Source organism: Bos indicus x Bos taurus, chromosome 19, assembly GCF_003369695.1.
Source record: "Bos indicus x Bos taurus breed Angus x Brahman F1 hybrid chromosome 19, Bos_hybrid_MaternalHap_v2.0, whole genome shotgun sequence".
Lineage (NCBI taxonomy): Eukaryota > Metazoa > Chordata > Mammalia > Artiodactyla > Bovidae > Bos > Bos indicus x Bos taurus.
In genome coordinates, this window is record NC_040094.1 from 58524223 (window position 1) to 59027382 (window position 503160).

Sequence of the window (503160 nt, forward strand, 5' to 3'; positions counted from 1 at the left end):
TGGTGTGTAGAACCTAAAACAAACTCAGTTTGGTCTCAAAGAGGAATATAGTAACACGTTTTGATCATTTGCCAAGACCCAAATTTTTTCCTCTTAGAGTTTGGATTTCCAGAATATTGCAGTGATAACACAGAGGGCTTCTGTCTACCACGCTCAGCTTCCCCTGTGATTAACATCCTACAGGACTATGGTATATCTGTCACAATCAGTGAACCAGTATTACTATGTTGGTGTTAACTAAAGTCCATGCATTAGTCAGATTTCCTGAGTTCCCTCCACCCCCAGGGTCCCCTTTTCTTTCCCTGGATCCCACATTACTCTTAGTGTGGCATCTTCTTGGTCTCCTTTCGGTTGTAACTCAAAATGGTCTTGCTTTGGGTGAACTTGACCCTGGAGTAGGAAATGGCAACCCACTCCAGTATTCCTGCCTGGAGAATCCCATGGCGGGAGGAGCCTGGCAGGCTACAGTCCGTGGGGTCACCAAGGGGAGGACACAACCGAGCAACTGAGCACGTGTGACGGTTTCAAAGAGTGCGGATCGGTGGTTTTGTAGAACATTCCTCACTGGGATTTACCTGGGGTTTTCCCGCTGATTAGACTGGAGTACCTTGTTCTGGGGAGGAAGACCTTGGATAAAGTACCGTGTTCATCGCATCAAGGGTCCACAGGTATCATGCAAGATGGTGGTTTGGGGTTTCCCTATTGTGAAGTGATCCTTATCTCTCCCTTTTCCGCCTGGTCCTCTTTGGAGGAATGTCACCGGGCACAGTCTGCTTCAGGAATGGGGAGTTACCATCTTTCCCTTAGGAGTGGAGCAACTACAGAAATGATGTGAAATTCTTCAGCATGGGAGATCTGTCTTTGCTCCCCGCTTTGTACACTCTTCAGGCATATCAGCAGCAAACATAGCTGCCCCCTGGCTCTCCTGCCCTCTCCCATCTTCTGGTCACTTCTGTTGCCGCCAGCTTTTGTTCCTTGGTGAAGCAGCTGGACCCAGAAAAACATTGGTGACTAAACCTCCCTGTCTATCATCCCTGCTGCGTTCTCCATGGTAACTGTGGGGACGTAACCTCAGAGAGTCTGGGAAGTCAGATGTCTGGTCGTCAAATCAGTGGTGGACAACCAAGGTGCTGGATGAGCCAAACACACAGGCTGGGGAACAATCCGATGCCCCGATGCCGAAGTGAGACCACAGCCTTGGAACGGTGGGCAGGCCCAGCGGCCTCCCCCGGATGGGGAGGCTGATTCAGGAGAGCACCCTTTTTTGGCTGATGCCCTGATGGGTTGGGGTAAGCAAACGTGGGAGGAGGCCCTGGAGCAGAGATGAATCATTCAGTATGACTGATGTTGTGGGGAAATGGGAGTTTCCAGGGGAAATTGGGGATACCTTGAGAGTAGAGAGGGTGGGTGTGGGTGTTGAACATAGAGAAGGACCTGGGAGACGGGATTTGGAGGTCAGAAATGTCTAACGTGGACATTTAGTAGTTGTGGGGTTTTGAATGTAACTCCCCACCTCTCCTCTCCAGAGGAGTCTGGGTCGCTCACAAAGTTGAGGAGTTGGGGAACTTAAATGCACGCCAGGTTCCATGGCTGGGTAGAGGCACAGAGACAGATGCACAGCTGAGAACTGGACGTGGTGTAGGCCAACGGTGTTGGGTTGCAGGACCAACTGCAGAGTCTCACAAGGCCCTACTCACGGTGCAGTTCCCCTCCCTGTGATTCTCAGTCTGTCCACGAGGCAGGCAGGCAAGATGGGGCAGAAATGCAGACAGAGACCCAGGAACGCTGCTGCCTGCCCAAGGTCACCGGTCACTCTTGGCTGAGCTGGGAGTGGACCCTGATGCCCAGACACCCGGCTCACCCTTCCTTTCCTCCCTCCACAACAAACCTACCCACCTCTCATCAGCCCCTCGGAAAAAACCCCTTGTTTATTGCATGACATTGAAGTTGGAATATTCCTTTCAAGTCCAGGGCTCTAAAAAACATGCCCAACGAACCAATCCACTTAAAATGCAAATGCCACTGACACTAATAAGCAATATATATACACATACATTTACGCATGCAAATGAGCGGGATGCGAGGCAGGGCTTGTCTCTGCAGCATCCGGCACATGATAACCATGTACGAGATGCCTCATCAAGTGGAGTGGGATGGCCGCCCCCCACCCCTTCTCACCAGACTTGGTCCTTCCCAATCAGGAGCCATGGGTGGCCTGCCTGGTCCTTCAGAAGCCAGAGCATCATCAGAGTTCAAGTCTCCCTATGAAACTGCATGATGGGTGTAATTCACAAGAACTCACTGAGTCTCAGCTGGTTGTCCTGCTGATATGGATCATCCTCACCTGCCAGCTGGAACCTCCCTGCACCTTCAGGTCCAGCTATGACTTCCCGGAAGCCCCTGGGCATCGCTGCAGCTCACCTCCACCTTACCCACACCTGAACTCGGAGACCACGTTCTCACTCATTCATCTCAGGCCTTTTGCTTACCACTGGGCCCACAGTTACCAAAACAGACGCTTCCCTGGACAATTTCTAAGTTCTTGTTGCCTTTACACCTTTCTTTCTAAGCATTTGGGATTCATGGCTGCTGCTGCTGCTGCTAAGTCGCTTCAGTCGTGTCTGACTCTGTGTGACCCCATAGATGGCAGCCCACCAGGCTCCCCTGTCCCTGGGATTCTCCAGGCAAGAACACTGGAGCGGGTTGCCATTTCCTTTTCCAATTCAGGAAAGTGAAAGTGAAAGTGAAGTTGCTCAATCGTGTCTGACTCTTCACAACCCCATGGACTGCAGCCCACCAGGCTCCCTCCATCCATGGAATTTTCCAGGCAAGAGTACTGGAGTGGGTTGCCATTGCCTTCTCCGGGGCTTCATGGCAGGTAGAGGATATTCGGGGATTTTCCAAATGGTGCCTACAGCCTGGGATGGAGGCTTAAAAAAAAAAAGCTTCTAATAAGAAAATGAGAGACCCTGATGACACTCAGGTCTCACACATATTTATTTGACTGCAACGTATGAGCTTTTCCACACACTTACATTTTCAATAACAAATGTCCTCGTTTGCTGTCAGAACTTTTTTTTGCTGGCTGTATTAAGTGGAAAAAATGTTAAATGATGTTACATATGTGGCTGCCTTCCTAAATGATACCCAGCTCTAAGGGGGTCTCACGATAAACACCATTTTAGAGGCCCATGTGACAGTGTGGCTCCGTGAGCGACCCAGGGGGCCACAGTTCTCTCACTCCCTAGTCTCCACCCCATCTAGTTTTTTTTTTTTTTTTTTTTTTGGTAACCAAAATTTCCCTAGGACTTTCGGGGAGGGAGATGAGACAGGGTAAAAAAGTAGCCTATTCATTTGGGTAAAAAAAAAATGTGTGTGTATAAAAATGCCCAGCGTACTCATGTGAGCCAGGTCGCTTCAGTCACGTCCAATTCCTGTGAGGCTGCTTTCCAGTGGTCTGTTTGCTCTATGTGATGCGCTGATAAAGCTCTTGGCACACTTATTAGGAAAGTTTCTAGAAGTGGACTGCTGGTTCAGAGCACATGCCAGTTTTTAAAAATATATATTTATAATTGGCTGTATCAGGTGTTCATTGTAGCAGGCGGGCTTCATTGCCCCAAGGCATGAGGGCTGTTAGCGCCCCAGCCAGGATTTGAACCTGCATCATCTGCTTCGGAAGGCGGATTCTTAACCACTGAACCGCCCAGGAAACCCCCACGTGTCAGCTTTGCAAAACCCGCTTTCAAATTGCCCTCCAACCCATTTCTACCAACTTCCGCCAGCGGAGTTCGAGGCTCCAGTTTCTAAAGGGATCAGCTGCACTGTTCCGAGTCCAGAGGGGATGGCAGTGTCCCCCGGGCTCTGCTCCTTCTGGTCCCTGCCCTTCCGGCACACAGTGAGCTCCTAATAAATACTTGCAGCTTACTGAACGAGGGCTCCATCTCCCCAGCCCCAGCCCTCCCCCTGGCAGTCCTGGTGCCAGCCTGTCCGCCTCCTCCAGCACAGGCAGGAAAATAGATGGCTGGGAGCCCGCCCTAGCCTCCGTCCCCGAGTGGTGATGAGGGGCAGGACAAATGCGAGGTGAGAGGCAATATTTCCTGAAAGCAGAAGCGCCAAGAGGGCCACTCGGCACGGCATCCCCGCAGACCACGGAGGGAGCAGGCTGGGTGAGAGCAAAGTGGAGCAGGTTCATGGTCAGGGCCAGGCCGGTGGCCCGAGAGGAGGCGGCAGCAACAGGACCAAGAAACCAGGGGCGCCTGGAGAAAGTGTGCTTCCCTCTCTCTGAGCAGGAAGTAGCCTTACAGCTACTCAGAGTTTATTTTTAAATGTTTTTAAAAAGGAAGTTTCTGTGCAATCTGGTTTAATGCAGTCATCAGGCAGCAGTCGGAGGATGCAGAAGATACAGAGGGGGAAGCCAGATGGCAACTGTTTGGTGAACACCTGGGACAAATCCAACATGGGATGCTCAGACCTTCGGGGTTGGTCCAGGCATCTTAACTCCTCTCTACTCCCCCAATTCTGTCATCCCCAGTCTCACCTTAGGGGCTTCCCTGGTGGCTCAGCAGTAAAGAATCCTCCTGCAATGCAGAAGTCGCAGGAGACATGGGTTGGATCCCTGGGTCAGTGAGATCCCCTGGAGGAGGGCATGGCAACCCACTCCAGTATTCTTGCCTGGGAAACCTATAGACAGAGGAGCCTGGCAGTCCATGGACACAGACAGTCCACAGCCATAGACAGTCCATGGGGTTGCAAAAGAGTAGTTCAGGACTTAGCTACTGAACAACAACTGGACGGCCAAGCTCGCAGCCCTGAACCACTCTAACAGATGGCCTGAGGAACAAAAAAATGTCTTGTTGCATTTGCTTAGGAAACCCTAGCCACAGTAGAGGTTTCTTGCAGCAACTTTATCTCAAGAAGTAACCTGTGGGTTGCAATGATGTAGGATGCCCAGTCTCAGGCCAGCGTCTCCCATGACACCATAGGCAAGATGGGAGTTTGTGGTCTAAGATCTCTCTTCCACATTGCCTCCACCCCCAGCATCCAGGCCCTCAGGCTGCAACCAGTCTGCTTTCCGGGGTCCCTCTCATCCACCTTCCTTCCAGCAAGACTTCTTCCCAGAGTACCCCCCCCCCCCGACTCTACCATCTCCCCCATTCCTGGGCTGCTTAAGGAGCCAGAACTTTCTTTACTTTATGACGCAGAGCAAGTCAGTGTTTCTTTGTCTCAATCTTCTCCCATGTAGAGATACCCAGGGGCCAAAAGGCCCATTAAGGTGCTTTCCCAAACAAAGGAGCAGGTAAATCTTCCATCGCCTGGTAGTAAAATGCTCGTAGTGCAGCCGGCTGTTAAAATAACTGTTTCTGGTCTCCCTGCTCGCTGCACCTGCAAAGCTCTTACTAGCTGATTGGCACGGGGGGGCTCCCCCGACACCCTGGAGCTCTCGGTAGGATATGCAGGCGGGGGCATTGCAGACAAGACGTTTACTGCGCAGATTGGGAGATGGAGGCTTGGGGTACCAGCAGATGAGCATGTCCAACCATGGAAGACCCAGGGGGAAGCCCGAGAAAGCACAGACCTGGGGACCCCCAAGGGTGCTTGGCGGACAGACACGGGCCTCTGAGAGGTGGGCAGGAGGAGTTGGGGTCGATACCTGGAGTCTGGATCCTCTTTCCTTTCTCTTGGGGGAACCCCCCAGCTAGAGAGCATCTCCTCGTACATAGCCTTCCCAGGAAGCAGATTCCTCTGAAGCCAAAGGCTGGCCTTGCACATCACCGGCTCACCTGCCCCGGACAAAGGGGTCAGGAGGAGGGACAGCAGGTAAGAGGAGGAGGCCTGGGTGAGTGAGGGCAAGTCACCCCCTTCTTCTGTCCTCCCAGCCAGCTGGGAGCTCCAAGGCTGGGGACCCCAATGTCTGGGAAGGTGGGGGAGTAAGCAGAGCTAGGAGCCACCCTGGAGAGAAGCCCACAGCCCCTCCTGTCCTCTCTAGGACCCAGGCCTGCACGGGGACCCCAGAGCATCTTCACCTAACTGCCGCGGCTGGGAGGGGCCTGCAGGAAGGGGTGGCTGGAGGACACGGGAGGTGTGGAGCATCTGCCCGCCGCGTTAATGAGGAAGTAATTCAGTTAGCCCGGATTTCCCCGTCAGCAGCTGTTATTAGAAGCAGGAGCAGCGGTGCTATTAGGGGCCGGGAGAGGCATTCAGACACGGTGGGCACGGGGCGAGGCGGAGGGAGCCAGGCAAGTTGTTAAGCAGATTAGGAGGGGGGAGAGGGAGAAAAGTAAAGAAAAGAGAGAAAGGAAAATGGGGCCGCAGAGAAGGGAATCAAGCACAAAGCAGTCCAGATGAGGCAGAGGCAGGGGGCCGCCTTCCGCGCCGGGCGCCTCTATTGTGTTCTGCGGGCTGTAATCAGGAGCTAATACAATTCCGCCTCATTGGAAAGGCCAGCGCGCCTCAGAGGCGTCCCCGCCGCTCAGTGCAGCGCGCAGCAGCACAATAGTCACACTGAGATAAATAATAACACAAGCAGCCTCAGGTTTGCAGGCTCCCGGACAAGAGGTCACGGGTGACGTGCAGGGGCGGCCGCGCTGGGTCCGGGTGCAGGGTGGGAGTTTGCTGCAGCACACCAGAACGAAACCGAACAAGAAGGTTTACCGTGTGGTTTAAAGTCCTTTCATCTGTGTCAACTCTCAGTGATCCTATTTCGGTATCATTATCCCCATTTTACAGAGGAGGAAACTGAGTCTTAGGAATTCAGGGGTTAGTAAGCGATGCCAGATGGCTTCCCAGGTGGCTCAGGGATTAAGAACCTACCTGCCAATGCAAGAGATGGGGGTTCGATCTCTGGGTTGAGAAAGATTCCCTGGAGACGGAAATAACAACCCACTCCAGTATTCTTGCCTGGGAAATCCCATGGACAGAGGAACTTTGTGGGCTATAGTCCACGAGGTGGCAAAAGAGTTGAACGCAACCGAGTGTGCACACACACACACAAACACACACGCACATCCAAATGATGCCTTATGGGCTGAATCTGGCCCACGTCTTATCTGTGTGAATAAAGTTTTATTGGCACACAGCCACGCCCAGTCTTTTCTGTACTGTCTACAGCTACTCTCTTTTGAGCTTCGAGGGTGGAGTTGACTTGCGGCGCCAGACCATATGACCCACAAAAGCTAAAATATTTACCCTGCAGCCCTTTACAGAAAGGTGCTTGCTGATCCCTGGGTTAAAAGGCCTGTTGAAAGTTACAGAGCTAGAAGGAGGCAGAGCTGGCATTTCAGCCTGCTTTGTTCCTTTAAGGCCCCGAATGGGAGGGGCTGGGTGGCCGGGGGAGCGACTGTGATGTGGGAGGGGAGAGAGCTGAACCAACTCTGTTCCAGCGCAGTCCTGGATGGTGAGGGGCCAGGGGCAGAGGACTCAGACCATCGGAAGTCTCCAGGGAACTGAGGTTCCTCATAACCAGCTGCAGAAACACAGACCAAGATCTCAGCTTCTGCCACACCCACCGCTGGAGCCTGGAGTGGGTCCAGCGAGCCTTGGACCAGCCTGGCTGAGACGGCACTACCCTGCCCTGTGGGTTTCCCTTCACCCTTGCCTACCTTACTTTAAGAATTTTAGGCCAGCAGGTGGTCCTCTGAATTGGCATTTGCCTTGCGTTTTTCTGCCCAGGCCAGGCTGGCTACATAATTAATGCTCCGTTGAAGCTGGAGGGGGCTGTGTGTGACTGAGGACTGGCAATGGGGAGCCCCTTTCCCAGGCTTGAGTGATGGGCAGGGTGATTGGCCCACGTGACTGCTCCTGCTGAAGGTGATCACATCTGAGGAGCTTGGCGCCCAGGAGATGCCCTGAGTCCATCTGGAGAAACTGTGGGCTGAGCCACCTCCCAGGTGGAGAACAGCTGTCCTCCTGAACACACAGCCTGGCCAAAGGCAAGGGGGCATGGGGATTCGGCTCTGAAAACATCCCAGCGTCTTGAGTTAGTGGTCAGATCATTCTGGCCGCTGCTGCTGCTAATGGTGTACATCCCACATCATTGCAGCCACGACTCTAGCTGCCACTCCGTTCATTCAGGAGATATTGAATGAGCACTGGCCACATGCCTGGCACTGCTCTGAGTTCATACGAAACAGTGGTGAGCAAACAAGTCCCTGACTCTGAAACTCACCTTTCAGAGAAGGACTGAAACTCCAGCCCAATCTAGCTGATTAATGCACGACCTAATTTCAGGATGTAGAAGTGCTATGTGGCTCAAATGGTAGAGGATCTGCCTGCAGTGCAGGAGGCCTGGGTTTGACCCCTGGGTCGGGAAGTTTCCCTGGAGGAGGGCATGATAACCCACTCCAGTATTCTTGCCTAGTAAATCCCATGGACCAAGGAGCCTGACACGTTACAGTCCATGGGGTCACAGATGTCGGACACAATCGAGTGATTAACACACACACCTGCTATCTTCGCCAGTTTTCAGTAAATCTAAATTGATGCCGAACTAAACACATTATTTTAAAAAAAGGAATGGAAGGGAAAGCTGCACAGAAGGAAGAGTCTTCCTCTTTCCTGTGTGTGTGATAGACGCAGATCATCTTGACACCAGGGAGGGCGACGTCAGCCGCCTGCTAAGGGCAGTAGGGTGGTGAGCAAAGAGGGAAGCCGAACGTCTGACAATATTGTCAAGCTTTGGAACTATCCGATTTTGCAGCCCCACCTGCCCCCACCTGCTTTTCTTATGTGAGAGAATAAACCTTTTTGTCAGAGTCCTTCTAGGTCGAGTCCTTCGTGTTGTCTATTTTTTCCTATTACTTGCAGCTGAAAGCATCCTACCTGGTCCATCTCAGGGCTCGGACTTGTCCTCTTGACCCAGGTGGGACTGGACCAAGCGGTTACCTGTTGTTTGCCTGTACGGCCCTCCCTTGATCACAGATTGTGTTGCCCCAGGGCCAAGGCCCCCTGGTGCCAGTCAGCTTAATTAATCTTGCGTGGATCCAGGTGCCAGAGTGATCCCGGCAGGGCTGGGAGATGATTGTGCCGGAGCAAAAGAAAAGGGAGCTGCTAGACTGTGACAGCTGATATTAAAACGATTACAGCTCACATCATATCCAGAGTCAGTGCGTTATATTCCTAATAAATAATGGGTTACTGCAGGTTAAGTGTCTGTTGCCGCATTCCAATTGTTGATATTTAATTAGCTCTGAAATTAAAGCGTTCTTTTATTGCCACACTGCCAGGACGACTTTCTCCCTAATTGATTGAGATTAAAGAATCTCCCAAAGATCCTGGCGTCCCTTTGTCAGCCCAGAGTGTGAGAGGATTTTAATGAAAACGTTTGACATTTCAAAGTGTGGCGTAAAGATCTTTAAATTAAGCAAAAGATGGTGTTCTTGTTCTACTTCAAAATCGGGGTGCTGATGGACAAGGGAACACTTTTTAACAGGGATGAGGTTATATGGGTGGGATGTTGGCTAAAGGATGAAGCAATTTCGCTATTACAGGGTCATGGAAGGAGCTGGCCTTCTTTTATTGGGGAGATGGTTGGCTTAGAGCTGTTTTCCAAGTTTGGGACACATGGAAGGGAGGCAGCCAAGAGTGGGCTTTCTCAAGACCCCTCCTTTTGCCTAGAGGGTGGGGAGATTATAGTTGAAAGAGAACTGGCTCTGGGGCCCAGTCTGGGTTTGTCCCCAGTTCTGTTACTTATAAGTTGTGGCCCCTTTGGTGAGTTACCTGGCCCTCTGAATTTCAGCTTCCTAATCCTCAATTAAGGTTAATGGCACCTGCCTCTCAAGGCCATCATGAGAATAAATTGAATCATATTGGCCAAAGAACTGAGTCTGGGTCATCAGATCAGATCAGATTAGATCAGTTGCTCAGTCGTGTCCGACTCTTTGTGACCCCATGAATCACAGCACGCCAGGCCTCCCTGTCCATCACAAACTCCCGGAGTTCACTCAGACTCATGTCCATCGAGTCAGTGATACCATCCAGCCATCTCATCCTCTGTCGTCCCCTTCTCCTCTTGTCCCCAATCCCTCCCAGCATCAGAGTCTTTTCCAATGAGTCAACTCTTCGCATGAGGTGGCCAAAGTACTGGAGTCTCAGCTTTAGCATCATTCCTTCCAAAGAAATCCCAGGGCTGATCTCCTTCAGAATGGACTGGTTGCATCTCCTTGCAGTCCAAGGGACTCTCAAGAGTCTTCTCCAATACCACAGTTCAAAAGCATCAATTCTTTGGCGCTCAGCCTTCTTCACAGTCCAACTCTCACATCCATAGTAGCTGTTTAATAATGACAGCTATAGCTAGCTCCTTTTATAAAATTCCAAATTTATATTTGAAGAGAGCTTAACTGGTCATCTATAAGTAGGGTGGAGTGAGGCTATCACTGGGTTTTGAGTTAGGCTGACTATGCCACCCAACTCCAGACCGCTCCACCTTGGTGATGTCTTAGGGGTATAAGGTACCCACAGCCTGGCTTGGCAGATGGTCTGACCAACTCCTTTGCCTAAGCTCCTCTTGCTTCTCTCTGTCTAGGGTCTTTGAGACAGATATTCCTGGCTCGTCTCATTTCAAGGTCTTTCACAAACTGAAATCTAAGTCTTGGCTAGGCTGAGGTCTCATCTGAAGGTTTAACTGGAGAAATATCTGACTTCAAGCTCACGTGACCCCTGATTGGGAACTAAGCCTGACCTCAGCCTCAGCAGTACTGTGGTATAAAGAGGGAGCTGACTTGGGGATAACGAAGTCCACAGCAGGAGTTTGTACATTGCCTCAACCTCTGGTCTCAACCCATCTCCTAATTTTAGCTTTTCCTTCAGACTGCTTATTCATGCAAGAATCTGAGTGACCTGTCCTTAGGACAAGGATTATTTAAGACTGGGTGAGTGACGAAAGTTGATTTAATTCATTTGGAAAAGATCTTAAAGATTTCATTGCACTCCCAACTATGGCTGGAGCCACCTCTGAAAATGGCTGGTAGTCCATCCCACCCATAGAAGTTTCTGGAAGTTCACAAGTCTCTTCCTTAAAAGAATCAAATATCTCCTCATTGTTTTCACCAGTGAGTTTCTAGGGCTTCCCTGGTGGCTCAGCTGGTAAAGAATCTGCCTGCAATGCGGGAGACCTGGTTTCAATCCCTGGGTTGGGAAGATTCCCTGGCAAAGGGAACGGCTACCCACTCCTGTATTCTGGCCTGGAGAATTCCATGGACTATAGTCCATGGAGTCGCAAAGAGTCAGAAACGACTGAGTGACTTTCACTCACTCACATGAGTAAGTGAGTCTCTCTGAGCTGCTTGAATTACCTTTATGATAATAAGAATATTAATAATGGACACTCCTAAGTAACCATTTGTCCAATCTTCTGCTTCTGTCCTGTTCTGCTCACATGGCACAGTTACACTAACCAATTCCCATGGTTGATGGACCCAGGTGACCTCTTCTGAACAATTAATTGGATCACTTCTGGGCTGAGTATTAATGGCTAATGTGAGACTCACTCTGGCTCTCTTTTCCCTCTGCCATGGTGGCCGGCAAAGTTCTCGGTGGTGGCTCCTCCATCAGCCTGGATTCCAACGCAGGGCCGATGACCATGCAGGGGCAGAGACCCAGAGGATACAGGGTAGGAGTTGGACTGTGAATGTTGGTACAGCTGAGCATTTGGAGTTGTTTGTCACTGTAGCTTCACCTCTCCTATCCTAACTAAAGGTCCATCTAGTCAAAGCTACGGTTTTTCCAGTGGTCATGTATGGACGTGAGAGTTGGACTATAAAGAAAGCTGAGCACCGAAGAATTGATGCTTTTGAGCTGTGGTGTTGGAGAAGACTCTGAGTCCCTTGGACTGCAAGGAGATCCAACCAGTCCATCCTAAAGGAGATCAGTCCTGAATATTCACTGGAAGGACTGATGCTGAAGCTGAAACTCCAATCCTTTGGCCACCTGATGTGAAGAACTGACTCATTGGAAAAGACCCTGATGCTGGGAAAGATTGAGGGCAGGAGGAGAAGGGGACGACAGAGGATGATATGGTTGGATGGCATCACTGACTCAATGGACATGAGTTTGAGTGAACCCCGGCAGTTAGTGATGGACAGGGAGGGCTATCCATGGGTGTGCTGCGGTCCATGGGGTTGCAAGGAGCTGGACACGACCGAGTGACTGAGCTGAGCTGAGCGGTTGCTCCTCGGTGTTGTGCTTTAGTTCAGTGATCCTGGCCACTGCAAGAAGGGCATATTGGGTAAACGCGGGGGAATCTGGGATGTTTTCTTGCGATACTACAGATGTTTGCTCTGTTGGCAGTTATTCGGCTACACAAGCACAGTATGCAGGCTGTGGGAAGCCAGAAGTAACAAGCTGCAAACCTGTATAATCTTATTTCCCACTGCACGTGGCGTGAAACCTACCAAAATCCTCACAACAAAGAACACAGCCTCCTGGAGGCTGCACACAGGCTCAGATCTGATCCGGGCCGGCCAGGGTGTCAGGCCCCCTCCCCTGCCGCAGGTTGGCTCTCCTTCAGCCCGCCCCGATTGCAGGGGGGCAAATGCTGTCCCCAAGCATGTCAGGCCGTCCTCTGCTCTCTGGGATCAGCATATTCATCAGGTGGAAAACAATTCCTGGCTCTGGGGCGAGGGGGCTGCTGGGCAGACGGATGTACCCTGCTTCTGTTTCATCTTCCTCTTAAAATGCGGTCGTTTGGTTGAGGAGGGATTTGGGGCCAAATAGCACAGGAAATGTATTATTCTCTGGGTTTCTGACTGTCTGCTAAAATAAATCGCTTGGCTTGTGAAATTCAAACACATTGATGAAAAATAGCAGATGCCCGTTAAATCTGACAATTAGCTTTGGGACTAGAAAGCTAATCAGAAGCAGAGCCCTGACAGCGGTGATTTGATCCTGTCTTCCTGAGGATTCCTGCTGACGTTCATCAGCTACAGCACACAGAGCCACGCACACACACTCACACGCACCGAGTCTCCTGTGGCAACAGGCATTCTCAGTCTCGTTTCTTTCCTAACACCTCTGAACTGTCACCTTGAGGCAGAACAAAGGCAGAGATGCTCACATCCCAGGGGAGACCCAGGCAGGGTCCTCAGAGGCATCTGAATGCCCGCAAGCAATTTTAAAAAGTAAATGGGGGTCAAACTCTATCAGGGGAAGTCGGTGACAGGATCTCCACGGCCCAGGACGTACATGGTGCTCAGATTCCTGCTCCGAGGATGTTTTCTTCCTTCCTAGCCTGTCGTGCAGCATTTCCATCTTCTCTCCAATCCAAGCGCCAGCATCCACGCCTGGCCTGCAGGCCAGCTCACCAGTTGCAGTCACTTTGTCTGTCGCTTGGCTCCAGGATGAAACAAATTTCCCAATGCAAACTGGGAAAATCCCCAAAGCACAGAAGCTGAGGTGGGCCCTTGCAGAATAAGGATGGAACCTTGTCGAGTTCTATCCCCAGCTCCCTTCCTCCTACAAAGGTGCCTGCGCTCTAAGAACCTTTGCAATCTGCCAAGCTGCACACAGGAGGGACCCTTCTAACTCTTGCGGCTGAGTCTGTCCTAAACCAGCTCAGAGATTACCTCTAAAAGATCCTCTTCCTGGGCCCAGGCAGCCGTGATGCTGAGAGCAAGTGAGGAGCCCTCTGGGCTGGAGGGTTTGCTCAGCTGTGAGCCCTGATGCGGCAGAGCAATGGCTTTTCGCCTGCGTTGGTGTGTTCCTGCTGAGGACTGGTTTATGTTCCCACAGTCCATAATGGGATTTAATTGTAGTGATTAGGTATTGAATTTCCCTTAACAATCAGGGGGAATGTATCCTGACTTGGTAAAATGTGTTTGCAAATAGTGGGATGATTAGACCTGTGTGTGCAACTCTGCTCTGGGTGTGCAGAAGTGAGGGTGGTCAGGACCGAGGGGAGGAGGTGGGCTTTGAGGAGGTGGGACCAGACCTGTGGTGGGTGGTTGCAGAAGACTGCTCTCTGCCCCGGGGTCTTCCCTCCACAAGCTTGTGGTAGAGCCGGGTTGTGTGGGTGGATTGTGATCAATTGCATGCACTGATGCAGTTGGGAACTTAAGCCACAATGGTTCAGAGTAACAAACATCATCAATATTTATGTGACATAATAGGTAGCAATAAATATTATGAATATTACCGCTGCTGTAAGCATGTTCCATGTATGAGCTACTATATTCCTAACAATACTCCTACCAGGTAGCTAAAGCAGTTATACCCCCAACGAAAGAGCAGGTACTGAGTAACTTGCCTGAGTTACCAATCTAGACCTACTAGTTAACTCTACTTGTGCTTGCTAAGACCCTTCAGTCGTGTCTGACTCTTTGCGACCCTGTGGACTGTAGCCTGCCAGGCTCCTCTGTCCATGGGATTCTAAAGGCAAGAATACTGGAATGGGTTGCCATTCCCTTCTCCAGGGGATCTTCCGAACACAGGAATTGAACTCACGTCTCTTACGTCTCCCGCGTTGGCAGGCGGGCTCTTTACCACTAATGCCACCTGGGAAGCCCAAGCTTAGGGGCTTGGGTTTCCTCTCTGTGCCCACAGCAGCTCGCTTCTGCTGCACAGCAGCTCCTTGGCAGTGTGACTACCTTCGTTTTATGCCCTGCCTCCTCCTGTGGGAGTTAGAATGAGTAGATGGAATCTTGTTTCTGAAAACAGCGCTGAGCACTGCAATATGGCCATCAGGTTAAAACAATTTTCCACTGGCATGTCGCTGACTCTCCATGTACCTCTGCTTATTGGAAGGCTGACCCATTTGTTAGTACAGACATTTATTGAGCATTTACTATGTAATTGGCACAATGCTTGGTAGCAAAGGTCTAGAGATAAAAGACACAGGTCTTGGCTTTAAAGGAGCTTGAGTGCCATTATCCAGGTGGAAGATATTCAAGTACAACACGACTCTAGGAAGAGAAAGCTAAACAGAAGCCTTTTCAGTGATAACTCAGATGACAGGAGTTACAGTCAAGGTGAGCACGGGGTACCCCAGGAATCCAGAGGCATGAGCCCCTCAGGCCTGGAGGCAGCTGGGCTCCTGTGATTTCCCCCAGGGAGGTGAGGCTTGAGCCAAGTCTGGAGCCTGATGAGGAATTGAGAAGGTGGTGGAGGAATCGATGGGAAAAGCTTCAGGCAAAACCACAGCCTGTACAAAGGTCAGCAGGGGTGGGGGTAGGTTTGAGAGAGTTCGGCATTTTCTTGTAATGAAGTCACCCTGTAGAGTTCAAGGCAATGCCACAGCGGGTTGAGACCCTACCTCAGGGATGCTGGCTCAATGAAAGAGGCCTTTGTCCCAGGAAGAACATTCACTATCGATAACACTTCTTGGACTTCCCCGGTGGTCCAGTGGTTAAGAATCCGCCTGCCTGTGCAGGGGACATGGGTTCGATCCCTGCTCCAGGAAGAAGATTCTACATTCCTTGAGGTAGTTAAGCCCGTGTGCCACAACTACTGAGCCTGGGAGCCACAGCTCCTGAAGCCCACGGACCCTAAAACCTGTGCTCCGCAACAAGAGAAGCCCCCGCAATGAGAAGTCCGCACACCACAACAAACGAGTAACCCGCTCTCCGCAACTACAGAAAGCTCATGCACAGCAGTGAAGACCCAGCACAGCCCAAGATAAAAAAACCAACTTCCTGAGTTCTTCCCAATTACCCCCGCATTTTCCAGGCCCTGGGAAGACAGCTGTGACCAACACTACAAAGGAAAGAGGTCCCTAAGAGGTCTCTCAGGCACCAGTTGCAATGTTTGGGGGTCTCCAAGACCACCCTCCGGTTCAGGGATTAACTGAAAGGACTTATTCAACTCAGCAAAGCCATTATTAGACTCATGGCTATTGCTGATTACAGCGAAAGGGTGGAGGTTGAAGTCAGCACGGGGAACGGGTGCACAGGGTGACGTTCAGGACAGACCAGGAGGGGAGGCTCCCATTGTCCTGTCCCAGTGGAGCTGAACAGACTGAGCAATAATATGCGACAAGACTCAGGGGGCACTGCCCCCAAGAACAACTAGAGAAAACCCCCCACGCAGCAGTGAAGACCCAGCATAGCCAAAAATAAATTAAAAATTATTAAAAACAATAGGGCAGAGGAGGAAGGCTTCTCAGAAGAGGTGACCTTTGAGTTAAGCTTCAAGAAAGGAGAATGCAGCATCGCCCAGAAGCATCAATGGTACTGGAAACGAAGCGTCAATGATAAGAGCTGGAGTCTTTCACACCAATCTCTGGAACGAAAGCCTCCAGACAGGCAGACAGACGAGCAAGAATACGGGTATAGAAGACCGGGTGTGTTCCAGGAACAGACAGGAAATGGATGTGGCTGGAAACAGTGAGCCAGAGGGAGAGGGGTGTGCATTGGAGCTGGGCAGGTTCATCCTGCAGAAGCTTTGCAGGTCACCGTAAGAAGTTGGAAATTTATTCCGAGAGCAATGGAAATAAAACACACGGATACAGCCAGCTGATTGCATTTGATTTCCAACTTCAAGGAAGAGGGGGATGCACACAGAGCATCTAAAAACAAACTCATATACAATCAGTTGTCACGCAGGGATGCACACAGGGGGAAGAATCTCTTGGAAAACCAACTCAGAAGACCCTTTGGGGAGAAAGAAGAGTGGCAGGTGAAGACCAGAGGTGCTCTCAAAGGCGAGAGCAAGAATCTAAGACCCTTTTCTCTCTGCAGAGCTGGAAAGCACTGTGTGTGTGTATGGTGGGGGAGTCTAATATCTTGAACCAATCTCTGCAATTCTGTGAAATTTCATGATGTCATTGATTCAGCTTTTGCAGACAAGACCTTCCCAGGGGCACAGAAGGGGCAGATGGAGAATCTTCTGACAGCATCTGTACCCCCTGTAGCTCTCTACGAGTGACCAGAGGAAGAAGGGACCCTGGTGGCCTCGGCTCTGGTCATTTCTCCCAGCAGCTTCCCCTCCTCTCCAAGCAATTAACAGAGACAGCTTAGGGGAGTGGTGGTTCCTCACGTGTCCCAGAAACTCCTTCCAGCACAGGACGTGTCGGCTTCTTGCAGCCGTGACGCAGGTCTATCCCATATTTATCCCATTCCCATGGCATCCTGGTCTTAGGGGAAGATCATTCCTGTTCCTTCTCCCTTTAGGGGCACAAGGATGCATCTGTGGTTGGGCGGGGAGGTTCAGGATGGAGGAGAAAAATAAAGCAGGATAACGTTTAGAGGGTGAGTGGGAAGTGGGGACTGGACAGTCCCGGGTTCTGCTCCAATGTCGCCTTTTCAGAGGGTCTTCCCTGATCACCCTACACAGACTAGCAGCAGCCGCGGCTACCTTTTCTCCATCCGACCTTTCAGATCCCCACCCACACTTTCCACCCTGCTCGGTGTCACAGGAGGCTGGCTGAGGAGACTATCCCCCTGCCCTCCAACTGGGCTTGGACAATAGAAGTGGCTAGAAGGTGGGAGGGGAATCGGGCCTCTCCCTAGCGGACTGGTCCAGGCTGATGAACCCTCCCTGTGCTTCCTCTCGACACTGCCCGCATCTCTGTCCCTTTCATCGTGCACCTGAGGACCTCTCTGCTTTATGCCTCCTCTGTGACCGATGCCTCCTCTCCTCAAATCTTTATTCCCTGCTGCTATGTCACTTCAGTCGTGTCCGACCCTGTGCGACCCCATAGATGGCAGCCCACCAGGCTCCTCCATCTATGGGATTTTCTAGGCAAGAACACTGGAGTGGGATGCCATTGCCTTCTAACCTGCTTTATTTGGCTTTGAGGGCAGATAGTTGTCTTGTTGTTGTTTAGTCACTAAACAAGGTTGATCCCTTGTGTCAGGAAGATTCCCTGGATTAGGAAATGGCAGCCCACTCCAGTATTCTTGCCTGGGAAATCCCAGGTACAGAGGAGCCTGGTGGGCTACAGTCCACACCAGGCTTCCCTGTACATCACTAATTCCCAGAGCTTGCTCAAACTCATGTCCATTGAGTTGGTGATGCCATCCAACCATCTCATCCTCTGTCATCCCCTTCTCTTCCTGCCCTCAATCTTTACCAGCATCAGGGTCTTTTCCAATGAGTCAGCTATTCGCATCAGGTGGCCAAAGGATTGGAGTTTCAGCTTCAACATCAGTCCTTTCAATGAACACCCAGGACTAATCTCCTTTAGGGTGGACTGGTTGGATCTCCTTGCAGTCCAAGGGACTCTCGAGCCTTCTCCAACACCACAGTTCAGAAGCATCAATTCTTCAGCACTCAGCTTTCTTTATGGTCCAACTCTCACATCCATGCATGACCACTGGAAAAACCATAGATTTGACTAGACAAACCTTTGTCAGCAAAGTAATGTCTCTGTTTTTTAATATGCTGTCTAGGTTAGTCAGAACTTTTCTTCCCAGGAGTAAGCATCTTTTAATTTCATGGCTGCAGTCACCATCTGCAGTGATTTTGGAGCCCAAGAAAATAAAGTCTGTCACTGTTTCCATTGTTTCTCCATCTATTTTCTATGAAGTGATGGGACCAGATGCCATGATCTTCATTTTCTGAATGTTGAGTTTTAAGCCAACTTTTTCACTCTCCTCTTTCACTTTCATCAAGAGGCTCTTTAGTTCCTCTTCACTTTCTGTCATAAGGGTGGTGTCATCTGCATATCTGAGTTTATTGATATTTCTACCGGCAATCTTGATTCCAGCTTGTGCTTTATCCAGCCCAGCGTTTCTCATGATATACTCTGCATATAAGTTAAATAAACAGGGTGACAATATACAGCCTTGAGGTACTCCTTTCCCAATTTGGAACCATTCCATTGTTCCATGTCCAGTTCTAACTGTTGCTTCCTGACCTGCATACAGGTTTCTCTGGAGGCAGGTAAGATGCTTTGTTATTCCCACCTTTTTAAAAATTTTCCACAGTTTGTTGTAATCCGCACAGTCAAAGACTTTAGCGTAGTCAATGAAGCCAAAGTAGATTTTTATTTTTTAAATTCCCTTGCTTTTTCCATGATCCAATGGATGTTGGCAATGTGATCTCTGGTTCCTCTGCCTTTTCTAAATCCAGCATGAACATCTGAAAGTTCTCGGTGCACGTACTGTTGAAGCCTGGCTTGGAGTAGTCTCCTTACACTGCATTATATAAATAGCAGACTATTGCTATAGTCTTTCTCTCCTACTAGAATGCAGGCCATGGGAGGGCAGGCGCTCTGCTCGCTGTGGAGTCCGTGGTGCCCAGGATGCAATGTGCAGGAGCTGACTGTTTTGCTGAGTGAGCCACCAATAGGAGAACCTGCGCCTGCTTTGTCACCCCGTCTGCCCCACTGGGCTTTTGGGGACTTCTACTGGGGGCTGGGGTTCGTGGAGGGGTAAGCGTCTCAGGAACACAGGTCCAGGGGGATCTCAGAGGATGCTGGAGGTAGGGAGGGTGCAAGTTCACGGGGAGGAGGCGGTGAGGACTTTCTTGTCACCCGAATCATATGCAGACCAGGAAATAAAACGCTTTCACCTTTATTAGCACTGATAAGAATAATAGTCCATTCTTCAGGCTTTTAAATCTTACTCCATCATCATTTTCTAAGCCGAGCTGCCGAGCGTTGCGGGGACGACAGGCTTGATGAGGTTAAATCATCCTTGGTGGCTGGAGCTTCTGCTAACACAAGACCCTAGGGAGGGCCCAAGCCTTCCCTCTTTACCTGCAGACCAGCTGGAGGAAAAGGAAGGATTCCTGAGGGTGAGGGCTGGACCAGTGCTTTTCGGACACTGCGTGCCTGCCCCCAGCTTAACTCAGCACAAAATATACTAACAGTGGCAGGGGTGAAGCCCTGGGGCACCAGGCCAGACTGCCTGGGTTCAGATCCTGGGCAACCTTGAGCAAGTTACTTGACCTCTCTGGGCCTGTTTCCTCTTTATCGAAAATGGTGAGATAATAATGGTAGATAATTGTGAGACTGTTGTGGGGATTAAATGCATTAATCTAGATACCGTGCTCAGACCAGAATGGCTTGCTTATTCGTTGGCCATGATGTTTATCAGCTGGGAGCATATTCTCTGTCAAGTGGGCTTCCCTGGTGGCTCAGATGATAAAGAATCTGCCTACAGTGCAGAAGACCACGTTCAATCCTGGGTCAGGAAAATCACTCGGGAAAGGGCATGGCAACCCACACCAGTCTTCTTGCCTGGAGAATTCCATGGACAGAGGAGCCTTTGAGGCTACAGTCCATGGGTTTGGAAAGAGTCAGACACGCCTGAGTGACTAACACACACACTCTGAGTCAAGTATAACCCAGGCAGGCTCTGGTCAACCCTAATAAGCAGCTAAGGGCCTTAAAACCCACACCCGAGGTTATTCATCCACACCCAAGGTCACACACATACCCTGTAGAGGTCAGAGCTCTGGTTTAAGACAGGCAGTGGGATCCAGGTAGATGCCCCTGTTAAACTGCCTGAGACCTCACTCCCTGAAGTGGGGGGCGGGCTGCAGGTTCAGGGTGGGGCTTCCAAGATTCAGATGAAGCCCTGGGGAGGTAGAAAGGGAGAGGGGCTGAGGGAACGGGGCAGGGGTCCCTCCTCCTGGGAACCACACGTCCCAAAGTGCCCTGCACCCACAGGGATGGCACACCCGCTTCCCTGGGATTCAAGTCCCCTTCCCGAATGTTTTGTCCCTTCCGAATGACAAGAATGGCTGCGCCAGGGATCAAGGAGCAGATGCAAATACCACGGGGTAGGATGGGGGTTCCCAGGGGGCGCCGGCGGTAAAGAACCCTCCTGCCAATGCAGGAGACATAAGAGACGCAGGCTCAGTCCCTGGGTTTGGAAGATCCCCTGGAGGAGGAAATGGCAACCAGCTCCAGTGTTCTTGCCTGAAGAATCGCCATGGACAGAGGAGCCTAGCAGGCTACAGTCCATGGGGTTGCAAAGAGACGGACATGACTGAAGCGACTTAGTACCCAGGGTGAGGGTCCGGGTTGGGGGCTGAGATTAAAAGCGAGGCCTGGGGCCCGGGGCTCACGTCCCCGAGGACAGGAGAGCTGGGGCGTGCGAGTCCCTCTGCAGACAGCCCTGTTTGTATTGACCTACCTTATTTTCCAAAGCAGATTGATCTTGGCTTTTAACAACTTATCTAGGACAGAGAAGCCTCTCAGAAGCCTTTTCACGTGGTCGACAGCCTGGGGGGGCCCGTGTTTGTGAGAACATGACCACGAGACCGCCACCCTCTCCCGAGCACCAAGGTCAGGGGCAAAGCCTGCAGCCTCCACCAGAGCTTCTCACCCACAGTGGAAGCCGGACTGGAGCTCTGCTCTTGCCTTTGACAAGCCGATTGTCCCCAGAGGGCTTGGGAGCTCACAGCTGGGGAGGGAGCAGAAGCCCTCCAGGACGGACTAGACTTGGAGGGGCGGAGGAGGGTTAAGAAAGAAGGACTCCTCCCCGGGCGGCAGGGCATTGAGAAGGACGAAGTTGCGAGATGTAGATTTTCCCTGGACCATCCTTCGTGACAACCCGGCCTCCTCTGTCCACAAGATCAGCCCCGGGGGGACTATCTGGCCCTTGGAGAAGAGCCTGTTGCTAAAAATATCAAGAAAATATCAAGACTGCTTACGTACAGGCCTGGTGGCCAGAGCCCCTCCCTGCAGTAATCAAGCAGAATGGAGCGTGATGTGAAGCAGGTGTTCTGTGTCCCCGGGGAAGAATGACCTGGGCCCAGTGGCCGGTTGTGGGAGGTGGTGGTCATCATGGGGTCCTCCTGGTCTCTCCAGTGGTGGCCACGGAAGGAAAGGTGCGATGGGGGAGCTGGAGACCCTCAGGGAGGAGGAGCCCTCAAGCTCTGACCCCTGGCGCCCGGCATGTGCGCTGCTGTATCCTCCCCGCGCCAGAGACAGGACGTATCTCTTAACACAGGGAGGGAGGTGAGAGTTATCACCCGTCACATGAACCCGAGATGAAATTTAGCAGCCCGAGGTGGGCATTCACCACTGATAAAAATCTGTCTCCCTGCCAGCTTAAAGTGCTGCTTAAAAAGCTAATGCATAATTTAAACTGTGCAATTTGGGACCGGGCTCCCACCAGGCGCAGGCTCAGACTGCACCGTGGGCCCTGGAGGAACAGTCCAGAGATGAGCAGGGGGGAGGACGGGGAGGAGGGGGAGGGCTGGCTCTTTAAGCGCAGGTGACTGAGGAGTGGAGGAGTTCAGCTGCATTTTGGCCGGACAAGGAGCTGGAGTGTCTCAGGGCGGAGCACCCCTGGAAAGCCCCACGTCTCCATGGAGCGGTTAGAGGGGGCGTCCCCGGACTCTGATTGCTTCTTGCCATGAAAGTGAACCCCAGGAATGTCCCTGATGGGAGGCTGTTAGTTACCAAAGGTCATATGGATCAGGGTGGGCCCCAAATCCAATGACTGGTGTCCCTATATGGAGAGGGGAGGACACGGAGGAGAAGGGCTGGGTAAAGACAGAGGCAAAGGCTGGGGGTGATACGTCTACAGGCCAAGGCTTGCTAGCAGCTACCGGAAGTTGGAGAGAGACCAGCAAATTCACCCTCGGAGCTTCCAGAAGGAATCAGCGCTGCCGACTCACTGAGGCCCAGCCTCCAGAACCGAGAGAGAATACACTTCTATTGTTTGAAGTACCCCATCTCCATTTTTGGTGGTTCACTGCAGCCGCCCTAGAAAAGCAGCACACCCCTACCTCTCTCAGGTCCTAGAGAGATGATCTGTTGAAGTTCAGGTTTTATCCTGAGTGCCCGCATTGGGTTCTGGTATCCCGTGTTCTGGGGGCATCTTGTGGCTTTCTATATGCATCCTTGCCCTCCAACAGCTCTGTGGACCAGGCAGGGCCAGCGTCACAAGTCCCATTTTGCAGATGGAAAAACAAAGGTCTGTGGGCTAGGACACAGACCCGACTTTCTGTGCTGAGCTCGGCCACAAGTAAAATGTGAAACAAGGCAGGATGCTTGGTGATCCTCTGGCCCAGCCCTTCGGTGGGCTCCTCACTCCCCCTGGCTCAGCGTGGCCAGCGCCAGGTGGGGCAGCTCGCTCTCCTGTCCTGAGGCTCTTCCCTGGTCCTCACTGCACCTGGCTGATGCTGTGGTCCCTCCTGTGTGACAAACACTGAGCACCTCTCCCGCCCCCTCCTCCCTTATTGCCACCTCAGCTGCCCAGATTGAGGAAGCCCTACATGACTTTGTCTGCCAGAGGCCAGCTCACTGCCTCCAAACCCAACGTGGGGACTAAAAGAGATGCTGATGGCCCGTGGGACTGTCCCCGAAGGCAGCTCAGGGGCCTTCTAGCGGCTGGTGGTGCAGCATGGGAACCCCATGAGCGCACCAATAATCATAAAAGGAAGTAAAGTTTATTGTCTGGGCTGTTTCAGGGACCGGAGGAGAAAAAACAATGTAGGAATTGCAACGATGAAAGATTTACCGCTTCTGTCAGTGCAGATAGAGGGGCTGGCTGGAATTATTGCAGCCGGGAAGAATTGTGTTTTAGGATCTGCCCCAGGTATTAATTTGTGGCGGGCTTATCCTGTCAGGAACATACAATGTTCACAGTGTCGAAAAGTAATACTTTAAAGGGCCTGAACGCCGATTGGATGGGAGCTGGGAGTCGGCGCCGGGAGGCAGCTGATCCCCTTAGCAAGGTTTTCCAATAAGTTCCAGATGAAAAGCGTGAGGCTGCTGAGTAATACCATCTTCCAAGATGCTCAGATTAGATCTGTCCCCATCCATTGTGCCGGCTCGGGGGTCGCCCTCCTCCCCAAAACCAGGAGCAGTGCTTCTCTCCCACTTGCTGGGCGTCCAGCAGCCTGCGGGCTCTGGGGGTCTCCGGCCAGAGCCTGGATTCCCGAGTCCCCAGTGGAGGTTGGGCACATGGGGTTCCACAAGGTCCCTTGAGATTCTGAGTCCAACCCCCTTCTTCCTGCAGGTTTAAGGGAAAAGCAGAGACTGGGGTGCGTCTCCACAGCCCACAGTCTCTGTAGGAGAGGCGGCTCCATGACCCTCGGCCGCCCACCCCCAGGCCCAGGCACATCCTTTCTCACAGCCTGGAGACGAGCTCTGAGCTCTGTCCTGTTTCCACCGTGCCAAAGAGCCAGCTAGTCCTCGGCCTTGGGGGTCTTCAGTCCAGTCCGATTTTTGCCAAACGCCGTGGGAAATGGAAAAACTGGAAGAGGTTCAGAGGCGCCTACAGCCTGCACGATCTCCTTTCTGAGTCTTTTCAAGCTGGCATATTTTCATGCTCGAAGGCTTCTCAGGCCTTGTGAACCGCATCCTTTTCCTTCACCCACTTCCTTTGGTCCAGGCCCTCCTGGAGCTGAGCTACCCAGTGGAGACTGGGGCAGGGTGGGGAGGGGGCAGACGAGAAGGCTGGAGTCCCTGGAGTCCTGGAGGAGCCACCAGCCCCCAACCCTGTGCCAAAGCTGGTGTCACAGCAGCAGGGGGACCTGGGTGGGCAGGGAGAACCAGCACAGGAAGGACCCTTCGGGAGGGAAGGGCTTGCTGTTCATGTGGCCCCGGTAGGCCCTTCCGACCTCGTGAAGGGAGGACATGCAGGGACTGGCTCAGCTGGACCGACTGGAGCCCGGGAAACCATCCGGGGACCAGGCGGCAGCGGGCTGCGGGTATCCCCCGCCGACGAGAAGGGTGCACTTGGAGAAGCTCGGGGTGCTGAGTCAAGGCTGAGTCCTGCCGGGGCTGAGGGCAGCTCCGGCCCCAGGGACGGCTGGATTGGTTTTGTGGATCAGCAGTACTTCGGGAAGTCCGACTCTTTGTCCGACCTTCAGAAAATTGCTCTTCTTCATCACGGCTGAGGGGCAGGAGGCCCCGCTAACACCAGGCATTGGGAAGACAGGAGAAGCAGGTCTCCACCGGAAATGCTTGCCTGGGGGTGAATCGGCTCCCCGCCAGTGCCCCTCAGGGTCGGAAAGGTAGCCTGAGCAGCCTGGCTCTGAACCTGGCCTGGATTCTGAACCTGAAATAAACTGACATCTCAGAGTCTTCCTCGAAGCCTAGGGACAGCGTCCCCTCGGGCCACGGTGGGCTCCACTGGAGTGAGGCTCGTGGCTGTGGTTGAGTTTTGCCCTGCGGTCCTGCTCGGGCTGCAAGGTGGACATTCACATTTCAGAAGCTGGGGCTGGCACGGGGCTGGATCATCTCCTTTAGCTGCAGGCATAAGCCAGGGCTCCCTGTGGAGGGGGGGTGAGGAAGGGTCAGTTGTCTTCTGGATGAAGCCAGAGCCACTTTTGAACGGTGACTGCAGCCGTGGTGAAGGACGGGGAGCCCTTGCCCGGGTCAGCTTTCGTCCCCCGAAAGCTCGCCGAGGGCTGGGGAGCTGTGAACGCCAGCTCCTCGCTACTGCTGGGACCGCGAGAACTCCCATTCTGCCAACAGCCCTTGGGGCCACTTCTCAGACGGCATCATGGAAGCCACAGCCCCCACTGCTGCCCAGGGAAGGGGCAGAAAGGACGAGGCGTGGGTAGGTGGGGAGGGCAGGCCCGTTCCACCCTTGTCCTTAATGGAGGTTGGAAAGCTCTGCTCTGGGCATCTATCTGCTTGGAGCCAGAAGCAGCACAGCCGTAAAGGGTCCGCAGGATGCAGGTGTCGTCCTGTCCAAGAGCAATCTGAAAACGGAAGAACAATTTTCTCACATTGATCAGATGTATCAAAGGCAGGTTGTGAGCCCCTTGGCGCCCCATCCTCATCACCCCAGCCCTTTAGACACCAGGAAAAGGAATCTCTTTCCGGTCAGCCCCCTGCCCAGGGCCTCCAGGGCTGCCCTGGAGATGCCCTTAGTCTCTGAAGACATCTGACCTCCAGAGCAGGAGGAGAGGGAGCTGGAGAGGGGAGGTAGGGTCGCCTGCCCTCCTCCGAGCCTTTCTCCTCATCACATCTGCTCCAGAGCAAATTACCCATCTTCCCCCTGACTGCCTTTTCCTGTCTGAAGTCACCGTTTCCTAAACAGCAGCTCCTGGATCTTGACAGCCCTTCCGCCCTCTCCTTCCCTCAGCGCATCAGCTAGACTCAGCCTCTCGCTACACGACTCCCTTCCTCTTCGGGGTCCCCAGCACACGTTTGCTTCATTAAAACCATCCCAGCTCTCTCTGGGAAGTCCCCATCATCTCCCACCACCACAATTAACTTTTTAAAAGGCTCCCTACTTATCTATAAACAAGAGTGCCAGCCCTGCCTGGGGAGATCCTTTAATCCACAATTATTTAGATGGGGCAAGGGAGGCGCTTTCGTCACAGTAGGATCTAGGGATGAGTCTGGTGTTGTTTAGGATGAGATGGCAGGACTTCCTCAGGGGCCCAGCTGTCTGCAGATGACAAGGGTGGGAGTGAGTTGCCCGTGGCTGGCTGCATTCAACAGTCAGGGGGCCCCTGAGAGGGTTTCGAATGTTCATGGGGGAGGGGGAGGTGGCACATTGAAAATAAAGATGGCAATTTCAGATCGGAAATCTCTGGCTAAGAGGAGAGACGCAAATCCAGGCACACCAACGAGGCTCCAGCCCCTGTAGATGAGGGGGAGGGTGTCTGGGGCCAGGAAGAACCTTGGGACAGCTTCTTTGCGTAAAGGGCAGGAGGAGTGGGGCCCTGGCTCTGCTGGGAGAGGATGAACGGTGCTGATGGGCTCTGCTCAGTAGGAGGGGCAGGGGCGGGGTCACCTGGGACCCTGCTCCTCGGGAAGCTGCAGACACAGAACCCCTCTTCCTCCCCTGGACTCAGGGGCTGCCCTTGCCATGTGGCAGCAGCACAGGCTCAGGAGACCAGGTCGTCATGGTGACGTCCTGGAGCCTTCACCTTGCCTTCGCTGGGGAAAAGGGTGAGGATGGACAGACGTGTCTGCATGCAGAGGCAGCGTCTTCTGCCCCACCCCCACCCAGCTCATTTGGGTTGCTTCTCCCCGCAGCATCCCTGCCGCTGCCAGCACTTTAAGAGACAGGAGAGCCCCTCGTGCAGTTCCTGACACACAGTAAGTGTTAGTGTTAGGCAGTCATGTCCGGCTCTTTGCAACCCCATGGACTGTAGCCCGCCAGGCTCCTCTGTCCGTGGATTCTCCAGGCAAGAATACTGGAGTAGGTTGCCATTTCCTTCTCCAGGGGATCTTCCCAACACAGGGATCAAACCCAGGTCTCCCACATTGCAGGCAGATTCTTTACCATCATTAGGGTTTCCCTTTTAGCTCAATTGGTAAAGAATCTGCCTGCAATGCAGGAGACCGTGGTTCAATTCCTAGGTCGGGAAGATCTGCTAGAGAAGGGATAGGCTACCCACTCCAGTATTCTGTGGTCCATGGGGTTGCAAAGAGTCAGACAGGACTGAGCGACTTTTTTCACTTTCTTTACCATCTGGGCCACCAGGGAAGCCCAGCACTCAATAGGTGCTCAATAAACTGTTTTTTAAATAAATGAATTTGGTTAGAGTCCTTAGGAGCTGTTGAGGCACTGACTGCATGGTGTGAAGATGACCCCTGTAATAGCTCCCACTCTATGGGCTCTTTATACAATCTGACCTTGATACCCACCCCCACCTCCCCCAGAACCAGGGAGGACTTTTTGGCTGCCTTGACAGTACGCTGAAGTGACTTCTGAGACTAGACTCTAAAAATGGCATGCACTTCCCCCTTGATCTCCTGCAGACACTTGTTCTTAGAACAGCTGCCGTGCTGTTTGGAAGCTCAAATTAGTCCACGCACAGAGACCCCATGTAGGTGTGGTGGCTGACAGCCCAACCGAGGGCCCCGCCGACAGCCGGCACCGGCCACCAAACTCGTGAGTGAAAATGCCTGTCAATGATTTCAGCCTCACACTGCCGAGTTGCTCACCCTGCCACACCCAGCCCCTGTCTTCCCAGCCAAGATCCCAGACATCTGAGAACAGACACAAGTTCCCACTGAGGCCCGTCCAAATTCCTGACCCTCAGAAACCGTGAGAGATAATAGAATGATGATTGTCTTAATCCACTTAATTTTGAAGTGACTTGTTACCCAGTAATAGATCGTCGATGCAATCAGCATTCTGTCTGAGCACCCTTGCAGGCCTCCCTTCTGTCTGGTGGGGCAGGGAGAGGAGTGTGGTCTTCCCTGCCAGTCAGTGGTTGCCAGGGTAACTGGGTCCTCTGCTCAAGGCAGAGTGGACTTTTCAAGCAAGGGCTGCTTTTCTTGGAAGACAACACTAGTGTTTTCAAGGCTTGATCCGTACAAAAGACCCTAACACTCTTCTAGTTCTTACTCCAGATACAATTCTGATGATTTTAGACACCTTGGCTATAGACTGAAGGTTTGTATTCCCCAATATTCACAAAATCTTGGAGGTGAAAGCCAATCCCCAGAGTGGTGGTATTTGGAGGTGGGATCTTTGGGAGTGATTAGGTCATGAGGGTGGGGCCCTCATGTATGGGGTTAGTGCCCTTATTAAAAAGAACCGAGAGAGCTCCCTCCCCTCTTCAGCCATGTGAGGACACAGCAAGAAGAAGCTGTCTGTGAACCAGGAAGAGGGGTCTTGCCAGTAACTGAATCTTGCACTTGCAGCCTCCAGAACCACGAGAATAAGCATTTGTTGTGAAGCATCCCAGTTTACCGTACGTTGTTATAGCAGCCGGAACAGACTGGCACCCCCTTCCCTGTCTCCAGTTCTGTGTAAGAAGCAGTTTGGAGAAGCTGAGCTCTTGGGTGTCTCTTGGCTCCAGGCTTTTGGAGTCAATTTGTTGACTGTACTGTGTGTGGAGATTCTGAATCTGACCATGAGGGTTTCAGTATTTGGTACAAGAAACAGAGGACAGCCTGGTGACTCCATAGAAGAAGGGAATCTCCTTATCGCAGCCATTTAGTAGATTTTAAAATGCTAGGGTCTGGATCTGAGTAATTAATAATGATCTGAACACATTGGTTTTCTTTTTTTTTTAAACTTTTTATTTTATATTGGACTATGTGCCGAAGAATCGATGCTTTTGAACTGTGGTGTTGGAGAAGACCCCTGAGAGTCCCTTGGACTGCAAGGAGATGCAACCAGTCCATTCTGAAGGAGATCAGCCCTGGGTGTTCTTTGGAGGGAATGATGCTAAAGCTGAAACTCCAGTACTTTGGCCACCTCATGCGAAGAGTTGACTCATTGGAAAAGACTGATGCTGGGAGGGATTGGGGGCAGGAGGAGAAGGGGACAACAGAGGATGAGATGGCTGGATGGCATTACTGACTTGAAGGACGTGAGTCTGAGTGAACTCTGGGAGTTGGTGATGGACACGGAGGCCTGGCGTGCTGTGATTCATGGGGTTGCAAAGAGTCAGACACGACTGAGTGACTGAACTGAACTGAACTGATGGTCTATTAACAGCGTTGTGATAATTTCAGGTACATAGCAGAGACTCAGATATACACATACATGTATCCATTCTCCCCCAAACTCCCATCCCATCGAGGCTGCCCCATAGCATTGAGCAGAGTTCCCTGTGCTATACAGTAGGTCCTTGTTTGTTATCCAATTTAAATTTAGCAGTTTGAACATGTCGATCCCAAACTCCCTAACTATCCCTTCCCCCTCTGGTGACCATAAGTTTTTTCTGAGTCTGTGAGCCTATTTCTATTCTGTAAATAAATCCATTTCATAAAAAGAATTGCATCATTTCTTTTTAGATTCCGTACATTGGGCTTTGTTATTTCCTTGTCTCTGTTGAGGGTCATTTTCAGATGATTAATTTAAATCATTATTTCAGTTCAGTTCAGGTCAGTCGCTCAGTCGTGTCCGACTCTTTGTGACCCCATGAATCGCAGCATGCCAGGCCTCCCTGTCCATCACAAACTCCCGGAGTTCACTCAGACTCACGTCCATCGAGTCAGTGATGCCATCCAGCCGTCTCATCCTCTGTCGTCCCCTTCTCCCCCTGCCCCCAATCCCTCTCAGTGTCAGAGTCTTTTCCAATGAGTCAACTCTTCACATGAGGTGGCCAAAGTACTGGAGTTTCACCTTTAGCATCATTCCCTCCAAAGAACACCCAGGGCTGATCTCCTTCAGAATGGACTGGTTGCATCTCCTTGCAGTCCAAGGGACTCTCAGGAGTCTTCTCCAACACCACAGTTCAAAAGCATCAGTTCTTCGGCGTTCAGCCTTCTTCACATTCCAACTCTCACATCCATACATGACCACAGGAAAAACCATAGCCTTGACTAGACGAACATTTGTTGGCAAAGTAATGTCTCTTCTTTTGAATATGCTATCTAGGTTGGTCATAACTTTCCTTCCAAGGAGTAAGTGTCTTTTAATTTCATGGCTGCAGTCACCATCTGCAGTGATTTTGGAGCCCAAGAAAATAAAGTCTGACACTGTTTCCACTGTTTCCCCATCTATTTCCCATCAAGTGATGGGACCGGATGCCATGATCTTCATTTTCTGAATGTTGAGCTTTAAGCCAACTTTTTCACTCTCCACTTTCACCTTCATCAAGAGGCTTTTTAGTTCCTCTTCACTTTCTGCCATAAGGGTGATGTCATCTGCATATCTGAGTTTATTGATATTTCTCCTGGCAATCTTGATTCCAGCTTGTGTTTCTTCCAGTCCGGCGTTTCTCATGATGTACTCTGCATATAAGTTAAATAAACAAGGTAACAATATACAGCCTTGACGTACTCCTTTTCCTATTTGGAACCAGTCTGTTGTTCCATGTCCAGTTCTAACTGTTGCTTCCTGACCTGCATACAAATTTCTCAAGAGGCAGATCAGGTGGTCTGGTATTCCCATCTCTTTCAGAATTTCCCACAGTTTATTGTGATCCACACAGTCAAAGGCTTTGGCATAGTCAATAAAGCAGAAATAGATGTTTTTCTGGAACTCTCTTGCTTTTTCCATGATTCAGCAGATGTTGGCAATTTGATCTCTGGTTCCTCTGCCTTTTCTAAAACCAGCTTGAACATCAGGAAGTTCACGGTTCACGTATTGCTGAAGCCTGGCTTGGAGAATTTTGAGCATTACTTTACTAGCGTGTGAGATGAGTGCAATTGTGCGGTAGTTTGAGCATTCTTTGGCATTGCCTTTCTTTGGGATTGGAATGAAAACTGACCTTTTCCAGTCCTGTGGCCACTGCTGAGTTTTCCAAATTTGCTGGCATATTGAGTGAAGCACTTTCATAGCATCATCTTTCAGGATTTGAAAGAGCTCAACTGGAATTCCATCACCTCCACTAGCTTTGTTCGTAGTAATGCTTCCTAAGGCCCACTTGACTTCACATTCCAGGATGTCTGGCTCTAGGTCAATGATCACACCATCGTGATTATCTTGGTCATGAAGATCTTTTTTGTACAGTTTTTCTGTGTATTCTTGCCATCTCTTCCTAATATCTTCTGCTTCTGTTAGGTCCATACCATTTCTATCCTTTATCAAGCCCATCTTTGCATGAAATATTCCCTTGGTATCTCTAATTTTCTTGAAGAGATTGCTAGTCTTTCCCATTCTGTTGTTTTCCTCTATTTCTTTGCATTGATTGCTGAAGAAGGCTTTCTTATCTCTTCTTGCTATTCTTTGGAACTCTGCATTCAGATGCTTATATCTTTCCTTTGCTCCTTTGCTTTTCGCTTCTCTTCTTTTCACAGCTATTTGTAAGGCCTCCCCAGACAGCCATTTTGCTTTTTTGCATTTCTTTTCCATGGGGATGGTCTTGATCCCTGTCTCCTGTACAATGTCACAAACTTCATTCCATAGTTCATCAGGCACTCTATCTATCAGATGTAGGCCCTTAAATCTATTTCTCACTTCCACTGTATAATCATAAGGAATTTGATTTAGGTCATACCTGAATGGTCTAGTGGTTTTCCCTACTTTCTTCAATTTCAGTCTGAATTTGGCAATAAGGAGTTCATGATCTGAGCCACAGTCAGCTCCTGGTCTTGCTTTTGATAACTGTATAGAGCTTCTCCATCTTTGGCTGCAAAGAATATAATCAATCTGATTTCAGAGTTAGACCCTGTCTAATCATGTTTTCAGACCAGCATTGATAACCACAGCTGTCTAGTCTGTCTGGGCAGTGATCATTTTCCTTGGAAGTGCTGGCTTGTTGATGCTCAGCCTCCTAAGAGGAAGGGTGACCCCAGAATCAGAAACTTGTGTTGGCCAAAGCTTCTCTTTCCCCACCTGTAGAATTTACTGCTGGGGGACTGCAAAGCTAGGTTGGTTAAAGAAACTGGTCTCATATTCCCTTCCTAGTCATGTGACTTGGGAAAGTCTTGCTCTCTCTGAGCTCCAATTCCTTGGAAAGTACTGTCCCCTCCACTGGAAAACACTATTTTTGTGTTTTGCCCTCTTTTAATCCTAAGCTGGCTGCTCCTATTCATCCCTCAGGCCTCCACTTCCTTAGCACTTCCTCCAGGGAGCCCTCCCTGAATGCTTCCCCAGCTCCGACCACCAAGACTGGGAAAGCAGCCCACCTGTGGGCTCGTGTGTGACAGGTCCCTGGCCTGTCTGGGCTGCAGTAGTCACTTCTCCATCCACAACAGGATACAGAGATGCCCTCAGGAGCAGAGACCAAGTCTGTTGGGCTTCTTGATCTGTTCTCAGCCCCCAGCACTGCCCCTGGCTTAGAGGAGGTGCTCATAAATATGTGTTGAACAAAGGAGTAGAGAGGATGCCCACACATCCTGTCTGCTTCTCAGGATCCCGCAGCGTGATGAACGCACACACTCTCCTGTGGGACGGGACACCAGGTGAAGACTTATCGCCATTAACGATGAGAAACAGCCAGGTGCTGCCAATCCCTCCAATGCAGAAAAAGCTGGCATGTAAAGGCATCTGGATCTTACTCAGATCTTCAAACTCTCAACAGCTTGGTGAAAAGGTGGCTCCCCTGCAGATGCAGCTGGGGTTCTAGAGACGGAAAACGGTGACACGCTGGCTCCTGAACGCTGTAGGAAATCTTCCCGGGAAAGATACGAGGGAGAATCACAGTGGGCTCGTTCACCCAGCTTTACCTTTGTGCTTCCGTTAGGAGGAAGATGCCAAACTCGGCCGGGGACACATAGTGTGTGTCTGGGGAGGGCGGGGGTGTCTGGGGAGGGCGTGGTGTCTGGGGAGGGCGGGGGCCGTGCTCTGTAGGGGACATACGGCATCAGGTCCAGGAACAAGCAGGAAGTTGTGTTCCCCCAGCAGGGACTGCCGATCAAGGCTGATTGTGTAGTTTTTCAGGAGGTAAAGGAGGAAAAAGTGGCCATGTTGGGGGTGAGTTGGGTGAGGACAGCGGTAAACTGCAAACTTCCTAGGTTACGTCCGTGTGGCCGGCTTTCTGTGGCTTCGAGGACACCAGAGCCCTTGGAATCACCTTGAGGATGCCTTGAGGTCACTTTCTGCAAGGGGCAAGCTGCCCCTCCCCCAACCCACCCTAGGCCCCAACTCTATAAACTCTCTCCTAGTAAAACCCTAGGGCATAATCGGGTATGGAAGGGAGAATCAAGTGTGGGTATTACACTGTGAAAACCTCTAACTGCCTGGCCTGGCAAATGAATTAACTTGTTAAACAGAATGCATACATCTGCATACATTTGAATACATGAATAAGATCAGTGCACACCCTGCCCAGGTCCAACTTCTCCCAGAGGGAAGAGGAGGGGGGTTAAAAAAGGAGGACTGTCCTGGGAAAAGAGGCCTGGACCCCTCCAAGGCTGCACCTTCAAGAGCCCATGCCCTCACCGACTCTATTTATAGATTAAACACAAAAAGCATCTCCTTGCTGCATTAAAAACTACCCATCAAGGCTGAGGACTCAAAGGAGCAGTAAAATCAATCTCATTGCATAAAGACAACAGCAAGCAATTGGCATGACATTTTAAGTAAATGCTACAGCCATTTGTAAATGTTCATTTTCCAGGAGACCCCATCTATTATATGACAGCTATTTTCTTAGCATCCCAGTGTGAATTCAGTCGGTTTACAGATAAGCCCGTTGAGGAGAATGGATATCAAGATGTAAAGTGCTATAATACAGACTATTTGTTACCTCTGCACCAAGTCGCACTGTCATTATGTATCTGCCTCTTGCAGGGGTTGGAAGCCAGGGGGCTATTTTTGCGGGTTGGCATTCATGAGCAAGGGAGTCTGAGTTGGGTGGAGGGGAAGCGGGTGGGGACGAAGGAGGCAGCTTTGTCCCCGAGGTGTATACCACAGCCTACAAACTCAGAGGCAAACAGGTGAGTTGGTGTGATCCTTGGGGTGGGGACCTGCCCTTTCCAGATGCTTCTTCCCCAGAGAGGCCCAGGTGGGAGAAATGGTTCCCACTCCGAGCCTGGTTCTCAGCAAGGTCCCACTTCCAAGAGCCGAGAGGAGCGTGCCTGATTGCCAAGTTGTTTTAGTCGTGTCTGACTCTCTGCGACCCCATGGACTGCAGCCCGCTAGGATCCTCTGTCAATGGGATTCTCCAGGCAAGAATACTGGAGTGGGTTGCCATGCCCTCCACCAGGGGATCTTCCCGACCCAGAGAACAAACCCACGTCTCCTGCGTTGGCAGGTACGTTCTTTACCACTAGCGCCACCTGGGAAGCCCCCGAGAGGAGCAGGTCCATCAAAAGCCAGAATCATTTATTACGGGGTTGACCACTCTGCCTCGCAGATGCCCATGCTTTCCAGGCATGTGGCAAAGACAGGCTCCTGGGACTGGACTCGGGAGAGGACGCCTTCCCAGTTCCATCCCCAGCTCCCTGGGCTTCCTGGCGGACGTGGCCCCCTGAGGCTGGGGAGTATCATAGCAGCTGCGTGGCAACCTGCTGCAGAGCTGCCCAGGTTGAAATACGGCCCAGGTTGAAACTGAGGGTCTCCCAGTCTCATAACTCACCTCTAACTCCAGCAATCCAGACGTTTCCAGGGAGGAAATAAATGACCCATCTGTAAATGTGGAGTTGAGCTGGAGAGGTGCCGAGAGGGGCAGGTGACAGATCATCCCTGGTCCTCAGTAGGATGGTTGATGGGAGGAACCCAGCTCTCAGGTGGTGAGAAAAGCAAATGCCTGAAGATTCAAGTTCAGTCTCAAGAAGAGCGGGAGTGCCAAGAGATGGACCGCTGCCAAGAGATGGAAGTCTGCTGAAGGCACAGACTTCCAGGGACCTAGTTACAGGCAGGACCCTCCCAGATTTTATTGGCCCCTGGGGGTCCAGCTGGTTTTCTTTAGCTGTGTATTGGTTCTTTCGTTTATTCAACAAACGCCTGGGGCCACCAAGTCTTTCCCCCGGGCAGTTCTGACCCTCCTTGGGCTGTTCTTTTAGCCTGGGGCAGGCGGGGGTTGGGGGTGCGGGTGGTCATTTAGCCTGTTAACCTTCTGGGGCCCAAGCTCTACCCTCTGTGCCTGTGGCCATCTGGCACAGGGCAGAACACAAAAGAGTGTTGAACAAATGAATGAATGAATGGATAAAAGAACGAACGAATGCAGGAAGGAATGTATGAATAAATGCAAGCATCTGCTCTTCAGGGGCCTCAGTAGGGCCTCCTCTTGGGGTCGAAGGATCTGCCTTTCAGCATGGTTGGTCTGGACACAGTTCCTCAACAGGCACGTCCCATGGCCTGAGTGTTTTGTTTTTTTTTTGTTTTTGCACTCAATGACATCAGTTTATTTCATATTGGGGTGTAGCCAATTAAAGCTGTTATGGTAGCTTTAGGTGAACAGCAGAGCAGCTCAGCCATACATATACATGCATCCATTCTCCTCCAAACTCCTTTCTCATCCAGGCTGCCACATAACATCGAGCGGAGTTCCCTGTGCTATACAGTAGGTCCTTGTTGGTTATCCATTTTAAATATAGCAGTGTGCGCATGTCCGTCCCAAACTCCCTAATTATCTCTTCTGCCCGTTCTTACCCTCCGGCAACCGTAAGTTGCTTCTCTAAGTCTGTGAATTTGTTTCTGTTTTGTAAGTGAGTTCATGTGTATCATTTATTTTTCAATTCCACACGTAAATGCTGTCAAATAATCTCTCTCCTCTGACTTACTTCACTCAGTATAGCAATTTCTAGATCCATCCACGGTGCTGCAAAGGGCATGTTCATGTTCTTTCTGACGGCTGAGTAGTGCTGTGCTCAGTCATTCCGTCGTGTCTGCCTCTTTGCGACCCCATGGGCTGTAGCCCACCAAGCTCCTCTGTCCATGGGATTCTCCAGGCCAGAATACTGCAGTGGGTGGCCATGCCTTCCTCCAGGGGATCTTCCCAACCCAGGGATTGAACCCAGGTCTCCTGCATTGCAGGCGGATTGTTTACCATCTGAGTCAGCAGGAAAGCCCAAGAATACTGGAGTGGGTAGCCTACCCCTTCTCCAGGGACTCTGCCATTGTTTATGTGTACCAGTCATGGCCTGAGTTTTAACCCAGAGAGCCCTTCCAGCAATCCTATCCTGCGGTTCCAGCAGAGACGAGGAGAGGAGAGCGGGAACGGGTGGGAAGCTTGTCCCTTCAGGGTCAGGAGCACTGGAAGGCCTGGCCGTGTCTGGCCCAGGGCGTCTTCAGCGATGGCAGTTGGAGTCTCCAACACTCAGTACCCAGGCTGCCAATCCAGGAGGGCTGTGTGTCTCCCAGAAATGCCCATCTGGACTGCAGCCAGGCCTCTACAAGCAGTAGGCTCAGAGCTTTCCTGGCCCTATTGTGCCCCACCTTCCAGCAAGAGTGAGGGCCCACCTGGCCTCACCCCAGGAAACTCCTTGAGGGGTTGAAGGCCCTGGAGGTTGGGGAGCCCAGCCGCCTTGCTACCTTGGCGGTGGCCTCCCTGAGCCCAGCCCTGTGGCTTCTGGGGTGGTCGGCCAGTGAGGAGGGCGCATGTCTATGGAAGGGGGACAATGACCACGTCACAGGTGGGGCAGCTTTCCCAACACAGGGGAGCGGCAATCTCGGGGCTGGGCAGTCATTTGAAGGTGATGGAACGTCACATCCCTGGGGCGGCTGCGTCCAGGCCAGACTGAGCTGGGAAGCATCTGGAGTTTATGAAGAAGTGTGTAGCTGCAAACATCAGTTCTTCTCCTGAGATAAACAGATGAGCAATTGCCAGCTGAGGTGCCACCGCAAGCACTTAGCTTAATCAAGCAGTGTCAGCCCCGAGGTAATGCAGGCTCCGTTCATCACGGCTCCTTCATCCAAGCTGTGTCCCTGCTGCTAATAGCTCTCTCACGAAGACAGAAAGTTGCCAAGCAAACTTTGAGTCACATCCTCACACCCACCCAACCAGCTCTCGCATCAGAGATGGGGGAGATATTCCGGGGAGCTGACAGTTAGCAAGGCCCAGGGACTGACCCGTCAGAGAGGCCACTGGCCACTCTCACCAGCTAGCCAAACATCAGACTGGGCAGAAGGGAGGTGAGGAGGGGGCCCTGCCTTCCCCGTGGCTGGAAGCCCTTAAAGGCTGTGAATTCTCATTTTCACAGCAAACTTCAGAAGAACTGAAGAGAACCTCCTTCTCCCTATTTCATAGCTGGGCAAACTGAGGCAGGAGAGAATGGAAGTCATCTGATCCACTCTTTTTTGTTTATTTACTATTTTTAAATTTTTATTTTATATCTGAATATAGTTGAGTAACAGCACGGTGTTAGTTCGGGCGTACAGCAAAGTGATTTACCTATACATACCTGTGTATCTATTCTTTATCAAGTCTGTTTCCATTTAGGTTATTAAAGAGTATTAAGCACACTTCTTTGTGACCCATTTTTCATGGATGAAGGAGGGTTTTGAAAGCTCTCAGGCTGGATTTAAACCATGGCTCAGCCTCTCAGGAGCTGTGTGACCTTACGGAAGATCCTGACCTCTCTGTCCCTCCTTTTTCACGCCTATAAAATGGGGCTGATGACACTACCTCCTCCAACACGAGAAGATGAGACGAGAACCCCTGAGCTTGGACAGAACAGATATTTAAAAATTGGGAGCCGAGAGATGTCAGCAAGCTGGCGGGATAAGAAGTCCTGGACCCTTTCTCTGCCCGGGATCACACCAACTCACCCACAATCCACAGACTAGTTCCTGCTGTAAGGAGTTGGGGGTGAGCTACCGACAAGTGGGCTGACTTTGCCTCGAGTCACATGGTGGGTCAGAGGGGGAACGGGGTCCAGATCCCAGTCTCGGCTCTCCGGCCAGTGGTTTCCATAGCAACAGATCTCAACCCGGTGATGAGTCGGTGGGATTTTGTGACATCCCGGAGTGTGTAAAATTATCCGAAGGCCATCACAAAATTATCAGATTGTGTGCTCTGTTGTGCTTTCTCTTGGTGGGGTTGTCATGAAGATTTGACAACGATGACAAGATGTCAGTTTGGTTCCTAAGGAGTCAGACATCCCAGGTTCAGCCCGTTGAGATGACTTTTGCCTTGAATTCTGATATGGGGAAAGTTCGAATCAGATGCAATGATTTGTGCCTGTCTCATTAATCCCCAGACGCCCAACTCCAGTTGCCCCAGGTCCGTCATCCCTAAAGGTCCCGTGGGCTTTGCCATCATTTCACAGCTCCAGTCCCCACCTCCACCCTCACAAGCTCGGCCCTGCCTTCTGTCCACTAGACCTGAGCAGAGCGGTGAAGACGCTAAAGCAGTGCTTCTTCAGCTTTAATGGGTGAAAGAGCACCTGGGGAGCTTGCAGAAATGCTGATTCTGAATCAGTAGATCCTGGGGGAATCTTACGCTCGAGTGTCTTCCTAACAAGCTCCTAGTTAGATGCTGTTTGTTGTTGCTGTTCAGTCGCTAAGTCGGGTCCCACTCTTTGTCACCCCATGGACTGCTGCACATCAGGCTCCTCTGTCCTCCGAGAGTTTATCTTGGAGGAATAAACTATCTTTGAGAGTTTATTCAAACCCATTGAGTCAGTGATGCTATCCAACCATCTCATCCTCCGCTGCCCCCTCCTCCTTGTGCCTTCAGTCTTTCCCACCATCAGGGTCTTTTCTAATGAGCTGGCTCTTAGCATCAGGTGGCCAGAGTATTGGGGCTTCAGCTTCAGCACCAGTCCTTCCAGTGAATATTCAGGGTTGATCTTTAGGATGGACTGGTTTGGAGGCCCTTTGAATCCACTGTGCTCACCCAGTGACTCTCCCACTCTGCGCTGCGCTGGAACCACCTGGAGGACTTATTCAAACAGACCCCCGGACTTTACTCCCAGAGCTTGTGACTTGGTTGGTCTGGAGTGGAGCCTGAGAGTTTGCATTTCCAACAAGTGCCCAGGTGGTGCTGATGTTGCTGGTCCAGGGACCACATTTTGAGCACCATTGCACCAAAGGATGGATGTGGCCAGGTGATGCAGAAAGCCTCCCACTCCCAGCTCGCTAACCTGTTAACACTGTGTACAGACCAGGCAACTCTCCACGGGCCCCCCCGTTCCTTCCCTACATCTCCCCCTGGATGAGGCTGAGACCACCTCCAGCCTCCAGGCAGAACCATCCCTCTGTCCTTGCATCATGTCGGTCCACAGAACGAGAAGGAGAGAGACTATTTTTGCAAAATCTGCACAAAAATCGGCCGAATTTATGTTTCTCCTGCGAGAGAAATGCTGCCGAGTGGAAATAAAATGCAGGATTCCTGGGCACTTCGATTACCTCTTCTTGTCACTGGCGGTGACTGATGGCGAAAAGTAAGACTGCAAACGGAATCGCTTTCGCTTTGCCCAGAACAAACCCCACCCGGTGATGGAGCCTCCTGCAAACCCGTGCTTCTCCCAGGTGTCACCAGCCGCCGTGAAGGGAACCGCCAGGAGGGCTGCCAACGAGGAGGACAGAGCCTGCACCCAGCCCAGGCCGGGGGCCGTCCTTCACCTAAAGGCAGGGGCCCCTGCAGGCAAGAATCCGGTTTGATTTAATACGGTTCATTTTTCTTCCTTGTTTTAATCACAGAGTAATAATAATCATAAACTTGCCTTTATGGAGTGTCCTTCATTGCCAGTGTATCACCGAACACTTTACAGATTTAATAATAGAGTTTCAGAAATAAATAATGGGGAATAATAATAGGAAGGATAAATAACATATTTATGGAATTGTATTGTGGTTTATGGTGGTAAACAATTCCTCAGACAGCCGGCAACAGGGAAATGAAGGGACTTGGCAAGGAGAAGGGAGAGGAAAGAGAGATGCGTTCAGGTGAGATGTGAGCTGAGCTGGGGGGTTGGAGGTGCTGAGAGTGGAGGGAGCTTTCCTGCCAGGGGTGGGGCTGAGAGGGATGCTCAGTGACACGCCTGGAGAGGGGAGGCTGGCCTAGGTCAGAGTCTCCGGGAATGAACACTGAGGGCCAAGGTACCCAGTGTTTACTAGGGATCAGCCCTGCAAAGGGACGGGAGGAAGCAGGACAGGCAGAGGTAGCGCTGGGCCCGAGTGACCAGGCCTTAGACTCCACCCCGTGGGTCACTGGGAGCACAGCTGCCCCAGACAGTAGTGGCCTCAGGGTGTCAGCTCTCTGAGACTGAGGCTGCCTGCACTTTCTGCTCCCCTTTTGGGGGGCACAGCTGGGGCATCTTTGCATCTCTTCCAGCTACAGCCAGGGGATGCGTTCTGAAATCCAGCCTTGGAAGGAGGTCCTTGAAAAGAAGGGAAATTGACCGGCAGTTTCTCTTAACACACTGACCACTCCTCCGAGGCCTCCAGCTGGAGTCTGCTGGAGGGATGAGGAGAGTCATGTGGGGAGGATGGATGGAAATAAGGCCCAGGCACCTGGCCCAAGAGCCAGGACTTTCCTGTTATCCCCTTGTCCATGATACTGGCTGAGAATTAATCTGTGATAATGTCAGCAGGCTGCATCTCTTGACTGATTGCTTCTTGCCTGGCAATATTTTAAGGGTGTTACATACAGAGTTGACCCATCAACAATGGAGGGGATAAGATGCAGACCCCCACACCATCAAAAATCCTCACCCTGCTATTTCTGCCTCAAAAAACAAAGGAATTGATAAAAGACTCGCCCAAGGGTAGGAAGCTCAAAGAGTTTGGATAGAATCAGGATTCATACCTTCGTTCTTTTGATTTCACATACCATGATCTCTGACTGAACACAAATGTTGACAGCTTTAAAGATCTGTAAAGTGAAAATTGGGCTTCCCAGGTGGCTCTGTGGTAAAGAATCCACCTGTCAATGTAGGAGATACAGGTTCAATCCCTGAGTTGGGAAGATACCCTAGAGGAGGAAATAGCAACCCACTCCAGTATTCTTGCCTGGGAAACCTCATGGACAGAGGAGCCTGGAGGGCTACAGTCCATGGCAGTCACAAAGAGTCAGATACAACTTAGCGACTGAGCACTCACACAAAAATGAAAATACAGGTACTATCAGTTCAGTTCAGTCGCTCAGTCATGTCCAACTCTGCGACCCCATGAATCACAGCACGTGCTGTGATTCAAGGGGTCGCAAAGAGTCGGACACGACTGAGCAACTGAACTGAACTGAACTGAACTGAATCACAGCACTCCAGGCCTCCCTGTCCATCACCAACTCCCAGGGTTTACTCAGACTCATGTCCATCGAGTCAGTGATGCCATCCAGCCATCTCATCCTCTGTCGTCCCCTTCTCTTCCTGCTCCCAATCCCTCCCTGCATTAGGGTCTTTTCCAATGAGTCAACTCTTCGCATGAGGCGGCCAAAGTATTGGAGTTTCAGCTTTAGCATCAGTCCTTTCAAAGAACACCCAGGACTGGTCTCCTTTAGGATGGACTGGTTGGATCTCCTTGCAGTCCAAAGGACTCTCAAGAGTCTTCTCCAACACCACAGTTCAAAAGCATCAATTCTTCAGCGCTCAGCTTTCTTCATAGTCCAACTCTCACATCCATACATGACCACAGGAAAAACCATAGTCTTGACTACATGGACCTTTGTTGGCAAAGTAACGTCTCTGCTTCTGAATATGCTGTCTGGGTTGGTCATAACTTCCCTTCCAAGGAGTAAGCATCTTTTAATTTCATGGCTGCAGTCACCATCTACAGTGATTTTGGAGCCCAAGAAAATAAAGTCTGACACTGTTTCCACTGTTTCCCCATCTATTTCCCATGAAGTGATGGGACCAGATGCCATGATCTTCATTTTCTGAATGTTGAGCTTTAAGCCAACTTTTTCACTCTCTTCTTTCACTTTCGTCGAGAGGCTTTTGAGTTCCTCTTCACTTTCTGCCATAAGGGTGGTGTCGTCTGCATATCTGAGGTTCTTGATATTCCTCCCGGCAATCTTGATTCCAGCTTGTGCTTCTTCCAGTCCAGCGCTTCTCATGATGTTCTCTGCATATAAGTTAAATAAGCAGGGTGATAATATACAGCCTTGACATACTCTTTTTCCTATTTGGAACCAGTCTGTTGTTCCATGTCCAGTTCTAACTGTTGCTTCCTGAACTGCATATAGGTTTCTCAAGAAGCAGGTCAGGTGGTCTGGTATTCCCATCTCTTTCAGAATTTTCCACAGTTTATTGTGATCCACACAGTCAAAGGCTTTGGCATAGTCAATAAAGCAGAAATAGATGTTTTTATGGAACTCTTTTGCTTTTCCAATGATCCAGAAGATGTTTGCAATTTGATCTCTAGTTCCTCTGCCTTTTCTAAAACCAGCTTGAACATCTGGAATTCACGGGTCATGTATTGCTGAAGCCTGGCTTGGAGAATTTTGAGCATTACTTTACTAGTGTGTGAGATGAGTGCAATTGTGCGGTAGTTTGAGCATTCTTTGGCATTGCCTTTCTTTGGGATTGGAATGAAAACTGACCTTTTCCAGTCCTGTGGCCACTGATGAGTTTTCCAAATTTGCTAGCATATTGAGTGAAGCACTTTCATAGCATCATCTTTCAGGATTTGAAAGAGCTCAACTGGAATGCCATCACCTCCACTAACTTTGTTCGTAGTAATGCTTCCTAAGGCCCACTTGACTTCACAATCCAGGATGTCTGGTTCTAGGTGAGTGATCACACCATCGTGATTATCTGGGTCGTGAAGATCTTTTTTGTACAGTTCTTTTGTGTATTCTTGCCACCTCTTCTTAATATCTTCTGCTTCTGTTAGGTCCATACCATTTCTGTCCTTTATCGACACACCATTTCTGTCATACCATTTCTGTCCTATACAGGTACTATAGTTACTGAAAAAAAATCTGTACCAGTAGACCTACCTAGTTCAAACCTGTGTTGTTCAAGGGTTGACTGCATTGTCTGTTTTTGCAGATGAGAAAATGACAACTTGGACGCTGCATAACTTGCCGGGGGACTGCGAGTAAGGTGTAGGGTTGGCCAAGTCGGGACTGATCCCAGCCTCACGTGAAATCCACATCATTCTGCAAGCTAAAGACAAAATGAAGCCAACGTCAAGTGCTCAGGGTGGTCAGTGCAGGTTGGCCTTCCTGGACCGCTTTCTAGGGGCTGTGGACCTCTGAGAGATGCCAGCCCCAATCTGCAGATAAAGCAGCAGGCTCAGCTGCCGATGGCACAGGGCTTGGGACCTGGAGGCCCATGTTTGCTCTTGGGTGGCCCTGCAGTGCCGTGTTCTGGCCAAATGGCTCTTCCCAGGGAGACCGATTCAAGCCGTGTGTCCTGTTTGGGGGTGGCAGGGGCAGCTGAGTGTTGGTGGCCTCCCCTCCCTGACCCCAGTCACTACCAATTCATCCAGTACACGTTTCTTTCTTTCTTTTTTAAAGAAATCTTTTGGCTGTGCCGCACTGCACGTGGGATCTAAGTTTCCGACTGGGGATTGAACCCACGCCCCCTGCGTCGGCAGCACAGTGTGTCAACCACCAGGGAAGTTCCAGCCGTGCCCATTTCTTGAGCACCTACGATGTGCCAGACGTTACACTACAGCCTCAGGATACAGCCTGGAACAGACAGACAGAACCCCGCCCCTTCGAGTAATCATAGAACTAGCTCTGTGTTTCTAATCACGCCAAGAGGGCCAGGAGCCCAGGTAGATGCCTGGCCTACTGACCTTGGCCGAGCCTCAAAGTCCGCATCTACAGTGACAGGTGATCACCCACATTCGCTGGCTCGGGAGCATCCAGCCTCCCCCAGGAGAACAAAGTAGACGCCGCAATGCCGAGCCCCAGTCTCGCCTTCCGATGTGGCGCTGGGACGGCGTGGCGGTGGCATTTGTCACCATTTCCTCGCTGTCAGCGCTGGCAGGTTGCGCTGGGATCTCCCGCCGGGAGTGTTGGAGTCAGACAACCGATTTGCATGTTATTCTTTTAAAAAGCAAAGCTTTCGCTGCTTCCATCCCTGAAAGGTGGGGGCTTCCTGATGGGGACTAAGGCCACCGACTTGGGGGCTCTCAGTCCACTCCCAGGGCCTGGGGAGCTCGGAGAGGTGGCTTCCCGGCACTAACCTTCCCTGTTTGGTCAGCCAGGCCCCCCAGGGGGACAGGGAGTAGGTGTCCCCAACCTCAAGGAGCATCAGGTACACCTCGGGAGAGAGAGCAGGCGAGCCTGGAGTCAGGGCTGGAGGGAATCTTCCAAGGAGGCAGGTCCCCAGGACACCCCCCACCCCGGGCAGCCCTTGCCCTAATGCCTCCCAAACGGGGGGTGGGGGACGCCCACCCGAGTGCAGCCCCCTCCAGCTTGGATGGTCTCCTTGTTGGGTCCCCTTCTCATCACACGCCCAACAACAGCACTAACATGGCTCTTGAGACCCCATGGATGTGGGTCCAACCAAAATGTCATCACCAGTGTGAACTCAGGGCCAAGGGCAGAGGCTGGGTCTCCATTTGCTCATCTGTGAAATGGGGGTAATCCAACTGACCCCGCTGTAGGGAGACTGACGAGGTGGGTGAGCCATCCTCCAGGTGCAAGCTGAATTCCCGGAGCCCCCATCTCTCACCCTCCCTGTCCGCTGAGCTCAAGGACCCAGATGTTGATTGGAGTGACCGGCTTATCAATGGAGGCCCGATGACCCTACAGCAGACGGACAGACTCCTGTTCACAGGCTGCCTGACTGCTGCCTGTTTCTGTAATAACATAAAGGAACTCAGTCGCGCCCGCTCATTTTCCTATCATCTGTGGCACTCCTGTGCTCCAATGACCAAGCTGAGTCATCGCTGCGGAGACACTGTTTGGGGCAGGAAGCGGAAAGTGTTACTCTCTGGACTTTGATGGGAACATTTGCAGGCCCTGCTCAGAGCCCAGGGCTCCTGAGAAGATGCTCCCGGGGCTGAGATGAGGGCTCCCTATTCCAAGTCCAGGTCTCAGACTCTGCCCGGGGGAGACCTCAACTGCTCAAGCAGGGTCCCTGCCTGCCTGGCAGACCCCAGCATGAGTGGAAGGGAGAACTGGTTCCAAGAGGCTGAGCGTGGTGGCTGCTGGCAGGTGAGGGAGGCCAGGCCTCGGGCCAGCCCTGAGCGTGGTGGCCAGATGGGGCAGGAAACCAAGCCAGAGCCTGTCCTTCTCATCGGGCTCTTGCTGGGAGGTGCCAGGGTGTGGAAGGAGCCCGTGCCCTCATGGTGGACATGGCCCAGCTGATGTGAGGTGCTTCCAGTCAGACCTTTAGGGAGAAGTGAAGCTTGCTTCCCCAACCCGTCCCCTTTGGAAGTTCTTATCTTCAGACCAAGGTGGGAACAATGGAAGGAGAACAATCCATATGCTTGAAACACTCTAAGTGCTCAGGAACGCCAGCTTTTACTATTGTTAACCATTACAATTATAAATCCAAATGTCTCCTTGCTAATTCTACTTACTGGTCCTCAGATAACCTTCTCACAATTTAGACTATGTCTACTTCCTTTTCAGCAGGAAAACTTTAGCAAAGAGTTGAAGATCTTTGCCTCCTGCCACCGAGAGGCGGGTGGCATTTAACCCCACGTGAGTTCTGGCCTTTTTCCATTGGGTGGAGTCACCTCCCTATAAAATGACCCATTGCATTGTCTCACAGCTGAGCAGATCTACAGTTGAAATGTATAAATACATCTAGAGTCTGTGCAACCTTTCATTAAAACAACCTGCTTGCAGAACTTTCCGGATACATGGAGACTTATGGCACCCCATAGAGAGCTTGACTTCTCAGCTGATGCTCCTCACTTGGAATGAAAAAGGAAGCGGGCCAAGGTAGGCATCAGAGGTTTAATCTGGCTGTTGCCTTTCTCTAGCTGTAATTATACACTTACTCACGCAACTTAAGGGAGCCACTTACGTCTTTGCGGCTCCGGTGTGAAGTGGAAATACGAGCACCTACCTGTGGGGCCACAGGGAAACGTCTGTTCACGATTGCTGGCCTCCTCCCCGTGTGCATGGTGGAGGCGGTGGGCGTTGCAGGCGGCCGCATCTGGGTCTGCCAGCCCACTCTCCCCGCGGTGCAGCCGTGTGTTGCTGTCTGTGTACCTTTGATAAATGGCTGCACTTTTATATTCTAATTGGTAACAGGAACAACACCCCAGAGGCCCTGGAGAGGCCCCAAGTCCCAGCCCAAACGGGAGATGAAAGGGTTTCCAATGAGAGGGAAAGACAGTTACAAGGAACAAAATGCAGGAAGTGGTTGGGAGAAGTCTCAGAATGTGGGGATCCAAGGGAAGCCTGTTCTTGGAGACGGGAGACCGGGCTCCCCAGGGTCTCGAAAGCAGACGAAACAACTGCATTCTCAGGGGTCAGGGGAAGGGTCAGGGATCCGAGGAGGGGGATTTCTCAAGTAGGAAACCAGCCCTTTTGAATATCCAGAGAGAGAGAGGTCAGGATGGCACCGGACACAGGGGTGTCCAGCCTGGGAGTTTGGCCTGGGAAATACTCCATAAGCCGAACCATACTGGCCCAGGCACACTCCGAGTCCACCCAGTTCCCCTGGGTTTCTTAACACCTCGTAAGCATCCTCTGCCTCCTCCTCCCACCCCAGCCCCAGCCCCAACCTCCCAGAAAGCTGCCCCTGTGTCAGGACAGAGACCAGAGAGCGCGGAGCAGTCGGAACACACGGCTGGGTCCCCAGGGTCTTTGCAGGGTGAGTGCAGTTTGCCAGTCAGTGGGAGGGGCCAGCTGGGACTCCGCCTATCTAATCAGCTTCCGGGTAACGCTGGGTGTGAGGACCACCTTGAGGGGCAACGGATACTGGAGAGCAGGGCTGCTGCTAGGAGGATGCTTTGTGGAGTCAGTCAAGGGACCCTGATGCTGGGAAACACTGAAGGCAGGAGGAGAAGGGGTCGACAGAGGATGAGATGGTTGGATGCATCACTGACTCAACGAACATGAGTTTGAGTAAGCTCTGGGAGTTGGTGATGGACAGGGAGGCCTGGCATGCTGCAGTCCATGGGGTCACAAAGCATCGGACACGACTGAGCGACTGAACTGAACTGAAGGGTTCAAGTCCTGAGTGCCTGGCTTGCTTACTGGCTCTGTGACCCTGAGCCAGTGACTCACCCTCTCTGGGCTGCAGTTTCTTCATTAGTCAAATGGGGATCACAGACCATCTCGGGATGCCCGAGAAGACTGAGTGACGTAGCTGTGTGGAGCTCAGAGGCTGGGATGGAATGAACACTCAGTACCTAAAGGGGATAAGTTATTACTAGCAGACATTATGTCAATGTCAAAACCTAATATTAGGAAGCTCAGGGCAAGCAGAGAGGAGTGTGGTCTCGAGGCTGCTGCCTTTCAAGGAGGTCACCCCAAGCTCTGGGCAGGGACCCCAAAGGCAGGAACTCTGCTCTTCCAATAGCTTCAGTGTCAGGGAGGGTTGAAGCCCATCAGTAGTACGAAGGGAGACATCATAAATCAGCTCATCCCGTGGGGCCTGCTGACCATGAGCCAGTCCCAGAACGAGGTCTGGTCCAGAGTGAAGCCAGTGGGCAGGGGTGGTGGGCGGAGCAAAGGATGCCCGAGACCGCCCCCTGACCCCTGCCACTGCCACCAAATCCCTGCTTATAAGGTGGATTTCCCGGGACTAAACAAGAAATCTGACCAGCAAGAAACAGTGGGAAATCCTCTCGTGCATTTATTTATTTACTACCTACCAATTCCTTAAATCACACGATGGCTGGGGCAGCGTGAAGGCTGAGGGCCGTCATCACAGTAAGTACACCAGACGCCACAGCCCTGACCCAGGTAAGCATCCTGCCCGCGTCAGTCTCCAGCCCTGTCCTGACCCACTTAGGGCCACACTGTCTGGTACACGCGTGAGCCCTTGTGCACGCGCGTGGTATGGGAGGAGCTGGGCAGAGAGTGAACGTGCTGATATGAGGACTGGATGCAGATGGAAAAAGCCCTGTGAACCCACCCACAGACGGTCAGCCTGGAGGCACCTGGCTCGTCGTCAAGAGCTGGATTCCTCAGGCCGTGCTCTACGGACGCTGATCTATGGGATCGTCCTGCGTGGCAGGGCCTGCCCTGTGCAATGAAAGCTGTTTATCTGCATCGCTGGCCTCTGCCGCTAGGAGCAGGGAGCATCCTCCCTGAGTCACGACCACCAGCCATGTCTCCAGATACAGCCGGATGTACCCAGGGGGCTGTCACCCCGCTCGAGAACCACAGCTGTAGAGTCTTGAGATGTCTTCTCATGGCACCCTGATATCTCCAGAGGAAACGGGGGTGTTACCGAGGGGCCAGGGGTTCGGTGGATACATCAGCCCCGTTTCTTCTCTGCAAGCTACTGGAAGACGGGGCGGGGGGGTGCCGACGGCATCTGTGATGCCAACCACGCTGAGGACTCAGCGATCCACATGTGGGTCCCCTCGCTTCCCAGCCTCCACTGGCTCTGCGTGGAGAGAGGAGCCGGGCGGTGCGGAGGAGGCCGAGGGACAGGGGGCCCTGTGGAGGGCGGGGGGACGGGCTCAACAGGCAGCAGCCTCCACCCCACTCCCACCACGCGCCTCTCCGGGGGCCCTGAGGTTCCCAGGAAAGCATGTTGTGAAAGGGCAGGGCTGGAGCAGCGCGGGGCACTCTCGTTGGAGGAGCTGCGGGCTGCGGAGGCTGAGTGGGGGAAAGGCAATGTGATCACAGAAACCTGATTTCTCTACACACTCTATCAGCTCCCCATCTGTTCCTTGATTAAATGTATTACCGCGCTCCCTCCCCACAAGCCCGCTGCCAGGACGTCTCTGGAGCCCTGATTACATCTGTGGAGAGAGAGCCTCAAACCTCGCAGATGAGCGGGCCTATCGATCAGCCTGGCAGCTGACGTTTGTTTTAAAATCTGGACGAGGGTGGGGAGCGGGAGCAGAGCTGGTTGGGGTGGGGAGGTCTGGGGGGCCCTCGTACCTCAAAAGGAAAGCACGCCCCCATCCTTCTTTCTCACTTTGACAAGCCAGGGCCCGCTGCTAAGGTTAGCATCAGTATTGATTCACAGCTCCGTGACCTTGGACAAGCCACAGCCCCTTCTCAGCCTCCGTTTCCTTCTCTTCATCCCGGGGGTGTCGGAGCAGGTGATTTTAGCATCTCTTCCAGAAGCAACCAACAATTCACAGCTTGCGACTCCAAAGCTGGTGCGGGGACTCCAGCAGCCCTGACGCCCTCTGGGAGCTTGTTAGGAATGCAGGCTCCCAGGCCCAGACCAGGCCCGCGGCATCTGAACCCGCCTTTTAACAAGACCCTCAGGGGCTCCATGGGCACATTAAAGTGTGTGAAGCCCTTTCAGCAGCTCTGTTCGCTGGGTGACTTCAGAGATGAACGTGTACAAGGACTCTCTCAAAGGGAATGCTTCACTACATTCTCTGGCCTCAGAAAACTTCTGTAGAAATATTCTTCCCACTCAAGAGCCTTCACCTTGAAAAGGAACCAGCTCTGAAGTCCCAGCCACTTCCTGTGCATGGGTCCCCAAGATGCCGTGTTCATCTGATCAACCATTTAATAAAACCCTGAGGGGTAAAAAGACAAGCAGGACCCACTCCCAGCCCTCAGGGAAGTACTGTCTGGTGGGAACATCACTGACTCGATGGGCATAAGTTTGAGCAAGTTCCCTGAGCGAAACTCTAGTCCCGTGTGATAGCGACCAAGCATCTTGGTGTCCTGTCGGGGGTCTGACCAGATCCCCTGGCTCACCCTCAGCCTCTATGGGTCTCTGCGTTAGTTCCCTGGCGCTGCTGTGATCAAGTACCAGAAATATGGTGGCTAAAACCAATAGGGACCGACTTTCTCACAGTTCTGGAGAATGGAGTCTGAAATCCAGCTGTTGGCGGACCTGTGCTCCTTCGGGAAGCTCTAGGGAAGCTCTGCATTGGAAAAGACCCTGATGCTGGGAAAGATTGAAGGCAGGAGAAGGGGACAACAGAGGATGAGATGGTTGGATGGCATCATTGACTCAATGGACATGAGGTTGAGCAAGCTCTGGGAGTTGGTGATGGACGGGTAGGCCTTGCGTGCTGTAGTCCATGGGGTTGCAAAGAGTCAGACACGACCGAGCGACTGAACTGAATGGAGGGAAGCTCTCTGTTGGCCTCTTCCAGGTTCTGGTTGCTCCTGACACTCCTTGGCTTGTGGCCGCGTCACTAAAATTGCTCCTTCATCTTCACACTACCTTCTTCTCTCTGGGAATGCCAAAGCTCCTTCTGCCTGTTTATTATAAGGCCAGTTACAATGGCATGTAGGGCTCACCTGGATAATCCAGGATAATCCTTCTTCAAAATTCTCAACTTAGTTAACACCTGCAAAGGCTCTTTTTCCAAACCAGATCACAAATTCAGGAGGTCCAAATTTGATGTGGCTAATTTTTAGCCTGTCCCATGTTCCAATCAAGATGTGGCTTCCTTGTGGGACCCTCAAGGATCCCTCTACATGGCTGAGCCTCAGTTTACCCTCCTGCAAATTGGGACAGTGGTTCCTATATGGGGGGTATGTGCTTGAGTGTGCACTGGCATTCCCTGGAGTACTTGTTAAACACAGCCGCTGTGCACCACCCTTAGAGCCTTCTGTTTAGTGGATCTGGAAAAGTGTTAAGAAATAGAATTTCCAACAGGTTCCCAGGTGATGCTATGAATCACTGGATTAACAAAGTGGTGATTGACAAAGTCCCCACCAAAACAGGTACTGAAGAAATCTATGTTGGTGCTGCTGCTAAGGTGCTTCAGTCATGTCCGACTCTGTACGACCCCATAGACGGCAGCCCACCAGGCTCCCCCATCCCTGGGATTCTCCAGGCAAGAACACTGGAGTGAGTTGCCATTTCCTTCTCCAATGCATGAAAGTGAAAAGTGAAAGTGAAGTCGCTCAGTCGAGTCCTCCTCCACCAACAAAAATGAAACCCACCAGGTCCACTTGGTGAATTGGGAAGACAGGGGGCCTTCTGCCCAGGAGAAGTGAGACCCCTTAGGAGCAGGGCTGTGTCTGTCCATCTCCATGCATAGCTGCTGCTTGTGGTTCAACACTACATCCAGTCATCAGCCGTCAGCCAGGCCCTGTGTCAGGAAGGGCCTTGCTAATATCAGTCATCCCTTGTTGGGGGCTTATCACATGGCACTTAAATGCAAATTAATGCAGACCTACGTGGACCAGATATACGGGAAGTAATAGAAATTGTATGGAGGAGCAAGTGATTGTCCTTTTGGAAGGAGGCCCCAAGGAAGCGGCGATGCCCACAGGGTTTGGGGAGGAAAGTAAATTTGGCAGAAGCTCTGGAGCGAGCAGTACTCCAGGCAGAGGGAACAGCCTGTGTGATCATAGGAGACACAGAGTGGCTCGATCACCACACCCAAGAACTGGGGAGTCATTACAGGAGATGCGCTGGGGACCTCAGCCATGCCGAAGGAGGAGAGCTTTCCTGCCTCACTGGGAGCAAGGATCTGTATCCTGCAAGCACTGTGGGGACATTCCAGGGCTTTCTTTGGGAGGGTGATTTGCTTTGCCTCCCCAAGATTGACCTGTGCCAGTGTGTGGGGGGTGGACTGGATACAAAGAGAAAGATCTTTCAGGCAGCTGGTAAAACAATTCAGGCAACAGATGATCAGGGTCTAGACTAAACCACACACTGGGCACACGTCTGGCGTGATGGATGAAGGCGTGAGCGAACAAAAGAGCAAGTCGTCAGCTGAGCCAGTTTTACCGCGTCTTAGAAGAGGCCGATTCAGAGGCCAGTGCCAGGGACACCCAGGTGTCCTCAGGCAGTTTATACGGAAGCAGCAGCAGCTCTGCCTCCCTGCCCGAGGAGGGCCAAACTTCCCGGGCACCTCTACACTTCTGTGCTCCTCCCGAGAAAAGGGGTACATCCTCTGTAATTGTGCAGCCTGGGTTCTACCGAGCATCCTGCAAAAGTTAAACTAGTTAATTTCTGCAGGGATTTTCCTTTAAGCCAGCATGACACAGGCTTTAAATTAACTTGAAATCTGTTGTCTACAGATCCACGCAGAGAGGGTCCACGGAGGATGGGCACAATTAATCTCATCAGTCAGTGGGCACTGGAGAAGCTGTCACGGGTTTGGGCTATGGTGGGGAGATTCCAGTTTCCATTCTGAGGCAAGGTTAGATACCTGAGGCCACACCAGGAAGTCACAATGCTGAGTGCATGAGGACCTGCCTAAGACGCAGGGAAAGGGCCCCCAAGGCAGGGTTGAGTGGCAGAAGGAAAGTTTTTTAAAAGGGCTGGGCAAAGTCTGGGGATGCTGAGGTCCCCACCACGTTCGGGGACTTTGGCCCTGGCTCTCCGTGTCACTTTCCCTAGGATTCTCTTCACTAAATCCATCAAGTTGACAGAGTCGAGAAGAAAGTGGCAAGGTCTGGTTGGGGCAGTGGCAGAGGTGGTGGGCAGCGGGAAGGTCGAAGTGACTCATTAGCAGCCATTAGCAGCCTGCTTTGGTGTTCAAGATCACCAGGAATATTTATGAACAAAATCAATCTTTCCCCCGATACAAGGAGACAAGCCAAATTCACCAGCTCCGTCTTCCCATCCAAATGGCTCTCTTGTTCAGAATTCAGTTCAATTCAGGGGCTGTAGTCTTTGCAACCCCATGGACTGCAGCTCACCAGGCTTCCCTGTCCATCACCAACTTCTATAATAGAACCCATCCTGCTGATTGTGCCCCACCCCCACCCCAGGGAGGTTTCCAACTTGTTTGCCCCTAAGTGAAGGACTTAGGACATTGCTAATATGGCCCTGACCCTGGCCAGACAGACAGGTCAACTGGGGAGGAGGTAGAGGAAAAGCTTCAAGGATGGGAAGCCCACTTTATAAGTCTGGGGTAGCCCCCACTGCCCACAAGGTTGCAAGATAAAGCTCTGCTCCATCCACTCCTCAGCCCAAGAAAGGGAACCCCTGTCTTCTCCATAACAACCAAGGTCAGTCAGGTGACCTGGCTTAGCCAATTCTAACAGCAAGGGAGTCCAGTCAGGTGACTTCGCTTGATCAGTCCTGACAGCTGTGGCTCAGTCAGGTGATCTGACTTGGCCAATCCTAAAAGCCAGAGCCCAGTAAGGTGACCTAGCTTAGCCAGTCCTGACAGCAAGGGGGTCCAGTCAGGTGAGTTGGCTTGACCTCTCCCAATAGTTAGGGCTCAGTCAGGTGACCTGTCTTGGCCAATCATACGTTCGGTTCCACTTTGACTTTGGGGTGTGTAGTAGAAAGGCAGAGGGGCAGCTAGAAGTTATTTGCCATGGCCCCGTGGGACAGGAGCCGTGTCACTCGACCTTGGTGACAAAGTGTTACAACCAGCCAGATCCTGCTGCCCAGCCTCCAGGACCTCCCTTGCTCCCTACTTGCTATATATCTCTTCATCCAAGTGATGCTGTGCACCCCAGGACCCTCCAAGAGCATCCCTTTAGTCTAGGTTTCTGTTGCTTGCAACCAGAATCCTGATGGATTCAGAGGAAAGTGCTCCAAAGTCTGTGAAAGACAGAAAAAAATGCCTTCCCATGGAGGATGGAATGAAGTGTCCTTCATCTGCCCAAGACTAGAATATAGAGCTGAGAATCCTTCCTGCTCCTTCTTGCATTTCCTGCTGCAATGATTCCTTCCTGGAGGATGGATAGCAGAGAGCTGACTCTGATCCTCATTACCTCCCCTAAAGAACACGAAGCTCACACCCAGTTCTTACTTGCAGTCATGATGCCACCAAGATACAGGCAGGGGAAGCTAAGGGTCCAGCCTGCCTCTGACAGCAACTCAAAGGAGTCACTACCAACTCGATGGACATGAGTCTGAGCAAGCCCCGGGAGCTGGTGGTGGACAGGGAAGCCTGGCGTGCTGCAGTCCATGGGGTCGTGAAGAGTCGGGTGCGACTGAGTGACAGAACGGAAGACCAATGACAAAACATTGTCTTCTCACTCAAGGGCAGCAGCCTGGCCTTATCTGGGGCAGGGGTGGTCTCTGAGAGGTCGGTGGGGATGAATTGTAACACCCCACCAGTCCAGGGCTCTATGCTGGGTATGAGCCCAAGCACTTTCCATAAATGAATTTCATCTTCTCCTCAGGGCTGTGCAGCAGGTGGGGCTGCTGTCCCCGTCTTGGTGGTGCTGCTGCTGCTAAGTCACTTCAGTCGTGTCCATCCCCATCTTAGGGATGAGAAAACTGAGGCTTAAAGAGGTTAAGTAACCTGCCCAGGGTAACCCAGGGGTGGGAGAGAACGTGGAGGGATTTTGAGCAGCTGGCTCTGGAGTTCAGGAGCTGGAAGGAAGACCGAGGAGGGAACACAGAGAGGATGAGTCCTCGCGGAGCAGCACCGCCTGCCTTGGGTGTCGGGGGAGACGAGGTCTCCTGGCCATTCCTCTGATCCTCCTCAGACCACAGTGGGTCACGCCAGGTCCCCAGGGCACCTCCCTGCTGGCCAGAGCCCAGCACTCCTTGAATGAGTTGACAAGTTTAATGACTTATCCACATCTAATTTGGAAGTGGCTGTGCGGTTGGTACTCTCATCTTCTGTTAGAGGGAACAGCAGCAGGCTTTCCCTTCCAGGCCCGAGTTTTCTGCTTAACTGACTCCTGAATGGCTCTGGGCTCGGGGTCATGGACCCCAGGCAGCTGGCTCTCTGAGGTCAGCCTCCCCACCTCTGCCCCATCTCTGGCCTAATTCACGGTCAGATGCGCTGTCCCCAGAAGGGCATTCCGGTCTGTGTCTGGGACCATTTTCACTGAATTTCAGGGAGGAAAGGGGGCTGAGTCAGCACCTGGGAGCCCACAGGGGTCAAGCAGAGCCGACCAAGGAGCCGACGTCAGATGGGGTCTCCCTGTCCCGTGAAATCTAAAGGAAGTGGCCACGCCCCTTTTACCTCCCAGGGAGACCACAGTCATGCCCCTCTGGGTCCTTCCGGCCCTGGAATCCTGTGTCCGTGGGTCTGACTTCACTTCTGGACTGAACACCCACACACATCTGCTCCGGGCCCAGGCAGGCCCTTTCTTGATCCCCATCAGATCAAGAAAGATCAAACAAAATCATCCCTCCTCCCCTTCCTTCAAGTGTTCAAAGCCATCGGGGGTGTTGAAAGAAATTGAGCAGCGTGGTGCACAGCTCTGCGACTTCCTGGTCGCAGCGTCCTGGGGCCGGCGTGACAGCATCAGTCTCCATCCGTCACTTTGTCCCCGCTGGTGCTCAGGCCTCCTCTCTCCATCCTGCTGGCTCATCTTCTTTCTCTCTGCCCCATCTCTCCCTTGTCCCCATCCCTCTGATCACAAAAGCCCTATAGTTTCAGTGCAGGGAAGTGCCACTTTCCCTGGCCCGTCTCTGTGTCTCCTGACCCATCAGGGCAGAGGGGACGTGAAGGCCTGGGTGGCTCAAGGTCTGCTCCTTAGAACGCAGTTCTGATGACCCATGGGGAAATAAATCTCTCCCCTGAACACGGTTCACCTGACCTCATGACAGCCCCGCGATGGCTGCCCCTCGCCTCCCCGTCCCCGATGTCTGGGCTCAGAGGATCTGCGCGACCTGCCTGTTTGCTGTTACTCGGGCTTCCCTGGTGGCTCAGCTGGTAAAGAATTTGCCTGCAATGTGGGAGACCCGGGTGCGATCCCTGAATTGGGAAGAGCCCCTGGAGAAGGAAACAGCAAACCACTCTGGGTTTCTTGCCTGGGAAATCTCATGGACAGAGGAGCCTGGCAGGCTACAGTCTATGGGGGTCACAAAGGGTTGGACACAACTGAGCGAGTAACAGCATTCATAGCAGGGATCAAACGTGTGCTCAGGCTGGATTCTGAAGTGCCTCCTTGCAGGAGAGGGGGGGCGGGGTCGGAGGGGTGGTGTGGGGGTAGGGAGAGGCAGAGGCAGCTGCAGGGCTTGCTCAGGAGGGGCGGGCGGCAGCGGGTCTCCGTGGAGGACTTCCCTTGACCAGAGAGGAGGCATCCGCCAGAAGGACCATCTGGCTGTGGCCAGTGGCAGCGAGGAGGGCAGAGGCGGGGACAGAGGCTGGCAGGCAGGAGAGGGCGGTGGGGAGGCAAAGCCAGGGGCAGACCGGCGGGGCTCAGGAGGCCCAATCCCAGACACCAAGTGTGCTGATGTGCTGACATCAGTCCTGTAGCTTCGGCTCCAGCCACGTGGGGCCATAGTTGGGCCCACGGCCTCCGCATTCCTGCATCTCCCTGGGCTCCAGTGATCCTGCAAAACTAACACACCAGGCACCCAGCTGCCCCCAACTTGACCACACAGCCCCCTGAACCCATGCCCTGCGTTTCTGCACCTCGCCGACTCGGCTTCCCGGGGCAATGTCAGGGAAAGGCCTTCCAAATTCATTTTGCTCGCGCCTCTCTCTGGCCTCTCCCGGCAACGCGCCTGGCAAATGAAAAACCCAAGGATCAATGCCAGAAAATTGACTCTCGCTGCTCACCTTTGCCAGAGAAGAAGCTTTCAACTCCCCCACCTTAGGTCTGAGGAGGAAGGTGGGCCGGGGTGGGGGAGCAGCTCTGATCCCACTCTGAGAAGTGAAGTGAAGTGAAGTTGCTCAGTCCTGTCTGACCCTTTGCGACCCCGTGGACTGTAGCCTACCAGGCTCCTCTGTCCATGGGATTTTCCAGGCAATAGTACTGGAGTAGATTGGCATTTCCTTCTCCATGGGATCTTCCTGACCCAGGGATCGGAATCAGGTCTCCCTCATTGTAGACAGACGCTTAACCGTCTGAGCCACCAGGGAAGTCCCTATCGCTTGGGGCTGACTCGTTTTTTTATGTCACCAGTCGCTGGGGCCACTGATGTGGCCACTGGGGTGGAAGGGCGCACGTTTTATTGCATGGAGATTTGGGGTTCGCTGCCAGCGCCCCAGCACTGATGCAACCCCGCGCTGAAGCTGGGGTGCAGATGCTGTGTGGACCGCCCATCTTGGCTGAATGGCCGGGCCCCCTGCAGCTTCTTCTCTCTGGCTTGTGAATGTGCATAAGGACTGCATTCTGGTCACAAATGGAGTTCAAGAGTTGCAGACACCTTCTCAAAGGCTTGTAGGAAACCAGCTCAGAAACAGTTTGACTCCTAGTCTGGCTTCCCTGGTAGCTCAGCGGTAAAGAATCCGCCTGCAATGCAGGAGTTGCAGGAGACACAGGTTCAATCCCTGAGTCGGGAAGATCCCCTGAAGGAGGGCGTGGCAACCCTCTCCAGTACTCTTGCCTGGAGCATCCCATGGACAGAGGACCCTAGCGGGCTATAGTGCATAGGATCATAAAGAGTCGAACACGACTTAGTGACTGAGCACCCACCTCCACGCAGTGGATTTCCTCCTCATTTGCTCGTAGGTGTAATTAAGGCAGCGGGGAAAGAATCGAGGCAGGAAAGGCTGTTTTCACCTGGGTGTTTATGTCCTGGGTCAGCTCTGATCGGTCCAGCCTAGGCCGGTGTGAAGTCACTGCAGGTAGACCTTGAGCTGCTCTTTCCTGCCGCGCGTCTCCAGGGCAGGAGTCCCACTGATGTGAACAGCGGCGATATCGCCAAGGAAGCTGAGCCTTTTGGTGCTCCTGAGGCAGAGCACAATCCCACTGTGTGAGGTGTGATTCTCAGAGAGACAGAACCAACGGCATATATGTGTGTGTGCACACACGCGCACACCTGCTTGTGTGTGCACAAAGAGACCTGTTATAAGGGGTTGGCTCCCGTGACTACAGAGGCTGAGAGGCTGAGGCAAACCCATGATGTGCTTGCAGCAGGTCCTGAGGCCTGAGGACCAGGAGACCCACGGCTGTGAGTTCCGGCCCAGAGCCAGCAGGCTCCAGACCCCGGAAGAGCCACATTTCGGGTGAGTCCATGGCAGGAGGACTTCCCTCTGACTCAGCCTTTTTGTTCTATTTAGATCTCCCAGGGATTTGGTAAGGCCCACCCACGTTAGAGCAGGTTATGTTTCGCTCGGTCTACTGACTCCAATGTTAATCCTGTCCAGAAAATTCTCACACACTCACCCGGAAAAAGGTTTGACCAGAAGTCCAGGCATCCTGTGACCAGGTCAAGCTGGAACGAAATTAACCATCATACCACAGTCGAAGCAGAGAGAAGAAAGGAGGAGGGGCGAGGTCAATTTCCAGGACTGATTGCAAGGGCGTTTACAGTGGTGGGTATGTGCTCTGGATCCGGCCTGCCTGAGTTCAGACCCTGTCTCTGCCGTGACTCGTGACTCCGAGTGCTTATTTCCTTGTCCACTAGGCAGGGATCTCACCACCACCTTCCTCATGTATTGCTTTGAGGACTGAAGCATTAATGTCTGTAAAATGCTCACAACATGGCTGAGCAAACTCTAAGCACACAAGAAATGTGAGTTATTCATATTCTCCTACAGGAAGTAGGAGATTAGCATGTCGGATACCAGCTGCTGTGTTGAGACTGCACGGAAGTGTCGGGGAGCTGAGACTGGGGGGTAGCTCCTGCTTGCCACCCCTATGCCCCACTGGGGTAGGGGTCTCCTGGGCTCTCGGAGATTTCAGGATGAGAAGGTCTAAGGGTGGGAGGGTTTCTGCCTGGTGATTCGGCACAGCTCTAGCTGCCTTGGGAAATGAATTCCTGATTGGCTCCTGCCTTGTCTTCCCCGAAGTGTCCCCATGGGCACAGGGTTCCAGCAAAACCTTGTGAGTTGTTGAAAATGCTTCCTAGAGTCAGCTTGAGTCTGGTGGCCCAAGCGTGCTTTCTCATCTCCTCGAACTGGCCCTTGACCGTGGACTCTGCAGCCCTCCTAAGTTCTGTCTTCCCAGCTGCAGTTCCAGTTCCTTGCCGGTGCTGACCCCAGATAGTCTGCTCTCATCCTCTGCCCCTTCTCAGAATGCTCACTGTCCTGACAGCCACGTTAAGATAGAATCTTGTAGTTCTGGTTCCTGGTCCCGTTGTACTATGGAACAGGCTGGCGCGTCTATTCCCCACGGCGCCTGAATCCCATGTCAGCTCTTACTGAGAGCTTCGGAGAGGCCAGGGTCATGAGGACCCCCCATCCTAGCTGTGCGTGCCGGAGGGACCCTCGCGTGTGGATCCAGGGGTGGGAGGGAGGGAGATAGTCCCAGGGATACTAACATCTGTGGCTTCTAGAATTCAGGTCCCCAGACTTTTCCCCCTACTTTTGGAAAAAGGGACGCTGCCTCTCTAGAACTTTGTAGCTGATGGGCCTGGAGCTCCTAGACCATCCAAATCATCCCTCTTGATTCAGAGAATGCCCGCTTCCAAACAGAGGTCGGTGACCTCACAGCACTCCGAGTGAGCCACGGGGGAGGGGGCCTCAAGCCTGAGCTCCCCGCAAAGCAGACTCTGAGATGAGGGTCTGGGTGCAGGTCGTTTACTTGGGGCCAATCCAAGAAGTGTGTGATGAGGGGTGGGGAGAGTGAGACCGGAGGAAGGAAAGCTGTGAAGAGCGTCAGCGAGTGAGTTACCGCCACTGCAGGCAGTTCACCCTGAGGGGCCCGGGGTTGGGGTGTGTCTCCACTGATCCATCCCACTTGGGTTGAGAGGATGGGAAGGAACCTCTGAACCTGCAGGCTGCTCCATCCTGGAAACCCCTTTCATCCCAGGAGGCACAGAAACCCGGGCCAGGGTGGGCTCCACCTGTGGGGGCCTCTGCAGCAGACTAAGGGGCCACAGATGAGGTCTCCCTCTGCTGGGAGAGGGGCTCTGGAAGCTAAGGCACATTCAGACAGGTGGGCAGGGGTCACTCAGGACCAGTTCCAAGCAGGCCAAGAAGCAAGTGCCAGGGAAGAGTCTTCCTCGGGTTTCTCTCCATCACCACCTCCCGCCTTGGGTGGCCTCTCTGTGTCACTAGGCCAGGGTCACTTTGTGTCCCGGGAGAGGCAGAGAAGATAAGCACGTGGCAGGAATCCAGCCTCCTCAGGCCAAGGGGAAGGAGAGAACAGTAAAGGAAGAGCCTTAAAATACCCCTCAACTGTTTAAGGATTGGAGATTTGCACTAAATCTCAGGAAAAAGGAGTAATTACGCTGTCAGCAAAGGTGATATAATTTTTAAGACTCAGTTCCGCAGCTGTAATTTTTCCTCATCCTCCCCGTGTCTCCCCAGGGGATTTAGGGGCCAATTACCTGTCAGTTTGCTGAGAGGTGCTGTTCCCAAGCAGGAAGGCATCACCTGCTATGGCTTCTAGAAGCCCAACTTGACAGCTAGGGTGGCTGAAAGCTGGGAGGGGCACCCTGTCTACTGCTGGAGGCGAGGGTTTGGAGTTTCAGGGAGGAGCCCGGGAGAAAAAGAACGGCTGGATCCCGATCAGCCCTGACTCAGGGAACACCATCCCCATGTTTTCCTAATAAATGAAACCTGCCAGAGGCCTGGGGTGAGGGCTGGGGGAGGAAGTGGCAAGGGGCTGGGGTCTCTGGGCAGTAGAGGGTCTTCTAGCAAAACCCAAGCTTGTCAGGGCAGGCCATGCCCTTTGAGCCCAGTATGAGGCAGCCATACAGAGGGAGTGGCTAGAACGGCTCTAAACGCCTGGGTTCTGCAGTGGGATTCGACCCTCAGGGAGTCCTGGCCCTGAGTGACCCTGGGCAGTCACTTAACCTCTCTGCTCCTTAGGGAAAATGGGTGAATGGAATCTGCCTTATCAGGTTGTTGGTTATCACGATGTGGTCCAGGGGGTTACCCAGCCTCTCTTACATACCATGGTGGACAGACAGCTCCCTAGGTGGAGGGGCAGCCCAGGTCCACTTGGGCCCACTCAGCCAATCCTGACCCGGTCAGAGGCTCTCCTATGCTGTTTACTAGTTGTTCGGTCTCTCGGTTATATCCAGCTCTTTGCAACCCCATGGACTGTTGCCCTCCAGGCTCCTCCATCTACGGGATTCCCCAGGCAAGAATACTGAAATGGATTGCCATTTCCTCCTCTAGGGGATTCTAGGGATTGAATTTGCATCTCCTTCATCGCAGGCAGATTCTTTACCACTGGGCTACCAGGGAAGCCCCACTCACCCACTGATGTCATTTAAACCCTCAACGGTCACTTGTGTGGCTCTCACCAAGCTCTAGGGGTCAACTGTCAACACCAGCAACCCCCTCCCCACTCCATTCAGTGGAGTGGCAGTGGAGGTCACCTTGGTCCTCATGCTTGAGAAACAGTTAAGAAGGTCCACCGACCCCTGGCCTGGGTGAACTGACTCCCAGAGACCCCCCAGGGCTGTCAGTTGTGAACTTAGGGTACATCTTTGCTGATCAGTGGGATCATCTCATCTTTATCCTTTCTCCCACTTTCTCCTTGTTCCTGAAGCTCCAGGAATTCTTGCAGCATCTCTCTAACAGACATCACTCCAGAGGGCCAGTCAGCTTGGGCTTCCTTCTGGCTTGGGCTCTCCTAGGGTGTGTTCCTATTCCGTCCAGCAGAGGACGCTGTGCTCCATGTCATCCTGTGTCCCCAGACAGCTAGGGTGCTGCTGGGAGCACAGTACTCTGGGATGGTCCAGACCTACCAGGAGCTCACTTCTCTCGGGACCCCTCATCCCCAGGAGCATCTCGTGGGAGGGGAGTAGGCTCTGATGAAGGCGTGTGGGCACCTTGGCAGATACCAGCCTGTATTAACACAGTACAAAGCCAATATTTTGCCGTGAGAGCCCCCTTCACTGCCTTTTCCCAAGCAAGGCTCAGCTTCCTCAATAAGATACAGCAGAGCCTAGTGGTAAAGATCAGGGGACCCTGGAGCCAGACCATCTAGTTCAAATCCTGACTCACCCGCTCCCAGGCTGGATGCCTCAATTTGCCCATCTATACAATGGGGGTGATATCTGGGTTGTTGTAAAATTAAACGAGTTAATATACATAGAGCATTTAAGGAATGAATGTCAGCCCGTATCATGAGTGTCTGTGGTGACTTGTAAGTTGGGGTCAACATGTAAGTCTGACCCCAGACTACATGCCCCTCAGGGATGCAGAAGTCCTGCAGGTAACTTCACCGCCCTCCTTACACAGCAGTCTCATGGTTGTTGCAGCTCAACCGTGCCCACCCTCTTCAAGCTGCTTATCAAAGGACTTCTCCCACCCTCCCCGGACTTCTCTCTTGGCGACATTCCGGTCAATTGACTGAGCCTTGTGAACTGGAGGTTTGGACACCCGCCCTGCTCACTCAGCTGGCCCTGACTTGGAGGGGTCTCACGCTTTGGAAGCTTTCCTAGGTCTGTAGGATGAGAGGAATGGGCTTCATCCATGGGACCTCCTCCAGACTCCGCAGGGCATCCCGGTGGGACTTTCTCATCTTAAGCTATTCACCATTTGAATCCTTGTAACTTACAGACCTTGGATTTGAGCCCATGGCATGAATAACTAGCACCCACTCTTCTAACCTATAACTGTTTTGCTTCTACCCATCCTCTTCACGCCCATATAATTATATGGGTTCAGATACACAGGGTCATGGAAATCACTCATTTCTTTAAATTTTGTGACCTGAGTGCTTTAAAGTATGAGCTTCCCACCTCAGAATGTAGGTACTATTTGAATTGCTCACTGTGATGACCGGAAGGTTCTTTACATCCATGTCAGCAATGGAGGAATTGTCTAAACCATACTCCTTACCTTGCAGGTGGGAAAACACTCGCCCTATAACAATCACACCGTTGGCCGGGGTAGAGCCAAGACCCTGACCCCTCACTTGTTCTGGGCTCCTTTAGCCACGCCAGCCTGACTTCGCGGTGGGCCTCATGAGCCAGGTGGGTGTTTCGTCCCTCCTGTGGGTCTGAGGACTCATGGTCTGTCTTCTCTTGGTCTCCCAGCTCTGGATCTTCCATTGGAGGCAGCTCTGCTTGGCTTAGGCAGTCCCTCAGACCCGAAAGAAAGCCGCAGAGAACGGGAAGGGGCATGCAACCTTGCACTGTTCTCAGACCACCTCTTCGACATCATTGCATCCTCCAGGTGCTGCCCAAGAGGAAGAAGTAGTGAGGGATGGAATGACTGGAGCAGGATAAAGAGGCTAGAAAAGCCATGTGTTGGATAATGAAAAATGTCAGCACTAGGAACTGGGAGGGGTTTTTCCTTCCTTCCTCCCACCCACCCACTGTGGACTGATAAGAGACACCAGGATCCAATGGGCTCTATTAGGTCAGCAAGTCTGGGGGAGAATTTGGGCTTAGACAGTCCTGGCCATCACCTACCTAGGACTCTTCCTTAATCAGAGCCAGTCTCTCCACCCTCGAGGATGCTGGTTGAACCTGCCATCGTAATTAAAGGTGTGGGTTTTGAGTCAGGACACCTTGGGTTTACTCCCCAAGCTGGTGGCTTTCGACCTACGAGACAGACGTCATGACCCAGGTTGTACATCAGTTAAATGGAGATGAACGGTATCAGTTCCGATGATGATGGAGAGATTTAAACCTGATAAGGCGCACCAAGCAGCTGGTGCACAGAAATGCTTAATAAACGTATGGTTTCTGTTTTTACTGGAAAGCGGAAGGAGAGGACAGCTGCCCCTATTTCTCTACCCCACACAGCTTAGGATGTCTGATTGCAACCAGGCAGGGACACTCAGGTTTCTGGAACACATCAGGGACCACCCCCCACCGGCCCCAGTACCTGAGGACCAGCACGACTCCTAAGAACCATGGGAACTGGGTCCCTTAACATCACGCATGATTGAGGCAGTTGGGAAAATAATTAAGTGCTAACTTGTCATTTTTTAAATGAAGTTCTGGAGTTAGAGATTTATAATTGCTAATGAGCCAGGCTAATAATTAGTTGCTTTATAATAAGGGCGATGATCACTCAGACAGAGGCAGAGAGAGCCAGGCTCTGGCCTAATTTTCTCCTGTAATTATGTGACATGCCCAACTGCCTGGAACTCCTCTCACCCTTCCCTCCTTCTGCTCCAGTGCGGTGCCAAGCAGCCCTGGCACTGTCCCCGTTTCCCACCATGCTCCATCCGCTAGACTCTGGTGTTCAGCACCTCCTGCTGGGCAGCCATTCCTTAAGAAGGTTGGGATTGAGACGATACCTGTCTCTGCACTTCTCCCACATTCCTACACCCGCCTTCTACCTCGGAGAGGGGTTTGGAGCTCCTGTCCTCCCGCTGGGGGAGCTCAGAACCAGAGGCTGACCGGCAGGAGGTCTCTCCCACAGCGGGCCATGTGCTGACCATTCCAGGTGATGAGACAGGATTTCACCAGGAGAGAAAGCCAGTTCAGAGACGAGGCTGCCCATCCTCCAGCCTCAGCTTCTCAAAGGCAGAATGGATAGGAAAGCGCAAAACGTAGTGTGGAGCCTATGTCCGCCAGCGCCTGGCTGACCACCCTGGGCAGCCTGCTCAACATCTCGGAGCCGTTTGTCTGAGCGTGAAGTGACACAGCGGGACAAAAGAGACTGAGTTCTCCTCCAGCCCTGAGCCTCTGAGGGGTTGAGGGCTCTGTGTCATAGCTGTGGCTTTAAGAAGGATGCAGGGGGACACAAGGGGATCCCCCTGAATGGTGGAAACCTTCAGCAGCTCTTGGGGCATGAGGGGGCTCGAGGAAGGGAGGATCCCAGGGGAGCCGAGGAAGGAGCTGATAGAGACAGGCACAGAGAGACCCCCTCTCTCTCTGTTGGCTTGTTACCTTGGACTCAGAAGAACAGGTATTTCTACGGCTTGGGGGTAGACCAGAGCTCCAAGCAGCCTGTGTCTTTGTCTTCAAGCACTTGGTATCTATTTTGAATCAAGTAGGTAAACCATAACGTGGAGTGTTGGTTCATTCCACAATGAATGGGAATGGTTATCACCCCTGCCTCCACCCACACCTCCTGGGGCCTCCAAAGGCTAAGGGGGGCTCTCTGCGACATGACTAGGGAAGGGGCTTCCCTGGTGGCTCAGATGGTGAAGAACCCCCCTGCAATGCAGGAGACCCGGGTTCGATCCCTAGGCTGGGAAGATCCCCTAGAGAAGGAAATGGCAACCCACTCCTATATTCTTGCCTGGAGAACTCCATGGACAGAGGAGCCTAGTGCACTACAGTTCGAGGGGTCGCAAAGAGTCAGACACGACTGGGGGTGGGGGGTGGGGGGTAAATTAACAGATGCTGTGTATAAACCCAGAAAGACACACTGACCTGATGGGGCTTGTGTTCTGGGGTCCATGATAGAGTTCAGGGGCTCAGTGAACTTGAGTGGGGAAACATACATCCTTATTGTCATTAACCTTAAATAAAAGTGATCATTTCCCTTAACTATGAATATAGATGGCAAACCACAGAAATAGTAGCAGCCCTCGAAACTTTCGCACCAACAGAAAACACAGACAGATATGTTCATATCATACTCCAGCTCTGGCAGGTATCTCAAAATATTATTTATGCTCATCGCCACTTTGAAATTACAGTAGTTATTAGACCTGCAGCTACAGCGATATTAAAATACAAGATTAATATATTAATGAAAGAGCACATGAATTACCATACATTTGTTTTTCAAACTATAAATTGCTACAGGTTTGGTGTGTTTTTTTTAAAAAATAATATTTTGATAATCATGTTCCAATATAATTGCTTTTTAGAATAATCCTATGTGTTTTGTGCTCTCTGCTCCCCCTCCCCACCCCACCCTGTATTCCAGATCCATCCCTTCCCCTCTGCCCATCCCTTTTCAACATGGGGCAGGTTGGAGCATCACCGTTGATGGATACCAACAGCTCACGCAGGAGGTGAGATGCAGAGGAGGCCATAAGCAGGGAGCAAGGGTGTTAATGCGACCCAAGGATGGGAAGCAGACCCAGGGAGAAGGCTGGGGCTGAGCGCGCTGACTGCCGGGTCCCTGCTGACTGCTGTGGGGCAGTGTGGAGTGAGCTTGTCGAATCCTCGTCCCCACCACATTTTGGATTCTGTATATGTTGGGCTATGTTGCTGGAACCAGGAAAGGAAACAGATGGAGTCTGAGCACATGGTGCCATGGGATCTGGGGTGGGTGCTAAGTGCACCCCAACTGCAATTCAGCACGGTTGGTGGTTCCTCCAACGTGGTGGCATTTGCCAAGGGAGCCATCATGAACCCAATGGGACAAGAAGGTTTCTCGGTACTGACTCTCCTGCCTACTTCCTTCCAAGATGAAGAGCACGTTCCAGGGATAAACATGTGTTCATCCATTCAGCAAATCTATTGAGACTTTACTAAGAGTGTGACATTGAATAGCTCTTGCTATCAGGAGCTCAGGATAGGGGCTTCCCTGGTGGTCCAGTGGTTAAGAATCCACCTTACAATGCAGGAGACATGGGTTCCATCCCTGGTCCAGAACCAAGATCCCACATGTTCCCGGGCATGAAGCCCATGAGCCATGGTCACTGAGCCTGCACTCCAGGGCCTGGGAGCCGCAGCTATGAGCCTGAGTGCTGCAGTTACTGAAGCCCATGGGCTAGAACCTGTGCTTCCCGACAGGAGAAGCCACTGCAGCTGAAGAGGAGCCCCTGCTCTCCCGGCAGCTAGAGAAAGCCCGTGCCCATGCAGCAGTGAAGACCCAGCACAGCCAAAAATAGATAAATAAATATTAAACAACAAAAAAAGGAGCTCAGGATAAAGCTGGGGAGATATCCATCAGGCAAATAGTATGCCAATAGTTAATGACAATTTATAAATAATAACACCTAATCATTGATATCCAGGGCAGTGAGGACTCTGATAGAGAACTAACTATACAAGCCTAACTCTCAGTGGGCCCCCAGAGATTCCCAACGTTATGTGTTACTTGCTTCTGATTTTCTGTTTTGCGGCAAATTGAAAAATTCAGCGTTAGATTCCCTGGACCTGAAATGGTAACCACGCACCCTGGATTTTTTAGAACAGCTCTGATTTCAAGAACACTATTTCTTTGTGCCCATAAACCATTGAAACACCAATATTTCAGCAACCGAACAATGTCTCTTAGATTGCCACCTCCTGAATACACTCACATGCAAACCCTCTCGGGCTGTGGGTCCTGATTTGGGGTTTGGAAAGTTAATTGTTGGGGTGTGTTGTACGGCTCTCCCGCCCTGGCTTCCTCCTGCCCACCTCCAATCTACCTCAGACCTGCGCTATTGCAAGGAAACAAAAAGTCATTCTGAAATTGAAGTAGAATGGAAAGAGGAGCTGAGGCTGCAACAGAAAGAGGTCAGAGAATTCATTCTTGAGTCACATGGGGAAGGAGCGTTTCTCCCCTGTTCTGTGTATCGATCATCGAGCATTTTGTGCTCCCTCAGCCAGTACAGTCCCTCTTTAAAGTCTCTGTGTGTGTTGGAAGAGCCCAAGTTGTGGAGTGATTGGGCAAATTAAGCCTGGATGTAAAACTCTTTCTGCTTGGAAGGTGCGAGGCTCTGCCAAGGAGGCAGCCAGCGCCTTTGCTGGGGTGGGCTTCAGCAGCAGTGGTTTGATTTTGCTTTTCAAATAAAGACAAAGATGTCTTTATCGAGGGCAGTAGTGGAATAGCCTTCTCATCCTCTGGGAAACAGCCCTCACTCATGGTCATGGGTCATAGCGATGGGGGCTGACAGCTGTCTTTTACTGAACACGTACTAAGCGCCCGGCCCCCAGGATAGCATTTTGTACGGGCCACCTCATTTAACCCTGAAGGTCCTAGGAAGCATGTTGCTGTTGTTTAGTCGTGTCCGATGCTTTTGTGACCCCATGGACTACTGTAGCCTGCCAGGCTCCTCTGTCTGTGGGATTCTCCAGGCAAGACTAATGGAGTGGGTTGCCATATTCTTCTCCAGGGCATCTTCCCGACCCAGGGATTGAACCTGCGTCTCCTGCCTTGGCAGGCAGATTCTTTGACGTGGAGCCACAAGGGAAGCCCTGGGAAGTATGTACTATGACTTTAATGAGAAACCGAGACTTGCAGGGTTAAATATCCTGTTCAATTTCATACAACCTGTGAGTCATGGGGCCAGGAAAGTCTGATCCCAGCCCTCATTCTGAGACACCACTCTGTGCCATTTAGGGCAGGGCCACTCCAAATGCTATTAAGGGCAGTTCAGTTCAATTCAGTCGCTCAGTCATGTCCGACTCTTTGCGACCCCATGAATCGCAGCACGCCAGGCCTCCCTGTCCATCACCAACTCCCAGAGTTCACTCAAACTCATGTCCATCGAGTTGGTGATGCCATCCAGCCATCTCATCCTCTGTCGTCCCCTTCTCCTCCTGCCCCCAATCCCTTCCTGCATCAGAGTCTTTTCCAATGAGTCAACTCTTCGCATGAGGTGGCCAAAGTATTGGAGTTTCAGCTTCAGCATCAGTCCTTCCAATGAACACCCAGGACTGGTCTCCTTTAGGATGGACTGGTTGGATCTCCTTGCAGTCCAAAGGACTCTCAAGAGTCTTCTCCAACACCACAGTTCAAAGGCATCAATTCTTCGGCACTCAGCTTTCTTCACAGTCCAACTCTCACATCCATACATGACCACAGGATAAACAATAGTCTTGACTAGACGGACCTTTGTTGGCAAAGTGATGTCTCTGCTTTTTAATATGCTATCTAGAATGGTCATAACCTTCCTTCCAAAGAGTAAGCGCCTTTTAATTTCATGGCTGCAGTCACCATCTGCAGTGATTTTGGAGCCCCCCAAAATAAAGTCTGATACTGTTTCCCCATCCATTTCCCATGAAGTGACGAGACCAGATGCCATGATCTTCGTTTTCTGAATGTTGAGCTTTAAGCCAACTTTTTCACTCTCCTCTTTCACTTTCATCAAGAGGCTTTTTAGTTCCTCTTCACTTTCTGCCATAAGGGTGGTGTCATCTGCATATCTGAGGTTATTGATATTTCCCCCCGGCAATCTTGATTCCAGCTTGTGCTTCTTCCAGCCCAGCGTTTCTCATGATGTACTCTGCATATATGTTAAATAAGCAGGGTGACGATATACAGCCTTGACATACTCCTTTTCCTATTTGGAACCAGTCTGTTGTTCCATGTCCAGTTCTAACTGTTGCTTCCTGAACTGCATATAGGTTTCTCAAGAGGCAGGTCAGGTGGTCTGGTATTCCCATCTCTTTCAGAATTTTCCACAGTTTATTGTGATCCACACAAAGGCTTTAGCATAGTCAATAAAGCAGAAATAGATGTTTTTCTGGAACTCTCTTGCTTTTCCGATGATCCAGCGGATGTTGGCAATTAAAGGCAGAGCCACCCCTAATTCAGCAACTTTTAGGCGGAAGTAAGCTTTCTGGAAGGAACACACTCCTGGGCAGATTTTAGCGAGCAGTGTAGCCTGGCAAAGGTCAATTGGGAAGAGAGGGGAAACTGACCCTTGTGTTTATCTCACATGTGCTTGGTATTGTGCCGGAAGATCTACTCACATTTTTCTTTAATTCTGCAGATGATCACTGGAGTTGTGTATAATGATTCCCATTTTGTAGATGGGAAAACTAAGCCTATACAATAACCCGAGATTACAGTCAGTAAACAGAGGAAACGACTTCCTGGCACTAATTCCATACTCTATTCATTCCTTCATTTAACAAGTCACAAGTTCAGGGGAAGAGGGGAGGAGGATGCTAAGGAACAATTGGCAGAAGTGTTACAAATTAGGTTAAGTATTGCCTCCAAAAGCCTCTTCCAGGAAGCCCACAAAGATCGGCATCTGCTTTGGTTTAATACCAATGTGAGAGCCTTGAGCGCAGCAGATCCCTTAACAAAATCACTTGTTGAATGAAATTGGTGGATAAGTGATTGAATGAACACACACCTGTTTTAATATCACTTTAAAAAGAGCAGGTACTCTCTCTTGATTGGGGTCATCCCACCCATCTCTTTGACCCTGATTCTGTCTTGTCTCTTTCTGCATGTCTCTAATCTATCACTCCAAATTTTCCCATCTTCAATCATTAAGAACTGGGAGGGAAAGACACGGCTCCAATTCTCCAGCTGCCTCCTCACTGCTGTTGAGCTTGAGAGCACGGTATTTAAATCCTGTTAAATAACCTGTTTTCACGGGCAATCGCAGCTGGGTTAGTAAATTACCTGCTCGCTCACTCTTTAGGCAAAACCGACATCCCAGGTCCACAGAAAATTGGCCATTGTCCTTTAATGGTGGAGTTGAACAGAGCAAATGGTTGCACTTTAAAAGAAAGTTGTTCCCATTCAGACAAAAAGTTCAGCCTACTGCGCTGGAAATTTCCAGTTCACGGCCCATTTCTCTCCAGGTATAAAGGAGAAAATAAATGCCCTTGGAAGGCAAGTGATTAATTTCAGCCGGCATGTTCAAGGTTCCCGCTGATGTCTGGCTCTTGGGCTCTTAATCGGTGGCCCCAGCCAGATGGGGGGTTCCATCTCTGGGATTTCACACTGGCAGCCTCTCTGTGTCCACGTGACTTTGGGGCATGGAAGGATTAGACCTTTCCTGAGAGGCTGGTGGGCGATGAATAATTTCTTTCCCCTGAATCTAGGTGCCTCTGACCCTGGTTTTTGCTATGATCACCACGGTCACCTCCATACCTTGAATAGGCATCACCACGTGCATGGCTCCACATTCAGCAAACTGCAGGGGGATGCTGCGAGGTACGCGGTGTGAATGCACTGGTGGATTCAGTAACATCAGTTACCGTTTCTGAGGGTGGCTCAGAAGATGTCCAGGTCGCCAGGTCACTAGTGGTTGGTCCAGATCTTAAGCCACCAGTTTTTGTTACACTCAGCAGCCCCCCAGAAATGGTATCACCTTCCCCACCTTGACCTAGAACCAATCACATCTTGGGACTCAGTCACCTGTTGCTGTATAACCAATAACCTCAAACTTGGTGGCTTAAAACAATAACTATGTATTTAGTCTTGATTTTGCAGGGCTGGGTTCAGCTGGTCTGGAGTCTTCACTGATGTGGACCAGACATCTGTGAGCTCAGGAGGTCAGCTGGGTAGCTGAGCCAGGAGCTGTCTGGCTCAGAGTGTCCTCAGCCCGGCCACTGGGATGGCTTGACGGGGACCCCCTCACCATGCTGTTTCATCTTCCATGAGCTTGTCCTCAGGTGGTCTCAAGGTTCAGAGGGCAAGAGCAAAAGCTTTACAGCCTTACATATAAACATTGTCACTTCCATCATGTTCTACCAGCCAGAGCAAAAGGGCAGATCAGACTCAAGGGGTGGTTGGATAACATTCCTCCAAAATTCACGTCCTCTTGGAACTTCAGAGTGTGACCTTATGTAAAAGTAGGATTTCATTCGGGTGTAATTAAAGCTACAGATAAGAACACCTTGAATTTGGGGTGAGCGCTCAATCCAGTGGGGCTTCCTTGGGTGGCTCATATGGTAAAGAGCTTACCTGCAATGCTGGAGACCTGGGTTCCATCCCTGGGTTGGGAAGATCCCCTGGAGGAGGAAATGGCAACCCACTCCAGTATTCTTGCCTGGAGAATCTCATGGACAGAGGAGCCTGGCGGGCTACAGTCCATGGGGTTGCAAAGAGTCAGACACGACCGAGCGACTAACACACTCAATCCAATGACTGGAGTTCTTATTAGAAGAAGAAAAGACACAGAGACAGACCCGGTGGGAAAGACCTGTAAAGTTGGAGGCAGAGGTCAGAGTGAGGCAGCTATAAGCAAGGAAACCAAAGGCTGATGGCATCCACCTGAAGCAAGGAATGAATTGTCCCCTAGAGCTTTCGGAGGGAGCGTGGACTTGCTGATACCTTGACTGTGGACTTCCAGTCTCCAGAACCACAAGAGAATAAATTCTGTTGTTTAAGCCACCCAGTCTATGGTCTAATTTTTTTTTTTTTTTTTTTTTTACAGCAGCCCTGGGAAACCAATGCAGGTGGGAGGTATACTTCATCTCTTGATAGGAGCTGCAAAGCGTGAGGATACAGGAAGGCAGGAGAAATGGAGGCGCGGTTGCAATCTTGCACCTTCTCAGCTCACCAGTCCTCACTCTGTTCCTGGCAGGCACCTTGAAGCCAAGGAACAGCCATAGCGCGCCAGACGCCAGACATTCACGACGCCGCGAGGCTCTACTCTGCCCAAGCTCCAGAGGGAGTGCGTGTCTTCGAGCTGACGCGGAGTCATCGCTGACAGATGCCTCTCCTCATCCCACTCCAAGTCGCCCCCCGAGGAAGGCAGGGAGCCAGGAAGTCGAGGTTATCAGGGTGCTGGGCACTGCACCTCTGGGGCATCTTCAGTGGCTCAGGTCCAGGTGGCCTGAGCTGACCAGACCGGACCTTCCCGCCCCCCGCCAAGCCCTCCCCAGTGCACAGGAAGGACCCCCTCCTTTGGATTTTCTCAGACATCCTGCCAGAAAAGGAGGTTTGGCAGAGACTTGGTTTCATTCCACCAACACCTCAGAGAGAAGTTGCTGTCTTGGGGGTTCAGACTGTAACTCCCGAGGTGTGAGAGCACGTGTTTTCTGAATACCCATCTGGCGTCCATGCTCAGCATTGTGGGCAGGGGGAGGGCTGGACCACTGAGCCCTGCCCCTGAGAGGTACAGGCACCAAGGCTGTCGAGATGGGCTGGGGTTCGGGGCACTGCCCAGTGCCCAGGGGTGGGTGCCTGGGGTGGAGGGCGTCACCACCCAGGCTTCCTCCCACAGGACGAGTCTTCTCTTCCTCCTTCCAACCTCCTGATGAGTTGCACACGATGTAGAAAGACGCAGAGTCACCAGCTGAGACTGAAGAAGGGGCTGGGGTGGCAGGCTGGGGGAGAAAGATGGTGTGAGACGCCATGAGAGGCTCAGGTCCATCACGGAGGGGAGGTTACTTGTGCCCAGAGTCACTTCTTTATTGGTGTATTAAGGTGAGAACGGCCTTATGCATCTCAAAGAAGAGACTGTTCTTGCATCTGGAAACCACTCCCTTCCCCCAACTCAGAGTAGCCTTCAGCAGAAGGGGAGGGGCAAAAGGGCCCCCTCCCCCAGGGCATGTAAGGAGGCACTTATTGTCAAGGTCATGCAAGGAAAATGCAGCCCCTAAGAGGGAGTAAAGTAGTTCAGTCACTCAGGTGTGTCCAGCTCTTTGCAACCCCATGGACTGCAGCACACCAGGCTTCCCTGTCCTTCACCATCATTGAGTTGATGATGTCATCCAAACTTCTCATCCTCTGTCACCTCCTTAAATGCTGTGCCCTCTGTACCTCGTCTCAGCCTCCATCCCCAAAGGGAGCCTCCCTAGGTATCCAGAGGGGAGGACCTGCATTTGAGGCAGGGGCTCTTGTCTTCCCTGTTGGCCATTGATTGCTTTTGAACCTGGAGGCTCCCGAGGATCGGGCTCTTGTTTCTCTTCCCTCCAGATGTGCGGGCAGGGAGGCAGGACCAGCTCCCGTGTACAGATCATCAGTAAAATGTCCTCCAGCCCCCTTCACTGCAGGGCTCAGGGTCTGGCAGCTATTAAATATTTTTCTAACCAACCATAGGCAAATCATCGACCCCCTGGACCCCTCATTTATCCTCCTCTGGGTCATGGGAAAATAGCTGATTCACCCAGAGGGGCAGAGGGAGCTGGGGGAGAAGGTGGCGAATGCAGGCGATTGCGGAAGTTGCTGATTGTTTAGTCGCTCAGTCGTGTCCGACTCTTTTGTGACTCCATAGACTGTAGCCCGCCAGGCTCCTCTGTTCATGGGATTTCCCAGGCAAGAATACTGGAGTTTGAAATGGCAAAAAAAAAAAAAAAAAAAAGAATACTGGAGTGAGTTGCCCTTTCCTCCTCCAGGGGACCTTCCTGACCCAGGGATCAAACCCATCTCTTCTGCATTGCAGGCAGATTCTTTACCACTGGGCCACCTGGGAAGCCCCGGTTTAGTAGAGGTGGGTCTAAAAGAAGGACCTTTTCTGACTTTCGTGAGTAATTAAAAGCTGTGTATGGTCTCCCAAGGCACTGCGGTGAAAGAGCTGTCACAAAATTAGCTTCAAAGGTGGTGGCTTTCCCCAGATGTTTGCTTCAGATGCTTGGCTTCTAGCATTTAAATTCCCATTAAGGAGCTGCCGTGGCTGCGGGCAGGCCAAGCCCACTCTTTACTTGAAAGGGATCAAATCCTTGGCCAGAAATTTGACTTGAATTGTGATTGTTCTTATTCATCTTGAAATTCATTGAAGGCCATAAATCCACTCATCCTGCCTCATTCTCTTAACTCTATGAAGATTAAATTGATGGGGAAAAAAAGTCATACTTCGGAAGGTTTAGAATTTGGGCACAAGTTGGCTCAGGTGGGAGAGGGCCTGGAAACCAGGTGGTGAGGGTTCCAGCTGTGCTTGCAAATTCAGTTATGAGCTCTGCTAAGATGGGCTCAGCCCTTTCAGATGGCTGCTGGAAATCTAAAAGAAGCCCTTGAGGACTTTACAATATAAAGGTTTTAAGGAATAGGTACTGACCAGTTCTCCAACCCCACAGAGAGCAAAGCAGGAGAGAATCTTCCAGAGAGAGAAGCAAGTTGGACAGGAGAAACTTTGTTCCTACAGGTTGCAGAACTAGCAGGGTCCTTTCTGAAATGTCTTTTATTGGCTCATGCCCACCCACTCCTTCACGTTCAAGAATGACTCCTCTTTATTCTTCAAAACCCCAAGGAAGGGACACCTCTTCTGGGAAGCCTTCCAGGAATACCCCCAAAGCTTGCGTTAATCTCCCCCTCTATCCTGCACTTACTCCTAGGCACTTATGTCTGTTGCCGTATTCATTTAGGAGTCCCTTAATGACGGGAGTTTTCATCTCCGTTGTGCCCTTGGCCTTTATCTGGCAATTGAATTTATCGAGCTGCTTAGAGATGGGAACCTGGACCAATGGCTTCTGGAGGTCTTTGCATCCTCTTTGCGTCTCAGAATTGCTCTTTCTTCACAAGATGAGTACATTGGCCATTTAGTGAGGAAATCAAAAGGATAATTTCCTGACCTTAATATGCAAACTGAGATTTTTCTCAGCGGCTAATGATCTACAGGCTGCCCTGGCCTCCCTGGACACAGGAGTAGGAAGGCTCTGTAGCTCCCAGGCTTTGTAAATGGCTTTAAACATTGTGATAGCCCAGCTTCCGTAATTAAATGTTACAAGTTCATCTGGGAGGGCTCTATCTGAAGTGTTCCCTCTGAGCCCCGCAGGGCTAATTCAGTGAAGCCAGCCAGGGCACTGCCTCTGAGGATAAAGGAAATTGAATGGCCACCCCCAGCAGGTCGGGCATTGAAAGGGGCCATGTTTTAATGAGGGCAGTGGACCCTGGAGGGCCTGGTGGGAACATCCTGTGTCCCACCAGTGGGCCGTCACCCCTCGGGAGCTGTCACCGATCAGCCCCCTTTGCCAGGACCATGGGCTGCTCTGTCACAACTGGTTCAGGCTGAATCAATGACTCACCCCGCCCGAGTATCAGAGTCGGTGGGAGTAACTTGGGTGAGCTCCCTGACTCCAGTGCCTGGAAGTATTGACGAGGTTGAGTCTGCTGAGTGCGGCTGTCCAAAGTACCCAGCACGACTAAATCAAGTCTACCTCTGCTTATGGTGTGGAACCCCATAATTCTAGACCTTTCCTTGGTTCCACTCTCAGCTTACAACTCCTTCCTAGAAACTTACAAGAGTGAAAACCTCAGCCCCAGGGCCAGGGTCTTCGAAGTTGGTTTTAGACTGTTCCTTAAGGAAATCTGGGGCTTCCCTGGTGACTCAGACGGTAAAGGATCTACCTGCAATGTGGGAGATCTGGGTTCCATCCCTGGGTCTGGAAGATCTGGAGGAGGAAATGGCAACCCACTCCGTTATTCTTGCCTGGAGAATCCCATGGACAGAGGAGCCTGGTGGGCTACAGACCACGAGATCACAAAGAGTCAGAGAGGACTCAGTGACTAGGACGTTAAGGAAATCTAGATGGGTTATGCTTTGCCTAAGAAGCTCTTGTTTTGTTAAGGAGCTCTGTCGGGGGACTGGGTAAAAAGAACTACCATTTGTGGCACACCAAGCCAGCCCTTCTCAGACTTGCAAATGTGGGTAAATGAGTTGCCTGGCATCCTGTGAGATGTAATTGACCCAAATCAGTAGGTCAGGGACAGAGTGAGGCTCTGTATTTCTAGCAAGCTCTCTGGATCAGGTGCCATGCTTGAGAAGCAAATGTTTACGAATGTCATCTCCACCCTCGCTGCAATCTTACACAGAGGAAATGGGACCAGCATTTCATAAGAACCTGTTATGTGCTGAGTAGGGTGATCAAGCCTTATTGGTGACTCCACAGGACAAAAATGCAGTGTTTTTCTTATCATTTAGCCAACGGGGAAAGTGAAGTCTACAGAGGTTAAGAGGAGGGAAGCCCGAGGTTGGAGAGGGTCATGACCTCAGGAAGATGCCACACCACGGATCTGGCAAGGCTTTGAAGCTCTGGGTGATAGAGGATACCCTTGCCCCGATGGACAATGTTGAGCCTCATCCTGCAATCCAAAACTCAGTGCACAGAAAGATCTCTGCAGGGAGCTGGTTCATACCCAGATGCCCAGACTCTGAGGAGGAACTGGAGATCTGGATGTCAGGCTTGACTGTAATCCTCAGGTGACCCTGGTCACATGGCTCCCTCTTGGGGAAACCCTGCTCTGCGGGTCCAGATGAAGAGAGACGGATGTCTAACGCAGCCTCGTGGACCTGAGTGACCTCAGAAATCCTGCTCACCAAAAAGCGGAGCCTTTATTGAGTTTTTCATTATAAATGACATCGTGCAGCTGAGACATTCACTCTGTCTTCCAAAACACTTGGACAACAACTCACATTTTCAGACGGAGCAGGACAAAATGATTACAACCATTTAGGGGAAGAGGAAAGTAAGTTTCCTCAAGCGTCTTACCTAGAGTGGACTAGATGCCTGGTCTGTGAAATCTCATTTATTCCTCCATCAACCCAAATAGCTGGACATTGCCATTACTCCCTTCTGAGAGCTGAGAAAATGCAAACTCAGCAAGGTTAATGAGCTTACTCGAAGTTGCACATGTAACAACCTGGCAAGAACGGAAATCCATCTAGCCCAGGTTCTTTGCATTGTGTCTCTTTGCCTCTAAAACACCGCCGTATGGACTGTTAACACTTTGACATGTTGAGTCCAGGCTGGTTGAATCCAGCCCCGACAGGAGTGCTCTCACTGGGTGGGTGATGAGCGACCATGATTGCACACATTCACTTTCCCATCCATCAGATATTGCTACTGGGCACCACGCTAGGCAGAGGTGACACCCCCAGTTTCCCCTGCCCTCCCCCAGGACCCTCACTTCCTGTTCCTGCAATGAACTACGAACTCCCACGAGGCACCAAGGACTTGCCCAAACACTGTGCTTAAGAAACTGGACCAAACTTGAGCCTGGCTTCCCCAGCAGCCACGCCCAGATTCCCCCAGAAAATGCAATATGGCCCAAATCCATATTCAAAATGGCCCTTCCCGCTTCCCCATTGTGTCCCCTCTCTGTTCTCCTTTAGACCCTCAATCATCTTTGTCGGAGTTGAGCTCAGTATCTACCAAGAAGTTGTCTGAATCGTCGGTCTTGCGCCTTTAACAAGAGTTATTCATGCAGTATTCCCTTGACACTGGCTTCCTTTGGAACCCAGAGATGAGATCAGGGAAGGCTCTGGAAAGCGGAAGCAGGTCTTCGACTGCACGTCAAGGAATTCGGACCTCAAGCTGTGGCCAGTTAGGGAATCATTTTGCCTGGGAAGCCATGCAGAACTAGTTAACATTCTCTTGCCTGAGGAGTCTGAATATTAACACGAGGCAGCTGGTGCGTCCAGTCTTCTCTGCTCCTTGTTAAACATCCTGGTTTCCAACAGTTCTTCAAATGACATGGTTCTGAGCCCTTCCCCCACTTCCCTGTCCTCTTAAATGGTCTTGTTGAACAGGCTTTCTGTGTGGTGATATAGCTTAAAGCTTTGGGAAGCTTGACCTTTATAAGGAAGCGTCTGTCTGCATAGGAAAACACATGTATTGACTCAACTATGCAAAACAGATCGACCTAAAAGGGGTTAAAGGTTTTACTGACCTATAACAGCTTTGGGTGTGTCTTCCAGCGCACCTTCTCTATAACCTGGTCACGGACCAGCTCCTCGGAGTGAGCCAGTCCTGGCTTTTTAGCCGTGTTGAATCCACGAGAAGACTTCCCGGGGATCTTCCACACTACGACCTGGTGACAGACACCCTCTCTCCTCTTGGGTCTCTATGAAAATGCTGCTGCTGCTAAGTCGCTTCAGTCGTGTCCGACTCTGTGCGACCCCATAGATGGCAGCCCACCAGGCTCCGCCGTCCCTGGGATTCTCCAGGCAAGAACACTGGAGTGGGTTGCCATTTCCTTCTCCAATGCATGAAAGTGAAAAGTGAAAGTGAAGTCGCTCAGTCGTGTCCAACTCTTCTCGACCCCATGGACTGCAGCCTACCAGGCTCCTCCATCTGTGGGATTTTCCAGGCAAGAGTACTGGAGAGGGTTGCCATTGCCTTCTCCGCTATGAAAATGAGGAAATCTTAAAGCTGCCTGCAGCTGTGTTCCCCCAGTAGGGAAACAGAACTCATTTGCAAGACAGAAAAATGTGCCAATGAGCGGGCAAGATCCTGAATTGGGATGGAGAAGGATCTTGGCGTTAAACAATAACATCTGCTTTTAACCCAAGCAACATCTGGCTCTTCTGATTGCCAGTGATTCAGGCTAGAGGAGGGGAGGAGGGCGTGCTTGCAAAATGGACCATGAAAACTTGTCTTTAGAGAAAGCAAAGATCGGTTACCAGGAATTCCACCCTGGGAAGGAGGTACATGGAAACTTTCTGCTACTGCTCACAGCTGCTGTTTCCCTGGATGGGTTGGGTTTTCCTTTGCTGAGAAGGATCAGTTTAGCAGGAAAGAGCTTGTCAAAGGTAGGGAGAATCTCAGAGACAGTTTCAAAAATCTCAAGGTAGTAGAGGCAAGCATCTACTCACAAAAGGGAGCTAAGAGATGAGCATGAGTTAAGACTCCTTTTACATAACATGGGCTCCATCTTTGTCCCTTGGCCCTGGCTATACATGAGTCACCTAGGAAAATTTAACAAGAAAAAGCCTCTTCCCTCAATAGGCAGATTTAATTGGTTTGGGGTGAGGTCCAGGCGCTGAATAGTTTAAAAGCGCCTCAGGTGATTCTCAAGGGAGTCAAGTTCACGGTGAAGCCAGCAGTTCTCAGAGTTCAGCAAAAATAAAGTTCACCTGGAGGCCTTGTTAAACCACACCTCCGGAGCTTCACTTCTGAGCGTCTGATTTGCCCGGTTTGGGGAGGGAACCAAGAATTTGCATTTCTAACAAGTTCCAGGCTGTTTGGAGAACCGTGGGCCTTCACTGTGATTGATAAGGGAAGAGTCAGTTAAGAAGGTCGATAGGTGTCTTGATTTCTCTAAATATTGCTTTCATCGAGCATCAGTATAGGCAAATGGTAATTCATAATCCTGGGGCTTCCCAGGTGGCTCAGTAGTAAAGAATCCGCATGCCATTGCAGGAGATACCTGGGTTGGGAAGACCCCCTGGAGAAAAAAAATGGCAACCCACTCCAATATTCTTGCCTGAGAAATCCCGTGGACAGAGGAGCCTAGGGGCTACAGTCCATGGGGTCACAAAAGAGTCAGACACAACTTAGCAACAAAACAACAATTCCTAATTCTAGATGACCTTTTTTTGTAGCTTTGTTATTGGAGTGTAATTGCTTTGCAATCTTGTGTTAGTTTCTGGTGTACAACAGAACACATCGGCTCCATATCCCCGCTCTTGGACCTCCCTCCCACCCAGCTAGGTCATCACAGGCACCACGCTGAGTTCCCTGTGCTATAGAGCAGCTTCCCACTAGCTATCCAGTTCACACGTGGTAATGCGCACACATCAGTTCTAATCCCCCAGTTCATCCCAGCCTCCCCTTCCCACTTCCATCCACAGGTCCCTCCTGTACGTCTGTGTCTCTATTCCTACCCCGCAGATAGGTTCATCTGTACTATTTTCCTAGATTCCACATATATGCACTGACATATGATACTTGTTTTTCTCTTTCTGATTTACTTCACTCTGTGTGCTCAGTCATGTCCAACTCTTTGCGACCCCGTGGACTATAGCCCGCCAGGCTCCTCTGCCCATGGAATTTTCCAGGCAAGAATACTGGAGCGCGGTGCCATTTCCTCCTCCAGGACTTCACCCTATGTAACAGAATAAAACACCATAGCTTCTACTTTTTCAGGAAGGATAACTAGGGGGAGCAGAGGACCTATTTCTCTGCTAGCCCTAAGTATGGAAAGGAGCTCCTTAACACACCAGGCTGGACTGTAAGAAGCTTTTCCTCCCCAGGGGGAATTAACTTGCCTGAATTGCAGACAAAATACCAAACTGGAAACGTTTCTGAGTGTTGGGCATCTGAGTCAGTCCCTAGTGATGAAAACACGAGCATTCCTGGAAACAAATGGAGTGAGCGCTGGCCATTTGTTAACTGTGTGGAGCACCTGGAGCCCCTTCCTAAGCAACAGGAATCCCCCACTGCGAGTCTTGGGAGGTGTGGCAGGTGACCAGCGTTTCCATTTTCCACCCTGGAAGTTGGGCAAGCTCACACAACTGGAGTCAAGCCATTCATTACTCTCAGAGGGAACTTGAGTGTGGAGAAAGTGATGGATGCAGGCTCATGGGGAAGGTGGGTAGTCACTGCAACAGCAGTTGGCCCTGGGGCTGGAGGGTGGGTAGGGCTAAGGCGGCCACACAGGAACACCCTGTCTGTTTGGTTCCGTCTGCCTTTTTGTGATTCCTCTTCATTTTCTCAGCATAGTTCTCCATCCTTCCCATCAACTCTGTGAGCTCCTGCTTTCTTTCCAAGGCAATCACTTTCTGCAGAAGTTAGCTTCAGGTTGTTACTGAGAACCCATTGAATGTACTAGAAAGGTTCATGATGGGTAAATGTCACAACAATGGCATCAGAATTTTCAGATGGCCATGACATCTGAGAGGGGACAGAGCCAATGGATAAAAACCACCCCAGGGACATTCATGATTTGTTGTTCCAAAGGAAAGCCTGTAGGCGGGGAAGCTTAAGAGGCTGATGGAGGTTGCTTGACCAAAGAGCAAGGGACCAGCTTTGGCCATCCAAGGCCAAGGTCGCAAATATCCAGAAAGTGGTACCTAGGAAGTTCCTTGGCAGCTGAGCCTTCCCCAAAGTGACAGCTGAGCCAGATGGAACACTGTTGTTGGGGTACTGGCGGTGATGATTTAATTAAATCATTCCTGCTTTTTCTCTTTCTCCCTCAGCTGGGAAGAGGATTAGCTTTTCTCCCTGTTTCTAATGTTGCTTAAATATCCACAGAGCCTCACAGGAAAGCCACAGGCAAAATGCTATCACCATATTTCCTATAATCTAAGACACCAGTGATTATAAGATGCACCGTTATTTTATAGACCAAGAAAGAAAAAAAAAAAAACACTCCCAAATAAATTGCGACAGTGATTGTAAAACGAGCCCAATTCCGGAAATATTAAAGTATGAAAAAACTGTCTTAAAAATCAATAAAATATGGTAATAATAATAAAACACAAACCTCAGCTCTTATTTATTAGACTCTGGGCCATGTTCATTGCTTCTGTTTTCTCACAGAATCCCTCAGGGGGGCTCTGTGGCAGATGCTATTATTAGCCAGCAAAAGCGAGGTTTAAAATTTGAGTCAGTTGGTCCCCCAGCTAGTTAATGATGGGTGTCAAAGACTGGCTCTCTGGCTTCTTTGAGGGTGAGCTGAAGGAAGGGCTGAAACCAAGAACAGAAGAACCCTGTCTCATCGTATGTTTCCAGAAACACAGGTGCTCAATAAATAATTGGAGGGAATAGCTGATCCAAACAGGTCAAAGATATTCAAGTGACTTTTGATGGTGGAACAAACTCTGCTCAGCTCTGCTCGTCATGCTTCCTGAAAATCTAAGTGTCAGGGAATACGAGTGGACATTCTCCTTTTGAAAAATTAAAGCCCCGTAGTTAAGGCTGAAGTCCCTCTGACCACTTACCTCAATCACAGTCCTTTCCCCTTACCTCTAACCAGAGGTCAGCAATACAGGCATTGTGGTGTGTATCTTTCTGGATATTTCTTTGCATTTATGCGCTCGTGGAAATATGCATATTCCCACATACTTGGAAATTATATAGTTAGTGCACTATGTCCCATTCACTTTCAAAAATTATCTTTATGGAGATATGATTTACATGCAGCAAAATATATTCAGCTTGCTTGGCTAATGGGGAAGGAATGAAAATGGCTGGGAGCACTTGCCAGGGCAGCAAGGCTTCCTTTAGGAGCTCGTACAACCCAGGGGCATGAGACCCAGCTCCTCAAACAAAGGCCACTTGTGAAAGGAAAATAGGGTCCCGCCACCTTCAGCTCACCAGCCCAGAGAGCCAAGCTGGGCTTCTAATACAGCTCCCCCGGAAGCTGGGGCACAAGTTGCCCTGTGCTTGCTCTCTCAGTTGCCTCCAACTCTCTATGACCTCATGGACTGTAGCGCTCTGACGCTCCTGTCCATGGGACTTCCCAGACAAGAAAACTGGAGTGGGTGGCCATTTCCTTCTCCAGGGGATCTTCTTGACCCAGGGATGGAAGCCATGCCTCCTGAATCTCCTGCACCATTCTCTACCTCTGAGCCACCTGGGAATCCCAATTTGCTCTTTGACAAATATATACAACCATGCAACCACAACTCCAAAAGCCAAAGGACAATATGAAGTATCCTCATGAGTATTTGCAGGCCAATTCCACACCCACTGCTAGCTCCAGGCAACCTCTGGCCTTCTTTCTGTCACCGTAGTTTTGCCTTTTCTAGAATTTCATGTAAGTGGAATCCTACAGCAAGCACTCTCCGGTACCTGGGGTCCTTCACTCAGTGTGTGTGTGTGTGGTTTTTTTAAATAATTTTTTCGTCTGTACCAGGTCTTAGGTTGCAGCACTCGGCATCTTCTCTCTTTCTGCAGCAGCCAGGGTCTGTAGCTGTAGCACGCGAGCTCATGCTGTTAGCTGTGCCATGCGAACTCATAGTTGCAGCACATGGGATCTAGTTCCCCACCAGGCATTGACCCCGGGCCCCCTGCATTGGGAACGTGGGGCCTTAGCCACCGGACCACCAGGGAGGTCCCTCAGCATGTTTTTGAGGGTCAGGTGTTGCACGTATCAGCAAGTCATCCCAAGGAGCGCTGAATAGAGCTCCTTTGTGTGCATATGCCACAATTTCTTTATCCGTTCTGCTGGTGACTGAGTGAGTTATTTCTAGTTTGGGGCTTCTATGAATCATACCGCCTCCTGCAAAACCTGTATGCAATCAAGAAGCAACAGTTAGAACCAGACATGGAACAACAGACTGGTTCAAAATAGGGAAAAGAGTACATCAAGGCAGTATATTGTCACCCTGCTTATTTAACTTACAGGCAGAATACATCATGCAAAATGCCAGGCTGGTTGAAGCACAAACTGGAACAAAGATTGCCAAGAGAAATATCAATAACCTCAGATATGCAGATGACACTGCCCTTATGGCAGAAAGCGAAGAGGAATTAAAGAGCCTCTTGATGACAGTGAAAGAGGAGAGTGAAAAAGCTGGCTTAAAATTCAGCATTCAAAGGCTAAGATCATGGCATCTAGTCCCATCACTTCATGGCGAATAGATGGGGAAACAGTGGGAACAGTGACAGACTTTATTTTCTTGGGCCCCAAAATCACTGCAGAAGGTGACTGAAGCCATGAAATTAAAAGAAACTTGCTCCTTGGAAGAAAAGCTCTGACAAACCTAATTCAGTTCAATTCAGTCACTCAGTTGTGTCCGACTCTTTGCAACCCTGTGGACTGCAGCACACCAGGCTTCCCTGTCCATCACCAACTCCCAGAGCTTGCACAAACTCATGTCCATCGAGTTGGTGATGCCATCCAACCATTACATCCTCTGTCATCCCCTTCTCCCGCCTTCAATCTTTCCCAGAATCAGAGTCTTTTCAAACGAGTCAGTTCTTCACATCAGGTGGCCAAAATATTGGAGTTTCAGCTTCAGCATCAGTCCTTTCAATGAATATTCAGGACTGATTTTCTTTAGGATGGACTGGTTGGATCCCCTTGTGGTCCAAGGGATTCTCAAGAGTCCTTCTCCAACACCACAGTTCAAAAGCATCAATTCTTCAGTGCTCAGCTTTCTTTATAGTCCAACTCTCACATCCATACGTGACTACTGGATAAACCATAGCCTTGACTAGACGGACCTTTGTTGGCAAAGTAATGTCTCTGCTTTTCAATATGCTCTCTAGGTTGGTCATAACTTTTCTGCCAAGGAGCAAGCATCTTTTAATTTCATGGCTGCAGTCACCATCTGCAGTGATTTGGGAGCCCCAAAAAATAAAGTCTGTCAGTGTTTCCATTATTTCCGCATCTATTTTGCCATGAAGTGATGGAACCGGATGCCATGATCTTGGTTTTCTGAATGTTGAGTTTTAAACCAACTTTTTCACTCTCCTCCTTCACTTTCATCAAGAGGCTTTTTAGTTCTTCTTCACTTTCTGCCATAAGGGCAGTGTCATTTGCATATCTGAGGTTATTAATATTTCTCCCGGCAATCTTGATTCCAGCTTGTGCTTCATCCAGCCCAGCGTTTCTCATGATGTACTCTGAGTATAAGTTTAAATAAGCAGGGTGACAATATAGAGCCTTGACATACTCCTTTCCTGATTTGGAACCAGTCTGTTGTTCCATGTCCAGTTCTAACTGTGGCTTCTTGACCTGCAGGTCATGACAAACCTAGACAGCCTATTAAAAAGCAGAGACATTACTTTGCCAACAAATGTCCATATAGCCAAAGCTATGGTTTTTCTAGTAGTCATGTATGGATGTGAGAGTTGGATCATAAAGAAGGCTGAATGCTGAAGAACTGATGCTTTTGAACGATGGTGTTAGAATAGACTCTTGAGAGTCCCTTGGACAGCAAGGAGATCCAACCAGTCAATCCAAAAGGAATTCAATCCTGAATATTCATTGGAAGGACTGATGCTGAAGCTGAAGCTCCAATACTTTGGCCACCTGATGCGAAGAACTGACTCATTAGAAAAGACCCTGATGCTGGGAAAGACTGAAGGCAGGAGGAGAAGGGGACGACAGAGGATGAGATGGTTGGATGGCATCACCGACTCAATGGACATGAGTTTGAGCAAGCTCTGGGAGATGGTGATGGACAGGGAAGCCTGGCGTGCTGCAGTCCATGGGGCTGCAAAGAGTTGGACACGACTGAGCGACTGAAAAACGACAACAGTGTCTTTGGGTGTGTCTTCACTTTCCTTAGGCAAATAAATGCATGGAATTGACATTGTTGGGTCGTGTAATAAGTGTGCATTTGGCTTTATTAAAAGCTGCTAGATTTTTTCCCCAAAGTGGTCAGGCTATTTCACCAGCGGTGCATGAGAATTCCATTTGCTCCCCATCCTCACCAGCACTTGGTGGTAAGGATATCTTTTTAATTTTCACCGTCCGCGTAGGTTTGTATAGTGGTATCTTATTATGGTTTTAATTTGCATTTCCTTGATGACTAATAATGTTGAGCATCTTTTCATGTACTCCTTTATTTTGGTAACGTTTCTGTTTAAATGTTTCCTTTTTTTCTATCAAACTGTCTTATTGTAAGGATTATTCATGCATTCTGGATACAGGTCTTTTTTCAGATATATGTTTTGTAAAATTTTTCCCCCAGTTTGTGGTCTACCTTTTCATTTTCTTAATGGTATTTTTGAAGAGCAGAATTTAAAAATTTGTTTGTGTTTTGTGACTTATAATATCCTTTTTTAAAAATGCTTTTTGTATCCTGAGGAATCTTGATCTCTCCTAAGGTTACAAAAGTTTCTTTTATGTTTTATTCCAGAACTTTTATAGTTCTAGGTTTGACATTGAGATCTATGATCCATTTTTTAGTTACACTGGAGGTAAAAAGATGACAAGATTCTATCTCTGGATTCAAGGAGTTCACAGCTTAACGTGGGAGATAAAAAAGTCAACTAGCAATTATAATGCAGTGTAGAAAGTGCTAGATAGACGTGTCCACACTAACCCCACTTCCTTTAACTTAATTGCATAACTGTAAGTGACTGCACATAAAAAGCTATAGTGCAGGGTGTGGTCACCTCCGCTTGGTAATGACTAAGGTGTGTACCGTGTGAGGCAAGGGTCAAGGTGCTCATGTTTGTGTGGTGCTCCCCCTGCTGCCTCTGTTCACTTTTCAACCCCTCCCAACTGGCTTCTGAACCCGCTGAGACCAGGTTTGTAGGACCCTCTGCGTTGACATGTTGGCCACTCTTCAGTCCTCGTTTTCCTTGGTCTCTGCAGGATTCCATCCCATGCAGCATCCTTTTCTGAACCATCTCTTCCTCCACTTCCAGTGCATCAAAGTCCTCTGTCTTTCCCCTACCTCCGTTTTCTTTGCTGGTGACCTGCCCCCACCCGAGTGCCACAGCGTGCCCAATTCCTCTCTGTATCTGTTTCGGTCCGTCTGTCTGTCTCTCTTTGTTCCCCACCCCACCCCACCTCTCTCTCTCTCTCAATCTCTCTTTCTCTCCAGATGTCTCCTCCAGTCTCATTGTCTTACATATCATCCATAAGCCAAAAACACCCCTATTATTTCAGCACCAGCCCTATATTACTCCTAAACTCCCAATTGTCTACCCAAATCCATCCACCTCCACCCGCACCTCTGACAGTATGTCTAAAGACTCCACCTGTTCTCTTCCATGCTGCCCCCTGACCTGTGTCTCAGTAAGTGGGACACATGTCCTGGTTAATCAGGCTTCTTTGGTCTGTGCACCCTGGCTGGGGAACATTAATCAGGCAAGTTGACTCTGGGCATGCACAGTGCAAGGGAAGGGGGTGGGGTATCCAAGACTTTGCCCCATCTCCTTCTTCATCATTATTGTGGGGCATCTTGAATCCCCTGGCTATGCTCATGATGCTAATCTACCTCCCCCATGGCATAGGTGAGCTGGATGCTCTTGGCTGGAGATAAAAAGCAGTGAGCACTCTGGGTACTGACTTTCCTAGTTCGAGGTGGGAAAGAACTCACCTCTTCTCTCCCTAGTCCTACTCCCACCTGTTCTTCACTGTTTTTTAAATTCCCACCCATCCGTCAGAGCCTGCCTTTCTAGTGAATCCACCAGAGCCACAGTGTGCTGTGACGGGCTTGCTCATCTTGGAGTGGTTCTAGCCTTTACTGCCTGCACCATTCAGTCGGCACTAGGCAGACTACACTGTAGTATCTCTTTATGTGCAATCACTTACATTTATGTGATTAAAGAAGGTGATGTGTGTGTGCCCATCCCTATCTAGTGTTTTCCATACCGTATCCTAATCGCCAGTTGGCTTGTGCATCTGTCTCCCCTTTTAAGCTGGGAGTTCCTTGCCTACAAAGGTGTTTGTATCCTTCATCTGCAGTACCCAGCACCCAGTACGTGCCGAAGAACATTTGAATGCATGACTGTTGAAACGGTAGAACACGTAATACTTGGAGTAAGGTGATGGCGAGTTTTGATGATGCTGTTTCCCTCCCTAACGAGGACTCCATTGTCTTTTCCCATGAGCTCATCCCAAGACACAGCCGGATTCCCACGCACCTAGTAGGCAAACCTATACCTGCCTATTCTCCTTAAGGAGACTCTGGTTGCCCCCACATGTCTTGGCGTATCTCCTGGAATGTGCAGCCAGAGCTCTAGGCCAGAATCAGACCAGAAGGGTCCTGCCCTGCTCTGCCACTTAGCAGCTGGGTAACCCAGGCAGGTCTCCCATCCCGGTCCCCCATCCTCTCGAGTCAGCTTTCCCATTTGAAACATGAGAGCTGGACAGTTTGATGCTGAGGTGCCCTGGACAACCTCGCATCTCAACACAAGGCTGTGTCCCTGGCAGGGATCGGTGGTGGGGAGGCGGGCTGGGGTCTCCTACGGTTGCTCACGAATGCTGCCTCTTCTGCAAGAAGCCGGGGGAGAGGGAGGGCAGAGCGAGGGATCCGTCCTCAAGAGCAGCACGGTGGTGAGTGGCGGAGGCGGGGAAGCTCACAGCCGAATCAATCTCTCTTTAAAATTCCAGGCCGGCGGTGTGTGCCTTGGATAAAGTGCAGGTAATTGCGCCTCCAGCTCGCCTCCCCCGGGCCCCCGCCTCCACCCTGCTCTGCGCTGACAGAGTTATAATAATTGGGTGCTGCAACTTAAACTCATCAGCGCCGGCTTCCTGAAAGGAACGTCGCAATTAGGCGTCCTTACCCTGTAATAAAGTCTTTAATATCCACTTTCATGGTTCATATTACAGTCATTCAGGCCTGTCCCCTCGCAAGCAGCCTGTCAGACAGCAGGGCTGGGTGCCCACGAGGGAGCTGCCCTGCTGAACAGCTCGGCCAACAACCACTCCGGAGGCCCAGCATCAGGGGCCAGGCAGCTGGGGAATGGAGCCGGCAAATGAGAAGGGGGACTTTCTGTCCTCCAGGGACCCAGAGAGTGGATGTCAGGGACAGGGGGGCAAAGGACGGGTCAGCCCTCCAAGCTTCCCAGTGGGGAACTTTTCTCCCTCTTCAGTGGGACCAGCATTCATTCACTGCTGGAAATTTTAAAAGAGAAGCAAGATGGCGGAGGCGGTACTGGGGTTGAATAGAAGATTCTGGATGCAGCATCTATACACATGCCCACCTGTCTGGGCAGATCATGGACCTTGAGTGGGGAAGACCATCTGTCTCTGATTGGTGCAGTGGGGGCAAGGATGTGCTGGGGTGCAGACAGCTTCCTCTGGGGCCTCTGACCACTCTCACCCGAGGGGCAGTCATCCTGGGAGGCACCTGGCCTGCTCAGGAAAAAATTCCCCCCCCCACCCCACCGCCCCCCACCCCACCCCACCGCCCCCCACCCCACCCCACCCCGACAACTGGATTGACCAATCGTGGAGCTCAGAAGACAGGGGCGGGCATTTAGTACAGATACAGATGTGGCTGTGCCATCAAGCCACAGGAGGGCCGGAAGATGGGAAGGGAGGAAACCCAAGGGCAAAATCCTAGAAAAGGCCAGTGTTTAAGGACGTGCAGAGGAAGAGACGAGGAAAAGCAGTGGGGCAGATGGGATGTGGCCAGATGCCAAGGACGGAGCGTGCACAGGAGGGAGGGGCTGGGAGGCCATGCCTGTGGCGGCTTCTGTTTCCACTGCCGATTGGGGGGGTGGGCAGGGCGCCCGCGGGAGCTGGGGGAGGACACAGCCTTCCTCTCCAGGGAAAGAGTAGCTTGGTCATTTATCTGTTAAGGTGTGCATCCCTGCCCCCAGAGGAAAAGACCTGGACGTAGTGACAAGACCACCTCTGGTCTGAAGTGACTGGTGTGACCCTGGAAGCCAGGAACCCCAGCTGCCAGGAACCCCAGCTGCCAGGTACCCCGCTGCCAGGAACCCCAGCTGCATGGGCACCACATGACAGATGAGGAAACTGAGATCCAGAGAGGCAAAGTGACTTTGGGTCTTTGGTTCAAAAGAGCTAGGAGGACCAGAACCCGAGGTCCCAGCATCCCAGGCCAGTGTTCCCACCCACCATCACCGGAAGCCCCAAGAGCACCCACGGCGCTGAGTTTTCTATTACTAGGGTGGTTCTGGCCTTGCGCTGATGGCTCTGGCTCTGGTTCCCCTTCCCCTACCCAGCCATCTGGCTTCCTCTGCTACTTCCTCTCAGCCTTCTTGTACCATGAGGGTGGGGGCAGGGCTCCCAGGCTCCACCCTTGCCCCTCCAGCCCACACCAGCTCACAGAAGCACCCAGAAGTGGGTGGTGATGGGTTCAGAGAGGCAGCAAAGGGAATCAAAGGTAGAGGACCGAGCTGGGCTTGGCTGGGGAGAGGCAGAGGATGGCGGCGGGGGCATCAGGCTGGTAAAGCAGTGCTCCCCAGGGACGCCCCCTCCGCCCACCCACCACACCCCGCCAGCCGCCTCCTACCTGCCCTCCCCAGCATCCTGGAACCAAACTGCATTCAGGGGAGCCGGGCAGGTGCTTAACGCCTCTAATGGGTTCCATTACCAATGCTCCACAATAAGGTAATTATGTTAGAAAATAATAAACGTGTCAGTCTTTCTGGAAATATTTTTACTTCGAGCGAGGGAGAACCAGCCCTATTGTTTTCAAGTGCATCTCCACGCCTGTACATATTAATTAACTGCGCTCCGGCTTCACCACCTCTCGGCATTTGTATTATTCATAAATGTCTCGGGGCTGCGGTAACTTATGTACTCCCCTCCTTGGCTTGGAGTCATTTTTTAATTTCAAGTTCTTTTTTTGAATAATTGCAATTGCGGTTTGTGCCTCGGGTACCAGAGAACCGGTCCCTGGCTGTTGTCTCCCGCTATGTTCTTTTCTCTTGCGTCTCACCCTGCTTCTTGCAGGATCTCTGACTTAACAAAATCCTTGCCAGGTCCAAGAAAGAGGCAGATCTGGGCTTTGAGTGGGCAGGAGCGTCCTTAAGAAATTCTGGGAAGTCGAGGCGGTCTCCCAGGCCTTCCTGCTCCTCCTTCCGGTCACCCTCTTCCGCGCTGCAACTCATCCTTTTCAAGGAAACTTCCCAGAATTCTCCCACTCCTCCTTGCACTCAAAGAATCTAATAGACTGTATTATTTTGAGCAGTTTTAGGTTTACAGAAATATGGGGTGGAGGGACTTCCCTGGTGGTCCAGTGGTTAAGACTCCACACTTCCACTGCCAGGGGCTCAGGTTCAGTTCTTGGTTGGGGAACTGAGATCCCACCAGCAGTGCAGCCAAAGAAAAATACAGATTTCCCATCTCCATTTCTTGTACTGTTAACACCTGGCCTCAGTGCAGCATGTTTGTTACAACCGATGACCCGACACTGACGCAGAATTATTCAGTAAAGCCCACAGTTTTCACTAGGACTCACTCTTTGTGTTGTACATCGTATGGGTTTTGAAACAAGCATAACGTCCAGTATCCACATTCCAGGAACATACAGAATAATTTCCTTGCCCCCAAAGTCCCTCGTCATCTACCTGTTCACCTCTTCCCCCTACCCAGAAACCCTGGCCACTACTGATTTTTTCTTCAATGTCTCTAGTTTTGCCTTTTCTAGAATGTCCTACGGTGGGGGTGATACAGTCTATAGCCATTTAAGATCCCCAGCACTTTTTTTGTTCAAGTACATATGGAACATTTACTTATTACTCCTTTCTTTAAAAAAATGTTCATTTCATATTAGAGTTTAGTCGATTAACAAACAATGTTGTGATGGTCAGGTATAACAGTCTAGGGACTCAGCCATACTTATACATGTATCCATTCTCCCCCAAACTCCCCTCCCATCCAGGCTGCCACATAACACTGAGCAGAGACCCAGCTCCTATGGATTTGAGTCTTAGTTTTTGAGTTGGTGGCATGTGGCGTCTGCCCTTCACCCGGGTTGCAGACTTCTAAGGAGCAGGGACCACGTCATCTTGATGGATCTTCCGGGTTCTCCCTGGAAACATGTAGGTGCACACTGGGATGCCGCAGGCAGGAGTGTCTGGGGGGAGAACCCCACCCTGCCCTGGATGGATGGGCCAGATGGCTTTTACGATCTAAGGTTCTGAAGCTAAGCCAGGTGTCTGGAAACAGCTGTGCACCCCTTGATGCTCATCAAGTCCACCTGGAGCTGGCAATGCAGGGTCCAGGAGAGTGGTCACGGCTCAGGATGACTTCCAGATGTCCTTCCGATCCTCGTCAGTCGGAGGGGGTAAGCAGTGTTAAGCCTCTGAGAGGAATTAGCTGTGACATAGTTAGTTTACAGGGGAGCAAGTGGGTTGGTGATTACAGCTGAACTGTGTTCTGTGCGATCCAACGACAGCACACGGTTCTCCAGCTCTGGGTGAAAATCACCACTGTTTCCCATCCTCTGTCTCCATCCCCCTGACCATTGCCTGTATTGACAACATCTCTGGAAAGGGGTGATATTTCTGACTGAGCCAGATCTCTGCTCCAGGATCCCAGGAAGCAAGGAGAACACTGTCCTAGAAGCAGATGCCATTCCTCCACATTTTGTTTTAAGCCAAAGATGAGGGCTCTAAGGAACCTAAGGGCCAAGAAGCATGGATACATCATTGATTCCATGGTCTCCCCAGATAAAGACAAATCCTTAGGAGTTTAAACATCTCTGAAGTCCACGTGCAATACTCTTCTTGACTGTCCATTTCAGGACCTCCTCGTTGATAAGTTCTTCCTGATTGAAGTCTATATCCACCGTGCAAACACCAAAGTGTATTATTTGTTGCTCTGCTCTCTCTGGAGCAGAAAAATGACAGAGTCATAGCTGATAAGACTCCGGGAGAACTCTAAGTCCAAGAATCCAACTAAACGGGTGAATCTGAGATACTCAGAGCCTGCAAGTGTAGAGGGACCAGCTAAGAGACGTTTACCTGCAGTAGGACCTGGGAGAGTAAGTCCAGGTTGGAAGAGTTCTAATGAATGAGATGGGGAGGTCTGGCCCCAGGACACATGTGATTCTCTCCTACTCTGATCAACCCTCAGAGTCTCCTGGGCCAACACCATTGGCTACAAAGGTGTTGCAATTCTGCCTTACTGACTTGGGGATTTTAAAGCCCTTCCATTCCGGGCAACATCTCCCACCACCGTTTGTGTTTTCACGTAAGACATTAAGTTCTGAATGATGGTTGAGACAGCTAGAGTGGAAGCAAAGTCTTTGGACCAAGTGGACTTGGCCAGTGTCCCCAGAGTTCCCATATGAAAAGACACATGGAGGGCAAATAAGGTCCTTCTGCCCCCCGAGCATGTCTGGATGAGGCTTCTTCCCACCCGTGAAGACTGGATTATGAGTGGCAAGAATCCACCACGGACAGCTTCTAGCCAAGCAGCTGCTGCAGCTGGGTGGGAAGAAGACCACCCCCGGCCTGGTGTGCACAGCTCCAGCTGCCTCATTGAAGCAGGGCCCCAGCTGGTACCCGCCCCTCTGGGCCCCTGGCCAGGCCGAGCCTGACAACCTCCAGCTCATCCTGGCTGGCTCCTCTGCAGCCGGTTCTGGGAGGAGGTGTGGATGGAGGCTGGGGGAGTAGGAACGGGAGAACTCAGCAATCTGACTCTACTCTCCTGGCAGGCGAGCACTCAAAGTCCCAAGGTTTTACAGGATGATTTGAGTCTGGCTTCTTTTCAAAGCGAGAGTTACCAGGTCCTCTCCAGGGCCATAAATAAATCTCCTATGAAGATCATGATTTTATTCTATTATTCTACATGTGTGCTCAGTCATGTCTGACTCTTTGCAACCCCATGGACTATAGCCTGCCAGGCTCCTCTGTCCATGGGATTTTTCCAGGCAAGAATACTGAAGTGGGTTGCCATTTCTCTCTCCAGAGGATCTTCCTGACCCAAGGATCGAACCTGCATCTCTTGTGTCTCCCACATTGGTAGGTAGATTCTTTACCTCTGGCGCCACCTGGGAAGCCCTCTGATTTTAAGGGTGGAGGAAAAATATAAATTCTGCAGGGCAATTACAACTTGCTTCCTTAGTTAACACAAGAAATTGATTTGGAATACAGAATTACTGGGCTCAAAACCCACTGTGTTGGATGGGGGGTAGGCACGTCTACCCAACACAAGTTGCTTTGTTTTAGACTAGTTTTTCTTTTTAAAAACTATTTATTTGACTGCAGAAGATCTTAGCTGCGGCACATGGGATCTAGTCCCCTGATCAGAGATCAAACCCAGGCCCCCAGCATTGGGAGTGCAAAGACTTAGCCACTAGACCATCAGGGAAGTCCCTAGACAAGTTATTCTTAAGCCAGTCATTCTGAAAGTACTTAAGTAATAGAAGCTGCTGTCGGTTGGGGTCACTTCTGTCCTGTGGAAATGAAGTCATAACAAAGCAAAAAGGAAGCTCTTCACCCTTTTTTTCTATTTTCTATAATAAGAGGGCATGAATTGAGATAATCCGAAAGGAGTCTCGCCTCGTTAAGATATGTTTTCCAAAGGAAGAGGCCAGAGCACGATCTTCTTTTATCCTGCTCAGAATTGTACCCAGATCTGCTGAATGACTGTTCACACCTTGTCTGACACTTAGAATATGACGGAGCCGCCTACATTTAGCTCATAACTGTTGGCTACTAACCAACTTCCATGAAGTCAGAAGTCACAGCAGGTCAATAACAGTGCCAAACAATCTGAGCTTCTTCTTATGAGATTTCCCGTCAAGATGAAGATGGGTGTCAAAAAGTGACCCGGTGGTTTATCAACAAACTATTGAAGGTTATTTATTGATCAATAACCCGTTGACACTCCTGCCCCTCTGGGCCAATTACTAGTTTGAGAAACTCAGATTTATAGTGTGTCTAGCAACCTACTGGGCTTCCAGGTAGCACGAGTAGTAAAGAACCCATATGCCAATGGGAAACATAAGAGATGCAGGTTTGATCCCTGGGCCTGGAAGACCCCCTGGAGGAGGGCATGGCAACCCACTAGAGTATTCTTGCCTGGAGAATCCCATGGACAGAGGAGCCTAGTGGACTACAGTCCATAGGGTCATGAAGAATCGGACACAACTGAAGTGACTTAGCATGCACACACGCATGCAGCAACCTGTTAAACCTTTAGTTTTAGGGAGAGTAGTAAATAGATATTTTTTAAATGGTAGAGATAGCATTTCTACATCCACTCGTATCCCAGCAATAACGAAGACAAACTGATGGGCGCCAAGTCCCTGACCAAATCCAATTCAAAGTAACAGATCTCCCTGATCCACCCTGTTATTTCTTAGTTATAACGCCAACTGGAGACACAACCAAATTAGGTCATTTGGGGAGGGTCTACGTACAAAGGGATTATTTGCCAAGGCGAGGGCAGATGGGAGCCAGGAACCCAGGGATGGAGGCAGTGGAGTTTTGATGACCCCAAGCCAAGAGGACAAGGGGAGGGACCAGTCCACAGCTCAGGAGGGAAGCCCGAGGGCAGAGGCTCTCACAAGAGGAGCCCTGGACTTTGGTGGAAGGACTCGGGCACCAGAGCTGGCACTCCAGGGTGATGGCCAGAGCAACAAACACCTGGCCTCCTTCCTCTCCCTCCCTGTGATCTGTAGCCAGGGCTCCACTGGCTGAACCCAGCTGGAAGCCGTGGAGCACGTAAGCCCATGGGTGTGGTTCATTCGGGTCAACCTCTGGGGGCCCGGAGCAGGATGGACAAGAGCCCTGAGGGGAGTGGACCACAGGAGACCTCAGGTGCCACCTGTCCCCATGGATTGTCCTGGTGGCTTCCATCTTGGCCCCTTCTGTTATCCATTCTTCGGGATGTCTCGTGTGTGTGTGTGTGTGTGCGTGCGTGCGTCTGTGTGTCTTTGGCTCACTGACTCTGCAATGGCAAGGTCCTTATGGCCCCAGATGTGAAACTGAGGACATCAGCCTCCCTTATTCATTGATCCACGAACAGGGGAGGAGAGCAGAAGCCACACCCTGAGTTCCTCAGAACAGTATCTGGTGTTTGAGTGATCCCTGAGCATGAGACTCTCACACTGAAAGTCAACAGGCCCTCACTTCGTTTAGGACTTGAAATCCTAAGCGATCAGATCCAGTGATTAATACCATCCTTGGTAGATCTTTCCTGGTCAGGCTCTGCTACAACCAGCAGGATGGGGAGGGGCCACCTGGGGTTCCCCTCTGCCTTCAGATCAGAACTCTAAGACGTCATAGTTGTTCAGTCGCTCAGTCGTGTCCAGTTCTTTGCGACCCCGTGGACTGCAGCACACCAGGCTTCCCTGTCCTTCACTATCCCCTGGAGTTTGCTCAAACTCATTGTGTCAATGATGCCACTCAACCGTCTCATCCTCTGTCGCCCCCTTCTTTCCCAGCATCAGGGTCTTTCAGCCTCCCAGACACAAGATCCTAAGCTTCCACAAACCCAGGCAACCCTGGTATTTAGCCAGCTCCTCTGGCTGAAGCTCTGGGCAAACACGAATTACTTCCTCCTCCTAAGAAGCTATGCTGCAGCTGGAGGAAGCCCCTCAAGGGTAGACCCTCTTCAGAGCCACCAAGGTTTGGGGAGGGGCACTGGAGTCTCTGTGCGCCTCCCCGGCTGGGCTCAACATCCAGGATTTGTCAGAGGATCATGGTGGTGGCGCACTTGTGTCCCTCAGTGACCCTGATTTGGAGGTGAAAGCCTGGCTCCGTGGGGCAATGTCTTCACCAACACCTGTATGTATCTGGGAGAGAAGAGGAAATACGGTGGAGAGGAAGAGCTGATGGCAGGGTGGGAAGGAGGGAGAGAGCGCAAGCAGGGTGAGAAAGAGAGAGATCTCACGGGTTTTAAATATAGGAGTATAAATATTTGAAAATCTGGGAGCTGGAAGTGAGAGGAAGATGCAGATTGGGGTTATGAAGTCAGATACCAGAAGCAGAAATGTTCATTCTCTTGAAATACTGTGAAGGGAAGACTGTCTATTAACAAATTACACACACACACACATATGCACACGCACACTCAGTTAGATACAGTATAAAAAACGACACAGATACAGAAGTATGTGCACTGATGCCCAAACACAGAGACATAGAAATACATTAAAACACATACAAGGATCTGCCTTTTGCCCCAAGGCACACATCCATCCATTCATTCACAAGTATTTATTGGGCAACCTGCTGTGTTCCAGGGATGATGCTGGGTTATAAGGATACAGTGGTGAACAAGGCCACGGGTCTTCTCCCAAGTGAGCTCATAGTCTACTGATGTGCGGAGACATACACAGAGGCACGGAGCAAGAAGCTGCTGAGGAGGTGGACCAGGGATTCTAGACCACACTGGACTCAGATGTACTGTGAGGTCTTTGAAAGAAGGTGAAAAGTTTGCATATTTGTCACTGTCTCATTACCATGGTCCCCTCAACTCCTGAGCTCTGAAGATGATGAATGAATGAGTTCAAGGATGAATAAATAAGTGAATGAATGAATGAACAATCCTGCCAACTAGCAACAAGGTCGACCCGGCCTTGGACTACTCAGAACTCCAATGTTCTATTCCACTCCTGGAGAAGAGGCGCCCCCAAGGCACACGGGCTTTGAAAGGATCAACCAAGGAAGGTGACTGGTCTTTCCAACTCAGCCAGGCTACTTGCCGGCCTTTCAGTCTCCAGGGCCTGTGATTGTGGGTGGGGCAGGGAGAACAGTCAGGTTGCAGCTCGAAAGCCAGACTCTCTGATGAGCTTTGCAAACCTGAGGTCCCTTCCTCTGGACCCAAAGCAATGGAGGAGCTTATTCCTTCCTTCATCCTGGAGCAACTCCACCCCCAGGCGATCTTGTCTGGGGTCGTATACTCTTTGCAAAGCCTGGTGGGAAACTCTCCAGCTTTGGAAGTAAAAGAGGTAGGTAAAAGGTGGATTAAACGCCTTGCTGCTGCTTCTCATCACTATGGAAAGGTGAGACCTGATTATTGTCAGGAGGAGGAGAGCCCGGGGATGGAGGATTATGCTCTGTGGAGGCTGCATTCCCATCCTACTTGCTGTGTGTGTGTGTGTGTGTGTGTGTGTGTGTGTACATGTGCTTGTGTATGCACATGTGTATACATGCATGCAGGAGTTAGAACAGGGCTAGGCTACAGGAGAAGGCAATGGCACCCCACTCCAGTACTCTTGCCTGGAAAATCCCATGGATGGAGGAGCCTGGTAGGCTTCAGTCCATGGGGTCGCTAAGAGTTGGACACGACTGAGCAACTTCACTTTCACTTTCACTTTCACTTTTCACTTTCATGCATTGAAGAAGGAAATGGCAACCCACTCCAGTGTTCTTGCCTGGAGAATCCCAGGGATGGGGGAGCCTGGTGGGCTGCTGTCTATGGGGTCGCACAGAGTCAGACACGACTGAAGTGACTTGGCTGCAGCAGCAGCAGGCTACCGGAGATGCCTCGGATACCCACCTGTAACCCTCAGATCAGACCGTTTCATGATCCCTCACCAACTCCCAAATGCCAGTATCTTCATTTTTCTGCTGGAGGGATTTTCCCAAGACGACATAAGACCGCTCTGCCTGCAGGAGCATGGCAGCCAGGCGAGCTGAGGAATGGCTGTCTCTGGGAGCAGCCCTTAGCCAAGGACTCTTAGGGGCTGATGCTGAAACACCTGGGCCGCCTCACCGTCAGGGCTGGGTAACCCTGAGGTGTCTTTCCAGTGTCTCCTGGAATTGACCTACATCAGGGAGAGCCGGTCTTCCGCCAGGGCGCTGGCTTCCTGCTCACCTTCCCTTCCCTGCGTCCCTTCCCCACACGCTCCCCACCCCACCGGGGCTCCCTTGTATCTCCAACCAATCTCCGAGCACATGAGTCCTTCTCCAGATGGACACATACACGGACCTCACTTCCTGCAAAGTCAGATGGACGCTAGGCTGCTGCTGACAAGACCCTCCATGGACAAGATCAGCCCTCACAGGAAGGACTGATGAGAGACTACTTTAGGGGGACGGGATTGTCCGAGGGGAGATGGCGAGGGCTGCTCTCTGTCATAAGAGGTGAGGCTTGAGTCCAGGCAGGAAGAAGCTTTCCGGGGTCCCAGTCCTTACGGCCATCATCACAGATCTAAGAGCTGCTTCCTGGGACCAGGCGCTAAAGGCAGGGACGCAGTCCCCTGAGCGGCCCCTGGCCCTTCTGAGGTTCTTCTCGGTGGTCTCTGGGCAGAAGGAGGAGAAAAAAACCAACCCGGGGAGTATCAGTGAGAAGCCACAGGGGTTGCTTTCTGTTTTTTTGGCAACTCTTAACCTTCTCAGTGACCCAAAGAAGTCATCAATTTACAAATGAATATAAATGTACTCTGATATGTAACAGAGAGGGAAGAAAAGGTTTGCTTTTTTAGAAAGAGACTTTGCTAGAAGGCAGTTGGTTAGGGTTGAGAAGGAGGATGGGGAGACGGAGGGTGGTAACGAGAGTGGATAGGGTTTCTTTTGGATGTGATGGAAATGTTCTAAAATTGACTGTGGTGACGGAAGCACACATATCTGAGAATAGACTAAAGCCACTGAGTTGTTTAAATGAGTGAATTGTATGTTATGCGAATTACATCTCAAGAAAATTGTTTACCTAAAGGGCACCTGGGGAAGCAGGGAGGAAAAGTGGAGCTTTGGGGCTAGACAGACATAGCTCTGAGTTCCAGCTTTACCACTTCCTTGCTCGGATGACAAAACATTTAACCTCCTGGAAAACCCATCTTCTTCGAGTGAAAACACTTAGGGTTGTTGAGTCGGTTTAAGATCCTTTATAAAGCACTTTAAAAGCGCCTGCCACATAAATAGTAGTTAGTTTTAATAATTTTAATAATAATAATTAGCAGCTGAAAATTATAACGAAGATGCTACTAGAAATTACTGTCGCATATTAAATTCTCATTCATTAGACGAGAAGGTGTGCATGCGGGCATGCTAAGTCACTTCAGCCCTGTCTGACTCTTTGTGACCCTGTGGACTAGTGTGCCGGGCTCTTCAGTTCATGGGGTTCTCCAGGCAAGAATCCTGGAGTGGGTTGCCATACCCTCCTCCAGAAGAGAAGGTAATAAGTATGAAAGGAAGTGATGCTTTCGAAAGGACACTTACCTAATAACTGAGTTGGTTTAAGTTAAGAACTGAGAAAAAAGGGCTGAGGAAGAGATTCAGTCTCGTTATAAACTATCTTTTAAAGATTCAGACCTCAGAGAGAAATGGTCACCAGTGAAAGGGCCAGTAGTGTTAATACAAGAGGAAAAATCATCTCTCTCCAGTTTGGAATACGGTGAGTAATAAGGGGTGATCGACATCTGACAGCAACAGGATGAGTGGGTTTAGGTGCTGAGGCAAAGCTAGGACCCAGAGGTGCTTATCACACCTAGAGGCTGTTTTGATAGAATCAATTGAAATGTTCTCAGAGAGAAAAAAAGAGATAGCTTGATGGAGTTTAAAATCAAGTGGAATTTGGAACCACCAGGGTACTGTTATATACCCAAGGTTTACATCTCTTGTAACTTTTTTCTAAAGCCCTGGATCTATTTAAGGAATTGAATTCACTAGATATCTGTTTATTTACTTGGTCGTGCTATGCAGCACGTGGGATCTTAGTTCCCCAAACAGGGATCAAACCCAGGTCCCCTGCATTGGGAGTATGGAGTCTTAACCGCTGGACCACCAGGGAAATCCCTTCTTTTAATTCATGTTGCAGATTGAATTTGTTTATTCAGCTCATAAAAAAGATGAATGAATGAAACAGGAACTGATTTGTATTGTTATTTTCTATCTAGGGGAAAAGCAATCATTGATCTGGAATATGTATTTTGCTTTGTTTTAATATCACCTCTGGCTTATCCATCTCCTAAGTGTACAGGTTTTCAAAACAGATGTAAATTAAGGTGCCCAGTCCACCACAAGTTAAGAAGTTAGCCTGCCCTGACATAGTTTCCTTGATGTTAGCAGAAGGCATGAAACTTACCCAGTCAGACATACGGGACTCTTTATCACAGCATCCAGGGTAACCAGAGTGGTGTTGTTTTTGCAACTGTTCCTTAAGCCACAGTTCCCACCAGGCATTGCAAAGAGGGCCAGGTGATACCTGGGCTTACATTGTAGGGTGTGTAAGGGAAAAAAAAACCCCGAGATAAGGGAGCCTGAATCTTTTAAAAATGGACAGCATGCCTACCCTTGACTGCAGAGGGTGGCATTATGCCATTCAATGCTATTCACCACGACAAAGGTGCCTGCAAGTCTGTTCACAAGAGAACATAACGTGAGAGGTCCAAGGATAACTGTCTCCTAACACTCAGCAGTTGTGTCTTCATCTCCGAGCCTCAGTTTCTTCTGTCAAATGGGGATAATATCCATCTGGTACCTGGCTAGAAAGAATAAATGAAATGTTACTGTAGTCTCTTAAGTACAGGTCCTGGGCTTCCCAGGTGGCTCAGTGGTAAAGAATCCACCTGCCAAGCAGAAGACACATGTTTAACCCCTGGGTCGAGGAGATCTCCTGGTGAAGGAAATGGCAACCCATTCCCTTTTCCATGCCCGGAGAATCCCATGGATGTAGGAGCCTGGCAGGCTACAGTCCACAGGGTCACAGAGTCAGACACAACTTAAGCAACTTAGCACACACTCATGCAAACTAACATCCAAAAGAAAACTTTGCCATCGTTATTTTGTTTCATGATGGCAGCCTACCAGGTAAATAGAACATGAAGCGTGCCTTCCCTTTAGCAGAATATCAAATTTGATCAATTTCAGCCCAAAGACTCACCATTCAATAATTCAAAACTCCCAAATCCTCCAGCTCAGCAGTTCTTAGACTTTGATACACGTTTAAGTCATGTGGGAGCTTTCAAAAACTGCCACTGTCTCCAATACCAGTGAAATCACGTTCCCTGGGGACAGAACTCGGGCACCGGTAGTTTCAAAAATTCTCTAGATGATTCCAGTACGGGGTGGCTCTGGCTCTTACTCAGATCAACTAGAAGAGTTGGCATGGGCTGCTTTGCATTTCTTAAGCTGTTGCACTGGAGTGTAATTGGTCTGACTCTGAAAAGGTCACCAGGCTTTTGCAGGGGCTTCACTGAGCCCAGTGGGGAGCTGTGGCCTGGGTGAGGGGAACTGGCGCACCCAAGAAACTAAAAGGGGGTGATCCTTTCTTTAATAGAAGATAGCAGAACGCCCCTGGGAACTTCGGAATTCCAAGGAGCCTTGAGAACAGGGCTCCATACATTCTGAGCACCCAATGGATGCTTTCAAACAGCATCAGGATCCTGGGCTCCACCCCCAGGCAATCAAGCATTCTGCATGCACGATTCAGCTTGAAAATAGTTTTAGTCCTTCCTCCTCCCTGGCAGACTAGATTATAGGATTAACTCTTCATCTCCTGGCTGGGCTACAGGGAATTCTCCCTCCTCTCTTTCCTTAGGTGTAAACAATCAATAATAAAGATTTCCCTCGCTTTCTTCTCCCACTTTTCTTTGGAGTTGTTCTTATGCCGTTGCTTTAGGTTTCTGACAGATCCTGGAGGAGAAACTAAGGTAAGGTCACGCCCTGAGATGGCTTGAGACTCCTCAGTCGCCTGCTCTGTGGTTTTGCAAGGCTGTGGGCTTCCCCGTTCTTCATCCTGCCGTTGATGAGCAAAGGTGCACAGGAGGGCTTCCGGGGCCTCCAAAGTCAGAAATTTCCATTTGCTTTGAGCTGGTGTTCAATCCCCCTCACTCATAAACATGCAAATTACTCAGGTAATTGGGACACCTGAAGTCCAACAGAGCCTGATTTGTCTACATAATGCAGGCTGCAAGCAAATTACCTGATACTCGGGTGGAAGTGGGCTTTTCAGACCGCGCAGAGCCTGCTGGCCAGAGCTGTTGTTTCCACAGGGAGGCTGTATTATCCTCTTGGGAGCTGGCAGAAACAGACGAGACCAGAAACAGGAGAGCTGGGGGAGGCGCTTTCCCATCACTGAACTTGTGTCCATGGTCCTAGCTGAGGCCAGCTGCGAGAGCCACTTGGCACAGGGGCTTCCTGCAGACCCCAGACTCTGAGAAGGGGACCCTGGAGCCTGATTCTGCTGGAGGCAGGCCCACCAGCTGAGCAGGGCAGTCTCTCTCTATGTCACACCATCAGAAGGCGTGGGGCAGGCTGTAGGAATTGACTCATTGGAGAAACTGAGTTCCTCCAGGACTCAAGAAGATTTTAAATCGTTGCTGCCAGGCAGGAGTGTGGGGGAAGGGGGTTGGGAAGCCTCTGCCTTCCCTAGGGAGCTGGGGCTACATCAGGGCAGGGGAGGTTAGGCAGGGCTGCAACCTTCTACTTGCCCCTCCTCTATCTCCACTGCCCCCTCCCCGATTTCCAGGTACTGGGTGATGGCACAGACTTTAGAGCTTTGTTCCTTCCCTCTTCCTGGGCAGCTGCTGGGCCCGTCCTACCCCCCTGAAGGCTCGCAGGCCTCCACGACTCACATCACAGGCCTGTCGCGGGGGAAACGGGCAATGAGGTCAGGCAGCGAGGGACATGATGGCTTCACGAAGAGGAGGGGAGCCTAGATGGAGGGGCAGAGTTTCGGGAATGGAAACCAAGGAAGGATTAGGATTGACGCCTGACACTTGTAAAGCTAAAAAGGTAGCCTGAAGAAGTCCCCAAAGAGGGACTGCCCCCGGGAAGCGTGGCCTTCAGTGAGAGGCGTGGCTGCCACTTGGAGGCGTGGCCTTTGGTGGGAGGTGTGGCCCTCAGTGGGAAGCGTGGCTGCCACTGGGAGGCGGGGCCTTCGGTGGGAGGCGTGGGCCTCACTGGTAGGCAAAGATGATTGGTCACTCCACATGGGCGCTGCCCTTGGGCCAAGCTCCAGAGCCTGATTGCCCATTGCTAACCGGTTCTACCTCTCGTTTGTTGTCTCAAAGGTCAGAATAGACTTCTTAGACAAATAGCCTCTGGCTAGTCCTTGGGGACTGAACTCTCAAAATTAATTGGCCCAAATCTCAGCCCAGTTTGGGCTTTATATTGCTACTGGGTGGGCGTGTCTCACGGGGGAAGGGTTAAAAAGAGCAGCCGGAGACCTGGCCCGGGGGACTGTGTTGGGGGCAGCCTGTGCCGGAGACAGGAGGAACAGGGTCCCTGATGGAGCCCCAGGAGGCAAAGAGAGACGGAACTTTATAAATCACCAGCTCCCTTTAAAAAATGGAGTTTAACCTCCCTCAGCTTTCCTTCTGAATTTATTAGCAGTTTCATTTCCTTGGGTAATAATTCATTATCTCCTTCCCAAGCCTGGGGGAGCAGTGTTGGCCTAGAAGTGGCATTTACCTTCCACAACTTTAAGTGATGCTTTTTTAGCTGTCATCTTCAGATCACTTTCAGCCCCGGCCCTGTACTTCTCATCCCCACGGACAACATCGACGTGTCTGACACAGACTTGGAGGGGTGGTCCTCTCCTCACCTCCACTTCCCTCTCCTCCCCTCCCCACCCCAGCACTGCAACCCATCTGTATTCTGATGCTGTTTGCACCGGAGCCTTTCTCTATTGTGAAGTAAGACAGCCGCGAGCTGCAGGGAGATAGAGCCGTTCTGTTGGAGCCGAGATAAGTGCTGCTGGGAGGGAACCCAGTGGAGGGTTGGAGGGGGCCACATGTGTCAGCTTAACGGGAGGATCTGAAAAAGTTATTTCAATCCCGTCTCTATGTGGGAAACTGGCAGATGCCCTTCTGTGGAGTGAAAGTTTTTCTCTTCCTCTCCATCCTCTCTGCCAAGGAAGGGAGCTTGATTATCAAGGGGCGTGAGGATGCTTTTTCACTGGGGAAAAAAAAGTCCTTTTCCCAAATCCAGTCTCTGCTCTAATGCCAGAAACACTGCATTCTAACGCCCAATATGGCAGGCTGGGGAGGAGGATGGGCAGTCAATCCCATCAGCCAGCGTGCGTTCCTGCACGTGTTGGTGCACTGCTGTCCCCTGTCAGCACCTACTGTGTCCAGACACTGGACACTGCACGAAGCAATACAAAAGCCAATGTGGTCACTACCCGTGGAGCTACGGTCAAGTGGCATGTTTTTGCTACTTGGTAATTGACCTGGCGGCTTCCCCAGAGGTGCACTAGTAAAGAATCCACCTGTAATGCAAGAGAGGTTCGATCCCTGGGTCAGGAAGATCCCCTGGGAAGGGAAATGGCAACCCACTCCAGTACTCTTGCCTGGAAAATCCCATAGACAGAGGAGCCTGGTGGCCTACAGTCCAAGGGCTTGCAAAGAGTCGGACATGACTGAGCAACTAACACTTTCACTTCACTTTCAACCCCACAGAGAAAGGGAGGGAAAAGGGTGGCATGCAGATCATATGCAAATCACATGCAAATCAGCACCCTGGAAGCTTTTGGATTCAGGGCTGGGGAGAGTCATGCAACTCTGCAGGCGAGATTAAAAGCTGGTGGTAAAAGTGAGGTCTTTCACTGTTGTGCAGTCTCCTCCTGGCCGTCAGCTCCCACGGGCCCAGGCCTGACTCATGAAGCAAACCCAGGCTCCTTGCAGAGGAAAGACCGGCAGAGTGACACCTGGAGGGGCCCCCTGTGCTGGGCTTCTCTTGGCCAAAACCCCCATTCCCTCTCTTCCTTACTCAGGCCAGCAGCTGGGACTGGACTGGGGGCCCTTGGCACCTTGGGCACTTGTGTCCTATTTGTCAAAATTGTAACATGATGTCACAGCCTTAACGGCTGAGTGGTTCCTTTGGAGTGATGCTGCTCTCCTGTTAATGGACAACACCTGTTTTCTGGGCTGCTGGGAGGAAGGGCAGGGGTGGAGGAGAGGCTGGGCAACAGCCTACCTTGTTCAGCTCAGCTGGGGGTGTGTCGCCACTCCTGAATCACGGGGAGTCACCCAGCCCAGAGTTCCAGGTCTCCAACCTCCAAGAGCTGCCAGGGAAACTCTTGGCGGATTCCACTCCAAATCTGCAATCAGCTGGCTGAGCCTGTCTGGACCTCTTAGTTGGGTGCATTTCTCTCATCTCCACAAGAAGCATCACACATTTATGGTCTCATCTGCCTGTAGGACACCTTTCCCAGACAGTTCCCTCCTCCTCGTCAGATTCCTCCTCCTCATCAGATTCCTCCTGGTACACTTTCTGTCCCCCGATCAGCTTCCAAAAGCCATGGAGAGCAGAACATTGAAAAGGACACCCAGAGGCCAGAACTCAAGATGAGCTCTGTCACTTCCAAGTCACATGGTCTTGGGCAAGTCATGGACCTTGTCTGAGCACTGGTAACTTCATCTTTCAATAACGAGAAGATGAAGCAGGCTTTGCTGAGCTGTGCAAATAAAGGGAGGTGTATGTGAAAGCACCTAGCACAGGTGCAGGCACATTGTGGGTGCTCAACTATGGATCTGGGAGAAGGCAATGGCACCCCACTCCAGTACTCTTGCCTGGAAAATCCCATGGATGGAGGAGCCTAGTAGGCTGCAGTCCATGGGGTCGCTAAGAGTCGGGCACGACTGAGCGACTTCACTTTCACTTTTCACTTTCATGCATTGGAGGAGGAAATGGCAACCTACTCCAGTGTTCTTGCCTGGAGAATCCCAGGGACGGCGGGGCCTGGTGGGCTGCCGTCTACGGGGTCACACAGAGTCGGACACGACTGAATCGACTTAGCAGCAACAACTATGGATCTATTTATAGGCTTATACAAATAAAGTCTGCTTTTGAGTGGTCCTCTAAGTGTGGTCCCCAGATCATGATTAGCTGCATCACCACCAGGGAGCTTGCTAGAAGTAAGCATCCCTAGGCCCTGCCCTGGACCTGAACATCCACTCAGCCATGTCCGGCTCTGTGCGGCCCCATGGACTGCAGCCTTCCAGGCTCCTCTGCGTGGGATTCTCCAGGCAAGAATACTGGAGTAAGTAGCCATGCCCTCCTCCAGGGGATCTTCCTGACCCAGGAATCAACCCCAGGTCTCCTATATTGCAGGCAGATTCTTTACCACCTGAACCACCGGGGAAGCCCTGGACCTAAAGAGTCTGGAAATGCTGGGTGAGGTACAGCAATCTGTTCTATTAATAACAAGCCCTCCAGGTGGCTTGGCTGCATGCTCCAGGGTGAGACCCAGGGGTGGGACCACTAAATGCTCTGTCCGATAAGCCATAAATCACTGTGTGCTAACTTCTGAGTCACATGGCTTCGGAGGAGAAATCATAAGCAGTAGGGTTCTCAGAGTAACAGAACCAACAGGAGAAATAGACAGATAGGAAGATAGGTTGCTTAGAATTCGCTCATATGATCATGGAGGCTGATTATGAGACTTCCCATGATCTGCTGTCTGTGAGCCAGAGATCCCAGGAGCCAGCGGTGTAGTTTGAAGGTCTGGGAGCCAGAGAGCTGATGATGAAGGTTGCAGTCAGAATCTGAGGCCCCGAGGACCAGCAGTGCCGAGGGTGAGGCAAGATTGATGTCTCCGTGCTAACCAGGCAGACAGTAAATTCAAGCTCTCCGCCTTTTTGTTCCCTTCAGGCCCTCTGTGGATTGGAGGAGACCCACCCACACTGGAGAGGACCATCTGCTCTGCTCAGTTCACCAATTCAAATGCTAATCTCTTTCAGAAACACTTTGGCGGACACACCCAGACAGAATGTTTAGCCAGCAAGCTGAGCATCCCGTGGCCCAGTGCAGTGGACACATGAAATTAACCATCTCGCAAAACAAATAGTGGGAAGAGCAGCTTCCAGCCCACGGACCATGTGTGAGGCACGCTTCCATTGGTCCGCTGAACCCACACAACCACCCTCGGTACTGGCACGGATATTCTCCCCATTGTATGGAGGAGAAAACCGAGGCACCTGGAGGTAACTTGGCAGGCTCTGAAACCGAGCTTTCCAGCTCCAGAGGCTGCAGGCCATGCCCATCCCACCAGCAGGCAGCCAGGATCTGGGGGATCAGAGGGATCCAGAGTCAGGGCCTGGTGAAGAAGGAGGGTGTGTGTACACACAGCAGACTGAGGCGAGGACAGGCAGAGGATCCTAGGGAAGCCTGTTTGGGGAAATTATCTAAGCTCACAAGCTCTCCTCCATTATACTCAGAACTTCCTGCCTGTCTTTTTGTTTTTTTTACTGCACCACGTGGCAGGCATGTGGGATCTTCCAGGGATGGAAGCCTCACCCCCTGCATCAGAAGCGCAGAGTCTTAACCACTGAACCACAAGGAAGTCCCCCTGCATGTCTTTTAATGTGTTTATCACAAAAGAAAATCAGAGATGTATTGTGTTTGTATCTGTTCAATGTCCACATTGCCTGGGCTTCCCCGATGACTCATCGGTCAAGAATCCACCTGCAATTCAGGAGCTGCAGGAGACGTGAGTTTGATCCCTGGGTGGGGAGGATCCCCTGGAGGAGGAAATGGCAACACACTCCAGGATTCTTGCCTGGAGAATCCCATGAACTGAGCCTGGCGGGCTGCAGTCCACAGGGTCGCAAAGAGTCAAACACAAGACTGAAGCAACTTAGCCTGCACACACTACGTTGCCTGCTGGGCGATAAGCTACTTGAGGGCAGGGACCACATCCGTGTGACACGTGGAATCCCCAATATAGTGCAATGCCCGCACACCGCAGACCACAGCTGCTGAGGGAATAAATGAATGAGCAGTATGCCTGCCCCTCCCTCCCCACTGTAATTATTTTCAGGTCTGTGCTCCTTCTAGACCGAGACCCCCTTGACCACACAGACTGTCTTATCCAGCTCCGTACACACAGTCCCCTGAACAATGGCTGGCGTCATATTTGCCTTTTGAGTTGAACCCAATCTCACTTTGAGGTCCAGTGGACCCTGTCACTAATACAATCATCCATTGTTCCTGTTCGGGGAAGAAAGGAAGGCTGAAGCTGGAGACTCCAAAAAGCTGGACCAGATTTTTACAATTTTCCTTTATCGTGAAGTGCCCACAGATTATAATTCCCTGAGGGTAGGACCCAGCATCCCAGTTCCTGGGTACCAAGATGGAGCTGGAGGAAGATTCAGCCCTCCCTGGCAGCTTCTTCGGCCTGGTGGAAAGGCTGGAGCTTCAGGGTAAGTAACTGCTACGAAAGGGCTCCACTTAACCCTCTTTTTTTGCAAACCTGAGACTGTGAGTCAACCCTCAATTAACCTATTCTCCCAGATTCCGCTCAATGCAAAAGGTTTTATTCGGAAGACAGGAAAGCTATTTTAGGATTGCCAATGTGATGGAGTTGATACCAAACCGGAATAGGTCAATGCTTTTCCTGTTCCCCCAGAGATGCGTGGCCCCAGCTGCCAACTGGGTATAAAACGCCAGGCTGCAGGGGAGGACTGTCCCTCCATACACCCCTCCCCAGCCCCCGAGCCCCCACTCTCCCTCATCCACTAGAGCAACTGCAAGGAGGCACCCTAGTATTTTGCTTAGAAATCCTGTTAAAATAACGAGCCTCGCTTCTCCCTCCGCTTCTGTTGACCCCTGACAGTTCCGGTCCAACCCATACACCATCTTTGTTGGCCAAATGGCAGCTTCTTCTACAAAAGGACAGACCACAAAGCCTAGGAAGGTCTATTTTTGGAAAATTATTTAAGCTCTTATACCAACCCTATTTTTAGCCCAAACTTATTTTTTCAGAAAGTAATGGGTAAGTTGGCTCTGTTCAGGGTATGTGCCAGGAACTGGGGGGCCAGGGGAGACATAAAGGCCCGAGTGAGATCATGCATAGTGCTGAGAGGAGGTCACGATTCTGGGGGAGCCTGCTCCTTCCAGGAGGATGCGTCACGGAGACATTCATTTGTTTTGGTCTGTGCCCTCTTTATATTAATGAAGCAGCGACTTCGATATTCACTGAAATGTTCCAGATATACAGCCATTGACTGGAGACCGTGAAAGCCACCATTTCTCATCCAAGTAGTTAAGGTATTAAGCAGTGGTGGAGAGGAGGGTGAGGAGGGCAACCGATGGGAGGGTGGATAAATAAGTGATGGCATAGCCGTGAAGGAATATTATGCAGCCATTAAAAATGCATATGCAAAGGATATTTAATGGCCTGGAAGATGCTCACAGTTTAAGAGTAAGTTAAAAAAAATGAGAACTTAGAATTTCATATTCAGGACAGGCCACGTGTGTTGAAAGAGAACTAGGAAGAAATGTATCAAAAGTTTCCTTCTTTATGCATGTATGGATTTTCCATCTTCCCTGCAATTTGCCTTTATTCAATGTAGTTTAAAATCTTTCTTGACGTTAAAACCTTTTTCAAGTACAAAATAAAACATTCTCTGTGTAGAAATAAATTTGAATTATATTATAAATGAAAGCTGTTTTCTGCCATAGCTTTTGATAATCATTTGGTATATAGTCTATAGAATTTGTGTGTGGTGTATATATATCTATATATACATATATATATAATACTTATATTGTTGCTGTTGTTTAGTCACTAAGTTGTCTCCTACTCTTTTGTGACCCCATGGACGGTAGCCGCCAGGTTTCCCTGTCCATGGGATTTCCCAGGCAAGAATACTGGAGTGGACAGCCATTTCCTTCTCCAGGAAGGATCTCTCCCGACTCAGAAATCAAACCGGCATCTCCCGCATTAGCTGGTGGGTTTTTTTTACCACTGAGCCACCAGTATGCACACACATGTGCATACATGTATACACACATGTGTAGATATTACACATATGGTAACATATATAGGTATCTATACATGGGCTTCCCTGGTGGCTCAGAGGTTAAAGCATCTGCCTGCAATGTGGGAGACCTGGGTTCGATCCCTGGGTCGGGAAGATCCCCTGGAGGAGGAAATGGCACCCACTCCAGTCTTCTTGCCTGGAGAATCCTATGGACAGAGGAGCCTGGTGGGCTACAGTCCACGGGGTCGCAAAGAGTCAGACACAACTGAGCGACTAAACCACCACCATCCATATATACAGGCTTCCCAGGTGGTGCTAGTGGTCAAGAACCCGCCTGCCAATGCAGGAGATTTATGAGACCTGGGTTCGATCCCTGGGTCAGGAAGATCCCCTGGAGGAGGACATGGCAACCCACTCCAGTGTTCTTTCTGGGAAACCCCATGGGCAGAGGAGCCTGGCCCACGAGGTCACGAAGAGTCAGATACGACTTAGCAACTAAACAGCAACCAACAGCATGGGCTCCACAGATGAGGTTAAGGGGAGATCTGGAGGTGCAGAGTGCGTCCTGAGTGATTCAGGTGGGCCGTGTAATCACAGGGTCCTTATGAGAGGGCGGCAGGAGGGTCAGAGAAGGCGTGAGGAGGGCAGCAGAGCTCAGAGCGACAGATTGCTGGCTGGAAGGGAGCCACAGCCAGGAAGACAGGCAGCCTTAGAAACTGGAAAAAGCAAGGAGCAGATCCTGCCCTGGAGCCTCTTGAAAGGCAGGCCCTGTGTTTTCCTCGATTTTGCCCGCCTAAGACTCATTTTGGGCTTCTGATCTCTGAAACTGTAAGATAAAAGACTTGTGTTGTTTTTCGCCACTAGCCTTGTGATAAGTTGTTCAACCACTGCAGGAAACTCGCACACCTTATCTCAGGGTCAGCTTTGGCGGACCCCATCCCAAGATGTAGAATTTCAGCTGATTCCCTTCTGTTCAGTATGGCATCTCCAACAGCTTCCCACCGTGGGAGCTTTTCTGTATATCTTCCTTATATAATCAGAAAAGCATTCTTTTAAAAAGTCTGTAAAATGATCATAGGGCTTCCCAGTTGGTGCTAGTGGTAAAGAACCCCCCTGCCAATTCAGGAGACATGAGTTTGATCCCTGGGTCAGAAAGATCCCCTGGAGGAGGGCATGGCAACCCACTCCAGTATTCTTGCTGGGAGAATCCCACGGACAGAGGAGCCTGGCGGGCTATGGTCCATAGGGTCATCAAGAGCTTCAAGTCATGCTTCAAGTTGCTTCATGACTGAAGCAACTCAGCGCGCACACAAAATGGTTATAATGGGAGGGGGTGTGAAGGAATGTAGTTGTTCACTCCACAAATACTTTGCTGAATGCCTCCTGTAGTCCTAGGCACATCAGTGAGAAAAACCAAGATTTCTGCCTGCTAGTAGCTTATGTTGTAGCCATTTTGTTCCAGGGAGACAGATAAAAAAATTGTAAATGTAAGAACTAAGCAGATCTTGTAGGAAGTTAGAGGTCACACATACAATGGAATGAAAGTACAAAAGAGCGAGCTTGGGTGAGGGCTGACTGCGTGTTTAAATACTGCGGTCCGGGGGACTTTGCTGCTGGTTCAGGGGCTGAGATTCCACGCTTCCAATGCAGGGGACCCAGGTTTGATCCCTGGTCATGGAACTAGATCCTGCAGGCTGCAACTGAGAATTCGCGTGCCACGACTGAAGACCCTGCCTGTCGAAACTAAGACCCGGTGCAACGAAATAAATGAGCAAATAAACATTTAAAAAATACTGCGGTCCATGTCAGCCTCACTTGATTTATTCCTTTAAGCGATCACTTATATCATACTTACTCAACTTCAGTTTCTAAGCACTTTACAAACATCACATTACTTCATCTTCATTACAGCCTTGTGAATGAATGCCCTTATTATCTCCATTTTACAGATGAGAAAACTGAGGCACAGCAAGGTGAAATAACACTGGGAGCATCCGATGGCTGGCAGGTGGGAGGAAAGGGTTGTGAGCTCAGGCCACGTGGCTCCAGTCTGGCCTCCCATCCTCTATACAATGCCGCCTGAAGTCTGAGAAAAAACCTCAAGGCCATAAAGGAGTCGGCCATGCAGATCTCTGTGGGAGAAGCATTCCCAGGGAAAGGAGGGCCAGTGCAAAGGCCCTGAGGCAGAAGCATGTCTGGGTTATGTGGCCGCCCTGGCAAGGCTCCCGCTGTGGCCAACAGGGATGGGCAGGGAGGTGGTGGTCAGTGCTGTCACTCCGGCCATGGTGAGGACTTGACCTCTGCTTCGGGGAGAGGGGAGACGAGAGGGATTCTGAGCTTCAGCTGCTGTTTGAGAGTGGGCTACCCAGGCAGAAGTGGATCAGGAAAGCCAGCTGGAGATGCTGGTGGCCCGGACAGGATGGCAGCAGTAGAAACAAAGAGGAGCAGTGGTGGGATTCTGGACGACCTGAGGTAGAACCCACAGGACTTTCCGATGCAGGGGACATGGAACACGGGAGAAACAGGAGCACCCCAGACGACATGGAGCCACAGCTGGGAGACAGCGTTGCTCTCCGCTGAGATGCAGGGGACGCTTGTTTTCTAACAAGAGCGGCAACTCCCTCTGAAGACAAGATCTCAGCATAACACGTTGGGATGACAATAACTGTCTTGCTACAAAGGTGTTATATCCCAAGGAGCTATCTTTCAAAGGAATCTGTAGTAGAAATGATAACGCTTGCTTGACACTTTCATATCCACTGGAATGTGAGCGTGTGAGCACGTCGAGAGGAACATCAAAAAACCCAAAAGGGCCCAAGGTCAAGACCCACGTTGAACTTCTGGAAGTCAGCCTCAGGAGTTAGAAGGAAACCTCTCCTAACTGTCCCCTGGCTGGGAGCTGGGCAAATGGTACAATGCCATAGGGCCCCAAGCTCAACCCCAGCCTCCACTGTTGACCACAGCTAGCTTCTGCTCGTGATCCATCCACATGACTGTATGTGGATTATTCCAGCAGTCATGAGGAGGAAATGACAACTCACTCCAGCACTCACGCCGGGAAAATCCCGTGGACAGAGGAGCCTGGTGGGTCACAGTCTGTGGGGTCACAGAGACTCGAACACGACTGAGCAACTGATCACACACGCACACACAGAAGCCTCTGAGCTGCTACTCTCAGGGAAAGGGTGGGAACTGTCCATGATTTTTTAATCGATTTCACACAGCATTACTTTCTTTGCAAAGAGGGCAGGAAAAGACTCTTCATGCCTAAGACACTTAAAACTTTCCTCCCATCATCATCAAGCTCCAAGAATTCTGACTGGCAGAAAAAAACACAGCCAATAAAGACAGTCCAAAATTGGACAAAAATATGACCTAAGGATAGTGAGAGAGCTGTAAGGTTTCACGGTCACCACCGACGTTTACAGAACAAGCGGCAGGGAGACAGAGCCTGCCAAGGAAATGAATCCCCTAAGGAAGTCAGTAACTCAGAGATCAGACACTCTAAGTCCATGCTGCTGCTGCTGCTGCTAAGTCCCTTCAGTCGTGTCCGACTCTGTGAGACCCCATAGACAGAAGCCCACCAGGCTCCCCCGTCCCTGGGACTCTGCAGCCAAGAACACTGGAGTGGGTTGCCATTTCCTCCCCAGTGCATGAAAGTGAAAAGTGAAAGGGAAGTCGCTCAATCATGTCCGACTCTTAGCGACCCCATGGACTGAAGCCTACCAGGCTCCTCCGTCCATGGGATTTTCCAGGCAAGAGTACTGGAGTGGGGTGCCATCGCCTTCTCCGATAAACAGGGACAAAGACCTACTAATGATGGCTTCAGTGTGGGACAGAAGGCACAGCTCAGACCTTGTACAATCAAATAACACAAGAGTCTCGATGGAGGATCTCACCAGCCAGCTCATCACGGCCCTGTTGGCTGTAGTTATCTTCTCATTGGCTGCACTTAACACCCCATTGGCTGTGGGCATCACCCCACTGGTTTTTGTCATCACCCCATTGGCTGTGGGCATCACCCCATTGGCTGTGGTTGTCCATATGTGAGAACTGGACCATAAAGAAGGCTGAGCACCGAAGAATTGATGCTTTCGAAATTTGGTGCTGGAGAAGACTCTTGAGAGTCCCTTGGACCGAATAGACATCTAACCAGTCCATCCTAAAGGAAATCAACTCTAAACATTCATTGGAAGGACTGATGCTGAAGCTGAAGCTTCAATACTTTGGCCACCTGATGCGAAGAGCCGACTCATTGGCAAAGATTCTGATGCTGGGAAAGATTGAAGGCGGCAGAGGATGAGATGGTCGGATGGCATCATGGATTTAATGGACATGAATTTGGGCAAACTGCAGGAGAGAGTGGAGGACAGAGGAGCCTGGTGTGCTGCAGTCCATGGGGTTGCAAAGATTGGACACGACTTAGCAACTGAACATGAGCAACAATCCCTCTTGACTTTGCCCTTTTTGGAGTAATTCTAATCTTTCTCTAGAGGAGGGGCTTCAGTGAAGGGGCTTGGCTGATCTTGCCCTAATATCTGATTCCCTCTTTCTACTCCCCATTACTGCTGATGAGAACAATGTGGGTTTGGGGGAGAGACGGGCATCTTGAAAGCTTTCTGTTTATCAGTCAGTCTGTGAACAGCTATCTATCTCTGGCTTACTTTGTGCCAGGCATGTGCTAAGCATTGTTGTATAATAGGCTCTCAATAAATATTTGTAAGCCTTATGAAGGGATATAAATTTTAAGAGCCTACCTGAGCAGAAAGCCAGCTTCAAACTCCAAGTATTTCCAGACCTCTTCCCTTGAAGTGTTGTCTTGGGAGAGAGGGCAGTGGGGCATGGGCCAGGAACCCAGGACAGGGCGGGATGGGACCCTGGCTTCTCTGCACCGTGTCCCCGCCCTGGATGCTTGTCAGGCTTGCTGTGGCCATGACATCCCTCCCCGCTGTCAGTTTCCCATCTCTCTGGGAGAAGCCAAGGGTCTTAGTAAACATCATCTGGCAACCTCCAGCCTTCACCCCTAAACCTGACTCCTCTCCAGCACTCAGGCCTGCCTGCTCAAGTGAACTTGATCTGGGTGTCTGACTGGCCCGTCTCATGGGTCCCTCAAGTCTCATGCTTTAGATCTGATGGATCACATCTTGGCCGGACAGGTGCCCACAGCCGGGCAGACCCATATACATGCAGTCATATTCAGTTATAAATATCTATAGAGTGCAATACCAAATAATTGTGGGGTATATTTCACCCTGCCTGTTGAACACATTGCAAGAAAGGAATTGATCCCTGCTGTTTCATTTATTAGATGGTGTAATACCACAAAAATCGCTTCCACAATATCCCAAACTAAATCATTTATTCTTGACAAAAATCCAATAAAGAGCTCAATCCTTCTCCATAGGCAGATAAAGCACAGATTAATGGGGCTGCCTAGATCAAAAAATGCTGGGAAAATGAAAGCGAGATAGAGAGAGAAGTCCCTTCCTCCTCCTCACTTCCCCCAAGGCTGCCTGGGCTCAGGGTTTTATTACAAAAAGCCGCCTAAGTATTACAGGCTAATCCGTAAATCCCAGCCCAGTAAAATATGTGACGGATTTGTAAATTGTGCCCTTTACAAATCTGATTGAACTTCCTTTTTGCTGGGAGTTTTGCCTTCCTCCTCTTCTTCTCACCTTTTCCCCACAACCCGTGCTCACCAGCAGCCTGGGGTCTGCACTGGGCAGTAAGGGACCCCACACACTGCTTCCCAGTGAGCTCAGTCCCCTCTGTGACTTGACCTGTGGAGGGCAGAGACAGCTGGCGGTACAAGAGGCTGAAACGATCCTCAGTCTCTTTCCACTTACCGTCTTCGGGGATCTGGTGTGGTCGGGGTGAGAGCCAGCGAGGCGGGTATCAGAGGTGTGGGGCATATTTCAGCCAGCGCAGACCTAGTAAAAGGCTGGTCCAGGGGCCACTTCGCTGGTGGTGCAGAGGCTAAGACTCCGAGCTCCCACAGCAGAGAGCCCGGGTTCAATTCCTGGGCAGAGAACTGGATCCCACAGGCTACAACTAAAGATCCTGCATGCCTCACCTAAGACCTGGTGCAGCCAAATAAATAATTAAAAAAAAAAAAAAAAGGACTTCAGGGGCAGGGGGTATACATCATTTCTAGTGGAGAAAGGACAGGATCAAGCTGGTGGTCCTCAGAGCCTCAGATGAGCTGTCCACAAGACCCCTTGCAAGCATCTCTCATCCTGCCCGTGAACTTAAGCCTTAAACAGCCTTAAACCCCCACGGCAGGTGGGTGTCCAACACCCATCAAGGCAGGAGTCCAACCCCAGGTCCAAGGACCAGTACCAGTCCTGGCCTGCTAGGACTCCAGCCGCACAGTAGGAGGTGAGCCTCAGGTGCTCGAGTGAAGCTCCACCTGTATTTGCAGCCACGTCCCATTGCTCCGATTACTGCCCGAGCTCCACTTCCGGTCCGAGCAGCGGTGGCATTAGATTCTCAAAGGAGCTCAAACCCTCCTGCTCTTGAATCATCCTGAAACCATCCCCCTACCCCCAATCCGTGGAAAAATTGTCTTCCATGAAACTGGTCCCTGGTGCCAGAAAGGCTGGGGCTGCCGCATCAAGGTACCTATCCTACACGGTCCTCTGTGTACGCCCTTCTCGGGGGGCGCGGAACAATTGTCTGCACGTGCCCAGGACTAGGAGGCTCTCTCAGATACAGGGCTTTCAGCGAGAAGACTCAAGAAGTCCCAGGCACCCTGGGATGAGTCACCTGCTCTGTGTCCTCTGCCAGATAGTTCAGGTCCTTCGGCCCCGAGAAGAGCTAACTGCTCAGGCTGGCTTTTCGATTTCTCCGCCACTTTCCTCTCAGGGATCGGGCCCAGCAGAGTTCACTTACTACTGGTACCTGTTGGCAAGTCCCACAGCTTCCCCAGCCTCAGTTTCCCCGCGTGAAGCTTTGTAGTGTGTCAAGTGTGGTCATCGCTCAGTCGTGTCCGGCTCTTTGTGACCCCATGGATGGTAGCCCACCAGGCTCCTCTGTCCATGAGATTCTCCAGGCAAGACTACTGGAGTGGGTTGCCGTTCCCTTCTCCAGGGATCTTGCCGACCCAGGGATCAAACCCAGGTCTCCTGCACTGCAGGCAGATTCTTTACCGTCTGAGCCCCCAGGGAAGCCACACTCTGTAGCATGGTTGTACGACTTAAAGAGAAAATACAAGTGAAGGGCTGAACGGCCGCCCGGCAGACAGTGAGTCCAGGGTGACGTCACATTGTCGTTGTCACCCTAATCATCATTTGGACTCATCTCCTTAAGCAAAGCCACGAGAAAAGGAAGAGACTGGTGAAAGATCCTCCTGGAAGAAGTGACATTCTTGCCTCGCCAGCTCACAACAAGCACAGCCCCTCCACCCTGGATCAGAGGGTTGGCTGAAGCCCAGATGTTCAGTCTTTAAAGAAGCCCGTAAAGCAGGCAGCTGGGATGCAGATGGCGGGCTGGGGAGCAGGGCTTGCCGTGTGGCACGGGGCCTTTCGTGGTTCTGATGCTGTGGGGCCGCACTCCAGCACCCCAGGAACATGACTCCTTCCTTTCCTTGAAGATTTCCGCTGGCAGAGGAAAGAGGGTGTTGGGACGGTTGCCCTGGCAACTTTGCTCACGGCCCCTCCCCACACTTAGCCTGGAAACAGGGCTGGGGGAGGGTAGGTTCCTAGGGGGCCAGCCATCTGGAAGGGCATTCATTTGCAGGTTTATGAAAAGTATGACCAAACAGTAACGTTCCGGAGAACGAGGCACCCCCCAAAACTCTGTCCCGGCTCAGCCCCATCTCCGTCCCTGGATGCAGATGTCCCGAAAATTCCAGAGTGACAGCTGGTGGGAAGTTCTTCCTGCCTTTCCACCCACATCTTTTCAAAGGAGAAAAGGATGCCTTTGGAGTAAGAGGCTCGTCTCAGCTGCCAACCGGGTACTTTTACCAGGTCACACGACCCTACTGACATTGCTTCTTGCACGGGTCACAAGATGGACCTCCTGCAGTCCCCAGGATGCGTGAGAAAATGGAGATGCAAGGCAGGGACTGAGTTAGGTTCAGAGGAGACGAGAGCCTCCTGCCCAGTCCCACATGCATGCGTGCTAAGTCATTTCAGTCGTGTCTGGCTCTTTGCAACCCCATGAACCAGAGTCCACCAGGCACCTCTGTCCATGGGATTCTCCAGGCAGGAATGCTTGAGTGGGTTGCCATGCCCTCCTCCAGAGGATCTTCCCTAACCCAGGGATCGAACCCTTGTCTCTTACATCTCCCGCATTGGCAGGTGAGTTCTTTACCACTAGCCCCACCTGGGTCCCACAAGAACTATAAGAAAATCCAAGTTCTTGGGGGAACAGGAAATAAGAACAGAAACCGTGATGAGGCAGGTGATCCAGGCAGCCAAAGAGCAACTTGTTGATAGGGCTTTTGCATTCCAAGAACTTTGCACTTTCTAGAGGAAGTGGGGCTCCCATCTGCTGGGTCTGTAAAAGCAGAAGGGTGGACCACGTGACCTGAGGCTGCTCCCACAGAGCCGAGGCGCTGTCCTTTTGTCCTTGGGAGCAGCCAGCCTCTGTGCACTCCCCGCTTCCCTCATTAACCTTTATCCCTCTGTTTCCTGCTGAGGTTTAATCCTATTTCCTGCATTCCAGGTATTTAGTCTGGCGACCCAGAGAGCCACTCAGCTGCGCCTTTCCCATGCCCCTGTCTCAGCCGAGAGGGCTCAGAGAATGGCCTCCTGTGGCAGCTGCCCTGGACGGAGTCCCCTGCCCTTTCGGCTCCTGACATCAGGGTGCAGTGATGCAGGTTAGGTAACGAGCAGGCGGTGGTCCAGGGATGAGAAACCACATGATGAGCAGCGGGGTGCGGGGCGGTGCCCCGAGCTGTGTGAGGCTGGGGAGGGGGAGGCAGAAGCCACTGCCCGTTGTGGAATTGGAGGTGGACTGATCAGTACAGACCTCCTTGTCTGCGGGCTCATGTTTTAGGAGGATTTGAAAATTACTGTGTGAAGATACATCTCCTTTTCTGGCATGAAGGAGGGGGTGGTGTGAATGGGGGGGCACAGAAGTATTAGAGGGTGGGTTCCCCATTTGGTGGATGTGCCGAGATGTCTATCCACCCACCCACCGCTCAAAAGGCCAAATTGTCAAGACACGGGCTTGGGTCAGGGGGTGGGTTCTCAATAGATGGCACAGCCTGGGATCTGGGTGCAGGAGCCCTGTTAGGCACTCCCTGGCCCCCCTTTCAGCCCCTCCTGCTCCCCACTGGGGCCCGTAGAATGACCCCCAAGCCCCATGGGGAGCTCCTGAGTCCAGTTCCTTCGTGGAGGATTTTAAAGGGAAGGAGGGTGGTTTGCAAGCCCCAGCAGCGCCACGAGGAGGGCCCCATGCCGCTCTCTCACCAAAGCTCATCTGCACCGGGCTTGGCAAGCTGGTCTCCGTGACCCCTGGCATCCTGCCCCAGGGCCTATTGTCAGAAGCCCAGGGATGCAGGCAGTGCCTATAGGACCACTGGACGTGATGGGCGGAGGCACCTGCTGGAGCAAACCCCGTCGACTCAGGGTGAGCACGGCAGTAACCCCTTATTTATTGGACTCCTCCAGCCCCACAATTGCTGGTTCTGCTCAATATTTCATTCTTGTTGCTCCTGCCTGGGCAGCAGAGCTACAGGCATGTTTGATAAATGGATTGAAAGGTTTGTCTAGTTTTGCTGAAGCTTCAGTAGGTGCTTCTGTGTCTTCCACAGAAATTATATTTCCCAGCTTCCTCCAAGGATGCCTCTCCTCTAGGGACGCCTCTCCCACTGTCTGCCGCTTCTCACTCACCCTCTCCCCTTCTCCTTTCCTTGTGCACGCACACACGCACACACACGCACAGTATTCAGAGATGTGTGTATCCGCACACTCACAAACTGACTTGTACACAGGTGTCCATCGGCATCCAAGGAGCCAGGGAGCGAACCTTCCCCATTGATAAAGAAGCACACACACCAGCCATGCACGCAAGCACACGCCCTCACGCGCACCAAGGCAGAGCCACTGAAATCCCTCGGTTGCCTTTTCTGAGCCCATCTGGTCTCTGAGTTGTGAATGTGTGACCCGGCCTTCCTCCACCCTGAGTCGGGGGGCTGCAGAGACCCAAGGCTCACCCAGAGCAAGGGTGGACAGGGGTGGGCGGACTCCAGGAAGGAGGAGCCCAGGGACCCCTGCCTGTCCTCCTCTCGGGGAGGCTCCGAGGAGCCCTCCCGCCCCGCCAGTTGGCAGCTTCCTCCAGCCGTCCTGCCCCCTTGTCCACCTGCCCGGGCCTGGCAGCCCCACTGGGCCAGCTGGAGGCTTTATCCCCACCACATCTGAGCCGGCTCAGGGGCTGCTGCGCCTGGCTGCCAGCCTTTTCCATAAATAACTCGCCGGGCCTGGCTCCTGGCCCTCCTGGTGATGTCATTGGCCGTTGGCCCGACCGGTGAGGTCACAGGCTTCCCTTCCCTCTGTGCTCCCCCCGCCTCCCTCCCTCCCAGGCGGGGCGGAGACCCTCATCACGGAGCCTGTCTGTGCTCAGGTCCGTTCCAGCCCTGCCACGTGGTTGATGCAGTTCTCCGCCATCTGGGACCGACCGGCTGCGTGGCAGTGCCAGACACAGCCGTCCCCCTCCTTGTCACCAGCTACAGCCTCCCCGCTTTCCACCTCTCTCGTCATGATGCAGGTTCCAGATGACAGCGGACCCGCAAAGGGCAGGGGTGAATGGCTGGCACCTCCGTGGAGTCCGACTCAGGTTCAAATCCCGGGCACTGCTCCCCCACCCCCAACCCTGACTAGCTGTGTGACTTCAGACAAGCAGCTTAACCTCTCTGGGCCCCACTTTCCTCATCTTTAAAATGGAAATAATAGAACCAGTCTTAAGGGAAAAGACTCTGATGGTGGGAAAGATTGAAGGTGGGAGGAGAAGGGGGTGACAGAAGATGAGACGGTTGGATGGCATTACTGACTCAGAGGACGTGAGTGTGAGCAAACTGGGAGATGGTGACGGACAGGGAAGCCTGGCATGCTGCAGTCCACAGGGTCGCAAAGAATCGGACACGACTGAGCGACTGAACAATGACAGCACTCTCAAGGTGGTTGAGAGGCTTACTTGGGCCCATGCATGTAAAACAGTGTGTCTCACACATTAACAAGCAGTGAATAAACGGATGGGTTCTGTGATCACAGCTCAGGTCCGCAGATGGTAGGGAGTGTCCACGTGCTGGGGAGAAGGGGCGGCTTTAGCTTTGGGTCTTTTCAAACGTGTGACAGGCGGAAGTACAGGAGATCTCTCCACCACCACGGAAGCTGGAGCTCTCCCAAGGCTCCTCCCTCGAGACCAGTGGCTTCCTCTGATCATTCCTAGAACCATGACCTTGGTTCCGGAAGTGGGAAGCTTAGGGTTATTAGAGGCCCTTCAGGAGCAGCTTCTGTAGGGGATGCCCTGAAACCCCACCTTCTGCGGCTGGTCTACTCCCCACCCCACCCCACAATCACCTCCAGAAGCTCCCCTTCCTGGTCAACACTAAAGGAATCAATACACACCAGCACATAAGACACAGCTCAGCCAGCCAGGAAGCCCTTATTTCCAGATGTGTGTCTTTGGAGAGCCATAGGGAGGTGGACCATATGTGGATCCAGCAGAGGAAGGGCTTCACTCAGTGATCCTCTATTCCAGTGCTGTCTGACGGGGTAGCCTAGGCCACAGGTGGCTACTGAGCGGTTGACCTTGAGCTGGGGATGTACCCCCATAGGGTCACAAAGAGTCAGACACGGCTGAAGTGACTTAGCACAGGGATGCACGCTACGTGTCAATTACACACCAGATTTCCATCACAGTCTAAAGCAGAGAATGCAAAAGAGCTCATGAATAATGCCTTCATAGTTATTACGCATCGGCACGATACTATGGTGCATATGTTCGGTAAAATAAAGCGTGCTATTAGACTTAATCTCACCTGCTTGTTTGTTGTTCACTTTTTCCATGCGGCTGGTGGGAAATTTTCAGCCACGTCGTTCTCCCCATCCCGAGTTTCTGACTTGATTAACGTTGTCCCTTCAGAAGCTGGGGACAGCTGGCTTCAGCAAAAATGACAGTGACATCGGTAAAGTCGTTCAGTCGTGTCCGACTCTTTGTGACCCGTGGATTGTAGCCCTCCAGGCTCCTCTGTCCGTGGGATTCTCCAGGCAAGAATACTGGACTGGGTTGCCATTCCCTTCTCCAGGGGATCTTCTTGGCCCACGGATTGAACCCGGGCCTCCTGCATTAGAGGCGGATTCTTTACTGTCTGAGTGACCAGGGAAGCCCTCAACTGAAATAGTTCCCCGCATTTAGCGATCCCACGGACAAGGCAGCTGAGCAGACGTTCTTGCCTGCCCACTGCTCAGGATCCAGGGTTCAGCCTTGCATATTTATAGGAGTCTCCCCAAAGTTGGCCAGAACTCCCCAGGACACCATGCCTCCAGTGCCAGACAGCCCCCTCCAGTCTTACTGTCACACTTCCGTGGTTCTGCTTAACCTGGAGCCCCTACCGAGAAGTTTTGCCCCTTATCTCCTCTCATGTGTGTCTTATTTCACCCTTGAAAATCTAGGTCAGAAGTCACCTCCTCCATGAAGCCTTCCCAGACTGCTTCAATGAATGAATCACACTGGACCATCGTAGAACCTTAGATAGAAAGCCCTATGTGGCAGGCCCACTTCTATCCATATCAATTCCCAGAAAAACCTTAGGAGGTAGCTACTCTGTTTTCTTTGTTAGGAAACTGAGGCACAGAGAGATGAGCATCTTGCCCCAGATGGCAGAGTTTATAGTAAAAGAAGCAGAATTCCAACCTAATTCCCTGGTTACACTCTGTCTAACATGCTTGATGGTCCTTATCACCATGAGCATAATTGCTGGTACCCCGAAAGACAGAGGGCCTTAAGAGCCAGAACCCCAGTTTATCCAACACTGTAATCTCCATGGCAACAAGCCAGGTCCTGATACGCAGTAGATGCCCGATAAATGTGGGCTGAATGAGATCAGCCTTGAGTTTAGCCTTTAAAGTCCCTGCCTAACTCGCTTTGAAATGGGGCTCCAGCTCCCACAGCTGCCGGGACCAGCCCACTGCCTCCCACCCCTCACCCCACCCCGCTCTGCCCCTCCCCAGCCCTGGCTGCCTCTTCCCTGCTTCCCTAGGGTCTTCTCCACCTGTTTAAAACTCAGCGACTGTCGCGTGACCTCTGTCAGCCGGGAATTAATTCCCCAGGTTACCACTGCATAAAAACTAAACTCTCCTTTTATGGTCTCTACACGCTGTGCCCTTTCCTTTTATACAGGTCCCTCTGCACTTCTGGGGAATAAATAAATACAGTGGAGCTTTTCTCAGCCTTGATCCGCTGTAACCCTCAGGGCTGGGTGAGGTCTGAGCTGCCTGGATCCCCAGACTCAGGCAGACGGAGGCTGGAAAGGTAGGTGCATCGGGACCACTCCGTGCCCGTGTTGTTCAGTCGCTCAGTCGTGTCCGACTCTTTGCAAGCCCATGGCCTTCAGCAGTCAGGCTCCCCTGTCCTTCACCATCTCCCAGAGCTTGCTCAAACTCATGTCCATTGAGTCAGTGATGCCACCCAGCCATTTCATCCTCTGTCGCCCCCTTCTCCTCCTGCCCTCCATCTTTCCCAGCATCACGGTCTTGTCCAGTGAGTTGACCCTTCGCATCAGGTGACCAAAGTACTGGAACTTCAGTATCAGTCCTTCCAACAAATATTCAGGTTGATTTCCCTTAGGATTGACTGCTCTGATCTCCGTGCAGTCCAAGGGACTCTCAAGAGTCTTCCCCCGCACTAATTCAATTCAATCATCTCCAGCACCAAATCAATTCAATCATCTGCAGCACCAATTCAAAAGCATCAGTTGAACCTGATGCATTTCACTCTGGGCTCCCTGGGTCTTCACCCCCAAGGCATGGCCCCCCTTGGTGGTCCTCAGCTTCCCCGCCTGCCACATGCTCCACTGGGAAGTGACTGGGGATCCACAACCATACCCTTCCTCGCAATCCTCCAACAAACCCCTCAACTGTGAAGCAGCAAGGAGCGGCTCAAAGGAACGCCTGCTACATCTCCGTCGTGGGTCGAGCCCAGTGCCAATGCAGGCCAGGCCAACGGTACCGGGTCTGTGGTCACCCTGGAGGATGAGGGTCCCTCCCGAGTTCAAGCCGGCACTAGGCAGACCCAGCACAATCTCCATCATGCTCATGCCCGCCAACCTGGGCGTCCCCAGGCAGGACCTGACTGGACTCCTGCGCCTGATAGCTTGGAACCAAAGGCCTGTAGTCACTGGTGATGCTCTTCCACTGGAAAAACAAAGTCTCTGCTTTCTTGTTTCCCGTGGAAAGATCTGTATGAGGGTCCAGTCAATAATCTGTTGGAAGGGGAGATGGGTCCTGTCCACCCTGTTTCTCAAAGAAACACCTCTCTCAACAGTAGACTTAAAAAAATTTTTTTTCAACTATAGTAAATGATTTGGAGAAGGAAATGGCAACCCACTCCAGTATTCTTACCTGGGCAATCCCATGGAGAGAGATGCCTGGCGGGCTACAGTCCATGGGGTTGCAAAGAGATGGATATGACTAAGCAACTGAGCATGCGTGCAAATGATTACCCTTCCCCCAAAAAGCAAAGGCCTTTCCCCCCTTCATTTCTGGCTTTCTTCTATCTCTGTGTGTCTGTTAGTTGCTCATTCATGTCCTACACTTTGCGACCACGTTGACTGTAGCCCGCCAGGCTCCTCTGTCCATGGAATTCTCCAGGCAAGAATATTGCAGTGGGTTGCCATGGCCTCCTCCAGGGGACCTTCCTGACCCAGAGATCCTGGGTTGTGTGGAGGAGTATGGTGTGGGGGTCCCCAGTTGATCCCCAGGGGTCGAACCCAGATCTCCTGCATCTCAGGCAGATTTTTCACTATCTGAGCCACCAGGGAAGCCCTCTTCTATCTTACTCCAAGGCAAAAAGCCACTTTAATGGGTTGCCTAGCACACACACCCACCTCAACCTGATGAACAAGGAACTCTCTGGTTTTCTGTACCTCCCTCAGAGCTAGAAATTTCTAGATCTCCAGCCTGGATCCCTTGGGTTGTCTGGGTTGGATCTGGTGACTGACAGGGGACAAATGATCATTTGCTTACATGGAAATTGTGGGGAGAAGGTAGTTAGAGCATGGACCCTGGACAAAGAGGCCAGATTAGGCAAATAAAACTAGTCATGTCTGACTCTTTGCGACCCCATGGACTGTAGCCCACCAGGCTCCTCTGTCAATGGGATTTTCCAGGCAATAGTACTGGCTGCTGCTGCTGCTAAGTTGCTTCAGTCGTGTCCGACTCTGTGCAACCCCAGAGACGGCAGCCCACCAGGCTTCCCCATCCCTGGGATTCTGATTTCCTTTAGGATGGACTGGTTGGATCCCCTTGCAGTCCAAGGAACCCTCAAGTGTGGGTTGCCATTTCCTTCTCCAATGCATGAAAGTGAAAAGTGAAAGTGAAGTCGCTCAGTTGTGTCTGACTCTTAGCGACCCCATGGACTGCAGCCTACGAGGCTCCTCCGTCCATGGGATTCTCCAGGCAAGAGTACTGGAGTGGGGTGCCATTGCCTTCTCCAGTGGATCTTCCCGACCCAGGGATCAAACCCAGGTCTCCTGCATTGTAGACAGACACTTTACCATCTGAGCCATCAGGGAAGTCCTAATAAAACTACAGAATGGAAAAAAAGAAAGCAAACTACAGAATGCCTTGTTAGATGAAACAACACAACTGAATTAAACAACAAACAGGCCTTTGGCTTAAGTATTTTGTTGTTATTGTTGTTTAGTCACTCAGTTGTATCTGACCCTTTGTGACCCCATAGGCTATAGCCCACCAGGCTCCTCTGTCCATGGGATTTCCCAGGCAAGAATACTGGAGTGGGGAGTCATTTCCTCCTCCAGGGGATCTTCCTGACCCAGGGATTGAATCTGTGTCTCCTGCTTTGGCAGGCGACTTCTTTACCACTGAGCCACCAGGAAATCAGGAAAGGAGTACATCAAGGCTGTATATTGTCACCCTGCTTATTTAACTTATATGCAGAGTGCATCATGAGAAATGCTAGACAGGATGAAGCACAAACTGGAATCAAGATTGCTGGGAGAAATATCATTAACCTCATATATGCAGATGATGCCACACTTACGGCAGAAAGTAAAGAAGAACTAAAGAGCCTCTTGATGAAAGTGAAAGCGGAGAGTGAAAAAACTGGCTTAAAACTCAACATTCAGAAAACTAAGATCATGGGATCTGGTTCCATCCCTTCATGGCAAATAGATAGGGAAACAGTGGAAACAGTGGCTGACTTTATTTTGGGGGTCTCCAAAATCACTGCAGATGGTGACTACAGCCATGAAATTAAAAGATGCTTGCTCCGTGGAACAAAACCTATGACCAACCTAGACAGCATATTAAAAAGCAGAGACATTACTTTGCCAACAAAGGTCAAAGCTTTGGTTTTTCCAGTGGTCACATATGGATGTGAGAGTTGGACTATAAAGAAAACAAAGTGCTGAAGAATTGATGCTTTTGAACTGTGGTGTTGGAGAAGATGCTTGAGGGTTCCTTGGACTGCAAGGGGATCCAACCAGTCCATCCTAAAGGAAATCAGTCCTAAATATTCATTGGAAGGACTGATGCTGAAGCTGAAACTCCAATACTTTGGCCACCTGATGCGAAGAACTGACTCATTTGAAAAGACCCTGATGCTGGGAAAGATGCAAGGCAAAAGGAGAAGAGGGCGGCAGAGGATTAGATGGTTGGATGGCATCACCGACTCGATGGACATGAGTGTGAGTAAGCTCCGGGAGTTGGTGATGGACAGGGAAGCCTGGCGTGCTGCAGTCCATGGGGTCACAGAATCAGACATGACTGAGCAATGGGACTGAACGGAACTGAAGTGAGCCACCAGGGAAGCCCCCTTGGAATAAGTATGCTGGAACCTCCTTCCATTACGCCCTTTTCCATCCTTTATGTGAAAGTCCAGTGCACTGGGGCATCCTGTCTTTGGGGCCATCCTAGCCTTAGCCTGCAGGCTCAGCTTCCAGAGTTGGTTGGGGGAATCTATGGATTGTCTGCCTGGAGGAGTGTTGAGCCCATAACTACTCCCGCCTGTGACTGTGTGAAGTCTTTGCAGGAAGACAGGGTAGCCTCATGTTCCAGGACTGGCTCTTCTGGGTGGTCCAACCTGCCCTCCCAACATAAGGATAGAGCCCCCCCACCACCCCCGCAACTCCCCCTTTCTGGCCTCTAAGCCTGCATGCTCGCCCTTGCCAACTTAAAAGGAGCTGTCCCCGCCCTAAATCCAGCTCTTCTTTCCCAGAGACCTTGGTGGGCTCAGATCTCCTGTGAAGAGTTAGTTGCCATGTGTGTGCTTGGCTTGGGCTGGCAGCGCTTGGGGAGGGTCGGCGTGTCACTTTCCAGCCTTTGAAGTCCGCTCCGCTCTCCCTCCACCGCCATCTCCATCAGCTCTGCTCGGCATGGCAGCTCACAGTCAGGGCATTTCTATATCTGGGTCTTCCCAAATGCTACACCTCCATCTCGCTCCTCCCCACCCTCCACAAAAAAAGTTCCTCGAGATGGGAGCAGCTTTATCCCAGATAATTGCTTAATTAGGAGAAAATGACTTAAATGGGTGTGGCGGCGGCGGCGGCAGCAGCAGCAGCCGCGGTTCCATTCCAACTATAAAAGCCTGTAACCCGGCTCCCTTGGAGAGGAGCTCGCTGCCCACACAGCACCCACGCCCGCTCTTCCGGCGCTGGGTGTCACCGACGCCGTCGGGGCCACGCGCACACTCATGGGCACGCATGCACGCCTACATACACATCGCTCTCAGCATCGTCTCAGCTGGGCTCTGCGAGACTCAGGCAGCTGGTGGTTTCATCGAAGGTGGAGGGCTGACACACCCTTCTGCCCAGGGTCACAGAGTAAAGCTTGCAGGTATGATGGGCCATATGGTCCCTGTTGCAACGTTTCAAGCCGGCCTTGGAGGGAGGAAGCAGGCAGGGGTCGTGCCTAAATGAATGGGTGGAAGCCCATATTCCAGTACAACTTCATACAAAAACAGGCGGCAAGGCAGATTTGGCTGTAGGCCAGCCCGCCAAAGGCTAACTGTTGGGGACACAGCTGGTGTGACAGGCTTAGGTGATGCTTGGTGCTGCGGGGCAAGGAGCCCACACCTCCCAGCCACCTGGGGCGCATTGAGTTCGATTCGGCTCAGCTGCTGGGCTGGCAGAGTCGCTCATGTGGGTTTTGAGACGGGACACCCCCATCTCCAGTCTTTGCTGGGTGATCGTGGGTCAGATACTTAGCTCTGAGTTTCCATTTTCTCATCTCCAGGATGATAACGATAACGATTTTTCCTCCCAGGGTCATGAGAACTCGGATGATGCATGTGAATCCGAGTTAGGTCTGGAGTAAGTGCTGAGTGGGTGTCAGCTTCTAGGGGTGGTGATCGTAGGGTGAGTTTCCGCCTTGGTGTTTTGGCTCTCAGAGGAGAGTCCTTGCCGGAGAGTTTTGGGATTTTTGTCCCTTTCCCCTGCAAAAAACCTTGTCATCTTTCTACCTTCCCTTCTAATTGTGTTTCTAGGGGCCCACTGAGCTCTTTGAAAGCTTCAAAGATGGACTTCCCTGGCGGTCCAGTGGTTAGGACTCAGCATTTCCTCTGCAGGAGGCCCAGGTTTGATCCCTGGTCAGGGAACTAAATAAGATCCCGCATGCCGCACGGTGCAGCCAATAACATAAAAAAAAATGTTAAAGAGAAACAAGTAGGAAGGCACAGGGTGGGCTCTGCAGAATGGCAGCCCCTCTACCCACTGCCAGCGGGACAGTGGGCTTCTAGAGCTCACTGCCACCCCCTGACGGCTTCCCTTGCCTTGCTGACCTGCCCCACTGGCCCCACACCTGTAACAGGCATCGTCCCATCAGTGGGGCTCCCCCCGTGGCTCAGCAGTAGAGAATCTGCCTGCATTGCAGGAGAGGCAGGACATGCGGGTTCAATCTCTGGATTGGGAAGGTCCCCTGGAGAAGAAAATGGCAACCCGCTCCACTATTCTTGTCGGGATAATTCCATGGACAGAGGAGGCTGGCAGGCTACAGTCCGTGGGGTCACAGAGAGTCAGACACAACTCGGGACAGAGGCCTGGGAACCAGACAGTTGGTGGAGCTGTGTGCTTGGGCCCCCTCAGCTGATGACTGCGAGCCACACCTTCCTGGGGTCTGTCTGCCCACCCACTCCCCGATGCAGCCCTCTTGTCTGCCCTGGGGCTGCTGGCAAAGACACTGGGAGGGACTGTGTGCTGCTCTGCCTGGCCCAGATTCCCCACCGGCCCCAGGAGACGCTTCCTCTTTGGCGCTGGGTCTGAGCAGGGCCCGTGTCCCTGGGGCTCTGGTCTCAGATGGAGGCTGTGTGCTTTGATGTTCTTGGGTCAGGGCTGCAGGTCAGGGCCCAGCAGCAGGAGCTTTCCCTGGGCTGCAGCCTCAGGGCATGCAGGCAATCAGGTTTTCTCCCACCTGTGCTATTTCTGGAGAAAGAACAGCAACCCACTCCAGTATTCTTGCCTGGAGAATCCCAGGGGCAGAGGAGCCTGGTGGGCTGCCATCTATGGGGTCGCACAGAGTCAGACACGACTGAAGCGACTTGGCAGCAGCAGCAGCGGCAGCAGTGCTATTTCCAGGCCTGATCTGCTTGGTCCTCTGCCCTTGCATCCTCCTGACCTTCAAATCCAGGCTCACCTGCAGCTGCAGCTACCTCCCAGACCCGAAGTCTGCCTGAAGGCAGAGGGGTTGAATGAGGCCCCCACTCAGTAATCTGGGCTGGCACTCTGACCTCGGCCCCTGTACCTGGCTTCTGCCGGGCACCAAGCCTCACATCCCGCCCCTGGCTTCCCTGCTCTGTATGTCTTTGCCTTTGTCCATCACCTGCTGCTTCAGCCAATTCAAGACTGTATCGCTATTCCGCCACCCACTCTCCACATCTGGGCCCTGCGTCTCCCTCCCCAGCGGGTAAGGCTACCCACCAATCCCTTCATCACCTTTCATTTGGTTACCATCTCTTTCCCCGGCCTCCTGGCTCTCTCTACCACAGAGCTTCTCCCAACATACCTCCTGGGCCAGCAGCACTGCCATCACTCCTTAGAAATGCAAATTCTCCAGACCCGTTGGACAGGGAGGGGAGCTCTGGGGGCATGGCCCGGCATCCTCTGTTCAGCAAGCCCCCAGATGATTCCCAGGGGCTCAGGTGGGAACCCCCGTGTCTAGCACGTCCTCCCTGCAGCTTCCAGGGTGTTCTTTCTGAAATCCAGACCACGTCCTCTCATTTTGCTGCTCAGCACCAGTGGCTAAGCTGTCCCGCGCCTTCAGAATTAATTTCCAATTAACTTGTTAAACACAGATTTCGAGACCCCTCGCCATCTTCCCCAAATTTCCCTTTCCATCCTTCCCCGCCCCTCAGCCCAGGCCTTACAGTACTGCTGCTCCCTTCGAGGGAGCCTTCTCAGGTGCTTCAGTGGGTAAAGAATCCACCTGCAATGCAGGAGACGCAGGAAAATGCAGGTTCGATTCCTGGCTCAGGAAGATCCCCTGGAGGGGGACATGGCAACCCACTCCAGGATTCTTGCCTGGAGAATCCTATAAACACAGGAGCCTAGCAGGCTACAGTCCACGGGGTCGCAAAGAGTCGAATGCAACTGAAGCGACTGAGCACAACACGGTCCTTTGAGGACCGAAAGGCTCAGATGCCGCCTCGGTGAAGCTCTGCCTGCCCTCCTCGTCCTCCTCAGTGCTCTGAGGCCCTGCCCACCGCTCTATCCTGGTGATAGCTCTCACGCGCTCTAAGTTCCTGGGGATGCTCGCTCTTCCCTACACACTGTGAGCCTCTGGGAGCATCAGTTACAGTCTCTTTCGACACCGTATTTCCAATGCCAGGCACCGGGCTGGAGATACATATGTATGGATGCCCGGTATGAATCTAACCCCTCCTGGGGTCTACCAGAGCCCCACCCACCACCCCCAGCCAGTCCCACCCACCCCACCATCTTGATCCATTGCCCACCCACCTGGACTCTCTGACCTCCTGGGACCTCGCCTGATCCCTCCTGTTCTCCTATGGGTCCATCTGGGTCAAGTCACTTCCAACCCAGTCATCCTGCCACCAATCAGGATGTAGGAAGAGCGAAGCCTCTTCCGGCGAGGGGAGGGGCCGTTGGACTACTATGGAGTCTGTTTCCCATCCTGGTGGGTGGGATGGAGGGGCGTCCACCTGCTGCTGCTGCTCAGGTCCTCAGTTGCATTTGCGACCCAGTGGTCTGTACCCCTCCAGGCTCCTCTGTTCGTGGGATTCTCCAGGCAAGAGTACTGGAGTGGGTTGCCATGCCCTCCACCAGGGGATCTTGCCGACCCAGGGATCGAACCTGGGTCTCCTACATTGCAGGCAGATTCTTTACCACTGAGCCATCAGGGAAGCCCCTTATCTATCTGAGATCACTTCACACGGTACAGTCAACCCTAACAGATGGAGGAATGTCAAGTCATGGGTGTCCCAGACCCGCAGCCCACCCTCTTGTTACTTGATGGAAGGACGGGGTTGGAGTGGTATTTATTTATTTAGCCTGAGTGTATTTTTCCACTAGATTTACCTTCCTAATTATGCCCGCTTACACCAATATTAAAATGTGCTTATAGTCCCTGTACACACAGCAACTCACATAATGGCTGGGAGGTCCAGAGGAAGGGTGGGTGGTTGAAAAATATGGAAATTAAGGCTCTGCCTCAACCTGCAAAATGAACAGTCCCCAGGTAGGCAGTGTGTGTAGTTGCAGTGGTTTTTCCTGTGGGGCCTCCTGGGGGAGATTTCCACCTGTCAGCGGAGACTCCATCTTTACGTGCCTTTGGTGAATGGATGGGGTCAGACACCACGCGGGGGACTCTTGCCGGGGGCTCAGGCCCGGGTTGGGAGCCCCAGTGCATTTATGGTGGGGAAACTGCGGGCTACCTGGTTCCCTGGGCGGACCTGCCGTTTCAGAACTTGGTCCAGGCCCCGCTGAGCCCCAAAGCCCCTCCCGGGAGCATCACAGCCTGGCAGTCCCTCTCGCGCCCTTCAGAGCCCCGCATCCAGGATCCTTGGAGAAGAGAAGGTCCTGTCCTCTCTCTGTGACCTCCTTGGCTCAGTTGTGTTGCATTAAATCTCCATTATGATTAAGCACAGCCATGCCAAACCCAGGATGATAAACAGGAAAACAGAGCCGGCCTGGGTCCCCTCTGTAGGTGAGAGCAGTCTGTCTGGACTCAGAGTCCATTGCACGGACCTTGGGACACACCCAGGCTGCCTTCTCTGAGGTGGTGGAGACACCCCAGACCCCTTCCACTATGATGTGATGGAGACTAGCTGGGTCCTCTCTCCCTGAACCTGCACTCAGGTCGCCTAGCAACCTAGATGGGTGGTCAGCCTGGCCAATCACCTGTGGCTGCTGACATCCACCTGCTTCCCGAGGCTGGAGCAGCTGGAAACCAAGCATACGCCAGCCCCGCCCCCCCAGCCCCGTCCACTACCTCTCAAGGCCACCCACCCCTTCGAGGCCCCTCGAGAGGCAAGCACGGTGACCAGTCTTTCTCACCTCACCCTCTGCTCTTCACCCGAGGCCCATTCTGCGGCTTAATCTGTGACATTTAACATAAATAGTTTTCTATTCCCAGCTGACCTTTAATGGCTTTTATCATCAGCTGTGGTTCCTGGCAGCCGTACAAGCGCTGCCGCCTCGGCCTATTCTAGCAGAATGCCCGAGGAGGCCCCACAGTTTTCTCCATGTGAAGCCGGGGGGCCCCTCTAGATGTCCGCCCAGACTTGAGCCTGCCACTCTCTGCCTGGAAATACGGTCCCGTGTTTCAATTAGAATTAGCGGGGAAGTCAGTTATTAAGTGGTTAGTTATTATGATAATGGAGATGCCCCACATTAGTTGTGCAGGCCTCTCGTGTGCTTTCCCCTCGTGGCCACTTTTTAACCCCCAGCCCTGCCCTGATGCTCCTCCCTGGGAGGGAGGAGGCCAGGCAAGGCAGGGACTACATCCTGCCCACCCCTACACCCCTACTTACCCCCACCCCCTGCAACAGACGCCATCCCCAGGAAGTGACACGGGCAGTGACATTAATAAAACTGCCCCTCCCCCCAAATCACAAGTCACATCCTCAGGCCACCAGAAGCAGAGGCCATGGTCAAAACCAGTGTCCACCACCCACCACCACCCCGCCCTCAGCATCTTTCCTTCTGCTCATAAATGGATGTGCCGTCATCAGAGGACCCCTTCAGTAGAGGGCTGGGTTTGAGCCAAGGCCCCACAGACACTGAGGGTTCAGAGGAATGCCAAACGAGCCTTAGGCTGGAGGGCAGGGCAGCCGGATTCTAGTCTCATCCAGGTGATCCTGAGCAAGTCACAAGATTCGTCAGACCCCACCCCTCCATGTGTAATGAAAGTATGGGTCAGGAGTTTCTGACCATTGCCCTGCTCCAGCATACCTGAAAGATGTGCCATTCCCTGATCAGGGGTGATGGTCTGCTATGGACTGAATTGTGTCCCCCAAGATTCATGTTGAACTCCTAACCCTCAGTGTGACAGGATTTGGAGATGGGGCCTTTGGGAGGTAAGGGCTTCCCTGGTGGCTTAATGGTAAAGAATCTGCTTGTATTGCAGGAGGCCCAGATTTGATCCCTGGGTTGAGAAGATGCCCTGGAGAAGGAAGGGGCAACCAACTCCAGTATTCTTGCCTGGAGAATCCCACAGACAGAGGAACCTGGTGGGTTACAGTCCATGGAGTTACAGAAGAGTCAGACACAGCTAAACAACAGACAACAATCACCTTTAGGAGGTAACTGAGTTAGATGAGATCATGGGGGTGGGGCCTCCATGATGAGATTAGTGCCCTTTCGTGAAGAGATCCCAGGTCTCTCTTCCCTCAAAATGCTCCCTATCCCCACACATGGCTTCACAAATAAGAGGTCATGTGAGCACACAGTAAGAGGGTGGCCACCTGCACGCCCAGAGAAGAGGCCTCAGTAGGAAACTATGTTGCTGTCACCTTGATAATGGACTTCCAGCCTCCAGAACAGTGGAAAATAAATGTCTATCATTCAAGCTGCCAGTCTATGGTATTTTCTGACGGTAGCCTGAGCTGGCTAAGCTAGGACCCATTGCAGCAGAAATTCTCTACATCAGGCAGGCATATATGAGAGCTTGGCGGGGAGTAGGGGGACAGAGTCCTGCCACCCTGGCCCTTCCTCCTCTCCTGATGCCTGGTCCTCTCTGTCTGGAGAAGATGCTCTCAGAGTTGTCTTCCAGGCTTGCTCCCAAAATTCTTTCCTAACCATGTCTTCCTCCTCCATTCCCCAGGGAAGAGTATGGGCGGCAGGTCTGTAGCCAACTTTGCAGTCAGCAACTGAGCTCATAATCCTGGTCCCCGCCCTTCCCATCCGTGTGACCTGTGGCAAGTCACCACCGAGCCACCGAGCATCAGTTTTCTTATCTGATAACATCTGGTGAGGATAAACTAGCTCACACGAGAGAAGAGCTCCATGCGGGGACTTACAAGATGTGAGTGCTCAGGAAGAGGTCGTTATTATCAGTGTTATGCTTCCAAAAACCGGGGGACCGGTGGGGGGAGTCAGGGAGAAAAAAAGGAAAAACAAAAAGCACACAATGGTTTCTTTTTCTCCTTGAGATCTGGTGGGTATTTAAGGAGGGAGAAGAAAAGAAAGTCGGGGACCAAACAGGAGATGAGAAGGGGCAGAATGAAGTGAAGATAGAGAGAAAGGAACGTGGGGAAGAACCTCAAATAATGGGAGAAAACGAACTGGAGGAGAGAAAGTTTTCTGATCAGGAAGGGCTGTGCACAGCGAGGTCGGGAGGCAGTGGAGGGTGGTGGGGCATGGTGGGGTGATGGGGTCGTGGAGGCAGGGGTGCTTAAAGTGTTTTCTTCTGCTCAGCTGTGCCAACAAGAAAGAAAATGAATCTGAGGAGCCCAGGCAAGGCTGCCCAGATGCAGTACTGACACACAGCTGGTGAAGGCGGCCGCGGCAGGCACGGGCCCCTTGAAAATTCTCTTGCTAACCACTACCTTGGTATCCTGAGCGCCTCCACACAACGTCTGTCTTGTTCTTGGGGGAGGGACTGCTGAAGAGCCACTTGGCTTGATTTCTTTAATCTTCTGACACTGCCTGTCGCAGAGGAGAGTGTAATTGGGACGCACTGTACCTTCCCAGCAGCCAAGCCACGGAGAGCCTTGCAAGATGAGAGCCGGTGATGCCCCGGCTGCCGGAATGGGCCAGGCTCTTAATTGGCTTATTTGCTTTTCTTGGAATCTGCCTTGTTTTTTTTTTCTAGGGATGCAGCTAATGCCTGGATCTCTGTTGGGATTCTCTCTCTAGAAAGGACTAGGGACCCTGGAGCCGTGATGCTGCTCTGGGGGTAGGGTTGCAGGTGAAACCATCAGCAGCCCAAAACCTCAGCTGGAGAACTGTCTACTTGCCAAGAATGCACCCACCTGCTCCTTAGAGCTCCATCCTTGACCTCAAAGACCTGGCCTCTTGCAAGTCTGAGCTCCCATCCCAGGACCTGCCACTTGCTATAAAGAGTCGATTGAGGAGCGAGGTTCTATTTTTTTAAGAGGGAGGCGGGAGTCAGCCTCTTGCTTCCCATGCTAGGCTGGCCAAAGGGATGCAGCAGGGAGGGTAGGAGGATTTGGGAAGGGAGAGGGGCTTGGGGGTACATGTCTGCAGAGAGGAGGCAGAGAGAAACAGGGCTGTCTTTCTTTGGGTTGCGGCCACAGAATGCCATAGGCTGGGAGATGAAACTACAAACGTTGGCTCCTCACAGTTTTGGAGGCTGGGAAGCCCAAGGTCAAGGCCCAGACAGAGCCGGTGTCTGGTGAAGGGCCACTTCCTCGATTGCAGAAGGCTCTCTTCTTGCTGTGTCCTCACAGAGCAGGGAGCAGAGAAGGGAACAAGCTCTCTGTCTCTTCTTACAAGGGCACTAATCCCCACATGAGGACAGCACCCATGTGACCTAATGACCCCAAAGGTCCCCACCTCCTAATACCATAATACCACCACACTGAGGTTTAGGGTTCCAACACACGAAGCGTGAAGAGGACACAGTCAGTTCATAACACCTGCCCTGCCTCTCCCAGGGTCTGGAGGCCCCAGGGGCTCCTTGGCTTGTAGTTGCATCACTCCAGTCTCTGCCTGAAACTTCACACGGCCTCCTTCTCTGTGTCTGAATCTCAAAGCTGCCTCTCTTACAACATCTGTCATGGGATTTAGGGCCTGCCCTGAATCCTAATTTTGAGATCTCATTTTGAGATCTTTAGCTTAGTTATACCTTCAAAGGGGATTCCCAGGTGGTGCTAGTGGTAAAGATCCTGTCTGCCAATGCAGGAGACATAAGGAGATGCGGGTTCGATCCCTGGGTTGGGAAGATTGGCTGGAGGAGGAAATGACAACCCACTGAAGTATTCTTATCTGGAGAATCCCATGGACAAAGGAGCCTGGTGGTCTATAGCCCATGGAGTCACGAAGAGTTGGAAATGACTGAAGAAACTTAGCACATAGCTTCAAAGACCCTTTTCCAAATAAGATCTACAGATTCCAGGAGTTAGGATGTGAGTGAATCTTTTGAGGGCTATCATTCAAGCCATTAGTCTTTCCTGGTAGCTCAGAGGTTAAAGTGTCTGCCTGAAATGCGGAGACCTAGGTTTGATCCCTGGGTTGGGAAGATTCCCTGGAGAAGGAAATGGCAACCCACTCCAGTACTCTTGCCTGGAGAATTCCATGGACGGAGGAGCCTGGTGGGCTACAGTCCGCAGTGTCGAAAAGAGTCGGACACGACGAAGCGACTTCACTTTCACTTTCTTTCTTTCATTCAAGCCATTGCAATATCCGCTCAAATATTTAAAGACATGGTCTCGATGCATCTCCTCTTCTCCAGGCAAGATCTCATCCTGGCGTCCTCCAACATGTCTTCAGTGTAACCTGCCCGAAGCCCAGGTGACCCCACTGGGCAGAGGTCAGTCTTCTCCTGGGCAGCTTCTACCTCCCCTTCAATCGGACCTTCACAGTGACCTTGACATTCACTCTTTAGCCCCATTTAAGACGATGACCTTGGGACTGGCCTCGCAGTCCAGTGGTTAAGACTGCACTTTCAGGCAGTGTGGATTTGATATCAGGTCAGAGAACTAAGGTGCCACTTGGCCAGTAAAAAATAATAAAATAAAATGGTGAGCTTGTGGTTCAGGGAAAGTCCACCTGCCCAGGCTCCTCAGCTCAGAACTGGGGGCTCGGCCTAGAATTCCCGTCTATGCCTCCAAACAACCCTGCGCCTCCTTTGTCAAGCATGTTGGACTAATGTCCCCAGCCAGCGTGCCTGGTGAGTTGGTGGGGGTGGGGACAGTGAGCCACGAGCACTTTGTCCAGGTACCAGGAAGAAGAATCAATGAAAAACAGGCCTGGCGGGAAACTTGCCAAGAGGCTCGAGGAGACAAATAGCAGGTTCGCTGGCCACGACGGGCCAGGACAGCACGAGTCTGCTGGCTCCCGGGCGCTGCTAAATCACCGCCCTCCCCTGCGGCACACCTGCCATCTCCCTGCTCCCACCCCCTGAGTTTCTCTTTCCTGGGGGATGCTAACCATAGGTGCCCCATGTCTCAGTCTCCATGAACTCAGGCCTGGTGTAGCTCTGTGTTCTGTCTTCTCTAACCTGGTCTGGTCCATGCAACAGCCAAGAACTCTCTGGCTTACTCTTCCTGGCGGGCTCCCGGCTCTAATGGCTAGGTGCCTAGAGCATCCGGCAGGACAGGCTCATCTGAAACCCCTTGAGAAGCTCCAGGACAGCTCTCCATCCAAGCTGGCAAAGAGAATGTGGACCCCAGCATGTGCCAGCCTCATCAAAATTAATGCCACCTATGGTGCTTCCCAGGTGAGGCCAGTGGTAAAGAACCGGCCTGCCAATGCAGGAGATGCAAGAGACACAGCTTCGATTCCTGGGTGGGGAAGATTCCCTTGGAGGAGAGCTTGGCAACCCCTCCAGTATTCTTGCCTGGAGAATCCCACGGACAGAAGGGCCTTTCAGGCTACAGTCCATGCGGTCACACGGAGTCGGACATGCCTGAAACGACTTATCACGCACGTGGGTGCTCGGGCTCAGGGGTGGCAGGGCCTCTGAGCTGCTCTGAGATGGCGCTTGCCTCTGCTGCTAGCTGCAGCCATATCCATCTCAGGGCACAGGGGAGACCCAGCTGACCCTGGTCCTCACATCTGGTTCTTTAAGCCCATCTGGGCTCCTCCACTCCACTGTTTTCTGGCTGACCTCAAACCAGTGACAGAACCTCTGTGAGCACAGATGTCTTCTTCTGTTCAGTGGTAATAATAATGGGACCTCCATCCAGGCTTCCCTGGTGGCTCAGATGGTAAAGAATCTGCCTGCAATGCGGGAGACCCACGTTCGATTCCTAAGTTGGGAAGATCCCCTGGAGAAGGGAATGGCTACCCACTCCAGTATTCTTGCCTGGAGAATGCTATGGACAGAGGAGCCTGGTGGGTTACAGTCCATGGGGTCGCGAAGAGTCAGACACGACTGAGTGACTAACACTCTCCCTTTCTTAAAGGACAGTGTATCTGTTAGTGCCTCACACAAGCAGCTACTGTCAACGTCACTGCTGTGTGTTAGAAGGCGTAAGTGGGATGGCACCAGTCCCTTCTGCCAGGGCACCCACCTCTCTCCCCTACCCCCTTCAGTATTCCATCAATGACCAAGTTTCTGGTCCTAATGCCGAGATCCATTGCCATTGTTATGAGATGAATGGTGCCCCCCAACTTTGCATGGTGGAGTCCTAACCCCCAGGACCCCAGAATGTCACTGCATCTGGAGATAGGACCTTCAAGAGGTAACTGAGTCAAAACAAGGTCATACGGATGGGCCCTGACCCAGTAGGACTAGGGTCCTTTTCAGAAGAGGACATACCGACACACTCACACGGGGACAGACAGAAGGCGATCATCCACAAGCCAAGTGACAGACCTCTGAGAAGGAGGCAACTCTGCCTTCATCTTGGTCTCAGTTGTCCGGCCTCCAGAATTGTAAGAAAATACGTTTCTGCTGCCTAAGCTGCCCATCCCGGGGTTCTGGGAGCTACTGGACTGGCCACAAAGCTTGTCTGGGTTTTTCTGTGTCATCTCATATCCTGTGAAAAGCCCAAACGAGCTTTTTGGCCAACCCAATAATAAGGCTGGGGCTTCCCTGGTGGCTGAATGGTAAAGAATCTCCCTGCCAATGTAGGACATGCCGGTTCAATCCCTGGATCAGGAAGATCCCCTGGAGGAGGAAAAGGCAATCCGCTTCAGTATTCTTGCCTGGAGAATCCCATTAACAGAGGAGCCTGGTGGGCTACAGTCCATGGGGTCACAAAGAGGCAGATACAACGTAGCGACTGAACAACAACCACGATACGGCTGTGACCGCTGTGGGTTCCGGGAACGCTGATTCCGCAGAATGTCCTTTGGGGGCTGTGTCAACACGGGGCTCATTGTCAAACACATTGGGAACCATTGGGTTGAGTCAAACTACGTGTTTTTTGTTTTTTTTGTTTTTTTAAATGAGAGACTCCTTGCAGCTCTGACCATGCTCGGAGCCGCTGTGACTCTGTGTCACACAGGGGACAGGTTAGGTGGCATTTCCTAACTTACAGGACTGTCTTGAACATGAAACTCTCTCCTGCAAAGCAGCCAGGAGATCTGTGTTCTGTAGACCATCCGGACATTCTGTAAACTTCTGTCTTCAAGGATTATTCTGCATCAAGGGCTCTACTCGCTGCTCCCTCCTTCCCCTCCCCACCTTCACCCGCTGGGGGTTTGTCGGGGGGAAAGTCTCAAAGCCTGGACCAGCAGGGTAGGGGGTGGGGTAGGAGACCCTGGCCCCACACTCTCTGCCTGCTGCTGAGAGAGTCGCTTTCCAGATCAGACAAGCGACAGGGCCAGCCAGAGCTCCGTGTTTTATGACCCTATCGTGTGTGAGATCTTGCCCATTAGGGAGAAGCTGTCAACGCAAAACATGGATTTCAAGACATACTTTCTACTCCAGGATTATGAATAACCCCTCCGATCATTACAACCGGAACATTTTTTAAAAATCCAATTTGTTTCCCGCCTCAAAAACCATTTACTTTGCTCCCTGCTTTCCGTGTCCAGAAGGGAGGCTGGATCCTGGAGCTTCCCAGAATCCTGGCTCTGAAAACCTTGTACCCCCAGAAAGAGTGCAAGCCCCTCATCTGAAACCTGCATCTCCCCTAGAATTATCTGCCATCTATTTCCCGCAGCGCAGCTGTGTGTTTCCAAGGGAAGGCATCCTCTCTATAATCAGACAGAGCTGGCGAGAGCCCTGTGTGTGGATGGGGCCAGCATCCTCGAGGAAGGATGGAGTGGGACCCGGGGGGGCAAGAGTGGGACCACAGCATTGGGGAGAGGACATTCCCTCTTCCCAAAAGGGAGATTGGGAAAGGGGCTGATTTTGATTTGGCAAGTCCCAAAGCGAGGCATAAATCCAAGATTAGAAGAAAGTGAAAATATTAAGCAGGCAGAAGGGCATGAAAAATCTCCGTTTCTGGCTCTCCCTCCTCACCAGCCACTCCAGCCGGGGCTTCCAGAAGAAATGATGCCTCCTCCGCCTCCCCTGCTTCGCACGGCCTCACTGCTCTGCAGTAAAATCTGACACGAGAGATTCATCGGAACATGTGCCCCCGTCCGCCTCCCATCAGCCCGCCGTAGGGACAGGAGCTGTTCATCTTCCTTCAGGCTCAGCCTGCAGCATGGTGAGGGGCACCTTGCCCAGCTCTGTGATCAGAGGGGGCACTGAGGTCCCTCCCCACAGCTGGGCACCCTCCAGAGTCGTGGTTTGTCCACTGTCTCAGTCCAGGCTGGAGTGGTGTCTTCTCAGCAGGTCAGACAAACCTCCTGGGAGGCTGGAAATGGGGGTGGGGTCTGGACCATCCGGCTCATCACTCCCCAGACCTTCTTCCTGCCTGCCTAGCCCTGCAGCGTGCTCTGGAAATGGCCCTGCCCTGGAGAGAGTCAGTGTCTTGGGGGGAGAGGGACATGGCAGTAGCTGTTTACAAGGCCACTAGAGCGATCAGAGTGGGGACAGGCATGGCCGGGGGCCTAGAGGAGGTGGGGACTGACCACTGGAGGCCTCAGGGAAACATCCCAATAGAGGGCCCTTGAGCTGGACCCACAAGGATAGCAAGGAGATCAACCAGCAAGAAAGGACTGGCTTTCCCTGCGGGACTCACTGCTCCCTGAAAGGACCTCATTTGCGCCCTCTGACTTGTGGGTTGTCCTTCCATCCCCCTGGGTGTGTGTGCATGTTGAGGCTCTCCAGTCGTGTCCAGCTCTTTGCAACCCTACGGACTGTAGCCCTTCAGGCTCCTCTGTCCATGGGATTCTCCAGGCAAAAATGCTGGAGTGGGTGGTCATGCCTTTCTCCAGGGGATATTCCCGACCCAGGGATCGCACTCACATCTCTTACATCTCCTGCATTGGCAGGTGGGTTCTTTACTAAAATGCCTGAAATCTCCATCCTCGTAAAATAAACCCAGTGGAACCAAGGCCTTTGTCTATTTGGTTCCTCTGTGTGTGTGTGCTTAGCTCAGGGCCTGGCACATAGCAAGCCTTCAACAAATGTATCAATTGCTCTGGAACTCAGGCAGAGGAGACCTAAGGTGCTTGGCGAGGGGGCAGGCTGAAAGAGTCTGGTGGGGTGCCAAGTCCCCGCTCTGCGCCCCACCCCCCGTCCCCATCGATGCAGGTACCAGGTGGGCGTTGCCAAGGACTGTCTCCCTTCATGACTCCCAGACACACTGGTGCTGCCACGAGGGCCCCAGGCGAGGTCTGCCTTCCCGGCCAGATCGGGGCGGGGAGGGGGAACCCTGACTACCCCCACCCGCACCCTCTCCAACACCCATGTCATCCAGCCCAGCATCTCGGGTGCCTCTGGGCTTCCATTTCTGCCTCTATTGAGCCGCGGTCCCATTTAGCTCTCATTTGTAAGTGGGCCTCAGCCCAAGCAAAAGATTCAGCAGGAATCCGGCCGGGTTCCCAGACGCTTAATTGGAGCCGGGCTCTTCATTACCTGCACACCTGTTTCCCAGCGCCATATGGTCTGAGGTAAATAGACTGTAATTGTTTATCCAGAGTCGGTTCTGCCGCGAGGGAGGGAGCGGGTGCGGGGCCCGCAGCCCCCAGCCCTCCCGCCTCACCATCCTTCCCGCTGCCACCCCCTCCCTGGGCCGCTGAAGGACAGAGCCCCCCCAGCACAAGGTGAGATGTCTGCAGCCCTGGGAGCAGAGCCCCGTCCACATCCTGGCCCACTCGGGAGGGGCTTCTCCTCCGACTCCCAGGGCAGGGCCCCGCCCGGCCGCGTCAGCTGCCAGGAGCTTGGCCGCCGTGCCTCTCTGCCCTTGCCACGAGGCTGGGCAGGCGGGCACCTCTCAAGGCCTGGGCTCATTTATCTCTTTTCCCCGCGGAGGCTGAAGGATGTCTGAGAGGCCTGGGCCGGATCTCAGCCTGCCAGCCTTTAACTCAATGGCCTTGTGAGAGCCTGAATATTTCAGAGCCCCGGCTACCTTCAGCAGGAATAAAGGCAGTGAGTTCTACATCACAGGGGTGCTGATAACGGATGGAGCTCCCATTTAAGGGGTGTGTCCACGTGTCGGGACAGCTGCCAGGAGCTTTAGACATAGGACCTCGTTTAATCTTTGGAGCGGGGAATGTTATTAGTCACCCTTTACAGATGAACACGGGCTTCCCAGGTGGCTCAGTGCTGAAGAACCTGCCTGCCAATGCAGGAGACGCAGGTTCGATCCCAGGGTCGGGAAGATCCCCTGGAGAAGGAAATGGCAACCCACGCCAGTATTCTTGCCTGGGAAATCCCATGGACAGAGGAGCCTGGCAGGAGTCTGAAAGTCAGACACGACTTAGTGACTAAACAATAGCCGCAGGTGAGCACATTGCGGCTTAGGTGGGGTAAACCACTAACCCAGGGCCGCCCAGGCAGAGACCAGGGAGCTAGAATTCTACCCCAGCTCTGTCGACTCACCAGCTCCAGCCCCTGAGCATGAGGAGATGCTAGACTCACATGAGGAGATGACGCATGAAAGGGGCCTGGCCTGGAGGCGGGAGCACAGAGGGGCATCCACAAATGCCCACTCCCTCCTCTCTGCCCTTCCTTTCCTGAGCAGAGCTCTCCCCCAGCCCCGCTCCGCCTGCCCAGTGCAGCGCCCAGCTTCAGGCTGCTCACATGCCCTCCTCCAAAGAACGGTGTACGTAGGGTATCCCTGCCTCCTCCTCCCCAGCCAGCCCGCCAGGGAGAGGTGGTCCTCCCCCAAGGTACAGCTGAGCCCTGGTTGCTGGTGATGTGGGAAGGGCAGACGAAGGAGGCAGATGGCTGACAGGGCCCCAGACGGAGCCCGGCTCCGGACCTTGGAAGGAGTAGGAAGTTGATCTTAAGAAAGAACCGGGGCTGGCACTTCCCTGGCGGTCCAGCGGCTGGAACTCAGCATTCCCGATGCAGAGGGGCCCAGGTTCCATCCCTGGTCTGGGAACTGGATCCCACATGCCACAGCGAATTGTTTGTGCACTGCAGCGAAGACTGGAGGTCCCGTGTGCCGCAACTTAAGATGAAAGAACCAGGGCCCCTGAGCATCTGAGGGACTCTGGCTGAGGAGATGGCCTCAGGCAGGAAACCCGGTGCTGAGCATCTGGCAGGGGACCAGAGCAGAGCCACACCCACCGGGCCTCATTTCCAGGCACAACCCCACGAGGCTCCCTGAGTCCTTTCCCTTCCCTGCCCAGAGCTCCACCACTTGCCCCCCGCCCAGAGGCTCCAGGAGGATGGATGGTTTCCCCAAGCCCAAGAGAAAGGATGCTGTGTCCTCTTAATCTGCACTGAATTGCTCTTTAATATGATGAAGGGCTGCCAGCCCCTTCAGCCCTGATGGATCCCTTCTGCTTCAGAGACACCGGCTCCTGCCTGGAGCCTGCCTGGAGCCTGCCTGGGCTGGGGAGGCAGCTTCGTGGTGGGCTCAGATTCGGCTTCACCCGCCTGGTCAGTGGGCAGCAGCGGCCCCTGCCCCCAGGCCTTGGATCCATCGGGTCCCGCAGGAGGATCAGAGGAAGCATGGGGCCCGATTCCCGTCCTCCAAGACCCTCTCATCTCTCTGGAGAGATAGATGTCAATTTCCCCACTACACACACACTTTTCAGACCTTAAAAGCAACCCCCCCACCCCCGCAAGTCAAACATATGGCCGCCAGAAGCCTGCAAACCAGAGAGGCAGAAGAGAAGGCAGAGAAGGGATGCTGGAGGCGGGGAGATAATTAGGGAAGACTTCCTGCAGGAGGTGCCCCCAGGCAGCAGGAGATGTCTGGTTCCCTGAGGCTCCCTGATTGCTCTGTGGAAGCTAGGGGTTGAGACAGCAGCAAGAATTCTGTGAAGGAGAAAAAATATGTAAGAAAAAAATAAAAAGCTTTTCCTAGCAAGTTTTCCACCTGCCTATGGGGGATGCCCTTTGAAGAAGAACCTCAAGCCCCGAGCAGTAGTGCCTGACTCCCACATCTGCAGGAAAGGGAAGGAGTTTTAGAAAGATATTTACATTTTTGCATCCATTGGCCCCTCAGGGGATGCCCTGCGGCTCTGCCCTGGCCTGGTGAGTACAGGGATGTTTTCAACCACAGGCATCAGGCAGGAGGCTGTCTGAGGATCCAGTAAGGGGGGTGTCCTGCCTTCTGCATGGAAAGCGTGGAAAGTGTCCTGGAGGTGGGGAGTCCTTCACCCACTCCAGCAAATGTGAGCATCGGAAGAAATTCTTGTAAGTCATAATATTCCAAACAGGAAGTGAGGTCCTGGGTGGGGATGGGGGCAAGCGGTCAAGAGGGAGGGAAATGGACTTGTGCTGGTCTTCCCAGGTGGCGAGAGTGGCAAATGAACCCTCCTGCCAATGCAGGAGACATAAGAGATTCGAGTTTGATCCCTGGGTTGGGAAGATCCCCTGGAGGAGGGCATGGCAACCCATTCCAGTATTCTTGCCTGGAGAATCCCATGGACAGAGGAGCCTGGCGGGCTGAAGTCTATGGGGTCACGAAGAACTGGACACGACTGAAGTGACTTAGCATGCATGCATGCAACCCTTTGGAGAAGGAAATGGCAACCCACTCCAGTATTCTTGCCTGGGAAATCCCACAGATAGAGGAGTCTGGTGGGCTGCATTCCACGGGGTCACAAAGAATCGGACAGGACTGAGGCAACTTAGAACGCATGGAGTCTTGTGGCGGGAATAGGACCAGGCGCTCTGTGGACAGTACCTTATTCATCCTCAAAAATAATCATGCAGGGAGGTGCTGCCCCCACCTCATAGGTCAGGACACCGAGGGTCGCAGACAGTAAGCCACTTGCCAGGGTTTTACCTCCAGAGGCGCCAGGACTGGCATTTGAACCTAAACCACTCTCTACCTTTGCTTGAACCCGCCACTTGTGGCAGGATCCGGAAAGGGGCAGCAGCTGGGTGGGGGCCCTGGTATAGCACCGGCTACCACGATATCGGGTCAGGATCAACCTATAGCCTCACGGGGACCGTCACGGCTGGCAGGAGAGGAGGAGGGAAGAAGGCCCCTCTCCTGGGCCTTCGATCAAACTCCTTTCTCCAGACCCCGAAGCCCATCCATCAAGCCCTGCCAGCACCCTGCCATCTCCTGGGTACCCACTGGACCAGCATCTTTGAGTCCGCAGCTGGGGATTCTCTTAGCACACGCAGGATCCAAGGTCAAACGGCTGGGAGCTAATGCCCTTGGGAGTAGCCCAGCCAATATCAGCTCGGAATCCGAGGACAGAAGTTCTAGCTCCCTCGATCCTTGGGGCGGAATGACTTTGGGGTGCTCCTCACCATCTCCTCACTTCCGCCGTGGAGTTGAACGCCCTTTGTTCATGGCAGTGACCTTCCCGACAGCATAGCACCCAGTATCGGCTCCCGCCCCTCCTGGTCCTGGGGTCACCTCCCAGAGACGCTCCTCGAACTGAGTGTCCTGTCCCAGGCCAGCTTCTGGGCGACCCGCGCTAAGATCTCCCCTGAGTGTGTCCTTCCCCACCCCCAGCCTCCCGCCCACCCGGCTCCCATTTATCAGGAGAAAGAGGATTGGTTTTCTCCTTGAGGAGACATAACTAATAACCAGACACACAGACCAAAGACACAGGCATCAAATATTACACAGGCCCGAGCGAGATCCTTATCTGTATCGAAGCCCCGTGCTTTATCGTTCCGGCTACGGCCGCCCGGCCCTCTCATTGATGAAGTGCGTTATAAGTGCTAAGTAATAATAATACCGTAAAATGCCTGGGTGCTCAAGCATGGGCTCTGGGCTCCAGATAAAATGCCAGACAGATAGATTAGCAGGCGGAGGAAATGCTCTGGGAGCCGTCTCCCCACAGCTCCCCGGGCCTAATAGATGGGTCCAATCAGACCACTTCAATTACCACTTGGGGACTAATAGCCGAGAGTCTGATTGCATCCCCTGTCCGGGCGCGGTGTGACTGTGCCGAGCCGGTGACGGCGGGTGGTGGGGGGTTGTGGGGAGAGCCTGAGCGCCTGGAGGCTGGGAGGTGTGCTACCCTGTGGGCCGGGGGCGGAGTGGGAGCATCCTCTGGTTTGATCCGGGAGCACCCTCTTCCCAGATCCCGAAGCCCCCATCTGGTCCTTTCTGAGGACCCAAGGCCAGAGCACCACCAGCATCCTCTGCTGGCCTCCCTGGTCTCCTCCTCTCCGTGGGGCTCCGGGGGGAAAGGCAGGAAACCCTTTCAACCTCTTTGAAACTTTCCGTCAAGGGAGATGGGAGTTTCTGTCACCTCTAATGAAGGGAGAAGGCAGGGGCCTGGCCAGGGTCAGGCAGAACCAGGAGGACAAGCGGTTTGCTTCCCTGGGGAGGACAGTTTAGGAGAAGGTGGTGGCTTTGTCTCTGTGGAGAGCCACTGGAGCCACATCCAGGTGGAGGGGCACCCAGGGGGTGAGCTCGGAGCTGAGTCAGGAGGAGGGGGTGTGTGCCAGCAGGGTCAGAGGTCAGAGAAGGGCCCAGTGGGGTTTGGGCTCCAGGGGCCAGGACCTGGGCCCGGGCCGCGGGCTATGAATGGGCGGGAGGGCTCTGACTCGCGGGGACAGAGGGACAAGTGGAGATGCCCTAGGGAGTCCAGGGGGCCCAGGGCCTGGGTCCGAGCTCCTCCACCACCCTCTTCCTCTGCCCTGCCCCCTTCCCTGCAGGAAACATCGGAATGACCGCAACTGCACGTGTTTGAGAAACAGATGGGAACCTATAGTCTGTTTGTTGAACTGGAGACTCTCTTTTCCATATGAGGCCACTGACCTTCAGAATATCAGAAAAGAGAAGGAGCAGGAGGAGGAGAGGAAGGAAGACGGGGAGGCTCAGGGAGAGAAGGGAGGGGAGAAGGAGGACGAGGAGGAGGAAGCGGCGAAAACAATTTACACAAAATTTATGTTCGAGAGAGAAAATAAGAAAATGTTTGATTCCTTCCCAGTCCTGCAGAGAACAGAGCGGGGAATGTTGCTGAACACGTTTTTTTGTTGTTTTTTTTTTAAATAAATGAGAAACAGAATCGAAAATCTCATCCAGTCCACATAAGGACTAATATTGAAGTGCTCCCAACTGGGTTGTTGATCCTAAGAGACAGGCCGGGAGGAGACAGGAGTAGGAGGAGACGGGAAGGGTGCCCCATAGACCCCATCAAGGAGCACCAGGCTCCACGCACAACCGAGCCGGAAGAACTCGCCCCGAGTCCCCACGTGCAGGAGGAAGACGGGCACATTCCCCTGGAAGGAGACAGAACTCCTACACTCGCTTGTGAGTCAGAGATGAACCGATGGGAGACAGACTCACCAGGGGACCAGGGGACGTGACATGTCAGGGATGTGGATGGTGTGGAAGGTGTGGATGAGCTGGACGGGCTGGACGAGATGAGGGGACAGGCTCGAGCTGGAAGAGGACGCTGAGGGAAGGAGGAACCAGAGCTGGGTTGGCAAAGGCCAGGGGTACGGATGGAGAACGGGCATCTGGAGGAGGCGCTGTCTAGGAAAGAGACCGGCAGAGCCAGACAGCTAGCCCCTCAAGATGGACATGGAAGAAACGGGAAGGAAAGGTTTTACTCCCTCCTCCTTCCAGAGGGTCTGAGAGAGGGGAAGGGAGGTGTGGTGGGCTGGGCTGAGCAGACCCTTCCTGGCAGGGTGAACCTAGGCAGGGTGCGGGCTCTGGCATCACACGACAGTTTTCCAGCTCCTGCAGACCCTGCCCAAGTCCTAATTCCCCACCAGTCCTCTTCCGGTTTTCATTCCGACCCCAGGAGGAACCAAACTGGCATCTTGCTAGGAGGGCGGGCCGTCCCCTCTCCCCACCTGCCCTACTCTTCTCTCTCCACCCACTTGTTGCAGCCCACCAGCCCAGCCAGCTGTTGAGACGCTGGGGTTGATAACGGCTGCCCTGACAAAGCACCACGGGCTGGGCCACCTAAGACACCCTTCCTGTCCCCTCCTACTCCTGTCTCCTCCCAGCCTGTCTCTTAGGATCAACAACCCAGTTGGGAGCGCTTCAATATTAGTCCTTATGTGGACTGGATGAGATTTTCAATTCTCTGTTTCTCATTTATTTAAAAAAAAATGCATTGTAAGAAATGCATTTTCTCACAGTTCTGGAGGCTGGATGTCTAAGATCAAGGCGTCAGCAGCGCTGGTTTCCTCGAGGTCTCTGTCCTTGGCTTCTCCTTGTGTTTTCACAAGGTCTTCCCTAGCCCGCCAGGCTTCTCTGTCCATGGAACTGCCCAGGCAAGAATACTGGAGTGGGCTGCCGTTCCCTTTTCCAGGGGATCTTCCTGACCGCCCAGGGATTGAACCCATGTCCCTCGTGTTGGCAGGTGGGTTCTTTCCCACTGAGCCGCCTGGAAAGCCTCAAGGAGCCAGGACTGGGTGCAAACTCAGGCCACTCAGCCCTGACCTGGGGAGCCACTGCCCTCGGAAGCGATGCCCTGTGGGATGGCTGGGAACAAAGTTCTTAAATCGGAACCAGGATGTGACTGGGGTCTGCCAGGGTCTCTTGCCTCCTCTAGAAGGGGCTCCCAGGGCGCTGCTGGCTGGGGGAGCACTCACAGGGGCCCATCTGCATCCAGGGTAATGGTCATGACGGGAGGACCTGAGCCAGATGTCTGGTTCACTGTGTGACCTTCACCATGGGACTCAACTCACCTGTGGCTTGGTTTTCTCCTCTGCAAAATGGGGCAAGGAGAGCGCCGTGTCACCGAGAGGACCAAATGGGTCCCTACGTGAAAATCCCGCACAACCGCGCCTGGCCGGCGGCAGGACAGCTGCCTGCATGTTAACTATTAGATTGTACGGCAAGAGGGGTGCTGTCTCATTCTCTGAGCAGTTGGCGGAAGAGTCCTCTTAGAGACCTGCCTCTGTCAGGCTGCTCGAGATAGAAGCTGGGTCCTGGGAGCCTGGTGGGGGAATGGCCGCCTCGTAGAGACACAGGAGGAGCAGTCGGCTGCAAGGATGGAGGAGAAAGGCAGAGCCGGGGTCAGCGGGGTGGCATGACCCTGGGAGCCTGGAAGCTCAAGAGGCGCCCCTACAACCCCTCAAGTCTCACTAAACTCACAAGATGCCTGACGCCAGTGGATTGGGTTTAATATCCATTTCTGCGCAGATTATGTCCCCAGGGATGGCTGCAGGCACAACACTGAAGGTTTGAGCCAGCGTTTTCAGAATCTCTGAGGGGTTGGGGGTGAGGTATTCACCGTGGCGGCTTCCCCGGGACCTGTCCCCCGAGGGATGGCTCACATCTCAATTACACAGAAGAGACTCCAGCCCTGAGGGCCTGGCCTCCTGGGCTACTGCAAGGCCCACCGAAATTGCAAATGGAAAAGACAATTGGGTGTCAGAGATGGTTTGAGTCTCTGCTCAGACCCAGACAGGTGACTTTTACGGAATTCTGGTGCGAGAACCCCCGGGCTCCAGGACCGTTTCCCCAGAGGCAGTGCACTCCTCCCTACAGGCCCCTCGCCTCCCCAGTCTGCCAGGCGATTGAAACCAGCCTGTGTCTCCGGGGCCCGGAATGGAATTTTATCAGGGATCCCTGGAACTGGAAAGCTTATTTGCAGCCTCCCGCCGGCGGCTCCAGATAAAGAATGCAGCCTCTGTGCTGCGGTGTCGAAAGCCGTGCCTGGTCCCCATCCATCATGCTGTCACAGCATCACCCCGGACAGCTCTGCTTCAAGCAGAATCAGGTGGAGGACTTTCTGCCCAAGAATAACAAACAGCAGCAAAGTCAGGTGAGGCAGTCTTTGCTCCCACCATCCCTGCACTACAGGGGAACGAACGTTATGGTTTCCCCGTGTCATCCCCCCAGCACCCCCCTCGCTCCACATCCCCAGAGGCTGGGTGGCAGGAGTCATCAACCCTCATCTGGTTCTAGAAGCCTCTAAATATCACTGTGGGTTTCTATCTTAGCGGGTAGGAGACAGAGATTGGGACAATGGAAATGCTTTGCATGCAGAGAGCTTTTGTAAAATTCATCCACGTGCCTTCTCCCATTGATCTTTTATGGCCACCCTTAATGGGGAGGTATTTTTTTTTAATCCTTTCACTTTCAGTGGCATAGCATGTGGGATCTTCCCCAGCCAAGAATTGAACCCATGCCTCCTACAGTGGAAGCATGGAGCCTTAACCACGGGACCTCCAGGGAAGTCCCTCAGGGAGGCACTGTGATTTGCCAGTTGACAGATGAGGCAAATGAAGCTCAGAGAAGATAAGTGACTTTTCCAAGGTCACACAGAGAGTCCCCAGGTGGGGAGGGGAGAGGTGGAGCTTGAATCCCATCCTTTTGACTTCAGATCACGTGCTCTTTACACTCTTTATGCTACAGCTGTCCTTTCCTCAATCCCGGTCTCTCTCATGCTGCCCTTGTTGCTGTTTGTCCTGCCAAACCTAGTCCCCAGACGTGGAGTGAGGTTCGCCCTCCCGGGTAGGGACACTAATCTGCAGCCCACCTGCCCTCCCTGCTCTGAGGCACACCTGGCTGGAACCAGGGAGGCAGGGGCCACGGAGCCAGCGGGGTAGGGGACAGTGGTCCAGTAACTCTCTTTGATCTGATGGATCCAGGAGCCCAAGCCAGCACTGTTTCCTTCTTGATGAACAGGCAGGGAGACTAGGAGGCTGGGACCTGGCTCCCGGCCCTCTTCCCACAGCGGGGATGTCATCACCCCCGACCAGGAGACTCAACACCTGAGGAAACTGTGACTCATCCATTTGAAATGGTACCAGCTGCTCCAATGGGAATCCTTTTGGTGGAGTGATGGGATGGACCCGGTTCCACACTTCATTCCAATGACAAGGAGCATCGTTTTTAAACCCAGATGGTACCATGGACCCCAACATGAGGGAGAAGAGGAGGAAAGAAGGAAACAGGAGCACCCCAGCATCCATCTATCATCACTGAGCAAGAGAGGGTACCAGACACATCACCTCCGAGAAGCACCCGTCTCATAACATCCGTACGGGGCCAAAGGGGCAACGGCAGGCAGCTGGAGCATGGAAAGGGAGGGAAGGACGGCAGAGAGGGAGGCCTGGAGCCCCTGGAGGAGAGTTAAAACACAGAGAGAAGCCACCTAGGAGTAAGAATAAGGAGCCTACACAGTGGCAGCTGCCTGGAACAGAAGAGTTAGTCTGTCGAGGAGGAGATGAGCACACAGAAGCTGAGCAGCTCCTGGGCACTTGGTGCCAGGCTGCAATGGTGGAGCCTGAGCCAGTTGGGAAATGGAGACACAGCGCAGAGAAGCCTTTCATTCACTCACTCACTCATTTATTCATGCATCCAGTGAAACAGTCGCAGAGTCCGACTCTGAAAGACGTGGGGCTGAACTCTGGAGATGTGCAGCTTAAGAGGTTCCATGGGGAACTGGGCCAGGGAGCAATGAGGGGTAGATCCTGATGCCATCAGCCTGCACGCTATTGCAGAGGAAGAGGATGTGGCTGAGGTTCCCCAGGGGCAGGTGTCGTTCAGTTACTCAGGTGTGTCCGACTCTCTGCGACCCCATGGACTACAGGACGCCAGGCTTCCATGCCCCTCAGTATCTCTCAGAGTTTGCTCTAACTCATGTCCATTGAGTCGGTGATGCCACCCAACCATCTGATCCTCTGTTGTCCTGCCTTCAATCTTTCCCAGCATCAGGATCTTTTCCAATCAATCAGCTCTTCACATCTGGTGGCCAAAGTATTGGAGCTTCAGCATCAGTCCTTCCAATAAATATTCAGGGTTGATTTCCTTTAGGATTGACTGGTTTGATCTCCTTGCAGTCCAAGGGACTCTCAAGAGTCTTCTGTAGCACCACAGTTCAAAAGCATCAAATCTTTGGGGCTCAGGTGGACTATGAGAAAAATAGAGAGCTCAGGCAGAATCCCAAGGAAATGCCACTTAAGGACAAGCATGAAAAGATGTCTTCCAAAAGGCGACCATCCACTTCCAAAAGGCGACATCATGAATGAATGAGCGAATGGAGAAACTAGGGCCAGACTGTATCCCAGGACCTGTGGAAGGAGAAAATAAAATCCAGCAAAAACCCAAAAACCCCTCTCATCCCAGACTGGCCCTGTATGAGGCTGGGCTCCTGGGGGAGCCCAAGGGGCATAATCATGGTATCCACCTCCAAGGAGATCACAAGAGGGCAGGAAGCCACAGGGTAAACAAGCAAAATTTAAATGACCCCCAAAGAGTTAGGGGCTTCCCTGGTGGTTCAGACTAGGTAAGGAATCCACCTGCAATGTGGGAGACCTGGGTTTGATCCCTGGGTTGGAAAGATTCCCCTGGACGAGGGCATGGCAACCCACTCCAGTATTCTTGCCTGGAGAATCCCTGTGGACAGAGGAGCCTGGCGGGCTGCAGTCCATGGGGTCGCAAAAAGTCAGACATGACTGAGTGACTAAGCCCAGCACACACAGCAAAGAGTTAACTCTCAGTGCAAGGCTAGAAGAGAGAAAAAAAAAAAAACAATGTCTCAAGGCTGCACAGTGCATGATTAATTAACAAATGAACTGCACAGGCTAAAATTGCATCAAAGTTCAGAGGAAAGAGGACGCGCTTAGGGCTTCAAATGTCAAGGTTGGATTTGCTGAGAGGTCAGATTTGACCTGGGTTTTGAAGGAGGGGTGGAATTTGTGCAAGAAAGGATGCCAGCTGAGGGCTGGTGAGGATCTCCCAGGCCACACGGGAAGTGTGGGAGAAGACCAGAGCTCAGCGTGCGCTTGAGGGGGTCACGGGGTGAGCGGTGGTGCTCAGGGGTATGGGCCTCACAGGCTGTGGTTGAAAGGGCTGCTCAAGGGCCTGGGGTCTGGCCAACACTCTTGGACTTGGGGTTCCTACTGGTGCTTTTGGACAAATGGAAAATTTCTAACCAAGAAGTGATCTAGGGAGGCAAGATCCATCATAAATCCACTGAGATCACTGGAAGGGGAGGTGAGGCGCTGTATGCAAATGGGGTGCTGGCAGCAGGAATGCAAAAGACGGGGGTGGATGGAAAGAAGATTCTGGGGGAGACGTGGATGCAGAGAAGGACCAGCAGTGCCCGCTGGATTCTGCTGGCTCTAGAACTAAGGCTGTCATAGAGAGCACCCCAAACGCTGCCCACACCTGTGGGGCACTTTGTTTGCTTTTATTTCATTTCATTTTACCTTATCTTTGATTTTTGGGCTTCCCCGGTGGCTCAGCGATAAAGAATCTGCCTGCCAGTGTAGGAGACGTCGGTTCAATCACTGGGTCGGAAGATCCCCTAGAGAAGGAAATGGCAACCCACTCCAGTATTCTTGCCTGGAGAATCCCACGGACAGAGGAGCCTGGCAGGCTACAGACAATGGGGTCGCAAAATGTCAAACATGACTTAGTGACTAAACAACAAAAACAAATCTTTGATTTCTGCCCCGGTGTGAACCATCAGGGCTGGTTCAGAGTTCTGCTCAGTAGCTGGGATCCGGGATGCTCTGGGGAGAGGCTCCAAGCCTCAGGAGCTTCATGAAGAAGGCTGGCACCCAGGGCCAGGTGGTTCCCATCCCCAACCTCTCCAGGTGACCCCCACGGAACCACCTCCGCTCAGAGCCCGCAGGGCACGAGCCTCCCACTCCTTATCACCACAGCACTTTTTGCACTAACCATACCGGAGCAGGGACGGAAAGAAATTTCATTCTCGTTTTCTCTCCCCACTCAAAGCAGTATCTTGCCCACAGCCCGATTTCCCAATCTCTCTTCTGGTGCCTTTTAATATTTATAGCTATGTGGACAGAATGTGGAGTGAGAGCCAGCTGGCCCCGGGAGCAGAGATTTAGGAGAGCCATCCCCCACCCGAGGACCCACAAATCCCCAGAAGCTGCCCTCAGGGCCGTTCCTAGGGGCCCACGTGAGAGGGTGCCTGGCAGGATCCAATCATTCATCCAAGGTCCCCCTCCATTCTCTCCACTTCCTGCAACTCCACCAGCCTACTCACTGCACTGCTTGATTGCCAGGACCAATTTGCCTTCCTTCATTAATCTTTTTCCCCTGTGGAAATATTGTTCAGTTGCTAAGTCATGTCTGACTCTTTGCAACCCCATGGACTGCAGCATGCCAGGCTTCCCTATCCTCTACTATCTCCTAGAATTTGCTTAAATTCATATCCATTGAGTCAGTGATGCCATCCAACCTCTTCATCCTCTGTCATCCCCTTTTCCTCCTGCCCTCAATCTTTCCCAGAATCAGGGTCTTTTCCAATGAGTCAGCTCTTCACATCAGGTGGCCAAAGCATCCGAGTTTCAGGAATGAATTCCAATGAATATTCAGGACTGATTTCCTTCAGGATTGACTGGTTTGATCTCCTTGCAGTCCAGGGGAAATCTCATGAGTATTCTCCAACATCACAGCTGGAGAAGGCTTCAACTGTGGCGCTTGAGTCTTCATGGACGATAAAGATGGACATATTCATTATCTATTGATGCATTTTACAAATGCCCCCAACTTAATTTTTAAACCAGCGCATTTCTCTGGGTCAGGGTGCGACTTAACTGGATCCTCTGTCTCTGGGTCTCACAAGGCTGTGGTCAAAGTGTCAGCCAGGGCTGGGGTCTTGGCTGGAGCAGGAGCCACCTCCAAGCTCACTCTGTGGCTGGCAGCAGGAATCAGCGGATGCAAGTTCTCAGGTTCTGAGAAGGGGCGTCTTGCACGGCCGCCCAGCCCCCAGCCCCACACATGCCCTCCTCCTGGTAAAGCCCCCACACCGTCTGACTGTCTCACTAGCAAACGAATGGATCACTGGGCTTGGGGTCCAAAACCCAACTGTAGGTCTGGCTGCTGCCCCTCAATCCAGCTTCCAGGTCTTACTCTAGTAGACGGGGTGGGGAAGCTCGGTGTGGGGTGGGGTTTGAGCTAAATGACTTCTAAATGCCCCCTGTGTTTCTCACCATAACTAACTCCAGCTTTGACTTTGCACCAGATGTTCTTCTGCAGCTGCTTCCTGAAGCCTCTGCTTCCCTCCCCCATGCTCTCACCCCCCACCCCGTCCCAAGTTCCCACACATTTGTCACTTGCACGTTGGCCATACATGCCACCCTCCCTGCCACCCAGAGAGGGAAGCTGCCATTCAGTGAGAGCAGGGCTGGGTGGGGCACCCATCACCTGCGGCCACCCAATGACCACTGCGCCCACACTGCCCCGTAGAATGTTCCATGATGATGGAACTGTTCACTCTGCAATCGCCACTGGCCACCTGTGGCTGCTGACCACTGAGACCCCTGAGACATGCCTTTGTCACTGAGTCACTGTATTTTGTCTCCACTGGTTTGTGCTGTTGCTGTTCAGTCACTCAGTCGCGTCCGACTCTTTGCAACCCTGTGGACTGCAGCATGCCAGGCTTCCCTGTCCTTCACCACCTGGTTTGTATTTAACTTTGAAAAATTTTTTTTCTTTCTGTATTTTTTTGGTTGCACTGGGTCTCACCGCTGGGCGTGGTCTTTCTCTAGTTGTGGCGAGCAGGGGCCATTCTACAGTTGGCATGTGCGGGCTTCTCACTGTGATGGCTTCTCTTGTTGCGGAGCGGAGGTTCTAGGGTCACAGGCTTCAGTAGCTGTGGCTCACGGGCTTAGCTGCTCTGCAGTGTGTGGGATCTTCCCAGACCAGGAACCCGCATTCCCTGCACTGGCAGGCAGATTCTTAATCTCTGGACCACCAGGGAAGTCCAGCCTTTAGCTTTAATGTTAATAGCCCTGGGCAGCTAGTGGCTGCTGCCTGCATGGGACAACGCAGCCCTCAAAGGTGGGGGCTAGAGCTTAGCCATCTGACTTGCACCTGAGATTCTGTCTCTCTTGAGTTCTGAAACCTCCATAGAAACTCTACACAGCCAGAGGAAACCGGAACCTCCCCAGGCCGAAGAGGACCAGGCCAAAGCAGCTTCTCAAACATGAATGTGGAAATGATCCATTAAAGCAGATTCCGATACATAGTCTGGGGCAGGCCTGGGGGGTCTGCGTTCCTAACAAGGTTTCCCGAATTGGATAGCCAAGCTCGAAGGTCTCCCCCTTTACAGCAGTCAAACAACCCACCTCCTTCAATCAGTCCACCTGCCAAACCACCTCCTTCTGCATTTTCCCGTGTCTCCCTTTTAAAGAAGAGAAGCCCAAACCCTCAGCACTCCACCCCTGGAGGCCTTGACCCAGGCGGAAACAGCTGGAGAAAGACCTCCAGGTCATGTATCCCTGGCTTGGCTCAGATTGGCAGCGTCAGCCGGGCTGTTTAATAACAGTGCCGGGTGGCCTCACCAGCTCAGCGTCAGCCAGGTGGTCCCACGGGGTCTCTGTCTTGCTTGCAGTCCTGGCTGTGAGAAGGAGTGTTCACAGGAGAGTGCTAGAGATTTCCATGGAAAGGTTTATCCAAAGTTTCCCAGCACACGGCTGTGGGCTCTGGAAACCACTGGCCTGGCTGCTGGATTGAATCCAACGGTCCCAGAGGCCAACCCCAGATCTTCCTGCAGCACACCAAGTGGCCACCTCTAGCATGTCACCAACATGTCTCAGCCTCACCACACCCTGTGCTTTGGGCACCGCCATCAGCTCCTCTTACAAACACAGAAGCCAAGGCACAGAGAGGCTGAGCGTCTGGCCTGAAGTCACACAGCAGAGCCCTGCTTCCATCCCACGCAGCTTGGCCCCAGAGGAGGCCAGTGTACCTGCTATGTGGTACCTCACCTGTTGAAAGGAGATCCGCAGGGTAACAGCCTGACTGCTGCCCAGGAAGATGGGGAAGATCCAAGGACACGCGACATGGAAAGCCTTGTGGTGTAGAAGCACTAAGGAAATCCTGGTACTGCTGGGCAGGCCTTGTTAGGCTCTGCAGGTTAGATGTTCCCAGGGAACAAGGGGACTCCCATCCCCCGACACCCACTGCCTCCCATATGATGCTCTCCAGAGGCGGCACCGCTGTGCTCTCTCTGAACAAATCCTCCAGCGTCTGCCTGTCCACACCTGTGTATTCCCCTCCCTCCCTCGGCCCCGGGGGCACCAGCGTCCAGACACACCTCTGTCCAAGAACTGCCCACGCTCTCCCTCCGGGTTCACCCGGTCCCAGTTGACGTGCAGGAATGGTTCCTTGGGCCACCCACATCCAATCTTGGGTCTTGGGCACCATCACCCTTCCCCCATCCCGTCTCACACAGGACTGATCCCACCTCCAGCTTCAGGAAGTTGCACACAGTGGACACAGGCTTTCTTCCTGAGTCACCATGTAACTCAATTCAGGCCAAAGACAATCAGGCTCGGAACTTGTCTTTTCTTGGTGGAGGAGAAAAAACTTTTTTCCCAAGGTGGGGAGCTGGGAGCCACCATCTTGCCTCAATTCCCTGAGCCAACACAGAAAGAAACAGAGCTAAGAAACGGGGACACACCAGCATGATATCATCCTGGTGACAGCATCCAGGTTCAGGTCTGGGTGTTTTAGTGAGAGGAACCAGGAAAAGACATCCCGTTCCCTCTCTTCTGGTTTCTCTTAAGTCCCAGTTTGGACCATAAAGTTGGACCATAAAGAAGGTTGGATCATAAAGAAGGCTGAGTGCAAAGAATGGATGCCTTTGAATTGTCCCTTGGACTGCAAGGAGATCCAACCAGTCCATCCTAAAGGAAACCAACCCTGAATATTCATTGGAAGGACTGATGCTGAAGCTGAAGCTCCGATACTTTGGCCACCTGATGTGAAGAGCTGACTCACTGGAAAAGAGCCTGATGCTGGGAAAGATTGAGGGCAGGAGGGGAAGATGGTGGCAGAGGATGAGATAGCTGGATGGTATCACAGACTCAATGGACATGAGTCTGAGCAAACTCTGGGAGATAGTGAAGGACAGGGAGGGCTTGGTGTGCTGCAGTTCATGGGGTCGGAAAGAGCTGGACATGACATAGCGACTGAACAAGTCCCAGGCAGCGCAGTGGTAAAGAACCCACCTACCAATGCAGGAGATGCAGGAGACAGGGGTTTGATTCCTGCGTAGGAAATGGCTCCCCACTCCAGTATTCTTGCCTGGGAAACTCCACGGACAGAGGAGCTTGGCAGGCTACAGTTCATGGAGTTGCAAAGAGTCGGACAGGACCGAGCAGCGCAGAACAACAAGCCATTACTAGGAGGGTTTCCTGTCACGTCTGATCAAGTTGTCTGATAGAACCTCTTTCTCCTCTCCCTGCTCTTCTGCCAGCTCCCACTCCCAGCCCCATGCCCAGCCGCCCACCCGCTTCTGCTGACCGGGGCTCCGTGGAGGGAGGCCTGAGCCAGCAGAGTTTGCCATAGTTCAACGGGCACTGAAAACGTGGGGCCCCAGGAGCTGCCCGCTGCCCTGCTGCTGTCCACTTGCTCTAGCCAGGTTCAGCCACTCGCCACCAGAAAGCTGATTTTGCACTTCTCTGCGGAAAAAAAAGCATGATGCCTGCCCTCTGCACAGATGCATGCCGCCCACCTGGCCAGCTCCCTTGTGCCCAATGCCCTGGCCTGCTGCATCTGGTCAGAGAGCAGTAACCCCAGAGGCCCTGGGCACCAAGCAGGTTAGTTCTTTCCTCTTGCTGGGACCTTAATGAAGGCAGAGCTGCTATACTGATCCAGCGATTGGACAGCTACCAAAAACCCTCGGGCTGGGAGTCAGGAGCCTGCTGTGTTCTGTGTCCGCGTGGTCGGAAAGACAAAGACCTGCCATGCTGCCGTGTACCCCAAGGCCCACCCTGCCTCCTCTCGACCTGGAAAATGAAGAACAGCCCCGGGTAAGGAAATCCACCCTCGCAGCAGCTTTCTTAGCTTCTTCAGTGCCGAAAACCCACTCATCAGGAAGTTTGTCTCTGCCCAAGGGTAACAGGTCCGGGGAGCCCCAAAGGCAGACAGTAGCCTTCAATCTTCATGTGTTACTTACCCACTGAGGACCTTATGAATTAACCTCTCTGTCCTCAGTGTTCGCATCTATAGAATGGGGCCATAGTAGCAGCTGCTCAGTAGGAGTGACTGCAAGACAGACCAAGGGGAAGGAAGGCAGCGTTGGGCCTCCTCCACGGGCAGGAGGAAGACGAGGGCTGTAATTTGTACGGTTATCAGGCATCCTCGTCTTCACGGTTGTCACTGGGCTGGACCTCCGTTTCACCCGCCTCCCATCTGAGTGCACGTGACTGTGGAGCCAGGCGGGTTTGGGAGGGAAAATCTGTTGAAAATTGGAATCCTAACGCGTTCCAGAGTATTGGCCGTCTGGGCAGAACAGCACGACCGCCGCCCGGCGCGGGTCAGGGCAGACTGGGGCACAGGTGTTCCGTGTTGGACGCTGGCTGCACGTGGATCTGTTGCAGAATCAGCACCCAGCGTCTCAGTTAAGAGGCAGCTTTAAGGGTACTGAGTTACCGGGGGCTCCTCCGGGGGCTGCCTGAGGGCGGCCTGACCCCCACCCAGTGCCTGAGCCCTGCCCCCCCGAGGGCTTTCCAGTGATCAGTTTCCATGCAGTGGCCCCCAGATTCCATGGGCTACACTCACTTGGTTCTGAGAGTCTTGGCTTTTCAACACGGCTTTAAGCTCTGCCATTGCTGGTGGAGCCCGTCCCTCTGTCCTGGATCTGGCCCTCTGTCCTGGGGGCCCCCTGCCAGCAGCAACAGCATCTGGGTCTCTTCTATCCGTGGTGACATTTTCCAGGATCAGAGCTGGAGCTGACCAGAGGGCTGCCCTTCTACCTCCCCTCACAGGAAACCTTCTCCCCTAGGAACTTCAGTTGAGCTCAAAGCTCTCCAGAGTCCCTTCCATTTGCAGCTGTTTGAATTTCATTAGCGCAGAAGATCTGAAAGTGGGCATATCCGGGAAGAAGCCGCTGGACGGAAGCGTCCCTGGGGATGGCTCAGAATCGGGGACTTTTGCTGAATGGACCAGCATTAGCAACTTGCCAGCCCTCCTCTCCCAGTGCTGAGCAGAATCTTGACTTTGAGAGAAGAAATAGAGCTACTCACTCAAGTGGCAATTGAAAAGCCCTTAAAGAGGCCCGAGGTTGTGCTCAGAGCCGGGCAAGGCTCAGTTAACTGCTCCAGCCTCCGGGAGCCTTGTCAGTTCAGCCAGGGTTTGCATCCATCTGTATCCATCCATCTGTCTCACACCTGAGAGCTGGCAAGAGGAGCCAGAGGGCACAGGGCAGCTGGGGGAGGCTGGGCTTTCTCTTATTGCCCCGGGGCACATGCAGCTATCTGGAGTAGGAACCTGCAACCCACTCCAGTATTCTTGCCTGGAAAATTCCAGGGACAGAGGAATCTGGTAGGCTGCAAAGAGTCGGACGTGACTGAGCGCTCATGCACATCCATGCATCACACACACACACACACACACACACACACACACAAATATGCATTTCCATACAATAGTATAGGACCTAAGGGCATGGCCGTCTCTGTTTGCTGGGACACCTTGCCTTTATAGCTTTCATTCACTGATGACTATGTGTCTTGGTGTGTGGTTCTGGTGCGATTATTAATAGTGGTCCCTCCCAGTCTGGATTTCCTGGTGGCTCAGATGATAAAAAGTCTGCCCACAATGCGGGAGACCTGAGTTCGATCCCTGGGTCCGGAAGATCCCCTGGAGAAGGAAACGGCAACCCACTCCATTATTCTTGCCTGGAAAATCCCATGGAGACAGAGGAGCCTGGTGAGCTATAGTCCACGGGGTCACAAAGAATCAAACATGACTAAGCGACTTCACTTTCACTCCCCGTTCAGATGACAACTTACAGGGTCACTCTCCAAAGTGGAGCTCAGGAGAGAAATAGAAGGAGGAGGAGCAGACTGGAGAGATGCTACTGAGAACCGAGACACGGGTCTCATCTTCTTCACTCTCTTTCCAGAACTTATAAGCTGGGTGGGGAGCCCAGGACCCCTTGGGGCGGGGCTGGCAAAACTTGCTTCTAGACCCTCCCAGCTGACTCAAGGATGGGGACGTCCCTGCCGGCCCAGTGGCTAAAGAATCCGCCTGCCGGTGCAGGGGACACGGGTTCAGTCTCTTGTCTGAGGAGATTCCACGTGCCAAGCTGCAGGGCATCTAAGGCCGTGTGCCGCAACTGCCGAAGTCCGTGCCCTAGAGCCCAGGGTCGGCGGAGGAGAAGCCGCTGCAGTGAGAAGCCGCTCACCGCAAAAGAGTAGCGCCCCTCGCCACAACTAGCGAAGGCCCGCGTGCAGCCATAAGACCCCGCTCAGCCAAAAATAAAAAAGGAAGAATGGACCTCGGGTCAGATTTGAGGTGGATCATGTGCTACTCTGACATAAAGCCTCGTGGTGTGGCGCAAACCCTCACCTTTTAAGCAAGCTGAGCAATCGATTCTGCTTTTATGATCATTAAGCATTTCTTATCAAAGTATCTGCATACCTTTATAAGTTCATCTGAGTCAGCAAACGGGTTTTTTTTTTTTTTAAGGGTAAGGATTTATTTATTTATTCTTGTTTCTTTACAGCTGCACAGTTTATTCTGCTGAATGAGTTTTAAACTGACACGGAAAATGAGTTTCATCTTCAGTGCCAGCTCTGGGCCTTAGCGTTAGTCCTGGCCCAGGTCGTAGTGTGAAGAAGAATTCTGAGGTCACATCCCAGGTGAAGGTCGGAATACCACAAGCTACACCCACTCGGGACACGGGAGATGGAGTGGCGACATCCCGTCTGCTATCAGCCACTCCTGTCTCAGAGAGTGTCAGGGGTCTCGGGGGCTCTTTCTGTACAGACGCTGAAGGATAATGGAGATTCTTTGAAAGGCCTACAGGAAGGCCTTCCTCCCCTCTTCTCTCTCCAACCTCAGTAAAGCCTTATTGCAAACAGACCGCGATGTCAGCTGCTTCTCCTGGGGAAGAAAACCGGACAAGTCCGGGACCAGGAGACCACTGCGTTAGGCAAGACGCTTTCTCAGATCAGCGTCAGGCCTTGGAGAAACTTCCTCCCTGAGCCCATCGCCATCGTGGCAGCGAGGCATCCTGGGCCTGGACATCTTGCGCATCCCTGTTTCCTCTAGGTCCCTCCAGACCTCCGCTGCCGCGCCCCTAAGGCAGGTCCCCAGGGAGCCTGGCAGGGGGCGGGGCTTCCCTCTCAGGGACTCTTACAGGCGGCCCACTCCTTAAAGGAACCGCACCCTTAGACAAAGAGGCAGCCACGCACGCCAATGCTTTCTGGGCTCTGCACACGGAGGTTGCTGCTCTTATGACAGGTGTTCTTGGAGGTCTGTTCGGCCCCTTGTGTCACAGCCACCCACCCAAGACAGGATGTTGTGTGTTTAGGGGGGAATCTAAGGAAGTATATTTGCCAACAGGCCCATCTGCTCAAACGAGAACCAGGCTCCCCTCCATGCCTTTCAAGGCCGGAGGCCCAAGGGATCAAAAGCGGATTCTAAACGGTTTCTCATGTGTCCTTTCAACCAGCTGCACGCGCGTCTCAGATGGGTTTGCACTATTGTGAGCCCTCTTTTGGATCACGGGGGTCCTGTCACTTGGCCTGGAATGGGGTGGCCCTCCGTGTTGGCGTGAGACAGAGTATTTCCTGCTGTGTCAGTAAACAAGCATGTCACAGCCCTCAGGGATTCCGGCCCTCCACATGTGAATTTCAGAGCCCAGGAAGAGCAATACCTGCTTCCCGGCTGCCACTGAGCTGCTGCCATCCCCACCGGTGAGCAAGGAACTAAGGATGTGAAAAATCAAATCTCAGGATGCTGACCCCAGAGAGCTGAGGTGCGTATGAAAGGAGTGACTTCAGTTGAGCCCAGACTCGCTTTTTCCCATAGAAAAAGCACTGAATTCCTTGAGATATCTGGTCTCCCCTAATTAACAATAATCTTCTGATGTTCAGACTCACTGCCCCTTGTTGCAAGCTTCTGTATAACCCGACTCCTCCCCACACCCCCGCCTCCTCCAAACAGTTCGCTCAGGGTCACTTGAGATGCTGTCTTCGGGGCTTGAAGTCCTAAAAATTTGCATCAAATAAAACATAACTCTCAACTTTTCGGTTGTGAGTACTTTTGAAAGTCAGCATTGGCCATCCCTGATAAACTCCATAAAGGATGTGGAGACAGGCTGTGAGGACGGAAGTAAATTATAAATACTTGCGAAGCTCATTCATAAGGGAAAATGAGAGCAGGGTGGGCCTTGAGGGTGTAGGAGAGCGTCACTGAGGCTCAGTTCTCCTATTTGTAAAATAAAAAGATTGATTCTGGAATCACACTATGGTCAATGTCAACATTACCCAGGACGCAACCCCATCACCTGAATTATGAGGCTACGGGGTGCTGGGGGCTTTCTGGTAGCTCAGTCAGTAAAGAATCCTGCAGTGCAGGAGACCCGAGTTTGATCCCTGGGTCAGGAAGATCCCCTGGAGAAGGAAACAGCAAACCACTCCAGCATCCTTGCCTAGAAAAATCCCATGGACAGAGGGTCCTGGTGGGCTACAGTCCATGGGGTCACAAAGAGTCAGGCATGACTGAGCGACTAACCCGTTCGCTTTCTTTCATGGGGTTCTGGACATCAAAAGTCCCACTTCACTAAAGGCAGCAGCCAAAGAATGACCCCCTTGCCATCTGGCTGATATGAAACCCGTCACTTTCTCTTAATACCATGCTGTGCGTGCTAAGTCACTTCCATCGTGTCTGACTCTTTGTGACCCTCTGGACTGTGGCCCGCCAGGCTCCTCTGTCCATGGGATTCTCCAGGCAAGAATCCTGGAGTGGGTTGCCATGCCCTCCTCCAGGGGATCTTCCCGACCCAGGGATCAAACCCACATCTCTTCTGTCTCCAGCACTGGCAGGCATCACCTGGGAAGCCCCATGCAATGTTACACCATGTCAAAATGAACCAGTTAAAACCCAGCCCAAACGTCTGACTCAGAGAACAGAGGTCTACATGGCTTGGAGTCTCAACAGGGAGGCATGATCATGCTTTTGTGGGAGATGGAGAAGAGGGAGGAACTCTTTCCTGCGATGGTGGAGTCATGCCATGTAAAGGGCTGGTTTTATGAGCCTGGCTGGGTTTCAATCACATCACAGCTGGGCTGAGGGAATCCTGCTTACAGTGTGCTCACCCCAGCCCCAGGGCATCTCTCCCCTCTTCTGAGGCCCCAGAACATCCACAGACTCTTGGTGCCTCTTCGAACTGTCTTAAAAACAATCTGTAGGGCTTCCCTGACGGCTCAGTGGTAAGGAATCTGCCTGCCATTGAAGGAGAAGCAGCTTCCATCCCTGGGTTGGGAAGATCCCACAAGCCTCAGGACAACTAAGCCCGTCGCCACGACTGTTGAGCCTGTGCTCTAGAGCCCGCGCTCTGCAGCAAGAGAAGCCACCGCAGTTAAAACCTGCACGCTGCACATACAGAGTAGACCTGATCGTCAAAAGCAGAGGAAAGCCCGCACAGCAATGAAGACCCAGCCAGCCAAAAATAAATAAACAAGCACTAAGGCCCCCTCCCCTAGCCCTTGGCACTCATCGGTCTACTTTAAAAACAGAAAAGAAAAACCGTAAGGCCACAGATGCTGACACTTGCCATCACTGGTCTCAGTTTGGGTTCACCCAAGAGCTGCTCCTGAGAGGCAGATCTGGTACACCTATAGGTAGAGTGGGGGGTGGGCAGAGGGAGGGGAGCAGGGAGATGATACAGGGGAGGAGGGAGGGGAGGAGAGGAGGGAGGTGATACAGGGGAGGAGGGAGGGGGAGGGAGGGGATGCAGGGGAGGAGGGAGGGGAGGAGGGAGATGATTCAGGGGAGGAGGGAGGGGAGGAGGGAGGGGAGGGGAGGCGAGGAGGGGAGGGGAGGGGAGGAGGGAGGTGATACAGGGGAGGAGGGAGGGGAGGAGAGGAGGGAGGTGATACAGGGGAGGAGGGAGGGGGAGGGAGGGGATGCAGGGGAGGAGGGAGGGGAGGAGGGAGATGATTCAGGGGAGGAGGGAGGGGAGGAGGGAGGGGAGGGGAGGCGAGGAGGGGAGGGGAGGCGAGGAGGGGAGGGGAGGGGAGGAGGGAGGTGATACAGGGGAGGAGGGAGGGGGAGGGAGGGGATGCAGGGGAGGAGGGAGGGGAGGAGGGAGATGATTCAGGGGAGGAGGGAGGGGAGGAGGGAGGGGAGGAAGGAGGAGGTGTAGGGGAGGGCAGGAGGGAGGGGAGGCAGGGGAGGAGGGAGGGGAGGAGAGGAGGGAGGTGATACAGGGGAGGAGGAAGGGGATGCAGAAGAAGGGATGAGGGAGGGGAGGAGGGAGATGATTTAGGGAGGAGGGAGAGGATGCAGAGGAGGAGGGAGGGGATGCAGGGGAGGGGAGGAGGAAGAGGAGGGAAAGGGAGGAGGGAGGGGAGGGGAAGGGAGGAGGGAGGTGATTCATGGGAGGGGAGGGAAGGGGAGGGGTTGGGAGCCCACCAGAGGAGCAGGTCATCACAATTGCTCCTCCGGGGGCAACTGGAACTTCTCCTGGGCAGATCTCCAGGAGACCTGTAAGGGTGGACGCCTCCGAGTCACCCCCGCCCAGGGGCAAGGCAACTGGTCACTTCTACATTCCCTCCTCTCGGCCGCTGCTGCTGCTGCTGCTGCTAAGTCGCTTCAGTCGTGTCCGACTCTGTGCGACCCCATAGACAGCAGCCCACCAGGCTCCCCTGTCCCTGGGATTCTCCAGGCTAGAACTGGAGTGGGTTGCCATTCCCTTCTCCAATGTGTGAAAGTGAAGTCGCTCAGTCATGTCTGACTCTTAGCGACCCCATGGACTACAGCCCACCAGGCTCCCCTGTCCATGGGATTTTCCAGGCAAGAGTACCGGAGTGGGGTGCCATTGCCTTCTTCTGGCAAAGCAAGCTTTCAGGACGTCAGGAAAAGCCTGTGAGCAAAGAGATGGCCCTCCTGGGGGACAGACGGTAGCAGGAGACCCTGGAAGCAGTGAGGCCAAGGGGTCCACTGGGCACCTGCCGTGTCACCTCACCTTCTCCCGTGGGTGTCTGTCCGTTTCCCAGGGACACCGGGGACCGAAGATTTGCTTCAGTCCTCTTGTTCCACCCTGGAGCCTCTGCACCCACTTCTTCCTGCCGCCACCTGGACCATAGAGCCCATAACCTGCCGCTAGAAACAACTTGAATGTCCTTAAATCCAGAGCCCAGAGGCGAGAGCCCCTGGGGCTGGAGACAGTTAGGAGTGATTACAAAAGGGCTGCTGTCTCCGCTTTCTGGAGGCAGATGTTTCGGTCACGCGGTCTGATGAGTCCAGATGTGTTTGCTCAGGAAGCAGAGCCAGGGTTCCCTGGGGATGGGGGATGAAAGAGCAGAGACCCAGCAGCTGGTCCACACCAGAGGCTGGTGCAGCCATGCTGGGGGCCCCGGGGGTTTCTGTGGAGGAAGAGCCCGAGCTGCAGGGCGAGGCAATAAGGCAGCAGTGCCCGCAGGTGCCCGGACCCCACCATGGGGTCCGGGCAGCAGGACCAGAAGGTCACCTCGGGCTCTGGGCTGGAGCCCACTATCCTGGGGTTCACAGCAGATGGAGGTGTCGGGAGAGGGGAGCAAGAGAATAGCGATTCAGCGTGCGTGTGCGCTCACTCGGTCATGTCCGACTCCATGCGGCCCTATGGACTGTAACCTGCCAGGCTCCTCTGCCCATGGCCTTCTCCAGAGCATTCTGCAAATGATGCCTCAACCAGGGAAGGCAGGCAGATTCAGGAGGTTGACCAAAAAGACAAAGTGATGCATCAGAGCCCTGGGTCAGGGGGCTGGCACATGGGGAGCCACTGGGACGGAGCTGTGGATTAGAAGAGACATTTCCCCAGAGGTTCTCCTCCAGCTTCCTCCACCTCAGTAAACAGCAACTGTGCCCCACCCTGCCCTCAGTACCTAAGAAAGAAACAGGGAAGCAGCCTGCACACCTCTCGTTTCCCCCCACCCCTCATCCTGAATGCTCTGCTTTCAAGGTGCCTCCATGACAACGTCCTCTGTTGTCACCCCGGTCCATGCTGCCATCAACATAGCCCCTGCTCAGTATCGCCAAATGAATGAATGAATGAGTGAATGAAGAAGATCAAAAGCAGGTGGTGGATCCCAGACCAGCCTCCTAGAACCAGCTGGGCACTCGCTACCCACCAAAGCTGGGTAGGATGGGATGATGCAGGGGAAAGACGCACCCCTGACCAGATAACAGGAGAGGCAGGCGCCCACATCGAGGATGTAGGTGGGTACTTCAAATAGCCTCATCAGAACACAGACATGACCAAGGGCAGCTTCCCAGAACCAAGAGCATCTTGGAAGCCCCGCAGGTGACAGGCACGCCAAACCCATCCAGAAGGGCTTCCTGAGCCCTGGCTGGTCCAGTGCAGACAGAGCCCTAACTCTGCTCAATTGCGATCTGTGTTTATGAGCCTATAATCAAATGGAAACTGTAAGTTTCTCATGAGAATCATCTGTCAAAATTGTGCAGTGTCCAGACCCCGAGCTGGGAGACTGGGTTATAAATACCAAGGTTTCTCCAGCTCTGCTCTCTCTCCAGGGACTCGTGGGTCATTTTTCAACCCAGCATTAATCCGAGAAACTCGATCTTCCATCAAACATTGTGTCTAACAGGCTGGGTATTTGGGATACTGATTGTCCCCCGTGGATCAGAGGTAAGAGCGATCACAGGCGATGAATCCAAAGGCCAGGCTCACCTCTCCCAGGCACACAAGCTCGCGCGGCCACCCGCATCCTGAACCCAACCGGGTGGCTGCCTCGCTCTGAAACACACATCCGCAGACAGCCAGCAAAAGCACCTCTCCCAGAACCATCTTTTTAAAATGGTCTTCCTTATGACAATGCAGTAAACGTGGAAAGCCAAAAAGCATGAGGAAAAGAAAAATTGCCCGCAAATCCATCACCTGGAGGGAAACATTTTTGGTTCACAGGCTTTTCGGACTTCTTTCTGTCTCCCCTGCCTCAACATTTTTCATTATTGGGATACATTGTACATCTTGCTTTCCGGCTGGTTCTCCCGGCCCGGCCCACTAACGGTCACATAATGACCTTCTGCCCCATCATTCTCTTTCCTCCAGCACAGCTTTTAATCACCACATTAATTTTTTCGGTCAGTCTCTTTTATTGAACACTAGTTTGCTTCCAATCTGCCCACAGTATAAAAGATGCTGTGAAGAACATATTGTACATAAATCTTTGAACAAATCACATTATTTCCTTAAGATAAATTTGTAGGAGTACAATTTTGCTGAGTCAAACATGTACATTTTTTTAAAAAGGCTTTTGATACATTCTCTCTTGGGCTTCCTGGATGGCTCAGGGGTAAAGAATCCGCCTGCCAATGCAGGAGACCCAGGTTCAATCCCTGGGTCAGGAAGATCCCCTGGAGAAGGAAATGGCAACCGCTCCAGTGTTCTTGCCTGAGAATTCCCATGGATGGAAGAGCCTGGTGGGCTCCAGTCGATGGGGTCTCAAAGAGTCAGACACAGCTGAGCGACTAAACAACAACATTCTCTCTGATTGTGCTGTGTCTTTAGGACTCACCAAATAATTTTGGAATAACCTGGACCAGAATCGACTCTGGGATAACAACAGAGCAGGGGAAGTGAGTTACTGTCCGTCACAGACGTAGGGGAATGATTCATCTCTCTGCTTACACCGGCTGTTTCCAGAACCATCATTTATTTCCTTTGGCTACAGCAGAGCTGAGACACGGTGATAGTGGAGAGAGTGATTTCTCTTAGAAAATTAACTGAGCCTCCAAACTCCTTCTGACTTGCTGGAGCTTTAGAATTTATTTGAAAGGTAACATCAGACCCGCCCTTTTTCTCTCTAAACCTGTGAGCTGAACAGGATTCCTTAATTGGATGATCTAGGGAGGGCTGGTCTGGGCAAGTGTGAAGGAAGGATGAACTGGCTTTGCTGGGGGAAGAACCCCATAGAAGGGTTAAGAAGAACAATTAGATGGGCAAGGGTCTGGAATTCCCTGGGGACCACGGAAGCCTCCTTTGTGTTGCTCAGCTATGTGTAAACTTGTGTACACGTGCTGGTGACTGGAAGCTTAGGTCCTGCATGGGTGGCCCATTTAAATGCACCTAACGAGTCAAGGTTGGGAGCAGGCAAAGCAAGACTGGTGACCTCACCATGCCCTTCACTGTTTCATATCCGTCCACCCAGTCCTTGTCCAGAACTTTCCCTGGAGAGCTACACCTCTGGGCAGCCAGGAATAGGAACAACCTTCCAGAAAATCTTTAACAGGAACAGCACTGTCTTTGGGGTCCTCCCACCTCCCTTTGTTGCTGTTCTGTGGCTCCATAGCGTCCAACTCTTTGCGACCCCATGGACGGCAGCACGCCAGGCTTCCCTGTCCTTCACTATCTCCCAGAGTTTACCCAAACTCATGTCTATTGAGTCAGTGATGCCATCCAACCATCTCATCCTCTGTCGCTCCCTTCTCCTCCTGCCTTCAATCTTTCCCAGAATCAGGGTCTTTTCCAATGAGTCAGCTCTTTGCATCAGGTGGCCAAAGGATTGGAGCTTCAGTTTCAGCATCTGTCCTTCCTATGAATATTCAGGGTTGAGTGACTGGTTTGGTCAACTTGCAGTCCAAGAGACTCTCGAGTCATCTCCAGGGGACTTTCTTCCTTCCTTGACTCCCCAGCCTCCAGCCAAGCCACCAGCTACTGCCTCTGATGGGCAGCTGGCAAAGCGAAAAGAACACAGACTCTCAAGCTGGAGAGACCCGCGCCTGCAATCCCAGCTTCACTGTGCAATCTCAGGCCAGTTACTAAACCTCTCTGATCCTCAGTTTCTTCATCTCCACAAGTGGGGGGGCGGGGCAGGGGAATGCTCGCCTCAGTTCTTAAGGCTGTCTCAGGGTGAAACAAAACACCTAATAAGTGTGGAAATGTCTGCTGCGCTCCTTGGCACATAGCAGATGTTCACGGAACATTATTTAACACTTTTTAAAAATCTCCAAATCCAGGGCTGCCATTCCCAGGAGGGCTCTGAACCCGGTACCATGGCTCCAGCTCTGGCCTGTCGACTCGCATCGCCTTAGAGGTGGTCAGATCTGCTAAAAGATGCTAAAGGCTGATGATCCTTCTAGGAATCCGTCTTAAGTAAATAATCACAGATTTGCTACAAAATTGTTCTTGACAACATTGTCTGTTGAAAACCAGGCACAATGTAAATATTACAATGCAGCAGACCAAATAAAATATAAAACATCCATGTTGTCAGATACGATTCGATATAAATTTTGTTCAGTCTTTGAAGGTAAAAATGGTAATCCCGTTTTGGGTACCGATTTGTATTTCTGTAATTATTTAATGAATTTCTGGGCATTTTTCCCCTTTGTTCCTTGGTTCATTGTGTTTCTTTTCACAGACGCTGCTTGCCTATGTCCTGTATACCTCTTTTCATGTGTTATTTTAATTTTTTGTCTCATGGATTGCCCCAGCTCTCTATACGTTAATAAATTGCTTTCTTGTCCTTTGCCTTGTGCTGTAAATGTTTTCCCCTGTTTGTCCCTTGTGTTTTGACCTCAATATGTTCCCTGTTTTCTTTTCCTCACCCTAAACTTTGGCTTCTCTGTGCTACATTCATCAATCTTGTCCTAAATGACTTCGGAGCTCATGTCTTGTTTTGAAAACTGGTTTCTAACACTAAAGTTATAAATCTATTTACCCAAATTTCATCCATAACTTTCACTGTTTCTTTTTTTTCTGTAACATTGAAATCTTTGCTCCATCTGGAATATATTTTGGTGTAAAGAGGTGAGAATCCAGCTTTACTTTTCCCCCCAAAGGTTCGCTTGTTATCCCAAACCATTTATAGGATAATCCTCCTTACAGACAAATACTTTAAATAAATCCTCTTTCGAGGGGGTCACAGAAGCCTTTGAGAATCTGACGAGTGCTATGAACCTTCTCCCTAGGAAAAGAAAATGTACATAAATACGCACTGAATTTCACAAACAATTTCTACAGAGCCCATGGACCTTTCAAAGCATATTCACTGACTCCCTAGGCATCTGTAATGGCTTAAAATCCCTTACTTCAGATGAAAGAAGCAGTGTTTACATGGTGAAGGCCCCTCAGCTGATCCTCAGGGCTGGGGGACAACCCAGGATGCCACCAGTCCCTGTCCTTGGAATTCAGAACATTTCACGTTCTCTTCTTCCAGCTTAGAGCATCCATCAGATGCCATAAACACCTCCCTCTTGAACCCAAGACTGCAAGGACATTAAACCAATCTTAAAGGAAATCAGCCCTGAATATTCATTGGAAGGTCTGTTGCTGAAGCGCCAATACTTTGGCCGCCTGATGCGAAGAACTGACTCACTGGAAAAGACCCTGATGCTGGGAAAGATCGAGGGCAGAAGGAGAAGGGGGCAGCAGAGGATGAGATGCTTGGATGGCATCACTGACTCAATGGATACGAATCTGAGCAAATTCCAGGAAATAGTGGAGGACAGAGGAGCCGGGCATGCTGCAGTTCATGGGGTCACAAAGCGTCAGACACGACTTGGCTACTGAACAGCAACCTGAACCCAAGGGCGGGAACATGTAACAGGCTTCACGTGGCTCGGTTTCCCTTGATTTAACTTTAAAGTCTCAACCCATGTCAGACTCTCCTTTTTTTACCCCAAATCTGTCTTCCCCTCCCAGAGCCTGCTCTGCAGGTCACGTTTTGTCTTTGCTCACAGACACCCTAAATTCTCTCCCACCCTCCCTAGAAAGCCCATGCCATTCCTCTTTTGGCCAGAAGGGGTCGCTGCTTCTGTGCCCCCCAACCATCCTGGGCAACTGGACTTCCGTCCGTCCCACCTCCATCCAGGCAGCAGGGCACCCGCCCTTCCACACTCCACAAGCTGCCGTGCCACCTCCAGAGAGACTCAGCTCTGAACTTCCTCCCGCAAGGATGCCAAGGGGCTCCCTGCCAACAGTGTTCTCATCTTCCCAAGTCATTGCCCTCTGCGAGGTCGTGGCCACTGTCTGCAAATGGAGTTTGGCCATACTCGTGGCTATTAAAAAGCATGTTTAAATAATATTATGTGATCATCTTTTATGCCATCACAATTACCACTTAAAAGAGGCAGGGGAAATGAGCCTAGCTTGTCCTCTCTCCAACACCTTCTTCATTCTAAAGTGTTAGTCACTCAGTCGAGTCTAACTCTTTGTGACCCCATGGACTGTAGCCCTCCAGGCTCCTCTGTCCCTGGGATTCTCCAGACAAGAATACTGGTGAAGGTTCCCCTTCTTCAGGGGATCTTCCCCACCCAGGGGTAGGTCCCGAGTCTCCTGCATTGCAGGCACATTCTTTACCATCTGAGCCACCAGTTCTTCATTCAAAGAGGTACCCAAACCAAGAAGGGTTGAAACCGGCTTCTCTTCTTCTGCGGGAAGGACAGGCCTGGGTGAGGCTGTGCAGACGCACGGCAAGCACTTCAACAATCCCAAGGCCTGTGCCTGTGGCAGGCATAACTAATGGAGCCCCTATCTTCCCCCCAACCTCTGAGTCCAGATGCAACCCCACACCCTTTCCAACAATCACTCCCAAAGTCATATGAGAATTCATGCTAGAATCTGATATGAAACTAATTTGCTGTCTGAGGTCCAGATGAACCTTTCAGAATCTGAAAGCAACTGTGCAACAATTTGTGGTTTTCAAACCACTAATTTGGGCATAAAGCACAGAATAGCAGGTAATAGTCTATGCAAAACACTGTGAACTATTGAGACATTGGATCTAGATATGTAAAGCCGTGCTAAATCATATCCTGTTTAACATGAGAGTATGGTACTGATGATAGGATGATGTGTCAAAAGACCAAAAAGAAAACTGAGAAACAGGGTTTATAATTGAAAAAAATATATGCACAAATGCATTCTATCTACAAATCGAGAAGAGATAGTCGTTACTCTATTTGACCAATAGCACGAGCCCTTTCGTTCAGCCTGCAGCCCCCGAAACTGTTCAGAGCAGAGACTGGGAACCACAGCCACGTGGAGGATATAGCAGGGAATTATGAGTCCGTGGGTAGGATTCTGGTCCCAGTCCTGCCAAGAATACTATCTGAACTTGGGCAAGATGTTTCAGTTTCCTCATCTGTAAAATGGAGACCATAGTGTCTACCTTGCTTGGTTATTGTGAATGTTAAGAGCAACAACATACACAGAAGTGCTGAGTCCTGAATCACTGCTTTCCGGACCTGAGGCGGCACCTGACCCTGAGCTGTAGCAGCGAAGACCAGTCACCCCCTAGTGCAAACGAGGGAGCCTGGTGGGTATGTGCCAGGCTGACTGGAGCCCCCGCTGGTGTCCTCTCTCTGTCAGTGGAAGCCAGGAGCATAGCCCTGCACACCGCCCAGGGATGGGGTGTCTGCTCAGAAAGGGTCCCATTCGTCTTCTTAACCTTAACATCTTTGCAAGTCGTCTCTATCATCTCCTTTCTTTATATCAACACAGCAAGCAGGCTTGGGGGCCATTAGGAGGTGAGGACCCAAGAGTATCACAGATGCCTGGGAAATAGAGAAACATTTCTTGGGGAGCCTGTGGATCAACATTCATATGCATCTCATGTGATTCACATTCCAGCCTTCCTCACAGAGAACTTGAGTACACTCACCACCACCAGTAGCCAGTGGGACCTGAGGGGAAACTTTAGGGGCTTCTGGAAAAGGTTTCACTCCCTAATCCAATGACATGTGGGATTAGAAACTGCTGTTGGATATGGCTGTGTGCGAGGTCAAGAGGTTGGGAGCTATGGCAGCCACTTTGCAACCATGAGGGCACAAGGGCAGAGCACAAAGCTGGAAAACACCTCTGCCTCTGATCCCATCACTGTATCATGGCATAACTCTGGAACTACTTTGCCTGCAGACTTCATGTTAAGTGAGAAAATAACTGGCTTGTAGGTCACGGACAGTTGAGTCTTCTGAGGTGGAGTTGCCAGTATCTGTGCTGATGAGTTACAAGGCAGGACTTGCCATGGTGGTGGGTCATCACTGTATCCCCAGGGCCCTGCAGAATGCGTGACATGCGGTAAGTGTGTGAGTCACTGGTGGCTCAGACGGTAAAGAATCGCCTGCAGTGCAGGAGACCCAGGTTTCGGTCCTTGGGTTGGGAAGGTCCCCTGGAGGAGGGCATGGCAGCCCACTCCAGTGTTGTAGCCTGGAGAATCCCTTGGACAGAGGAGCCTGGCGGGCTACCGTCCATGGGGTCGCAAAGCGTCGGACATGTAGTAGGTGTTTGCTAAGCGCTTGTTGACAGAATCAGTAAAGATCAGAGGGACCCATTCCACGTGGGTGAATGCCTGCGTCACCCCACCTTTCTCCCTTCCCTTCTCCTGGCGGCTCTCAGAAGCTGCCTCTCCCTGCGGGGGGACCAGGTCGGGGACTGCCAGAGCCATCTTTGGGGGCGGTGAACACAGGAAGGCTGGGCTGCTTCACACATACAGATGACTCATAAAGACGGCTTTTTACCCCCTTCAAATGGTGATGTTCCTGTAATAAAGAATTTAATAACCCGCTGTGCCTGTGCAGGGAGAAAACTCATTTGTTTAATAGGCAGCAGTTTGGTTTTGTCATGTTCATTTAGTTTTTAATGACACACAGTTGTGCCAATATTGATTTTAGCTTATAGGGACTCAAAAATTTACTGTCTAGATGGATTCAGGACGCAACCGTTTTGGTTTTCTTTCTTTTTTTTTTTTTTGATCTTTGCCTGCTCTGAAGACACATGGCCCCCCTCCCACCCCGACCTGTGAGGGGCCTGGCAGGCTAGGGCCAGGGATGCTGGTTCAGATTTGATACCGTCCTCGTCTCATCCGGACGCCCTGCCTTTCCCACGTTCTGCCTGCCTCACCTCTCGCCCTCATCAGACGGGAGGGAGGCGGCGGCTGGGGGAGGTGATGTGTTTTTCATCTTGGAAAGCAGAGCAGGACTGTGTCAAGGAAACAGGAGTTAGCTTTCCAGGCACACACACACTCACACACACACACAGCCATGAGGTGTGTGTGTGTGCACGCGCGCACGTGCCCTAGCATGTGCACGTCCACCCACTCACACTCAAGCCCCAAGAGCGCATTCCCAACAAGGGCTGGGACCCTGCTGGTTATTCCACGAGTAACTCCACATGTCACTTGGAGCCACCCGGCTGGGGCATCTCTCTTTAAACATTACTTACGGCTGTGTTTCTGCTTTTATCTTTCAGCAGGGACAGGATCTAAACAGCGAGAGGGATCATGGCGAGGAGCCGAACCTACTCTGTTTTCTGAACAGTCAATTACCCATCAAGACAGACAGCAGACCCTCGGTATCTGTGGGCCTGACACTTGTCATCTCAGTTCTGTCGTAGCTCCAGTTACCCGAGAAAACAGCTCGAAGGAAGAGGGCTGGGAAAACACGGTCAGCGTTTATGCTGCACAGACCGTGCGTGGGGTACCTAGCCTATCACCGTGGACAGGGATTATCTTGTCTCATGTCCATGTCCTCCCTTTAAGGTTGAGAGCTGGGCATGTTTATCCCTATTGTAGAGGACATTGTTGCTTGCAGAGGTCAAGTGCAGGGACCAAGGTCACAGAGAGGAAATGATGCCAAACACAGGTGCCTGGCCACTCCCTGCATTTTCAACGAAACTGAGTTGGAGCTCAACCCAGTGCTGTTGACGACACTGTACACCAGTCTCTGCCTGGCAGGTGAGCCCAGCAGACCAGGCAGTCGAGCACCTCTGGGGGAGTGAGCAGGCAGGCGGGCCCGCGGCGAGCCCACAGCCACGCACACGGCGTCGGTTTTCCTGCTATGGCTTCTCACGACCAGACTCTCCCCAGGGAACCCTGGCACGTTTGCTCGGTGACTGCCTTCCTGAACCCTTGTGTTGCCATGAAAATAAGGCAGACAGTAGGGAGAAAAGAGAGAGCTCTGTATATAGCACATGCTGATAATGAATCGTATTAAATATAATTTCATGTCATTGGCCTGTTTAAGCTATTTATGTAAGTTTTAGCAAGGGCTTTCTTCGTGATGGGAAACTCATCTTAGAAGTGATTCTTAGATTCACGGCGTTTGAAAGGACCTATAAATCATCTATGCAAGGCCGGTCGCCAGAGAGGTGAAGTGACCAACCCAAGGTCGTGCGATTAAATTTGGAGTGGCGTCCTTTACCAGAAGAGGTGGGCTTTAGGGCCCTCAGCAGGAAAGCGACCCCCCCACCCAGGCACCTGGGTTCTGCCGGATGATGGGGATTTGCACGCATCGTTTCAATGGACAGCACTCACCGTGGTCACTGGCCAGCCTGTGAGCTGTCACGGGTGCTGCTTCCAGGCATGGCTGTGGCCGAATTCCCATCATGCCGAGACTCTGCCCGGGTTCCTCTCTGATGTCCCCTGCTCCCCATCCTGTAGCATCCGTGGCCTTCTTGCAGCATCTCCTTGCTGCCCCAGGGACTTTGCTCAGGCCAGAATATTCCTCCTCCTGGCCCCATGAAATCCCTCCTTCTTTTAGTTCCCAGTCAACCCTTTCCCAGGGCATCTTCCCTGCCCTCCCTAGGCCAAGGCACCCTCGGAGGTTTTCGAGGTAGCACTGACCTCAAGCATAATTTCATGCTAATTTGGAGGAGACTTTAACACCTGGACTGTAACATCTGTCTCCTACTGGGCTGTAATTTCCACGAGAGCACGTCCCAGTCAGTGAGTGCTGTGTAACAAATGGCCCTCCGGTTCCGTGGTTGAAAACAACCACTGCATTTCATCGTGACTCGTGGGTCAGAAATCTGGAGAACGCTCAGCCAGGTAGCTCGCACTTGGGTCTCTTAGGCGGCAGCAATCCCTTGTCGGCCAGGGAGCGTGGTCATGTGAAAGCTTAACTAGGTTGGACGTCCGAGGTTCGGATGCGTTCACGTGCCTCCCACTTGACTGCTGCTGGAAGCTCAGATGGGCTGTTGACCAGAGCGTCTTCACGCGGCCTCCCTGACACAGTAGGCTGAGGGCACCTGAGCTCCATGAGGCCCACAGATTGCTGTATGGCTGTTTCCAGTCCACTCTTGGAAGCCGTTCAGTGTCATTTGACTTCAGCTGCATTCTACCACTTACAAATGAGTCACTGAGACCAGATTCGAGGAGAGGGGCGTGGACCCCGCCTCTTGATGTGGGGATGGCAGGATGACACAGAAGAAGAGCTTATAGGATGGGAGAGATTTTTGCCGCCACTTTTGATAAATGCAATCTGACACACGGCCAGAACAATGCCATTTCCCCTCTTCCGTTGATGCCTGGTACTTAGCACAAGAATTCAAAAATGATTTGGTAAATAAGTGAATAGACAGATGGATGTATAAATACATATAGTACTATGGTCTGAAAATTTATGTCCCTCCAGAAATCATACATTTAAAATCTAATGCCCAAGGGGCTGGTATTGGAAGATGGGGCTTTTGGGAAGTGATTAGGGTCATGAAGGCAGAACCCTCATGAATGGGATGAGCGCCCTGATAAAAAGAGGCTCAGGAGTGATCCACAGGCCTTTCCACCAGGTGGAAATGTGTGAAGTCTGCAGCCTGGAAGATGGCCCTCACCTGCCATGCTGGCACCCTGATTTTGGACTGTTAGTCTCCAGAAGCATAAGGAATAAAGTTCTGCTCAAGTCACTGGGTGTGTAGTGTTTTGTTATAGAGGCTCCAAAGGACTAAGACATATGTATACATGAAATCAGGAAGGAAAGGATGGAAGGAGGGAAGGGAGGAGGGGAAGAGGAAGCGGGGAAAGGATACTCCAGAAGCGCAGATAAGGAAGGAGGTGTACTTAAGCACAAGAGCACGGAGACACCTGGGCCTGAAGGAGCACTGACTCTCTGGAACAGACTTCCCATCGTCTTATTCAAGAGGAGGCTCCTCTTTGCCCCACCCACACACCCAAGGACGACTCCTTGTCGACTGCGGGTTTGAACCCAGAAAGGGAAACTCATTTCAACATCATCAGAGCAAAGAGCGCAGCAGATCTGCTGTGACACAAACCCCCAACAACAGCGAGACACCCCAACAAGCTGCCAGTGCCTTTAAGGGCCCAGGAGAAGTATAAGGTGATTATCTAAGTGTCCTGAGTCTGCACCTGTCACCACTGAGAGGCGGCAGCCTTTGATGCTGCATCAAGCAGCCTGAGGCCAGCGGTTCGATAACGTGGGCTTCTTTGATTTACTCGCCTTGGTGGGTGGCAGGTTAATAAAACCTCAGCCAGCTTGGTAAATGGCCCGTCCTGGTTCTCGGGACCTGGGGAGTTCATGTGGACATCTCAGAGGGCAGTTGGGGGCCGGCCATGTCTCTCCTAGAAGCTCCTGGACCCGCCTCATCGACCCAGAGTCCTCGCAGCTCCTGGGCACCATTACTCCGGCCAGAGCACTGCTCGGTTGAAGACCCGGCCTGGCCTCCCGGGTCATCAGGACGAGACAACCCCTCTGAGCCCCCAGGTCAGCAGCCCCATGGCTGTTGCTCAAGCAGGCCCAGCCTCCACTAAGCTCCCCCCAGGGCCCCCGAGTCCACTCTGCCTCCCATGGTACAAAGTGACAATTGACAGAAAATTATATTTGCAGGCCCTTATTGAATATAATTACCCACCAGGAATTTTCCTGAATCCATCAACCAGAGTAGAACTCAGCTGTGAATGTGCAGGACTCCCAACGCTCAGGAAGACGCCCTGTCGGCCGTCAAGAGTTGTTCTTTAAAAAGGCCCCCAGCCTGGAAAAGGGAACATCGGAATCACACATTTCCCATCTCATATGTGTTTTACCTACTTTTAATAGAGTATTTAAGAACCAATTCTTATCTGCTGACTATCATTATTATTATTAGGTACTATTATTTCACCTCTATTTTCAATCCTAAAAGAAATTAGTCCTGAATATTCATTGGAAGGACTGATGCTGAAGCTGAAACTCCAATACTTTGGCCACCTGATGCTAAGAACTGACTCATTGGAAAAGACCCTGATGCTGGGAAAGATTGAAGGCAGAAGGAGAAGGGGATGACAGAGGATGAGATGGTTGGATGGCATCATCAAGTCAATGGATGTGAGTTTGAGCAAGATCCAGGCATTGGCAACAGACAGGGAAGCCTGGCGTGCTGTAGTCCGTGGGGTGGCAAAGAGATGGACATGACTGAGCAACTGAACTGAACTGATTTCCTCTCTACTAGAATCTTATGAGGGGCTGAGTGTCATCTTTCATGGATAGATGAAGACACCGAGGGTCAGAGAGCTAAACGACAAACGCAACACAGCGGGCGAATGGCGGGGACGGGGCTGAAGCCCAGGTCTGTGACTCAGAAGCTGGGTCTCCTCCCACTTTATGCAGCGGCCTCCTGCCGAGAGGGTTTGCCCTGCCCCTGGGGGCAGGTGTGTCCCCCGGGCACCAAGGTCGGCCGGACAATTCCCCGGCAGTGGACCAGGCTCACTGGTGGGTGAAGGGTGGTACAGGGTCCACGTTCATGCCCAGCCCATCGCCCACACTGGGGCTGTTGTCGCTGAGCCGTCCAGTCGACTGTGACCCCTGGACGGCGGCACGCCAGGCCTCCCCGTCCATCACCACCTCCTGGAGTTTGCCCACGTTCATATCCATTTTCCTCGGTGATGCCGTCCCACCGTCCTCATCCTGGGGCTCAGGGCCTCCAAATTCTGTTTCTCAGGACTGAGAGGGAAGTAGTCCTCAACCTTCCCAGAGGCCACCCAGGTCAGGACTGATCTGGGGGACAGAGAGCCTGAGCTTTCAGGACCTGCCGGTGTCTGCTGATGAGGTGGGGCTGGGGGCTGCCTGGTGCCAGGGACCATCCATTCCAGGTGCTTCGTGAGCGTCCGTGCCCCGCATCCTCGTGACCGCCAGGAGAGGTAGGTATTGACACCGGCCAGGGTTCTCGACCTTCCGTAATCAATAGCAATGGACTAGAGGCTAGACAAGAAATTTGGTCAGGGTTCTTTAGGGGCCCCAGGGGCTAATTTGTTAAAAAAAAGGGGGGGACCCAGCCCCTCCCCGGCAAGTCAGCAGTGGGTTTTGAGCCCTCCTGTCTGGGCAGGACGCTGCCCAGAGGGAAAACCAAACCGAGAAACAGATAAACCAGGCTGTGCATCTTCAAAAGTCACACGGCAGCACTGACTCTGAAGCCAACTTCTTCCAGGGCTGCCCCTTCCCCGTGATTCCAGCCGCCGCCACCCTCTCCACCTGACGAGGGTCAGTGAAACAGGTGCTCCGTCTTTGCACGCCCTGGGTTGGGAGCACAGGGCATGTGGAAACTGAGAAATCCATTTCCAGCCTTGAGAACTTCCTCGGGGAACTTCCTTCTCTCTAGAAGTGTGAGTGCTGCGGAGAGAGGAGGGGCTGAGCCCTCACCGGGACCTTGGCCCTGAGCCGAGGCCACTGGGCTTGGTGATCAGCCGAACGTAAGCTCCTCTGACCTTCAAATACCCCAGAGTCCCAGGATTCACGGGGAGGGGAGACCAAGGTCCCCCAAACCCAGGACATGTGGTGTGTGTATGTGTGCACATGTTTGTGGCTGTGCGTGCCTGATGTATGTGTGACTTGTGTGTGTGTGTGTTGTGACTGTATATGTACCTATGATTGTGTGCGTGCAAGTGTGGCTGCGTGTGTGATTCTGTGTACATGTGTGTGTGGCTGTGTGCTTGTATGTGTGTGTACATATACACGATGCGTGTGCATGCATGTGCGTGTGGATGTGAGTGTGTGAGCATGTATTTGATTGTATGTGCACATATTGATACATGGTGTACATGCATACATGTATGGCTGTGTGTGTGATTGTGTGTTCATGTATGTGTGTGAGTGGCTGTGGGTCGCAGTGGGCAGCCGGGGCAGACGAGGGTCAGGCTGGTGAATCCTGAGATTCTCGGCTCCCTGGAGCATGTGGGCAGGGCTCCAAGCCTGTCTGCCTGCCTTGACCATGGGGACTACAGTAGCGGGATAGGAGCCTTGGTGGGGGGCAACAGGTGTTGGAGCAAAGACAGTCGGGGGGGCGGGGTCCTAGCCTCAGCTGCCCTCACGGGACTCTCTGATGTGTGAACTGAGCCACAGACAGGGGCTCTGGGCCACCCTGAAGGGGGTCGAGGGGAGAACAAGAATCCAGAGAGCCTCAGGGAGAGCCCTTCACATCAAGCTCCTGAGGGCACCTGAGGTCTGATGGGGAGACCCAGTTCCGACACCCACAGCTTCAGCGAGAGATGCTCATGGGTGCGTTCCGGCCGTGGGAGGGGGTCCGTGTGTCCCTCGGCTGTGAGAGGGGGCAGCAAGGAGCAGCTGGAGAACGTCTCCAGCGGTCAGGCTCCACCAGCAACCAGCCCCCTCCTCCTAGAAGGGGACTCTCCCCCAGCCCAGACCTGCTCTGGGAGCTGCACAAAATCATAGACTTAGATTAGATGACTTCAGACTTCCTCGTCCCTCCCTGGGTCCATGCTTGGACACTGGTTGGGGGTCCCGCAGACGGCGGGAAACCGGAGGGAGAGGCGGGGGTCTGCGCTGTGGACACAGCTTTGGGACCTCTCTGTTCACTAGGGGACGGAGCAGCTGCTGCGGATGGGGGCTTCTCGTCTGCCTGCCTCCTAGGGCCAGAGAGCCCTGTCGGCACACCCCAGGGGCCAGGCGCGTCCAGGTTCCACGCAGAGGGTGCCCTCCTGCATCTCCACCTCCAGAAAGAGAGGAGGAGGAGCCCAGGCTGGCTCTGCCCCTCCTCACATCCGTGGGCATCACCGGGGTTTACTGTCACCTGTCTAGCGTGGACTGCACAGCTGGCACCATACGAGATGCACAGAAGACAGAGGCCCACTCTGCGGGCTTCACCGTCCAGCCAGACAGACCAGCAGCTCCAGCAGCAAACGCTTGTGAGACTTGGGCGGAATCTGCCAGGTGGGCCCCTCGGTGTTCTTTCCACAAACTCTGTGAGAAGCTTGAAGAGAAACCCCACTCCGACACCCAGTTCTCTCCCTGCACCATCTTGAACCGAGAGCAATTTAGCGAGGGGGCAAACAACCCCTCAAGGACAGGTGGGAAAGCGGGGTCTCAGGCAGAGAAAGAATGTAATAACCAGCCGTGGCCCCCGGAAGGACAGCGTGATCCTCCACCACGGGCAGGACAGGACAAGAGAAGGAAGCGACAGGGGGCGGGGACTCAGGTCAGGCCCAGCAGAGGGCTTAAGTGGGCTTGGAACCGCACATCCTGCCACACCCAGCTCACCAGCCAGGTAAGGATTGTGTCTTCATCTTCGTTTTCCATGGTGGGATGAGGGTAGACGCTAGAACGGTCGCTCCAGACAATGAACAGACCACAGATGGATTATTGAGATGGCAGTGAGTGATGGAATAATAGTCTACATTTCCATGTTTCAGCTCTATGGCCACCCCTTCCCCTCCCTGCTCCCCAGCTTGTCAGAGGAGGGAAATCAGACAGTGACTTGAACAGGATGCCCCCAAGGGTCAGACGCTGTCCTGATGACTTTCTATGGGTGAACTCATTTGCTCCTCACAGGAAGTGCAAGAGGCAGCGGTTGTTTTGTCCTCAGGGATGGATGAGGAAAATCGAAGCATCAAGATGTTGAGTCATTCAACCAGGATGACCTACCTGGCTGTTAAGTGGAGACCGCGGAGGTTTCAGGATGTAACCTACTGGTCCTTGGGTGGAGGCTGAATGAGACCAGCTCTGTAAAGGGCGTAACCAGTGTCCCACCCTGGGGCTTGTCATGGAGCCCCAGGACAGATGGATGGGCTTGGGATTTTGTGGTCCAGGGAGCTCCTGGCTCACCTAAAGTCACTGGGGGCAGTCTCCTGTACAGCTGATCGAACAGCGGGACAGCCATGCTTCTCAGCTGACTTTCGATCCTGTGTGTGTGTGTGTGTGTGTGTAGTTTTGAATGAATCATTTTTCCCATGGTGGAGGGTGAGATAAGACTTGAACTGACCAGAGTGTACGTGATGGTCCCCCGGCTAATGCTCCCCAACTGCTGCTGAGGTGCGATCAGGCCCCAGCCAAGGCAGGGAGACAGACGCGTCAGCACAGGACCCAGAGGCGGCGTTGGACTCCTAGCCCTTCGTATCCCCTGGTTTCACAAAGTACAAAAATAGGCAAGCTCGAGACGGCTCAGATGCCTGGCTCAGACAGTCTCAGCCAAGGCAGAGAAGGGGAGGAGGGAGAGGCGGAACACGAGGGAAAGGAGAAAGAAAGGAAAATCCACCACTTAAGGTCAAAGCAGTGAGAATAACACGAAAGCGCTGCCAACGGAGCGGAAGCAAGACGGCTTCCAGGTTGGAAATGTGACAACTGAGCTGCTGTTGCCTCTGAGATGGTGTCACGGCCATGGCTGCTCTGAAGACTCGGACGCCGGCTAGAGGGCTCGGTGGGGGAGGTTTGCTGGGCTGGGGGGCTGGGATGGACGATGCCAGGGTCCTCCCAAGGAGGTGTGGGCTACTCGCCACGGCAGCCCCAGGACCACAGAGGATGCTGGCACTCTGGGGCCCTTCCACTCTTGAAGGCTGATGGCGCCGAGCTCTGATGGATGGCGTTGATGGGATGCATGCAAATATATGCAAATGAGGCCTCCGAGAACCCGGTGATGCTTTTCTATTTGTTTATTTAGTTGAGACGGAAGAAATATCTGCTCATTGTAAACGAATCAGGAAAGACGGAGATGCACAAAGAAGGAAATCAAAACCCCTTGTTAGCCCACCACTCAGGAAGAAAAAACAAAACCCGCTGCTAACATTTTGGTGTATATTCTCCCAGACAATCTTCTTCCCGTACAAATATAGTTGAAGTGGTTTTTTTTTTTTTTTTTCTATCTAAAATAGATTGTTACTTTACATACTGTTTTGAAACCTTCTTTTTGGCATCGAAAATATGTTATAAATGTGCTCATGGCACTGTAATTTAACAAACTCCCTATTGTTGGAAATACAGATTGTGTTAGACCCTGTGACTCGAGGGCTGAAGGCAGGCTGAGCGTTCAGAGATGTAGGGGAACCCTGACCTTTAGGGAACTGGGTGTGTGGCAAGGCACTGGGGTGCACAGAAGCAGCTCAGACCGGAGGGTTGGGGAAACAGAATTAGCTTTTTTTTTTTCTCTTGGGGGCTCAGGGGAAAATATGCTGCCCCCAAATCAGGCCTGAAGACCAGAAGCAAGTAACCCAGACCCCTTTTGCCGTCCTTGCAAGCAAGTCTGTGGGAGCACCAGGCAGCTGGAGGCCAGGCAGCTTCCCAGGGACAAGGAGAAAGGGGGCCCATCCTGGTGACTGGCCATCAAGTCAAGAGCATCAAGAATTCGGCGTCCCCAGCACATAGGTCCGTCTGTCGGCTCTTTAAGGAAGGACAAGCAGAAGCAGGGGTCATCCCCAGTCAGATGGGAAGACCCACTGAAGGGCCAGAGAGCATACCCCCGGCAACTTGAGGACGAGAAGGTTCCATGTCAGCTGTCCAGATAAGAGGGTTGCCCCATTGACTTTAGTTGAGCACCCACCATGTACCAGACCCCTCTGCATATCAGTTCAGTTCAGTCACTCAGTCGTGTCTGACTCTTTGTGACCCCATGGACTGCAGCACGCCAGGCCTCCCTGTCCATCACCAACTCCTCATTTAATCCCCAGAGCATGGGTGTGAGGAAGCTGCCCCGCGGATGGGGACCTGAGGACCAGAGAGGGGGCTCGACTGGCCCAGAGTCACACAGCTCACTGGGGGGCAGAGCTCAAGTGCAAAGTTGGCTGCTCCAGGACCCGTGCGGGGTCCGCAGGAAGGAACACACAAACCTACAAACGGAAGGAGGCAGGAGGAGAGGCTACTGGGAAGGGGCGATGGGAGGCCGGCCTCGCAAAAGAGGAAGAGGCACGGAAGAAGAGAGAAATAGGCGGATGTGAGTGAGGCAGGAGGCAGACGGGCACCGCCCCCCACCCCCGGGTAAAGCAATTGGAGATTCATGACCGGAAATCAAAGACAAAAACAGCAGGACAATTAAGGGAGGAGGCTGGGCCCTGCTCAGACCACATATTTCTCGTTCCTGAAGTCGGGAGACCTCCCCGACCACACAGGCACAGAAAAGGCTCTTTGGAGGCCAAAGGGGAGTCATGTCAAGGGATGCCTTCCCAGATACCTTTAGGGTAGGATCCATCTTGGCTAAGAGACGTGTGCGCACGCATGGGAGGATCCTGACATGCACCAAATATGAACTGTGAACCAGGCAAGTCAGAATGATCGGCCAAAGGAAACCAGGAAGAAGTGCCCCATAAAAGTTACTCAGACTGCCACGAGATTGACTCAGCAGCCCAGGGACTTGCCCTCTGAGTCTGCCGGTGTGTCTACCCACCCGTACTGCACTCTTTCTCCTCTTCATGACTACTTTACTTGCTTCACTACTTTCCATGTGAAAAGTCTTTGTGGAAAGTCTTTCTATGTGGAAAGTCTTTTCCGCAAAGCCGGAGGGCCAGGGCCCATGTCTCTGACCACTGGTCTAGTAGCTAGGATCTGGCGCTCTCACCCCGTCCCCCAGGCCACCGGAGATCCTGAGAAGAGGGAGGGGAACAGGGGTGTGAAGGCCACAAACCGCCCAGACGGGAGGGAAGGCAGTGGTGGGCGGAGCTGACGCTGAAGGAAGGGCTGAGGCTGGAGCGAGAGCACGCGTCGAGAGCTTGGAAGCAGCAGAGACAAGGCTGCCCCGGGAGCCCAGAGGGCAGGTCAGGGTGAGATGGGAAGTAAGTGACGGGGAGCCATGGTGCCCGCCCTCCCCGTGGCGGGGGCCCAGGGGTCAGCACTCAGAGCAAAGGCAAAGAGTGAGCCGGCTTCCAGAGCAGGCTCCCCGCAGCCCCACCCCACCCCCAGTCACAGCTCACGGCCCCAAGTGAAAGCTACTTTGGGCAAGATTTATTAGGCTTCTCCCTTGGCTTCGTTTGTTTTGTTCGGTATTTGCTGGTGGCTCCAGCCTGGCATTAATGGCCTGTTTGGAGTCCACGGGCCTCCTGTGTCCTCTCTGTGGCCGGAGGGGGCATCAGGCTTTCCATGTGCCCACGTGGCTGGCTTTTTAATTACGCTGCGTGGGCAGAGCTGGGGCCCTGGGCAGAGCACAGAGCCACAGCCAATATTTATCATCAGAGTGAGTATTTTCACTACGCATAACCCTGGCAAATGAGAAATTGGATCCAGAGGATTGGGGTTGTTAATTGAAACATAACACTGAGCAAAGATACGATGTGGGTGGAGCCGCAAAGGGGGAGAGAAGTGCCAGCTGGCCTCCTCCTTCAGTGGGGACGGGATGTGCCCTGGGAAGCCAGAGGACACTGTGATGCTTTCTGAGTTCTGGGGATGGGGAATGGGTTTGGGCGGACTTATGGGCTGCACGGGGCTTCCCTGGTGGCTCAGTGGTAAAGAACCCACCAGCATCAATGCAGGAGATGCGGGTTCAACCCCTGGGTTGGGACGATCCCCTGGAGAAGGAAATGGCAACCCACTCCAGTATCCTTGCCTGGGAAAATAAGAGTCGGACACGACTTAGCAACTGAACACCAGCAACAACGCCTTGTCAGAGTTCAGCAGCACTGATCCGCTGAGCCAGACATTCATGATCATCATGGCGGGCAGCACCAATAAGGTCACTGGTGGTTTTCACGAGCCTCTCTGGGCGTCAGGCTTCCTGTTCCCCAAGCTGTGCTTCCTTCCGAGTTCCCAGTGCTCAGCCCGGCTCCTGAGCCAGCACCAGTCATTCCCTGGGCTGTCTCCCTCCCCACTCCCAAGAAAGGGCAAGGATGAGGCCCCGTCTTGCTCCGCTTTGGGTCCCCAGGCTCAGCCGAAGGCATGGTGCCCAGTGGTGGCTTAGTCGCTCAGTTGTGTCTGAGTCTTTGCGACCCCACGCAGCCCGCCAGGCTCCACGGGATTCTCCAGGCAAGAATACTGGAGCTGGTTGCCATTTCCTCCTCCAGGGGATCCTCCCTGCCCAGGGACTGAACCCACATCTCCTGCCCAGCAGGCAGATTCTTTACCACCGAGCCACTTGGAAATGCATGCTCGTTACATAAATGAAGGCCTGCAGATCCAGCTTCACCAATCAGGCCGTGAGAGCCGGGCTCACCCATCAATGAGACAGTCCTGAGAAAAGCTGCGAGGGGTTTACAGCTGGGATGCTAAATCAACTGAGTGTTCCTAATGATCTTAATGGGTCTTTTTATTTGTAATTAACTAATTAATCTGATTTGAATGCACTCTACCACTGTAGATACCTCCTCATCATTTCATAGCTCTGATGAGTCTTATGAATCACTGCAACCACCCTGCTCAGCTGGTGTATGACTGTCATTGACGATTTGAATGCAAATGTCCAGATTCCATTACAGACACCTAGGCTTTTTAAAAACATTTCTTAGTGAAGTATAGTTGATTTACAAAGTTCTGTTAGTTTCAGGTGTATGGCACCGTGGTTCCGGTTATAGACATGTGCTTTTTCAGATTCTTTTCCATCTCGGTTATTGCAAAAGCTGAGTATAGTCCCCTGTGCTGTACAATAGGCCCTTGCTGGTTATCTATTCTGTATATAGTGCTGTATACACACTGCTGTATGTCCCGGTTTATCTCTCTCCCTCATCTTTCCCCTTTGGGAGAAGGCGATGGCACCCCACTCCAGTACTCTTGACTGAAAATCCCACGGACGGAGGAGCCTGGTGGGCTGCAGTCCATGGGGTCGCTGAGAGTTGGACACGACTGAGCGACTTCACTTTCCCTTTTCACTTTCATGCATTGGAGAAGGAAATGGCACCCCACTCCAGTGTGCTTGCCTGGAGAATCCCAGGGACAGAGGAGCCTGGTGGGCTGCCATCTATGGGGTTGCACAGAGTCGGACACGACTGACTTAGCAGCAGCAGCAGCAGCAGCAGCAACCATAAGTTTGTTTTCTGTGTCTGTGAGTCTGTTTCTGTTTTGTAAATAAGTTCATTTGTATCATTTTCGTAGATTTTCTCGTGTAGGTGATATCCTATGATATCTGTTCTTGTCTGACTGACTTCACTGAGTTTGATCATCTCTAGGTCCCTCCGAGTTGCTGCAAAGGGCGCTGTTTCAGTCTTTTCACGGCTGAGTACTATTCCATCGTGTGATTGTACCACCTCTTTGTCCGTTCATCCATCAGTGGACATCTGGGTTGCTTCCTCGTCATGTTTCGTAAATAACGCTGCAGTGAGCATTGGGGTGCGTGGATCTTTTCAAATTGCGGTTTTCTTTGGATGTATGCCCAGGAGTGGGATTGCAGGATCATATGGTAGTTCTATTTTTAGTTTTTTTTAAGGAAACTCCATACTGTTCTCCACAGTACAGATGCCTAGAATTGGCACTGATAACCTGCTAATAGCCACCGGACTACCCTAATATGAAGGTCGATATTCAAATTCCACTGTCTGGAACTTCACTGAAAAGCCACTCTCCGTGGGGTACGATGACAACGAAGGTCTGTATTTGGGGGATCCTGAGATATACCAGGTAAGTTCTCTCTGGGGTCTCTCTCCCATCTGCTTTATTCTCCACCCTCTCTGCTCAGGGTGAGGGCGAGCCTCCTCACCAATGCTGGGGCTGCTGGCATCCTTGCCAGGGGTCTCCCTGCCCCCAGCCCCCCTCCTCCTCAAACACGAGACTTGGAAGTCCAGCTTTGCTTACCCTCTTCTTTTTCTTCCCTGCCGCTCATTCCTCCAACCATGCACCCTGGCTTCAGCCAAAGTGCTCCCAAGAAAATGTCTGCTAAGTTCAAGAGTGACGGCTCTGTGCGCATCCCACGGGGGTTTCTCAGTCCTTGACGCGCTTATCTTTCCGGCAGCGCTTTAGCCTGTCGACCGTGAAAGCCTCTGCAATCGCCCACCTCACTCCTCTCTCAGTGAACTCCCGTGCATCCCTCAGGTCTCTATTCAAGCGTCACTTCCTCAGGGAAGCCCTCCTGGACTACCATTTGTAGGTCAAGTTCCACTGTACAGGCTCCCATGTGTTGAAGCATGTAAATGTCTGTGAAGTAAATAGAATGAATGGAGAGATCAGTGTGTCCCTCTCTCAGAGCCTTTCATTCACACGTTAACACATGTCTCCCCCACTTGACTGTGGGAGCCTGGAGAGCAGGACCCACAGCTGGTTTTCCTTCTGCTGTTTCTCCAGTGTGCACCCCAGGGCTTGACGCTGGGAGGAACCCCTCCAATATGTGTTGCACGGATGAAGACTTGGGATCCACACCCAGGTCGCCAGTTCCAACGCCCATGCACTCAGCAAACTGATTGACTGACGGTAGGTGACCCTAGCAGCCTATATTAAATCAGCCTTCAGAAATTTTAATGTGCACAAGAGTCATCCGGAGATCTTGTTCAAATATAGACTCTGATTGGCAGGTCTGGAGTGAGGCCTGAGAGTCTGTATTTCTAGCCGGTCCCCAGAAGATGTCTGAGATGCAGGTGCCTGAGTCCTGATCTGAGCGGCAGGGGCTGGTGCAGAGTGCTAACCTATAGGCAGGGAACTGGGGGTCTTCTCAGAATTGCGGCAAGGAGCCGGGGGCAGAGAAGCTGACTATGAATCCACAAGGTGCCAAACGTCGCCTGAATCAGAATCAATTACATGCCTCTTAGATATATGTATCAGTATTCCTCATGCTGGCGAGGATGAATAAAATACATTAAAAGCGTTACTGAATTCACGGTAAGTTTTCATTGTTATGCATTTTCTCAGCTGATAGATGCTAAACGTATGGGGGATGGTGGGAAGAAGATCTAAGAGACCTTTGAACATAAAAGAAAGGGGCGGCAGGGGGCTGGGAGGGATCTTAAGACCCGTCTGGAAGACTTGGTGGCCTTCTGTCCTGCTCTCTTGGGAGCTGGTTGGCAGGAAACAGGTGTTAAACCTAGAAAAGCATCCTGCGGGAGGGAGGGAAGGAGAGAGGGAGGGAGGCGAGGAGGAGGAGGCATGGGCACGGGCTTAGGGCCTGGAGAGAGAGGCTGAGGAGCAGCTTCTCCTGGAGCAGGGCAAAGGATGCTGTCACTTCAAGATGCTCTCCAGGTTGGCATGGCAACAGTTATCATTCATGTAAATAGCTGACCCACATTTAATTAACAAAAAGAAAACAAAGGGATGGGAAGGAGATGCAGATAGACTGGGCTGGCCCCTTGCCTAGCACAGCAAGGACTGGTGGGTCTGTGCCTGGACAGTGGATGCTGGTGAAAAACGAGACACTTGACATACAAGAGCTCCAGTCAGGGAGCCCTTTCTTTCTGGTTGGAGGAGAGCTTCCTTCCGCAGAGTCAAGCCAGGCAGGGCACAGGGCAGGGCGGGGGCTCAGTCATGAAAACACCAGCAATGCCATGGTGACAATGAACACGTGCCAGTCTATTCAGTCCTGGCCAGAACACTGAGGTACATGCTAACATTACCCGCACTTTAAAGATGAGAATACTGAGGCTGGGAGAAACTAAATGACTCATCCAGGGTCATGGGCTTGTGCAGCTGTGGTCATCTCTACATCAGACTTCCATCCCTGGATGGAGGTAGGAGCGCTGCTGCCGCTACGTCGCTTCAGTCGCGTCCGACTCTGTGCGACCCCATAGACGGAGGCCCACCAGGCTCCCCCGTCCCTGGGGTTCTCCAGGCAAGAACATTGGAGTGGGCTGCCATTGTCTTCTCCAGGAGATAGGAGTGAAGAGAGAACTAGTTAGTAGAGAACCCCAGAAGCAGTATATGGTGCGTGGAGTTAATAACAAGTGCCGTGAATGAAGCACTAAAACTGAAGAAGGAAGCTGGAGAGTGCTTCTGTTGCATGAGATGACCAGGGAGAACCTCGCTGATACGGTAACATTGGAGCAGATATCTGAAGATGAAAAAGGCGGTGGAGTGGGTGCCTAGGGCAGAGGTTGGCATGACAGATGCGGAGTGAGAACGTTTGTATGGAAGGGGTGGGGGGCGGAGCCACGGCAGGGACATGTGAAGTGTGGAGGTGGATATTACTCAGGGCTGTGTTTCTTAAACCTTTTCTCCATCATCTACTGGAAAAAACACTTGCATGCGCACGCACACACACACACACACACACAGAGACACACACACACACACACACAGAGACACACACACACACACACAAGCACATACTCAAACAGAACGTTTCATGAAGCAGCACTTGCCATGTGTTACGCTGCCCAGTAGTTTTTCTTCTTTACTCTTCTGTTCCACTGTGTTCCCTTTCTCGTAATAAAAATGCTGATGGTGATCCACTAGATTGACTTCATGACCCGTTAATAGATTTCTTTGTACATGGAGAAGTTTTCGGATTCCATTCTGAGATGAAAAGCTGCTAGGGGGGTTTTCAACAGAAGAGGGGCATGACCTAAGCTCTGGTTAGTTTCTTCACTTACATTTTATTTCTTAAACATTTTTATGGAAAATTGGAAACAGACACAAAAATAGGGAGAATAACGTAAGCCATGCACACTTTTTGTTCAGGTTCAACAGTTGTCAACATTTTGCCTTCTTGCTTTCAGCTGTCCCTGCCCCCTCCCCCCCCCCTACTTTTTTTTTTTTGCTGAAGCATTTTCAAGCAACTCTCACACACACGTCATTTTGTCCTTATATCCATCCATAGGTATTTCTAACAAATAACAATAATAACAGACATTATCTAGTACTTTCTATTACCTAGTTCATGATCAGTTTTTCTTGATTGTCTCAAAAACGAGTTTTTACAGTTGGTTGGTTTGAATCAGGTACCAAACAAGGTCCAAATATCACATCTGTTTTTCTTAAGTTTATATCCAGTGACTTCCGTGGTGGTCTAATGATCAAGACTTCCCTTCCGGTGTAGGTGCTGTGGGTTCAATCCCTGGTCAGGGAACTGGGATCCCACATGCCTCAGGACCAAAATATAAAACAGAAGCAATATTGTAGCAAATTTAATGAAGACTTAAAAAACAGTTTCTATGCTTCTTCCCCTCTACTCTTCTCCTTCCCCCTTCTCTGATACTGGGGTTCAAGCTACATCAGATGAAATGAACACCTTGATGGGGGTTGACAGTTGTACCCACCCATGACTGTATCATCGCCCTACACAAAATCAGCTCAGGAATGAAGGTCTCATGCCAGTCGATCCATACTATCCTCACCCAAAGCAGCTGCTCCTCTGACTTCTATGGCCCTGCGCTTGCTTTTCCTGTTCTTGAAGGCCTTAACACGTGTGGGATCATACACTGTGTTACATCTGGTCTTGTTGGTTCAGATAATGTCTCGGAGACTCACCCTGATGCTGTGTGTCTCAGGAGTTAATTTCTTCTGACGAATGAGTTGTACCCCATTGTGAACACGTATGTGTAGGTCCCTCAGTTGTGTCCAGCTCTTTTTGACTCCATGGACTCTAGCCCTCTAGGCTCCGCAATCCGTGGAATTCTCTAGGCAAGACTACTAGAGTAGGTAGCCATTCCCTTCTTCAGGGGATCTTCCTGACCCAGGGATCCAGCCCAGGTTACCTGCACTGCAGGCAGATTCTTTACCATCTGAGCCACAGAGAAGCCCATGCCACTGTATGGATATACTATAATTTGATTTGAGAGAAGTAACCAATGAAACTGTTTTCTTTGTGAAAGGGTTTATTTTTTTTTTATTTCAATGTCTATAATTGATATAAGGTTATCTGGGTTTTCTAAGTTTGCTTAGATTGTGTTCTTCAAATAATTTGTCAATTTCACCCAAGTTGTCAAATGTATTGGCATATGACTTTTGTAATATTACCTTCTCATCCTTTTCATGTCCATGGGATTTGTATGATGGTGCCTCTTTAATTCCTAACACTGAAAATTTGTCTCTTCTCCCTTTTTCTTTCTTTTGTAAGTCTTGCTAGGCTTCTTCAATTTGATTAATCATTTCAAAGGATTGATTTTTTGCTTGATTTTTATCTATTGTTATTCTTATTGATCATCTATTATTTTTTAATTTCCTGTATTATCGATTTCTCCTTTTAACTTTACTATTTCCATTCTTGTAGTTTGGGGTTTAATGTTTTTTCCCCCTGCCTTCTTAAAGTGAACTCCAATCTTTCTTTTTTTCTATAATAAGCATTTAAGGCTGCAAATTTCCCTTAGAGACTGCATCAGCTTCATTTCATAACTTTTGATATATTACGCTTTACATGTAATTTAAAATATTTTCTGACTACTTTGAGGATTTTTTTCTTTGACCAGTGGATTACTTAGAAATACATTGTTTAATTTACAAGTATTCGCAGATTTTCTAGACTCGTCTTGCTATTCATTTCTAATTTAACTAGGCAAAGCTTAAAGAACATACTCTGCGGCATTTAAACTTTTTAATCTTTGAAAGGTGTTTTTGATCCAGCACGTGGGCCGTCTTGATGAATGTTCGTGTACATTTGGAAAGCATGTGTTCTCTACAGGTGCTGAATGTAACTGCGATCTGCTCGTGTTAGTTATCCATTGATGGTTAAGTACTGCTCAACTATAATTTGTCAGTATTTTTCCAACCCTCTACGTCTGTTACTGATGCTTTGCCTGTTTGTTATGTCAACTAATGATCAAAGGGCATGAACATACTCAATGATTATTGTGTATTTCTCTAACCCCTCTTTAGTTCTGTTGGTTGTTCACGTATTATTTATTGTTATTATTACACAGTTCAAGTGTAAGGCTGTTAGTTCTTCTTGACAAATTCATCCTTTTATCTACATGAAATGTCATGTGATGGAATGCTTTCTGTGCTCCTCATTTTGAATTCTACTCTGTCTGATCACCTCTAGACACATCCACTTTCTTATGATTGGTATTTGCACTGACACTGCTTTTACTCCTTTCAACTTATCCCTGACTTTACATTAAATTGTGTTTCTTATAAACAGCATATGGTCAGATCTTGCCTTTATCCATTCTGACAATCTCTGTCTTTACATTTCAGAGTTCAGTCCGTTTACAGTTTTAAAATTATTGATATTTAGCTGTCAATAGATAAAAGTTGAATTTATCTACTTTCAATATTCCTATTTGTCCTGTTGCTATCCTGTTCTGCACTCCTTGCTTCCTTTTTGATTAATTACTTTGCAATGATTCATTTAATCTCCTCCAAAGTAATACCTCTTTGTGTTAAATTTTTAGTACTTACTCTGGGTTACAATACCCATCTTCAACCTAACATCATTTACCTTTAAATCATTTTGCATTGCTTTACTAACAATATAAAAATCTTGCTACTGCATAATGTGCTCTCACTGTTACATATTTTACTTCTAATAAGGTATAAACCCACATTGTTATAATTTTTGCTTTAGTCAATAGTCTTTTACAGAGATTTTAAAACATTTTTCTCATCAAATGTAAAGATAATCTGCCATTACCCTCAGGTTTACACTTTTTGGATCTTCATTTCTTCCCGCAGATATAGGCTTCAGTCTGGTATTATGTCCTTTCAGTTTGCTGTTTTTCTTACTGTAGCATAATGGTTTGCATGCCTGTCTTCTCTGCTGAACTTTGAGTTCCTTGTGGGCAAGAATCCTGTTAATAAATTACACGCACACACAATATATACTAATTACTATATCAATATGGGGTTTCCTAGGTGGCTCAGTGGTAAAGAATCCACCTGCCAATGCAGGAAATGTGGGTTCAGTCCCTGGGTTGGGAAGGTCCCCTGGAGCAGGAAATGACAACCCATTCCATGAATCTTGCCCGGGAAATCCCATGGACAGAGGAGCCTGATGGGCCACATTCCAAGGGGGTCTCAAAAAGTTGGACACAACTTAGGGTCTAAACCACAAAAAGGCCTCTATATGTGCTTGCTGTACCAACTAACACATGAATTTTCATCTTTTGTGTCCAGATTCCGGTTCCTAGTGCCCTGTCTGACACATGGAAAGCACATAATTCATATTTGTGGAGTTGATAAATCAATAAATGAAAAACTCCCTGCTCTCTGCTCTGAAGCCCCATCCACAGAAGACATGGTTACCACCTGCTCATGTGTGATCTAAATCCTGCTTGGTTGTGAAGGGGACTGTTGTGTGAGGACAAGTGTTGGTTTGCATATGCAAATTAGTAATTCCGCCTGAGTACTCTGAGTTTGGGGTGTCTGCTTTAAAGATGAGATTTCTGGCAGCATGAATCCAGAGACAGCAATAGGCGAAGGGCTTTGGAATCTGCCCAAAGCTGGCCTGTGGTTAGTGAAATCTACTTTGAAAGGGAAACTGGGCTTTGAGGGCTGAGGTTTGTGCCAGGAATGGCCTCAAGCAAGGCTGGCACTGCTTACTTCTATTCTTAGAATTTCAGACCCATGGCAGGATAAAGGTATCTCTTCTAACTTTTTAACCAAATCAGATGCTTAACTGTCTCCTTCCTATTTCTCCTCTGCCCCCAGAATCCTTCAAACACAACTGCTTAGTCATACATGGGATTTTCAATCAGGCAGCATGCATGCGTGCAGGCGTGCTAAGTCACTTCCATTGTATCCGATTCTTTATGACCCCATGGACCATAGTCCACCAGGCTCTCTGTCCATGGGGTTCTCCAGGCAAGAACACTGGAGTGGGTTGCCATGCCTTCCTCCAGGGGAATCTTCCCAACAAAGGAATCAAACCCATGTCTCTTATGTCTCCTGCATCGGCAGGCGGGTTCTTTACCACTAGCACCACCTGGGAAGTCCCTGGAATCAGGCAGATCTGAGTTCAAATCTCAGCTCTTAAACTCTGCAAGCCTCTGTTTCCTCATCTGTAAAATGGGGATATTGAGGCCTGTCACTCCAGATTGTTTCAAGCACCCCGTGAAGTCCTGTTTGTAAAATGCCTGCCCTGGTTACTTCTGTTTCTCGGCATCTTCCACCTGCCTCAGTCTAAGCATCTTTCCATTATCACCAGGACAACACCACACACTGGACGGGGGAGAATCAGTGCTGCCCAGTGGAACACCACTCCCTTCCCCCATCCCCGGTCCAGAGAATTCACTCCAGGCTCAACCTCGCCTTCATGGAGCCTCCAAGCCAGGACAACACACCAAGGTGGACAAATAAGTGAACTAATATCTGGAAGCATGGCCCATAAACTCAAGTAAACACATGATCTGATAGTAAGAGAGTGTTTAGTCTCAGTCACATATTCATTCTTTTTTTTTGTAATCCTCCTTTGAATGTGACACAGGAGTAGGTGAAGAGCGGAGACCATCAGAGAGCTGAGACTCCAAGTGGAGAGTGCTGGTCCCCTACCAGCCCCACTTAGCAAGTAGAATCGAAACCAAACAAGAAGAACTTGGGTTTATGAATTGCCTAGTAAGTACCAGGCACCTACTGGCATTAGAGAGATGAGGAAACTATAGCTTGTCAGTAATAAAACCTAGATTTACTGCTAGGAGGGTCAGATGCCAACACGTGAGCTCTTTGAACTGTACCAGCTTGCTTACTCCTCAATCAGGTCAGCCTGGGTGGGTGATGGGTTTGGAAGTGTGGGATGCAATGGGCTCCTAGTAGCTGTGTTAGGCACCATATTTCTCTTTCCAAAGTGTTTTGGATCTTATGAGAGTGAGTGTGACAGTATGTGTGTGTGTGACAGAGACAGAGAAGATAGAATGCACATGGGTGTTTCTCTCCTTTCATAATAATGGATAGTAATTCTGAGAAGGTTCCCTTTATAGGATTCAGGCTATGTTGGGGAGTTTGTTTTTCTACTCCCTGCAGAAAAGTTAATCGATTTCAGAACAGCCCCCTTCTGTGTGAGATGACAACAGGGAGAAAAGGGATTGGTTTTTTAGCTGCTGGGTTGGCTGGACAGCCCCCCCCCCTCCACTTCCATGGGGCCACTTATTGACATTGAAATATCTGAACAATAAGCAGCTATTGATGGCCCCCGAGGTCAATACCGAAATTCATTGACCCAGACTGCAAATATGGAAGGCAGTGTGTCCAAGGTCACTACTTACCTGAAGGGATGAAGAATAAATCTTGATAAGAACCAAAAATAGAAATCAATGTGCATACCGTGGTATGCATTGCATTCCTTCTTTCCAGAAAGAGGCTATTTCAGGAGGTTGCAGGGCTTCTCTGCCATCAGAAACTGCAATCAGGGGCTGAAGAGGAAGTCAACAGAGAACATGATCCTTTGCTCATTGTCCTGGCCAAGGAGAACGGGCAACCTACACCACGGGTGGGGATCAGCCCCGTCTCTGCAGAGAATCTCAGCTTCTGTGACTCCAACCATTCCGGCCACATCCTTTAGAAAGAGTGGAATTTCCAAACCGCAAGAGCCATGATGGGCATGGCAAGGTGGTCATCTCCCCAAAACATATTTCATTGAGTGGTGCTAGGAGGAGCACCCATCAGAGTGATAAGCATGACCTTCACCTTTCGGGAAAACTTCTGCATCTCACCTGGTGGGCAAGGGGAAGCCAAGTTCTAACTGCTGGAGCCAGTAAAGCAGGTTGGAGGTGGCTACCTGGCCAGGATGCAGCTCTCTTTTACAAACATTCCAAAGTTTTCCATTGCTCAGCCGTGACATTTTCTCTCCTTTCAAAGCTATTTTTATTATAATTATTTGTTGACGCTTAATTAACTTTTTTTCCCCCAATTACAAAAGAAATTCGTATTCTTTGTAGGAAATGTCAAGCCTGTTTATAATGATCCTTTTAAACTCATTCAGAATATTCAGGCTCTCCTGATTATGGGGAAAATCTGGATTTTGAATTCAGAGAGACCTGAGTTCAAGTACCATTTCTGCAACTGAGTAAGTATGTACTCTTGGGCATAGAAAGGAGTGATTTTCTGCTGCCATCTCTTGATATAGAAACCTTTTTTTGTGAAGTCGGTAGGAAGATTAAATCAGGATTTATGTAACGTCCCCATCAAGATGCTAATATAAAATAGACAAACGCCTGACAAGTTTGATCACAAAATATACAGACTTGCAAGTAAACAACTTTAGAAACAGAAGTGGAAGCATAACTACTGAAATTGAGACAATTTTTTAAAGCATAACAGTGTATATACAACTTTACTCAGCAAATTTTTAAAAATCTACATGAAATAAATGACTCCCCTCCCAAAAAGTAAATAATCAAAACTGACTAAGGGAGTATCAAGTCAATGTCTATATGAGTCAGGAATCATTCAGAATACAGATATCATGCTACCTGTTTCAAACCAAGGGGGCTGAACACAGGGAATTGGTTACATAGGTGACAGAAGAGTCCAGGCACATCCCAGAGTTGCCTAGCAACAGCGGGAAGCGGGCAGGATGAGGGAGGAAGTACCACCAGCAGAGGCCAACCTGGTCTTTGAGGGAAGGGCTGAGAATGGAGACTGAAATCACACCACCAAGGGGCTGGGGCTGCTGGCAGGGATGCTACCCAAACCACGGGAGAAGGGGAGAAGGGACCCCCTTGCATATCCCAACTTCTCTTCTTTCATCTTTCCAACCAGTGCCTCCCATTGGCCAAAAAACCCAGAAGCAGAGGACAAGTGAGCCTGGAAAGATTCCTCCCTGAGACACAGCGCAAGGCAGGGAAGGACAGGAAATGAGTCTGATGACAAAGAGGGCATGTCTGGCTCAAGGTCTGGCCCCAAGGAGCCGATGGGCAAAGTCCACTAACCCTTCAAGGCACAGTTGATTCCTACGATACATAAACTATTCAGGAGCACAGAAACAAATGAAAATGTTTCAAATTAATTCTACAAAATACCAGGACTCAGATACCAAACCCAGAGTAGCACCAAAGGCAAGAAAATACCTAAAAGCTAATTTCATTGTTGAAATTTAGAGACAGAAAAAAGTTATGACTAAATCAAATTCATCAGTGTATTAAAAAATTACCGAAGTTTAATTTGCTTTAGGAATGAAAGGATGGTTTGATATTAGCAAACATATTAATGTCATTTTTCACATTAACAAATTACAGGGGGAAATGTTCTGATCATTTCAGTGGATACTAAAGAGAGATTTGATAAACATCTAACACCTTATCTCATTAAAAATGAAAAGTGTTGGCAGGTATGACAAGGTTTTATTTTGCAGAATTCAAGGCTGTGGTGGGGAGTAATTTTTTCCCTTCATTCTCAAGAGGAAAAATAAATCAGCTTTGCATCCAGCCTCATCTGGTGCTCAGACAGCCCCAGGAAGGGTAGTTTGGGGTTTATCTTCAGGCTTATCAGGCTCAGATCTCCTGTTTTCACCAAGTCTCTTGCTGATATTGAACCATCTCAATAATGAAAGATTGATGGACTAAACATTTCTCAACCTGGTAAAGTTTCCTTTACAGTATAGCAAACCACCCACTAATCTGGTACTAAATAGTTACATATTACAACCATCCCCACTAAAAACAGTTTCAGTTTAAGTTTAAATGCTACCACAGGTACCACTTACTACTGTAGGTGATGTACAGACCAGCGCATTTAGGAAATCAAACAAAATAAGGTTTTTGCTATTGTTTAGTTGCTCAGACTCTCTTGTGACCCCATGGACTGTAGCCCATCAGGCATCTCTGTCTGTGGGATTCTCCAGGCAAGAGTACTGGAGTGGGTAGGCATTTCCTCCTCCAGGGGATCTTCCCAACCCAGGGATTGAACCTGGCTCTCCCACATTGGCAGGCAGATTCTTTACCACTGAGTCACCAAAATAAGGTACAAATACAGGCAAAGAAGAGACTGGACTGTCATTACTTCCATACAGTGTGATTATCAACTGAAGGTACACAGGAGGGTCAACTGAAAAGCTATTAGAACAAATAATATTAAGTTGAATTTTAAGATGCCATTCCCAATTACAACAGAAACTTTATAGTTTATACTTTATACTCACATAAAACTTTATACTTTACACTTTATACTCAGATGCTTCTGCTACTGCTAAGTTGCTTCAGTCGTGTCCGACTCTATGCGACCCCACAGACGGCAGCCCACCAGGCTCCCACGTCCCCGGGACTCTCCAGGCAAGAACACTGGGGTGGGTTGCCATTTCCTTCTCCAATGCATGAAAGTGAAAAGTGAAAGTGAAGACGCTCAGTCGTGTCGGACTCTTAGTGACCCCATGGACTGCAGCCTACCAGGCTCCTCGGTCCATGGGATTTTCCAGGCAAGAGTACTGGAGTGGGGTGCCATTGCCTTCTCCGTTATACTCAGATAAACCTAATAAATATGTACGTGAAAAAATGATAAAACTCACAGGACACAAAAGAGGGCTTAGAGAGAGTATTCCTCTATGGAAAGACTCAACCTTGAAGATACATTCGTTCTCTTTATGTTAATATATACGTATAATGCTATCTCAGTTAAAATCCAGACAAGAGATTTTTAAGTTGATGAGTCAATCCTAATGTTGAAAAATGTTAGGAAATTTGGAAAAAGCAATGTCCAAAAATAGCTGAAAAATTTTTGGAGAAAGCACAACATATAGGGCCTTAAACATTTAATAGGAAAACATAATACGCAGGTGTTTGTTAAGATATCTTAGTAACCATACAAGAACAGAAAAGCAGATCAAATAAGCAGAATGGAGGCCCAAAACAGATACCTTGATACAAAGTGATTTAGTTTAAGATTTAGGTGAAGGTGAGCAGGGAGGTCTGGCGTGCTGCAGTCCATGGTGTTAGAGTCGGACGTGGCTTAGCGACTGAACAACAGAACCAGGAAAAAGGGTAGCGTAGTCAGCAAATTATGTCTGCTCCCTTTTGGGCAGGGGAGTTACGCCCTTCATCACATCTTAGGCAAAAATATACTCAAAATAAAGGTCCAAATATAAACAAAATCTAACCTTTGAAAACAGTGTTAGATTAATACCATTATTTGAAAACAAAAAAAGAACATTCTTATGGTAGAGAAAGCTTTTCTAAGAAAAAATGTAGGAGTCATAAAGGGGAAAAAATGTAATCCAACAAATATTTTTTTAAAACAAAAGACACACACACACACACACAACAACCAGAACCAAAGTGACAGTCTGGGAGAAAATATTTACAACAGAATTACCCACAAAAGAACAATTCGTAAAAGAGACAGAAAGCATCTTTCCACAACTCTAGAAGAAAAGCTAAAATATTCAATTGAAGAACAGAAGAAAATATACAAGTAATTCACCATTTTAAACAATACAAAAATGGCTAACATCTATTTTTCAAACTACTTATTAACTGGTAATCAGAAATATGCAAATAAGAGTGGGAAGGTTTTGGGTTTTCTTTCGCTGATTCAGTTTCATTCAGTGAAAACTGTAACTCTCGGTGTCCGCCCGCTCACCTTCTGTAGGTCTTGAGCTTTGTGTTTATTTATCGGTCGCTCAGTCGTGTCTGACTACTCGTTTGCGACCTCGTGGACTATAGCCCATCAGGCTCCTCTGTCCACGGGATTTTCCCAACAAGAGTACTGGAGTGGTTGCCACTTCCTGCTCCAGGGGAATCCATCCAACCCAGGGATCGAACCTGTGTCTACTGGCATCTCCTGCATTGCAGGCGGATTCTTCATCACTGAGCCACCAGGGAAGTCCTCTGCAAGCCTTAGCTTAGGGTCACCCCACTTGTTCCCACTGGTGTCCCCAGTTGTAGGAGTGGCTGCTCTTTCCTACAGTTACTGTGACCTGAGCTCAGGTGTGCATTAATATCTGAGCTGCCTCAGTGTCCCCTTCTGCTCTTTTGAGCCTCCCAACAAGTGTGAAAACAATTCTCTCTATTGTCTTCCTTCCACTTGAAATCTTTCATGAAATCTTTTGTTTTCCCACAGGGAAGTTATCCAATAAGTTGTGATACAATGCATCTGTATATTCAATACTACAGAGCCATTTCAACAACAAAAAATAGGTATTATCATGGAAAGGTTTCTGAGACATTTTGTCACATGAAACAAGTCACAGAAAAAATATGTATAAAATTATCCAATTTACTTTTAAGTATACACACAACGCACACAGAATTGCACAGCAAAGTTACAAAGTTGGTACATCATCAGATTGCTGTCAGTGAGGACCCTCAGGAAGGGCAGATGGAGTGACAGTTAGGGTCGGGGGAGTTTCACTATTTTCTGTATATTTTCCTGCTAATTGATCCTCGAGAAATATACTTTAAGAGAGAGAAGCATCTTTTATTGTATTTTCTGGAAGCAGAGCCCAAGAAAAACATTCTTGTGCAAGTGGTTTCTGTGGGGAGATCTTCTGCACGACAAGCCTGGAAGGAAGCGGGGAACATGGAATAAGGAAGGCAAGGAACTTGAAGCAGAGATGTGGCTTTCACTAAAGCCCAAGCTCAGCTTGATCCCGAGAGGTTCTCTGGAGTGTGAACAGTACCATAAACTGGCCCTCCTCAAGGCAACGGGGTTAGGCTTTCGTACTCCAGTATCGGCATCGTTGGCTGCAGTGTGAAGTGTGACCAGTGTACCATGAGTGTGACATCCAGGCCCCTCTGAGCCAGAGCAGGAGAATCCACAGCGCCCTGGGCCAAGACTGTGGCCCCCTGGGAATGCACGCTGCTTCCAATCCTCCTTCTCGAGGGGTGTTGAAAAGAACGCATCCACCCGATCGGTAGCTGCACATCATAGACCAGAAGCTGTGTGGTTTCTTGTCTTAAGGATGCCGCATTTTTATTTTACAGATACTGCATGAAGCAGAGCAGCCACAGTTGGAGCGAGTCCACGGTCACCTGCCACGATCCGTCAGGCCTTCCAGGGCTCAGACGACATGAACAGGATGAAGACCAGCACCCCTGCACCTGCGAAGTCTCTGGGCCCTGCTCTCTGTCCTCACTCTCCGTAAGCAGTATCACTTTCGATTTACGACATTGGTCTAGTGGGGGTGGGTTGGTCAGTATCAAGGACTTCCACTTGGTCTCTGCCACCACGATCACTCTTTCCTACTAAATGTAATAGCACGTATTCCGTTGCTCAAGGAATGAAGGTGAGGATGCTCCAGCTTCTAAGTATATTCATCATGATCACACATTCATGAACCTGAAAAGTGACCGCCTGTTGGGTCTATGGACCTAGTGGGGCTGCTGTGAGATGACCCCAGCCCAGAACTCCATGCACTGTCTGACCCCTAGATATGCCTCTACCAGGGGAGCCGTGGTAACACTGGGTACCACTGCCAACTCAGAATTTGTTTCTGACCATTGAAGGACCTGGGTGTTCCCTTTCCATGAAGGCATAGTTGCCTGAGTTGACGGACTATCTTCTAACAATGGGGACTGGACCCCTTCTGAAGGGGCCCGAGGGTTCAAGGTCCTCCTCCAGGACTCCTAATACCAACCACATGGACATGCCATTCCTCAATCTCAGGTCCTTCCCTGTCCCACGAGGGCCCTGACTTTGGCACAGCAGACCCTCTGAGGCTGAGAATTCAAACTTCTCTGAGGATCTGCATCTCTTACTAGTAGACGCTAAACCTGGCTTTCAGCCTAATCAGTCTTTCTGCTCCAGGAAATTAGGCCCTTCCTACCAAAGCGTTCCTATGACTGCCACACTCTGCTCTGAATTGCAGATGAAACCGCCTGGGCCTCTCAGGTTCTTTCTTTGATACAACAGTGGCTCTCGGACACAACCTCTTGATTCCACGGTCTTTAGCATTACGATCTCTGCTCTGTGGCTCCAGAGCCAGACATACTGTGAACGCCAGTGTATCCCCTCCCAGCTATAAGCGATCACAGAAATTGTATTTCCCACAAGCCAGAAACTAACACTTCTCCTTCAGCCACTGGGGTTGGGGTCCTCCTTGCCAGCAAGTCACCCGACTCCAAACCCCATCCCTAGTGTCTGTTTCTTTTGACATCAGCTGTCTCAGGTCAGGCCCCTAGTATGGCATGGCACGCTTCGTCGCTCAGTCGTGCCTGACTCTTTGTGACCCCATGGACTGTGGCCCGCCAGGCTCCTCTGTCCATGGGATTCTCTGGGCAAGAATACTGGAGTGGGTCGCCATTCCCTTCTCCAGGGGATCTTCCTGCCTTAGGGATCGAACCTGGGTCTCCTGCATTGCAGGCGGATTCTTTACCATCTGAGCCACCAGAAAAGCCCAGCCACATCAGAAATGCGAAAGGGGAATGTCCCTGGTGGTCCAAGGGTTAAGACTCTATGCTCCCACTGCAAAGGGGATGGCTTTGATTCCTGGTCAAGGAAATAAGATCCCACATGTTGCATGGTGCTGCCAAAAAACTGATGAGAAAACAGGCCTGCGTGTGAGCTGGGACAGAACGTGAGTCCTTCTGAGCCTTGAACTCCTCCGTCTAAAATAGGAGGGACAAGGGACCTAGAGATTGTCATCCTGGGTGAAGTCAGACAAAGAAGGAGAAATGTCTATGGCGTCCCTTACACGTGGAAACTAAAAGGAAATGGTACAAATGACCTTACTTACAGGAACAGACCTGCAGGCTTCAGGAGCAACTTAATGGTCACCTGTACACACGGCTGTATTTAAAATGGGTAACCAACAAGGACCTCCTGTACAGCACACGGAAGTCTGCTCAATGTTACCTGGCAGCCTGGGTGGGAGGGGAGTTCGGGGGAGAATGGATACATGCATATGCATGACCGAGTCCTTCACTGCTCACGTGAAACTGCCACAGCGTGGTTAATCGGCTATACCCCAGTACAAAATAAAAAATTTAAAGTTTGGAAAAGGGGCTTCCCTGGTGGTCCAGTGGTTGAGACTCCATGCTCCCAATGCAGGGGGCGTGGGTTCAATCCCCGGTCAGGGAACTAAAATCCCACATGCCACACAGCACAACCAAAATAACAAAAATAATAATTTAAAAATATGAAGCTTGGAGAAAAAGAGAGAAATATAAAGTCTGGGGCCCTCTCCTAGATCCACAGAAAGAGAAACTTGGTGGGTGAGCCATCTGTGCGTTAACACAGGCCTAAAGGCGATGGCACCCCACTCCAGTACTCTTGTCTGGAAAATCCCATGGACGGAGGAGCCTGGTAGGCTGCAGTCCATGAGGTCGCTAAGAGTCGGACATGACTGAGCAACTTCACTTTCACTTTTCACTTTCATGCATTGGAGAAGGAAACGGCAACCCACTCCAGTGTTCTTGCCTGGAGAATCCCGGGGACGGGGGAGCCTGGTGGGCTGCCGTCTATGGGGTCGCACAGAGTCGGACACGACTGGAGCGACTTAGCAGCAGCAGCAGCAGAGGTGATTCCAATGCTGCTAAGCATTGAGAACTCCTTGCCCTGGAAGCAGAGCCTGGGATAAGATTTTGTACAAGTGATCTCTCCAAGATACGCTGTCAGGAGGAGGTGTAAGGAGTGAGGAGGCAGAATAAGGCAGAGCGAGAAACGAGGCTGAGAAGTGGGTTCAGCTGAGACGGTCTGCCTCCGTCTGCTCCCGGGGGAGCTCTGGAGCATAGACGCCAGCTGCGCACCCCCGTGTCGTGGGCCATTGGCTAAGGGACCCCCACCGAGGGCGGTGGAGGAAACTTTCCAGGCGTCTTCAAGTCCGTCCCTCCAGATGGCTGTGGGCAATTCTCTAAAGAAGGAGAAGTTGTGAGCTGGTAGCCACCAACGCTTCCAGTCCCCAGGGTGTGAGTCCAAGGCCTGGCGGAAGGCGTCTGGCTGGGGGACCAAGAGCATCTCCGACCAAGGACCTGGAGCTTGTCTGTTTTTTTCGTCGCACGAGAACACGGTGAGGCCGTGTAGGGCGGTTGTAAATGCACTGGGCAGGGACTTCCCTGGTGGCCCAGGGGTTGAGAGCCTGCCGACCAACGCAGGAAGCATGGGTTCAATCCCCGAGCCAGGAAGACTCAACATGTCTTGCTGCAACTAAGCCCGTGCCCCACAAACAGGGAAGCCCACACACTCTAGAGCCTGTGCTCTGCAACAGGAGAAGTCGCTGCAGTGAGAAGCCCGCACAGCCCAACTGGAGAGCAGCCCCTGCTCGCTGCAGCTAGAGAAAGCCACACACGGCAACGAAGATCCAGCGCAGCCAAAATATAAACAAATAAATTATTTAAATATATATAATATACATGTAAAGAAAACACTGGGCAAAAAGTGAAACCATTGGATTTAAGCCTTGGCACCAAACTACATTTAGCTGCCCTTGTATTTAGCCCCATTTGTAATAGGGGTTATATACCACACCCTTAGGGTTTCCCAGGTGGCTCAGTGGTAAGGACTCTGCCTGCTAAGGCAGGAGGCTTGGGTTCAATCCCTGGTCCAGGAAGATCCCCTGGAGGGGGAAATGGCAACCGACTCCAGTATTCTTGTTTGGGAAATCCCATGGACAGAGGAGCCTGTAGAGTCACAAAAGAGTTGGACACTTGGCAATCGAAACAACAAAAAGAAATCCATGCTTCCACAGCTGGGAGTATCAAATTAGGTTAACACATGTGCAAATGCATTGTCAACTCTGAGGCATAGAGGATTATTACATATAGAATGCTTTCTGTTGAGTAGAAAAGAATTCCATCATTTAGCTTTGATGATAAGGATTTATTATAAAAGGAGAATTGCTGGGCTGCAAGGTTGAGTGTTTTTATCCTAACCAGGTATTGCCAACTGGCTCTCTAAAATGATCGTATCAGCTTCTGCTCTCACCAGCAGCAGCATACAAGAATGCCCATCTCCTTGTCACATGGCCAGCCCTCCATCATTTATTTTGGCCAGTCTGATGGCAAGGAGGGGGGCACCTCTGCCTAGCGAGATGCAAGTTCAAGCACATTCTTCCCAGAATTCTTGTCAGAGATGAAAGTTGGAGATGAGCCAGATGTGCCTCGTTAAGGGAATGAATAAATAAATTGCAATGTATTCATACAGTAGATGGCTGTCTAGATGTTAAAATGGATGAGCTGATACATAATATATATGCATACACACATATATATGACAACACTGAGTGAAAACCACGAGCAGTACAACATGATGTAGCAAATTATGTCATCTACACGCACTTTTAAAAACACATAAAACAATGCCATGGATTCTTTATGGATGCACACATTTGTAATAGAAATATAAAAAATATACACTGAATCCATGCCAGAATCATGATAGTAGTTACTTAGGGGAAGAAAGAGAGGGGGCTGGGTGGGAGAGGATGGGGGGAACACAGGGGGCTTTAATCTCATCTCCCAGTTTATATTCTTCAATGAAAGAGAAAGTGATCATAAAAAATGAAAAGCATACTCATCACTTTGTTAACCTGGCCCAGGAGATACCTGAATTCTTGCCTCCCAGCTACTGTATTTTCATTTTAATTATCGTTTTCATGGCTGAGGCTGAGCTTCTTTGAAGGGGACTGAGGGCGTGGCGACCCCCTCATCTCATTTTGCAGCGCTGCGTCGGTGGACACCCACGTGAAAAAACAGAAGTCATGAACTGGGCCCTCAGAGAGGTCATGGCCTGGTGAGGAAAACAGACTTAAACCGCGGTAAGTGCAAAGATGGGAAATTACAGGGTGCAGGGATAGAGTGAACCGGGAGGTTAAATTTAAATTGGGGGTTGGAAAGGGCATTTCTGAAAGACTGGTTTTAAAAGAGGCCTGGCGGGAAAGGGGGGTTAGCAGCAAGTGGCCGATGGGGGTTTTGGGAGATGGGCTGGATGAGGGGTCTTGGGAATGACGGGAGAAGCTTCCAGGCCCATCAGAGAAGACTTCGTTGGAAGGAAAGGAGGACGCCACTGGGGAGGGTCACAGGGCAGAGCCTCGCAGAAGGATGCTCATGGCAAGAGACGGAGCTAAAGGCTTCATCAGGCCGCAGGCAGGCTGGAATGTGCAGGCCATGGGGAGGATGTTTTCCGGGTTAGTTTGAATTTTATGAATAATGGAGTATCTTCACAAGCAGGGTTTGTTTGTTTGTTTGTTTGTTTTGGCCTTATGAGTAACAAAATAACCTTTCAATTTGTTTGTATAACTTCATTGTAAAAATGTTCAAACACACAAAAGTAAAAGATCACAAGGAAACCCTGGGTACCCGGCTTCAACAGAACCAACCTCACCTCCCTGATCCGCGGGGTAGCACTTTGGAGAGAATCCGGCATAGCACATCATGTCACTTAGAAATATCACAGAACATACCGCTAAAAGGGGAGGACTTTCTTTTGGGAAAGAGAACCAAACCTACAATGTCCTATCTAAAAACTGAATAATAATTTCTGAATGAGTCTGTAAGCAGGAGAATCACATCGTGTGATTTACTTCTAAGAAAACATCGTGGGCGCCCTGTGCTGGAACGGAGCTGGGGGCTGGAGAAAGGGAGGCAAGGCATTAGGAGCCCACAGTAGAGGCCGAGGCGGGACCTGGTGGAGGCTGGACCAGGGCGGCGGAGGGGGACACGGAGACAGTGCGGACATTGGTGACCTGGGAGGTGGACGCAGAGACTCGGTGACGGATGGAGAGTGAGGATGAGACGGGGAGGTGCCCAGCTCTGACCCTGAGGCTCCCTCCCAAGCACCCAGGAGAGTGGAGGTGTGCCACTGAGTTGAGGACACTGGGTGCTGAGTGTGGGCAGGAGAAGGGGTGAAGAGTTCAGCTTTAAGGATCTCTGTCCGCGCCGAGGAGTAAGCTCAGAGGAGTGATGAAAGGTGCCGGTCATACGCCCAGACCCCTACTTCTCTGCCTCCTCCTCCCCCACCCCAAGGTGTCACAAAAGTCAGCAGAAAGGCACGACCCAGAACAGCCACAGCCACCAGCCACGGCCAAGAAGGCCTTTCAGAAAAGTTTTTAAAGGCAGTGAGTCGACAGCCAGACTTCAAGGGGTTAAGGAAGGGAGATGCAGAAAGACACAGCAGAACTTGCTTGGCATGAATTCAGGAAATTTGGCAGGAAAAGGCAGTTGAGAAATGGGATGGTAACTGGAAGAGGCATAAGGGTCAAGGGAAGCTTTTTCTCTTTGGGAATACCTGCTTCTATTTAAAGATGTTATGAAAAGACTCCGTGAAAAGAAAAGAAAGGAAAAAAACCCCAAGCATATCAGAGAGGGACAAGCACATAAAGGAGGAGGCTCCCTTGGGAGCTAGGAAGTGTCTGACCTCAGAGAAGAGGGACACCTGACTTCTAAGCCTGGAGAGATGAGAGCACGGGGCCGGGGAGAGAGGCACTGATGAGTGATGCACTTCGGGTGTGCAGCCTCCATCGTTCCCGTCAAACGTGAACTGAGAGTGAATTAAAGCAGCGTGTCTCAAAATGTGATGCACATACACGTCACCTAAGGATCTTTCAAAAATACAAATTCTGATTTAGTATGTCTGGGGTGAGGCCTGAGAACCCGCACGTCCAGGTGGTGCCCTTGTCTTTGTCGTGTGTGTGTGTGTGTGTGTGTGTGTGTGCGCACACGCGCCCAGGTGTGTCTCACTCTTCGCAACCCTTATGGACTACAGCCCACCAGGCTCTGCTGTCCATGGGGTTTCCCAGGCAAGAATACTGCGGTAGGTTGCCATTTCCTCCTCCAGAGAATCCTTCCCTGGTGCGATCAAGCCCTCATCTCCTGCTTTGCAGGCTGATTCTTTACCACTGAGCCATCAGGGAAGACCCTTGGTCTCTGTGTACAACATCCAGCTACTAAGAGTCTTAGGATGGGGGAACAGAGAACCACATGGAATAGAGGAAATTATCAAAAACTTAACGGAAGGAAACGTCCTTGAGCTGAAGGAAGGTCTCCAAAGAAAAAGGCTCACAAAACGGGATGAATGAAACAAGACAATCCAGAGTGAAACAGGACATGCTGGAGAAATTTCAGAATGAGGACCACAAGAAATTCTCTGCAGAGATAACCAACAGGTTGTCTGCAAAGCTAGGAGAATAAAGCTAGTGTCATATGTTTCATCAGAAATGCAGGGGCTCCGATACAGACAATGTTCTAAGGGAAGATTATTCTGAACTTGCATCTTAATACACCCAGCCCAACTATCACTCCAAGAGGCTACTCAGATCAAAAGCACGACTTACTCAACAAGAACCTGTGGGTTTGGCTTCTCAGCGCTGCTTCTCATTTCATCTTTCCGTGACTCTACCGGCAAAATGGCAGCATGGAACTCAGTCAAAACAAGGCAGTGAAAGGAGTTCAGATACACGGATCTGATTTTCTTTTTCAAAGAATTACTTTTGGCTGTGAGTCGGCTTTCTCCGGTCATGATGAGCTGGCACTGTTCCTCATTGGGGTGCATGGGCTTCTCATTGCAGTGGCTTCTCTGGTTTCAGAGCACAGGCTCTTGAGCACAGGTTCAGTAGCTGTGGCACGGTGCACGGGCTTAGTTGCTCCTTGGCATGAGGGATCTTCCTGGACCAGCGATTGAACCCAGGTCCCCTGTACTGGCAGGTGGATTCCTAACCGCTGGACAACCAGGGAAGTCTTACTGATCTCATTTCCTGAATTTACCTAGAGGAAGTCAACCGAATGAGAGAGAGTAAAAAATGAGGGACAGTCATTTAGGAACGAGGGAGTAAGTTGTGTCATCAAGAGAGGCAAGGAGAGGATGATGGCAGAAACTTGAGCCAAAGAGGTCCGTCCACTCCTCTGTTGATGGACACTAGGGTTGCTTCCATGTCTTGGCTAAGATTAACAGTGCTGCAATGAAGATTGGGGTGTGTGTGTATCTTTTCGAATTAGAGTTTTCTCCAGATATACGCCCAGGAGTGGGATTGCAGGAAATCATATAGTAACTCTTAGTTTTTTAAGGAACCTCCATACTGTTTTCCATGGTGGGCGTATCGCTGTATCAATTTACACCCCCACCAACAGCATAGGAAGGTTCCTTTTCTTCCATACCCTCTCCAGCATTTATTAATGTTATTTATAGGCTTTTTTTGATGATGGTCATCCCGACCAGGCTGAGGCGATCCCTCGTTGGAGTTCTGTTTGCATTTCATTAACAATGAGTGATGCTGTTGTCTGGCCCACTCTTTATATTGCATCAACTCCTACCAGGTGCCATTTTTAGCCAGAGAGAAGACAGGTGTAGGGAGACTAGCAGCAGACCACATCCCTGAACTGCTGCCCTCAGATAGCTTCAGACAAGGTCAGGGAGGCAGGCTGAAAGCCAGGCCTGAGAGAAGAGGGTAAGAGCAGAGATGGACACTCTCAGAACCCCCAAATATAGGACACATATGGAATGACGAATCATTTTCAAGTGAGCGTTGGCACATTTTTTCTGTAAATGGCCAGTTAGCGAATATAGCAGCTTCCCAGGTGGCCAGTGGTAAACTATCAGCCTGCAATGCAGGCAACGTGGGTTTGATCCCCAGGCTGGGGAGATTCCCCTGGAGGGGGAAACGGCAACCCACTCCAGTATTCTTGCCTGAAGAATCCCATGGACAGAGGAGCCTGGCAGGCTACAGTCCATGAGGTCGCAGAGAGCTGGACATGACTGAGCTACTGAGTACGAATGCACGCAACTAATATTGAAATTTCCAAGCCATACGGTCTGTGTCCCAACTACTCATCTCTGCTATTAAATAGTAACTGCAAGGAACCACAGACAATGGGGAAGTGAATGGGCGTGATGGTGCCAATAAAACTTTATTTACAAAAATTGCTGGCAGGTGGGATCTGGCCTGAAGGCTGTAGTTTGCCAGCCTGCCCTGGAGCAAAGTCTAGTTCTATTATCTGAGGAAGTAACTGCAGGATTGTTCCAAAACTCTAAGCAATCTGTGGAATGATTTCATTATGGATTGCACAGTAATGAGAAGCAGCCTCATGCGTAAAATCCACGCAGCTTTTCAACATAACTAGTTCAGTAAAACCTATTTCTTAGAAATTAAATGAATGAGCGTAATTGTATGGGCTTTCCTGGTGGTTGTCAGTAAAGAATCCACCTGCAATGCAGGAGACCCGGGTTCCAACCCTAGGTGGGGAAGATCCCTTGGAGAAGGGAATAGCAACCCACTCCTGTGTTCTTGCCTGGAAAATCCCATGGACAGAGGAGCCTGATGGATTGCAGTCCAGGGGGTCACAAAGAGTCAGAAATGGCTTAGCTACTAAACCACCACCACCACATGTGATTGGATAAGTTACAGGCATTAGGCGGAGATTGAGTTAATTTTCAGGCAGTAGTAATGTTTGCTGTAAATATGGGAAAATACACACTTGAGGTGTAAATAGCCCAATTTGCAAGGTCAGTGAAGGAAAGACACAGTAATGAAATTGAAAAGCTGTTCACACTTCATACACATTTTCCCGTGGTTTTGATTTCCTTGAATATATATTATCGCTGGGTCTGACTATGGTTCTTTGACATACACAGAGCAAAACTGGTGAAAATCCCTGCCTTTAAGATGCTTATATTCCAGTGGGGAAAGATGGGCAATAAAAATACTGCTGCTGCTGCTAAGTCGCGTCAGTCGAGTCCGACTCTGCGCGACCCCATAGACAGCAGCCCACCAGGCTTCCCCGTCCCTGGGATTCTCCAAGCAAGAACACTGGAGTGGGTTGCCATTTCCTTCTCCAATGCATGAAAGTGAAAAGGGAAAGTGAAGTCACTCAGTCATGTCCGACTCTAGCGACCTCATGGACTACAGCCTACCAGGCTCCTCCATCCATGGAATTTCCAGGCAAAAGTACTGGAGTGGGGTGCCACTGCCTTCTCTGAATAAAGATACTAACAACTATTTTAAATCTAAGGTATATCGGATGGTTGTTGTTATTGTTTCGCTAAGCCATGTTAGACCCCTTTGCAACCGCAGGGACTGTAGCCCTCCAGGCTTCTCTGTCCTTGGGATTTCCCAGGCAAGAATACTGGAACGGGTGGCCATTTCCTTCTCCAAGAGATCTTCCTGACCCCAGTGATCGAGCCTGAGTCTCCTGATTGGCAGGTGGATTCTTCGCCGCTAAGACACCTGGGAAGCCCGTATCAAACGGTCACACGGTGATGAAAGTGCTAAACGAAAGGAAGTGGGAGGAAGCACAGGGCGTGTGTGTGTGTGTGTGTGTGTGTGTGTGCGCACGCGCACACATGTGTGTGCAGGGCACATGTGCTGGTCATGTCGCCCTGCCAGCGACTGTGCTGACCAGTGAGTGTCTCCCCCTCACCAGTAGGGACTGTTTTTGAGCATCACCCTTCGGGTGGGTTCCTTTTTCAAAGTGGTTGGCTGGCTGGGTACCATTTAAACAGAGACACCATGAAGGCGGAGGGGTGAGCCCTGCGCACATGTGGAGGAAGGGCGTTTCAGGCTCAGGGATGGGCAGCCCCAGCCTTAAGGCAGCCATGCCCTGTATAGCATGGCTTCGAAACAGTCAAGAGGTGAGTGTTCCTGATGCCGACGGTGCCCAATCAAAGGCACTCACCCTTTAAGTTGGGAGAGCTCGACTTTGATGGCTCTGAAAGGCAGAGTCACAGTTTCCTCTCGTACTAAGCAGATGAAATAAACCCCGCTCAAGTTCGAGTTCATTGCTCTGTGATTTTGAATGGCCTTAAACGATTCTAAATCCTTGTCTAATTTAAAGATCAATGTCCCGGCCACCCAGAGGCGGGCATCTCTGTGGTGCTCTACACTGCATTGTAGACATGTTAAGGACATTCTTGAGTACAATATATGCTGGTTTTGTTCCTGAAACGACCACAAAGTGCACACTTGACCTCAACCCACTTCCTCCTTCCTGGGCCTGCCAGCAGTGTGTGTTTATAGCGCCCTCTCCTGTCCAGTGTGAGCACTGCTTCTCCACCAGACGTGACTGCACCTCCCAACATGCTGAGCTGGGGGCTCAGAGTGACTGAAAATGGCCTAGATACAGCAGATGCCTGTGCTTCCTCATGCGTTCACTTCCTTCCCCAGCCTAGCCTACATTTAGCAGTTTTATTGTTTAAAAACGCTGTCTCCTATGGTCTGTTAACCTCCGTCTCTCTGGCTCGCATCTGGCTCCGGACCAGCAGGCCACGTGCATCTCATTTCTGCACTGGTGTTGCTGGGTTTCTCCTCCATCTCTCTGTGTCTCTTTCCATCCTCCTGGAGGGCGTGGAAGAGGAAACCCCAGACCATTTAGGTATATTCGCAGCCAGTCAGATCCTGGGTTTGGGAGACGAGTAGCTACCCCCACGGTGGTTCTGGCCTTGGCACGGGAAAGCCAGAGAAGCAGGCTGCCCCAGCCCAGCCATGAACATGTGCTGTTTTCTTAGGCCCGTTCCCCTAAGGGAGTGACAGTAAGTTACAGCACGTAATTAAGGATGGGGTGGATCTTGGGTTAGGGGACTGTAGCGGTGTAAACTGTCTTCTCCCCCAGTTTTCAACCTTCACAAATGTGACAATATTTGGAAATGGGGTCTCTTGGAGACATGAATAATTGGGTTTAGATGGGCACACATGGATGGGACACCAAAGGTGGGATTGGTGTCCTTATAAAAAGAGGAAGTGGGGGACTTCCCTGAGGGCCCAGCGGTTAAGAATCTGTCTTCCAGTGCAGAGGATTCAGGTTCGATCCCACGTTGGGGAGCCAGGATCCACGTGTCTCAGAGCAACTAAGCCCGTGCGCAGCAGGTACTGAGCCCACAGGCCTCAGCTAAGGCCCAGCACAGCCAAAAACAAACCACAAATACTGTTTAAAAGAAAGGGGACGTGAGCCCAGAGCTCTGTCCCTTCCTCCAGCCTCCCCCTCCCCGGCCCCCTCTCTCTCCCACATGAGGACACAGCAAGAAAGTGGCCGCCTACAAGCCAGGGGGAGAGCCTTCCCCAAGAGTTGACTACACCAGCCGTTTGACCTTGGACTTCCCAACCCGCAGCCTGTGGCATTTGGTCAGGGAAGCCCCAGCTGCCTGAGACAGGACCCCAGAGCATCCCTCTTTTCCGATGGAGACTAATAAACCTCTCGATCAACTTGACTCCATCCCTTTCTCCGTCCTCCAAACAGAACAAACAAAAAAAAGAATGCCATTAATTATTTACCAGGAGCCGTGTTTCAAGGCAATTAGTTGTCTGAGTTCCCTTCAGGTAGAGCAGAGATGACTCTGCTGAGGGGCCCTGCTCTGGGGGACCTTTCCCAGCTGTGCCCATGGCAACCCCAAGAACAGCAGGGAATGAGATGCTGTGGAGGAGGGGAAGGGGGGGGAAGGAGTGGGGAGGAAGGGGGAGTGGGGAGAGGGAAGGATGGGTCTGGGAAGTATTTCTGCCCTGAAACCTGTAGTCTAAGGACCACTTCAGGGACTTCCTAATGGTCCAGTGGTTGAGAATCTGCACTGCAGCCACAGGGGGTGAGGGTTCAATCCCGGGTTAGGGAAGTAAGATCCCACGTGCCACAGGGTGCTGCCAAAAATAAACGAAAACCATTTCAACCCTAACTCTCTTCTGGTCTCTCTTTCTTCTTCCTTCTAGATGGCCTGTGTTCTAAGTTGCTCAGTCGTGTCTGACTCTTTGTAGCCCGCCAGGCTCCTCTGTCCATGGGATTCTCCAGGCAAGAACACTGGAGTGAGTTGCCATGCCCTCCTCCAGGGGATCTTCCCCACCCAGGGATTGAACCCGAATCTCTTACATCCTGCTCTTTACCACTAGCGCCCCCTGGGAAGCCCTCCTTCTAGATGGAGTCCTGTCTAGTCCTTTCCTCTCCTCTTGAGGCTCACTCTTCTACCTCTCATCCTCAGCAAACTAACCCCTGGAGAGGGCTTCCCAGCTGCGGGCGGCCCCTGGAGCACCTTGGGAAGCAGGGATGAGGGAGTGGGGACAGGGAGAGGGCATACGTGTCTACCTCTGCAGGATCACTGCCTCCCGCCTGGTCCCTGCGGGTGGAGGATTTGCCTGGCCCTGCCAAAGAACACTCTGTTCTCGTTGTTGTTACATTTGGGATAATAGAAAATAAGAAAAAAAAAAAAACTATAATAATCTTATTGAAGAGCTGACCCAGCCTACCCTTTGGTTTCTGTGTGTACGATGAGGCGGAAGACAGGCTGGAGGTTGAGGGGTGGTGGGGCGGATCTTAGCCTTCTGTGAGATTGAACAGCTCCATCTGACCGTCCTGGGCTTGGTCTCCCCGCTCTTGGCTGGCACACGGTGTAATTCACCTCCCACACCGAAGGCTCCTTGGCCAAGTTCTGCAGTAATGCTCATGCACGGGCTGGGATGTGTGGGATGGGAGAAAGCGTGGTCCTGTTTGGGGCCCTTGCAAAGGCTTTTCTACAAGAAGGATGACGTTTTAAACACACAGCATCCACCTGGAATGGGAGAGGGGGCGGGGGCAGCGGGGTGACCCCGGCCTTTCCTTCTCATTTGAAATGAATTGTGCTCAACTCAGTGGCTGTGCCCACCCGCCACCTCGAATTTACAGACTGGAATGGATGAGGAGAACGTCGCCAAGAAAGAGCCTTCTGCGGGCCTGCCTGCTCTGGGGATGTAGGGAGGTGGGATATAAATGAGGGGAAAGCCCCAGATCCTGTGCCACCGAGCTTTCCGGGAGAGCTGTACCCACAGACTCAAAAGGGGCCAGGGAGGCAGCAGAGAGCCTGGGACAGCCACGCGGCCCCTCCTGATGGGGTCCCCACTGTAACTGCACCGCTTGCAACCTCTAATTACACCGCTGCTGGCAAGAATGAGGTCATGGTGTCTGCAAGTGACTTTCTGCGTAACTAGCCCCTCTCACTGCAGCGGGCTCCCTGCTCAGCCTCCTCCTGGGCCAGGGAAACTCTCAGAAGCAAAATCAGTTCCCTTCCTGTCTGTGTGCACACAGGCCGAGGCGGGAGACAGCCTCAGATGGACGGACACAAAGGTTTGCTGCAAGGGTACCGTCCTCTTCGCTCTCTAACAAGCAGGCACGCCTGGAGGCTTCCGACACAGAAGGACGCCTCCTCCACCACCAGCCGCCACCGGTTCAGGCCCGGCCCTGGCCTGTGGGGATTAAAATCCCAGAAGAAGGTGCGTGGGGCTACACACAGTTGTGCAACCATGTCTCTTTTGACACAGAAATAAACGCTGTTCAGAGCTCCTAGGAGCATCTGGTTCAGACTCCTGGCAGCTGAAGTCTGGGACTGGACACGAGGAAGGTGGCCGTTCGGGTGGATGGGAGCACCCACTCTCAGAACGGAGAACAGCCTTTCTGCTGGTGCTTCGCTGGCTGAGCAGCAGAGGTTTCTGCAAATCCGGCTCTCAGGCCCCCTCTGTGAGCAGAAAGTGTAACAGCATCATGTGGACAGCTGTTCTCCGAGGTCTGGGAAGGGCCTGAGCCCCAGGACGGGGCGGTGAGCGCAGGCAGGCGTGTGCGAGGCCCCAGCTGGTCATCCCCAAGCAGCCAGCAATGACGCGGCCAGTAAGACGAAGGCGGGCTGGCCACACCTAGGCCACCTACCCTTCGAAGCTTCCCCCCCTTTACTTGTCAGCCAGTCAGAAGGACTTCAGACTGGGATGAAGCACAGGCTTCCATGGGGGGCGGAAAGTCATGAAATAGTGTTTGATTAGGCAATGGAAGCACGTGGGTAAAGCAGGCTGGCTTCTCAGCCGCTGTCAGAGGAGGCCCAGGGTTCTTTTTCCGAGGCAGGTGAGACGGGAATATAAAAGTGATGAAAGCTTGGCAGGGCTGTGTCTGCTCCACAGCAATCAGAAAGGATGCCCTCTGGGGTGGAAAGGGCCGCCAGGGAGACAGAGGACAAAAGCGCAGTGCCCGCAGGTGGCATCTCCGAGGCTCTTTGCTCTCAGCGGAAACACCAAGGGGACAGGGAGACGCCACGCGGCTCCGCCGCTGCAGCACCAGCAACACGACAGGGAAATGTTTTCCTTTCTTTTAAAATCAGGAGAAACCGATGAACTTTCAGGTTGAAGAAAATGGTTTCAATATGTAATATTAATATATTCGTCTCTGTGCCAAAACAGTCATAAATATTATTTTCAACATACACAGATGGGTATTTTCATGGAGGAAGGGGTCTCTGGAAGCAAGGCTGTCTAGTACCCAGGACTGTGTAACTGAGTCCTGGAATCCCGTGCTGGGCGTCTGCCTCAGGAATGCTGGGCTCAGTTCCTGAGTTCAGCTGACTTCTCTGGTCCATCACGAAGGAAACCTCCGAGCTTCCTTTTTATAGCTTCTTCTCTAATTTACCGTTCTTCTACTCTTTGCAAGAAAGCTCAAAAGGAAAAAAAAAAAATTTTTTTTTTTTTTTTACGAAGAAACAAAGGATGCAAGCGCCTTGGCACCAACTTCACTTTCTGGGCCATCTGTAAGTCCCCTGCCTCTCTTTCGTCTTGCTCTCCGCCCTGAGCGGTTTCAGACTTTTGAAAGCCTGACCTGGGAAGGGGAAACTGAAATCAACCAGTTGACCGAACCCCCGTTCCCGGCTCTCCGTCCACCCGTGTTACTCAACGTCTGGGAAGGGTGTCAGGGTTCCCAGCTGGGAAAAGAGGTCGAATGAGACCTCTGAGATGGGGGTACCGGTTCGAGGCTGGAAGAGACCCCAGGGGCTCTGAGCGCATCCCGCCTGGCTAAGGTTCCAGGTTTCCACTGCTGCCCTCCGGCGGGTCCCGGAGACGCTGGGCGCCCGCGGCCGCGCAAACGGCTCGCGTTTCCGCGGGGCTCGCTCCCGGGCCTGGCTCGGGGCCGCCGCCGCCGCCCCCCCTCCCCGCGCGCAGGCTGCTCTCCAGTCGCGGCCACGGGGTAGCGCTCGGCCCCCCTCGCCGCGTCTCCGCCTCCGCCTCCGCCGCGCTCGTCCCCGGCTCGCGCTGCCCCCGCAGCTCCCGCTCGGCGCAGGCAGGAGCGGCTCTCCGGACGCCGAGCCCGGGAAGCCGAGGGCGGCGGGTTCAGCCAGCGAGCGGCCGAGGCGGGCGGCGGCGGCGGCGGCGCGGCCGAGGCGCTGAGGCGGGCGCGGCGGCGGCCGCTGCTTCTCCGGCCCCGGCGGTCGGCGCGCGCCGGACGTCCGAGGAGGCGCCGCGCCCCCGGAGCCGGGGCCGCCCGCCGGGCTCTCCGCGCGTCTCGCCGAGAGCTCCGGCCGGGGCGCGGCGGAGGGCAGAGCCGCTGAGCTCCAGCCTCCGGCCGGCAGGAGCCTCCGCGCCCGGGCGCCGGCCACCAGCCGGGATCGCCGAGCCCAGCAGCCGTCCCCGCAGCCGGCGCGGACATGGGCGCGCGGGGCGGCGCGCCGGGCCGCGGGACCCGCAAAGTTTGCTAGCCCGCTGGGCGCGGAGCCGAGGGCGCGCCCGGGCCGGGCGGCCCCGGAAGGGACCGAGAGTCCCCGGACTGGACGCCGGGGCGGTAGAGCCAAGAGGGGTGGCTCGGCCCCGCCAGATGCCGGCTGCAAAGTTAGAGAGAAGAAAACTTCAGCCCCAGGGAGGTTCGGACCGCTACGCTCGCTGTGCCCCCGGAACCCCGCGCCCCTGAAAGAAGCCCCGCAGCCGCGTCCACCGCCGCGCTCGCCTCCCGCCCGGCCCCGGCGGCCCGGCGCCCGGATCAGCGGTGACTGCGTCCGCGCCGAGCACCCAACCAGGGGGCGGGGAGGGGGCGGGGGGCGGGCAACGTGGCCACCGGAGGAAGTTTCCCGAAGTTGTCGGTTTATTCAGGAGACCAGCCCGCGACCCGGCCGGATCGCCGAGGCGGCCCTGCGCGGGAGAAGTCGGAGTTGGGGTGCTCAGTGGGGAGGCGCCCCGAGACCGAGAGCGGCCTCTCCTCCGTTTCATTGCTCGCCCCTCGCCTTCCCGGCGCGCCACCGGGGATCGGACTTGGACTGAAGAAGAGAAGGAACGGTCGGGGTCGCCAGCAACGCCCCTCCCGGGTGAATACCGCTCCGGGTCGGAGCCGCGGGGGACCGAACCCCATCAGGATTATAAAACAGTACGGAAGAGACCCCCTCCGAAAACAAGGCTGGTCACCATGTGGGAACTGCTCATCTGGACGCTGGTGGCCCTGCACCGGATCTGCGCGACCGGAGCCCAAGGTATGGGGGGTCACCCCCACGTGGGGTGGGGGAGAGGGGGCGGGGGGCGGGAGCCGGTTGGCCTCACGACGGCCTCCGGGATTCCGGTCTTGCCCGGGGCAGAGCCCTCTCCCGGGAGTTTCAGGATCCGTTCCCCGAGTTTGGGAGCTCTTTTTCGGGGCATGGGGCGGTCTTGTTGAGACTTGTGGCTTCCGAATGAGGGAAGATGGGGGTCCGTGCAAGGAGGCGTCGCCCGTGGAGACTGAGAAGAGCCTTAGAGGAGTGGGTGGGGGTCGCTACCCACCCCCGCCCGCTGCGAGCGCCCTCGGGCTAGCGTGGGAGGGGCGGCCCTTCCTTGGGGGGCTCAGCGCCCGGCGGCACCCAGCGGCTGAGGCGGCTCCTGGGCCCCGGCTCGGAGTCCGCGGGGACCGGCAAGGCCCCGCCGGGCACGCGCTGGCCACCCCAGGGCAAGAGAGGGAGGCTGCAGGGCGGCTGAAAAGAGCCAGAGCAGAGTGCGGGGTGCCGGCTTGGGCGCCGCGGGAGGGCAGTTGCGGGGCCTGCACGTCCCGGAGCCGGCGCCCGGCTGCCTGGCCGGCCGCCGGGGCCAGGGGTGCTTCGGGGTGCGCGCCGGAGCCGAGGTCGCGAGCTCAGCCCGGGACCCACCGGGGGGCGGTGCCCTGGGCGGTCTGAGGCCGTCTCCCCTCCCGCCCTCCCCAGACACACACTCAGCAGCCTGCCTGTGCCGCCCAGTCGTGTCTGCAGCCGCCGCTCTGACCTGTAGCTGCCGGGAGCGGCCTCCGGGTGGAGAGGGGGCCGGCGGCTTTGGGGGTGGGGTTGTCGGGCCGAGGAGGAGGCGTGATCCGCCCTGCCCCCCTCCGGAGGGCGGGTACCCAGACACCCCCGAACCCCCCGCAGGTCCCCGCGGGGGAGGGCGGCTGCGCCAGTGCTTCTTGCCTTTGGTGTTGGCGGATCCAGACCGCGGTGCCCGCGGTGTCCGAGCGGCGCCTGCTGGGGGCGGAGAGAGACGAAGCCTGGACTGAGCTCAGGACTCCCTCCCCGGGCTTGGCCTTGCCTCCTTCAGGCTCGGGAGGGGATCTGGACCCGCCGCTGGGGGTACAGGGCGGGGAGGGGGAGGGCTCCGGTCTGCGAAGGCTCCAACCTCGAAAGGGCCCCACCCCATCTCTGGGGTCCCAGAACGGCAGGGAAGAAGGGACCCCCATTCTCCCAGTGTCAGGCGCTCCAGAGAGCTGAGATCAAAGAGATTAAAAATAATCAGCCCTCACTCAAGGGTTGAGGGGAGGATTTTACAGCGTAATTTATGTTAAAGCACTTAGAAATTTTGTAATGGGGCCCTGCAAATGTAAAGTAATAAAAGTTATTATTATTTTTACGATCATCGTAAAATCTTCCAGCAGGCAGGGACTTCAGAGGTCGTATTGTTCTAGTAGCCATTTAACAGATGGGAAGACTGAGGTCTGGGACCTTAGGTGACTCGCCCCAAGCCACTGGGGGCAGGAGTCAGAACCCAGACCAGGTGAGTTCTAAGCCCCTCTCCCCCTTCAACGAGGACCATCTGCAGCTGAGGTGGACCCTAGGACAGGGTCCCTCTTCTGAGGGCCGGGGGAGGATGGTGAGGCTGACAGGACAGGAACAGGTCCGTATGCCTTAGGACACATCCCAGCTCTGCTCTGAGACGCCCGTGGGGTTACTAGCTGAAAGCCAGGACACAGGGAGGACTCTGGATGCTTCCAACTTAATTACTGCACAGACTCCAGTAACCCCAGGGTGTCCATGGGCAGCTGGCTCGCTAGCTCTTGTCCCACCCAGGACCCGGCTTGTCAAGAGTCCCCAGGGCACCTGAAGCCTCTCCTTGCACGTCACTGAGTCGTTTCCACGTCCCACCTCCACACGTGGCCCAGCCCCACCTAAGGCCAAGTGCCCTCGCATCCGCCCTGCTGAAGGCCAGGCCGCCTTGTGTCCCGTGCTTCCGATGGGAGGGGCTCGCTGTCAGAAGCAGTTAAGGTCTCTCTGATGGATTCACTCCCTCTCCCGCTTCTCTTGTTTGCTGCCCGCCCGAGTGTGGCTGCCCAGGCCCCCGCAGCGCCGTTCCTACTCTCTGGCCCCCAGAGAGTGTTTCCAGCCTCCACCGGGTCCTCTGCTTCCATTGTCGCCTGGGCGGCAGGCTGTGCAGGGCATTGTGGGGAAACCTGGCCTCGGCCCAGGTCTGGGGGCTCTGTTGCCTCGTGTGTCGGGTTAGGAGGGTCAGGCATGGAGCTCCGGGGTCGCTTCTTATCTGCTCTGGGGTTCGGAGTTTCTCCTTTGCCTCTCTTCTCCGTGCCGTTAACCCTTTGAGGGTAGCTGCCTGGAGAATTCCCATGGAAAGAGGAGCCTGGCGGGCTGCAGTCCGTGGAGTTGCAGAGACTCGGACACGACTGAGCAACTAAGTACATTAAAAGCCTCTGGCCCTGTCTGTCACTTTTGAGCCCATGAACCCCGTTCTTCGGTCGGGATATAGAGGGGAACCAAGCAGTATTCCTCGCTGGGGACAAACCTCACACTGGCCAGTGCCAGACTTTATCTCCACTGAGCCTAGTTGTTTTTTTCAGGTCCTGGCAACGTTACCTGTTTATACTGAAAGCTACCATTTGACCATTTCCCCTGAAACTCAGTGTCACAAGGGTCCCGTGTATTTCCCAAACTAAGTGCAGTGATGTGTAAAAAGACCTGAGTCCATAAGAGGGAGCCAGGCATCCTGGGGGCGCCCAGCAAGAGCCTGGTGCAGGTCCTTGTGGTTGTTGCTGTTCAGACCCTCAGTTGAGTCCAACTCTTTTGCGACCCCAAGGACTGCGGCCGGCCAGGTTCCTCTGTTCACGGGATTCTCCAGGCAAGAACACTAGAGTGGGTTGCTGTTTCTTCCTCCAGGAGATCTTCCTAACCCAGGGATTGAACCCACATCTCCTGCATTAGAGATGGGTTCTTTACCACTGAGTCACCTGGAAAGCCCTAGAAGGTGCTTAGTAAAGGGTGATTGTTATTGTTATCATGATTGTTTTTACTCTAAGCCAAGGAACCACGCGGAGAAGGCAATGGCAACCCACTCCAGTGTTCTTGCCTGGAGAATCCCAGGGACGGGGGAGCCTGGTGGGCTGCCGTCTGTGGAGTTGCACAGAGTCAGACATGACTGAAGCGACTTAGCAGCAGCAGCAGCAAGCGACCATGAGGAGTAGGTTCCTGGCCATCCACCGAAAAGGCCTTGAATACCTTTCCGTCACCCAAGACCCTTCCTTGACTCCACTCTGTGGCCACATCACCGTGACTCAAAGTGGCCTTCTGGCAGTGCTGGTCCGGACTCCCAGGCTCTCGCATTGGAGGGTGGGTGCATCTTAAGCACCCGGCAAGATGTCTCATGTGCCTCGAAGACTTGACCACTGCTACTGGAACATCCCGGGGAGGCCCGGAGGCTGGAAGCTGCAGCCCGGCCAGCTGGCCCAGAAGGTGCACGGAGGGGAGTCTGAGCTGAGGGAACCAGGCAGTGGAGGATCGGGAGGTCCAGCAGCCCTGGAGGCTCCTGGAGGCTCTGGAGGGAGAAAGTTTAGTGCTGGGAGGTAATCACAATGAAAGCCCAACAGCACTCAAGGGAACGGGATGAAAGTTTAATTACATGGTGTGGCTAAGCTGTAATTATTAATTACTGACAGCAAAAAATAACTTATTGATCAGGGCGCCTTACTAATTACCACGAGGCCGAGTGGCGTGCTTGCCTGGGGCTCAGCTGACGTGTGTCAGGAGGCCCACATGATGGTGGGCCTGGTCGGGGGGTGGCAGTGTTCCCCTCCTTCCCTTCTCCCAGGGCCAGAAAGGTGGCTCTCCGCCCTGCACAGCCCTCGCCGTCGCCCTCTGCGCCCCCGGGCTTCGGCTGGGCAGTCTGGAGCATTTCTGGCTGTGGTTGACACAGTTTGGTGCTTTGGCTTGGCCAGAGAAGCCTCGCCCCCACCTGGGACGGACAGACTCAGGACCCCCACCCAGAGAACCGAGTCCTGCTGGCAGCCTGATACCTGCCTCCGAAAAGCTCCCTTTCATGCATTTGTATAGCAAATATTTATCGACCGCCTCTCCTTTATGTCCTCTGCTGGAAGGCCAAAATAGGGGCCAGCAACCTTGTTCCATCAAGAAAGGGAGGCTGGGAAAGAGGCCAAGTCCTTTACAGCAGTTCTCTGTTTAAACAGTGCCTGAAGGGTTGACTTTAAAATAATGTGTTAAACTGCATATTGGTATGCATTCGATCTTGTACCACGGAACGCAGTTGGGCTGTAAGCTCAACAGTAATAGTGAACTTGTTCTTCGTCCTTGGGACTTACATGGATCGGTTCGTCTGACTTGAAACACGAAAATCCTTCCAGTGCTGACCCCACCCTGTCCACAAGCCTGGGGCAAGTGGCCATGTGATCTCTACTTGCATACCCCTGGCAACAGGGGCCTCACTACATTACAAAACAAGCCGGTTGTTAGACAGCTGTGCTTTGTGTTGGTGAGCCTTCCCGGGGCTGGTTTTCCTAGCCCTTGCAGGAATCCTCTGATTGACTGGAACCACCCCCTTTCCTTCCCCTCCTCCCCACTCCCTCTGACTCCAGGCCCCTTAGGGAGTTGGAAAACTGAGCTGGAATTGACACTGGGTGTTAGGGTGCTGCCTGTGGGATTTCCACCCTGGCCCCGCCTGGAGCGTGTTGCCGCAGACAGCCCTGAGGCTGGGGGAATGAGTCATCATAAATTTGGGGCCTTGGGATGCCAATAGCAACAAGTGGGCCAGCGGCGGCCCCGAAGCCTGTAATGGAAAGGAAAACGAGCCTGGTTGCTGAGACATCCCAGCCTTTCCTCAGCCTCCTACCCACTTCTGTCCACTGGGGGCGGAAGGAGGGGCCAGTGAGCCAGGCTGGTGAGTGAGGCTGAGCAAGAGACCTCCAGGGCTGCTCAGGGTCCCGGGGCAAAGCGAGGCAGGGGCTGCCCAGCTTGTCTCATCCGGTTCCCTGAGCCAGGGGTACGGAGTTTCAAGTGCGCAGCAAAGTGGTTCAGTTACACATCTACGTGTATCTGTTCTTTTTCAAATTCTTTTCCCATTTCGGTTGTTACCTGAGGTTGAGCAGAGTTCCCTGTGCTACACAATAGGTCCTTGTTGGTTATCCTTTTTTGTTGTTGTTTTAAAGTCTTTCTTGAATTTGTTACAATATTGCTTCTGGGTTTTTCTGGTTTTGGTTGTTTTTTTTTAATGTTCTGGTTTTTTGGCCTTGAGGCATGTGGGATCTTACTTCCCTGACCAGGAATCAAACCTGCATCCCTTGCCTAAGAAGGCGAATTCTTAACCACTGGACCAGTAAGGAGGTCCCGGTTATCCGTTTTAAATACAGCAGTGTGTACATGTCCATCGAGAATATTGTTTCTCTTGAGCCAGGAGCTCGTGCTCAGACTTCCTCGCCCCTCTTCCCAGCTCTTCCCACCTCTGGCCCTGCAGGTACAGCTGCCTGTAGCATCCTGCCCTCTGGGTTGGGTCCTTGCTGAATCCCTGTCATCCAAACTCCATCTTTCTATAGGGAGGCTATTGGCAGGACTGGTAGGAGGCTTGGGTAATGCCCATCCAGGCATGGAGGCACCTTTTGAAATACAGGAGAGGGGAAGACTTGCATCTGCAATTAAATGCTCTAGTCGGGCTCACTTCCCCTTGCAGCCCATCGGCCAGAGCTGATCACGTGGTCCCCACCCAGTGGTCCTTTCCAGGCAAGGAGCTGGGGGGTGCAGGCTTCCCTGTGCTGGAAAAAGAGCATCTCAGCCTGCTCTGGTGATGCCGACCCTTCCTCACAACCGCAGGGCCGACACTGGTCTCCAGAAGGGCATTTCATGCAGAGCAGTCACTTAACCCAAGACATGGCTATCCCTCAGGCACCCCCCTGAGCCGCCCCTAGCCAGTGCTGTTTCTTCCCTGCCTTTTGAGCTGTTTTTTTTCCTTATGCTGTTGAGAGGTGGCGTGTAGAGTGGCCAGTGGCTTGGAACTGGGCCAGCCTGGGTTCTAGCTCTGCCACTTCAGGTTAGTCTCTGCCACTTTTCGTTCCATCACTTGGACGCTCAAGCCCGTTGGCTTGTTTGTAATACAAGGAGAAGTAAATGAGAGAACACGAGCGGAGCACTCAGCATGGAGCCTGACACATCTCAGGCACTTAATAAGCTAATTTAACTGTGTTTGCACTTCTGCGTTTGCTCTGCTGAAGGGTCTTCAGATTGGACCTCAGGTTGATTTCGTTTCCAGGCTCCCCCCGCCCCTGTGGTACCTTTTCTCTGTATTTCTCCCATGTGTTCCTCTTGCTTCACTTTTGCTTGCTTCTTGCCCAGAGTAGAGCGATTTGGCTGCTCCTTCCCGTCCTAGGTGGGGCGTGGCCCAGTGGTAAAAAATCCGCCTGCCAATGCAGGAGACGTGCATTCAATCCCTGGGTGGGGAAGAGCCCCTGGCGTAGGAAGTGGCGCCACTCCAGTATTCTTGCCTGGGAAATCCCATGGATGGAGGAGCCTGGCGGGTTACAGTCCATGGGGTCGCAAAGAGACAGACACGACTGAGACCCTGAGCACACCCCGTCCTGGGGATGTCCAGAGGCGAAGCCAGCTCACACATGGTGCCCGTTTCTCCACGTCAGGTGTATGCCAATCCTGGCCTGCCTCCACCCTCCTTCACTTCCAGTGTGTGGGTAAACTGAGTCTCACAGCGATTACCTGCCCAAGGCTCCACAGCTGGGAAGTCAGGATTTGAACCTGGGGCTCTGCGGGGCGTCTTTCCACTGCCCGGGCTGGCCTGTGCCTCCATAGCCTCCTTCACTGACGTCTTCCCAATGAGAGGTGCCAGGCCCGCGGTGCTGTTGGCAGGCAGGGTCTGGTCCCAGGGCGGGCGTGGCGTTTGGAAATAGCCCTGGGAGCTCCTCCTCCTGCTCCTGACCCTCCTGGCTCTCACCTCTGCCCTGGTTCCATCAGCTGGCAGAACGTGAGCCTTCAGGAGGGCAGCCCCTTCTGCCCTCGCCTCCTCTCCTGCTTTGGCCTGGCCTCCCTCCTGGGGGGTGGGAGGACCTGGACATGTTAGGGGAGTCTCCTGAGGGGCCCTTGGGTGGTGTTCATGACTGGCTGCCCCGTGGCTGAGCTTCACAGAGTTTTCTAAGCTGAATGGGGGTGGACAAGAGAAGCAATTAAAGTTTGATCCATTTAGGAAGCTATTAGTGACCCAGAGGGGTGATGAAATTTTGATGATGTGATAATCCGAAGAGGAGGAAATATTACTGGCCGCAGTGCAACCCATTCGGGGAGTTCAGCTTCTGGGGTGGACATGGAGACTCTCAGGGGCCTGCTGGAGCCACGACCCCGGATCCCCCACACCTAGACTCCTCTGTGGGAGGGGGCTGTGTTGCCCAGAGTCTGAGCCGTGGCACCTGCCTGCCTGGGCTTGTCCCCGGGTAAGGTAAGCCAGTTCTGAGTCTGGTCTAGGTGTCCTATTTCCTGCTTCGAACCACAAGGGGCGGTTCAGAATGTGCCTCCAGAGGGTCCAGATGGGATAATGTGGGCCCATAAGGGGCCTGAGACACAGAAGTCTCCCTGAATTCATTTTCCCGTCATTTACTGCTTGGGTAACCCTGGATAAGGTACACAGCCTCCCTGGGCCTCGGTTTTTCCATCTGTCAAGTGGAGATACAGCTGTCCTGAGCTCACTGGGTTGTAACAGGATTTAATGAGACACGCTAAGCTCTTAGGACAGAGCTCCGTGCGTGGTAAACACTGAGCCAGTTGTACAGCGGTGTCATTATTGGCATCTTGGTGTCAAGAAACAAAGTCACCTTTGGGGCTGCAGTTTATCTTGTGACCTGTCACCAAATACCTCCTCTCCCTTTATTTTTCACAGACCTGCCAGTTAGCATCTCAGCTTCCACTATTAGGGATCTATTTCTTTGGCTGAGACATTCCCCGCCTCCAGCATAAAATGCAGATACACCACATGTACACCCAGATATGGAGCTACCGGCTCTTCGGGCCTTGAGGTGGATGTCTTTACGGGATCCTTTCCTAGAAACTCAGTTGTCTGCGGGCGACGCTCACGGCATCTCAGTTTCCTCTTTATCCCAACCTATGAAGGGTGTGGGCCAGAAAGTATTCAGTTACTCACCTTGTTAGCAAGTTCAGAGACGTGAAGCCACTTGCCAAGGTCCCTTGACTTGTCCGAAAGAGACAGCGAGGGCGGGTCAACTAACTGCCTCTTAGGTCACAGCTTTTGATCCTGTTGAGACATCCACGTTCGGGACTCGCTCGCCTTGCCGCTCTGCTTGGGGATTAGGGAGCCGTCTCGTGTGACCCCAGGCTCTGCCCCGGCTCGGGTGGGTGCTCTGCCAGGGCACGGGCTGCAGGCTGGCATGGCCTCGCCTGTCTCAGAGAAACTCAGACCTCTTTCTAGAGGCCCCATCTGCTCTCCCATTGGGTTTTGGGGTTTGTTTCTGAGATTTTTCTATGTGGACCATTTTTAAAGTCTTCACTGAACGTGTTACAATATCGCTTCTGTTTTTTATGTTTTGCTTTGGTTTGTTTGACCACAAGGCATGTGGGATCTCAGCTCCCGGACTGGGGATCGAACCCACACCCCCTACACTAGAAGGCAAAGTCTTAACCACTGGACCGCTAGGGAAGCCCTATTCCATGGGGGTCTTAACAGTAGGATCAAAAGGCTGGGACCTCTTGCGTCTCTCCCCACCCCCCACACCCTACTGATGGACCTTTGCCCTCGTGGCTTCCTCCACTGGGTACCACCAAGCCCACCCCAGTCTGCCCTCTGCACAGCTGCAGTCTCCCCTCTCCCCGACCCTGCCCAACCCCAGGCCATCAGCGCCCTTCCCTCCTCCCCCCCCCCACCCCCACCCCCGGCTGGAATACGTCTTCCCAAATGGCCCTGAGCCACTCAGATGCCGATGGCCTGGATGTCTCATATGACACTTGGTCTTGTTGATTCTGAATTATCTCTTCATGTGTGTGTGACTGATTTCTTTAATTATAAACTCCTTGAGTTTAGATAATAACCCTTCATCAACAAGGAGCGAGGTGTTAGACATAAATTATTGTTCTCCATTAATGAACTTAACCCCTGGAAGCAGGGGTAACCGTGACGATAGAGACGGAAGAAGGCTTGTGACACCACGCGGCCTCGGAGGCCAGGGTTCATTCTCGCTCGGTCCCTCCTGGCTCCCCGGGTCCTCCGTGGGAAAGCGCGGGGGCATAGGAACAGCATTTCCAAGCTCTCCCATGAAGGGCTCTAGGGGTGGAGGAGAGTGGACGCGTGCCTTGGGACCGGCTACACCACCTTTTGCTTTTTTAATGCCGGAGAGTTTGCATTCCATTCCTCAGTCTCTGTGAATTCTATTTTAACACACAAAGGGTATTTTAAAGGCCATTGATGTTGCTGGAAGATGTGGTTCGTCTGCCCCCTGGCTTCCTGGAACCCCCGGGGATAGAAGTCAAACTTGGCTTTGAAAATTGTGAATGAGATGATCCCTCTGGTCACGTCGTCTGTTAAGAGTCCAGGATGCCTTACACATATATATTTCAGCCATTTTTGTGAAAGTGTTTCCCTAACGTTGTATCTTATCAATACATACCCACCTCCTAAGATAGTTGTATCCCAGACATAATCAACCCTGGGCCACCATAACCACCCACCGTGACTCGTCTGGTGCCTCCTGGGTCCCTAGAGGACTCAGCTGTCTTGGGTGCTTGGTGTTTGCTGGGCCCTCCCTTCGCTTCCATACCATCAGGGACCTGTTTCCCGGCCTCTCCCTGGGCCCTCTGGCACCGCCCCCCACCAAAGGCATCAGACATCAGCTCCACCACAAAGCTGTGACTGAAGAAGAGCTGGGAGCAGGGTGTTCAGTGAAGGCCCGAAGACTCTCCCAGTGAGAGGCACTGGGCTGCAGTACCCGTGCCCCCTGCCCAGGACTCTTCCTTACTCACACGCATACGCCTTCCAGGAGAGCCGAGGTCACCAGAAACGGTGCTCTGGCAAAGCAGGGCCTTGGTGGAGTTCCCTGATGACCCAGTGGTTAAGACTCTGCCTATCAACGCAGGGGGCACGGTTTCAATCCCCAGTCCGGGACGATCTCACATGCCAGGGGCAACTCAGCCCATGTGCCACGGCGACTGAACCTGAGCTCTGGAGCCCGCAAGCTGCCGCTGCTGAGCCCGTGTGCACAGGACGGAACCCTGCAAACCCAGAGGCCGTGCTCCCCAACAGGAGAGGTCCCCGTGGCGAGAAGCTTGAGCACCGCAGTGAAGACCCTGCTCATAACAACTAGAGAAGGCCCGAGCCAAGAGCAATGAAGACCCAGCGGGCACAAATAAATAAAGGAAATTATGTTTTAAATGCAGGGCCTTAGGGCGATCTGCATCTTGACAGCATCACCGATGCAGTGGACATGAACTTGGGCAAACTTCAGGAGATGGTGAGGGACAGGGAGGCCTGGCGTGCTGCAGTCCATGGAGTCACAAAGAGTCCGACACGACTGAGCGACTGAACAGCAACAGTATAACCTACATCCCAGCAGCACTCCACGCCCGGCCCCTGCAGCCCCAGATGTTCTAGATCTGTTTCAGTCACTTCCCTCCTTGGTTCCTGGTGAGGCCCTCGGGCTTCTGGGTGCAGAACCCAGAGTATCCATGCACTCCCAGGCTCCCCTGGGGGCAGCCAGCCTTCCCCATCACGGCTGTTTGGCCCTCCCTGCCCTGGACTGAAGGAAGGACTCCTGTCCTGAGACCCTGCCGGGCACTCACACCTTCCTGCTCCATTGACCTTGAAGTCTCCCCTCCTGGCGGATGCTCGCTGACTTGGCCCAGCTCCCGTCGGGCTCAGCCTAGTGGGCTGGGCCTCTCCGTTTGGAAGCCCATCTCCCTGCCCTGGTGGAGCGGCTGTAGGCAGGGGGGCTGAGCCGGCGGGTAGGCCGGCGCGGGGCCAGAGCTGCCCAGGAGGGTCAGGGGGGAGTGCCTCTCATTAGCTCTGCCCCAAGCTCATTACCAGGCTGAGCATCACCAGGTGACAAATGGCTGTCGTCGGGGCAGCAGTAAATACGCTGCTGTCACTGCTGATGTGATTGCACTAATGAAGAGAGATCTGCCCGGGCAAGCCGAGGCGCTTCTGGCTGTGGCTCCGGCGGCCTGGGTAGCTCCGGCTGCGGCCCGTGCTCCCCACCCCAGGAAGACAGAGGCTGGACGTCGGGGAGAAGGAGAGAGGTGTTGGCACTGAATCTCTTTCTCCTGAGGCCTCGGCAGATGAAGAGCTTAGAAGAGGCCAGAAGCCTTCAGGAAAAAGGAGCATTGTTCGGCCCTGGGGAGGGTGTGATAAGGGGGCCCCCCGACCTCAGCCTGGGCGCTGGGCAGCAGCACTGGGGACCCGTCGGGTGCACTGCTGTGCTTTTGATGGTTCAGCCTCCCTCGCAGCGCCCGGGCTGAGAGCGGCTGCAGGAAGGCGTGGGGAGAAACACAGGCCCATTGTCCATGCCCCCGTGCCGGCCACCTCGCCTGTGATGTGAGGACCCATTGTGTGTCCAGGAACTCTGAATGTCCAGCCGCGGGGTGCCGGGAGCAGGCCCCTTGCTCCACATCGCCTGTGCCTCCGCTGTGGGAGGGCTCCGGGCCCAGTCTGGGGGTCCCAGCTGAAGCAAAGATGCGCCCCTGAGATGCTGACCCGCAGATGGGGCCACGGGAGTGGGGATGGAAGAGAGGCTGACCAGAGCCTTGGGGAAGGGGGCACCTTGCACCTGCACCCTCAGGAGGGCATCCTGGCCCCAGGGGTTGCCTGCGTCATTGTTGGAAGTGAGAGAGTGGCCTGGAGCGCTGGGCTCTCCCCTGAGCCTGATGGTGTCCCCCTATATAAAGGGCACAACTTGGTCGTTCTCGACACATGTAGAAAGCCTAAAAGCATCACCAAGTCTCCATTGAGTTTCCTCATGGCCCTGGTCACCCTCTCTGCCTGCTGCATAGACCTGTGTCTTTTCCTTTTTTTTCCGATGGATATCCAATTGTTCTAGCCTTGTTTTTTCGAAAACTTTCCTTTTGCCGCTGAATTATCTCTGTGCCTTTGAAAATCCATTTGTCCCTGTCCATGTGGGTCTGTTTCTGGGCACCGTTCTGCTTCATTTCTCTATTTGTCTGTCTTTATCCCAGCAGCACATGGTCTTGGTTACCACTGCCTTGTACTAAGTCCTGAAACCAGGTAGTGTCAGCTCTCTAACTCTGTTCTTTTTCAGAGTTGTTTTGGCTCTTCTAGGTCCTTTTCCATCGCCGTGTGCATTTTATACTTTGCTTAATGTTACCTATGAATTTTGGAATCAGATTTTCTTAAAAGTCTTGCTGGAACTTCCAGTTGGAATTGCATCGATAATAGAGACCAAGTTCAAGGGTGTCAATATCTGACCGCGCTGAGTCTTCCAGCCCACGAGCCTGGGCTGCCCCTCCATCGTTTGGTGCTTTGATTTCTTCTCAGCAACATGCTGTGGGTTTCACAGTCCAGGTTTTAAACATCGTCTGTCAGGTGTATCCCTAAGAGTTTCATGTTTTCTATGCATCGTCAGTGCTTTTTAAATTTTGACTCCCGGTGGTTTGTCTGGAGGATACAGGCACACAGTGGATTTTGACTCAGATCTGAGACGTGGCCAGACCCGGTGATCGATTTTAGTCGCTTTTCTGTGGATTCCGTCAGACCATCAGGTTGTCTTCAAACCCACAGCCTCACTGTTTGTCCAGCCTGGATCCTCTCTCTTGACCTGTTGCACGGGTGAGACCCTCCACGGGGCTTTGTTTTCACCCCTCTCGTTGCCAAGCGGCCGTTAACAGGGAGCAAATGCACACCTTCGAGGTGGCTTAACCACTGAGGTCAGGCTGTGCTCGGCCACATTCTGGAGGGGCTTCCTGCCACGGCCCAGCCCTCCGGGTGCTCGCCCTCGGCTGTCTCTCTGGCAGCCTTGGAAGCTCTGCAAGCTTCAGGAGGGGAGCAGGAAACACAGGCCGTGCCTGTCTTGTCTGTCCAGCCCTGTGATGAGCACATGCGTTTGGGAGAGTGTGTCTTCCTCCCCTGATCCCTCCTCTGGCCCTAAATCCTGGAGCCTCCCTAAGGGGCAGCAGATGAGCAACAACTCTAGGGCAGCTCAGGGAGCCTCTCAGGTCAGATTACCAAGGGCTAACCAATTCCACAGAGGAGGACGTGAGGCCAGGGGACTCAGTGAGGTGTGTTCAACCACGGCGCTCGGGCAGTTGGGATTTCAGGTGCCTTTTGCAGGCTTCACTCCGCGGCCGGTGTTAGCACTTTGGCCACCCTAACTGAGAAGCCAGCCTCTGGCAGGACCGTGATTCCTCTGGATCCTCTTTCTCAGCTCCACCTGAGCTGCGGGGATGCTCACGTTGACCGGATTGGGGCTTGGGAGGGAGGGAGGGCGGGCTGCAGAACCTGCCGGGTTCGGAGGGTCTGGGGGCAGACAGCACCGCTGTGGCCAGGGCCTCTGCCGGGGAAAGGGGAGGTCAAGAGTCAGCCCCTGAGGTGCGCATTTGGAAAGGGCATAACCCTAACCCTTTCACGTTGGCTCCCCTAAACCCAAGTTCTCCTGGAGTTTGGTGGGTCTGAACAGCCCTTTACAGGGTTGAGCATCAACTCTTAGAGCCCCTTTCCCTGGACATTCAGCCCAGGCGCTCCTCCGCCACCCCAGCTCTCAGCCTCAGACACGCAGCCGGCTTATCTCCCAGACAGTTCGCTTTTGGAGTCAGTGCGTGATAACAAGAAGTCCCACGGACTGACCCTTTGCCGTGACCCAGATATGGATGGACCGGTCCTCTCAACAAGCCCATGAGAAAGCATCCTTTCCCCACTGAATGGATTAGGGAACCGGGGGCCCACCCTTGCCCACCCACCCTGCCCTTGACCTGCCTGCCATGGACTCTGCCAGCCTGTCGCAGCCTCTGCCCCTGACTTTTGTGTTCACCCCAAGACCAGCCTCCTCTGGGGATCCCGAGCTCCTGTCTTCTCCAGCCACCTAGGATCTCCCTGCCCGTTCCCACAAGGAAAAGGGCACTCGAGCACCCCAGACCTCAGCTCACGTGCAAGGAGGTGGGGCTGAAAAAACACAGTCGGGATGTCGGTCACCACGGTCATCACCGTCACCATCTCATATTTGGTCGAACCTGGAGCGTCACTAGTGAGACACATCACTCTTTTACGCGCCAGTAAGACAGAGAAGATGCGGCCGTTCCGTCTGCAGGAAGATGCATCCTGACTGCAGAGATGTGAACGTGCACTTGCAATCCCTGGAACTGGGTGATAGCCATGATGGATAGAAAGCCACACCCACCAGGTTCCGTACTGAGGGTCCCGGGTGTATTAATGCGTTTAACCCTCACAGCGCCCCCTCAGCCATCCTCTTGACCACAAAACAGGCCAGTGGAATCAATTCCGAAAATTTAAGAAGCTCATCCTGGCAGTGTTCATGGACTGGCCCGCCTTGTGGAGATTCCCCTGGGACCCTGGTTCCCGGCCAGCACTTGACCCTGTCAGTTGGGCCCCAGGAGGCCCAAACGGAGCAGAGCTGCAGGGCCAAGAGGCCACCCCAGTGGACTGAGCGATGACTTTCCAGACTCATTGGAAACCCTGGGGACCCATGCACTGGGGCTCAGGCCCCTGTGTTTGCCTCCAGGGCTCTAGAACACTCTCCCCTCCCGCCCCCACCATCTTCCTGACGTGCTGGACCCGATGAAGCCTCTCCCGGCCCAGCCTGCCCCGGGCTTTACATTCCTCCCAAAGCTCCACCCGATGCCAGCACCTGTCTCCTCGGGGACAGTGGCCCCAGAGGAATGAATGTCTGGCTTCATCCCTCCCCAGGCCTGCCCTCTGAGCTGGGGCTTCCGGGCCAGGCTTCTGAATCAGCTCCGCCTGGCTCTCTCCTCTCCCGTGGCTGTTCCCAAAAAAAGCCAAGTGAAGAGCTTGGCTCTCATTGCACGGGACCCCGGGACCGGCTGGCACAGCTGAGCGCCCTGCATCCGCCCAGCCCTCAGATGTTAGGTGGTGTTGCTGATGGTTTCCTTGGAGAGACCGAGGCCCGGAAGACAGCTGGCCTCTCTCCCTGCCTCCCCAGCCTTGGCCAAGCCGTTAGGCCCCCCTGAGGCACCATTCTGGGGTGTCACCTCTCCAACCCTCAAAAGGTCCCTCCTCACGCCCTGACTCTCCAAAGACCTCCGTTGATGGAGATGCAGGGACTGGCCTGCCCGTCGCGTGCAGCTCTGTCTCACTCAGTCCTGCTCAGAGACCACGCCGAGGGGACAAGCTCTGAAAGAGGGTCTGGCTCCAGCAAGACCTCTCTCCCACCCACAGGACCAGTGACACAATCCACAGGGCCCAGAGTGAGATGAAAGTGCAGGTCCCTTAGTGATCAATTGTTAAGAATTCCAAGATGGTGATAGCAAAGCATTGACCTAGGAGCAGGGCCCCTAAGCTCGGGTCACTGGCGCATGAGGCCCGCCCTGCCCTCTGGTCAGACCTGTAAGTGATTCCCCTTCCCTCTCTTGGCCTCCGTTTCCTGGTCTATAAACTCAGCTCAGCCGTCCGGGATCCTGTTTTCCTCTTGCCGGCTTCTCTGGGTGCCCACTACCTCTCCTTGGGCTGAGAAGGCAAGGCGTTCTCTTGTCTCAAGTTCTGGGGGTAAGACAAGAGGAGGCAGGATGGTGAGCAAGCCTGGAAACCTGTCCATGAAGTTCACCGGTTTTGTCTGGTGAATCGTCTGGATCACTGTGGGCAGGAGAATGAAGGGGAAAGGTCTGGGATTCAGCCCTGCCTCTCGGGGACTGGCTTGTCTGGTCCTGTCTGGAATGCATTGCCTGTCTGCTTCTCCTATGAGAAGCCGTGTACAAAGTGCCTTTGTCTTCAAGGTCAGAGCACACCTCGGCTGGAATCCTGGCCTTGCTGCTTGCTAGGACCTCGGTGAGATACTCTCCCAGCCTCGGTTATCCCATCTGTAAAATGGGGCAGCAACATATATTGCTTAGAGAATGTTGATCCTCCAGGATCCAGTTTCCTTCTCTCCTGTGACTGGCAGACTTTTTGAGGGACATCAGGAAGATCCTTCTGCAACTATGGATAGATTCCTCTTCTATAGTCGGGGGTGACATGGCGCATCCAGCATATAGTACATGCTCAGGAAATACTGTGACTATTCACAGCTGTACCACCACCACCGTTGCCATGGTTATGCCTTCCCCAGGTTCAGCCAGGTTAATCCAGGGTCTTGGGAGGCACCTGAGACGGATGCTCAGAACATCAGCACCACTCGGAGTTTGCTAGAAGTGCAGACTCTCAGGCCTGGCTCCACAGGTGATGAATCAGAATCTGCATTTTAAGGTCCTTGTTAAGATTCTCCCGGCCCAGCCCCAGCCCCATCTGTGGAGGCGCAGGAGACCTGAGCTGTGTCCCCACCCCACAATCCTCCTCCTGAAAAAACAGCCCAGAGGGTCTGCTTTGTTAATGGTCTGTCTGCGGTGGCATCTTTGATTCAGGAACATGAAAGGGAATCACCCTTTAAATAAACAAAATGGAAAATTCTCCAGGGGACAAGCACAGGAGCAGGCTGTGAGAACTCATCACTTATTTAAGTGCGATTCCCCCAACACTGTGGATCCGTTAAATACCAGGGAAGAGCGCAGAGCAGCCCAGCCAGAACCGCCGGCAGGAGGGAGCCACGTGTGTCGGGGCCTGAGAAGGCGTGGGGTGCAGGGGAGTCGACCTGATGGCATCCGGTCCCCTCCGTGGCCCTGGGCCAGATCTTTGACTCCCTCCCTGTCTAACCCACTCTCGCAGAGCAGAGAGGGAACTGAACTGGGTCGGGATGCCATCACACTTCCCCAGTGTCTCGTCCCACTCAAGTTCTGGGGGCCTGGAGAGGGGTGGGAGGACCTCGTCCCTCTTTCCTGCCCTCCCTGTCAGGACAAAGGTCAAAATGCAGGAATTCCTTTTTCCGCGACTCAGCCAGCTAAGGTGGTGGATAGGCGCTAGCACCCTGGGGCCAGGCTGCCTCTGTGGCTGCGGACAGGCACCCTGGGCTCTCTGAGTCTCAGTTTCCCCATCTGTAAATTGGGAAGGGTCGTACTTCCTTCTCGAGGTTGTTGTCAGGATTAAACATTATTATGCTTTAGAAGGGCTTCTGCCATATTGTTGCCCCTATGTGAGTATTTGTTAAGTTGAAATAGGAAGCAATAATCTGGTGGGGAGGGCTTCCCAGGTGGCTCAGGGGTAAAGAAGCCACCTGCCAATGTCGGAGATGGGGCTTTGATCCCTGGGTTGCAAAGACCCCCTGGAGTATGGAGGAAATGTCTACCCACTCCAGTATTCTTGCCTGAAAAATTCCATGGGCAGAGGACCCTGGCAAGCTACAGTCCAGGGAGGTCACAAAGACTCAGAGCCGTTTGCGAGTGTGTGCACGTGTGCACCCCCGCACACACACACACACACACACACACACACACAGACACAGTCCAATGGGGAAAAGGTGACGTCTTCCCCTGAGGAATCAGGAAGGACTTGGTCTTTCACCAGAAATTTGGGGAAATGTCAGCCATTATTTCTTCAAATATTTTGCTGCCCCGGTCTCTCCTCTCCTCCTGGAATGTCAGTAACACCTGGATTAGATGCGTTGCTGTTGCCCCACATGTCCCTCAGGCTTTGCTAACATTTTGAAAGCTTTTTTCTTTCTGTTCTTCAGATCAAATAGTTTCTATAAGTGTATTTTAAAGTTCACTGTTTCCTCTATTTTTTCCATTCTGCTGTTAAGCCCATTTACTGAATTTTAAAGTTTAATGTACTTTAGTTTTCAGTTCTAAAATTTCCACATGGCTTGATAGATTATATGTACTTTTTTCTAGCTCGCTGAAGAGATACTGTCTTTTCTTTCATTAAGGACATTGTGTCATTTATCTCATTGAGTCTATTTCTAAGAACTACTTCACAGTCAGTGTCGGCTAATTGCAACATCTTCATTTCAGGGTCGTTCTCCACTGGTTGTCTTTAATCTTGAGAGTAGTTCATATTTTCCTGGTTCTTTGCATGTGGAGTAATTTTGAAATGTATCCTGGGCTCTGTGTTGGTGTGTTAGGGAAACATATGTGTATGTACACACAATGGAATATTACTGAGCCATTAAAAAGGATGATGTAATGCCATTTCCAGCAACATGAGATTACCATACTACGTCAGAAAGAGAAAGACAAATATCAAATGATATCACTTATCTGTGGAATCAGACATGATGCAGATGAACATACCTATGAAACAGTAACTAACTTACAGACATAGAAAACAAACTTGGGGTGGAGGAGCGGGGGGAGAGAAGGTGTGTGAGATTAACTGACGCAGGTTATTATATATAGAGAGAGAATGGATAAGTAGCAGGGTCCTACTGCATAGCACAGGCTTCCCTGGTAGCTCAGTTGGTAAAGAATCCACCCGCAGTGCAGGAGACCCCGGTTCAATTCCAGGGTCTGGAAGATCCGCTGGAGAAGGGATAGGCTACCCACTCCAGTATTCTTGGGCTTCCCTTGTGGCTCAGCTGGTAAAGAATCCGCCTGCAATGCGGGAGACCTGAATTTGATCCCTGGGTTGGGAAGATCCCCTGGAGAAGGGAAAGGCTACCCACTCCAGTATTCTGGCCTGAAGAACTCGATCAACTGTATGGTCCATGGGGTCGCAAAGAGCCGGACACGCCCGAGCAACTTTCACTTTCACCTCACTTTGGCTGTGTAGCACGGGGAACTATATTCAGTATCCTGCGATAAACGGTAACAGAAAGAAATACGAAAAAGAATGTATGCATATGTGTATAGCTGAATCCCTGTGCTATACAGCAGAAATTAAACACACCACTGTAAATCAGTTAAACTTCAATAAAATTTAAAAATAACGGTAAAGTAGCAGCAACAACAAAGTTGCAAAAAAGAGGGGAAATGCCATATAAAACAGGAAACTCACGAGGCGCCGTGAGCTTCAAGTCTTCTCCAGACTCTGCCTGCCTTGGTTCACTCTCCAGTACCTTGAGGTGGTTGCTTTCTATCTGCATCAGCTGTGGGGTAGCTGCTCTGGAAGGAGTTCCCCTGTTGTTGTTCAACTGCTCAGTCGTGTCCTACTCTTTGCGACCCCAAGGACCGCAGCCCACCAAGCTTCCCCATCGTTCACTATCTCCTGGGGTTTGCTCAAGCTGACGTCCATCGAGTCGGTGATGCCATCCAACCAACTCATTCTCTGCCATTCCCTTCTCCTCCCGCCTTCAATCTTTTCCAGCATCGGGGTCTTTTCCAATGAGTTGACTCTTCGAATCAGGTGGCCAAAGTATTGGAGCTTCAGCATCAGTCCTTCCAATGAATATTCAGAGTTGATTTCCTTTAGGGTGGAGTGGTTGGATCTCCTTGCTGTTCAGGAGTTCCCTGCGCTGAGCCAGAAGCAGAATCTCCTCCTGACTGTCCCCTTCCTCGTGCTACGGCTTTCCTGGGCTTTCGCTGAGAAGGTCTTTAGTGAAGATGGCAGAAGTTGGGGGATGGGAGTGACCTGCCCAGGCACTTTCCTTGCAGAAGACTTCTTGCTTGGCCCATCTTCCCGTGAACCCTGAGTGCGAAGGTGGGGTGCTTTCCCTCCTATGCCATTCCTGGGCTCTAAGTGGATGTGTTGGGTTTTTAGCCAACCCAGTAGATCCCAGAGACAAAAGCGCTGTGTGTTCATAGGACAGTGATAAAGAACCTTAACTCCTCGTTTCCCGTTTCTCAGCCCTGTGCTGGGCCCACAGAGTGTGTTCAGTCACCAAGTCGTGTCTGACTCTTTGTGACCCTGTGGACTGTGGCCCGCCAGGCTCCTCCGTCCATGGGATTTCCCAGGCAAGGATACAGGAGTGGGTTGCCATTTCCTCCTCCAGGGGATCTTCCCGACCTAGGGATCGAACATGCGTCTCCTGCATTGGCAGGCAGGTTCTTTACTACTGAGGCATCTGGGAAGCCCAGGGCACACAGTAGGCTTTCAGTAACTCCTCATTGAAAACTTAAGTGGTTGTGAATGGCAGAGACGAAGAAGTGATGTTTCCTTCTGCTTCTGCTGCCCTCCAGGCTTGACCTACTGCACCCTACCCCCACCCCACCCCACCCGACCCCACCCCCAGCCAAGAGCATCCTCTTTGGGCAAATTATACAAGAATCAACACGTATATGAACCTCCCTTTCCAGAGGGAGAGGCAAGTGAGCAGGAATGGCCATTCATACTCCAAGCCAGAAGCAACATTTGAAATGTGGCTGGGCAAGGTAGGGGGGCTCATTAAGAGGGGCATTCCTAAGTATCAGAACCGTGTCATTTGCAGACTAATGAATGGGTCTGGCTTAGAAAATTACCATTTTCCCTACTTGCAGGTGAGGAAACCTGCTTATTGGATCAAGGTCTCTCTGGTTTTGCCTTGGATTAAATTAATCACCACCCTGTTCCTCAACGGACTCTCCTCGCTGACCCGCTGCATTCCACAGGGCCTCCGGGCAGGCCCGCTCCGTCTGGTGGTGGATTCATGCACGAGCAGCCCGCCCTGGTCACGACTTGTCTGGTGGTGGATTCATGCACGAGCAGCCCGCCCTGGTCACGACTTGTTTTGCTCCGTCCTGTTTTGCCCTGGGTAGTTCCATCTTGCTGTCTTCTTCAAAGGAGGGTTCTGTGCGTGTTCTGCCTCTTCCTTGGTATGATCTTGCCCAGAGGCGGGGGAGCTGGAGGAGACGACTTCCTGCGGCTGACTTTGCAACCTCCTCCTCTTGATTTGCCCTTTTCTCCTGGAGATGGCCTCGAGAATTCTTTAGTTAATGGGCTGTAAAGTGCTTTGAAAACACAGACTGTTAAGTGGCATTGGTCCGGACTCACTAATTATTTATGATTTCAGAACAGCCAGTTAATTCACCGGGAGAGGAGGTTATATTGGCTAGGACGGTAAATCGTTCAGGAGAACCACGCAAATAGCGGGACCCCCCCCCCAACCCCGGCTTCCCCCTGAAGCTGTGTGTCTCCTGGAGATGCTGCTGGGAAAACTGGGCTGGGAGAGCCCTCTCCAGCCAGGTGGACGAGGCCTCTGGGCGGCACCATCGGTCACCACCGCCGGCTACCTCCCGCCCCACGTGGCCCGGAGTTCAAAACCAGAGCCGGGGACCAGAAAGGGGAGATGGGTCTCTGGGTTCATTGGCTTGCCTTAGAGCAAGACTGCTTTCAAACCTAAAGAGATAGGGTGACTTTTCCCTGGTAAGTTCTCCGGAGAGGAAGTATGGCCAGAGGAGTCTCTAAGGAAGGCCCCAGCAAGGTCTAGAATCAGAAGGGCAATGTGGGTTCTTCCTGCTGCTGCTGAGAGGCACCCCCAGGCCCCTCCCCTCCCCGGTGCAGCCCTCTGCCTCCGTCATGGGTGGAGGTCGGCTCTCTTGCCCACTGCTGCCCACCCACAAGCGGGTTCACCTCCACGGCCACTCCCTCCTTCCGTCCCTCCTGCAGCACCTGCGTCCAGCCTCCTGGGTGCGCGTGAGCCTGCGAGACCCTCAGCCTCCGCCCAGCACTCTTCCTGTCTCTTCGCATCCTGGCCCGTCTGCCCCGGCTGTCCCACCCAGGCTCTGCTGTCCCCGCTTGAGAAGGCCCCCCACCCTGCTGCCCAGAGGCCTGGAATCCAACCCCTTCCCCAGCCGTCCCACCCAGCAGAGACCTGGAAGGAAACCTCACCTGGCCGGCCCGCAGCCCCACTAAGCAGACCACGGACCCGCCCCGGCACCACCCCCCCACCGCGCCCCCATCTCTCAGGCACCTTTTCAGGTACTGGACTGAGGTCTTCCTTGCGACACCTAATTTTCTGCCCAGAGTAGCTGCGCTCCCAGACCAGCCCATTGCTCATCTTCCTTCTTTTATAACCATCCTGGAACGCATGCTTTGCCTAGCCCCAAACACCCCAGACTAAGTCTCCATCACTTCAGAAGAATCTGCTGCCACGTGGCGATTCAGCCCCGAGAACAAAACAAAACAGAGACGGACACACACGCAGGGCTAAACATCTCGGGCAGTGGCCCTAAAGGCCGTTGATCAGCCTGCCTAAGTGAAGTGAAATCATGGTGGCCGGCCTGGTGTCTGCAGCGATGCTCAGAGCTGGGACCACAGCGGGTTGTGGGGTGGGGGCTCGAGGAATCTGCCCAGCTCAGGAGGGGCTGCCTGGGAGGGGAGGGGGCCCGGGAGCGCTGGGGCAGCCCAGTGCTGCCTTCGCTGTATCCTGAGGCCAGAGCCTTTCTGGTCCCCAGGGCTTCCTGGGGAGGAGGTGGTGGTTTCCACACACTGGACCGGGTCCCTGCTCTGCGCAGCCTGCCACGCTGGGATGCACGGGAGGGGACAGTGTGTGTGTGCATGTGTGCATTGTCTGCGTGTGTATCTGTGTGCGCATGTGTTTGTAGGGATACGGGTACATGCATTTGTGGGCATGTGCATATATGAGTATCTGTGTGTGTATTTTTGCTGCTTCTGGGGCCTCAGATTCACATGCCTGTGGCCCAGAAACAGCCTCTGAAGGGCTCCTGACCACCCTGCCCTCTACCCTGTCTGCCCACACCCCTATGCTGGGCATCGCCCCCTTGGGAGCCTTACTCTAGACCAATCTCCACAGTGACCCTTCAGGCCCTGGGGTCACGTGTAGTGGAAAGAATGAGCCTGTGTATGGAAACAGGAGTGGAGCCGGGAAGACCTGTGTCTTCTCTTCTTTTGGGGAGGAGCACCCACACTGGGTCTGTCCCAGGCCCTGAGCCAACATCTTTTTAAGCGTTATCCTGAGAACTGAGTTCTGAAGAAACACAGTGAGTCTGGAGACTCACTGCCTGCAGGAGCATAGAGCCCGGCCTGAGCTCTGACCTGCAGCGGGGAGGGCCCTGGGCAGCGGGCACACCTCAGCGGGATGCTGGAGGAGCTGGTTCCAGGCTCAGCTCAGCCAGGGACCAACTGGGGGGGCCTCAAACAAGTCACTTTACTTCTGGGGCCTCAGAGCATCAGTCGCAGCTGCCAGTGTTCAGCGATTCTTCAGGTTGTCTGCTCTCTGTACCTTCTGTAACTCTAAACAGAGTCTCATCCGATCGAGATTCTGTTTTCACGTTTATCAAGCACGCACTCGCTGTGTGCCAGGCACCGAACTGGGAGCTGGGAAATAAAAATGACAATGGCAAGAATAACGACAGCCATAGAGGCAGCTGAGGCTTGCAGGGCACCTGCTCCGTGCAGGGCAGATTTGTACAGCGATCAGGACCTGAACTCTCTCTGCACGATGCCCACTCTCCTGTGTTTTGGGGTTCCTGACCTCAAGTTGTAGCCTCAACTCACAGCCTAGTCTGGGGGGAGACAAGATACACCCAGACAACCCCATAGAACATTTAAATCAAGTGCTAAGAAAGAGGGCTTCCCAGGTGGCAGTAGTGGCAAAAGAATCCACCTGCCAGCACAGGAGACGTGGGTTCCATCCCTGGATCTGGAAGATTCCCCTGGAGGACGGCGTGGCAACCCCCTCCAGTATTGCTAAGGAAGATGCACCGTAAGTTCCTTCGGGGGAACAGAGGCAGACCCGGGGTCCATCCTGGGGTTGAGGAGAGCTTTTTGGGGGGGCCGTCTCTACCTGTGCTGAGTTGTCAAGTGGGGTGGGAACCAGGCTGGCAGGGGAGGGTGGGAGGGCATTCCAGGCTGAGGAAGGCCTCTGAGGCTGGAAACGCCATGAGAGCTTGGGAGGCTAAAGCAGTAGAGTTTAAAGTACAGGGGGGAGGGGAGGTAGGGGAGGGTGGGGGAGGGCAGAGGCCAGCTTGGGGCCTACCAGGGGAGCTGGACTTTTTCCCCGTGTCTTGCGTGCCTCAAGGCAGGAGCCCTGGGTGTTTCTTTGGTTTTTTCGGTTGCTGGTCTCTCTACTGCGCTAGGAGAAGAAATTCGGTTAAGAAGTTCAGGTCCCTTCACTTCTCAGAGATCCTTGTCTAAGCTCACTTGCAGAAAATCCTCAAACATGGCTGATTCCTTCCCTGTGGAATCCAGGAGGCTCCCAGCTCCATGTGGTACCTCCCCCTCTCTTTGCAGGGGACTTGACCCACCCCTGTCCTAATGTGAGACCAAAATAGCAGGGAAGGTGGGCAGCTGGCAGGGGGCTGAGGCCCGAGATGCCATTGGATGGGGGTTGGCCGGCCAACAAAGAGGTCAGGACGGAGTGATGGATGGGCGAGCGCAGGCCAGCGGAGGCGGGGCCCGGCCGTGGGGGTGGGGCCGCGCAGAGGCTCTGATTTCACAGACCTGCCTCCCAAATGCCTCCAAACAGCTGACGGCCACGGAAAGCGGATGAAACGGGATTAGAGCATCTTTTTCCAAAGCGAGCACGGACCGCAGAGCGTGACAATACGGTCCCTGTCCCGCTGGCTTCTCGGCTTATTCCCCCGGCCTGGAACCATCTCTCCCCAGGGGCCTGGGGCCAGGGGAAGGGGGAGGGAGGCCTGCGACTCACTGGCGTCTCCAGGGAGACAGGCTCGGAGCCAGAGAGGGCCTGGGCTGGCGGGGAGTGGGTTCCTCCAAAGGTCAGCTTGTCCATCTTCCGGCCCCCTGCCCAGCCGCAGGATTATGGGGATCTTTTTCAGGGAAAACTAGCCTTGCTGTTTTTTAACCCAGCCCTCACTTAACTCCGCAGGAGAACGTCTCCTGAGTAAACTGTCCCAGGCCACCAGGAAGCCACATTGGGGACAGAGTGGGCCTGGGGGGTGGTTCACAGACACGGGGCCTGAGAGCCAGGATGGCTGGCTTGCACGACCTTGAGCAGAGGAAAAGGCGCCCTGTGCCTCAGTTTTTATCTATAAAATGGGGTCATATTTCCTCCCCTGTTAGTAGAAGAACGCACAGCACAGCGCCTGGTATGTAAGAAGCACTGCTGCTGTTACTGCTCCAATGATTATTATTATTATTATTACTATTTGGCTGGCTGGTCCTCTGGACTCCCAGCACTCCAGGAGTCCAGCTGGAGTGAGGGTGCTGACCTGGGACAGCCTTCAGACCCCACCCCCGACTCCAGTCTTGTCATCACCAATTGAACCCCTCCCCTCAGCTTCTCCTCTGTCCCCACCCCAATACGGGTCACAGGGTCCCGGAGAGGGACGGTGGGACCCCGCCTGGGCCCACTTGGAGCCACACTTACTGCTGGGTCACGGCCGTCGCAGCCTTGTGTGTGTCTTCCCCGCTGGAAGAGGCTGCGGCAGGGTAAGAGGAATTGATGTTTATTTTGATAACGAGTTCTCAATGCGTTTGCAAACTAATAAAATCAACTCATTAGGCTGCATGTTTAATTCACAACTGTACTGTGGGGAGACTCCCCTGGTGGCTGACGGGTAATACGAGCTCCCTCCTGAGATGGGGGGGTGGTGGTCTGCGGTATTTAAAGTCTCCGTGACCAGCATGTGGTGAAGTCCTGCCTCTCCCCTACCCCACACAGGGTCTGGAATCCTAAGGGCGGCAGTGGGCACCTTGTCCCGCAGGTCCTGGCCCCAGAGACACCTCTGTCTGCCCTGGGGAGCATGGGGCATCTTCCTCCAAGTGGGCTTTGGGAAGTGGAAGCTGGGGAGAGGCAGGCCTGTCCCCCTGCAGAGTTGGCCAGGACTTGGTCCCTTGGGGTGAGTGGTGAATGGTGGACCCCAAGGCTGAAGTGGACACAGGAGCCCCTGTCTGATCCCTGACCTTGCTGGGGTCTTTCTGGCCCTACCCTCCGGAGAAGAGTAGGCCAGCCCAGGGAGCGATGGCGTCAGGATCACCAATTTACAGACAGGGGGTTCTGAGGCCCGGAGAGACTCAACAGTTGACACAAGCTGCCACCCATCTGTGACACACACGACTCGAGCCTCCATCCACTGACCATGTGTGCTGTGGCCACGGGGGGCCTGGCGCTGGGTCTCCAGGGTGCCGGGGGTCCAGCAGGGAGGGGCGCTGTCCCAGCCCTTTCTGGCAGCAGGGAGCCCCAGTGGCCCTGGGGAGGCACAGGCAGGTCAGGGCAGGCCTGACCAGGCCAAGGAGAGAATGCTGGGCCCAGCGCGGCCCCCAGGAGAGTGCTGGGCGCCAGGGGGTTGGCCGGGGGCCGGTCAGTCCAGAGAAAGGTTTCCAGAGAAGCTGGGGTCACAGCCTGGCCTCTGTCACAGCCCCAGATCCAGGGAAAGGGAGGGACAGAGCCCAGAAGCCTGAACCTGAGTGAGGGGTCTTTGCTTTTCCATGGTGTCGGGGGGCAGAGATGATCCAGAGCCCCCTCCTTGGGCCCCGACTCTGAGGGGAAGGGGCTGGAGGAGAACCGGGAGCTCACCCCCATGCCGCACAGAGGCCTTGACCTTGACCTTGACCGCATCGGAGCTGCTCTGAGCGGACTCGTGCGTAATCACGGCGGGACCATGGCGTTGGCTGGGCATGATTTCTAGTAAAATGCAGTTTCCGTCTGAACAGACGATAGAGAATTCACACCTGCAGCAGATCTCGTGTTCTTTGGAGAGTTTTACCACGTTTCTGACAGATCCTCGTGTTTATCCTGAGGAGGTGGGGCCCACATCCCCACTGCAGGCTGTGTCCCCCTCCCGTCCCCCCGTCTGACACACACACACACGTGTACACACGTGTACACATGCCTCCCAGACCTTCCTGGACACACAGGACACACACGATGTACCCATACGCCCTAACACAGGCGTGTCACGTAGACATGCGCGTGCACACCAGCTCACGCTTCACACACATTTGTGCGTGAACACACACCTGTGCACACGCCACCCGCTCCACTCCAGCCCCTCTGGGGAAACTAGGGACGCCGTCGCTCCCCTGGCCATCGGCGTCCCAACAGCAGCTCAGCCGTCCTGTGAGTTAGAGACCCGGAGGGTGACCCAGTTACGGAGAATCACGCCGCCCCTGGGATTTGCAGCCACTTAGGATGTGCGATGGGACAAAACTCAGGCCGGTAGCAGAATAGCTAATTGATTATCTTCTGCCTTTCGGCATTGTCTAGGATGGGGCAAGCAACTTCGGGGCTTGGAGCAGGGGGGGACAAGGTGCATTTCGGGGCATCTTGAGTTTCTGTCCAGAGAACATGGACCCTTTTTGAAGAGCTGATGAAACGTACAGCTTCCTTTCCACACCCAGAAAAACCCTTGTGTATGCCCAAGCAGGCAGCACTTGTAGGTATAATTTCAGGGGGCTTTAGCACCGTGTCTGGGGATCCCTGTAGGGCAATGACTCCAGAGCATTCTAAGAGTTCCAGTCGGGGAGGGGGGTGGCTTTTTGGTCCTTACACTCCGTGGTCAGGACTCGCCCTCCGGGCGGCACATCCCTCGCTGGCTTCTCCTCTGGCCCAGCCTCTGACGTCCGCGCGTCCTGGGACTCGTCTCGGGCCCGTGTGTCCTCGTCACCTTGCTGATCTCATCCCGTCTCTGCACCCGCGATGCGCTCCTGTATCCCTCCAGCCCAGACCTGTCTCTCCAGCTCTGGACTCCTCCCTCTGCCTCTGCCTCTTCCTCAGCCCCCGGCTAGCACACCCAAGACCACATTCCCGTCTCTCCACAACCCAGTGTCCTCCAGCAGCTCCGTGGAGGGCAGTGCCCAGGGGCGGTTGTCTACGGCCAAAACCCCAGAGCCATCCTTGACCTCACTCTGCCTTACGCCATGCCTCATCCAGTAGGATAATCTGATTAAATTAATAGCTTTCACTGACATGTGAGGAATCCGGCTGCTTCTCACCACCTTCTCTGCTGATCCATGGGTCCCGGCCACAGTCATCTTGCCCCGGAGCGGCTGAAGTAACCTCTTCAGACCAGACAGTGGCTCTTTCCAGACAGAATTGACCCGTTTCTTCTGGGCTGTGGTAAGTGCCATTGCTTCTGAGGAGTAGAATCTGGAAAGAGGAATAGAAAAAAGTGACTTTATGGTGGGGGCTTCCCAGGTGGTTCAGTGGTAAAAGGATCTGCCTACAATACAGGAGACATCAGAGACGTGGGTTCGATCTCTGGATCGGGAAGATCCCCTGGAGAAGGGAATGGCAGCCCACTCCAGTATTTTTGCCTGGAAAATCCCATAGGCAGAGGAACCCGGCGGGCTACAGTCCATGGGGTTGCAAAGAGTTGGACATGACTGAGCACGCACGCACTAACCCGCCACAGCCCACCTCAGCCAGCTGACGCAGGTCCACGTGCTCGGCGACAGCGTCCATCGAGGGAATGTGTGTGCCCCTGATGCCATGTGACCTGGTGAGCATGGCTCTCCACTTCTGGGGGCCTCCCTCCCCCAAACCCATAACCACAGCCTGACGCGGAGAAAAGACATCAGACAAAACCATGGGGACGGACTTTTCCACAAAATACCTGACCAGGATTCCTCCAGACCGTCCAGACCCTCAGAAACAAAGGACATCGGAAACTGTCACAGCCCAGAGGAGCCCCAGGAGGCATGGTGACCGAATCCTGAGTGGAATCCTGGAACCAATGGGGACAGGAGGGAAAGCTGTCGAAATCTGCACACGCGGCTGGCTCCCTGGTGGTGACAAGTGTCCCGTAGGGTGTAACGCAGTGACAGTAGCAGAGGCCGGGGACTGGGGTAGAGCAGAGCTCTCTGTCCTGCGTTTGCAACTTTCTGTCATCTGAAAACGAGAGAGCTCCAGAAAAACATCTGCTTTGTTGACTATGCCAAAGCCTTTGACTGTGCAGATCACCACAAACTGTGGAAAATCCTGAACGAGATGGGAGTACCAGACCACCTGACCTGCCTCCTGAGAAACCTATATACGGGTCAGGAAGCAACAGTTAGAACTGGACATGGAACAAGAGACTGGTTCCAAATAGGGAAGGAGTACGTCAAGGCTGTATGTTGTCACCCTGCTTATTTAACTTCAATGCAGAGTACATCATGAGAAATGCTGGGCTGGATGAAGCACAAGCTGGAATCAAGATGGCTGGGAGAAATATCAATAACCTCAGATGTGCAGATGACACCACCCTTATGGCAGAAAGTGAAGAAGAACCAAAGAGCCTCTTGATGAAAGTGAAAGAGGAGAGTGAAAAAGTTGGCTTCAAGCTCAATATTTAGAAAACTAAGATCATGGCATCTGGTCACATCACTTCATGGCAAAGAGATGGGGAAACAATGGAAACAGTGACAGACTGTTTGGGGGGCTCCAAAAACAAAGCACATGGTGACTGCAGCCTTGAAATTAAAAGACGCTTACTTGGAAGAAAAATTATGAGCAACCTTGACAGCATATTAAAAAGCAGAGACATTACTTTGCCAACAAAGGTCCATCTAGTCAAAGCTATGGTTTTTCCAGTGGTCATGTATGGATGTGAGAGTTGGACTGTGAAGAAAGCTGAGCTTCGAAGAATTGATGCTTTTGAACTGTGGTGTTGGAGAAGACTCTTGAGAGTCCCTTGGACTGCAAGGAGATCCAACCAGTCCATCCTAAAGGAGATCAGTTCTGAATATTCATTGGAAGGACTGATGAAGCTGAAACTCCAACACTTTGGCCACCTGGTGGAACGAACTGACTCATTGGAAAAGACCCTGATGCTGGGAAAGATTGAAGGTGGAGGAGAAGGAGACGACAAAGGATGAGATGGCTGGATGGCATCACCGACTCGATGGACATGGGTTTGGGTGGACTCCGGGAGTTGGTGATGGACAGGGAGGCCTGGCATGCTGCAATTCATGGGGTTGCAAAGAGTCGGACACGACTGAGCAACTGAACTGAACTGAAACTGTTCCAGGGACTTCCCTCCCTGGTGGTCCAGTAACTAAGACTCCACCCTCCCAATGGTGGGGGTGGGAGGGGCAGATTCAATCCCTGGTCAGAGAGCTAGATCCCATAGGCTGCAACTAAAGATCCTGCGTGCCACAGCTTAAAAACAAAAACGCACACACGAAAAAACCCTGAACAACAACAACAAAAACTGTCCTATTATAAAATATTAAAGAAAAAAGGCGTCAGAGCCTCTATCCTCTGCTCGGAAGCCAGCAATGACCTGATGTGGCTTATGAGACCCTGCAGTAGACTGTCTGCTTCTTTTTTGAACCCCTGCCCCCCAGGTTCTCTTCCCCCGTTGCAGCCAGACGGCTGCGGTTCTCCTAACACGCGCTGTGCAGCCCCCTGGAGGACCTCTGAGCCAGCGGGTCTGGCTACCCTGAACATTCCGCCCCCAGTAAAGCTGTTTGGCCCTTATCCTTAGTGTCTTCTGAGGCCTCACCTCCTCAGTGGGGTCTAGCCAACGGTGACCTACCCCCGGCATCTGCTGTCCACACCTGAGACCTCCTCTCCCTGCTTGACACCCTTCTCTCTTCACACCGTGTATCGCCTTCTAACACATCGAATCACTTAGCTATTTATTGTGGTTATTGTTCATTGTCATCCCTGTCATCAGATGACGTCATCAGATGACGTCATCTGACAGTGATGTCATCACTCCCCAAGGGCCAGGACCTGGGTCTCAACACATGTGGGTGAATCGAATGCCTGGAACAGTGCCTAGTGTGCGGTAGACGCAGGATACATACGTGTCTTTGAATGAATGGACAAATGAGGACCTGGGCAGGTAACAGTTAAGATCGCTAACAGTGGACCAGCCGCTCAGAGCCGGAGCCTCCGGTGCCCTCCCGCCCAGCATTGCCTCCTGCTTTGGGCTTGTTCACGGCCAGACCGTCCTGGCAGGAAGAACTCCTCTCCTCCCTCTTCGAGATCTAGAGCATTCCACAAAGCGCTCGAGACCGTTCCTTGTCCACACCTCTCATTTGGCACTTGAGTCAGTAATTGCCTCTCAGGGACACATCTCATCTCCCAGAGAATGTGGGATGAGAGGCCACTCCTGGGAAGGGTGTTGAATGAATCAGGCAGGAAGGGACGGTCCCCCGTCACTGTCTAGCCCCAGGCTCTGGTTGGAGCCTTGAACATTGGAGACCCTCACGGACGTCGGCGTTTGGGCTGTTTCAGTGCTTCCGGTCACGGCAGCGTGGAACATTGTTTTTTTACCGTCCATCTGGGACCCCTCGGGGGCTTCCCTGGTGGCACAGTGGTAAAGAACCCACCTGCCACACAGGAGATATGGGTTCGGTCCCTGGATTGGGAAGATGCCTTGGAGCAGGAAATGGCAACCCATTCCCGTATCCTTGCCTGAAGAATCCCATGGACAGAGGAGCCTAGCGGGCTATAATCCACGGAGTCGCAAAAGAGTCGAACGCAACTGAGTGACTAACCAGCTGTGACCCCCTCTGTTGGACTGGCCTTGGGAAGCTTCTCCTCAGCCTGGTCTTCGCCCCAGCTCCTTGCTAAGCCCTCAGCCTGAGTGCTTCCAGAATGAAAAGTACCAGTTTCCACAAGAAAGAGAATTGATTGCCCGGTCTTTGATTTTCCCTTTCCCCTCCCCGCCCTCCAGACTGAGAATCTGGATTCCCCCTGGATTTAGAGGGTGGCGTTCTGAAAGGAAATGAACTCTGGCGTGAGCCAAACCGGGGCTGGGAACCTAATGTGACCGTTTACCCGCCACAGCACGTCACTCAATTTACAAAACCTCATTGAGCCTCGTCTGCAAAATGGAAACGGCCCGCCCCGCCTGCAGAGTCTGGTGTAAGGGGTGAGGGATGATGAATGGAAAATAGCAGAGGACCTGGAGCGCGGCAGGCCCCGAAGAGCTGGAAGCCGAAGCGGTCTTCACCCCACTGGCGGCCCCTCCCGGCTGTCTGCTCCCCTGCCCCACCTCCAAAGGGGCTCCAGGGACCACCCTCACCCCCTGCCATGCCCCCACGTCCCCACGGGGCTGCTGTCTCCGTTGGCTTCCCAGACCCCTGCCGCTGCCTCTGAGTGCACAGTCCTTCGTCCCGAGTCCATCCGTGTGGAGTTGAGGCATGAAGCGAGGCAGGAATAAGAAACAAGCATGACGCCCCCCACCCCGAGGGCCCCACAAGTAAAGAGGATGTTTGCAAAGGAACACCAACACAGCCCCATCGTGCTAGTTAGGTCTCATTGGCACCCCACCAAGGCCCCCTCGTTTTGTTTGGTGCGAGTGGATGTTTTTTTTTTCTCTTCTTTATCCTTAAACATCAGGAAGGAACACAGCAGACTCCGCACTTTTGTGTGGCCTCCCTGGGATGGGGGGAAAGCAGGGGTGGGTGTCAGCTTTCTCAGACATGGCTGATCCCCGGAGGCTGAGTGTGCAGGTGCGGAGAAGATTGGTAAGTCGCGCAGCAAACAGGCAGCGTGTCTGTCCTGTGCCCGGCCTGCCCGGAGGAACTGGTGATGTGCCTGTGGATGCCACCTGTCAGCACGGGCTCAGAGTTAGTGAGGAACCCAGACACCCCACCCAGAGCCGGCTTCCGGCGCGTCGGCTGCGGCACGGAGGTATGCCAGGTAAAGCGCTGGAATTTAGAGGGGTGGAGGGAAAGCCATCCAGGGCTAGGTAGCAAGGACACCCTCCTGGTGGAGGTGATGCTGGCCGATTCAGGAAAGGAGCGTGGGGAACTCCGGGACAGGAACTGTGGGTCATCACCTCTGCCAACTCCTCCACCGCTTCACCGGCAGCCCCACCTGCCTTCTCGAAGAGAAGGGGACTCTCTTGACTGCTAGCCCACCTTCTTCCCCTCCTGTGTTTCCTGGGGTCAAGGCCAGGCCCTCCACCTGCTCCTGTAGCCCGCCCTGCTCGCCTGCTCGGGTGCCCCCAGCATCTGCACCTGCGTCCTTTCTCCTCTCTGCCGGGTCCCTCCCATGAGCAGGGCACACCTGCTGAGTCTCTTGCATCTTAGTTTCTCTTGGCTGCTCCTGCCCCTTCTCGCCAAGCCTTCTTGCCAATACCACCTGCGTTTGCCCACGTCCCTCGCCGCCCCTCACCCCTGCCCCTCCTTGAACCTTCCCAGTCAAGGTTGCCTCTGACTTCATGTCGCCAAACCCAGCGGACCCTTCAGTGTCCTTGGGCTCTAGCCCATCGTTGTGATGGGGACCTCTCCCTTCCTCTTGACTTCCTGGAGTCCAGCTGCCTCTCTGACGTTCCTTCCCAGGCCCGTGTTGGGCCTCTTCCTCCTGCCGTGGTCCCTTAAATGTCCCCTGAATGGGGGTGTTGGCCAGTGTTCCGTGCCCCCACCCCCCACTCCCGTGGTTCATGCCAGCACTGTGCCAACTGCACCAGTACCCACAGATCCTCCCAAGATGTCTGTGATGAGCCCCAGACGGCCGGGACGCATCTGAGTGTCTCCTGCCCTTAGCAAAGACCCCCCATAAATGGACCCCCAAGGTTCTACCCGCACGTGCCTGCCATCCCCAAGAGAGACCCACCTGTCACCCAGCAGCTTAGACCTGGCCCTGGCCCTGCTCTCTCGTTTCCCCTGGCCACTGCCTTTGCTCAGCAGGGCCTGCCTGGCCTGGAATTTTGCAAAGACCTCCTGGCTGTCCCCTGCCCTCAGCCCCAGGTCTCCGTGGGAATCCCACCACAACCTCTGGGTCCTTCCAGCCCACTGCCCACTGGGCCCTCGGGATGCTGGGTGCTGGGTGCTGTGGGGATGCTGTGTGTCGAGGGTCAGTGACTCCCCCGGGCAGTCCCCTTTCCCAGGCCCCGTGTGAGCTCTGTCCCCCTGGGAGAGGCGCTGAAGGATGTGGCGAAGGTGGAGCAGGCCCGGCTCCGACAGGGCGTTCGTCTCTGAGTTGACTTTTCCGCCCTCCCGGGAACGTGGGCTGCCCGCCATGCCGGCGGGCCCCCTGCATGGGCTGAATGGGGCTCTGTTCCCGAGCAGCGGTCAAGGGCAGCCCAAGACGGAGCGTGTGTGAGCGCGTTCTTTCCGTGGACCCCCACCTGGAAACCACTCCCGGCCCCGCCCTGGAAATAAACACTGCCGTGGCCAGGAGCTGGCCGGACCTGGCGCTCCCTCTGTGTGGCATCGCGGGGGACCCGCTGCCCACCGGGCCCTGGGCTCTGAGACAGCCCCTGTCCTCCTGCCAAGTGACGCCGCCTGTGTGTTGCTGGGCCTCCCTTCAGGTCTCCACCCTCCTCTTTGACGCCTCTCTCCTGGGGCGCCTGCGGAAAAGAGTCACGGTGTGATTGCTGGCTGTGTTCTCCCAGGAAGTGTCCCAAGTTGGGGGTTGTGATCAGAGGGTCCAGATATGCCAGGGCCTGTGTTAGTAGGAACCAGACAGACCTGGGTTGGAATCCCCACCACTTACAAGCTGCGTGACCTCTGGCGACTTCCTTAACCTCCCTGGGCCTTGGTTTCCTCCTCTTTAAAGTGGGACTAATAATAATACTTCTCTAATAGGGAAGGTTCAACGAGCAGAGATAGTGACCTCATGTCTGAAGAGTCCCTAGCTCAGAACTATGAAACACCAGTGGCTGCTGATCTGATTACGGATTCTGGGTAAGCCCTGAGGGCCCAACCTCCCAGGCACTCTGGGAAGGCAGTCCAGCCTGGGGTGGCATCGCTGGAACCCAGGGCATTGGCTATCTTTGGCCCAGAGGTGGCTGCATTTCAGAGAAGTCATTTTTCCATCTCATCAGTGTAGTAGGAGCTCAGAGTATTTTAGAATCTTCTAGGGGACGATTCGGAGAAGGCAATGGCACCCCACTCCAGTACTCTTGCCTGGAAAATCCCATGGATGGAGGAGCCTGGTAGGCTGCAGTCCATGGGGTCGCTAAGAGTCGGACACGACTGAGCAACTTCACTTTCACTTTTCACTTTCACGCTTTGGAGAAGGAAATGGCAACCCACTCCAGTGTTCTTGCTTGGAGAATGCCAGGGACGGGAGCCTGGTGGGCTGCTGTCTATGGGGTCTCACAGACTCGGACACAACTGAAGCAACTTAGCAGCAGCAGCAAGGGAAGATTGGCTTCCCAGGTGGCTCAGATGGTAAAGAATCCACCCGCCAGTGCAGGAGACACAGGTTCGATCCCTGGGTCGGGAAGATCCCCTGGAAGACAACCCACTCCAGTATTCTTGCCTGGGGAATCCCATGGACAGAGGAGCCTGGCGGGCTATAGTCCACGGGGTCACAAGAGTCAGATACGACTTAGCGACTAAACAACAAGGGCAGAGTGGATCCACACTCCAGGACAGAGCTCTCCAGCACAAGGGGCCCAGGCTCTGCCTGGACACTCCCTCCAACAGGAAGCTTCTCCTTTGCCAGGCAAGGCCCCTAGATGCCGGGCAGAATGGTCTCCCTTCTCCTGGGACGCAGAACCCTTGTTCCATCAACTGCTACTCTCTCAAAAGGGGAGCCCCTACGGGCAGGGCCTAGGCTCTCTCTATCTCTGCACCCACCCTGGCCAGCACACGGTGGTCTCAGGGAGGGTGACTTACCCCAAGGACAGGTGGCAATTCTGGGTGTCCTGACTTGGGAGGGTGTGGAGCATCCTGGCCTCTAGTGGGTAGAGGTCAAGGATGCAGAGGACAGACCCCTGTGAAGAAAGATCTGGCCCAAGCCGTCAGTCTTGCCGAGGGCGAGAAACTCTGCCTTTAACCAACATTCGCCTTTGAGAGCCATGCCCAGACCTGAACACAGACTGACTTGTGTGGGTTTCCTGGGATTTAAAAGACTGAAAATGGGAGAAAAGTCATCCAGCTTCATTTCCAGCTGGCATCCAAAAGAATTTTGCAAAGGAACTCCATAAAAAGTGCTTAGAGTTTTTTTTCCTTCTTCCTGTGTATTCAGTTATTAGCCTCTACCGCACATGAGCTGGAAAGTCATAGATACTGGGTGAGAGCCCAGGGTCTCCTGCGGAGGCTGTTTCAGGGCTGTTCTTGGAGCTAGGAAGCTGGCCCCTGTCCTTCTGATGCTCAGGCCGTGCAGCCCCGGCTGCCTCTTCACGGTGTGGCTTCAGTATGGGGCGGTGCTCCTTCCCTGGGGTTCACAGAGGGATTCTTGGGGGCGGAGGCCTGGACACTGCAGGGCCATGGCTACCACTGCTCCGCACCTGTGACCTTGGCGTGGAGCACTCCAACGCGAGGTCCTCGGTTTCCCAAACCTGCCTGTGTCAGTCTGGGGTCTCCAGAGAAATGAAAGCAGGAGACCATAGGAAGATATTCATGATCAAACCAGTCCATCCTAAAGGAAATCAACCCTGAATACTCATTGGAAGGACTGATGCTGAAGCACCAATACTCTGGCCACCTGGTGTGAAGAGCTGATTCGTTGGAAAAGACCCAGATGGTAAGAAAGAATGAAGGCCAAAGGAGAAGGGGGCAGCAGAGGACGAGACGGTTGGATGGCATCCCTGACTCAATGCACGTGAATTTGAGCAAAATCTGGGAGTTAGCAGAGGCCAGAGGAGCCTGGCGGGCTATGTCCATGGGTTTGCAAAGAGTTGGACTCGACTTAGCAACTGAACAAACATAGAGATATTTAGAAAGAGGTTTATGTGAGGATTTGTCTCATGGTATTATGGAAGCTGAGAAATCCTCAAGCTTCAGACCTGGGAACGCCGGTGGCGGTGGTCTCGTCCAGGGGAACCTGGGGGCACAGTCGTGTACGTCAGGGTCAAGTCCAGAGGCCTGAGAACCGGGAGTCTGAGAAAAGAACTGGAGACAATGGATGATCCAGCTCAACCAAGCGCATCTACGCTTCCCCCGTCTTTTTGGCTCTTGGGGTCTTCCCTAGAGCAGTCAGTGCCCACCCATATGGGCAAGGGCCCTATGCTTCACCAATCCCAATACTAATCTCTTCCAGGAGCAGCCTCACAGGCACACCAGCAGTGACCTTCCACTAGCCATCTGGGCACCTCTTAGCCCAGCCAAGTGGCCACAGTACTGACCATCACACTGCCCAGCCCACTGCCCATCGCGTGAGGTCCCTGTGGCCGCTGTGTTGTAGTCGTTCAGTCGCTAAGCTGAATCCGCCTCTTTGTGATCCCGTGGACTACAGCCCTCCAAGCCCTTCTGTCCTCCACCATCTCCCGGAGCTCGCTCAAACTCGTGTCCATTGAGCGCGTGATGCCATCCAACCATCTCATCCTCTGTCATCCCCATCTCCTCTTGCCTTCAGTCTTCCCCAGCATCAGGGTCTTTTCCAACGAGTCGGCTCTTCACATCAGGTGGCTGAAGGACTCGGTTTCAGCTTCAGCATCAGTCCTTCCAGTGAACGTTCAGGGTTAATTTCCTTTAGGATTGAGAGCACCAGAGACTGGGCAACTGAAAGCAGCTCAGGAGGCCAGACTCAAGCTGTTGGCAAGGCTGACTCCTGGAGTCCCTGGGAGAAGCCTTTCCGTGCCTCCCCAGCAGTCCTGGCTTGTGGACGCCTTGCTCCAGCCTCTGCCTCCGTGACCACACGGCCGTGTCCCCTGAGTCTCTGAGTCTCTCACCACCTTCCCTCTGGGTGTGTCTCCGTGTCCAGGTTTCCTTCTTTTTAGAAGGGCACCATGACTGGATTGGGTGCGCCTTGATCCAGGGTGAAAGTGGGAGTCGTTCCGTCGTGTCCGACTCTTTGCGACCCCATGGACTGTAGTCCATGGAATTCTCCAGGCCAGAAGACTTGAGTGGGTAGCCTTTCCCTTCGCCAGGGGATCTTCCCAACCCAGGGATCGAACTGAGGTCTCCTGCATTGCAGGCGGCTTCTTTACCAGCTGAGCCACAATGGTCCGGGGTGTCTTCATCCCAACTTGTTTATAGAGGCAGCGACGCTGTTTCCAAAGAAGGTCGCATTCTGAGTTTCTGGACGAGCAAGGCTTTGGGGCACCCTGTCTAGCACCGTACCCCACCTCAAGAGGTCGATGTGGTTAAACCCAGCTCATTGCTAAGGGTACAGGGACTCGATGGGTCACCTGTGGGTACCCGCCCCCAGGCTCTGGCCCCTGTTCCGTCGTGGACCAGCCCTGCTCGGGCAGAGATTGGAGTACACAGTAGCGAGCACCCCTGGATTAGTGGATTTGAGCTGCTCCAAGGACGAGCGAAGGATACGCAGGCAGGGTTGGGGTGGGACTGGTGGCCATGGGCAGAGAGGGCCTGTGTATTTTCACGACAATAAATGCCTCCTGATGGGCCGCGGTTGCACGGGGACTTGATGCCAGATGCAGTTGGGTGCATCAATTGGACAGCCACAAAGCCCTGTCACAGAGCGGAGGGGGGTTGGCCAGGGCCGCCTGATGACCGGTCCCCAAGCTGTCCCAGGCATGCCCGGAGTCACTCAGGGAGTCAGAGGCTGAGTGACCAGAGCCAGGCCGGAGGGGGAGAGGGGTGGCTCTGACCCTGGGCCTCCCCAGGCCCTCCCTCCCCCGGACCGGCAGCACCGGGAGGCCTGTGGGGAAGGCAGCCCATTTTTAATGAACAAATTACTGTCCTTGTTAACAGCACGAACAGGCCTTTGAGGGATCAAGGGAACCGGGGCTTGGGAAACAGCCACTAATTTCATGAAGCGGATGTGTTCCAGATGCGGCCTCTGGCCCAGCAGGCAGCCGCCTTGGCCTCCTGGAAGGGAACCCAGAGCTCCCGGCCCAGAGGGAAGGCGAGGTGGGGGCTCCGACGGTGGGGGGTCGGGCTGCCCGAGGCTCAGGCCGACCGGGACCAGTGTCCTTCCCCTCTGCCAGCACAGGGACCCTCTCCCAGAGAAGCTCAGGGGTCTCCACGTGCTGCTGGGCGTTCGTGTAGCAACCACTGTTTGTGAAAACGCGTGACGGAGGGCGGCTGTGAATGCCGTGTCCCTTTTCAGTGGGTGTTTATCTTATTCATCACAGCAGCGGCTTCTCGCTCTTGACAGACAGCCACAGGTGTGTGAGACGCATCGATGGTATCGGCGGGCAGGGTGTGGGGCGCACGTGTGCTGTCTGGACCCCCGTGCTGGGGACCCCTGGCTTGGCCCTTTGGGTCCCGGGAGCAGGCTGGGCTTGCTAAGGCACGCTGGAGGGGCCTCTGATTTTGTCCTGAGTCCTGGGAAGGCGAGGATGGTTCGGGATGGAAGAGCTCACCTGAGTTCTGTGAGAGGGGAAAAAAAGTGGATCCTGCGTTTGCCTCCCTCTCCTGCCTCTTTCCTTTCTTCCTCTATCCCTCGTCTCTGCCCCTCCTTCCACACACGCGTGTTAAATGTTACTGGGGATTCATAGAGGGACAGGCCCCTTCTCGGCCTTCCAGGAGCTCCTGAGTTCAATTGGAGGAGCCAGAAGCAAGGGCGGTGGGACTTCCGGTGGTCCAGTGGTTAAGATTCCTCTCCTTCCCATGCAGGGGACGTGGGTTCGGTCCCTGTTCGGGGAACTGAGATCCCATGTGCTGCAGGGCAACTAAGCCGGTGCGCCCCGGCAAAGACCCGGCACAGCCAAAATTTAAAAGAGGGGAAGTTGGTGCCTTCAGGGTGGGGTTCCGTTTCTCACTTGCCCCTGAACCTGCAAAGTCTATTTTCAGTTGTCTTATCTACTGGGGATCTATTTGAAATTTCACTTAAAGAGGCTGACACCTCTGATGCTGAATCCACTTACTTGCTGTATAAGCGTTAAGGGGAGGTCAGAGAGGTGCCTATGGGCTTCCCAGGCGGCTCCGTGGTAGAGACTCTGCCTGCTAATGCAGGAGACGCAGATTTGCAGTTTCGATCCCTGGGTCGGGAAGATCCCCTGGAGGAGGAAATGGCTACCCACCCCAGTTTTCTTGCCTGGAGAATCCCGTGGACAGAGGAGCCTGGTGGGCTTCAGTCCATGCTCAGGACTGAGCACGTGTGCGTGCACACACACTCACACACACACACACACACACACTTACCCAGGAGCTCAGAGTTGGTGACAGGCCCAGACCGGCACCCACGTCTGCTCCTCTCCTCGCGACGTGTCCAGGCCCCTCCCCTCTTCCCGGGTGGGTGGCTCAGGCCGGAGGCTTGGGGGCTGGCCTGGGAGGGGGTCTCTGCTCCCGGGAGGAGGGTCGAGTCCCTGGGAAGGCAGAGGCCATCGATCCATGTTCAGCTGAGAGCTTCACACTTAACTTGCAGCTTCTTTTCTGGGAGGGTCATTTACTGACAATTACGGGTTTAAAGTGGGTCCAGTTTAGTAAGTGGTTTCTATAAAGAGCAGAGCCGGGTCCCCAGGGAGCGAGAGCCGGGCGGAGGCAGGGAGCCGAGGAGGACAGGCACTCTCTGTGTTATAGATTTTATCGAGTCATAAACAAGGCTGGAGAAGAAACAATTAAAACCCGCTTGCTCACAGGGCTGCCTCGGCCAGCTGGCTGTCAGGGGGGCCTCGCCGACCGAGCCACACAGCACGAGGTCACTGGCCGAGTGGCCTGACCCAGGAGGGCAGGGGGTGGGTGCTGGGACTGAGCCCTGACCCCACCCCCCAGCCTCAGCAGCTGCCCCTGAGCCCTGTCGACCCTTACACCCCACACTTGCTCAGTCGGTTCCCAAAGAGTGATGGTGGCAGACGGCGTGCAAGTTGGTGGTGACTGGCGTTGGGGAAGGGGGACCCCTGGCACCTCCCCCTGGAGAGACATGCTGAGAAAGTCCTGGACTCAGGGCACCTGTGAGCACCTCTTCACTTCAGCCACCAGCTGACCCCGTGACCTCAGCGCAGTGACCCAAGCCCACTGAGCCTCTGTTTGCTCATGTGTTGAAACTGAAAAGGAGATTTACCCCACGGGGCAGCCCAGGAACGAAACGAAGAGCACAGAGTGCAAGGGGGACACTCCAGTGAATGTGTAGAGGTTCCCAGCGTGATCGGCAGAGACACAGCGAGAAGGTAGACCTACACACGGGCTTCCCAGGTGGTACTAGTGGTAAAGGGTCCACCTGCCAGTGCAGGAGACGCGAGAGACGTGGGTTCGACCCTGGGTTGGGAAGATGCCCTGGAGAAAGAAATGGCCGCCTACTCAAGTATTCTTGCCTGGTAAAGCCCATGGACAGAGGAGCCTGGTAGGCTATAGCCCACGGGGTTGCAAAGAGTCAGACATGACTGAGCGACGAGGCGCACACACTCAGACCTTTATATAATGTACATTTACTGTCGCCAGTACATGGCTGTCGCTGGGTGGGACCTGAGAGCCAGGATGAATGGTGTGGCCTGCGATGTCCGTGGTCCCAGGGATCCTGTGCCTTCTCTATGCCAGCCAGTTCCCATACATCATCCCCAAAAGTCCCGTAAGCAAATATTATGCGCCCCTGTTTTACAAAACTGAGATCTCAGAAGTGAAATCCCTTGCCCACAAAAGTTGTAAATGGCTAGGCTGAGACTTGACAGCGGGCCTCCTGAATCTCAACCCAGAAATCTCGCAGCATCTGGCTCTCCTCTTCCAGCTGGTCCTCTCCTCCTGAGTCAGCAGTGGGTGTGGCCAGAGGCCCATGCCAGGCAGGGAGGTCCAGGGTGGCCAGAGTCAGGGAGAGTCTTCCCCCTGCAGCCCTGGGGCAGGCAGGCAAGAGCAGAAGGTATTCAAAAGTCAGGAGCGTTCAAGGTAAAGGAAATTCAGGCGAGCGGAGGAGCAGCCTGGCTATGGGCACAGGTGAGCTGAGTCCAGGAGTGCTGGGCCAGGTGTGGACCAAGCACCTAATAGAGGTAGGAGACGGTCCCTGGGCTTCCAGCGGCCCACCAGGGCCCCATAGGAAGTGGTCAGGGCCCTCCCTCTGTGCGTTCCTGGGCTGGGGATGGAGGGAGGCAGACGGCGGCCTCTGATGCCAGGTCACCCCTCTTGCTCCACCCCTCTCGTCTCCCTGCTCTGCTGAACCACTGCCAGGGCAGGGCTCAGGGACCTACCTCCCCAGGGACCTGCCACAGGGAGGCTGTGGAGGCCGAGGGCCAATCAGAGTAGCGGCAGGAGGGTCGATGGAGGCTGGCACCTGCCCCTGTCCTTGTCCCCCGTCCCTGTCCTTGCTCATCTCCTGTGGGGACAGGGCCATCAGAGTTGGGGTGGCCTCACTGAGTGTTGAGAGATGCTGGGAGGGGAGGTGGCCACGGGCTCTGGACCCTGCACTGCATGAACCAGACCCACCATCCACCAGCCAGCACCCACAGAGAGATGGAATAGACAAATGTGCACAGATACAGGCAGCTCACTTGGATAGTGATGTGATCTCACTTCCTATTCCTGCCAACCCATTTTACAGATAGGGAAACTGAGGCTTACGAGGTTGAGGGAAGTGACCTGCCCCAGGTCTCTAGGCCAGGTGTGGAACGCCATTGGACTTGGATACCACACCCTGCAACCTCTCCAGGTCACCCAGCTAGTAGTCAGAGTAAAGACGGGACCCAGACACCCCCAAACCCCGTGCTGATCCCAGATCACACTGTCAGGCTGCCAAGGCCTCCATGCCCTCCCACCCCAACCATGGGCCCTGGCTCCGGCCCCCGTGGCGCTCCAGATTGCCCTGTGGGTCCATTTCAGAGCCGCCCAGGACCCCTGTGTCTCAGACCCCTCACTGCCTCCGGCCAGGCCGCCCGACATTGCATATGTGGCCGCCCGACATTGCATATGTGCCCAGAACAGGCCAAGCATGTCAGGACAGGCAGTGGGTGGTGGGGGGACGCCTGCCTGGAACGTGAAGCTGGGAGGCCCTCTGGGTCATGGGCTCCTCCCTGCTAACCCCAAAGGTCAGAGTCCCTGACTTCTGCAATATTGTGTCTCAAGGGTTTCCTGGTCAGCACGCCTGGACCCTGTTCGTGACACCCTCAGGCTGCTTGGCAGCAGGACCGGGACAGGATGGGGCCTGCCCCTCCCCCGACACCCCGCTCGGTTCCCTGGCCCCTCCCTGCCCTCTTGGCCGCCTCCCTGCATTCCGGGAGGACGGGCCCTGGCCGGGGCCTGGGAAGGGGCAGGGAGGGTGGTGGGCGAGGTCAGGCCTGCACGGACAGCGCCCCCAGCCAGCCCCTCCCCGGGATGCCTCTGTTCCCCCCTCAGTGGCAGCTCCAGCTTCCAGCCGTCCCTGGGGCTGTGGGGAGCAGCTGGGGCCATCTGGGGCTGGCCCGGGCCCCAGGCCGCGTTCCCAGGACCCCGCACCTCATCAGGAAGCAGCTTGCGGTGCCGGCCACTCCACTGAGCCTCTCGAGGCTGCCCCGGCCGTGTCCTCGTGTGGCCTGTCACACACAGGGCTGAGGGCCACATGTGCAGCCGCTGATGCAGGGCGGGCGTTCCTGGACCCTGTCCCCTGCTCCCGGGAGCCTCGGGGTGGGGCTCTGATGCCGCGCCCAGGGGTCCTCTGGGTTCACCCTCCATCAGAAGCCAGGGGGCAGGAGAATCACAGGGCACAGGGCAGGTACACACTGCTGCCCACCTGGGCCCGCGGCCCCTGCCGCCTGCCTCACACACACCTGCTTTGTGTGTCTGACAGTCACATGGCCGAGGCATCTCATTCAGGCTGCAGCCACGACCACCCCCCAGCCCCCCGACACTCGCAAGCCCTTCCTGTGCCCAAGGCCTGCTTCCCACACACTCAGCGCACCACCTTCTCGCCCCTTGGCAGAAGCGCAAGGGTGTCCTCCCCGCTTTCTTGCATCGCCGCTCTGTCTCAGGCCCCTTCCCCGTCCCGCAGCTTCATTCACTCAACAAACGCTCACTGAACTCCCTCCAGCTCCCAGGCTCTATTCCGGGAGCTGAGGATCCCGTCGGTCGTAGCAAAAAAAGAAACAGGCAAACCTCTCTGCTCTCGTGGCATTTACCTTCTGATCGGGAGATAACCAACAGTATAGATAATTAATTTTTTTTTTTTTTTAGTTAAAACAGAATTTTATTATCTTCCAATTCTGGTGGTTAGAAAGGGGACACAGCTCTCACTGAGTAAAATCGAGGTGTTGGGGGACTGTGTTCCTTCCTGGAGCCTGGGGGGAGAATCTGTTTTCTTGCCCTTTTTCAGCTTCTAGAGGCTTCTTGCATCTCTGTTGTACACCTGAAACTGATACGGTATAAATCAACTCTAATAAAATGGGGGAAAGCGCATTAAGACGACATTTTCAGTGTAACGGCGAAGAAATTAGAATTCTGTATTTTAAGTAATAAGAAGTTCTTCTATTTTGAGACAATCTTATAGGTACAGTGGCAGGGTGCTGAAATATATTGACGTGGCCCACCTATACCCCAGACACCCCTCCTCCTGGGACCTCAGACCAGAGACAAAGTAACAAAAGTTGAGAGGTAGGAGGATAAGTAAAGTTTACACGTATTAGATGCTGATAAGTTGCTGTGGTTGGGGAGGAAGTGCAATAAAGCAGAGGGGAAGAGTGGACCTTTTAGGTATGTGGACGGGGAGCCTCACGGCATCCGATCTAGGGCAGCCTGATGACATGTGACTCAGGCCCTCTGGTGCCGGTCAGCAAGGCCACACTCCAGCCAGAGAGGGTTGGGCATCGGGCAGTGGTCCAGTGTCTGACCGCTCTCTGGAGCCCAGAGATCCATACCAGTTCTGCCTGCTCCCTGTCCAGCATTCAGCCTCAGAGGCTGGAGAGGGTGGACAGTCCACGGCTGGTACCCAGAAGTTGGGTTAGGGTCAGGGGGAAGGACTGGCTGTGACTAGGTTTAAGGAGATGGTTTTTGAGATGGAAATAAAAGCAGGGAGGCCTGGATTGGGATCTGAAACTATCACTGATTAACCTTGAGTTACAGGGTCATTTCCTTAACCTCTGAGCCTCTATTTTTCCTTCTGTTTAATGGGTGTGCTGAGGCCTACCTTGTAAATTCCCCATGGAAGTTAAAGGAGATTAAAGCAAAGTGTCTACATGGTCTGAGCTCCAAGAAGGGCGTTGAGACAGGACCCGGGTGGGTAAGGGAGGTGATGGAGACACATTAAGAAGAGGGCTGGAACTTCTCTGATGGCCCAGTGGTAAAGAATCCGCCTGCCGATGCAGGGGACACGGTTTCGGTCCTTGGTCTGGGAACTAAGATCCCACATGCTGTGGGGTGACTGAGCCTGTGCACCCCAACAAGAAAAGCCACCACAATGAGAAGCCCGCACCCCAAAATTAGAGAGTAGCCCCCACTCACCGCAACCAGAAAAAGTCCATGTCCAGCATTGAAGTCCCAGCGCAGCCAACAATAAATAAATATATTAATTAAAAGAAAAAGGCTGAGGAGCCAGGGCCAGCTCCAAGCCCCCTTTGCATGCCCCTTCACCCTGCCCAGCCCAGGAAGAGGGGCAAGAGAGGGGAGGTCAGGGTTGGAAACCAGCTCTCATCACGTGCCCAGGCCCCTGAGTCGTGTAATAGCCACTTCCTGCCCATGTCTCTTGGAAGCCTTCTGCCTAATCCAGTTAACACTCCTGTGATCCGATTACTGTGTGTAAGAAACCCCAGATCTGATCAGAGGCATCACGTGGGTGGCACAGGTTGGCGGGGGGGGAGTGCTGCAGAGAAGAGGTTCAACTGTGGCTGCCATCTGCCCCCTCCCCAGGCCTCTGGTCCTTCCGAGCTGGGTGTCCCGCCTCTGGCAGGCCTGGGAGGTGTCGGGGAGCAGGGGACCTGAGCCACCACCGTCCTCCCCAGGTGCCTGAAAAGCAGATGCTGTCCAGCCCCCTGTAGCCCCCTGGCCTTGGAGGGGAAGCCTTCTATTCCTGCTCACCCACCATCCTCGTTCCCTTGGGTGGAGCTTGCCTGCTTTGCGAGGAGGAAAGTTGCGATTGTGGCCACAAGTGTGGCCAGGGGCTGGGGCACCTTGGAGAGCGGAGGCGTTTGGGTCCCGGCCCTCATGGATGCTCCTGCAGGCTGTGGAGGGACCCACAGAGCCCCGCCTTCGCCCCAGGTGACACGCACCTGGCGGAGGACAGGATGGAGCCACCCACCTGCTGAGGGACGACCTGGAGGAGGCGCCCATTCTGTGCCTGGGGGAGGGGGAGGGCAGGAGAGGGGCTGGTCGTGCAGGACGCCAGGATCCTGAGAGCTCAGGGGAGCCCGCCTGGGCCTCTCACTGTCCACCCTAGAATGAGCATGTTGCCCAGTGGGGTTCCAAGCCCCTTTCCCACATCACCCTTGCAGGACCCAGCGAATCACCGTTCAGTGGACACCACTGCCCCCCACCCTGCCCCATGTGCTGCAAACACTTCCTGAGAGCAGAGGTTTCTAACACCTGGAAATACGGGGAAAAGGCCTTGCAGATGGGTCACGAGTCCATGACCCTTCATTCCGTTCCTTCCCCCAGGCGCGTGGTGTCATGCGGGGCACATGCGGGCCCTCGTTCTGGAGGGGGACAGGCCGGAAGCCAGCAGGGCGTGCCTGCCCATCCAGACAGCCTTTCTTCCTTACCTGTGCATCCCCGGTGAGCTGCCCGCCCCACCCTGCCCTCTCCGCCCTTCTTCCCTCCAGAGCTCGGCTCCAGGCACGCCCTGGTTAGACTCCAGACAGCCGCAGTTCTGCAGGCGGGCTAACCAGGCAGGATGCTGGCAGAGACAGATGGCTGGAGGTGCTAATAGGGGTCTGGAGATGGCAGGAAGGCACCGTCACATGCTCCACGAGCTGGCCTGCCTGAAAAATAGAAAAGCCACCGTCTCTTTCCTCCGCTGCCCCCTCTTCAGATGGGCTCTGACCCCATTTTTATCATCTTTATTTTTATTATCCCGATAAAACCTGCTCTTACACATTCTAACTGTGCGGGTATAATCCTGCCTGCAGGGCCTCAGTGGTAAAGAAGCCGCCTGCCAGCGCAGGAGACTTGGGTTCAATCCCTGGGTTGGGAAGATCCCCTGGAGAAGGAAATGGCAACCCACTCCAGTATTCTTGCCCAGGAAGTCCCATTGTTAGAGGAGCCTGGTGGGCTACAGTCCAGGGGGTCACCAAGAGTCGGACGTGACTTGGCGACTGAACCGCGCCAGCAGCAATCTTGCCAGCAGGTACAGGTGAACATCGTGTGGCCCCAGCCTTTGATTCCGCCATGAGGGGGACAGCACGGCCCTGATGGTTCCGAGCGGTACATGGTGCTAAGGTCATGGAGGCGTGTCTGTGGGCTCCAGGACACGGTCCTTTTTTCTGGCTGTGGATTACTTTTCCCTTTTGTGCTAAAGAGCTCTTGGTGGGACAAGCCACGGTTCCCCGAATGCATCCTTACTGACAGATCAGGCCCCTAGAATCGTTAGGTTTTTAAGTAGAAAGTGGCCACGGGAATCAACTCCTCCTTTCCCAGGCAAGAAACTGAGGCTGGCCTGTGAATGACGTTCGCCCTGTGTCCGCAGAGGGCGAGGGTGCCGCTGGAGGCCTCCGCTCTCCAGCTGAACAGCAGCTGCATTGCTCCCAGCCCCACTTCACTTCCTAGCACTCGGCGCTTGTCACCCGGAAGCGTTCCTGACAGCCGTGTGGTCGCAGTCCTCCGCTCTGCCCCCGTGCCACAGGTGAGCGGCCTCAGCCGTGTGGAGGGCGGGTGGGGCCCCAGGCGGTCAGTGCTCCCTTCCCCGTCTAGGTCCTGCACACCCGGTATCTCCAGGTGCAGAGCCTACCGGCTGTGATACAGGATGCCCAGGTAAATGTACGTCTCAGACAAACAAGGACCCATCTCTTAGTGTAAGTCTGTCCCAAGCGTCAGTCCGAGTGGATATGCTACATTTCCTGCGAGTTTCTTTCACTTTTTCTTTTGGACGCACCGTGCTGCACGTGGGATCTTAGTTCCCCGACCAGGGATCGAACTTGTGCTCCCTGCAGTGGAAGCCCAGAGTCCTAACCCCTGGATCACCAGGGAAGTCCCTCCTGCAGGTGTAGACTGTTGAAAACCCCAGCTCTACCAGTCCAGGGCCTAGCATTTCACTGGGTGTCCTGTTAACCCAGAGACGCAGCTGGGTGCCAAGAAGGCCCGGCTCTGTCTCCCCAGGCGCAGTGCCCCAACCATCCCTAGTCCCCTGCGGACTCTCCTGACCTCAGAGGACCCCTGCCTGCCCTCTGGTTGTGACCCCCAGATCAGGAGCAGTCAGAACCAGCTGCTAGCAGGCAAGGAATCACCTAGCAAGGTGAGCAGGCGGGGGAAGGGCAGATTTGGCCAGGCCTCTGGCCCCTGAGATTTTTAGATCCTTATTTTCTGAAGCTTTGGACTGTTGAGAATTCCAGGTCTAACAGTCCAGAGCCTGAAGGGGCAGAGTGAGCCGTTCTCTACCACGGACGGGGATGTTGAATCCTTGGCATGTGTCTTGTGGGACCCGCCGGCCTTGGGGCATCTTCTCCAACCCGGGAAGTGGATGCTGGGATGGGGGTATCACTTGCCAGGCTGTCCATTCTCACACATCCCTGGCAGCCTCCCACAGCTGCTCATGCCTGGATTCCACTAAGAGCCTCCAAGCCGACCCCTCTGATCTGGCCTTTCCTCTCCATCCATCCCTCGGACAGCTGTCTCAGCGGTCTTGCTAAATGTCCGCTTTCGTCAAATGCCCTCCCTTTCTCAAAGGACCCGTTGCTTCCCTGTTTCCTGTGGAGCCAAGATGCTGGGTGGCCCCCACTTTCAAGAGTCTAATTGGCAGCATCCTATCTGTGCACTTGGCTCCCCCCAGAGCCCCTGGATGTTTGGAAGAGGCCACATTCCAGAGAGGAGCGAACATGTTTGCAGACATTTGCGGCCAGTAGCTGGCTGCTTCCTCTTTAAGGCTGCCCCCTTTCCAGCCCCTATTGAGTTCACCTGATTACAAGAGCAAGGACACAGACATAATTAGGTGCTAATGGCACTTAGCACCTCTGTGACACCTGCAGCCGCGCTGGCTCTGCAGGGCTGCTCAGAGCGAACCAGCTGCTCTGCCCTGCCGGCTGGGGACGGCTCCATTACGGCCCAGACACCCCAGGCCAGTGAGGTTCCAGTCTCCAGTGACCAGACAGAAATTAACTCTGTGTCAGGGCTGACGGTGGGCTGCAGTGCACAGGGTCACACAGGGTTGGACGTGACTGAGCGACACACTTTCAGGGCTGATGTAGGAGCAGCACCACGAACAGAGCTATTCCATGACTCCCTGTTTCATCCCCAACCTTTGCTGTGTGGCAGGTGGCAATGCCCCCACTTCCCAGATTAGGAAACTGAGGCTTGAGGAAGAAAGGACTTGCCCACACCACCAGTGAGTGGTAAGCATGACCTCTGTCTGTTTCAAGGCCCCGTTCATCGCCCTGTGCTCCTCCTGTTTCGCTGGCCTCCCTTCCCCAGTTCCACAAATCTGAGCCTCACCTCCAGGCTCAGCTCTCCCTTGGGGCCTCCCTAACTTCTGTTCTGTCTTTAAATGCACCGAGCACCTACAACTCTGCACCTCAAAAGAGATGCTGCCTTATCCTCTAGGAGTGTGTGCATGTGTGCATTCGAGTGTGCTAATCCTAATCTCTCCCGGCTGGAGTGTCCATTTCTGGTGGCCTAGAAATACAGAGTCCCACCATAAAGCCGCCAGCCGCTAGACAAGCGTGTCGTCGGCACTAAATAACTGCTCCTGGACAGATTGAGTGAGTGGTTGCGGTGCCTGCAGTTCTCTCTTGCTTAAATAGATCGTTGAGTAACAAGTGAACATCTCCACTTAGGGAGCCGTGGGTGCCTTGGCAGCAAGGAAGCCGACTCTGGCTTTGGCTGCTCTGAATTTCCCTCCCCACGGGGCACTAGCTGTGAGACCTTGGGCCTCGGTGTGCCGCGGGTTCCCCGTCTGTAAAATGGGTCACTGGGAGAGGTCTCCTCTCCCAGGGCTGCTGTGGGAGTGAAGGGGCTTCGCGTGCACCTGCAGTGCAGAAGAGGGGTCCCGTGTTTTAGGAGTCCACCCTGGGTTGTGCCATCCTGGACCTTGGGAAGTCCGAGGGGCACTGTGGTGCCTTCTCCCTCTTCTCAGGTGTGAATCACAGGGTCATCCTGGCCCGAAAGGGTCAGGAGCAAGATTTCTCAGCCTCAACACCTCGGCACGTTGGACCGGCTCGTTCAGTGTCTTGAGGGAGCGGAGCTGTCTTGTACGGTATAGGAGGTTTAGGAGCATCCTTGGACTGCACGCGCTAGATTCCCGCTGTAACAAGCAAAAATGTCTCCAGACCTCTGCCCTGCCATCAGGGTGCAGGGGGTTGCATCCCCCCTGGGTGAGAACTGCTGCCCTAGAACATTCTCTAACTTGAGAATGCATCGGACTCTCCTGGATAGCTGGCTCAGAGACAGACTGCGTGGTGTCACCCCCAGAGGTGCTGATTCCTGGGGTTTGGGGGGTCCCCACAAGCTGCCCTTCTAACAGGTTCCCAGGTGCTGCTGCTTTGGCTGTGCCGGGGAGCCCCACTTTGGGAACTACCGCGTAAGCGTACTCTAAGACAGTCAGGCTTTAGAGGTGCTGGGGTCAGTGAGCATGGGACTGAGAAGAGAGGGGACAGGAGCGGAATTTCCTGCAGAGGTGCCGCCCTGTGGATGTCAAGAATCTGGAACAAATGTGTAGATTCTAGCAAAACTCAAACAATTATAACAAGCTCAAAGGCAGTGAGAAAACTTTGAAAGAAGAAGGGCTGCACGCTTTAGGCCAGGAGCAACTAATTCAGGGAAATTCCGAGAGCCAGCTCCAGGGAAGCCTGGAGCGGGCTGTTTGCCCAGGAGCCGAGGGTGGGGCCACTTGGACCCAGACAGAAAGACTCATTTCCTGAAGGGCCAGAGGAGCCTGGAGAGACGGCGACATTTGGCTCTGAATGAGTGAGCAGCTCAGCAGTGGCCGTGGAGCCCCGTCTGGGTCGGTGAATGAACCCGAGCCAGGATGACGTGAGAGCCTGGAGGGTGACAGAGATAATGCACTGAGATGGCCACCAGGCTTCCCACGGCCCAAGGGCCATCGCTGGAGACGCGCAGCGGCTCAGCAGAGTGGTGATGCCAGAGTGACCCGTGGAGGGGCCGGTGCCAAGGGGCCGCCCTGGGTGGGGGCCGCTCAGAGCCTCTCGGCAGCAGCCACGGGGCTGGCAGGGGCGTCTTCTGTCCAGGCTCTGTCTTGGCCCGTCCATGGTCACGTCCGGGCAGCTCCTGGCTCTGTCTCTGGCCTGTGGCTGCTGGACTCACATGGTGTGAGGGGAACGTCCGGCTGGCCGGGAGGAGGAAGCGGGCTGAGTGGAATTTGCTCAGGGACCCAGGCCGGTGACCCCGGACTCCAGAGTTGCAAGATGGGATTCCAAGGGTGTAGAATTCGAGTCAGGGTCTGCGCTTCCGTTTGTGGCTGGATGTTTGATCTTGGGAGGGGTCAGTTAGTAGATGCTTCTGGGACTTCCCTGGTGGCCCAGTGGTCGAGACTCCACGCTTCCGCTGCAGGAAATGGGGGTTTCATCCCTGGTCAGGGATCCTGTATTCTGTGCAGTGCTGCCCCGCCCCCCACAAAAGGAGATCTTTGCCCTGTGTGGCCCCTACCAGGAGCTGTACCAGACTATTTAATGTGACATCTTATCCCATTTTCACATTAAAGCCACGGGACAGATCCCCCTGAAGCGATGAAGAGCCGGAGGGTCAGAGTGGCAGCCAAACCACGGCAGAGCAAATGTTCCATCCAGATCCGACTCTGAAAAACGTGTTCGACTTCATTTTTTGTCTCTGAAATGAGGTTCACACTCCCAGCCCATTCCCTCCTAGAGCTGTCATGGGAATCAGATGGGATGAAAATGTATGAAAATATAAGCTATATGAATGCCAGGGATTATAATCACAACGATTAAACTTCTGCACCATCAGGTTTTAGGAAGCAGGCGCGCTCCGCCTCTGAACATCCGTGGAGGTGGTTCAGTATACCCAGTTGGTTGGCCTGGGGCCTGCTGCCAGGACTCAAGGTGGGGCTGCCCCTCCCCCACCCCAGATAGGTACCCACCCACCCCACGACATCTACTGAAGCATCAGAAATTAAATTTCACAGCTGGGTGCCCAGAGATACCAACTCTAGCTCCGTGTGTTTATGGCTCGAGGAGGAGATAAGATTTGATTAAGAAGGCCGCTATTAATTTACGGCAAGTACACTCACTCCAAGGAAGACGCTGCTTTTAATTAATAGCCAGAAGGAATTTATGCTGCTGGTCTCAGCGAGGGGGAGAAGGGTGGACAGAGGGGGCCAACGGAGCAGAGTGAGTGATGTGGATGGATTGGTCCAAACATGCCCGCCTGCCTTTTGAAGGGAATATTAATATATAAAAGGGGCAGCAGGAGGAAGAGAAGCACTCTGGTTCAGGAGACCAGCAGGGGGGCCCCGGGAGAGCCAGGCAGCCGGAAAGGGAGAAGGCGGAGGAAGGGCCTGGAGGACGCGAGGCAGCGAGCCGAGCACTCAGCATACAGCGGGCGTCACGCTCAAGGCCGCCTGTGATCACCGAACCGCAGCCCGGTCGTTTTCGGAAGAATATTACGAGCGTGCAGGAAGAAACGCAAACGCTCCAAAAAGGTGTTTGGGGACCATTGTCTTCTCTCTCTGCCGTTGACCTAACTTCCTGCTAAAGATCCAGCTGCCCGTTTCTTGTACCTTTCCAGGAGTATCTGGTATACATACATCTACACCTGTGAGGCTGTGTGGGTCCAACGTGCGTGTGAGCCTTGACTGTGGACGGTGTTATCCTATACGTTGTTCCAGGCTTATTCTTGTTTTAGAGACAGGGAAACTGGGACTGGAGAGGTCTAGTAACTTTCCCAGGGCCACACAGCTCCCAAGGGTTGGAGCCACGTTTCCAGACTCCAGTGCACAGATGGCTCTGGAGCCCCTTCTCATCGCTGCTGCCCGCTGTCGGCCGGCACTGAGCCCTATGTTCAGGGTGTAGCAGATGGAGTGGGGGGGCTCCCCGTGGGGTGGGGGCGCTCCCCGTGGACAGGAGGTGGGTGGGTTCTGAGTAGAGAGAGAGGCCAGGCCTGGTGGAGGGTGGGAGCTGTTAGGGGAAGAACTCCCAGGATGTAGCCAACACACTCTCTGCAGGGTTGGTGGGAATTAGGAGGTGTGGTCCGGAGCAAGCCCTGATCACGACTTCCCTGTGGCTCAAACGGTAAAGAAGCTGCCTGCGAGGCAGGAGACCAGGGTCCGATCCCTGGGTTGGGAAGTTCCTCTGGAGAAGGGAAAGGCAACCCACCCCAGTATTCTTGCCTGGAGAGTTCCATGGACAGAGAAGCCAGGCGGGCTACAGTCCGTAGGGTCGCAAAGAGTCGGACACGACTGAGCGAGTAACAGTCCACAGTCCAGTCCACAGAAGCCCTGATCACTGGGATTCCGCTTTGCCCTCTGCTCATCCCCAGGCTTCTAACAGTCATGCATTTTGAGATCTGAAAGGAACCCACGAGCAAATACCTGCTCCGAGCATGGTCCACAGACCACCAGCATCAGCAGCATCCAGTCCTGACCAAGAATCAGAATATTTGGAGGTGCAGCCAGGAATCTGTATTTTAATCACCACCCCCCCTACCCACCAGTGATCCCTAGTCACGTTTGTTGAGAAGCTCTGTACCATCCACTTTACAGAGAGTAAAACTGAGGCCCCAGAAGAGACCACAAGTTCTCCAAGGTCACACAGCTTATTGATGGCGGTTGTTGGGGTGGAAGGCTGGCTTGAACGAGCTCCTGATTCCTGTGCCCTTTACACGGAATCACCCTGGACCCTGGAAACCACGGCAGGAAGTGCACTGCCTGGGAGACAGATTCATTCTAAATCTACATCCCAGTCCTGGCTCTGTCTATAGCTATGTGGCCTTGGGCAAGTTACATGACCTCTCTGAGCTTCCCATTCTTCACGTCTCCGACAGGAACAGCACCACCCTCCTTGCCCAGTGGCTTTGCAGACTCGGTGGACTGGTGCCAGGCAGTGTGACGGGGAGAAGCCAGCGTTGGGTCACAGCTCCCTGCCTCCCCCATGATGGAGAGCAGGACCACCTGAGCGGAGGGTGGACTTCCTGGCCGTGCGGCGAGCTCTCTGGCTGTGCCGGATCCTCCTCTGCTCCCTTCGATCCTGCCCCCCTTTAATCCTCCACCAGAGACGCTTTCTAATCAGCCACAAGGACAGAGGAGCAGCAGCCAGCATCCGTCACCTGTAACAGATCAACAGGCTCTGAGACCTTTGGCCCTTCTCTTATAAATCACCTTCTCCTCTTCTGTGCTGGAGACCACTGGGCTGAGCTGGGATGGCAGGAGGGCCAGGGAAGCCCCTCGGATGAAGGGAGTCAGAGGGGACGAAGGACGCCTGAAAAGTCAGAGCTGGGAGACCCCGTCGGTAGAGGAGTATGCCCCTCCAGAGGAGCATGTTAATACAAAATATATATATTTTTTAACTTTTTATTTTGTATTGGGTTATAGCTGATTAGGGCTTCCCTGCTGGCTCAGATGGTAAAGACTCTGCCTTCAATGCAGGGTACCTGGGTTCAATCCCTGAGATGGAAAGATTCCCTGGAGAAGGGAATGGCTACCCACTGTAGTATTCTTGCCTGGAGAATCTCATGGACAGAGGAGCCTGGTGGCCTATAGTCCATGGGGTCACAAAGAGTCAGACACGACTGAAGAGACTTAGCCAGCACGCGGGCAGAGCTGACTTACCATGTTGTGACAGTTTCAGGTGGACAGCAAAGGGACTCAGCCGTATATATACACGTCTCCATTCTCCCCCAGACTCCCCTGCCATCCAGACTGTCACAGAACACTGAGCAGAGTTCCCAGAGCTGTGCGGTAGTTCCATGTTCGTTATCCATTTTAAATATAGCAGTGCGTCCAGGCAGCCGTAAGTCTTTCGTGAAGTCCGTGAGCCTCCGTTTTGCGAGTTCACTTGTACCGTTTCGTTTCAGGTTCCACATTTAAGGATGTCGTGTGACATTTCTCCTTCTTTGACGGCACTCAGTGTGACAGTCTCTAGGTCCAGCGCCCCTCTTATTTTAGACGGAGGAGCTCAAGGCTCAGAAGGACTCACGTTGTGCCCCAGCTCGCTCTGCAGGTCAGCAGCAGGAGGAGGGAGGCAGGGCAGGACAGGTGGGGTGGTGCCTCCTGGACATCGGCCATCATCCTTTTTTTGGGGGGAAGGTGGGCAGGTCCACAGCTGGATATTCAGGTCTGCAGAGGTCTTCCCTTTTCTCCTGAGAACACAGGACTCTTTGGAAAAGATGATACTGAATAAAGCTACCGGCCACGCCCTGCCACCCCCTGCCGCCATCCACCAGGGCCTCACCAGGGCCTCACTAGGGCCCCCGGCTACCCCTTCCCCTGTCCTGGAGCTGGGAGAACCTGGGTGAAGCTGCGTCCCGGTGCCCAGCTCTGCAGGCTGGCCGGTGTGCAGGACATAGGCAGTAGGGGTTGGTGTGCTTGGGGAGCCACTGGGCTTCCCTCCAGCTCAAGCCGCCTCTGCCCATCCGGCCGTCCAGGGAGACTGTGTCCCCGGCATCTTGTTGTTCGAAGTCAGAATCTGCGTTTAGGAGACAGGCCCCCGGTGGCTGGCAGGCTGGCACAGTGGCTGTGGGGGAGCCTGGTACTCACCCTCCCCCACCACCCTACCCCCGCATGACTATTCATCCTCCCGGACTCCGAGCTGAGGGCAGAGTCCTGGATGGAGCTGTGGATGGGCAGGGACGCTCTCACCCTCTACCCCCAGGAACTCGTTTGTGGGCAGGTGTGAGGGCTGGGGACTGTTAGCACAACCAGGACATCCCGCCCAGGGGGTCGCTTCTGACTTTCCCCCAAGCCTTTGAGGTCCAGGGAACAGTGACTTGCTGGGATGGGGGAGGGTGTCTATTATCCAGAGCCCTCCCTGCTCAGCCTCAGGGAGCTGTGTCTTATGATGGGGATGGGGTGCCTCACAGAGGTGCAGGTACGTTCCAAAAGAAGGGGTACCTAACCCCCATGTCAGACCCCCAGCACCCACTGGCAGCCCAAAGTGTTCCCTCGAGCTGGAGGGAAGCCTGCAGCACCAGTGATTCTGCCTGTTACAAAGGCTGCAAGAATCAGGGCTGGTCCTTGGGCGATCATTCATTCATTAAGTGACTACTGTATGCTGAGAACACAGCCAGGGGCAAAAACCAGTTTGCTCTCAGGGAGCATACAGTCTAGAGGATAAGACAATGTTAGATGAAATTATTTAGTTTCATAGTGATTGATCAAGTTACAAGAATCTGTAAAAAATACTCAAAAGGGGGATCTGTGATCTGGGTGTCCAGGAGGGCTTCCTGGAGGAGGGGACATTTAAGCTGATCCCCAAAAGATGTGTAGGAGTTACTAGGCAAAGAGGTGAGGGATGGATTTGCTGGGGGAGGAGGTGGCCTGGGTAGAGCTCCTGGGGCAAATGGGCGGGAGCTTGCCATGCCTGAGGGACCGGCGGAAGAGAAGGTCTCAGCCTTAAGGTGCTCACAGAGCTGGTGGGGAAGGGGGCAGGATGGTGAGACACGAGCCTCCCTCACACTCACTTCTATACACAGAGGCGAGAGTGCAATGCTGTGGAGGGTGGGGGGTGGAATCTTCTGGAAGACTTCCTGGGTGAGTAGCTCTAAAGCCTGCATCCAAAGGGCCAGGGGGATACCCAGGTGGGGAGAGAGCCCTGTTCTGGTTGGGAGAGGCCGGCTGAGCAGAAGTGGGGGGTGCCCAGGCAGGGTCAGGGGTGAGCGGGCAGGGCAGCGGGACTCTTGCCAGGAGCCTGGCCCCACTCTCGCATCGCTCTCTTTCTCTGAAAGGGAGGCTGGCGGAGCTTCTGCATTATTAATAGTGACACATAGTAAACATTTTGGTAATTGTCACAGCCAGAGGCTCTGAGAGGCAGCGCCAGCTGTTGCCAGCGTGAAAAAAGAAGGCAACACGCTCCTGCCAGCCCAGCGCACACCCCCAAACGCTCGTGCCTTGAGCCCCACTTTCTGCTTTGTTTCTCCCCTCTCCCAAGCGATCAGCTGGAAGTGAGATGCTGGGTCGTATAGAGGAGGGGCTGTCCCCACCCTACCCATTGGAGCCCCGGGTCAGGGTTCAGAGTGTGAGCTGTGCAATCCCCAAAATATCCCCAATAACACAACCCTCTCACCCCAGCTTCCAGCCTCAGCCCAGTCCCAGAGGTCCTGAGTCAGGATGGAGCCAGGCTGGGAAGGCGGTTTTCCTGTGAGAGATGAGGAGGGGCATCTGACCAGGCCAGCACTCTGGGGGGTGCCCCTCTTCAGGAGGGCAGGTGGCCAAAACAGACTCACAGACTAAGAAAATGGACTTACGGCGGCCAAGGGGAAGGATGGGAGGAAGGGAGAGTTAGGGAGTTTGGCATGGACGTGTGCACACGGCTATGTTTAAAATGAAGAACCGACAAGGACCTGCTGGACAGCACAGGAAAGCGGATTCTCAGAGCTGAGCTTGGCAGGCGGCGTTTGAATCACAGACCAGGATCAGCTCAGGTGGTCGCAGGTATAGGAATGCATGCAGGTCCCCTCGGGGAGGCGAGAAATCCTTAAGAGCACAGTCTCCCCTGACTAGCACTTCAAGGGAGATGCCCTGGGGGCTGAGGAGTTTTTCCTAAATCTGCGGTAGGACTAGTTGTATAGTTTGCAAGACGCTGGCCAGAATGAAAAAGTGGCCCTTGTTTCAAAACTAGGTTAAAAAGTGCTGATATAGCTACTGAAGCTCCAACTCTTTCCTGTCTTCTGCATGTCTCTCTTCTGCTCACCTGCGCAGGCTATTTTTCCAACGCAGAGGGTCTCGGACTTACGATGGCTCAGCTTAGCGTTTCGACTTTGGTTGATGGCACGAAAATGATACACAGTCATCAGAACCTGTACGGCAGGGTTTGAACGTTGATCTTTTCCCAGCTGGCGCTATATGGTCCCATCCTCTCTCGTGATGTTGGGCAGCGGCCGTGATCACAGCTCCCAGGCAGCCCCGCTATCACGCGAGTCAAAAATGAATACACGTACAACCATTCTGTACCCAGATAGCTTCACTGTTCTGTGCCTCAGTTTCAACAGTCAGTCGATGACCTGAGATATTCGACACATTATTATAAAACAGGCTTGAGTTAAGTGATCTTGTGCAACTGTAGGCTAATGTTAAGTGTTCAGAGCACAGTCAAGGTTGGTGAGGCTCAGCTGTGATGTTCATTAGGTGTCGTAAATGCATTTTCAACTCATGGTGACCTCCAATGTAAATCAAGAACGATCCATACTTACAAAACACAAGTTCAAAGACACAATTATTGAGAATTTTAAGACGGCGACCACAGAGCATGAATCCCGGCATGGCCTCTTCGGAGCACAGGACTCAAAGGCCGCCTGGGCCTCACGCGTGCAAAGCTGGCCCTGGTTTGGTGCGACCCGCTGTGTCACAGAGAAGTGGGTGCAGTTGGGGGCAGGAAGACTGACCCCACCGGGGAGGGGACAGCACGTGGTTCCCTGCTCTGGGTACGGGACAGGGTGCTGGGCCACACCCAAGAAGGGCGCTGGCACCCGGGAATGGGTGCAACAGATTTCAGCACAGAGGGCAGACCGCGTCCTAGGCCGAGCGATGGGAGAAACGGACTCTGTGGTCCAGCGGAGAGGAATGTCTGATGGTGGTAAGTCTGTGTGTGCCAAGAAGGAGAAGCATGGGATGAGATGGAGGGTTAGAGAAAGGAGGACCCACCCCTGACGGTCAGGGACGGCTGCTCGGGCAGCAGTAACAAAGAGCCATCCACTGGGCAGCTTAACAACAGACAGTTACTGTCTCGGGCTCTGGAGGCTGGATGTCCAAGATCAAGGTGTCGGCAGGGTTGATTTCTTCCAAGGCCTTTGTCCAAGGTTTGCAGTCCACCGTCTTCTCCCCGAGTCTTCACGTGGTCTTCCCTCTGTGCGGGTCTGTGCCCTAACCTTCTCCCACTCATATGATCTCATTTTGCCTTCATTATCTCTGTAAGCGTGCACGCGTGCGTGCTCAGTAGTGTCCGACTCTTTGCGACTCCATGGACTGCAGTCCGGCAGGCTCCTCTGTCCATGGGATTTCCCAGGCAAGAAATACTGGAGTGGGTTGCCATTTCCTACTCCAGGAGATCGTCGCGACTCAGGGATCAAACCCGAGTCTCCTGCATCTCCTGCAGGGGTGCTCTTTACCTCTGAGCCACCAGAGAAGCCCCCAGGCTGGGTCAAAGGTTATTAAATCGTGTCCCGAGGACCCCAGAATTCAGAGGTGCTTCAGCCATCGTGGCAAGCGGCAGATAGATCAGGGTGGGGAGTGGGGGGAGAGCAACACAGACAGGCTTGGACCCCCACCCTCACCCGTGTTTGGATGAGGGCATCTGCGCATTGCTCTATCTGTTGGGACCCTTACGTGATTTTATTAGGATCGAGGCTGAGATGGTTTGAAAGCTCTGATTTGAGGGTATCTGGTCCAAGCACCTGGGGTCTCACTTGCCTGAAGTTTAGGTCCCAGAAGTGCCCATCCTTTCTAATGACAGGTGGGATGTCCCCACCATAGACAGGAGGGCATGTGTGTGGGGACCGCCCCAGTCAGCACTGCCAGGGCACCAGGCAGATCCCAGGGGATCTGGCAGGCTGGCTGGCCTTCAGGTTGAATGTCAGGCCAGCCCCGGGGCATGGAAAGCCTGATTCCTGCTGCGCCGGGGATGACAGGGCCGCTGACGTGGGGGACCCTGGTCGCAGAGGGCAGGGCCGCTGGCCAGGACCCAGCTGGGTTCACCTTTCCTGGAAGCCGGGCTGGGCGGGAAGCAGCGTTTCCAGTAAGAAGGAGGCTCAGCCCCTGCTAGCTTGGCACACACCCCCTCATGCTGCAGGGGGAGGGCTCTCGCTGCATCTCAGTGGCCCTAATGAGTGCCGTGGAGAGCTGTTTACAGCTAAGTGGGCTGTAATGGCTTTCTGCGGTCATTAGACACAGGCCATTGGGAGTGCCCGTCAGGCCGCAGGGCTGGGCTCCTGCCTGCTCCCCCTCAGGCCCAGATCAATAAGCCAGGAGCGGACCTGGGTGGGCCGCCAGCTGCCTGAGTATGGACGGCCCCTGGGGACCACAGTAGCCACCTTGCCCCCAGGCTGTGAGCTAGCTTGGAGCAGCGAGCTCCCCAGAGTGGGAACCCCGAAGTGGACACAGGGCATTGCGGTTGGCTACACTGTTGGAGGCCTAGACCTGGTCAGGGGGGCCTTTGGGGACTCAACTCGATTCCGTTCATCGAGGGTTGAGGGGACACGGGAGTGGGAGAGCAGGGCCGCCCCTCAGGGCTCCCGCATCAGAGACGGGCCTGGCTCTGGTCTCAGTTGTGCCACGGCAAGCGGTGTTCAGTCTCTGAGCCTCAGTCTTCCCGTCTGTAAGGTGGGGTTAAAGCAGCCCCCTTGGCAGGGTGGCTCGAGGAAGCAGTGGGGCAGTGGTGGGTGGAGCTGGCAGTCAGTGGAGCGCGGCGCCTGCATCGCCACCAGCGTCGCCACCAGCATCAGCATCTCATCAGCATCACCACCATTATAAAAGGGATGCTCAGGGCGTCTTCCGGTCTTGTTTCCATTTTGCTTTGGTGGTGGCGGTTGGCCTGTTTTGGCTAACCTCGTGTCAGGTGGCAGACCGAGCCAGTCGGCAGCGGGGGCCAGCCTCACTCGCCCTCACAAGCTCTCAGAAACGATCTGTGGGGCCTCTGCTCTGTGCTGGGCTTTGGGGAAACAGCCAGTGATGGGTCCCGTGGATGCTGGGCTGAGTGCGCCGGTGGTGGGAGCAGGGTCCTGAGGCCGGGCTGGGTTTAGGAGGCAGCGGCGTGAGAGGCCACAGGCACCAGAAGGGGACGCGGCAGAGCAAACCCGGGGGCGTTTGTCCTGCGTCCGCCTTGCTCAGCGCAGGCTCGCTGTCTCCCCAGGACCACCAGGCAGCTCCCAGGGCTCCGGGAGAGTAATGCGGGCTGTCCGACTCTCTGCCTTCCCCCGGCAGAGCCTGGGAGAGTTAGGGCTCTGAGGTCTCACTGCTCGTTCCTCACCCAGAGTAAGTGTCCTGCGTCCGTCGCTGCAGCCTCCGGTAACTCAAGCCCTGCTGCAGAGAAGCTCCTCCGACAGTTTTATCACCCCCATATCTTGTGGAGCCGAGAGCGGGGGACAGCTCTGCACTTCCTAGAAGTCTAGGAGAAAGATGAGAGGTGGAGGGATATAAACTCACAGTGCTGGGGCTTGGACCTTTGTCCCAAGGGCCTTGACGAGGGTTCTCACTGCCCACCTGTGTGAGCCAGCTTGACCCAGTCCTCTTCCTCTGCCTGGAATTTTCCAGACTGCAGCAAACAGCCACAGTGTTTCTCAACCCAGGCCACACCTGAAAATCACCTGGAGGGATGATTTCAAAATTTCCAACGTCTGGACCCAGTGCCTGCTGTTTCTGATCGATTCATCTGCTGCGGAGATTGTTTCTAAAAGCTCCCTACATGTGAGAATCCAGTGTGCAGCCAGGGTTAACACACGTGAATATAAAGCTACCCACTCCAGTATTCTTGCCCGGGAAATCCCATGGACAGAGGAGCCTGGCGGGCTATAGTCCATGGGGTCGCAAAGAGTCGGACACGACTGAGCAACTAACACTTTCATCATTGATGTTGTTCCATCGCTCAGACGTGTCTGACTTTTTGCAACCCATGGACTGCAGCACGCCAGGCTTCCCTGTCCTTCACCAGCTCCCGGAGTTTGCTCAGACTCATGTCCAGTGAGTCAGTGATGCCATCCCACCATCTCACTTTTCACAGAGGAAAGAAAATGGGCTTTGGAGCTGGGCGTCCAGCCCTGGCCCCGCCCCTTACTGTGTGATCGTAGGTGAGTCGTTCAGCATCTCTGAACCTTAGTGCCAATTTCCAGTTTTTTAATGAATAAGAAAATCAAAATGGAGACGAGAGTTCCTGGCTCTTCAGGAGACAATTGTTGAATGTCAATTAGGAAAACGTGTGCAAAAGCACGGAGCTTTTGCAGCCTCAGCCCCTTTGTTGCGCTGTCTAGAGAGGACAGGATATTACCATGTTGTCTATCACAGTGTACACGAAGCCCGCAGACAGACAGACCCTACTGCCCATTGGTTTTAAGGTAAATCAGGGGTGATGGTCACTTCTTCTTTGGGTCATTGGGTTAATGGCTACTGCCCTTTGTATCTGTCCTCCTTGATTGACCGCCTTGAATCTGCAATTTCTCTTTCCCCAAATTGGGAGGTACTCAGCCTCTATTTGGAGAAGGCAATGGCACCCCACTCCAGTACTCTTGCCTGGAAAATCCCATGGACGGAGGAGCCTGGTAGGCTGTACTCCATGAGGTCGCTAGAAGTCAGACACGACTGAATGACTTCACTTTCACTTTTCACTTTCATGCATTGGAGCAGGAAATGGCAACCCACTCCAGTGTTCTTGCCTGGAGAATCCCAGGGACCGGGGAGCCTGGTGGGCTGCCGTCTGTGGGGTCGCACAGAGTCGGACATGACTGAATCGACTTAGCAGCAGCAGCCGCCTCTATTTCGTCAAAGACTTTTTCTGCCCGTATTTTCTCTCCTCTCTTTCTAGGGCTCCATTTATATAGATGTCAGGTGCTTAGATACAGTCCCTGAGGCCCTAGGTTTGGAGTTTTGTTCTTTTGGTTTTAGGGTTTTTTTTCAGTCTGTTCTTCAGGTTGGATATTTTCTACTGATCCATCTTCACATTCACCGACTCTTTCTTCTGTTCTTGTTAATGAAGTGTTAAGCCTATTCAATCAACTTTTAATTTCAGATCTTGTATTTTTCAATTCAAGAATTTTTATTTGATTCTCTTTAATAGTTTTTATTTCTCCACTGAGATTCCCCATTTGGACATTCATTACAGGTATATTTTCCTTTATGTCCTTAAGGACAGTTAGAATAGCTGTTTTAAAACACTCTGTATTGATTTCTATTATGTAAGGATCACATTTTTCTGGGTTTGTGTGTGTGTGTGTGTGTGCCTGGAAGTTTGGGCCATATCCTGGACATTGTGAATGACGTGTTGTAAAGACTTTGGATTTTGTTATGTTACCCTCAAGCGCATTGATTAACAGCAAATGAAAATGTCTAATTTGGCTGGACTCAAACTCCAAACTTTTTCTCCCATGTGGTGGCCAGTAGCAGAAATCTCTTTTCAGTTCTTCTAACCTTTGTTGCAGAGAAGGCGATGGCACCCCACTCCAGTATTCTTGCCTGGAAAATCCCAGGGATGGAGGAGCCTGGTAGGCTGCAATCCATGGGGTCGCAAAGAGTTGGACACAACTGAGAGACTTCACTTTCCCTTTTCACTTTCATGCATTGGAGAAGGAAATGGCAACCCACTGCAGTGTTCTTGCCTGGAGAATCCCAGGGATGGGGGAGCCTGGTGGGCTGCCATCTATGGGGTCGCACAGAGTCGGACACGACTGAATCGACTTAGCAGCAGCAGTAGCAGCAACCTTTGTTGAGCTGCTTAGAGTGGCCCATGCTTGGATATTTCACAGGTTGGCCAATGCTTTGGGAAGAGTTTATACACAGGATTTGAGTCTGCTTCCACTGACTCTCCCTTCTGGGATTCCCACCCTCACATTCCAACTATTCGCAGTCCCTCCAAACTCTGTTCTCTGGCTCTTTAAGTCAGTAAGATTTCAGGTTTTCTGTCTGGCTTCCCTGGTGGCTCTGACAGTAAAGAATCCTCCTGCCAATGCAGGAGACCCAGGTTCGGAGACCCTGGGTTGGGAAGATCTCCTGGAGAAGGGAATGGCTCCCCACTCCACTATTCTTGCCTGGAGAGTCCCATGGACAGGGGAGGCTGGCGGGCTACAGTCCATGGGGTCACAGAGAGTCGGACACAACTGACCAGCTGACACTTCCACTTCATCTGGATTTTCGTTGTCCCCCTTGTCAGAGGCTGGAGTCCACCATCGACAGAGCCCCATGGAAAAGTCACTCAAATGCCACTCCTGTCTTCCAAGTATTGACTCCCCTCCTTGTCGCCGGCTTTTGGCTGCTCTCCAGGGCCTTCAGACACTTGTTTACGCTTGTCGTCTGCTGGAGGGAGGTTGGTCTGCCGTCTTCACCAGCAGCCCCAGAGCCAGCCGTTTGGTCTCACAAGGCCGCACGGGAGGGCAGCAGGCGTTGATCCTGGCCACGCCTGCACCCACCCAGCGACATTAGTCACACCAGCCGTTCATCACGTATAGCTGAACATCCCAGAGGCTCAGCTCAAGGACAGGATGCAGAAGAGCCTCGCTTTAAGAGAAGGGGGACTTTGGACTTTCCTGGGTAGTCCGGAGCAGGAGGACCACCGGTTACAGTGCAGGAGGCACAGGTTCAATCCCTGGTCCAGGTACTGGGATCCCACATGCTGCGTGGAGTGGCCAGAAACAGAGGGAGAGAAGACAGACTCCGTGCTGCAAGCCAGCCCTGTCCAGTCAAGCTTCCTATGGTGATAGGAATGTGCTATATTCTGCACAGCCCAACGTGGCAGCCGCCAGCCACATGTGGCCAGTGTGACTGAGAGACTAAATTTTAAATTTTATTTCATTTTAATAAACAACCTGCTCCTACTGTGTAGCACGGGGAACTGTATATTCTATATATAGAATATATACATGTTCTGTATATTCTATAATACACAGAATAACTATATATACAGTCATTATATATATACTGTATATATATAAAATATGTGACATATATATATACTGTACGCTGCTACTGCTAAGTCACTGCTGCTGCTAAGTCACTTCAGTCGTGTCCGACTCTGCGACCCCATAGACGGCAGCCCACCAGGCCCTGCTGTCCCTGGGATTCTCCAGGCAAGAACACTGGAGTGGGTTGCCATTTCCTCCTCCAATGTATGACAGTGAAAAGTGAAAGTGAAGTCGCTTAGTCGTGTCTGACTCTTATCGACCCCATGGAGTGCAGCCCACCAGGCTCCTCCGTCCATGGGATTTTCCAGGCAAGAGTACTGGAGTGGGGTGCCATTGCTCTCTCCCATATGTACTGTATAATATACAGAATAACTGTATATTCTATAATAAACCATAGCAGAAAAAATTTTAAAAAAAGAATGCATCTGTATGTATAACTGAATCACTTTGCTGTACACAAGAAATTAACACATTATAAAACAACTGTACGTCAATTAAAAAATGTTATGTCATTTCAGTGACAAGTTAAAATTTCCACGGCTTCAGGAGGCTAGTGGCTGCTATGTTGGTGCAAGTCTAAGCAAATTCCAGAAATTGGTCTGGATTGACAGGAAAATAGAAAACAGGGTAGCTGTAAAAAAGAGTTACCAAAAGATTTACTGTAAGAAAGCAGAAGGAAATAAACTCAGCTAGGGCATGTAAAGTAGGATTTTATTTATTCCCTTCCCCCCAAGACGGTACGTACACCTGAAGAGCCCCTTTTGGAGTCCTGTTGCCCTGCAGAGTTGCTCATGGCATTTCAAACTGAGAGTTCTATTAGGCAGCAATTATAAAGGAACACAGACAGGTTTTTTAAAGTTATGGATTCCCCTAAGGTATTCGAGATAGGACATGATTTATAAAAATTAGATTTGCCTGTGACTTCTGGGAGAGCGCATCTCAGATTTGAAGCGAAGTTATCCATCGCTGGTTCTGTCTCAGTCCAGCCTTCCCCGCAAGGCACGCATCTCCTGGGTGTGGTGGGTGCCTGCCCAAGGTTCCCTGCCAGCAGTGGTCTGAGGACATGGGCGGGGCTGTCGACCCGCCGCCCCGGGAAATAGTGAGAGCACTGAGGTTCCAGCTAGACTGCCTGAGGTGGTACTCCAGCTTCAGCGGGGTGCTATGGGCTCCAGAGCGTCTGTGTGCCTCAACTTGCACATCTGTAAAATGGGGACAGTAAGTCAGCCCACCTCCTCAGGATGTTTAGGGTGGAGGCATGAGCGTGTGGTAAAGAGTATAGAACATGGACACATCAGTCCTTCGCACGTGATAAAATGCTCAGTACGTCTTGGTGACATTTCTCTTTCTTCCTTACCGCCTCCTCCATGCCCAGGTTCTGTCTCCCTCTCCCTGCTCTTTCTGACTGTCCCCAAACCCCATGACTCACCCCTTGTCTCCCCAGCCCTCATGCATCATTCTGGACAGACACCAGAACAGCCTCCACCCCCTCCTCTCCCACCTGCCTGGCTCCCACCCCCGCCCCCCAGCTCTTCTTTCTCCTTTGAGAAGCGTCTGACCTCATGCTCCATTCAGAACGCGTATGGCTGTCATTCTCCCGTATTTCCACCTGCCCTAATTCTTATAGGGGAAGCGGAGGGGAAGAGGCAGGCTAATTGGATACGAAAAGCGAACAGAGGAAGACCGGAACAAGGATCAAATGAGTGAGGCTCTGGCCTCAAGTACAAAATTGAATGGGTGCCCAAGACATTCAGTCATCGAGATAAATAACGTTTTAATGCAGTATTTTTTAAAAATCCAAATTAATGCGAAAGTCACATGATGAATAAAATATCAGAATGTTCCCAGAAGACCAAATCTGCCCCTGCCCTTTCACCGCACCGCCTCCCCCAGCGCCAATGCCCTCAGAGCCTGACTTTATTTAACATCTTGCTGTTTTGTTCATCGTAGAATGTCTTACATTAATTTGTATTTTTTAAAACCTTACATTAAAATATTTATTTTGATGACTCAGATTTTTGCCACCCTTCCTTTAAATTTTGCCCCAATGCCTCGCTCTTCTCACCTTGATCCTGGCCCTGAAACAGAGTCCTTGCGAGCAGAGGCTCATTCTAGGGGAAGCCAGCTGTTGGGGGGGGTGGGGGCAGGAGGGTCTCAACAGTCCCCAGGGAGCCCTCTGGGGCCACTTGCTCCTTGTCCAGCCTTTTAGCCACTGGAGGCTGGGGCAGGGGCCACCCCTGAGCCACATACAGGAAGACAGTCCCCCTGACACAGTGATCATGCACACCCCCAAATGAGCCCTGTAACATGTACCTCTGGGGTCCATGGTGACAACCACACAGTGCAGCCTGAAGAAGGACGCCGGCTGCTTCTGCTCTGAAGCAGCCCAGGAAACGTGTCTTCTTGGGTGCTTTTCTGCGGCCACCTCACCATTTGGGGACCTCCCAGACCCTGGGCTGATGTCTCCTCTTCCTCCTCCCCCTCCCTGATCTGGGAGAGGCAGTCCCATGGGCTGACTACACGCAGGGGTGGGTGGGGTGAGTGGACAGAGGCCAGAGGAGGGGGCCTGGCACTGCCAACCCTGTCATTGCCTCTTCGCACGCCCACCACAGCTCTCTTTCCAGACCCAAAATAGCTGCCCCAGCCCCACCCCTGGCACAGCTAGAAATGCCCAAGTTGTGAGTGTCTGGGGCGGGGCACTCGCCAGATCCCCCAAAGCCTGGGCAGGGTGAGTAGGAACAGGGCGGGGTGTCTCCCCCCTTCCTGTACCTGCGGGGGAGCGGGGGCCCTGGTGTCCAGCAGGCTGCCAGCCAGGCCTGTTGGCATCATCCCACGCTCCCTGCTTCCTGACCCCCAAGGGTGTCCCAGCTCCTTTCTCGCTGGCAGGAGAGAGCTGGCCTGTCTCCTGGGAAGGGAGCCTGATGCTCCTGAGTCAGACCCAAGGGAAGGGCAGGAAGCTGGCATTTCTGGAGCAGCTGATCTGCACCAGGCAGGGTATGAACATCCGAAATTTCAGCCAGCTTTCCCGTCACCCTGTAGGCGGGGTCCAGATCCTCCATCATCGTGCGAGATTTTAAATATTGAAGAAATAGCGCTCAACATCTCTGGAACATTCTGTGTTCTAGCCGCTGGAAGGTGGACGCCAGGCACAGTCTCAGCGGCCAGTACACCCAGCCCTGCTTCATTCCCACAGCCCAGATGTCGTCCCAGCCAAGCGGAACCTTGTATTCCTGGTTATTAAAATTTTAATGACTCCTGACTGCAGTTTCTTCTCCTGGTTTAAGGCAGTGGTACTAGAAGGGACGGGCTTCCCAGGTGGCGCAGTGGTAAAGAATCCACCTGCCAACGCCAAGAGTCATGGGTTCCATCCCTGGGTCAGGAAGATCCCCTGGAGAAGGGAATGGCAACCCACTCAGTATTGTTGCCTGGAGAATCCCGTGGACAGAGGAGCCTGGCGGGCCACAGTCCATGGGGTCACAGAGAGTCAGACACACCTGAGAGATTAAACAGCAATGGCAAGAAGGGCCTGCATCTCACAGACTAGGATGCCAAAGCTCTCAGGGCCGAGCCGTTCGATCACGCCTGGGTTTGAACTTGGCTCCCTGTGGGTCTGGAGCCCGAGCACTCTTTTCCAGGTTGCGTTCGTTCCGGGCAAGGCTGGGGCCGGACTTTGGGGCAGAGACCCACCTCCCCGCTGCGCGACAGCTTAGAGGACCCCCAACCCTGCGTGCTGACCCAAGGTCAAGACCAGATGCTGTAAAGTGGCCACAGCGACCAGTGATGCCCGCGCTCTGGGGACTAAAGGCTTTGGGCTGTCTCGCCCTCTCTTGTGTCCTGTCTGGACGAGGTCTCTGTGGTTCCATGACCCTGGACTGCAGACATTTAGGGCCCTGCATCTGTTAGGACGGGAAGGTGTGAACAGAAAGATGGGGGAGGGGCTCACCTTACCTGCTCATCCTGCTGGGTCCACCCACCTGGCCGTGGGGAGGCTCTCCGCAGGCTGGAGGGCAGACACCCTGAGGTGTAGTTTATCTAGAGCAGGGGAAGGGGGAGGGGAGGGGGCGAGGGAGGTGGGGAGGGGTGCTGTCGGCCCCCACACGGTCCAGAGTGCCGGCTGGGAGCTGAGTGCCCTCACCCATGTATCCTTCCCAACCCCTTCTCCTCCTGTGTCAGAGGAAAGTGCTCAACCTCAAGAACTCTCAAAAAGAATACCCTTTCTAACGTAACGTATATTGTTATGTTATATGATAATATTATTACTATACTTTATTGCATTCCATTTATCCACTCCATGCTCTGTGCCAGACGCCCTGCCAACTCTTTGACCGGCTTTATAACCCACTCGGCGGTATCTGTATTCATGTCAGCTCTACGTTACTAGTGAGAAGCCCCGAGGCTCAGGGAGGTTGAGTGCTTTTTCCCCGAGTTGCACTGTCAGCATGTGAACCCATGTGGCGTGCTGTCTGTCAGGGTCCCTCTGTCCGGCGTCTGTCTGGTGGGACAGGTCCTCCTCTCTCAGCCGCTGTGCCCCCCAAGTCCCCGCTGGACTCAGACACAATTTCGGGTCCTGGCCCCTGCGCACAGGGGCCCTGGTGAAGGTGGGCAGTTCCACCTGAGCAGCGAACAGAAGTACTATTTAGCTTTCTCTTTCTTCTGCTAGAAAAGGCGGTCCCTTTCCTTCTCTTGTGTATTCTCCTCTCTTACTTGTTTCTTGGCTGATTTTTCATCCTTTGAAATGAGACCCCATCCTGGGATCCAGGCCACTGGCTGGAAGAAGCTGGAAGCAGGCAGGCCTGGGGCTGCAAGGGCTGGGAGGTGGGCATCCCTCCCATGTGGGGTGACTCACAACCCCAGGATTCAGGGCTGGGAACCCCCACGGGGGAGGGTCAGGACCCCAGCCGGCAGCCTTCCCTCGGGGCTCCTGGTGGAAGCCCTGTTAGCTTGACCCCGATTCAGCACATGCCTGTGGAAGGCCTTGTGGACTTTAGTATCCGCATCTGTCTAATGGGCTAAAGCCCGAGCTGTGACGTCACCGGCTGGATGATAAAAGGAGACGCAGTCCGTGTAAAAGTGCCTGGTCCAGTGGTTAAGACTGTGCTTCCACTGCAGGGGGCGCTGGTTCGGTTCCTGGTCGGGGTTCCTTGCCGCACAGAGTGGCCAAAATAATTTTAAATAATTTTAAAATGCCACACAGATATTAGACATAGCTTGATTATCGTTCCATTCTTTCCTTCCTTTTTTTTTTTCTTTTCCCTCTTCCCTTTCTTTCTTCCAAGTGAAGTTAGCTTCAGAACAAAGCATCCGTGGCTGCCTGGGTAGGGTCACTGTCATTAACGGAGGAATTCTGGGAGGTTGCAGAGGAAACCCGGTGGGACCATTTACAGAGCCAACCACAGGCGCACGTCCTCGGGTTCTCCGGCTCCTCCGACGTCTGCCCGGCGGACCTGTGGGCTGAGAGCCTGTGTTCTGTGCCAGGTCACAGGCAGAATGTGAGGCCTTCCTCTCCTTTCTCTGCCCAGCATCCTCCCTGTTTCATCAGAAGGCAGCAGATGGCAGAGCTCAGATGTGAACCCAGGCGGCCAGGTCTCCATGCTGTACTTCTTCTCAGACGAGCTAGGTTATTCCTCTGACTGTATTTCTGTTAAAACCAGAACAGGTTTACAAAGGGAACAGAGATGGAATAACCAGAGAACAGCTGCACGAGAATTAAGAAATAGTTTTCACAAAAGGTGTGCTAAAAAAAAGTCCCATGTTGGTCAAATGAGAGTGCCCCAACCAAAGGTGACTCAGGGTTTATAAGCAGCCACAAACGGCTGTCCAGCCAGCACCCAAGCAAATGCCACCTGTTAATAACGGGCTGTGCCCAAAAGACCCTGATGCTGGGAAAGATCGAAGGCAAAAGGCGAAGAAGGTGGCAGAGGATGACACAGTTGGACGGCACCACCAACTCAACAGACACGAGTTCAAGCAAAATCCAGGAGACAGTGAAGGACAGAAGAGCCTGGTGTGCTGCAGTGCATGGGGTCGACTGGACAACAACAGGCTGTGCCCAGTAACTCCGGGTCTCACGTGAGGCTGAGGGAGAAAGCTCTTCTTCTCTGTCCTGGTTGGACGTGGTGAGCTCTGTTTAATGTAAGGAAGTCATCTTCCTTTATTTAAAAAAGAAAAAAGCTCATAAGATAAAAGCTCACTGGGCTCTCGGAATTATTCATATTTAACAAAAGCTGTTTGCTGCTTTGCTCTGTTGATCTGCTTGTTTGGAGCCAACCTGCTGCTTCCCACGTCCCTGGCTGTGTCTCCGCCCCCAGTCCGTGGTGTCAGGAGAAAGAAGAGGAATGGTCCCCGAGTGTCTCCCTTCCTGACAGCGACTTTCAACAAGTGGCATGGCTTTTCCCAATGGTCCGTCCTTGGCCCGAGCCACCCCCGCCCCCCAGGCAATGCCCTCCAAAGTCCTGGGTATTTCCTAGGAGCCTCAGAAACCCAGGGCCGAGGCACCCCCGAAGCTCCCCTTCCAGGGGGACTGGCACTCTTTGGCCAGCAGGGAGGCCCACGCCCCATCCCTCCCATCCTTGCATCTCCTTCCCTGGACCCCTTCCCCCAGATTCACGGCTTCCAGCCTCCAGCCCTCCCCAGGTGTTTGGAGTCTGCGGCATTTCAATTCCATGTTTGCTTTTTATGAAAGGGAAGAGATCCGTCTGCAGAATATTAAGTGGCTCCAGCAGCTTTGGAGGCAGAGCCGCTAATCCGCCGACATCTGCTGCTTATGTGATCTTGGTGCCTGGCAGCCCCACTCCTGGTCCCCTCCCCACCTCGGCCCTTGCTCAAGCCCCGACTCCATCTGAGCTCCAGGCTTTGAGGTGCAAAGGGAGAGAATGAGAGATTCAGGCCAGCTCCAGTGCTCGCCCAATGGCAGGGGTGGGGCGTGGACTTGACCTCTGAGTTCCCCCCGCGGCCCAGGGCAGGGACCTGGCCAAGACAAGCGTCCATGGGAGGGCTCCTCTCCTGCCCTTGGCTCAGTGGACAGAGGAGGCGAGAGGCCGCATGAGTCCAGGGTCTGATGGCGAGCTCCCAACACACACCCGTACCAGGCCATGGGCTCCATCCACCTGCCACACCTTCACAACAGCTGTTGTCCCCACCTGGGACGTGCTTCTCCCTGCCTCCGACCGTTGCAAGCCCCCCAGCCTTCGAGGTGTGCTCTGGTTGCGGTGCGTGGGGGCTTCTCTCTAGTTGGGCCTTGTTGGCTTCTCTAGTTGCAGCACATGGGCTCAGTTCCCCGAACAGTGATCGAACCTGTGTCCCCTGTAGTGAAAGGCAAATTCTCAACCACTGGACCACCAGGGAAGTCTGTGAATGGCATGGTCCTGGACAAAACTTGTTTGACCTCTTGGGGCCTCAGTTTCCCTGTCATTAACTCAGGGATAATAATATCCAGTTTCCAAGGTAGCCCCGGGGACTAATAGGTAATGCGTGTTTAAAGGCCTCGACACAGACATTGGTTCGTCAATGTCAATTTCCGTATGGAGGCAGCCGAGGGTTCCCACCACTGGTTCCTTGTGTCCGGTCTCCCCACTCTTGGCTCTGATGGGGTTCAGAATGAACAGACAACCAAGCATGTTTCCATGCTCAGCATCACCTCCATGCCCAGAGTGGGGTACCCTAGAGCTCCCCCGATCCTTCTCTTCCAGCCCCCACAGTGGCCTCCACACTGACCTGCATCCATCCCTCCCTCCCCGGGAGCAGCGTGAGGCTGGGACTGTCTGCCCTGGCCTGGGAGCTGGAGCTATCTCTGAGTGCCCGCCAGAGGATCGGGGTGAGGGCTCTCGAGCTGAGAGCTTGCCCGGGAGAGAGCTTAGAGTGCAGTGTAAATGAAGCCAGAGAGAGAAGTGCAGACGAGTTGATTCAAAGATGAAGTCGCAGAGGGCACTCTGAGAAGCAACCTACCTCGAGGCCAGCTGGCCAGCTGCCGTCGTACGTAGCGTCCTCCGTAAGCTCTGTGGTCAGCCTGGCCGGGTTCAGATCCTGTCCCCACATCCTCCCAGGGAGATCTGGGACAGGTGGCTTCCTCTCTTTGAGCCTCGGTTTCTCGTGTCTAAAGTGGGTGGAACAACAGCTCCTGCTTTGTTGTCTGCTGGGAAGTTAATCTGGGTAGGATGGGCTCAGCACCCAGTAAGTGATGGTCATTGCAGTCATCTGATCAGATGCTGGGAGGGCAGGAACAGAGGCTCGGGGGCTCTCAATTTCCCAGCAACAGGCTGTCTTTTTTAACTTACTATCTTTGCTCACTTCCCTCCTCTCTTCCAAGTGGCCCTGGGCTCTGGCTGTCTCACAGTTTAGCAGTGTGATTTTTTGGATCCTTCTCGCATGGAAGGAGCTGAATTTCTAGTTTCTCCTTCCCAGTGGCCACAGGAAGCTCAGTAAATTGCGAGTGGTGGGTGTGGCCGGAGAGGGCAGAGGGGTCTGGTGACATGAACTTCATTGTGTTCTGGAAGGTTTTCCGGGGGTAGGCGGTGGGCGGCGCAGGGGGCAGAGGTTGGTGTCCTAGCAGAGCGCACTCAGCCATCATCTAGACTGTGTGGATGCCCACCTCTCGGAGGGGGGGTCCCCCTGCCCCCCCGACTTTCACTCATGACACAGATGTCACGGGTCCCCTCCAAGCTGCCTTCACACGAGGGAATCCTATCTCAAATATGTTGCACAAATGAATAATAAAAACAAAGGAAAATGACCCTCTTTATTGAAACTCATTTTATGAATAAAACAATTATTCTGGTAATTGAAAAAATGTGTCGTTAAATTAAATGCAGTGGTTCCTATTAAAATTTTAGTGCGTCTTTTGCTGCTGCCGGCTAGAGGCTGGTAATTATAGTCGAGAGTTTCGCTTTCTCTTTATTGTTTTTTAATCTCTCCGTGCTGCGGCTCTCCGACAATATTTTATGTCAAAGAGATTTAGGGCTGCGATCCAGACGGGAGGGCGAAGCCGGCGACGGCTGGGGGCGGGCAGCCGGGCCCCGTGTCATCCGCCGCCCATGCTGGGTTGACTGTCACTCTGGCCACCCGCCCATCTGGATTGGTCTCTTCCGCTGTCTGTCAGCCTAGTGGCAGCCAATCACAGCCCTCAGGTCCAGTGCCTCCCCGCCCACCCCCTTCTCCGACCTCCTCCTTCCAGGAGAGGGGTTCAGGGGAAAAGAAGGCCTGTACCGGGTCTGTGGGTGGCCTGGGTCTCAGCTCCTCTGGAAGCAGCAGGGTAGGGTGGGTGGGGCAGACCTGAGGTTCTTCCTGCCCTTGTGGGGGCAGTTGAGGAAGGTTCTGGAAACCCTGTGTGCAAGCACCGTGAGGGCAGGGACCACCTTGCCTGTCTAGCTCACTGTGGAATTCACAGCTCCCCCCCAGAACCAGTGATGCCTCAGAGGCTTTCGATTCTTGTCGAGGAAGGAAGGGCGGGAGGGAGAAAGAGAAGGCTTGGGCCAGGCTAGGTTAAGCAGAGAGGAGCAATACAGGAGAGCGGGGAAAGGCCTGAAAAAAGCTCTGGGTTCCTTTCCAGGCCTCCCTCCATCCCCTCCAGAAATGTCGGAGGAGGGAAGACCAAAGACAGTCTCCCTCTCCGCTCCTGGCAGGAGCTGCGGGGCTCTGACTCAGACAGTTGGTAACTGCCCTTGATGTGTTATATGTCTCCATGGCTTGGACTGCATTTCTGCTCTTTGTCTGAGAGATTAAGCTCCTGATGGGCAAGGTCTCTGGCCCTGCAACCTGCCACTGGGAGCTTGATGGATCAGGCTGGGCGTGGGAGCTCCCTGTCATTTATCAGCAAGGCACAGGGAGCTGGTAGGGGCCAAATGCTGCTCTCTAGCCCTGTGGGCTGAGCTCTCAGCACGGGGCCAGAAGCAAGGCCGGGCGAGGGGCTCTGGACCCCCCACCCGCCTGCTCTGTGGCTTCAGGCTACCGTCAGGACCCCCTGTACCATTCCTGGGCTGTTCCCTCTCAGATCCTTTCCTTGGCCTTCCCCTGCTCTGTCCTGGATCGCAGGTGGCTATCTTCTGGTTTCTCAGGCTCCGAGGCAGCTGGACTCCGGTTGAGCGTGGCTGATGGGAGGCACTGGCGAGTGGGAAGGAGAGGGAAGCCGGGGTGTGCCCCCATCTCTGAGTCTCCCCTGGCATTCCTTGCAGCCACTGTGTTTTGTTCGGGACTCCAGCTCCTGGCAGACAGGAGGCCCTGTCCGTGCTGTCCCCGGCAGCCCACCCGAGGTTCTAATAACCCTGCTTCCTCCGGGACCCTTCCCTCCTAGGGCTGGTGGGAATTCCTGTCTTGCTAACCTCTGCGTCGTTCCCTGTCCCCATTTGCCTTCTCAGCTCCCCTGGACCCAGTGTCCTATAGTGGATATCTGTGTGTTAATACATCAAGTCATTTCTGTTTCCTGGTTGGACTCCAGCCTGCCCTGTGAACATCGCTGGGAGAGAAATGGGGGCAGAGGGGCTGCCCTGGCAGGGGTAAGAGTGGGAGAGGCCCCGCAGCCCCTCCCAGCCCTCCCCCTGCCCAAGGGAGGCTGCTGTGTCCAGACAGGTGGCTGTTCCTGTCCAGCCCTCTCTACTGATCATTTTATGCTGATCTATTCACATGGGATAGCGTCTCATTTCGCAGTAATTGAGCTATTTTCCCAGTTGGGCAAAGGGTTAGGAGGTTAGGGCCCTTTCCTGGGATGGTAATATTCTGAAGAATAAATTACAGAGCCATTAACCCTCTGTTAATGGAGCAGAGTGGCTGGGAGGCCAGGGGGAGTCATGCTCTCTGCTCCTTCCACCCACCTCTTCCCCTTGCCCCCTACAGCGCCAAGTTCAGCTTGAGTCCTCTTAGTCAGAGCTCCATCAGGCATATTTCTGAACCGGGCCAGTTCACCTTGATCTAGAAATAACCAGGGCACTATATCAGAAAAGAGCACAGGGAGAGCCATGGAAGGAGGGAGGGAGCAGGCAAGGAGACAGGCTGGGTGACGCAGCTAAATGCCAGGTGACCTGGAGCCTGGAAAACACGGGGCTTAGTGTGCAGCAGAGTGGCAGGAGGTGCGTGTTAGTTGGGCACCTACTGTGTACCAGGTACTCTCACCTTTATCAGCTTCCTCATCTCATTGAATTCTCTATTCTGTGAAGTAGGAGTCATTGTTCTTATTTTATAGACAGAGGGATCTGAGGTTCAAAGATATTTAGTGGCTGGTCCAAGGTCACACAGACAGGACCACTTCCTGTCCACTCCCGTCCTTCCCTAGTGGCTCAGATGGTGAAGAATCTGCCCACGATACCGGAAACCCGGGTTCAATCCCTGGGTCGGGAAGATCCCCTGGAGGAGGGAATGGCAACCGACTCCAGTGTTCTTGCCCGGAGAATCCTGTGGGCAGAGAAACCTGGCAGCTACCGTCCATGGGATCACAGAGGGTTGGACACAACTGAGCGACTAACACTCGCCCTGCCTCTCTTTGCTAACTCTCTGCCTTATCACCTCCTACAAGACTTACTAAGTACCTAAGCTGAACCCTGGGATGCTGGCAGCGTATAATCTAAAACAGACAGCCCACCAAGAGGGGCACAGGTGCACACATGGATGTGCCATTCATTTCTCCATTCATTCGTTCATTCGTAAGTCCATTCATTCGTACATTCACCAGATAGCCTCTCTTTGCCCAGCACTGTCCAGGCTCCAGGGCTAGAGTTGTGAATTCGTCAGATTTTTTTTTTTTTTTTTTTTTTTAATCCTCACTGAACTTACAGTCGAGCAGGGAAAATTCCCTCTAGGAAGACCGGTGCCCAGGAAGTATTGATGGTAAATCATGGTGAGTGTCACAAGCAATGACGCGCAGAGCGGACCATTTCCAGCAGTCTGCTGGTTGGCTCCTTGCGTAGGCTGGGGTCCTCAGAGCTCAACCCTCAGACTCTGCTCTGCCCTTCGCTCTCCACCCTGCCCCTGGTGGCTCGGCACTTGCTGTCATCTCTAAACCCAGGTCTACCCCCGGTTACTCTCCTGAGCACAGAGCTTCTTCTGACATCCTGCTAATAACTTCCTCTGCTTGAATGTACCTGAGAGTGGAGGGGAGCAGCGCTGTGCTGGGGAGCGTTAACAGCCGGCCCTGGGCTTGTAGCAGCTGCCAGTTTCCATGGTGTAAGTGCTCCCACCATGACTGATTTCAAGCCACACTGACTCATTTGAAAAGACTGGGAAAGATTGAAGGCGGGAGGAGAAGGGGACGACAGAGGATGAGATGGTTGGATGGCATCACCGACTCAATGGACCTGATTTTGAGTAAACTCCAGGAGTTGGTGATGGACAGGGAGGCCTGGCGTGCTGCAGGCCATGGGGTCGCAAAGAGTCAGACACGACTGAGCGACTGAACTCGAGTGAACCGAACCTGAAATGACTGAACAGAGATTTGGGGAGAGACATGCACACGTGCTCGCATGAGGCGACGCAAGCTGACTCTAGCACCCACACCCCCAAGACCACGGGAACTTGCCATCTCCCGCCTCAAGCCGGCACTTTTTCCAGGGTTCCCAGCCTCAGTCCAGGGCACCAACAGCCATCGTGCCAGAAGCCTTCAGCCACTGCCAGCCAGTCAAATGCAGTCACGTGGGACCTGCCGTGTTACATCTTGCCTCTGGGTCTTGCACATGTGTCCCCTCCCTCTAGAGCATGCCCCCACCTCTGGTTGGCTGACCCCCATCTGTCCTTCAAGTCTTCACTTAGATACCCCCTCCTCCAAGAAGCCTTCCCCGATGCTTCCAGCCTGGATTGCCCACTTCTCGCCGCCCACAGCACTTTACCGTGCCTTATCCGAACCCTCGGCCTGCAAACAGTCTGAGGGCAGGGGTTGAACCTTGACAGTGCCCCGGACTTGCCGGGTTTTCAGAGAATGATTTCTGGGCAAATGACTGAAGGATCAAATTACTTAATAAAAATTAATTGTCAAGTACAAGCAAAAAGGTAAAAGATTACCTCCAGAACCCTGAGCGAAGAAGTAGTGGGAAGCTTTCTTCAATAGTGAGCAACCGGGTCCAGCCGGGAGTCGGGCCGAGCCTCCGCGGCCGCCCTGCGCGACATGAGGCCCTGCCGGCGCTCCTGCCCCCCCAGACGCGGAGGAGGAGGGAGTCCCGTCGCCAAAAAAAAAAAAAAAAAATAGTGAGCAACCCCAGCTGGCCGGCCACCTGCTCCACAGCGATCCAGGAAGGCTGCCTGGAAGAGAAAGCCACCTCCTCTCTTCCCACCCGTCTCTCTTCTGCCCCCTCCCTGCTGCCCACTCCAGCTTCTCTGGTCAGCCTAAGAGCTTCCTCACAAGAAAAGACTTGCTGGGGTTTTTTTGCCTTTGGCAGAGAAAGCAATTTTTTTTTTTTTTATCAGCCAGCAACAGGGCCAGGGCAGGGGCTGCTGGCACCCGGTGTCTCAGCAAACAGTGAGAAGGCCAGTGGCGTCATGGTGACAGGAGTCCTTGATGTGTCTCTTTAGAAGGCAATTGGGGTCGTCATTGAAACTCAGCACTGAGAAGGAGAAAGCTGGCAGCAGCAGCTGCAGGCGTGGATGACACGTCTCGGGGGGTCTGAGCCGGTGGCTGGGGCCAGGGGCCACCCCAGCCCTGGGGCAGCAGCAGGACTGGGTGTACCTGATGAGAGGCAGACCTGATCTGCCCCCACACTGGCTGCCCTGGACGGGGCAATGACCACGCCACGTCTTCAGGAGGAGACAGCTGTCTCTGGAGCAGGTCATGCTGCCCAGTGGGCACCAAGAGCTGTGGAGGGAGGGAGGAAGGTCATTCAACAGAGAACACAGCACATCTGGATTCTGTGCCACATGGTCTGTGAACATCAGTTTCAGCATCTCCTAAACAAGATCGGGATTGTCTGCCCACCCCAGGAGGAGGCCTTGCCTTGTGCCCTGGGAGCTGTCGGGAGGGACTGGAAGAGGAACGAGGAAGCCGGGTTTGTGGCTGCCCTGGCAGGACGTTCTGCTGGGCAGGGGGTGATGGGATAGGGGTCACCAGCAGGGTCGTCTCCCCTCCTGGCAGGGGTATGCCTGGAATCCTCCAAACTTTGGGGGAACAGAAAGGACCCTCGCTGGAATTCCACCCCTGTCACCCCCTAACTCTGAGACATTGGGCGTATGACTTAACCACTCTCAACCTCAGTTTGCTCAGTCTGTAAAATGGGCCAATAAAACTCAGCGGATCTAAGCGAGACAAAAAATGTGATCAGCAGACAGCACCGCCCCAGCATCTTGAAACACGTTTCTTCTTCCCTCTCTGCCTTCTGACCAGGAGCCTGATGGAGGCCAGTGAGAGCGTTTAGGGACATCTTCATGGGTGGGACAGTCCATCTGGGGTGGGACTGGTGGGCCCTGCCAGGAGGGAAGGGGTGCAGTGACAGGCTCCACCCGCTGCTGCAGACCTGCCCTCAGTTCCTAAGGTGGGCAGAAGGCCCAGCACGGGACACTCCGGGAAATGCATGCAGGGGACTAGGGTGTGACTACCTGGAGCCTGGGTCCAGCCTCCTCGCTCCCGGGGAGACGGCACAGGGAAGCCGCTAAAGGCGCTGGATCTCATCCACCTCTGCTGCTGCTGAGCTCTGCGGCCAGAGACGCGCCTGCACCTCTCAGAGCAGCCCTGTTCTCTGGTCTCTGACACCAGAGTGGCTGGGTGTTTAGAAACCATCCACAGACTCTGAGATGTAAGCTCCCCTCCAGATCACAAGTCTTGGAAGGTCAGAACTGAAAGGGGTTTAAGGGCACTTGGCCTGGCCCCTCCGTGGACCCACAGGGACCCTGAGGCCCGTCTCCCCACCAACCATGTCCTGCTCCCCTCTGGTCGCCCAGGGCTGGAGGAGGGGCTGTCTGAGCAGCAATCTCTCCCAGCCCAAGGACATCCCCCTCGTCCTCCGCTTCAGGGCACCAGCCTGCCAGCGGCCCCCCGCGTCTCGAGGCGAGTCTCCTGCCCTGGAAAGAGCAGCTGGCCCAGGTGTCATCTCAGAGTGAAAGTGCCCATTAAACCACCATTGGCTGCCAGGCCCGTCGAGTCCCGGGAGCGATGTTCGCAGACATGTCAGCCTAATGAATTAATTGAATTAATTGATCCTTCCCTCCTCCGCCTGCCAGCTGAGGTTGAATTCAGGCACCTCATCCTGCCCCAACCCCGGGCTGGGGAGGGAGTGTGTGGCAGGGGCAGCACAGCTGACCCCCATCTCCTCCCTCTCCCCCCTCCCTGGGATCTTCCCCAGCCTCACCCAAAACACCCTTGGGGCTCCTTTTCTCCACCTCTCTCCAATTGGTGTCTTTTAAAAATTAAGGCTTTATGGGACTTTCCTGGTGGTCCAGTGGTTAGGATTCCATGCTTCCAACGCAGGGGGTGTGGTTCCATCCCTGGTCAGGGAACTAAGTTCCCACCTGCCGCATGGCTCAGCAAAAAAATATATATATATATATTTTTTTGTTGTTGTTTGTTTTAATTAAAACTTGAAACATAAAATTAAGACTTTACTCTTAGGTTCATTTTTACATTGTGCAGAAAGTATGGAGAATTCCCAGAGACCCCTGCCTCCCCACATGCACAGCACCCCCGCCCCCCAACTATCCACGTTCCCCACCAGCTCGGTACATTTATTTCAGTCGATGGCCCAACGTCCTCACGGCATTACCATCCAGAGTGCAGAGTTCCCGTGGCAGTGCGCTCCTGGTGGTGTCCAGTCTGTGGGTTGGGACAGATGTATAGTGACATGTATCCACAATTACAGCATCGCACGCAGTCGTTTCTCTGCCCCCAGAATCCTCTGTGCTCTGCCTCGTCATCCCCCCTGCCCCCCTCCCCACTGTCAGACGCTGATCTTTTTACTGCCTACATAGTTTTGCCTTTTCCAGAATGCCGTGCAGTTGGAATCATACAGTATGTCGTTTTTCAAATTGGCTTCTTTTATTAAGTCAATGCATAGTAATTCGCTCTGCATTTAAGTTTCCTCCGTGTCTTTTCATGGCTTGGTAGCTCATTTCTCTCTAGTGTTGAATGATATCCCATTGTCTGGAGGGACCACAGTTTATGTATCCGTTGGCTGCAGATCCCACAGTCAGAGGAGCCTGGTGGGCTACAGCCCATGCAGGTCGCAAAGAGTTGGACACAACTGAGTGACTTGAGCATGTACGTACACACTGAAGGAATCTTAATTGCTTCCGAGTTTGGGCTATTATTCATAAAACTGCTGTAGATATTCCGTGCAAGTTTGTATGTAATCTCAAGTTTTTCAGCTCCTTTGAGTAAAATAACACGATTGCTGGATCACATGGTAAGAGTATGTTTAGTTTTGTAGGTAACTGCTCAGCTGTCTTCCAAAGTGGCTGTGCCGCTTTGCAGCACCGCTTTGCAGCCCCGTTTTTGCTGCACCATTTGCAGGAATGAGAGTTCCTGTTGCTTCACAGCCTCGCCAGCATTTGATGTTGTCAGCGTTTTAGATGTTGGCCTTTCTCGTAGGTGTGAGGGGTAGCTTGTGTTAATTTGCGTTTCTCTGATGACACAGGCAGCGGAGCATCCTTTCATATGCTTATTTGCCGTCTGTCTTTCTTCTTTGGTGAGGTGCCTGTTGAGTCTTTGGCCCATTTTTTAACTGTGCTGTTTGTTTTCTCATTTGTATAATTTTGAATAGCCGTCCTTTATCAGACGTGTTTTTGCAAACCCTTCCCCCAGCCTGTGGTTTGTCAGTGCATTCCCTTGACGGTCATCTTCTGAGGTGAGGTCGGAGTGTACGGCAGGGCTTGGGCTCATCTAAGTTCTGGGTTACATAAGCCTTCCCCCATCACAGCCTGCCTCTTCCAGAACCACAGTCTCTGAACCATGGTCTCCCAGCTTGTCTGACCAACTCAATCCCGAGAGGCAGAGGACTGTGACCCCCCAGGCTTCCTCAGAGACCCTCTCCCAGCCCCAAGGCTATTCCCTGCACCTTTTCTTCCCACCACCTGGGAATCCCTTCTGGCCTCTCCAGGCTGTGGTTTTAGGAAGGCCCCAGCTCTATGGGGGGATAGGGGAAGCCTGTGGGCCGTGGGCCTGGGCTCCGACTGCAGGGGCCGTAGGCGGGGGCTCGAACCATGTGGGCCTGACCTGGGCTGGAACTGTGGCTGTGCCCCTGCTGTCCTTGGTGGTGTTATCTGAGTCATTTCCCCTTTGTAAGTCTCTGTTTCCTACCTAGGAAGTGAAGGGGTTGGGTGTGATGGTATCTGAGGTAGTTCTTAGCATGATTCTTGGTGTGATATGGCAGGATTCTGGGACTGCGAGGCTTTTGTGGCCATTCATCCTTCCATCCGCCCGTCCACCCACCCACCCATCCACCCATCAACCCATCTATCCACCCATCCACCCATCCATCTATCCACCCATCCACCCATCCATCTATCCATCCATCCACCCCTCCATCCATCCATCCACCCATCCACTCTCCCACCCACCCACCCACCCATCCATCCACCCTCCCATCCATCCATCAACGCCTCCATCCATCTATCCACCCCTCCATCCAACATCCATCCATCCACCCAGACCTCCATCCATCAACGCCTCCATCCATCCATCCACCCCTCCATCCATCCATCTACCCATCCATCCATCCACCCAGACCTCCATCCATCCATCCATCCACCCCTCCATCCATCCATCTACCCATCCATCCATCCACCCAGACCTCCATCCATCCATCCACCCCTCCACCCATCCATCCACCCATCCACCCATCCATCCATCATCCATCCATCCATCCATCCGTCCAATAGATGAAGCCCCTGCTACATGCCAGATCCTGCTGCAGACTCTGCTGGGCCCAGGGATCTGTGAAGAGGGGGAGACACGCAGGACAGGGCCCAGCCCTCACACCAGGACGTGCCAAAGAAGGCTTCTCAAAGCGAGTCCCCAGAGCTGCCACCTGCAGGCTGAGGGTGCCAGGCCAGCTCCGAGTTCACCAATGGCAAAGGTAACCATCTTCAAGGAATAACTTCAGCATCTGCTCATCTCCTGGTACCCTGACCTCCGGCCCCTTAAAAGCCACTCCCTGTTGCCCAAGCGCACCACACACCTTCCCGTCCTTTGCCGGCCTTTCCCTTCTCCTTTAAGATCACGCTGGGTAACTTCCTCCATGGGGTGCTCCTTGAATCCCCCAGACACTCTTCCCACCTGCAGTTTGAGGTGCTCGTGTGTGATCAGGGCCCTTGCCTCCACGCCCCACCTTCACCGTGGCGGGCGTTGGTCACAAGGTTTCAAGGTGGCCTCACCCAGCAGGTGCCTGGTCCGTAATGGCTGAGGGCACCGCCCAGGGCATAGAGGCTGCCTGGTCTCCCCTCCTCCAGGGGCTTCTGGAGGACACACCTGGCCCTTGTCCCTTCCCCCCTGAAACCCGCCATCCCCCCTGGAGCTGATCCAGCCAGACTCTGAGGGGCGGGAGGCTGGCGGACCCCACCCCAAGCCCTGCCCTGTGCTCCGACCTGCATCAGCAGCTCTGCGAGAAGATGGACCTCCCCAGCCTGCTGCATCTTCTGTAATGACAGCTCCTGCATCCCGTCGTGGGGAAGGTTTGGGGAACCTGACATTTACCTCTGCACAGTGATTCTCTGCGCGCTGGGAGAAGGGAACCTGCCTGATGCTGCTTGAATAGATTCTAGGTCTCCTCTGTTGGGGGCTGGAGCAGGGGGACGTCTGTCCTCAGAATGTGAATCCTTTCCCAGGCAAGGTGGGGGTCTGGTGATCCCCGGAGGACCACACACCACACCTGAGCGGGAAGGTGAGCGTTGCTCACGCCAGTCCTGTCCACCCCCTCCCCCCATCTGGCTCCACCTCCGTCTCCTCCCTCCTCAGCCCTTCTGGAGACCTGGGCAGGAGGGTCGGGAAGAACTGGGGTTGCCCCTCCCTGGGTGTCCCATGGTCCACTGAGTCTGCGGGCCATGCGCCCTGGGGTTATGCTCAGGGGGTGTGTTTCCCAATGAGGGTCATGAGTTCTCAGCATCTGTGGGACTCTGGTCACCTCTGGGCACCTTTTGGGGTCAAAGGCAATTTCTCACGAAGCTAATGAACTTAAGCCTCGGGACCCCTCTGAGACTACTCGTAATTTCATATTTGATAGCTTATGTTCTCTGTTTTAGGTTTTACTTACCTATTTTTGGCTGTGCAGGGTCTTGGTTGCTTCTCGGGCTCCTCTCTAGTTGCAGGGCGGGCGCCTCTCACCACAGCGTCTTCTCGTTCCAGAGCACAGCCTCCAGGAGTGCAGGCTTCAGGAGTTGCCATGCGGGGGCTTGGTTGCTCCGAGGCATGTGCAGTCTTCCCAGACCGGGGATGGAGCCCGTGTCTCCTGCATTGGCACGTGGACTCTTAACCACGGGGCCACCAGGGAAGTGCAATAGTTTGTGGTCTTAAAGAAAACCACCAAGTTGCCTAAGCTTCAGGCCCCTTGTGGGTGGGGGGTGGTGGCCAAGCGCCTGGCCCAGTACCGCCAGAGAAGCCCAGGGCCCCCGCTGCGGCCCCTCCACTGGGAGCTCAGTCTCCCCTCGCTGCCTTGTCAGCCCACCGTGCCCCAACCTGTTCCTGGGGAGATGGAGGCCCTTCCCAGCCCGCGTGACCCTGGCTGGGTGATCTCTCCTGCCCTAACGACGTGCTTCACCAGCAGCTGCTCTGCCAGGGCTGCTGCAGGGGCACCCGGGTGGGAGCACCCCAGCCTGTCTTGTCCCTCCCTTTTCCCCTCCCACAGAGGGGGCAGGTGCCAACGTCAGCCTTGTTTCCCCAGCTGAGCCCCATCCCCAGAACTGCCAGGGCTGGGTAGGCTGGAGGATGGGCCTGCCAGGTACAGAGAGGCCGCCGGGGTCTGGGAACCTGTCCCCTTCCTCCGCCAGGATGCGGACGGTGAGTCCCGGGCACTTCGGAGGCCCTAGGAGCTGAGACTCCAGAAATACAACCTCCAGTCGATGGCCCTTGGCAGTTTACAACAGGGGCTCCCCAGACTCAGAGGGACCCCGCCAAACAGGTGCAGCGATCCCTGTTTATCAACAGAAGCAACCGAGGCTCAGAGAGGTTTAGGAACTTGTCCTCGGGACACACAGTCAAGAACAGGCCAGGGCTGGCACCCAAGCCTCAGACCTCAGACCCCACGCGATCTTCACCAAACTGAGACCCCGGGACGAGGCTCTCACACTGGCGTCTGAACCCATCCTGGATTCTCTGGGGGTGGACCCCATTCCCGCTCCGTGGGTGACAGGCTGCTTTGAATTCTGCTCCTTCCTGCCACTCAGTCAGGTCCGCCCCGAGCCCCCTTCCTTTCTGCTGCTGTGCATTCTGGGCAAACTCATTTTCATATCAAACCAAACAAAAGCTGGCTAAATCGGGAAGGTAAACACACCAGGAGAAATGCAGAGGCAGCAGAGAGAAGCCGGGAGGGCAGGGTGAGCTCCGACCTTGGAGCTGGCTCTGGAGCTCTCCACAGGCAGGCGTCCCGGCCTCTCCGCTGGCCTCAGGCTCCTCACCTGTGAAATGGGGATACCCAGGGTGAGGCTGCTGAAAGACGACCTACGTGAAGCATTCACCGGGGAGCCACAGCTGCTAAGCTTGCTCACCTTGGTCCTTCCGGTGTAACCTGTGCTTTGGGGATCATCCGCGCCTCCGCATCTGCTCGGCCAGCAGGGAGAGCCGAGGCCTGGCACTGATCCCTCTTTCAGGAGGCCACGGAGCCCTTAGCCGTCAGCCCTCTGCACATGCAGCAGCCCACCCCCTCCACACCCTGGGGGCTCCCTCCTTCACGGGTACCCCAGCCCCCTTGAGTGCAGTGGCCAATCCCCAGCCGTGAGGGCGCCCCTCCCACACTGGCGGGGGGCAGGAGGAGGGGGGCATCCCACAGCAGCTGGCAGAGGTGGGTGCACTGGGCACCTGGCCCCTGGCGGTTTGCTCGACCACAACTACACAGCACAGCCTTGTATCGGGGCTGTGGGTGCGGCACCTGGGGCATAAGCTGAAGCCACAGCTTGGCACCTCCTTCTCTGGCTGGGGTGGGGGTTCTGGGGCGTGGCTCTTGCCCCTGCTCTAGTGACGATGCTGGGCCACTGATCCGTCTCCGGGTGCCGTTGCCTGCCTCCCAGACAGGGCTTGACTCGGAGAGTAGGTAGGCTGAAGCCCCGTGGGGCAGAGAGGCAGAGGAGGGGCTCTGGCCCGGGGACCCAAGTTGGGGATGCTGTGACCGATTTTTAGGTGCCCTCATGCTTAAGCTTCTCAGGTAGCCTCCATGTCCTCATTCATAAAATAGGTGTTTTAATAAATGGCGTACCTGATACCATATTCTGCTAGGAACATCAGAAATGTGATAAAAGATAAACCCCATTGAAGCTCTAATAGTATCGTTGTCACAGCAGGAAGAATTGACGTTAGATGCAAAGTGCGTTTATTTAACGTGTGTGTGTGTGTGTGTGTGTGTAGCATCCTTTCCCCCTAGTCTTTAAGCATTAAAACAAACCAAGCAACCCTAATGGGGAGACCTTCTATAAAATACTCGAGACCATCAAAACTATAAGATCATCAAAAACAAGGAAGTCTGAGAAATTGTCACTGTTTCCAGGAGCCTAGGGACTTCTAGGAGCCACCACCTGGTAAAGATTCCGCCTGCAATGCAGGAGACCTGGGTTTGGTCCCTGGGTCTGGAAGATCCCCTGGAGAAGGAAATGGCAACCCACTCCAGTATTCTTGCCTGGGAAAATCCCATGGACAGAGGAGCCTGGCAGCCTACAGTCCATGGGGTCTCAAAAGAGTCTGACATGACTGAGCAACTAACACTAGGGAGATGGCTAAACCTCGAATGAGATTCAGGAGGGGATCCTTGAACAGAAAAGGGCCATAAGGGGAAACTAACAAGACTCTGAGGAAATGATGGGGTTTTACTTAGAAGGTATCAGCCTTGGGTTCCTTACTTGTGACAATCGCACCTGATGACATGCAATGTGGGGAATGCTGTTGGGTGTGTGTGAACTTCTCTGAACTGTCTTCGTAACTCTTCTGTACATTTCGATCTGTCCTAAAACAAGAAGTTCATTAACAATGACCACCACCTAATACTCCCTTCCATCAAGACCAACGGAGAGGTTCCTCTTTCTATTTCCTGTCTCCGTCTTGTATCTAACCTCAGCCTTGACCTGCAGACACAATACCATCTCTCCACGCCTTGTGTCTCGTCCTCCACTCTAGTTGGGTCCCTGACGGCATGGCGACTTGTCCAGAGGAGAAGAGGCAGGGCTGCCTCGAGGTCAGGAGCAGGGGACCCTGGTGACACAGAACAAGGCTGAATCTCGATTCTGCTGCTGCTTATGGAATCTTGCTGAGCCAGTAGCCTGACCTCTCTGAGCCTCAGTTTTGTGTGGGGACAAAACGGGGAAATAGTGTAAAACCTCCATCAGGGGTCCAGTCTATTGTAGACTTGCAGTACCTGGAGGAGCTCCCTTCCTGTGTGTTCACTTGTGTGGCCAGGGCCATGTCCGTGCAATCCCCGAGGCCTGCCTGCAAGAGGGGGTTCCAAAAAGCTTAGTGTCTCCCATGGCTACAGGCAGCCTAGCCTCAATTCCAGAGAAACAGCCTAGAAACTACTTAAGGCTCTTCCCTGGCTGCACTGACACAGTCTGGGGTGTGACTGGGTGCCTCCCTGCTACCCTGGGCCACCTGCCTTTGATGGAATGGTTCACCCATCCAGCCACTCACAGTTCACCCCTTTGCTCTCTGGGCACCTCCTCTGTCTAGACTCTGAGAAGCAGCTGTGAGCACACAGCTGAGCCCCGGTCCTCATGTCCAGGCCAGAAGGGACGTAAGCCAGGAAAGCTTGTGCACAAGTTCAGGTCGTCATGGCTGCTAAGAGCCACGTGAAGGAGCGTGCCCAGGGCACAGAGAGGCCACCTCAGGCCGGTGGTCCAGGGAGGTGCCCGGGGTGAGCTGACAGTGGCGCTGAGCCCCGGGGCGGCCCGAGCGGAGGACTGACCGCACGGGGAGGGGAGGTCATTGCAGCTTGTCGGGAGGCTGAGTGAGGCCTCGTGCAGCAGAGGAGTCCCAGGCCCCCAGACCCGGGGGGCCGCACAGACCATGGACAGAGGCTCTGGTTTTACTTCAGGGTCACTGGGAAGCTGTGGAAATGTGGGTTTTTTAATTAAACTGCTTTATTATGGTAAAAAAAAAAAAAAAAACCAACCATAAACTGTGGCATTTTTAAGTGCACAGTTCCGTGGTGGCCAGCTCGTTCCCTTTGTTGTATAACCGTCACTACCGTCCATCTCCAGAACTTTTTCATCGTCGCCATGGAAACTCTGTCCCCAGTAAACCCCAACTCCCATGCCCCGTCCCCAGCCCCCGGCACCCAGCCTTGTACCTTCTGTGTTTATGAATCTGACGCGTTGAGCTACCTCATCGAAGGGAACCATACCCTATCTTGTTGTGTCTGACTTATTTCACAGAGAGTTGGACGCGACTGCGTGACTAACGCTTTCCCTTTCACTTTATTTCACCTGGCGTGATCTTTTGCCTCAAGATTTATTCATGCTGTAGCCTGTGTTGGAATGGCCTTGCTTTTTAAGGCTGGGTCCTGTTCCCTTATGTGGATAGACCACACTTTGTTTAGCCATCTGTCCATCAGTGGACACTGGGGGCGCTTCCACCTCCTGGCTCTTGTGAAGAATGTGGCAATGAACGTGGGTGTACAGATGTGTCTTTTTAAAATTTTTTTAGAAATGATTTTCTGTTGTTTTGGTTGCTCTGGATCTTCATTGCAGCACTCAGACTTCTCTGGCGACAGGGCATGGGCTTAGGTGCCCCCAGGCATGTGGGGTCTCAATTCCCCGACCAAGGATCAAATTCATGTACCCTGCTTTGGAGGGTGGATTCTTAACCACTGGATCACCAGTTTCTGTTAGTTGCTCAGTTGTGTCTGACTCTTTGCAACCCCATGGACTGTAGCCTGCCAGGCTCCTTTGTCCATGGGATTCTCCAGGCAAGAATACTGGAGTGGATTGCCATAACCTCCTCCAGGGGATCTTCCTGACCCAGGGATGGAACCCGAGTCTCCTGCATTGCAGGCGGATTCTTTCCCATCTGAGCCACCAGCTGCTAAGTCGCTTCAGTCGTGTCCGACTCTGTGCGACCCCATAGACAGCAGCCCACCAGGCTTCCCCATCCCTGGGATTCTCCAGGCAAGAACACTGGAGTGGGTTGCCATTTCCTTCTCCAATGCATGAAAGTGAAAAGTGAAAGGGAAGTCGCTCAGTCGTGCCCAACTCTTAGCGACCCCATGGACTGCAGCCTACCAGGCTCCTCTGTCCATGGGATTTTCCAAGCAAGAGGACTGGAGTGGGGTGCCATTCCTGAAAGGCTCTCCTTCTGGTTCTTTTGGATACATACACAGGCGTGGAATCATGGGGTCCCCTGGCAGCTGGGACAGTCAAACATGGGGGCAGACTGGACTGGACTTACTTTGGAAAATGCCCCCGGAGGCTGTGGGTAGTGGGTGCTGAGTATGGGGGCGGGGGTTGCAAATGGGAGGCCACGGTGGCACCACCAGGGGTGTCGTGATTAACAGTGGGGCCGGAGAGGTGGCTGGATTCTGGAATCTGTCTTAGAGGCAGTGACCACTTAGTCACTTAGAACTTAGTAACTAGTTGGATGTGGGGCTGAAGGAGACAGAGGATCAAGGCTGACTCCTAGGTTGTGGCCCCAGCAGCCAGGTCAATGGTGGCACCTCCTGCTTTCAGCGGAAGGCGATGGAAGGTGTCGGTTGGGAATTTATTGGAGAAGTCAAGTCAGGGACACAGAACACTCTTGGGGCCTGTGTGAGTTTCTTAGGACAGCTGTAACCCAGTATCACAAGCTGGTTTGTTGTCTCCCAGAGACAACAGAGGTTTATGGTCTCCCAGTTCTGAAGGTCAGAAGTCTAAATTCAAAGTGTCTGCAGGGCCAGGCTCCCTCAGATTGGGGTAGCATCTTTTCTCCTCTCTCTGAGCTTCTGGTCAACCTTGTTTGCAGCAGCATCCCTCCAGTCTCTGCCTCTGCCGTCACGTGGTCCCCTCCCAGGGGGTCTGTGTCCAGATTCCCCCTTTTTAGAAGGACACCAGTCCTGTTGGAGTCGGGCCTGCCTTAAGGATCTCATTCTAATTCGGATACATCTGCAAAGACCCTGTTTCCACAGCAGGTCACATTCGCAGGTACCAGGGATGAGGCCTTCGACGTATCTTTCAGGTGGGACGAAATTCAACCCATCAAGGACTCTTGTTCCCCCTCAAGCGAGTGGCTTTGTAACTGTGATGCTGAGTCATCTTTTTTCACCAGAGCACCCCTGCAGGACCTGAGACCCCCATGGTTTTTCCCCACACCCCCCAGTTCCCAACCTCTGCTTTCTCCTCCCGGCCCCTTCCTGTGCCCAGCTGTGTGCAGTGGAGCAGGGTTGATGTACCACTGAGTGCTTAATCCTCTCCCTTCCAGTTAACCCTGCCCAGGCCCCACTGGGCTGCCTCCCTCCCAGACTTCACCTCCCCTTGATGACAAATGAATGATTTCTCACTCTTCCCATTTATGGTTGTTTTTCCTCTTTAAGGGACCCACTCAGCCTGTCCGATGAGTGATGGCCAAACAAATTTCAAGCGACAAGGAAATGTCCCCAGTGCTTCTCCTTAGTTCTTTGAGAGATTAGGGGTTGGTGGGCAGGGGCGGGGGTGGGGTGGGGTGCGGTGCACACGTGGCTTTCTCGCCTCTTTGGGGCTGGAGGCTGCAGAGAAGTGAGGCAGAGAAGCAGAGCCTGGGCACTGCTGAGGATGGGGGCCACCCCACCTGTTCTCTGTCTGCCCTTCTCTTGAGTTCCCTGGCCCCCTTCTTCTTGGAGGGGGGTCACTTTACCCTAGGTAACACTCCTGGGTGTGTGGAGGGGACCAGAATGGAATTGAGGGGTGGGGAACTAAGTCCCTTGAAGGTTAGGGCAGTGGGTGGGGGAGTCTGAGTCCTGGGGATACTAGGGCTGAAGTCTCCTCAATCCTCTGTTTGAGAAGAGACGGCTGTGGCAGGCATACAGTGGGCGTCCAATAGATGTCACTCCCTGCCCTCCTCCTCCTCCTCTCCTACACACTCACACGGCAGAGTTTGGTGCTTTCAAAGGACTCGTTGTATTTCTCAGGAGCAGCCCCTACTGAGCACGCAGTGTGGGCCGGCATGGCCCTGCGTGACTGTGAACGTGACCTTGACCTTGTTGGATTCTCTTCCTTAGGAGGCTGAAGGGTGGTTCACTCAGCGAGTCCTCTTTGCTAATGTCACCCACGCGTGTTTACTTAATCATGTCTTTATTGAAAAGTGGTCCTCGCATATTTAAAAGACTGGGATCCTGGTGTAAGGCCCCAGCTTCTCAGAGTGGCTTCCTGGCAGAAGTCCCTTAGTGACCTCTTTAAAAGGGGGCAGAGAGACCCAGTGGGGAGGCCCAGCAGAGGACAGGTGCAGGCAGCCTGGTGTAGGGGTTACCAGCTCAGGAGGCAGACACTCAGGTATAAGGGTCATCAGCTCTGTGCCTTTAGGAAGGTTTTAACCTCTCTGTGCCTCAGCCCCCGCTTCACAAATGGGCACAATCAGGGCAACTACTTGAGACCAGTCTGTCTGGCTTCTGAGTCTGTGTTCTAACCCACTGCCCTCCCTGCCAAGGGGTGAGAACCACCATCCCTGGGGGGGGCGGTGGATCTTCATCTCCCAGGTACCAGATGTCCGCCCCCAGGGCACGTTACCTGTCCACTCTCTCGTCATGTGCAGAATGGGAAGAGGGCCGCCCATCCCGCGGGGTTAAACGGGCCCAGCTTCTTCAGGCAGCGTGTGCCATGCTCCGGGCTGGGGTCAGCCTCCCAGAAGGACTAAGTCCATCCTCCCCTTCTTCATCCTCTTCCTTCAGCCACTGGAGGGATGGGGGCGTGGAGGGGCGCTGTGAATGGAGATGCTGTCCCAAGGCTGGGCACATGCCCACTGGCCTAGGCCTCAGTCTGCTGCAGGAAAGCGCCCCCCAACACCCCCCTACCCCGACAAAACCCCGCCTTTTCTCCCCAGCCCCCTCCTTCCATCCAGGCTGCAAGGCCAACCTCTCTGCCCCTTCCCACCCTCTCCGCTGGCCTCTCCATTATCAGATCTGGAGCCCATAAAAGGAGCCCTTATGAGCCGGGTCAATAGATCTCACTTTGGGAGATGAAAGCGTGGGGGCTGGGGAGCTAAGTGGGGAGCGGAAGGCGGAGGCGGCAGGCGTTGGGGCCAGGGGGTGGGCGGCGTGGAGTTCTGAAGGCCCCCACGCGGAATCGGCAGATTGAAAAGCTGCTTTGATGGCCTCTCGGTTTATCTCCGTCGTGAGCGGACGCATCCATGTGGCAGGGGCGAGGGGAGCGGGGCGGGAGGCTGGCCGTGTTTCAGGTTTGATTTCCGGGGGCTTGTGATCCATCGTCTCTGCATAAAAAGGGATTAATATCTGCGGCTGAGTATTAAGCGAGCACCCAGACACACACATGCGCGCGCACGCACGCACACACGCACACACACGCATGCACACGTGTGTCCACACATCGTTGCCCCGAGCCGCTGAGTCAGGGGCCATCCCCAGGGTCCCCAGAGCCTCAGGGTGGGCCGTGCTCCGGCACCCCAGGGGCTGCTCCTGCCCACAGCCCGCGGCCCCCAAGCTTGTGAGAGGACGGAGTCCCCGAGCCCATTATATAAATAAAGCGAAGGGATGGAGACCTGATCCCATTTGGGGGGATTAGTTACTCAGGAGGCTGGGGGATTAGGGTGTCAGCAGGATGGGAGAGAGGGTGACCGTGGAGAGAAGGGGGCTGGCGTTTGCACCCTGATCACAGCCCCCCAACTTGGAAGACGCCCCAGCAGCCTCCGGTCACTTGCCCCCATCACGGGCAGGGCTGGGAGGTGTGCTGTTAATGGCGGCTCCACCCATCTGCCCAGGGAAGGGACCCCACCCCCACCACCCCACCACCCACCCCCCCGGAGGCCTTGGTGGACGGAAGGAGGGGAAAGTGATGACGGTTCTGTGACCCTCCTTTGCTGGGGGATGGGGGCTCCTGCTGTCTCTCTGTGACCTATTTGGCCCGTTCTCCCTTTGCTTAAAAACGCATCACGCATCTCACCCTGCTACAGAGGGGCAGTAGGAGGTGCCCAGGTGGCCTAGCCTGGAGCCTGGAGAGTGGAGAGAGGTGGGAGGGGGAGCCTTACTCCTCCGGAGGCCGATGATTGTCTCTTAATTAGACTGGGGAGGGTTTGGGGCTGGGAGGCAAAGGAGGAATCAAGTCAAGCCTTTCCTGGGATGGAAAAGAACCTCTGAACCCCGTCACCCCGAGCCCTCCCCAACCCAGCACGGCTTACCTCCCCAGGGGGACAATCACCTGCTTCCAGGGATTCTCCAAGTGTGGCCCCAGGATCAGGGGCAGCAGCAGCACCTGGAACTTGTCAGAAATGCAGATTCTACCCGCTGCATTAGACACGCTATGGGGGGCGGGGCCCATGCATCTTAGGTCCTCCCAGGGATTCAGATGCTGGCTCAAAGGTGAGACCCACTGGTGTGGTCCGTGATGTCTGTGCGGCAGGAACTGGGCCTGTTTGCAGGGTAGACAGAGCGCCTGAAACACACCAAGTATTTAAAGAATGTACTCAGTTGTGTCCAACTCTGCAACTCCATGGACTATAGCCCACCAGGCTCCTCTGTTCATGGAATTCTCCAGGCAAGAGTACTGGAGTGGGCTGCCATTTCCTCCTCCAGGGGATCTTCCCGACCCAGGGATTGAACCCACGTCTCTTGTGTCTCCTACATTGGCAGGCAGATTCTTTACCACTGAGCCACCTGTGAAGTGTCTAAAAGATGGGAGCAAAGGAAGGTGTCAGGATAGGGGAGAAGAGAGGAGGAGGAGTTAGGAAGAAAGTTGTGTCTGTGGATGGGCGTGGTCCTCACCCAGGGCGTACATTACCCGCAGCTGCCCGTGCCCCTCCTCCCATGCCAACGCAAGGCCAAGTCCACTCGTAGACTCAGCACCACCTGCACTCTGAGCAGCTTTTGCTTCAGGAGCCCAGTTGGCCTGATCCAGTTCCCCTACAGCTCCCGCCAGTCACAGCCACCAACAGAGATTTCTGCTCCGTGGTCCTGCTTTGGTGACACATGGGTGGTGGCTGTGCCTCTCTTCCCAGCCCGTGCCCAGCAATGCCCACTGAGAACTTGAAATGGGTCAGGCTGGGAGTGTTTACACCACGGACATTGACAAGCACTGCGAATCGAGGCTTCTTTATCTTTCCTGTGGCGGCTTAGTCGCTAAGTCATGGCAGACTCTTGTGACCTCATGTACTGTAGCCTGCCAGGCTCCTCTGTCCATGGGATTCTCCAGGCAAGAATACTGGAATGGGCTGCCATTTCCTCCTCCAGGGGATCTTCCCGACCCAGGGATGGAACCTGGGTCTCCTGCTTTGCAGGCAGATTTTTTACTGACTGAGCTACGAGGGGAGCCCTGGAAGAGCTTGTTCAATGCTCAGCAGCTCACTGCTGCGGGCAAGGACTGAAGGGAAGAAGGGAGTGGTCCGTGTTCTCAGTAGGCCAGCCAGCCTGCAGTCTGCCAGGCCCGCCACCGCTCACCGCTACTTAGAGATTCCAGACGCTGGGCTAAAAAGGGGAAACGGGTCTTGTTTACTCTACCAGCCTCCCTATGGGGGAGATGTCAACATCCCCATTTTACAGATGGGTAAACCAGCTCAGAAGGGTCAGGCAGTGCACCCTAAGCCACACAGCAAGAATGTGGCCAGGAGGCAGTTAGACCCAGGCTGGCTGCCGTGTCTGCAGGCTGGCTGCCGTGTCTCTGGTAACCCAGCCCTCAGGGAAGGTCCAGGTGAGACACCCATACAACCTACACACTCGAACCTGTTTCCCACACACAGACGAGGGTTTGGAGTTGAGGTGACCTTGGTTCCCTGGCCAGGCCTACAGGGGCCAATGCTGTCTTTGGGGATGTCCCCATGAGAATCCCCCTAGATTCCAGCTATTGGGCTTCCTTGTTGCAGCCCCAGCTCACGCTTGAAGCAAGGCTTGCCTCTCAAGGCCCAGGCCAGTGCCCACCCCAGGCTCCTGAGACCCTGGCCAACAGCCTGCTGAGCTCCTGGCGTGCCCCGGGGAGGCCTGGACGATTCAGAGGAGTTAGGGCTGCCCCTCTCTGCCCCCCGCCCATGCCACATTGCAGAGAGGGAGCTTGGGGAACAGCAGCCTCGTGCTCTGAGATGAGAGAGGGAGAGAGGTCAGCGCTCGGGCCCTCTCTGCTCCCAGCAGTCATGCAAATGGATGGTTTCAATCAAGGCCGCCCCGGGGGCCGCGGAGATGCAATCAGGCATCCTCACCCCAAGCCAGGGCCTCCACTTCTCCCTGCAGCAGCCTCCACTCCTCCCTGCAGCAGCCTCCCCTCAGACCCCGCCGCCCCCGGCTCCGTTCCTTCTCTCTGGGCTTCTGTCTGTCCGCTGTCCTGCTTTTGCAACTGAATCTTATTTCCATCTTTCCATCTGTCCATCTTTCCTCCCTCTGCCGCCCTCTACCCCTGTGCCCACACGCAGGACCCCCAGAGGCCTTCCAGAGTCTGGGTCCCCAGCCCGGAGCATCCCTCCCACACTGGCCGCCCCTCAGGGATGCTCTTCCCCAGGCCCATGCCCCATCTAGCGTCACTGTCCACGGAGTCACAGCAGCTTCTTGCTGGCTGCTCGCGGGGGAGGGGGTTCTGCTCCCCTGTTCTCTGGCCGCAGCTCCTCTTCGGCCCCCATTCATTCATTCATTCATTCATGCCCGCTTTCACTCCGTCAGAGAGGAGTCCTGGGGTCTTTGTCAGGAGCCCTGCACGGCACTGTGCTACGCCGGGGGAACTGAATACAGGGGCAGGTATCCCCAGCCCCTCAGGGGGCTTGTTGGAAGGATGGGGGGGAGGGGGAGAAAGAGGAAGGTGAGGAAGAGGAGGGGATGGGAGGACCATGAGGAAGAAGGAGGCGGAGGGGGGAGGAGGGGGGAGGAGGGGCCGGGAAGAGCAGAGCGGGGAACAGGACCACCTTGGCTCCAAGCAGAGGTGCAGATGTTGCCCGCATCGCTGTGCTCTTCCTGACGCTGTGTTGTGTTTGGAAAGTGATGAATTTCAGCACCAGCTAATTAGTCTCTAATTAGCAAGTGGAGTGTAAACAGTCACAACAGATGGGGGAGAAAAGGCATTAGCAGTAATGACCCTTCTTCTGGGGCAGAGTCTCAAAAAGAGGCACTTCCTTGGAGAAGCTGAGTGGAGGGCAGGCTGGAGGAGGCGAGGGGGCCGGGTGGTGCCTGCTGGTGCCAGGTGCCCTGGCGGGGTCTGCAGAGAGGGTGCCTGTTGGTGCCTGGGGTGCCAGTCTGTGTCCCCGACACTCTCCACCAACGTAGCCGGGAGAGTCCACGTGGCAGCACAGAGCACCTTGGGAAGGGAGTTTTGTAAGCGAAGGGGAGCCGCCACGGATATGACTGCGGGGACCACGGTGGATCCCAAGCTAGGATGTGTCCTAAGGGCCTTGGGACCTGTGTCCAGGGCCTTGCGGTTTCCCAGACTGTTTCCACTCTCGCTGGGGGCACACACACCTGTGTCGCCGGCCACTGACCGATGACCAGACAGGCTACCGGCATCTGTGCTTCCAGGGGTGCAGGACCGGAGAGGCTGAGGAAGTGGGTTGGGATGCAGTGGCTGGCACGACCTCGTCAGCACCCCCAACTCAAGGGGACACAGAAAGGAGGACTTCTGTGTGTCTGGGGCGGCTAAGCGCTCCTCTGCCAGCATCCGGCTGCGGGGATGGCTGGAGGGAGCGGCCCCAAGAGAGACAGGAGCCACAGACGGAGCATCCAGGAAAAGGGCGAGAGAGGACCAGGGCAGACCCTGAAAGGGGAGAGGAGGCCCGCTCACGTTCACGCCCTTCTTTACTGCACGCGAGTACTCTTAGTCACTCAGTCATGTCCTACACTTTGAGACCCATGGACTGCAGCCCGCCAGGCTCCTGTGTCCATGGGATTCTCCACCAGGCAAATAGTACTGGAGTGGGGTGCCGTTTCCTCCTCCAGATCTTCCTAACCCAGGGATCGAACTGGGTCTCCTGAATAGGCAGGTGGATTCTTTACTGTCTGAGCCACCAGGGAAGCCCCAGCCCCTCTTTATTAAATGTCTTAAGTGCTCATCTGGGCCAACTGGTGGGCTTGAGGCCACAGAGAACTCCCTGGGCTGGGGCGGGGAGCAGGCCTCTGACACCCCACGCTGCCGCTCCAGTGCCAGGCAGACGTCTTCCTTCTCTGGAAAACAACAAAGCTGAGCATCGGGCTCCACCTGCAACACTGCAAGAGGGAGCCCCGGCCTCGTCTTCCCTCAGAGAAACCGTCCCCCGGGGCTGCCATTGTAGCCTAATTAACAGACCTATTGTCTTGCCAGCCTGGCACCCATGTGGGTAAGAAGGGCGGTTCCACGTCTGGCAATGTTACCCCATCCCTGGCAGCTTGTTAGGCTGGTGGATTCCGCTCGGGCTCCTGGAGGTGCTGCTTCTCCCGGAAGGCAGGGCTCCCGGGGGCTCCCTCCCTCCCCAGCACCTGACTCTGGGGCTGGGAGATGGCCAGCAGCCTTCCTCCGGGGCCCAGGCCTCCTGTCGGGGGAAGCAGTTGGCTCCCGCTCTGGGGCTAGGGCAGAGCGCCGGGATGTTCACTGCACCAGCGTGCGGCACCCAGGTGGGCCCCCGAGCACAGGAACACGTGGACGTGGACCCAGCCCAAGTCTGGAACAGGACCCCTAGCCATTGGCGTTTGGAGCCGGATCGTTTCTCGTCGTGGGGCAGTCCTGAGTATTATATGGGGCATCACAGAGTCTTTGGGTCTCCCCACTAGATCCTAATACTGCTGCACACCCACTGCACTCGTGACAACCAGAAACATCTCCAGACAGCATCACGTGTCCCCTGGGGAGGTGTTCCCCCCACCTACCCGCCGGTTGAGAACCCTGGTCCAGACAGAGAGAAAAATGCGTAAGAGATCACTCGAAGGTGACTCGATGGAGGTGACAACGTAGAGATGGAGGCGTGTATCCCCCCGGCCCTGGGGCTCAGGCCGCAGTGCCCAGGGGAGGTGGGTGGGGAAGCCATGTGGTGCGTCAACAGGAGCAGACCCTGGGGATCAGGCTATGTGGGGGGGGGGGGGCAGGTAGGAAGCCACAGCTGCTGGCTTCTTCCATCTCACCAGTATTTCCAGAACATTCATCACGTTTCTGGTTCAGTGACAAAAGGGTTCTGTATTCCTCATTAAGGGCTTCTCTGGTGGCTCAGCGGTAAAGAGTCAGCCTGCAGTGCAGGAGACATGGGTTCAAGCCCTGGATCGGGAATATCCCCTGGAGGAGGAAATGACAACCCACTCCACTATTCTTGTCTGGGGAATCTGATGGACAGAGGAGCCTGGCGGGCTACAGTTGGTGGGGTCGCGAAAGAACCAGGCACGACGTAGCGACTAAACAACAGCAATCCTCATTAGGGAGTATTTTATCTGTTGGCGACAGGGTGCCACGGAAGGAATTATAGCAGGAAACGCGTAATTGGAAATCCCTTTAATTAAGGAGCTCGAGCTAATGACTGGAGGCCAGGAGGCCAGCCAGGGATGGGCAGACAAAGCCTGGAGCAGAGATGAAGGGAGAAGGGGCAGAGGGGTCTTGTGGATTTGAGGGATAGTTAGATGGGTGATGGGATGCGGGAGCCACGGATGGGCATCGCTGTCTGTGGTTCAGATGGGGGACAAACGCTACTAATTGTGCTGGAGAATTAGGAGAATTCTACAAACTTGCAGAGACCTGAGTTCAGCTTTGGGTCTTTTGACTTTTACAAGCCTGTGGGTAAGTGCTAAGTCGCTTTGCTGCTGCTGCTGCTAAGGCACTTCAGTCGTGTCCGACTCTGTGCGACCCCATAGACGGAAGCCCACCAGGCTCCCTCATCCCTGGGATTCTCCAGGCAAGAATCCTGGAGTGGGTTGCCGTTTGCTTCTCCAGGGGATCTTCCTGACCCAGAGATCAAACCCATGTCTCTCATGTCGTTTGCATTGGCAGGCGGGTTCTTTACCACTAGCGCCACCTGGGAACACCTTACAGCCTGGCAGCTGTCAAAATCAGGTCAGTTCATTCAGGCAAGAGATGAGGGTGAAAGATCTGGGAGGCATCAGCTATCTAAGCAATAGCTGACGGCAGGAAAAAAAAAAAAGGTGGATCTTCTTACCAAAGGAAAAGGGTGGCTGTGAGAAGGCTGAGAACAGGAACCAGGAAACACCTGCATTTCAGAGCCTGGGGACTAAGAAGAGCAGACCCGGGAGGCAGAGAGGTGAGAGAAGAGCCTGGAGCAGGCGACGGGCAACCCAGTTTAGAGGGTTTCAGGGGTGGTCGGCTGGCCAGACACCCCATAAGCCTTCTTCAGTTCAGTTCAGTCACTCAGTCGTGTCCAACTCTTTGTGACCCCATGAATTGCAGCACACCAGGCCTCCCTGTCCGTCACCAACTCCCAGAGTTCACCCAAACCCGTGTCAATTGAGTTGGTGATGCCATCCAGCCATCTCATCCTCTGTCGTCCCCTTCTCCTCCCGCCCCCAATCCCTCCCAGCCTCAGAGTCTTTTCCAGTGAGTCAACTCTTGGCATGAGGTGGCCAAAGTACTGGAGTTTCAGCTTTAGCATCATTCCTTCCAAAGAACACCCAGGACTGATCTCCTTTAGAATGGACTGGTTGGATCTCCTTGCAGTCCAAGGGACTCTCAAGAGTCTTCTCCAACACCACAGTTCAAAAGCATCAATTCTTCAGCACTCAGCTTTCTTCACAGTCCAATTCTCACATCCATACATGACCACTGGAAAAACCATAGCCTTGACTAGATGGACATTTGTTGGCAAAGTAATGTCTCTTGGAACTGATGATTAGGAGAAATTGGAGCCTCTTGTAAGGGAAGACAGAAGGGGCTATGTTTCCCCGTGGGCTTTTAGCTGGAAGCTTTGTAGGCATCACAAGGGGTTGGCATTCCCACCAGCCTTCACCCAAATCGGTTTCCTCCTAAAAGGTTATATGGTGCTGTGACGTTTGTTAAGACTCCCAGCGGACACAAGGTTAGAGGCAGGGAGGTGAAAGTAAGACCAAGACAGAATTTAAGATGAGCCAATGGGGATGTAGTTCTTACATGATTGCTTCCATCCAACTAGCCGTCTAGGCCCCACCAGGGACCAGATCCATCCCCAGCTTATCCCTAAACTTATCCCTACACCTGTTTATGGGGTCATTTGTGTTCCATGGATCCTGTAGAGAAAAAAGAGGACACTGGAAGTGAAATAAGAAGTTGGAGCAAAGTGTGAAGAAACGTGCTTCCTTCCCCCTGCCTTTAAGTATTGGTCCAACCTAGACCATGCAGGGGTAGACGGAAGGGTCTGCCCCTCGCCCTCCACACTGAGCTTCACCAGCCCCACAGGCAGATGGGAACGGTCCAGCATTACGGAGGCTTCTATCCTATCTTGCCCATGGTCCAGATGGTAAAGAATCTGCCTGCAATGCTAGAAACCCCGGTTTGATCCTTGGGTTGGGAAGATCCCCTGGAGAAGGAAATGGCAGCCCACTCCAATACTCTTGCCTGGAAAATTCCATGGATGGAGGAGCCTGGCGGGCTACAGTCCACGGGGTCACAAAGAGTCGGACACGACTGAAGAGACTTAGCACACACGAATTACTCCAGTATGATCTCATCTTGCTAAGTCCCTTCAGTCATGTCTGACTCTGTGCGACCCCACAGATGGCAGCCCACCAGGCTCCCCGGTCCCTGGGATTTTCCAGGCAAGAACACTGGAGTGGGTTGCCATTTCCTTCTCCAATACATGAAAGTGAAAAGTGAAAGTGAAGTCAGTCGCTCAGTCATGTCCGACTCTTAGCGACCCCATGGACTGCAGCCTACCAGGCTCCTCCACCCATGGGATTTTCCAGGCAAGAGTACTGGAGTGGGGTGCCATCGCCTTGTCCGATGATCTCATCTTACTTAATTCCATCTTCAAAGACCCTATTTCCAAGTGAAGGTAGTGGTCTGAGACTCCTAGAGGCCATGAATTTGGATGCAAGGGGGATCCTGTTCAACCAAGTACACCAGCCTACCTTGCTCCCTTATATTAAAAGCCTTCTCTAAGTCAGCTCCCTAACCTATCCTGTTTAATGACGGCACCACCGTTCATCTGGACGTTGCTCCCTCCAGTTTCTGACTAGAAAATCAAGGCCTGAGGAGCTGGAGTGGATTTTCCAAAGCCTCCAGCTCCCAGCAGTGGCAACGGGCCAAAGGCAATCCCTCCTCATCCAGCGCGGGCTGCCCTCTGCTAAAGCTCAGTGCCCCCATCCCGGTCACTCATTAACAGGGCGCCCTGCTGCCAGCTCGTAAGAGCTTTTCAATACAAGCTAATCCAGCCCTCCTCTCCCCAGAATCATCTTTCTTCTGGACTGAGAAATATTTCCTCCCTATAACTAAAAAGAGAGCCAAGGGGCTTCTCTGGCAGCCCAGTCTGGCTTTCACTGCAGGGAGCCACGGATTTGATCCCTGGTCGGGGAACTAGGATCCCACAAGCTGTGTGGGACAACAGCAACAACAGGAAAAAGTGAAAAATAAAAAAAGAGTCAAGTCTCCCCAAAGGAGATACTTACAGAAGGCTTAAGTGGCCAAAAGTATGTAAGAAGACTCAAGAAAGAAGAGAGAAAAGAGATACTCAGGGTCCATGAGCGTGAGAGAGCTTCCAAGGGGGCTCAGACGGTAAAGCATCTGCCTGCAACGTGAGAGACGTGGGCTCAAACCCTAGGTCAGGAAGATCCCCTGGAGGAAGAAATGGAAACCCACTCCAGTATTCCTGCCTGGAGAACCCCATGACAGAGGAGCCGGGGGGGCTACAGTCCATGGGGTCTCAAAGAGTCAGACCCGACTGAGTGACTAACACACACATTCTCGAGAGGGAACCACCCGAGGGAGCTGCAGAAATTGAAGAGAGTTCAGGGGCCCCAGAGGAGGCAGAGGTGCAAGGGTGCGGCAGCCGCTTCACCTGCCGCCTCCTGCATCTGTGCCTCACTGCAGAGCAGGTGGGTGTGCTGGTGGGTCCATACATTATCTGGGGCGGGATATGGCTGGAGGGACTCTTCTCTTAGCCCTCTTCTCACCCGGAAATAAACGCTTTGACCTTGAGGGGATAAATGATGTGTTTTGAGTGGATGAGCCACAGAGAGATTGACCTGCCGTTGTGGATGGTGGCTCCGCAGCGTCCAGGAGTCAACAGACGCGGGGGAGGGGTGGGGGATGGGTGGACACAGCCACAGAGGGAGACAGAGCAGGATGGGGGAGAGAGAGGGGCCTTCCCCTGGACTCTTCTGGAAGAAGAGGGGTGGTGCCGTAGGTGCGCGGCAGCTGGGAGGTCCTGGGGCTGTGAGCCCTAAGCTCTGCCCTTCCGGGAGGGCTGGAGCTCAGTCGTTTAGTCGATAAGTCCTGTCTGACTCTGCGACCCCATGGACTGCGGCCCGCCAGGCTCCTCTGTCCCTGGGATTTCCCAGGCAAGAATACTGGAGTGGGTCACCATGCCCTTCTCCAGGGGATCTTCCTGACTCAGGTATCGAACACAGGTCTCCTTCATTGGCAGATGGATTCTTTACCACTGAGCCACCAGAGGTGCTCAGTTACACCTCCTGATTCTTAAACCCTCCTGGGAGAACACAGTGCAGACAGCCCCTGTTGACCTCGCGCTTGACGAGGCGGGAGGCTGCCTTGGGACCCAGTCTGGGCGTTAGACTCGGCCAGGCGTGGGTGTGAGTCCCGCCTCTGCTGCTCACACCCACGTGACCTCGGGCAGACCCTCAGCCTCACTGCCTGGCTGCTTCCCCGTCTGCTGGAAGGGCGGCGATGACCTTGAAGGCTGCCGTGCGGATGTGGTGAGATGGGTCTCGGAGGCCCCGGGACAGCCTGGCACGAGGCAGGCACTTCACGCGAGGCAGTGCTCTCTCAGCGCGTGCCCAGACCGTCAAGGGGGCTGTGGGACCCAGAGTGCGCAGAGAGCCCCCTGAGGCTTTGGAGCTGTGCCTGGCAGTGGTCAGAACCCCTTCGTCGTGGTGCTCCTGTTTCTGTCTGATGCATCCTCGACGCCCCTTCTCCAGCCCCAGATCCCAGACCTGGACGCCACCTGGACACCCACATACACCTAGAACTAGTCTCAGCATTTTCTCCCAAACCAGCTCTCCTCCAGGGTTTGAGTCTCAGGAACCATCACCGCTGACCTTCTCCCTCGGACAAGCCCCCACTTCCGATCCTACAAGGAACCTTCTCCATCTGTCTCCAGAATAGCTCCCAAGTCCCCATACTTCTCTGCGCCCCGACAGCAACTGATGCTGAAAGCTTGACCTCGGTGCACTGGCGCTGAATCTAATCTCGGAGACAGAGTCTGGGGCGAAGCAGAAAAGCATAGCTTTATTGCTTTGCCAGACAGAGGGGGACACAGCGGACTCAAAAAACTGTGTATCCCAACCCAGGGGGGTTTGGGGGGGCGGTTTATAGCGGTGGTCCAAGGCTGGGGTTGCTGGGAAGACTGGGGTGTGTGCAGAGTCTGCGCTCCTTTCATCTGGCCTCAGGTGAGCTCTTGATGGCTTCTCTGGTTCCTTTCATCTGGCCTCAGGTGGCCTTCCCTGCTTCTCTGGTTGCTCAGCAGTAATGAATCTTCCTGCCAGTGCAGGAGACGCGGGTTTAGTCCCGGAATTGGGAAGATCCCCTGGAGGAGGAAATGGCAACCCCCTGCAGTATTCTTGCCTGGGAAATCCCATGGACAGAGGAGCCCGGTGGGCTACAGGTTGCAAAAAGTCAACTTGGCGACTGAGCATGAGTACCAGTCTCCCCCGGAATAAGGATTGCTGACATCTTCCGCTTGTTGAGTGTTTCCGTTCCGTAAAGAGCTCAAAGATTCTGTCGTGTGTATCCCTTGAGGCAGACCAGACCCGCCCCGAGGCTGCACTGCTCTTCCCTGGCTGCTCTTCCCTTGTCTCTGCGTCCACGCCCTTCCCTGACCACCCGCCTCTGGAATTTTCTCTGTGGGACCCAGGGAAGCTTGTGGAGTGTGGAGTCTGTTCCCTACAAACAGGGAACAGGGGACGTGGAAAGGCTGCCGCGCCCTGGAGCCCCACGGTGCCCTGCTCAGTTTCACCACCACCAGGGCCCAAGCTAAAGCCGCCTCTCTTCTCAGCATCCTCTCTCTCTCTCTCTGGGCAGGGAAGTACTTTTCCCCCAGAAATGAAAGACAGTGAGGTCTCCAGAAGGAGGTATTGCTCCCTGGAGATCGTGTCTCCCTGGAATCCCCAGCAGCAGCCCCTGATGGACTCTTTTTAAAAAAATGTTTATTTGGTTGTGGTGGGTCTTAGTCATGGCACGTCCGATCTTCAGTTGTAGCATGCGAACTCTTACTTGTGGCTTGTGGGATTTAATTCCCTGAACAGGGGTTGAACCTGGGCCCCATGCATTGGGAGTGCAGAGTCTTAGCTGCTGGGCCTCCGGGGAAGTTGCCCCGATGGACTCTTGGCATCTGCTTTTACCTCCTTCCGTTCCTGTCCTGCAGGAGGGACAGGGAAAAGTGCAGCTGTCACTTCATGAGCTCTGAGACTGCGTGGTCGTGGTCCCCACTCTGTCCCAGGGTGTCACGAGGTGACCAGTGCAGAGGTGACAGTCCAGAGCCGCTGGACTCACCCATGAGAGAATGACTCACAAAGATCCCCGGCTGCCCCAGTAATCCTCAGCGCCGCCCCACCGCCCCCAGAACCCACGGGACCTGGTCCCCATGCCCGCGGCTTGTGGTACTCCGAGACGCCTCACCCACCAGAATGCTATCTCTGCAGCCAGCCTGCAGGGCCTCCCGGTGGGGCCGCATGTCTGTCTTTGTGTTCTGGGGCCTCTCCTGTAATTGGTGTTCCCTGAGCGGAAGGGTTGGTGAGATGAGTCATGACCTTGAGAAGGTGTGTGTCCTTTATTCCAGCCTTTCTAAGGGTTGCTCCGCACCATTCCCAGCTTCTTCATCTTCTCGAACTGTGTTGGACTCTCCTCTGGGATCCAGGGAACAAAACGGGACTAGACTTGGGAGATGCTAGAGATGGAGCTTGGGCTGGCCCTACCGCCCTAACAAGCCCCCAGGATGCACGCACGTGTGTGCACATACACACAACTCCTGAGCACAATCCATAAGCCCCTTTATCCTCTGAGACCCCGACCCTCCCAAGTCATGTATTCAAAAACCCGGCTAGGAGATGCCTCTGCATTTCCTCGTGTTTTCCTTACCCCAGTTCTGCGAGGCAGGAGCTATGATCTTCACCTCATTCTCCTCCAATGAAGAAATCAGCTCAGAAGGTTTAAGTGACTTGTCCAAGGTTGTGCAGCTCCTAACTGGAGAAGCCAGGGCTCGGAGCCAAGTTTAGCCTGCAGATTGCGCCTGTGGCCGCTGGGCCAGCCACGCTTCAGTTCTCATGCCCGGCAGCCACCATCCTTCACCCTCCATCTTCGGTGTATGGAATCACCTGAAGTCCCCAGAAGCCACTGCTGCCTCACTCCTCCTGGCTTCTGCACACCCCACCCTCTGCCTGAGACAGCCTTCCTCGGTCCGATGCAGGTCCCACCTTTCCTGCTGGTCCCTCCAGGCCCGGCCATGTGTCACAGGCTTCCCTCCACCGTCACAGGGTTTGCCCATCTCCCTGTGAGCCTGTGAGCAGCCGGAGGGCAGAGGTTTTCTTCCGGCTCATTGTGCCACCTCCCGCATACAGTAAGTGCTCAATAAAACTTGCTGAATTAGCAAGCTGAGTGAAGGGACGAAGGAATGAAATGCATACCCTGGATTACAACTGAGAGCCTCTGTGTGAGACGGGCGTCCAGGGCTCAAAACCTCTAGCGGGGAGGGGGGGGGGCCTGCGTGCGCAGTGGGCTGGAAGGGCCAGTGAAAGCCGGGAGGAGCAGGTTCTAGGACAGGACGGGCTGTCTGGAGAGGATGCTCTGGGCCTGATGCTGTGTGCTGAGTTGAGGGAAGCGGAGGGGGATGGTGAGAGTCAGGAGGGTGACAGGAAGGTCAGGGGCCCTGTGCCTCCTTGGCCTCCGTGAGCCTCTTCCCGGCTCCCTCCCCATCTCCCTTCTCATTCATCCTTGTGACAGGCTCCCATGGGGCTTCTTTGGACCACATGTTTTATCCCTTGTCACCAGCCAAACAGCCCTGTTCTATTAATTTATTGTCCTTTCCGGTAGCTCGTAGCCTTCCTGTAAACCCGCCCCCCTTTCCCACGCTGGGTTTACCCACCACCAAGCCACAGCTCCCAAGTGGCCCTCTGCTCCCCACGCACCGGCGCGGCTGAGGTCTCCTGGAACCCTCCTGGCCTCAGCCCTTGAAGAGCAATTTCTAGAGCCCACCCACTCCTGTGTCAGCTCGCCATGAGCACCTCTCCTGGGTCTCACCCTGCTGGGGACAGGACCCTCGCCCATCCCAAATTCTTCTCTCAAGGGCCAGCCCTCAATGACACCTCGCCCCCCGACCCAGGGAACAATGAGCAGAGATGACCCTGGCCATGACCCAAAGGGAGACTGAGGTCTGAAGAACCAGCTCGGCCTGCGTGAGGTCATGCAGGTCCTGGGGAAGCGGGTCTGCTGATCGCCCCGACCATGTGCCGTGTGTGACCGTTTTGTAGTACAGCCCCTGTCCACGGGAGCGGTGTGCTCATGGCAGGAGCTGTGACTCTCATCCCTGCTTCCCTGGGACGTGCGGGTGGTCACCAACAGAGTGCCCAGATTCCATTCCCTCACCTCTGCAGCCTGCTTCAGGCGTCACGATAGAAGGAACATAGGCTTTGCGGACAGACAGCCTTGTGTCCCCCTCCCAGTGCCTGCACCGACCGCCCGTGTGGCCTGGGCTAAGACAGTCCGTGACTTGGAGCGACAGTTTCCCTCTCTGTGCAATGGGATTGCCATGTCTCCATGGGCTTAGGGATCACACACAGAGACACCTGGTCCTCGTAGCCGTGGACGGAGGCTGACTCCAGGGATGTGGGACCCTGGCTGGCTTGGGGTGGAGAGTCGAGCCAGAGGGGAGAGGGAAGTAAGGGTGTGACTCCTAGATCACTGTCTCCAGTTGGGGGCTTCCCTGCAGGAAAAGGGGGCTTCCCTGGTGGTTCAGTGGTAAAGAATCCACCTGTCAATGCAGGAGACACAGGTTCGATCCCTGGGTCGGGAAGATCCCCTGAAGAAGGGAATGGCTTCCCACTCCAGTGTTGTTGCCTGGAGAGTTTCACAGACAGTGGGTCCTCATGGGCTACAGTCAGTGGGGTCGCAAAGAGTCGGACACGACTGAAGTGACTAAACGCTGCAGGAAAATGGGGAGTGCAAGGAACACCGTATCTGCTTCCTGAGCCCGGGAGAGCCAAACGTCCTGCCCATGGTTGGGCCCCAGGGGAGAGGCTTGGGGCTTTGGTCCCAGGAAGGACGAAGGAAGGGGGGCACCCATGTGCGTGGGTGGCTGGGGTGGGGGCCACCCCGCTCTCCTTCCCAGAAAGGCTGGGCTTCCGGGGAGTGAGCTGGAAAGGTCTCGTGGGGCTGCCTGTCACTCCACTGCCTCTTGCCAACAAGCCGGTCCTGCCGCCCCGGGCTTCATGGCATGTCAGTCACCATCAGTGGAGCCGGGGCCCCACCGCAGGGCAGCTGGCACAAGGCTGGGGCCAGGAGGGCACGTGGGGGCTGATGCCGAGGACAGGACGTGATGCGTTGGAGGCAGGGTGGTCAGAACTATAGCAGAAGCCTCTGGAAACAGGAGACCTGCTTTCTCTCTTCCTCCATTTGGTGGTGGGTTTCTGTTCTGTGCCAGCAGCCAGGGAAGGAACCAAGGGCACGAAATGGCTGAGACGTGTGCCCTCACAGCAGGAGACGGGGGACCCCAGGGGCTTCCTGGGGAGGCTCAGTGAGCACGAAGGAGGGGCTCACTTCTCTGAGGGAGCCGCTGTGAAAACTCCATAGAGTTGGGGGCTCTGCTCCATGCTGGCTTTTTTTTTTTTTTTTTTTTTAAATTTTTGGCTGGGCCACACACATGTGGGATCTTAGTTCCTCAAGTGAGAGAAAGTGAAAGGCACTCGGTCATGGCTGACTCTTTGAGACCCCTGGACCATGCAGTCCATGGAACTCCAGGTCAGAATACTGGAGTGGGTAGCCTATATAGCCTATATCCTTCTCCAGGGGATCTTCCCAACCCAGAGATCCAACCCAGGTCTCCTGTACCGCAGGCGGATCCTTTACCAGCTGAGCCACCAGGGAAGCCCAACCAGGAATCAAACCCACACCCCTTGCACTGCAAGGCAGAGTCTTAACCACTGGACCCCCAGGGAAGCCCCTTATCATTTATTTATTTACTTAAAGGATAATTGCTTTACAGTATTGTGTTGGCTTCTACCAACCATCAACATGAACCACTCATATTTACCCATGTCCCCTCCCACTTGAATATCCCTCCCACCTCCCTTCCCATCCCACCCCTCCAGGCCCTGAGGGCTTAGTTCCTGAGGGCTGTCATAACCACGCACCAGCAGCTGGGTGCTTTAATGCAACAGCAGCCTCTGCTGTCTCAGTTCTGAAGGCTGTGCTCTCTGAAGGCTGTCGGGGCCAGCCCTCCCCAGCTCCCTCCCTCCTCCAGCACCTGGTGTCCTGAGCGTTCCTCTTATCCAGGCTTGTCAAGGCTTCCCTCCCGTCTCTGCATTGGCATCGCATGCCTGTTTTTCCCCTGGATCGCTCACCCTGGGTGGCGGTCATATCGGAGGGGGGCCCTACTCTGATCACCTCATCATCACTTGATCCCATCTGCCAAGGCCGTATTCCCCTCCTCCCCCACCGAAAAGAGACTGTATTTCCCACTAAGGTTACGTTCACAGGTACCACGGTTAGGACGTCGATGTATCTTTGGGGGGACGTAGTTCAAGCCACAAGAGGGCGAGTATCAGAAACGGAAGATCCCCTGGAAGAGGGCATGGCAGCGCATTCCAGTGTCCTTGACTGGAGAATCCCATGGACAGAGGAGCCTGGAGACTATAGTCCGTGGGGTCACAGAGTTGGACACGACTGAAATGACTGAACACAGCACTGGGTTAGGACTTCAGTGTACCTTTGAGAAGACATCATTCAAGCCATAACCGGGAGTGTGTCAGAAACACATGGAGAACTTTCCAAAGCACCCAGACCTTGCTCCGTCTGGGAGTTAAACTTGGAGAGAGGGCAGTGGACATCAGTGAAGCCCTTGTGCCCATTTTATAGATGGAAGAAATGAGGCCAAGAGCTATCAAATGAGGCAGAGTGACTTGGTATCAGAAAAGCTGGACCTCAACTCAAATCCCTGAGCCTCAGTTTCACCATCTGCCAACAAAAGGGGTTGGACCAGGGGAGTTCGAGAGACGCTTCTTCCAGTTTGGGGTGCGTGGAGCCCATCAGAGGCCACAGACAGAGCTGGGACGGGCTGGCCCGCAGCTTTCAGGGCTCTGTCTGAGGTCCGGCCCCAGCGGCACCCCCATGCCTCGTCCCTCACACAGGAGGGCTGGGGACCAGCGCTAGGAACACAAACCCCATCGTGACGCGGACCGCGGCTCCCATGGAGGTGCTCTCGGTAAGCCTGGCCTGCGTCTCATTAGCATGACTTTGCTGCATCCCTGTCTGTCTCTCTCGTTTGCCGCTGGCATCAGCTGCCAAGGCCCAGGCTCCTCCAGAGAGGGCTGTGGAGCCTGCTGAGATCCGGGGACACGGCGTCGGGAGCAAGAGCAGGAGGGGGTGCTGCTGAGGGGAGAAGCCGCCCCCCGACCTCCCCCGGGCGGGTGACCATCAGGATCAACAGCGGCGGGCAGACGCCCTCACCCCCGCCTGCAGCCTCCAGCTCGGCCGCCTCTAACACACGACAGATGGGCGCTGGGCTTTCAAAGGGACAGAATGGAGAGGCGGGGCGGGGAGTCCCGGCTGGCTCCCGGGCAAGGGTAATGAATGCAGCCCCCCGGGACGGGGTGGGGGGCTGCTGTCTGTCTCTGCCCCTCCCCTCCGCTCCCCTCCTTTCAGCCAGCTCCGTCCCTCAGCTTCTCCGAGCCGGCCAGCCCGGCTGCCGTCCGGAAAAGCCACCTGCTACCAGCACATGTGAGCAGGCGCAGGCCGGCCAGAGCCAGGTGGGCCGAGGGGGCAGCTGCAGCCGGGGGATGGGGGTCCAGACAGCCCCCGGCCGTCATCCCCCACCTGCGCTTGGGGTCAGCCCCCACCTCCTGCACCTCAGGCTGAGCCTGCCGCCTCCGCTTCTCATCCTCCGTTCACACTCTGGGTTGTTGGCTTTTGGCGACCCTGGGTTTTGTGGAGCATCGAGAAAACTCACTCATGATGTTTACCTGTAACCCCACCCCGGCTGCTTCCCAGGCACTGGACGTGGGAGGGACCCTACCCAGGAGGGACCCTACCCTGCCAGATGCCGGCCCATCCTGGAGCCAGGATGGTGAATGGACCACGGGAGGCCTTCGGAGCGAGGCCCACCCCAGGCCCCAGGCAGTGAACACTCAGCCAGGCCTCTGAGCCTGCTTTCTTTAAGTTTGATCCCAGCGAAGCCTCCTGAGACCCAGCAGGTGAGGTCTGGGTCACCCACGGGTGAGGCAGGACTCCCCTCCCGCACTGAAGAAGTGACTGCTCAGAAAACTCAGCTTCTGACTCAGTTCAAAAGCGCAGAGTGGGGAGCCCGTGTCCACCTGCAAAGCGGAGGCTGCCTGCCCTCATGCACTCAGCCCATCAGCTTGGGCAGCAGCTGGGGAGGGTGTTTGTTTGAGGCCAGTTCCCGTGAGACCTCCTGGAGTTCCGGTCCACCCTCTGTGACCCGCAGAGCAGGCCTCGCAGGCCCCTGAACTGGGAGGGACCCTGAGCATCCCGTCAGGGGAAGAGGTAAAGGCAGGAGCCAGCACACCCCTTAGGGTGTGAAAGAGCACTTCAAAGCCCTCCCCAGCCTTCCCCCCAAGGAACACAGGGGACCGGGGGCAGAGAGGGTGCAGTGGGGAGCTGGGGGTTGCTGAGTGAAGGAGACAGACAGAGAAACACGCTGTAACAAGGCTGTCTTGCCTTCTCTCAACTGAGATAAGACTCATAGGCAAAACCAGCACCTTCGAGGGAGCCGCTCTGTGGCACTTAGTGTGTTTGTGGTGTGGGACACCTGCCGTCTCTACTTGATTCTGAATCACTGTCATCCCCCAGCTAGGACACCCACCCCTGCCCATTAAGCAATCATGCCCCACCCCCTTTCTCCCGACCACCTGGCAGCTACCAACTTCTGTGCTGTCTCTGCGTTCACCTCTTCTGGGGTGTTTCATACCCATGGAACCATACAGCGTGTGAAATTGGCTCCACTCTGATGGGAAGAGGGAGAAAGGGGGCTGGAGCCCCCGGCAAGCTCTGCCCAAAGCCTCTGCCTACTGGAAAGACCCCGGGCCTGCTTAGAGGAAACTGGCTGGTCACCCGAGCCCCTGGGTGGGGCTTCCTCCACCTGGCTCTCCCGAGCTCCGGGCTTGGTCTCCACGAGGCAACTGACGTGGGCACCCTGGGCATCTCTTCTGTTAAGTGGGAGGTTGAAGGGGTGGGTCCCAATGACTCCTGTACCCCCACCTTCCCCTGTGAGGTCTAGAGGAGAGAAGCTTTGTGTAACAAAGGCAGGCTGGATCAGAGATCCAGTGCGTGCACGCTAAGTCGCTTCCATTGTGTCCGACTCTGTGTGACCTCATGGACCGTAGCCCTCCAGGCTCCTCTGTCCATGGGATTCTCCAGGCAAGAATACTGGAGTGGGTTGCCCTGCCCGCCTCCAGGGGATCTTCCTGACCCAGGGATCAAACCCACATCTCTTATGTCTCCAGCATTGGCAGGTGGTTTCTTTACCACTAGCACCACCTGGGATTCAGAGTCTCTTTCTGAAAGAGGAGGAAAGAGACAGACGGATGACACCTACTCTTGGTCCATCAAGGGCAGCCAGGACTCGGTCCCTGCCAGGCTGGTGGTGGAGGGGGGTGCTTCCTGCTGATGACCGGGGCCTTAGAAGGAGGCCAGGGAAGTGCTCAGGGCAGCCCAGGGTCTGTTTCCCTCCGACTGGGCACGACCCCCGGCGGTGGCGGCAGGCAGGACGCCTGCACGTGTGCTCGTGCAGGTGACTGGGGAGGGGCCACGTGCGCGGCGGGCAGACGCGTGCCGGCCCCCGTGTATCATCCAGCTTGTAAATTGCTCGGGGCCTGTAACCGCTGAAAGGGCCATCGAGCCATGTGGTGTTATTATTTATGATGAAGCGCGGAGGTGCCTGCCAGGGGCTGGAATGGGCTGCACGCTGCACGGGACGGACGGCAAATTGAACTCCAATTTTCTGCTCCGCAGTCTTTGTTACGCGCCACAAAGCGCCGGTGCGCCGGGGTCAGCAGCCTGATGAATGCGTGCTCTTCCCGGCGGCGGCTCCATCTCACAGCCTCTGCGCGGAGGAGGCAGGCTCGGCTTTGCTTTTCCCTCCCCCTCCCGGACCCCGCCGCAGACTCCTTCTCTGGAATCCTGGTGCGGCCTTGCAAGAGGGCAGGTGGTGTGGGTTCAAAACCCGGCTCTGAAGCTTGGGTCACCTGTCTCCTCTGATGAGAGTCATAAAAGGGGCAGGAAGCATAAGCCCCTCCACCCCCAGGTGGCCGTGAGGGTTAAATGAGAAAAGACAGGGAGCTCGGCGTGTGTTAGGCTTGCCACAAACACGTCCTCTTCTCTTCCCTTTTCCCAAGACTGAGCTGCCTCCAGCCCCGGCCTGATCCCAGGGAAGGCGAGGCGGGGAGAAAGCACCGATGGAAGAGCCAATCTGGGAGCAGGGAGGCCAGCTGCCCGGCCCAGCCCTCTCCGCTGTGTGTTAGGAAGTCAGTGCTGATGCTAAGTCAGATTTCCCACCAGCTTCCCTCACTCCCTGTCACCCCTTCCTCAGGCCCAGTGCTCCATCTTCCCTGAGGTCGTGGCTTTTCTCAATGGCAGGAAGCAGGCAGAAAGGGGAATCACCCTTGGGGGGTGTGCCAGCGAAGCTTAGGACCACTGTCCACTGCTCCAAGCCCAGCCCTTCTGCACCCTGTGTCTGGTGGAGGTGTCACTGGCCGCGGAAGATGCGGCTTCCCCAGGCCTGTGGGAGGTGGCTGTTTCTCCATCACCAGAGCGTAGGGGAGCAGGTCAGAGTGGTACCCACGCGATGGAGAGCGCTTACCTGCTAGGGGACCTTAAAGAGAAGCAGCTGGAGGAGTGACCGATGCCAGGTGGGATGAGTGTCTTTTGGGCCTGGCCAGGCAGCTGACCCCTAAACCTGAGTTTTGGCAAGCCCCTCATCCCCACCCTGGGGCAGGGGGCGTTGTCTTAAGTTCCAGCTGTGAAGCAGGAGAATTGCTGCAAGTGAGTCACCTCGGGGTCACCAAGGGGAAGACAAGCGTCCTCCACGTGGCATCACGGAGCTTCTCGGGAGGGATTGCAGGAGTTAGGGAGAATTTTATTCTCACCGTTTTTATAGCTCTAATGAATCTGAATACACTGAAATGATAATAGCACCGTTAGATAAAAGCATTCTAATCAATGGTATAAGTTTAATCTTTGAACCCTGCAGCTGAAATGTATGGCAGGGCTCCCTTCCCCTCTGTTAATTGCAGAATAAACCCATCGGAAATGAGAACCATCTTTTTTCCATGCAAGGCTGGGAATGCTCTGGTGTTATTTACCTGTGTGGTTCCACGGGAGGCCCCCCGACTGTGAGATGGGTTTGCAGAGGTTACACCAAGTAATAATAGGCATAATAGGAGCTCCCCTTGTGTGGGCTCTTCGTGCAGGTACTGGCCAAACTGCTTACCCCTCTCCATAGGCTATGGGGTAGACATTGCTATTATCTCCTTTTTCTGTTGTAGACTCTGAGATGCAGAGGGGTTACAGAGAGACATCCAGGGTCCCATACCTGGAGAGGAGTCAAGCCAGGGGGCTTCCCAAGTGGCTCAGTGGTAAAGAACCCACCTGCCAATGCAGAAGACCCATGTTTGATCCCTGGGTCGGGAAGATCCCCTGGAGGAGGAAATGGCAACCCGCTCCAGTATTCTTGCCTGGAGAATTCCATGGACAGAGGAGCCTAGTGGGCTTCAGTCCATGGGGTCGCAAAGAGTCCGACACAACTGAGTGACTGAACAACAACAAGCTGAGTCAGGACTCAGATCCAGGTAACCCCACGCCAGGGCCCGGCTTGTAACCCACTGTCCAGAACTTGCAGAGTGGGAAGAACATGGAAGAATATCAGCTCTCAAGAGGAGGTGGCCTGGCCAAGTTCAACCGCAAGTTCACGTGTCTGGTTTGTTTTTTTTTTTCATGGCTCTGGGGCCTCCTGAAGGTCAGACTCACCACCCAGCTCTGGGGCCGGGGAGGCGAAGGGGCCCATCCACAGTCTTCCCATGGATGACACACAAGCCTGGACATCACCACGCCTGCAGCTCCTGTCTGTGTCCTACCTGCTGTAAGGGACTAACCCCAGAAGTCTGGGGGCCCTGGCGTTGAACATCAGGAAGAAAGTTACAAAGCCCGTCACTTTGAGCCCTGAAGAGGGAGCAGGCAGGAGGGAGACTCTCTGGCTGATGTACAGTGGGCCGGCCGGCTGGGGAGATGGAGGCGGGGTGCTTGGGACACACAAACTCCCCACCCCCTGCTTTCCCCAGGCTGGGCCCCTCCGCCCTGCTCGCCACTCCCCAGGGCCGTGTCGAGGCTCGGTTGCCCTGGCTGCCCTGGCGGCTGGGCCCCCCCTTAATCAGATTAGATGTGTATTCAAACAAATTGATGATCCGTTCCATTAGATGCTTTTTGAACATGCTTTTCTGAGCGAGAAATCCATTCGGCTGCAGCTGTGGAGGCCGAGGCATAATTGACTGCCGCGCCCTCCCAGGCCCCCGACGTCAGGAGGTACCCGGTTTCCTGAAGGTCACCGGTGAGGATTAGATTAAGGAGGGCGAGGGCCTTCTTTCCTGGCTAATGAAGCACTTGGCATGCAGGCAGCACCGGGCCGAGCTGGGCCAGGCATCTGCTAGGAGACAGGAAAGGGGCATAAATTAGCATCTCATTTGTGGGTGAAGCAGGGAGGGGAAGGGGAGCCGGAGGGGAGAGACTAAGGGGCTGGTGGGGCTGGCAGACCCTGGCTGGGGGGGCAGGAGCAGGCAGGCGTGTCAGGCACGGGGTGCGAGAACAGCTGGGGAGCCTGGCATCCCCTGTCTGCCTGCTAGCATCTGCCTGCTGCGTGTGCACCCCGAACATTTCTTAGGGTGGGCGGGGCTCAAACAGGCTTCTGCATGGCACCCTTCAGGGGCCCCCAGCTCCCTGCTCCTGAGCCCCCGCCGTGGCAGCTCCCAGGCTCAGCACCTCCCTGACCTGGGTTTCAGAGGAAAAGGCATCGCAGGCCTGGTGCAGAAGCTCCAGCTGCTCCTACCCCGGTCCCAAACCTTTGCTCAGGGCCTAACAAGCCATCCCGAAGCCAGACTTGGCTCTTGAGCCAGCTTGAAGGGGCCTCCAGGGAGCTGAATTCTGAAAGCTCAGACTTGGGACATTCAGGAGACAATGGGCTCCGTAAGGGGGTGCGAACAAGTCAGGGGAAAATAGGTGGGATGGTGATATCAGCCCTGGACCCCATTTCCCCATCTCCTCCTCCTGTGATCGCCTCCAGGGGCCTGAAGAGCAAGAAGGAGCATCTGTAGGGGTCAAGCGCTGTGTTCTGAACTTGACATACGTTGGCTCACTTAGTTCTCCCAGGAGCCTCTGGCGCAGAGGTTGGAATCTCTTGCATGAACAGACCAGTAAGGCTGGGGAGGTTACTGTGCTCAAGGTCACACTTTACTTGGCGAAGCAACGGGCATTTAAACCCAGTTTCTTGTCTCCCACTGGGACCTTGAAGCCAGCCCCTTGGGAAAGGGTGCGCCTGGGGGCTTGGGTGGCGAGCAGAGCTGTGAGATGGGGACCCCAGGTCTGCCTTTCCTTCCCAAGAAGCCCCCGGGACTCCAGCCCCTGCCTCATTTTACTTGACCCCTCCCACCCACATCTGTTCATCTTCTGGACCCTTTGAAGTCTTATCCCCAGGCTTCCCTGCCCGCACCACACTAGCCAAGCCCTCCATAACGCTCACCCCTAGTGGACTGCTCTTCCCTGGGCGATCGTGCCCTATGATCCTTCCAGCATCCTCTGGACCCATGCCTGGCCAGCCCACCTGGTTCACCCTCACCCCCAATCTAGACCTGAGCCATGACATTGAAAGCTGGGTAGTAACGCCTCTGCCACACAGCCAGTGTAGCCCCTGCTTGTGACTTCCAATCCCTGAGACAGGCCACCATCCCTCACTTAGCCCCTGTGAGGCCACAGGTCAGGGTGTGAAGAGTGGGGCAGTTCATAGGGAAGCCCCATGTCACCTACAGAAAGATCCCAAACTCTGGAGTCTGCCAGATCTGGGTTTATGTCTATGTGGCTAGGTAGTATGACTGAATGTTCCTGAGTTTCATCTGTAAAATGGGAACAAAATTAGCACTGGCTTTGAGAAGTCCCTGTGACTCCTAACTGAAACGATGGACATAAAGCACTTCACGTGTGGGGAGTTCGAGAGATCATGTGAAATCAAGGGAGCAGTAATAGAAGTGTGGGGAGAGGAGGGGTTTGTGGAGAGGGGCCTTCCAGGGGGCCTCCGCCTCCTCTGACCTGGGCTCCAGCCAGATCCGGGGAGGGCTGTCAGGAGGCCACGAAGGTCAATCCACGACAAAGGTCAATCCAGGACATGGAGATCAGTCTAGCCTAGTGCAGAGCCTAGAGGGTGGTGAGGTGAGAAGTTTGCAGGAATCCCAACCTCCACTCTGTCCCCAAGCTTTCCAGAGAAGTCGAGATGGCTGAGTAGCAGAGGCTGTGGGGCCTTTCAGAGCTGGGGAGGGGTGGTCCAGGCTTGGTGCCCCATGAAGCGGGCTCTGGAGCGCACACAGACCTCTTTTGGCCAATCAGCAGCGTTAGTGGCGGGTCGAGGTCTTCACCCTGGCTGGCACTCCCAGCCGGCAGGGGTCTGGCTCCAGGCGAGGTGGGGTTCCCAGGGCTGAGCTGGCTGGGAGGTCAGATCCCAGGAGACATGGGGGTAGGCTCCGGAGAAATATGGCATTATTGTGCTAGGGGCTGAAGGGAGGGGAGAGGTTAAAGTTGCGATAAGCATCTGTGTGGGACCGTTTTGCCTGGAGCTTGCAGTAGAAGAATGACAATGGGGGTGTTTAGTGGGAATTTGGAGGAACAGGCAGCCAGGGGCCCCTGTTCTGGGGAACTAGGCGGAAGCCCAGGACTGAGGCCGCTTGTTCGCCTCTGTCGGTGGCTCTTCCTTGAGAAGAAGCTTAGGCTCTGGTGATCAGGGACCACCCCCCCCGCCCCAAGCCGTTCCACACCCCTGAGTCCCGGGCACACGGAAGACCTGTCCTCTCCTGCGTGACCAGCAGGACTGCCCGTGACTGTGCACCCTCTCCACTTACAAACGTGTTTGCTTCTATGCGCATACATCTGATTATAAATGAATGCAGAGTGAAAGTCGCTCAGTCGTATCTGACTCTTTGTGACCCCATGGACTATACAGTCCATGGAATTCTCCAGGCCAAAATAGTGGAATGGGTAGCTCTTCCCTTCTCCAGAGGATCTTCCCAACCCAGGGATCGAATCCAGATCTCCCGCATTGCAGGCGGATTCTTTACCAGCTGATTATAAACAAATAATCTATACCTATAGGGCACAGTGGGGCTTCCCTGGTAGCTCAGCGGTAAAGAACCTGCCTGCCGGGAGAGAGAGACTCGGGGATGTGAGTGTGGTCTGGTTGCGACATCCGTCACCCCACTGATCACCAGGGTGACTCGGCTGACCTGGCTGGCTAGGCCCGTGTCCCCCTCCTCCCTCACCGCCCTACATGCGTCCCTCCTGAAGCTGCATGCTCGGTCAAAGAGGACAGCCATCCCCGACAGAGGAGAACCCGTCTTTGGTCAAGTATATGAGTAGCTGTGCTCTCTGTCAGAATCTCCAAGCATGCTCTCAAGAAAGAGACGCAGGTTCAATCCCTGGGTCAGGAAGATCCCCTGGAGGAGGAAATGGCAACCCACCCCAGTATTCTTGCCTGGGAAATCCCAGGGACAGAGAAGCTTGGCGGGCTACAGTCCATGAGGTTGCAAAGAGTTGGACATGACTTAGCGACTAAACAGCAACAGCAATAAAACACTTTCTGAAAGTTACGAAAAGACAGAGAATAAAAGTGTGGGCCCCTCCCTCCCAGCCCTAGCCCCCCAGTTCTCCTCCCCACAGCGTCACTGAGCCCTGTGTCTTATGTGACCCTCTAGAAGAAGCCTGTGCCTGTACAAGCAAATCTATTTTTACCCTTGAAGAAAAAACTGTGCCCAAGTGATAGCCGATTACACAGCCCATTCTACACCTTGCTCTTTTCACTTAACAGTAGGTCTCAGGATTTGTTCCAGAGCCTTTCAGTGCAGAGAATTCTACTGTTTGGAGGTGCAATCATGTCTTTAACCAGCACCCTCTTGACAGACATTCAGGTCATTTCCAAGCTTTCGCTGTTACAAAACACAGCGTTCCCTTGCAATGCTGTCACTTTATCCATGCACGTGTGTGTGTGTGTGTGTGTGTGTGTGTGAAGGAGAAATTCCCTAAAGAGTTGGTGAATGAAGAGGTGCATTTTTAGTTTTCATGGAATTGCCAAGCTGTGTGCATGAAGCCTGGATCTCCACAGGCTGGCCAGCCCCAGGATTTTATCGTGTTTTCAAATCTTGGCCAAAGTGATAGGGAAAAAAAAGTATCTTATTGAGTTTGCCTTGCCTTTCTCTTATCGCAAAGTTCAGCATCTTTGTCTGTGTTTGCAAGTTATTTGTAATGCTTCTCTGTGAACGGTTCATATCCTTTGCCCATTTTTCTGTTGGTTTGTTTCTCTTTTTCTTATTGATCTATGAGAATATTTTTTATATCAGGAAAATGAGCTCTTTGTCCATGATAGAAGCTGCAAATATTTCCCCCCAGTTTGTCATTTGTTGTTTTTTGTTTATGGGTATTTTTTTTCCATCCATGCAAGATTTTTATATAGTTGAAGGTATCAATCTGTTTTTATGACTTTCTGGAGTTTGTGTAGTACTTAGAAAGTACTTGGCAAATTATTTGCTTTGCTGAGATTGTGTATTTTAAGCCCCTGTGATTTTTTTCTAGTTCTTTTAGAATTTCATTTGTTTTTGTTTAAAACATTGATCCATTTAGCATTTATTTTGTGGTTAAGTGTGAGGAATAGATTCAGCTTGATTTTTTCCCCTCAAATGGCATCCTGGTTGCTCCAAGGCCATTTATTGAATAATTGATCTATTCCCCACTGACCTGAGATTCTACTTTAATCCTTTCTCAAATATCCCATATATACTGGGGTCTATTTCTAGACTCTCTGGTTCATCGCTTCATCAGTCCATTTGAAAAAGAACACACTGCTTTAATGATTGCAACTTTGTGATATCGTTCGATATGTGTGCTATCTCTTCTGCTTGCCATTCTTTTTCAGAATTTTCTTGTCTATTCTTTTGTGGTTTTCTTAAGTGTGAACTTTTGAATCATTTTGTCTAAGAAAATGAAGATTAAGAAAAAGAAGATTAAGAAATCTTCCATGTGTAAGTTTTCAAAGTGGGGAAGAGTTGACGAGAATGACATCCGTGGAACGTCGATTCTGTCGACCCTTCTCCATTCTCCCCTCCCCCCTGAGAACGTGGCTAGCGGGGCTGTCAGGTGCGGTAGCCCAGGTTGTGTACTGCACAATCCCAGAGCTAAGGTGAGAGGCTACGGCCCCTGCCGAGAGTGTGTGAGCTCTTCCCGCCAGGGGACCTGCCCCCTGCCTGTATGATCAAGAGGAGTAATAACTGCCTCTCCCATAGCACACACCAGTCACTTTCCTTCCCTAAGCACTTTCTGTTTTTTAATTAAAGCCTCACAATAAACATATCCCCAGTTTACAGCCAAGGACACTGAAGTGCAGAAAGTCAAAGTCATTTGCTCAAGGTCAATGATCTGTGTTACCCACCTGTGCGGTCATGATGCAGAAATCTGTTCCTGCACATAAGCACGTGCGTGCACACACACACACACACACACTCAGACACACAGCTACACATGCAGTCAGAGAGTCATCCAGACACACACGTGAACACACAGACACATACACGTGAATACATACTTACATACATGCAAAGATGCATACAGACGCATGCTCAAAGACATACAGACACACACACACACACACACACAGGCTGTCCCACCAGTATCCTTCTCCCATCAGTCTTTCCTGCGACAGCTCCCACACTCCCAGCCCCCCTGCTTCGGGGCAGGGCCGGCCCATCTAGGAAAACAGGCTGGCAGGACTCACTACCACGCCTGCTCTCAGTTCTGTGTGGGCCTCCCTCCCAGATCCCTGTATCCCAACATGAGTCCCGACATGAGGGGCCTTTCATCTTCGGGAAAAGGAGGTGTGGCCGCGTCTCAGGGTCTTGGGGCAGGGAGCCTTGGCCTCAGCCAGGAGGCCTTGTTAGGATCGCTTGGAACGAGGGAAGCCGTTCTGATCTGGGTACCCAGGAGGTTCTCAGGAAAGGCTAACACCCCACCTCCCCTCTTCCCTCAAATCATTATCTCCAGCAGCCTCTGGAATCAGCCCATCCAAGCAGAAGCCATTTGGCTCCAGACTGGCGCCCCTAGGAGAGCCTGAGGAATGAATTGGCAACTGCGGACGTGGGGGGCACATGATCCGCGAGCCGGGTGGCAGAGGCCGGGGTGTGGGTGCCAGGCGCATGTGCCCGTGTGCGTGTGCAAACACACCCGCCACCCACCACCCCTCCCCCACCGACTCCTCTGGCTCTGAGTCAGCCCACCTCCAAGGGATCTGATCTTTGGGGGCTGGGAGCATTATTGTTTTAAAACAAACGAGGGATGACAGGAGCTAACAGAGGGTTTTTAAGAACGCGATTCAAAGGGCTCTTGAAAGCTGCTGGAGAATATGAATGCGCCTTTGAAGTGCGAATGTGCCCATTTGTTAAACTGAGAGGAGCCGGCTGCCTCCGAGGATGGGGAATCGTTTTTCTTGGCAAATGAGTGCCTGCCTGCCTCTCCGCCCTTCCCCAGCTCCAGAAATACGCAAGGACCCCAGAAATGGGGGACCGGGGGGTGGCAGACACCCCCTCAGGACACACTCTAGGAGAGGCGCCGCTCCAGCGTCTTTAAGGCAGTGTGCTCACATGACCCGTTGTTAAGAGTGATGGGCAGACGGACCAGTGAGCAGCGTCAGCTCCGAGCTGGGAACATCGGCGCCCGCGGAGAGATGCCGAGGGGCAGAGTGGTCCAGAGTGTGCCCCTTGCACGTTTGCACCTGCTCTCCGGCCGCCGTCAGACCACCCCCCAGCCTGCCCTCCAGTGGCCCCCACAGTGAGGGTCTGTAGCAGGGTTGGGGTTCCAGGAAGACTCCCCACAGTCTCTAGTGAAGATGGAGAGACCTTGGGGTTGAGTGGGAATCTCTGCAGCCAGCTGGTGGACCCGGGCCCCAAGCTGACATTCGGCTTGTCCTGAGTTGTTCGTCTGTGCATAAGCTCAGAGTGAGGCTTTGTCACAAATGCAGAAACTTATCTGAAACCCAAGGATGCCCAACCCTGGTTAAATCTGAGGGTGAGGGGGTAGAGCGGGGATCCAGGCCTCCAAGCCCCACTGATCCTCCAAAGATTCCACCTGGGACGCAGGAGGGGCCCTGCTCCCCCAGCTCCTGCACACCGGCCCCGCCCCCAGCCTGCCAGGCCGCAGCTGGGTTCACTCCCTTCCACCCTTGAGTCACTGCCTCCCCGAACCGACAAGTGCCCCTTCTCTTCTCTGGCTTGTCCCATATCGCCCCTTTCTCTTCTCTGGCTTGTCCCATATCTGAGGCCTGAGGAATAGTGCTTATATTTTTCACTGTCTGGCTCCTAGTGCATCATTAACTCTCAGACTGAGGTCTGTCTGGGGCGTCAGCCAGCGCCGAGGGTGATGGAACCCCCTTCCCTGGCAGGAACACCAATTCTCTGATGTTGGAAAAGAAATGAATGTTTGCAGAACATTTACTCCAGGCCAGGCACAAACCTAGTATTTTCACAATTGTTATCTCATTTAACAATGGGCTTCCCTGGTGGCTCAGGTGGCAAAGAATCTGCCTGCAATGCAATGTTCAATCCCTGGGTCGGGAAGATCCCCTGGAAAAGGGCATGGCAACCCACTCCAGTATTCTTGCCTGGAGAATTCCACGGACAGAGGAGCCTGGTGGGCTACAGTCCATGGAGTCGCGAGGAGTTGGACACGACTTAGTGACTAACACTATCTCATTTAACTCTTAAGATATCTCAGCGGCTGTTTCTCTTCCTGTGTCTCCTGATGGAGAAACTGAGACTCAGCTAGATGAATACGTGTCCGCAGCCAGGCAGCTGAGCACAGACAGGGTGTGGTGCCAGGACCCCTCTCCCACAAGGCTTGGAGGTCGGGTGCCCAGTGCCTGATTTGCCAGCAGCTTTCTGGCTTTGTGCACTGCCCACCCCTCGGGCAGGGTGATGGGTGGAAAGTGCTTGGATTTGGGTCTGGCAAGCTCAGAGAGTAAAGCGTCTGCCTACAATGCGGGGCTTCCCTGATGGCTCAGAGGTTAAAGCGTCTGCCTGGAATGCGGGAGACCCGGGTTTGATCCGTGGGTCAGAAAGATCTCCTGGAGAAGGAAATGGCAACCCACTCCAGTACTCTTGCCTGGAGAATCCCATGGACGGAGGAGCCTGGTAGACTACAGTCCACGGGGTGGCAAAGAGTCGGACACGCCTGAGCGACTTCTCTTTCACTTTTCACTTTCAGGCCTAGACCTGACTCGCCCTGGTTGCAGCTCAGGGCTGCAGGTCCGTGGGCCGTACTCCTGAGAGCAGGTGATCAAAGCCCCTGCACAGAGCGTGCTCGCTGGATGAGCTGGTGAACAGTGCTTCCTGGAGCTTGCTTCCTCCATCTCTCAGACGCAAAGGCGTTGAGTCTGCCTGTGGGTGCCTTAAATCCATCTTCCTCTCCATTCACGTTTCACCTTCATGGTCAAGTTCAGGGTTAAGTGCTCAGCCTGCAGGGCTGGCTGCTTGCCTTCCAGCTGTGTGAGCCCAGGCGGGTTTCTAACCCCTCTCTGAAAGGTGGGTTTTGATCCTATCTGCTGTGGGCTTGCGTGTGAGAGGACGTTAAAGCCCCTGGAAGGACCCAGAACCTAGTGGTGCTTTGGTCCCTGTGTTGTTTCCAGTGCGGGCCCCTCCCCCAGCCCAGCCCCTCCCCTAAAACACAGGTCTGCTCAACGATGGGCGTGGAGGCCCTCTCCCCCTCGCTGCGCCTCCCAGTTCTTTTGCCAACCCCTTCGTCTACTTCACTTCTGCCCCTTTTCCAACTGGCCGGAAGACAGAAAGCCTGTGTTTCCACCCAAAGCTTTTGGTCCAAGTGGTCCCCTGAAGCCTGGGGTCCTGCGTGCACTGTCTGTGTCAAGGGGAGCTGCGGGGGGCTCGTGCTTGGCTGGGCTGAGTCGGGTCAAAGGGCTAGGGAAGAGCAGAGCAAGGACTGTACCCAGGCCCACAGCCCAGGCAGCGGCACTTCTTCTGGCCCCACAGCCAACCTGGTGTGAGTGAGGAGGTCGAGGCAGGCTGGCCCACAACCTGGGGTGGAAGATCAAGCAGCCTGGCGGTGGAGGGGTGCCCACTAGAGGTACCCCACCCCAGCGCCTGGAAGGGTTTCCTGCAGCCTTGGGAAGCAGGACTCAGGCCGCCCCCACCACCTGCCACTCCTGCCAGCCCAGGGGTCCTATGCCTGTTTCCTTTGAGATATTTATTTTTTTACTTTTTAAAATTAATTTTTATTGGAGTACAGTTGATTTACAACGTTGTGTTAGCGTCTGCTTCACCGCAAGGTGAATCAGTTATACGTACACATGTATCCAGCCTTTCTGAGATTCGGTTCCCGTGTCAGTCATTGCAGAGTGCTGAGCGGCGTTCCCTGCGCTGTACGGTCGGACCTTATCAGTAGTGTGTGTCAGCTCCGGTCTCCCGGCTTATCCGTGCCCTCTTTCCCCCCTTTTCCATGGGATGTTTATTTTCCCTTTGGCTAAAGTTCAGAAGTGCTCCTCCCACCCTTCTCCTTCTCTGGAAGGAGAAACCAGAAGCAAAGGGTGCAGATGGATGGGGATCCCAAGGAGGAGAGACCACGAGTCCTGGAGCGTCGGGGTGGCAGCCAACGTGGTGGCCCCAGGGGCTTCTGGGAGGAGGCAGGCGGGGAGGACTCGCTCTGCATACGAGCCCTGAAGTCACACTGACCTGAGTGCCAGCCCTTCCCGGGCATGGGACCTTCGCCCGTTCCCCGCTGCGCCTGCCGGGTCTGCCTCCCAGAGGCCGGGCTCCAGGTGAGCGGCTGAAGGCAGGTGAGGAGTGGTAACCGGCGCCTCGGTGTCTCTGTTCCCCGCAGATGACGTGCCCCCCTATTTCAAGACGGAGCCGGCGCGGACACAGGTGCACCTGGAGGGGAACCGCCTCGTGCTCACCTGCATGGCTGAGGGCAGCTGGCCGCTGGAGTTCAAGTGGCTGCACAACGGTCGGGAGCTGACCCGGTTCTCCCTGGAGTACAGGCAAGCACGCCGCCCCTTCCCTCCTGGCTGCTGGCGTCCTGCCGTGGCCTGCAGGGGTACCTGAGTGGGGAGCGGGCTGGGATGGCAGTTCAGGGACGCTCTGGGCCAGGGATACAGGGAGGCTGGGGTGGCGGAAGCTGCAAGAGGTTGGGTGGGGGGAAGTCAAGGCAGCCTTGCCCTGGGGTGAGAAGACCCTGCCAGCTAAGCCAGCAGAGGACGACCGGAGGGTGGGCTGGGGGGCGCTGCCCCGATAGGGTGGTCCAGGCAGCCTTGGACGAACAGAGGTGATGATTAGGGCAGAGGAGCTCAATGCCAGCGTGAGCTGTGACCAGATCCCCACGCCCTCCCTACTAGAAGATGCTGCTGTCTCAGGGGAGCTGTTGGAAAGGCCTGGATCCAACAGAGGGCAGTGGCATGTGACTACCCAGGATCCATAAGTGATGGATAGATTCTATTCGGGAGGGAAATTCAGGGGGAACACATAAGTGGGGCCCCCTGGGCGTGTGGACTTATCTCCGCTTCCTGCTATGTCCCTGCCTGGTGCTGTGGGCTGGCCGGGCCCGCCTCCCCCAGACACTGCCAAGTGGGGAGAAAGGGGAGCACAGAGACAGAGAGAGAGGCCCGGGTCTCAGTGAGGGCAGGTGGAAGAGTAAGCCCGAGGCAGCCACCCCCGAAGCCGGACGGCCTCCAGCCTCTCTCCTGGCTCTCCCTCATTCCTGCTCCTGTCCCCCCATCCCACCCTGTCTGATTGGCTCCCGACCCTGTGCCTGGTAATTAATCCCTAGGCCTGATGTGCATAATCGGTTTTGTTGGGGAAACAAGATTGTCTTGCCCTGGGGATGTTGATACTGATCAGGGACAGGAATGCAAATGAGAGGAGGGGGATTTAATTGCTTGAGGATCTGTCCTTCCCAGGAAACCATCCTTTTCTTCGTGAAGCCAGGAAGCCAGCCTTTGGGGCCACCCTGGTGCCCAGGTTCCCTCTACCCCAACACTGGTCTGGATGGGCTCGGTGGTGATGCCGAAAACTCGGCCTCTGTACACAGGTGCCAGTTTGAATCTCAGAGACAGAGTTTTGAGTGAAGTAGAAAAGAATAGCTTTATTGCTTTGCCAGGCAAATGGGGACACAGCAGGCTCGTGCCTTCAAAAACTGTGTGTCCCAGCCCAGGAGGATGTGGGGAGTTCTATAGCAGTGGTTCAAGGGTGGGGTTGCTGATCAGATTAGGGTGTGCACTCCCTTAATCTGGCGGTCTCCTGAAGAGTTTCTGTGGTTCTTGAGGTTATCAAGCTGTGGCCTTCCTTCTGAAATGAAGAATGCCTCATTAAATACTTCATCTTCCTTTTATTGGGGCTTTTACTTCTGTAAGTGGGCTTTCCAGGTAGCTCAGTGGTAAAGAATCCACCTGCAGTGCAGGAGACCTGGGTTCGATCCCTGGGTTGGGAAGATCCCCTGGAGAAGGAGATAGCAACCCACTCCAGTGTTCTTGCCTGGACTTTGTGTGTGTTTGTCATTCAGTCGAGTCTGACTATTTGGACTGTCCGACCCCATGGACTGTAGCCCTCCAGGCTCCTCTGTCCATGGAATTCTCCAGGCAAGAATACTGGAGTGGGTTTTCATTCTCTTCTCCAGGAGATCTTCCTGATCCAGGGATCAAACCCGGGCCTCCTGCATTGCAGGCAGGTTCTTTACCATCTGAGCCACAAGGGGAGGCCAACACTGCCGCTTAGGTCTGTAAAGAGTTCAAAGATACTGTCCTGTGCCTCCCTCGAGGTGGAGCCGGGACCCCACCCAAGCGTCCATTATTGCTTCTTGGCCACTCCTCCCTCGTCTCTGCAACCCCTTCCTTCCCTGATTAGCAACTCTGGACCTCAGGGAAGGTCATGGAGGCAGAAGGCTGTTTTCTGCATAGGAGAAACGGTCACATAAGGACTTTGGTGCCCAGGAGCCCCACAAGTACCTGCTGGGTTTCAGTGGGAGTGCCCACGTTGGCAAACGAGAGAGCAGGAGGCGCCAGGGCGGGAGGACCACCCTCCCGTCTGTGGGTGGTGAGAGACCTGGGCCCGGATGAAGGCGGCCCTCCAGGGCTGGCCACTCTGGGCTTTGGTTCTCCAGGGAGCCACAAGGAGACCAGAGGGGCCTCCCTGAGCGGCCCTTGTGATGGTTTTCAGTCGGGGTCCCAGAACCATTCCTAAAAGCTCTGTGGCACCCTGGGCAGTTTTAACAGTTTCCATGAAGAGCCCCTGGAGCCTCTTGGATGGTGGACGTGCTTGAGTGGGCACCCCCAGAGCATGCCGATGGCATACCACAGTCTCAGTGGTGTCTTTGCCCTGGATTTCCGCTGGCAGGGAGCTGGAGGCAGGACCCAGGGGGAGGAGAGTTGATTCCTTATCTGCTTCTTCTGGTGCCTGAAGCTGCGAGGACACGGGGGTGGGTGTTACACAGAAGCACATCTCGGCTCTTCAGGTTCAGATTCACCCAGCGATGGAATGAGCTTTCTTTGGACCCCGTCAGCCCCCTGACCCTGGAAGTCGTTGTCAGGGTACAGGTGTTGTTGATGATGGTGTTAAGTGTTAGTCGCTCAGTCGTGCCCGACTCTTTGCGACCCCATGGACTACAGCTCACCAGGCTCCTCTGTCCATGAGATTTTCCAGGCAATGATACTGGAGTGGGTTGCCATTTCCTTCTCCAGGGGATCTTCCCAACCCAGGGATGGAACCCAGGTCTCCTGCACTGCAGGCAGATTCTTTTCTGAGTGAGCTATAAGTAATGATAGTAATAATCATTGGCCACCAAAAAAGAATTTATTTCATGGCTGATGTTATGGTAGGCTCTCTGAGAGTATCTCCTTTAATCCTGTCAGCAGTCCTATGAGTAGGGTCCATTGTTTCTCCTCCATTCTACAGATGAGCAAACTGAGGCTTAGATTAAACAGTCCATGCAAGGTCAAGTTACTGAGTTGGGCTTCAGATATAAGTCAGATGACCACAGGGCTTGAATTCTTTACCGCCACCCACACTGCCTCATATTGAAGAAAGATTGTTGCCATCGCCTCCTCCATGTATATATATCCTAAGCATCTTTCTGCTAACTGTACCCTGCAAGTTCTAGAGAACAAAGATGCATTTCAGGGCTTGGCTGGATGGGAGTTATTCAGCCATAAATGAACTTCCATTTGGGGACCTCAGTCTCTTGCCTCCTCACCGCCAGAAAGGCTTTTTATGCCCAGGACAGCCTTCTTTTCTGCCTTTGTCCAAACTGTCCTGTCTCCTCCGCTTGGAATATTGTCCCTTTCAGAATCTTCTTGCTGTTTCCTCCAAGGTCCCAGCTCTTTGGGAAAGCCTTTGTGGATAGAATACCTGTGTGCTCTCAGTAAATCTCTCAAACACACATGCACGCACGCACACACCCCCCCTCATTTCTGCCTCTCTCTGCCCTTCGTTTCTGTTCCTAATACGTCTCCATATACTTTGCCTTCTAATTATTTACAGAAGACCATGCAAGTAAAGCACGGAATGAAGGAAGAGCTTCAGGTGCCTCGGCAGTTCCAGGAGTCTCAGGACTTATTAATAGAACCAAGAACTGGATAGGGCTCAGGGCTGCTCAGCTGTGCCCGCCTCTGGATTCAGACTTTATTCTCATGCAGGGATTCAGACTTTATTCTCAGGCAATGAGATTCTTGAGAAGTCCAAGAATCCTAGGCTTACAGCCACATGATCTCAGAGTAGAAGGAACTTCCCTGTAGGAGGAGGTCCATGTAGAAAGACCCAGGGAAGGATTCCTATTGGTCCAGCCTGGATCTGCCCCAACCAATCCCTGTGGGGGCAGCAGCACAGAGAGCTGTGATTGGCCAGGTCGTGTCACGTGTCTGCTCCCAGTCCTAGGACTTTGCGCAGCAGCTCCACTCACTAGAGCCCAGAGGTGGAAGTGAAAATGAGAACTCTTAGAAGAAGAAAGGAAAAGGGTGTTGGGCAGACAGAACCTTCCCACCAGTCATTTCACCGCCCCTGCGCCCGGGGAGGGTGTGGCTCACAGCAGGTGCTTTTTCCTTCCTTCCTTTTCTTTTTAATTTTGCAAATTTCCAAATATTGGAAAAAACTATGATGGTACCATCAACACTTGTACCTTTTTCCATTCATTGGTTGTTACTATTTTGTATCATTTGCACTCTCTCTTGCTCTTTCTGTGTACACATATATGCGTTCATGAATTATTTAAGAATTAGTTGGGACTTCCCAGGTAATCTAGTGCTTAAGGCTCTGTGGTCCCAATGCAGAGGGCCCTGGTTCAGTCCCTGCTCAGGGAACTAGATCCCACATGCACAGTTAAGACCTGGTACAGCCAAATAAATAAAAATAAATAATTTTTTAAAAAAGAAATTAGTTGCCAATATTATGTCAGTTCACCCCTAGGTAAAATTGCCTAAGAAGAAGGTGTTTTCCTACAGAACTACCACACAATTTTCACACTCAGGAAATTGCACATTGATATTAATACAATATTACTATCTGACACACGGTCCATATTCAAATTTCTCCATGGGTCCTGATTATACCTTTGTGGATGTTTTTATTATTGTTATTTAATACAGGATCTAATCAAGGACCACATGTTGGGTTTAGTTGTCATGACTCTTTAGACTCTAGAGCCATTCCTCATTTTTCTTTCCTGTCTTTCACAGCACTGACATTTTTGAGAGTTCAGCCAGTTTTGCAAAATGTCCTCCAGTGTGGATTTGCCCAGTTATATTCTCATAATTACGTTCATCTTTTTGGCAGGAATATTCTGTAGATGTTCATCCGTTTCAACACTTCACACTTACATGTACCTGATGTCAGTTTGTCCCATTATCGGCGACGGTAGGTTTTTTCAACTGGTCAAGATGATATTCACAGACTTCTCCCTTGTCAGGGTATCGATGTAATTTCTCCCTTTTGGATGATAAGTTGAGACTGTGTGAATATTCTTCTCCCTAGGAATCTCCCAGCCAGTGGTTTGACATCCATTGATGAGTCTCACCTGAATCAATTATTACCAAGATAGTTGTGATTAGCACCTTTTCCATCCTTTCTTGTATTAGTTGGCATTATTTCATGAAAGAGATCTTTCCCTTCTCACCCCCTTTAAAATAGTGTAACACCTATATGAACTCATGGATAATTTTTCATCTGTGTTTTAATCCATTACCATCATTATTTGCTTGGACATTCATAGTGACCCAGAGTTGGCCAGTGCAGCTTCTTCAGCCCGGCTCTTGAGTCCTTTTGACCTGTCCCCATTGGATTTCTAGCACTTTCTTGTTTTGGGTTAACTGAAAGTTCTGATTTCCCCTTGGGAATAGATGCATACTAAAAACCCCATCATATAAGAGATCAGTCAGCTTCTCATCATGAGTCTCTGACCACTGCTTTCTTCTGAGGTCTTCCTGTCTCTCGCAAACCCTAGGTTTTGAGTTGGGTGATAATATCCAATTTTCAGGCAGAAGGATGGCTGAATTTACTCAGCAAGTAGAGAGAAAATAAAACTGGGAGCGACGTTGTAAATTTAACTGTTTCCCATTCCGTGTTCAAAGGAAGGAGTTAGCATGCACATCCATTCTCCAAGGATCTTTATTCTCAGGGGAATCTGTCCCAGAATGAGCCAGAGATGTGTGGAGTGTGTGTGTGTGGAGAGAGAGAGGCATCCATACGGAGGAAAGCCTCGGCCTCTTTCTGAGCGCCAGGGACCCTGCCAGGTTTGTGGGTCTGAATCCACCCTTGGGGGCGGAACGGAAATGACCTGGATTTGGGGTTATGCGCACCTGAGTACTTTCGTGAGTTTCCCATGACTAGCTCTGTGACTTTGGGCAGGAATACTTAGCCACCCTGAGTTCTTTTCTCACTTTGGAACTGGGCACAGTCATGCCTACTTTAGAGGGTTATAGTGGGGACTCAGTGAGAGTCTATGGGGCAGATGCAGTCAAGGTGCAACAGACATGAAATGAATGGTGGCTGTTAGGTTACGCCAGGTGTCGTCTTAATAGAATAAGGAGACAAATAGCAAACCCACCAGAAATCTCACATGCAGGTGAGAATGTCTCCAGGGGAAATGGCAACCCACTCCAGTACTCTTGTCTGGAAAATCCCACAGACAGAGGGGCCTAGTAGGCTACAGTCCATGAGGTCGGACACAACTTAACAACTAAACAACAGCCGCTGAGGGGTCGTGGTGCTCTGCGTACATGTGATTCCTTAGGTCTCATACATGTGTTTAGTGGTTGCTGCTGCTGCTAAGTCACTTGAGTCTTTTCCAACTCTGTGGGACCCCATAGATGGCAGCTTACCAGGCTCCTCTGTCCATGGGATTTTCCAGGCAAGAGTACTGGAGTGGGGTGCCATCGTCTTCTCCGGTTTAGTGGTTATGAGTTATGAGCATGCAAAGCATAGATGTGTTTGTGTGACATCCTGGCTCTGTGCGGTGGTAACTCACTCCAGGCCCTCTGCGTTGCCCTGGAGCCTGCTGTGCCAGTTTGCTCTCGCATACCTCGCACCCTCCCCTCCCATGGGGCATCGGGGGGCATCTCTCCAGGTTGGATCAGGTCAGGCTCTGTTGGTGTCTGTGTCACCAGCCAGGGCTGCGTGGATGGGGACTCTCCCACCAGCTGAAGAAACGGCAGGTGAGGCAGTGGCCGTGGGGAGGGTGGAGGAGAGACCTCACCCTCCCGTCCTTGTGACCACATCCTGGCAGAGCCGTCAACTGCATCATTTTGTCCCGCCCGGTAGCGCCTCCTCCTGTAAGTATTCTCACACCTAAATAGGCAAGACTTTCCTGATGGTCCAGTGGTTAAGAATCTTCCTGCCAATGCAGGGGACACCAGTTCAATCCCCAGTCTCGGACGATCCCGCATACTGTGGGGCAGTGAAGCCCGTGCACTGCAACTGAGCCTGAGCACCCTAGAACCCATTCTCCGCAACAAGAGAAGCCACAGTGAGCCTCCAGACTGTGCTCTGCAACCAGAGTAGCCTCCGCTCAACGCAACTAGAGCGAGCCTGCACGCAGCCGCGAAGACCCAAGGCAGCCAAAAAAATAAAATAAAAATAAATTTTTTAAATCACATAGGAAAAACAAATCAGCAAGGCAGACCACACACACACACACACACACACACACACACACACACACACAGATTCCCACGCATAGTCAGGCACATGGATCCAAAGAAGAACTACTGTTTATTCAGGCTCACTCGGTTTCAAGAACTTAATATACATCATTTCACAGCAACACTGGGAGGTGTTCTTACCCTCCTTCCGCGGAAGCTCGCAGAAGTTCCGGAACGTGGCTGGGCTCATCCAGGGAGCAAGTGGCCAGTCCAGGAGGCCTGTCACCTGAGGGTTTTGCCCTTTCTGCACCGACGCACACAGGTCCCTGATGGGGCTCCTTTGGCCCCACTCGTCATTGTGTTGTTCTTCTGGCCCCAGGAGCGAGAAGCTGGGGGCCTCTCAGACCCTCTAGGGTGCAAGGGTGAAGGCATGAGACCAGTTGAGGCTGGGCCTTGCTGGGTGTGGGTGTTGGGGGGCAGGGAGGCTCAGGTGAGCCAGGCCTGGCGTCTGGCTGGCCCCCACTGGGTCCTCAGCCCCACCGCCAGCCCGACATCCTTTGTGGGCAGGAGGGGTGTGCACTGCATCGGGGAGCTGCCCGGCTCGGGGGTGGAGAGAAGGCAGAGACCCCCGCGAGTGACAGCCCTGCTGTGGCCACAGAGCAGGGGACTCCTGCAGAGCGGCTGCCGCTTTTGAAACCCTTCAGAGGAGAGGATGAAAGGGAGCCCCTGGGGCCAGCTGCGGTGACCCCGTCCCCTCCGCCGGCCTCCCCGTAGATGCGAGGGCAGGCAGCAGAGGCCAGGGAGGCAGAGGCTGGCGGGCTTCCCAGAGGGCACACGCCACGTGGGGGCCAGGAACTGAGACAGGCTCTTCCCGGCAGCGGTTCTGGGAGGCCGGTGCCATTATTATTATCTCTGCCCCGAAGTTAGGACTCACCGTTAGGAGAGGCCCAGCGACTTGCTCAAGGTCACACAGTCAGACCTGGAAAGCCAGGTTTCACCCAGGATCTCTGGGACCCTGAGCCCGTGCCCCCGCTCTGAGCTTTCTCAACCTGTTTGCCCTCCCCTAGGGCAGGGGCACTGCCAGGGCACAGCCCCAGCTAGCCTAAATCACCACGGAGGAACCAGTCACGGCTGATACGTGGAGCATAGCGTGGACCCAGCCCTGCTCTAAGTGCTTCTCACACATTAACTCTTTTTTTAATTGTTTTTTTATTTGGCTGCACCAAGTCTACTAGCAGCACACAGGATCTACGTCTTCATTGCAGCAAACGGAATCTTCTAGTTGCAGCGTGCATGTGTGCTAAGATACTTCAGTCATGTCCAACTCTTTGTGACCCTATGGACTGTAGCCTGCCAGGCTCCTCTGTCCATGGGATTCTCTAGGAAAGAATAGTGGAGTGGGTTGCTGTGTCCTCCTCCAGGGGATCTTCCCAACCCAGAGATCGAACTCACGTCTCTTAGGTTTTCTGCATTGACAGATGAGTTCTTTATCACCAGCGCCACCAGGGAAGCCCAGGTGCAGCCTGCGAGATCTTTCAGTTGAGGCATGTGACCTCGTAGTTATGAATATGGGTTTTAGTTCCCCCACCAGGTATCAAACCTGGGCCGCCTGCATTGGGAGCACAGAATCTTAGCCTCTGGATCACCAGGGATGTCCCTAACTCTTGATGACGAACACTCTAGATGGCCGTCCACCCCCTGCTTTGTCCTGCGCTGGCCATGCTCACCTCAGTTCTCGTTCTCAGTCCTTGCACATCGCCAGCTCCTAAAGGAAGCCATCTCCGTACACGAGGGACGTGTCTTCCTGGTTCAGCTCCCTGGCCAAAGCTCAAAGTCACAGAACTAAGGTGAGCGAGGACTCCTTCCTCCAAGCCTGATGAAGGAACATCAGGAGATGCTCATTGGCTCACCTGGTGGAGAATTAGGACCTTCTGTCCACCTGGCCCAGAGCTCGGCGAGGAGGATCAGCCCAAAGGCAATGCCAGCCCCACCTCCCACTCCCTTCCTGCTGATCTTTGGAGATGGTGATTCCAGCCCAGGGGCCCGTATGTGCTCGGTGTCTGGACCGCCTCTCTCCCCACCATACTCATTCTGCCCCCGCCTCGTTCCCACCCTCCTGGGAAGTCTGGACCCCTTCTTCCTCAACCAGACCCTGTCTGCGTGTTACCAGCCTCTTTGGAGATTTACTCCAGTTCGACCATGAGTTTGGACATCTTGTCTGAATGTTGAAGGCTGCTGGTGAGAAAGCTGAAGTGCAGGAATTAGTTATGATGGGCATAAATTGAATTTTAATAGAGATGTACGTGGCATGGAGCCAGTGTACTCAGGCAGAGGGAAGGTAGTAATTAAAAGTTAACGAGTTTAGAAATGTCGGAATCCTTCGGGAGGGATGGGGGAGGCGGGCGAGGAGGAGTACGACACCCCCCAGCCAAGCAGGCTGTCCGGCCCCTGACCCTGAGGCCCCTCTTCCCGCCCCTGAGGATCCTGATTGGGAGGGAGGCTGCTGGGAGGTACCCAGCTCACCCCACCTGTGCATCCGGGGGGGCCCTGGCAACGGGGTGGGAGCCAAGTGTGAGGGGCCCTCCGTGGATGGCAGTGAGGAGAGGAGGGTTTCTCTACCTGGGCGTTCTTAATGTTTGCAGGGGCGGTTGGGGGCAGCCATTCTTTGTTGTGAGGGGCTGCCCCGTGCCCACTTCATGCTGGGAGCCGCCTCCCCTAAATGTGACAACCAAAAAGTTCTCCAGATCTTGCCAAAGGTACCCTGGTGGGGGCTACCTACCCACCCTGCCTTTGAGAAGCAGAGAAGCAGAGCCGGGCACCGGCACACACAGACTCTCCCCGCTGGAGCCAGGCTTGGGGGCCTGGCATGGGAGGGGGAGGGCGGAGAGGGCTGGCCCCCTCCGGCCCCTCTTGGGGGGATCTCTCCGCCCCAAGCTGTCTGTACTTCTGTGGCACAGAGTTGCTTTCATCAACGCCGCGTTTGGTCCTTGGAGTGGGATGAGCAAGGCAGGTGTGACATCCGTTGCCCAGACCCAGGCAGAGCCTCTGAGACTCTGAGAGCCTGGCCGGAGCTCATCTGCCCTGTGACTGGGAGGTGCCAGCTCCACAGTGTCAGTACTGTCCGTGCCCTGGTCTCCGCTGGGCAGTCTCGCTTTTTAAAGCCGTGGTGGAAGTTGAGGCCATTGGTGGGAGGGGTCTCTATTATCCATAGCATCCCTGACCTAATCCCCACAGAGGCCCCAGAACGCCTCCTGACACTGTTCTGAGGCCCCAAAAGCCTGGCCCATCCCGCACCCTGGGGTGGAGTCCTCCCCATGCTTGAGGACAGGTCCTTCTTGGGCCCCAGGGGACCAGCCACGGCCACGGCCTCGGGGTTGGCTGGTGAGTGACAGGAGAAGCCAGGAGAGGGGCAGGCAGGAGGCAGAGAGACCCCGCAGGGCTAGGGCCAGGGGTGGGCAGCGAGGGGCACGGCTGGCTCCCCCGCCTCAGGGTGCCGTTGCAATAATTATGCCAATTAAGACGAGTAAGTTCAAAATGTGAGGGGAAAGAGAGAGGCGGGGGGGAGGGAAAGAAGCGAGAGTCTCTAAAACACTGGCTGTCTCGGTTTCCATAGCAACCAGTTTCCTCACTCTCTCACTAATGGGTCCTGGCTTGGAGAGGCGGGTGGGCCCCCCACTGCCGAGGAAGCCAGGGATAGATGGTAGGTGTTGCCTTGCTGGACTCAAGCTCGGGGCGGAGGGGACCCAGGGACACGTGCCCGGGGCCAGGGGAGAGCCACGACCGCAGATGGCTCCCTGGCCGTGGGGCCAAGCCTGCCGCCTGTCTTGGGACACCGTGACCTGAGAGGCGGGCAACTTGCCCCGGAGATGTCAGGGTTAGAATCGAAGCCCAGGCCCCCCCATTCAGCACTGCTCCGATTTCACCAGGGTACAAGTACAGGAGAAGGCGGACTCCCCGATCCAGTGAGATCGGGGGGTTTTCCTTCGGCAGGTTGAGCATCTCAGGATGTAGGAAGACAGGTTGTGCTGGGGGTGAGAGTCGTGGCCAGGCCCTGGGTCACAGGCTCTGTCTGCTCCTTTCTCTCCCCTTGGGTACCCACTGAGCCCTCGCGTGTCCCCGTGGTTCAGCGTGTGGCTCCAAGGCATTACAGTCCTGAGAACCCTTGGGGGTGGGCAGGGAGACCACCTCCCTGAGGCTGTGGGTTTCCCCTGCGGGGGCAGGCAGGGAGTGGCCACTCCAGTGTCCTCAGCTCACTGACACTTGTGTGGCTGGCGCAGCTTGGGGGGCCCATCCACAGGCCACGCGTGGGTACCTGGTGTGACCAGACACCCGGGTGCATATGTGAGCCCTCCTGAGTGCATTTAATGCTCACTGGGGGCCGGAGGAGGATGTTATCAGGCTTCCCATTTTACAGAAGGAGAATCTGAGAGCCGGGGGTAAAGGGACGCATCCAAGGTCTTGATGCAAATCAGGGGCGGAGTGAAGGACGTGGACCCACTGGCAGCCCCGCTGCCCAGAACAGTCTAGACCACACAGGTGTGCACACAGGAGCCACACCCTCTCTCCGTGCTCCTCTCCTACTTTCCGATCCGGGCAGCCCTAGGGGCAGGTGGCCATGTCCACCCAGACTCTCCAGAGGGCAGACCGATAGCACAGAGGAGGCATCCGCTGCTTTATGAAAGGCTCCCAAGGAAAGCTCTTCTCGGTCGAACCGAGGCTATTTATTTCTACCACTAGGAAACTTAACATGCAAATTAGGGTGGGTTTGATCATCCATCACCTGAAATTGACGTATTTGGATTTGGCCTGAATCCCTGGTAACCAGTGCAGGAGACGGGCATCAAGCAGTGGTCACGTGGTGCCCGAGGTCCTCCGGGAGGGATGGGAAGGGCGTTCCCAGCAGAGGCACATATGTTTTTCATCAGGGCTGTTTCAATGCATGGAAATGAGATGTTCATTCCTCCTCCCCACACAGCTGGGCTGGAGACCCCAGGCTGCCCTGAGAGCCTCTCTCTTGACTCCCCCCTCCCCAGATCTTCCCGGGGGTGCCCCCTCCCACCTTGGCTCTCAGCCAGGACACAGAAACTAATTAGATCTTGCCTCAGTTCTGTGCTCAGGCCGGCAAATGGGCTAGACAGATGCCTGGGGAGTTGGTAATGACCCCTGCTTCCTGGGGGCTGCCTTGGTGCCTGACTCCCCCCTCTCCCCACCTGTACCCCTCAGAGACCCATCAGACCTGTTCGTGGGATTTCTCAGTGTGGGAGGATTCAGGTGGTCCCTCCCCTGGGTCTTCATTCCCCCAAAAGGAGTCTCTGCTGCGACCCACTTTCTGCTTTCTGACTGAGGGGTTGCTGGGGGAGTTTGTGATTTTGAACTTCCCATCCTGGCCAAGGAAGAGACTGGCTCCCAGCTGATTGCCCAAGTGCTCTGGGACTTCCCTGGTGGTCAGGTGGTGAAGAATCTGCCTTGCAATTCAGGGGACGTGGGTTCCATCCCTGGCTGGGGAACTGAGATCCCACATGTCCCAGAGCCACGGAAGCCCTGCACTCTGGAGCGCCTATACCACAGCTGCAGAGTTGCGTGCCTCACCAAAGACCCTGCATGCTGCAACGAAGACCCAACACAGCCAAAAGAATAAATAAATATTTTTTTTAAGCCTACCTCCTGGGGGTGGGCTTGGAGGAGGGGTGGGGTTGAAAGCAGTGTTTACGGCTCCAACCGGCAGCCCTTGGGGGCTGGAAAATGCCCGAGAGTTCCCCGGCTCAGTGTGAGCAGGCAGCAGGTGGGAGCTTCCTGCCTGCAGAACAAGTAGTAACCAAGAAAGACAGCCTCCCCAAAAGAGATCGGGTGCAGTCCCTGGAGGTCAGCGCACAGTTGGCCTCATCCAGAAGCTCAGCTGCTGCAGCTGCTCCTTGACCTTCGACCCCTGGGGAACAGACAGAGCGAGGACCCCGCCCACAGGTGCACACCCGGCCTGGCCGCGGCCACAGCTCCTGGTCAGTTGCCTCCAAACCTTAGCCACTCAGCCGTGGTTTGCTGTTTCTGGGCTGGTCCCTCCTGCATGCTCTCATGACGTTGCGTTTAGCGGGCGGTCAGCGGGGCTGGCAGGTCATGGCGGGGACAGCTGGGCTGCTGGTCTCTCTTCCTGTGGTTTACCAGCCTTCGTGCCATGGTGGTCTGGGCCAGCGGTCTGGGAGGGTGAACATGGAAGCTGCAAGGCTCTTGAGCCCTGGCTTTGTAGTGTTCCACCAGGTTCTGCGGGTGAAGTCCTGAGGCCAGGCCAGATTTAGGGAGCAGGGGCGGGGGTAGCTGCCACATCCCTCCTGGAGTGGCTGCAAAGCTTTGAAGCGGCTGCCCATCCAAAGAGAATGAGTAGTGGGTGGAGGCAAGTCAGGCTGCACCCAGGCCAGAACCATCATGGCTGGTGGGAGGCTTTGTGGGGCCAGCTGCCCAGGCTCTGAGCAGATGTTGGGAAGCGCAGGAGGTGGGGGCTCAGCTCTGGGCCCTGGGGCTCAGGGCAGCCGCCATCCTAGCTCCGACGCTGGATGGCATGGCAGCGGAAGCTCGGACACTGCTCCTGGGGCTGGCAAGCGGACAGGAGCATTGTGCCAGGTGTTAGGAGACTGTTAGAGGGGCTGAGGGCAGAGCTCCTTTCTCCCAGGACACAGTGAGTGAATAACAGTAACATGAGTAATCCCAGTGGCAGCTAGCTCTCAGCATGTGCTTGCCACACGCCTCATGCCAGGCCCTGTCCTACTAAGCACGACGGTGTGACGTCATGTCACCCTCGCGCCGTGCCTTCAGGTAGGGACCGTGGTGTCGTGGTGAAGAGCACGGAGTCGAAGGCCTGCTGGCTGTGTGATCTTGGGCAAGTTGCTTAATCTCTCTGTGCCTTGGTGTCCTCATCTTTTTCACCTGCCGAATGTGGATAAGATGAATTCTGATCTCATAGGATAGTTAAAGGGGAGTACATGCATTATTCTGTATGTAAAGTGTGTAGAACTGCCTGGTTTGCTTGCGATAATTATTATTATTACCCTTGTTTTATAGCTGAGGAAATGGAGGCACAGAGAGATTTGGCAATCTGCCCAAGGTCACACAGCAAGTAATACTCACAGACAGTCCAAAACCCTCCTTCTTCACCTGTGCCCACCACCCCCGAGAGATTTTGCCCCCCAGTCCCCGGCCCAGCTCTGGACACTAGGAGTTGTTTGAGCCTGTTTTCTGACTTCAGTGGCAGTCTGGCCAAGACTCTCCCAAAAGGAGGTATAACCCAAAGAGCCGGGAGCTAGGGGAGGGCTCGGGGTGGGGAGCCTCGGGACTCAGAGAAGAGAGACACAGGGCCCTCTGAAGCCTCACCCCAGGTAGACAGGAAGAGCATCCATCCTGACCCTGAGCCTGGTCTGGGCGGGAAAGAAGTGGGCAGCTCACCAGGCACCCCTACCCTGCCCGAGCTGCCAACTGCAGGCATGGCAGGATGTCCAGGGACGCCTCTGCCCAGCACCCCCCACCTGACCTGGCCCAGCAAGCTGGAGGAACCCCAGGAGGACAGTGGTTCATCCTCCAGCCTCATCAGCATTCATTAATCCCCCCAAAAACTGTCCTGGGGAAATCAGGAGCCTGGTGGAGACCAGGGAGCAGAACTCAGCCATGCAGGAAGCACGGGCTGGTCGGGCAGAGCATCCTCCACACTCTGTGCCCATAGGAGTCTCCCGCTTCAGCGAATGTTTCTACCATGCACATTGGCCCAGCCCTCCTTAGTATTAATTACCCATCATCCCTTGTGCCAATTAAAGCAGCCACGACAAAGTCACTTCTGCTGTAAGAGGAGCAAGTCCTTGTTCCGTCTCTCCCCTGAGATCCTGAGATGTCCAAGGGATGGCAGTGGCAGATGGTCGTGGGGCTGGGGAACAGGGCCTTGCTAAGCAGGGTATGGTAGCAGGAGCAACATTTCATCTAAACTAAGGAGCTGGGGGGGCCCCAATACCAGGAGGACTATGGTTGTGCTGTTACTGTGGTCGTCGTTATTACTGCTGACACCCAGAGCCTAACACAGTGCCCGGAACTTTGTAGACTCTCCAGTCTGGGTCAAATGATGAGTGGCAATGGCAAACTCATAAAGACACGTTTCTCAAGTGCTTACCAAATGTCAGACACTGAGTTTAGAGCTTTGCAGCCAGTTCTGCTAAAATGAGATAGAAACAATGGCAGAAGTCACCACACTGCAAAATCATGCAGTTAAAAACCGCAGGGCTAGTAGGGGAAGTGGGGTGAGAGCCACACTCAAAACGTCATTGTCCTTGTTTACTCGCTAAGTCGTGTCCGACTCTTTTGTGACCCCACGGACTGTAGCCCACCAGGCTGGGATTTCCCAGGCAAGAATACTGGAGTGGGTTGCCATTTTGTTCTCCAGGGGATCTTCCCGACCCAGGGATCAAACCCTTGTCTCTTGCTTGGCAGGCGGATTCTTTACCACTGAGACACCTGGGAAGCCCACCCAGAACTTCATTAGGGACACATGGGGGAAAAAAAGGCATGTGATGAGGGTGATTACTCACACCCCCGAACATTCAGTGGGTAAGAAATGCATAAAGGCCGCAATCAATGTACTCGGCTTTCGAAAGGGCCTGAAATCTGCTCGTGGAAGTGGGCGTCGGTGGGTTGCAGCTGTTGAGTTATCATGAAGGGTGCAAGGAGGGTTGTCTGCAATGGAAAGAGGATTGTAAGGCCAGATGTGGGCGGGTGAGCTCATAACACACCCATGAGCTGAGACCCCCAAGGTGTGCGTGTCACGGGAACTATGTGGCTCCATTCAGCTGCAGGCAGGTGTCTGGATTCACCGAGTGTTTCTTGCAGTCAAAAGCTCACACAGCAAATGCAAAGCTCAAGTTATGTTCCGATTGTCCCCTAATGTGTCTATGGCATCGCCGCAAATGCATGGTTTCAAAACAAGCCGCAGAACACAACTACCTTCACTCATATTTTCTTTTATTTTTTTAACATTTCTTTCTTTCTGTGCCTGCACCGGGTCTTGGCTGTGGCACTCAGGATCTCTGATCTTCATTGCGGCCTGCCGGATCTAGTTCCCTAACCAGGGATCGAACCTGGGCCCCCTGCATTGGGAATGTGGAGTCTTAGCCACTGGACACCAGGGTAGTCCTGCTCGCCTTTTTTATAAAGCAGCCACCCTTATGTTGCCAGTTACACAGGTGGAGTGCCCCAGCTTAAGAAGGTTCAGCCCGTTATCTAAGGTCCCTTGCTTAACAAGTGATACAGTTAGGATTATAGTGAAAATCTGAGGCCACAGCGGGATTCGTCCAATCTGTCACTCTTTGGGACTGCGTCAGACTCACTATCAGACTGTGATTAGAGTCGGAGTCATCTCACAGATGAGGAGACAGGACTAACGAGCCCTTTTGTCCTCGCCGGGATGGTCCTTTGTGAAATCTTACATTCAGACCTTCCGCGCTGTGGCCACCCGCCCTCACCTCCCTCCCTTCGCCCCCTACACGGGCCATGACTGTCTTTGGGGGCACGATTTGGCCTTCTGCGCTGGCCATCTCATTCACTCACCCTTCACTCACCCAGGGAGTGTTCACTGAACATGTGCTGTTCCAGGCGTGACGCTTGGGGAGCACGGGGGCTGTGGAGACTCACATACAAGTACACGGCTCGTTAAACTAAATGGTGAACCATGCACCAGGCAGAGCCCCGTGGCAGCCCAGGGGACGTTCAGGAAGGCTTCCTGGAGGCAACTTCCTAGCTGAAGGCCGAGGGGTTCCCCACGAGCTGGAGAGTAGCGTGTGCAGAGGTGACGGTGGTTGTATTCTTTAGACACAGCTGGAAGTTTGATAGAATTGGGGCCAGAGGGGAGCTCTGGGCTCTGGGGGCAGAGTGTCTACGAGCCCAGTGCTCACTGTTTCCGGACGCTGTGAGCGCTGCAGACACCTGTGTGTGCGAGCGAGCCCTGGGCCCCCGCCCCTCTGCTCACCTGCGCCGTGGCCATCCTGTCCGCCTGCGCGGGGGCGAGCTGAGGCCAGAAAAGAGGGATGCAGAGACCGGCATCTTGGACCCAGCATCCCTTTATCCCCCATGTTCTGTGGTCAGAGGCAGGGGCCTCTCCCGCTTCCATCCACTGCGGCCCCACCTGCATCCACCCTGGAGGTGGGTCCCACCCAAAACCCAGGGACTGAACCTGGGTCGTCTGCACTGCAGGCAGGTTCTTTACCATCTGGGTGTACATGACTACATTTGTGTGATGCATAGACACATGTGTATATGTGTGTGTGCGGGTGAGGGTTGTACACGTGTGTGTATATACACAACACGTGAGTGCATGTGGGTGTGTGTAACTGTGTGTGTACACACGTGTGTGCTGTGCACACGCACTGTCCCCCCGCGTGAGCACCACGCATGCATCTCTGGCGTCTGATTTATTAACGAGGACAACACAAGGAGAGCGGGCCTATTATTTCTGGTGTCCGCATCAGCTCCTGACAGCTTTGTGGGATTGAAATATCTTATTTAATGTGAGTAAGAACATTTTGAATATCAACTGTGACACTCAAGGACTCGAACCAAAAAGGACACTGTGCATTTCCCCGTGTGCTGGAGGAGATACCACGTGCTTTAGACAGGTGTTTTCTCCGCTGTCCGTCTTGTGTCTCTAAAAATCCAGTCGTCCATCCCGGCTCCTGTCTGGGTTGTCGCCATGCGCCCTCCACCCCGAGCCCAGCCTTTCGTCTTGGAGGAGAGAGCTTCGTGACCAGGGTCCCTCAGGTTAAATTGGGGCCCTCCGTGACGGGGCAAAGCAGACAGGGCAGGTTCTGTGTGTGTCTCTCTTTCCACCCCCGCCCCCCAGGCTCTCTCTGCACCGCCTGCTCCTTTTAACCAAGCTTCTCCCATCCAGGAGATTCCTTACCTTATGAGGAATTTACTTGTGTTTGCCTAATAATTCTGAAAAGATGCTCAAGAGACTAGCAGTGGTTTCGAGTATGTGCGTGTGTGTGTGTGTGTGTGTGTGTGTGTGTGTATTAGGAGCTGAGAATAACCATGAACCCGGGGACAGGGATGGGAGAGAGGTGTACTGTGTCTTTTTCTTTTATTCTTTGAATTTTAAACCCCAGGAATATATTTCCTATAATAAATTAATAAATAAGTGGTCCTTTGCGGGGGCCTAGAGACAGGTAAATGCAGGGGTCCCCACACCCCTGCAGCTGTTCCTCATTGGATGGAGAGTGAGGTGACAGACGAGCCAGGAGGAGGGTATAAACAGATGACCAAGGGGCTCGGGGGGCAGCCTTTGGAAAGGGTGGAGTCATTCCTTTGCTGTCCCCACTGTCCTTGAAGAAGGAGGGCAAGGGGACAGGGTCTGCCAGAAGCTGAGGACCGATACAAAACCCTTCTACCAGTAGGAAGGATGAGAAGGGACTTCCCTGGTGGTCCAGTGGCTAAGACTCCAAGCTCCCAAGGCAGGGGCCCAGGGTTCGATTCCTGGTCAGGGAACTAGATCCTTCATGATGCAACTAACTCCCAAGACCCGACACAGCCACATAAATAAATAATAAAAATTTTGAATTTTTTTTTTTAAAAAAGGGTGAGGAAGCCAACAGGCATGGCAGATCCTCTGTGGGTGGCTGAGACAGTTGGGGTTCACGTCCACGGGGAAGCCAACACATTTTCCAGGGAACCCGGGCTCTCCTGATGCTTGGCTTGGCTCTCTTACTGTGTCCTCACTCAGGTAGGGAGCAGGGTCCTTCCGTACCCTCCCCACCCTCCCCTCTGGCCCTCTGCACCTCACCCCAGCGCTCTCCACCCCCTGCCAGTGACTCATCCATTTGTACCCTCGTGTGACAGGCATAGGTGTGGCACCTGCCGTGTGCAAGGCGCGTGAGTCCAGGGCTTACATTAGAGACAGCCATTATCAAAGCCACCTAAGTGTCCATCAGCAGTGAGCGGATAAAGGAGATGTGGTATAGACATGCAATGGGATACTACTTGGCCATGAAAAAGAGTGAAAATTTTGCCATTGGCAGAAACATGGATGGACTTGGAGGGCATTGTGCTGAGTGAAACAAATCTGAGAAAGGCAAATACTATATGATATTACTTATATATTAAATCTAAAAATAGTGACTATAAGTAAACTGCTATGTCATTTCAGTCATGTCCGACTCTGTGCGACCCCATAGACGGCAGCCCACCAGGCTCCCCTGTCCCTGGGATTCTCCAGGCAAGAACACTGGAGTGGGTTGCCATTTCCTTCTCCAATGCATGAAAGTGAAAAGTGAAAGTGAAGTCGCTCAGTCGTGTCCGACTCTTAGTGACCCCATGGACTGCAACCCACCAGGCTCCTCCGTCCATGGGATTTTCCAGGCAAGAACACTGGAGTGGGTTGCCATTTCCTTCTCCAATGCATGAAAGTGAAAAGGGAAAGTGAAGTCGCTCAGTTGTGTCTGACTCTTAGCGACCCCATGGACTGTAGCCCACCAGGCTCCCCCGTCCATGGGATTCTCCAGGCAAGAGCACTGGAGTGGGGTGCCATTGCCTTCTCCGATAAGTAAACTAGTGAGTATAATTTAAAAAGAAACAGGCTCACAGCTCTAGAGACCAGTTACCAGTGGGAGAGGAAAGTGGGGAGGGGCAGCAAAGGGGTAGAGGAAAAGGGACGAACTATTAGGTAAAAAATAAGCTACAAAGTGGGGCTTCCCTGGCGGTCCAGTGGTTAAGGCTTCATCTTTCAGTGCGTAGGGTTCAGGTTCGATCCCTGGTCAGACTGCTAAGACCCCACATACCTCATGGCCGAAAAACCAAAACAGAAAACAGAAGCAATATTGTAACACATTCAATAAAGACTTTAAAATGGTTCACATCAAAAAAACAAATCTTTAAAACAAGCTATAAGGATATACTGTACAACACAGGGGATATAGCCAATATTTTATAATAACTATAAATGGAGTACAACCATTATTTTTTTTACCTTTTATTTTGTGTTGGGATATAGTCGATTAACAATGTTGTGGAGTTTCAGGTGGACAGTGAAGGGACTCAGCCACACAGGTGCATGTACCCATTCTCCCCCAAACAGAGTACAACCTCTAGAAACTGGATCACTATATTGTGCGCCTGTAACTTCTATAATGTTGTACAGCAGCTATACTTCAATTTTTTAAAAAAAAATAGCCATTTTAAGCTTTTTAGTTTGTATTGGAGTATAGCCAGTTAACAGTGTAGAGATAGTTTCAAATGAACAGCAAAGGGACTCAGCCATACAGATACATGTACACGATAACCATTATTGTCCCCATTTTACAGATGGGAAAACTGAGGTTTGTGCATTTCCATCACTTGCCCAGGTCAAACCCCTAAAAAGTGCAGAAGCAGATGTCAGGCCTAGTTTTCTCAACATCAGAAGCCCCAGAGCCCCCTCCAGCGCCAGGCTCCATCATGGACAATCACGTGTGCGCCCTCCTCACAAAGCATTTCAACCATCCCCCTGCCCCTGGAAGGGACCTCGACAGGACTGGGCTCCTCCAGTTCCCTGCCAGGCCGGCAGCTGCAGGTGGGTGGAGCAGATAGGGCTGTGGGCATCCTGGGGCCCAGGAGGGAGCCCTGTGGGGGATGAGGAGTTGTCAGGGTCATTATCTTGGATGCTCCGATGCTGTGATGCCACCAGCCGCTCTGGATTTGCAAATCGAGATGCTGGCCAGCTGCCTCTTCCACCCACCGGGGAGGCGGTCTGGGTGAAGCAAAGCGGGTTTCCCTGGTAGGAAAGGCAGTGGGCGGCGCTGTTACTTTAAATAATATTGCCTACAAGCCAGAAATAGTTCTCCCAGGCAGGGAGGGGAGCGCCAGGGACAGCTCGGGAGAGGGGCTCCACCCAACACCGAGGGCGACCGCAGATGCCGGAGTGAGGATGCCCGCCCCCTCCCACAGACGTGGCCGAGGGGGGCCCAGAGCCAGCTCTCCTCTGCTGTCTCGGGGGAGGGGCAGACCCGCACCCACTGCTCTTCCTTGAGGCCCCAGGTGGGGCCTGAAGCTTCCTGGCTGAGCAAAGGAACTCGTACTTTACGCCGAAATCAACTTTTATTAAAGTTTAAATTTCACTACGCATCACTAGTATCAGCAGACAAACCCCAGATCCAATGAGTCCCTGGTGTCTTTTTTATAATGTATACTGACATTATATGCTCAAAGTGCATTTTTTAATTTTATTTTTAAAATAAAAGCAATATATGCACACCATAAAGAACATTCTGATGGTGCAGAAAGACATAAACTCCAGAGGTAGGAGTTTACCTTCCTCTGAGTCCTCAATACTTCTCCCAAAAGGCACGATGTAAAGAATCCTGAAAAATGTTTATGTCCAAGCCGGAATGGGTACGTGATTATTGTTGCTGTTTAATCTCTAAGTCGTGTCTGCAACCCCATGGACTGTAGCCCACCAGGCTCCTCCCCCCAAGGGATTTTCCAGGCAGAAATACTGGAGTGGGTTGCCATTTCCTTCTCCAGGGGATCTTCCCGACCCAGGGATTGAACCTGCATCTCCTGCATTGGCAGGCAGATTCTTTACCACTGAGCCACCAGCGAAGCCCATATATGTGATTGTGTGTGTGCAAATATATACAAATACATACTATTCCAGTTTAACTACATGTTATACCATTTACACTGTTCCTTGACTTTTTTTGGCTCACAAACTCAAAATTCTTTTTATGATCCTAAACATTAGACTAAGGGTTTGGCAGCCTGTATCAATAAATAACTTATCAAGAGATAATACATTCTCTCATGTCCCTAACACTCAGCTGTGATATTATTTAGCTTTTTACTTTCTCGTGTTTTTATTTCCATAAATATCCCCCGTCTCCAGCTTCGACTTCCTTCCCGTGCTTTGTATGTCTTGGAGGCTGTTCTGTCTCATCCCATAGAGGTGTTCTTCGTTCATTCTATGGCTATGGCATTATTAATCGATTCGATTCCATTTTTGATGGGTGTTTATGCTGCTTCTGGTTTTCATTTGTCTCTGCTGTTACAAGCAAACCGCAGTGAACATCCTTATTCCTGGTTTTTGCCACATTTTTGTAAGTACGGAATAAAGGCCAGCTCCCTGGAGTCTAGCCTCAGGGTCAGAAGACTTGAATATTCTGATTTGGATCGATTCTGCCCCAAAGGTTGGACCAACTTACTCTTTGATCAGCGGATCTGTGGTCAGCCTCACTTCCGCCTCACTCTAGCCGTGGGTGTAATCATACAAGAAAATTTGGTGCCATCTGAATATTGTCTTCTTTTGATTGGACTTTCTTTCATTGTGACAGTGGCCGAGCATCTTCTTTGTGAGTTTGGTCATTTCTGTTCATTTTTCTCTCCCTGGTGCTTTTTAGTAGTATCTGATTCCGTTTTTAAAGATAGAGAGCTTTTCCAGTCAATCTCTCCTTCTATCTTCCCTGCCAGGTCACCTCATCGCTTTTAAGACCCAGACGGTTTATCCAAAGCTGCCTTTCCCCTCCCCCAGGGAGCCATGGGCCTGTGATGGGCCTGAGGGTGGGTTGCGGGGTTGTGGAGAACGGGAGATTTGCCAGAGCCTGGGTACCCGCTATCTTCCCAACATCACGCTGAGCACAGGAGTGAGGGACAGATAAGAGCTGTCACCAGGGGCAGAGATAAGAGACTCGGCCGGCCAGGAGGTTCTGGGTGATACTGCTGCAGAGCCAGAGCAGGCTTAGCACACACCCACCTGTGAGTCTGGGGCTCATGCCATCCCAGGACCGAACGTGGGGTCCTGTGTGGTTGGATGTCAGTGCTGAGGGCTTCCTGGGTGGCTCAGCTGTAAAGAACCTGCCTGTAATACAGGAGACCCAGAAAACGTGGGCTCTAATCCCTGGGTCAGGAAGATCCCCCTGAAGGAAGGAATGGCAGCCCACTGCAGTATTCTGGCCTGGAGAATCCCATAGACAGAGGAGCATGGCAGGCTACAGTTCCTGGGGTCGCAAGGACTCGGACATGACTGAGCAACTAAGCATCCATGCATGCACGTCAGTGTTGAGCTGGTTAGCAATTGGGCTTGGAGTCAGAAAGGTTCTACGGGTCCCTGGCCCTGCTTCTTACTGCCTCAGAAACCACAGGTCAATGATGGGTATTTCTGAACCTTAATTTCCTCACCTCTAAAATGGGGGTTAGTAGCGCGATTAGGTAAAAAGACTCTCCAATTCAGACCTACGACCCTCTGCCCCGTCCGCATAAAATGAAGAAAGTGAAGCTAGTGTAGTGGGCAAGGCACAGAATTTCAGATTAAAATGTGTTAAAATGGCTCAAGTGTTACTGGTCCATGAGGCCCAGTAGTGTGGGAACTGCTGTGTGAGGTGAACAAATGAATGGAGAGATCCCTGGAGGTCCAGGGGTTAAGACTGTGCCTTCATTGCCAAGGGTCCAGGTTTCACACCTGGTTGGGGAACTGAGATCCCAGAAGCTGCACAGCAAAAAAAGAGAGAGAGAGAAATGAATGAAAAGCACTTAATACAGCATCTGAAGCATAGGTGGTGCTCAGAGAGTGGCAACTGTTTCATCATCATGATAAGCTGATGCTGATGGTGGTGATGGTGCTGATGGTGATGATGGTAATGACAGTGGTGATGGTGTTGATGGTGGTGGTGATGGTGCTGATGGTGGTGGTAATGGTGATGATGGTGCTGATGCCATAGTGATGATGGTGATGATGGTGGTGGTGATGGTGGTGCTGATGGTGAAGATGGTGGTGATGGTGGTGATGATGGTGAAGATGGTGGTGATGGTGGTGATGATGGTGATGATGATGGTGCTGATGGTGGTGCTGATGGTGAAGATGGTGCTGATGGTGGTGCTGATGGTGGTGGTGATGGTGGTGGTGATGGTGATGATGGTGGTAGTGGTGATGATGATGGTGCTGATGGTGGTGGTGATGGTGGTGATGGTGATGGTGGTGATGGTGGTGGTGATGGTGGTGGTGATGGTGGTGATGATGGTGGTGATGGTGGTGGTGATGGTGGTGCTGATGGTGGTGATGGTGATGGTGGTGATGGTGATGGTGGTGCTGATGGTGGTGATGGTGGTGGTGATGATGGTGATGATGGTGCTGATGGTGATGATGGTGCTGATGGTGGTGATGGTGATGGTGGTGATGATGGTGGTGCTGATGGTGGTGGTGGTGATGGTGGTGATGGTGATGGTGGTGATGATGGTGGTGATGATGGTGGTGCTGATGGTGGTGATGGTGATGGTGGTGGTGATGATGGTGCTGATGGTGGTGGTGGTGATGATGATGGTGCTGATGGTGGTGATGGTGGTGCTGATAGTGATGGTGGTGGTGATGATGGTGATGACAGTGGTGATGGTGGTGCTGATGGTGATGACGGTGGTGATGACGGTGATGATGGTGGTGATGATGGTGGTGATGGTGGTGATAGTGGTGATGGTGATGGTGGTGGTGGTGGTGGTGGTGATGATGATGGTGCTGATGGTGGTGATGGTGATGGTGGTGGTGATGGTGGTGATGGTGCTGATGGTGATGATGGTGGTGGTGGTGATGGTGATGATAATGGTGCTGATGGTGGTGATGATGCTGATGGTGGTGATGATGGTGATGACAGTGGTGATGATGGTGATGGTGGTGCTGATGGTGGTGGTGGTGATGGTGGTGATGATGGTGCTGATGGTGATGGTGGTGATGATGGTGGTGATGGTGATGGTGGTGGTGATGGTGGTGATGGTGGTGGTGATGGTGGTGATGATGATGGTGCTGATGGTGGTGATGGTGGTGCTGATAGTGATGGTGGTGGTGATGATGGTGATGACGGTGGTGATGATGGTGATGACGGTGGTGATGGTGATGACGGTGGTGATGGTGGTGATGATGGTGGTGATGATGGTGGTGATGATGGTGGTGATGGTGATGGTGGTGATGGTGATGGTAATGGTGATGATGGTGGTGATGGCGCTGAGGGTGGTGATGATGGTGCTGATGGTGGTGATGATGGTGATGACAGTGGTGATGATGGTGATGGTGGTGGTGGTGATGGTGGTGCTGATGGTGGTGATGGTGGTGATGATGGTGGTGGTGATGGTGGTGGTGGTGATGATGGTGGTGGTGCTGATGATGGTGATGATGGTGGTGATGGTGGTGGTGATGGTGGTGGTGGTGATGATGATGGTGCTGATGGTGGTGATGGTGGTGCTGATAGTGATGGTGGTGGTGATGATGGTGATGATGGTGGTGATGGTGGTGCTGATGGTGGTGATGGTGGTGCTGATGGTGATGACGGTGGTGATGACGGTGATGACAGTGGTGATGATGGTGCTGATGGTGGTGATGATGGTGGTGATGGTGATGGTGGTGATGGTGATGGGCTCATGTGAGAACTTAGGCAAAAGAAAACTTGGCGATGCCTACAAATAAGGTTGCTCTGTTCCAAGGCTGGCATAGCCTGGGGGCAGGCCTGCAGTGAGCTTGTTCCCCAAGTCAATTGGGTAAGCCCGAGAACACCCAAGAGTAGGAGAGGCATCCTAGGCACCAGCCCCTGGTCACTGCCCAGATCAGCAGGGAGATCATGGGGTGGGGGCCAGGGGAACTAGCCCCTCCATACCCAAGAGCACCCACCACCTGCCACGTCTCGCTGCCAGAAGCTCTTCACAGACCGAGCCTGGCCTCCTCCCTGCCCCCAGCCGGGTGAGTGCACCGCACAGCTGCTCTCCAGCTGCCCTCCCCCCAGGACCAGACTCTGCAGCTCTGGGGCCAGTGAGGTGCTCCCCGAGAGCATCCCCAGGGGCCCCCTTGGGTTCATGCACTCTGGCCGTGGGGCCACAAGTACAGAAAGCCATACAGCCTGCCCAGATGGTATCTGGAGTACAGGCCCGCTCCCGGGCACCTGAGCCAGAGCCTTTGGAAGGGATCTTCTTATAGGTCCTTTCTGTGACCCCCATGGTACAACTGAGGGCTCCCTGGTGTGCTTGGTCATGAAAGAGGGTGATGTGGCAACCTCTGATCCCCAGTTTGACCCCTGAGTCCCCGTGGCTGCCTGACTTGCTCACCGGCTGTCTCGTTTGCCCCCAGGTACATGATCACCAGCCTGGACCGCACCCACGCCGGCTTCTACCGCTGCATCGTGCGTAACCGGATGGGCGCTCTGCTGCAGCGACAGACGGAGGTCCAGGTGGCCTGTGAGTACCGCGTGGGGCCAGGGAGAGGGGGGCCATGAAGTGGAGAGGGTCTGCAGGGTCTTTGCCCACCGGCCACACACTGGGAAGAGCTGAACGCCAGCCGTGGCCTTCTGTTCTGGTGGGTGCTCGTGGCAGCCCTTCCCGCCATCCGGGCCGGTGCCGTCCACTTACAGCGGATGGAACCAAGGCCCGGGCTCTCAAAGCCACACTGCCGACACATGACACATCTCTGCTGGCTGTGAGTCCAGCACTCCTTTTTTTATTTTTAATAGCTGCGCCAAACGTGGGATCCTAGTACCCCACCCAGGGATCAAACCTGTGCCCCCTGTGTTGGAAGTGCAGTCTTAATCACTGGGCGGCCAGGAAAGCCCCCAGCACTCTTTAGATGGGACTGCTTGCTTCCTTTTTGAAAAGGAGGCCTGCCATCTGCTTTGAGGGTCTCCTCTGGGCTTGGTCTCCAACTTGGGAAATCTTCATAATGGCAGACTTCCCCAGGGTCTTCTTGGCAGATTTCCCAGGATCCCCCCTCCCCACCATGACCTTCCCAGGTGGTGCTGGTGGTAAAGAAGCCGCCTGCCAATGCAGGAGACAGAAGAGATGCAGGTTCAACCCCTGGGTCAGGAAGATCCCTTGGAGGAGGACATGGCAACCAACTCCAGTATTCTTATTTGGAGAATCCAATGAACAGAGCAGCCTGGAGGGCTACAGTCCATGGGGTCCCAAAGAGTCGGACACGACTGAGATGTAGCATGCACGCACCCCACAACCTGGAATTTTCCATCCTCCAGCTTGCCTAGCCCTGGAGCAGTAAGAGCTTGGAGGCCCCCACAGTCTCGGGAAGCACTGTGAGACGCCTCGTGGTGGGTCTCAGCTCTAAAGGGAGAGGGGAGGTGAGCAGCCAGAGTTCCTGGAGGGAGCAGAGGGTAAAGGAATAGACCCTTGCTGAGCCTTTCGGGTGACAGCCTCCCCTCATTGCCACCAGGACCCAGAAGAGCGTCCTCAGATGGGGGATGAGAGAGAAGCCTCCGGAGAACCCATTGCACCAATCAGCTCCACCCACACCCCCCACCATGACTCAGTATCCCCTTCGCAGACCCCACAGACCCTGTATGCTAGAAATAAGCCTCAGTATGGGCCGTTTCATTCTGGGGTTTTTAGGGGGAGACATCTAAGGTTGCCCAATGGGCCATGAGAGTGTGGGAAACCTTAATGAGCCCTGATTTTTTTTTTTTTACAAAGAGGACCCCCTTGAGACTTCCCTGGCGATCCAGTGGTTAGGCGTCTGAGTTTCCAATGCAGGAGGGGCACAGGTTCAGTCCTTGGTTAGGGAACTAAGATCCCTCATGGCGTGGGGCATGGCCAAAAATAAAATTTAAAAATAATAAAAATTTAAAAAGAAAGTAGCTTGCCTTCCAAAAAAGAAAAAAACTAGACACCCTCTCATGCAGGGCTCACTAGGGCTTGACTCGGATTTTACACAAAAGAGAGCTTATTACTTTGGAGAGAAGCATGGGAGAGAAGTCAAGAAGAAAGCCTCAAGTGAGGCGAAGAGTGTTTACAATAACTATGGAGAGCAGCCGTAATCAGAAGCGGAGGACCAATTGTCCCATAAATCAACGCTAAGGAGAACTCGGCTTCCTCAGAGGAGAGGGAAAGCCCTGAATTAAAATGACGGGTCAGGACCGCAGTTACCGGCTGGAGGGCTCACACGGAGCTCTGTTTAGCGGGTTCCCAGAGCCTCGTGGTGCGGGGGCGGCCATGAGTCGGGCCGCAGAGAGCCCAGGAGTATGTCTGTGCGTGCTCAAGGGTGGGTGTGGGTTCATGCATGTGAGTGTCCAGATGTGCTTCTGGATTGGTCTGCCTCTTTGTTCACCTGTGTGCAGCTGAGGGCTGTGCCTGGTTTTCGTTGCAGCACGTGGGATCTTCAGTTGCAGCATACAAGGTTTTAGTTTCCCGACCAGGATTCGAACCCCGGTCCCCTGCATTGGGACCAGCAGACAAAAAATGCTGACAGCAGGCTTCAGGGTTCTTCACGTGCCAGGTCATGACCCTCATGGGGATGGGCAGAGAAAGCATGGGTTCCAGCCCTGATCCAGTCGCTGACTAGCTTAGGGCTCTGAGCACCTGGGGAGTGGAGGGGTTACAGGTGGGAAAGGAACCACAGCCTCCATCCCCCTGGAAAGGTGAGCACACACCCAAGACCCTGCAAAACAATCAGAGCCACAGGTGCAAGCTGGACAGCGCGTCCCTAAGGAGATGCCCAGGAAGACAGAAGAGCCCCCCAAACCCCCCGCCCTCCAGTGTCACTGTGCAAATGTCGTCCCTTCATGGGTCCCTGGGGGCAGGTCTCCAAGGTAGGAAGGCGTGTCCCGGGAGCTACATCTTGAGATGGGGAAACTGAGCCTCAGAAAGGTCAGAGGACTGGACTTCCCTGGTGGTCCAGTGGTTAAGACTCTGCCTTGCAAGGCAGGGGACGTGGGGTCAATCTCTGCTCGGGGAACTAAGAGCCCACGTGCTGCCCACGTCACAGGTAGGGAATACATGCACTGCAACAAAAGATTCCACCCGATCAAGGAAGGTCCCACGTGCCACAACTGAGAGCCGATGTGGCCGAATAAATTAAAAAAAAAAAAAATGTGATCTGGAAACAACCCAAGGTCCCACAGCTGGTATTTCTACCATCTTCCTCCTCCTTCCTCCCCTAATCAACCAAAGACTGGAGCTGTGGACCCAGCCATGGAACCAGCCATGAACAAACGTTGAGCTCAAATTCCCCTCACCTATCCCTTGGCTTCCCTGGTAGCTCAGAGGTAAAGAATCCACCTGCCAATGCAGGAGACCCCGGTTCCATCACTGGGTTAGGAAGATCCCCTGGCGAGGGCCATGGCAACCCACTCCAGTATTCTTTGCTGGAGAATCCCACAGACAGAGGAGCCTGCAGGCTATAGCCCATAGGGTCGCAAAGAGTTGGACACGGCAGAAGCGACTGAGCAAGCAAGCATGCACTTATCCCTGGCTGTGTGACCCTGGGCAAGTTACTTAACTTCTCTGTGCCTTCATTTCCTTATTGTAAAAAAGGAATGCTACCTTAGTGCCTACCTAGCTGGGCTGTCATAATGAGTAATCAATCAGTGCATACAAGGGACTTCCCTGGCAGTCAAGTGGTTAAAGACTCCTTCTAATCAGAGGGTGTGGGTTTGATCCTTGGTCGGGAGCTAAGATCCCACACTCCTGGAGGCCAAAAGACCAAAACATAAAACAGGAGCAATGTTGTAACAAAATTCAATAAAGATTTTAAGCAATCAGTGCACACAAACCATCATGAAAGGCCCTCAGCCGGGGGTGGACGAGTACACTTTCTTCTCTGCCAGGCCAACCAGGGAAGGCTTCCTGGAATAGACATTCACAGCCTTTCTCATTCTCTCTGATGGTACCTTGGGAGGTACCATCCTCTGCTGTCCAGGGCTGGTGCTAGGGTGGGGCGAGGAGAATGGGAAATTGAAGGAGGCACTCCCTCTCAGGGACTCACCGTCTGCTTGCAGGACCCTGACAGCGGGTGCCACCTTAAATCGTTCCCCTCCCCCACCCCTCGCAGTCCTGGGGCTCTCCCAGGCTTTTGTGCCCCGCACACCGCCTGCATCTGTCTGTCCCTCCGTCTGTTTACACTGTCACTCAGGTGCTTGCCGTTCTGAGGATGGGTAGGGTACGGATGCTTCTCCAGACCCCGCATCTCCCCTTCTTGCCAGTTCTGCCCCCCAGGGTGGGAGGGTTTTGTCCTGGGGGTTCAGCAGCGGGGTTGGGTCAGATCGGGCCGGCAGGCCCCACCCCTGGCTCCCACCCCCCACTTTCCAAAGAAGGGCTGTGAATCGGGTTCTAATGGTAAATTAATAAGGCAGCTGTGCTAACCACTAATGACGATGGCACAGTCGTTACAAAAAGCTTCTTTATGTGTTTTTAATTACAGCAATTAAAGAGAAGTCAATAAAACATCACCCCCACCCCTAGCTCCCTTCTTGGCCCCACCCTGAGTCTCTCTGTTTTTGTGAAGCTGCCATAAATTTCTGGCATGCAGCAAGTGGGTTAAATGGCTGAGAGGGTTGGGAGAACCTTCTGGAGTCAGCATCCAGCTTCCATAGGCTCCTCTTAGTCCTCCTCACCTCAGCAATGTCCCCGACGGTATCCCAGCCTCACTTGGTGGGCGATGGCTCAGACTTGGAATCCCCAGCCCCGGCATCAAGCCCCGCCCACCCATCACGGGGCCAGGGGCTCCTGCTCCCTGTTCTCCGAGGCAGCTTAGCAGCCCCCTGTGCAACATGAGAGCTGACGGCATCAGCCCCACTGTCCTTTGCGCTGGGGTTGATGTCCAGAATGCCAGGGGTGGGCCCATTCTTCTTGATCCTCAGCCTGAGTGGAGTATTAAATGTGGAAGAAGGGAGAAGGAGATACGGCTGAGGAGGTGGGGCACCGGGGACAGAGGGTGACGTTCTCAGACGCAGTTGGATGGTTTGATGTCACTTAGGATGCAGTGGAAGTCGTGGATGGTTGGAGGCAGAGCCTCAGCTGGATGGAGAAATAGCATCCTCATAAGAAACAGTCACAACCACAATTAAGTACCATCCCATGTCCACCAGACGGGCAAAAACCAAAGAGTCTAGCAAGACCAGGTGTTAATAGAAACTCCCACCACTGCCGACGGGAGTATGAATTGGCAAATTGATGCAAATCAGGAAAACAGCTTGGTGTTACCTCATAAGATCAACGTGTGCACAGCCTACAACCCTTCCACCTTTAGGCACATCCTCTTGAGATTCTCTCAGCGACAAGTGCTAGCAGGCCTACACGAGACTGTCCTTAGCAGGACAGCAGAACACCGATAACAAGCCCGCCTGCGACAGCACTGCTCTGTCTTGGTACACGGACACCCAGGCGGCTCTGAGGATGACCAAGCCAAGTACAGGACACAGGTGGAGCTCCCAACAAACACGTAGCACAAACAAAGCCAATTAGAGCAGATGACATACAAGATAATCCAGAGAGCTTAGAAACAGGCTGAATTAACCATAAACTGTTCAAGGATGCATCTACACGGAGGGAAACTTGAAAGAAAGAGAAAAAGCAATGATATGATGAACACAACATCCAAGATGGCGATTAGACCTCTGGGGGGCGCGGCGGCGATGAGCAGGAGGTTGTCGGGGAGGGAGGTGAGGTTGGTTCGTCTTCTGTTCCTTAAACTGGGTGGTGGGTTGTTGTTGCTGTTATTGTTCAGTCGCTACGTCGTGTCTGACACTTTGCGACCCTAGGGACTGCCGCACGCCAGGCTTCCCTGTCCTTCACCATCTCCTGGAGTTTGCTCAAACTCATGTCCATTGAGCCATCCAACCATCTCATCTTCCGTTGCCCTCTTCTCTTGCCCTCAGCCTTTCCCAGTGGTGGGTGTGTGAGCATTTATTCTTCTTCTTTGAACTATTCATAAAATTATATTCACTCTTTTTTTAATGCATGACACATTTCATTATAAAAACGTTTTAAAAGTGGGACCTCCCTGGTGGTCCAGTGGTTAGGGCTCCACGCCTCCCCTGTAGGGGGCACGGGTTCGATCCCTGGTTGAGGAACTTAAGATCCCACATGCTGCGTGGCGTGGCCAAAAGAAGAAAAAAAAAAGTTTTAAAAATAACTAAAAACGGTAAATATACTCTGAAGTGGAATGCATGCTTTACAAGACCTTTTAAGATAGAACAAAGACATGAGGAATAATTTTTAGGCCCCGTCTAGCTGGGCCCCAGCCCTACACTTCTTTGCTCTCAGGGGAATTCCTAGGGCGTTAGATCAGTTCTGCAAGGCACGGTATGGTATGTTCACCAGCTTGCATTGCCGAGAGGAAGTGCAGTAAATAAGTCCGTGTGTTTCCACCTCAGTGGGAGTGAGTTTCCCTAGGAGATCCTGGACCCCCAGCCCCACCCTCGTGCACTTCTCTGCAGCCTTTCCCCGGCAGTGGCTGACTAAGCAGCCCCCTTGCAGCTGGTGTTTGGGACATACACGCCTGTGCCCTGGGTCCCATGAGCAGAGACAAGGGGCTCCCTGGGCAGACCTAGCAAGCCCATTTGGCAAGGTGAGTGGAGAGAATCAGGAGGGTTCTGGGGGTCTCAGAGCCACAGTGAGGGGAGATTGTGAGATGGAACGGTGGATGGGAGCAGCAGCGGCAAGACTTGGACCAAGGTCAGCTCTGCCCGCCCTTCACCTGTCCATCCTGCCGTATGTACATACAGTCACCCATGTCTCCATCCCTCACTTCCTCCGTCCATCCACTCATCCATTTTTCCATCATCCACCCATGGCACAAACCCACCAGCCGACCCCACAGGCGTTTTTTAAATTCTCTGTAACTAGCCCTTCTCTCCTGCCTCCTAGTCTTCACACATTCTCCTCCTCTGGACTTTTACTACTGCCAACCACACACACACACACACACACACACACGCGTGCACGTGCGTGCGTGCGGCTAACACCTACCCTTTATATAGCTCTGCTTTAAAAAGCCTCGCCCCAGCTGCCTTGGTGGCTCAGTAGTAAAGGATACACCTGCACGGCGCAGGGGACACAGGTTCAATCCCTGCTCCAGGAGGACCCCACGTGCCGCGGAGCAACTAAGACCGGGAGCCTCAACTGCTGGAGCCCACACGCCCTAGGGTCCCTGCTCCTCAACAAGAGGAGCCGCTGCCACGGGGAGCACCCATGCCACAGCCGGAGAGGAGCTCCCGCTCGCTGCAGCTAGAGAAAAGCCCAGCCCGCAACGAAGACCCAGCACCGCCAAAAACAACACATAAATCATTTTCTTTTTAAAAGCCTCACCCCACCTCCCAGTCTGAAGTAGATAAAGGAGATTTTCTCTGATGCCTCCTCTCATAGAGACACCTTGTTTCTCCGTCCTAACTGTTGTCGCAATATGTCGCTGCATGGCTGTCGGTTGCTTTTCTTGTTCCCTTAACCCTGCCATAAGTTCCACAAGGGCAGGAACCAGGGCTTTCTTCAGCACCTATCGCAGAACCTGCCTGACCCACAGAGGGGACTCAATAATGAATCATTGCTTGACAGTACTGGGTGACTTTTTAAATACGTATTTATTTGACTGCACTGGATCTTAGTTACAACCTATGGGACCTTTACTTGCAGCATGTGCAATCTAGTTCCCTGACCAGGGATTGAACCTGGGCCCCCTGCTTTGGGAGCCAGGAGTCTTAGCCACTGGACCACCAGGGAAGTCCCGGTATTTGATGAGTTTAGAGAGAAACTACTGTGTGTGTGCAGAGTATGGGGCCAGGTATCTTAGAGGGATTTCCTCATGAATGTAATTAAATAGAACTGCCCCATGAAGAGTTCAGTGCAGCAGAAAGAGATAAAGAAGGTGTATGAAGAAGTTGAATGCAGGGGCTAAGTCGTGGAGGAGGCGAGGGCATGCAAAGAGAGGGGCAAATCTGGATGCTTGCTGGACGCTGGCCGGCCCCGCCCTAACTGCTCAAGCTGGATAAGCCACTCTATCTCCATGAGCTTTAATTTCCTCACTGACGAAATGGAGCTAATAAAACCCGAGAGAGAAGAAAGAAACACTATTACCATGAAATTGCTTTAAATTGTTCAAATATATCTTCAGAGTTCTGTGAAAAGTTTTTTAAATAGATAAAATTATTGTGAGGACTGAAATCAATGTGATTTATTGATGCAATTTTTTTATAGACAAAGCCAAGTAATAGAAATTAGTAAACAACTAAATGATGCATATTTAGGAAAATTGAGCTTTGTCGTATTATTCCGCAGATGGAATGAAACAATCCTTGTGAAGTCCAACTAGAAAGAAACCTGACGTAGGGTCAGCAACTATTTGGGTGGCGGGGGTAATCTTCGTTGGAGAGGTTGATGTTAAAACTGTGAAAAATGCATAGGATTCCAATATTTTGATACAATGAATATTAGATACAGTTTTAGCACTTTAATATACTCTTCCTGTCTCTATGGCTACATAACAAATTAACCCCAAACATCATGCATTGCTCAGTCACTCAGTCATGTCCAACTCTTTGCCACCCCATGGACTACAGTCTGCCAGGCTCCTCTGTCCATGGGATTGTCCAGGCAAGTATACTGGAGGGGTTTGCCATTTCCCCCTCCAGGGGGTGGACTGCAATCATTTGTCTTGCTCACAGATTCTGTGAGTCTGGACAGAGCATGATGGGAACAACTTATCTCTGCTCTTTGATGACTGAGGTCTCAACTAGAAGACCCAAAGGCTAGGGGCTGAAATTACCTGAGGGCTCACATGTCCAGGGTTGATGCTGGCTGTGTCTGGGACTTCGGATCCTCTGCACAAAAGCTGTGTCTGTGTGGGCTAGACTGAGTTCCCTTACAACACGGCAGCAGGATTCCAAGCAGGAGTGTCCAGAGAGCCAGGTGGAAGCTACATCCTTCTGATGACCTAGCCTGGAAGTTACTTAGCATCACTTCCAGCATATTCTACAGGCGTACTCACAGATCCCTCAGATTCAAGGGGAGGGGACATGGCCCCCATCTCTCGGTGGGGGGGGGGGGGTGTCAGTCACAGTGTAAGAGGGGCATGTTCAGTTCAGTTCAGTCGCTCAGTTGTGTCCGACTCTTTGTGACCCCATGAATCGCAGCACACCAGGCCTCCCTGTCCATCACCAACTCCCGGAGTTCACTCAGACTCCCGTCCATCGAGTCAGTGATGCCATCCAACCATCTCATCCTCTGTCGTCCCCTTCTCCTCCTGCCCCCAATCCCTCCCAGCATCAGAGTCTTTTCCAATGAGTCAACTCTTCACATGAGGTGGCCAAAGTACTGGAGTTTCAGCTTAAGCATCATTCCTTTCAAAGAAATCCCAGGGCTGATCTCCTTCAGAATGGACTGGTTGGATGGGGGTAAATACTGATGCAGCCAGCTTTTTTTAATTGAAGTATAATTGGCGCACAGTTTAACTGTGTTAATTTCAGGTGTACAGCAAAGTGCTTCAGTTATATATGCATGTGTATGTGTGGGCTTCCCTGGTGGCTCAGCTGGTAAAGACTCTGTAATGCAGGAGACCCTGGTTCAATTCCTGGGTTGGGAAGACCCCCTGGAGAAGAGCGTGGCAACTCACTCCAGTATTCTTGCCTGGAGAATCCTATGGACAGAGGAGTCTGGTGGGCTACAGTCCACAGGGTCGAGGAGAGCTGGACATGACTGAGCAACTAAGCACAGCACAGCTGTGTGTATGTATACATATATAAGGCTTCCAGATGGCTCAGCGGTAAAAAAACCCACCTGCCAACGTAGGAGATGCAGTGCAGGTTCAGTCCTGGGTCAGGAAGGTCCCAAGGAGAAGGAAATGGCAACCCACTCCAGTATTCTTGCCTGGGAAATCCCATGGACAGAGGAGCCTGGCGGGCTACAGTCCTTGGGGTCGCAAAGAGTGAGACATGACTTAGTAGCTGAGGACAAGCACAACATAAATATACATATTCTTTTTGAAATAAATAAGCCTCTGTTGTTAGAGTCGAAGCCCACCCTGACCCCAGCAGGCAGGTGGGCAGTCAAAGCCTTCCCACCACATCTCCGCTGCTCTTCTCTGGGCTGATGGAACGTCAGAGCTGGGACCCGTGGCCCCCTCTCTGTCTGCCGATGGGGTGGACATGCTTCTAAAGGAGCAACATGGTGTTGTGTTGACACGTCTGTGCAGGCTCACACACAAGGGCCAGGAAGCTGGCCCCCAGAAGTGCCTTTCACCCCACACCTAAACCCCTGCCGCAGTACAGGGCAGGGGGCCAGGGACAGACCCCAGGTCTGAGTTCAGATCCTGCCTCTGCCCCATCCCAGCCACGTACGTGCTACTGGACACGTCAACCAGCCTGTTTCAGAAGGTGTTTATTTTTTTCCATTGTAAACTCTTTGAAATAATGACTGACGTCTCCTGGTTATTGAATGAATCCATTGATTCATGGACATACAGGCGTAAGTGGATATAAAGGCCAAAAGCAGCGAGCGGAGCACGCCGTCGTGAGGGAGGGGGTGATGGGGCCGCGTGAGGCGGTCCAAACGCGGCGGCTGTTCCCGGTGGCCACCCTGTGTCTGCCCCGCGATTTCCTTGCGCTCCCACCGCTCCCCACCCAGGAGCGGGCAGTCTGGGTTGCTGACCTCCGGTCGCTGACCCCTACGTGTGCTCTTCCCTCCCGCAGACATGGGGAGCTTCGAGGAGGGCGAGAAGCAGCAGAGCGTCTCCCACGGAGAGGCCGCCGTCATCCGCGCCCCGCGCATCTCCAGCTTCCCGCGGCCGCAGGTGACCTGGTTTCGGGATGGCCGCAAGATCCCGCCCAGCAGCCGCATGTGAGTGTCCCCCCCACCCCACCCCTGGGGGCGGGTGTGAGAAACCAGCCCCGCCCGGGGCCACACGGAGCCTCCAGACGCGGAGGACGAAGGGTCTTTTCCACTCTGGGGTGGAGCCAGGTGGGGGACATCCCCAGGGAGGGCAGCCAGGTTCCCAGGGGGCCTTTCTGGGAAACCCTGGGCCAAGACTTGGAACTAGGACAGCTCTCAGCCTTCCTGGGGAATCCCAGGGTGTTGGCCTCTGTCTGTCAGCTGGAGAATAATTCTGCCTCTCGGAGCACTCCAAAAGCTCAAGTTGGCACAGACAGAGGCTCTGGCCCCGTGGCTCCAGGCCAGGATTCGGGGCGCACAGGCAGGCGCTGGCATCTCCCGGGCAGGGTGGACAGCACTGGGTGTTTCTGCTGGGCAGGCGGGTGTGTCTGGGTGTCCATCAGTGTGCGCGGCTGTGTGTTCTGGCCGCGGGGAGGAGGGGAGGCCTGGCAGGGAGAGGAACACACCGTCCTTTCAGCGCTAACAAGGGCCCTTCTGTGTAGCCCAGGTCAGGGGTGGTGGCCGCCGGGCTTATGGGCAGAGGGATGGAGCCGACACCTCCCCGGAGGGTGGGCAAGGGGTCAAGGGTGGGACACAGCAGCCCTCCTGACCCCCCAGGAGACAGCCCGCGGAGGCGTTCCTCTTTAAGACTCCCACTGTCCCCTGCTCCCAGCAGAGGAGGAAGCCCACCCTTGTCCTGGTCCACGTGGGCCACAGGTCCGCTGTGGGTGGAGCCTGTCCGGTCTCTGTAGGAAGCGCCAACCGAGATGGCCAATTCTTGCCTTTGGGGAGCATGAGGTTCCATGAGAGATGTTATAATCGTGTAACATAGTAACATCCTGGCAACAGCCATGGCGGTACGGAGCACCTGTCGTCTCTGGCCTCTGCTCCGCATACCGCACGTCACCCTCTGCTCCAGGACAGACATGCGCCTCCCAGTGAGAAGTGCTCTGTCTCCTTGACTTTTCCATCGCCGGAGTGCACGTTCAGGAAATATTTGTTGAATGAATGACCCTCACGAGAACCTTACAACGCTGCTGATTTTATCCCCGTTTTACAGATGGTAAAGTGAAGGCCCCCAGTGCTTAACTGCTCTGCCAAATCTCACGCAACTGGTTCCAGGCTTGCCGACGACTCCAGAGTCAGGGCCTTTTTTTGTATAATGGTTTCAGTGTCTTTTTTAAACTATGTATGTGAAGTGAAAGTCGCTCAGTCGTGTCCGACTCTTTGTGACCCCATGGACTATATAGCCCATGGAATTCTCCAGGCCAGAATACTGGAGTGGGTTGCCTGTCCCTTCTCAAGGGATCTTTCCAACCCAGGGATTGAACCCAGGTCTCCCACATTGCAGGTGGATTCTTTACAAGCTGAGCCACAAGGGAAGCCCAAGAACACTGGAGTGGGTAGCCTATCCCTTCTCCAGTGGGTCTTCCTCCAATGGCGTCTCCTCCACTGCAGGCAGATTCTTTACCAACTGAGCTGTGAGGGAAGCCCAGATATGTATGTATTTGTGTATTTGGGGCTGTGCTGGGTCTTCATCGCTACACACAGGTTTTCTCTAGTTGCAGGGAATGGGGCTACTCTCTGGTTCCGGTGAGAGGGCTTCCCATTGCGATGGCTTCTCTTGTTGCCGAGCACGGGCCCTAAAGGCACCGTCTTCAGTCGTTACAGCTCACGGGCTCAGAGGCTGTGGCGCACAGGCTTAGTTGCTCCGTGGCATGGGGCATCTTCCCAGACCAGGGACTGAGCCCGTCTCTCCCGCATTGGCAGGCACACTCTTAACCAGTGGGCCACCAGAATCAGGATCTTTAATTCTCTTTTGTGTGGAAATTATTTGAGAGCAGGGACAAAGACATGGAGGCTAAACAGGATAAAGTGATTGCACTTGTGGAAAATTGATCTGGTGATTCTCAACCTGGCTACCATCTGAGATCATTTGGCACCATTTAAAATACATTGATCTTTCAATTCTGCCCCTCACATGCTCTGATTGCATTGAAACAGTGTGTGTATGCACCTAGACATCGGGATTTTTGAAAGCTCCCCAGTGATTCCAGCACGCAGCCACAGTTGAGGACCACTGTCCTGGAATGTGTCCGTTACCTCCAGATACCATAGTGCTGCATAACAAGTGGTCCCAACGGCCTGATGCGATAAGCATGCATTTATCATTCACGTCAGCAGAATGGTGAGCTTGGCCTGGCTCTCTCGTTTGTTCGGGGCTGGCTGATTAGAATTTCTGGGTGAGTCCCTTCTGATCTGCTGTCCCAGGCTCCAGCCAGCCGGCCCTAACATCTCCTCCTGGCAGTTGCAGAACAAGCAAAGTCAAGGTTCTGCTGACATCCCATTGGTCAAGGCAAGTCACGTGGTAGAAGTCAGCCTCAAGACGCAGGGAAATTAACTCTGCTCTTGAGAGAACTAGAGTCACCTGGCGGAGGTGCTGCTACAGAGCAGGTGATGGTTGGGGGTGGGGGGCGGGTACCGCAGGTTCACAGATGGACCCGTGCTGTGTGTGAGGATCCCTTAGGCCTAATGAAAGTTCAATAAAAGCAGCGAGTGAGGACCATTAACGCAGACGAGGTTGAGTCGCAGAAGGGGATCGCCCTGCCACGCAGGTGCTGAGACGGGCAGCAAGTCCCGGCTGCTTCCCAACTCCCTTTTCTGAGCCGATCTCAAGGCCCTCCAACCGACTGGGAGTGGCTGCAGGAATACTGTGCTGAGGAGGACTCCAAGGGCTCAGACTCGGTGGGAAGAGCGCCAGCATGGATGAACCACATGTGCCATGGCCGCCCGAGGGGCCAAGTGGACATCTGTCTCCGGGGTTTGCCGCATTAGACGCAGCTCTTTCTGCAACCTCACTCCCATCACCCCTTTCCTGACAGCTTCCCACCTCCTCTGGCCGTTCCTGGCCTCTGCCATCACCGCCCCCACCCTTTTTCATTCCCAATAGCCACTGTCACTAGAACAGAATGCCCTCAGGTTGCGTGCACACACACGCACACACACCTTCCTGGTCACGCCCACCCCCTCCAGCCCTCCTCCCAAACACACTTGAGAACACAGGGCATTTTTATCTCAGCAATTACAGCAGATTAATATTCGTAACCCAGAGGAAAGGTCCCTGGAAACAAATCCTCTGGTGTCTGTTTGCCGGAGATACGCATCTGATGAGTGCCATCAGCCGTTGGGGCACAGGGGCTGCGCTATCTACAGAGAACCGCTGTCCCTCCCGGGGCGGAAGCAGAGATTAGCAGCCACCCCCCACCCCCACCCCCACCCCTTCCTTGATACTCATTGTTGAAAAGGAGACAAGATTCCTAACAAAGATGCACGCTGAGGGTTTGGGGGCAGGTTCTAGGGTGGTTTATTTTACTCTTAATTAAATGATCAATTGCCTCCCACCCCCAGAGCTGAGAAAAAAGGGCTGGCTTCATTGGAGGGAATGGAAGGGCCAATCAGAGAAGCGAGACAGACCTAAGAAATTGAAACCAGAGGAGTGTGGCTGAAGAACGTAACCCAGCCTCTGCTGATAGGGGAGTCCTGACGTCCACTCCCTGCAAGAATCCTGGCAGCCTCCTTCAGCGTGGGTGCCCCTGGGCAAGCCGACTGGAAGCCCTCCTGAGTGTCGTGCGCTTTGGAAGTGAGGGACAGGGTCATGCCGGAACCATCTATCAAGGGGATGGTCATCCTGCTGAAGGCTGTAAGCCCGGGGACCTTTCTCATTAGCCTCCTACTGGGGACAGATGGAGGGCAGGTCAACAGGCCGCTGGCCCTTCGCTGCCCTCTGCTCACTCCGCTCACTGGGAACTCGAACCCAGGCCCCGGGGGTCCCGGACACAGGGACCTGCCTCCAGAGGCAGGCAGAGCCACTCTGGCCGCATCACAGAGACCCCCAAACCCAGGGACTTTGTGCCATGGAAGTTTATTTCCTGCCAACTTAAAGAGCTTTAGGGCTTCCCTAGTGGCTCAGACGGTAAAGAATCTGCCTTCGATGCAGGAGACCCAGGCTCAGTCCCGGGGTTGGGAAGATCCCCTGGAGAAGGGCATGGCAACCCACTCCAGTATTCTTGCCTGGAGAATCCCATGGACAGATGAGCCTGGTGGGTTACAGTCCATGGGGTCGAAAAGAGTTGGACATGACTGAGCAACTAACACTGTCACTTCCTTTTTTCACCCTAAGAGGGAGCTGAGGGGGACATGTGAACTCCAGAAGGCTGTGTCAGAGGCAGGCTCTGTCAGAGGCAGGCTGTGGCTTTTGAATCAACCTAAACAGACTCGGGATTAGGCAGCTTCCCTCCCCCACAGCCTTCACCCACCTCCACAAGCTGCACTGGAGGACCAGGGTCCCTGCAGTGGATTCCCTGCACTTCGCTGAGGAGTCTGGGCAGGTTCGTGGGGACGTGGTCACCATCCCTGTCCCACTGTGTTAACTTTAAAATATTTTCGCCTGGCGCTGTCCTCACTCCCATCACCTCATTTGTTGTTGTTCAGTCACTCAGTCGTGTCCGACTCTTTGTGACCCCATGGACTGCAGCACGCCAGGCTCTCCTGTCCTTCACTGTCTCCCAGAGCTTGCTCAAACTCATGTCCATTGAGTGGACGATGCCATCCAACCATCTCATCCTCTGTCGTCCCCTTCTCCTCCTGCCCTCAATCTTTCCCAGCATCAGGGTCTTTTCCAGTAAGGGCTCTTCGCATCAGGTGGTCAAAGTATTGGAGCTTCCGCTTCAGCATCAGTCCTTCCAATGAGTATTCAGGGTTGAGTTCCTTTAGAATTACTACTACTACTACTAAGTCACTTTAGTCGTGTCCGACTCTGCGACCCCATGGACTGCAGCCTACAGGCTCCCCCGGTCCCTGGGATTCTCCAGGCAAGAACACTGGAGTGGGTTGCCATTTCCTTCTCCAATGCATGAAAGTGGAAAGTGAAAGTGAAGTCGCTCAGTCATGTCAGACTCTTAGCGACCCCATGGACTGCAGCCCACCAGGCTCTTCCATCCATGGGATTTTCCAGGCAAGAGTACTGGAGTGGGGTGGATTAGCTGGAGGTTAAAAGACTTCTTCAGGAAAAAAAAAAAAAAAGGACACCATTAGGGTTCCCAGGAATTGGAGAGGAAGGCTTTGTCTTCTTGGAGCTCAGGGCAATATAAGACCCAGCACTGGAACCCCAAAAGCCAGAATAAAGGGGGACCCTGGCCCAGCCAGGCTGGGAGAGACCAAGCTGGAGAGGCGTTGACGGGGATGTTTATTTGAGAACCCGTTTAAAAGTCTGTCACATTCACCTAATGGGAGGATTTGAAAAGAATTCAACTGGATTTGTCCTTGTTAAACTAACATTAAGGATGTTTAACAGCTGTCTCGGGCATATCACATTAAAATCTGGAGATAGACTCGACGAACTAACGCTGTTGCTCGTCATCAGGAGGATGGGGGAGAGGAGGTGCTGGGCAGAGCCGGCCCGGGCAGGGCTCCTGCCCCCACACCCGTAGGGCGCCCAGCTTCCGCCTGGACAAGCCCTTCGCCTGACCCGTGGATGTAGGGGCTGAGGGGCTACGTGACAGGATCCCAGGAACCAGATCAACAGCAAACCTCCTACGTCTGTGCCCCCCTGCCCAGCCGGTTTCCCTTTTCCCTCTTAACCAGCCCTGACAGCCCCTCTTATTGGCTGGATTCAGGGAAAAGGAAAAGGAGGTGCTTCCCTGGTGGCTCAGATAGTAAAGAATCTGCCTCGATGCCGAAGACCCAGGTTTGACCCCTGGGTCAGGAAGATTCCCCTGGAGAAGGGAATGGCAACCCACTCCAGTATTCTTGCCTGGAGAATTCTGTGGACAGAGAAGCCTGATGGGCTACAGTCCATGGGGGTCTCAAAGAGTCAGACACGACTGAGCAACTAACACTTTCACTTCCTTTTTGCACCCTAAGAGGGGGCTGAGGGGGACATGTAAACCCCAGAAGGCTGTGTCACAGGCAGGCTGTGGCTTTTGAATCAACCTAAACAGATTCAGGGGGAGAAGGCAATGGCACCCCACTCCAGTACTGTTGCCTGGAAAATCCCGTGGATGGAGGAGCCTGGTAGGCTGCAGTCCATGGGGTCACTAAGAGTCGGACACGACTGAGCGACTTAGCAGCAGCAGCAGCAAACAGATTCAGGATTAGGCTAAGGCAGTGATTCTGGAATGGGTCTACTCATCTCTAAATGTATTATCATCTCTCATCATTTATTCATTCTGGGGAGTGAATTTCTTTAGTTCTGGATCCTCCTGGTGCAGAAATGACCAGAAAGAGTAGAATTCTGGGGGAGCTCCGGCCCCCAGCCAGGCCTGGGGTGGACACAGAGCAGCGTCACTTGGCCAGTCTCAGACCCCTGGACATGCTCTGTATCTGGTCCCCAGCGCTGGCGAAGTATTGGGATTCTCTGCAAACTAATTGTGCCTGGAGTTCAGGCAGTCCGTGGTTCCAGGGGGTGGCCTGGAGGAGGGGCTGTTGGGCGCCTGGCTTCATGTGCCTGCTCGCCTCGCATCCCTGGAGGCCCACCTGTCAGCCGAGTCCTTTTCTGCTTCCCAGAGCCATCACCCTGGAGAACACCCTTGTCATCCTGTCGACCGTGGCACCCGACGCGGGTCGCTACTACGTGCAGGCGGTAAACGACAAGAACGGGGACAACAAGACGAGCCAGCCCATCACTCTCGCCGTGGAGAGTAAGTCAGCGTGTCATTAAATCTTGGGAACGGGGCTCCCGGGGCTCGTGGGGAAGATGGAATGGCGTGGAGTGGGGAGGCTGGGAAAGGGCAGGGGAGGAGCCGTCCCGAGGAGGAGGAGGAGTCCCAGCTGCGGTGGAAGCGGGAGCCAGGGAACCAGGAGGGTGCTGAACTCTGGACTCCATCCCCATGAGTCTGAAATAGTTTCAGGAGCAGGGACAGTTAGCTTGGCCGTCAGCCGGCCCCCTAGAGACCCAGGGGAGACATGAAATGTTGGGAAAAGTGTGTGCATGAGAGGATTACAGCCACCCCCGGGGCTCAGGTGCTGGTGGTGAGAGCCCACCAGGAGCTGAGAAGCTCGTTGTTAAAGAAGTGTGCTGACTGCCTGCACTCACCTGGCACATAAGAGACACCACTTGCAGTCAGAGCCAAGCCATCCTCGCTGATGGAACACAGGCTCTCTGCCCAGCTCCTGCCTCAAAGTACCCCTGTCCATCGCCAGAGACTGCCCCCAACCCTGCAGGAGAGAGGCAAGCCTCTCCTCAGCGGCAGAGTGCAGAGGGGAGCAAACGGAAAGGGTGACTCCTTGAGTCTCCTCAACGGAGAAGCGTTTGTCCGGCCGAGACCAAAGGCAGGTTTCCCACCCCTGATGGAGATGCCAGGGGTAGGGGGTGGGGGTGGGCGTTCTCCTCGGCCCCACTTGCCCCGCTCCACGCACCATCCCCGGGAGGCAGTGGAGGTGGGGAGTCGCCGAGTCCGTGGGACGGAGCCAGAGCTTCCTGCAGCGGCCAAGCGCCACGCCGCCTGCGGGAGCCAGATGTTCACATCCTTCACATCTGCACAACTGCTGCTCCACAAGCCAGCTCATTTATCATCCACGGTCCCTCGGGGACGTCCCTGCCAGCAGCACAAGAAGGGTGCCAGCCGGCACAGGACCTTCCTGTGTCCTTCCTCTGATCCCAGCCTCTGTCTTCCAGGGCCCAGAAAGCCCAGTTGTTGATGAGTCACTAGGACATGTGTTTTGCGACCACAAGGACTGTAGCCTGCCAGACTCCTCTGTCCGTGGGAGGCTCCAGGCAAGGATACTGGAGTGGGTTGCCATTTCCTCCTCCAGGGCACCTTCTTGACCCAGGGAGAGAACCCACGTCTCCTGCACTGGCAGGTGGATTCTTTACCACGGAGCCACTTGGGAAGCTGCAGAAAGCTCAAAACATTCCCCAGTCCCGACCTGCCCTTGCCTGGGCCTTTTGGCACCTGCAGAACCCCTTCCCATATCTGCAGTGACCCCCTCCCCGAGACCAGGCTCCTGTCTGCCGAGAAAGAGACCTGGATGCAAGGAGCAGAGTTCCAGTCTGCATGCTGACCCATGAGGGTCACAGGTGTGACCTCTGACATTGATTTGAGCCAGGGTCTCACTCATCCTGGCATCCTGGGGGCCCAGCCCACAGTCTGGGGCTGCTGTTTCTATGGGAAAAGGAGCTATCAGAGGGGGTGTTTTCCTCCATGTATTTTCCAGTGTTTTGAATACCTGGAGTCTAATGGAATCGAGTCATTTGGTCCGAATCAAGGTCAGGCATCTTCCTGGGTGACTCAGTTGACCCTGAGCCCGAGGTTGGAACCTCCCCCCCTCCGACTCTGCTCTGCCTTCCTCCTCCCGGCCAGCCCAGGTGGTGGTGGGGGCCGGGGGTCGTTCACTCTCTGCCCCCTCCCCCAGCCCTCCAGCAGGCCCACAGAAACAGGCAGGGTTCCCTCAGCGCCCCCATGTCTGCCTGAGCCTACCCCACACCACTGTCTGTTTCCTCCCACCCCGTTGCCCCTCACCCCCTGCTCTCAGGATTTGTGCTGGATTGAGAGCAGAATCAGCTGATTTTCAGCTAATTTCTCCTCCTACGAGTGACTGCACTTCAAATCCTGGTGCTTGTCGCTGACACAAATCCCCCAGCTGCCGGCCTGCCAGCCAATTTCCTGGGAGCGATTGCGACTTCGCCCACCGCCAGCAGCGTCTCCCTCATCTGTCTCATCCTCTGCTCCCCACCCCCGCCCCCTCAGCCCCTCTCTGCTCAGGGCAGGCAGCCTCTTTGCATCCCTCATCCCTCGGGAAACATCCATGCTCTTCAGAGATGGAGACGGAGAGAGCAAAGACCAGTGACCCCCAGAGTTGCCCTCTGCCCAGGTGTCAGCCAGGTGACCTCATTCAGACCACCACAGCTCTTGACAAGTTCGTACCTGGCTGGTGGTCCCACTGGGTCCTGATCAGAGCTGCACCGTGCAAACGAATTATAATATGAGCCACATATGCAATTTAAAATTTGCCAGTAGCTCACTGTTTCAGAAGGAAAAAGGAATTGGCAAAATTAATTACACTTTATTTAACCCAACATATCCAAAATATTATCAACTGAACATACAATCAAGATAGAAAATATTAATGAGATACTTTACACTGTTTTCTTTTTTTTAAGTCTTTGAAAATCCGTGTGTATTTTACACTTAAAGCACATCTCCTCAAATTTGGATGCTGGATTTTCATCTGGAATACGTGATCTGTATTTAGATTTCATAAAATGTACAGCTGGAAAGGTGGGATCGGAAGCCCAAGTTGTTCTTTACATACGTAGAGTGTTCTAATAACTGACTTGGGGATCTGCTTTTAATTAAGTGTAAATTAGATAAAATTCAATCCCCTTCCATAGGGACATCGGTCACTCAAGAGCTCATGGCCACCTGTGGTGCTCCCCCCACCCCACGCCCCGTGTTGGGTGGGGCAGGTCGGCCCTGGGCTTGTGGGCAGCTGGAAGCCGGCCCAGGGCAGGGGGCAGCTTGTCTCCCTGCCCTCCACCCGCTTGACCTGTGGTCCAGTCGCATGGTCCCCGAGCCACAGTTTCCTCATCTGTAACGGGACGCCTGTGGCAAAGCATGGGCTTCCCCGATGGCTCAGCGGGTAAAGAACCCGCCTGCAATGCAGGAGACAGAAGAGACCTGGGTTCGATCCCTGGGTTGGGAAGATCCCCTGGAGGAGGAAATAGCAGCCTGCTGTATTATTCTTGCCTGGAAAATCCCACCGACAGAGGAGCCTGGTGGGCTACAGTCCACGGGATCACAAAGAGTCGGACACGACTCAGCGACTAAGCACACACACACACGCACTCAACACGATGCCTGTGGCAAAGCAGAGTGGGTGCCCCCCACCATACCTATTATCAAAACTGTCCTGGGGCAGCTGGGAGAGACCCAGCTTCACGCCTGAGTGGGGACCCCCAAGCTTCCTCCTGTCCCAGGGCCCCACCCACATCACAAGCTCACCTGGGAGATGCTGGCGCTGGCTCTGCTTTGCCTGCAGCTTTCCCAGGGGATCCTTGGGGCCCCGTTCACTCCATTGTCCAGAACTGATGGCCTGCGTCCTGTGCCTGCCCCCTCCCCCTGGCCGGCCTCCCGGAGACCCGGAGTCAGCCCAGCTCCCATGCCTGGCAGAGAGCCCCTGGCAGTCAGGTGTGCCCTCCCAGGGCGAGTCCACCCGGGCGGGCCCTCTGCTTTCCTGTCACACCGAGAGCCTTCCTTTCCACCACTCCCGTGGGCCGGGCACCATCCAGGCACCACTGTTCCGTCATTAACAGCAGTCCCTGGAGGCAGGCTGTTAATCCCCTCCACGAGTTACAGATGAGCAAGCTGAGGAAACAGGTGACGAGGTGAAGCAATTTACTTCCCGGGGACATTCACTAATGATGCACAAGGCCGATAATGGGACCAGGTTTCCCTGCCTGCAACACCAGGCCGATGGCCACTCCCTGGATGTCTAGAGGTGCACACATCCCCCCTTTTTGGCGAGAGGCACCTGCTGTTGGCTCCTTTGACTCTGCAGAAGTCACACAGCCCCCCGGTCTTCAGTCCCAGTCCTGGCCCCCTCCCGCTCCCCTGCTTTCTCAGGCCCCATCCCTGACGACCTCCCGGTTAGAAACCCACTTCCTCCACCCTGGTTCTCCGTGATGCTCAGGGCTCAGCCCCACTGACCCCATCCCTGGCACCTTGTAACCTGAGCTTCTAGAGTCCTCCCTGTCTCACCCAGGTCTCCAGCCTCCTGCTTCCTTCTCCCCCGGATGATGCCTGGTTCTCAGCTCTTTGTCCCCCCTCCACTGCCTCACTCCTGGTCCCTGGGCTTCCCTGAACCCCCCTTCCTATCTTCTCCGGGCACATCGCCCCCCACCCCCGGGGAACTCCAGCCTCCTGTTCCTGAAGGCCCCCCTTGAGTATCTTCACTCTGACCTCCCGCCACCGTCTCCAACCCACCTCCCTTCTTTGAAAACGGGGAGCCCGCAGCACAAGCAAGGAATGCAGGAGTGTTTAAGGCCGAGCCTTGAGACCATGGGCTGTGTGGCCTTGGGGAAGCCCCTTCACTACTCTGAGCCTCAACTGCCTTTTCCCTAGAAAGGACACTATAATACACATATCTCCCAGGGCTGGGGATAAGAATTTTAGGATTTAAGAGTGTTTTCCTCTTGGGCTTAGCATTTCTCTGTAAAGAGGCCCCAGATCGAGACACTTCATCCTCACGCCTGCCGGCTGCTCTGTGACCACATACTCGCCTGGGGCCGACTCCCAGCTCCTAGCCCAGTTTGTAAATTCTCAGTAATCTGGCCCTGATCCGACCTCCCCCAGTCAAATCTGCCCTGCCTCCCCCTGGCAGGGATGGAAACGGCGCTCACCTTGCCGTCTGCTCCAATCTGCCGTGTGCTGTCTTTGCTGTTTAGTTGCTCAGTCATGTCCGGCTCTTTGCAACCCCATGGACTGTACCAAGGCGCCTCTGTCCGTGGGATTTCGCAGGCAAGAGTACTGGATTGGGTTGCCATTTCCTTCTCCAGGGCACCTTCCCAACCCAGGGGTCAAATTCACATCTCCTGGATTGGCAGGCAGATTCTTTACGACTGAGTCACCTGGGAAGCCCGTTGGCAGAGAAGCCTGGCGGGCTGCAGTCCATGGGGTCGCAAAGAGTCGGACACAACTTGGCAACTGAACGACCACAAGAACCAATCCGCTGTTGGCAGTGGGTTAAGAAGGATTCTGAGGACATGACGGGCTCAGCCAAGAGATGCCCTGACGGGTCAGGAGAGGGGGCTGGGGGCAGGGTGGCACGTGAGCCAGGACCCTCACGTCTGCAGGGGGCGCTCTGAGGCCACCTGGGCTTGGCACCCACCTTTACCTCCAGCTCCCCAGTTCGTCTCACCAGCACCCACACAGGGCCCCCGTTCCGGAATGCTCTTCTCCCTCTGGCTCCCTGAGTCCCGCTCCCGTCCCCCAGGCCCTGGAGGCTTTGCTGACCTCCTGAAGCCCCTAGTGCCCGTGTATTCTCTCCCTCGGTCAAACAGCTCCTGAGAGTCATGACTTCACCTCCTGGTGGCCTCTGGCTCTGTCACTTGGTCCAGGCTGAGCTGGGGGTCGGGGAAGAAGCAAAAAAACCCCACCCCCACCCCAAGCACAGCAGGCAACTCCCTGGAGGAGGGGGCTGTCACCTGGTGAGCACCTACTTGGGGCCAGGCACTCTGCACCAGCCCCTGACCAACTTGGCCACGCCCCAGGACCCTCCCTCCAGGCGCCTGTGGCGGGTACCTTTAATCTCATGAACATCTAAGAGCTGATCTGACTTCTCCCCAGACTGCACGTCAGGGGGACAGAGCCCTGCCCCTCTCCCCTGATAGGGGAATCCCTGTGCCTGGCACACAGCCTGGCGCATACTGAGCCCTTGGCCAGAGAAGGTTTGTTGAGCCAGGGGCTGAATCCCCACAACCCTGAGAGGCAGTGACTTCTAACCCCCATTTTGCAGCTGAGAAAACAGACTTGGGGGGTGAGGAGAGCAGCCAGAGTTGTGCCCAGGATGCCCGGGGTGGATGCGGGGGAAACAAGGTTCTGGACCAGGTCTTCCTGAGCCCCAGGACCTCCTTTGCTGAATCCGGGGGGGCCCCTTCCCTCAAGCCGTGCCAGCTGCCACCTGGGCCTGGACAAGACCCCAAGACCCTCGAGGGGGTGTCAGTCTCCTCTTTAACCTCCTGAAACCAACAAGGCAGCCGCAAGGTCTGGCAGGGCGGGGTGGGGCACCCTCGTATTTTTAAACTCCAAGGGCTCTGTTTACCCATCAGGGCCGTGGGGCTCTGACTGTCTGTCTCCTCTGTGAGCCCCATTAATCTGGGCCTCGGAACCTGTGCGGCCCGGCGTGTCATAAACAACGTGGAGCACACTTTTATGGATTCGGCTATATCAGCAGCTTTCAATCCGATCGCTCTTTATGGCACCTACATGAGGCTTTTATATTGTTGCAATTATTTTGGTTTATACGCTTCCTTTCTTTCCCCCTTCATTTTACTTTATTTTTTACATTTTATTCCCATTCTGTCGGGGCCTTTCGCAGCAAGGCCTGGGAGGCCCGGGCAGGAAAACCTTTTCCCGGGGGCTGACCGGGCGGCCTGACTTCCCCATAAAGGATGTAGAATTGCCACTGCCCTGGGCCGTGCGAGTCGTTATGGCCTGCCACCTCCGGAGCCTCCTGGACAGGGGCCAACTGGATGGATTTGTAATGAGAGAAAAAGTCCTCCGGGCTTGTATTTTCAGGAGCCAGGGAGCAGGTGTACAGGATGTAGTGGAGTTTCTGCCAGTACGGGGCTTGGGCCGACCACGAAGAGAAGAGCCTGGCCCCTTCTCAAAAGACTCAAAGAAGAAAGCAGGAAAGTCTCCCGCCTGTACTGGGCTTCCCTGATGGCTCAGCGGGTAAAGAATCCGCCTGTCAATGCAGGAGACACAGGAGATGCGGGTTTGATCCTTGGATCAGGAAGATCCCCTGGAGGAGAAAATGGTAACCCACTCCAGTCTTCCTGCCTGGGGAACCCCGTGGACAGAGGAGCCTGGCGGGCTACAGTCCATGGGGTCACAAAGAGTTGGGCACGACTGAGCGACTGACACTTTTATTTCTTGTTGTTTTTAATTAATTTTTCTTGGAGTTTATGGTTGCTTTCCAGTCTTACGTTAGTTTCTTCTGTACACCAAGGTGACTCAGCCCTACGTATACATTCTCCCCCCTTCTTCGGATTTCCTTCCCGTTCAGGTGGCCACAGGCCACCGAGCTGTTCGTACAGCAGGTCCTCGGTCGTCATCTGTTTTCTCGTGCTGGACTTTGGGCTCACCCTGACACAGCAGGACCTCCTCTTAACTTGACCGCACTTGCAAAGCCCCTCTCTGCAATAAGGGGACATTCAGAGCTGTCATGGACATGAACTTGAGGGACAGTATTCAGCCCAGTGTGGGGAGTTTGCATTCTGGTGGAAGAGGTGGCGCGTGAAGAAGCAAGCTGACGAGATGTTGTCGGCTTACTGACAACGTATTGTCCTTGTCAAGGCATTTCTGCAGCTGGAAGGAAGGATTCTGAAGGCCAAAAAAATCCAGGACAGGGGATGAGGAGGAGGGCCTGGCTGCATTATGGGGGGACGTGGGTTGCATCCTGAGGTCTCCCGTGGGCTCTCCCTGGACACTGTGCAGAGACCCACCAGCAGGGGAGGATGGAAGTGGGGAGGGTCCCCCAGGGTCAGCGTCTGGAGGTTCAGCTCTGGGGCTGTGGGGCATCTGCCCACCCCCCCTAATAAGGACAAAGGTCTCCCGCAGCGTCCCTCTGGCGGGGTTTGGGCTCAGATGGGATTCCCAGCGTCTGTTCCTCTCCCCAGATGTCAGCGGCCCTGCAGATCCCATCGCTCCAGCCATCATCATTCCTCCCAAGAACACCAGCGTGGTGGCCGGGAGCTCGGAGGTGACCATGGAGTGTGTGGCCAATGCCAGGTGGGTCCTGCCTCCGCCCCCCCCCCCAACTTTAGCCCCAGCGGGCACTTCTGACCTGCAGGTTCCGAGGAGACCAGGTGCAATTCACAAAGGTCCAGAAATGTCCCGTGAGGACCCACGAAAGAAGATGGGGTATTTAGCCTGGAGGAGGGTCGATGGTCAGAGAGCTGTCAGACACAAGCAGGGCCCACCCGAGAGGAGCGGATCCCGGCCCAGGACATCTGGGGTTGGTGGAGGGTCCACTCACTTCTGACATCCAGAGCAGCCTGGGGAGCAGCCATTTGCCTCTGTCGCCCCGGCCTCCTTGTATGAAGGCGCGAGCAAGAGGAAAGCTGGACTTTCCTGCTGATCCAGTGGTTAAGACTCTGCACTCCCAAAGCAGGGGGCTTAGGTTCAATCCCTGGTCAGGGAACTAGACCCCACATGCTGCAACTAAAGTTTCCTGCATGCTGCAGCTGAGACCCCAGACGTGCACTTCAGGACTTCCACACTTTCCCATCCACTGACTTACGCTGGACAGGGCACGGCACACGGGGCAGAGCAGAGGCAGAGAGACGTGTGGAAGGGCCACGTTCCTGCTCTCGAGAGCCCTCGAGCATGACTTATCATGGGCCAGGTCTCCCCTCACCACAACCCCCAGGGGGCAGGGCATAGTTGTCCCCATTGTACAGACGTGGAAACTGAGGCCCACAGCCCTGACAGACTAGCCCACACAACGGCCTGCACCTAGGAAGTGGCAGGGGCAGGGCAAACTCAGGCACCTGGCACCCGGCACCTGGCTGCCTCACCACACTCTGCCCTGCCTCCCGAGCCCCTGGGAGGCCCTGTAGCTGACCGCCTCGTCCCTCGGCCCATCCAGGCCTCTGATCAAGTTGCACATCATTTGGAAGAAGGATGGGGTGCTGCTGTCCAGCGGCATCAGCGACTACAACCGCCGGCTCACCATCCCCAACCCCGCGGCCAGCGACGCCGGCTACTATGAGTGTGAGGCCGTCCTGCGTAGCAGCAGCGTCCCCTCCGTCGTCCGCGGCGCCTACCTGTCCGTGCTGGGTGAGACAGGGTGGGAATGCTGGAATCCCCCCGACGTGAAGGGGCAGCACGGGTGACCCGATCAGCGGCCGTATCAACAAGAGCATGGCTCTGATCCCCTCCCCTTGGTCCTTCCTCCTGCAGAACCACCTCAGTTTGTCAAGGAGCCAGAGAGACACATCACAGCGGAGATGGAGAAGGTGGTGGACATCCCCTGTCGGGCCAAAGGTAACCCGGTGGGCTGGTTGGAGGGGGTCGAGGTCTCTCCAGACCTTCAACCTCTCCCCTCCCTGACGCGGACTGTTCTAAAGTCCGCCACCCTCTCACCATTGAGCAGAGAGTCAGTCTGGCTATAAGCAGACACCCTAGGAAGCAAACAGGAAAAATTACCGTAATCTCAGGGCTGGAAATCAACCCTGTGTTACCGTAACTTGAAGGTTACAAATGAATCCAAATTACCGTAATTTCAGGACAGGTGACAGACTCAAATTGCCCATAATGTGAGAGTTGCGGACAATGCCATATTGTCGTAATGTCAGAACTGCTAGAACTTGGACGTGTCTCTGCCTGGTTTCTGGGCCATTCTGCTTCGTCTCCTGCGACCACTTCTACTTAACCCCCAGCCCCTCTCAGAGTTCCTGCACCCTGACCGCTTTTCCCATCCTTCTCCTTTGAGTTCAGCTGAGCTAAAAGACACCCCAAAACCAGGGTGCAATCTGGGATAATGGGATGACAGGATGAGCAGAGAGAAGACTGTAACCCTGGCAGGAGGGAGGGCCCTGTGGAGGAGGAGGGGGCACACTGACCCCCGTCCTGAGATCACACGCGGGGAAGACAGTGATTTATTGGACACACATTTGGTGGGGGGTGGGCTTACCACGATCCCTGGGTCGGGAAGACCCCCTGGAGGAGGGCATGGCAGCCCACTGCAGTATTCTTGCCTAGAGAATCCCATGGACAGAGGAGCCAGGAGGGGTGCAGTCCATGGGGGTCCTAAAGACTCGGACATGACTGAGTATCTGACACTTTTGGCAACGTGTGCCCAGACTGTTCTCGGGGCTGGAGAGGCACAGAATGAACCCAAGAGCCAGATCCCTGCTATTCCAGAACTGTGCGTTCTCATGAGGGGAGGCAGACAAACCAATAAACAAATAAAGATACCTTATTTCATTTCATCTAAAATGCCATGGGTTGTATGTAAGATGCCCCATTATTTTATGCGCCACTAAGAAAGAAAAAAGGCTGCCAATTAAATTATGACATGCTGTCGGTTGTAAGACACGTCCTCATCTCAGAGACATTACGACGCGAACAAAGGCGTAGCTGGGAGTTGGTGAGACATGGGCGTCGGGGTTGAAAAGTGCGGGGAAAGGAGAAGCAGGCTGACGGGCTCGGCGCCGGAGGGCGGCCATTGAACAGAGCCTGGGGAGCTTTTCTGTGGAAGTCACGTTTGAGCAGAGATGCAGAGGGAGAGACGGGAGGGCCCAGGGATGTGGGGAAAGGGTGCCAGGCTGGGGACACAGCTCGGGCAAGGCTGAGGGGTTAGCAGGAGCCCCCATGCTCCTCTCTGTGTGGGCGGGGCAGGACGGGGCTTCCGAAGAAACCCCCGTCCCACCTTCGAGCCCCTGGATGTGGGGCTGTGCGCTCACCTGGGTTTGGAAAGGCTGGCTGGAGGTTCCCAGAGCATACAAAAGACTCCGCTAAATATGCCAGAATAAAATACAGTATGTCCAGCCTTCCCAAGCTGAACTAACCCCAGGAACTTGTAAATTTGCTTGGAATGCCTACTCTATGAGCATTTGAGAATCTAAGAACAACTTTCCCCACTTCCAAGACCAGTAGTGGCCCCTCTGGGAAGGGTTGGGCTTCCCCGGTGGCTCCGTGGGTAAAGAATCCGCCTGCAAGGCTGGAGCCACAGGAGACACAGGTTCGATCCCTGGGTCGGGAAGCTCCCCTGGAGGAGAGTATGGCAACCCACTCCAGTATTCTTGCCTGGAGAATCCCCATGGACAGAGGAGCCTGGCGGGCTACAGTCCATGGGGTCGCAAAAAGTCAGACAAGACTGAAGCGACTTAGCACGCTAAATGCACTGAGAAGTTTCTAGAAACCAGAACACACCAGGATCCCCACCCCCCCAATCTTGAGGACTTGCAGCCGCAGCCTACGGGGCTGGAGCATCCCTCAGAGGCGGCTAACGGTAGGCGCTCGACCCCCAGGTGTGCCGCCGCCCTCCATCACCTGGTACAAGGACGCGGCCTTGGTGGAGGTGGGGAGGCTGAGCCGCTTCCGGCAGCGAGGCGACGGGGGCCTGCAGATCAGCGGGCTGGTGCCTGACGACACTGGCATGCTCCAGTGCTTTGCCCGCAACGCGGCTGGCGAGGCGCAGACCTCCACCTACCTGGCCGTCACCAGTGAGTCCCCTTCGCTGTCCTGCCTGAGTCCCCCCCCTTCCCCTCCTCCTCCCGCCCCCACCCCCAGGACACAGCTTTCCTCCAAGCCAGGGGCCTCTTGAGAATAGGCTGCTGAGATGCAGAAATAGGATCCCAGAAGGCTTTCCCCCTGGAGCGGGCGACTCTGGCCGGTCACGCTGCCGCTTCTGTGGTGATTCTGGCCGGTCACGCCGCTGCTTCTGTGGCCAGTACTGTTTTTTTTTCTTTTACAAACCAGAGCCTCGATTTCATGTTTAATGAAAGGTGAATCCCGTGTACCCTGTCATGGAGGGTGTCAGCTACCCTTGGGAGCCCTCAGTTTCCGCCAGATGGAGGCTTGAGAATCGAGGCAGGGCAGGGACTGGCGTCACCAGGGTCCTTCCACGGGGCAGGTGGTGAGGGGGCACTCGTGGGCACTCTGGTTCTTCCTGACACGGGGTCCTACCAGAACACTTGCAGCCTTCCCTGAAGAGGGACCCTCACCAATGGGAGTGGCAGGGCAGGACAGGACCGGATGTGGCTAAGACGCCCCACTGTCTCCCTTTGCAGGCATCGCCCCCAACATCACCAGGGGCCCCCTGGACAGCACGGTGATCGACGGCATGTCAGTGGTGCTGGCCTGTGAGACTTCGGGGGCACCCCGGCCGGCCATCACTTGGCAAAAAGGTACTTGAGACTGATTGACTTTAGAGGGTGACCAAAAGCCTCAGGCAGCCCTGGGGCTCAGTTCCGGAGCCAGCCAGGTGGGGTTTCCCATGCACAGTTGGGAAGGTTGTGCACTGCACAACCCCAGAGGGCTTCTTTTACACCACGGAACGCAACGTGTGCTGCCCTATCCGGCTCCAGGCTCCAGAGGCTCTGCCTCTGGTGGGATCCATGACTTTGGGTGAGTTATTTACTCACTCGGAGCCTTAACGTTCCCATCTATAAACTGGGGGGCGGTGGGATACATCCCTGGGAGCAGCATGGAAACCAGATGAGCGGGTGCCTGTGAAGGGCCTGCACCGTGTCTGGGAAGCAGGAGACCAGCCCGTGCTGGCTGACATAGTGCCGTGGTGGAGGTTGCTAGTACAGGGAGGGGGGCCCCACCCCCCCAGGCAAAGCCAGCAAAGCCCAAGCTGTCCCTCTAGTCCACCCACCCCGAGCCTCCTCCACGCCTCTGCATTGTACACTCAGGTCCACAACCCTCCCCAGGGACACACACATGTACACACACACACACGGGTACACACTGTCACTCACACCCCCAGCCTCTGCCCACGTGAACCTCCTCTCACCCACACCCTCCCTCTTCCCCCTTCCTGCTCTGTCTCCCCACCTTCTAATACACAAGGTCATCGGCATATTCAGTCTGCTGATTACCCCGCCTCCCACCATTCCAGGCTTTCAGTTTTGTCCCCTGCCGTCTCCCCGGGGCTTAGAACAGAGTGACCCACAGAGGATGCTTCGTTAGTATTGGTGGGTTGTGCGCCCAGACCCAGAAATAAACACTCCAACCTGATGCACTTCCCAGTTCAGTATTCCCACACACGTGTGCAAAGGGACCCACTCACCCACAAGCTTGCACATGGACAATCCCCTCTGTACAAGCAGGTGGGATTTTCTTTTAAAAACAGGCATGGTCACCAATACCACACTGTCAGACACACTCTGACACAAGGGTTTCCCTCCCTCTCTCCTTCCAGCCATCAGAGACCCAGGTCCCCAGTGGGAGGTCTGTCCCCATGAGGGCTGCCCCCCTCTGCACCCCAACACTGGCTATTCCCGCTTGCCGCTCCCCTGCACTCCCCTGAAGGTGACTCCAGAAGCATCCTTCTGCAGGCGGCCCGTCACCACCCTGTCGCAGCTGTCTGTCCCCTCCCCCCAGCCCAGGTGCCAGCTGCCTCCGAGGGCTGTGCCCGCCAGCGGGAGGCAGCGCTGATCTTCCCTGCTGAAGGGCGAATAGCGTGGTGGGAGGAGAGACAGCAGGAGCCCCGGGCTCCGTCCGGGCCCCCTGCTCTGGGACCGTGCGTCCTGTGTCTGTCCCCAGGTCAGAAACCAGACTGGTCTGCAGCCCTGCCACCCTTGCCATGCCCCCTTCAGGGGCGCCTGCAGTTGGCCTTCCTAAAGTTGGGAGCCTACCCTGGGGCAGGGGACGGGAGTGGTGAGGTGTGGTCCAGGCCTCTGGTGATGGCCGAGTGCCAGGGGGTGGCCAGGGGGCAGCGGGCCGGCAGCCTGAGCCCACCCGAGCCCATGTCCCCCAGGGGAGCGCATTCTGGCCAGCGGCTCGGTCCAGCTGCCGCGTTTCACGCTCCTGGAGTCGGGCAGTCTGCTCGTCAGCCCCACGCACATCTCCGACGCCGGCACCTACACCTGTCTGGCCACCAACTCGCGGGGGGCGGACGAAGCCTCAGCCGACCTGGTGGTGTGGGGTGAGTGCCCGGGCCAGGCGGGGGTCCTTTCCACACCTGTGCATGAGCGTCTGCTGAGCATGTGAGAGCCCCGGCAGCCCCACGTCCGCCTGTCTGTCCAGCCCACATGTCCTGAGACCTGGACAGAGGAGCTCAGAGGAGGGGGCGGGAAGGTCACGATCCCCAGGGCGGTGCTGGGTGGGTGGGGCTCTTGCCACACCGTCCAAGCCTAGGGCAGAGATCCGCACACTTCTGCTGGAAAGGGCCAGAGAGGAAGCGTTTCAGGCCCTGGGGGCCAGACGGTCTCTGTCACAGCTCCACAAACTCTTCCGTCTCATCAAGAAAGCAGCCGTAGGCAGTGCTGAATGCACCCGGCATGGCTGGGTGCCAACACGGAGGGATTTACCCAGACGGGCCCCCGGTCGGACGTGAACCCCGGGTTATGGTTTGCTGGCCCCTGCTCCGGGGGAGCCTCCCAAGCCCCTTCCCGCCCCTTGGGGTCTGGCACCACACGGAGGGGTGGGCCGCCCTCCTAGCCTGAGTGCCAGGGGCCTGGCGGGCGACGGCTTAGACCCAGAGGCAGAGGGTCCTATTTTTACCCCAGCTGGACCCCTGGGAACACGGCCATGATCACCCCCAGGTTTCTATTTCTTTGTCCATCCCGTGGGCACAAAATTAAAAGGGCCCCCGCTATGAGCGTCACTTCCCGGAATTCACGTGCCATGGAAACACGTGGCTGTTAGTGTCCTGGGACGCGCGCCATGGTGGACCAGTCCGCCGTAGAGCTCAGCCGCACGACACGGCTCACCGGAAGGACCCCTCCCCCACACCTGCGTCTCACCTGTCCGTCTGGGGCCCACCTGTCCCCCTTCCCACCAGGCCACCTCCCTGCTGTCTTTCAGCCCGGACCCGCATCACCAGGCCCCCACAGGACCAGAGCGTCATCAAGGGCACCCAGGCCTCCATGGTGTGCGGAGTGACCCACGACCCCCGAGTGACTGTCAGGTACTCCTGCGGCCGAAGCCCCTTGGAGGCAAGAGGGGAGGGGCAGCTTTCGGGGGTCGCTGGTTGCTGGCTGAGTGTCCATGCCAGGGAGGTAAGTGCGGCCCGTGGGGGTCAGGGAACAGCCACGTACAGACTTACTGCAGGACTGAGACTTGGGGACCCTAGGGACAAAAGAGACCCTAATGCTGGGAAAGATTGAGGCAAAAGGCGAAGGGGGCAGCAGAGATGAGAGGATTGAAAGCATGTCCATCCGAGTCAATGGACCTGAATCCGAGCAAACTCCAGGGGACAATGGAGGACAGGGAAGCCTGGCATGCTGCGGTCCATGGGGTTGCAAAGAGTCAGACACGACTGAGCGACTGGACAGCAATGGTACTTGTCTGGGGACTGAGCCAGCTTGAGTTGAAGGGGCGCCTGGGGTGGAGGGAGGGGATGAAAGCTGGAGGAACGTAGGAAAGAGGGTGGGGGGCCTTAGGGAGGGGGAGAGAAAGAAGCCTCTGTCTGGGGAGACGTGGAAGCCCTGAGATGCTCGGGACCCCACTGCTAGCACTCGCCCACAGATCTTAGACCCTCTGCCCACCCGTGGACAGCAGACGGGTCTGGTGAAGAGGCGTGGGAGTCCTGACATGTCTGGGCCAGTGGAGGGCCTCCAGTGAGATGCACGTGAGGGGCCCAGGGCCGAAAGGGGCCACCCCTGCCGTCCTCCACGGGAGCCCAGACCTCGCAAGCCTGGAGGGAGCCAGGTCCAACCGAGAAAGCCCCTGGGGAGGCCTGGGAGCGCAGGGAGCAGCCAAAACAGGCCTACAAGCTGGGAACCCGCCAGGCAGGGCACAGAGACACTTCCTGGGCCATCTCTGGGCAAGGTTTCCGAGCCAGAACTGGGAGAAAATAGCCCCTTCAAACTCTTGAGCTTTGGATGCTGAGTTTAAAAAAAAAAAAAGTAACTGCTTCCTTAGAAATAAATACTCCCTCGTGCTGCTTCTATTCTGTGGGCAACGTCACCGCTGAAGCCCCTGGCAGGGAGCTGGCCAGCCCGGCGGTGAGGGACACCCCTTGGAGTCACGGCCAAGCCCGTGGGACCCAAGTGCGTCCTGGGGCGCCACCTGGTGGCCACTAGGCGTATGGCCGTAGGGCTGTGCCAGGTGGGACCCCAGGAAGCCAAGTGTACTAGGCTTTATTTCTTGATATTTATATTTGCCTCATTTTCCTTTATTTTATTTTTACTGAAGCACGGTTGATTCAGAGTGTTGCGTTAACTTCTGGTGCACAGCAGTGATTCAGTTCTATGCATATATACGCATTCTTCTCTTAAAAAAATATTCTTTTCCGTTATGGTTTATTACAGGATTTTGAATACAGTTCTCTGTGCTATACGGTGGACTTGTTGCTTATCCATTCTGTGTATAAAAGCGTATGTCTGCTCATCGCAGCCTCCCACTCCATTCCTCCCCCAGCCACCCCGCTCCTTGGCAGCCAGTCTACCCGGCTATGCCTGAGTCTGTGCCTGTTTCATAGACAGGTTCATTCGTGCTGTGCTTTAGATTCCACATCTAAGTGACATCGTGTGATACTTGTCTTTGTCTTTCTGACTTACTTCACTTAGTATGATCACCTCTAATCGCATCCATGTTGCTGTAAACGGCACCGTCTCGTTCTTTCTAGTGGCCGAGCGGTGTCCCCACGTACCGCGGCTTCCTTATCCATTCCTGTTGATGGACACATAGGTCGCTTCCGTGTCTCGGCTGTTGTAAACGATGCTGCCGTGAGCACTGGGGCGCGTGCATCTTTTGAAGCAGAGTTTTGTCTGGATCTGCGCCCAGGAGTGGAATTGCTGGCGCATGTGCCAGTTCTATTTTTAGTTTCCTAGGGAACCTCCCTACTGGTTTCCCAGGTGGCTGCACCAGCGGCCGTTCAAGGAGACTAGACTTTTAGCCCCACACCCCTTCTCAGAGGCTCTGTCTCAGGCCCCACTTAAAGAAACGCCTCATTAAACAGTGAACGTCGGCCCTTTGGACAGTCATCGTGTGGTACCACACAAACGCAGACGTGAGCCCTGAAATCACGTAGCTGTGGTTAGAACGTGGCCATCAAATAATCCAGAACCTGCTTATCCCAGTGTTTATCAGAGTGTTGTTAAACATTAATATGCCAACTGTAAAAATGTCTTCCAAGAGAACCCACACATTACCCCCATAGAACACAGCCGTGGGTCTCAGACACTTACAGAAATAGTCACTATCATCTTAGCATCCGTCAGTTGAAAATTTTTATCATAACAAAAAGCTCTGTTAATTAAGGAACACTTTGGTGTTTTATTTATTAAAATGTTATCTACAAATACTTGGGAAGCGCTGGCACATTTTATTAGTACTCTGGACAATTCCTGTGAACAAAGAGATTCAGGGACCCCTTGCAGTATATCTGTAGGCCCACCTTCCAGGTCCCCCAGCGAACTACGGATGAGAAGTCATGCTTCCAGTTTACTGGAGGGGACCTCGCCTTAGGATGGACTTAGCCATCTAGGATGATCTGTTCTAGATGGGGAGACAGCAGAGTCGGTCCCTCATCCCCCTAAATTGGCAAAAGTCTGTGATCAAGTCCACTTCCGCATCTCCCGCCCTCGTCTGCCTTCCATCGCCTAGGTGAGGGGAGGGGAGTCTTGACGGGGGGACAGGCCCCCAGACTTAAGTAATTTTAGAAGTCCCCGAGGCGTCTCGGATGTGCGGCCAGATTTAGAGTCCCTATCTGGCTGCAGGAAACATACCAGGGGCTCCCTGAGCAGACAGACTGGAAAGGATTTGAATGACCGGATCAGACTAGAGTGGTAGCCGCTTAATCCTGGTTATGTGTCCTCAGAATAAATAGCGGGCCCAGGGGAGGCAGGCTGGGCAGATGCAGGTACCAGCATGAAAAGCCTCCAGAATTGCTTCCAGCTGGTGTCTGAACCCAGATCTAGACGGAATCTGGACAGTCCACTTTTTTTATTTTATATTGGAATGTAGCCAACTGACAGTGTTGCGATAGTTTCAGATGGACAGCAAAGGGACTCGGCCACACACACACATGTATCCATTCTCCCCCAAACTCCCCTCCCATCCAGGTTGCCCCATAACATTGAGTCAGAGCTCTCTATGCCATAGAGTAGGTCGTTGTTGGTTATGCATTTTAAATATAGCAGAGTGTACCTGTCCATCCCAAACTCCCTAACTATCCCTCCTACCCTTCCCCCTGGCAACTGTAAGTTCGTTCATTAAGTCTGTGCATCTGTGTTTTGTACATAAGATGAGCAGCCCGTTCTTAATATTAATCAATATTGTTACTATATTTTATTATACAGCTACCCAAAATGGATATTAGCAGATATCCATTTTGGGGGGAGGATACAAAAAATGCAGATAAGCCAGAGAAAATAGGGAGGGTGAGAGAGAAGAAGTAGAAAAGTAGATTGATCTGTGTTTCCTTCCATTGGGCCTCACTGGTAGTTCAGACCTGAGTTCGATCCCTGGGTCAAGATTCCCTGGAGGAGGGCACGGCAACCCACTCCAGTGTCCTTGCCTGGAGAATCCCATGGACAGAGGAGCCTGGGGGGCTGCAGTTCATGGGGTCACAGAGAGTCAGACACGACTGAGCAACTCACACTTTCACTTTCCTTCCATTAGCGACAGGAATATTTGAATGCCATTTGAAGAACTAAAAACACTGCGTTCTACTCTGCTTTTTCCCCGAAGAACCTCTTACGAACATCTTGTTCTGTCAATAAATATTTTTGAGTAAACTCAATTATATGACTATTCCATCCTCCACTGTGTGGACGCCCCATAATTTATCTTACCAATTCCCTAACACTGGGTAATTTGATTATTTCTGAATTGTTACTAATATTAAGAAATATCATTCTGAATGCCCTTGTAACTAAATATTTTTGCACATCTTCTGTTGCCTGAGGACTATCTAATATTATTTAAAGCTAAAAACCACTCATCAAAATTGCTCAATAGCCAGCTATATCTTTATGGATTATTTGGGGGAAAATGTCCCCTGAGTTAAAAGGACTGATGGGTTCTTTTTTTAACATCCTCTTATGAAAGTTTTAAAACATACCCCAAAGGAGAGAATTGGATCCTCAGTCCTTCTGAACTACCTCTCAGCCTCAACAATCATCTGCATTTGCTCATCTTGTTTAGTGAATCTTCCCCAGGCTTTTTTTTTTTTTTTAACTGCAAATCTCTTTTAAAAGCAAATTTCAAAATGCAGTTTCACCCTTAGGTATGTCTATGTGTGTTTCTTACTAAAAAGGACTTTTCTTTAAACATAACAGCCATGTCAGCTCTCACACCTGAGACAGTGAACAATTCCTTGGCTTCTTCTGACACCACCCCGTGTTTCAGCCACCATGAGTGTCTCAAAGAGCCTTTGTGCACAGAGTTAGTTTAACTCAGGGTTTAAACAGGATCCACCCATTGCGTTTAGTTGCTGCATCTCTTTTATTCTACATAGTTCCCTTTCTTTTTATTCTTGTCTTTATTTTGGTTTTCATTTTTGTCTTGTTTTCATGCACTTAATACGTTGGAGAAACCAGGTTCTACAGGAGAAACAGCCTCAAAAGTTTTCAGTAAAGAGCCAGAGAGTAAATATTTTAGGCTTTGAAGGCCATATAGTCTTTGTCACAGCTTCTCATGTCTGTGTCTGCAGTTCAAAAGCAGTCATAAGCAATCTGGAAACAAATGGGTGTGTTTCTGTGTGTGTGTTCCAATAAAACTTTATTTACACAAACAGGCAGTGGGCCATAATTTGCAGAATATCCTTATTGTAGAATAGCCCACATCTGGATTTGGCTAGCAGCTTTTTCATGCTGTGGTTCACTTCTTCTTCTATCCCTTGTATTTCTGATTAGATTTAAGTAATTGATCATGGGGGCTTCTCTGGTGGCTCAGCAGTAAAGAATCTGCCTGTGATGCAGGAGGCGTGGGTTCAATCCCTGGGCTGGGAAGATGCCTTGGAGTTAGGAAATGGCAACCCACTCCAGTGTTCTTGCCTGGGAGATCTCATGGAAAGAGGAGCCTGGCGGGCTACAGTCCACGGGGTTGCAAAGAGTCAGACATGACTTAGCGACTAAAGAACAAGCCCATCTTTAGGTTCAGGCTGTTGTTTTGCAGGCAGTGATAGGTGCTTCCTAAGGCATGGTGTCTTGGACAGAGCGTGTCTGCTTGTCATGGGTTGTTTTGTAAGCAGGCATTACCCTCTGCAGCTAGATTCGCTTTTAAGTAAAATTCTACCTATCCCATCAGTGCCCGTGAAGATGATCCTTCTCTAGACAAAGAAATGAACTGACAGTGATCACTTTTGGTGATTTGCAAAATATGTACAAAACACCTTAACATTTAACTCAGATTTACTGCTGAGAATTTATACCCGAGGAAGTGATTTAAAATGTGGCAAATATTTTCCCATAGAGGTGTTCATCACAGCATTAGCTGTAAGATCAGAAAACAAGGAGCTAGGGACTTCTCTGACTGTCCTGTGGTTGAGACTCCCTGCCTCCAGTGCAGAGGATTCAGGTTCGATACTTGGCTGGGGACTAAGGTCCCACGGGCTGTGTGATGTGGCCAAAAAAATTTTATTTAAAAAAAAAAGAAAACAAGGAGGTAAATTGGATGCCCATCATTACAGGATCAATTACAGAGGAATGATTATTTGAAGTACTCTGCAGCCAAGTGAACCATGGTGAAGAAATGTCACATTAAATGGAATTTATGATATCGTCTTGGGTGGAAACGGCAGCTTTAAAATCAGGATGGATGAATAGCTAGGTATTGTTTTTTTTTTTTTTATTGGAGTATAATTGCTTTACAATGTTGTGTTGGCTTCTGCTGTACAACAAAGTGAATCAGCCATACATCTACATATACCCCATCCCTCTTGGAATGCCTACTCACCCACCCTAGTCCCACCCCTCTAGGTCACCACAGAGCACCGAGCTGAGCTCCCTGTGCTATACAGCAGCAGCTAGGTACTATTCATACTCAAAATATACTGTATCAGTAAACATATATCATAACTTCTATCAATCACCGTGTTTCCAGTGCTACTCCAATATTTTATACTAACTCACACAGTCCTTACAGCAACCCTGTGGGCTGGATGGTATTTCTTCCGTCATATGACAAATAAGAAAGGTGAGGCATGCCGTATTTGATAAACGTCCCCAGGACCACACCACCAGTAAGTAGCCAGGGGACATTCAAGCCCAGAACGTAGTAGCACTGTGGTAACTACCCAGGGGGCCCGGAGAGAAGCGTCTGGAAGGTTTACCTTCAAATGCCAGCCCTGAATAGCCATCAGAAGGACTGTTGCTGAAGCTGAAGCTCCAATACTTTGACCATCTAATGTGAAGAACCAACTCATTGGAAAAGACCCTGATGCTGGGAAAGATTGAAGGTGGGAGGAGAAGGGGATGACAGAGGATGAGATGGTTGGATGGCATCACCGACTCAACGGACATGAGTTTGAGCAGACTCTGGGAGTTGGTGATGGGCAGGAGGCCTGGCGTGCTGCAGTCCACGGAGCCACAAAGAGTCAGACATGACTAAGCAACTGAACAACAATAGGGGAAAACCGTTGAATTTTCTCTCCTTTTTTTCTACTCTTTTCTCATCTGTACTTGCTACTTTTCTGACTTTTTTTTTTTAACTTTAAGTTAAAAATAGTACAGACTCATTCTCTCTAGCCATCTCACCCTCCCTAAACCCAGAGAGTTCTAGGGCTGTATAGATAGTCCCTGCCCCCACACTAAGTCATTGATGGCTTATTTGCAAAGTGCCCCAGCCCAGCCCCTGCCCTGGTTGCTCTGATCCACCTTCCCTGGGGGGCAGCCGCCCTGCATCCTCCCAGGAGCTGGCACCCTGTGTGTGTTGATGACAATTATTGTGTCTCCTCCAGAACAAATCCAGAGCAGGCATCTCTCATTGTCAGGCGCGGGTGTGTGTGTAATTTCTCAAGTCCCCCTTTGTACTGACTGACCAAAGCTAAAGTGATTTTTTTTTTTTTTTGGACACTAAGGTCAATTTGTCACAGTGATGCATTGATGTGATGGTTCTCTTCATAAAACTAATCCCCAAATGTAGTCTAGGCGGAAGCGTTCATCCTTTTTCCAGCCGTTATCTTTTAACCTCTTTGGGAGAATAACTTGTGCCCACTCTGGGCGGCTTGGCGGTGGCTTCGGGTCAGAAGCAACCAGGCTGGGACCTGGACCTGAACTGAAGGTGTGAACGCTGGATGCTGACTCGACGTGGGTCGGCTCCTGGCCCGAGCCGCGCCCCGCCACCCCCGCCGCAGGCGTGATGGTGGGTGTCCCCGCCCTGGCCTGGTGCTCGCCCCCCGCCCGCCTCTGGAGCTCCCTGCTCCAGACCTGCCCTGGGCTGAGCCCACCCCGGCAGCCCCCGCCCCACCTCGCCGGCGTCTCTTTGCTGAGCAGCTCTTCCCCCTCTCAGGCACGTCTGGGAGAAAGACGGCGTCGCGCTGAGCACGGAGGGCAACCCCCGCGTGCGCCTGGACGGGAGCGGCTCCCTGCGCATCTCGCAGACCTGGTCCGGGGACATCGGCACCTACACCTGCCGGGTGCTCTCGGCCGGCGGCAACGACTCCCGCAGCGCCCACCTGCGCGTGAGGTGAGGGGACGCGGAGGCGCGGGAGCGAGGGGCCGGGCGGCCTGAGCCCGCCCGCCGCGCGCCAGCACCCCCGCCCCGGGCCTCCCAGCTCAGGGAGGCCGCCGTCCAGGGCGGGGAGCCTGGGTTGGAGCCTGGGCGGGCTCCAAAGCCGGCACGCAGTCTCTAGGTAGAGGGCCGAAGGCTTGGCTGGGGCTGAGGGCTAGACGTCTGGGGGCTCAGACCGAGTCCTGGCGCCCCCTGACTCGAGACCTTCCGAGGGGGCCCACCGCGTCTGTCTCCTCCAGGCAGCTGCCTCATGCCCCCGAGCACCCCGTGGCGACCCTCAGTACCTCGGAGAGGAGGGCCATCAACCTGACGTGGGGCAAGCCCTTCGACGGCAACAGCCCGCTGATCCGCTACGTCCTGGAGATGTCCGAGAACAGTAAGGGTCCGCGCCCGCCCCCCGCACCCACCAAAGGCAGGGCGGCCCGCTCCCCAGTGCGGAGCGCGGGGTCCGCCTCCCTGCGGCCTGTGAGAGGGAGCCGGGTGAGGCATTTGCTGGTCCCGGAACCCCGCACCCAGAGGATTCCCAGACGCCGGTCATTAGTTTTCTTATTTCTCCTTATCCTCCACCCCCAAGCTGTGAGCTCCCAAATTAGCAGGCATCACTTGAAGGGTGTTTTAAATACAGTTTGCTCATCAATTTGAGGGGGAAATAAAGACTTAAAAAAGCCAAGTGCATCTCAGTTCCTGTGAGCCCGGCTCCGTCCCCAGTCAGTACCCTCCAACCCTGGGACACGAGGGCTAAGAGGACCCAGAAAAGTGACACGGCCAGTCTCTACTGGACCAAGCTGGGCGGGAGGTATTAAGTACGAGGCTGGAGCGCTGCAGGGAGTGGGAGCAGGAGGAAGCATGCCCCCCAAGATGCCCACCTCTGCCTCCACCCTCTGTCCCGGCAGATGCCCCCTGGACGGTGCTCCTGGCCAGCGTGGACCCTGAAGCTACTTCCGTGATGGTCAAGGGCTTGGTCCCCGCACGGTCCTACCAGTTCCGCCTTTGTGCTGTCAACGACGTGGGGAAGGGACAGTTCAGCAAGGACACGGAGAGGTAGGGGCGCAAGGCGGGCGTCGGGGGCTCCAGTGGCAGGTGGGGGCCAGGCGGGGCCACCTGCTGCCACAACCACTGTGGTGGGGGGTCCCGGCTGCCAGGCGCGTCCTGGTGGCTCCTCTCGGACCCCCTGAAGCCTCAGTCTGTGCATCTGCAGGATGGGGGTAACTGTACTCACGCCAGTCTCTGGGAGGCAGAAAAAATTCAGGCGTACGAGTGAAGGGCTGTGAGCAGCACCTGGCAAGGGATACGCACTAATCCGGTTGAGCTGTGCGTCTCTCTGTGAGCCATGCAAGTTCCAGCACTCACCCCATTCTGCTCCATATCCCCATCGCTAAGTGTACGTGAAGTTCCAGAGTCACCGAGGATCTCCTTGGATCTCTGTGTGCAATGCTTGGCTCAGACCCCATGAAGCCTTCAACAGGCCTTCTTTTTTTAATGATGACAGTTGAACAGCAGCATAGTTCATCCACTCCAATACCTACGTACATGTAGGAGGCACGTTCTACCCACCCAGATCCCCATAGGGCAAGCAGCGTCCTCTAGTGAGAAAGGAAACATCCGGTCAGAATGACAGTGACCCCCAGTCCCATGCCTGTGTGCTTTGCTCTTTTTTTTTTATGTTTATATTTTTGCAGATGGATTGAGATATCATGGGCATGAAACACGGTGTAAGTTTGAGACATGCAGTGTGGTTTGACACACTCCTGTATGGCAAAATGGTTACCCCTGTGGTGTTAGCTGACACCCCCGTCCTGTCACATAATTACCGTTTCTTTTTTGTCGTGAGAACATTTAAAATCCCCTCTCTTAGCAACCTCCAAGGGTGTAATACAGTGTCATTAGCTATAATCACCAGGCGTGCATTCTCTCCCCAGAACTGGTTACTCTTACCACTGCACGTTTATACCTTCTGAACAGCAGCTCCCCATTCCCTCCACCCCCAGCCCCTATTAATCACCACTCTCCTCTGTTTCTCCGAGCTCGGCTCGTCCAGATTGCACGTAGCAGTGAGGTCACGCGGTGTTTGTCTTTCTCTGCTGACTGCCTTCGTTGAGCACGTTGCCCCCGGCCCATCCGTATTGTTGCAGATGGCAGAGCTTCTTTCTCATGGCTGGAAAATACTTCATTGTGTAGCTCTGTTACATCTTCCTTAACCATTCATTCCTTGATGGGCATTTAAGTTGGTTTCACCTCTTGGTTGCTGTGAACTGTGCTGCAGTGACTATGTCGGTGCAGATGCGTTTTTGAGATCCTATGGATGGCTGGATTGTATGGTAGGACTGCTTCTAATTTGGGGCGGAAGGAACCTCTGTGCTGTTTTCATAGTCTCTAGACCAATTTATCTTCCCACCAGCAGTGCTTAAAGGGTTCCTTTTAGCCACATCCTTGCCAACATTTGTTATCTCTTGTCTTTTGGATAATAGCCACTCCGTCGGGTATAAGGTGATTCCTCACTGTAGTTTTCATTTGCATTTCCCTGTTGATTTGTGGTGTTGAGCATGTTTTCATGGACCTGTTGGTCATTCATTTGTCTTCCTTGGAAAAAATGTGCAGCCCACTTGTGCATTTTTTTTTATCAGATGTCTAGTTTTTGGCTACTGAGTTGTATGAGTTCTTTATATATTTTGGATATTAACGCCTTATCAGATATATGGTTTGCAAATATGTTCTCCCATTCTGTAGGTTGCCTTTTCATCTTGTTTCTTTTGCTATGCAGATGCTTTTTAGTTTGATATAATCCTGCTTATTTGTTTTTCTTTTGTTACTTGTGTTTTTGGTACCATATCCAGGAAATTGCTGCTACGATTGATGCCAAGGATATTTTCCCCTATGTTTTAGTCTAGGAGTTTTATAGTTTCAGGTCTTAAGTTTGTCTTTAATCCATTTCAAGTTAAAAAAATTTTTTTGTGAGTGGTGTAAGATAGGGGTCCAGTTACCTTCTTCTGCATGTGGTTTTCCAATTTTCCCAACATCATTTATTGAAGAGACTGTCCTTTCCCCATTAAGAAGGGTTCATATTGTTAAAATGTCCATATCACCCTAAGCCATCTATTGAGTCAATCCCGTCCCTATCACAATTCCAATGGCATTTTTCACAGAAACAGAAAAAACAATCCTGAAATTTGTATACAGCCACGAAAAAAACCCCAAATACCCAAAACAATCCTGAGAACAAAGCAGAGAGTCAGAGGCATCGTACTTCTTGATTCCAAACTATACTACAAAGCTATAGTCACCAAAGCAGTATGCCAGTCTTCCAAAACGAGACGCACAGGGCGTTCCCTGAGAGGTTAGGACTCACACTTTCACTGCCATGGCCTGGCTTCAATCCCTGTTCAGGGAACTCAAATCCTACAAGCCGGCGGCACAGCCACAAAAAAAAGAAAAAAAAATAGACACGCAGATGAGTGGAGCAGAACGGAGAGCCCAGAAATAAGCAGCCATAATATTTGCTAAGGGAGCCGCGAATGCACTTTGCTCTTAGATGTGAACCCAGACCTCTCCCCACACCCAGGTTAAATCAATCATTGTGGCTTCCCTACAGTTCCCGTGCGCTTGAGTCCTTCTGGCTTTTACGAGCCAGACGCCGTTGAGGCATGACACTCTAGCAGGAGCAAGAAGTGGCAGATAACGGCCTGGCATGGAGAATTTCGTCATCCACCGTTTTTGTTTTTGTTTTTGTTTTGTTTGCAATTATTCTTTTCATTTTCTTGGTATAGCAGGCCTTGGCTGTGGCCCTGGGATCTCTCCTTGCAGTCCTCAGGCTTCTCTCTAGTTGTCGCATGTGGGCTCCAGAGCACACGGGCTCAGTGGTTGTGGCTCGTGGGCCTGGTTGCCCCGAGGCATGTGGGATCTTAGTTCCCTGACCAGGGATCGAACCTGCATCCCCTGCATTGGAAGGTAGATTCGTAACCACTGAACCACCAGGGAGGGCCCTCATTCACCGTTTATTGAGCATCTACTCTGGGCCAGGCCGTGTTTGGACCATGAGAGGTGGTGCAGAGAACAAAATCAATCCCGACCCAACCTTCCAGAGCTACGAACTCCCAATAACAAGAAGCCCCGAAGTGTAGGGAAACCATCCTATAACTTCTCCAGTCATTCAGGCTTCCCTTTGTAACACTGATTCATCTTCCTACTGAATCTGCATCCTAACAGCCCTGAGTCACACGGGAAAAGCTTGAATTACCCTCACTCCGGGCTGCACGAAGACATGGGAGGGTGCGGTACATTTTAGAAAAGCTATCCACCAGGGAACAAAAGCATAAACAGAGAGGGAAAGGCATCATCAGAAATAATTAACTCTTATTGTTCATGGATGCCTGTCAGTTATGTGAAAAATCCACGGAGGTGGAATGCTGCGTCGCCTGGCCATGCCAGAGAAAGAAATGTAGTAGCCCCGGGCTTCAGGGTATGGGGTCGGAGGAGGGCTCAAACTCTCACCCCACCGGGCCTGCCCCGCCCTGGTCAAGGCCCAGCCTGTTTCGAGTTCACCACCAGCTGGTAACGGGGAGGTGAGTGTTTTAAACACTTCTGCTTCTAAAATTTTCGAACACTCATGACCTCCACCAGACCCGACGGCAACTTCTTTGACAAATGGGAAACCGAGGCCTGGGTCCCTCGACCACACAGAAAGTACACTCATCTGATGCTCTCCAGGGACTTCCCTTGTGGCTCAGTGATAAAGAACCCACCTGCCAATGTAGGAGACACAGGTTCAATCCTGGGTCGGGAAGATACCCTGGAGGAGGAAATGGCAACCCACTCCAGGATTCTTGCCTGGAGAACCCCGTGGAGCCTGGCAGGCTATAGTCCATGGGATCGCCAAGGGTCTGCCGTGACTTAGCGACTGAACAATTTGCCAACAGGGAGTGTTTTGAAAAGACATTGCATCATTCGCGCTTCAACCACTTTTATAAAGCAGACAAATGGCGCTTTATTGTACTGCTTTTTCAGATAAAGAAACAAGCTCAGAGAGGTTAAGTGACTTGCCCAAAGGCACACAGCAATTGCGCAGAGTCTGCAGGGACAGAGTAGGGGTGGGACCTCTTCATATCCCTTTAAACTTCCGTGTTTGCCATCAAGACAAGGCGTGAAAAGACCTGTCCGTCCTTGGTATTTTCCAGGGTCTCCCTTCCTGAAGAGCCCCCCACAGCCCCTCCACAGAACGTCATCGCCAGTGGCCGGACCAACCAGTCCATCATGATCCAGTGGCAGCCGCCTCCTGAGAACCACCAGAATGGCATCCTCAAGGGCTACGTCATCAGGTAGGCATCCACCCCAGGGACAGCAGGGAAGAGAAGGGGACAGAGATGGGGAGGGGTGGGAGTGGGTTGTTCCCAGATTCCTGGCAGGTCCTTCTCTATCTAACGAGGACCAGACAAGAAATGCCTACCCTACACTAGGAAGGATTGAGGCTAGACGTCCAGAAGAACTTCCAGCGGTGAGAGCCTTGGAATGCAATAGGAATGGTGAGAGAGGAGATACAGTGAAGTCTCCTTAAGGCTGTATGGATGGGCAAGTCTGTCAGACATCAGGGCTCCAGGGAGACAGGTAACTCTCTGCGTCCAGGTTTCCCCAGTGGGTAAACTACTTGGCCAAGAATGGTTAAAAAGTGGAAATCTGGGGACTTCCTTGGCGATCCAGTGGTTAAGACTCTGTGCTTCTACAGCAGGGACCATGGATTTGATTCCCGGTCAGGGAATTAAGACCCAACATGCTTCATGGCACAGCCAAAAAAAAAAAAAGGAGCATTCCTTTCTTTGGTCTTTATGGAAAAATGAAGCCCAGTTTTATAGCCTTTTATTTTTCAGTTTGACTGTGGACACTTTGAAAAAATGAAGGTATTAGTCATTCAGTCGTGTCTGACTCTTTGCAACTCCATGGGCTGTAGCCACCAGGCTCCTTATTGGTAACCTAAAAGCATATTATTAAGTTGTAACTAAAATTTGGTGTTCAGAAAAGAAAATTTTAGCCTGTTATTTGAAACTACTGAGAACTCTCATCAATATTCTGAACTCAGGCTGGTTGCAAAATGCTAGGCAACTTCCCATATCTCTTTCCTGACCACTCACAGCATTGAAATCCCCTAATCTTGGAAGAAGTTAGCATTGGTTTGGCTATTCCGTTATCAGTTATCATTAGTTCGGCTACTCCATAGTCAGTTAATTGTGTGGTGGGTCTGCTGGTGATTCTAACGGGCAGCGGTTCTCAGAGCGTGGTCCCTGAACCAGCGGTGTCAGTATCACTTGAGAACTAGACAGGAATGAAAATTCTCAGGTCCCACCCCTGGACTACCGAATGGGGAACTTTGGGGTTAGCCCAGAAAGCTGTGTTTTGACGAGCTTTTCAGGCGTACTTAATGCACACTAAGGCTTTGAGAACCACTGATGTGCGGCTTCGTGATGCATCAAAATAATTTGGGGGCTCTAATTCCCTAATCAGAGAAGGCAGTGGCACCCCACTCCAGTACTCTTGCCTGGAAAATCCCATAGACGGAGGGGCCTGGTGGGCTGCAGTCCATGGGGTCGCTAGGAGTCGGACACAATTGAGTGACTTCACTTTCACTTTTCACTATCATGCGTTGGAGAAGGAAATGGCAACCCACTCCAATATTCTTGCCTGGAGAATCCCAGAGACGGGGGAGCCTGTTGGGCTGCCGTCTATGGGGTCGCACAGAGTTGGACACGACTGAAGCGACTTAGCAGCAGCAGCAGCAGCAGCAATTCCCTATTAGAATCGAAAGTATGTGTGCATTGCGGTTCTCCTGTAAGCTATCCATCCTCCAAAATGTGCCTGTTCAGATCCCGTTTCTTTATTACCCTGTGTTCTTTTTCCCAGTGGAAGGTGGGACTTGGTAGAGCAGGTAGCCTCAGGCCTTTTTGTCTCCACCAAAGTGAGTGGCTGTCAAAAGAGGGAGCCATTCTTCTAGAGCAAGAAGGAAAATCAGCCCAAAGTTTGGAGACCACTCTCCCATCAATGACCTCTCAAAGCTGAGACCAGTGAGATCTTCCCAGGAGCTCTCAGCATCCTGTTAACCATCCCACCAACGTCCTCCTCCCCCATCAAAAACAATAGTCCAGACACATCCCCTAGACCTGTGTTATCCAGTAGGATAGCCTCTGGTCACTTGCAACTATTTAAATTAATAAAAAGAAATTAAATGACAAATGTAATTCCTCAGTTGCACTTAAGCACATCTCAGATGCCCAGCAGCTACCTGATTGGACAGCACGGATATGGACCATTTCTGCCATCACAGACAGCTTCCTGGACACGGGGCCATGCGGGCTGACTCTCATCCTTGGCATCCTGGCGTTCTCCCCCCAGGTACTGCCTGGCCGGGCTTCCTGTCGGGTACCAATATAAGAACATTACGGATGCCGATGTCAATAACCTGCTGCTCGAGGACCTCATCATCTGGACCAACTACGAGATCGAGGTGGCTGCCTACAACAGCGCCGGGCTGGGCGTCTACAGCAGCAAAGTCACCGAGTGGACGCTACAGGGAGGTGAGTGGGGACCGTGGCCGCTGCTTCTCCTTCTCCAAGGTCTGTGCCTGTGGGATCCTGTACTCGCCCAGTCCTAACGTGGGCTTCCCGGGTGGCTCAGACGGTAAAGAATCTACCTGCCATGCAGGAGATCTGGGTTTGATCCCTGGGTCGGGAAGATCCCTTGGAGAAGGAAATGGCAACCCACTGGAGTATCTCTGTCTGGGGAATCCCATGGACAGAGGAGCCTGGAGGGCTACAGTTCATGGGGTCGGAAAGAGTTGGACATGACTGAGCGACGGAGCAGCAGCAGCACCAGTGCTGACTGCCTCAACCATGTCGCCTGTTTTATCCAGCCCCGGGCTATTGCACCGGAGAAGGCAATGGCACCCCACTCCAGTACTCTTGCCTGGAAAATCCCAGGGACGGGGGAGCCTGGCGGGCTGCCATCTATGGGGTCACACAGAGTCGGACACGACTGAAGCGACTCAGCAGCAGCAGCGGCAGCAGGCTATTGCACGCTGTGCCCAGTTACCCTGTAGGGCGGGAGGATGGAGGAGAAGATGAAGAGGTTGGGGCGGGTGTGATGAAGGCAGAGGCTTCGGGGGCACAGGGACCTTCTGCGAAGTTTTCCATTAACTGGATCATGAAACAGCTTACATTTAGTGTCGTACCTAAAAACCACCGTGAGCATTTTCAGATTCATCACTTGTATTTATGGGCATCCTGTGAAATGGGCCAGACCGGTTTTATTAAACCCAAACTAATCTACAGAAGCTTCCCAGGTGGCTCAGTGGTAAAGAATCCACCTGCCAAGCAGGAGACGCCAGTTCGATCCCTGGGTTGGGAAGATCCCCTGGAGAAGGGAATGGCTCTCCAGTATTCTTGCCTGGAGAATCCCGTGGACAGAGGAGCCTGGCGGGCTACAGTCCATGGGGTCACAAAGAGTCAGACTCAACTTAGCGACTGAGCACTCAGGCAATCTACAGCGAGAGAGCATCTCGAGTCTCCGTGGCTGGGGGGCGGGGGGCGGGGTGTAAAGCTGTGTCTGCAGATCTTGGGTGTTTCCTCTGCTTCCCTGGGCCAGACAGACGGTGGCCCCTCCACCCACACCCCCACCTCTCTGCTCTCCCCCAGTCCCCACAGTCCCTCCGGGCAACGTGCACGCCGAAGCCACCAACTCCACGACCATCCGCTTCACCTGGAACGCCCCCAGCCCCCAGTTCATCAACGGCATCAACCAGGGCTACAAGGTGCGTGAGGTCTCTCCCGGCCCCAGTGGAAGCCTGCAAGGAGGACGCGGGCCGGAGACGAGCGGAGCAGGCGAGGGAGGGTGCAGGAGGGCGTCCCCGCTGTTTCTGAAATCACTGGTTCAGGCCAAGCAGGGGACATGTACGTGATCAAGGCAGAGGGCCTCGGGCTGTCCCCAAGTCCACGTCCAGGCCCCAGGGAGTACGGACCTTGACCTGTCTGTGACCAGGTGCAACAGCGCAGTCTCAGTGAGACTGGGTTAGAAACAAAACCAGGTTTGTTTCAGGCTCGGGCCCTCCGCAGAGCCGTGGCCCCGTCAGAAATATCTAAAACGCACTTCTTACCCCTGAGCCGTGAGCTAAAGGGAGCGTTCAAGTCCTTGGACTGTACCTGACCCCGCCCAGTGTGTTTAAGGGCTGGACTAGGACTCAGAGCCCGGATTCGAGTCCTGGCTCTGCCTCTCACCGGCTCCCTGGACGAGTGAGTCCGTCTGAGCACCCTTCCTTCGGTAAATATTTACTGAGCCCGACTCTATGCATGTCTAGCGGCTGGGAAAGCAAGATACATTCTGTTCCCTCATTTGTGCATGAAAATGATGCTAATTTTTATTCCTTGGGGTTACGTGGGGATTAAGTGAGGATATTTGTATTTTTTGAGCAGAATGGCAAACACCTAACAAGCATTAGGGAAACGCTAGAAACAGGAGTGGAAGTGGACTAGCTGCTCGGACGGCCCTCCCGCGGTACCACAGTCGGGGCAGCTTAAACACCAGCAGTGTATCCCCTGAAAGTTCCAAAAGCGGGAAGGCCGAGAGCCCGGTGTCCTCGGGGTTCGTTCTCTCTGAGGCTTTTCTCCTTGGTGTGCAGACGGCCGCCTTCTCCGTGTTCTCACGCAGGCAGGCAGCACGGGGGGCGGGGGGTGGTGACACGTGTCACCAGGAAGCCAGCTGTGAGGGGGAGAGAACTTCAGGCTCTGGCTTGGAGCCCAAGGATCTGGCGACCTGGCAGTGACCGCAGACACTTTCAGAACATTCTCAAACCACCCGTGTGCAACAACCAAGAGTGTTTCTAGGACCTGCAGTCTCAGCCTTTATTGCTTCAAGGTCAAGGTGGCTGGACAGGAAGAGACTGAGATTAAATCACTGAGAGAATTTTTCTGCTGGTAAACCAAGGAGGGGGGCTTCCCAGGTGGCTCAGTGGTAAAGAACCCCCCTGCCAATGCAGGAGACATGAGACGCAGGTTCCATCTCTGGGTCGGGAAGATCCCCTGGAGGAGGGCATGGCAACCCACTCCAGGATTCTTACCTGGAGAATCCCACAGACAGAGGAGCCTGGCGGGTTACAGTCCATGGGGTCGCAGAGTGAGCGACATGACTGAGGCGACTTGGCACAGCACAGCAAAAAGGAGGGAGGGTCTAGGTTGGGACACACTCCAGCTGTGGCATCCCCCTCCCGGGAAGGCGCATCACCGAGGCCGAGCCGGCCTTCCTGGGCCAAGGCTGCAGCTCTCGCCGGCAGTGCTGGCTGGCTGGAGAAACCTCTTAATTGAGACTCTGGGGGGCGGCAGGGGAGGGAAAGGGGAGGCTCGAATCGTGCAGAGGAGCTGAGCTGGGAACAATTAGCTTCTTGTTGCTGACTCTAAGTTTCCTTCCACCCTGGGGAGCCCTGGGCTGCAAACTTCTAAGGCAAATGGCTCCCAGAGGGCCAAGGAGACCAGCTCAGTGGCCGGGACAATTAGTGCAAAGACCTATTATGTGCTGGAGCCAGAGGAGGCTACAGAAGCCCACCTGATTCCCAGGTCTGGGCAGTGCCCAGCACCCACTCCCTGCTCCGTGAAAGTCAGCGGGAAGGAACTGTCCAAATAGCTGGAGCATATAAACAGGTGAGGAAGACTTGCTTGTGCTTAGACAGGGCGCATTCTAGCGCCAGGCAGTATGGGCTTCTCTCCCGTACTTGTCTTGGACAAGGTGCACAAGAGCCCTAAGAAGGAAGACTTGTTATCATCACCCCCATTGTATTTCTTTATTTTTATTATGGTTTTCTGGCCGTGCAGCATGTGGGATCTTAGTTCCCTGACCAGGGATCGAACCCACACCCCCGCATTGGAAGTACAGAGTCTTGACCCCTGGACTGCCAGAAACATCCCTCGTTTTATTTTATTTTAAACATTGATTTGTGCCGGGTCTTAGTTGCAGCGTGTGAATTCTTAGTTGCAGCACGTGGGAGCTAGTTCCTTGACCAGCTCCCTGTATTGGGACTCAGAGTCTCAGTCACTGGACTACCAGGGACGTTCCCATCACCCCATGTTGTAGAGGAAGAAACTGAGGCGTGAGGACAGGTAATGTGTTCAAAGTAACCACACAGCTCAGATTCAAACTCCAGACCCTACACCTTGCCTTGCATTGAAAATAAAGTGTCATATGATTTAACTGTCAAATAATGACCATAACTGATTTTTTTCTAAGTGCAGATGGATACAGGTGGGGATTTTGCTTCTTGCTCCTTCCACCTTCAGTGTCACAGGGAGGAAAAAAAGCAGTGTTCATCTCTTCCATCCTTCAGTGAGAAGGGACCTTTTTCCCCCTTTGAATTGTGAAAGAATTTCAAACATCTGCAGAATTAGAGAGAAGACTAAAATGACTGGATAAAGCCATAGTGCACCGTGGCTTCACAGTTACCAACACACGGCCCAGCGTGTTCCCTCTGTTTTTTTCTTATTTATGTAAATGGCTGCGTGAGGTCTTAGTGGCTGCCCTGCAGCACATGAGATCTTAGTTCCCCGACCAGGGGTGGAACCCACTCCCCCTGCATTGGAAGGTGGATTCTTAACCACTGGACCACCAGGGAAGCCTTGTTCCCTCTATTTTCCAGCCTCTGTCCTAGAATATTTTTAAGACAATCCCAGGTATTGTATCCTTTCATCCATTCATATTCCCGCAGAGAAACATTATAAAGTCTCTACTTAAAACCTCACCACAGTAACCACATTCTCATTACGGTGCCTTCAAATATCAATGGTCCCCTTAATAGTATCCGATACCCAGTCAGCGTTCAAACCTCCTGGTCTCCAAATCCTTTCCTTTACTGGCTGGTTTATTTGCCTCAGGATCCAAAGGAAAGCCACATAGCTGCAGTTGGTTGGACTTTTCTAGGTTTCAGTTGGCCCACGGGTTCTCTGTCCCCCTCTTTCTCCTTTTTAGTTTATTTTGTAGAGAAACTTAGTCATTTATCCTATAGAATTTTCCACAGCCTGGCTGGATCGGCTGATTGCATCCCTGTGGGGTCATTTAATTTATTCTTCTGAACACTATATATTTGCAGTAATTTGGAATTTAGAATGAGAGGTTTGATCCGGTTCAGGCTTGAATATCTTTTTTCAAAATATTACTTCCTAGATGGTGCTGTGCATTCTCATTAGCCGGCAAAGCATCCAACTGTCTCTCTTACTAGGATGTAGTGGCCACGATGATCCTTGTGTGGTCTGTTATCTCAGTACGGGTTGCAAAAGGAGGAGAAGTGAATGTTGTGATTTTTGTCTCGATTTATGAGCTGAAATACTTTCCCCCCCACCCAAAAAAAAAGAATTTTTCCCTTAACAGCTTTTTGGTTACCTGAAGTTTTAGTTCATCTAGGGAAAGCATGGTAAGTGCTCAAGTCTTTTCCGTAAGTTAACAATTTTCAGAGGAATGAACTGGTTCCGCGGCATCTTCTAAGGTGATAGATGAGTTTAGATGGGGGCAGGAGGTATCTGTGCTGTTGCTGTTGTTAGTGTTATTATGTCCTTAGGGAATTTTAATACATCTGTTATGTTTCAAGCCACTGCGGTTATTACTTTTATTGATGCCAGACTGACCCATCACCTGCCTCTTCAAGTTGGTGAGTCCTTCTGATGTGGGCTCAGCAGTCTTCTTTTCCTCTTTCGCCTGCGCTGGGTCTTCGTTGCCGCGTGCAGGCTTCTCGTTGTGGGGGCTTCTCTTGTGTGGGGCTCAAGCTCTAGGTGCAGAGGCTTCAGGAGTTAACAGCACGCGGGTTCAGTAATCGTGGCGACAGGCTCAGTTGATCCAAGGCATGTAGAATCTTCCCGAACCAGGGATCCAACCTGCGTCCCCTGCGTTGGCAGGCAGATTCTTAACCACTAGACCACCAGGGAAGTCTCAGCCCCAGGGCTCTTGGGTAGCGTCCTTGCTCCCTGGTATGACAGGATGGCACACACTATCTTCTCCTCCTGCAGCATGCCTGGGATCAGCCACGTCTTCAGGGAGCCCTTGTTTCTTGTAAATGATAGTTAGATACCAGAATCTGGGCAATGGGGTGCTCCTGGTTCTAGCACTGACTGTTGTTTCGAAGCTCTGTGAATGGGCAACTGAAAAATACTATTTTAAAAGATAAAACGTATACCGATACTTCCAATTCAATTTCAGGACTTTCAGATTTCTTTTAAAATAATCTCGTGGGTCTTTTCTCTCTCTTTTCTCCATACTAAAAATCGAATTCTTTTCACACCAAAGAATCACTGACCTACTTGATCCCACAGACACCCACAACAGTTTCAGAATAGTAATATCAACACTGGTTACTGAAAATAGCTTCAGATGATCTGTAGGTCTTTCTGTTTTTAGGGTGTATCCCAGCAAGATATACTCCCCCACCCCTTTCTGTGCTGCAAAGTCTTTGAAAGGGTTTCTTTCTGATTTTTGCTCCAACTCAATACACTGTGAAGTTCATTTGTTTCCTTTTGGTTTTGATTTTTAGGGATTGATTTTTTAATTTAATTTCATTCTGTAATTATGTAGCATATTTACATGGTTCCAAGGTTAAATCTACAAAGAAAAGTTAACTCCAAGAAAATCAGCCTGAATTCTGGTCCTCTGCCTTCCCAGTAGAATTTGTTTCTTTTTGTGTGTTGGTTTGGTTTGATTTTCCCTTCCATTTCTCTAACATAAACAAATACATGCATACATCAATGTGTCTCCTCGCCTCAGATGAATGACGGTGTACGATACGTGCTTTCTCCATCTTGCTGCTATTTTCACTGTATCCTGGAGATCACTTTGTAGGCGTATATAGAGATACTTCATGTTCCTTTTTTAAAAATCTGCATTGTAGTGCATTATGTGGATCTCACATTGTTTGGTCAACCAGCTCCCTAGTGAAGACATTTTGGTTGTTTCCTGTCTTTCCTGTAACAAACATTTCCACGGTGAACAGTTTTATGCATACATCTTTTTATATTTTCATGTGTAACTTTGGAATAGATTCTTAGAAATAAGATTGCTAAGTCAAAAGATAGATATATATAATTTTGCTGCTGTGGCCAAATTGCCCCCATTATTTTTTTTTTCATTTTTTAATTTAATTTTCAACCAGAAATATATTTACCCAATTCAAAACCCAACAAACATAAAAAAGGCAAACTTAGAGCAGAAATCTTCCTTCCATCCCACGCCCTTCCACCCCAGCCCCTCATCTGCCTGTTCTTTCCCACCCAACCTTGAAATTCTCCCCACTCCAGGGAATCTCTGTTGTTAATTTCTTACATATCCTTCCAGGATGTTTTATACAAATCTGTGCACATGCAAAGAGATAGAAAAATAGAAAGAGGAGGGGAGGGAGAAAAAGAGATTTTCCCCTTCTTTTCTTAACTTGAGTATATAGCAGGCCAAACGTACTATCCTGGACTCGCGAGCCTGTAATGTACTGCCTCCGTCAGAAACAAGACACATCAATTAAGCCCTTTTCTCTACAACCATCAGAGTAGACCATCAGTTCAGTTCAGTTCAGTCACTCAGTCGTGTCCGACTCTTTGCGACCCCATGAATCGCAGCACGCCAGGCCTCCCTGTCCATCACCAACTCCCAGAGTTCACTCAGACTCACGTCCATCGAGTCAGTGATGCCATCCAGCCATCTCATCCTCTGTCGTCCCCTTCTCCTCCTTCCCCCAATCCCTCCCAGCATCAGAGTCTTTTCCAATGAGTCAACTCTTCACATGAGGTGGCCAAAGTACTGGAGTTTCAGCTTTAGCATCATTCCTTCCAAAGAAATCAGGGCTGATCTCCTTCAGAATAGACTGGTTGGATCTCCTTGCAGTCCAAGGGACTCTCAAGAGTCTTCTCTGACACCACAGTTCAAAAGCATCAGTTCTTCGGCGCTCAGCCTTCTTCACAGTCCAACTCTCACATCCATACATGACCACAGGAAAAACCATAGCCTTGACTAGAGAAACCTTTGTTGGCAAAGTAATGTCTCTGCTTTTGAATATGCTATCTAGGTTGGTCATAACTTTCCTTCCAAGGAGTAAGCGTCTTTTAATTTCATGGCTGCAGTCACCATCTGCAGTGATTTTGGAGCCCAGAAAAATAAAGTCTGACACTGTTTCCACTGTTTCCCATCTATTTCCCATGAAGTGATAGGACCGGATGCCATGATCTTCGTTTTCTGAATGTTGAACTTTAAGCCAACTTTTTCACTGTCCTCTTTCACTTTCATCAAGAGGCTTTTGAGTTCCTCTTCACTTTCTGCCATTAAGGTGGTGTCATCTGCATATCTGAGGTTATTGATAATTCTCCCAGCAATCTTGATTCCAGCTTGTGTTTCTTCCAGTCCAGCGTTTCTCATGATGTACTCTGCATATAAGTTAAATAAGCAGGGTGACAGTATACAGCCTTGACGTACTCCTTTTCCTATTTGGAACCAGTCTGTTGCTCCATGTCCAGTTCTAACTGTTGCTTCCTGACCTGCATACAGATTTCTCAAGAGGCAGGTCAGGTGGTCTGGTATTCCCATCTCTTTCAGAATTTTCCACAGTTTATTGTGATCCACACAGTCAAAGGCTTTGGCATAGTCAATAAAGCAGAAATAGATGTTTTTCTGGAACTCTCTTGCTTTTTCCATGATCCAGAGGATGTTGGCAATTTGATCTCTGGTTCCTCAGCCTTTTCTAAAACCAGCTTGAACATCAGGAAGTTCACGGTTCATGTATTGCTGAAGCCTGGCTTGGAGAATTTTGAGCATTACTTTACTAGCGTGTGAGATGAGTGCAATTGTGCGGTAGTTTGAGCATTCTTTGGCATTGCCTTTCTTTGGGATTGGAATGAAAACTGACCTTTTCCAGTCCTGTGGCCACAGCTGAGTTTTCCAGATTTGCTGGCATATTGAGTGCAGCACTTTCACAGCATCATCTTTCAGGATTTGAAATAGCTCCACTGGAATTCCATCACCTCCACTAGCTTTGTTCCTAGTGATGCCTCCTAAGGCCCACTTGACTTCACATTCCAGAATGTCTGGCTCTAGGTCAGTGATCACAGCATCGTGATTATCTGGGTAGACCATCGTGTCTCCTATAATCCTGAGGCTCAGAGAGGTTGACTGACTTTCCCAGTAAATGACAGAATTGAGCTTTAGTTTCCCCATGGCAGGTGGGAGCTTAGTTTCCTGACCAGGGATCAAACCCATGTCCCCTGCATTGGAAGACAGTCTTAACCCCTGGACCACCAGGGAGGTCCCTTGGTTTGGTTTTGTAACAGCGCAGAGCAGTGATTCCCATCTCATCCTCATTGCGATGGTGAAACGGGACTCGTAGGTGATGGACTGACCCAGTGCCAGGCCCAGTGCGTGTACATGGAGCACAGACTCCACCCCATGGCTGCCAGAGCCCAGCGCCTTTGAGGGCACTAGAAGGCACCAAAGACGCTTCTCTTGTCTCCCTGGTCCTGAGGGAGAACCCTCAGCCCCTCCTCTGCAGGTGCAGCTGTGGAAGGACAGGTAGTCCACACGCCAGAATGAACGTTCTGAAGCCGCTTCTGCCATCTTGGTCTCTGGCCTGGATGTGCGCATGCCTGGCGTGACTCCACTGCGCCAGGCTTCGGGCATCCTGTGCACGTCTTCCGTGTCATTTCTGAAGACAGTTCCCTGTGATACTGTTTCCAGGCACTTGTCAGGACGTTCTTTGTCCCTTATCTTTTTTTTTTTTAATGGTAGTGATCATAATTGGTCTAAACTCAGTAAGATTATATTTACCTAGATTTTGCACTTACTGGAGAATACACCACGCAATTAATTCTAACGGCATAATTAATTTGAATTTACATTAATTAAATTAAATTAAAACATCAAACTTGTTTCTTCATCTGCTCCAAAGAAGTTCAGCAATTTAATTGCTATGAAACAAGATAACCGAAATAAGGAGGGTATTTAACATACTTATTAAATGCCACTTAGTATTTCTGATTAGTATTTTTAGGGTCTAATTAGTGTCTAATTAACTTGCTATCGGCTATCTTTTCACAATACCAATTAAATTTCCAAACATCCTTTATAAACAGGCGGCCATGAAAAGGAGCAGATTAAGCATTGTTATGGGCGTGAGTTAATCAGGAAACATTGGCATGGTATTGTTTTATGTCTATAAATACCCGGGCTTATTAAAACTCATCCCGTGTTGCTTTTCACCATTAACTGCTATTTAATCAACTTCAAATAAAGGAGGAAATCTCTGAGACCAGCTGTCATTGTTAGAGACAGAAGAAGGGCCCAGAAAAAAATGAGTGGGGACAAGAGACCAGGAGGCAGAAAGATGCGGCCACGTGGATGGATCCAGAGATGATCACACTGAGTGCGTCAGAAAGAAAAAGGCAAATGCCATAGGATTTACATGTGGAATCAAAAACATGACACAGATGAAGTTACCTGTAAAACAAAAGCAGACTCACAGACTTGTGGATGCCTCGGGGGAGGCAGGGGAGAGAGGGATGGATGGGGAGTCTGGGATTAGCAGGTGTAAGCTAGTATACGTAGGATGGATCACCAACAGGTCCTACTGTATAGCACAGGAACCATACTCGCTGTCCTGTGATAAACCATAATGAAAAGAATATTTTAAAAGAATGTGTGTATATGTAAGGGGCTTCCCGGGTGGCGCTAGTGGTAAAGAACGCGCCTGCCCCTGCAGGAGACATAAGAGACGTGGGTTGGATCCCTGGGTTGGGACGATCCCCTGGAGAAGGAAATGGCAACCCACCCCAGAATTCTCCTGGACAATTTCCATGGGCAGAGGAGCCTGGCGGGCTATGGTCCATAGGGTCGCAAAGAGTCGGACACGACTGAAGTGACTTGGCACGCATGCACACATATATATGTATCACTGAATCACTTGGCTGTACAGCAGAAATTAACACAACACTGTGAATCAACTACACTTCAGTTTTAAAAAACAGGAGGCAGGAAGAGATGGAAGGGGAGGCGGGGAGTTTATGCAGCTATGGGTGGGATGTATAGAGTGGAGATTAAATGAAAAGTGATGATGAGTTTCCAGACAGGGTTTTCCTGTTGACACTCCACCTCTAGCAGATGGTTAAGATTAAAATCCCAACTCAGAACAAGTGTAAAAGGATTAGAGTTAGCTACACACTGAAGTTCCGGGGGAAAACTGTCCTAGCCCAGACAGAGAAAGACAAAGGAGTCCAGGTATTGGAAACAGAGACCCTCAGCTTCTAGCCGCTGTGTGATATAGTAAAGTCACTTAGCCTCTCTGAGCCTATTTCATCATCTGTGAAAAACCAGACTGGCTTCGTGCCTATGTAGTCACTCAAGTCTCCATACTTGGAAGGACTCCATATTTGGGTCAACGCTTTGCTGCTGTCTCTGGAAATTCTTAACAATTTTTAAACAAGGGGGTCTCCATTTGCATTTTGCTCTGGATCTGCAAATTATGTAGCCAGTCTTGGTCAAGTCCCTCCCTACGGGGTTGCTGTGGGGACTGAGTGAGAGATGACCCGTTGAAAGCACCCTACTGGCTGCCTTGCTTAGAGTAAGTCACTCAAGGAATGGAAAAGCACCCCAGAGTGAGCTCCCAGAGGACAGATGCTCCAGGGGCCTGTGGGTACCAACACAGCTGCCCTTCCCTGGGAGGAGGGACCCTAGGGCGCTGGGCTCCTGGACACTGTCCGTGGCCCAGCCTCTGGGAAAGCGCTGGGCCTCTGCTGGTCTCGTTCTTGCCACCCTGCTTGAGTGCCTGGCCTCTCTGCAGCTCATCGCCTGGGAGCCGGAGCAGGAAGAGGAGGTTACCATGGTGACCGCCCGGCCCAACTTTCAAGACAGCATCCACGTGGGCTTTGTGTCTGGCCTGAAGAAGTTCACAGAGTACTTCACCTCCGTGCTGTGTTTCACCACCCCCGGGGACGGGCCCCGCAGCACCCCGCAGCTGGTGCGCACCCATGAGGATGGTAGGCAGCCCCCGGTCCCAGCTCCCTCTGCCCTCCACTCCCTACGTGCCCCCCCTCCATGGGCCAGGCTGCGCGCTCCAGGCACAGGGCAGCCCTGCTCTTGTCTTCCAGCCTGGGGTGCCCCTGGAGCCCCGCGGGTCATCTTGCAGACGGTGGTCTCTCTCTGGCTCTAACTGGCCTCGGGTGGGGTGGGGGGCCTTCTCGGGGTGCAGTGCCTGGGCCTGTGGGACACCTGAGCTTCAGTGACGTCCTGGACACCTCGCTGAAAGTCAGCTGGCAGGAGCCAGGGGAGAGGAACGGCATCCTCACAGGTAGGTCCCTTGGCCTTGCCAACCTGGGGGGTGAGCCAGGCCGGAAAGGGTCATCCTGTCCATCCCCCTGCCGCCTACCCAGCGTCCCTCCAGAGCCTCTCAGCAGACCAGTCTTTCTTGGATAAGACTCAGAGGAGGTTCTCAGCCCCTCTGCTCTGTGGCACACCCCAGCTCCTCACCGTGGCTGCAGTCCCCACACAGCGAGGGCGCCCCCCGACCCACGATGCTCCCACTTCCTCGGAGGCACCTTGCTTCCAGCGCGTGTCCAACCGCCAGACTCATGGGGACGTGAGCAGCAGAGCAGAAGGCTGAAGCCACCGCAGCTGAGCTTACACAGCACTGCGGGCTCTCCCCAGGCTACCGGATCTCCTGGGAGGAGTACAACCGCACCAACACGCGTGTGACCCACTACTTGCCCAACGTGACCCTGGAGTACCGCGTGACCGGGCTCACCGCGCTCACCACCTACACCATCGAGGTGGCCGCCATGACCGCCAAGGGCCAGGGCCAGGTGTCGGCCTCCACCATCTCCTCGGGGGTGCCTCCAGGTGGGTGCCCGCCGCCCGCGCCCGGCTTCTGCCCGCTCTCCTCCTGATGGCGGCCACTTGCGTCCCATACAGCCAGCCCCTCCCTGGGGTCTGTGGTCCCTGGGTCCCCCCAGGGCTGGCCTCGCCCTAGTGATGGCAAGGCTGGGTGGACTCTGCTGCTTCCTCGCTTGGATCTCAGGGGAGCCCAGACCCCGCAGGCCCCAACCCTTCTCTCCTCCGCCCCTGGCCGCCTCCCGCCCCCGACTGCCCACACCAGGCTCTGCATCACACACTGGGGTCTGTGACTCAGGGAAAGAACTCTCACTGTCACCCGAAGGGTCCAAACGGGATTCCAGCCAGTGGGAATGTGTGCTGGGAGCCAGGTAGAGCAGGGTGAGAGTAATCCCACCCCCAGTTTAAAGAGCAGGCTGAGGCCCCTTCTCAGCCCCGCTTCTGCCAGACTCTGCGACCTCGAGCAAGTCATGTGCCCCCTGTGCCTCAGTTTCCCCATCTGTATCAATGGGGAGATGCTCTGGATACCCACACATTCCCATCTGGGTCTGTGAGTCTGTTTGTGCGATGTGGCCAGGATGCCTGGAGCCTCCCACCCACCAGGATGGTTGAGATAACTGGGCTTCAGCCAACCCCACGTGATAATAACAGTGACAAGAAGGAGATTGTTTGTGGCCCAATCGTGTCTGACTCTTTGTGACCCCACGGACTGTAGCCCGCCTGGCTCCTCTTTTGTCCATGGGATTCTCCAGGCAAGAATACTGGAGTGGGTTGCCATTTCCTTCTACAGGAGATCTTTCCTGACCAAGGGATCGAACCTGTGTCTCCCACATTGCAGGCAGATTCCTTACCATCCTAGCCACTAGGTAGTTATTAAGTTACTTGATAATTTAAGCCAGCACTGACGGTTGATGAAGTGCTCACCCAGCCCAGGGCTCCACGCATCAGTGCACTGAATCCCCCCAGTAACCCTGGTGGCTCAGATGGTAAAGAATCTGCCTGTCAGTGCAGGAGATGCAGGTTCGATCCCCGGTCAGGATGATCCCCTGGAGGAGGGCATGGCAACCCACTCCAGTATTCTTGCCTGGAGAGTCCCATGGACAGAGGAGCCTGGTAGGCTACAGTCCATGGGGTCGCAAAGAGTTGGACACAATGAAGCAACTAACACACACACACAGGAACCCTGAGGTAGACAATATTATCATCTGCACTTTACCAAGAAAGATACTGTGGCACAGAGAGGTTAAGGAACTTGCCCAAAGACACACAGCATCGGAAGCAGTCTGACCCTGGCATCTGAGCTCTTTCTGTTCATCCTGAACCTCAAGGCTCCTGGTCAGGATACAAGGTCTCCTCCTTCCCCTCAGCCCTCCTCCAAATCTCCCTCAGGCAGTATCGTTTGGGGAGCGCTGTCGCGGGTTATGGGTGGATGGAAAGGAGGATTCTTTCTAGGAAGCCCAGCCCCTGTTGCATGGCCCTGAGGTTCTTTCAGCCCTGAGCCTGCCCCGTCCCTGGTCTGAACACAGCGAGCCATAGATGCAGGACGGAAGCTTGTGTTGGGGTTGGGGTTGGGGGGGGTGAGGCCTCGGTCTGCTCGGAGGAGGAGGAGGTTTCCAGGAAATATGTGACACGGCCCCCTCTGTGCCCAGAGAGCCCTGTTCGATGTGGAAGGACCTTCTTCTTAATCTCCCTTCCTGCCCTATTTCCTTTTTCCAGAACTCCCCGGAGCCCCCACCAACCTGGGCATTTCCAACATCGGTCCGCGCTCCGTGACCTTGCAGTTCAAGCCAGGCTATGACGGGAAGACCTCCATCTCCCGCTGGCTGGTGGAGGCCCAGGTAGAGCCTGCGGAGGGGAGAGCGGGCAGCCCGCCCTTCGCTTTTGCCACGCCCCTGCTCTTGAGAGCAGACTGTGTGTGTGTTTACATCCGTGTGAAGTCTATATGCAAGGTACAGAAGGCCAGGTGCACCAAAAGTGTCCACAGTTCCCCTCTGCCTCACCTGTACACACATGCCTACACACACACACGCACACACACACACACGCACACACACACACACGCACACACACGCACACACCCTCTGATCAGTGTGGCAACCTGCTGGCCCAGAGAAATGACCAGCTGCTTCCTTTACACTCATGGTTCTCAGCTTGGCCTCACCAGGGGAGTGTTCAGAAACTGCAGTGCCCCGGTCCCACCCCCAGGAACTCTGATCTAGCTGGGGTTTTGGCTGCGATGAGTCTCTGTGGCTTCGCGTGGGCTTTCTCCAGTCGTGCCGCACAGGCTTTGCACTGCACTAGCTTCTCTTGTGGAGCCCCGGCTCTAGAGCAAGGGCCTCAGTCCTTACTGCACGCGGGCTCAGCAGCTGCAGTTCATGGGCTCCAGGGCTCAGGCTCAGTAGTTGAAGCACATGGGCTTTAGTTGCTCCGCAGCACGTGGAATCTTCCCAGACCAGGGATCAAACCCGAGTCCCCTGCGTCGGCAGGCAGATTCTTATCCACTGGACCACCAGGGAATCCCCTAGCTGGGGTTTTAGAAACATGCCAGCTGTTCAGGAGAATCACCTGGGAAGCTTACTTACCGAACAAGCAGACTCCTGGGCACCACCCCCAGGGTTTCTGATGCTTTCACGGGCAGGGCCCAGGAATGGGTTTGTATTGTAATAAGTGTCCCATGAGATTCTGATGCAGGCGGACTCAGGGTCACCCTTGAAGTCATGTTTAAGGGCCTGGAAAGAAGGGGGCCCCAGTTGGTGTCCTCCAGGTGAGCCATGGGATTTGTGTCAAAGCCTTGCATGGGCTGGCCTGCACCCCCAGCTCAGCCTGGCAGGCTGGCCGGCTCTAAGGGGGTCTCCCTTTGCAGGTGGGCATGGTCGGGGAGGGAGAGGAATGGCAGCTGATCCACCAGCTCCCCAACGAGCCCGACGCCCGCTCCATGGAGGTGCCCGACCTCAACCCCTTCACCTACTACAGGTATGGGGCGCGGAGGCGAGGGGCTGCCCGCACAGCAGTGGGCTCGGCCTGGCGGCCTGCCCTCACCCTTGCGCCCGCCCTCTCTCCCCCCATCTCAGCTTCCGCATGCGACAGGTGAACATCGTGGGCACCAGCCCACCCAGCCAGCCTTCTAGAAAGATCCAGACCCTCCAGGCACCCCCTGACATGGCCCCAGCCAACGTGACCCTGCGCACGGCCAGTGAGACCAGCCTGTGGCTCCGCTGGATGGTGAGGCTCCCGCGAGCGCGGTGAGGGCCCTGGGGGTGGGACGTCTGCTTGCGCCTCATCGCCCTGCAGAAGCGGGCATCCGCTGGCTCACCTCCAGCCCCCTTCTCGCTTCTGGCCATCAGTCTTAGCCAGACAAACAAGTGTTCTACATGACGAGAAGTTAGAAAACACTTTATTGAGCGTTGCCATGTGCCAAGCATTTTACCTTTTTTCTTCCATATAATCCTGCAAAGGACACATTACTGTCCCACGTTACAGCTAAGAAAAATGAGGCTCAGAGAGGTTACGCACTCACCCAGTCACACAGGTCCCTGCGGTGGTTCCGGGATTCAGACCTAAGAAGTCTCACCCACCAAGTCGGAGAATGAGTGGCTCCTCCTGAGGTTCAGGGAGAGTTGGCAGAGCCATTAAGCTCTGTCCCCATAGGCTCCACGTCGAGGGTCATTACCCCACGTGACCCCACATGAGTTAGTGATACAGCTGAGGGCTTCCCCTCCCGCCAGGCACTGTCTGAGTGTTCTGAGTGCTGTCGGTGTTGGACACTGAGCCCTCCCTGTGGGAGCCTGTGACAGTAATCCTGGCCCCACTTTACAGATGACGAAACTGAGGCAGAGAGAGGTGGGATAACTTTCCCAAGTAGCCTTCCCTCCATCCTCCCACACCCTCTAGTTAACAGCAGGGCTCAGAATCCCAACCCAGGGAGTCTGGCCCCCAAAACCCACTGCCGTAAACCCTGAGCATGCTTTTGTTCTTGGGGAACAAGAGAACATTTCTCCCCCTGAACATTCCCCCGGGACAGCATTTCCCGGGATGCAGCCCCACCAAGCAACAAACCAGGAGGAATTCCTAGATGAGGAGACGTGGGGCCAGCTCTGCACAGCCCAGCTTCTTAGAAAACCCAGGAACCCTAGCTTCGGGGGGAGCTTGCCCGCCTCGGCTTCACTTGGTCCCTCCAGCCACCAACTCGTTTTTTTAAACATTCGTTTATGGATATATTTATTTCGCTGCATCAGGTCTTAGTCGCCACGTGTGGGATCCTAGTTGTGGTGAACAGACTCTCTAGTTGCAGCACAGGAGCTCAGGAGTAGCGGGGCAGGGGCTGTCGTTGCTCCATGGCATATGGGATCTTAGTTCCCTGCCCAAGGATCAAACCCGCGTCCCCTGCATTGCAAGGCGAGTTCTTAACCACTGGACCACCAAGGAAGTCCCCACACAACTCCTTTTGGCCTCCACTAAAGAGAGCTGAGCGCCGAAGAATTGATGCTCTTGAACTGTGGTGTTGGAGAAGACTCTTGAGAGTCCCTTGGACTGCAAGGAGATCCAACCAGTCCATTCTAAAGGAAATCAGTCCTGAATATTCATTGGAAGGACTGATGCTGAAGCTGCAACTCCAATACTTTGGCCACCTGATGCAAAGAACTGACTCATTCGAAAAGACCCTGATGCTGGGAAAGATTGAAGGCGGGAGGAGAAGGGGACGACAGAGGATGAGATGGTTGGATGGCATCACTGACTCAATGGACATGAGTTTGAGCAAACTCTGGGAGTTGACGATGGACAGGGAGGCCTGGCCTGCTGCAGTCCCTGGGGCCGCAGAGTCGGACATGACTGACCGACTGAACTGAACTTAAAGATCTTTACTAGTTGTCCCAAACTCAACTTAAAAAGCACCGAGCTTTGGTTTATCAGAACCAAAGCTTATCAGGGTTATGGTTTATCAGGTCATTGCTGCCTTTCATTTACGTAGACAGCCTGATGGAGGCGCTGGTGACCGTAAACCCTGGATAAGCGCTAATTATGAACAATGAGCCCTGCCCCACCCCCCTCTGCCAGCTGCAGGCACCGCGCGGAGCTGTCCACCTGCCCAGCCCACCACCCCCCATCCCCACTTCCCTCCTCCGCTCCGCTCCCCTCCAGGCTGGCTCTCTGATTGCCCCCGCCCCTCGCTCTAAGGTTTCCAAGTACTAAAAGGCTGAGACGTCCAATACCCGGGGTGGGGGCCGGAGGGGCAGAGGAGGCAGTTGCCAGGCTGTGCGGGGCCCGGGCCCCTTGGGGCCCCCCTAATGGCACGGCCCCTTACCTTTCCTTAGCAGGCGAGGGAGCCTGCGACCTGGGCCCGGCTCAAGCTCTCAGGCGCATCGATCGCTGCCTTAATGGTCTCTGGTCTGTTTCACTTAAGTGTCTATAGGAGCGGAGCCGGGGAGAGAGTATGGAGGGGGCGAGGCACAGGCTGAGGAGCTGGAGAAAGTGGGTCAGAACATGGGGGCCCGTGGATCAGGGGCTTCTTGGGGAAGCAGAGCGGGGGCCAGTGAGGGCTGAGAGCACCCCAGCTCCAGCCCTGCCACCGTCAGAGCGAGAGTCTTCTAGTGCCTGCCCGGGTCACAGGCTGCCCCCGACAGGCCCACCTCTCCACTGCGGGTCAGCACCGCCAAGTTCATCCAGATGACCTTAAGGCAGTGGCCTCGGCATCACCAGCCTAGTCACAGGCCCAGGAGAGGAAGTTGTTTTTGTTTTCTGTTTTTTTTTCTCTTCACCGAGACTCCAAGAAGAGGGAGACTGAAAATGCACAGGAGAGACGGAGGTGTGCTGGGCGGAAGGACTTCCTGGCAGCGGCTCCTGTGCTGGAGACGCTGTCTCCGCACGCTTGTTCTCCAAGGGCAGACGCGGGCTGAGATCGGGCATGTTGCAGGCAGTTAAATAAGTGTCTGTTGGCAGGCTGGGGGAAGGAGTTTAGTGGCAGAGACCGCAGCCAAAGGTGCCACGTGTTAGACAGCCTTTACGCCGCTCCTCCTGGGCCAGCCCCCTCGGCAGGGTCGTAAATTTGTCGTACACACTGTAGAGTGGTTTCTGCCTCTCCTCTGAGCCCAGGGGGAGACTCGGGGAGAAGGTGGGGCCATCAGAAACACAGAGTCACACAACCAAGCCATGCTCAGCGTTGAGCGTGCCTCACACAGTGCCGAGAGGCTGGGCAGTAGGCTGGGTAATCCCGAAGTCTCCCTGGAAGAGGCTGCTCGAGCCTGGCAAGTCTGTGCAGCGTGGGGCAGGCCTCACAGCAGTCTGCGCCCCACCCCCATCCCCCCTGCAGCCTCTCCCGGAGATGGCATACAACGGGAACCCCGAGTCGGTGGGCTACAAGATCAAGTACAGCCGGGCAGACGGCCACGGCAAGACGCTGAGCCACGTGGTCCATGACCGTGTGGAGCGTGAGTGCACCATCGAAGACCTGGAGGAGTGGACGGAGTACCGTGCACAGGTGCAGGCCTTCAACGCCGTCGGGAGCGGGCCCTGGAGCCCAGCGGTGATGGGCCGGACCCGGGAGTCAGGTACCGGCCGGGGTGCCCGCCCCTCACCCAGGTCATCCCCCTGTGGCCTGGGGACAGCCCACTTCAGTCCCTAAGGCTGGAGCTGCTGTGCAGGAATGTCCTGGGCTCATTCTCCTGTTTGTGCTCAGCGTCTGGCAGAGCATCCTCTGTGTGTGTATGTGTGTGTGTGTGCGTGCGTGTGTCTCTAGTACCTGATCCTTCCCTGCACTGCTTCCTAAGTTAGGGGGACAGGTTCCCAGGAGGAGATACCTGGCTCTGCGCCCTTTAACCCTGACCTCAGTGATGCCTGCAGGACCCCATGATTGGAGGTGGGGGAGGGGAAGGGGGGTGCGGGTTGGGTTAGCTCTCAGAACATTCCAGAAACACAAGCAGCCGCTCACAGGGGCCTGGCAAGGGGACACCCACAGAATATGTGCTCCCAGCCTGCAGGCAGCCCTCACCCATCCGCACGTGGCGGATACCCTGTGGCTTCTTCCTGACGCCCTTTAAATGATGGCTCCCTTCCCACCAGGCTCCCCCCCAACCCCGCCTGCACCCCCTGCGGCTGCACTGGCAGGAAGTGCAGGCTCATCCTGTCGTGAGTCTGAGCGGGGGTCACAGGGGTTTACCTCGCGCCAGAAGCAGCACGTGTGATGCTCCGGAGCCAAGAGCATCACGGTCGCAGGATAGTTTGCTGTTTAGGGACTGCACCCCCGTTCCTTCCCTGGACTCCCTCCACCCCTCCACTGCGGGGTCCACGCTGGGTCCTGAGCCCCTCCTCCTCCTCCCTCCTCTCCCAGTGCCGTCCTCTGGCCCCACCAACGTGTCTGCGCTGGCCACCACCTCCAGCAGCATGCTGGTGCGCTGGAACGAGGTCCCCGAGGCCGACCGCAACGGGCTCGTGCTGGGCTACAAGGTGAGAGGCTCCCTGCTTCCCCGTCTAGGCACCCCATCCTGGCAAGCCCCTGGTGCTCAGGATGCTGCCTTCTAGAGTGGACACAGGGGATCTGCTTGCTGGCATCCACAGGTCACGGCAACCAGGGAGTCCTCCCTTGGGGGTGGGGAAGCTTCCCATGAGGGCTGTGGGTCCTGGGGGGTCAGCTCCGCCTCCCCCAGGAGGCCACACTGGGTCACTCACTCTCAGCCCCCACAGGCCCAGATTCAGTTTCCATCATCTTCTAGAATTCCTTCCAAGCCTGCACCTACAGCCCTAGCCTGGAAGTCATGAGACATCCCAGTGCTGCGGCTCCTGGCTGTGTGACCTTGAGCAAGTCAGGCCCCTCTCTGGGCTGTTTTCCTAGCCGGATGCTCTCCGAGGAACCTCCAGCTCTGCAGCTTAGTGCATCCCTGTGTCCCCCTCCCTCCCCGAGCACTAGCCTCTGTAACCCGGGGACCAAGCCCCTCCAAGGAGCCCCGGGTCCACCCACTCATCCTCACCACCCCCCACCCAGCTCCTGGGGAGGAGACAGGAGACGTTCTGGCAAGACCAGAACCCAGCCCACGGCCCTGACCCTGCGCTGGGCTCTGACAGGTGCTATACAAGGAGAAGGACTCGGACGCCCCACCTCGGTTCTGGCTGGTGGAAGGGAACTCTTCCCGCAGCGCCCAGCTCACAGGCCTGGGCAAGTACGTGCTGTATGAGATCCAGGTGCTGGCCTTCACGCGCATCGGCGACGGGGGCCCCAGCCACCCTCCAATCCTGGAGCGGACCCTGGATGACGGTGAGGTCACACCCCCCCAGGGTCTGGGCAAGGCTGGGAGCTGCGCTTCCCCCTGCACCACCCCCTGCCCAGCCCTGCCCCTCCTGGGATCTCCCGCTGCCCCAAAGGGAACCGTGGCCTCAGGCTGCCCCTGGGGGAGCAGGCTTCTGAGGGCCACCTGCCCACTGCAGGGAAGGCTAGCAACAGACCTCATCCCTAGGGAAGAGATGCCAGCGCAAGGGCCTTTGGCGTCTGATCCAGCCTCGCTGGGGCAAGAAAAGAGAACCTGTGCCCCTTTTCTTCTTGTCCGCCTGGGGGCAGGCTCAGGCCTAGTGCAGGCCTGTGCAAGGGAGAGGCCTGGTTTTCCCTTTGCACAAGCCTGCGGGTCTTGTTTGCCAACGAGTGACGCCAGCTGAGCTCCAGGCGTCCGTCTCTGCGGCAGAACACCCCGTCAGAGGCCGCCCTGACAGGTCCTTTGCCCTGCTTCCTGCCCACACGCATCCTCACACGCTGCTCAGCACAAACACCGGTGGGGTCGGGCTGAGAGGGCCAAAGGAAGCCCAAACACCATGTGTCTCTGTGCTCAAAAGCCATAAATCAAGCTAATGATCTGTTAAATTAAATATGTTTCATCCTTCCGCCTTGACAAATATACCCTCCTAATGACCTGGAAGGCCAAGTTCAAATTTAGAAATCTCAGCTTCCTTGGCGTTCCTGGTGGGATGGAAGCTGCACAGGAAAACCTATGCCCCCGTCACCCTGGTTCTCTCCCCTCCTCAGCCCCGTCCCCTCTGGCCTATACCCGTCTCCATCCACATGCATGCCCCAAAACAGCCGCCCGTTGGCCATTCCTGGGTCCAGAAGGGCAAGTCTACACCCTGGGGAGGGTGGATCCAGGGAACAGACCCAGGAAGCATGCTTGGGGCTGTTTGGACAGGGCGCCCCAGATCTGAGGATTCCAGAGAGAGTTCTGGAAAGAGGAGTGGTGCCTGCTCGGGATGGGCACTTCCATTTGCCCCCAGGCTGCAGCCTGGGTCCCTTCTACTTCCTGCCGAATAATACGTAAACCTCCCTGATCACATGTCTGTGCCCCATGCTCACACACAGACACACACTCCCCCGCAGCTCACTGAGCCGAGCGGCCCTGTCCCCCGCCTCCCCCGAGCTGTTCTGCAGGAGCCGGGTGGGTCTGGGGGCCGAGCGGCAGCCACACCATCACCTGCTCCTCCCTTGTGCCCCCCAGTCCCGGGACCCCCTGTGGGCATCCTGTTCCCAGAGGTGCGGACCACATCAGTGCGGCTGGTCTGGCAGCCCCCCGCTGCCCCCAACGGCATCATTCTTGGTAAGGCCTTCCCCTTCCCGGGCCCTGGCCACAGAAGCAGGAGGTGTAAGATACAAAGGAGGCAGATTCTGCGTTGGCAGGAGGGAGACTGAGCCCAAGCAGCATTCACATATCCTCGAGAAGGGTTCTGACTTCTCCCACTGGAAATCTCAGTCTGGCAGAAGACAGATTTGTGGTGGCCCAGGGGGAGGGGGAGGGGGGGAGGGGGAGTTTGGGGTCGGCAGATGAGAACCCTAGAATGGACGGACAGCGAGGTCCTCCCTGAACACAGGGAGCTGTGTCCAGTGTGTTGGGATAATCCCTAATAGAAGAGGATACTATAAAAAGAATGCGCGTGTACACGTGTTACTGAGTCACCTTGCTACACGGCAGAAATCAACGCAACACTGTGAATCGACTAAACATTAACTTAAAAAAAAAAGGAACTGTAAGATTATCAGCTGGAGGGCACGGTCACGTTCAGATCTCTTAAGGGTCATTGATTAGCTCTGTGCCCCCACAGAGGGGCAGGAAGGGCCACTAATCAGCTCTGTGCCCCAAGAGCTCCAGGGCCCCAGCTGACGGGCCATCTGGTAAACCTCGGCCATGGCTTCTAAGTGTGGCCAGGTCAGGCTGCCCTGACAGGCTCAGCCCGGAGGCTATCACAGGTGGGAAATGGGGCCCACAGCCCCAGCAGGGATGCTGTAGATGGGAAGCATCATTTCATACCCAAGGCTCCTCCCTTAACACACACACACACGCACACTCACAGATGCAGGAGGAGGTGCAGGGTTGAGAGCAGCAGCCGTGTGAACTTGAGCCCGTCTGCTCCCCTCCACGGCCTCAGCCCCTCACCTGTACTGTGGGGACTGGACCACCTATATCTGGTTCAGGGCTCTCAATCCCGGCACCTCCCGGTGAAAGTCACGCCTCTGCAGAGTGGAGGTGGGGAGGGCACGCGACTTGAACTCAGAAAGACCTGGGCTGGCTGGACTCCTGGCTTGGTCACTTCCTGTTAAGTGGTCTGGCTTCTCTGAGCCTCAGTGTCCTCCTTGGGGGGCTGGGCTGGGTGGGGGGTGGATCGCAGCTGTCCAAGGCCCCCCAGAGTCACACTCCCCAGGGGGCAGCTGAGGACGTGAGAGTGACCCAGGGTGGCTCGAGGGCAGACGCTGCGGTGGCCTTGGGCTTGGGGCCCTGGGGGCAGCCTGCCCCACCTCCCAGCGCCGCCACCCCCCTTCCCGCCCCGCAGCGTACCAGATCACGCACCGGCTCAACGCCACCTCGGCCAACGCCGCCGCTGTGGAGGTGCTCGCGCCCAGCGCCCGCCAGTTCACAGCCACCAGCCTCAAGCCGGAGTCTGTCTACCTGTTCCGCATCACGGCCCAGACCCGCAAGGGCTGGGGAGAGGCTGCCGAGGCCTTGGTGGTGACCACTGAGAAGAGAGGTGACTGTCCCCTGGGGCCGGGGAGGGGGCGGGCGCTCACCCCCTTTCCTGGTGCCCCGCCAGGGGTGGGCCAGTGACAAGCTGTGAGTCTCTTGTCCTGGTCCCCAGTGAAGAATGGGCTCTCCCCTCTGTCCCCAAGGCCAGCACCAGCTCCAGTTGACTTCCAGAGCTGGGCGGGGCAGTCCCCTTCTAGGACTGTGCTCTGAGCTGGTACTGGTTTTCCGAAGGGTGGGTTGGTGAGGCCAACTTCCCTCCTCACTCCCCGCCCCCTCGACAGAGGGATCCAGTTGGGTGCAAAATGGGGCTGCAGCCCGGAGCCCCGGCTGCCTTCACCCTGCGGCCCTGAGCTGGCTTCTCACCCCAGATCGGGTTCCCCAGAAGCAGGCCTGATCCCCGGGCCCCTGTGAACCTGACTTATCCGACAGTGTTCCCAGGAAAAAACCAGAAGGACAGTGGTTCTCAACTTGGCACTCCCCCCCACCGGGGCCACTGGGCAAAGTCTGGAGGCCTTTGGGTTGTCACACGTGGAGAGGAAGGCGTCCTGGCACCTAGTGGGTGCGGGCACACAGCCCACAGCGTGCGGGACAGGCCCCGTCAATAGAGACTCATCCACCCAAAGCCGAAGCGCAGAGAACCCCCGCCACAGGGCGTGGGGACGCGAGAGGGGACCACGCACGGGCGGCGGACACGCCGAGTCCTGTGGAGGGAACGCGGGCTCAGCCACACTCCGTCAGGGCCAGCCTAGGTCCCATCGCAGCCCCGTGCAGACACGGGGCAAAGGAGCCGGTGTCCACACCTCTCACTGTGAGCCCTGGGGGGTGGGTGGGTGAATTCCCAGACACCCAGGCTTCCCCTAGCCCAGGGACCACCGCTGACCAGGAGACCCGATGCTGACTGTCGGGTCTGCTGTGTGTGGAAGTGGGCTGGGGAGGCGGGCGAGAATGCGCATCTCTTACTCCCGCCGCGTGCTCACCCGCTCGCCCCCTGCTCCGTGCGCCACCCCCCAGACCGCCCACAGCCCCCCAGCAAGCCCATGGTGCAGCAGGAGGACGTCAAGGCACGCAGCGTGCTGCTGTCCTGGGAGCCGGGCAGCGACGGGCTGTCCCCCGTGCGCTACTACACTGTCCAGACCCGCGAGCTGCCCAGCGGCCGGTGGGCGCTGCACTCGGCCTCCGTGAGCCACAACGCCTCCACCTTCCTCGTGGACCGGTGAGGCCCCGCGGCCTGGCCGCCAGCATCCCCACCCTGCCCCGACCAGCCGGGGACACGGCACCCTTGGAGGGGCTCCTGGGGGCCCAGAGCCCACCCCCACATGGCTTCCACAGCCCCCATCCCCTAGACCCCTCCCCCTCCACGCACATCCCCTCCGGCTGTGTCCGAACCTCCCTCCCCACCCTCCCTGGAGCCTTGTTAGGGCTGCCTCTTAATTATCTATTTCTGGAGCCTAGAAGCCCCCCCTTCGAGAGAGGCTGGCCGCTCTTCATTAGCTGGATCCCGCCAGCCAGCCGGCATCTCCCTCTCCATCTTAATAGGGGAGTGGAGCTCCGCTCCGAAATCTTGCCTTCAATTTAATTCCTACTGGGATGTATTTTTAATATTCCAGTTGACGTGCCCGAGAGTTTTGAGCAATACTCTTCTCCTCCCCACCCCCCGCCGCACCCCCAATAAATCAAAAAGGAAGCCGTTTGCCTGGAGAGGAAATGAGCCTTATAGAGATGAAGTGCTGGTTAACTCTTGAGACCCTCGGCCCCTCCTGAATTTACTAAGTGCAAGAGCAGGCTGGCAGTTCTTGGGGGCGGGGTCAGCTCCCAGTGGGGTTACTCTGCCTGCAGGCCTCTCCGAGGTAGAAAACGTGGACGTTTCCACTTGGGGGCCTCTGGCTGGGACCAAGCGTGAGGCCATGCCCTGAGCCGGCCCAGTCTAGGGGGCCCCAGGTTGCACCGGCATAGCAGACGGTCCTTCTGAGCCCCCATGTTCCTGTCTGTGTAGTGGATCCGCACCCTCCGGGGCTGCCCTGGGGATACGACGAGCAGAGATGGGGGACCTAGAGGGACACCTCCCCGTTCATTTATTCCGATTCCTCTACAGGCTCAAGCCCTTCACGTCCTACAAGTTCCGCGTGAAGGCAACCAACGACATCGGAGACAGCGAGTTCAGCGAGGAGTCAGAGCCCCTGACCACCCTGCAAGCCGGTCAGCGCCCTCTGCTTGGTCTCTCTCTCGGTCCCCTGGGCAGTTGCTGGGCGCTGGGCATTCTCTTTGTGGGGAGGGGGCCTCCAAAGATGGAGGGACTCTAGGCCTGCTGGATCCTTGGTCTGGCTCCCTGGGCAGACTCCCAAGGACATTTGGGTCCGAGGGGCTTTCTCCAGGGCTTAGCACCCACAGCCAGCCTGGCGTCCTCACGTCTCCGAGCTCACGGCCAACCCCAGGAAGCTGCGTCGGCGTGGGGAGGCCCGTGGGGGGCAGAGAGAAGAGGCTCCAGGCCCTCGGCTCTGGGCTGGGGTCAGGGTCCCGGCCCCTCTCCCCATCCACGTTGGCTCTTCTTGCACAGGAGGTGGGGGGGCAGTGGGGGTGGATTGTGCCTGAAGCGGGGCCAGCATCAGTGGAACCTGGTTCCCATGGCCTCCCAGGGGCCCCAGAGCTCAGCTGCCCACCTCTCCCCACAGCCCCCGATGAAGCGCCCACCATCGTGTCCGTGACACCCCACACCACCACCTCGGTGCTGATCCGATGGCAGGTACGGCCGGCAGGCGGGGAGGGGCCCGTGTCCTGTGCGGACTTGGTCACAGTCTGCGCTCAGACCAGCAATTCACCAGCCCTGGCGGGACCGGAACACGGTATCCACATGCATAGACACGCACGCTCACATGTACACGGACACACCCTTCACTCCCCTCCCCGTAATCACATCCTGCCACGTACCCTGTGTGGACGAGGACCCAGACTCGGGGAGGGGATGAGAAAGTCGCAGATCACCCAGCTACTAGCTGGCCCTAGGTGCCCTGAGGTCAGCAGAATCCTCAGACAGAGACAGGTGTGGGGCATCCAGGGTCTCCATGAACCCAGCCCTGCTCTGGGTGAAGGGGTTCCCAACAGAGACCAGACACAGGTTTGTGTGCCCCACCTGTCCCCGGGCCAGGCTCTGACCTGTGAGCAGGAACCCACTGTCCAGGTACAAATAATCCCCCTTCCATCCCTGCCCACCCCCAGCCACTGCTCATGTGGGCACTGCCTCTCACATGGCCAGAGGAAGACCCAGGACACTTCTCAGAGAGCCAGCTGCCCCTGGGTACCTTCGTGACCCTCCCCAATCCCCTGAAGTCCAGCCATGGGGCTCAGCAGGTCACCCCCAGAGGCCCCCAAACCAGGAACTGGTTTTCTCAGGATTAGAGGGGCAGGTGCCAACCTTTGCCCACCTGCAGCCCCCCTGAAGGGGAAGCCTTTGAGGAGGAGACAGGAGGGACCTTCCCCAACCCTCCCCCAGCCCCAGGCCCCCCTGAGGAGGACGGTCCCCAAAGACAAAATGACCTGGAGCAACCAGGAGCCAGTGGAGGCTGGAGCAGGGCGGGGCCGTCCTGATGGAGTGAGCCGCAGGGAGGTGCCAGATGCAGCCAGGGACGCAATTAAGGAGCTCATAAAAGGCTGAACTGTTGCAGCGGGTTTTTTAGAAGAGGTGTCATAAAAGGTAGTTTCCATGTTCTCCAGAAGCCTGTTCTCCAGCTCATCTGAGGACGGGAGCAGAAAGCAAAGGAGAAAACGATAAAGACACAGAGGTGCAGTGCAGGGCGACACACTCGCCCTGGGTCTGGCTGAATAGCAGGGCAAGGGCTCTCCCTAGTTCCTAATTCCTGGGAAACTCCAAGAGATCTCAGCCAGGGTGGTGATCATGTGAGGAATTTCTAGACAAGGAATGACACTTTAAGACTCGCTCTGCATCCAGAGTCGTGCTCAGGGCCCCCACGTTGCTGTGTGACCTTGGGCAAGTTCCTTTCCATCTCTGAGCCTGCTCTGTTCAGTGGGAATGGCGTGGTGCCCTGCCTCACAGAGAATGCTACCGGGGTGGAATAACCTCGCTGGAAATGCTCAGAAAATTCAAGCTGCTCATTGCCACTTTGATTCCTTTTCCTGGTCCAGACACAGCCCCTGCCCTGTCCCTGCGGGAGGCGTTGTGGGGGAGGGAGGGAAGGAAGGAGGGGCCGAGTGGAAGGGGACATGCCGCCTCGGTCCAGCCCAGCGGGCTCCATCCTGCCACCCCCTGCCCTGCAGCCGCCGTCGGAGGACAAGATCAACGGAATCCTCCTGGGCTTCCGGATCCGCTACCGGGAGCTGCTCTACGACGGACTGAGGGGCTTCACGCTGCGCAGCATCAACAACCCAGGGGCCAAGTGGGCGGAGCTCACCTGTGAGTGACAGCGGAGGGAGTTGGGGTGGGCGGAGCCTGAACCTCCCAGCTGGACCCCTGCCGCCCTCCCCTGTGCGCACCTCTCACCCCGTCAGGTTCAGTCACCAAGTGCATGCTTCCTTAGCACTTCACACGCCTCCGGACACTGGGGGGACACCAGGGAACAAGACAGACAGGGTCCCTGCACTCTCAGAGCTTGCAGGCTGGAGGAGGAGCCAGGTGCTGGAGAAGAAAACCCTGGTAGGGGTGTCTAAGACTGCTGGCATGACCGTTGTGAAGGGCATATTCCAGGAGAGCCTAAAGCCGGTGTCAGAAAAGAGGTCCCAGGGGATGCCCGTGGCGATGGCCCTGATGGATGATTCCAAGTCTTAAAGAAGCAGGGGTGGGGGGACCTGGCATGTGCAAAGGGCCTGAGGTGGGAAGGACTCAAAGCCAAGCCTGGTCGTGTCCCAAGGGCAGCAGTCTGGCCCCTTCTGGTTCCTCGGGGAGGTTACTGTTCTGCCCTGGGGTCCTCAGAGCCCAACCTGCCTCTGCAACTGGAAAGAAGACGCGAGAAGCCGAGTAGAAACCCCAGAGAGTCATTCAAGCTAGGGAAGGACGTGCCATGCTTTCGGTTAGGATGGTTACTTCGGGGACTTGAAGATGACGGCTGGTGATGGGCAGGGGGCCCAGGTAGAGGCGAATACGGTGACGTAGGGGAGAGCGGGAGGTTGGCCCCGAGGCAACAGGCTTGGGATGGAGTCCAGCCAGTCTGGGAAATGGCGTGCTGTGGTCCACCCCCCACTGATTCATGCTGGGGACGGGCAGGGGTCGCAGGAATCAGTCCCCAGATGGGTGGTGGGACCAGACCAGAGACAGGTGGGAGCGGAGGAGCAGCTTAAGATCCTCTTGATCCGTCTTGACACTTCCTTCCATCCTTCTCTTAAACCCTCTGTGCCCTGTCTTCCAGAGGATATTAGTAGACAACAAGATGATTGAACGTGGAGCCAAGGAAAATTAATAGAAAAAAACTCAGAAGTAGCTGATCCAACAGCTTGCATTCTTCTTTTTTTTTTCTATCTTTTGGCAGACATGTGCTGCTGGTTGTGTTTTTATAGGCCTGTGTATAATACAGTCATATTTCCTAGTAGTAAAATGGCTTCTGGTTCATATGAGGAAATTAACGACACCGCTCCATCACGGCAGGAACTCAGCCTTTAGACAAGGGCCCAGAGGGTCCCTCAGAACCGTCTCCATCTGGGGGTACTGGGCTCCCAGGGGCTCCTGGTGCCCTGTGACCTCCGGCGGGTGCACGCCAGGGTGGGGCAGCATCGTCCTGGGAGCTGTCTGCCCCCGCCCCACCCCGCTCCCGCCCCGGCCCCTAACTCAGGAATCTGGAAGCCCCTTCCCTCTGCATGTGTCTTCCCATCCCGCCTCCTCATCGGGGTCTCTGTGGCACGGTGCGTGTGTGTACTAACCTCCTCTGTCTGCTGTCTCCCTCCGGCCCCCTCCGCACCCCACCCCCCGCCCCAACCACCCCCCTGACCCCACCCCATAGCCTTCTACTCCATGCGGAACCTGAGCCGGCCCAGCCTCACGCAGTACGAGCTGGACAGTAAGTCCCCTTGCACAGCAGCTCCCCAACGGGCCAGGCCTTCCACGGGGAGGGGAGAGGGGCCTCCGAGGACGCCTGCCAGCAGCCCAGGGCTGCACCCACCTCAGGCTGCTTGAGGAAAGGCGCCTCCCTGCACACACGTGACTTTCCTGAAATGCACAGAAAAGCAGGGACTCTCCCAGGAGGGTCTGCCCCAGCCCTCATCCATCAGGACAGAAGAGAAAGGAAAATGGCTTTGGTCTTATGATCTGGGGAGCCGGGGATGGTGACAGGGGATCCACGGTAGGACCCGGTGGTCCCGCTGGTTGGATGTGTGGGGGTTCACGCTGCTGCCGCCGCCCATCTCATCCATCAAAGGCACTTGTCAGCTCAGCTGTTTTGCCCACTGAGTTCGACCCTGAAGTGAGCAGAGCCCCTTCTTCACCCAGGGACCAGGACAAGTCCCTGGCCAGTGCCCCAGCCCCCCGCCCTCACTCTTTCCCTAACATCCCACAGGGTGTTTAGTTCTCCCGAAGACCCAGAGCCTTGAGCCAGGGGGCCTCCCGTTAGGGGCCCATGTTAGACTGAGTTATTCATCTCCTTCCTTCCTCATGGGCGCAAGCCCAGGGCTGTCAGGGTAGTTAGAACGCCCACCTGGGGAGGGGGAGCAGAGAGGAGCCCCCCAGCAGGCACAGTGATGCCCCCCCAGGTGTCAGGCCCATTTTCCTGCAACTGCGCCCCTCTCAGCTTCTAAGTGTCTCCCCCCAAACACCCCAAAGTGAGTAGAAACAGAGGGTTTCTTAGCACCAAATTCATATCCAATAAGCCCCTCTCTCTAAGGCTGAGCCCCGCCCCCATGTTGAGAGTTGGTTTAGGGAGACTGGGGGGGAGCGGGGGGGATGGGGAGGAGCTGGGAACCTGGCAGGCCTGTGACCAGGGTACTAGGACAGGCCGGGAAGAAGCGGCCTGGTTTAGGGAGACTGGGGGGGAGCGGGGGGGTGGGACGAGCTGGGAACCTGGCAGCCCTGTAACCAGGGTACCAGGACAGGCCAGGAAGAAGCGGCCTGTGACCCGGCGCGGCATTCACACCTGTTGTCCCAGCGTGAATGTCAGTAGTGCCCCTTTCGATCCTAAAAGCCTCCGGGATGGTCGCATCCTATTCGGGGTCCCAGGGATGAGCCAAGGCATCCCCCACCGCAGGGGCCGCCCCCCCAGCTATTCCCTGTCCTTTCCTGGGCCTGCGCTCTGGGGTCCAGGCTCGCAGGGGAGCGTCATCTCAGCCCCCCGCAGCCTCCGCCCTCCATGACGTGAGCTCTGTGTCTCTCTACTCTCCGACTGTCACCCCCAGACCTGAACAAGCACCGGCGCTACGAGATCCGCATGAGCGTGTACAACGCCGTGGGTGAGGGGCCCTCCAGCCCCCCGCACGAGGTCTTTGTCGGGGAGGCAGGTGAGCACTGCTGCGCTTCCAGCCCCCTCCCTCTCCGGTCCTCCCCCGCCCCGAGAAGCCCAGCAGGAGGGGGTCTGGGATCTTGGGGCCCAGCCCGGCCCAGCGCCTCCTCCCTGGGGGCCCCCTGCACACTCGGTTCCCCTCTCGCCCCCCAGTGCCCACGGCAGCGCCCCGCAACGTGGCCGTCCATGGCCCCACGGCCACACAGCTGGACGTGACGTGGGAGCCGCCCCCGTTGGAGAGCCAGAACGGGGACATCCAGGGCTACAAGGTAGGGGTGCTTGGGCAGGGAAGGGGGTCCAGGGGACACAGGGTCCGGCAGGGCTTGGGAGGGACCCAGGTGTGGTGAGGGGCAGAGGTCCTGGGTCTACACTGGCTCTCTTGGCTGTTTGCATCCAACCCACTGAAATACACGCAGCTGGAGCAAAACGCTACCCATCCTCCCGGCGTCCCCGGGGCAGGCGGCACTCAGATGCTAGAAACTCGGGCCACACCCCAGCTTGTACCATCCCCACAGCTTCTACAACCCTTGCCCAGCCCACCAGCTCCCAAAGCCAGTGTGAGACCCCTTGAAGTGGTTATTTGGCCAACTCTAGTTACAGTATGTATGCTAACTGAATGGCCAGTTAGTGAAGAACCACTGACAAGGTCTTGGAAATCTCTGTTTAAAGTTATTTCTAGATTTTAGACAATGACGCATGTTATGACAGGATTCTATTTGTCTCTGGTATCTGCTAAGCCCTTTAGAACTTCCCTGGTCGCTCAGATGGTAAAGAATCCACCTGCAAGGCAGGAGACCTGGTTCGATCCCTGGGTCGGGAAGATACCCTGGAGAAGGAAATGGCAACCCACTCCAGTATTCGTACCTGGAGAATCCCATGGACAGAGGACCCTGGCAGGGTAGAGTCCACGGGGTCACAAAGAGTTGGACATGACTAAGCAACTAATATTTCAGTGTTAGCTTAAGACTCCTGAAAGCCTGTTAAAACTGGTAGAGTATAATGATTGTACCCATTGCACAGATGAGGAAACTGAGTCCCAAGTTAGTGGCTCAATGAGGCTCACTTGGTGAGTCACCAAGTTAGTGGCTCACCAAAAAATCTGGCAGCAGAGCATCAAACTCCAGGTCTGCTGGCCCTCACCCTGTAGGGGGTGGGGAGGAAGCACTGGGCACACAGCCACTCGGATGTGCTTAGTCGCTCAGTTGTGTCCGACTCTTTGCGACCCCATGGACTATAGCCTGCCAGGCTCCTCTGTCCACGTGGATTCTCCAGGCACGAATACTGGAGTGGGGAGCCTTGCCCTCCTCCAGGGATTTTCCCAGCCCAGGTCTCCCTCATTGCAGGCAGATTCTTTACCGTCTGAACCACCAGCCTCTGGAGGAGGTGGCAGCAGTAATGGCAATAACGATGTGCTGCTTGGCTGGACACTCAGCCTGTGGCCGTGTCTGAAGCCTGGCTCCCACGCCAGCGTCCGGTGCCGCTCTGATTCCTGGCAGTGGTTTGTTGCTCCAGAGGGCAGTCCAGTGTAGCGGCAAGGTGGCGAGGATGGGAGCCACCAGGAGCGTCTTGGTTCAGCCCTGGTCGCACAGGCAGAAACTTGAGTTTCCACAAAGGCAGGGGCCTTGCTGGGTCCCACGGCTCTTGGAGACCCCACATATAGGAGTCTGGCTCTGTGTGGGGTGAAGAAGGCGGGAGCAAAAAGGAGAGACGTCTCACCAAGGATGCTCTGAAGATGGATGACGCTCCTGAGCAGCGCCAGCTGGGAGAACTAAATATTGCGCCCCTAGCATATGCCTCCCCAGGGACGACAGAGGAGCCTGGCGGGGCCTGCTCTAGCTTGGCAGACACCAGGCTGGGGAGATGTGAACACCTCCAGTTAATGCACGGTCCCCGGAAATGTGTGGGTGCCCAGGCGTGGTGCATCACACCGCAGAGGTCCACGTGCTCAGGGGAACATCACAACCAAGCAAGGACGCTGATGAGGGAAAGAGAATTGCCGCCTCTGAGACCTGCATTAGGACTTCCCTGGTGGTAAAGAATCTGCCTGCCAGTGCAAGAGACATGGGCTTGATTCCTGCATTGGGGAGATCCCCTGAAGAAGGAAATGGCAACCCACTCCAGTACTCATGCCTGGAGAATTGCATGGACAGAGGAACCTGGTAGGCTGCAGTCCATGGGATCGCAAAGACCAGACACGACTGAGTGACTAAACAACAATAACAAGCCCTGCATTAACGTCCATGCTCGTCGGCCTTAACGTCAACCATGAGCTCACACCACCAGCCAGTGGTCAGGCCAGGGTGAGCTGTGACGTGTGTGGGGGCAGGCAGGTCGGTGCAGCTGGCCTTTTCAGGAACGCGTGTTTATTGAGTAGTTATTTTGTGCCCGCTGCGTTCCCGATACTGAGATTAAATCAGAGACAGCGTGAGCTTAAACTGCAGGGGAGGAAGGCTAGTGACGCACAAAGCAAGGAGCAGCTCCAGCTGGTGGTGAGTGAAGCAGGTTAAGGGGCACGTTTGGGACTTTAAACAGGGTCTTCGGGAGAAGACTTAATGAGAAGCTGCCACGTGAGCAAAGATGAAGACGAGCCAGGTGTGAATCGTGTGGATCTGAGAGAAGAGTGTTCCGGAACAAGGGGACTGACGAGCAAAGGCCCTGGGTTCAGTGGGTGCTAGGCTCACACAACGCCCAGCAGAGAGACCCAGCATGACGGAGTGCATTACCTGGAGCCCTCTGAGCTTTGGCTGAATGAGATGACGGCCATGGGGGGCTTGGGGACAGAAGACGGACCTGGGTGACCTGGGTTTTTGAAGCTTGTACTGGCTGCTGCGTTGAAGGGAGTCTGCGTCGGGGCAAGTGCAAAACCACGAAGAGCTGGCGGCATCGCCAGGTGATGGGGGTTTAGACCAAGCAGTAGCTGTGAGAAGCGTTTGCTCTTGGTTCCACACGGAGGGCAGAGCCAGCAGAATTTGCTGATGAGCTGATCGTGGAATGTGACAGGAGGAAAAGCAGCAAGGATTTCCAAGCAGTTGGATACTGGAGCTTCCAGTTACAGAGCAGGAAAAAAGGAGGCAGTGAAGGTGGAGGGGGCCAGAGGAGGAGGCTCGAGACGCTTGTTGGATGTCCACGGGGAAACACTGAAGGGAGCTGGACACACGGGTGCGGAGTCCAGGGGAGAAGTTCCAGGCTGGAGGTGTGAGTGGTGAGCGCCTTCAGCACACAGATGGTACCGAAAGCCTGGAGATTAGACACGGTTAGATAGTGAACACCAGACGTCTGAAAACTGAGCCCCAGGACCAAAGTAAGTGATCGAATTCTCAAAACCCACGTGAAGACTGTGCTTTCAGGAGAGAGGAAGCAGATGCGCCAACCCTCCTGAGAGCTCAAGCAAGAAGAGACCTAGGAGGCAGTGATTCAGGGATGGGCAGACCACAGCCCATGGGCCTAATCCCGCCCACAACTTGTTTTTATAAATAAAGTTTTATTGGCACACAGCCACACCCATTTGTTTACAGATCACTTTTGGCTCCTTTCAAGTCACAAGGCAGAGTTGAATAACTTCCACAGAGACCGTGGGGCCTGCAAAGCCTGAAATATTTCTTACCTGGCCCTTTACAGGAGTTTCCAGAGCCCTGAATGATTACATTAAACAGGCCAAGTTCACAGGTGACTCTGATAACAAGTTCGGGGCAGGGGATGCCTGCTTGGAGTGGGTTCGAGAGAGAATGAGGAGAGGCAGCCAGTGGTGACATCCCTTTTGAGGAGTTTTGCTTTAGAGAAAAGTGACGAAATACAGTAGAGGCTGGAAAAAGACAGTCAACAGAGGCGGTTTTAAGATGGGAGGAATAACTCGTGTGTGTGCTGATAAAAACAGTTCTGGAAAGAGGAAGAATTTCGTGATTCGGGGACGAGAGGAAGCTGTGGTGGGTGATGCCCTGGAAGAGGTGACAGGGGCTGGGATTTAGGGCAGGAAGGTGGGGTCATCTCAGTAGGGAGCTGCAGGAGGGAGGCAGAAGGTAGGGACACAGCGAGGGAGGTGGTCCAGGTGGCGAAGGGAGCGTCTGGAGTCTCCCAGGATGGCTTCTGGTGCTCTCTGAAGGGCCCGAAGCTAGGAGCGGGGATGGGAAGGAGAGGCATGGAGCCGCGAGGTGCGATATTGCAGTAGGTGGACCAGACCAGTGTAGCACGGTTACCGGCCACTGGAGGCCATGCCCGTGAACTGAAAGTGTGACTTTCCTCCAGCGACAGCCAGCGATGTGGCGTGTGGGCTTGGACCTGACTTAACTGAGGCTGAAGACGCCTGTGATGAAGCCAGAAGGGGCAGGGACCCGGTGGTCTGTGATGACCTCGAGGGTTGGGAAGGGGTCAGTGGCAGGGAGCTCCAAGAGGGAGGGGATGTACGTTCACATGTAGCTGACCCTCATGGTTGGACAGCAGAAACTAACACAGCGGTGTAGAGCAATTATACTCCAGTTGTAAAAAGCGGGCCTGGAATTGAGAATAAGAGATAGAAAGTAGTGACCATAATTCATTCCCGCGCCTGTTCCCGTCTACAGACAGTGTTTATCCATCAGCAAATAGTTATTGATCACCAACAGGTGTGCCAGGCATGATTCTGAGTGCTTAAGACACAAGGGAGCCAAAGATGTGGGCGCTCCCGGGAGCCATTTCCTTGCAGACACCTGGCCACCTCCGGCCTGCACAGCAACCGGGCCGTGTGCCACCTGCTGGGGTGCTCAAGGCTCAGGTCCCTGGGCTGTTTTGCACAAATGACATTGAATCGTCATCTAACAGAAGTCTGCTGGATTCAGTATACGCGAGTCAGACCCACCTGCAGAGGGTGCCCATTTATGGATGTGAGGTGGCTTGGGTCCTGGACCCCCCTCCCCTGTGCCAAGAACGTGATGCCAGCAACCGGCACCCCCTCTCCTGCATCTTCACTTTTCTTGCTCTGAAACGTGTTCCATCTTTCGAACGCCTCTTCCTGACCTCACGTTGGCTTCAGCCATTTTTCCGGTTGGCCCCTTTCTAGCATAAACCCTCCCCCAAAACGTCTGTCCCCCTTGCCTCTTCCCCGTCTCTCTTGAATCCACTCCAAGAGGGTTCATTTATTTTTTCCAAACAGTGAACCCATGAACGAGTGATTCAATGAGGAACTATCTCAACTCCCACACATCTACCCATGTCAGAAGACTGGAAAAAGAAAGAAAAAGGGAGGGGTTAGAAAAATAACAAGGATTTTGTAGCACTGAGGCATCCTAACTGCCAGTTCACACATGCCGGGCAGGGACAGTTTTATTAGCTTTTTCTCACTTTTATGAGCTTTCTCCAGGCAAACTGAGAAATTGAGTCCAGAGCATGCAGAAACGCCTTTGGCCAGCAGGTGGTGCCAAATGCCCTCTAATCCCTGCGGCCTCGGGCTCCCTGCGTTCCCCGTGCTCTGGTCGCAGAGTTCTGAAACTAGGGAAGGATGCATGGCCTCATTCGCCACTAGCGAACCCTGCTGCTGCTGCTGCTGCTAAGTCGCTTCAGTCGTGTCTGACTCTGCGACCCCATAGACGGCAGCCCACCAGGCTCCCCCGTCCCTGGGATTCTCAACTCCCGGTTAATACGAAGTAGAGCCCTTCCTCGGAATCCTCAGGGGATTGTTTCATAGATGGCTCTCTGTATCTGCCAATACAACCCACCGCCGACCCTGTTGACTGATCTGTTGAAAGCAAATCCTTGTAGAAGTGGACCCAGGCACTTCAGATCCATGTAATTGTAAGCGCTGGGGAACTGCTGTGCTCCTGGACTAAAACTGCCTGTGGCCTCTTGTGTCTTCCTTCTTTCCTCTCCATCACGCTGGTCCTAGGAAGTGGGTGACCTTGACCTCGGCTATACAGAGGCTATACAGAAGTTATGCAGCTTCCCTGCAGCTTAGGGAAGTCACCTGCCCGAGTCAGCGGTACCCTGGGGTCAGCCCAGGCGTGCCCACTTCTACCGTGGGCTGTGCAAACTGCTGTGTGCCAGCAGCTCACCCAGGCCCTGCAGCCCTGGACAGCTCCCAGGTGGTGCCGATGGGTTGGCCCTTGAACCCACCTCTTCCCTGGGGTGGAGTCTACCTGCCCTGCACTCTGGATCCTCAGAACAGAATTGGTTTATACCTACAGTGACTATTCTGAGGGCTTATGTGCCTGCCATCAACAGACTCGGGCTCTGTGCCCTCATGGGGTTTACGGTCTAGCAGGGACTGAAGGATTGGCTGTGAAAACGAAGGTTCTGGAAGGGTTTGTAAAAGTGAGTGAAGCCGCTCAGTCGTGTCCGACTCTTTGCGACCCCATGGACTGTAGCCCACCAGGCTCCTCTGTCCATGGGATTCTCCAGGCAAGAATACTGGAGTGGGTTGCCATTTCCTTCTCCAGGGGATCTTCCCAACCCAGGGATCGAACCCAGGTCTCCCGCATTGCAGGCAGATGTTTTACCTCTGAGCCACCAGGGTTTGTAAAGCAGCTCTTAAATACTCCTATATCCTAGGCTTCCCAGGGTTCTTCCTAGGCAGAACCCGCCTGCCAATGCAGGAGACATGGGTTCCATCCCTGGATCAGGAAGATCCCCTGGAGGAGGGAATGGCAACCCACTCCAGTATTCTTGCCTGGAGAATCCCATGGACAGAGGAGCCTGGCAGGGTACAGGCCATGGGGTCGCAAAGAGTCAGACACGACTGAGCGACTGAACAACAAGAACAGTACTATTTCCTGGGTGACTCACCTGCCGTCCAGGCCTGGGGATAGTTCGAGCGGAGGTGTGCTGCGACCCTGGGATCAGGCAGGGGAAGGGGGAAGCTGGGTCATGGCCTCCCTCACTCTGCCACCTCTGTGCCCACAGATCTATTTCTGGGAGGCCCAGCGGCGTAACCTCACCGAGCGGGTGAAGACGCTTTTCCTGGCCGAGAACAGCGTCAAGCTCAAGAACCTGACAGGCTACACGGCCTACATGGTCAGCGTGGCAGCCTTCAACGCCGCGGGGGACGGGCCTCGGAGCACCCCCACCCGGGGCCAGACCCAGCAAGCAGGTGGGGGAGAGGCTGGAGGGGCAGATGGGGAGACGAGGGGGCCCACCTGGCACCTGGGCTCATGGGCGGGAGGAGGCAGCTGAGCGATGGGAGCTGGGTCCCCAGGCCCCAGGGTATGCCCTCCAGAGTGGCAGAGCACGGCCGCCCAGAGGGGCCTGGACGTGAGTGCTCAGAAGAGACGCGCTGGGACTTCCTTGATGGTCCAGTGGCCATAACTCCACGCTCCCAATGCAGGGGGCCTGAGTTCGATCCCTGGTCAGGGAACTAGATCCCACGTGCCGCAACTAAAGATTCTGCACACCCCCAAAAAGATCAAAGACCCTGAGTGGCACAGCCAAGACCCAGCATAGCCGAATAAATAAACACATCATTTTAAAAAAAAGAATAAGAGAGGCGCTATCCCCAGGAAGCCTTGGCCAGGCCCCCTGCATCTAGCCCTTCCTCCCCTTATCTTCCCACGGAAGCCCTCCTTGCCGACAGTCAGTCCTCGCCCAGCCAGTCCCCTTCTGCTCCCTGCCTTGCTCCCACCCGACTTGCTTTTATCTCCCCAGCTCTGATCATGCCACTGTTCACTTACTGAGCGCCTTCCCTGGGCCCGCGCTGTGCTAGATGCGGGGGACACAACAGCGAAGGAACCTGATGAGGTCCCCTCCTCCTAGCAGGGGAGTCGGCTGGTTACAAGCATCTAGAGGAATTAACCTCGGGTGGCAGGCGGTGTGAGCGGTCTCAGGGCAGAGGCAAGGGGTGGACAGATGGCTTTGGAGAGGTTGGCCTGTAGAGGCCCAGCTGAGTGGCTGACTCAAATCCGGGTTGAGATTTCAGTGGGAAGACAAGGCCGGTCACGGGAAGTCCTGGAGGCGGGGGGTGTTCCGAGTCCAGGGACCAGCAGGTGCCGAGGCCTGGAGGCTGGAGGGGCCAAGAGGCCAGAGCGCAGGCCGGGAGGCTTGAGAGACCGGGAGTGAGAGTCAGAGGGTAGAGGGCCTGGGGGCCTCGGAAGAAAGTCCGGCATTAATTCTAAGCATGACGGGCAGCCATTGGTGGGGATAAGCAGCTGGGCCACAGGATCTGGCTTATGTTTTTGAAAGATGGCTCTGGCTGCTGAATAGAGGACAGGCTTATGGGGGCAGGGAGGTCCTTTAGGAAGCTGCAGGGGAGCCCAGGGGAGGAGCGGGCGGGGTGCGAGCCCTGCAGCCCACACATGCAGGGCACCCCTCTAGACGGCATCACTGCCACTTGAGCTGCTGTTCCCAGGTGGCGCTAGGGGTAAAGGACCCTCCTGCCAATGCAGGAGATGTAAGAGATGCGGGTTCCACCCCTGCGTCGGGAAGATCCCCTGGAGGAGGGCATGGCAACCTGCTCCAGTATTCTTGCCTGGAGAACCCCTTGGACAGAGGAGCCTGGCAGGCTACAGTCCACGGGGTCACAAAGAGTCGGACACGACTGAAGTGACTTAGCACGAACACACACTCATGCGCCTTCTCAGGCAGTAGCATGCACCTGATCTTGTCGGAACCCCCGGATGGGCCCGTTTCACGATGAGCACAGGTGACCCGGGAAGTGAGGCTTCTCCCCCACGGTCCCCCACTGGTCGGTGCAGGGTGGGGGCGGGGTGGGGAGGAGAGGCTGGAGCCCCGGATGTCTGAGCTAGTCCTGGGCTGTCTTCACCGCTTCAGTCCCCTCCTTTGCCTGCCGTGGAGTTTCCTTCCCGTGGATTTGAATACAAGCCTTTGGGCCTAACCTCGCCTCTTTCTCAAGCTGCTGCTTCCCCTTCTGTCCATCATCTTTCTCTTAAAGAGACAGCGAGACCCCGAGGAGTCTGTTGCCAAGTATTGTCCTCCTCGGGTTCCGGCTCTGGCTCCAGGGATACTCCTTCCTCCGCCAGGCTCCCGGGGGTCTGTCTGCCTGGCCGCACCACACTCTGTCAGTGTCATTGGCCGGATGCGGACCCCCGGGAGCCTGAATGCTTCCGTCACCGAAACGGAGTGTTCTGCCTCACATCCCTCGCGCAGAGCGGAGGCAGGAAGGGCCTGTAGACCTGACCTCCCCACTTCACAGACGGCTCACTGACGCTGCCTCCCGGGCCGAGCGGAAGCCGACAGGATCAGCCCCGGCTCGGTGGGGAGGTGGCGCTGGACAATAATAGCCTGGCTGTACCCCGTACCCCCGCCCCCCGGAGCCAGCTCGGGATGCTGCAGGCTGGACGCTTCCCTCGCTTCCTCTCTGTCCTCCCCCTCAGGCCTCTCCCCTCCTATTGTTTCAGGCTCGGGTTCTCAGGCCAAGAAAATATCTTCCAGAGAGTTGACAGGTCCTGGTTCCGCTGCTTCAGCCAGCATGGTGTCTCTTGGCCATAATCCCTGGGGCCCCAGGACAAGAGAGAGGCCATGTCCATGGCAAGGCTGGTTGTTTAATGCCCACCTGATGCTCTGAGGCCCAGGCACCCCCCCTGCCCCCAGGGAAGGCAGAACATGATCTGGCACTACCACCCCCTCCCCCGCCTCCACCGCAGCGACCCCAGGGGTCCTGCTCTCAGGGCCAATTATCAGGAGGAAGCCTGAGTTCTCCAACTTTCTGAAAACAAAATCCTGTTTTCTCCTAGTACTTGGACCCTGACATTGAGAAGAGCGCTAAGGATGTCAGCAGGGAGGGGAGGGGCCCGGTGCCCTCTAGCGACCCCTCCTGCCCTCTCTTGCATGAAATCCCGCTTTCTTGTTTGTCCAGGGATCCACACGCCCCTGCTGGTTCCTCAGAACCAGACCCAGGGCTCTGAACTTCCAGAAGGGAGGAAACAAAGCCCCTCTGCTCTCTCCCTCCAGCCCCCAGCGCTCCCAGCTCCGTCAGGTTCAGCGAGCTGACCACCACCTCCGTGAACGTGTCCTGGGGGGCCCCGGAGTTCCCCAACGGCGTCCTGGAGGGCTACCGGCTGGTGTACGAGCCCTGCACCCCCGTGGATGGTGAGTGCAGCCCCCTTCCAGCAGGGCTCCCCAAACCTGCCCTCTGCATGGTTCCCCTCCATCGTCACTATGCAGAGTCCAAGCGATGAGCCTCTCCCACAGTTTATACAGTCCCAGTATAAACTGGAGACAGGCAGGGCAGGGATGGGGCAGGGCCAAGGTCAAACAGCAGCAAGTGGAGAGCAAACTGGAGCAGCAGCCCCGGCCTCCTGAGTTCTAGGAGAGAATTGTTAAGTATGTTCTCCCCGTCAGCAGATAGAAATGGGGAAGAAGGAAAAACACCTGGGCAAAATACGGCATCCCGAGATGGATCATGGAGACGGACCAGGGGCCTTCCCTGGGGTCCAGCAGTTAAGAGTGCTCCCAGTGCGGGGACCACGGGTTCCGTCCCTGGTCGGGGAACTAGATCCCACACGCTGAAACTAAGAGGCCACTGGCAGCAACTGAGATTCTGCATGCCACAACGAAGAACTGTCAGTTTAGTTCAGTCTGACTGAACTGCGACCCCATGGACTGCAGCACGCCAGGCCTCCCTGTCCATCACCAACTCCCGGAGCTTGCTCAAACTCATGTGCATCAAGTTGGTGATGCCATCCAACCATCTCATCCTCTGTCATCCCCTTCTCCTCCCGCCTTCAATCTTTCCCAGCATCAGGGTCTTTTCAAATGAATCACAGCCCACAGCCCAATAAATAAATATATTTTTTAAAGAATAAAAATTAAACAACAACAAAAAAAAGGCTAAAAATAAAGATGGACCATCCCCCAAGGTTCCATCCTACGTGTGATCCCTCAGCCTTAGGGACTCACCTGACCCTGAGTTAGTTCTTCTCTGCCTTTCGTGGGGTCAGGAACCCCTCTGAGACTCTGATCAAAGCCTTGGGGCCTCTCCCTGGGCAGGTGCAGAGGCCTGGGGGGGTCACTGCACCCCGCTGCTCTCTGGGAGCCTCGGCTCCAGCCCCTGGCTCTGCAGGTTGCCCCCTGCTGCCCTGAGCCCTGGTCCTGTGAGCAATGCTCAGAGCTATCCCCACAACCCCTGCCCTACACCTCCCTCCAGGCCCTGGACAGGACCCTGCCCACCTCCCAGGCCCCCCAGGGGCTGCCCCACCACAGCTGAAATCACTGCTGCAGAGTCAGAAAGGCAGGAAGGAGACTGTGCCCCGGGAGGCCTGTGCCCAGTTCCAGGGCCCAGTGAGGCCTTGGGTGTGTGGCTGGCCACCCCTCCCAGACCGCAGAGCCCGACCAGAACAAGGCTGAGCCCTGGGAGCTGAGCCCTTCTGGATCAGCCCAGGGAACACTGGCCCTCAGTCTTCCCACCCCCCACCTGCATGTCAGCAGCTCCCCAGGGCCTGGAGGGCCCCAGGAGGAGGAGTGGTCAGGTGTGGGACCCAGGAAAGGAGCCATTCCTCCCACGGAAGGAAGGAGAGGACAGAGGTCTTGGGGGCTAGACACGGGCCAGACGGGCTCTCGGGGCTGTGTCTAGGGGGGTCCACACCCGGAGAAGTGTGGACCCTTCGCCTGCTTGTCGCTCAGCCCAGTGGCGTCTGGACCACGTGGCGCCTCCGAGGCCTTCCAGACTCCCATCTGCCCTTGACAGCCCACTGATGGGAACTGCCTGGGCTAGTGAGACGGTGCCCAGCTGGGTCAGCAGTGAGCCTGCACCCTGCTCTCGCCTCAGCCCCAGACTCTGGTCGACAGCAAACAGGCCTCGCTAAGATGCAGGGAACAAGGACGCAGCACCCCTACCTCCCTGTAGGGAAAACCAAGACCCAGGCCAGTGAGGAGTTTGCTCCGGCAAGTCGAGGGGCGTGTACCCAGGACTGCATGTCCCAGGTCTCAGGGCACATCCACCCCGTGACCCCACAGGCTCGTGACCCCTTCGGGAAGCCCCCCTGGAGCACCCACCGATCTGTCCATCAGGACTTCATTCCCGCCCCCCAGCCAGGTGCTCGGTTATTTTCTTCCACCTCGTAGTACCTGCCTAAGATGCTGTCGATACCCTCATTCGTTAGCACAAACTGAAGCCAGGGCAGGAGACGTGCCCGGAGAACCCGGGGCCAGCCCTGCACTCTGAGGCCAGCCTGCTGGCTGCGAAGTCTGTCTCCTGGGGTGACCAGCTCCTCGGTGGGTGTGGGAGATGAAACCAGGTCCCGGAGAGGCTGACGCTCAGGAGGACTTTGACATGGGAGGCGCAGAGCACAAACTCTCACCTCCTGGAGACCGTCCCAGCCTCCCCTCTAGTAGCTAAGATTCGGGGCGCCGTAGCGTCCTCACTTTGGCCCTGAAGAGCCTGGTGGATGTGGCTGATGGAGGGCCACGTGAGCCCCCAGCTCTCGCTGGCACTGTGGAGGGAGGGAGCCGGGCCGGATCTGAGGTTGTCCTGGGCTGTGGGTACAGCCACACATGTGTCCCCTCCAGCTCCGGATGGCGGTGTCTTTACAGAAGCACTTCCTGAAAGATGGTCCTTGGAATGTGATTTCTAAGGGATGGGATGTGGGGGAACCAATGTGTGAGGTACGATGGTTAAATTAAACGAGATAGTTGATTTTTCCCTCCAGATGCTAAAGGACACTATAGTTTTTCACTCCGCAGACCAGCAGGCAGCATAAATGTATATATTCTTGAGGACAGGCTACAGGACTCTGTTCTGAGAACGGTCTTGGAAACACTCCATGTGGTCAAGGGTGCCGGTCCCAGCCTGACTCCAGGGGGTGCAGCCCCTGGCCAGCGCTGACCATTCCCTCCCCGACAGCCTCCCCCACCAGGGCCTGTGGCTCTCACAGGCCACATGCTTCCTCCCCAGGGGTCAGTAAGATCGTGACGGTGGACGTGAAGGGCAGCAGCCCCCTGTGGCTGAAGGTGAAGGACCTGGCGGAGGGGATGACCTACAGGTTCCGCATCAGAGCCAAGACCTTCACCTACGGGCCTGAGATTGAAGCCAACGTCACCACGGGCCCTGGAGAAGGTAAGGGAGCCTTGGGTGGGCCTGGGGGCAGCTGTCCCCACACGCGGCCCCCCAGGTCAGAAAGGGGCATCCAGAGCGTGCCTGGGGGTGCAGAGTTGAGTAAGACGGGGTCTCTGGTGGAGCTCTCAGGCCCACGAGGACTTCAAGGCAGTACCATGGGGTGGGCCTGGGGGGAAGGATGGGGGAGGACAAGGGGGCACTTAAAGGGGGGACATCCCTGATGGTCCAGCGGCTAAGACCCCTCGCTCCCAGTGCAGCGGGTTCTATCCCTGTCAGGGAACTAGATCTCAGAGGCCCCCACCTGAGGGTCCATATGCTGCAGCTAAGATCAAAATCCTGCCTGCCGCAACGAAGACCCATTGAAGCCATATAAATTAATTAACAATAATTTTTTAAATTTAAAAATGAAATAAACAAAGGCGGCAATTCCAGAACACCTCATGGGGTGCGGCATTTAGATGGATGCGTGGGAAGAGAGACCAGCATTCCACAGGATTCTGATGGCAGCTGAGGCGGTGGGTGGGGGGGTGGCCAGCTGTGAGGGAGGGCCAGCCGGGATGCAAGGGTCACCTGTGTCATCAGAGCGTGTCTCAAGGAGACACTGATGTCAGAACCCCTGGGGTTCTCGTGATAACGCTGATTCCTGGGGCCCAAGTTAGGCAGCATCCCTGAGCGTCCCTGGGATGTGCATTTGAACAAAAGAGCCCAATTGCTCTCTGGTACCTGCTGTGAGAACCAGGGCTCTGGGGGTCTGCAGGCATGGGACCGGGTCCAGGGAGGCCTGCCGGCCGCATGCCCCCTAGACAGGGGACAGAGGGGCAGCGTTAGGGGGCAGGCCAGGCCCTGTGCACTGGGCCCGGGGTGACGGGGAGCACTGGGGACCAGGAAGGAAAGAGTAGCTTAGTTTGGACTTTGTGACCCTCCCTGGAGTCGTCCTCAGGCTGGGGGAACTCTTCTTCTTGAGGCTGAGGCTTAACCCCCCAGGGCCTCTTTCATGCAGGATGTCCTCTCCTGATGTAGATGTTGCCTCGCAGACTCTCTGCATTCCTGTCCCCCTGCCCCCACCGAGAATGTACACAGCCCCACCAGGCTCCCCCTGAAGCCCCTCCTCCCCGTCCTCCTTGCCCACCTCCCTGAGCTGGGAGGTGCTGACCCGGCCGGGCGGCCTCTGCTGCCCAGTGGGAGCAGGTTCCAGGCGGCCACCCTACACTTTCTTACTGGGTGCTTTCTCCCCACCTCTGGTTCTGAAGAAGGGCAGGCTGGCTCCCAAGGCTCCCAGGGTTGGAACACAGCCTGCAGGGCCGCAGCAGGCAGCTTGCCAGGGAGCTGCCCTCCCCCTGCCCTCCACCTGCCCCCAGGCCCTCCCCGGGCAGGCGGGCGCCTCTCACCTGAGCCGCTTCCCAGGGAAACAAAAGCAGGAAGGGAGCTGGCAGGAGACCAGGAGGACAGAGCAGGGGCGGGGGGCCTGGAGAGGCCTGCCTGGAGAACACGGTGTTCTAACCTGAGCCCAGAAGTGTCGGGGTTTGGGGGAGCGGGGAGGAAGTGCGGAGGAGTGGGGAGGGGCTCTGAGAAAGCTTCGCACTGCGCCCACTGGAGGAGGGGTCAGTGGACGTGCAGCCCGGCACCCTCTTCCCTCCAGGCCAGCTCCGCGGGCAGGCTGGAAGCTTCTAGTCTGGAGACAGCTCCACTCCGCCCTAGGTTCTGCCCTGGAGAGAATGAGAGCCCGGGGTGCTGGGAGCCCCGCCCCACCGCTCACACCCGCCTGGGCAGCATCCCACACCCGCCAGCCCTCCACCTTTGCCCTGGGCTGTGGGCAGGATGCTGGTGCGGGAAGGGAGGAAGGAAGGAAGGAAGGCAGGCAGGCAGGCTCTGAGGCCCTCCGAGGCCATGGGCAGGGCTGGGCCGTGGGCCACCAGGCTCAGGAGGTGAGCCCCTCGCCTGCCTGCCGTCTGGCCGGTCACCTCCCTCAGGGCCTGGAGGCGCTTCAGTCTGAAGCTGGGCTCTCGGCTCCTTCCCCCAAGGCGTCCACAGGGGCCCCGGGCCAGCCTGCCGCCCACACCCCGCTGCCTGGTACTGTCCCGTCCCGCAGGCATGGAGGAAGCACCTGCTGTGTCCAGGCTCCCAGGAGGTGGGGCTCCAGGCGCATGGGGATCAGCAGGCCGGGGCCCTGGGGGCCCTGGGAGCCAGCACGGCAGGGCCCCCGGACAGGAAGGGGCTCAGGACGCTCTGTGGACACAGCAGGCTCGCTCAGTCCTCTGCCTACAGACCAAGCTCCTCCCTCCTGCTCTGGGCCCTGGGGTTGGCCCCCCCAGCGGCCCCTGAGGCACCTGTCACCCCAGAGAGCCCGTCCCAGGGGCAGGGCTGGGTCCTTCCTCCCTCCTCATGGTGGCAGGGGCCCCGGATCCTCCTGCGGCCTCGGCCTCCTCTCTGGCCTTGCCCTTAGAGGCAGTGCAGCTGGGGGCCTTTGTGGCATCTCCCTACATCCTCTCCTGGAAGGCAGGGGCTGTGGGTGACCTGGCGGAGAGTAAGTCGGGTCCTTCAGGCCTGGCCGGGACACGCTCCTCGGGGGCATGGCACGTGGAGGGGTTCCGGACACCCTGGCCGGGGTTTTGTACTCGGGTCCTCACGCTGGAGCTCAGGGAGATGGGTGGGGCACATGGCCCCGCTCTGGGGCATCCCCTTGCTCACCGTGTGTGTGTGTGTGTGTGTGTGTGTGTGTGTGTGTACAGGTGCCCCCGGCCCGCCTGGAGTGCCCATCATTGTGCGGTACAGCTCGGCCATTGCTATTCACTGGTCCAGTGGAGACCCAGGCAAAGGGCCCATCACCCGCTACGTCCTCGAGGCTCGGCCTTCAGGTACGTTCACCCGGGCTGAGGCGGCTGGGGGTCATCGCATGACAGGGTGCTTGTGCTCTGCCAGGGGGAAGCGAGGAGGGCCCCTGTGGCGAGTGGGACACGGGACTCGCACCCTAGTTAAGGCTCACCCTGGAGGCCCTGGAGAACAGGGTTTATCGCCGGGTGAGGACCAGCTCGAGTCGGGGGGGTCATCCAAGAAGCCAGAGGAACGAAGGTTTGGGCCCCTGTTGGCTAAACGCCCACTGCCTCCACGTGACCCCACTGACCAAAGCCCACCAGGAGGCTGGCCGTCCCCTGGAGAACCAGCGCCCCTTTGAGTGCCGTCTCTGCATCCCGGCTCTCGCCACAGTTCCTATCACGTCCCGGGCTCTCCTCTCAAGCCTGAAATCGAATCACGAGAACCTCTGAAGGCATCAGGAGTGGCTGGATAAGTCACTGATGGGTCACAACGACACCCGCGGCGGCCTCTTGGGCTCCTCTTCCCCCCCAGGAGCTCCCGCCCTCGGCCAGCTCCCTCTGTTGCTGGGTTTCCAATTCATCAGAGGTGCTGGAGTTAGTACAGGCTGGAGGCTTGTTCTCGATGTTCCATGGATATGTGACTAGGTAACCCAAGTTGAGAAAGAAAGGAAAAAAGAAGACTGTGTTGCTCCCGCACAAGCAGCAAATACTAATTGGGAAGCTGGCATCTTAGGAGCTAATACTCCTAATGGGGCCATTGGCACATCCCAGCGACATGGTTAGTACTGCAGGGTGGCTGAGCGCTAATCATCTCGATAGCAAATAATTCACTCCAGCAGTTCCAGGAAGCCGCCAGCACCCAGTCATTGCCTCAATCTTGGGCTAATAATTGCAGTCGCAAATATCATGTAAACAGCTATTATGTCCAGCAGCTCAGATCCAACGTGTAGCCGGAACATACAGGCAGCCTTGGCTTCCTCCCCACTCCAGATGGTCCCTCCCTGGCCCTCCAGGCTGCTGACTTGGCCGGGAGACCACCTCCTGCTTCTCCCATCCAGGGCCTGGAGCCTGTTTTTTCCATCCAAGTTGGCCTGCCGGGGTGCCAGGCTGTGGAATGTTGGCCCAGGACTTCAGCCCTGTGGATTTTCCAGCGTTCCCTGGGAGGCCCAGCATGGGACCTGGTGTTCTGGGTTTGGGGGCCGTGACTCCGTCCACATAGTTGTGGTCAAGGGCAGAGCATAAGAGGAAGGATCAGGCCAGGACCCCTTGAAGGCTGGGGGCACAGATTCCTCATTCTGAGGGTGAAATCGCCCTCGTCTTCAGCTCCCCCTGCACCGCTGTGCTTGGTTTGGGCAGAACCGACTAGACATGAGAAGCCACGTTCTGCAGACCAGGGAGGGACCCACCTGACATTTGGGACCCATGGGATCCATGCTGCACATCAGCTAAGTCCTGGGGCTGCAGGCCGGAGCCACAGCGTTTCGTTCCCGAGCTTGTGGTCTGGCCACATCATTTGTTCCTGCGTGGGGGTCAAGGAGGGGCAGACCGCAGGCAGGAACACTACCCTGTGTGGCTTTTGTGGAAAGGGAGCAGAAAAATAGGGGCCTGGCTAAGTGAAAGTGAAAGTGTTAGTCGCTCAGTCGTGTCCGACTCTGTCACCCCAAGAACAGTAGCCCATCCGGCTCCTCTGTCCATGGGATCCTCCAGGCACAAATACTGGAGTGGGTTGCCATTTCCTTCTCCAGGGGATCTTCCAGACCCAAGGATAGAACCCTGGTCTCCTGCATCGCAGACGGATTCTTACCGTCTGAGCCACCAGGGAAGCCCAAGAAAAGGAGAGCCTACCTTCATGATAGAACAGTGTGCCTAGTCACTCAGTCGTGTCTGACTCTGTGACCCCATGGACTGTAGCCCGCCAGGCTCCTCTGTCCCTGGGATTCTCCAGCCAAGAGTACTAGAGGGGGTCGCTGTGCCCTTCTCCAGGGGATCTTCCCAACCCAAGGAACAAACCCAGGTCTCTTGCATTGCGAGCAGATTCTTCACCATCTGAGCCACCTGGGACTCATGATAGCATATTAGGCAGCCTCTTAAAAGCCTGCTGGCCAGCACTTTTTACTGTCGTGGGAAATGAATCTATAGATTTTTTTTGCACAAAGTGCTGGATGGGGAGGCTCTTTCACTGGATGGTGGAGTTGGATTGGGTGTTAAAAAGTTTTCCACTTATGATACATTTTCCAATATTTTGCAGAGATTTTAATTAAAAAGAGGGAGAGGAAGTTCCTGGTGGTCCAGTGGTTAGGACTCAGCCAGGATCTGGCTTCAATCCCTGGTCAGGGAACTAAGATCTCACAGGCTGCATGGCATCAGTTCAGCTCAGTCGCTCAGTCGTGTCCAACTCTTTGCGACCCCATGGGCTGCAGCACACCAGGCCTCCCTGTCCATCACCAACTCCTGGAGCTTACTCAAACTCATGTCCATCAAGTCATTGATATCATCCAACCATCTCATCCTCTGTCGTCTCCTTCTCCTCCTGCCTGCAATTTTTCCCAGCATCAGGGTCTTTTCCAGTGAGTCAGTTCTTAGCATCAGGTGGCCAAAGTATTGGAGCTTCAGCTTCAGCATCAGTCCTTCCAATTCAAGCATCAGTCCTTCCAGTTTAAGACTGATTTCCTTTGGGATGGACTGGTTGGATTTCCTTGCAGTCATGGCTGGGATTAATTAATTAATTAAAGTATAAAAAAAAGAATAAAAGGGTCAGATACTTGTAAAAAGTATCTCCTGAGGACCTACTCAGCGCCAAGCACGGGGGATTCGGTGTCGAGGGGGCAGGCCCAACAGGCCTGGGGTCCGGGAGCACCGGTTAAGGTCAGGCAGACTGCCCCCTCCCAGCAGGTGCCTCCCTCTCTGTCCTCCCGCAGATGAGGGGCTCTGGGACATTCTCATCAAAGACATCCCCAAGGAGGTCACGTCCTACACATTCAGCATGGACATCCTCAAGCCAGGTGTGAGCTACGACTTCCGGGTCATCGCAGTCAATGACTACGGTTTCGGGACCCCCAGCAGCCCCTCCCAGTCTGTACCAGGTACCACCTACAGCGTGAGGGGTGGGGGGTCTGGGGAAGGGGCGAGGGAGGAGAGGCAGCAGCCCCAGAGGCACTGGTCTGGGGACCCAGAAGGCATTGTCCTCTCAGTTCTCCGAAGCCAAGATCCCTGGGCTGGGGCCCGGGTCAGCCTTCAACTCCGGAAGGAGCTGGGGGGCAGAGGTCTTGGGAGTTCCTTTCCAAGGACTCCAGAAGCCCTGGGCAGCGGGCCCAGTGGGCTTGAGGATGAATCAGTGGGACCAAGATGGTAGCTTCCGTGGGCTTATCACCCAGGAAATCCGAGGGCATCAGGTCATACACTGTGTATCCATGGAAACCACCCCCCAACATAGAGCCTGGAGCCTGTGAAGCTCAGGCCTGAGCGAGCAGCATCCTGCGAGGGCAGGACTCCATCCCTAGCCCTTCCTTCCTGCCTTTCTCTTCCCATCACCTCCGAGCTCACAGACGACCAGTATTGAAACCCACGGACCCACATCTAATCACTTTTAATAGGCACTTCCCCTGAGACAGGAATAGCTTTCAAAGTTTCTACTCACTGGGCCAGTTTCAGAAGCCATATGCTTTTGCCCTTGGCCTGATTGATAGAACCAAATGACAGGAAGTCAGCACTTCAAGTCTGAAATAGAAGAGCCCGCCCCCTCAGTCAGCAGCACGGATTAGTACCAGCCCCATGCAGGGAGCACAGTCCTGGCGGCTTTGAAAGAAGGGGAGTCTCCCTGGAGGAGCCTTTCTGAAGACCTGCTCATGTCCACCCTCCCGCCTACCAGAAAAGATTCTGTCCCTACTGAACCTTGGGAGAGAAACTGTCCCAGGCACAGCACAGGCCAGGCAAGCACCTTTCTAGCACACATTGACATCTACCAAGGTAGCCCCTGGGCCGTAAGTGGCAAGGAAAAATAAGAAAAAATAGCAAGCACACAGGCCCTGCTCCTCCTGTGTGCTTAGCAGACATCACTAATCAATCCCAGCACTCAGGAGTCGAGAAACCCCCTCAACTCACTCTTCCTCCTGTATCTTTAGCAGACATCACTAATCAATCCCAGCACTCAGGAGTCGAGAAACCCCCTCAACTCACTCTTCCTCCTGTATCTTTAGCAGACATCACTAATCAATCCCAGCACTCAGGAGTCGAGAACCTCCTCAACTCACTCTTCCGCCTGTATTTTTAGCAGACATCACTAATCAATCAGTCTAGAAATGGCCTCAGCCCTTTCTCAAACCAGCCCTCCAGGCAGCCCCTTTACTGATAAACCAGAGCTGGCCCTTGAGATGAAACCATCCCTACCAACCCAAGATTCTACCTTGTTCTGAGGGCGCAGACTCACCTGCCCGTAAAATGTGAGAGCAGGTGGTAGGGTCCTAGCTGGAGCCACAGGCTTGGAGGCAGGACAGGTCTGAGCACCACGGACCTGACGCCCACTCCATGCTCCAGCCCAGAAAGCCAACCCCTTCTACGAGGAGTGGTGGTTCTTGGTGGTCATCGCACTTGTTGGCCTCATCTTCATCCTGCTCCTCGTCTTTGTGCTCATCATCCGAGGCCAGAGCAAGAAGTATGCTAAGAAGACAGACGCAGGTGAGCTGGTGGATGGGACTTTCTCGGGACCATCTCCCTTTTCGGCAAAGGTGGTGTGGGGGAGGTCTCTCCTGGAAAAGCAGCCGCTCTGATGGGGGTGGGGGTCTCCTAGGGTTCCTACACACAGTCTCACAATCTCCATCTCCAGTTTTGGTTTAAACCCTAACAAAAGAAAGAGGGGGCAGCCCAGCCATAGGGGAAAGGGGCCACGCGGTCTAAAAGGATGGAGTGCGTGATGGATGTCAATCTCTGCCCTCCCCAGGCAACAGTACCAAGACTGGTGCGCTGGGCCATGGCGAGATGATGAGTTTGGATGAGAGCAGTTTTCCTGCCCTGGAACTCAACAACCGACGACTCTCTGTCAAGAACTCCTTCTGCCGAAAGAATGGCCTGTATACAAGGTAGTGGGCTCTCTGCATGGGGTGCCGGGCGGGTGGAGGTGGGGCCAGCATCGCCTGGGCCACAGAGCAGGCAGCATGCAGCTGGCTTCACCTCGTCCTGGAAGCAGCATGCTCAGTTGCTCGGTTGTGTCCGACTCTTTGTGACCACATGGATTAGCCCACCAGGCTCCTTTGTCTATGTAATTTCCCTGGCAAGGATACTGGAGTGGGTTGCCATTTCCTCCTCCAGGGGAATCTTCCTGACCCAGGGATCAAACCCGCATTTCCTACATCGGCAGGTGGATTCTTTACCACTGCGCCACCAGGGCAGCCCCCCTGGAAGCGGCATTCGCTAGGAATGGTCACTAGGCAGAGAGAGCCAAGCCCAGGCAGCTCCACAGCGGGGTGGGGAGAAAGTCACGAGGAGCTGGGGACAGAGGGTGTCTGCCAGCCACAGCAGGATGCAAATCGTTTGCACAACTTTGCAAACCACTAACTGCTGTTTGGGGCCAAGTGCTCCTGGTACAGGCCTGAAGCCCTAATAGCCACTGGCCCGAAAGGTGAGAGGCACCCAGTGAAAGTGGGCTGGGCAGACACACTCAAGAGCTGCCAGGAGTCCCCCATGACTGCTTCTGCCTTCGCCTGACCTTCCCGTTCTAGAAAGAGGGGATGCCCTCTCCCCAGGCACCTGCTCACACCCTCTGTGGCCATAGTCAGTTTTCTCCCACCCACCCTTGAAGTCTATACACCCCACATTGTCCTCAAAAGGCAGCATCCAAGAAGAGCCAACCAGGAGGGGACCAGGCTGCACCAGCTCCTATATTCGCCTGACTCCTCTCCACCCAGGGCCCCTGCTAGCCCCACCCACTGTGGCCCACCAGGCTGCCCGTTTCCAAGGTCAGGGTCAGTTGCTAGGGCTCACCTGAGCGTCACCTGATTGACCTGGCAGTTTCAGACATCGAGAGCATGAAGGAGAGGTTGGGGCTGCAGCTCAGGGGCTGCAGCTCAGGGGCTCCAGCTTCGGCCCCGTTAACATTCCCGGCTCATCGGAGGTGCCCACGGAACTGAGGGGATGCCTCTCCCAGGGCCAGCTCACAAAGGTTCCCTCTGTCTGGTCCTGAAAGGAAGAGGCGACGTGTGTGTTCAGCAGGAGGACTTCCAGCGGGAGGGGTGCACAGGCCAGCCAGGCCGAGCTCTCATCTCCCGCCAAAGCCAGCTTTCCAAAGAAAGAGCCATTTGAGGCCGTGGTGGCGGGCCCAGCATGGCCACCGTGGCCCCGCCAGGCTGGCTCCAGGGCCCTGCCACATGGAACAAGAGGGCGTTTCACCCACAGGCTGGCTTCGCCCGCCTCTCACACCCCCAGTGTACACACACCGCGGCCCCTGTGTGTACCCTCCATCACTGTGTACACACAGAAATCCCACGTGCCCCAAACCATCCCCAGGCTCCTGAGGCCTGACCCAGGCACAGCGTGTGTCGCCAAGACGGTGTTAGCCTGGCCCCCCATCTCCCCCCTCCTGTTGGTGTCCTGTGTCTGCCTGTCTCGTCTAGTGATGCTGCTGCTAGCTCTGCTGTTTCTAAGTAGCTTAAAGATGCAGCTTTGTTGATTGGCATAAAATCCACGCAGATACGGTACAAGGGGTTGGAGGTGGCAGGGGTATTGCTTCTGACACGGTCACCGGCCACCAGGCTGTTCTCAGAGCGGCATTTCAGCAGGAAGCCACCTCCGGCTCGGGCGGGGCCGCTGGGGTTCAGGGCCTCTGTGCTATGAAGGTTTCCTGGAGCCGACGGGCCCGATCACGGGGCATCGGGCGCTGGGCAGGGCCCCCTGGCACCCCTTCCTGGGAAGACATGAGTAAGGCAGAGTCATGGGGGACCCCAGCCACCTGCCCAGGGCCTCTGGGAGCCTGCGTGGCCCCCAGCCCAGCCCCCCACCTCTCACACACCCCGCAGCAGGTGGAGCGCCCGAGGCGCCTGTCCTGGGTGTCTGAGATGACTCAGAGCCGGCTGGCCTCTCACTCCCTGGGAAGCGCACAGCTTTCTCCAGGGCTGGTTTTTCGAAGGTAGGGCAGGCCTTGGCCTGTCTCTGGTCTCCAAGCAGACGTGGAAGGAAGGAGGCTGTGTGCCTCTTTTCTCCCCCGACCCTCGGCATCCACTCTCTAGAGCTCCCCTTGTGAGTTTGAGCGTCACCTGGGGAGCTTGTCTGCAGGGCAGGTGTTCAGACCTCACCTGAGATTTCAGTGCCAGGGTCTCCGTGCGGCCCAGAAACGCTGTGTAACGCTCACTGCCAAGCCTCCCCTGCCTGGGGCCTTGGGAGACCACTGGAGAAGCAGGGTGCAGCCTCCCCAGCGCCCCAGTGCCTGAGCCGGTGTGGGAGGCTGGTCCTGGGCCTACAAGGCCTAGAGACACACACACACAGACACACATAGACACAGACACACATAGACACACACACACACACATAGACTCACAGATACACATAGACTCACACACACACAGACACACACAGACTCACACAAGATACACGTACACACACACACAGACACGCATAGACACACACACACACATCCACACACACACATCCACACACACATACACAGACACAGACACACACACACACACACACACACACACACACATCGACACACACATACACAGACACATCAGCACATACAGACACACACACAGACACACACAGACTCACACAAGATACACACATGCACACACAGACACACATAGACACACACACACACATAGACACACACACATACACAGACACACACACACATATAGACACACACACACAGACACACACAGACTCACACAAGATACACGCACACACACACACAGACACACATAGACACAGACACACATAGACACACACACACAGACACACACACATCGACACATATAGACACACACACAGACACACACAGACTCACACAAGATACACGCACACGCACACATAGACACACACACACACACATAGACACACACACACATACACAGACACATCGACACATATAGACACACACACAGACACACACAGACTCACACAAGATACACGCATGCACACACTCAGACACACATAGACACACACACACACACATAGACACACATACACAGACACACAGACTCACAGACATACATAGACACACACACACATACACACACGCATACACACACACACATATAGACACACACACAGACACACAGACTCACAAGATACACGCACACACACAGAGACACACATAGACACACACACACATACACAGACACACACACACATAGACACACAGACACATAGACACACACAGACAGACACACACAGACACACATAGACACACACACACAGACACACAGAGACACATAGACACGCACACACAGACACACAGACACACATAGACTCACACACACATATAGACACACACACAGACACACACAGACTCACACAAGATACACGGACACACACACATAGACACACACACACACACATAGACACACACAGACACACACACAGACACACACACACATAGACACACAGACACACATAGACACACACATAGACACTCACAGGCACACACACAGACACACAGATACACACGCCCTAGAGACACACACACACACACACACAAACGCACATACAGATACACACACACACATAGACACACACCCACTGGGAGGTTGCTGCTAGGCCTACAAGCCCTAGGGACATACACACACACACACACACACGCACATACATACCTGCCCTGGGGTCTCCAGCCCGAGGCCCTGCGCCCCAGGGCCCAGGCCTGTCAAAACGCAGACACAGTAAGGAGAGACGGAGGGTCCCGCAGAGGGCCACCTGCCCCCCCTGCCCCCCACCCTCCGCAGGTCTCCCCTCAGCCCCCGACTCTCCCCCGGTCTCCCCTCAGCCCCCCGCCCCCCACTCTCCCTGGGTCTCCCCCCGCCCCCCACCCTCCCCGGGTCTCCCCTCAGCCCCGACTCTCCCCAGTCTCCCCCCTGTCCCCCACTCTCCCCGGGTCTCCCCTCAGCGCCCTGCCCCCCACTCTCCCCCGGTCTCCCCCCTGTCCCCCACTCTCCCCGGGCCTCCCCTCAGCCCCCCGCCCCCCACCCTCCCCGGGTCTCCCCCCGCCCCCCACCCTCCCCGGGTCTCCCCTCAGCCCCCTGTCCCCCACCCTCCCCGGGCCTCCCCTCAGCCCCCTGTCGCCCACTCTCCCAGGTCTCCCCCCCGGCCCAGCCCGGGCAGCCTTCACTACTCCGACGAGGACGTCACCAAGTACAACGACCTCATCCCGGCAGAGAGCAGCAGCCTGACGGAGAAGCCCTCGGAAATCTCCGACTCTCAGGTGAGGGGCAGGAGGGCCTGGTGCCCGCTCGCGGTGGGGTGCTGTGTGAAGCCCCCCCACCCCGGAGTATGGGCCTGCCCACCGCTTCCTGCCCTCCTTCCCTTTATGGACTGGAAAGACCGAGGGGCCCCAGGAAACCCCCTGGACGGCGCACTCAGGTCAACCGCCATGTCCGAGCTGCGCTCAGTCTGCACCTGGGCTGGTGGGGTCCCTGGAACTCCCAAGAGCAAAAGTCTTGCAGGAGCCCCCCAACATGCTCCGTCCCCGGTTGTCCTGGCCCGTCTCTCCTCAAAGACGAGGAGAGGGATGCAGACACTGGAGCCCTGCTCGGCCGGAGCCGGAGAACAGCTGAACCTAGCTAATCAGGGTCAGAATGAGCTCCAGAAGTGGGGGGCTGGGCCCCCAAGATTGGGAAGCAGTGCGGACCACTAAGGTGTTAAGCTTTGGAGCTTTAGACCTGAGTTGTGTCCTGGCTCTGCTGCCCAGGAGTCAAGGGCCTCATGAGTGTACTGAGTAATATCTTGAAGCCTCAGTTTCTCTCGCTGCAGAATGGGCTCATGGGACAGTGGGGAGGATTTGCTGAGGTTACGTTCAATGAATGTCAGCTCTTAATACTGAGAAGGGGGTGGTGCCTTTGGGAGACATGGAGCTTTAGAGAGGCTGCCATTGGGTGGTCAGGCAGGGTCATGCGTGGACACTCTGCCCCGAGCTTTGGGGAGAGGGGGTCTGGTGCATTCCAGCCGAGTGATGTTACAGCCTCTCGCCCTAGCCCTCCTGGCCTTGGCCAAGCCTGCTGGTTGCCAAGGAAGGGGCTGCAAAAGGCCACGGTGTCCCACGCCCTGGGCCTTGCTGTCCGGTCCTGGGAGAGGGTGAGAAGGGAGAGAGGCCAGCAGGAAGTGGGGCTGCTGGCCGGGCAGGAGGTGTCAGCCAGCCTGGGGTCCAGTCGCGGCCCCCTGGACCGAAGGCCTCTCTCTTGCTCACTGCTGTTTTGTTCAGCTCCAGGGTTACCATCAGGCTTGGCAGAGCCGGTGAGGCTGGAGCTGACACCACAGCTCAGAGCTGGCAGAGGCCAAGACGCAGCTTAGCCTGGTTTACATGGGCACCCACGTGATCCAGGTTATGGCATCTCGTTGTGAGTAGTTAACTGTTTGCTGCCACGCCCATACTGGGACTTACACGGCCGTGCTTCCTGAAGCACTTTTTCTTCTTTCTCCCCAAAGATGGTGATGAGCCTTTGGCTTGTCGGTACCCAAGGTAAAAGTCAAAAAGGTAAAGGGAGACTCCCCTGGTAGTCCAGTGGTTAAGACTCTAGGCTTCCAATGCAGGGGGCACAGGTTCAATCCCTGGTCAGGAAGCTAAGATCACACACACCTCACAACGCAGCCAAAAAAACAAAATTAAAGGGATTTCCCCGTGTCAGTGGGGCAGTCACCAAGGGCTTCCTGAGCCCCTGGCTGTCTGTGGAGAGGGCATCGTGGTGGCCGGCAGAAGAGGCTCCCTGTTGACTCTGCTCAGCCCCCTGACCTTCTGCAGAGGGCATTGTGATCCACGCTCATCAGCTGAGCGCCGACCTTTCAGAGAGTAACCCCTCTGAGTCCACAAGGGACTGCCCCAGTCCCGGGAGCTCTCTGAGCACCCTGCGTGAGTCTGGGGGACACCCACATGGGATGCAGAGCTGGCCCCTGAGGCCATGCCAGGGCCCCCCAGCCTTGAAGAAGTTGCTGGGAGAAGAATTCCCATCCCAGGAGCATCCCACTTCAGAAGTCACCCCAGGATGGACAGAGCACCCGGAATCCTCCTTATAGCTATCGGTCTCATTTATTCAGAACAAACCCTTCACTTGAACACTGTTTCCGTAGCAAACTGGGACCAGTCACTACCCCACCCCCCGCCCTCTCCGGGAGCGCCCTAGAGAGGAGGCTTTCTGGTTCCAGAATGCCAGATCTGAGGACCACAGCCCAGGCCTGGAGCTCCGTGTACGGCCTTTGGGATAGTTGGGGTTTGATCTGGGGCTGGATTCAGTTGACTTGGGTTTATGTACTCTGTTCTTTTTCTTTTGGGAGGGGGGCTTCAGCACGCAGCATGTGGGGTCTTAGTTCCCTGACCAGGAATTGAACCAGTGCCCGTTGCAGTAGAGGCACAGAGTCCTAACCCTGGGCCACCAGGGAATCCCCGGGCTTATTTACTCTGAAAGCTAAGTTCCCTGAGGGCAGGAGAGCCGAATTCAGTCCCTGGGTCCGGAAGATCCCCTGGAGAAGGAAATGGCAACCCACTCCAGGATTCTTGCCTGGGAAATCCCATGGACGGAGGAGCCTGGCGGGCTACAGTCCATGGGGTCAGAAGAGTTGGACACCACTAAGCAACTGAACTGCCAGCACGAGTTCCCTGAGGGCAGGGACCGTGGCGGTTTTGCTCACGCTGTATCCCCAGTGTCCTGCACGTCACTGGGATGTGGTCAATCTGTGCGTGTCTGTTGAAACCATGAAAGAGTTACTGGAGAAGGTCATCAGGCTGAACAGACTCCAGACCAAGTATGGTTAGCAGGATAGAGAAACAAAGATTTGTGATTGTAAGCTTTCCTTTTCAACCAGCATCAGATCTCAGACATTCAAAGAGGCCCTTCAAAGTGGCAGTGATGACAACAGCTGCGCCTCCCGTGGGCTACCCAAGCGCCTCACCACAGCGTAGCTTCACACCGACCCTCCGAGCCAGGCCTCAGTGGCATCTTTGTACGAATGGGAAAACTGGGGTCAGAGAGCTTAAGCGAGTTGACTCAGGTCCGAATGTGCAAACTCAGGGTCCCGGCTCCGTGTGGGCTGGAGTCAGGGGCAGATGGGAGACAGAGCAGCTGGCCGCCCTCGGATGTCCACTGAGTGATGCTCCGCATACCAGTGCCCTGGGGCAGGGGGGCACGGGGGACTGGTGGCCGAACCTCCCAGGGTCCGCCTGGGCCCTTTCATCTCTGCAGATGCCAGCGTTCTCCATAAATAACTCCCTGTGCTGCTCGCTCGCCCCCATGAGAAGCAGCTGGACTGCACATTAGTGTCCAGAACGTGCAGCACCCAGCCTCACGACTTCCAGCTCCGGGCTCACAGGAGAGGCGCTGTTAGTCCTGCCCGGGGAACCTCCCTCAGGGTCAGCAGCCAACCCCCGACCCCTTGGGCCAGCTGTCTTCCTGAAGCCCCCGCCCCCAGGCCCCGTGCCACCTGGTTGGAACTCTTAAGTCAGACCACCCAAAAGTCACCCTCCGGAACTGGATTCTTCCATTTCTAGCTGCCCAGCCATTTCCCTGTGATATGGTAATAAACACAAAGTCAAGGCTTCTTATAAACAAACACACATGCTGCCACGTGGGAAAGGCCAGAACAGGGCTGTGGGTGGAGGCCGGAGGAGGGAAGGGCCGGTTTCCCTCCAGAAGGCACGGGGTGGGGCTGGGGGCCGTGTCTCCAGGGGTCTGTGGAGAAGGAGGTTCCCCGGCAGGGGGACCCACAAAGGCTGAGGCTTATGTGATGGAACTTCTAAAAACAAAGTATGGCCACGGTCCAGCTTCATTTCAAAGTCAGAGCCCACGATGGGTAGAAAAATCACATAGTTAGCACACAAGTAAATCTCAATGGAGAGAAATTCCAAGGCGATGGCAAGCCTCTCTTAATCAGTACTCAGTTCTCTGTGATGTCCTGGGTCAGCCCTGTAAGCTCATTATCATGAAATTGAGCCTAAAAGAAAAAGGAATTATCAATCAGTTCCGTTCAGTTCCGTCGCTCAGTTGTGTCCGACTCTTTGCAACCCCATGGACTGCAGCGCACCAGGCCTCCCTGTCCATCACCAACTCCCAGAGTTTACTCAAACTCATGTCCATTGAGTCGGTGATGCCATCAACCATCTCATCCTCTGTCATCCCCTTCTTCTCCCACCTGCAGTCTTTCCCAGCATCAGGGTCTTTTCAAATGAGTCAGCTCGTCACATCAGATGGCCAAAGTATTGGAGTTTTAGCTTCAGCATCAATCCTTCCAGTGAATATTCAGGACTGGTATCTTTTAAGATGGACTGGTCGATCTCCTTGCATTCCAAGGGACTCTCAAGAGTCTTCTCCAACACCACAGTTCAAAAGCATCAAGTCTTCGGCGCTCAGCTTCCTTTGTTATCAATACATAGGACCTGTTAGATTGTATATACTGTTTATTGAGCACCCAATCCGAAGAGTTAGCCAGGAGTGGCTCTAAGGATTGTTTACGAATGGCACTTCTTAACCCATGACCCCTGGGGGAGGCCTGGATGGAGGTAGTGGCCGCACACAGGTTGGGTCCTCTGTAGCACCCGGGAAGGGTAGGGCGCCCAAGAACCCTGGAGGAAAGTGTCCCCCAGGGGGAACCTGGGCCGCGGGTTGGGGCGGGGCTCCAGCTGCCAGTCTCCGAAGGAGCTGCCCAGGGTGACACCTCACCTGGGGCAACACTTTCCCACCAGGCTTCTTGAGATTCAACAAGATAAGGGCTCCCAGGTGGATTCCCCAGTGGCGCAGTTAGTAAAGAAGCCGCCTAACAATGCAGGCGACTCAAGGAAATGAGGGTTCTGTCCCGGGCCAGGAAGATCCCATGGAAGAGGGCATGGCGACCCACTCCAGCACTCTTGCCTGGAGAGTCCCGTGGACAGAGGAGCCTGGCGGGCTGCAGTCCAGGGGGTCACAGAGAGTCGGACAGAGCTGAGTGCACACATACATACCCAAGGGCTCTCTGCCTGGTCCCCGAGCCCAGGACAGCGCTTGCCTGTCTCCTGCTGATCTGATACCACTGTCCCTGCTTCCAGAAAGAGACAGAATAGAGAAAGGCCTTCCTTTGCTCCCTCTCTTTTGTCTCGGTCCTTTCTCGGGGTCCTCCCTCCCTCAGGTCCCCACCTCACTCGCTCTGAGCCTGGAGGCTGCCCTCTCCCCCTTCCCCGGGCCCGGTAATTGCTGATGGAGTGGCTTTGAGCTGCTGTTAAGAGGCCTGGGAGCTGAAGCGGTGGCCTGATTGCCTGGCAGCCAGGGACTGGCCATGAAAGGCCCCCTTTGTGCTGGGCCGGCGACTGGGAAGCTGCATTCAATTACCGAGGGCCGGGCGAGAGTTGAAAGCAGGATTGGGAGCCCCTGGCCCCCCCCTCGCTTTCTTTCTTCTCTTCGTACCCCACCCCCGTCCAGAAAAGAAACAGATGTTCTCGGAGGTGGAGACAGAGGGGAGTGCGTGCAGAGACCCCCTCCTGCGGTGTTGGGGAGCTGGGGGAGGGGCGGACCAGACTCCAGCCGCCCTGCCTGTGCCCGCCCCCGCCGCACCCCTCCTCCACCGGCTTTGGTGTCCCAGTCCAGTGGCACACAGTAGGTGCTTAACAGAGGGCAGGAGATGATTTGGACGAATGGGCTTTGGTTTGGGCCCCCAGGAGGGCCAGAGAGGCCCCTTCCCCACCCTGCTGGTCACAGCTTCATCCTGGGGGTGGCAGTGGGGTTGTGGGTAGGCAGGAACCAAGCATTCTCCTTCCCGGGCTGTCTGAGCACTGGTCAGCCTCCCCTTGGGACTTCCTGGCGGTCTAGTGGTAAGTCTGCGGTGTGAGTTCAGTCCCTGGTCAGAGAACTAAGATTCCGCAAGCTGCATGGTGCGGCAAAAATAAATTTAATTAAAAATGTGAGTCAGTCTCCCCTATCCCGTGCCCCTGTGATCTTTCCCAGAGGGGCTTCAGGCCCCATGTCAACAGACCCCTTTCACTTTTCCCCTAATGATACCTTTAGACTGTTCTCGCATATATTAGTTGAGTTCATCCTGTGAACGTCAGGATCCACCCATTGTACTGACCAGGATACTGAGGCCGAGAGAGGATAGGTCCACACTTACCCAGCTGGGAAGGGACAGAATCAGGCGGTGCTTCTGTCCCCCCACCCCCCCAGCCTGGAGACTCATTCACTCCAGACCCACAGTGATTTGGGGACGTGTCTCCAAGGCTGGGGCCTGGGGCTCGCTGAAGTTCTAGAACATCTAGTAGTCACTCCAGCCAGTCGGTGGGTGCCCTCCAAGAGGGAGCTGACATGTAGGGAAAACCGTGGGGCCCCTCTCTTGATCCCCAGACTCACAGACCCTCACTGTGCCTGGACCCCAGGGACCGCGCCCCCCCAGCCTCCTGTACCCTCCACGTCTGGCTCAGACCTCCTGCCCCTGGGCTGGCCTCACTGCGGCCCCGGGCTTCAGGAGCCCACCCCCGGCCCCCTTGCCTGCCCTTGGCATACGGAGCCCTGCGGTCTCTGCAGCCCCTTTGTTCGCTCCTGGGCTGGCAGCTGGGCTGTCGGCAAAGAAAGCGCTTGTACTGTGCTGCTCTGCATCACGGGAGAACGGGTGAGGGATTCTCCATTGTCGTGGGCAGCCGGCCCTGCCTGCCAAGACGATGGGGGTCCTGGGAGTGCCTGCTGGGGTGGCGGGAGCGCTGTGGGGGCTGAGGAGGGGGGTGGAGAAGAAGAGCCAGAGCACATGAATCAGCAGATCAGTCTGGGAGCATTTAACATCCCCTTCGAGGACAGAGGAGTTCCCCTTCCCCTTCTTGTGACCTCCAGGCAGGAGTTCGGGAGTTCGGAGCATGTGTAGGTTTCGGAAAATCAGGCCAAACTGTGTTCAGGTCCAGCTCATCCTTTCCTTGGGCAAAACCATCACTCTCTCTTCAGCACTCAGGTAGTAGCATCATCATAGCTGCAGCACAGAGGTGTGAAATTTAAAGACGAGAACGCAACTCAGCGTTTCCTCCTGTCTGGCAGCGAGCCTGCTCCAGAGTTGGTGTCATTTTAGTTCTGTGCTTTGTACCCGTTTCCCTTGAAGGCTTAGATGCTGCAAAGGGCTTTGAGTTCCTGAAAACAGGTGCACACTACCTTTCCCACACATGGCTCAGAACCTTTGGGCAAGGGCAACGCTCTGTTTTCTTTTTTCTCCTTTTCTAAGATTTCTGTGCTGAGTTTTTGGCCACGGTGGGTAGTTGCCGTGCGCGGGCTTCCCACTGCATGGCTCCTCGCGTTGTGGGGCAGGGGATTTAGGCGTGCTCAGGCTTCAGTGGTTGTGGCTCACGGGCTTAGCTGCTCCGGGACATGTAGAATCTTCCCAGACCAGGGATCAAACCGGTGACCTTCCACTTTAAGATGGGTTCTCAATCACCAAACCATCAGGGAAGCCCTCCATTTTCCTTGCCTGTAGAGCAAGACACAGATGATTACCCTGGACTTGTTTATACTGTGCTCACTGGACTGCAGGGTTTGCCAATGTGTATTTCACTCCAGCTGATAAAATGAATTTACTGCCTCTAAGCATGTATTCACTGGGCAGAGATGAGGCAACTCGAGCTTGGTCTTCTAGAATGATATTTGTTGAGCATGTACTGTTCACTAAAACCAGTGCATCCCTTCCAGAGAGTTCTAAAGGCCTTTCCATCTGCTGTCTTTTTAGTTCTCAAAACATCGCTGGGAGCTGGGGGTGGGGAAGAGATGCATGATATTTTTAGCTCCACGATTCAGAGTCGAATGTTACTTTACAAACCAGATGGACTCTTCTCTTGCACCGATTTTCCCAAAAGCCAGCTAGAGCACGGGCCAAGGACCCCAGAATATCAACCGTATTAAGGATAATTTAATTTTTTTTATTTCTCCCCCAGAGCTTCAGGGTCATCACCGTGTGAAAATTCAGAACTTCTGTTGATAATCTTTCTCGTGCTTCTTTTATAACCGAGTGTGGCTTTTATTTTGGATCACACGTGGGTGAGCATCAGCATTTTGTTCAGCGCCAGGAGCCTCAAAGGCCTTCCAATCTGGTCCTGGCTTTGTCCCCAGTCACACAGTAAGTCAGAGGCTGGATCGGGACTGGAACTCAGGGTATCATGCGTGGGCCTCTGCTTTATTTACTGTCTTAGAGATGTGTTTTTATTTATCCATCTGGTTGCGTCGGGTCTCGGTTGCAGCACACAGGGGCTTCTGTTGCAGCGCGGACTCTCCAGTTGGGGTGTGCCAGCTCAGCAGCTGTGGTGTTCAGGCTCCAGAGTGCTCAGGTTTACTTTCTCCGTGGCATGGAGAATCTTAGTTTCCCAACCAGGGATCAAACCCGCATCCCCTGCATTGCAAGGTGGATTCTTCACCCTTGGACCAGCAGGGAGGTCCCTGAACCTCTATTTTTAAATGTCGGTTGGTTATTCTTCAGGTTTGATGAGGCCAGCAGATCAGGAGATGACTGCTAGTGGAAAGATAGCTTATTATTCGCAGATCCCCAGAAGAGGGGGCACAGCAGGCCACGTGGAGCCACATGAGGAGGTACCAGGCTTGGTGAGGAGGCGGATGGAGCAGGAAGGAAACAGGAAAACTCACCCTGCGCCCTTTATTCAGGTTCCCAGAGGCAAGGCAAGCAGGCTTAGCAGAATTTGATGAATTCAGGGGACCCTGGAGGGTAGGGGCTGCCCCTAGTTGTCTGGTACCTGACCCTGCGGTGATTGGAGGCAGGAAATAGTGGGTCCAAGTCAGCGTGTAAGCGCCCATCAGAGGAGGCGATGCAGGCAGGGGCTCTGGGTATAAAAAGCTGCTTGCTCTCTAAGACCTGTCTAGTCTTGGGAGGGGCAGTCCCTCCAGGGTTAGCAAAGATAACAAAGCATCAGAAATACAGAAAGGAAAGAACCATAATGCATGCAACCTCGGAAAACACCATACTAAACAAAAGAAGCTCAGACACAAAAGCTGCATACAGTGTGATTCCATTTTTATGCAACATCCAGAACGGTCAATCCGAGGGGTGGAGAGTAGATGGGTGGCTGCAAGGGGTAGGGATGGGGGGAGGAGGTTGGGGAGGAGGAAGTGGGGAGCGACTGCTTAGTGGGCACCGGGTTTTACTCTGTGGTGATGATGGGAATGTTTTGAAATGAAAAGAAGCGATGGTTGCCGGACAGTGTGCATGTACCAAATGCTGGTGAATCACACCCTCGACAGTGGTGTGTGAATTTCACCTTGATTTTTTTTTCTTTTTCTTTTTTTTTTTACTGATTCATGGAGCTCTTTTTCTTTTTTAATTGAAATTTATTTTTCAATTGCAGTATAATTGCTTTACAGTGTTGTGGTGGTTGCTGCTGTACAGCATGAATCAACTATAAGTATTAATAGATACATATATTGTGTATATACATATATAACATATATATATATATATATTCCCTTCCTCTTGAGCCTCCCTCCCACCCCGCATCCCATCCCTCACTTTGATTTTTTTCCAAAGCTTAGAACTTGGGTCTTCTGGGTCACGTCAGCATCCACAGGCTCTGTGCCAGCTCTGGGGGAGACACTTCCTACCCATCACGTGTTCTGAATGCCTTTCACCCCCGTGGCAGACTCGGGGCTGACATGCCCACGGTGCAGGGCGCCGAGGAGGCTGAGTGGAGCTTCAGCCCAGAGTGCTCTGCGTCTCCCAGCCCTGACCGCGCTGACCCGTCCCCAGGGTCGCTGACATCCTATCGGTTCTCTGCCCTCCCAGGGAAGCGACAGCGAGTACGAGGTTGACGCGAGCCACCAGAAGGCCCACTCTTTCGTCAACCACTACATCAGCGACCCCACCTATTACAACTCCTGGCGCCGCCAGCAGAAGGGCATCTCTCGGGCCCAGGCCTACAGCTACACAGAGAGCGACCCGGGCGAGCCGGACCACGCCACCCTCTCCAACAGCAGCAGCGCCCAGCAGGGCAGCCTCTTCCGGCCCAAGGCCAGTCGGACCCCAACGCCCCAGAACCCCCCGAACCCCCCGAGCCAGCAGAGCACCCTCTACCGCCCCCCCAGCAGCCTCGCCCCGGGCTCCCGGGCCCCCATCGCAGGGTTTTCATCGTTCGTTTGATGTCGTTCTCGGCGGCGGAAGAGGAAAAAGAAAACACGGCACCCAGCTCCTCTCCACCCCTCCCCGCACCGCCTGCCAGAAAACAAAAACACCGAGAAACCAAGTCAACTTTTCACCTCCTGAGTTTATTTTTCCAGAGATTCCAGGGCCAGCAAAGCCAGTGTGGAGAAGCATGGAGAAAAACCACGAGGGGACGTGTGTGGCCTCGAGATTGTGGGGTTTGCTGCGGCTTCAAGGGGCTGAGCGGGGGTTGGGGGGGGCGGGGGGCGGCTGCGGTGCACACCAGTGAGTTTAGGCCGATGGAGGCAGAAGGAGGGAAGGAGGGAGGGAGGGCAAGGACTGGAGGGCCGTCAGGTGGGCGTGACCGGGGCCAGGAAGCTTCTGGAAGTCCAGCCCTTCCCCATTTGCTGCAGCTCTGGGCCCAGTGCTAGCCGGTGCTGGGACGGGCATCCCGGGTGGGGGCAGGCGCCCCTCCCCCCGCCCCCTGCAGCCTGGCTTCTCCACACCCTCCCCCCGCCCCCCGGCCCTGCTCAGTCTCCCCACCAAGCATCTGGTTTATTTAGGAAAATGAAACCAGCTCAAGGGTGAGACTTTGCCTACCCAGCTCCTTGCTCCTAACTGACCTTTCTGTTGTGAATACAAGGAAGAGGAGGGTCCTTGGGGCTGGGGGAATGCTCCTCACTCCCACCCACTGAACCCAGCCATTCCTTTACTTGAATTCACTTACCCACCCCCACCCCCCCAAGCGCAGACTCGGAGAGATGGACTCAGGAACACAGTAGGGGCGCTGGCCCAGCATCCCTGGAATAACAGAGCGTGGGGCAGGCCGTTGGGACTGGAAGAAGGACGCTTGGACTTTCTTCTAATTTAGGTACCATCTGCCCCTCCTCCCACCTTCTTAAAAGAAGACAGAAAAAGGGGCTACAGAGACAAGAAAAGGGACTGCAGGCTAGGTTGGGGTGAGGCATGACACCTTTACACACACACACACACACCACCACCACCACCACCACACCCTACACAGACACACCATGCACTCGCAAGGAAAAGGGTCCAGGGATCCCCTCCAGGTGAAATCCCTTTGGGTCCTCCTAGCCAGCAGGGCACTCACTTTCAGGTCTGTGTCCCTCGTTCCCAGCCCACTGTTCTTCGTGTCTAAGACCCCCGGCGCTTCAGTGCAGGGGCACAGGAGCCCAAGGGGCGGGCCAAGTCCCTGGCGCAGAGGCTGGAGCTCCCAGCACCTGGTTTACAAAGGCAGAGGCCACCCCAACCCTCAGAAACGTCTTCCAGACTCGGCTCAGCCTGCCAAGGCTCAGCAAGGTCCTCCTCCAAACTGGACACGAGCTCCCGGGGTGCACAGCCAGGGCTCCAGGAGAAGCGGGTCAGATGGGACCACGGGACAATTATAGCTGATGGGAGGCAGAGCTTTCACACACGTGCGCGCGAGTTGCCCAGAGGAATGTTCTTTAAAACGCTACTTCTGGTGCCCTGGGTCTTCCCATCAGCTCAGAGCTTCCAGATACAGGGGTTTAAGGAGGAGCCTTTCCAGCAAATTCCCTGGGTGCCCACCCCATCCCACCCCAGAGCCCTGCAAAGGGGCCCACACCCAGGCTGCTCTCGGAGAGGGGTGGCCGGGGTGGGACCCCTCAGTGGAGAGCTCCAGTCCCAGTCGCCCCCCCAACCCCTGACCCGGGAGGAGGCCACGCCCCATTGAGGGCAACCTGGAGAACCAGGGAGGATCTGAGAAACAAGCCAAGGACACTGCAGGGCTGTCCCCTCCCCACCAGCCCCACCACGGGTGCCTGGAATGGAAGCAGGGCTGGGGGTCCTTGGCATGCCACCCAGCTGGGGGTTCCTCCCCAGGCACTGGGACCCCCAGGAAACGTGATGGGGAAAAGTGGGAAGATGGCTCCAAATACAGGCTGACCCACCTCTGGGGTCCAAACAGCACCTTCCCAGCTCAGGGGGTCTGGAAAGGGAAGCAGGGTCTTTCCCCCCAGGGAGGACACAGGCCTGAGGCTCATCTGGCAGTTGCTCTTCCCTCCCTCTCTCTTTAAAACCAGCTCATCCGTTTCTCTGCTGTGTATTGAACCATAGAAAGTCCTTCCTGGTTTACGTGAAGAACCTCTTCTGGCCCAGCCCAGGGAGGGACTGGGGGGAGGGAGCCGGGACTGGGAGAAACGCTGTGTGTACACGCGCGCAGTTCACTGGAGGCCAAATCCTTTTTGCCTTCCGAGGATCACCTTGTGCATTAAGACGCTCGCCCTCCCCGCCCCATGCGCTCCTCCACACCCGCGCTGACGCTAGCGTGCCACTGTGGGGCGGCGCCCACGCTCACCTGGGCTCTCGCTCACCTGGGCTTACGCAAGCGCGCGGGTACACACACACTGCGCGGCGTACCTGCGTCAGCAACCCCCTCGGAGGGGCCGACTGCCTCCAGGGAGACACAGGCAACGTGAGTCTCGCCCATGGGGCGAGGCTGGGCTCTGCTGTCTGAAAGGGCAGGGCGAGGACACTGCCAACCAGGGCTCTTCGAGGAGCCGGAAGGCGGGCGGCCCCCGGTGAGAGTCCCACCCTCCGTCCATCCCCACCCACCTGGAACGGTGCCTCCGCCGCCCCAGCCACACCTGGAAGCCCGGCTTCCAGCCGTGGACCTCTAGATTCCCAGGAGGACTGATCCTTGTCCTTGTTTACATATCTGCTGGGGCAGTGGTGGCTCCTGTCCGGACACCTGGCCGCGCTGGAAAGATGTGTGTGTGGGCACTGCCCATGGGTCACGGGGAGCCTCCCTGCCCTTTGGCTTCTTGGGCTGGTGACGTCAGACCACGTGTTGCCCTGACTCCCACTGGAGTGGGCTCACCTGGGGACAGCGCCTGGCTCCTCACCTGGCCCTGGCCCGCCGTGCTCTCCGGAAACCTGGTGTTGCCCCGGGCAGCTCACACCTGGCGCACTAGCACGGCCTTTGCCCTCCTGGCCGCGCCTCCTGTGTCCACATCCCTTCCGCACCCAGACTGCCAAGACGACCAACCAAAACGCTGCCCTGGGCTCCAGAAGCGCCCTCCTCCGGGGGTCCGGGGAGTCCGCGGCGCCGGGCCGTCTCCCCTCCAGTCTCCGGACTGACACTGCCCAGACTCAGAAGGAAAAGGAGGCCTCCGGCCGCCCCGCCCGGCCGCTCGCTGGCCCGAGGCCTTCTGTCTCTGCCCGTACTTCCCTGGGCAGAGCTTTCAAAGGTGCCAGAGCCCTCCGCCCCTCCATGCCCCACTCTGGGAGGGGGCTTCCCTCACCTGGTGCCCAGCAGAAGGTGCCCACACTTGTGAGGGTCTGGAGGGCACCAGCGGGGAGGGGGGCCACCTGAACACCCGCTCTGGCTCCCCAGTGCCTCTGTGGGGAACTACCCAGCGGCCACTCGACCACCCCCCCAGCACAGGTGCCCTCTTGGGACACGCACCCCCCACTTTGTTTCTGTAAAAATAACCAAAAGCATTTAAATGTGTTACCTTCTTTTACACACACAGACTCCAAAAACAAAAACCAACACAAATCTTTATTTTTTTGATTTAAAAGATATAAGAAAAATTATGGGGAGAGTATTCATTATGGCAGGTGTCTTATCTGTAAGAAAAAAATATATATATATGTCATATAGCTTGTTAGCAGGTTTATTTTTTGAATGAAAGGTAACAAAGAAATTGGTTTGAAATATATACCACAAGAGGTCCCATGTCCCGTCAAACTTGTCAGTATTTTATAAATAAACTTTTTTTTTTTTGGAATTCTGAAGCAACATTCATTCTTCTCCTCCCTGGAGGGCAACCCCACCCCCATATCACTCTCAAGTAATCTGATCCTGAAACACCCATTTTTAGCCTTGCTGTGGTTTTGCAAAGAGAGTCAAGGGTTCAAATTTTTCTGCTTTCTTAATTCAAGGGTGAGTGGACGTCTGTGCCTTCAAGTACTACAAGCCTGTACTCAAGCCTGTTTTGTTTATTTTACACTTAAAAAAAAATTTTTTTTTGGTTGCCCTCAGGATCTTCCATCTTTATTGTGGCGTGTGGGATGTCTTACATGGGATCTAGCTCCCTTACCGGGGATTGAACCAGGGCCCTTTGCATTGAGAGTGTGGGATCTGGATCACCAGCAACCGTCCCTATTTTACACTTTCAAGATAAGAGCCTCTTAGATTATGCTCAATTAGAGGCAAAATGATAATGATGAACAGAAATAGTAATAGCAGTTGCTAATGCTCCTATCACCGAAAGGACTGATTCTGAAGCTGAAGCTCCAGTACTTTAGCCATGTGATGTGAAGAGCTGACTCATTGGAAAAACCCCTGATGTTGGGAAAGATTGAGGGCAGGAGGAGAAAGGGACAACAGAGGATGGGATGGTTGGATGGCATCACTGACTTGATGGATGTGAGTTTGAACAAGCTCTGGGAGTTGGTGATGGGCAAGGGAGGCCTGGTGTGCTGCAATCCATGGGGTCACAGAGTCGGACACAACTGAACAACAATGCTCCTATGGCATTTACCCTGTGCCAGACGCTGTTGTAATCACTTTACATTGATTAACTTCCTGGAATCCTTGTGCTTACCCCCTGGGAGGGAAACTGGATCACGGAGAACTTAAGTGGCTTGCCCCTGAGTATTGGAAAAACCAGGATTTGTTCTAAAGCAGGCTGGTTCTAGAGATAAACGCTGCCTCTCTGATAATTGACAGTAAGTTTCTTGCTCATTTCCACCTTACTTTTGACAAAGCCAGCACCTCATATCCTAGTGATCCTGATATAGCAAGAACCACTGTGGCATGTGGTGACTCTATCCTAGTTAATCCACCCAGATTTAGAGTTAGGGCTTGACTTGCTGAATTTCTGAGTACACAGGTCTTAGACTAGACTACATTTCTCTCCCACAAGTTAAATCAGAATGGATTCAAATAAGAGAGAGTGATGGAAAAATAATTTTAATAGTACATATACTGCAGGACTTCCCTGGCAGTCCGTTGGTTAAGATTCTGCACTCCAAAGCAAGGGGCATGGGTCCAGTCCCCGGTCAGGGAACTGAGATCCTGCGTGCCATGGGTGTGGCCAAAAGTGAAAATCATCATCATAAAATAGTACTTGTGATGCCAATCAATTCTACATAGTACCCTTCTTTATATAGTCTACGTTGTATAATGAGTTTTTTGTTTTGTTTGTTAAGTCATCCCACTCTTTTTCGGTCCCATGGACTGCAGCTCACCAGGTTCCTCTATTCATGAGATCTTCCAGGCAATAATCCTGGACTGAGTTGGCATTTCCTTCTCCAGAGAATCTTCCCAACCCAGGTATCAAACTCACATCTCCTGCATTGGCAGACAGGTTCTTTATCATTGAGCCACCTGGGAAGCCCTGTATAATGCATGTCAGATATTTATACATACAAAGGCTACTCAACTAATCAAGACATAATTAAAGCAGGGAATTTAAAACATGTAAGAAGGTATGTACCTTCTTCACTTTATTTTTACTTAAAACTTGAAAATATAGATTAATCCACCAATCTGTTCATATTGGATGTAGTACTTTTACTTTTTTTTCTGTGTGTAGAGTTTTGGTCTTTCTTACACACCTAAAATGTATCATCAGTGAATTCCAGTTTCTATCTCTTTAAAGCAAAAATGTACAGGAACTTGGAACTGAAGATTTCCAGTTTCTGGCTTGTGAGGAGCTTGGAAAGTGCGAGCCCATTCAAACAACGAGTAGAAAGCCAAGCAAATGGAAAAATCAGCACTTCTTAGATTCATAAGAGAAGTGAACAAAGTCTCAGGACCAACTGCTGTCCCCAAAATTGGAGGAACGGGTGAGTACAGAGGATCTCCACGTCCCAGAGTAGACATGATGAGTTGGTATAAGAGCCAAATCCTAGATTTTATTTTATTTGATTGTTTTTGGCTATGCCCCGCAGCCAGTGGGATCTTAGTCCCCTGGCCAGGGATCAAACCTGTGCCCCCTGCAGCGGAACATGTATTCTTAACCACTGGACCTCCAGGGAAGTTCCTAGATGTTATTATTCTTTCCCTGATACTCTACAGTTCTTGTCCATGACTAACTCCACACTCTTTCATTTTGGAAACTTTGTGTATCAAAGTACTCCTTTTCCAAAACATTGGATGTACTCTTCTCCTTTTTCATGCTTGTCCTACTCACTTACATCATATTTCATTAAATTATGTAATTACTATAAAAAGCACAACTGGCATAAACAAGTTTGGGAACAGTGCTCAGTGACTCTTTGTAAACATCCAACTCAGTTTGGTAGGAGCGGGAGTGTGTGGGTATTGCAGAAAGCAGGCCATTAGCCTTCGGCATTCGGAGGTTGATGAATTTCTTCATGTTTTGCAGAAAGAATCAATTAATAATGCTAATTTGTTAAGTGGAGGTCAGAGAAGGGAGCTTCTGTATATAAGACAGGACAGACTCTGCACACTCTATGACCAGTTTCCAAGGTGATTAAGGGATTTTCAAGGGCGATTTTGACCGCCTAAAACCTTCACACTGTACACAATACGGAACCCAACCACATTAGCTTAGAGTCCATGCCAACTGATTTGAGGATGTTTGGTTAAAGGATAGCAAGGGCAAGACATCCCAGAAGAATGAGTCAGAAGAGTGGGTGTGGTTCTAGAGTGGTCACTTGCACACTGAGACGTGAAGTGTCGGTGAGCAGCAAAGTGATTCACTTACACACATACATATATACCTTTTTTTTTCTCAGATTCTTTTTCCTCATAGGTTATTACAAAATATTGAGTAGAGTTCCCTGTGCTATACAGTAGGTCCTTGTTGGTTATCTATTTTATATATAATAGCAAGCATCTGGGCTTCCCAGGTGGCCTTTGTTAGGTAAAGAAGCTGCCTGCCAGTTCAGGAAACTTAAGAGACATGGGTTAGATCCCTGGGTTGGGAAGATCCTCTGGAGAAGGAAGTGGCAACCCAGTATTCATGAGTACTCCAGTATTCTTGCCTGGAGAATCCCATGGACAGAGGAGCCTGGTGGACTATGGTTGCTGGGGTTGCAAAGAGTCTGAGACACCTGAAGTGGCTGAGCAGCAGCAGCAGCGAGTATCTGCTAATCACAAACTCCTAACTTATCCTGCCACCTTCCCAGGTGGCTCCCTGGTAAAGAATCTGCCTGCAACACAGAGACTCAGGTTCGATCCCTGGGTCAGGAAGATCCCCTGGATAAGAGAATGACAACCCACTCCAGTATTCTTGCCTGGGAAATCCCATGGACGAAGGAGCCTGGCGGGCTACAGTCCATGGGGTCACAAACGAGTCAGACGAGATGGAGCATACGCACGCACGCACGCGTCTGCTCCCTTGAAATCCCTCTTAGTTTCTCAGGGGAAACAGGTCATCTACCACCAACCACACTGACAAGAAGAGCCAAGGAAACACTGAGATCTGAAGGAAGGGCTTGAACCACCAAAAATCGTATCTTCTGGGTGGTAGAATCTTGTTTGTTCTAGACCCAAGAGAGGCCTCATGGTGTTCTGGAATTCAGTCTCAGCGTTACTAATCCTCAACCGGCCCCTCCCTATCTGTGGCCAGTGGGCATGGTCTGTGACTGTTTCCAGCAACAATACCAGTCAAATACACTAGAGAAAGAGGGGAAAAAAAGACAATTCCTTCACCGAAACAACAGGGAAGGTGAATCTGCTGAGAGGCAAGGGGGGAGGGGAAAGGAAGGCGCTTTCCAAAACGAATGAGACACAGGGAGATCCAATGTCCTGGCCTGGATTATAGGTAATGTTCCTTCTCTCCACTGAGCAAAAGTAACCTCACCGGGAAAACATCAAAGAGGCCTCTCAGATTTCTCTTCTAAGAACTCTCAGCATTACCAATCAGGAAAAGGGCTCTTGATTGGCAAGGCTAACCAAAAAGTGTGTGGGGCTGGCAGACCTGGGTTCCCAGAAATTCCAACTTGAGCTTGAATTCAACTTCCACCAGCCTCCCCTACCTGGTCTGTGGAGCGGATGCAACTTCTGCCCTTGCAACATCAGACTCACAGAACAAAGCACAGAGCAATAAACTTTTAGATGGAGGCAACATCCTGACCGCCTCCTTCCCAGTTTCTCTGTCCTGCACACACAAGGGCACGTCCAGAACTACCAGAGATGCTGTGTTTCAGTTTCCCCGGCTTGACGGCAAAGCACTTTGGTTCTGAGGCTTGGTCGCAGTCTGCAGGTTGAGAGTTCAACTGCTGTTTTTTCTTCTGACATCCTAGCTTCTGGCAGGGAGGAATCACTTAAAGCAGCTCGCTCTGGGGGTTATGGGTTAGGAGGAGGTCATGTTAGGGTGCAGTATAAGAGGGTAAGGGAAGATGAGCCTGGGTCAGCTCCAGCTGTCAGCCCATGGGCTCCACCAGATTCAAGAAGGGCTGCCGACTGCCTGCCCCAAGGCTTCCAGCACACATCGCACCCACCCACCCACCCACCACATTGGCCCCGAGAGGCCAGGAAACCCAGGAGGCCTCACCACTTCCCCCTGGGTTGTCTAAAGCCAATTGCTCAGAAGCTTATCTGTACCCTGGGAATGAAAATGACTAAATAGTGTTTGGTTCCCTTTCCTCCCAAAGTTGACCATCCCAGTCAACCAAGCCCCTCAGGTTGGGGTTTATTCCTTCTTATCCAGAGGTTCAGCCAATGTCCAGGTCACCCCAGAGGACACAGAGGGTCAGAGCCCGAAGAATATCACCCGTTGCTCCCAAGGATCTGAATGCCAGGATGACCTCTCTGGACTTGGCCCTGAAGGCTGGTGCGTGGACGTGGGACCAGCCTAGTACTGACCTGACTCTGACCTGAAGGGCTCCTTCTCGTGGCAGGTGGGGGCAGAGGGGGTTGCTGCAGGACAGTGGGGGCTGGGCTGGCTGAACCCCCGCCCCCCGCCCCTGCACAAACTGCCTGCCGCCTCCTACTATTGAAGGGTTTGTATTAATAATCTGCTCAACAGTGCCTGTGGAGCCCAGATAAAGCAGCTGATGAACAGGGTCAAGATAGGGTCCGCGCCACACTTTCTGTCCTGCTGTAATTGTCTATGACTCTCCCTTTCGTTGAGTCAATAAATGACCTGGTCCTCCTCCTGATGGGTGGTCACTGACAGTGGAGGCGGCCAGTGGGCCAAGCTTGATGCGTGCCCTGCAGGTGGGCCCTGGGACTGCGTGCTGAAGGTCCGGGAGAACCCAAGGACCACCCACTGGACACAAGTGTGACCTGGGTGGTGTGGAGGCCCCAGCAAGTTGGGTTCTTCCAGTGCTGGCCCTTCTGCTCAGTGTCACCTCGGCCGGGGGCAGGGGGATACCGTGACCCCAAATTCAGAGGGTCCTGATGCAAGTTCCTCCCTCTTATTTTTTTCTGACTCCTTGTCCTGCTACTTGAGGGTCTGTGTGGTCTCCAGGCCAGTTCTCCCTACCGAGGGCTCCAGGTCTGGGACGCTGCCCTGCCCGCTTTTCTGACGGAGGAGGCCTTGTTTATACACGTGTCTAAGAGGACAAGAGACAGATCCTCCTCCCAAGGAGTCTCCCCACCCACTTCGCCAGACTGACCAATTATTTGTGACATCTGGTAGGAATCGGGAGGTGGGGGTGGAGGGGGAATCAGAGCTGGGCTGAGCCATCTGTATTAATCTTATTGGTCGGCACAGCTGCTAAGACAGAACACACAGGCCTTGAACGTAGAAAACTTAGGGTCCACTTAGGGTTGACAGATAAAATACAAACCAAAATTTGCATGGGATATATTTAGCCTAAAACATTGTTTGTCATTATCTGGCATTCAAGTCTAACCAGGCAGCCTCTATTTTTTTATGTGTTAGATCAGCCAGCTGGATCCGATCCTCCAGTGTGTACCAGATGTAGGGGCTCGAGCCAAATTTGCAGACCCTCAGATTCTTCCCCCAGAGAAGGGAGATGCTGAAAACTGTGCTGGGTTCCTCACCGAGAGTGTCTGGGTGTCAGCAGGGAGATTACACGTGAGCGTGATCTGTAAGCCGTAAAACACACTACACATTTAAGGGATTATTGCTATTGTTCGTGGATAAAATGACATTTATGTGAAATCGTCCAAGAGCTCCTGGCTTTAGGCACAGTTCTGGTTCAAGCAGTCAGCTCCCTCAACAAGTCATCCTCTACCCGGCCTTAGGACTCTCCGAAGCTGGAAATGTCAGTTGGAAACTTCTGCATCTTAGAAATTTGGGGGATTTTGCAGGGCAGAGCTAAAGTGTCTTTTTGGTGTGTAACTGACATGCTGGAAGGCAACAGAGCGATCAAATTAGGGCCATTCAAGGACAGTTTCATAGAAAGACCATGTACCACATTGCGATATGGTTTGGGGGAGCCACAGGCGGAACCATAGGACCTGGGGTTAGGAACAGCCGGGTACCACTTCCACCCTGAGCCTGTCGTGGAAGGAGGAAGTTACTGGAGCCTGCAGACAGAGAAGGCTGGATGAAGCCAGGCGCCCGACAGTGCCAGCTTGGGGGGGTGCTGGGCAGTGGGCGGCACTGGAGAGCCACGACCCTCTCCCCACTGGCTCTCCTTCCATCCTCCACTCTCCAGCCAGGGATCCTTGTGGTCCACACTTGGCAAGAAGTCAGGCCCCACTGGGATGCAGCCTACCCAGGCCAGGCTCCCCCCGGGGGCAGAGAGCAAGGTGGGCACACAGGATCTGTGCCTTCCTGGAGAGTTCTACTCTGACCCCCTAGCAGAGGAGAGATGCTCCCCTTTCTTCCTTTTCTCAGTGTTGATGGGGGTGTAATTAGACCCATGAGGCTTTGGGGGAGATCTCCCCAGGATGGCCAGGATCTTCTGGTAGGCTGTGTACTCAGTCACTCAGTCGTGTCCCACTCTTTGCCACCCTGTGGACTGTAGCCCACCAGGCTCCTCTGTCCATAGGATGTCCCACCAAGAATACTGGAGTGGGTTGCCATTTCCTTCTTCAGGGGATCTTCTCGACCCAGGGATCAAATCCGCATCTCCTGCATTGGTCGGCGGGTTCTTTACCACCGAGCCACCTGGGAAGCTCCTCTGGTAGGTTAGAGAATGTAAAAGGTCTTTTACATTTTTGCCTCTAACCTCCTGAGCCAACTGGAGCCACAAGACAAAAACGATACCAGATGGTCTTTGTCGACTAGACCCCACCCATCACTGTGCCGAAAGCTTTATCTGCAGCCTCCTTATCCACGTTGCAGGCTTATCAGGAATGCAGAAATGTCACCCCTTCCCCCTTTAGCAGATCAGGACACCTAGACGTGGAGAAGCTCCAATCCTTTGGCCACCTGATGTGAAGAGCTGACTCATTAGAAAAGACCCTGATGCCGGGAAAGATTGAAGGCAGGAGGAGAAGGGGACAACAGAGGATGAGATGGTTGGATGGCATCACTGACTCGATGGACTTGAATTTGAGCAAACTGTGAGAGATGGTGAAGGACAGGGAAGCCTGGTGTGCTGCAGTCCATAGGGTCACAAAGAGTTGGACAGGACTTAGCGACTGAACAAAAACAGAACTGGAGAGGTGGAGGAACGTGCCTGCCAGGTGAAGGCCAGAGCCAGGGTTCCACCCCAGGTCCACCAGGCTCCACCGCTTCCTGTCTTTAACCTCCAAGCACCCTCAGCCCAGGTTCAAACGCTGCTTGAACTAAAGGAGGAGACGTGAGCCCGTGGAGAGGCCTCCACCCTTCCAGCAGCCACAGGCCGGGCAGGAAACATTATTTCAGGATAACGACGTCCGTCTGCAGGGCTGAGCAAAGATTCTCTGTCAAGGACCAGATAGTAAATATTTCAGGATTTTGGGGGCCAGGAGGCCTCCAAAGACAATACCTAAGCGAATGTGCCTGGCTATGATCCAATCAAGATTTATTTATGAGCCCTGGAGATAGAATTTTGTACCATTTTCACATGTAACGAAATATCATTCTGGTTTTTATTTTTGCTGAATCATTTTAAAATGTGAAAATTGTTCATAGTTCCTGGGCCATACAAAAACAACCCAAGGAGCTGACTCCTGGTCTGGTCTATACTTTGTGGGACTTTATGGGGTATAGGTAGTTGAGGGCGCTATAACAGGATGAAGAGTGTGCATGCGTGCTCAGTCGCTTCTGACTCTTTGTGACCCCAAGGACTGTAGCCCACCCGGCTCCTCTGTCCTGGGATTTCCCAGGCAAGAACACTGGAGTGGGCTGTCAAACCTCCTCCAGGGAATCTTCCCGACCCATGAATGGAAGCCGCATCACCTGTGTCTCCTGCACTGCAGGCAGATTCTTTACCGCTGAGCCACCTGGGAAGCCCAGTTTAAATAGCGCCCCACCACCAATTCCTGTCCACCTGGAAATTCTGAATGTGGCCTTATTTGGAAGCAGGGTCTTTGCAGGCGTAGTTAGCTGCGATGAAGTCACACGGGATTCGGGTGGGCTCTCGGGCCAGTGACTGGTGTCCTTGGAAGGGGAGGAGAAAACACAGACACACGGAGGCCACACGGACACCGAGGCAGAGGTGGAGGGATGTGGTCACAAGCCGAGGATGCCAAGGATGGTCGGGCCACCTGAAACGGGAAGAGGCGAGGAAGGCTCCTCCCCAGGGCCTCTCAGAGGGGACGTGGTCCTGCTGACATCTGGGTTCTGGACTTCTAGCCCCCAAGACTGTGAGAGAACACATTTTTGTGGCTTTAAACTTCCCCCTTTGCAGTCATCTGCTACGGCAGCCCCAGGGAACAGGTAACAAGCTTTGCTTGCAGCCCCGATGTGCATCGTCCGTCTCTGGGAGTCTTGGCTCAGTGGACTCTCAGAGGCTGGCAGGAGCCCAGGCGGGCACCTCCCAGACCTCAGGCCTCCCTTCCGCTCCTCCCCCAACAGTTTTAGATTTCTCTAGAAAACTGCCAGCCAGCCCCTGAGTGAAACTGGCAACCATGGGATGCTTGTTTTCCTGTTTCTCCCCAACCTCCCCGCTTCTTAAATTGTTTCCACCTCTGAGAGCCAAACAACAGTCATTCCCTGAGGTCAGGAAAAACCCTCACCCGCCACTAACCTGCAAAATATTAATCACAGATGCTGGTGACCGGAACTCTGGGGGCCTCGCTCCCCTTGTGGCTGTCGCTGGGTAAATGCAGGGGGCCAGGGAAACAGATGGGGAGCCGGGGGTGGGGGCAGAACCTGCCTGTCTTCTCAGGCTGGCGTGTGCCTGGTCCATGGGGAGCCTAGGCAGGCTTCTGGCCTAGCCCAGGTCCACACACTCTCGCAAGGCCAGGCTCCCCATTCCCTGTTTCCTACTAGGACCCAACAGCAGAGCAGCCCTGAGGACACCCAAATGCAGTCAGTTCCGTTCAGTTCAGTCGCTCAGTCGTGTCTGACCCTTTGCAACCCCATGGACCACAGCACGCCAAGCCTCCCTGTCCATCACCAACTCCTGGAGTTTGCTCAAATTCATGTCCATTGAGTTGGTGATGCCGTCCAGCCATCTTGTCCTCTGTTGCCCACTTCTCCTCCTGCCCCCAATCCCTCCCAGCATCAGAGTCTTTTCCAATGAGTCAGTTCTTCACATCAGGAGGCCAAAGTACTGGAGCTTCAGCATCAGTCCTTCCAATGAATGTTCAGGACTGATTTCCTTTAGGATGGACTTGTTGGATCTCCTTGCAGTCCAAGGGACTCAAATGCAGTCAAGTGCACACGTAATGGGCTTCCCAGGTGGCACAGGGGTAAGAATCTGCCCGCAACGCGGGAGACACAGGTTTAATCCCTGGGTTGGGAAGATCCCCTGGAGAAGGAAATGGCAACCCACTCCAGTATTCTTGCCTGGAAAATCCCATGGACGGAGGAGCCTGGTGGGCTACAGTCCATGGGGTCGCAGAGAGTTGGACATGACTTAGGGACTCAAGAATGGTAACAATGCACATAAATAAGAGTGAGAGTTCACACTTAGCCACTTTGCTAAGTGCTTCACACTCATGAACTCATTGCCTCTTACAGAGGCCCAAGTCACCTGCCCCAGGTGACAGGACCAGGGTCTTCAGTAACATCCTCCATGCCTGGGGACTAAGTCCAATCACCGAGTGTCCTGGTTCGAAAGGCGCTCAGCACTCCTTAGGGAGAAGGGACCTGCCCACACCCCTGTGGGGACCCCAGCTGGAGCCGCATCTCTGACTCCCCAGTCCTGGACTGCTTCTGTTCCACTGTCTCTTCTGGGGAAAAAGTCATCCCTTGAGTTCAGAGCTCCAGAGGTGACACTGAAATACGGCTGGCAACCTTGGCGTTGCTTACTTTGTGTGTGTGTGTGTGTGTGTGTGTGTGCGTGCTCAGTCATGTCCAACTCTGCGGCCCTGTGGACTGTAGCCTGCCAGGCTCCTCTGTCCGTGGAATTTTGCAGGCAAAAATACCAGAGTGGGTTGCCATTTCCTTCTCCAGGAGATCTTCCCCACCCAGGGATTGAACCTGCACCCCCTGCTTGGCAGGCGGACTCTTTACCACTGAGCCCCCAGGAAACCTTTTTTAGTGTTGTTAAGGGAGTTGGCCAGCCAATAGCTGGGAAGGCACAGGAAGACTCTAGAAGACAAGGGTGGCTGGGAAGAGCGGGAAGGCAGAGGACCTTCCTCAGGAGGAAGCCCCCTTGTCATTTCTTGGAAGGAGCCCCGTGTGGGCGGCGGAGTGCTGAGCCCTTGGACGGTGGCCGTGACCACATCTATTCGCAGTCTCCCCGCTCACCTCCTGCCCCCACCTCGGCCTGCCCTCTGTAATCACCCCGCTGCCCGTGCTTGTCCAGCCTCGTCCTCCTGCCTGGACCAGTCCGGCAGATGCGGAGCCGTGAATCAGCGGCTGGCTGTTTCTATTGCCCTTGGATGGGGGTGGAGTTGGTCCAGTCACAACACTGGGATCTCACCCCGGGCGGGGGGAGGGGGGTTCCTGGGATTCTGCCCCAGGGAGCTGTGTCTACACGGCCCCGACCCAAGAGGACACACAGATGCCCCAAGAGCGGGCAGCAAGGACCACAGGAGAGCGGTGGACAGAGAGGAAGGGAAATAACGTAACAGCCACTCGTAGCGACTAGGTGACAGGTGACATGAGACCTCGGAAGACGGAGGCCCAGGAAGCCAGGGAGCCTGACAGCTTCCTGCGAGGGGCGGCGCTCACCGCAGCCGGGCAGGAGGGCCCTGTGCGCCAGGTTCTTCGAGAACCGGAAATCCACATTTTGGGAATTCCCTGGTGGTCCAGTGGTTAGGACTCCGCACCTCCACTGTAGAGAGCTCAAGTTCAATCCCTAAGATCCTACGAGCTGTGTGACCTGCGTGCCCCCCAACAACAACAACAAAAAGCCACATTTTATGTGAATCTGCATTATACTTATCAGGTGGCCAAAATATTGGAGCTTCAGCTTCAGCATCAGTCCTTCCAATGAATATTCAGGGTGGATTTCCTTTAGGCTGGACTGGTTGGATCTCCTTGCAGTCCAAGGGACTCTCAAGAGTCTTCTCCAGCACCGCAGTTCAGAAGCATCAATTCTTGGGCCCTCAGGCTTCTTTATGGTCCAACTCTCACATCTGTACATGACTACTGGAAAAACCATAGCTTTGACTAGACAGACCTTTGTCGATGTCTCTGCTTTTTAATACTCTGTCTAGGCCTGTCATAGCTTTTCTTCCAATGAGCAAGCATCTTTTAATTTTCATATAATTTATTATAAATTCCATTTCGAGACCCATAAGCCTCCTTACCACAGTTCTCTCTTCTCTCTCTGAGTAACCTCCCACTGGCCTTGGACGAGAAATATTTTATTTTGCTGGAAGACTCCCTAGTTGCCACTCAGCTGAGGTTTGACTTGCTGCTCAGAAATCTGCTGCCTGAAACTGACTCTTATTGCCAGCTTACCTAACGTGTCCTTTGCCTTCAGCCGTGACTGCTTTCTGGAGAACAACTGGCTTGTGGAAGGGACAGAGGGCTGGGAGAGGAGAGAGCGCTAGCATCCCGCGGCATCAAGCTGTCAGGCTGGGGAGCGTAAATTAGCCTTGACATCAGGCTAGGATGAGCTTTTGTTATGACTCAAAGGCATCACAGGGGCAGGGGAAGGACATACACACGTACACACACGTGTGTGCCAAGACCACATTAGCAAACTGAAAACCCTGGAGAAAACAAACTCTGTAGCTGCCATGATGAATTTTGACAGTTCCACCCAGCCCACAAACATGTTTCTCTGCACATCTTCCTTATTCTCCCCACAAATGAGAAGGGATCCAGAGGGATTTCCCTGGTGGTCCAGCGGCTAAGACTCTGTGCTCCCAATGCCAGGGGTCCAGTTCGATCCCTGCCTGGGGAATGAGGTCCCACATACTACAGCTAAAGGTCCCATGAGCCGCAACTAAACAGCCAAATAAATAATTTTTTAAAAAAGGAGGAATACAGAGATGGCAGACCCTTCTCCACTCTCACTTCTTTTTTACAGCCACTGGATCAACACATAATCTCTTTGCCTTGAACATGGAGGGCAGACTCAAGGGGGCAACACAGACATCTCTTAAACCTCATTTCTTTCGGAGCCTCCCTTTGTGTGCCCAGAAGGTAGGGAGATGCCAGGGTCCAACAGCAGAACACAAGCCCCAGATGATCAACCCAAGGACCTGGGGGTCAGTGCAAAGGGAGGGAAGGAGGTGAGAGCCCCCCACAGAGAGCACACCGGCCCCAGGACCTGCTGGTTTGAGGATGCTGTTCCTTTAAGCACCTGGAACCTCTGGGAGACGTGTCACATCACATTGGGACGAAGAGGATGCTAAATGACGTCTTCAGCCCCTCTTCACCCCTGGGCTGTGCGCTGGGCTCCAGGAACGGATTTAATGGAGGTCTTCAGCGTGGACGTGGGCTGGGGCTGGGGGTGGGGAGGGGGCAGTGAGGGGCCAGAGGGTGACGTCATCGTAACTGCCTTGAAGCAAAGTGCCTCCGTTCTCCTTGAAACAGTGTGAACCCTTCTTCGACAGATGGGAGTCTGTTCCCTCGGTACGATGGTGCCCCTGACAACCGTCCCTTGCCCACCATGGCTCAGTTCGGCAACAAGATCGTTCAAGCTCCAGCGAGAATCTGCTTCCTTTCCTGCTGCTTTGTGGTTCTGCAGCTGGAGCTGTGGGCTCCAGAGCCCCACTGCTTGGGTTTTTCCTGTGTACGATCTGGACTTAGCTGTGTCATCTTGGGCAAGTTATTTAGCCTTTTCTCTCTTTTCTTAAAAAAATAATTATTTATTTGGCTGTACTGGGTCATCTGTCTTCACTGCAGCATGTGGGATCGAATTCCCCGGCCAGGGATGGAACCCAGGCCCCTGCATCGGGAGCACAGCCTCAGCCACTGGCCCACCAGGAAAGCCCCATAGTCTTGCCTCTTTTTCGTCTGAAAAATGGGACTCGTGACGGCAATGAGGATTGAAGTGTAGGGTTCCGAGCCTCTGGAAGAGCCTCAACATGCAACAGCAGTCCGCCTTCTCTAAGTGTGTTTCTTCCAGGCTGCATTTCCCTCCGAGGCGGTCTCTCGGGGGAGAAGACCAGCCTTTTCTGGGCTCAAACAGATGCTCTTTCCTTCCGCAGTCCCTTTTCTGCTCATCCCTCCAGAGGCCCAGGGGCATATCTGGTTGTCAGGAGCCGCCCTCCTGACAGAGCTCCCCAGAGACAATGACAGAAGGCATGTCCGTCTGGGGGAGCCCCGCAGAGCCTTTATCGGCGGCTCAGGACTGCCTCTTGCTGATAATGTGGTTCATCTTTTTCTGTTAGCTCAGTTCTGGGAAACACTAGCAGGGCTCTGTGCCCAAGGAAGGGCGCTCAGGAGTAAACTCGCTCTACAAGGTCTAACCTGGCCCTGACTTTTGAGACTGGCTGGTGTCCACGTGGGGGCCTTGGTGCAGTCCCAGCTCCACACTGACCTCTGACCTGCGTGATGCACCAACTTCACACCATGCAGCCCCCATTTCCAGATGAGAAAACTGAGCCCCAGGAGCTCGTGACTTGTGACAGTGGGACTCGCACCCGGGCCTGGGGTCCTGATCTAGAGGCAAGGGCCCGCCTCTGCTGGGGGGACAAGCCTGGGCTCTCCTGCTTGGCCCCGGGGGTCACTGGGGGTGAAACCCTAGGCTTCAGGACTCTGGGGACCACGTGGAGCTTTCCTTCCAGGGTCCCCCCACTTCCCAAACTTCCTGTCGTTCCCTGACGTCTACGCTGAGGTCCTGAGGAGCCCAGACCTCTGTGGCACCTTCCTTGTGCATTCTTTTCTCCCTCCTGGATAAATAAGACACGGGGTGTCACCTCCCACCTCCTGGAAGTATCCCAGCTCAGTGGTCAGGGCCGCGTGCTAACTTGATGCACTGACAGACAGGCCTCCTAAGTGGGGTGGGGCCGGAGGGGGCTGTGCCCTCTGTCCTTACCCTGGCCACGGTGCCCCAGAAACCTGAAGTCTGACTCAGCAATAATAATGGTAACTGTGGCTGGTTCCCCTCCATCAGATTAGGCAGTTCGCAGAGCAGGGCCACAGGCTTTACTTCCTTCCGTGTGCGCGTGTTCAGTCCTGTCCGACTCTGGGCAACACTGTGGACTGCAGCCCACCAGGCTCCCCTTTCCGTGGGGATTCTCCAGGCAAGAATACTGGAGTGGGGTGCCATTGTCTCCTCCAGGGAATCGTCCCCATCCAGGGATCAAACCCGCGTCTACCTGCATTGCCAGGAGGATTCTTTACCCTTGAGCCACCAGGGAAGCCTCGGTCAGCTTCCACCGACTGATAACCGCCTTCGGTCTGGATTGTGAGCTCCCGCAGCTGTGACTCAGACAGACTGCCTCCCCCGAGGTCACACAATCCAGAGGTTCCGACCCCACGTGTGGACTCATTTCCAGTAAACTCCACAACCTCCCTGCCCTGCCGCTACCCAGTGACGCCCCTCATCACCTTCTCCCGGCTCAGTTCAGCCCTCCTGTGACCTCCTGTCCCCAGAGAGTCCCCAGTCCAGTGAACGGCATCTATTCCTCCGGGCCAGGGGTCTCTTGAGACACAGCGGCTCCCTCACCCCCTGAGTCCTCCGGACCTGCTGTCTCGGGAGAATAAATGAGGCCCAGGGAGTTCACTGCAGGGGTCAGGGAGGGGGAAGTTACTAAACCCGGTTCAGTTGTGACCCAGACTGGGGATTCAGACACCAATCAAGGACTCCCCTGTCGGTCCAGTGTTTAAGAATCCACCTGCCAATGCAGGGGACACAAGTTAGATCCCTGGTCCACGAAGAGTCCACATGACTCGGGGTAGCAGCCCCTGTGCCAGACGACTGAAGTCTGAGCTCTACAGCCTGTGCTCTGCAGCTAGAGAAAGCCCACGAGTAACAAGGAAGACCCAGAGCAGCCAAAATTAACAGAAATAATTTAAAAAAAAAAAACCCACCAATCAGATATCATCCTGTCCCCAAGGGTCCCTTGAGGATGACCTGTTTTCTAATTCTCTATGTGCACTGACTCAAACCAGTCCATCCTAAAGGAAATCAACCCTGAATATTCACTGGAAGGACTGATGCTGAAGCTGAAACTCCAATACTTTGGCCACCTGAT

General features: G+C 53.8%; 1 protein-coding gene, 3 long non-coding RNA genes and 1 other non-coding gene across 6 annotated transcripts; 2 read left to right on the top strand and 3 right to left on the bottom strand.

Annotated features, from left to right (window-relative positions):
- Positions 1–100183: 100183 nt before the first annotated feature.
- Positions 100184–103051, bottom strand: LOC113878074. Its single transcript, XR_003506901.1, has 2 exons — positions 102186–103051; positions 100184–100746 (listed from the first exon to the last, which is right to left on the bottom strand). It is a non-coding gene; the product is annotated as an uncharacterized LOC113878074 (long non-coding RNA).
- Positions 103052–108208: 5157 nt separating this feature from the next.
- Positions 108209–111765, top strand: LOC113878070. Its single transcript, XR_003506893.1, has 3 exons — positions 108209–108408; positions 109166–109255; positions 111622–111765. It is a non-coding gene; the product is annotated as an uncharacterized LOC113878070 (long non-coding RNA).
- A 107861-nt stretch (positions 111766–219626) lies between these two features.
- SDK2 (sidekick cell adhesion molecule 2) lies at positions 219627–487354 on the top strand. Of its 2 annotated transcripts, XM_027518871.1 has the most exons (45): positions 219628–220353; positions 344354–344513; positions 370681–370787; positions 381011–381158; positions 387753–387886; positions 395587–395698; positions 396558–396748; positions 396872–396955; positions 398944–399138; positions 399706–399822; positions 401400–401567; positions 402449–402551; positions 410042–410218; positions 410503–410639; positions 411157–411304; positions 415435–415575; positions 417638–417819; positions 418936–419051; positions 429075–429270; positions 429483–429581; positions 429938–430129; positions 431837–431958; positions 432984–433093; positions 433192–433342; positions 436428–436665; positions 437445–437560; positions 438176–438365; positions 439588–439686; positions 440915–441109; positions 442117–442318; positions 443198–443301; positions 443775–443845; positions 445375–445510; positions 447048–447104; positions 448432–448533; positions 448689–448804; positions 455403–455589; positions 458403–458540; positions 461344–461505; positions 464235–464360; positions 467237–467401; positions 468852–468992; positions 469255–469393; positions 473598–473724; positions 483228–487354. In XM_027518871.1, the coding sequence occupies exons 1-45, from the start codon at positions 220290–220292 to the stop codon at positions 483579–483581; spliced, it is 6519 nt and encodes a 2172-aa protein (XP_027374672.1). In that variant the 5' UTR covers positions 219628–220289; the 3' UTR covers positions 483582–487354. The 2 variants fall into 2 exon arrangements, with proteins under 2 accessions (XP_027374673.1, XP_027374672.1); XM_027518872.1 differs by lacking the exon at positions 447048–447104 and having other exon boundaries at positions 219627–220353.
- Positions 377975–378047, bottom strand: TRNAG-CCC. Its single transcript has one exon. It is a non-coding gene; the product is annotated as a tRNA-Gly (tRNA).
- Positions 466987–468845, bottom strand: LOC113878075. Its single transcript, XR_003506902.1, has 3 exons — positions 468745–468845; positions 467956–468035; positions 466987–467026 (listed from the first exon to the last, which is right to left on the bottom strand). It is a non-coding gene; the product is annotated as an uncharacterized LOC113878075 (long non-coding RNA).
- Positions 487355–503160: the final 15806 nt, after the last annotated feature.

Bases quoted from the DNA above. Each gene is read 5' to 3' on its own strand.
- SDK2 (XM_027518871.1), top strand. From the start codon at position 220,290: ATGTGGGAACTGCTCATCTGGACGCTGGTGGCCCTGCACCGGATCTGC. The intron at 396,956-398,943 runs GTAACCCGGTGG...CTCGACCCCCAG, and splicing joins CATCCCCTGTCGGGCCAAAG to GTGTGCCGCCGCCCTCCATC. The intron at 433,094-433,191 runs GTATGGGGCGCG...CCCCCATCTCAG, and splicing joins AACCCCTTCACCTACTACAG to CTTCCGCATGCGACAGGTGA.